The following is a 576716-nucleotide window of genomic DNA, read 5'->3' as shown; positions in this document are numbered from 1 at the left end:
GGTTCCTCCTTACCGTGAGGACCTATGGCACTGGGCAAATGCTGCAGGACAGTATTCTGAGACTTGGGCTGCGGAACACCTCTAGAGAGACAGGGAAACTCCAAGTTAGCATTACACTATGGGGTGGAAATCTGATTTAAGCCCCACACAAAGGCATGCATGCCTGTGCACACAAGGGACAACACAGAGGCATGAAGGATGAGGTCATTCTGAGAGATGCCTAGCTGTCATACCCAGGTGAGGGGTTACATGTAGACTCTGTACCCCCACCCAGTCCCCTTCCTTAGTTTTTTTTTCTTTAGCGATCAGGGAAATGCAAATCAAGACAACTTTAAGATACCATCTTACACCTTCCTTAGTTTTTATAGTTTTCTTACTTGATACCAAGTTCAGCTGAGAGGCCCAGCCCCATCCTGCTTCTTCTCTTTTCCCCTCTTTGGTTTGTTTACTTCCTAAGGAGCACAGTTAACCTGGAGCTGAAGTTGAGGGTTCTTCTGCTTGCACTACTGCATGCTGGGACGGTGCTGAATGACTGTATTTCTTTCTTTCCTCCTCTCTCCTTTGATCTGAAGCTGCCCCTTTTCCTCAGTTCATCTTTTCCTCTTGAATTTTTTTCTCTCCTGCCCTAATAGTGATCACTTACCTTACTAATCAGTATTTTAATACAAACTGTACTATCCTTTCTCCTTCACTGCCCCAAAATTATTGGAGATGAGGAGGTGATGGTTTTTAAATTGGTTCTCACAGCATTGCTCTAGAGGACTAGCCATCACTTGTGGTCACCTCATCAGAGAGTCATTGACCATCAGAATACCGCTGGAGATTGATCCCACTGTCCCAAGCGTGTGTGTGAAGAATTTTAGCCACTGAGCTCTGGTACAGTGAGAAGAAACATCACCTCAACTATATGACGATATAGTCCCTCTTGAAGATTGCAAAAATTTCCACTGGAAATACAGATGAAAAGAGAAAACCAATATCCTTGGCCTTGATACATAAGTTCCAATGAAGAAAATCAAGAAACCTGAAAATTTAAGAGACATGGCTTCTCTAAAATTGACGAATCCACTGACTTCAATGACAGTGAATTAGAAAAACCTCCAGTAAAGAACTTTAAAAAGTGATTATGAAAATGGCCAACAAAATTGAAAAGGACAAGAAAAAATCCTGAATAAATCCAAGAGCACACACAAACGGCTAGAGGAAACGCGAAAGTTGGCATAGACTCTGAGAGGAAAACTCAGTCCAAAACTCAGAAAATCCAATTTTGGAAATAGATAGCTTAAAATTTAAAACTCAATGGAAATTTTCACCAGTGCCATAGAAGTGGGAGACAGAATATCAGGGCTTCAAGACCAGGTACCCAAATTAAGACATTCAGTTGATAACAGAAATAAAAATAATGAGAGCACAGAAACAGAATGTCTGAGACATATAGGATGTCATTTAAAGACCAGCTCTGTATGCCATGGGCATATAAGAAGGGAGGCATTGAAGCTAAAAGGGTGGAAGATATAGCTAATAAAATCATTAACGAAATTTTCCCAATCTGGATGAAGAGATGGACCAGATGGAGAAAGCACTTAGAACACTCGAAAGGCACGACCATGAAAAGGACACCCCATGTCATACTATAGTTAAAATATTAAGCATACCAAACAAAGAAAAATGATTAAAGGCTGCAAGGGAAAAGACAAAAAGTCACACACAAACGTGATCTCACCAGAGCAACAGTAAATTCCTCAGCTCTGAAGTTTTAGGGACTCTAAAACCCAGAAGGACACAGAATGGTGTAGTCAAACACTAAAAGACAATCATTGCCAATCAGAATATCAGACTCACCAACCTCTTGTTTACAGAGATGAACATGTCTACTGTGGAATAATCCTTTTGTACACTGTGAATATGGATTGCTCTCATTGGTCTATTAAAGAGTCAACTGGCCAACAGCTAGGCAGAAAAAGGTAAGGTGGGAGAGCCAGACTGAGAGAATGCTGAGAAGAAGGAGGGCAGAATCACCAGTCAGATGTAGAGGGAAACAGGAAATGAACATGTCATGCTCAAGAAAAAAGGTATTTTTACATGGTAGAGCATAGATAAGAAAGATGGCTTAATTTGAGTTGAAAGAGCTAGTCAGCAACAAATCTAAGCTATCCACTGAGCACTTATAATTAATAATAAGTCTCTGTGTGGGTTATTTGGGGAGCTGGCCATCCTGATGAAAATCTCTGCCTACACACATCCATAAGGACTCAGGAATAGAAAAACTGCCCTAAAACAACAAATAAGGAAATTAAGAAGATTAAGAAAGCATCAAATACCAGCTGGGAAGTTGGCTCAGTCAATATCATTCCTGCCTCACAAGCACAAGGGCCCCAGTTTAGGTCCTTAGACCCCACAAACAAAGCAGCAGCATGTGGACAGGGTGGTGGTAGTGCACACCTTTAATATCAGCACACCAGAGGCTGAGGGAGGCAGGTCTCTGTGATTTCAAGGCCAGCCTGGTCTACAAAGTCAGTTCTAGGACAGTCAAGACTGTTACATAAAGAAACTCTGTCTCAAAAAACAAGAATAAAACAAGAACAAAAATAAAGAGCTGAAAGATGCATCTGTAATCCCAGCACTGGGAAGGCAGAGCCTGGAAGCTCTCTACAGCTCACTGGCCAGTCACTCTAGCCAAATCCACAGACTTCGGGATGTGTGAGACCCTCTCTCAAAAACATCAGGTGGAAAATGATTGACAAAGACAATATCAATCTCTGATCGTCACATGCACACACACACACACACACACATGAGCGAGCTTGCATATGTGTACATATAACACACACTCACAGATATACACATAAATAAATAAATCAGTGGTTTTCAATCTTCCTAATGTTGCGGCCCTTTAATAGAGTTCCTTATGTGGTGGTGACCTCAACCATAAAGTTTTTTTTCATTGCTACTTCGTAACTGTCTTTTTTGCTACTGTTGTGAATCATGATGTAAATATCTGTACATTCCAGTGGTCTTATGTGACCCCTGTGAAAGGGATCACAACCCACAGGTTGAGAACAACTAAAATAAATTAATTACATTGATTAAAATGAATTTAACAAACTGCTACAGAATAGCGAAACACAGTAAAATATAGATTCTTCTTTCCTGCCTACGGAACTTGAACATTTTATGACACCAAGTAAATCTTTACAAGTACAAGAAAATTAAATTAGTTGATTCTATCTAATCTGCTTACAAAGAAATTAAAGTAGAAACAACAGCAAAAATACCTGCATAATGTAAAAAACTTCATAGAGATTGAACATACTGTTGAATGACTAATGGATTATTAATGAAATCAGAAGGCAAATCTTTTCCATTCCTAAAATCAAATGAAAATAAAAATGTAATGTAACAAATCTGTGGGAAGTTCATAGATCTCAATGCCTGCATATAAAAATGTTAAATATCCTAAATAAAAACCGTAAGGATTCAACTTATTATTGTCTTAGTAAAATGAGAACAAGGCAAATCCAAACTCAGTAAACAGAAAGAAATAACAAAAGTCAGAGTAGGAAGCAATGAAATGGAAATGAGAAGGATACAAAAACTCAATGAAACAGAGCCAGTTCTTGCCAACTAAAAGCATGGTTGGCAAATTTTTAGCCAACACAAAGGAAAAAGAAAGCCCAAATTAACAGAATTAGACTAAAAGAATAGCTATTACAAGAAACGTCAATGAAATTCATCAGATCATTGCATGAAAACCTATATGTGAAAAAACTTGAAACTCTGGAAGACATAATTAAATTTCTAGATATGTATTGCTGTGGGATATTCTCCAGAGAAGACTGCTCAGACATGGGTCTAAGTCAACAGAAAGTATTAGCAACACTAGGTGTTCAGGATATCAGTATATGCAGCCCGAACCTTTCTCAGCGTGAGCTTTGAAGCACAAAAACCAGGTTCTGGGTTGTGTACTGTAGTTAGCAAGAACTATTAGCCAGAAGCAGAACTATAGAAGCCAAAAGGCAGCAGGTGTTCCCAGCACTCAGGAGGCAGAGGCAGGCAGATCTTTTGTGAATTTGAGGCCAGCCTGGTCTATAGAGCAAGTTCCAGGACAGGCTCCAAAGCTACAAAAAGAAACCCTGTCTTGAAAACCAAAAAGACAAACAAACAAAATAAAAGAATGCAAAAGGCAAGGTTAGTACATTCAGAGTCTTTCCCATACTCATGGACTTTGACGGATTAGATCTTTGTTTTCATTTTTGGCAGATGGCGCTGTCTACGTGCTGAGTTTCACAGTCTGAATGGCACTTCCATCACAAAGTCAGTCATGTTAAGGTCTGGGGCCTTGTTACTATATTACCTACCAATATTCAATTCAAAAGGATATAAACAACTTAGAACAATAACAAGCTATGAAATGGAGCACAAATTACTCAAAAAAATTCTTCCAAGAAAAAGACTAATCCCGGGCCTAAATGGATTTACCACTAAATTCTACCAGATCATTAAAAAAATAAACATAAATAAACAATATCACCAATGTTTCTCAAGCTAACCTATAAAGTAGAAAGATTGTGACAAGTTTTACAAACCCATAACTACCCTGATACCAAATCCAGATAAGTATACACACACATACACACACATGCACACAAATTATCTATCTCTCTCTCTCCTGCTCTCTCTCTCTCTCTCTCTCTCTATATATATATATATATATATAGAGAGAGAGAGAGAGAGAGAGAGAGATTTTTTTTCAGATATATATCCCTTGAAAAACACACATTCAAAAATACTCATTAAAATCAAAGACAAAATAGAGATGACAAAAACATTTTGATAAATAACCAAATAGTAAACACTTTAAGATTTCTGGGACATAAAAAGTGTCCCTTTGTGTTATTCTGTCTGTCTGCCTTCCTTATAAATTAAAAACTACTTTTAACTCCCAAGTTGCACTCAAAAGCAAGCAGTTGGCTAGATTTGGCTCTTAAGTCATAGTTTACTAAGCCTTGACTTAAAAGAAAACATACACAAATGGAGAAAGAAATCAACGATGTCATCTGTAATCTCATTGCTTGGGAAAGACACACAGGAGGATCAGGAGGTCATCCTCAGCTACACAGCAAATTAAGGGACAGCCTGGACTACAAGAAACCTTATCTTAAACAAAAACAACAAAGCACACAGAGGAGAAAAATGACTTTATATATATTCTAAAATGAGTGGGTACACAATTTTATAGACATTTCACCAAAACTAAATCAAGGAAAAAGACAATGAAAAACAGCCTTGTGTAGCTTACTTCTTCACTAATCTGTCTCCCAAAGAGTATAAAAATAGACCATGTTAAGATGGGTGTGGTGGCACGCACCTTGATTCCCAGCACTCAGGAGGCAGAGACAGGCAGCTCTCTATGAGTCTGAGGCCTGTGTGTAGTCTATACAGTGAATTTCAGGACAGCCAGAACTCTGCAGAGAGAACTTATCTCAACAAAGAAAAAACCTTACTATACATGCATTCATAGAATTTAATAAAATATTGATCTTGATTAAGAAATCTTATTTTTTATTTTACTGTTCTTATGACTCAGTTATTATTATTTACACATGAAGAGTTTGTGTTTATATGACTTAATATAAAATTCTAATCTTCTAATGTGGCAACCTTTTCAAAGGGACTGTTAAAATTTATCTGAAAATTCATTCACCCAGAATGCAATTTGCCTTTGCATTGTTCCTCTTTTTCTGGTCCCCCATTGTGTTGCTTCCAAGTTCTTATACACCGCTGCTCCAGCTGCCCATTGGGAAGAGTCATCTCAGAGTTCATGTCTCCTGAGGTCGCCCACTGTCAGCCTTCCAGGAGTAATTTCTTCTTTTAGGTTCCCATAATATGCCGTTCATACCAGTATTTCTCAAAGTTGACTGCAATTATGAATAGCCTGGAAATTGCATTTTTAGCAAGCGGTCTAGTTAAGATATGATGAAGTTCATGTCCTCTCTGTTACTGGACTCTACCTTTGTAACTTCCATAGCATCTAACACAGGGCTATCCTGCTAGCTGAATCTTAGTCAAGCCTTGACTTTTCATCTCTTGACATTTACGGATATGCATCCAATTTTTAACTGTTTTAAGAAAAATAAAACCTAAAGTCTCTTTGAGGCTCTTATGACAACGTAGCAAGCTCATTGCTCTGAAACATCCGTATTTTTTTCAAGTGTATTTATCTTCTTAATTATGTAGACATGTATATTTGTGTGCTGGTATATGTACAGGAGTGTGGGTGCTTGCAGAGGCCAAAAGAGGGCATCAGGTCCCTTAGAGCTGGAGTTACAGGTGATTATGGGTTGTCCTGTGTGAGTGCTGGAAACTGAACTCACCCTCTGCAAGAACAGCAAGTGCTCTTAACCACTGAGCCATGTCTCCAGCCTCTGAAACTTAGATAATATTATTCTATAACCGGGAAAAAAGTGACGCTGCTGATAAAATTGTCACTTATTTTGCTGGCTTTTAAGATGTAGATTTGTGGAGCTCTTTCTTTCCAGCAGTCTCACAAGTCCCTTCTGTTTCTGAGCAGAAAGGGAGCCTGAGGGATGCGTATTATGAGGAAGGAGATTGTTACATCTAAAACAGAAAAGCTTCTCCCGGGGTTCTAGAAACTTATTGGAGTCTGCATATTTGGAAAGCATCGGAGACTCTTGCCTCCTCCCCCACAATACCACACTCCAAGGACTCCTGGGTGCTGCCTGGTTATGGCTGTATCCTGTCATGTGACTGACAGCCCAGCTATCAGCACCTCGACATTGTTTTGTACTGCAGGACTCAGCATGTGTTTCCCCTTTGCAAGAATTACATCATGTCTCAGGAAGTCTCTTTTCTCTAGCAGGACCAGCGGATGCGTTCAGTGAGGTTTTGTAAATAAGAAATGAAGATAAATGGATCCTGGTGCTGTTGCTCAGAACCCGCGTGCCTGCTACAGCGTCCTAACCTCACAGAGGATCGCATCTGTGCAATGTGACCCGATTCTCCTGCTCTCCGCCACAGCGAACAGTGTGACAGGGAGACAGAGGGTGTCTGCTGGTGCTGCGCATTTCTCCAGGTGGAGTGTGATCGCGTCCCATCCCTGGCTGTCAACTGGCTTCCATTCACGTAGACATTTTAGCCTGTTACTTAAAGAGGTGAAAACAGCAAATTTCTGAGAATTTCTCTTCATTTGTGATGCCGTTTCCTTTTCCTTGAAAGAGTGCTAACAAAATCCCTTTGCCTCGCCTCCTTTGAAAAATAAAATAAAACAAAATAAACGTGACTACTGTCTTCACTTTCCACCCAAAATACACTCGCCTTTGGTCTTCAGTCTAAAATACATTTCCCATATCTGCAAATTATGTGAAATACTTCCTTTCTGGTTCTGTTTCATACGGTTGTGTTCTGTTCTTTACTATGCCCTGTACGTGTTTCGTTGCTGTTTGTTGCAAGTTGCAAACAAGATGCCAGAGACAGAGGCAGCAGGGAATCTTTCCGGCAGTCCTCAGCAGAAACCCGGAGGTAGCTTAGAGCCTCAGAGCGCAGTGGGTTATAAGGGCGAGGCTAATGATCCCTCGCACGTTAGTAACACCTGCCAGCTCAAAATGCTCTCCTGCCTCTAACGTCATCAGCAACAGATACTGCTTATTTTACAGATACCTAACGAGTACTTGTTCATGGTGGGCGCAGTCGAGGCTTTTGTGGGGATGACAATGGTAGCTATGGAAGATCCAATCCCTGCCTGCATTTGTTCCGTGCTCAGTGTGTGTTCACTGAGCTCCCGTGATGACAGGCTGCACACTCTTCCTGTGGCACATTTGCAAAACATTATAAATTCCTTTCTTTTACAAATCAGAAATCAGACACTCGAAAAGATTGGATGGTTTTCTCAAGTCCACGTAGTTAGTGCTAAGTACAAATGGTGCGCTGCAGCAGAAACTGGCCAAAGCCCAACTACCAGAGAGGTTGCTCACATCAGTGACATTCAGCTTCCAAACCAAAATAAAGAATAAATCACAGTGCTGCAAATAAATCTCACGCCGAAAGAAACAGTGGATGATCAGCCAGAATGCTTAGAGGTCAACTCTATTTCCATTCTATTTATCTTATTTTAACTCTTAAAACAGGGTTTACAGCATATATAGCTGTATACACCCAAAGGATGCTCTATCGTACCACAAGGACATGTGCTCAACTATGTTCTTAGCAGCATTATTTGTTATAGCCAGAACCTGGAAACAACTTAAAGCCCTTCAACTGGATAAAGAAGATGTGGTACATTTACACAATAGAGTACTACACAGCGGTAAAAAAAATAATAATAATTACATCTTGAAATTTGCAGGCAAATGGATGGATCTAGAAAACATCATATTGAGTGAGGTGATCCAGACCCAGAAAGACAAATATAATATGTACTCATTCATAAGTGGCTTTTAGACATAAAGCAAAGAAAAATCAGGCTACAATTCACAATTCCAGAGAACCAAGGCAACAAAGAAGGCCCTAAGAGAGATATACGTGAATCTAATCTACATTAGAAGTAGAAAAAGACAAGATCTCCTCAGTAAATTGGGAGCATGAGGATCATGGAAGAGGGTAGAAGGGAAGGGGAGAAGAAGGGAGGGGAGTGAAGAAAAATATATAGCTCAATTAAAAAAAAAAACAGGGTCTAATTGCTGGGCAGTGATGTCACATGCCTTTAATTCTTGGGAGGCAGAAGCCTGCAGATCTCTTTGAGTTTGAAGCCAGGCTGGTCTAGAGAGTGAGTTCCAGGACAGCCTGGACTACATAGTGGAACTCCATATTGAAAAACAAAAAACAAACAAACTAAAATCTAGTTATGTAGCCCAGACCATCTTCCAACTCAGCATCATCTTGTCTTGCTCTCCAGGGTGCTAGGCCTCTTTTTCTTATTTTCTAAGGCACTAAATAAAGTTACTGCCTTCCTAATAGTGTTACCCAGAAAACTAATGCTCTAAGTAAATAACTTCAGAATCTCTGAAGGGCGTGGGGAGTGAAGGATTTGGCTTCCTGCAATCTGTTCAGATTTCATTGTAGGTTTTATTTGTTTCCTGCATTGAGAGTATATACATAATTTAACATTTAAATGAAGTTTTCTGGGCTGGTGAGATGGCTCAGCAGGGGGAAAACACTTGCTGCCAGTCTGACAACCTGAGTTTGATCTCTGGGGCTCACATGGTAAAATGAAAGACTAGGGCTCCAACCACCACACACAAGAAGAGGTTCCAGGTCTCGAAAGGTGAGCATCAAAACTGCCTAGGCTCCCACAAAGCCAGTACGTGCAGTAGGATCAAAAACCCACTGCAATTGTTCTTGAATTCTCAGTATTCCTCATTGTCCGCTATGTTCAGCTAGTCCGGATTTATCCCATGCTTTTTCAGACCTAGACCAGCTGGCCTTGGTGAGTTCCCAATAGAACATCCCCATTGTATTAGTGTGTGGGTGCACCCCTCGTGGTCCTGAGTTCCTTGCTCGTGCTCCGTCTCCTTCTGCTCCTGATTTGGACCTTGAGATTTCTGTCAGGTGCTCCCATGTGGGTCTCTGTCTCTGTCTCCTTTCATCGCCTGATGAAGGTTAATATTCATGAGGATGCCTATGTGTTTGTCTTTGGATTCACCTTCTTATTTAGCTTCTCTAGGAACATGAATTATAAGCTCAATGTCCAGACCTGGATAGAGGTGGGCAGTCCTTGGGCTTCCCACAGGTCAGGGAACCCTGATTGCTCTTCGAGCAGATGAGGGAGGGGGACTTGATCGGGGGAGGGGGAGGGAAATGGGAAGCGGTTGCGGGGACGAGGCAGAAATCCTTAATAAATAAATAAATTTAAAAAAAAAAGAAACACACACACACACACAAAAAAAAGAAGAGGTTCCAAACTCCGCACACCAGCATGGCCCATGAGCACAAGAGGACACACATACACACATGTAATTTTAAAACAGATTTTAAGAAATTTTTCTTAAGCAACAAAAGTGAAGGTTTGGAAACTAATGAACTGGATGACTTGAGATCTGAGGGTCTCTAATTACTGAGTTTCCAGCATTATTGGCTTAGAGTTCGCTTCTCTATGTTGGTGATGGTGAACATATGACTTTATTTTCACCTGTAATAACTGTGGCACACTCTAAAATCGGGCTACTCGAGGGGTGGCTCATGTGTCTGCAGCCACAGCCTCACCTGGGAACTGGAGATGCAGAGCATCGGGTTCCCCACTGGATATGAGCTTCAACTTGGTTCCCAGGTCATCTGGTGAATATTAAGTTTGGAAAAGCACCTATATACAAGATTTTTTTCTTATACCACTGTCTCGCAGCACATTCTTAACTCCATGAGTCTCAGCAGAATGTTTAGGACGGCTGGTCACTCCTGCCCTGCCTTATCTCCATGACTTAGAGGGGAGTGGCATGTCCAATTCCATTCTGTCTTACCACTTAGCAGTTACCATCTGCCAACTTACCCGTACAGACGCACCCCCAGTGCCATGCCCAGTCAGAATGCTGGGATAGTGAAAACAGCTCTTCTCCAGTAAAGTTGAGGCCCCTCTGATGAGATCATCTTTCCAACCCAGTCCAATCCCAAGACTCACTAATTTTATAATACAGATAGTTATAACAAAAAAAAAGAAGAAGAAAGAAAGAAAAAAGAAAAAGGAAAGAAAAAAACTGCCGGGATCCTTTACAGATTGCCCCAGGCTTGTCCATATGTTATTAAAGTTGGGCTGAGTAATAAGAGCTATAAACGTCCTAGGAGACAGCACTCATGCCCAGTGAGCATGACATCCCATAATAGGCCTATTTGGCTTGTTACCCTGGCGCCTCTCTCTAGCCCGATCTCTGGAAACCAGAGAAAGGCAAACATGGGGATGTCAATCCAGAGGCATAGACAGGGGCATGAGAAGCTTTGCTTGGAGAGTTTTCATAAGATCGGGTTTCTGGCCAAATTCCTGTTACTTATGTATTACAGTCAGGAGGTGATCTTTTTTTTTCCCCCTTAATGTTTCTCTTCCCAGAAGGAAAACATTATCCTCCAAATAAAATGCAAGTGAACTAAATCGCTTCCAAGCTCAGCATCATTTCAGGCTCGGGGTCATTTGTGGATTCAAGCTGGAGTCCTGCTTTATTTGCTCAGGTTTCATTCCGAAGAGAGAACAGGCCAGAGAGAATGGAGAAAGGAAGCTTCTCGGAGGCAGTCACCTTCTGCTTCAGACTGATCACAACACCGTTCAATGTATCAGTTTTGTTCTCAGTCAGCTCTTTCTGGCAGAGCCAACTCTGCTCTCCTTCAGCAAGCACTTAGCAAGCATCTACCCTACCCCAGGCCCTGAGGCTGGCCCAGAGAGAAGCAGAGAGGCTTTGTTTTCATCAAAAACTCATAACTTACCTGTGAAGACAGAAATATAAAAAAAAACAGTGAATCATACAATCAATACCTGCCTAGCAGTTTCACCAGAAAAATACAGAAATATAGACCAGTAAGCAATGAGAATCCAAGTGTCCCCAAAACGCTGTCCTTTCTATCAAGGGGTTTTCATTTTGATGGGGAAACAAGAAATGCATCTGCTTTCTTAAAAGCCATATTTGGTGAGGGCCAAGTGTATAATTAGCCGAAACAGCCAGGACACTGTGTTGGTGGTGCCTGTGAACTTACCACGGTGGGCTGTGGGGACCAGGAGGGTGTGGTAGCGAGTACTTCGGAAAGAGGAGAGGTCTGTCTTGAATGTGGGTGGCTCTGTCCCATGAACAGGAGTCTGGGGTGGAATAAAAGGCGAATGCAGCTGAGCTTCCCCATCTCGCTCCTTTCTGCGTCCTGACCATGTTTGGAGCCCCTGGCTCCCCAGGCAAAGCAAGCCGGCCACCGTGCCTCCTCTGCCATGATGGACCGTCTCCTCAAATTGGGCTCAAATAAACCTTTTCTTCCTTCCTGAAGTTATGTCGCCAAGCGTTTTGTCAGAGCATCAATCATTATGGATACATAAGCAAAGAAATAGATTTGAGCTGCCTGCAAAAGCAAATTTATGCCAGGTGGTGGCGGCGGATGCCTTTAATCCCAGCACTCTGGAGGCAGAGGCAGGAGGAACTCTGGGAGCTTGTGGCCTGCCAAGTCTACAGAGTGAGTTCCAGGACAGTCAGGGCTACACAAAGAAACCCTGCCTCAAAAAGAAAAAAAAAGATTTATATTCTGAAAAAAATAAAATAAGAAAGAAAAGGAAATCCGAGCCTCAAAGCAATATAAGCAAAAGCACGCCAAAGGATGCTCCATCCCCCAATTCTAGTGCAACAACAAAACTCCAGGTGGCAGAGATTTTTGTGCACAGAGAATTTTGAAGGAGAAATTTGAAAGAGATACTGAGGTTGCCCTGTGCAGCCCTGAATAGCACATACAGGCCTGTGAGTTTATTCCGGAACTGATGGGGAGCTCACATGGATTCCTGAGCACATGAATGGAAGGAAGTCAGGAGGAAAATTGAATTTGTGATATTTGTAGGATAACTGGGAGTAGAAAAGTGCAGGTGAGAGGCTGGGATGCTGGAAGGAGCTGTGACGGAGAGAAAGCCTGCCTGCACTGAGCAGGGCTTAGCAGGCCGCTCTTGTACTGGGAGGCTTGATGGAGGGAGGAGGGAGAGGTATGTGGGGTGCACAGCATTGTGACTCAGGAAGAGTTCCTTGGCACAACGAGTAGGTGACAATACCAGATTTGAGCTTCAAATAGGTCTAAGTCATGTTCTTCAAGTGCGTCAAAGCCTAAGAGGAAGCACCAGCTACTGACGAGGGAATATCTAGACTCCCAGAACAGAGAGAGTATTCCGTCAGAAAGGGTGTAAAGGTAGTTTTGTCTAGGGACCTCATTTCTGGATCTAGAGCAGTGGTTCTCAACCTTCCTAACGCTTTAACACAGTTCCTCATTTGTGGTGACCCCAATCATAACATAATAATATCCATTGTTACTTCATAGCTGTAATGTTGCTCCTGTTAGGGATCATAATGTAAATATCTGTGCTTTCCAATCATCTTAGGAGACCCCGTTGAAGGAGTCTTTGGACCCACAAGGGGTCAAGACTCACAGGTTAGGAACTTCTAATCTAGACAAAGCCCCCTAGTGACAACAGCCAAAGTTTACAGTTCAAATAGAGGCACCTACTATTCAGATCAGACACTGATCTCGCTCCTGTTATGTCAGACTCTTCATTGAATAAGAAACAACACACTTCCCCTCAAAGAGCTGACACACATGGCTGACTAAACTGTTTCTCATGCAAGAGAAGTGTAAAACACACACACACACACACCACTGTGAGAAAAATGGGGTGCCTTCTTAATGACTGATGGGAAAATGTGCCTCCTGGATATCCCGAGGGCAGTTTTTCAGGAGCTTAAAGGTCACGTCGTGGAAGACCATGCTTCGTGAGTTGCATCTTTGTATACAAAGTTTGTCCTGGGAGACAAACGTAGAAAAGATCTCTTTCCTATGGAAAAACCACTTCCACTTTATAAATCTAAAGTTTTGATTCTGACATTTGTCCCAGAGACACCAGATCAAATGATTCACAATTTAGGGTCACACAAAAAAAGGTTCTAATTCTTTGAAATAGGGGCAAATGTCAACACAATAGCTGGGGCCTTTGAAGACATGTTCATGATATCCCAATGGTTAGTCATGTCCTCACTTCTGATACTCTTCCTAAGGATTTATATAGGTCAATATTTGAGGAACAGAAGAAGGTAACACAATAGAATTGTAGGTACTCATTGAAATATCCCGACCGACAGACCTTATTGCCTTTTCCTGGGTCATCTATGGGAATATCGTGTGTACACAAGAAGGGGAAAGGGGCTGCACCTGTTAAAAGGCTACTGGTTTTCCAAAGTCTACTAGAATGTGCATCATTTTACTCAGACCAGGGTTTCTAAGGTCTTCCCAGACTGTTGCTATTCCTCACAGCATAGCATATAAATAAGTATTAAAATGCACTTGCTTTATAAATACAGTAAATGTGAGACCTGAAGTCATGGACAGCAATGGCTTATTGGGATGCTACAGAATAAAACCAGCCTGTGAAGAGTTGCTTAATTTCCTAATGTGGAGCCTGACCAGGTGTTCAGCCAGAACTCGAGTGCCCCAAAGGAGCAGAAAGTTCCTGATGTCTGAGTATCCATCCACTTCGACGCATTACCACCTAATGTCAAAGACTACTGATACTCTGTACTATGTGAGTTTTCATCTCAAGAAAGAAGACAAGAAGCTGTTCCCTCTTCCACATGACAGCTCACGTCACAGATACTTATTGCTTGCATGCCACACACTGACTGGGCTAGATACTGGTGAAGAAAGGGAAGAAGAAAGAAAGGAAGGAAGAGAGGGAGGAAGGGAGGGAGGGAGGGAGGCCAGCCATTGTTTTAGAGACATATTATAGGAAATATTTGTATAACATACTCAAAGTATTCAGTTGTACCCAACACACAAATACAAGTCTGTGTGTGTGTGTGTGTGTGTGTGTGTGTGTCTGTCTGTCTGTCTGTCTGTCTGTCTGTCTGTCTGTGTCTCTCTGTGCCTGTCTGTGTGTCTGCTTGTGTGCTAAACACTTGTGTGGAAGGCAGAAACCAGAGGACAATCTCTGGCATCATTCCTCAGTTGTCATCTACTTTGTTTTTTTTTCAAACAGGTCTCTCACTGGCCTGACATTCACCATATAGATTAGGCTAGGTGAACAGCTAGTCCCGGGTACACCTGTCTCTTCCTCCCCAGAAGTGAGATTACAGGTACCCATTATCACACCTAGCTTTTAACAAGTATTCTTGGGATCAAACTCAGATCCTCATCTTTGCAAGATAAAGATTTCACTGAATGAGCGATAACCAAGGCCAGGCCATAAGTGGGATTTTAACGACAAATAGACATTTGCCAAAGAAGTAATTGTCTAAGGGGAAATTTTGAGCAAAAGTACATATTGGAGAAATAAGACAGTTTATTTAAGAAACTACAGAAAGAACAGCATACACTGTGAGTGTTGAGCAGGTACATTAGAAACAGAAGTAATAATCAGATAAAGAGATTTATATATCATACCTAAAACCTCGGTAATGATTTTTTAAAAGGAAACAATAGATTGACTTTTTTGCTGGTTGATTGGATGGAAGTGCAGAGAAACAAAGGCATAATAGGCAAGACACTTAAGAAATTCTTTCACTAAACCAGGAGACCTTAACAAAAAAACAAAATCGTGGGGAGGGGCGATGAGGATGGATTGAGAAAAAGTTACTAGTTGAAACTGAGAGTCTGGGCAGATGTAGAGGTCCCAGGACAGGTATCAGCTCCAAGGTGGCTCCTTGGATCAGATCTTGAGTAAACAGGTAAATGTTGATATTGATAACTGTTCATACAACAAGTTGGAAGTTCTGCCATGAATTGAGGCTGGATTTGTTAAGTTTGTTGGAACTTTAGAAGACATTATAAAATGAATGGCTAGTCACTAGATAAGAGTCTGCGGTGTGTAGAAAATTCTAGGTTGGAGTGATAAACCCAACATCTAAATAAATAGTTACAAATGTATTAAGTACAACCTGAGAGATGCCAGGCACTAAATACAACAAAGTGCACTGAAGGTGTTTTCTAAGAGCCTGGCGCAGCTGGCATGCTCCTCTCCTCTAGTCCTGGGCAGATCTTTGTTTTGTATCCTCTACCCAGTTCACTTTGCTTTGTATTGATATCAGCCCAAGTCTCATGTGCTAACCATTACTAAAGACTATTGTCTTCATTCTGAATGTCACAGAGAGAGGAATGGCAGAAAAAGTCATCAGTACATGTGACCCAGCTTCATGTGACAGACCTGTCACTATCTGCCAGCCTAGTCTCCCTTACTATGAAGGTGATAGGAAGTGATGCATAATATTCTGGGCCATAGTTTTCTTGAATAATCCTTTCTTTACACTTTCATCTGCAACAGAAAGGCCAAAGCTGACCCATCAGGCCAAAGAAAACTTGGACCTGAATCTTCACACAAGACAAGGAGCACCTCATTGGATATGCGAGGCAGAAGTAAACCCCAGTTATGCCATGCTACTGAAATGTGGAGTTCTACATTCTTATACTAACCATAAACGGATTTCTGCCACTCTCCAGTTATGTTCTTCTATCAAACTGCAGAACTTTATGCTTACCACATTCTATCTCAGAAGATGTATATGATATTGTAATATTTTAGATATCTGTTTGGAATTTAGTTTTGAATTATAGTTACACTATAGTGTAGTATCTATTCCTTCCAGGTCTCTGGCATCTACACATGTGAACAACGGTTCTATCCTTGGGTGAATGTTACACGTACGCTAAAGGTTGGGCTTAGACTGACGTTACCAGACATCCTCCCTGATTGCCTTCCGTGTGAGCTCCCTGTGAGCAGTCCCAGCCTTCCCTCTCAATGAATACTTCTAATCGACACATACTTACACGATTTGATTCAACTTCAGCTTTGAGTTCTACAGAACTCAAGGATAACAAGAGGCAAGAGGCAAACAACAAAGGTAGAATAAGAACAAAGAAAACATGCCTTCCTGACTCTTTTTGTCAAGCCCAAGCTGTCCCCCAGAACATACTAACATGCTAACTGGAAGCAATGTCTCTTAGTCTATCCCCACTCTGACTTACCCTGCCCTGCTGTCTTCACTCGCCTTCCTCTCCAAATCCTATTGGCTGCATTTATTCCCCTGCTAAAGGTTTCCAGGGCCTTTTCATTAAATCCAAATCCCTCCATTTGGCACACAGAGAGCACCTTGAGATGGGCCCTAGCTAGCTTCTTACCCTGTGGCACTTCCTCCACCTGCAGCATAAGCTGCTGTCCTTCACCAATGTGTCACAGGCCCCTGCTTTGTAAACATTGTCTCTTCTGCCTGATCTAATATCCCTCATCTCCTCCAGGCAGAATTGATTGCTTTCTCACCTACGCTTTTGCACTTACTAATGACCCTGGCCCTGTTTATGTGTGTAGCTCTCCCCACTCCAGCTGTGACTTTCACCTCTGCACATGTGCGCCTGTATAGATCAGAGGTCAATCACCTGTTGTTGTTCCTCAGGTTACATCCACCGTGTTTGGGAGGACAAGGTCTCTGCACTGGCCTGGAGGTCAAATAGGCTGAGATTACTAGTCCAGAGAGCACGGGGACCCACCTGCCTCCCTCTCCCCAGTGCTGGGGTTATAAATACACACCATCACATTGGGCTCTTTTTTTTTAACATTTTTGTTTCTTTAAATCATTGATTAATTGTATATCTGTCTGTTTGCATGTATGCGCATGTATGTGTGTGAATAAGCATCATATCACATCACACACATAGAGGACAATTAATGGAAGTCAGTTCTCCTTCTACCATATAGGTTCTGGGGATCAAACTCATGTCAAGCCTGGCAGAAAACACCTTGCAAATTGAGACATCTGGTTGACCCTGGGTTCTTTCTACATGCTTTCTAGGGATCAAACTCAGTTCCGCATGTTTGCATGGCAAGTACTATTGCTTGCCATCTGTCCAGCTGTCAGGGTGACAGCCTCTATGCAGTGGTAAGGAATACAAAAACTCTTTATTTTTCCCCTTCACTGAAATGTGTGTTTTTTAAAGATAGAATCTCATTTATCTCAGCCTCACCTCAAACTTGCTATGTAGTTGAGGATGATACTGAACTTCCAATCTTCTTATCTTCATCTCAGACCTGCTGGAATTCCAGGTGTGTGCCACAACATCTGGTTTGTACTATGCTGAAGAGCAAATCCAGGGTTTTGTGCATATCAAGCAACCAACCAGACTACCATCTGAAATACAACCCAGCCATATTCAAGAATATTTGACAGATGGAAATTGTATACATTTAAGATGTATATGATGAAGTTTGAGGTATGTATACATTGTGAAATTCTTTCCATGGTAGACCTAATTAGTGTGTTTATACTTCAGTTAACTCTTTATATAACTGATCGAAATTCCTGTGATTAATTCTCTTAACAAATTCTGAGTATGCATTACATTGCTATTAATATAGTCACCAGACTGTATGTTAGATTTACTGAATTGATTCATCCTTCATAACTGTTCTTTGGCCAACATGATCCCTTTCTTCCAATTCCAAGCCCTGGAAGCCATTGCTGTACTCTGTACTTCTCTACAAGTTCAATATTTTTCGACTCTGCATGTCAATGAGATCACGCAGGATTGACTTTCTATGTTTCACATTTCACATACTGTAGAGTTCTCCAGGCTCATTCATGGTGCAACGTCTCACAAGTGATGGGAATCCCCCATTCTTTAAAAGCTGAATAATAATCCATCTTTATAAGAATAGATATATAGATAGATAGATAGATAGATAGATAGATGTCTGTATCACATTTTATTTGTTTATCCAGCTTTTGATTCTACATTGTAGCTTCTATTAATGCTGCTATAACAAACACCAGGGCACAAACACCTCTTTAAGATACCCATTTCGCCAGACAGTGGTGGAGCACACCTTTAATCCCAGCACTCGGGAGGCAGAGGAAGGTTTATCTCTGTGAGTTTAAGGCTAGCCTGGGCTACAGTGCGAGTTCCAGGACAGGCTCTAAAGCTACAGAAAAAAAAAAGATACTCATTTCATTCCCTTTGGCTACATACTCAGATGGAGCATTCCCATTAGCCACGCACAGGGTCTGCTCCCACATCACCAATACTTCTATGATATGTGTTTAGTTATATCCATCCTAACAGGCGCTAGATGATGGTTCATTAATGTGTAGACATGTACAGATACTTTTCAGTGTTTAGCTTTAAGACTTCAAGACCTAACCATCCAAGATGGATGTCATAAGTCAGATCTGTAATCATAGCCCTTAGGCTAAGGCAGGTGGATTGCTACATAGTCAAGACTAGTCAAGGCTACCTAGTGAGTCCCTGGCTAACCTGAGGTACAAAGTAAGACCTTGTCTCAGCAGAACCATGGGCCTTGTTTTTCTAGAATACACTCATCTTTCTTTATGAGACCTGGGTGCACTTTGATGTGTGCTAGATTAAGAAACCCTTTCTATGTGCAACAATGGATTTTATTTAACAAATGTGATGATTCCTTGATATGCAAATTCTGAACGCCAGCTCTAACATTAGCATGCATACACCTAGTCAGGACAAATTGACATTATTTACGTTGCTGTTTGTCTTAGTGAAGTAATAAAGGATAGCATTTTTTTTTTGTTTAGTCCAAATACCTGGAAATAGATTGAGTAAGAAGAATAAACCCAGTAATTAGTTTGGGAGTAGAAAGCAGGATTGGCTTCATTACATAATGGCTTCCAAAGGGAATGAGCTGTCTTCCTTTTGAAGTTTGATTAAAGGTGTGCCCAGGAAGGATCTTCCACTCGGCCCTCCTCAGGGATTTCTTTCCATGATGCCTTTTCCCTGGGGTAGTTGGTACAATGAACTGCTCTGCTTCCTCTCACAATTGTCCTGAAGCCCTTTGTGTTTTCAAACTGCTTCGCCATTGTGCAGTTCCTTAGGATACACTTAAAAATGATCCCATTAGGGGATACCGGGGAAAAAAGCAGTTCAGCGGGTTGCAGGCAAAACTGCAATAAAGAATATGAAAATTCCTTGCACATTGGTAGGGTGTTTTCAAATTGACCTTTAAAAAAAAAAAAACTTCATTTCAAAATTTAAGCATGCTCAAAAAAAAAAATCAAACTTAGTTTTCTCTTTTTGGATGTAGAATAGAGTTGACAGATGAAACACAAGGGTGGTCAGTTAAATTTACATTTCAGATAAACAGTTGGCTTTTCTGTTTCTAGTAGCGCTGGTCTCTTACCTGCTAAATCTGGCCCCTCTGCTATAGGAAGACAATGCACTATTCACCCTAGAGATGATGGACTTCAGCAAAAATAAACAAATTAAAATGAAGTTGTAATCTTTGTCTTCTTGAAAATTCTTCAAAGTTTATTTTTGAGTCCAGTTACATGGTTCAGCAGGTAAAGGGGCCTGCTGCCACGTCTGATGACTTGGGACCCACAGGGTAGAAGGAGAGAAGAGATTCTTGGAAGCTGTTCTCTGACCTCTACACACAAGCCAAGACATGTGAGCACTCACACACAAATGCACACAATCAATGTGTTTGTGCGTGCGTGTGTGTGTGCATGTGTGTGTGCGTGTGTGTATGTGTGCGTGTGTGCGCGTGCGTCTGTGTATGTGTGTGCGTGTGTCTGTGTATGTGTGTGCGTGTGTGTATGTGTGTATGCGTGTGCGTGCGTGTGTGTGTGTATGCGTGCATGTGTGCGTGTGTTCACATACCGTATCACGTACTTTTAGGCATCACCCATCTTGTTGGCACAGGGTCTCCAGTGTAATCCTCCTGGGTTAAAGCCTCGTCTTCAGAGGTAAAATGCTATACTACCTGAACTATAAATACAGTTTATCGCAAACTAGGTTATGCTTTCAATCACTCCTTCATCCAAGGTTTACCTGGACACTAACTGCTACCCGTCAACGGGTGCTGTACTTACAGCAAAATCTGAAGCTGAATTTCATCATTGACTGTACCACCTCGGGCAAATTAGTTTCTACAGCTATCGGGATAAGACAGTCATTATAAGGGCCAAATTAGCTAATGTGTGTGCAGAAGCACTTTGCTTTTATGAATGACTCTAAACAGATTATGACTTATTAAAAAGCCACCCTGATCTAGAAGTGGCCCAGTCCTGAGATCCCAGCACTTGGGAGCAGGGTGGAGAGAGAGGAGGATTGAGTGTTTGAGGTCAGCCAGAGTTACACAGTGAAAACCAGGGGAAGAGATGTGGAGAAAGAGAAGGGAAAAAAAGAGGGGATAAAAGTTACTTTGCTCTGGAGAAGGTAACTCTCGTCTCAGCAGGCTTTGGAATGATTTATTGTGAGGCCGCACAGTAAGGGGCTCTTTCCCCAAGTTTTCAAGGACAGAATGTTTAGCCAGGAACCACATGTAGTCGTTTGACCATTCATTCTCTTTATATTTCAAGAGACTTGGGTTCTCGAATGTCAGTTCCAAGCCTTGTTTCTTCGCATAACAAATGGAGCAAACAATATTCACCCCCACGGATTTATGCGATCAGGAAGAGTGGGTGAGAAAAATAGAGAGCTTAGAGTTTCTCTTTAGGGGTGTATGAATTCTTTTCTGTGCTCCTCCTGGAGTAGGTGTGCCTCAGTTTCCCTTGTCCGTTTTGCCAAGCAGCTATGTGGTCAGAGCCCAGCAGAGGAGGCGTGGGAGAGGCCTCTTCCGATCTCCACGTAGCCCTCTAAGTTGGGGTCTGAAACGCTTAAGGCAGCGTTGCCCTGGATCTCTGTGGACTTCCAAGACAATAACCTTCTCTAATCACTACCAGATTCGCGCCAGAAAGCAGCAGGGGAGCCTTTGCCTTGACCCACAGGGGCCTCCAGCCCCTCCCCGCCAGACGCAAGCTAATGCGATACAGACGTCTCCCTCCCAGCACGGCTCTCCCACCCCGTGGCCCCTCTCCAGACGGACATTGCTCTTCCGAAGTCAGTGTTTTACAGGTCACCAGGCCACTTTTCCACAGACCGAGGGAGAGGCCTGCACCTCGGGACTTCCTACCTACCCAGGGGGTATTGTATTCGCCACCGGCAGAAGCCAACTTCAAAAGGGCAGCAGGCGGGGCTTCGCCCTCATATCGATGGTACAACAGTGACCTCCAGTGGCAGAGCTAGGAGACAAAAAAATCTGCGTGTCTCAGAACAGTCCAGTCTTCCTTTGAAGACGGTCTACATAATGTGAAAGGATTTCTTAGAAATCCTGTATACCGCATCTAAAAAATCAGCAACGACGACGACGGACCCCAGAGTTGCTGAATCTAAGAAGCACAGGTGTGGTCAGTGGAAAGTCTCCAGTCCACAGTGCCCATGGGGCTCGAAGGAACTGGGCACCACTGCCCATCATTTGATACAACTTCCTCACTTCTTAATCCACTCCAGATCTCCCCCCTCCCATTCCCAAGTGGCTCGTATTAATTCTTCTGTTAGAAATGACCTCTTCATTTCTCTGCCCGATAAAATTTTTGGGGTGATGTCAGATGAGAGCTTGCCATTCGGGGGCACATTCAAGATCATCCCTCCTAGTAGAATTAATTTTGTCTTCAGAACATCTAGTACCAAGGACATCAATCCTATTGTATGTGCTTCTCTTAAGAAGCAACTAGATATGGCCCCGTTACAGGGACTTGCTGTGCTCTGGGTTCTAGGTAAAGGATGAGAGAGGTGCAGAATGGCAGTCACATTTTCAGCACTGGAACGAAACACCCGAGGAAAAGGCAAAAGAAAGGAAGGGGTTTTTATATCTATTTGGATAGAAGCTCACAGATTTAGAACTTTAAGCCCACTGTCATTGGTATCTGTTATTTCTGACCTGGTGTGTGGCGAGGCAGAACATCGGGGCAAAGAACCAAGTGCCCCCCGTCATGACAGACGGGAGGTGAAAATGAGAAGAACCCGACAGAGATAAGATACATCCTCCTGATAGATGTCCACAGTGGCCTGCTTCCTCCAGTGAGACCCTACTTCTTAATTTATACCAACTCCCAATAATACCATCAAATTATGAGTGCATGCATGGACTGACCTAAAGATTAGGTCAGAGCCCTCATGAGCCAATTGTTTCCCCAAAGCTCAACTATTGAATTTGCATTGAGGATGGAGGCCTTAGCACATGAGCCTTCATATGGGGTACCCTTCACATGCAAACAATCCTAATTACTGAGTTCTGAATGCTTCAGACTAGTAGGGTATGCACAGAGAAACAACTGCCAACAAGTGTGGTAAGGAATACTATATTTGTCTCAAGTGGGAATCATCACTCTGGTCTTTCAAAAACTGCAGAGACTCTGTCAGAATAAATGGAGGGGCTCTGGATGGGCCTTTGAGGCTTGAATAAGAGTTAATGAGGTAGATAACATGGTTTAAGGTGGAAAAGAAGGGATAATGCCCATTTGTGGCTTGAAATAACTACCTAGAAGTGAATGTGCTAAGACAAGGAGCCATCCACACTGGCCGACACTGGCTGGGTTATTTATCATTGGATGTTGCACAGCCTAGAGGTAGAAGGCTGGACCACAACTGAGACCAGGAGAGGAGATCTTCCAAACTGATGGCTCTGGAATCAGAGTCTTCAGTGACTACCGACCTGAAGCAATATTTAGAGTGAATAAGATCATGCATAAACTAGAGTGACATGCAGCACAAACTAAAATCAAAAACCAGGTTTCTGCCCATTAGTGGTCCTCAGATTCACAGGGGTATGGGTTGGTTGAATCTCACCCACTGCGATGAAGCCAAGTCATTAAGCCAGTAACCAAACAGGCCAGGCACAAAGAAGAAGACAAAAACACAAGAGGGACAGCCACCCAGTTGCAGTTGTGAATGGAGACAAATGTCAGCATTACAGGAAATGAGATGGCCCAATAGGAGAATGGAGATGTCAAACAGTGTCTTTGTGAACTGCATCTTGCTGAATCCTGACTGATTTGATAAGGTCCTCACTCTTGAGAGGAGATCCAGTGAAGATACTCAGAAGATCTAGCTCTGAGATCCCAGAAGCTTTAGGGGACCAATGGGGCCCCGCTCTCCATGTGTTCTGAGCAGCTAGGAAATGACAGCCTGTTTGTTCTTCAGCCTCGGATAAGAAATACTGGCTGGGTTTGCTGGAATCTGACCCTTCAGGATAACTTATTATGAATGAAGGGATATATGTCCCTTGAGGGCGCTCACCGATCGCTGACATGGACAGTGGCTGAAGCCATGAGGATGTGCATCAATACAATCTCAGGAATGCAGGAAATTCCTCTGCAGCAGGTCATACACGGTGTGAGAGAAGCGGGCAGCCTGCTGTAGAGGGAACAAGGATCTCCATCCAGGAGTCCAGCAAGAGTTGCTGGTCTGCACAGGGAGAGTTAAACACAGCAGGGGAGGGGCCTATCTGCTTACTGATACAAGTTGCTCCATTAGAAAGTGATCTCCCTGAGGAGCCTCGCCCAGCAGTGTCTGGACTCAGCACTCAATAAGCCCTGGCTGAATCAGAGAACAGGAAGCTCCTCAAGGATGAAGAGCTAGAAAGTTCCTGAAGATGCTGGATAGGAGTACCATAACATTCCTTTTCTCAAACGTACCCACATTGTCTTTTTATTAATGCTACTAGCATGGGTATTAGAAAGACTGTGAACAGGGGAAACAGATAAAGTGATTTTGAATTCTGGCTGTGCCACTCCATTAGCTTGAGCAATTCACTTGAGATGTCTAAGGTGTCCTTTAGCTCTCGGAGGTGTCTAGAAGCTCTGTGTACAAAGGGAGCCCATGTTGATGGCTCTAGTATAATGAACCCCTATGCTAGTTTGCTCCCTGCTGCTATGATACATGCCACGACCAAAAGCATCTTGAGGAGAAAAGAATTTCTTTAACTTCTGCATCTTAATCACAATCCTCATGTAGAGAAGTCAAAACAGAAGCTCAAGGCAGGAACCTAGAAGCAGTAATTGAAGCAGAGACCATAGAGAAACATTGCTCGCTGGTTTGTTCCTCATGACTTGCTCAACTTGTTTTTTTTTATAAAACCTGGGGCCAACTGCCTTGGGGTGATACTGCCCACAGTGAGCTGAACCCTCCTATATCAATCATTGATCAAGAAAATGCCCTTGAAGACTTGCATACAGATCAGTTGGATGGAGGCATTCTTAGGTGAGGTTGTCTCTTTCCAGATGACTCTACCCTATGTCCAGTTAGCAATAAAAAAAGACCCGGCAAACCCAGCCTCCAACAAGCACCAGCTGTGGCAATGACAGCAGTATGTGCCTTCTCTCACATACTTCTCTCACATGTGGACTTTGAAGGACCACTCACCCCAGCAGTTACAGTAGATGATCTTCCCCCGCTGAGCCATCTCACCAGCACAGTAGATGGTCTTGCCCAACAAATGCAAGAATCAGGACTGGGCGACCTGGCCTGGCTGGAGAGCTTTACGCTGTGATGAGACTGCATAGATGAAGGCTTACACCCAGCTCAGCAGTGCAAGGCCTTTCTGGGTATGAAATGGCATCCATGGAGAACAACAGCTGTCCTCATTCAACAATGTCTTGCTGCTGGAGTCAGGGACAAAGAAACCCATGAGGGAATTCTACAACATTATGACAACCAGGACAAATACAAAGACCTAGCCCGCAGGACTGTCAGGATCACATAAAAAATTTTAAAGCAGATACTAACTCTTAGTCAAGGTTGCTGGCAGCTGAATGAGCTGTTCAGTTCCTTATAAATCAGTCTGAGCACTCCCCTAGAATCAGCCACCTGCCAGTGACACCAGGATCCAAGACCCATGCTGCTTGCCACATATGAAAAGTCCCATTTTGATTTTGTAGCTTCAAGGATGGAGAGCGACACGTAATCATGGCTCCTCCTGGGTTAGATGACAACATTTAAGACACTGGTTTTAACCACAAGTGGTCAGTATAGTTGCACTTGTCTGGCCTCAAGAATATGGAAGTCAGCTTGAGATACCAGAGCCCCCCAGAAGACCGCTTCTCCCAAATACCCATTAGCTGGGATGGAGTGGAACGATCGCATTTACTCTGTGATGACAATTCTACAATGCTGGTGGCCACCAGATCTCCTCCTGTGTTCCACATCCCATATCCAACAACATACTGAACAAGAAGCCTGAACATCCCAAATTAAGCCCTGGCCACAGTGTGGATGCTGGATTCCCCTCCCTTCCTGCCCCATAATGTCTCACTGACTCACTTTCCTCAGGGGCTCTTCAGTGTATCATCTCTAGGCTGAGCCCTCTACACACCCATTAGCTTTCCAATATTTCTGAAGGGAATGACTGCAAAATTTTAGGCTTGAGATAACATATATGTATTGTCTTGGAGTTTGGGATAATAAACCAAGCCTTGCTGGATAAAATTAGAATCCTGCCAGCACTACTGCCTATTCGGGAAGTTCAAAGGGTACAGGTTGGAGCAAATCTATTTCCATGTCTTTTCTTAAAGGAAACTCACATTTCTTGGCTCATGGTCTCCTTCCTTCATCTCCAATGCCATCAATATAATAACTGTAACTTATTCCACCAGTGTCATTATTGCATGTGTTCCAATGCCATATCTTCTTCTGGCTATAGCCAGCCAAGGTTCTTCAAAGACGGTCTCCTACTAAAAGCTTGCATAGTTGGACTGGTCCATCTGAGTAATCAGAAATAATCTCTCTGATCTTTGATTCACCTTATTCACAACAGCAAAGCATCTTCCGTCCCTAAGACAGCATCTACTCAGAAGTTCTGAGGAGTAGGGTGTGGATACACTCGGGGAGTCCAGTAATCTGGCTCCCACTGCACACACTACCTCCTCATTCACCAGGCTGCTGAGAGATGGTTACTGCTGTCGGCTCCATTTGTAGATGAGGATGCTGTTCCAAGCTGCTTTAGATGCCTACGAAATCACACTCTGAGAAGTAGCCAGGGACACTCAGCCCAGGGATCCACTGTCCTAACTCCTTTGCATTCCTGCCTCTTAAATCTATGCTCCCACCATTTGGTTTCAGCCACTCTTGTGATTGACTTCAACTACCGGAATATCCTAACTTGTCGCACCGCCTCACTCTCCACTGTGCAGCCAGAGTTCTCTTACAAAGCCCACATCTAATAGGTCACAAGCCCATGACATTCCACCACTGTTGGAGAAAAGCCCAGACTGGTGGAGTTGGTACACAGGACTGTTATGGCACGGCATCCCTCTTCCCCCTTCCCTCTCCCATGCTCCCACAGTATGTCCAGCCCTCTCTGGACATGCACTAATTCTTCACAGGTTTCTTGCGTACATTAAGATGTAGAAAGCATATTAGCACAGTGCGAGCATGTGTTTAATAAAGGATGGTCTACAGAGTAGGGCGGTGTGAACAGCAGCGAACAGCACCCACCAGCCTGAAAGACAGAGGACATTTAGCAGAAATTTGTCAAGTCTGCTTCCTTTCATTCTAATTTGTTTTTCGTGCGCTGCTCTAAAGCCTGACTTAAACAGAGGTGGGGAGAACAAAAGCATGCTTCAGAAACAACACAGCCAACGATGACTTGATAACTCATCTCCTCTGCTCCGTTATCTGCAACGGTGAGCACATAAATAGAACAAAAGCCACAGAAATCAAAGACTAGAGCGGGTCTCTCCTGTTATAAACCATATGCACAGAGAACGGGTGGAACCGTGAGCAGACTGCTTCGCCTGCGGAGTCCTCTGTCACAGGAAACAGGCCAAGGTCTAGGTGGTTTGAAGTAGTGGATGAGTGATTTTATAAACTATCTGTAATTCTATGTCACGTGAAATGTTTATAGTATGATTTAGAGAAAGTATTCAAGACTGGGCCGTATGTCATCCCAGAGCCGCACATGGAATAAGCTATACTAGTGATTGATTTGACAAAGGCAGCCTGCACATCTCCCTGCCTTGGGCATAACACAGACATTAGGAGCCCTTGGCTGGCTTGTGAGGATCTCAGGCCTGGCACATCACTGTGAAGCTACAGAGAGTCCCAAGGTTAGAAAGTTGGAGGAGTTTGCCAGGGGAAGGGGGTCTCCTTCTGTTGGAGGCGATCAAGAAAACTTTATTTCAAAAGATAAGGCCTGGGCTGAGTCTTGCAGAATGTTCAAAAACAAACCTGGCACAGAAACCTGGACGGAAATAGCATGTCCACAGACACAGAAAGAACATAGCAAGGATGGAGACTGAGCCTGGAGAGGGAGGCAAGATCTAGAACTCCAGGCATTCTGATTAGAAGCTGTCAGCACTACTGAGGTGATTGGACTGCGGGACCATGAGCACAGACCATGCACGCACTAACTACCATGGGCTACTCCACTGTAACCCGCACCCAATGGACTGCTGAGAGGAGGTGTGAACCACGAAGGCGAGGTCCGATTAGAGGGTGGGAGTTCCCGAGGCTGTGCCTTCTCTTTGTCTTCCTCTGCTCCCCAGCTCTCCCTCTACCTACTTCCTGCCATAATTTTTCAGTGTCACCACCAACTCGGGCCCACAGCGGCAGGACCAGCTGAACTTAAATCCCGGAAATACCTTTCTTCCTGGGAGTTGTTTACTTCATGAACGTGACTAATATGGGATGTCAAGAGTTTGAACTTCACTTGAACCTAGTAGGAGTGCCTGAACTATTCTCAGCATCCATCAATGCAAGCAGATTTGAATGTCAGCACTACTATTTGGATGGCCGTGTACAGGAGGCTTCGTAAAAGCACTAGAAGATGATGGGGGACCTTTATAAAAATCTGGTGAGGGTTCCATCGACTCTGAACACCAATCAGCAATCAAAATGTAGACGAGGGCACAGAATGAGGAAGGAGCACAACACATCAGTGACTAACTTGATCCGGGAGACGCCACTCTGTGACATCGGGGATTTAAGATGAAGACGGGGTTGTAGAGAAAAGAGGAAATCGGGGTTTGGAGGACTCTTGAGACTCGGCAGATCTTTGCTTGGCTATATACTACCCTTTTTCCAAGTCTCTCTCTCCTTCTCTCTTTCTTCTTCTTTTAATGATTAATCTAAGTTAAACCCTTTACTTGGGGATGGAGAAATGAGAAATGGATCAATGTTTTAGAATGCAGTTCAGTTCCCAGCTCCTGCATCAGGCAGCTCCCAACCACCTATAACTCCAATTCCAAGAGACTCAGGGCCCTTTGAGGTCTCTGCACACCTATACACATGTAGCATTCACTAACATAGGCACATGCATATAAATTCATAAATTTTAAAAATACCTTTTTCTTCTATGGAAATAGGTGGTTCGGGATTTTCTCTATAGCTGTTTGGGTTCTCTTTTAGAATTTCATACATGTTTACAGTGAGATGCAATTATATTTACTCCTCTTTCCCAATTTTGAACTACCCACTCCCTCCTAATATGCCTCCCCCAACTTCGTGTCTTTTTTCAATTCCTTTTTGTTTTTAATAAGTCATTAGGCCCAGTTATTAATGCCCAAACATGCATAGGTGTGGGACCACCCACTGAAACCTGGAAAACCTTCCATGGTGGTCCCTCCTTGCCCATCAAACACTTCAATGCGAAAGTTCCTCAGTAAGAGGTGGGACCTGAAGGCCAGCTCCTCCATCTATGCTGGGATTGTGGCTGGCTTGCTCATGTGCAGGTGAACACAGCTACTGTGGGTTCATGGGTGTGGTGACCACATTGTGTTCAGAAGACAGCGTTTCACAGAGCTCATCCTCCAGCTCTGATATTCTTCCCCTCCTCTTCTACCATCTTCCCTGTGCCTTGGTTGTGGGCAGTTAACGCAGGTGTGGCAGTTAGGGCTGAGCTCTTTCTCACCTTCAACACTTTGACCAGTCACGGACCTCCACACTAACGGTTGCCCACCAAAAGAAAGAAGTGTTTCTGACCAAGGTTGGGACCAGCCCAGGCCTATGGATGTATTCAGAAAGCAGCTTGATGGCACGACCATTAAAACCTTTGCTTTTTATTTTATTTGTTTGCTTGTTTTTGTTAGTTACCTTGTTTGTTGAGACAGGTTCTTCATGTAGACCTGGCCGTCTGGGAACTCACTACATTAAGCAGGCTAGGCTGGAACTCACAAAGATTCCCCGTTGCCTCTGCCCGCAAAGTGCTATTATTAGAGGCAAGCACAACCACACTTGACCTAAAAACCTTTCCTTAATAAAATACAAATTCAGTCTTCTCTGCTTCTAAGAACCCTGGCTTCATTTGAGGGAAAATTCCTATGAAGAACTCTAGGGGGCGCTGTGGGTAGCAGCTTAGAGCTGTGTCTCCCACTCCCCCTGCCATTGACATCTTTGGAGGCTCCTTAGGGAATATTCCACAGCACTATTGATTCCAAAGGAAAGACAGGGTGGGGGAGAGAGGGACGAAGGAAGAAGGTGGGGAGAGAGTGTCAGAGGGAAGGGCCACATTCTACTTCCTGCCCCCTGAGCTCTGGGCTCTGGATTATTGTCAGTTCTCCTCCATTTGCTCCCACACTCGCTTGCCGTCACCTGGAATATGTCCTTCACGATGAAATGTCACTTGAATTCCTGTCAGAACCCCTTCCAGACAGTTTATGTTCCCGGGTTATATTCAAATCCAGTCCACTGTCGCCCTTCCTGTAACGTCACCATGTTTGAAAACAACCAACATAGCAAGCTTTCAACGCACGCCTATTTATTGCTAAGTGATTCAGTTGAGAGCTAGATGAGAGATTGGATGGGAAAGCAAAGGTCTGAAGTAACAGTTGAAAGGGCAAAAGAAAGTTGTTGACCAGAACACAGAAGGGTTGTAAGCAGTACCAAAGACCCACAGAAACTGAAGATACTCATTTGCTATGGCCCTGGTCCCAATGTTCTTCTCTTTTCCCCCCAAATTTTATGAAGAACAGGAGTGAGTTCTTAGGCAGCAGATGCATGCTAAAACAGCACTGTGGGGTTTTTAGGGCCAATATCAAATAAAACTGATGGAGCAGAGGTGTTGAAGTAACTAGACAAGGGACCAAAGAGATGCCCTGGAGGCCCAGGCGAATGTTTAGGGGAAAACATTGATCCAGGATGGCTCTGGGTGTGGCATGCAGTGGGTGAACGGAAGTAATGGTTTTTGATAGAAGACAAAGATGCTGTGAGGGGTTGGCACAGAGAAAAGATGCTAGCAGGCACAAATTTAATGATGGCGGGGTGCAGAGGAGCCATCAGGATGTGGGGAACTTCTGGTTCTGCACAGTCACGGGGGGCCAGACTTATGCTTGGGACACAGTGGCATAAGGGACACCATGGACATGGCCGTGTAGAATGTTTGTAGAATGTGGATAAGTTAGGTCTCTTGTTAAACACTGAAAATGGATTTGGTCTATCTGTTCTCTGCCATAAGATCTGGAACGGTCATTGGAATAGTGCAAAAGTACAGGGGATCTACGTGCAATGGATGCATAGTAAATGAACTAACATCTGGTTCAAGCAAGCAGAAAAAGGTATTGGCTGAAATCACATGGGAAGGTCTCTTTCAAGCACTACTGGGTCAAAGGTCAAATGAAGTAACCAGGATTCATGTTCTCTCCAGATCTGGGCTCCACCTTACAACATTTTGACCTAAGTTCTGGGCTGGCCTTGGTACCAAGATCTAATTAAGAGTCATTTTCCAAAATACCCCCCATGAAGCCTTCACTAGCCACTTTGGTTAACCTGTACATTCTTAACCCTGTCATTGTGGCCAAAACAGCCATGATATTACTGGCTTAGCCTGAATAGCACAGACCCTGAAGACTAGAATTGTCTGAGTCTCAGAGTCAAAGACAAAGACGAAATGAAAAATGTAGTTGGACAAAAGTTGTATAAGTGGATGCCGTGTGGCAAAAGCAACAGAGGACCGTGACAAAGAGCATAGCCCACGTTCTCTCGAATAGCGAGGAGCTGCTAAAAGATTCATTGGGAGCAGCATGGATTCATTTGCATTTCAGAAAATTCCCCCTCGAGCAGTATGGAAGACACGTTAAAATAGGCTGAGTCTTAGGGGAGGATAGTCTACAAGACAAATAGATTCAAATTTAAAATCACCAACTCCCCTCTGCCTTCTCTGGAAACACAGTAATGAACAAGACATTACCCCATCGGTGTGAAAGACAGACAAGTAACAGGTAGTCACATTGCACAATGAGGCTTCCATGTTCAGGGTTAGACAGATGAGTCTGTATTGGACATATCTGCCATCAGCTGCAGGTTGAAACAATATACAGGAAAAATCAACTCAGGAAAGCCAGAACAGAGCATTCCAACAGAAGCAGCCAGAGCTAGAGTCAGACTATGGCAAAGTCAGGATCGTGAAGGACCTTGCCAGGCTGAAGTTGGAAGTGAGACACTATCCTATAGATTTGCAGAGCCACGAATGGCTTAAGATTTGAGAGTGGCAACGACCACCCTGAAAGTTCCTCTTGAAAGATCATTCTGGCCATGTAAACATGAATTAGAAGATTCACAAGCAGGATTTGAGGATGGTATAGCTTAGGAGACACCAGGCATTGACTCAATTCCCATCATTCCCCCCCCCCAAAAAAAATTACAAAACAATATGCAATATCACCACAAAAGTGGTTTTTGAAAAAAATTAGAAAAGAGGCTATTCCCCTCTATTAATGCAGTGACAATGGAATAGAGAGAAGAAGGGTTTAATGGAGTTTCTACATCAGAGAATAAGGATAGCAGAAGCTGGGCTTTCCATTGCTATGACAAGACATCTCACAGATACTTTTTCATTGGAGGAACGGTTTATTGTAGCACGAGGTTGTTTCAAAGGTTTCGGTCACTGGTCAGTTCTGTGTTTCTGGGGCTGCAATGAGGTTGGGCATCATGGCAGAAGGGAGGCAAGAAAAGTGCTCGTTCGTAGCAGCCAGGAAGCAGAGAGCATGGACCTGTTCCGGCTTCTTCTTTCTCTTCCTTTTATTCCACCTGGTCCCCAAATTAAAGTGAGTCCTCCCTCTTAGTGAGTCCTCCTTCCTAGTAAGTCTTCCCTCTTAGTGAGTCCTCTCTAGAAACATCCACATGGCCACAGACCTGACATGCGTTATTAATTTCCTATGTGCCTACCCATCTGATCAAGCAATGTTCATCTGTGTAAAATGCAAGTGTGGTACCCAGGGCAAGAACTGTGAACAGCTGGGATTCAGGATGGAATTTGTGTGGTCACAAATTCAGGATGGAGGGTGGTCAAGGTTGGACATGATGTCAGAGAAGATGAGGGGCCACAGAGGAGCCATTAGTTGAGATTGGAAACCTGGGACTAGGAACTCTGGTAAAGAAAAAGGCAGAGGAAGAGGTGTAAGCGAGGAGTCTGCAGAAACCACACAGAGTGGGCTTTCCCTGCAGCCGACTCAGTGGGATGCTGTCCTTGTTTCAATATTGACTCTTCTCTATCTGAATACTGGCCCCTGTGTGATTTTCAGCCATCATTTCAACTCCTGAGGGCCTTGAAAGGTGAAACGACATAATGTCTCTGCCTGTCTTCTAAGTCTGTCTATCCCAAAGCTTTGCAAAGCACCAAGAGGTCCTAAGTCCTGTGCTTTGCCTCTGAATAAAGGAATTTCATGGGTTAAAAGAAATAAACCACTTATTCCAGCAACTGCTTGAATTTACTTCCGTGCTTGGAAGTACTTCAATCACTAGGGTTCAGCAGAAGCCTGTAGCATCCTACAAAGGCTGTTCCTCACAGGCTGTTGAGAATGTCTCAGCAAGTGGGCCCATCATTTTCTTGCTAATTAATTTAGGTCTAATTGGTTTCTGCCCACACAACAGTGTAGGTTGCAGAAGAGGGCAATAGCAGTCATACTCTGCGAAAAGTACCTGCCTGCATCAAAGCCTCCACCATTAGGCAATTCACTACACAGGGAAGAGCTCTTAAGAACTAAACAAAGTGAATTAGCCGTCCTCCCACCCTTCCCAATTAGCTTCAGAAAAATCTCCAAGTGAGGACAACTCCGTCAAAGTCCCAGGAAACATTTCATCTTACTATCACTATTCTAGCATTATGCATCCTTGCAAGAAGTCACCAAACATTTACCAGCTCACGCTGTGCGCCGTTGAGAAGGATTTCGGGTTTTCTCCAAAGGATTGCTATCTACGCAGGTGCCACAGCTGGGAAGTTTTACTTATTATTTTAGCCCTTATGGATAATAGAATGCTCAAAAAATGGTGTTCAATTAATCCTTGCTACACAAAAGAGTAAATGAGAAGAAAAAAGGGAGAAGAGCAGCAGAAAGGAAGGAGGAAAGGAAGGATGAACTGATTTGGGAATTTATTCAAATTCAAAACGTCACAATAGAAAAGCATGATCTTGGGACTTGGAGATGGCTCCGTTAGTCAGTAAAGTGCTTGTGGCTCAAGCGTGAGGACCTGAGTTCGAATCCCTAGCACCCGTGTAAAAAGCTAGACTTGCTGATAAGCATCTGTAATCCCAACCCTGGATGGGAGCGGAGGGATGGAGAGAGATAGGATTCTTAAAAGTCATTGGCCAGCCAGTCTAACCAAATTGATGAGCTCCAGGTTCAATGAAAAAAGCCATGTATCCCCCTACAAAAAATTAAGTGGATAATAGTTAAGGAAAAAATTCAGTGTTGACCTCTGGCTTCCACATACACTTATATATGTGTTCACATGTCCATGCATATGTACATACAGAGATGTACATAAACATGTACATGTACCATAGATGTACACACACACACACACACACAAAGTATTGTCTTGGAAGTCAACCCTAGGACCTATGAAGTCATAAACAAGTCATTTAATTTCTCTGAATCATGTGTTCTTTCATTAATGTCAGTGCTCTCTGCATAACATATTTCAAACTACTATAAGGATGGCAGGGTGTGGTCACTGACACTTTTACTCTGGGACAGCCAGGGCTCTATAAAGAGACCTTGTCTAAAAAGCAAACAACAACAAATGTATTATAAGGAAGCAGGGGATAGGGGTTGGCTCAGAAATAGAGCATTTGCCTTGCATGTGCAAGTCCCTGTGCTTAATCTCCAGATCTCCACCTCTGAAAGGCAGTGGTGTGATATTGACAATGAAATAAAATAATGATGTATTAGAGAGCAAAAAGTTTAACGTCCCCCAAAACTTAAGAGCCAGTTGCTACCATATTTACTATTGTGCCTACGGTTAGATCAAGTTATTGACTTTTAATGACATTTTAGTCGAAGGTTTCATGAAACTCTGTGACTTCTTATCCCTACTGCACAAAGCTAAATGGAACCTAGTTGCTGCCTTTAAGGGCTCAGGACTCGGTGAGAGAAGCCATGTAAAACAGAAACAGTCATCCTTGAAGCAGCCACATCAGAGAGTGACCAGAAGTCCCTGCTCAGTAAGTCAGGGACTGGAGCAGGGTGTGGGAGTATAACTGAACTGGACTACAACATGTAATAAACACCTGTGAGGTGGAGACAGAATGGGCTTTGTATGTTTTAAGTTAAGTGAGTCATATCTCACCATATTTAGTTTTCAATTTTCTTTTCATACTGATTATGTTTCCTAGATTTAGCCAGATTATTGTAGAGTCATGAGTATAGGGTCATGAGTTACAGGGTCACAAGTATCTGGGTCTTTCCAATATCACAAATGTTCCATGACTTAAATTACTTTTTAAGCTGTAGAGTCTTTTTTTGTACTGCCAGCTCACACACACACACACACACACACACAAAAAAAAAAAGACAAGGGCACTTATTAGTTATAAAAGCTCAGTCTATAGCTTAGGCTTGTCCCACTAGCTCTTCTAACTTAAAGCAACCCATTTATAGTAATCTATATATTGCCTCATTGCTTTTTGCCTCTCTTCCATCTTGCACTTCCTGTTTTCTCTCTGTGTCCCCTGCACCTCTCCAGTACCTAGATCCATCTCCTCTTCTCTCTCCTCTCTCTCTCTCTCTCTCTCTCTCTCTCTCTCTCTCTCTCTCTGTCTGTCTAGAAGTCCCACCTAACCACTTCCTGCCTAGTTATTAGCCATTTCAGCTCTTTACTAAACCAATCAGAAGGTGCCTTGGAAAAGCTGCATCTTTATAGTGTACAGATAGGTCATTCCAGAATATTAAAGCCAGTCATGGTGTAGCATGTTTGTAATCCCAGCACTGAGGTAGGGTGCAGAAGGATCAGGAGTACAAAGTCAGCCTCTACTACTTAGCCACTTCAAGGCTAGCCTAGGCTATACGAGGCTCTGTCTCAAAAACAAACAAAAAAAAAAAGAGTGGGGAGAGGACTGGGGATGCGGAGATGAGTGATAGGGTTAAGGTGCTTGCTGCACAACCCCGAGGCCCTGAATTCGAATTCCCCAGAACTAAGCATGGTCCCAGATGTACCAGTAACCACAGCACTGCAGGCAGCAGAGACAGAAGGATGTCTGGGGTTTGCTGACTGAAAGACTAGCTATAGGTTGAGTGGAAGGTGCCTTCTCAAGGGAATTTGCTGGAGAGTGATAGAGGTGGACACCCAAAGTCTTCCTCTGGCCTCCAAGAACCACACTTGGCCCAGGCACCCCTGACACACACATATCACATTCCAAGCACACTCGTCACATAAACACTAGATGGATGGATGGATGGATGGATGGATGGATGGATGGATGGACGGACAGACAGATAGACAGATAGATGATAGGCACTCCTTTTTAAGGAAATGATGAGTGCCTGACTGAGACAGAGCATTCAAGGTGGCTGAGAGGTAGACCTTGTTAGACATGGGCCGGCTTGGGAATGAAAGATGTTACATGCTCCAATGAGTATTCTGTATTTCCTTACTTGGATAAAGGAATGCACAATTGATGGTCAATCAGCACTGAGTCCATTCCATGGCTCAGAAAGCTATGTCGGATGAGAGAAGAGAATGAAGCCGTCCACCAGCCAGGTGAGACTTGGCTTTGCTCTCAGCTTCGACCCCCTGTTTCTGTGAGCGATGTTTTCCAGACTCAGGCAAGGAGTGCTGACCGTGAGGATCTGGGAGCCTTCAGGCATCTTTGTGGAGCTTAGACTCAGACTTTCAGGTCCCGTATACAAAGCACAGGCCACACATTAGCGAAGCATCTGCCTACACCAAGTCAAGAGGAGCAGGGAGCCAAGCCAGACCGCAACATTTTTTGTTGCTTCCCTTGCACCACCTTGTACCACACGAGGCCCCAGCTCAGTCCCAGGATTGAAGGCCAATTGTGTGTTGCTGTCACAGCAACGATTTAAAAGGAAAATAAAGACACGACAAGCTGCGACACGTTATCATTAAGTAATCATAATTCCCTCCCTCTATTACGACAATAGATGTCACTCTCTCATCGGGAAGGCAGGCCACGTATAGAAACACCATGTCAAAAGCCTTTTCAGACAAAGACAGGGTGGCAGGGAGTGAGTTAGCTGGATGAACAGCCGAGTATTTTGATGGGCTGCATCCATCCCACTCGCCACCCCCAACTCCTACATTCTCTAATAAAAGTCGGATCTGTAAAGAACTTCAAAGGTTCCCTAGTCTGACAAACAGTAATAAAACAAGAACGTTTTTTTTTTTTTTTAACCTGCCAACACGCATGGAGGATGCAGAGCTGACAAGAGCTGCTTTGGTTCTGTTTTAGCCATCAACAGGCTAACGGCAGGGCACTTCCTCCTAGCGGGAAGCGGAGTCCAGGCTGTCAACTGTGAAGGAATACAAAAGGATCAGGCAGCACAGGGCCCTTTTTCCTTCCCATCTCCATCCCACCCCAGGCCACAGCCCACTCCAGCCCAGCTACCACCTCAACAACTCTCTATAAAGAAAAGACGGGAGAAGCAAAATGGGTCGGGTCTCACCTTCCTTTCCTCCTCTGTTGAATGGAGGACTGAGGGGGTTGGGAGAGCAAGAACAAGTATGCAAGGAAATAATTCTGGAATCCAGAACATCTGGCTTCTATTGAGCCCCCGTCACCAACCCTGGGAGCATATTGAAAGCATTTGGCTGTCTCAACAGTCTGAAACGAGCTATTTATTTCGGACTCAACAACCAGCCACCGCACGTGCTTCCATTTGGACACAATTGGAGCCAAGACAGGCCCCCTTTTGTAAAAAAGGAAGAAGGTGGAAATAGCCCGGGATTTAGTCCTGTGCTCCAACCATGGATCCGCCCCTTGTCCCAGACAACTGTGTGACTTCATTGGACTCCCTCAGTGTCCCTGCAACTTTAGTTTCTCAACTGGCAAGCCTTGATTAAACTGCCCTCATGTGGCGTGGTTGAGAGCATTAACTCGCACAGTACCTCCTCAGGACCTGGTGCAGAGCCTGGCATACAATCTTTGCTTCCCTCAGGCAAACCACTGACCCACATCTTAGCTACTGGGCATAAAAGGGCCTTTCTTGCCAGATCTGGTGCTACACACTTATAATTTGACCATTCAGAAAGCTGAAGCAGCATTGTGAGTTCTGGGCTACACTGGTGTATGGACTGAACCTTGGCTCGGAAACCCAAAGTTCTGCCTTGTCCATCTCACACGTACCTTAGTGGTTACAGTCGGGCTGGGGTTACGTGCTTTGCAGGTCAGAGGGGTCATGGCTGAGGTCATTATTACAACAATAATATAAAGTGGCAATTGGTTTCAGTATTCCTAAACCAACTGGGTGGGGGGGGGGGAGAGACTGGACATGAGAAATACCACAGGATGCATGTTTTACTGAATTGGCAATGGCAAGTTCCTTAGCTGCCCACTGCAGCCACATCTCCATCTGCTCCTGGTCCTTTCTGAGACACTGAATTCCACACAATCCCTGGATCTTCAGTTTTTCTGAGCAGAGTCCCTAGAAGTCAGGTGACCGGCATGTCAAGAAACCTTTTTACTAAATCACAAAGCATATGCCAGCGAGGCGGGGGCAGGGGCACAGTGGATAGGCTCTAGGGCACAGGAAGGATTGTTTCTGCTCAGTATGCCTGCTTAAGTCTAGTCCCTAAAAGCGAGATTAGATCAAATGAACCTGAAGCTGCTTGGCCTTATGTAGTTTAGTGGAACAGCGTGTACCCCCAGAATATTACTGGGACATCAAGTCTCACTCCTCTAATCCCCAAGATTGAAAACTAAAAAACATGGGCTTTCAACATAGCTGCAAGACACTCGTACCCGTGTGCATTCACACTGACTCATGCTTCAGATGAGGAAACTGAGTCAGAACCAGGTGGTTGTAAAGGGCCTGGGCCTCCCTAGTTAAAGGCTTCCATAGCACAGCACAGCTACGAACTGAGTGCGTAAGAAGGAACCACAGGAAGCATCACTGGACCCTCCGCATCTCAGGGACAGCTCTGGGAAACACAGATCTATACTGGGTCAGAGCAAACGCTCAGCCATGGCCTGATGAAGCGGCTCCTCGTTTTAGACTCTACCGAAATGTTTCTTTAAAATAAAAAAGGGACTGTGAAGGTTGAAGCAGCCTTGCAGCAGAAGTATTTGGTGTGCCAGGTTGGGCCGCCATGCCCTGTCCTTCCCCACACCTCTCCACAGCTCTGACTGTGCCTTCCAGCTTAAGCCTCAGTTATCTACAACATTACATTGAGTAGCTGTCTGACTTCCTGACTGAGCCAGGCTGTGCTGTGCTGGATACTTCCTAGGTCTTTTCCAACTATGTCTTACGGAAGGACTGAAGGACACCAAGGTGCCCATGGAGTACACTGTGACTTAGCTAAGTAGACTTGACTTAACACTATGCTGACCCCTCGGAAAGCCTTTCATTTCCCCCTCCCTCCCAGCTGTCCCGCCCATTCAGAAGAAGGCCCCCCTGTGTCCCTTGATGGGGTCGTACTCTTTCATCCCTGACAGTGTGCATCCCACTGCCTTACAAAGGTGCATGGTTTGTCGCTGACTCTATGCCATGAAACACATACTCTGTCTTTTGCTACTGAGCCACAGTTCCTGGTAGCATGTCTCTGATGTGACTGACATTCTGGAGTCAATGAAAGCAGACCGTTTTTAAAGTGCCTCTGCTCGGACAAAAACTGCAACAGCTTTTGGTTTTTAATAAAAACCAAAGAAGCTTGTATCTCTGTGTTCCTCACCGGCCAATGACTCGTTCCAAAGACGTGGTTTAAAAAGTTATGTTCTTGGTTTTATTTTCTTTCTCTTAGACTACTTCTCAAATGATGCAAATGCCAGGCTGCTTAAAAGCTAACTCTGTTCCTTGTGAAACAAAACTCAGATGCCAAGCCTGACAACCTGAATTTGATTCCCAGAATCCACACGTAGGAGAAACCTGACTCTCACAAGTCTACTGATCTCTGCATGTGCACACGCACACACAAATACACACACACACACACACACTAAAATAAGTAAATAAATAAATATCTGTAGCACGGTTAATAAAAACCCAGAGACAGAAATGGGGGTCAGCCAACCACTGGCTCTTACCGCTACTTCAGTTCTAAATGGAGATCCTGTCTCCAGGAATCTCAGAATGAACCTGTGAGTGAGACCTGTGTCCTCCCGTCTTATATTCCTCTCTGGTGCTGGGAATAAAGACGTGCACCACTACCGCCCTATGGCAAACTAGTATGGCTACTGGGATTAACGGTGTCTGTCCCTATGTGGCTCTTTTACTCTATGAACTTTAGGCAAACTTATTTCTTAAAATGCAATGAAATATCACCAAAATGCTAAAGAGCAAAACAATTAAAATTTACACTATCAGAGGCCTCCAGTACCAGCCTCAGCACCCTCTCTGGGCTCAGAGCAGGATGTCAATAGCAAGCAAAACTCTGACTCCTAAGGTCTGAGGGTAAATGAAATAAATTAACTCAAGCACGATACCTCTGCATGTTCTTTATTCTTTGGGTGAGGAAGCAGAGAGAAGTGGCATTCTCCACCAGGTTTTGGGGTTTTACAGATATAGTTTTTAAAATATATAGTCAAAAACAATGATATCAACCTGCATTTCAGAATCATACACACATACACACAAACACACACACACAAAGAAAAAAAGCAGCACTCCAGGAAAAGGTGGTACCACCCAGGAAGGGCCAGCATCCAAGGGGAAATACCTGACATTCCAAACTATTAGATAAGCTTATTAGAGGTCCCAGAACTCCACTCCCTTCACCCCAGTCTCTGTTGTGACAACCGGCTTTGGGAAGACCAGACCTGTTTGCCAGTAAGGACAGGCACACTGTCTTCCTAACTTTTTGAAATTCCCACACGGTCTATTAGCAAAGGTAGTTGTGGAGGACTAACTTATGTAGATTTGACTATTAGAACAGAGGTTTGGCTGAGGGGTTGCTTTCGCAACAAGGCTTCACAGTGTAGGAAAAGTTAACCAGTTGCCTGTACAGGAAAAGTCAAGTTTAAAGAATGATTTATACACTGCTGGGATACAATGGAAGGGAGAAATGTCAAGATCTCACAATATTTTTTCAGGATTGATTGTCACTATCTAAAAGACAATTGTTCCCAAAGCTCTGTAACGGGTTCTCCATATGGAGCGTACGTACACTTCCCGTGGATCTGTCTATTGGTCAGTCAGCTATACTTTCACTATATAATACTTGTGGGCTCCAACACTACACTTATGAACACTGATGTTCATAATCCTAAGCAAAACTCTACTAAGTACAATAGAGTTTATAAATTCCCTTACTATAGGGCAGGTGAAGTTGCTCAGCAGATAAAGGTGATGGCTACTATGCCTGATTATCTGAGTTCTATCCCAAAATTTGTCACTAACAGGAGTCCTTCTCAATTTTATGTGACATATAACTCTACAGAAAACTCAGCATTTTGTTTCTCTGTTGCTATATAACAACCATTTTTTAAAAAGTGACTTTAAAAACAATAACAATTATTTGCTTTGCTCCCAATCTAGAATTTACCTGAGCTTCAGCAGTTAAGTTTCTGTCATTCATCAGTAGCTGGGTTTGGGAACATTTGCCAAGACTTTTTCATCACAGTGAATGGCAACCAATACTGTAGCTATTGAAACACCCGTAATTGCAACATCTGGGACTCCAGGATATCTCTCCCAGTGTGAAGTCTCCATGGAAGGACAACAGAATTCTGTTCGCTAAGGACAGTGAAGGCATCCAAGGTGAGTATCCCAGAAAAGAGTAACAGGTATACCACTTGCTAAGCTGGTTAAGAAAAATAAGAGAATTTTCTTAAATTGGCCATTAAAGGTCTATTGAAATACAAAAGGATGCTGCATAGACTGTACTTCTTACAGGGACAGTGTCACTTTGCAAATATACCTTAAACAACCCTGTGAGATTATACTTAGTGAGCAGGAACCAGCAGTAATATGAATATTCACATTGCAGTCAGAAACAAAGCAAGGATGGCCACTGTTAGTTATGATGACCTTATTCTGGCACAGGAAACAGAATATCTGACGACATCCTGTGTAGTCAAGGCTTTATAAGCTTCGATGCCTCTGTTTTGCCCAAGCACAAATAATCCAAAATCACAATGGCTGTGTGTTGTAGGAGACGACTCATTCGTTCCCAGCTGCATAGACCCGAAATAATCACACAGAAACTGTATTATTTTCAATACTGTTTGGCCAATAGCTTAAGCGTATTGCTAGCTAGCTCTTATATCCTAAACTAACCCATCTCCATTAGTCTGTGCATCACCATGAGGTCATGGCCTACTGGCAAAGTTTCAGCGGGCTCCAGCAGAGGCATCTGTTCCTGGCAGTGGCTACATGACTTCTCCCTGACTCCACCTACTCTCTCTCTCTCTCTCTCTCTCTCTCTCATACATATGTATGTATATATACATCTTTCAGCCTGGCATTACTCTGTTAAGTCATTAGCGAAAAGCAGCTGCTTTATTAACCAATGGCAATAAAATATATTCACAGCATACATCACCTCCCACCTCACTGTGCTCTTGATCTTCTGGTTCTCTATGAATACAGATGACAGGCTAGGCGCACTGCCTTGTGCTTCAGTTCGTTAGCCTCTAGCTCAGAGTTTCTAGCTCATACTCATTAGAACAGAGAAAATAAGAAGTAGAAATATGGGGAAAGTAATTTCTCATATTATCTGTAGATAATATGATATGCATCTGTAAAGATCAAAAGAATCATCTAAGAAGTTATAACCAACATTATAAACCTTAGAAAGATGCAGGAGTACGCAGCTAAAACACAGACCTTAACGGTGTTAAAACATATGCACACACACACACACACACACACACACACACACACGTTAGCATTCAGGGAATATAGCTTACTGGTGGGGCAGTTACCTGGCATGTTCAAGACACTGGACATATTTGCCAATATTTAAAAAAACAAAGAATATAATAAAGCAAAAGGGTAGAAAAATATATACTTCAGAGTATAATTTTAATAATCAAAGAGCAAGAATTTTGTACAATCACTGCAGAAAAACTTTAAAACACTCCTGAAGACTATCATTTATTCTCTACGTGTGAGCATGACAAAATCACAAAGCTGTATATTACAATAGTGTTTGAAGTAGCAAAATGTTTCACAAAAACAAGTCTAGCAAATAGGATACTGGTTTAATTAATGTATATGTAGCTGATGGAATATTTAGCATCCCTCAACGAAGAATGAAGAAGCCTGACCCATGTTAGTATGGAATGGATTTCTAGACAAGTTATTAATCAAACACTCATGCAAGAATAGTTCTATTCTTACACTATTTGTCTGAAAAATCTTAGAAAAAGAAAAATATCAAAACCCCCACTCAGGCATTTCATAATGGTGTCTATAGAACAATAAGAGATTGGCAGATTTACAGTGTTATTTGCTTCCAAACACAGGAACTAGAGAACAGACGTGGAGAAAGACTTTGTACCAAATGCTCACTACTGTGTTTTGATTATTGACACGAATGACTGCATTGATTGTGTAAAATTTAAATACTGGGCTAAACGGAACCTTTTGGTTAGGGTAAGAGGCAGTGCCTCAGTCTCCTAACTTTTGGGGCTGAGATGTAACACAATGTCGGAGTGTGTGTTTGCCATGTGTAAGTCCTGGGTTCAGTCCCCATCAGACAAAGGAAAAAGAGGAAGAGGAGGAGGAGGAAAATTAAGTACCACTGTTAAAATGAAAATAAAAGCAGCCTACAATTCACAATTCCAAAGAACCTCGACAACAAAGAGGACCGTAAGAGACATACATGGATCTAAGCTACATGGGAAGAAGACAAGATCTCCTGAGTAAATTGGGAGCGTGGGGATCATGGGAGAGGACAGAAAGGGAGGGGGTATAGAGGGAGGGTAGTAGAGAAAAATATATAGCTCAATAAAAACAATAAAATAAATAAAAAGAAAATGCTTTCAAATGTTTAACTTTGTATTAAACATTTAAATAAATAATAAGTTGAATCTTTTAAAACATTGTTGTGGTTGCTTACTTTTTTTCGTATGTTTTTCACATGTCACCCATCATGGAGGCATGGAGATCTGCACAAGCTCACAGAGTAGAGGCTGAAAATGCATACCATATGGCTTTGAATCTCAGAACATAGTGGTTATAACTTCTTGTGATCTTGAGCTAGTTAATTCATTTCCCTATGCTTCCCCCCCCCAAACCTATCTGAAACAGGGTGGGTTAGCTCTTTCAAAAGACAAGTGAGATTATCAGTGTTCATATTTTATCTGGTTTCTTGGTGGAGTAACTACATAGCAAAATTACACTGCAGTGGAGTGATATTTTATTTGTATTTTAATAAATAACACTTGCCTGAAGAGCAGAGTGCAAAACTAAGCCACTGGAGGCCAAGGAGCAGTGGCACACACCTTTAATCCCAGGACTCAGGAGACAGAGGCAGGCAGATCTCCGTGAGATCAAGGCTACCCTAGGTTATACAAAATCAATCCAGAAACAGATCCAGGTGGTAGTGGCTCACACCTTTAATCCAGGTGTTTGGGAACCACGTACCTCTAATCCCAGCACTAGGGAGGTGGAGACAGAAGCAACATGACTGGGCAGAGAGAGGAATGTAAAGTAAAGAGACAGGAACTCATGGAGTGTGGAGTCTGAGGTTTGGTGGAGACACAGTGCCATCTAGACAGTCTGAGGATCGCCCCTTTGATCTGAGCATTGGTACAGGTAAAAGGTCTCTCTAGTGGCTTACTGCTCTGCTTCTCTGATCTTCAGCTTTAACCCCCGTATCTGTCTCTGGGTTTTTATTATTCATCTACACTGCAGTGTTAGACAAAGAATGCAGAAGGATTCAGAAGCATGAGTATGTTTCTGAGAAAACTGGAGAGTTGTAGACTTGAAACTGACCTTGACTTGAAACACACTCCTCCTTTTTTCCAACCCTTGAAGTGCAGGACAAATTACCTGTCTGATTTGGCCTAAATCCACCTGGTATAATGCAAGTGTTCCCAAATTTGTTAAATAAGGAGACCTTCCTTCTATAGAGAACACATTACTATCGCTCAGAGTAGAAAGTCTTAAACTTGAATTTGCAAAAGAATCATGCTAGCTTTTCCTTTTTTTTTTCCTTCTTGTTGCTTTTGTTTGGGTTTGTATTTTTGAGATTCAATGCAGGGCCTCATACATGCTCAGCACAGAGTCTAACATACACACACACAGAGAGAGACAGAGACAGAGAGAGAACCAGAGCTATTCTTTTTAGTTCATTTTATTTTTAAGACAGTCTGATACCCAGGCCAAGCCACCTGAAACTTGCTGTGTAGCCCAGGCTGGCCCGACTCCTCCAGAATGTCATAACTCCTCAACTAGTGAGTCCAAAGATACCGAGATGAGAGAAGTCCCAGAGAAAGAACTCAAAATGTCATTTGCAAAAAAATGACCTCAAAGAAGACACAAGCAAGTACGCGAATGAAGTAAGAAACTGAAAACTTCTACAAAACACTGGAGAAACCGAGGAAGATGCTAAAAGGTAGTCCTCACCCGCTCACATATGGGCAAAGCTAACATTGGAAAAGTGGATAAATTACCGGAAGTGATTTACAGACTCAATGCGGTCCCCATCAGCCTGAAGAGGCTGAAGAGGCAGTGTGCACTGAACCCTCTATCCATGGTTGGATGTTTATGTGCCCCATCTTACACAGATTCTAAAGTACTGTGTTATGGAATGAGATTTTCATATAAGAAAGCTATTCATGAATTTTTTTAAATATTTATTTATTTACTTATTATGTATACAATATTCTGTCTGTGTGTATGCTTGCAGGCCAGAAGAGGGCACCAGACCTCATTACAGATGGTTGTGAGCCACCATGTGGTCGCTGGGGATTGAACTCAGGACCTTTGGAAGAGCAGGCAATGCTCTTAACCTCTGAGCCATCTCTCCAGCCCGCTATTCATGAATTTTGAGCAGAAGCGTGAAAAAATATAAGAATGCAATGGACCAATGGAATCAGACAAGGAGTGCCAAGGCAAACAATAATACTAGCTCCATGTAGTAAATGTGAGTGTGTGATAGGCCAGGGGGACCAGAGAGGGAGCCCCCAAAGTGCACGGTGAGTCTCGTTAGGGGGGCAAAGCACAGGGAGCTAAGCAGAACTTCTGCTTGAATTTTTATTTTTGTATTTGAAGGTTGAGCTCGCTAGTTTTGTTTTTTGTTTTTTTGGATTTTGTTTGGTTGGTTTTTGGTTTGGTTTTGTTTTTTGTCAACAAACAAAACACAAGCAAGAGTCATTAGGAAAGAGGGACTCTCAGTTGAGAAAATGCCTCCCTAAGAGCTGGCTGTAGACAAGTCTGTAGGATATTATCTTGATTATTAGTGATGCAGAAGGGCCCAGCTCACTGTGGTGGTGCCACCTCTGGACAGGTGGTCCTAGGGATGTAAGAAAGCAGGCTGAGTAAGCTATGAGGACCAAGTGAGTAAGCAGCATCCCCCCTACAGCCTCTGCATCCAGGTTCCTGCCTTGAGTTCTTGCCCTGATGTCGCTGAATGATGGACTATAAGCTATAAGACAAATATATATTCTTTTCTCCCCAAGTTGCTTTTGGTCACAGTATTTTCCAGCATTGGAAACCCTAAGACAAACAACTTCTGGTTTACATATGATTTATAATATCCTTGGTGAACATTTCATAAATACACAGGGAGAAGAAGTAAGACAGGAGAGCCATGAGCTCAAGATCATCCTTGACTGCACAGTGTGACCATGCCTCAAAAACACGTAACCAGGTGGGGTGTGGTGGTGCACACCTGTAGCCCCGACACTCAGAAGGCAGAGTGTAACCAGGCGGGGTGTGGCAGTGCACACCTGTAATCCAGACATCAGAAGGAAGAGTGTAACTGGGCGGGGTGTGGCAGTGCACACCTGTAATCTAGACATCAAAAGGCAGAGTGTAACCAGGCGGGGTGTGATGGTGCACACCTGTAATCCAGACATCAGAAGGCAGAGTGTAACCAGGTGGGGTGTGGTGGTGCACACCTGTAACCCCGACACTCAGAAGGCAGAGTGTAACCAGGTGGGGTGTGATGGTGCACACCTGTAATCCAGACATCAGAAGGCAGAGTGTAACCAGGTGGGGTGTGGTGGTGCACACCTGTAGCCCTGACACTCAGAAGGCAGAGTGTAACCAGGCGGGGTGTGGCAGTGCACACCTGTAATCCAGACATCAGAAGGAAGAGTGTAACCGGGCGGGGTGTGGCGGTACACACCTGTAATCCAGACATCAGAAGGTAGAGTCTAACCAGGTGGGGTGTGGTGGTGCACACCTGTAATCCAGACATCAGAAAGCAGAGTGTAACCAGGCGGGGTGTGGCAGTGCACACCTGTAATCCAGACATCAGAAGGCAGAGTCTAACCAGGTGGGGTGTGGTGGTGCACACCTGTAATTCAGACATCAGAAAGCAGAGATAGGTGGGTATCTATGAGGTCAAAGCCAGCTTGGCTGCTATGATGTAATAAATGACCCGCACTCAAACTGGATTTGCCCAATCAGCCTCTAGAAATAACTTCTCCCAAGAAGCATGCACCCCAGGAAAATGCTGTAACTATGCCCATATAAGACATTCCGCCCTAAACAGAGTAAAGGGAACAAAGGTGGCAAGCCCACAGGACCCCCCGCCCCAGACTCAGAGAGAAATGGGATTGTGACAATTTTTAAGAATGTGTTTGAGGCCTGAAGAGACAGCTCAGCAGCTAAGAGTATGGACTGATCTTCCAGAGGACACAGGTTCAATTCCTAGCACACACATGGTGGCTCACAACCGACTGTAACTCTAGTCCCAAGGGATATAATCTTGTCTTCTATCTTCTGTGGGCATCAGGCACATATAGGGTGCACAGACATTTATGCTGGCAAAACACTCATACACATAAAAACAAACAAATAAATAAAACATATTCGATAGGAAATGGATAAGAAAAATAACTTTGAATGATATTTTAGATCCCAGACTCCATGATGAACCATTTAAAAGTCTTCAGATATGTATGAAATATGACATTTTAGACCAATGTGTCTCAAATATCAACCCCAAGAGTCAAACTTTGGTGAATTGTTCACCCCCTTTGTAACAAAGCTATACAAATAAGAACTTAGTGACTGCTCCACAAAGCTCAACATGCCATTTCTCAGGCCATCCACTGTTTTTCCATGAGAAAACATTTTCTCATCAAGAGTTCCTATCCTCTTCATCCCCAGACCTGTAGCAGGCTGCCTGAAGGGGACTGTCTTCCCCCTTTGGCTCCATTTCCTAGAGAATCTACAGACCCAGCCTTCCTCCCTCATCATTGGTGTGGGAGGTCCTTCTGTCCATGTGTTGCTTTTATTGGTTAATGAATAAAGAAACTGCTTTGGCCTATAGCAAGGCAGAACTTAGCTAGGTGGAAAACACTAAACTGCATGCTGGGAGAAAGAAGGCAGAGTCAGAGAGAAGCCATGTAGCTCCACTGGAGACAGACACTGGAACTTTACCCTGTAAGCCACAGTCTCGTGGTAATACACAGATTAATGGAGATGGGTTAACTTATGAGTTAGCCAGAAATATGCTTAAACTATTGACCAAACAGTACTGAAAATAATATTGTTTCTGTGTGATTATTTCATGTCTACGCAGCCAGGAACAAACAAGCAGCCTCCTTACAATACCCCATCCTTTTTAAAAATTATTCTGTTTTGTTCTATTTTGTTTTTCCTTTATTTTTTATTTTATTTAAATAACATTTTTCTTCATTTATTTTACATACCTACTGCAGCTTCCCCTCCCTCCTCTCCTCCTAGTTCCCCACTCCCTCCCCTTCCACTCCTCCTCAGTCTCCATGCAGTAAGGGGCAGGCTTCCCCTGGACTTGAGCAAAGCAAGGCACATCAAGTTGAGGCAGGACTGAGCGTCAAGGCTGAGTGAGGTAATCCAGCACCAAGATCTGGAGGCGCTCTTTACCTGGGAACCTACTACAGAGATACTTATTCCTCCAAGTTCATTGCTGCTCCATTCATAATAGACAGAAATCAGATACAACCTGGATGTTCATCAGCAGGTGAGTGGATATTGAAATGTGGTACATTCACACAATGGAATACTATGCAGCTCTTGAGAAAAATATATGGAATATGTCGGTAAATGGACGGAGCTAGAAAAAAAATAATCCTGAGAGAGGTAACCCAGACCCCAAAAGAATATTGTATGTATTCTCTTACATGTGGATGTCAGCTTTTTAGCTTTTGATAGGCATGCTATAATCCTTATAACCACAGAAGTTAGATAAAGAGTAAGGGACTGGGGGTGGGAATCTCCCAGGGAAGGGGAACTAGAATATATAGATAGGGAGGGACAGTGGGAGACTAGAGCTGGAGAATTATACAAGGAGGATGGAAGAGAGGCAAAGGACCATTTAAGGGGTTATATGGAAACCTACCACAGTATAAGCTTCTTAAAATGTATACATGGAGTCGCCAATCTAAAGTCTAAATAGAATTACCAAATAATGGAAGAAACAATGCCCCAACTAGACATCTATTGCCCCCAAAGTGAATCCTCCAGTACCAAGAAAAATGGGTTATATCTCACTGTATCATTAGCCAAAGGGACCCCAAAGAAACCCCTAAACATTTCAGGCTATTGAATGCCCTCCACAAACTGACACTAAGGCCCTATCACTGCAGACTCCAAGGAAACCGCATCCTCCGGGTACAACATATGATGCACATGTGGCCTCGCAGAGACTGTGGCAGCACGCACAGGGCCTGCACAGGGCCTGCAGATGCTCAAGGCAGACGTGGGGTCCCAGCACTGAGACAGGGAAGCAGACACAGGCTCCCGTCCCTAACCAAGAAACTATCTCCAATGGGTATCTGCTCACAAAGGAAAAGTTAATTTTCTCCCATGGATTCTCACTGGGTATATTAATCACACATAAGGAGCCCTACCCGGCAGTAGATGGCCAAGACAATGCAAACGTATAGGTATTTTTGTAGACTTTTTTTTCTTACTGGCCTTTTGCTTGTGTGTTGTGGTTTCTGATGTTGTGATTTTACGGATTTTGGAGTGGGGTGTGTTTCTTGTGTTCTACCTTTTTATGTTGTTGTTGTTGTTGTTGTTGTTACCAGTTTTTAAGAGAGAAAGAAAGTTCTTATGGTTGGGTACGTGATAGGGGAGGGGGGAGAGCCAGAGGACCTGAGAGAAGTTGTGGGAGGGGAAACTGTGATTAGAATATATAACACGAAAAAATTGCAGCAAAAATAAAGTTGGCAATCATATATTGACTTTCTGTATTCATTGGCGTTTTGTGGTATTTTCTTGTTTGTCTGCTTGTAATTCATAATAACATGGAAAGCTGTTAAAGACTGCAGGTACCACTTTGTCCACCAGATGGCAGAGCAGCGCTACCATAACTTCCACCTTTGCGGTCTCTGCGTTTGTCTTACATAAACACCCAGATGGTCTTTCAAAACAAAATAAAACAAAACCTTTGATTCTCCCTAAGAATATTTTGAGCCAAAATATTTTACACCTTATTCTAAAAGTGATTTTCTACAGTAAATGTTCTGGTGGGTTTTTAAACGATTATCATAATATATCTTAATAGCACAAAGCCCTAACCCAGCTATTTAGAGGGACAGATAGACGTTGTGAAGAAAGAAGACATCTTGGAAGTCGTCACCACCGCCAGACCGAGACACACGCATGCGCACACAGGGCTAAGAATGTGTGTAGACACACAAGGAGTGGCACGCCGCCTCAAGAGCAGCAACTGCTGGCTCGGCACTGCCACCCAGTGGCGCCAGGTCTTCATCTCCTGCTTGTGAAATTGGTCCAAGCATCCTCTGTAAGGACTTGATGCTTCCTATTTCCTGTGTGTCACCAGCACTGACACAGAGTGTCCTTTGTGCCACAGGGAGTCCATTCCCCCGACCCCCAGATGTAGGGGTTGTCTGTGTCTGGTTCAAGGCCCCCTCTCGCCCCAATGATGAAGCTCTCCTGAAGCAATCCCAGGCAGCCTGGGGTAATCTCACCAGAGTGCGTACCAGTCACTAGTCCTCCAGCAGGAGAGTCCATGTGGGAAAGCTTTGAAGAAGAAAGCTCCCATGGCTTCTCTAGGCGAGGGCGGCACAAGTTTCTAAGGGAGGACACAGTCACGCAGACTGGGTGCTTGGAATTGGGTTTATGTGACAGTAAAAGAATACATGGACTCAGCGTATGAATCCCATCTGACAGAAGAGCAGAAGGGGTTCTCTTCTCTTAGTTATTCACAAAGAACGGGCTTCCGGGGCACAAATAGCCCCAGGAGAGCCCTGCAATGCAGCAGATATTTTTGTCTCTCCCAACCCTCAGCAAAACGTCCTAGAGTGCTGTTCCCATCCTAATGCCCCACCGTCTTCTAGGGTATCCCAAGCCCTTCTGCTCAGAAGGGAAAGTATTCGCTAGCAAAATACACCTTTAGAGTTCTCTCCTTCTCTGTTTCCCTTCCCTTCTCCCCTCTCACTTCCTCCTGCATGTACCTTCCCTAACAACAGCCATTTTCTTCCTTCTTTCTCCAATGTGCACCTTGCATAGCTTTCTCACTCTTTATTCTCGGAAATTAATCTAAACAGAAGCAAAAGGAAACCCAGCAACACCACTCTACTATGCCTTATGACGTGAACTTTCCTCCCATTTCAGTGACGCACAAATTTGCTCTATATTAAAAATCACCAGGATGCCTGGTGTGACCGGAACTTAACTATAATCCCAGCGCATGGGATGCTGGGGCTGAAAGAACAAATATGAGACCAGTGTGGGCTAAAACCAGGATACGCTGTCTCAGAAAGACAAGAGCAGAGCTAAAGGGGGTTAAAACAAAAACAAATAAACCCAAAAAGGATTAGGTCAAAGCTAGGAAGCAGCTCCTCTGCCCAGGTTACCCAGCCGTCTAGGAATCGTTTTGCCACAGGACTCTTGGGATAGCCCCACCTCTATAGACAGGCATTGGCCAAAGGTCTATCGTCCTATTGTACCTCTACACACCAAATGATTTACTAACCTGTAACCTAAACTCACTTTAGATCAAAACACTGTCCAAATGTCTTCAAAAGCTGGCCTCACGCAGAAACATGGTTTCTCCTCTGAAAGCCCAGGCCAGTGTCCTGCTTTGCTTTCTGCCGCTGTGACAAACACCAAGAACAAAGGCAACTTGGGAAGGAAAGGGTTTTCCTTTAACTTACAGGTTACTGCCCACCACCAAGCAAAGCCAGGACAGAAGCTTCAGGTCCAACTGAAGCAGAAACCAAGGAAGGGACGCTGCTCTGGCCTGACTCCGGGCTCATCTTCAACTGACCTTCCGATACAGTCCATACCTCTTACCCATCCTCCCCAAATCACCCAGTGAAGGCACAAGAAGTTTGCTGGGGGTGTGAGAAAGGGGGGAGTCAAAGAATGAGAGGCTGTCTCGGAGTAGGGGCATGGGAAAGGCAGACAGACAGACAAGAAACGGGCAGACAGGAGCAGCCAGGAAAGCAAGAGGAGGAAGAGAGAAGAAAGGCACTCACACTTTTAAGGGGTTCATTTGGCAACCGGTGATGATATAACTGGCTCGGTGGCGGCCCAGGCAGGCTGCTGCCCTGGCGGGAACTAACACTCACAGCCTCAAAAGCGCAATCAGTCCCTGCAGAAGACCACTGGCTCTGCTTGCCCTTAACTCTGCAGTGGACTGGCAGCACCTACCTAGTAACATTATTCAAACGGACTCAATCCAGAATCTCCACCCATTCACGTTCCCAATGGAACCCTCATCTTGCTGGGTTTAGAACCACTTCCATCACTCTCACGGCCAAATATAAACGCAAATTTCTCTTATTCATATCTCCGTGGCATCCTCTTAGGCCACTGAGAAAAGTCTACTGTGGGCTTTTCCCTCATATAATTTGACCCACCTGTTAGACAAAAATGCTGTCTCAAAAAAAAAAAAAACAATTCCAAGGCAACATATGAGCTTCAGCAGAGGTGCTCTTGGCATGTCTGATGAACGTCTAAATAAAAAATTCAATTTAATAAAGCAGGCTTTACTCGTCTTGACTTGTCTCCTTGATGAGACTTTACCTTGTCTTTGAAATTCCTTCTGATCCCCTCTTTATAGTGAGCTACAAAGGACCCTAGTGACCCCTAGATGTTCTGCCTGGACTAGGAAAATAAAAGCCCACCCCAAATCAAGTCCTCCAGCTTCAGCCTTTCCTTTGAATGATTTTGATTTCTTATTCCACTCATGTCTCAACAACATCTTTCTCTATACTGACCAACCATCAAGACTGGAGAGAAGGCTCAGTGGTTAAGGGCATTGACTGCTTTTCCAGAGGACCTAGGTTCAATTCCCAGCATTCCCATGGCAGCTCACAACCATCTGTAACTCCCCAAGGCCCTCGAATGGCCTCTGTAGGCACCAGGCATGCATATGGTGCACAGATATTCAAGCAAGATGCCATACACATAAAATAAAATTTATATATATATATATATATATATATATATATATATATATATATACACCCTTTTTTCTGCTTAGATATTACCAGATGCCTTAAATCCTCAGAGTCGTCCTTCCATGTGGACTAAAGTAGTGTTTCTCAACTTTTGGTTCACAAACCCTTTTTGGGGGGCAAATCACCCTTTAACCGGAGTCTTACATCAGATGTCCTATTTATCAGATATTTACACTACAATCCTTAACAGTAATGAAATCATCTTTATGAAGTAGCAACAAAATAATTTTATGGTTGGGGGTCACCAAAACGTGAGGAACTGTATTATGGGCCAAAGCATTAGGAAGGTTGAGAACCACTGCCCTAAAGAGTCTCAGTAACTTCCAGATAATTCCAGACACCTGTATTATTGCCTTCATTAGTGCCCATATCCAAATTGCCCTTGACAACCAGCTGTATGCAGTAACCCTTTCGAGGCTCGTTCTACCGAAGAGAGATCCCTTTGGCTGATAATCCTGCTAATAGGACAAGAAATCACAGCAAGAGTCGGTTCCAGAGTAAGCAGAGTGAAACTGGTTTCGTATGCTTACACCTTATCAGCCAAATACATTAATGAGACTATATCGTAGCTCAGTGACCCTCAAGGCTTTCCAAGAGCAGCTGATTCTCTTGCTTCAGTAATACTCCAAAACCACCATGCCCTCGTCATGCTTGCGACCAACCCAAGGGGCACCTGCCTGTTCCTGGAAGAATGCTATATCCATGCAAAGATACTGTGAGATACAACTATAAGACTAAGAAGGCAGGACACCTGGTTAAGTCCCTTGGAGGGATAGCTCTTAAACGCATTGGCTGGTTTTTCTGGTTACTTGCACTCCTGAGTCTACTTACCAGCATAATTCTTCTCCATTTTAGTCCTTCCTTAACCTGCGGGCATACCTGGCATCCTCCAGATTGCAGACCATTTAATCCCAAGTGACACCATCTCAGGCTATCAACAGACGCCATCAGCATCAGCACCAAAGACCTCTTCAACTCTGTAGTTGTTTGAATGAGAAATGTCTCCGTGGGGTAATGTGTTTGAACACTTGGTGCCCAGATGGTGGCGCTGTTTGGGGAGGTTATGGAGGCAGGGCCTTGCCGAACTATCTCCCCAGCGCTATACCTAATTCCCAATCATCCGCAGGCTGTATTCAGACAGCCCGTCTTTAAAAAGACCACTGGTGCTGGGCAGTGGTGGCACATACCTTTAATCCCATCACTCGGGAGACAGAGGCAGGTGGAGTAAGACCAGCCTGGTCTACAGAATAAGTTCCAAGACAGTCAGGGTGTCTTAGTTCCGATTTCTATTGCTGTGACACCATGACAAAGGTAACTCTTATAAAGCAAAAAATTTAACTGGGGCTGTTTACATTTTCAGAGGTTTAGTCCATTATCGTCTTGGTGGGAAACATGACAACATGCAGGCAGACACGGTACTGAGAAAGAACTGAGAATTCTACATCTTGATCTGCAGGAAGCAGAAGCAATGATGTCACTAAGCATAGCTTGAGTACAGAGGACCTCAAAGTCAGCCCCCACAGTGACACACTTCCTCCAACAAGATCACACCTATTCCAACAAGGTCATACTTCCTAAGAGTGCCACTCGCTTTGGGGGACATTTTCTTTCAAACCACCATATTCCACTCCCTGACCCCCATAGGCTTGTAGCCATATCAGAATGCAAAAATACATTCAGTCCAACCCCCAAAATTCCCATAGTCTATAATAGTCTCAAACTTATTTAAAAGTCTAAAGTTCAGTCTTTTCTGAGATTGATGTAATCTCTTAACTGTAATCCCCTGAAAAATAAAAAGTAGATAGATCACATAATTTCAACAAAAAATGGCACAGGATATACATTGCCATTTAAAAATGGAGTAAAAGATGGAGAGTGAGGAAATACTGGACCAAAGCAAGACCAAAAGCCAGTGGGGCAAACTCCAAACTCTTCATTTCCGTGTCTGATGTCCAAATCCTCTCAGCTTTGCTGACTGCAACACACTTCTTTCTCTTGGGCAGGTTCCACTCCCTCGTAGAAACTTTCCTCAGTAGGTATCCCATGGCTCTGGCATCTCCAACATCTTGGGGTCTCCAAAGAAATCCAGGTTTCACCTTCACAGTTTCTACAATGGCCTTTCTAGGCCTCCATTCAGGGACACTCCTGACACATTTGTGGCCTCAGCAGCTTTCCTTAGACTCAGAGGAAAATTCCATAAGTCCTTCCTTCTGTCCTTGACTCTAACGCCAGAACCAAGTGGTTGAAGCTGTCAAGTTCTTGCTGGGATTAGAACATGGCTTCCTCATTCAATTACATCTTCACTAGCTTTCTGTTTTCCATGGTTTCCTTCACTGCCTAAGCTTGGCTGTCCTGAAACTGAATCTATAGACCAGGCTGCCCTCAAACTAAGAGATCTACCTGCCTCTGCCCCTAGAGTGCTAGAATTAAAGACATGCACCACACACCTGCCTCTAAGCTTTTCTTTTTCTTCCTTTTTTTTTTATTTCATTGAGCTCTACATTTTTTTCTGCTTCCCTCCCTGCCTTTCCCCTCCCCTTCAACCCTCTCCTATGGTCCCCATGCTCCCAATTTACTCAGGAGATCTTGTCTTTTTCTACTTCCCATGTAGATTAGATCCATGTATGTCTCTCTTAGGGTCCTCATTATTGTTTAGGTTCTCTGAGATTGTGATTTGTTGGCTGATTTTCTTTGCTTTATGTTTAAAACCCACTTATGAGTGAGTACATGTGATAATTGTCTTTCTGGGTCTGGGTTACCTCACTCAATATGGTGTTTTCTAGCTCCATCCATTTTCCTGCAAAATTTAAGCTGTCATTATTTTTTTTCTGCTTTGTAGTACTCCATTGTGTAAATGTACCACATTTTCCTTATCCATTCTTTGGTCAAGGGGCATTTAGGTTGTTTCCAGGTTCTGGCTATGATAAGCAATTCTGCTATGAACAGGTCTAAGCTTTTCTTTAATACCTTTTCACAAGTTGAAAACTTAGCTAGGTGGGATCTTACCCTGAGGTCACCACACCCTTTATTTCATTTCTTAATCTGTTTATATCCTTGAGCAGAGGACTTTGCTCTATTCACTTTCTGGTGCTCCTTTTCTCCTCAAATTGTGCATTTTGTATTTTTCATTGTTCATCTTGCTCCTTTTCATCATAAACCTTCATCAGAGTTAACACTAATAATCACATGACAGAGTCTACTCTAGGCTGTTTTGAAATTTCCTCTGCCAACAGAGTTAATCCAAATCTCTTCACATTAGCATCAGACAGACTCTTCAGACAAGGGCAAAAAGCAGTCACATTCTTCACCAAAATATCACAAGGAGGATCTCTAGGCAACATACTAAAATTCTTCTCCTCTGAAAAGTCTTGAGCCAGGCCCCCACAGTTTAAATCACCCTCAGCACCACTGTCTGCCATGTTTCTGCTAGTATGGTCTGTTAAGCAGCACTTAAAGCATTCCACAGTCTTTCTAATCCAAACTCCCAAAGTTCAAATCCCTACAAACAAAAGCATCGCCAGGTCTATCACAGCAATACCCCAGTCTTAGTACAGGGCTACAGAGAGAAACTCTGTCTTGGGGGAGGAGGCAAAGACCACAAATTTTCTATTTAACAAGATCGGAGGGATGCCTGCCTACCTATCTAGATATGAACCACACACAGGTGGCTAATGAGAGAAGATCAAGTAACGTCTTTTCACTATTATAAAAGAACTTCCATTCCTGGAAGGTGAGGGGTCCTCTTAGAATTTACCTTCCACATTTTTGTCTTTGATGCAACAAACTTTCTTTATTCAAACTTTTTTTTTGTATCAGTTCTACATGCTTCATACATACATACACACCTTAAAATTACTAAATCGGGCTGGGTGATGGTGGTACATGCCTATAATCCCAGCACTCGGGAGGCAGAGGTAGACAGGCCTCCGAGAGTCCAAGGCCATCCTGATCTACAGAACTAGTTCAAGACATCTAGAACTGTTACACAGAAAAACCCTGTCTCAAAAAAAAAAAATTGCTAAGTCATTCCTGGCAGGGAGGTAACATTATTATTACTACTACATGAATACTAATTATTGCCAACAGTGCTTGCAACGATGATTTATGTTGCTGCCCACAAACAAATAAATAGTACTGAATTCTGGACCCCACCCCCTGTGCTTCACCGCCCTTATCTCTACCACCCTCCTGGGGTCTCTGAGTGGACTTCCTGATGATGATACCTCCAGATTTTTGCTGGGAAGTGGTGCAGTAGCTTGGTGCCTAGGTGGTCCCTGAGTTTGGCCACTGAAATAGTAACCTTTTCTTTTCAATCACCAATCAACTGCCCAGAAGGAAGAATCCTCCTCAGGAGTTGTCCCTAAGTTTCAAAAGCCTGATGCATAGGAAGATACTGGGTCACAGGCCAAAGCCAGAACACCCAGCCCTGGCTCTCCACTGACAGGCAGTGTGGTCTTGGCTAGCCACACCAGTATCTCATCTATGAAAAAAAGAGAGAGAGATCTTGGGCTGGATTATCTCAGAGGACCCTTCTGGCTCTCAGATTCATGGATTTCATACTCTGACTCAGAGAACAGCTGTGCAACTAGCTCCAGAGCCAGGCCAACTCCAAAAGGCACAACTCTCTGGAGCATCATAACCTTAACCCAAGAAACTTCCTGAAGTGGAATCAGAGAGGTAGCGCAGTTACGGAGAAAACAAACGTTCAGATTTTCCAAGACTTCAGTTCCCAACCATCCAGTTTCACGGACCTCAAAAATACTTGTCCACTGTAAACCCTGATAATTAGACAAGAAAAACCAGACTACCAGCAAACCTCTTCAGACTTATACCAGCTCCCGGGATTCCCCCACTCATCTCTGACTTCTGTGGAGCAGTGTGCACATGTCGCCTTTGGTTGGAGTCTGGCGGAGTGAAAGACCATGCATTTTGTCTGAAAACACTGCAGCTTTGTGGATCCCTGTCACACGCAGGACCTTCACGTGTAGACGGGGGTGGGAAACACTTTCTTACTCCTTCAAAATAGAGAGGATGAACTTTATCCTGCTTCACAAAAATATTTAAGCTCATATTCAGGTTAAATATTTTAATAATAAATATTTAATAAACCAATTACTCCCTGACAGATTCAACTCTAGTCTTCCAGCTTAATTTCTTGTTCATGTTTAGTTCAGAACAAGGTCGGATTCGGTCCTGAGGAAAATAAGCTGTCATTTGATTTAGAGTCTCTGAGTGACAGGTATGAAAATGGCTCGCTAGGATGAGCTAATGACCAAATATTGGCTCGTGACTGTGATACGTGCTTCCAGATGAGAGCAAAAGGTTCAGAATCTCACTTGGACACAGGGAGCAGGCTCAGTGCACCAATGACCCCCCAGGTCCAGGGACAGCTCCATGAACCTCTAACACTTTATTATTCAACATAGCTATGGCTAAGAAAAATCTGGCAGAAGTAGTGTTAGAAGCAGTAGTCCTTCAGATTGACTCAAAGTGGAAATGGTTTATTTGTGTGTGTGTGTGTGTGTGTGTGTGTGTGTGTGAGAGAGAGAGAGAGAGAGAGAGAGAGAGAGAGAGAGAGAGAGAGAGAGTTTGCTGGTGCCTGCATGTGGGTGTAAGAAATTGACACTGAGTGTCTTTCTCAGTCTTTTTTTTCTTTCTTACAGTATGGCTAGGAAGCTGGCCAGGAACCCCAGGGATCCCTGTTTCTGTCCTCCTCTTTGGCACTGGGACTGCATACACACACATACAGAGAGAGAGAGAGAGAGAGAGAGAGAGAGAGAGAGAGAGAGAGAGAGAGAGAATTCTACACCTGCCTTTTTTACGTATATTTTTGGGGACCAAACTCAGGTTTCCATGCCTTTGGGGCAAGCACTTGACCATCTGAGTCTTCTCCCTTGCCCAGTCATTGTCTATAGCCACGTGGTCCAGTAGCATAGATCACGTGATAGCCGGTTCAAATGCATGTGCATCTTCACAATGACCTCCTGGTCGGTGTCCATGCGAAGCTACGCCTGAGAAGCACTGCTCTGAACTCCCTTCATTCTCGAGGGTGCAACTTCCTGTTCATACAAGTGGATGGGAGATTCGTGCAAGTGAGGGAAGAAACATAAACTCTCAACCTCTTAGACACCCAGTGTACACATCAGCAAAAGCCTCAGTGACAACCACAGTGCACCCTGCGAGCTGCCTGCCACCACTTAGAAAGGCGCTGGTTCTCACTTTGTGGGCAGGATCCTGAGCTCCCAGGCTTCCTCACTTTCCTGAACTTAAACATTAAGGTGAGGAGCACGGAGTCTAAAGTTGGTGACACTGAGCCTCCCCTTCACTGCCTGGATCACAGCTCAGAGGAGGCTGCTTTCTCCCTCGGAAACTCCTGCTGCCATTTCCGTGTTTCTCTCTCACTTCCTTCTTTTTCTTCCTTCTCAATTTGTTCTCCCATTCCCAACTCTCTGCCTCTGTCTGCCTCTGTCTCTCTTCCTGTCTCTCTGTGTGTATGTCTGTCTGTCTCTCCCTGCCTCTGTCTGCCTCTGTCTCTCTCTGTCTCTGTCTCTCTGTCTCTGTCTTTGTCTCTCTGTGTGTGTTTCTCTCTGTCTCTGTCTCTGTGTGTGTGTTTCTGTCTCTCTTTCTCTCTCTTTCAACCAAATCATGCTTTCAAAGTTAAAGAAAGGCAAAAGAGGATCCTCTTCAGATCCAGGCCCAGGAGAGATGCTTCTGTCAAAGAGATCTGGGTTAATTACCACTCTAATCCCCCATCCCAGGGAAAGCTCAGTAAACCTGAAAGTTTCCTGCAGGCAAACACCTGTGCGGCCTGGCAGTGGCCCTAGGCTCTAAGTTAGAGAGCAACAGCAAGAGCTTGGAAAGGCACCCACTCTTGGCTTCCGTGCAGGTGTTCGGGATGGTGGGGAGTTAATTGGGTAGCAGGTGGAAACTCACAGGGTGGAGGGAACAGAGCAAACAGGGCATAAACTGATGGTCAAAACCTAATTTTAAACAGTCACTACTCCGTGTGGATCTCCAAAAGGTCAGTCGCACTAGAATTGAATGAAATGTTGTCATTTAAAACAGCAACGTCTGCAGCTTCCAAGTGCCCAGCCCTGGGCTGGAGAACGTCACAAGCTTCATCTGCAGAAGGGTGCTGGAGGGTTCTCAGGAGAATGTTTGCTGAAAGAAGGCGGAAGCTAAGCTCACCTTACCCTGAGTCACTGCTTAAGGACACACAGATGGCGCTCAGCTGAGCCAGAATTCTCTGGCATGTGTACTAACCTACTCCGCTGTGCTTTCATTCTCTATCTGGCTGCTTCCCCTGCGAGCAAGAAGCCTACTGTGCAGGGTGTTGGTCATCTGCATCTGCACTGTGGTCCCTCCAGAACTAGCAAAATAAGAAAAAATCTAGAACCATGTGGGGGCAGGAACTGGCTATGTTAGGGATCAGAAACTCCCACCTTTTAAAACCCAAATCTACCCCTGTTTGTCCATAAAGGTTCACAGGCACACAGCGGCCAGAATACATGTCAGCCAAGGCCCCTTTGTGCTAAAACTATAGAATGGAGTGTGGTAGAGCCCCACGCTCCCACATTATCGATAGAGCATCTATTTCAAGACCTCACCTGAGTCCTAACCCTGAGAATACTATATATGCTATGGTTTTATTCCTCTCAGTACACACCTACGGCAATGACTCATTTATAAATCAGTCACCTAAAGAGGCCAAAATTAGTTACTAATAATAAAAAAGAATAACAGTAATAATATATTTTATATAAATAAAAGCAATCATAACTATAACAAAGGTTATGAAGGTATGGACTTCCTCTTTAAGAAGCTAAGTAAACAGTAACAATTTCGGGCTACAGTTAACTGCAGGTGACTAGCTGAAGGAAGTGTAAGCAGGCAGAGAAACGATAGTAGCTGTAGCAGAGAGCGTGTGCCGTGTACATCTGCTGGAGAAACAATAAATAAACTGTGTCGTTTATTCCAGATAAACAACCGCGGAGTGTTCCCTGGATCATTACTCTGTGCTGCCCAAGAAACTGGGGGGTATTTTACATGGAACAGAAAATGCAAGGGCAAGACTTCACCTAGAAAGGGGGTTGTTTTCAGGTTACTGGGTGGAAATTTGGGGGAGTTGTAGTTTTGGCCTGGGAGTAGTAAGCTTTCTGTTCTTCAGATAGCCAGGTCCTTCCAACACATGGATGATATCTGTGTTTGTTCACAATTCCTGTGATTGTGACATCGTGAATTTCATTATGACTCAGGAGATACAGAAACTTTGCCTTCCTCACGCCCTGTTTCCGAAGTTTCTAGGTTAAGTTTGTGTTCCTCTCCCACTCTTCTCAGTCCACCCCACCCTGCCATAAGTAAAGGGACAAGTAAGTCATTAGGGAAGGGCTGGGCAAATGGCTCAACAGCTAAGAGTCCTGCCACTTTTTCAAAAACAAGAATTGGATTCCCAGCACCTATATCAGGTGACACAGCTACCTGAAACCCCAACTCCAGGGAATCCAATGACCTTCTCTGACCTCTGCAGGTACCCACATATAATGCATGTACACAGACACACATGCTCCTAAATAAAAAGACAGAGTTTCTCTGTGAAACAGTCCTAGCTGTTCTGGAATTAGTTCTTGTAGACCAGGCTGGCCTTGAACTCCCAGAGCTCTGCCTACCTCTGCCTCTGAGTGCTGAGATTAAAGGTGTGCACCACCACTGTCTGGATAAAGTAAATCCTTTTTAAAGTCAGTAAAAAAGAAACCATCACATTTAGGCTAAGTCCCAGGTCACTGAGGTCCAGCCTGTGGTAAAGAGACATTCACACTCTTGTTTTTCAGATTCAGAAATAAAAATGTACTGGGCAGCTGGGCAGTGGTGTCACACTTCTTCAGTCCCAGCATTGGGGAGGCAGAGGAAGGCAGATCTCTGAGTTCCAGGCCAGCCTGGTTTACAGAGGGAGTTCCTCAGATGCATAGTAAGTTTGAGGCTAGCCTGGGCTACATGAGACTCTCAAAACAAAAATACTAACTAAAAAAGAAGAATCATTTTTTAAAGCCAAAAGGACATAGCTGCTATTAAAAATAAGATTAATTTATTTGTTCAACAAATATTCATTGTGTGTCATTCTGTACAGGACCTGAAGCCATGGACTTCAGCCTCCAGGTCTAGAAACAGAGAAGAGGCAGGAATCCCAAGCATGTGGGATAATGAAGACTTAAGAACTCTGGTTACTCTTTCAAAAGACAGGAGTGAATGTAATGCTTTGTCCCTTTAAGAGACAAGCCATGCCCACTCCCTCCCTATTCACCAAGGCAAGCTGATCTTCAGCTTCCAGCCTGAGTCCCTTACTTTTCTATCTCTCCCCCAAAGAGGCAGCATCTGCCTTGTTCCATTCTCCTCCCTTCTCCCTTTCCCCCTTCTCTCTGTCTCTGTTTCTCTCTGTTCTTCCCCCTTCTTCCCTTACCCTCTCTCCCCTTCCCTTCCATAACCCACTAAATAAATATCCAACCTCACTTTGCATCGCATGCCTATCCATGTCTCTGTCTCTCGTGTGGCTCCCTGCCTGGGACCAGCCACCTTCAGAGACCTGCTGCATGGTCTCATGGCATGCCCATCTGTCTGTCTCTCCAGGAGGGATTGGCTGCCCCATCGAGGTCTCTCACCCACCACACAGCTCCCTGCTTGGTATACATGGCCTGCTGCAGCCACTTGGGGAGCTGTCTGGGACTGGCTCCCTGCCTGGGACTGGCTGCTCTCGGGACTGCTGCCCACTTGGGAACCTGCAGCATTTCTGCCTCTGCAGCCACTCGGGGATCCACAGCATGTTATTTTTACCATTACAGTGAGGGTAGAAACAGCCATGATAGGCTAAATAGAAACAGACCACTCAAACAAAGTTCTTTACTTCCAACCATTATCACCTGCCAGAGTAGGACTCAGCCATTGATAAGTTTAATGGAGGCCTGAGTCTCAGTAGTTTATCCTGAAGCAATACCTGGTTGCAGGAAGAAGCACAAACTGATATTACCTGAGCACCACTCAAGAACAGACCATCCAAAGGAAATGCCTAACATTCCAACCACTGGAGATAGGACCACCTGCCAGAACACACTCAGCAGGATACTCCTAGACAAATGTCAGCTGATCAGGGGTTCTAAACCTTAGAAACCCCTCACCCCCACCTTTACTACTATAAAAACCCAACTCTAACTGAGCTCGGGGCTTTCCATTTATTCCAATACATTGGACATGCTGAGAGACTGAGTTTGCAAACTTGCATAAAATAAAGGTTCTTTGATTTTACATATGGGACTTGGTCTCCTTTTTGGTTTGGGCGGGGGGACTTCACAAATCTGGGCATGACAGTTCTCAGCACCCACATCAGTCAACAGGACCGCCTGCAACCCCCAATCCAGTACCCTTTCATGGCCTCTGGAGGCATCCAGGGACACATACACGGATACATGCATGCACCACAGCCAGGCCCAGCAGGCCAAGGGGCCTGAAACGCTGAAAATGCCACCTAGGACTACAGCTAACGTGGAAGGCACCTGAAGAAAAGTCAGATAGGCCAAAAGAGAGGCTGAGGTTAAGGGGAGCTAAGGGAGCCAGTCACAGAGGCAGTATGAGATGACCATCAGCAGAGAAGGGGGCATCCCTATCTAGATACCTGCCCAGTCAAGCCGTGCTCTGGTCCTCCTTCAGTCCAACCATATGGAATGTGAAGTCAGTCTCCAAACACTAGCTTTTGTTGACTATTTTCCAAAGAATGTGAGTAAACTCTATGCCTAGGAATGAGGAGCCAAGAAAGTCAATCCCAATAAAATATTAAAAAGTGGAAAAAATCTCAAAGCAATTAGGGGTGGAGGTAGGATCAAAAACTGAATTTAGAGCCTCAGGCATGCCAGGCAAACACTCTACCACTGAGCTATATACCCCCAGATCAACAGTATTTATAGAATACCTAAATCTTCAAAAAGACAATGGGAAAAGTAGCATTATATTTTAAAAAGCAAGCAAAAATTATTAAGCAAGCATAAATGAAGCATGTTCCTTTGTAAGGTGTTGTGTCCCTCCTCCCCAACTCCCACACACTTCCTGAAAATTCTGACTCAGGATGATCCCTGAGAGACTGAGACTGGCCAGACCTAGCACACCTTATAGTAGTGAGTTGTGAGAAAATATGAAGAGCCAAAAAGAGGAAAACCTGGAAGAGACAAAAATGGAAAAGACAAGGAGGAAGGAAGCATGTGTGGGAAGTTTATGAGGGGTAAAAGACACCATGACCCATGGGTATCTTCATATGGATGAGAAATGGGGACAAAATGCTTTTCTCTTTAAACTATCTTAAAACTGGTGCAGAGATTTGGGCTGTATTGTCAGTACTCAGGAGGCAGAGACAGGAGGGTCACTCCAAGTTCAAACCCTGCCTAGTTTCCCTAGGAAGTCTCTGGTTAGCTAGAGCTACGCAGATATACCTTTTCTCAAAAATAACTAAAGGAATCATGCCTGTGGTCCCAACACTCAGGAGGTGGAGGTAGAAGGGTGAGGTATTCAAGTCTACAAAGTAAGACATCTCCTGTTTTGCATTATGAGATCAACACATCCTTGAAATACACTGATTTAGTAATTTCAGTCTCTCAGGGATCATCCTGAGTCAGAATTTTCAGGAAGTGTGTGGGAATTGGGGAGGAGGGACACAACACCTTACAAAGGAACATGCTTCATTTATGCTTGCTTAATAATTTTTGCTTGTAATTTCTGAATGGCTGCTTTAATTCAGAAGTTATTTCTATTACCCAATGTCACTCTGCAGCCATTGTTCCTTTCTCATTAGTGTTAAGAAAATTCAAGGTTAATAAAGAATTATGCAATCTATTTCTGGGGGTACTTCACATCTCTTTCTATTTGTTTATACTTTATAGTTCTATTTGATCTTTCTATAACTGCCTGACCTGTATGATTATGTGGTATACCTGTAATATGATTTATATTATAATAAGCAAAAACTGTTTCATTTTCTTAGAGAGATATGCTAGACCATTGTCTGTCTCTATATGTTCAGGTATACCCATAATAGCCATAATTTCTAGTAAATGTGTGATTACTGAATTAGCCTTTTCCAAACTCAAAGCATCTCCCATTAAAAACTTAAATAAGTATCAGTGGTGTGGTATACACATTTTAATTTTCCAAATTCTACAAAGTAGAACACATCCATCTGCCAGACTTCATTCATTTGAGTACCCTTTGGGTTACTTCCTGAAGGTAGTGGTGTTTGATTATATAAAAAATATGTAAGACTTCTCCTTATAATCTCCTTGGCTTGTTGTCATGTAATAGACAAGTCCTTTTTAAACCTTTACTATTAACATTATGTTTTTTTATGAGATTCTGAGGTCTTCAACACATTTCCAATCAATAATCAATTTCTGCATTACCTTGTGCTAGAGGACCTGGCAGACCTGCATGGGACTGGATGTGTGTTAGGTATACGGGATGAAGTCTATTCCTGATCATATCTTGAACATGAATAAATAATGAAATCAATTCTGTATCATCTGATATGAATTCAGTGGTTTCAATATGCAAAACAACTCTTTCTGCATATCGTGAATTGGTAACTATGTTAAGTAGTTCTTTAAAATCTCTTAGTACCATGAGAATAGCATATAATTCTTACTCTCAGATGGAGCCATAAGGCCTTTGTTCCACTTTACTCAAATTTTCTGATTTGTAACCTGCTTTTCCTGATTTATTTGCATCAGTATAGAATATAGGATCTCCAGTTATTGGTGTGTACAATGCAGTGTGAAGAAGGATCCAATTAGTTTTCTTTATAGGCCAAATTCTCTATCATTTGGGGTAGCTGTTATTAATCTCTCCCAAAAATTACTACAAGCTCTTTTTCAGGGTTCGTTTTCTTTCCATAATTTTTTAAAAATTTTATCAGTAGCAAAAGATACTATAATTCCTGCTGGGTCTATTTCTGTTAATTGGTGAAGTCTCTATTTTTCTTCTTATAATTAATTCAGACAGCATTTCCACATAAGATTTTAATTTTTTCCTCTGTGTGATTAAAAGATCCATTCTAAGATAATATCTTTCCTCTGCATTAAAATTCCTGTAGGACAATATTCGAAGGATAATATGACCAGAATGCAGTTGAGATTTAAATCCACACAATCCATATGAGTCTCCTATAATTTCTCTTCAATCAGCATCAATTCTCTCTCACCTTCAACTGATAATTCCCTGGGACTATCTAAGTCTTTGTCACCATCCAAGATTTTGTTCAAATGAATTATTTGGTCAGGTGTTATCCTAAAGGTGGGCAGTAGAGTAGAAATGTCTCCTAGCAATCATTGGAAGTCATTAAGAGTCTACAATATATCTCCCCTAGTTTGCACATTTTGTGTTCTAATTTTCTGTAAACCTACTTTATAACCTAGATGACTGATAGATTCTCCTCTTTATATTTTTTCAGAAAGAATTCATAATCCCTAACAAGGCAAAAACTTTCTTTGCTTCTTCAAACATCCTTTCTAAAGTATTTATATTTGAATTAGATAGCAAAATGTTGTCCATGTAATGATAAACTATAGATTCAGAAAATTTATTGCATATTATTTCCAATGGCTGACTTACAAAATATTGGCACAGGTAGGGGATATTTTACATTCCATTGATATATTTAGTAGGCTGAGAATTACTATATGTAGGCACTGTGAAGGCAATTTTTTCTCTGTCTTTTTCTTGCAAAGGTATACTAAGGAAACAATCTTTTAAATCAATAACTATGAGAGGCCATCCTTTAGGTAATAGGAAAGGCAAAGGAATTCCAGATTGTAGAGGGCCCATTGGTTGAATCACCTTATTAACAGCTCTTAGATCTGTTACCGTCCTCCATTTTTCCAGATTTCTTCTTAACAACAAATACAGGAGAATTCCAAGGGCTGATTGATTCTCGAATCTAGTTGCTCCTAAACCAATTGTTCTAAAGCCTGCAGATCCTCTATTGTTAAAGGCCATTGTTTAACCCACATAAGTTTCTTAGTTAACCATTTTAAAAATAGGGCTATTGGAACCTCTAAAAGTTTGCTAGTTGTTTTTGCACAGCCTGAATTGTTGGTGACTAGTTTTTATGTTATCTTATAATATCTTTCCCAGAAATATGAGTTAGTTTATGTACCATTTCTGAGACTGCAGGAATGTTTATCTGGATATTCCATTGTTACAACAGATCACAACCCCATAGATTCACTGCTATATTAGTTACATATGGCTTCAGCCTTCTTTGTCCTTCTGGCCCTATGGATCTAATCCATCTCATGTTTTGTTTTACCTGAGATAGGGTTCCTTTTCCTAGGAATTGAACATCTGCATCCTGCAGAGGCCAATTTAGATGTCAAGATGCTGGAGTAATAATAGTCACATTCACACCCATGTCCAATAGTCATTCAGTTATTATGTTATTTTAACACTGTCTTTTTTCAAATCTAAATCTCTTGACCTGTAAATATTTCTAATGATTTCATCAAATCAATTAATTTCTGGTTCTCATTCTGCACATGTGGCTCCAAGGTTTTACGTTTTTCCATTAGTGATATCTTTTCATCCTTAGATATTATTTGGATGGTGTGTAGATTACTTCCTGGAGGGATGTTCTATCTGCTAGCTTATCAATAACTTTTTAACAAGTTTTGGTTGTCAATTACAACAGTATGAATCCTTTCTGATAACTTCTCATTACCAGTCTATAAAGACCATATCATTTCTAAAAGTCTCTCATTTTGACTCTGTTATCAAACCATTTCTTTAAGGACATAATATGAAGAACAAAACTAGTAGCCACCATGGCCACCAAAATGTATGTATCAGGTAGGTCATATAGCTCTGCAGAAATCCATCCATAGTAGAAACAAAAAGGTTGTTAAATTCCAGGATGGTGATATTGTCTGCAATTATCTTGGGTTGGCTTACAATTTTCAAATTTATATATTTGTTTATTTATTAATCAAATTAATTTACCTCCATTATAATTTTCAGAAAATTGTTGTAGGTATAATAATCTTGATTGGCCAGCAGTAAGGCAGGTCCTAGATCAGTATCTGAATTACCTGAGACTTAGCCAAATTACTAACAAATTTGGCAGCACATCAGCATATGGTGGGTCAAGGAACCCAGAGTTTGCAGGCAGTCACAAGCCGCAAAGCTACTGGTCAGAGTGGGCCAGTGGCACTTGTGGATCCAAACTGGGAATGCAAACCTGTGTTCCAGGCACAGGGTTAGAACTCCCAGGGTCAGAACTCAGCCTGACAGCAGCTGGACCTCAGAAGCAGATCCTAGCTTGGGTAGCAGCAGTGTGCCACAGGGGCCTTTGGCCAGAGAAGTCACCAAGGAGTTGTGGCATGAAGCCATGGGCTGCAACAGGTAACTCAGACACATAGTAGGGCCATGCAGTTAAACCAAACCACGTAGGCATGGCCCGGTGGAAATTTCTAAGTCATTCATCCATTCATTCAATTATTTTTCAATACTAGGGACCAAACCCAAAACTTCATACCATAACTTCATGTCCTTACTGCTGAGTGAGAGTTCCAGCCAGACTTTTAACTTACTTGGTAGGAATCTTCTCAAATATATGACATATGATCCTGTTATTACACTAGTTAAGTAAGACTTTAGGCTCTCCTCTTGACTAGGGATGGCTTGGAAGCACTGCCTCTTTGACTGTTGGGAACTGTGCCTTGTTGCATTGTTCTGTGCTGTCTCTGAGGACACAGTAGGGTCACCTTTCACTTCCAGCTCTGCTGTTATTCTTCTAGGGCAGGACACTGCAGCCAAGTTAGCACTTGAGTGACAGGAAAGCCCTGGAGAGACAGGTGTGCCTGAAGGTGGTTCCATTCTCTACAGCAAAGAGCAAGAGACATAGGTGTACCTTGCTTTATTATACTTTTGTCTCGTTCTGTTTTCCAGTCAAAATCTTACTCTGTAGTCCAGGCTAGCCTGGGACACGTGATCCTCATGTCTCAGCCTCCCGGTTCTGAGGAGGCTGGTGTGTTTCTCCATGTCTGGCTTCTCTTCATGGTATTTTGCACATTCTGTATTTCTTACAAAATGAAGGTGTCTGTCAACCTTGCATGAAGCAAGTTCACAAACACCATTTTTCCTATAGATCACATGATCATTAACACTTTTCAACAGTGAAGTATCTTTTAATTAATTAATATATTGTATGGGTATATATACTGCTTACTTCAGATAAAAATCTACAGACCTGGTATCATAACAGACCTGGTACCATAGTGAACTACAGAGTGAAGCTCTACCAAAAACAAAAACAAAAAAAAAAAGAAAGAAAAAGGAAAGAAAAGAAAAACCACAAACACAGAGGGCAAGAAACCAGAGGGGAAAACATGCTTTTTAAAAATTAAATAGTGGGAAATATAACTTGTGTGGGGGGTGCTTTTTTAAATTAGTATGAAATATAACTGTGCCTGGGGTGTGTGTGTGTGTGTGTGTGTGTGTGTGTGTGTGTGTGTGTATGTGTGTAGGGGGTGGTATTGTGTGTGTGTGGTATGGTATGTGTGTATGTGTATGTAGTATAGTGGCATTTCATTTATATTTAATAAATAAAATTTGCTTGAGGATCAGGAAAGTAAAACAGCCACATTGGCCAGCCTTACAAACCAAGAAGCAATGACACACACCTTTAATCCCAGTAGCCACACTGTCTTACCTTAGAAACCAGGCGGTAGTGATGCATGCCCTTAACCCCAAAACTAGAGAGGATTATAAAATGGGAAGAGACAGCTCTCAGCTTCAATCTCATTCTGAGGTCTCCTGGAGGCAGGATCACCATTTTCAGACTGAGGTCCAGGTAAGAGCCAGTGGCCAACTGCTTTGCTTTTCTGGTCTTCAGGTTGAATCCTAATATCTGTCTCTGAGTTTTTATTAATCATGCTTTAGTGTAGTGTGTGTGTGTGTGTGTGTGTGTGTGTGTGTGTGTAGTATGGTATATGTGTGTGGTATGGTGTCTTGAGTGTGGTATGGTATGTGTGTGTGTCTGTAGTATGATATTGTGGGGGGGTATGGTGTCTGTGTGTGTGATATGGTGTCTTTGTGTGTATGTATGTGTGTATGTGGTGTGTGCACATGCCTGTGCTAACATGCTACAGTACAGTGGAAGTGCAGGCCCAGACAAATTCAGCTTTCCAGAACTGGTTCTGAACTTGTACTTTAGGGTCTAGCTACTGACTTCAGATCATAAAGTTTGCATGGTAAGTGCCTTTACCCTCTGGGCAGTCTCACTGGCCCAGAATATAATTTTTTTTAAAAAAATTAGATTAATTTAGTGTGTGTGTGTGTGTGTGTGTGTTCACCATGTGTGTGCAGGCACCTGAAGAGAACAGGAGAGGGCAATGGATCACCTTAGAATTAGCATTACAGGTCGTTGTGAACTGAAGCCTCAGTACTGCTGAGATATTCCTGGGCAAGCTTTCTGTTTGTTTGGCTTCAATGGTACTGGGGATGGAGCCAAGGGCCTGCATGTGCTAGGCAAGCACTGAATTATTGAGTTGTATCTCCGGCCTTGTACATAAAATCTATATTTGGGTCTAGTTTACTTCCATTTATTTTGAGTTCACATATGCACTACAAACAGATGATAGAAATCAAAATATAAGTAGCTTCTGTTGAGTATGAGACCAAGGCTTCAAGGATACTAAGAGCTTCTGCACTGAACTACATCCCCAGCATGAAGGAAGCCTATTATCTTTGCTGAGGAGCAAAAACAGGACAAGGATTTGCAGACAGGTAAGGAGGTCATGGACAGTGCTGGAACCCTCCATCCCCTGGCCTCTTCTGTTAGGTGGGTGCTTCTTCCTGAACCTTCTACCTTCATCTGAAGGGATGCGAGGGTGTGGCACCTGGAGCCACAGCATCTTGCCCAGGGAAAGGACTGGTCAAGGTCTGCTTGCTGTGCTGGACTATCATGAACTGGGAGGGACTTTAGTCTAATCCATCCCACACCACTCTTTTAGATGTGGGTGGTCACTCCACATATCTACAGCACTGACAACAGGGTCTGGCTCCGTGACTACACATACATGTGGCAATTAATTCCTGAGTGGAGAAAGAGGAAACAAAGCTGGCAAGCCCACAGGACTCGCTAGGCTCGGGAAGAAATGAAGTGATGACAGTTTTTAAAGAACGCATTTGGGGGCGGGAGGGATGGCTCAGCATTCAAGAGCACTGGCTGCTCTCCCAGAGGACCAAGGTTCAATTCCCAGCACCCATATGGCAGCTCACAGGCATCTATAACTCCAGTTCCAGGGGAAATGGCACCCTCTTCTGGCATGCACATAAAATTTAGATTTACCTCTCTATATACTCATTTATATACACACACACACACACACACACACACACACAAATTTTTCTGAGAGTTCCCAGACAACAAAACCAGACCCTCCATTTGTGAATGGAAAATGTAAGGCATAAAAAAATAAAGAATAGTGAAGGAGTGTGCAGGAGAGGTTGAAGGCAATGTGTGACACTCCGGCTGCTGTTAACAACCAAACAGACAACAAGGGGCTTTTGCTACTGTGTCCATTCTCATAGACCTCGAAAGAACAATAATCAACTTCATATGGAAAAATAAAAAAAGAACAGGATAGCCAAAACAATCCTGTACAAGAAAGCTTATACTGGAGAGGATTAGAGTGAGGGAAGCATTCTTCCGCTGCTGGTAGGAGTGCAAACTTGTACTGCCACTTTGGCAGTTTCTCAGAAAATTTGGAATCAATCTGTCCCAAGACCCAGCAACACCATTCCAGGGCATATACCCAAAGGATATACATTCATACCACAAGGACAATTGCTCAACTAAGTTTATAGCAGCATTATTCATAATAGCCCATACCTGGAAACAACCTAGATGCCCCTCAACCAAAAAACTGATAAATAAAAGGTGGTACATTTATACATTACTCAACAGCAAAAACCAATGGCATCTTGAAATTTGCAGTCAAATGGATGGAACTAGAAAAAAAAATCCTGAGTGAGGTAAGCCAGACTCAAAAAGACAAACATGGTATGCACTCACTCATAAGTGGATATTAGGTGTGAAGAAAAGGCTAACCAGGCTACATCACACAACCCCTGAGAAGCTAGCTAACAAGGAAGACTCTAAGAGGGACAGGCATAAATGCCCCTGGGAAGGGGAAATAAATAAGATCTGAGTAGATTGGGAGCATGTGTGGGGAGAGGGGAAGAATGGGTAAAGGGGAGGGGAGAAGGAGGAGAACATTAGGGAATGGGATGGTTGAGTTGGGGAGGGACAGAGAGGGAGAGTAAGGAAAGAGATATCTTGATAGAGGGAGCCAGGGGAGATGGGGAGAGAGGGGGGAGAGGGGGAGAATGGGGGGAGCTTGGGGAAGGGGGAGGATTGGGATGAAGGAAGGTTGGATGGGGGAGCACGGAAGCACGGTTCTTAGTTAAGGGAGCCACCTTAGGGTTGGCAAGAGACTTGAACCTAGAGTGGCTCCCAGATGCCCAAGCCGAGGTCCCCAGTTAGTTCCTTGGGCAGCTGAGGATGGGGAACCTGAAATGACCCTATCCTAGAGCAATACTGACGAATATCTTGCATATCATCATAGAACCTTCATCTGGTGATGGATGGAGACAGAGACAGAGACCCACACTGGAGCACTGGACTGAGCTCCCAAGGTCCCGATGAGGAGCAGAAGGAGGGAGAACATGAGCAAAGAAGTCGGGACCACGAGGGGAGCACCCACCCACTGAGACAGTGGAGCTGATCTATTGGGAGCTCACCAAGGCCAGCTGAACTGTGACTGAAAAAGCATGGGATAAAACTGGACTCTCTGAGCATGGCGAACAATGAGGGCTGATGAGAACCCAAGGACAATGGCACGGGGTTTTGAACCTACGTAATGTGCTGGCTTTGTGGGAGCCTAGCCAGTTTGGATGTTCACCTTCCTAGAAATGGACGGAGGGGGGAGGACCTAGGACTTACCACAGGGCAGGGAAATCTGACTGCTCTTTGGGCTGGAGAGGGAGGGGGAGAGGAGTGGGGGGAGGGGGAGAAGGGTGGGAGGAGGGGGAGAAGGGTGGGAGGAGGGGGAGGGAAATGGGAGGCTGGGAGGAGGAGGGAATTTGTTTTTTTTTTTCTTTTCTCAATAAAAAAAAGTTTAAAAAAATGAGGTTAGGGAGAAATCTGGTGCTAGGGAAACTCCCAGGAATCCACCAGGATGACCCCAGCTAAGACGCCAAGCAATAATGGAGAGGGTGCCTGAACTGGCATTCCCCTGTAATCAGATTGATGACCACCCTACTTATCATCATAGAACCTTCATCCAGTAACTAATGGAAGCAGATACAGAAATCCACAACTAAGCACTGGGCCAAGCTCTCAGAGTCCAGTCGACGAGAGGGAGGAGGGATTATATGAACGAAGGGGTCAAGATCACGATGGGGAAACCTACAGACACAACTGACCTGATTTGGGGAACCTTCATAGGACCGAACTAGGCCTTCTGAATATGGCTGAAAGTTCCGTGGCTTGGGCAGTCTGTGGGGCCACTGGTAGTGGGTCCAGGATTTATTTCTAGAGCATGAACTGGTTTTTTTGGAGTCTGTTCCCTATGGAGGAATATCTTGCTCAGCCTCAATATGAGGGTGAGGGTCTTTGTCTTGCCTCAACTTGATATGCTGGGCTTTGTTGACTCCCCATGGGAGGCCTAACCCTTTCTGAAGAGTGGATGGAGGGTTGGGTGGGGTGAAGGTGGGAGAAGAGAGGGAGGTGAGGAGGGAGGGGGAACTGTAGTTGGTATGTAAAATGAAAAAAAAAACACTTATAAATAAAAAATATTTTAAAAAGGGTTTCTACTGCTGTGATAAATACCATAAACAAAACAACTTAGGGATGAAAGGGTTGACTTTGCTTACAGTTCCGTATCACGGTCCATCATAAGGAGAAGTTAGGGCAGGAACTCAAGCCGGAGCCCCGAAACAGGAGCTGCTTCCTGGCTTGCTCCCACGACTTGCACAGCCTACTTTCTTACAGAGCCCGGGACCAGGAGCCCAGGGCTGTGGCCTCTGGAGAAAAGCTCTACAGGCTTGCTTGCAGCCAGACTTTCTGGAGACATTTTCTCAATTGAGGTTCCTTTCTTTCCGATGACGCTAGCCTGTGTCAAGTTGACAGAAAGTAGCCCACACACCTGGAAACTGACCTAAATCAGCTTGCTTTTGTTTCTGCCATTTTTTTTTTCAAATGTACAGTTCTGAGCAATGCCCTGATGATGTCTGTTTGCCACCTTTCCTGTCCCTGGACTCAAACTGAGGAACCTCGTGCCTCCCCTGAATCAACACTGATGTCCTTCATCCTGTGCCAGCTGCCACAACAATGAACAGGGCATCTTGGAGCCCAGTGAGCTCTGTGCAGTAAGTCCTAGTGAGAAACAACAGTGGGTGCTTGCCCTGTTGGGTGGGATACAGATGAAGGAAAGCCCGGGTCTCTTCTACTGTCTGCTCTTGGTGTGAGAGCATGAGGTTTAGTGGCTGCACTTGGTCTTTCCTTATTTTTAAAACTGGGCTTGACAATGAAGCTTTGATTTTAAGATGGCTGATACACTAATTTCATTGCACTACTGGATTTTTCCTTTTCTTGCCTAGCATTTATAATAGATAGTTTTGAAAAGAGAAAAATGTCTGTCATACATGTTTACAAGCTATTCCAAAGTTCAATAGAGCAGGGCCCTTCCAGCTGTCCAAAAAAATAACCGGTTTTATTTTTTTTCCAATGTACCATAAGCTAATGTTTTTGTACCATAAAATAAAAATGAATTGCTTGAAAAATAAAAATGTTTTTAAACTTAACAGAATACACTCTGGATAGTATTGCCACAGAACATATGAGTCACTGTTGGTGGGAGTGGAGGGGGTGTTAATGGCTCCGTGAAACTGAAAAACAAGATGCCTGTGCTGTCTGCTCCTTCCTGAGAGCCTCTCTGTATGCGTCCTGAGCTCTGAGAAAGTCTTCAGTACAAACACCTGTGCCTGGATGGGAGCCAGTTCATGGGACTATATGTGAAGGCTGGAGGTGTAACCCCATCAGCTGAGTGCTTGCTTCATGAAGCCCTGGGTTCAATCTCCAGTACCGAGTAAACCAGGTGTGATGTCACACCCCTGTGACCCCAGCGCTTTGGGGAGGTGAAGGAAGAGGATCAAGAGTTCATGTCATCCTTGACTACAAAGACAGGCGGAGGCCAGACTGCTTACATGAGACTCTGTCTCAAAAACTAGATGATAAACAATGTTAAAAATTCTCTCCATGTTTCTGACACCCTCTTGCAGTGAGAGTATTTTTCATCTACTGCTCAAGTGAAAATCAGATCTTAGATCAGCGAGCTTTTTCTTCAGCCTTATATTTTCCTCCTCCAAAAGAAAAATTCTTTAACTGCAATTGGAGCAGGCCTAGCGACTGGTGCTGGAAGGGAGGGGATGCCGGGGAAGCTGTGAGGAGCTTTGTGAGCTGGCAGACGCTAGGATTTTCCTCTCCATGCAGCCGCGCGCTGAGCTATATGTTTTGCATAGACACATTCCTTTGGCAAACAGACTGTTCTTTTCGGTATAGACCTCCAAAACACTAGTGTCGTCATGCACAAGGAGAGAGGCATGCTCCAGGGACAGAAATCCAAGGCTGAGCTCCTCGAGATGCAGTGCCTGTATCTAGCCACAAGGAGGTGCTTGGAGCACAGATGTGATCCAATTTAAGACAAAATACTCCCTTGTTCTCGGGTAGGGAAAAAGGCTGCTAGAGATTGCTCCTGCAGATGTTAAGATGGAAGGCTATTTACCGTAAGCTGATCAAACCAGTTTAGATGTGCACATCTTACAACAGCTGCTGAATAAGTCTGAAGAAGCAGATTGACCATAGAGTGGATGTGTAGTAGCTGGCAAAGCTGCCTTCCAAGAGGAAAATTAGCCACCATGCTGCAACTTTGCTATCAGATGAAAAGAGCCTGGAGTCACTCACACACACACACACACACACACACACACACACACACACACCTCACACACACACTTCATTAACAAACTGAGTATTGCTGGCTTATATCTGCAATCCCAGTGTTTAGGAGGCTGAGGCCAGACTACCACAAGGCCAAGGGCCTACCCAGGTTATACAGAGTTAAGATGATAATCTGAGCCCGGCATAGAGTAAGACCCTATTTAAAAAATACACACATACTTACATACATATATACATATGCATCATACATATATACACATATACATATGTACACAAATATGTATATGCATAGTTACGTATATACACACACATACATGCATACTTATATACACACATGCATACATATACATACACACATACTAACAACTAGCCCTTATAAACAAACTGACAGAGAACAGACTTTGGTTTTGGTTTATTTTTGTGCCCTGAATTCAAGTTCTACAAGGAGACAGACACAACATTCCAAGAGTGGGTTCTGTCACACTGAGAGTTAATACTGAGTAACCAGGAGTTGTCCCTAAGTGACACAGGGTACACAGAAGTGTCTATCTTACATTCCCCTCACTGAAGCAGGCTCCAGAGCCCAGGGATCGATCAGGGTCTGCTCAAAGCCTGGGCCTGACTCTCTTTGTGGCTAGCCGATCAATTCTTTCAAGAAAGAAATCTAACCATATTCTTCCTGCTGCAGTATCCAGAACAGAGACCACGACAATGTCCTGCTAACCCATAAAGGCACAGAGTGTGTGCTCATTCCTTTTCATCTATGCTGGTCTTGTGACCCGCTGTGCCCAGTAGGAAATTCCCGAATGACACTACCAAATGACACTATACCACTTGGCCCCAGACCTCCCAGAGACTGGCAGTCTCCACTTTCATCTTCTTGGCTGGCCGCCACCATGGTGCAGTAGTCTAAACAAAGAGGCTATGTGCAGTGAGCGGCATCCTGGAGGATGAAAGAAAAAGACGGGGCCCAGCGAGCTCCTGCATCTTTGAGCCGGTCCAGCTGAGGCAGCAGTCGTGAGTGGGACCAACTTGGATCTGAGAGCCTTAGGTGAGCTGCCCCAGCCGATATTACAGGAACAAATGGTCCATACCCAACAAAGCACTGTGCAAACTACAGAATCGTGAGCAAACAGTTGTTCCCACCCGTTGGTTTTTGTTGCTTTGGTTTGGTTTTTTTGAGACAGAATCTCAAGTCGCTCAATTGGTCTCAAACCTGCTATGTAGCCAAGGTTGGTGTTGAACTCTTGACCCTTCTGCCTCTATCTGCAAGCTCTGGGGTTACAGATATAGTAAAGACTATCATGCCCAGCTTTGAGTGGTGCCAGAGTTCAAACCCGGACCTTGGTGCATACCCTTCCTTAAGTCACATGATAATGTCATTCTCTCTCATTAGAAGGCAAGAATAATGAGATATCTTGATTATTACACATCTCCGATGCCCACTACTTAACAGAACCCCTGGGGAAGGAGGGGAGAATCCTGATTTTGTGACAGCCAAGGAAATATAATGGGTGAGAAGGTGTCTGCTAAACTGTGGCCTGTGAGCTCCTTGGCACAACCTCAAGGAATAAGCTGCAGTGACCAAAGATTGGGAAAAATTAAGTTGTGGTCAAAGAGGTAAAAACCAAAGTAAACCAAAGCGATGCCAGAGCCATAGAGGTGATGCCAATGTTAATAGCCACTGGGCTGGTGACATATGAGGGTGAAAATCCACATTCAGAAAGACTGGAACTGCCGGCACGGGTGTGTGGCAGGTCAGAGTGAGAGCCCGGGAGATGGACTGTGCACAAGAAAGACAACAAAGGGACCGTCTCAGGGGACAGGAGGCTCCGTTCAGGTCTGGTTTATCTAAAGGTAAGCGGCAAGTCAAGACACAGATGGGAGCCAGTTTTTTTTGTATTTATTATTTTATTATGTTGGATATTGAAGCTAAATCCTCACACTTGCTAGGCAAGTGGTCTATCGCTGAGCTACATCCCCTGCCCTTGTTTCTATTTTTGATCTATTTTTATCACAGATGTCTAAGCCCTCCAGAGCCCATCTGAGATGTCTGCACAAATAATTAATGTTTTCAATACAACTTCTTCAGTTGGCAGAGCAGTGTGCCCCTGTGCCGGGATGTGGGCTGACGTCACACTTCTCCAAGAAATGCATGTCATGAAGTTTGCCATTGGGTTGCAGCTTCACAAATGCCGGGGCCCAGCAGGCGGCTTCTTCTTCTTCTTCTTCTTCTTCTTCCTCTTCCTCTTCCTCTTCCTCTTCCTCTTCTTCCTCCTCCTCCTCCTCCTCGTTCCTCTTCTTCTTCTTCTTCTTCTTCTTCTTCTTCTTCTTCTTCTTCTTCTTCTTCTTCATTGTTGTCTTTAACTAAATCTAGTGGTCAAGGTGGCAAAGGCAGGCCAGGAAATAGAGCCCAGGGCCTCAAACATACCAGACAGAGTCTCTATGACTAAGGCATACCAAGAGCCCTAGATGCCAGAATTAATGGGAAATTTCAGGTGAGGGAGAGGGAGAAGAAGGTAGAGAGGGAGAGAGAAAGAGGGAGAAAGTTATCAAATAAGTGCCAAAGTACAGTGGCATATACCTGTAATCCCAGAGCTTTGGAGGCAGTCAGGAGGATCAAAAGTTCAAGGTGACATGAGATACCCTGTCTCAAAAACCTAAACCAGACTAAAAGCAAAAGCCCAGAGTTTCAAACAAGTGCCACATTCTGAAATATTAGTAAAATACACATAACAGTTCCCATTTTGACCATTTATTTCTTTATATGTGTGTATGCTGTATTTGTGTGTGTGTATGTGTGTGCGTGTGTGTGTGTATTCATGCCCATGTGCCCTTATGAAGAAGCCAGAGAAGATTGTTAACTGTCCTGTTCTACCCATTTCTATTCTCTTGAGAGGACTTTCCTCTGGCCTTGAAGCTCCCTGTGTTTTCAGTTAGGCTGGTATCAAGCAAGTCCTACGGATCGTCCTATCTCTACACTCTCTAGTACTTGAATTATAGGGGCACCTGGCCATATCCTGTGTTTTAAAGAAAACTGTGCCATGTGGTGGTGGCACACACCTTTAATCCCAGCACTCAGGAGGCAGAGACAAGTGGATCTCTGTGAGTTCAAGTCCAGCCTGGTCTACAGAGAATTCCAGGACATGCAGGACTACACACAGAGAGAGAAAGACCCTGTCTCAATGCCCCCCCCAAAAAAAAAGAAAAATGTAACATTTTAATGATAATTTCATACATGCATTCTTTGTATTTTAATCATATTCACCCCACCCTCCTCTTCACCCCTCCAAAATTTATGGCCTTTTTGAACATAACCTACAAGGTCCAATTTGCTCTGCCCTTATCCTTAAACAGCAGTACGGGCCCATCTACTGGAGTGTGGTCCACCTGCCTAGGGCCACAACCTCAATGAAAGCTGACCCTTCTACTGAGGTCTTCAACTGCAAGACCTCCTCAGCCAGGGGTGAGTATTCATGTGCCCCCCCCCCCACTATGCTGGACGGTTTAGTGGCTTGCTCCTGCACAGACATCCATAGCTGCTGAGGCCATGTGTGCCTCTGTCCTGACCTTTCCAGAAGACCTTGTGCCACTCCAGCCCTTGGCCTCTGGCTCTCCCAGTCTTTCTGCCCCCTTTTGACTGATGGCCCACGGGCCTCGTGAGGAAGCGGTGTGACAGATGTCTGTGACCACGCACTCCGTGGACGCTCACTCTCTGCTCTTTGGTCGCTGACAAGGTGTCTCAGAGGTTAAGACAGTGTGCCAATCTCACAGAGGACCCAGTTCCCAGCACCCACACTCAATGTCCTGCAGCCCCCTGTAACTCCACCTTCAGGGGATCCAGGCCTCTGCTCTCTGCGGACATCTGCATTCACACATACATCCACACACAAACATACACGTAATTGAAAGGAAGTAAATCTGAGCCAGCTGGGGTGGCACACACCTTTAATCTCAGCTGGCACTCAGAAGAAAAAGGCTGGTAGATCCCTGTGAGTTGGAGGCTAGCCTGATCTGCAAAAAAGAGGATCTGTCTCAAAAAAAAAAAACCAAAAAAATAAATAAATCTTATTTTTTTTCTTCCCTCCTCTCTCCCTCCATCCTTCCTTTCGCTTCTCCTCTCCTTTGAGACAGAGTCTTCCTCTGTATCCTAGACTGGTCTCAAACTTATTATGTAGCCCAGGCTAGCCTCCAACTTTTGATCTCTCTTCCTTTGCTTCATAAGTGCAGAAACCAAAAGTGTCACCACCCGTCTTTAATTTTTACTTTATTTTTTTGTGTACTGTAGGTCAAACCTGGGGTTTGTGCATTGTAGGTGAGTGCTGGACACTTGCTCTAAATCTTCAGCCTTTATTTTCTCTGCATTTTTTTTAAAATCTAACTTGCATTGTACCAAAGCTCAGAGCTGGGTCCTACATGTAACAACCTCTGTTGGGAACTGTGGAGCGATCGCACAGTTCAGAAGTGAGGAAGGCGTGTCTCTTTCTTCCTGTGCTTGCCTCCGTTTCCTCGGGGTGTTTTTCAGCCCACACAGGGCATAGTGAGGATAATTTCCTGACTTAATGTTGAAACTGGCTTTTTCTTCCCGTGGAAATACTATAGGTAGAAGAAGACTGGTTGAGACACAATTTTCAACAAGTTTCACTGAAAGGTTTAATTCAAGAGGAAAAAAAAATGATGGTAGCAAATGGAATTTTTCTATTGCTTCTAGGAGAGGATTTCTGAGAACACAGTTTATTTTCCTTGTTGCCAAGGTAACGGCACATCAGCCCAACCAACTGTAGGTTCACACTGCATGGATGTGAATTTATTATTGCTTGTGTTTGAACTTGTTTCTACCTGGTCCATCATATGGCAAGGAGAGTAGCCCGAAATGTGTCTAAAAGTGACTGACCACTGAGACATGTCACTATGCTATCTTGAAAACAGAATATTTTTTAAATCTAAAGAACACAGTGAGGTTGGAGGTGGACCTCAGTTGGTAGAGCCTTTGCCTAGCCTTCAAAAGGCTGTGGGTCTGATCACCCAGATTGCAGAAATAGTAGACATAGTATTGCACACATGTAATCCCAGATGCACACATGTAAATTCCTCCCAGAGGCACACATGTAATCATAGCACTAGGGCACAGAGGCAGGAAGATCAGGAGATAGAGGTTATCCTTAGAACATAGCAAGTCAGAGGCCAGTCTTGGTTACATAAAACCCCAACATAAAAAAAAATTATATATTACAGAGGAATCAGAAACCAGAAATAATGACACAGCAATTTGGAAGGCAGGCAGAAGGACCTCAAGTCAAGCCCAGCCTGGTATTCATAGAGTTTGGGGCCAGTCAGGGCCACATAATGTACCCCCCCACACACAAAATAACAGGGAAAAATGGACTTACACCAGAAGAACGAAGAATGTCTACAAAATTAATCAGTGTGAGATAGGAAATGGAATTTGAGGAAGAAGGGAAAGGGTTTAGCCCAGGCAGTAAACACACTCAGGGGAAAGGGCTGATCCGGTGTAGGTGGGGGACAAGCCGGAGGATATGAAGGTGGCCCTGAACACTGGGCAGTCCTGGATTCCAGTCCCAGCACTGTTGTGTGCTGCTCAGCCCAGTTAGTTATCCTTGCTTGGCTGGCCTTGGCAATGACACTCGCCTCATGAATTTTGGGGGATTTAAAGAGATGACACATGACAGTAACTCTTCCCAGTGCCCAGCACACAGCCATCTCCTAAGCAACAGGAATCATACATATCAAGGTCCGAGTGAGGAACCCCTGGCAGAGACACCAGGAGCACTGGATGCTAGTCATGGCACGGTGTACTAAACGTTCATTACAGACGAAGGCTCTCTGAGACCTCGCTTCAAATACGACAAGCTCCCGAACAGAAAGTATGATTAAAAGTTTTAGCTGTCTATGGTGGTGTGCATGTATCCCAGCTCTCTGGAGGCTGAAACAGATGAACCACAAAATCCCGATCAGCCTGGGCTATATAGCAAATTTTTATCTTAAAAAAAAAATAGGTTTATGTTTCAAATCTGTCTCAATTCTATTTTAAATCTATCTCTGATCCATAGATTTTTTTTAAAAAAAAAACAACTTTTCTTCATTATATTTTTATCTGTTTAATGGGGTGTTGAAATACGGAGCGGCGGGCTGTGTCCCGCCACCCGGCTAGCTTTACCCGAAATAATTACACGGAAACTGTATTCTTTTAAACACTGCCTGACCCATTAGTTTCAGTTTCTTATTGGCTAGCTTTTACATATTGATCTAACCCATTTCTATTAATCTATGTAGCCCACGAGCTGGCTTACCAGGAATGATCTTAACCTGCGTCTGCCTGGAGTGCGAGAATCATGGCGACTCCCTGACTCAGCTTCTTTCTCCCAGCATTCCGTTCTGTTTACTCCGCCTACCTAAGGGTTGGCCTATCAAATGGGTCTAGGCAGTTTCTTTATTAATAAGAAATCACTCCCACATCAATGGGGGGGAAGGTGTGCACAACAGTGAAAGTGTAGAGGTCAGAGGTCAAAGTCTCTCCTTCTACCTTCTACCATGTGGGCCCTGGGGATCGAACTCAGACTGTTTGGCTTGCCGGCAGATGCCTTAACCTGCTAAGCCATTCCACCAGTCTTGCACAGGTTTGTTTTGTTTGTTTGTTGTAACAGACGAAGGCTTGCAGGAACACAGTCGGAGTGCTAAGGACTTCCTGTCCAAATGCCTGCCTTGGTAAACAATGTTTTCCAAGGTGGGAGTTGCTCTCTCTGGTTGGGGAGGCTTGACCACCTTTGGCAGAGCTGTTGTTAGGAAATTTGGAACCAGGCTGGGTAATTGCAGAGGTCTCTTGTGGCATTGAGAGCCTTACCTGCTTTACTCGACTGCTGGCCATGAGTACTGTATACCCTGAACCATCTTCTGAATGCATAAGTGAGGTGTAGAACAGGCTGGGTAGAAAGATACACAGAACAGTATTCTCTCTGAAACATCTCCAGGATCCTCAGGAAAAACAAGCACACACTCACCTTACTCTATAACTATTTATTAGAGCTTGCTTTGTGGTAAGTTTTCTGCATGTCTGTAGGAACTCAGACAAATCTGGCCAACCCCAGGAACCCTGTGATGCATCTATCATAACAGGAAGATGAGCCATAAAGTGGTCCAGTCCAATATCAAATGAAATGTCCTGCACACGGAACACACACCGTTTTATGGGAACTCCGAGAAGAAAGTCCTTTCTATTGTTCAGGACCATAACTGTATATCATTCACAATGCTTTTGACACACACCTCTCCTGAAGAGCGTCAGTCACATGTTCGCCTTCGACTTGAGGATTCGCTGCAGTCAGGCTTCAGGAACTGAAGAAGCTGGTGCCTAGGTTTCAGCTTGCAGGGGATGGGCTAGAGGCTTCGGCTGCAGAAGAGGGGGAAATGGGCAGGCAGCTGAGGGAAGTGCTGCACGTAGGAAGGTGGGGCAGGAGCATCCGAAGTTCAGGTCAATTGAGCTGCTCAACAAGATGCTGCCACAAAGTGAAGGTGCAGGGGAGCAACAGCAAAAACAGAAGAGAGGCAAGCACAATTCACTTGGGACATAAATCCAAGCTGAAACATCTTACTGACTTGTTTTTTGTTTTGTAGTTACTCGCTTCAATACACACAGAGCCTACCGACAGCTCAGCCCTTACATCCCTCCACAGCACACCCAGTTTGCCTCAACTACGTCCTCATCCTTTGTAAAAATGTCTGAAGAAGAACTGTGTGAAGAACAGATATTGCATCGGGCATGGGGGTGCACACTTGTGATCTTTTCAATCAAGACACAGGATAATCACAGAAATGTCAATGCCTTCGGGATCCACATAGTGAGTTCCAAGCCAGCTGTGGTTTGATAGTAGCATCCTATCTCAAAAAAGATTTTTTTTTCAATTCACCAGCAGACAATTTATATGTTTCCCACCTTTTTTTTAAATCTTAATCATGTGAACATTATTATCACTCCACATAATCAATCTAAAAACTGACATACAAAGGAGTAACTTGTCTGAGAGAACACAGTGAAGAAATCAAAGTCACATCTGTCTGACAAATGGTTATTCATGAAACAAGGTCTCCAGCTAAGTAAGTAGCTAAGACTGATGTAAACTTCTTACCTGCCTGCCTCCACCTCCTGAGTGCTGGGTATGCCTCCACACCAGAGTTCATGCTTTGAACCAGGGCACTGTGCATGCTAGGCAAGCACTCTCTCAACTGAACTACTCCAGCACATGGTTTTAAACATGGTTTTTCAATTATGACTTTCCACACTCACATTAGATGCTGATAGTCAAGATGGCAAGATTATAGTGATAGTGGTGGAGATGGTGATGGTGGTGATGTTGGTGGTGGTGGTGATGATGATGGTGGAGGAGGTGGTGGTGGTGGAGGTGGTGATGGTGGTGGTGGAGGTGGTGATAGTGGTGGAGGTGATGATGGTGGTGGAGGTGGTGATGGTGGTAGTGGAGGTGGTGATGGTGGTGGTGGTGGTAAAGGTGGTGATGGTGGTCAAGGTGGTGATGATGGTGGAGGAGGTGGTGGTGGTGGAGGTGGTGATGGTGGTAGTGGAGGTGGTGATGGTGGTGGAGGTGATAATGGTGGTGGAGGTGGTGATGGTGGTAGTGGAGGTGGTGATGGTGGTGGTGGTGGTAAAGGTGGTGATGGTGGTGGAGGTGGTGATGATGGTGGAGGAGGTGGTGGTGGAGGTGGTGGTGGTGGAGGTGGTGATGGTGGTGGTGGTGGTGGAGGTGGTGATGGTGGTGGAGGTGGTGATGATGGTGGTGGAGGTGATGATGGTGGTAGAGGTGGAGATGGTGATGATGGTGGTGGAGGTGGTGATGGTGGTGGAGGTGATAATGGTGGTGGAGGTGGTGATGGTGGTGGAGGTGGTGATGGTGGTGGAGGTGGTGATGGTGGTAGAGGTGATAATGGTGGTGGAGGTGGTGATGGTGGTAGTGGAGGTGGTGATAGTGATGGAGGTGATGATGGTGGTGGAGGTGGTGATGGTGGTAGTGGAAGTGGTGATGGTGGTGGTGGAGGTGGTGATGGTGGTGGAGGTGGAGATGGTGGTGGAGGAGGTGATGGTGGTGGAGGTGATGATGGTGGTGGAGGTGGAGATGGTGATGATGGTGGTGGAGGTGATGATGGTGGTGGAGGTGGAGATGGTGATGATGGTGGTGGAGGTGATGATGGTGGTAGAGGTGGAGATGGTGATGATGGTGGTGGAGGTGGTGATGGTGATATGAAGGACAAGCAGAACACTAGCTGCAAGGCTGATGATCTCGCGAAATTGGTTCTCATTCCTCAGGGAGAAGAAGCAAGACAATCTTTATAAGCATCACAAGAAGGACCTTTGACACAAGGGGGCATAGAGCTGGCTTCTAGAGAAAGCTCTCTACTCCTGGATCCCAGGAGAGAAATGATGGCAACATTGCAGCTTCCAAGATGTCTGCTCAGAGCCACAGTTCACCCTCAGCTGACCCGAAGCCAACTGTTATCCTTCTGTCACGGGAACATAGGATCCAGATATCTATTTCCTCCACTTCATTAGACAAGGTCTTATATACTCTTTTACATATATTTATGTGGTTTAATTAGGTGGGGTTAAATACAGAAACTTAAATTTCAAGAAAAAAATTTTAAGTCAGATGCCTGTTCTGCACAGAAACAAGGAATTTCCCACAAAATCCCCACAACACAGATCATTATCACGTTGACAAAGGTAGTCAAGTGAGGTCACTTTGCGTCCAGCAGGCATGTGTGCTTAAGATGTGTGTGTTGGGGGGAGGGGTGGAGGAAGCATAGAAGCAATTCAGTCTTCGGAGACCTGGGATAAAATGAGGAACAGATGGGCTCCGATTCTAAACCGGAACTGTGTTTTTCCTTTGAGAAGCTGGTTGATTACTGATTCTAATCTGAAGCAAAACCAGGAGATACATCTCACTAACTTTTACGTTAACAACTCTCAAAGCACAACTGGACGTCAAGCCAGCAGTAGGCTCTGGCTCGGAGCCTCCGGTGGAACCCTTTGCCTCAACTACCTCGCTGCCTGGTGGTGGAGGACTTGGTTCCAGGCTGATTTGGAAAGTCTCTGGTCCCTGGTGCCTCAGGCTTGATGGGAACTCCGTGTGAGACTATCACACTCAACCCTGTCTGCAGAGTGACAAGCACAGAGACCCACAGGTTCTGCGTGGAGTAGGAAGATGGTCGGGTTGTGAGGGCAAGAACTCTTTTTTTGTTTTGCTTTGGATTTTTTTTTTTTTTGAGACCGGATTTCACTGTGTAGCTCTGAGTGTCCTGGAACCCCCTCTGTAGACCAGGCTGGCCTCGAACTCACAGAGATCCACTCGCCTCTGCCTCCTGAGTACTGGGATTGAAGCCATGCGTTGAAGACCAGGCTGAACTCTGTGACAGGACCCTGTTTCCAAAACAAGAAACCAAACAAAAGCCCTCACTGGAACACAGTACACTCCACAAGACCTGCTAGAAAGCTTCAGCAAAACCTTTCTTACTTCGGTTCATGAACTTCTAGTTCTTGAACTAGAATCTTCTCCCCTGCCCCTCTTGATCCCTTATGGTCCTTCAGCTTTTTGCCCTAGATACCCACCTTTCAGAAAGTCATCCTTCATCTACATACGTGGAGAGATGCCTGCTCATGGGTTCCCATAAAACCAAGACCCTCTCGCTACGGGCACGTCTCTCCCAGCAGTGTGGTTCCCCGCATCCAGTCTGTACCTGAGAGTGCCGGTGCATGTTTTGCAGGCAGCAGTGGTGAGTCACTGATCCCTGTACTGAGCTGGACCTCAGAGTGTGAGTGACAGGGGCATGATGAGGCTGAGAAGGACCACGTGACACAAGGAGAGGGAGGGAGCCCTGAGAATTGTCAAGGACAATGACTTCACTCTAAAGCCAGCGTAAAACACTTGAGTTCTTAGCTTGATATGGACACAACTCCATTTACAAAGAGTGTGTGTGTGTGTGTGCGCGCGCGCGCGTGCGCGCGTGTGTGTACTGGACATTGAGCCTAGGGTCTTGTACATGCTAAGCAAATATTCTCTGACTGAGTCCTCTGCCTTAGTCCTCTTTTTACTCTTTCTTTTGAGACAGGGTCTCACTAGTTGCCTAGGCTAGTCTTGATCTCACTGTATCCCAGACAGGTCTTGAATTTGTGGTCCTCCTGCCTTAGCCTCTTGGGAAGCTGATGCTACTCCGGGCTTGAGCAACCAGGCCTAGTTCAGGTCTGACTTAATAAAATGTCTTTTGTCAAGGACAGTAAGACAGCTCAGTAGGTAAAGGCACTTGCTGACAAACCTCTATCCACATGCTCTGGCATAGGTACACAGACACACAAGATATATTAAACAAATGCAAAGGAATTAAAAGAATTTCCAAAAAAGAAAATGTATTCTACCTGCAGAAAATGAACAAAGAAGGCCAACACTATTTGTTCTCTGGCCCCATAGTTACTATCGTCACTAATCTCTTGGGGTCGCTGTACATTCTAGATCTCTTCTGATCCTTCACCTATTGCCAAACAGGACAGCTTTGGGTCCCTAGGTCCTTGTGGTAACAGTTACATAACTGATGTGGTCATGGCTTATAGACTGTCAATTAGTTCTTCCAAGGAAGGAAGTAGAAGTAAAGGTCATGGTCTGGGACCAGGACCTCAGACTTAACTCCCATTTCAGTTACAGCTAGTCACTCAAGCCTGGCAGGCATGGACCTCCACATGGGGCTCTGTGCAGCGCTAAAGAAATGATTCTGGGCTCAGAGAAGAGTTTTCTCAGTGAGGAAATGGGAAGCATTAGATGGTTCTACGTTATAATTAGTATCCAAAGGTAGTCTCTTTCTCTTTCTCTCTCTCTCTCTCCCTCTTTCTCTCCCTCTCTCTCTCTATCCCTTCCTCCCCCACCCTCTCCCTCCCTTTCTCTTGCTCTGTCTCCCTTTCTGTCTCTCTCCTCTCTCCCTCTTTTCTCCTTTCCTCTTCCTCCTCCCTCTCTCTCTCTCTCTCTCTCTCTCTCTCTCTCTCTCTCTCTCTCACAATCACACACACCATGCACACACACACACACTCTTCTCTTACTATGTAGCTCACTTAGGATGGCGCCACAATTCTCCTGCCCCAGACTCCTGAGTGCTGGGATCTCAGATGTGTGCGCCTGTGCATGCCTTCAAGAGTTTGTCCTTAGACAAGAGAAAGTAATTGTTATATCTAGGCCAAGTTTAGAGGTCTTGGTGGGCCCACTTTCATCAAGAGACCTTGTCTTGCAGATCAAGATGTCATCGTCTTGCCGTGGTTTGAAGTAAAATGGCCCCCAACGGGAGTGGCACTATTAAGAGGTGTAGCTTTGTTGGAGAAGATATGGCCTTGTTGGAGAAAGTATATCACTGTGGAGGCATGATTTGAGGTATCATATATGCTCAAGTCATGCCCAGTGTCTCAGATCACTTTCTGTTGCCTGTAAGTCAAGATGTAAGAACTCTCAGTAGCCTTGTATTACATTCATTTTTTTTTCACTATTCAGCTCTCAGCTGAGCATCCTTCATGCATACACTATTGCCTACAGGTCTATTCTCAATGTAACTGATAACTTTTTCATGCTAATGCCATGGGCTCTGAACTCCTAGTCTGTGTGGTGGTTTGAATGAAAATGGCTCCCATAGGCCCAGAGGAAGTGACACTATTAGGAGGTGTGGCTTTGTTGGAGGAGGTGTGGCCTTGTTGGAGGAAGTATGTCACTGGCCAGAGGATTTTGAGGTTTCAGAAACTCAAACCAGGCCCAGTGGCTCACTCTGCCTTCCTGTAGCCTGCTGATTCAGATGTAAAACCCTTGGCTCCTTCTCCAGCACCATGTCTGCCTGCACACTGCCATGTTTCCTGCCATGATGATAATGGGCCAAATCTCTGAACTGTAAGCCAGTCCCAGTTAAATGTTTACCCTTTTAAGAATAGTGGTCATGATGTCTCTGCAGCAATAGAAACCCCAGCTAAGACAGTCTGATTACCTTTAGTACAGAGGCAATGCAACGTCTGCCCTGTGGGTAAGTGAGCACACGCTATTTTGAGTTCAAGTCACATGGTGACATTTCTCAGTTCTGTCCTCACATCTGCAAGAAGGGAAGCCACTATAATTGCAGAGACCCAAGTGTCTCCATACTCTTACATTTAACTGCATGAGTGATTTTTTTTTTTTAAATGTCAACTTTAGTTCCCCAAGCACTGGGGAAAAATTGTGATTTTTTTTTCCAGCAGGGTGATTCTGAATTCATTAGAGAAACAAAAGGCAATGGCTGGGTTGGGTTGGGTTGAAGTTAATAGAAAGACTCAACTTTCTTTCCATAGAAATTCTCAATATTTCATAGATAGTTCTTATTCTAGTTCTCAGAGAACTGTTCCCATTGAACCCTGAGTGGCCTCACTATGTCTACCTCACCTGAAGCAGGCACAGAAGAAGAGAGGAAGAGAACCTAAGCTCTGGGCCCCAGTTATATGGAGTAGCTCCCTGCTGTGTGTGTGTGTGTGTGTGTGTGTGTGTGTGTGTGTGTGTGTGTAGACCACAATGCACAGCCATTTCTATATATAAGATGGAGTGCCTATAGTAGGAACCCTTCCGGAAGGATTATATGACCTATGGCCATGAGACAAATCTGTGATCAGCAACATAGCACCCAAAGGCTTAGGAAGTTATTGTTTCTTCCTTGTTCTCTTCTCTGTGTGTGCACAGCTCATGTGTGTGCAGTTCATATATAACAGAGCTGAGTGGATTGGAGCTGAAGTAAATAAAAAGATGCCGAGGCACCCGGGATTAGAGGATATAGTGAGAAAGGAGCTAAGCTGAATAGCTGATCCCAACACCCTAAAGGCTGAGACAGGAGAACAGTGAGTTCCAGGGTGGCCTGAATTACACAGTGACCTCCTGTCTCAAAACAAAAGGCCTGGGAATGTCGCTCAGTGTAGAGTGCTTGTCGATCACAGAAAATCCTAGGTTTAGTATGCATCGCCTCAAATAAAGAGATGAGCAGAACAGAGGCTAAATAAGTGAAGGCACCAGCCCTTCCTTTGTCCCTCTCTGCCCCCCTCCCACTTTAGCCTCACCTGAATAATGATACATGGAAACTGAGGATACATGCTTCTCTCTGTGCTGTCAAGTGACAAAGGATAGAGAAACCAGCCTGCAGGGATGAGCACTCCGGCTGGAAATGACTCAAAACTTTATAGTTGATGTAGACTTTCTGGATGGGAGACACAGGAGCACTACCCATCTAGAACATTTTTTCCTCTCTCTCTCTCTCTCTCCCCCTCACTGTCTCTCTCCCCCTCTCTTTGTTTCTTTCTCTCTCTCTCTCTCCCTCCCTCCTTCCCTCCCTCCCTCTCTCTCTCTCTCCCCCCCACTGTCTCTCTCTCCCCCTCTCTCTCTGTCTCTCTCTCTCCCTCCCTCCCTCCCTCCCTCTCTCTCTCCCCCCCACTGTCTCTCTCTCCCCCTCTCTCTGTCTCTCTGTCTCTGTCTCTCTCTCTCTCTCTCAAGCTTTCCCCTGTGTTTGCTGCAGTGTGCAAGGCATTTCATTTCTTTCCAACAACATTCTGTTCCTGTTAGCGCCACCTCTGACTCACAAGCGATGAAGCTGAGGACCAGTGGGCAAGAGACTTGCCCACTATATGGCAGGAATAAACCGAAACCAGGCACCAAACCCAGCAGCTATTGCCAGACACCAAACCATGAGCACTGATGTGATGTGGGATTCAGGAAAAGTGGCCTGATGGGAAGGGAAGATGTTCTACCTTATTCATCTTCCCACCCCCTTAGCCCTTTCACTCCCCCCTCCAAACCCCTGCAGTCTCCCTGCAGAGTATCCCTGGACCCACACCATCACGCCACCCCCCATCAGCTGCAGTCCTCATGACCACAGCGCACTTCCCACTTCACATCCTGTCTTTGACCTACAAGCGCAAACCCCCTGCCACAAAGGGAAATAGCGAGAAGAGCCCAGGCCCTGCCTCTCCCTCCCTGCATCTCTTCTCCTTCCTGCCTCTGCCTTCCTCCCATGTCCCTCCTCCATCCATGCCTCATCAGTATAGCAAGACTTTTAACCCCCTCGAAGGTGAAGCAAAGGACAAATGGCCCCCAGTGGGGTCTGGACTAGTCTGCATCCTTTCTCATGGGCCCAGGAGATTAGAAGCTTCCAGGCATTTCAAGACCTTTTCTTAGATCCCTTCCTTCCAGACCATGCCTGCTAAAGCAGTTCCAACTCTCTTTCTGCAGTTGTCACCCACAGGCAAGAGCCATCTTCCCCAGATGTCAGTGCCTGTAGACAGGAAACCTTATAAATTCAGAGCTGGAAGAGTCTTTGCTTGGTTTGACTCTGTCCCTGAACAACTTCCCCCCTTTAGCACGCTATCCCACCTATCCCCAGTATTACTGGAGGCCAACAACCTTCTACCCCTGGGTCTAGCTTGCTTCTATGTAGCTGTGATAATACCATGAGCAAAAACAACAGTTTATCACACCTTACAGGTCACAGTCGATCATGGAGGGGAAGCAAGGGCGGATCCTCTAGGTGGGAATGTAGAGGAGGGAACTGAAGAAAACGCAAAGGCATAACGCTGCTTACTGGCTTGCTGCCTCAGGCTTGCTCAGCCCCCTTCTTAAGTAACTCAAGACCACCTGTCCAGGGATGGTACTACCTACAGTGGGCTGGGCCCACAGATATCAGTTAACCATTAAAACATGCCCACAAGCTGATCTGATGGAAGCAATTCCTAAATGGAGGTTCCCTTTTCCCAGGTATGCCAGATTGACAATTGAAGTCAATCCCTTAAAGGCGGGATGACTTTAAATACTGTATATGACACTCAGGTCATAGAGTTGGCATTAAGTTCAAAAGACACAGTCACTGTCTCCAAGGGCCTTGGAAGGCCAGATTCCCAGCAGACATTTCTTGAGGGGAGAAAGTCAGTCTGACTGTTCCCTCTGAGTCTTCATCTCTGCTGCACTCATTAGGGGCTTACAGGGGTTTTAGAGCTGGGATACCTGGATGAAGAGCTATAGTTTAACCCTTAGGAATGACATCCTCACCCTGACAGGTGGATCTGGGAAATCGTCTAGAATAAAAACGAGACCACTTAGCCGGGCGGTGGTGGCGCACGCCTTTAATCCCAGCACTCGGGAGGCAGAGGCAGGCGGATCTCTGTGAGTTCGAGACCAGCCTGGTTTACAGAGCTAGTTCCAGGACAGGCTCTAAAAACCACAGAGAAACCCTGTCTCGAAAAACCAAAAAAAAAAAAAAAAAAAAAACGAGACCACTTGAGGCATGCCATTAAAGGTGATTCCTAATGTTCTCCTCTGTAGGAGGGTGACAGCCCTTCTGACTTCCTAGCACTATTGTGAGACACAAATGAGACCCATGGAAAACCCTGTGTGAATGAGGGTTACTCCTAAACCAGGAACCAGGCTCTCTGGAGGACTTCATCAACCCTTATGGATGATCAAAGAAATAGAAATGCATGAATGAGTGAGTATGTGCATAGATGAATCTCTCTCTTCAACCTACATGGGGTTACATTTATATGATAACTTACTTCTTATAGGGCTGGAAAGCCTACATTTTAATGTATTTCCTACTTTCGCATCCTTTAGATGGTATGCTTTGTAAAAGGTTTTTGTAGAGCAGATCCGGACCTTTCAGCAGTAACACAGTTAGGTCTCAAGCCTGCGAGCTTGAACTCAGGCCTTCAGCTATGTCTGGCAGGGTCATCGTTTCTGTCCAGCTTATTTGCTTCCTAGTTGAGTGTTCAGGTCTCAGTTTGAGCATCATCTCCTCGCTGCCAGTTTCGCTGCCCTGCCCTGCCCTGCCACACCACGCCCCATACTTCTTCGTTCTTCCCCATTTGCGGGTTTTATTTTCTGCATCTCATTTAGCATTATCTAGGTTTGGCATGACCTTATTTAGCACTGCCGTGTTTGCGCCTGTAAAAACTGTTCTGTATGCTGAGCTCTGTACTGAATTTGACCCCCTTCATTCATTAACACAGTACAATTTTATCTTTATTGAACCTGTGCAAAAACTGAAGTTTATGGCCCTTAAATTATCTTCCTTGTTTAAACAGAAGCAACAGTCATCCTGAGTAGAAGGGTTCAGGTCTATCTGTGCAATAGGAGCTTGGAAATTGTTTTTGTTTTGTTTTGTTTTGTCTGAAAAGCACTAACCCCTCACATGTGGACAAAGGCAACCTGAAGTCATCTTGGATTCCAGAAATAGCAAAAACCTCACAGTGCAGACTACCTTCCCACCCCGATGATGAAGGCAATTATCTGTGAGGGTACCCTGGAGCAGAAGCAATCAATCTTCTCAAGCCTGGCAATTGTGTTGGTAACAGCTTCGCCAAGCCACCTGGCAAACTGGAACTGGGACAATGGCTAACTAGACCAGTGTCTTGACCACAACTACTTGGTTATTCAGACCTCTTGCCCTGTGTCAATTCTCCCCTTCTCCAGCCTGAAGCTCCTGTCACTAACCTGAAGGCTGACTTTGTAATCACTGATCCCATGTTCTTTTCCAAGTGTCTACATGGATTAAATCTCCTCTTCCTGTTCTTCACTATTATAAGTCTCTTTAATTGGCATGTTTAATCGTGTTGTATGACAAATTTTTTTCCTGGAGAGACATAACACACACACACACTCCAGATAGAGATCCCATGACAAATCAAAGCACAGATACTACTACTGAAGTCCAGCGAGATGAACCAATGAGTTTTATTGAGGTTACTTACAAGAATATGGGTGAAGGTTATTTACAGCATCCAAAAGGACTCAAGTAAATGACTCAGAACCTACTCTAGCATGGGTGACCACTCACAAAGTGGAACACTGCACATCCCGTAGGCTGTTCAACAGGTTCAAAGGTATCCTTTCCAGGTGCCTTAGTTGATCTTAAACCTCTTCCAGGCAGCTCTGCTGGTTTCTGCTTCTTCTAGGCAGCTGCTGTGATCTCAGAATCTTCTTTGCAGCTTTGCTTGTCTGAGAGTCTTCTTTGTAGCTCAATTTTTAGTGCTTATTCTGGCGTGGAGGAGTGGAGGAGCGTAGTGAATCTGGTCAGTTTTAGGGACTTCCTGAAGCTATTCTGAGTTGTTCACTTTCTGTTTAAGGAGCTTCCCCACTGGATAGAATGTTTCGGTTTCAGAGGAAACTGTTACACAATGAGACCGGTAGCTAAAACTAGCCTGTTTGGTCCGTTCCAACTGGGATAAAAAAAAAAAAAAAAAAAAAACCCAGGCTGTTGTCTTAAAAGCTCAGTTATATTTATGTCGTGCTAAACACAGTACATAAACTAGAGGTTATTATGAGTTCGAGGCCAGCCTGGTCTACAACACAAGCTCCAGGACAGCCAAGGCAAGAGAAAACTCAACAAAATCAAACAGAACTAGAGGTTAAATATATACTAATTTAACTATTATTTTCAGAATGAACTCTTAACTGCTACAATATCTCCTAAGAAAATTTGTAATGTCCTAGTACCTACCAGTTTCAGAAGGACTGGGAATTGCTGGTGTTGGTGGCATAATGAATGGTTGCAATGCAATGAGCAATAATCCACTGCTTTTCAGGCTAATGGAGGTGAAGGGTACTCGATCCTCATTAATATCTGTCTTGAAAATACACGTTCTCATCCTTCTCAATAGTGCTTAGTGAAGATCATCTCAGCAATGTGAGGAGAAGATATGCATTGGAAATGAAGGGCAATGAGTAACCTAAAACCAAATGGCTGTCTATCAAATGACAGAGTGGATGGTGAGTTCTTGGAGATAACCATAGTGAGTGGAGCTTGGATTTCAGCATCTGCACATAAAGTAGAATGTGGGGTAGATTCCAGCTCCCTGGATTTTGCTCTCTGCAGCTGTGAAATGAGGTTGGGAAAACTTTGCTTACAGGAGTGTCATAAGGATTCAAGGAAACCATATGTAAACCACCTGACGCTCAACAGTTAAGATGCTTCCTGCTCTTGCAGAAGACCCAAGTTCACCCACATCAGCCAACTCATGACTGCCTATACCTCCAGCTCCAGGGAATCCGACACCCTTTACAGGCCTCCTTAGGCACCTGCATTCATGAGTACATACCCACACACAGACACATTATTAAAAATCAAATTATTCTTCTAAAGAAAGTCAGCAAGCTGGGTGGTGGTGCATGCTTTTAATCCCAACATCAAGGAGGCAGAGGCAGACACAACTTGGAGTTCAAAGCCAGCCTTGTCTATGGAGTGAGTTCCAGAACAGCCAGGGCTACAGAGAAATCCTATCTTGAAAAATACTGAAAGAGAGCAGAGCATGCACATGAGAGAGAGACAGAGACAGAGCAAGTGCGTGCGCGAGAGAGATCAATGCTATAGATCAATAATAAATAAATAAAATTGAGAGATCAATAAAAATACCTTATGTATACTTGGTGGTAAATGAACTTTAATCTCCCCCCCTCTATTCCTTGTTAAGTATTATGTACTATCTCACATATAAGATGTGATTGCCAAATAAAGGGGATCAATAGCAGGAGTTACTGCATTGGAACGTAGACTATGAGATGAAGGATGCTGGGCACAGCAGTCCATTTTGGGGAACTGCCCACTTTGCCCAGCAGTGCTGTTTGCGTGACGATTTTTGAAATGCCTCTCTGCCCTTCAGACCCCTGTGCAGAAACCATGGGCAGGAAATGAAATCAGCGATCTGCTATCTATCCATCACCACCGACTGTTACTCATCCTGAATAAGAGAATGAGTGACTCTTTTCCAAACAGAGCGGTGGATAAGAGCCCAGCCCCAGCGCTAGCACCCCTGCACAGAGTGGCCATTCAGCTCTGGATCAAGTGTCACTCAGCTGCCCAGCACTTTTTCCAGATAAGCTCAGAGCCCTTGTAGCCAACTTCACCACCAGCCGCTCTGTAAATGGAGAAGTGTATTGGCTCCCGGGGACAGCGTATATTAGTCACAGGAGGCTCGGGATAGCGGTATTCCTGAACGCAGGGGACCAGAAATAGAACTGTAAATATCTAGGGCATTCTTTTTGTCTAGAGACAGGTTGACATACTAGCTCTTGGGGGATGAGGTGGTTGTAATAAGGCAAATGTGACAGGGAGACGTGTCCTGGAGAGGGAGTCATAGGAAGCTTGCTTTCACCGTGGGCAGTCTTAGCCACTTCGCTTCAGTTTTGAAAGTCAACCGTGTTGATACCCCTCCTAATGACTGCTGCCTGTGTCATTGTACTTATCTGTGTGGGTCCACAGAAGAGGGGGTTGGGAAAAACCAGGAAACAGAGGCCAAGCTGCCTGATGGCTCTGGGTATCAGGTACTTGTCTGTTCTGGGTGCTCTCCTAGGGAGAAGACCTGAACCCTTGCCCCAACCCTAGCTTTGCTAACTCTGCTAGGTGGCCCAGACCGCCTCTGCTCCTACTTCATATCTTTCCCACAAATGCATCACAGCTCTTGCAGAAAAACCAGCAACTTTTTGAAACACAGCTATACTTCTGCAATTCACCTTCCTCCTCCCTCTTTCTGTGACACAGGGTCTCAGAGCCACACAGGCTAGCATCAAAGTAGCCAAGTATGACTTTGAATTTCTGATCCTCCATCTTCTCCCTCTCTGGAGTGCTTTGATTATAGGTGTGAGCCACCAGGTCTGTTTATAGGGCATTGTGGATGAAACCCAGGGGCCTTCTGCACGGGAGATAAACTCTCAAGCAAATGGCCTAAACCACCACCCCCTTAACTACAATTTGTTGATTTGAAAAGTTTTTTGAACAGTATCAAACCCAGGGAGAAATGGAAAGAAGAGTACAGTGGATGTCTGTGCGTCCATTCAGGCAGACACAGCAACTGCCAAGTGCTCACCACACGCGCAGACTTCCTTCGCTCTCTCTAGACTGGCACTTGGACTTGTCTTCAGCTAAACCATCTGGAGATTAGCCTGTAATATTTTGCCACCTCACCCTTAGAAATGTCAGTCTGCATCTCCAGAGGACAAGCTCACTTTCTGACAGAGTCACCACCACAAAAAACCAACATCGGGACAAGCTAACATCCAGTTCACATTCAAACCCCTCAGTCTCTCCAGAATGTCTCGTGACTATTATTTATTTATTGGTTCTTTTGAATCCAATTCCCAACCACCCAAATGGCAGGGAGCTAACAACCATCCGTGACTCCTGCTCCAGGGGAGACACACATACACATCTACAACCAAACACTCACAGGTAAAACAAATTAGCACTCCTTTAATCCCAGCACTTGGGAGGCAGAGATAAGCAGATCTCTGTGAGTTCAAGGCCAGCCTGGTCTACAGAGTGAGTTCGAGGACAGCCAGAGCTTCACAGAAAAACCACAATAATAATAATAATAATAATAATAATAATAATAAATTTTTAAAATTAAATACAAATTCTTAGTAGCTGAGGAGCTTGGAAGATTTCCTGGAAATTGTTGGATTTAGCCGGGTAGTAAAGAATGGACGGTATTTTGTAAATTAACTAATTTTCCCCAGGAACTGAGTGGTTCAAGTTGAGCAGGCCTGCAGTTTTCCAGAGTGTGGCCAAACACCCACTGCAGAAGTACTGGCACTATAGCAGCCCAAATTCTGTAGCTTGGCAAATGTGGCAGCTGAACCAGCTGCTTCCCTGTTTCCACTCCTCAGGTTTCCGTCACTCAGGTTTTCAAGGGACTTTCTCTATTGGGTTTTTGTTCTGTTTTTTTTTTTTTTTTTTTTTTTTTTTTTTTTTTTTTTTTACTTTTTTGACACAAGGTCATACTTTGTAGCCCTGGCTAACTAGGAACTTTCTATACAGACTATTCTGGCCTCTAACTTGTAGCAATCCTCCTGCCTCTTCCTCCTAAGTGCTAGATTCCAGTCACGCACCATTATGCCCAGTGAGCATGCTCTCTTCCCTTTCCTTGCTACCATGCTCCTCATCCAGTGACCTCCTTTTCCCTGGAGACATTGGCCTCTGTCATCCTCCCACACTGCCACTAGATCTATCTAGAGAAACCACTATGTCTCTTACACATCCTGTGCTGTCCTGTCCTGGTCTCTTTTGTCTCCTGTTAGACATTGTATTCCTTGAAGTCACACAGCTCTGTGAGCTTGTGCCCAGAGATAGTATTTATCCAGTCATTGTGGACAGACAGTAGGCCCAGGGGGTGGGGATCAAACCTGTTTATCATTAATGAGTTTAGTAATATTTACTTCTATGTCTTGTTTTCTAAAACCCATTTTAAAACGTATTTATTTATTTATTTATTTATTTATTGTGTAAGCATTGATTGGTGTTTTGCCTGCATGTATATCTGTGTGAGTGTGTTGGATTCCCTAGAACTGGACTTACAGACCGTTAGAAGCTGTCATGTGGATGCTGAGAATTAAATCTGGGTCCTCTGGAAGAACAGCCAATGTTCTTAACCACTAAGCCTTCTCTCCGCCCTGCTAAAACCTTTTATACATGCCTACCTTCTGCAGTGTTGATTGACCCATGACTTCGAACAACCCTGTAGTTCATTTCATAGCATAGCAGTGGGATAATCTACTGACACGATTTGTCTGTGACAATATTTCAAATCAATACTAATCATTAAAGGTCCACTGTAGTGTTCTGCTCTCAACCTGAGTTCAGACATCGTGGTCTCTTAAGTTTGTTTAACCAAGTGGAAGGCATGTGACTTCTGGCAAGCTGTAGCGATTTTCTGATGCAGAGGGTTTTTGGTAAATGGTTTATATGGGTGTCTGTTTGGCAGTGTGGCTGGTGCTATGAAATAGTAATTTGGAAGCCCTAAAATGCAGCCGACACTCAAAATGTGTGTCAGGGTTAGTCCCTCTTATCTGAGGCCAGTGATGAAGAGGAACACACAGCGTAAAATGAGAGAGCTAGGAAAGGGATACAAACATTGTCAGGAGTGGGTGTGTGTGTGTGTGTGTGTGTGTGTGTGTGTGTGTGTTGGCTCAAGTCTTTAATCCCAGCACTTGGGAGGCAGAGGTTAGCGGATCCCTGTGAGTTTGAGGCCAACCTGGTCTACAGAGTGAGTACTAGGACAGCCAGGACTACACACAGAGAAACCCTGTCTCAAAAAGAAAAAAAAACATACAAACAAAAAATCCTAAACAAACAAACAAAAAATCAGGGTCAGGAGCAAACACATTTTGTTTTGCTCGTGTTTTACCCGTGTGTTTGCTAATTTGAGACAGCTATGAGGCCCACTTTGGCCTCAAACTCGACATCTTCCTGCCTTGCTCTGTTTCTTTCACAACACATTTTTGATTACACAGCAGATTGAGGACAGGGATGCTGAGGCAGCAGACCTATCCCTCGGGAATATCAGGGAGAGATACATGCAGTCTTCGGTGAGGATTCAGAACAGAATCCCAAAGACAGGCAAAAGCTGCAACAGAGCAAATGAATAACAAAAACAGCTTCCTAGTTCAGTATAAGGGATTATCTTAAATTATTTTTTTAAACAAATATAAATTTTCTGAGGCTGAAGACATGGCTTAGTGGTTGAGTGTTTGCTGCATGATTATGAAATCAGAATTTGGATCCTAGTTTCCACACAAGGAGCCTTGTGTCTCACAAAGGCCTGGACCCCAGCGCCAAGGAAGGTGAGACAGGAGGATTGCTGGGGTGCTAGCTTATAGTCTCACTTAGAAATTGTGAGCCCTAGGTCCGGAGAGAGAGAGAGACTTTGTCTCAGAGGAACAGGTGGAGAGCGAGAGAGGAGGAGACTGGATGCCCTCTTCTGGCTACACACACACACACACACACACACACACACACACACACACGCACACACGGAAGTGCACCTGCACACTCATCTGCACTATCATTCACATGGACAAACACATATACCCACAAAAATAAATGAATAAATCTTTTTAATAAAGCAATGTAGACTTTCTACTGGTTTGGACAGATGGTCCACATGTCTACCCTTCACCTTTCCTGCTCTGTAACCTGATTTCTCATGTTAAACATCAATCTGGGATCAAATACATACTGTGGCAGATAGTTATTTTCTTATGTACTTGGTACTGTGTCACATATGAGAAACAACTTTAAGATGATGAAGTAGCCAGACATCTCTAGGTTCTTCGATATGGTCTAGTTGTACTACTGATTCTTGGTTTGTTTGTTTGTTTGTGAGACAGAATCTCTCCATATGGCCCTGGCTGGCATGGAACTTGCTAGGCAGACCAATCTGGCCTCAAACTCAAAGGAGGCAGCCTCTAGTCTCCCAAGTGCTGAGACTGCAGACATGCTATGCCGGCCCCACTCCCCTTCTTTGTTTTTTGAGACAGGGCATCACATTGACCAAGCTGGCCTCCAGCTCTCTATGTAGCACAGGCTGTCCCTAAATGCAGGACACCCGTACTGCCCCCACCTCTAGACTGCTGGGATTTCAGGTATGGGCCACTACATCCAGTTCCACTCTGATTTGTGACCAAGAATAAAAAAGACTTGCTCTTGGTATTTCATTCTACGACTCTGTTTTTTGATTGTTTGTTTTGTTTTCAAGAAAGGGTTTCTCTGTGTAGCCTTGGCTGTCCTGAAATTTGTAGACTAGGTTGGCCTCAAACTCACAGAGTTCCACCTGCCTCTTCCTCCTGAGTGTTGGGATTAAAGGTTTGCACAACCACCTCTTGTTTTGGAGTCAGGATTTCTTGATACAGCTAAACCAGATTTGATGACACACGCTCAGGATCCCAGCCTTTAGGAGATGGGGCGGGGGGGGGGGGGCAGGAGGGTCATTGTGAGTTCAAGGCCAGTCTGTGCTATAGAAAGAATTCCAAGTCTACTTCAGCTAGAGTGAGACATTTAAAAAGTGAGTTTATAGTTGCTCCCAAACCTGTTGACTAAAGCCACATGGTTGAAGGACAGAACTGGCTCCTTCAAGTTGTCCTCTGACCTCCACAAGAGTGCTGTGCAGAAGTGGACCCTTACTAATCACAAATAAATGTAACTAAAACACATTTTGGGAAAAAAGGAAGGAATGGAAGGAGACACAGGAGGGAGAGACTCACAAATCAATTGCTTATTTAGGGTCAGGAGGTTATATTTAAATGGAGGAAGGGTAGGTTAATAAGGGTGAAGAATGGTCTTCTGGGAACGGGTAGAGATTTTCCAAGATTTCGGGCACCATCCTTTTTATCTTTTCCTTTTGTGGTTCTTTCCCATGTCAACATGGCCATCTGGACCTGCCTTTGAAGAGGGCACCAGTCAGCAACCGAATACTATTATGATAAAGTCAGAGATTGACTATCAGCCACTGTGGCAGCCCTTATAGATCCATCAGTTTCATACCAGCTCACCTGAAGGGTAGCTTCTGGCCTCCAAGAAAACAGGAGGACAACAATAAAAGAGCTCAGTGGAGGAAAGAGATTTCAGGTAGGCCACTTAGGGAACAGGAGAAAGGGTAGGCTAGCCTCTATGGAGGGCCAGGAAGAACTGATTGGACCTTGTAGCAATGCGTTTCTCTCCATCACTCATACTGTATGTCCCTTTTTTCTTTACTCTTCATCCCTAGCCCACTTCCCATTTGTCTGTCTCTTCCTCCTAAAACCCATTCTACTCCTGTCTGCCTTGCTAACCGTTTGCTTGGCTGCAGACTACCAAAACTAAACCCAGTGTTAAAAATGGTCTAGCCGGGTGGTGGTTGCGCACGCCTTTAATCCCAGCACTCAGGAGGCAGAGACAGGCGGATCTCTGTGAGTTCGAGGCCAGCCTGGTCTACAAGAGCTAGTTCCAGGATAGGAACCAAAAGCTACGGAGAAACCCTGTCTCGAAAAATCAAAGAAAAAATGGTCTAGTTCTGAAGCTGAGCATGGTGGCACATACTTATAACCCTGAGTCTGGAATGTAGAGAAAGAAACATAGGGAGTTTAAGGGCAGCCTCCAGTACATAGCAATTTTGAGGTCACCCTGGGTATCTTAATTAGGGTTTTTATTGCTGTGATATAAAACACCATGACTAAAAGCAAGTTGGGGAGGAAAGGGTTTATCTCACTTCCACATCACAGTCCATCACTGAAGGAAGTCAGGGCAGGAACTCAAACATGCCTAGATGTGGAGGTCATCGAAGGGAGCTGCTTACTGGTTTGCTCCTCCATGGTTTGCTCAACCTTACTTATAGAGCCCAGGACCAGCAGCCCAGGGATGTAGCACCACCCACAATGGATTGGGCCCTTCTCCATTAATCACTAAGAAAATGCCCGACAGGCTTCTGATAACCCTATTCTGGGGAAGTAGTTTCTCAACTGAGATTCCCCCTCCTCTCCAGTGATTCTAGCTTGTATCAGGTTGACACAAAACTATTCAGCACACTGAGGTTCTTGAGACACCATAAAACAGACAGGACCAGAGTTTGAATCCCAGTATGCACAAAAGAGCTGGGTGGGCATGGTGGTCTCTTTGTAATTCCAGACTCAGAAGGCAGAAGGGTAGAGACAGGCCATCCCCAGAGCTAGCCAGAATTTCCTTATCTGTAAGCTCTGGGTTCAACTGAGAGACCTTGCCTCAAAAACAAGGGGAAGAGCAACTGAGAAGAACTCCCGATACCAGCCTGGGACTTCCACATGCACATGGGCTCATGCACCTTCTAACACACACACACACACACACACACACACACACACACACACACACCAAACCATGAACCAAACCAAACTAACATACACATGGGCTCATGCACCTTCTCACACGCATATACACAGACACAGACATACACAGACACACACACCTCAAACCAGGAACCAAACCAAAACTTTTGCTCTGTGCTTTCAAACATATGAAAAATCTTTCCAAACTCTTTCTCATAGGAAACCTTCATAAAACTCCCCACAATGTAAAGCTGATGGGGCTTCTTTGCACTGAAAGAGGAAGCCCGGATGTCATGCTTCATCCACCCAAAGTCCAGTTGGGTAATCCTACCCCTACCCTCTAAGAGCCCCTGAGTGCCAGTGATTTGGGATGACAGCCTCAGGGAAGCTCCACATTTGATGGGTGAGGAGCCTGAGCCCAGAGAGTGGCAGCACATGGCTTTGTATGCATGACAAACCCTCCTGAAGATCAGGAGAGAAAGTCATCACCATAGGCTCAAAACCCGCTTTCATTCGCCAAGACTACACTCAGCCCTCAGAACTGAAGCAGTCTTCGGTCTTTCCCTCCTGTTCTGATGCAATTGCTGACCTTTTCTCCTGGCCCAAGAGGAGAGGGAAAAGACAGAAGAGGCCTCTGAAAGGGCAAGTGCAGTCTGGTATGCTGCCTGTAATCCTAGCACTCAGGAGGCAGAGGCAGGAGGATCAATCAGTTCCAAATCTGGCGGCATAGTGAGACACTGTTTCAATAGGAGGGAGGAGGGATGGGAAAAGGAGAAGGAAGAGGAAGTAAAACAGAGGAGGAGGAATAGGAGGATGAGAAGGAAGAGAAAGTGGAGGAGGAAAAAGAGGAAGAGGAGGAAGTGGAGGAGGAAGAAAAGGAGGAGGAAGTGAAGTCAACTGATCCCACCTTGGCATCTCTAAGGCCACTGTGGAAGGTCTTCTATGCAAGAAAGTGGCTGGGAGCCAGTGACATGAAGTGAAACGGTGTTCACATAAACAAAAGAGCTTTGTGAGCTGGGTGGGTTCTGACATGACCGGGCACAGGGACATGGCAGCTTGCTTTTCCTCTGAGGGAAAGGCAGCCTAATGATGTGTCAGCTCCATTGTGCAAGCCCTCCTCCGCCTCCTTCTTCCCCACAGCTATGAGATACACTGTCGGACGAACACGCTTTCTTCTTCCTCCTTTGTAATATAACAATATGGATGTTTATAAAGCTTCTCCTCGCCTTTCAAAGTCAATACAATTAAAGCACAATGCGTCTTAATTGCCAGCCCCCAGCCCTGTGCACAGCAAATGGCAGCCGTTCCAATTAAAACAAGCATGGGCACTGGACTGAGGAAGGGTAGGAGCCAGGCTGGCAAAAACTGCTCTAGACACAACAGAAAATAATTTGCATTGACGGTGCCTGGTTTTCCATAGTGTCCTTTGCAGGCTCTCAACTACTGTTTTTATACCAATCATCCTCCCCCCCCCAACCCCGTCCTGTCCTCCAGTTCTCCAGAGGCAGGGGAAAGACAGCTAAATTACCTTTCCAGAAAAACAGAGCTCCAACAAACCGAGGCAAGAGGCACAGAAGGCAATCACACAGTGCATGGGTGGCATAAGTCTGCAATCCAGCACTTAGAAGGAGGCTGAAGCAGGACAATCCTGAGTCTGAGGTTATCCTGGACTATATAGGAAGATGGCCACAAATAATAGACAAACAAAAAGCCAGTCAGAATCAACCGTCTTTAAGTTTGACATCCTTTTTGCCATTATAAAAGTGGATAGTTGTTGGCTTAATATGAAAAGTTTATTTTTATCCTGTATGTTGATTTTATTATACGTGTGTTTTGCCCACATAGATGTTTGTGTACCGCATGCATGCTTGGTGTCCATGGAGGTCAGCAGAGGGCATCAGACCCCCTCGAACTGGAACTACAGACGGTTGTGAACTACCATGAAGGTGTTGGAAATTGAACTTGGATCCTCTACAACAGCAACAAATGCTCTCTTAAGCCAAGGAGCATCTCTTCAGCCCCGAAAAGTTGGAACTTCTTAAGAAAATACTTTGACTATTGTGATGGCTCAACGGGCAGAGAGGCATGATGATGGCCTGAGTTCAGTCCCTGGGATCCACACAAGAAAAGGAGAGAATTGACTCCTACAAACGGTCTTCTGCCTTCCACATCTACGCTTTTTGGGCTTGAGTACACACTCGCACACACTCACACAGAAATAAAGAAAATGTAAAAGAGAAAATATTGCAATGTAGCTTTAAGCTCTTGCATCAAAAGAGGTAAGTACTTAGCAAAGGGACAGTACATACCCAAGACATGGGTTCCAGATTCTCAGGAGAAAGTGGCCTTACAGTCTGGTCCCAGAACTGAGTGAGCCAAATGTGTCAGACACTAAGGGCTGCACCAGCCTCTGGTCCAGGCTCATTAAATTTGAGCTGCTGCCCCTGCAGGACTCTGAGTGCACAAAGCGCTGCCACCGACAGTATTTTCTCTTGATTGAAATCCAGATCATCTGGTTCCAGCCCAGGTATTTGGAAAAGATTTAGGATGCTGGGTCCTGTCCAGTAGACTTTACTGAACACATCCCAAGGAGGCGAGTCTGTAGATGATGATTTTCCCAGCTCTCTCCAACCTCCGCCTCAGTCAAGCATTCCCTCTGCTGGGAAGAAGAAACTCCCCCACTCAGAAAGTGTGAACTGTCCCTGGTCTCTTTCATAACGCCAGGCAGAAATATGCAAATTGTTAGCCATGCTTCCCCCGTCCCATCTCCCCACTTCCAAATGCCACTGGTACTTTGAATTAAAATAAAAATTAAAAAAAAAACAGTGAGATGAGAGGTCAGGGAAATAAGCTATAATTTTCCCTGGTGCCCTATAAAGAAACCTTTAAAGCTACATCCCTCCCCTACACCCTAAGCAGGCAAGCAAGAGATTGCTGTAGTTTTTGGATAACCTGGTGTGTGTGTGTGGGGGGGGGGGGTATTAGGTGACTACTACTGTACAGATGGACTACAAGGTTGCTGAGGACAGAAGTAACTTGTTCAGGACACCACAGTGAGTCAAAGCTCCATCTCTTTACTTGTGAGCTCTTTCGTTTTCCTCTGCCCCTCGGAGCTCAGTTTTCTCATCTATAAAACCAGGCTATACAGGTAGGCACCCTCCAGGGCATTGTAAAAGGTCCATGAGTTATCTCAACCATTATGCTTAACACAATTATTGACACACAAATGGGTCCAATAAATGTTAGCTATCATTATTACCCCAGAGAAGATCTATGCCTCCTCTTCTTATCATCTGTTTCTGATTGAGGACAATGGCTTTGTTTCCAGGTCACCGAGCTTTAATTCCTCAGCAAAGTTCATGGTGACAGGGGGCATTCGTAGTAATGACTTCCTTTCTTCGAGGAGAGTTGTTTGGTCCAACTCTGGTGGGGTTCAATTATGGCTCCTGTGCTGAACCCTTTTATTGACAGGGTGCACACTCCCTCGTGAAGGTCAGCTCATTCCATTAGGAAGTGCTATAATTATTGTCCTTTCTCTGTTTCTTCTCCTTCTACCTTCTAGCCCCTCGTTTCTCTCTGCTTCTCCTCCCTTTTTTCTTTCCCTTTCTCTTGTCCCTTCTTCCTTGGCCTCTGCCCTCTCAGGTCCTATCCTACCACTTCCAAGAGTCAGAGGCCCTTTTCCGGAAGTCGTTCTCTAGTCACTGCGGGCTATGGGGGAGATTTAACAACTTTGAAACTGTTGCAGGATCAATCTGAAGTGATACCTTTCCGCGGGCTTTACTGTGGCTTAGACTTCTGGTCCTCTCATCCATGCTTGCAGTAGGTTTCCATTACTGACCTTGCCAATGATCAAATGAAACGTGAAATGGGCTATTCCGAAGCCTCGAGGCCCAGATGGGTCGGTGTGCAAGCCAAGGCAGATCTGGGTCTCTGAGAACCAAAGTACACTGGCCTAGTTGGTTACTGCGGGACCTTCTGTCTAGAAGCAATGCCTACTACAGCTGGAATCCTGCCAGCAGGGCTTGGGCCCGCGCGGCCGCTTTAAGAGAGGGGCGGGGCCCTGCACAGGCGAGGCAGGGCCTGCCCACAAGGCTGCTTTTCCTTTTTGACCCATTCAAAAATTACTCATTGCAAATTCCCGGACAGCTCGGGAAGGAGAAGCCGGGGGGCGGAGGACAGAGAAGGCTGCAGCCTCTCAGTGTTGGGACTACACGGCACAGCGGGCTGAGATCGGTCCCACAGAAGCGGCCGGCCCGCGCCGAGCTCCCGGGGCCTCTCCAGGAAGCGTCAGTCTCCGCCCGGGGAGCTGGGAGCACCGCCCCCGCCGTCTTCCCGGGACCCCCAGCTCCTGTGCGCGGGCGATGGGCGGCCACTGAGCGGACACTCGGCACCGCGACCCCAGCCCTCTCCATGGCCGCGCGCGAGGAGCTGTACAGCAAAGTCACCCCGCGCAGGGACCGCCTGCAGCGCCCGGGCACCGTCAAGCATGGGTCGGCGCTGGACGTGCTCCTGTCCATGGGCTTCCCCCGCGCCCGAGCGTAAGTAACCCGCCTGGGCCCAGCGACCCTCGGCTTCGCTCCGGCTCGCCGTCCTGGAGCTGCCAAGACCTGCTTGGAAGGATACGGTGGACGAGCGGGCAGCAGAAGTGCTGGGCTAAGGACTTGCTTGGGGATGCTGGGCGGCTAGGGCAGCTGGTTCGAATCCCTGACTCCGCGGGTGGCCCAGGGCGGTTTGCGCGCGGGCTCCCTTAGGTCTCTTTTGCTATTCTTGGGGAGAGGCGGGTTTCTCGGAGGATTCGGATCCCTTATCCTTTCGGAGTGCCAAGCCAACTTGGGGTGGCACGTTTGGGGGGGGGGTCTTCTGGTGGCTAGGAAAAGGCAAGGAGCAGCGGGGCAGGGTGGCCGGCACCCCCGCTGCAGAGGCTTCCAACTCCGGATGTCGCTCTTGAGCTCCGGCTCCCTCCGGAGTGGGAGGAGCGGGAGCGTGGGTGTCGCTGCGTGTTCATTGATGGAGAGGATGGAATGGGAAGAAGAAGCGATTCCTCCAGGGGACTAGGGTTCTCGTCAATGGTGACGGCAGAGCAGAAAGCTGTGGGTGCTGCAAAGTACGGGGCACGAGGAGGAGGGAACTTTGCCCTCCTGCCTCCTCCTTCCTTTCCGAGGATGGGCTCGGGTCGGGAAGGGCAGAGAGCGCAGGTGGCTGTCGCTGCAGCCTTCAGGAAAGAGCGGGGTTGCCAGCATTGGGCAGCAACAGCAGGAGTCCCCTCCAGTGCAAGGGGTTGGAGCTTCGCCTGTTGGAAAGCCAGCGCCCATTGGCCCGGGAGGGGGCGTTGGGGGGTGTATGGAAGGGGGCTTTCTGTTTCATTCTTGGCTTGCTGGTTTCCTTGGTGGGGACACAAAGTCCGGGATGGTGGCAGGTGCTGCTCTCTTACTCTTTCAATTACATCACCTGAACTGGAGTTGGGCGAACTTTTATCAGTAAGTTCGTTCTTTCCCTAAGCTTTCATTCAGGCGAGAACTCTAGGTGTCTTTCCTGGGAGCCTTGGTTCTTTACTAACTTAGCCACAGTCTAAATAAAGCAGACTCCTGAATGTATCATCCTTCCCAGCCTGCTAGGACAGACTCGAGTGCTGTTTGACCCAGTCGGTGAAAGGCCACAAAGTGGACCAAGATTTCTGCTTCCTGCTGATTTGGAAACCCAGAGAGAGATGTAGAGGGTTTTACAGGGCGTGCTGGGTGAGCCCCCCCCCCCCCCCAGAAAGCCCCGAGGATGAATGGCATTCTGTAGGGCCTCGTGAGAACCCGAGCAGAGTCTAAATGTGCTGTAGAACTTTCATGGTTCCAGACAGCTGCCGTTTCTGAAGTGAGACCAGCGTCACAGACCCACATTGCTTCACTGGACTCTTTAGATTTTCATATCTGATATTCGGTGGGCTTTAAGGGAACAATCTATTTCCTGCAGTGGGCCTCAGAGGCCTTGTCCAGGTAGTGGCAGACTAGGAGGCTGGCCTGCTTTGTTTTCACTTAATTCCTGGGGTGGCACAGTAGCTAGATTACTGACTATTATTGACAGTCGGAAAGATTTTACTTTCATTACCCATTTATCCTCCTAGCTGCTCAGTAAAAACATAGCCCATGCCTGTCTTGTGACCAGGGAAGCCAGGGCTTGCAGAGGTTATACAACATGCATAGGGTGGCGGTTGTTAGGGAGGGGAAACCAGTTCAAACCCAGGCCTTGTGTCTGCACTGCAAGACCTCACAATTGGAGCCATAGGAGTCCGTGTGGATGAGATGCTCTGCCCAGCAGTTCTCTGCACACACTCAACGGCACTAAATGGTCCTGCTCTATTTGTTTCTCTCGGCTGCTGGAACAAGTGGCCACAGGCTGGGTGTCTTAAGGCAACAGAAATGTATCCTCTCCATATTCTGGAGGACAGATGTTCCAAGTTGGTATCCTTGGGATAAAACTGTGTTGGTGAGGTTGTGCTCCCCCTGGAGGTCTAGGGGAGAATCCATCCCATTTATCCAGCTTCTGCGGGGTGGTGGGCATTGTGTAAGTGTGTGGCTGTTTCATTCCATCCAGTCTGGACCATTGTTTTCTCTTTGGACCAAATTTCCCTCTGGGTGTCTCTTATGATACATGTAGGAACTATGCAAGCATGCTCACATGTGTCTGTGTTTGTCTGTGTGAGTGTGCTTGCCCATGTAGAGGTTCATTCCCCCATGCATTCCTCTGTGGAGGACAGAGGTTGACCTCACGTGTCTCCCCCTCTTGCTTTCCACCTTATATTTTGAACAGGGTCCCAGTGATCTTGAACTTGTTGTCTGAACTAGCTGGCGAGGGAGCCCCCACAATCCACCTGTCTACACAGCACCCAGTGCTGAGATCACGGGTGCTTGCCAGTGCACACAGCTTTTATTTGGGTGCAGCTCCAGACTCAGCTGCTTGGGCTGTGAGCACTTTACCCGCTGAGCCATCTCCCAGTCTCTGGTAAATTGTGGCTAACCGTTACATAAACTGTGCATACGTGGGGTCCCATACATGTTCACACTGTGTAATGTTGAAATCGGGCTGAACATTTCCTCAAATATGTATCCCTCCCTTCCTCCCTCCATTCTTTCTTTCTTTCCTTTCTACCTTCCTTCCTTCTCCAGTTTTTTTTTTCCTGCTGAGACAAGGTCTTTCTGTGTAATCCACGTTGGCTTCAAATTTCTTAGCCTCTTGCCTCACCAACCCAAATATGTGTTACCAGTCTTATCTTTTTTTTTCAATGATACAAATTTTCAGAGTTTTTTTTTTACTTTTAAATAAAATCTAAAAGCTTAAATGCAGGACTAGAGTGATGGCTCAGTAGTGAAGAACACTTATTCATGCGGAGGACCCAGGTTCAATTCCCAGCACAGGCAGCTCAGAACTGCTTGCAATTCCAGTTACTGCTCTCTTCTGACTGCCTCAGGCACCAGGCACACATGTGGTGCACAGATGTACATGCAGGTAAAACACTTATATGCATAAAATAAACAAATCTAAAATAATTTAATTGTACTTACTCGCGCATGTCGACTCGCATGTGCGTGTGGAGGTCACAGGACAACGTCTAAGAGTCTAGCTCTTTCTTTCCACCACATGGGTCTCAAGGCTCAAATGCAGGACATCAAGCTTGAAGGCAAGCACTTGGAATAATCATCTCCAGCTCCACCCCGGTCCTTAGCAAATGACAGGATTCTGTTCTTTTTATGGCTTAAAGTGTTCCACAAATGCCTATGACTGCCCTATGGTCTTGGTACTCCAGAAGTACCTATGTCAAAGTCATCCCCGAACTTCACCACGTCTTTCTTGCAGCGTCTTTTCTTTACCATGTAAAATAGTGTTTACAGGTCTTCGGGATTAAGACATAGATACTAGTTCATAGGAGGTACTGCACACCTTTAATCCCAGCACTTGGGAGGCAGAGGCAGGAAGATCTCTGAGTTTGAGGTCAGCCTGGTCTATAGAGAAGTTTCTGGACAGCTAGGACTACACAGAAAAACCCTGTCTCGAAAAACTAAAAGGAAAAAGAAAAGACATAGATGGCTTTCAGAGAGACATGACTTAGCCTACCCCACATATTATATTGTTTCTGGCGTACCAGAGAATAAAAACAGTAGGTTTGAGAAATGGAGGTTGGGTTTATTGCTAAATTGCTCCGAAAAGGGAGTGGTGTTCTCAGAGTCACCTGATCAGATTCAGTACCCTGAGCAGGCTTTGTTTGGTTTTGCTTTGCTTTTTGTTTTTTCGAAGGGTCTCTTATTGTCCAGGCTGGCCTCAAACTCATTAAATAGCTAAAATTGGCCTTGAACTCCTGATCCTGCTTCAACCTCCACAGTGCTGGGATAATAGGCATGTGCCGCACCCAGGACCCCAAGGCTGGAACCGTGGTCCCTATCCTACCCTAAAAGCACCAGTGTCCGGGAGTCTCCTTAGTTGGTTCGCTTGGGTCAGTAAGAGCTATTTCAGATTCCGAAAGGCAGGCTTTAAATTCCTGTTTGGAGCTCAGGAGGCGATTGCATGACTTAACTGAGCACTGGAGGTAGGAATGAGCAGTGTCATCCCTGGGGTCCCAGAACAATGAACCTTGGTGGAGCCACCCTTGTGGAGAGCAGAGCTGAAGATGGGCTACTAACCAGGCTCCCCTGGTGTATACCTGCGTCTGTTGTTCTGGGACAGGGGCTGGACTCTGGGTAGCTACAGAGACAGCAGGTCCAGGTCCCTTTCTGATCTGTGCTGCGCCAGGCTATGGCCCTGAAGCTGACTTAACCCCCCAGGGCCATTCAGAAGCCTTCCCACGGGAGTGCTCCTAATGAGCACAGGCCTGTAAGTGCTTGTGAGAGCTGAAAGTGGCACACTGTCAGGCTGGGCCACCCAGGGTGACCTCAGGGACATGTTCTCTCTGCTCCTCACTACCGTCAGGAGCTTATCACCCCACATACGCTTCAGTTCAACATGAACAGTACTGGAGAGGGATCTGTTTGTGCTCTCTTGGGTGGTTACGTCGGGGAATGGAACAAAACGGGAGCCAGTGAGGTGGGGATGAGTTTGGGACTCTGGAAGGAATCTTTCAGAGGCCGGATAGCTCATCCCTTCCTTTTTCTTTTTTATGCTCAATTAGCTCTGCACTGGCCCACATGTTCTAAAAATAGAAACCTAGCTTCCTCCAGGCCAGTGAGGGTAGTCTGAAGGAACAGGAAGAGTGATCGCTTGGGCAAAGGCCTGAGGCCAATGAGTGGAGGACCCAAGTGGACCTGAGTGGACCTGAGTGGACCTGAGGAGACTGGAAGCGGCCTCTAGCTGAGCGCACTTCAGCCAAAAGTGTCACTGTATGTTGCTTCCCCTCTCAAGGAATAGATGCTCACAATCTCTAGGCCAACTGTGTGCCTTGGAGCAAGTCACTGTGTCACCGAATCAATCTAAGGGCTCTGCTCTTACAAACCTCCGCTGTTGTTTTATTCCATTTATTTATTTTAGTTTTGAAACAGGTAGCCCAGGCTGGTCTCAAACAAACTGTGTAGCTAAGGTTATCTTTAAACTCTCTGTCCAACTTCCCCCACTTCCTGAGTGCTGGGATCACAAGCAGATACCACTACCCTTGCCTTATTTTTATTTTTTAAAGGTTGCCTGTGGCTAGATCATTTTTGTTTACAAAAAAACATGGTTAGTATTTATTTCCTAATGATTGAAAGAGAGAGAGAGAGGTCATGAGACTGACGGTGTGGGCCATTGGTAGAGCACTTGTCTAGCTTTCGCGAGCTCTGGGTTCAATCCCCAGCACTACTAAACAAACAATTAACAAAACACAATAGTCTTACAAGGAACGCGGCAGGGGTGCCATATTCCAGATTCTAGTCCAGTGTCTACTTAACACTTGAACTATCTACATTCCCGTTGACTCTTTTTCCCTCCAGTGCTGTGATCAGATTTTGTGCATGGCAGTACCCGCCCTGTTAACATGGGCCGGTGGAGTAATGGAAAGGACTTGGAAAATGTAGAGCCTAGACATTCATTATTATTTTGGTAATTTTGTGTTAAACTGGAAGGCGACAGAGGTGAGGGGTGTTGGTGGAACTACAGTAGAGGATAGCTGGGTAGGAAGGGTTTGTTTTTTCTCAGCTGAGAGTATTTGAGCTATGTCTGGTTAAAGAGCAAGACTGTGGCAGAAGGCTGGAGTAAGCATCTGGGACCTGGCTTCAGGAGGCTAGTTGATTTAGCTGCACCTCACTGCTCAGAGATAAAGGCATCCCAAATGGCTCCATGAGAAATGGAGGGGCAGCGGGCAGGGCAATGCATTAAAGTATCTAGTTTTTCTGGCTCTCCTTGTTCACCTGTAGGTTGACACTGGATCCCCTGAAAGCACTTGGCCAACCAAGCATCTCCAACATGTAGCCAATTCTAACCTGGGGACCGGAGCTGTTTCCCCTGCATCTTGGATAGAAAAATACAGCCGTGGTCCACTTGCCACTGAAGGGCTCTTACAGGTGGCAGGGCAGGGAAGCCTCTACTTTATTTATGGCTTGTGTAACCTTCTCTTCTACGTGTGTGTGAATGGTGCCGTTGTAAAAAACGCTTGCATGTGCATTGAATATCAACTCTGAGGCTAAAGCCAGGGATACAGGCCTTGGTTTGAAAACGAGGAAACTGGAGGCCTCCAGGACTTGCCTATGGTCACACAGTTAGTTTTGGGGAAAGGGAGTCCCTATTGCTGTATGGACCTCAAACTTCAAGTTCAGTGAATGTTCTGTGTTCACAGAGATAGCAATTTAAAAGGACGTTAGCAGGCCTTCTTTTTAGCCTATTGAGGCGTGGCAAACTGTTAAAGATGGTGGACAGATGAGAGCAGTACTATGTCAAGTGCCTCTCCAGTTTTCTCGTGTTGGGTCACCAAGATGGATCAGTAGGCGAGGACTGACACCACGACCAAGTTCAATCCTGGGACCCACAGGATAGAAGGAGAGAACAACTCCAGAAGGTTTTCTTTTGACAGTGTGGAAGTTTTCTTGTGTCGTTGTGCAGTTGTCCCGAGTTCTTCCTCCAAGCACCTGGCAACTTCCCATCAGCTTGTTGATTGAGTTGGCATTTTCTAGACTTGCTCGTAAGTGGTATTGTACAGTGTTTATGGTTGTACTTAGTTTCTTTTTCTTGAGTTTTGAATGAGTGTGTGTGTGTGTGTGTGTGTGTGTGAGAGAGAGAGAGAGAGAGAGAGAGAGAGTGAGCGCCTAAGGTTTCCTGAGATAGGGCCCCCTGTGGGCTGGCCTCAAGTGTAGCCGAGGCTAGTTGTGATTGGATCTTCATGCTTCCACCTTACAAGTATAGTGATCATGGGCATGATCATATAGTCAGTTTCTTTTGCTTGACCTTGTGTGTGAATAGGCTGCTGACCTAGTCATAACCCCGGAACACAGCTTCTATGAAAATTCCCCATTCCGCCTCATTTCTAATTACACGTTAGGCGTTTAGACCACATTGGCGATGACACAGCAGATTCTCAAACGTAAACACTTTTAAGTCTCAGAAATTGGAAATTCGATGAGGCAACAGACCTTGAAGCCTTTAAGTGCTATGGAAATGGACACGCACTGTGCCTTTACTGTGTGTGGTGTGCCTGTGCCATCACCTGGCCACCTCGAAGTCCAGCTGCCTCTGGCCAGTTGTTCTTGGAGCTAAAGGCTTTGCTTTGTCCCCCACCACAGTCATGCCAGGCTTAGATAGTGGCTCTGTGGGAGCCTCTGCCGTCCCAGAAGACATCGTATGTGTGCGTGCGTGCGTGTGTGCGTGCGTAGGGGCTTTCCCTTTGCATGGGTATCAGACAGCTGTCTTTATCTGTCTCCACATACCCAGTAGGTATTGCCCATAGGGGTTTTGCCCTCTGTGTTAGCGTCTGGGAACCGGAGAGGCCCTGTTTTTAATCGCCTCCTTTCTCCTGCCTTGGCACGCAGTATAAAAGCATGCCTGGGTTTAAGTCCTAGGCCTGCCCCTTACTACCCAGTGAAATTGGAGTGAATTTCTGAACACACCAAGCCTCGGTTTTCTTGTCTGTACTACCCCCCGCCCCTCCCACACAAACACACACAAAAACTGCCATCTAAAGCTCTTCCTCTCAGGCCGTCTTCCTGCCCCGGCCTCCTGAGTAGCTGGGACTATAGGTGTGTGCCACCCAAGCCCAGCTCTGCTGGTAAAATTCTGACAGTAACGAAAGACAGTTGTGCCTGTGAGAAGTAACAATCTGTTCGAACAGTGGGAGAGTGTCTGGCATCCCCTCGGCCCCCTGTAATGAGACAGTGGCAGTATTATTTATTCTTTGTGGTGCTGGTGCGGCCTGGATGCCTGGCTACCCTGCGCCTTGATGTCTCCTTGCCCCCTCTGAGCTGGGCTGCACAGTAGTGGATGGACAGAGGCCAGTGGTGTTTCTCCGTGCTGCAGCCTGCTCCCTCATGCCTGGCTCCCTCCGGAGGGTCTGAGCGGTGCCAGGCCAAGTAGCAGCAGAGACAGAGGAGAGCCAGCACCACCCAAGCGTCTGGCTGTGACTGATGCCCAGGCTCAGGGATCCGATGGGGTACCATATGGCTGTCTACTGATTCCTCTCAAATGGAATCGGACTTGAGGTCCGGGAGGTGGGGGAGAGAGAAGGGCTGACTCAAGAGCAGGTCTCCTGTGTCTTTCTGCACTGGATGGGCTCAGCCCCAAGCAGGGCACAGAGTCAGTGCCAGAAGAAGGGTGGTAGCAGTGCCCGCGGGGACTAAAAGCCCTTGTCTTCTTTAAGGCGGAGCCTCTCAGGAACCTCTGGGAATTTGCCCAAACACTTCTGGGAGAATCTTTCGCTCCTTGTGTTTGCTTGGGGGCTGGGTGGCTGGATGTGTTGGCTAGAACCCTCTGGGTCATCTCCCAAGGTCACAGGAGTGTGATCCTTTCTTCTCCCACCCCCTCTATTTATTTATTTTGAGTCCTGGCTGGCATTGAACTCTTCATCCTGCCTCAGTCTGCCTAGTGTTCGGGTCCATTTTTCTAACGCCTTCTTCCCTGGTGACTCACATTATCTTCTTTGCCTCCTATTATTTATGAGAGGAAGGTGTCCTGGATGACCACCTCCTGTGCCCACAGCGTCCTGCTAAGTTCTGGGGGGTGGAGGAAACAGCAGATGTCATTTTCACTACTGAGCACTGCTAGAAGCTGTTTGATCTGGCCGGCTGCAGGCCATTTCCATCGTCACTGGGGCGGCAGGTGGATGTCTTCTAGACTAGAGCAAATGTCCAGAGGCTTTGGGCTCCCACCACATGAGTAGGTGACACATGGTGCAAGCAAGCAGGTTTGCCATTCTGACCCAAGCAAAACTGGTTTCTTGGCGTTTTAGACGTGTATCCTTTGCCTTCCTGTGCCTCAGTGGTTCTGACTATGAAGGACATTGAATTCAGCCATTTCTTCTCTGTTTGCAATCTCCCGGCTCCAGGGCCGTTTGGACAAGTGTGTTTCAACATCATAGGGACATTTTCGTGACTTCGTTTCTATTCTGGGGCACTTGGATCTGTGCCTTCACTTTTCTTTCCTTTTCCTCAGCACTTTATTGTCAAAGAGCATTCTTCAGGGCATAGGGGAATGGCTCAGTTGGTGAAGCGCCTGCTTTGTAAGCAAGAGAACCTGAGCTCCACCCTCAGAATCCACATATAAAGCCGTCTGTGGTGATACACGCTTCTGGTCACAGTCCTGGGAGGCAGAGACAGGTGGATCCATGGAGCTTGCTGGCCAGCCTAGCCCAATCATGGGCCAGTTTCCAGTTTCCAGGGAGACCCCTGTCCAGACACAAAGTGTAAGACCGCTGAGGGATTGCATGTGAGGTTGTCTTCTGGCTTCCACATGCACACATATGTGAACACCACACATGAACACACACACGCACACACACACAGGCTCTTTAGGACTGTTGATATTCTAGAGAGTAAATAAATGGAAAGAAAGAAAGATATGAGGCAATTACAGCCATGGGGAGTCATTTAATGAGTATGCATTAGTGTAATTTTCCAATTGGTACGAAATGTGCTTGCTTTCCTGCAAAATACAACCAAAGTGGCTGATTAAACAAGAGAGGAGGTCCTGCCTGCAGCCTGGCACCTGGGGTGAACAAATGATTCAGGGAGACCTTTTCAGTTCCAGGGACATCTCCCCTTCAGCCGAGTTGCCATGTGTTTATATAATGCTTTCCAGTGTGTTTCCTGGCTCCCGTGGAAGCATAAATATTCTTGCATATAAAGCAACCTAGGCAGCAAACTCTCTCCGGACTAGGGCTGTTCCTGTGCAGGGGTGAGAAGCTGAAATAACACCAGCCTGAGTCTGCAGAATGCCTGGGGCAGGCCGAGGGCACAGGCAAGGGACAGTGGCAGCTGCATGCTCTCAGGTGTAGGTGTGTGGCTGAAGGGAGCTCGTCTGGGAATCGGGTAGCTGAGTTGTTTAGAACCCTGCTTCCTTGGAGCCCGTACCCCATTCAGAAATATTTACCGAGAGCATTCACTCTCTAAATGTTTACTCTTTGGTCCTGGGAAGGAAGCACTTGGAGAGCAGGAAGGAAGTGTGTTTCCATAACTGCTGCTGTGTACAGTGTGTTCAGCCACAGGGCCATGTGCAGAGCCCTGCAGGGTCAGCCGGAGTCCCCAACTCATGCTGTCTACAGACTCGCATCTTCCTCTGCCTCTCGTGGCCGTGCCTGCCCGCCCGTCCTCTCTCCTCTTTGTCTGGCTACCTTTGGTTCATTTCTGACAGTGCAGCTGGGCACACTTGACCGCTCTTCCTTTCCTCTTCCCCTCTCCCTGAAGCCTTGTTAAACATGACCCGTGAAACAAACCAGGCAAAGAGGGATCCCTACATCCCCTTCTGAGGACACAGAGTCAGCTGCCCAAGGTCCTCTAATAGCTTTTTAATGAGATATTTCCTGTGTGATGTGATTTTTCAGAAAAACAGAAAAGTATAGACACTTCGTTGCATCTTTGTAGCAGCTGTGGAAGCTTATTATAATAGGAGCTGGGAGGACAGATATAATTAGATATGATCTCTCTTTCCCTGGGACACTGGCACACTCGTGTGAAAGAAAGAAACTTACGATCATGTGGTACATGCAGTACCAGCGGTAAAAGACACATCTGTGGGCTGGGGAATGGAGATCTGTTAGCCGAGTACTTGGCTAGCTTCGCCCCCGGCTCAACCCCCAGAACTATGTCAATGAGAAATGTTGATGAATGCCTGTAATTCTAGCACTTGGGAGATGGAGGCAGAGAAGGATCAGAAGCTTAAGATCATCCTCAGATACGTAGCAACATTGAGGTTAGCCTGGGATACATTGGACAGGAGGAGGGTGGTATGAACAGCTGAGCAAAGAAGAAAACGTGAGTTTGAGATGCAGATACAACAGGATCAAGATACGGTCTTCTTCAGGAGGGGCAGGAGTTCGAAAGATTTTATATTACAAGTGGAACATTTCTGACCCGAGACCCCAAACTCTGAAATGCCCTAAAATGTGTGACTTTGAGCATAAACATGATGCCTCACATGACAGATGTCATACCTGACCTCAGTACACAGAGGCACCCAAAATCCGTGCAGTGACCTACAGGGTGTGCCTGTGCAGCCTGGAACATACGTGTATTTCACGTTTAGATCTGGGTCCCCTCCCCGAGAAATCTCATGCAGTTACCCCAAACTGAAAGCGTGTGGAATGTGAGGTTCTCCTGGTCCCAGCATTTCGGATAACAGATGGCGGAACTGGATGTATTGTGAGATCCAGCTTGTGGGAAAATCCTCCAGAGGAAGAAGAAAAGCTCAGAAGTGTATAACTGGGATAGCTAGCACAGTTTAACTGACCCAAACCTTCAGATCAAACTGAAGAGAAGTACGAACAGTAAGGGAAGTGAGGCTGTCAGTATCTAACAGGTCACCTGTGGCTATCTGTCAGCATCTGACAGGTCGCCCGTGGCTGTCAGCATCTGACAGGTCCCCCCTCACTGTCAGTATCTATCAGGTCATCTGTGACAGCAACAAGTCTTAGGCTGGTTGACCACCTGTCTAGACCACAAGGTCTGCTGTATTCTCCTTCCTGGTACTTGCCCAAACTCAGGCTCTCAGAAACAAGGTTGCCTGTGTGTTAAGGTTTGCCTCTGTTTTAAGAGGTATGACTGGAGCATTCTCGGGATTCGCCGCATGGGATCTCTCTCCGTTTCCTCTCCCAACCTCTCTTCCTTTTTTATTTTTTACTTTGAGACAAGGTCTCACTCTATAGCCAAGGCTAATCTGCCTCTGCCTTCTAGGTGCTGGGATTCCAGGGGGTCACCATTCTGCCCAGCCTGCCCTGTCTTTTCTTTTGCTAGGGTTCCCCACTGCTGCTGTTTACATCTGACCCTAGAGAATACAAGCACTATTTGCTTAGGCCTGTGGGAATGACAACCCCTGAGGAGGAGGGCGGGATTGGGTGGGGACGTGCTGCCAGTGGAGAGCTAGGAGAACCAGAGATGTGTCACCTACTCAACCACTAAGGTGAGAACAAGGGCTGAAAATGGGCTTTCGAGATGAATGACCAAGTTCGAGGCCTGGCTCTGTTGCTTTCTGAGGATGTGGTTTTATCGTGTGACAGAATTTTTCTGGGGAGACGCAACCCAGGTCTACTCACCCAAGATAGGAAACCCATGACAGACCAAAGTACGGGTACCACCAAAGTCCAATGTGGTGAACCAGTGAGTTTTATTGGGGTTGCTTACAGGAACATGGGCGAGGGGTTGCTTACAGCAACAGAAATGTCTCAAAGACAGCTGTATCACCAAGCCCTCCCCAGCATGGGTGACAGCTCATAAAGCTGGGAACCTGGAGCTCACTGCACAGCCTGCAGGCTGCTCAGCAAGCAGGTCGGAGAGTGTCCTTCCTAGCTGCCTCAGTTGGTCTAAACTTCTTCCAGGCGGATGGTATGGTCTCAGAGTTTTCTTCGCTGCTCAACGTTTATTGCTAACGCTGCCAGGGAGGGGCCTAGTGAATCTGGTCAGTTTCAGGGACTTCCCAAAGCTATTTTGAGTTGTTTAGCTTCTGGTTTAAGGAACTTTCCTGCCAGATGGAATGTTTGAATCTCCGAGGAAACTTCCACAGGAGGTTTTGGACAAGTTATTTCTGTAGGTTGGGTCGAGGCAATGGATACACACATGAAGGCCACAGAAACCCACCTATATAAAAGTCATGATATACAAAATGCTACTTATTAGTTATTGTCATTAGTTGGGCTTAGTACTCTGGGCTCTGATAGGGTGCCCGTGTCGCTCCCCAAGCTCCCTTGTTTCAGAGGATAGCGGCACACGGTGAGGACAGCTGGAGCTGGGGACTGCTTCAGCCCAAAGGAATCCTTCCTCCTGGAGGCTTCCCTTTTTATTTCATCTCTTTTGGGAAGTGGGGATGTGAGTCATAAGGCGTTAGCAAGTGGCTTTTGTGAAGCACATTTTGTGACACAGCACGTACAGCGAAAGGTACCTGCCGTTGTTTCCGTCAGCTGCCGTCAGAAGTTACCACACGTGGAACAGCTTTGAGCACCCAGTGTTAATCTATCAGTTTGGGGGTCAGGAGTCCAAAATGGGTTAAGGGGTCGTGTTGTTGCTCAGGTTTTGTTTTTCACAGCGGGGCTGGCTACGTAGCTGGCCCACCTTGTAGCAGGTTTGCCTCTGCCTCCTGATGTTGGGATTGCAGGCATGTGCCACCACACCTGGCTCCATCAAAGTGCAGACAAACAAGGTGTTGCTCTGGGAGGCCCAGCCCTCCCGTGGAGTTGCCTACATTCTGTGGCTAGTGGCACCACCCTCAAAACCCATTGGTTCGACATCTGCCCTATGACCCATCATTATTTCTCTTCCCCTGCCTCTGACACTCCTGCCTCACTCTTTCCCTTCCAAGTACTGCTGTGATTGCACCTCCCCAGGTCAGGAAACTTAGCCTAACCACCCCTGTAAAGTCTCCTGTGGAGTGGAGGTGGCATCCCAGGTTCGAGGATTAGGGCCGGAGAGCAGGCTCTTACTCTGTCATCTACAACCTGTGTTATGCATGTCTCCCTACTCTGTGACACTTGTCTCATTTGCTGCTTTATTACTTTTTTTCTACTTTTTTGGATTTTCCTCTGTAGCCCTGGTTGTCATGGCTTCAAACTCACAGAGATCTGCCTGCCTCTTCTAACCAAGAGCTGGGACTAAAGTCTTGTGTCACCACACCTAGTGTATTATCCTTAATTCTAATTCCCAACCCTGATATTTGCAATCAGCATTTGCTGAGTGTCTACTGGGGGCGGCATCTTTTACACACTCACACAGCATCTTATTTTGTGTGTCACTACAAGCCCATGAGGCAGGAACGGCTCCCCCATTTGACAGGTGAGAGCATAGCCAGCAAGCAGTGAAACCAGGATACAGAAGCTAGGTGGCTTACTGACTGCCTCTTGTTTGCTTGTTTCATAGTTCTGAGGTATTGAACCTCACACATGCTAGGTAAACATTTAACCACCGAGCTATGTCCCAAGCCTTCTTTTTAAAAAAGTCTAACATTTGTATATTTATTTGTGTATTTGCTTGAGAGCTATCTCACCAGCCCTAAATTTTTTTTAAAAAAATGATTTTTTTGAAATTATATTATAGCTACATTATTTTACCTTCTCCTTCCATCCTCAAAACTCTCCCATGTATCCCTCCTTGCTCTCTTTCAAATTCATGGCTTTCTTTTTCATTCATTGTTTTACACACACACACACACACACACACGCACGCACACATATATATTCCTAAATACATAGGTGCAACATGCTCAGTCTGTATAATATTACTAATTTGCATATTTTTATGTACAAAGAGCTAGCATGATCCTTTCACTGGGTAAATGTTCTTGAATAATCCATTCTTAGAAGGCCATTTAGTCCCACTTAATGAAGCCTATGTGTTATGGTTTAAGTAAAAATGCTTCAGGTCCCTGAGTGGCTGCAGCAGGCAGCAGGCCATGAGACAGGCCTCAGGTCCCTGAAGTGGTGGCAGGCAGCAGGCAGTGGGTTCTAAGAGCAGACAGTTTCAGGCAGGGACGGAGCAGTTCCATAAGTGGCTGCAGTGGGCCCTGAGGGGCAGTGAGTCCCAGGCAGGGAGCCGCAGCCCCAGCAGGTGAGAGACAGAGATGGATAGGCACACCATGCATAGTGAGGTTGGATATTTATTTAGTGGGTTATGGAGGGGCTAAGGAAGAAGAGGTGAGAGAGGGGAGGGGAAGGGTAGAAGGGAGAGACAGAAGCTGCCTCTTCAATAGAGAGACAAAAGAGACTTGGGCTGCAAGCAGAAAGAAAGATCTGCCTGCCTCAGTGGACCAAGGCGGGAGTGGGCAGGGTTTGTCTCTTAAGGGGACAGGACAGACCATTACACTATCTCCTTTGTATTGGGGAAACATGAGGGTTCAGCCTCTGGTTCCAGATCGGCCTTGGCTGATGTAGGGACAGCCAGTGTGCACCCAGCTTTATTTCTTGCCCATGTCTCCAGGGGAGCTGCTGTTGACTGTCTCCCCAAGGAGGGAAATGACTGAATGAGACTTCAGAATCCAGGGTGCTGGCCTCTGGCTGCTGGTCTGTGAGGTTTGGTGAGTAACAGGAGGCAGGAAACTCGAGTTCCAAATAAATGAGGTGATATCCCTAGATTACACAGGACTGAGGTTATGAGGGCAGCCTGGTTGGCCCCTTGTGGTTGGCTGCCTAGTGGTGGAGATTGGATTGACAATGCTGCTTGCTCTCTCCCTTATGGAAGTGTGTGTGTGTGTGTGTGTGTGTGTGTGTGTGTGTGTGTGTCTGTGTGTTAGGGGAGGATAGGCACTGGGTAGTTAGTTCTTGGAGTCACAGATCACCCAGTGCCTGCTTCTCTGTGCTGCTGACCCTGAATGAGGAGCGATGGTGGTAGAAACAACAGGCACACCCTTGTTCCTGTGGCTTCACCCAGGGACTCCCGGGACAGAGCGTGTTGTGCTTGTCTGGGACTGAATTTGTGGTCAGACTGATGCAGGTTCTAATCCCTACTCCGTTTGGGCAAGTTAACAAAATCCCTGTGAGTCCCAGTGTGATCTTAAATGCAGGGGATGGCATCCACCCCAAAGAATTGTGGTAATTGATGAAAGGAGAGAGTGTGTAGGTGGGGTCAGCGTGAAGCCTGAGCCCAATGGCAAGTTCACAGTGGGTGGCAGTCGGAGAAGGGGCCTGTCTTTAGAACCACAGCACTGAGAGACCTGCAGAAGAGAGTTCTGAGTACAGATGGGATTTTTCTGTTTGTTTGGGTGGTTGTTTTGAGTCTGAGTCTCATGTAACCCAGACTGGCCTCCATCCAACTCACTGTGTAGCCGAGGAAGACCTTTAAATTCTTCCCTCCTTGGAGTGCTAGGAATACACTCAAGTGTGCACCAAGATGCGTGGCACATTTTGGTTTCTTCTTGCTGCCTATGCTGCTCCTGAAGTTCAAGATTCTCTGGTCTCAGCCTCTCCATTGTTCAGAGCTATGGGCTAGACCCACCACACCAGGCCAAGTGAAGATAACAAGCCACTCCAAGTCCTTCTTAAGAGATTGTAAGTCTTCCTCTCCCTCCACTGCTTGAGAATGGAAGGCCTGCAGCTAACTCGAATAGCCCTCTGTGAAACCCGTGACTGCCTGGATTCTGGGGCGGGACTGGAAGGTGAAGGATCTGCCTTTGGAATGTGGGAAGGCTCTCTTCCAAAGACCGCAGGAGCCACACTACCGCTCTAGCAAGCCTTCCCCATGTGCACAGAACTGGTGGTCTTCTTAACCAAGAAGAATCTGTGGTCAGGGGTGACAGCACAGGCCTGGAATCCCAGCACTTTGGAGACCTCAAAGATCAGAAGTTCAAGGCCATACGCAGTGAATTGAAGGCCAGCCTAGAATACAGGAGTCTGAGACCATACCTAAGAACAAAACAATAACAGCAACAAAATAAATAAAAGAAAAAAAACCCATAATATTAGCACAGACCTGTAGTCCCAGCACAAAGGATGCCACAGGAAAAGAATAGTGAGTTTAAGGTCCGCCTACACTACCTGGGGAGGCCCTATCTCAACAAAACAAACAAAACAAGGGCTGGGAGTGTAGCTTTATGATAGAGCTCTTGCCTAAAGTGCACAAGGTCTTAGGTTTGATCTCCAGCTTAGCAAAATCAAGTGAGCAACAGTAACAAAACCAGAACCCACAACACATTGGCTGGGTTGTGATAATAACATTGGACAGTCATGGGAGCCAGCTTGTAGGTAGGACTGGAAAATCAGCTGGGCCGTAAACATTAACCTCCCAGAGATCTCAGGCCTGAAGTGCCTTTCATACCTCAGGAAGTTCTCATTCCAGTGGAAGGTCACAATCTTACCTGCGGATAGGCGACAGCAGTGCCCCCTTTGCCTCTGAGGCAGGGCAAAGTTCCTAGCCTCATTTCATCTGTCAGTCATGGCAGGGGGGCGGTAAGTGTAGGAGCGGGGTGGGGGGTAGGGTTGGTTCTCTACCCATATGAAGGGTCCCAGTACTTTGAGCTTCAGGAGACCTGGAGTTGCTGTGACAGTAACTCAGCCCACCCTGAAGACACAGAGGTTGCATCTTAGAACATGAAGTTGTACTTATTTAAAAAATTCTTTCCCTTTCTCTTCTGTAGTCAGGGAAACTGCCCCTTGCTTTTTCCGAGTCATTTGGAAGTAGTAAATAGTGCGGGGCTACAGATACTTAATTTGGAGGATGCTGGACAAGGTAAGGAAGAGGCACGATGTAAAGAGTCAGGTTAGAGCAACGAAGATTCACTAAACCGTGGTCCTAACAGGTACCCAAGATTTTGTTGTGTTGGTAGTATTACTCCAGAGAGGAGCAAGACCTGGCCTCTGACTGCAAGAAGCAGGTGACTTTGTTATGTGATAAGATCGAGGGAGGGGAGCGTATCTCCCTTCTAAGGGAGCGTATCTCCCTTCTAATCTGTGGGCTGCCTCGTGAACTCGGGAGGCTTATCGGGGCCTTTTAGAGGGAGGTTATCATTGTTAGGGGCAGAATCAGGTCTTAGTTCACAAGGACAAACAACCTTGAGGAACCAGTGGCCCCGTGACACATTCTGCCCCATGCTCCAATGCTCTGGTTCCTACTGAACATGGCTGACTTTCTGACTGATATCCACTTGGACTTAGAAACAAGTCATGGGGACCAGGCTGGGCTACCCTGGGTTGTAAGGCCTGTAGAGACGAGGGTCTCCCTTAGGAGTCAGTCTGGTGACTTCTTCCTCATGAACACATCCCAGGGATGTTTAGGAAGATTGGCTGCATAGGCTAAAGCATGTACAGCAGTGAGCTGATGGAGGCAAGCCAGGGCTTCAGCAGAGGTTGGCTTTAAGCATCTGCTTGTTGAGCAGCGGGGGCTGGGCTTGTTGTGACTGCTCTCTACACACGTGATGGGGAGTGGGGACCAGTGTATTGGAGGTAGAGAGCGGGGATGGGTGACTTCTCAGAGGCAGCAATGAAAAAGGTGGCAAGAAAATCTAGTGTGACTGAGCCAGGGCACAAGTGCAGCCCCGAGGACGAAGAAAAGGAGCTGTTAAGCCGACAAGAATGGGAATGCAGCCTCTCAAGATTCCCAGGGATGGCTTGGAACTCCTAATAGGACTGGTGTGTGTGTGAGTTGTAAATCAGCTTTGAACTCCTTACGAGAGAAAATTCTAGAAGGGTCAAAGTTGTCACTATAGTTTACGAGGAAGGGGTCGACCTATATTACAGCATTTATTTTTAGTAACAAATCCAAGACTCTTTCCCTGTTTGGTCCTCTTGGCTCTGGAGTTGCTCTATTTCTATAGGGAGCTTCCTCCTCAATCAGACAAGGAAAGATCAGGATGGAGGTGCAAAGGTCTCCATCGGGGTCCTGCAGCCATCTCGGCTTTCTCCTGGATCTTTACTCAGAGTGGGGCACAGAGCCTCACTTTATGTCTTTCCTGAGGCAAGGTCTCAGTAGTCCAAACTGACCTCAGGGAGCCAAGGATGGACCTTGGACTTCGGATCTGGCTGCCTCCACCTCCCTCCCACGAATGCTAAGAATATGGAGTGCGATACCATTCCCATTGCGGGGAATTGAACCCGGTGCTTTGTGCGCCAGGCAAGGCCTCTAGCATCTGAGCCTGGAGCACCGTCTTGGAGACACTTGATGTCAGATGTCCAGAATGTTCTTCCTCTTCTGATAATTTCCTGTTGTAGTTTTCCTTGGTTGTTGTTTTTGTTTGTTTTAAACACACGTTTATTGGGCTACACAGTACTATGATCTGAAAGATACAAATACAAACTGCCCTCTGCCTTCTTCGCACTCCCAGCCAGGTGGGGACAAGAAAAGATTTAAAATACAGAAGAGAGATGAGAGAATAATTAGCTGGCACTCTGCTCAGTGCTTGAAAACAGAGACGTAAACAGAGCTGTAGGGTCATTTGGGAGCTAGGAAGGTGGTGGTGGGGTCTTGATTTCTCCCAAAACGGTAATACAATCAAACTCCTACTGATTTCTGAAAGGCATTGGAAGTGTGTGTGTGTGTGTGTGTGTGTGTGTGTGTGTGTGTTCACAGCTCACGGCCTCGTGCATGCTAAGCAAACCCTTCACTGTTGAGCTCCACCCTCCACGTCAGCAGCTCTTATGTTCCGTTCCCCAGCATCAGCACCCTTTACACCCAGCCCATCAGTGTTGCTGACCCCATTTACAAATGAGGAAGTGGAACTCAAAGGGGCTGTTGGGCATGCCCTGTGGGTTTAGGGGCATCCCTGGTCTCTAACCTGAATTTTCTCGGCTCTGAACGTTTCCTTACACCTATGGTTACAGGGCTTGGGTTTTGGCTTGGCTGGTTTATTTCTGTTCCTGGATCACAGCTTTAAACTCACACTGCGAGCTCCCACACGCTCGCTCACTGGCAAACAAACCTTCCTGGCAACACAGCCAGCTGCTGTTTCCTGTGTTTAGAGACCACATTGCAGGGAAATGTTCTAAGAGTTGTTTTGAGTGTTGTGTCTGCTCCTCCATGCAGAAGTGTGCATGCCACTTCTGAGAAAGAAGGTGACGTGGATGCTCGATGTTATGTGGCAGCCCTCAGGTGCTGGGGAATTTGTGTATCGGGACGAGCCCAGAGCCTTTGTTCTCTGTGGTGTGAAACCATGCAGTTTATGAAGTCCGTGGGCTGTGAGGTCAGAGTTCTCCAGCCTCCTCTGACTCTGGGTAAGACAGTTTATGTCTGGGTTGCCCATCTGTGTGACAAGTTCTCCAGAGCTGCAGATAGCGCGTCTGGAGCGCTCAGTTTCGCATGGATCCGTTGCACCCCCTCAGAGATGAATAGGGTGCTTCTGCCTCAGTAGATCCCAGAGACAGGGCTGTTGTGAAACAAGGGGGTGCGTGTTGAAAGGGGACCCTTCTCTAGTTTTCCTCTTGGACAACAGAGACTCCATAGCTTGCTGAATACAGACAGGTGCTGGCTCATGCTCATCGTGTGTCTACTATGGGCTGCTTTATGCTTTTATCAATCCTGAGCCAAGGAGTAACTGGCATTCTTGTCCTGCAAATGAAGCAAACCAGCCAGGTGTTGCTGAGGTATCCAGCTAGGAAGTGTGCTCTGCTATTAGAGTCCTTCCTTCATTTGTTACTCTTTGTTATTCCATTCTCTGCCTCACCCTGCCCTGACAGCCCCCTGAAGCTTTTGCAGCCACATTCCTGGCTATTGAATTGTCTTCCCCTCCTTCCCCTGGGGCTCCCTCCTGTGGTTCTGAACTGGCTATCAATCCAGAGTTAATCACCGTCTGGCCACCACTCGCCTTTGCAGCTCCTGTGCACCCAGCTTGCGTCACTGTCTCGCGGGCAGTACAGTTTAGCTACCTTTGCCTACTCAAGGGCTTGCCGCTTGAGCACTTCGGGACCCTGCACAAACTTGTTGATAAAATAATGAATGTCTTCTTTCTGGGTGCATTCTTCTCTCTTTGTTGAGACCTCTGTTCATTTGCTTTGCTTTTGAGCTGTGTAACAGACCGACGTTGAACTCACTGTGTAGACCAAGCTAGCGTCGAGCTTACAATGATCCTTTTGCCTTCGTCTCCGCACTGGCAGGATTACAGACGTGACGCCACACCCTGGTTAGCTAGGTGTGATCTTATCCAAGCCTTTCAGATACTTTGCTTTCAAGACAGTTTCTCAGGTGGTGCCATTCATTTCACACTTCTGTACCTTCCTCTCTCCACCGTCCTTCCGAGATGCAGTGCGTGTTAGTGTAGTCATGGAGAGTAATGTCCCACGTGATCAGTTAGCGAAACAGAAAACTCGGAGGCATTCCTCTCAGTGATTATAGTCCAGTCTTAGAAACTGACATAAGTCACCTGCGAGTGTTCTGGAAAGGGATGTAGTATGGTGTATATACTATGAGCTGCGGCATTGTATTCATGTGCGCGCACACACATGCACAAACATGCATTGTTAATTTGTTTTTTAGTTATTTAAAAGATTTCTTTTTTTTGTGCATGTGCATATGTGTGTGTGTGAGTTTATGTGCGGCCCATTCTTGATGGATGATCACAGAGGCCAGAGGGCATCAGCTCCCCTGGAACTGGAGTTATAAATGGCTGCGAGTTGCCTGGGGTGGGTGCTGGGAACCGAACCCAGGACTTTTGGAAGGACAGTAAATGCTCTTGACCACTGAATCATCTTTCTAGCCCTCTTAGTTGTGGATTTTGGTTGGTTTGGAATTCCTGATTCTCTGGCTCCACCTCTCAGTTTATGGGTTTTAAGGAAAAACAGTTTTGTTTCCTTGCTGACTGTAACAGCCAAGTTACCTTCTAAAGAGTTCTCCTATGAATTAAGGAGTTTAAGAGCAGATAGGAAAAAGCCTAGAAGGATGCTATCGTGAAGGTGTGGGCACAGATATGGCTTCCTCAGTATCTGCCCCCCCGTCCTTTTCACTAGCTGAAGGCCAGTGCCCACTACTCTTTCTTTCCTTCCTTCCTTCCTTCCTTCCTTCCTTCCTTTCTCCTTTCCATTGTGGCTGCACTCAGCCTAAGTCTGGCTGGCTGGACCACATTCCTCTGGGCCCAGGTGACCAATAAGAAAACAGAAAGTGCAAGGGAAATGCCAGCAGCCTGGAGGACTGAATCTTTCCAGTTCTTCTCACTACATTTCTTAGATTGGCCGTGCTCATTTGCTCGTCACTCACCGTTGTGGGTGGCGGCCCTTTGCCATAGCCACTGTCAGCTCCCTGGACCTGCTTCCTTGAGGCCAAGAGTGACCTTCAGGACCAATGAATGCCTGGATCAGAAATTCTCAGTCCTGGACGGGCGGTGGTGGCGCACGCCTTTAATCCCAGCACTTGGGAGGCAGAGGCAGGTGGATCTCTGTGAGTTCGAGACCAGCCTGGTCTACAAGAGCTAGTTCCAGGACAGGCTCCAAAACCACAGAGAAACCCTGTCTTGAAAAAAACAAAAAAAAAAACAAAAAAAAAAAAAAGAAAAAAAGTAATTCTCAGTGCTCCGTGCAGTGACCAGCAGAGGAGGGGGCTGCTCTGCTCTGCTCTGCTGTGCCACTTCTGTGCAGAATAGAGTAGAACGCAATCCACCATGAGTGAGTGTGGAGAGTGTCCATTTGTGGGGTGAGGTCTGAGGAAAAGTTACCACACACGGGGACTCAGAAGTGTGAGCTGCAGCCCCTACTTTTTGCTTTGTGGACTGGGTAATGCTTAGCAATTTATCTGTTCTGTTTCAGACAGCACGCATTATAGTCTTACTGTATACCAAGCACAGCTTGGCGAGTGGGTACGTGGGAATAAACCGAACCTCGGCCCTCAAGAACCTCAAAGTCCTAAACACATGACTCAGACTATGAAGAGGACTGCGTGGTACTAGCTAAGAGACCCTCTCAGCCCTGAGGAACTGAGGAAAGTGCTCCAAGGAGATGCTTAGGCCAAGGCGCTTGAGAGGACAAGATGGTAGGCAATTGTATAGTTGAAGATGGGAGGGTAGCCTGAGAAGGCAGAGTCATTGTGTACACAGGCAAGACGGGTAAGACACATGCACACAGCCCAGACATGCATTCTTGAGGGATGTGACGGGCAATGAAGCTAGGGAGACAGCAAGAATCACATTTGTGCTAAGCCTTCCAAACAGACTGAAGGCCATTGAGCAAGTTCATGGTCTGCCAAATCTGTCTGAGAGGTCCCACCCCTATTAAATGTGTCAAGTTCCAACTCCATTCCAAATCGGCTAAATGAGAGCTGTCACTTTAGTAAATTCTCCTGAGGACTGGCATGCACCGTAGCCATTTTATAGCTGAAGGTTCATATCACTGGATTGAACCAACAGCCTTGTGCTAAAATATTCAAAAGCAGTGCAAGCCGTGTGCATAGTTCAGTTATTAGCACATTTGTGTGACATGTAAAAAGCCCCGGATTTCATCCCCAGTGTCACAAACAGAAACAAACACTGTGTGCCAGGCATGGTGATGCACACCCGTAATCCCAGCGCTTAGGAAGCTAAGGGTCACTATAACTTTAAGGCTACACATAGGTGCTACATAGGTAAGACCCTCAGGTCTGAACATGAAGGATAATTTTCTTATCATTATTGTGCAATCAACTATTGACGTAGTATTTCTGTTATAAATTGTAATGTAAATATCTCATATGTGACCCCCAAAGGAATTGGAACCCGCTGATTGAAAACTCCTGCTCTACACTAAAGGACAGCAAAGTTTATGAAGAAGCAGAGAGAATATTCTAGGCCCCATAAGTCAGGTGGTCTTTTTGGTGTCAGTTCAATGCTATGTTATAAAACAAGAACAGAGACAATACACACACACACACACACACACACACACACACACACACACAAGGGACTGTGCCAGGCTCCGGTAGGTAAGCTTACTGAGTCTGATTTAATGAAAGTTTTATGTAGTGCGAAGTTTTATTCTTTAAAAAAAATTAAAAATTTAAAAACTTTTCTTGAGGACTGGGGAGAAAAGCAAGGCCATGAAAAGCAAGTAGTGAGTTGGGTTTGGCCAAGGGCTATTGTTTGCTGACCCCTATCTTGAAGATTCCAGACCCTCAGTTTTCCAATAATACCTTCTGGCATAGATACTTCAGAGAGACTTTGAAAATCAAATGTGTTGAGGAGATACCCACACCAAACTTGTTATTTTCAGGTAAGGAAATGGAGGCCCAGAGCCGGAGTGTGGCTTGCTCATGGGCGACCAGCCCCTACCCCGCTAGGACTCAAGCTGGCAGCTGAATTCCAAGCAGAGATGATTTGAAAGGAGAGCAGAGCTTAAAAGGCAAAATTGACCTCCTTTCTGACATGTTACAAATGGCTGCTTATGGGCTGTGCAGTGTCAGGGTTGCTTTCTCAATGTCAAGTGCAGTTAGCAGCCAGTCTTGGGAAAATACACTGCGTAGGGCAAGGAATTTTAGCACCTGAAATAACACATGGATGTTCAAATATATGTATCTGAGGCAGGGCCTTGCTATATAGTCGTGACTGGTCTGCCTCTCCCTATGTAGCCCAGGTTGTCTTTGAACTTGCGGCTGACTCTTATGTCAGCATCTGTAGAGTTGGGCAATGAACATTAACCCCCACACCCTGCTAAATGAAGCAAAATGAAGGCTAGGTTAAATGTTATTCCCTTCCCAAAGTTTGGCTGTTAATTATTTCATTTAAACATCTTTGTTTATTGAAATCTTGCTGTTCAGAGTAGTGATCACTTATTGTGAAGGTTATTTAAAAAGAATAATAAAATGAATTGTTTTCTCTGTTCTCTCATCCAGACCGGCAGCGTACTGGAGTGACCTTGTTGTTTTGTTTTCTCAGTCAGGGTCTGCTTACATAGCCCAGGCTGGCCTGGAACTCATTACGTAGCCCAGAATGAATTCAAACTCCCTAGTTTTCTGCCTCAGGCTCTTAGTAATCCATTCTGTAGCAACACTGAAGACTGACTAAAATAAAAGAAGTCAACCATAAAGTCCACCTCTTCTGAAATACAGATTGTCAGTCTCATCTCTTTTTCTGGGTTCCAGTCCAAGTTCCCAGGCAGACAGAAACAGTGGCTCACAGAAGAAATGGAGTTTTGCCCTCTTCCACTTCCGCTTCTTTGCTTTTTGTACACGGAAGGATAATGCTGAGATTGATAACGCAGGTTCTGGGCAAGCCCGAGGGAGTGACGACTTCTGAAGTCAGATCCAAGGATGCCACTATGGAGGTACCAGTTGCCCTCGAATTGAAGCCTCAGGTCCTGACACCCAGGAGCTTGCTCATCCATTGTTTGGGTGGCCTGGTCTTTGTTCTGCTGGACACCCAGCTTGTACTGGGCCCTAAGAGGCAACAGGTGCAGGCTCCAGTACACACTTTCGTTGAGCACACGTGCGTATCCTTGGGGCTTGCTGGACAGCTGGACAGGCAGCCTGAATCAGCAAGTTCCAGGTCGAAGGGGGAGGGGCAGGGAAGGAGGGAGGGAAGGAAGGATGCTGTCTCAAAAATTAAGGTGGAGAATGACTGAAGAAGACATCCAAGTTAACCTCTGGCCTCCAGATACCTGTATGTACATGTAATGTAAACACACACACACACACACACACACACACACACACACACACATCTACTCAGAGACTGAGAGAAGCCTGTTGTGTCCTTGGGGAGGAGATGCAGAGAGAAGCCTTTGACTATTACCCCACACAGTCTCCATCATTCTGAGCATCTGTGATCTGAGATGCCCTGCCTAGGTTCGGGAGCCTTGTCTTGAGCATAGCAGCAGCGAGGTGACTCATCTCTGCCATCCAGGGTGGCCCAGCTGTCAGGACCAGATTGGCCTGTGCCTTCCCTCATTTCCCTCCCCCACCTCATTTGCCCTGCATTGTCAAAAAAAAAAAAAAAGCCATGTCTTGTGAATCATCTGCCCTCATGGAGCCACTCAGAAAGCTCAATGGGCTTGGAGGGTGGGGGTGGGGTGGCATATTGTCCTCCTAAGTAGAGCCCTGCTGAGTCACTTTGAGGCCTGGCACAATTTTTTTTTTCTAAATAATTAATCATAGCAGTTTTCATTTATTTAGTAGCTGACACTGTGGCTGGCCCAGCAGAGCCACCGGTGCTGTTGGACGCCCATCCCAGCTCCATGCAGACTGCCGCCTTCAATTGAGAGACAGTACCGCGCCTTCACTTGAGAGAAGGTACTGCCTTCAGGGTTCTGTGAGGCAGACTAGTAACATCCCTGAGTTGTAAACAAAACAGAGAGGTGCAGGGGAGTTTGCTTGTCCCAGGTGAGGAGCAAGGACTGAGCCCTAGCCTTGAAAATCCTTTTTTTCCTTCCAGTCTGCCTTTTCTGAGCCCCCCCCCCCACCCGCACCCATGCCTTCTTTGCTTGGCACTGGAGACTGAACTCAGAATTGGCCTAAATGTGCGTCTGTTCTACCACAGAGCTGCATAACAGCCCGTGGGCTGCAGAGAGGCAGGTAGAGGGACTTGCTTCTGAGCCTGACTACTGGGTGATTCCTTGGACAGTGGAAAGAGAGAACCAAGTCCTATGACGGCCATATGCATGCTATGGCCCATGCTTACACACACAGCCTTGATGTCAAAAACCTCTGAATTCTGCCTGTCAGATTTTGGAATTCGAGGCATGTACCACCATATCCAACCCAACTTTTATTATTTCCTATGAAGAGTTGAGAAATAGACTAGATCTTTTTTTCTTTTAAGTTTGGTAATCAGAGCACTTGGTAGCAGAAGCAGGAGGATTGCTGTGTGTCTGAGGCCAGCCTGGATTGTGTTCCTGTTAGTTTTTATTGTCAACTTGATATGACCAAGAGTCACCTGGGAAGACGAGTGTCAACAAAGGATTGTCCAGATCACAGTGAGTCTATGTATGCCCGGAACTGTCTTGTTGTGTAATGGTTTGTGAAGGCCCAGGGCACCATGGGCTGTCCCACTCCTGGGAGGTGGGTCTGAGCTGTGAAAGAAAGCCAGTGGGCAGCCCTTCTCCATGGCTTCTGCTCCAAGTTGCTGCTTGAACCCTTGCCCTGACTTCAGTGATAGAGGATGCCCTGGAAGTATAAGCTGAAATCAACACGTTCTTCCCCAAGTAGCTTTTGATCATGGTGTTTATCACAGCAACAGAAAGCCAGCTCTAGGCCAGTCTGCATAGCTAACCTGACCATCCAGGGCTACAGAGTGAAATCCTGTCTCAGAAAAACAAAACCAAACAAACAAACAAACAAAAAACTCTTCCCAAACCTCCTTTTCCCTTTTCCACTTCCTTTGGTTCCTGGAGCCTCAGGTATGGATCGCTTACTTTTTTGTTTTCTCTGTGTAGTCCTGGCTATCCTGCAACTTGCTTTGTAGTCTAGGCTGGCCCTAAACCCTGAGATCTGACTGCCTGTGCCTTCTGAATGCCGGGATTAAAGGGGCGTGCCATCACCTCCTGGCACGCATATCTGTTTCTGATTGACAACGCAGACACCATGAACAGGGTGTGTCCTGGAAGATCTACAGTAGCCCATCTCTGGGTTCCCTTACCCACTGAGAGGGTGCTGCACTAAGACCTGTGGGCCAAACTGCTCTGTGAAATTCACCAGTGAATATGAACTGACTGGGATGTTAATAAACTATTGTTTTTTTAAAAAATGTAGCAGAAAGTTTCAAACTTCTGCCTCAGTAGTCAAAGTCTTATTGTTAGTGAGAGTAGGTAATGGAAGAGCAGGCTTGATCCCTAACTTGCCAAGTACCTTTTTCCTGGATGGTGATTTGAGCTTTCAGTCCTACATGATCCTGCCATGGAACCCTTCACCACAAGGTTGTCCAGCTAAAGTGACACCTAGATGGCATTACACTGTTTCCATTTGCAATCTCCACAGCTTGAATTAAAGAAACCTCTCTTCTTTAGTAGGAGCCTGTCTCAGCTATTTCAGTACGGTAGCAAAGAGCAAATACAGCCAGTTTACAGGCCGAGATGAACGTTTCACAATAGACAGCTCAAAACATCTGTGCTATAATAGTAATGATTTTGTTTCCCTAGTACATTGCAGTTGGCAAAGCATTTCCGTTTGCATAGTCTTCCTCGACCATCACATGGCTCTTTTGGTAAACCCTAAAGAGAGCATGTTTGCTGTTGATTGATGAGAAAAGTAGGCCCAGTGGAAAAGCTAAGTGGGTCTCTCACTGGGTTCCACAGTGTGGGGTGCACTAGAAATCAGGCTCGGCCCGGGGTAGCTATGTCCTCTTCTGCTCCTGGAGCATGAAGTGGAGTAGATTTCCTTACAGCTCACTTGGGGAGCTCTCTGAGGTCTGTTCCAGCTGGGGTCTGAAATGGTGCAGAAGCCTTTAGAAGGACAGTATTAGAGGCTACTTCAAGACCCAGCAGAGACCACCAGATGCAGCCCGAGTGGACCCCAGATAAACAGTCTTCTCCAGTGAGATGAAACAGACAGATGTCAGTGAAAGAAAAGGACAGGAGTGAGCCAAGGGATGCGTGGCCATGGGTACAGATCAGCAGACTTGGGTCCGGGTCTCTGGGCTGGGAGCGGGTAGTAGCCATTTCCCCGAGCAGCAGAGAGCATGCTGTTGACTGTGGAAGGGTGGCTTTACAGGAAAGGTTGATGCTGAGATGCTCTGAAATGTTACGAAAACAACTATAAACGTCTGGGGACTGAATCTGGGGCAGAGTGAGTAACTCTTGGCTGTTGTTTTTAAGGAAAGAATAAGACCCTGAAGAAAGGCCTCTGAGAGGACCTGGCGGGGTGGGAGGAGGGGGAAGCCTAGACTACGAATGCATTTAGCAGCGTTTCTAGCCTTGCTTTCTCCTCTCCCCGATCTCCTTTTCCCACATCCACTCCCACGTGCAACTGCTCTCAGACAAATCGATGTCTGTGATTCCTGTTTGTCTCTAAGTAAAATGAGGTCATTGCTATTATCTTCACACCTCCGGCGAAGTGAGATGTAACATGTATGAGAAGTTGAAGGTTTATCGCAAGCAGCACAGATGTAGACTGAACAGAGGTCGTTGTGGCCGCCTGCAATTCCAGCACGCTGGAGGAAGGGATCTTGCAGGAGGACCCATGTAACAAGCTCAAGGCCAGATCAGGCTGCATGGCTTTGTCCCCCACCCCCCCCCAAAAAAAAACCAAAAGGTAAACATTTAAAAAAAAAAATTCCATCAGCTTACACACATCAGAAGTAGCATCTAAGATATGCGAAAGGTGTTTAGAGTCTTGGATGATCCCAATCGAGCAACAGTGATGGATCAACTGACTCGACACGATGCAAAACCTCTACTTGAGATGTTTGCTCAAAATGCTGGCCTTCAGATGGGGAGTATTATGCTGCCTCGCCTGAAAAATGGAACGTTTTAGCCCTTGAGAGGGAGGGTGAGCCAGTGTGTTGGTTTGGGAAGAGCATTGTGGCTCTTTAATAGCCCCTGAAGGCGCATGTACAACAACTTGGTCTCCAGCCTGTGGTCCTATTGGGAGTGCTGTAGGAATTGTTCTGGAATGAGCACCCGGACACCAATGAGAGTGGAAGAGAGGAGATGTCACCGGTGGACCAAAGCCAGGACAACTCCTTAAAGGCTTCAATACCGGGTCTAGTTTGTATTCTCCTTTTATACTCTAAAACTTCAAGGTGGGCAGACAAGTAAGATTTTACAGAAGCTTATGCGGCAGCCATCAAGTTGTTAGGAGCAACGACCATTGCTTTAGCTCTTTCTCCATGTCATTCTGTTTTAAGTAGCAAGTGAAGTCATGCTTGGCGAAATAGGCAGTGCACACAGTGCTTTAATTAAGTCACTAAGTAAATCAATAGCTAATAATTGGTCTTTTCTACCTTATTCTACTAAAGGAGGGAGTGGAAGTTATTGTAGGTGAGGCCTTGTCTTGCTTTATGTTCTGGTTATTGGGATAAGATACTCTGACCAAAAAACTTAGGGAAAAAAGGGGGTTTATTTCAGTTCACAGTCCCAGGTTATAGTCCACGGTGGAAGTAAAGTCAAGGAATTGAGGCATCTGGTTGCATTTACATCTGAAGTCAGGAGAGAGTAATAAATGCAGGCAGGCTAGTGCGTGGCTCGAATCCTCCACTATTACAGGCGTAGATCGCTGCCTAGGGAATGATGCCATCCACAACGGGCAGGTCCTACCAAATTAATGTGATCAAGGTAATCCCCACAGACATGCTCAGAGGCCCACCTCCCAGGTCATTCTAACTTTTGTCAAGTTGACAATTGATAATTGTCAGGTGACCATCACAGACCGGTTGGAAGGAAATTAGTTGTTGGGAACATGCCTCTGAAGGGATATAAGACTCTAGTCTAGACTATAAAGGAGTTAAGACCTTAGGCCCTTTGCTTTGCTTTCTGGTTTCCCTGTTCTCCTACTGCCAGGATGCACTGTGCCATCAGGCCCAAAGCAGCAGGGCCACATGACCACAAACTAGAGCCTCTGAAATTATAAACAAAAAAAAATTCCTATTTTTTAAAAGTTTAATTTAATTTACTGAAATAGGATCTCATCTAGCCCAGACTAGCATCAGACTCAATATATGGTGGAGGCTGGTCTTGAACTCTTGAAACCCCTGCCTCCACATTCAAGTGTTGGGATTTTAGGTGCCTGCCATCACACCTATTTTTTTTTTCTGTGACCTGTATAGAATTGACCTGATTTGGGTGACTGGGAATGAAGAAATGACAGAGAGACACAAAAACACCTACCAGAAAAGCTAGGTTTGGGTAGGTGATGTGTTCTGATGGAGAGGCACGGGCAGCCCAGAAACTCAGCTGTTTACTATAGCAGCTAAAGCAGGGGGTAAGCTAGGTAATAGCAGAAGGGGTCCTGAGGACGAGCATCCGAGGGTGCAGGAAGCGGGAGGCTGTGGTTGATGCTTTCTGCACGCACGGTCAACATACATACTAGGACGGACCAGGGGAAGTTTTTGCTGTTCCATAGGTCTAAGGCCTTAGGGTTCTCGACACTGGCCTTACCCATGTTGCAAATGCTTGTTCATACAAGAGCACACTTCAACCCTGCACTCTTTTCTCTGTTGGGTTGATTTTTCCCAAGTGTTTTGTCACAATAGCAGAAGTGAGGAGTGGATTTGGGGTAGGCAGCACCCACTCCATGAGCCCTGTGTGTGTTGTGCTTTCTAAGGTCATCCTTACTAGTTTCAGCAGCCCTCTGAGGACTGGAGAGTGACCCGGGGTAGAGCACTTGCCTAAGCATGTGTGAAGTCCTGGTTCCGATCCCCAGCCTTGGGGAAGTGGACAAGCCTCTGGTGCTTATTTCATAGCTGAGAAAGTTAACTTCCACAGTATTTGTCAGGAGAGAAGGTCAGCATTGAACCCGAATGGACCTGAAACCCAACTCGCACTTCCCACCATAGCATCTTCCGCGTTTCCAAACTGGTTTCTGCCTGAGCTCTCTAGTGTCTCCAGGTGGGAGAAGATGTCAAGTCGTGAAGCCAGCTCTGTGCTATTTGTACCCCATACACTGATTCAAGGCCCTTGCTTAAATATCCAATAGCAATGATGAGAGCAGTAATAATACACAGCAGAGACCGAGAACATTCAGGAACAGTGGTTTTTTTATTAAGTAGCAAGTAAGTTCCCTTACCAAATGCCTGAGTCTGTCAGCTTATAAGGAAGAAGATTTTATTTGGTTCATGTTTCCTTAGGTTTCAGTTCATGGTCAGTCGGCTCTGCTCCTTTGGACCTGCAGCCCAACACAGTAGCAAGAGTGTGAGCAAATCTCTTACCTCACAGTGGTCAGGAGACAAAGGGAGAGAGAGCTTAGGGTTGGAGCCCCATTGCCCCCTTCAAAGATATTCCCTCCAGCAACCAAACTTCTCAGTAGGACCCGCATCCTAAAGGTTCCCTCCACTGGCCCGTAGTGACACAAGCTGAGAGATGTGTTGGATACCTGCAAGTGCAGGTGGTTTTATTTTTGGGGCCTCTGCTTTCCTGTTTGGGGGTGTAAATGTCCGCACCAGTTAGCAAGATGTGCGCAGCTCTTAGCCAGCTGTTGATTGGCCTGTGCCATCCCAGCAGTCACGCTATTCTTCATGTTATCACATATAATTACATACAGGTTAGACAGTTAGAGCAACTTTTCCATATTGAATGGTCTTCCCATCTGACTTCTGCCTTTGTTTGATCATACCACTTAATCGGCTCCTTAGTTTTCAGCAATAATGGGTGATTTTGTTGAGGTCACCATACTTACATATGCAGTCTTGTGCCCTGAACAGTCCAGACAGATAAAGGCTTTAGAATAATGGAGACGAAACACCCATCTCAAAGCCCTGCCTGGAGGGTTACAGATGATGGTTCACAGACCTGGAGAGGCACACTGCCTCTAACAGAATCAGCCCTGCATAAACTACAGCTGTTGTGGGCTAGCTTCCTGTAGGTCTGATTGTATTCTTAAGTGAGATGCTAAGAATTAGAGTTATATTCTCTTGACATTTCAAAGGTGTGTGGTTGGACTATGCTGGCCTCCACAAGGGTCTAGCGAACCAGAAAGCTGGTGCGATGGTTCAGCTCAGCCACTTCCTAAACCAACTAGATAAGTTGACTGGAGACCACAGACAGCAGACAGGCCTACTGTGGTCATCCTAGCATCCTGCCCAAGACCTCCAGGACCAGATCCTCTGTACTGCATGCCCAGCCGCAGCTAGAATTAGATACAGACCTGTAAGAGCCGGAGAGAAAGCCGTGGCCTAGACCTAGTCCCTTCTTCCAAAACTCAACCTTGTTCCTGTATTTCACATCATATATACCAGCCTCAGCTGATCACCTGTGCTCCCCAGACAGAATTTGTCTGAGGTGCTGACCCCTGGGGGAGTGGGTCAAGACTCCTGTCTTCCCTCTGTACGTGCTATTACTTTCACAGGCTTTCAGAGCAAAGAGGAAATCTCTGGGCATTGTGCCCAATCTCTCCCTTCTGTGAAAAGAGGAAGCTCAGAGAACATTTAAAGGATTTGTTCAAAGCCGTGAATATGTGGCAATTCAAGGACAAAGTCCCAGGTCTTCTGGTTCCGCCCCCACCCCCAGGGATTTCTCCCATCACCTGGACCATGATCATCTAAAGCCAATAAAAGGTCATGGCTAAGAAGTTGTCTGGCTATGTTCGCCTCTCTCTACAAAATGGGTGCTGCTCTAGAGAAGTTCATCACTGGAAAAGCGAAACCACATGGCCACATGACCTGCCCTGGGTCTGGCTAGACCTTCCCTGCAGATTGTTCTGGAATCATCACCGAGAAACAGGAAGTAGACTTGGGAAGCAGCTCAGTGGTAAAGAGGGCTTATCTAGCATGCACACGGCAGTGCTCATTCCTCAGCCAGCTAAGCGCATAACCGTTCCCTTCCTGAATTCACACAAATGTTGGAGCTAGCTTTCGAAGGAGAAAATTGCTCCTTTATGGACAGAAACTCCTGCCATCCAGCAGGTAGTGTTTTTCTTACTTTATTAGGCACCAATGAAAGCAAAGTGGCCTCTCTTGCTCCAGATGCTTTTGACACTGGACTGCAAGTTAAACCATGCCCGCGGGCATCGGCCCTCCCTGTGGGGCTTCTGCTGGATTCTCCCTTAGCTGTGCAGTCAGTACAGCTTACAACCTTTATGAGAGTGTTTTTATTCGGCTTTCAAGGACAGTGGTTTGCTTGTTACTACTGTAGCCACCCACTGCTTGTAGGAAAATCCCCAAATGTCAAATGGGGATATTTTAAAATGAAAAGGAGATACTTTGGGAATTAATAAAAAGCTTGCCTTGACTCTCCTTCTGCTGGTGACTGGGACCCGTGGTCTTGCTGAGTCAGTCTGAATGAAGCAAGATGCCTTAGTGGCCGCTTGTGGCAGGTCCTGGACTTGCGGCAAGACTTGCTTTGCGACTTCACGGGTGCCGTTCCGAGGATGTGTATATAGTCAGTAGTCCCCACAGGGCATCTGCCGAGGACTTTGTTTCTGATAATGAAAGAGGGTCATAGCTGGGCAGTGGTGGCGAGTGCCTTTAATCCCAGCAGTCAGGAGGCAGAGGCAGGCGGATCTCTGTGAGTTTGAGACCAGCCTGGTCTACAGAACAAGTTCCAAAACAGGCTCCAAAGCTACACAGAGAAACCCTGTCTTGAAAAACCAAAATAGAAAAAACAAACAAACAAACAAACAACAGAAAGAAAGAGGGTCACAGGTTTGGTAGAAAAATCCCAGGCTAGGCCAGAGGGTAGTTAAACTCTATGGATGTACTCAGACCTGGGTCCATGTTCTATGATATAATCTGTGTACTACTGACTGCATGAGTCGTCCTAAGCCAGATTTCCTCACCTGTGCTCTGGCATCCTTCAAAGTGGGACAACTAAGGGATTTTCACAAAGCACCTACCAGGTAGCAGGCACTCTTTGGATGTCCAAATCCATTTCATGTTCTTGGGGTTATGCTGACTTACCAGAAGGAGGCTGGGGGGCTCATAAAATAATATAGGAGAATAGGAAAGCGTTTGCTGTGAAGTCCTTCTTTCTTCTTTTGGATAATGTGCCTGTATTGATTGCTATCTCTATGCCAGGCTCTGGCTAGACCTCCGGAACACAAGAAGGAGGCACCCAGTCTCTGTCTCAGACATACAGTCTTCTCAGAAGGACTGTATGATGGGGTTTGAATACTGTCAAGGGCATTCCTGCAAAGACACAGTATTCGAAAACACTCAGAAAAAGGAAGGGCAGAGTGTAGGGAAATAGCTGGAGTCTCTTTCCTTTAACATACACTTATGGAGTCGCGACTAATGCCAGACACTATTGAGAGAGACAGGGAAACAAACATTTTTTCCCTCACGGAATGTTGAAACTGGTAGCAAAGGAAAGGCCAAACTAATTGCTGCTTATAAGTCCTATAATCAAGGAACTCACGTGGTAGGTGCACAAGCTGGGTGAATGGTACACACCTGTAATCTTCTCGGGAGGTGGCAAGGGGGGGGGGATCAGGGTTTCAAGGTCAGCCTTGGTTACATAGTTTGAGGTCAGCCTGGGCTACATGAGACCCTGTTCCCACCACACCCCAAATCATGTAGTACACTGCAATCACAACAGAAAATCCCCTACTGTTAACCTAAAGAGACAGAGTGACACTGCCCAGGGGACAATGACCCAATCAAAGACTGAAGATGTTACTTAGCATTAACTCACTGGAGGACCGTGGCAGGCAGAGGAAAGGGAAAAATGCCCCCGCTGGGTGCTCAAAGGCGCGGAGGGATGATGAGCACAGATCCTATGAGGGAAAAGTAAATTCCAGATGTCACCAGCATGAGAATGGTGAGGCCAGCCAGGCATAGCGGCTCACACCTGTAATCTCAGAACTTGGGAAGTGAAAGAAGAAGGATCACAAGTTCGAGACCAGCCTGGGCCAGATGAGATATGTAGCAATTAAAAAAAAAAAAGTGGTGCGTGAGAGAAAGACGTTGTGTAACAGAGTTCAGGTGGAGAGGGTTTTTGGGGGGGAAACGCATGTAAAGGGGGAGGGGAGAGGAGAGAGAGAGGGATGGATGGAAGGTGGACAGGGCCCTTTTAAAAGGGAACGCAATGGATGTGCACAGGAGGTGCTCTTAGTGGCTACAGCTGAGGATGTATGCCCCAAGGTCAGGCCAGTGCAGATGCCTGAAAACTAACAAGAAACTAAACCAAACCGAAAAGAACGACGAGGCCAAACTGTGCATTCAGTCATTCACTCATACATTCCTTCCTGCAGTCATACGTTCAGTGACTAGGCTCTAGGCTCCTGCAGCTTCCCGGTGTGGTACCCTAGAATCTGAGGTGCTGTGGTGGCTTGGGGAGCACATGTGGTACTGAACCGTGGCTCGATTTGGGGGTATGCTGTATGACACTAGGGAAGCAGTGCCAACACAGCAGAGAAAAGGGGAGAGCTAGCTGGTCTGTAGTACCCGATTACAGGCTCAGCCATCTCACTGGCCCTGTTTTGGTTTTGGTTTTGCTTTGTGTTTTTGTTGCATGGTTTTACTGTGTACCTCCTGCTTCAGCCTTTCGATTGCTGGCTTACAGGTATGTTCCAATATACCTGGCTTTGCTTTGTTATGGCCTATCAGTGTTCCCTTGTGTTGTGCCCATGGAAGTTTTTTTTTTTTTTTGTCAAAATATATTTGAGTAAAGATGAATGGGTTATTTTTAACAAAAATATTAAAATAAATTACAGATCCATATAGAGTAGATTTATCAGTCAACTTCTACAGTGTGGGGTTGTGAGGGAGAAAGCCATAGAGAGCAGGTGTTATGCACAGGGAACACGAAGCTGCTTGCACTGTGGCTTTCCTGAGTGCCAGAGTTCCTGGGTTCGCTTGATTTTTGACATCCCTGGTTTCCTGGGCAGAACTGGCCTCTCAACACATGCTTAAGGTAGGCTGTCTCACTCCATGTGATCCGTTTGTTTGTTTTTAGGAACATGGTCTCCCCATATAGCCCTCGCTGGCCTAGAACTCAGCTGCCTGACTCAGCTCCTAGAGCTGTGGGATTGCAGATGTTTTATTGCCACATCTGGTTTTATGAGATGCTTCAAATCACACCTAGCATTTTGTGCATGCCAGGCAAGCGCCTGTGCTGAGTGAGCCACACACCCAGCCCAACAATTGATCTGCTTTCCAATGTGAAACCTTAGCCAGGTTTGATGATGCACATCTTTAATCCCAGCATGCAAGAGGCAGTGGCAGGGGGCTCTCTGAGTTTGACTCTAGCCTGGCCTACCAAGTAAGATCACATCTCAGGAAAGAAAAACAAACTGGAACCCTGCACTTATTCCTTCTCTAGACCCTTGTCATCTTGCGGGAGAGTTTAGAAGAAGGTAGAAAATGTGGCTCTGACAGACATAACTGTAGTACTTTCTGTACTGGGTACAGCAGGCTGGTGGTCATGGATGCCCCTTTTCTGTAACCATGGATGTATTTTTGTGTGAGACAGGGTGCCGCGTATCCCAGGCTGTCCTAAGAACCTTACATAGTTGAGGTTGGCCTCAAACTTCTGATCCTCCTCCGACTCCACTTTCTAAGAGTGGCGGGATTTTAGAGGTGCCCCACCAAGCCTGATTTATGTGCTCCTGGGAACCGAACCCTGGGCTTCATGCATGCTAGGCAAGCATGAACTGAATTACGTCCACAGCCCCAGTGGTGGGTTTTAATAATGTTTCAACCTGCACTCAGGATGTCTCCCTGGGTCATGTGGTAGTGACCCCATTATTCTCTGACAGATGAGAGAGATGATGAACATTCCCACTCCTCTGATACTGTTGCGTTCTATTTGCTCTTAAGACAATGGGAGGGGTTTTCTCTGTTTTCAATTTGATCGCTATTAATATTTAGCTTATTATGCAAAATACTGAGTTTCATGATGATATTTTTATGCGTATATGTGACTATACTTGCCGTTTCCCTTCCCCTACCCCTTCTGCTCCATCTTCCATTGTTACTGTTCTTCACCATTTACAAACATTTCTGCAGTGCCATGTTTTATGCCTAGTGATTCTCTTAGTGCCCGGGGTGTGTTGTCTGGGCAGTCGCTTACACAGTGCCTCATTCCCTAGCGGATTGATGATGCTCCGGACAGACAGGGAAAGATGCTTGCGGGGTTTTTGCACTGGCTCACTGCTTTCTGCATCTCAGCCGCACCAAAAAGAATTTCAAGTGGAGTGTGCATCTCATGTCCAGCTACTTGTGTAGAAAGCTGCTGGGAAGTTCCTAGATACAGCCAACCTCGGCGGGTTTTGATTTTCCAGTTCTAAGCAGGCAGACTGCTTTCCGCAAGGCACCAACTCACTACACCTTAAAAGACTTCAGCTAACTTCTAAAATGAGGAACTTGCCTATGTACCCGTGCTGCTGGCCAGCCTTTCTGTAGGCCATGTTTGGTGCCTCGGCCACATTAGGGAAACATCCCAGGTGGCCCTCTGGCCTGTAGCTTCCCTCCCTTCTATGCATAACACACACGGTTGCCCTGCTTGCTCTAGGGGAGGTCTGAGTGTTGACAGGCATTTCTCTTTATCTTGTTTTCACATCGGTAGCTGTGTGATTGCTGCACCACGTGCAAGCGTGGGTGGGGGTTCCTCTGCCCTGCTCCGTGCTAGCTGTTAAAATAAGAGGAGTGGTTTATTGTGGTGTTTTTCGTGTAACGATCAGGCCACTCGGCAGTTGGCGACTCCCCACCAAGTAGCATGGAATAATTTGTTCATGTCAAAGCAAAACCAGACGTAGCTCTTTTGGGAGTCTGTTAACAAGAGGAGGGTCATGGACAGTTCTGGAAGGTGGGGAGCAATAAGAGGCAGAAAGCCATGACGGATCTGACTGGATGAGGTGGGCAGAAAGGAGGCCATTGCCCACCAACAGGGCTGAGTGGAATCCTGCCTCTGAGGCCTCTGCCAGGTCCACAGGAATTACACCGCTGAGATCTAGCCTTGCCCTTGGCCTGACGTGTGATGGAGTAGCCATCCTGCCACTCTGGTTCTCTCCTGAGAATGTCTTTTTTTTTTTTGATTTTTCGAGACAGGGTTTCTCCGTAGCCTTTGGTTCCTGTCCTGGAACTAGCTCTTGTAGACCAGGCTGGCCTCGAAGACAGAGATCCGCCTGTCTCTGCCTCCCGAGTGCTGGGATTAAAGGCCTGCGCCACCACCGCCCGGCTTCTCCTGAGAATGTCAAGGTTGGACTGGGCTGCTTTATCATCATAGAGACCTAGATTCCAGTTCGGGCTCCAGCACTCACTCACCATGCAGGTCTAGACCAGTTTTCTTACACCTCCATGTTCTAGATCTCAGCAGTCCACTGGGGATAAACAATTCTGTCTCCAGTGGGAATTTGAAACGTTAATGAGAAGACATCAATAGCTATATCCTTGCACCACCAGGTCGCTGAAGATCCCAGCCAGGTGTTAGCTGTTTGCTCAGTAAATGCTCATCTCTGTCCTTCATGATGCCGTGTACCTATGTGTCCCTGGGTAACACAATGACATGTCTCCATTTCCGCACGTGGTTACAGTGTCTTCCATAAGTGTTGTTCATCGAGACACTGAGGTGCCATATCCTAGAGTGGACAGTTCTACTTAGCCTTGTGAAAGCTGATCACAGGTGGCTTCATCTGGACCAATTTCATCTGTGCATTTTCTTTGAATAGGTGTATGGGAACCGCTTTGGGACTATAGGACTATGGGAAAACAGGATTGTTGTATAAAGCTCAAGGAGAGAAAGAAGAGAAATGCGATCATGTAGTAAGAAACAAACTTACTGTATGGGAGAATGTGGAGTATGCAAGGGCGGTACCCGCTGGAAGGGAATTAGACATCGGGTCACAGAACATAGTGGGTGCCATTTGGGGGCTCCCTGTTCTACTACAGCAGCCAGAATATACAGCTGCCTCCTAAACCCACCATGTACCCCAAGCCTCACCCCCATCTTCCTCACATTCAGAACTCTCCTCCACCCCTTTGGAGATGCTTGCTTTTAGGCAGTCATTGCTGTCTTTCTCTTCCTTCCTCCCTTCTTTTCTCTTCTCTTCTTCCTTTTCCACTCTCCTTCCTCTCTTTCCCCTTCTTTCACCCCTTCCACTTCCCTTCTCACTGTGTAGCTCAGGCCGGCCTTGAAATCACAGTCCTGCTGCCTTAGCCTCTCAAATGCTGAGGTCACAGATTCTATGTCACCGTCCCCAGCTACTGATACTCATTTTTACCTGAAGTCCCGTGTGTAAAGGTATAGTGTGTGCAAACAGTATGCTGGGATTGATTCTCCATCTTGGTCTCTGACCAAGGGGCATGCTGGGTAAAATGGTGGCAAGGCATTGGTGCCTGCTATCCACAGATTATTCTTTTTTTTTTTGTTTTTTTGTTTGTTTTTTGAGAAAGGGTTTCTCTGTGTAGTCCTGGAACTCACTATATGGACCAGGCTAGCCTCGAACTCACAAAGATCTGCCTGCCTTTTGCCTCCCAAGTGTTGGGATTAAAAATGTGCGCCACTGTCGCCCGGTCAGATGATTCATTTAACCCTTGCAGTGCAGTGTGAGATAAGTGTTAGTCTCATTTTACAGAAGCAAAGACATCAAGGGTCAAAGTGAGCAGGCAGGTGGTCCGTTAGCAATGAGCAGGCCAGGATCAAAACAGGGCTTTCTGCCTACAGCTCTCACTGTCCCCTCCACTGCACCAAGCCCCTCCTTTTTGGCATGTTTTTTTGTGTGTTTGTTTCCTTGTTTTGTTTTCCAAGATACGGTTTCTCTGTGAAACTGTTCTGGAACTTGTTCTGTAGACCAGACTGGCCTCAAACTCACAGAGATCCTCCTGCCTCTGGTTCCCGAATGCTAGGATTAAAGGCACGCACCACCACCACCCATCTCCCTTTGGCATCTTAACAGCGGTGGAAATCTTAGGATCGCTGAATTCAAGAACTCCTAACTCAGAAGAGATGGTACAGAAGTCACTCAGAACCAATGTCACATCCTGCCCAGCAGCCGCCAGCATGTCCTTCAACTTCTCTCTCCCATCCTCTCTTGTCTGAAATGCCTATAAATATGAGCGTTTGCTTCCCACATTTACTATCAAATCTCCGAGTATTTTACCTCTAAGGACATGCTATGATTGAACTTTGGAAATCGATTGAGGAATCAATGATGATGTCCACAGACCAGCAGCACCCACAGACCGGAGGCAGAGCTGTTAGTTGATCCCTGCCGGCAGACAGCCTCATGCACCTGGGCTCGCAGGTGTGCGCAATGAGCAGTCAGGTGTTGGATGGGAAGTACCAGCCTGCTGTATGTGGGCATGTTGGGAAACAGGAGCCGCTAAGGCAGCTGTCACCCCACCTTGGAGCAGCCCGGCTATAAGAGTGAGAAGGACGAGAGTTGGGGAAGTTACTCTTCCTATTCTCCCTTCAAGATCCAGATTCCCAGGGCTTTAAACTCATGGGAGTCCCCAGGATAGTGGCTTCACATCCATTGAGAGCTTCGTCTCTCTGGCTTTGAGCTCTCATCCAAGTTGCAGACAGCGAGGGCATTTTTAGATAAAAATCTCCTCCTTGGAGCTAAGTACGGTGGTGCAGGCTTAGGACCCCAGCATCTGAAGGTGGAAGCAGGAGTCTCATACCTCCAAGGGTAGCCAGGGCTACAGTCTGAGACCTTGTCTCTGAACAAATAAATAAAACAGAAGCCCAGCCCTACAAGCAACAAATATTTCCAAACTTAAAATTCTTTTTAGGTCTTGCAGCTTGATAGACACACCTAAATGTTAACAGTTTTCTTCTCCTCCTCCTCTCCCTCTCCCCGTTCAACTTCAAGTTCAACCTGTCCGTTTTGCTCACACCGTCATTTACTTCAGATCCCAGTGCAGACAGTTTGGGATGTGATAGGCAGAAGGAATTACTGACAGGTGAGGGATGCTTCACCTGGATACGTAATAAACCGCTCAAAATGGTTTGAGACAATAAGCTGAGATAGGGGAGAGCCCTGGACGTCTGTTTCCTAGAATCCCAATAGATGGGAATGTTTTAATTCTTTAAGCAGAATCATCTTATTTTATCACAAAAAGAATATGGATATGGTGGGGTGTGGTTTCTGTTAAAGACTCTCAGGTCCCAACAGTGTAACATGGTGGAACCCGTGGGTTTTCCTGGTTTGCATGGGTACGGGATTCTTCTTTGAATTTCTTAGTTTCTCTGTCCGAGAGTATAAGTCAGTCCTTGTATTGTGTACCATGGCCTGATGTCCCCTGGGGTACTGAATATGAAGGGCACAGAGTTGAATGTTCCAGGGTAAAAGTCGACGGAGAAATTACACGGCGTGGAAATAATAAAGCAAGACATTGATAGTGAGCACGAGACTCTCGCAGCGACAGGTTCTGCTGGGCAGCCTTTCCTCCTCATGGTGCAGTATTCACTCTTTCTGACGTCTTTGGGCTTTCCAAAGTGTGCTATTCTTCCACTAACCTTAGGCATGGTGCAGAAGTCTGTTCAAGACCAAGGTCAAATCACTCAGTAAATTGGCCCTCAGGAAACTGAAGGTATTTGGGGTCTGTAGGGATGATGGGCTTAGACTTAACCCAACCCTCCCTTCGGACTCTCCTAGACATGAAGATGCCCCTGCCTCAGTTGAACTCCTGGTCTGACAGCTTTCTCCCAGGCGTATGTAGGCCCTTCCCGTTTGAGGCCCTGTGCTGCCATGTCTAAACCTTGATCCCCACCAGGAACCCCACTTCTTGCTGTGTTGGGGTCTTTACTTCTTATACCTCTCTTGGTCCTAACAGGTAACGCACCGCAAGAGGGGTGCTCGCCAAACCACCCAGGCAGGAAAGTACTGTCTGAGCATCGAGAAGAGATGCTTTGTGAGGACCTAAAGGAAGGACGAGGCAGACCTTATGTTGTCACGGAGAGGAACACAGGACTCTTCTGTCCTCCCCTAAACACAGAGATCCCTTTCCTTGGTCACTCAAAGTCACAAAGACTTCTGACGTTTTATCAGAAGTTAGGTTTGGGGAACAGACACCATAAGCAGGAAGCAAATTTATCAGATTTTAACTTAAGAAAAAAAATATATGTTCTTACTCTGTGCCTCGTACTAAGATAATTAAATGAAGGACAGGAATTGTTAAAATTAGCCACTAATTCTGAGTTTGCATCCATTCATTTATTTATTCTTGTATTAGGTTTTTTTCTCTCTCTTTCCCCTTCTCTCTCTTTCTCTCTCTATTTCTTCAAGGTTTCACTATGTAATCATAGATGACCTAGAACTCTTTGTGGAGACCAGGCTGGCCTCTAACAGAATTGCCTGCCTCTGCCTCTCAAGTGCTGGAGGGACAGGTCCCTATGCCTGGCTTCATTCTTCTGAGCTCTTTGCTGTATAAACAGTCACCCTAGCCTTTCATGACAGAGGAAATTATATCTGGGTTTCTCGAATATGGTGACCTGGTTTTAGTTTCATGGTGGGGCAGAAAAGCGGATTGTTTTTCCGTGTGTGTATATGCACACATGTGCGCATGCGTGCATGTGTTTTTATGGGAGTGCTGCCTCGCAGAAAGAGGTCAGAGGACAGCTTCAGGTGTTGACTTCACCCCTCCACTTTGTCTGAGACAGGGTCTCTATTTTCGTTATTTGTATCAGTGCATGCCATGCTAGCTGGCCTTGGAGCTTTGGTTTCTCCTCTGTTCGCTTCCCATCCTTCCGTAAGACATGGGGTTTGAGATGTGCAGCCCTGCCCTGGCTGTGTGTGCTTCTTGGGATTCGAACTCAGCTCCTCAAACTTGTAAGTACACTTTTCTGGGGTAGGAAGGATGATGTGAGAAATGCAATCTAGGGACCTGGGGACCCCACCCTGCGGGCTCACTAGCGGTTGTCCCTCCTTCTCCTGGTAGATGAGAGGATATCCCCACCTACAAGACACTCGCTCTGCTCTCTAAGCCGAAAGTAATGGCTTCACACTTGACTCTGCCCAACTCAGAAACCAGCTGACATGACCCGGGTGCCTGTAGCGGCAGGTCTTGTAGAGGCCAAAGCCAAGTTTTGCCAGCAGCAACAAGTCCTCCACAGGCTGTGCAGAACCTTCGAGAACCCACAGCTTATGACATTCTGCTTATGGCTGAGTCCTTAGCTCGAAGGCTGCCAGTGGGTGATGGAGCCCTGTGGAATGTCTGAATCACAGGTTCCCGACACCTACTTCTCAGACCGCGTTGGGAGCTCACATTTCTCAGCTTTGAAAACACTTTCCATTCTTCACTTGGGTGCAGATGGCCTTTTAAAATGTCATAGAGGCCAGCAGGGCAGACCTGAACACAGAAATAGGGGCAGTCGCAGGGGTTTAGCATCAAGACCGTTTTCCCTTGAGACATTCTGAATGGCCGACTCTGGAAACCATTACTTTCATTAAGTAAGGAACTTTATTCCTGGATTTAGTTCCTTCTCTTTTATTTTGTTTTGTTTGAGACGGGTTCATTGTGTAGCCCTGGCTGTTCTGTAACTAGTTATGTAGACCAGCCTAGTCTCGAACCCGTGGGAATTCGCCCACCTGTTGTTGGTTGGTTGTTTTTACTCTTTGGGCTTTCAACTCTTTGGGAGCCCACCATCCAACACACAGGAGATTTTTTTTCTTATTTATAAATTTCTGTCCTTAGCTTGGCTTGTTTCTAGTCAGCTTTTTTTTTTTAAACTTAAATTAGTCCATCTACCTTTTGCCTTTGGGCTTTTACCTTTTTCTATATTCCTTCCTTTACTTCTTACTTTGTGACTTGCTGTGTAGCTGAATGACTGGTCCCTGGTGTCCTCCTCTCTTCCCAGATTTTTCCTGTTTATTCTTTCTATCTGCCAGCCCCACCTATCTTTTCTCCTGCATTGCTAGTGGCCATTCAGCTCTTAACTAGACCAATCAGATGTTTTAGACAGGCACAGTAACACAGCTTTACAGACTTAAAAAAATACAACATAAAAGAGTGCAACACATTTTGCATCATTAAACAAATATTCCAGAGCACAAACAAATGTAACACATCTTAAAATAATATTCTACAGCACCTGCCACTGCCTCCTGAGTCTTTAAATTATTCACTTCAACCATGATGCCTAGAATTCTTAACAGACTAACATTTTGAGGCATGTCAATGTCAGAAATAGTCAATTGTCTTTATGTTTTCTTATGGGGAATTAAAAGAAAAAAGAAGGCCACATACATGAAGGCCTGGGGTTAAAAGGTTTGGTTTAGGGTTCCAAACCCAATAACTTCAGGTGTAGAAGGTTGCAAGTGCCAGCTAGTCAAAATTATGTCTGTATCAGATCTCAGCTTGTCCCTACACATAAACTACATTCTACTTGCCACCCAGACCCATGCATCCCAAAGAGAGGTGAGTGGCCATCAGCCCGGAGTCCACAGTCGACTTCCTATGGGCACTTGCTTTTCTTTGCCCCAGTGAGCAATCTCCACTAGGGCTTCTTCATTGGGGCCCTTCAGGTTCCCGTTCACCACAGAGCATCCCTTACCATTATGGAGTACCTGAGTAGCCAGTATGGTGGTTTGGGAACTCTTGCGAGTAGGTAAGCATTGACTGCAGATGAATTCTTTGGCCTTCCATCTCTACCTTCCAATGTCATCAGAGGATGCTTTTTTCACCTCACTTTGCTTACCGAATCCTTGGAGGGTGAATTTGTTCTTCTGCTAAGAATGGAGTCTACTGTCCTTGATTCCTGAGCTTCCCAGGTGTTGTATCAATTCTTGTAGCTCCCACTGAGGCACCGAGACACCTACATGGTGGACTGTCTATAATATCAGACAACTGATACCCTGGTATCTATCTGATACCCTAGTGTCTATCTTTAAGGGTTCAAATTATACAGTGTGAAAGGGGATTTTTATTTTCTTTAAATCCCTGGTATATGCTCAAGGGATGTTGAGTTTGAGGCCATCCTGAGCAATATCATAAGATCCTCTTTAAATGAATGAATAAGTACATAATCCCTTATTTGATAAAACTTAGTTCCTTGTTTTGTAAGCTTGTTTGCATGTTTGTTTGTTTGAGAAAGTTTCTTTATAAATGGGCCACATAAGGCCAAAACGTTAGTTCTTATGATACCCCTGGATTCAGATCTGTGGCATAGGATTTTAAAAAGTATACCCTGGGCTTATGAAATGGCTCAGTGGGTAGAAGGCTCTTGCCACCAAGTTTGAAGATCTGAGTTTGATCCCTGGGACCCACCTTGTGGAGAGAGAGAATCCCACTTGCAAGTTGTCCTCTGCCCTCCACACGTGCGCCATAGCATATGATGCCCAGACATATGTATACCCACACACACAATGAAAACATTGTTTAAAAGTGTGCATAGCTGGTAAGAAATCACCTCCTTTTAGAGTAGACTCAGCAGTCCTCTCCTCACCATGCCCTTCTAAGGGCTTTGGTTATCAGCACCCTGAAAGGTGGTCAGAGGTCTGTTTGCACATCTGTTGGCTGTGGGAAACTCCACCCACAAAGGTCCGAGGAAGGGGCTCTGTTACTAACAGATCATGCTCTCAGGCAACGCCGTGGACGTTCTGCAGTTTGCTCTGGTACCCTGGATACAGGACTCCTCCAGTAGTTACTGATTCCAGTGACTGTGTCATGGGCTAGTTGAGGTTTATCTGTCTCTTAATGTTAAAATATAAAGAATAGAAGACCTTTGAAGGAACTGAAATTCTTGATTATGATTTTACATACATGTGTGCTAGAAATGCTAACATGAAGCTTGGGTATATTAAAAGATGTGAGGTGGAGACTGTCAGGGGCCTCTGTAGAGCATCACATGCCTGCCAAGTGACAGATTGCAGTATCTCCAGGCCAAGGGCAGTGGCTCGTCTCTGTGTCTTTGTGCGCTGCTGGGTCATGCTCTCCAGCCATGACTTGGGTCCTGAATCCTGCCAACAGTGTCTTTAGTCTGTGTAGAAATGACTTATAGAAGAGGACTGGCAAGAAGTTTCTGGATGACTGTCTTACCGTTGGCTGTTTAAGCACCCCTTTCCGGTGGAAGAGTGTCACTGGGGCCTGGTTTTATTAGAGAGAATAAAAAGTTAGCAAATCCGTATGATCTGTGAGCACACTGCCGACATATTTTCAAAATGCATTAGTTCATAAATTCCAAGTTCTTAGGACTGCCGCCTGGGCATCCACCCAGTTGTCTGTGAACCTGCAGGTAGCTGCTGCTGTCCTGCTTGCTCTGAGAAGACGGACCCTACAACCCTGCTCTGTCAGGAGTCATTGGTCTTTTTGTAGTTTGTGCCTCTGCCGGATGGCTACTGTCATCTTCTCTTTTCCTGGTGACGTCATCTGGATACCCTTTTCCCAGAAGCTGACTTGCCTGCCACCCAGCTGGGCTGCCCAAGCCCTTTGTCTATATTTAGAGAACCACGATAAGAGAGGATTATTTGAGTTTAGCCTCTTTCTCACAGGGTGGAGAGGTCCCTAACAACTTTTACTGCATTCATTGTTTTACCACAAATCAGAGAGCCAGTAAATGCACAGTCAGTAAATAAAACAAAAACAAAAACATCCAAGTCTCGGGTTGCCATGAAAGCCTTCTGCTTCCTTTGTCTCTCTGTGTAGTAGTAAGACAGTGATCTCACAGAGTATGTTCTGGTGCGTGAGGGCTGTGGTAGACTTCCTTTTTGACCATGGCTTCCCTGACATTACAACCCTAGCCAAGAAGTGAGGGACTAAGAATGCAAACATTGGGCTCTTCCTGACAAGCTGGTACTCTGTCTGAGGACCTTGTCTAGAAGCAACTATGATTGAGAGTGACCATCTTCATGTCCTGGGTGAGAAAGGGACCTCAGAGGTGAGGGGCTCATTCTTCTCTGGGGAGTGACATTCAATCATCTAGAACTTTAGTTCTGCATTTGAGGAAAGAACTCAGGATTCCTAGTAGAGCTATAAACATAGTCTTATATTTACATTAGGCAAATTGACTGTTCTCCTTAGACCTTTGTTTTTCCATCTCTAAAATGGAAATAGTGCCGGAAGTGTTGATACCCTCTTCTAAGTCCAGCACTTTGGAAGGTGGAGGCAGAAGGATTGCCAGTTCAAGATCAGCCTGGATTACATGAGCCCAATGTATATGTATAATGGATATATGTATATCCATTGTCCCATTGCTGCCTCCTTGATGATGCAGCCTGTCACAGACATACTGCGAGGACAAGCGTTTTGAAAGATTCCGAAGTTAGGGCAAATGCCGGGGTTCTTTTCCTCCACCTTTCTATCTTTCTATTGCATAGACTTGAGATGTCTATACAATGCCCATCCCAGGCAAATGACCACCAAGAGGGGAACCCACGGCTTCCCCTTGGTTTGGAGCCAAGGTGGAAGTAGCTATGCCAGATGTCCTCCTGCTTTGCTGTTCACCGTCAGATAATGTAGGGCACAGTGCGGGGGGGTGGGGTATGTGTGTGGAAATGAGGAGCGATTTGCAGCATCTGCTCCTTCCTTTCTAGTGGGATCTGTTCTTCTCAGATACCAGCAGCAAGTGCCAAAGTCAGCAGTGGAATTCAGCTGTGTGTGTTTGGAAGGCGCTGGGAGATAAATTTATGTTCACTATTCGGATGTGGAAAGTACAGAGAAACCAGATGGCTCAGTTGTCCTCCAAGTGCCCCAGGGAGGTGGTGGCTGGTGAGAAGTTTTTGGGGGCGAGCTGTGAGGTCAGTTCAGTCCCACTCCCAAAGAGCTTACTGGATGAATAGACACCCAGGGTATATTTGGGTATTTCCTCAGAGGGAAAGGAAGGTCACAAGAGAGGAACTCTCCTGCTCCCTTCCACCCTGCCCCCAAGGGATGGACTGTTTTGCACCATGAGGGTCTAACTTTCTCTTACATTCTGCATCCTTGTTGTGCACTGGAAGACTACCAAGGGAGGTGAAGGAATTTCCCACCCTAGAAAGTACCCTCAACAGGAGAACCTGAGTGTGGAAGCCAGGGGAAGACTTGGTGGGCTTCCCACACGCCTTCTTGGCCCAAACCCCAGCCATAGACTACCCCACTTACTACAGATGTGTCTTTTTAGAAGAAGTTAAGTCTCCAGAAGTGGATTTCACTCCAGGGTGAAGGAACAGTGGTGGTGCAGGGTCCTGCACTTCGGAGCTGAGACCCAGAAAGCCAGTTAACCCTGATCTTTCTCCTGTGAACCATCTACATTCTGAGCCTTTCTAACAAAAACCTGGAGCTAAATCACCTTGTTCAAGCCTTAAGACTGGACAGGAACACCTGAACACCCTGGCCTGCCTTTCCTGTAGAAGGATCCGACTGTCAGTTGGACCCTTCACCCAGAGGCTTCGTCTAGAGACCCCGAGATTAAGTGGAGGCAGAACAAGATGAACTTCATCACTGGCTGTGGATGCTGTCTATGCTGTCGTTGAACTGAGTGGCTTTGGACCAATTACTTGATAACCTGGGGCCCCCATTCTCCTCACTAGTAAACCTGGAGATTCTCGTGTTGGTGGGAACTAAGCTGAAACACTGTAAATGTACTTCTTTCCATCCTTGCTCCCAGTGAAGTCATGACAACTTACGTGGGAGACGGGGCAGAATGATGGCTAAGGATGGGTTTCAGGCAAGCTTGGGTTTGTGCCTGAGTCACACACATTGTCCATACAACCTTGTACAGGCTGTTCAACTTCTCCTTTGCTCATGGGACAATATGGGACAATACTAATTAATGCCTATGTCAAAGTTGCTTGAAAACTATATTAGATATGCTAAATGCTTACATGGCGCTTGACCCAGAAATAACACACAAGAAATGTAACTGCTTACTGTTATTGATAGGTAGTTATATAGGTAAAACTCTGTGGTCAGAACGGTCCTTGCATGGCTACCACTGATGAGATGTGGTTGCCTCATGCAGAAGCACTGTAGCATTGCTGTCAGTGTCCGTTGAGAATGAGGTCTTGTACTTGCTGTGTTAAGAGCTTCTGTAGCATCCCTGCCAATGTCCATTGACAATGAGGTCTTTCACTTGCTACGTTTAGAGTGTCTGAAGACACCATCCAGTAAGCTTTTGGGTGATCAGACCCTGTCTGACGACTGAGACTTTAGGAAAGCTCTCATCTCTTGGGTGTGTTACTGATATAAAGAGTCATTAGGAGGAGGAAGTCCACAGTGATGACCACTGGTCCCCTCCTCTCTGCTCACCTCTGCCCTCTGCTTCTCTGTGTCCTCCAAAGTCATCATATTGATGTACACAGCTTTTGCCTCTTCTCTCATCGAGGGATAATTACAAAACTCAAATCTAAACAGGCAGCAGCAGTTTACGTCTGAGCACATGACTTTCTAGCCAAGCTCTCAATCTGCAGGGTGAATTCATCAGCCTCTCCCAGGGACCTCTGACTCTAGGGTCATTCACTCTAAGATCAGGGTGTCACGAACCTCACTCAGTTTTTAACCAAAATTGCATCTTCCTGTCTTGAGAATGTTCCAGAAATGGGATAGTCGAGTGCTCCCCTCCTGCTAACCATCCCAGCAGCTTTTTTCAGGGACAGATCCTGCGGAAAAAGAACTTAGACAGGGGCTCTCAACTGTGCCTGCTTGTCCTCTCTAGAGTAGACAGCTGCAGCATGGAATCGGTGGGAGGACACTGTTGAGAACCAGGATGAAAGGGAACCTTGGGGCACAGGTAGGGAGGGATGTGGACATCCTGGAGGGGGTATCTCTGTCCCCTCTGGTGCTTGCTCCATTGCATGCCCTTTGATCATCTGGGGCCAGGTTGCCTCTAGAAAACTGCTTCAAGCTTTTAGTCTGGTCTGCTCTAAAAGGAAGTGTGGGTTACAGACATGAGTGCCCTCTACCCCCAGGAGAATGTCAACCTCGATATTGTCCATTTGGAGATTCTAGTCAGGCTGCATGGCAGAATCCTGGAGAACTCGCTGGAAGGGAGAGAGGTTGTCCCCTTTCCTCCTAGTAGAAGACCTGGACATGGCTGCCTCGGCCTCACAGTTTCTGCACTGTAGAGTGACTCACTGACAGTCATCTCCAGTCTCCTTGTCCTTTCTGTCTTGGGTTGACACAGACTCCGAGCCTGAGTTTCCTCCAGCACAGCCGAGGTTTTGGTACAGTGAGCTAAACAAACCTTGGCAAGCTCAGATTCCAGGCCACTCTCGTGGGACTTCCACAGGGCTCCTTTGGAGCTGCCTCCCAGTATCAGAGGCCCTGTCTCTAGGTCTCAATATTTTTCTCAGGTCATCTGCGGATTCCCTAGCGTTGCAGAGTAAGGACAAGGAAAGATTATGTCTTTCTTGTCCATCTTTGATCTCTTTCTAGATCTTGATTGGCCATCCGGGAACTGTTCAGGACCCCTCGTTACTGAAATCTCAGAGACGATGGTGAGCGAAGTTGGAGGGGAACTTTCTGACCATGTTGCATTGTCCCTCGTGTGAGTAGAAAATTCTCGACAGTTTGATGTAGGTCCCCTCTCTGACCCCAAAGAAGTGACCCTACTCTAGGGCCTCCCAAGACAATCAGGACATAACGGACCTGGAGCCCCAAGAAAGAGTTCCTGGTCGTGGTCAGGTGTGTGGGGAGAATGTCCTGGCCACACCCAGGCAGTCTGGAACCTGTGGTCCGCACCACACGCATTAGGCGTGGTTGAATCACTGCAAACAGCCCAGGGCTGCTGTCGGTGGGGGTGGGGAGTCAGTGGCTATAATTAGCTCCTGGAGTACCCTGTGTTCAACAGAAGGGAAACCGCCCCTTGAAGTGTGTTTTATTTTCCACTGTTGCGCCCCATGGTGTCAGCACAGGTGCCCTTAAGTTGGCCAGAGCAACTCGTTCTCCAGGAACTGCTGTGGCTGTTGGTGGCAGTTCTACAGCTTTTGAGAAGTCTCACAGGGCCTGCTCAAGCATCAGCAAATGATTTCCGGTTCCCTTCTCCCCCCCCCCCCCCCCGCCCCCGACATCATTCACCTGACGTTAGGCCACCATTGCATGGGGAGAAGCTCAACTCTTGAGGGTATTTCTCACCCAGGATTTAAAGCCACCCAGGAGAAGAGATGCACCTACACCCAGCCTATGTCAGATGTCACTAACCTTGTTCCGAACAACCTGTTATAAAGTCCCTGATTTATTTCTGGAGCTGTGGAGTCCTGCCTGGTCTCTGTGACAGTTCATGACATAGACATATAGTGCCGAGAGGAATTAGGGAGAGCTGCCGTGTCTACACACTGAGGCTTGACTCTGGGTTCTGCCATGTCTGGTCGTTTGGCCTTGGGCAACTCCTTCCACTTTGGAGGACTAACCTCCTGATCCTTAAAATGGGGTCATTCGTGTGCCTCACGGGACTGTGCAAGGATGTAGTATCATGACCAAAGTACAAACAAATGAATACAGCATCCAGCAAGCTCTCAATAAAATACTGTTTATATCGAGAGTAATAGTAGGATACAGGAGGGAAGCATCGCGACACTGGGGTTTTTAATTCAGGGCTGTGTGCTAGTTACCTAGTGCTTTCTTAGTGAATAACACGCCCAGCCTATGAACATATTCTTTTGTTGTTATTGTTGTGAAAATAGTTAGACTTGGACCAGTAAAAAGATAACAGAAAGTTAGAACTAAAGCTGGGTGGTGGTGGCTGCACACCTTTAATCCCAACATTCAGGAGCCAGAGGCATTTTTATCTCTGTGAGTTTGAGGCCAGTCTGGTCTACCTAGTGAGTTCCAGGACAGCCAGAGCTGCTATTCAGAGAAGCCCTGTCTTGAAAAAACCAAAACCAAAAAAAGAAGCTAGAAATATAAAGCTGGCTATCTCTTGGAGCCTGTGTTTTGCGACTTTGAGAAGGTTGAATGTGCCTCTTACGGCCATCTGACCCAAAACCTCAGAGTGGTTTGGGCAATGGAAACACAAAGCAGAAGTAACACTGACTTTGTGTAAGTACTGTCCTAAGAATCCTGAGAACGATGATCTCACGTCAGCTCTACCATCCCAGCTGCCCATTTAACAGAGATGTATTAACCAATGTAATCGAAAGCCAAAGCCATTTGTTCAAGACCACAGCTCATAAGTGAGAAGTCTGGGAAGCCAGTTCCCCACTCTGAATGTCAGAACCTTCACAGAGCATCCACTTAGATGGCCACTAGCACCCAATAATCCTGCTGACTTCACCCGGGAAACTTTTGGGGGCGTGTGAGAATTGTATCGTTAACATTCGTGATGGCTGCAATGGAACAGAAATTAAGAGGACCCAACCTCTGCCGTCTTAGATGTCCTCTTGAGTTCCTATCTTACTGCTTTTTCTGCCTTTCCTCTTTACCTGTCCGTAAGAGTAAGGAGCCTAGCGTGTGCCCCCATGACATCATCAGCACTGGCTTCTCTTGTCCTTTGAGAAGTTTCCAGCGGTGGGAGCAGCTGGGTTTCGGGTGAGAGATCATGTTTGCTGCTTCTTTTCTGATCAAGGCACATTCTTTAAAAATGACACTTCTCAGAAAGTTGTCTACACTCTAGACCATTTTCCATCATCTCCTTTCTTGGTAAGGGCATTGGTGCCCGCAGCATTGCCCTGTCCACAGTCAGCTGCATCCTCCATCTCCAGCAGGAGATAAAGATGACTGAACCCTTCTTCCTTCACATTTTTGTTAAACACAGTTATCTTCCAGGGGTCCTAGCTCTGACCATCTACTCCTTTAATTGCTTCTGCATAGATTCTTTGTGAGTTATTTGTCTCCCATTCTAAATATTGGAGCAGCCTAGCCTGAAAACCATGGCCTTCGAATTTGCTTTATAGATGAGGGTGACCTTCAGCTTCTCATCCTCCTGCCTCCACCTCCCCAGCGCTGGGATTATAGTCATGGACCAACACACCTGGTTGATGCCGTGCTGTGAATCCGGCTGAGGGCATTGTGTGTACTAGGCAGGTACTCTGCCAATTGACCAACATCCCCAACCATTAACATTCTGGTTTCATTCCGATTCCTGGCTTTAGTTTCTGGTTATTGATAATTTCTGTCCTAATCTCCCAACCCGGCCTGATCCTCTCTCCTGACTCCTAGGATCAACATCGTAGGAATGCCAGACTGGCATCTCAAACATAGCTCTTCCCTCGGGTTTGCCATCACCAAGTAGAGTAGTTCCTCTCTCACAGATGGTCAAGTTTAACACCCTGGGCCCCCCCAGTGAGTCATTTTTACAGATGTCAGTCAAATCTGCCAGCCACACTGCTTGCACACTGCCCAGGTTACAAATGTGGCCATGTTGGGGTTTGGATTCTAGTGAGCTCCATCCCGGAAGTGGTCATTTTGTTTTTCTAGTCTGTTCTTGTTAAAACTCAGATACTGGGTGAATTATCTAGTTCAGTTTATAGTGTGTTTGCCTGACACGAACAAAGCCCTGGGTTTGATGCCCAGCATGACATAACACTAGGTATGATGGAACGTGCCTATATTCCCAGCACTTGGCAGGTGGAGGCAGGAAGATCAGGAGTTGAAAGGTCAAAGACAACTACATAGTAAGTTCAAAACCAGCATGGGGATGCAACAGACCTTGTCTCCCCCAAACCAGGAAATAAACCCTTGAATCTTTTCTAGAGTGTTCCTTTCTAACTCTGTGGATTCCACCTTCTGCCTTCCTTTTGTTTGCTCATTCAATGTTGAAGCAACTAATCTGTGCAATCTATGCATCATTTCTGTCATTTTTATTTAAATTTACTTATATGCAACATTTTATAAATTCTCTAAGCATGCTGCTGCTCCAGGCCTCTGATGTCTTCTGGTCCCCCTGCCAAGAGTGTTCCTATGGAATCCACACGGCTTCTGAGTCATTTATTAGCCTACCTGACCTTTCTGTATCAACTAGCGTCCTTCCCGCTTTATTCCTTTCGAGAATACTTACTGTAAGATGCATACATTATTTATCATGTGCTCTCTTCCTCTGATATGGGGCCAAAGAGATTCGCAAGTCATGCTCACTCCTAAAACCTCAAGACTAGTATCCAGTCCATGGTAGGTGTCCAGCTAGTGTCTGACAAGAGGGAGCATGGCTCCAGAGGAGTTGTTTTTTGTTTCTTTCAGGGGATTTCTTTTGCTCTGTCTCATGTCCAGACTGACCCTGAATTTCCTATGCCGCTGAAAGTCATTGACCCTGAACTTCTGATTCTGCTGCCTCTGTCTATCAAGTGCTGGGGTTACAAGCCTGAGCCACCACATCCAGTTAGTATGTTACTGGGGACCGGGGCTTTGTGCATGCCGGGCAAGCACTCCATGGAGCTGCATCTCCAGCCTCCTAGATCAGCTTCAACGACAGGTTCCAAATAACCAGGCAAGCTCTTTACTGTGTTTGTTAACTTACAGTCAGTGAATCTTCCACACTCTTTTAAAAGCAGAAGTGGGGGAGTTGGGTAGCTGGGCAGTTCTAGACCTTTGTGTGTGTCCTAAATCACTCTTCCAGCTGATAGGATTTACTGTGGCAGGGTTTTGCTGTAGCTCAGAACTACCAAAGGATGTTTGGCAGGGTGAACCGGCCTGAGAGTTCAATGGGTCCCAAGATGATTGCCCTGAAAGGGTCCTCGTTGGACCCAGATCCAGACCTCCTGCTCAGCAGACATTCTCATGTATGTTACTTAAAGTTATTTCCAGCCGTGCGTGGGTGGGAGGCGGGAACTACGTTTGCTGCTTAGTGGTTTGGAGAGGCCTTCCACAATGTCTCTTTTCCCTCCCGAGTCAATTTGTGCCCTGTAAACCCTTTTCCAAATTACACAGCATAACCTCTTAGACTCAGTGGTACGTTCGCAGATCTCAGAGCATACTTTATCTACTCTGGGTGACGTTTGGAGGCGTGCTTCTCAGCTCTTTAGGATGTCTTAAGGAGACTTCCCTCGGGGAGCCACAGAATGGCATCCTTACAGTGTTCGGTGTGGACAGGCAAGTTGCTGCCTTTTAATTTCTTGGAGAAGAATTTTTCTTTTTTTTTTTTCTGGGTTATGGTGCATCACTCAACACACTTTGCCTTTGTTTTTGTTAGTGAGACAGGGTATCTTGTAGCCTGGAGCTCACTATGATGCCAAGGATGATCTAGAGCTTTTGATCTTCCTGACTCTACTTCCTCAGTGCTGGTATTAAAAGCATTTGGAGCCATGTTGGGTTTATGAAGCCCTGAGGGTCCAATCCGGGCCTTCATATATGGTAGGCAAACCCCCCACTACTGACTGAGTTACCTCTCTAGCACAGCCAACACACTTTTAGAGAGCAAAAGGTTGCATTGTGGAGCTGGGGAGACCGCTCAGTAAGTAAAGAGCTTCCAATGCAAGTTCAGGGACCAGAGTTCAAATCCCCAGCACCCTTCTGGGTAAAAGCTGGTGGTTGTGGTGGCTCACCTGAGGTCTTGGCGCTTGAGAAGCAGAGGTTGGGGCTCTTTGGAACCACCCCACACTGGCTGCAATGGAACAAGTTGTCTAGCTGAAGTAGTTAAAATGGCAAACTCCAGGCTCAGACCTACAAATGCCAGTAAGATGGAGAGCGATCCAAAAAGACAACATCAACTTTAGAATTCCACACATGTGCACATACACCAAATGCCCACATGCAGCCACACACATGAAGCAAAAATATAAAGAACACACACACACATGCATACTGTTGCACTGTGTGTGCATGGCCCTTGCCAGTATCCTGCAACCTTCATGTCTCTTATTTCCTTTGCTCTGGAAGCTTCCTGTGGTAGACAAGTTTCACCAGCATTTTACAGATGATGTCAGAGGGGCAGTGAAAGCTGGGACGAGCTGAAGCCTGTTGTCGCCTGGCAACCCCAGAGGATCTGTTGCTCATGACACTGCTCTCATTTCTTGACCTTGTGGGACTTTCATTTCTTATTTAGGTTCCCCTGACCATCGGTATGCATTCCTTCCTGCACGCCAGGAGCAGAAGGACTGCGTTCAAAGGCCTGGTGATTGTCTTTGGCTGGGGAGGCCTTTTCTGAATTGATGTCTTGCTTCTGACTCTTCTGCATCTGCTGGGCTCGGGGTGGTGGGGGTGGGAGAATAGTGTGTGTTCTTTGTCTGGGAGAATACACAGTGGCAGTAGGAGTCACCTGTACAGTTCTTTATCTGTGTTCCCAGGTGATGGGGCTTCTTTTCTCCATGAGCACCAGAAAGTTGCATCCTTCAGAAATGCCCTGCTTGTAAGTCATGCAGTCCATGGTGCTGCCCTCCAAGCGTGCTGTTCAGGCCTCTGAATTCACCACAGAATTTCATCAGTGTGGATTCTGTGCAGTGTTTTAGTTGTGACAGTTTCTCCAGAGTGCCCAAAACGTTTCTGAAATACGAGTTCCTGAAGCCCTTTTCTGGAGATTCTAATTGAGCAAGCTCTTAAGACGGATCCACCCATCTATAATTAAATTAAAGAAACAAACCCTATGGCAGTTTTGACAATGAACCAAGCTGGAAACACTGTTTAGATTACTAAACCCTTTTGTACATAATATTTCATTTGTTCCCCTCGGCACATGAGGAAGCTGTTAAGCTCCTCTGCAGATGTGATTCAAAGACAGTAAATAACTGGTTCTGCATCACTAAGTTAGTCAGTGGCACGGAGGCCTTTGTTCCTGAACCCTTCTACTTCCACTGTGGTCTCCCTGGAGACCGTTCTCCTCCTCAATTACCCTGAGTACGTAGATCCCCCCCCCCCTTTTCTGCTTCCCACTGAAGGACCAAAGTTAGTTGCTCCTCCCTGAGAACCGTGAGCAGGTTTGGGAAAAGAGTGGGAAGAGGGGCTCCAGGGGGCTATTGCAGACTGCCCTAGTGTGCCCCAGTATCCAGGCCCATCAGCCAGCGATGACAGTCAGACCCATTGTCACCTAGAGCAGGTGAGGCCTTCTGCCTTCAGAAACATGGAGACTACAGGCCAGCCTTCGTGGCTGGGTGGCTGTTTCCACCCAGTTCCAGGAAACTGTCTAACCTGGAGCTGAAGCTGCAGACCACAGACAGGGCAAGCTGGGGATCAATCTTCCCTCTTTTGTATGGGTTGCAGTTTAGAGTTAGAAAGTCAGGACAGACCTCAAGAGTGATGCTGGGTGGCCCTGGGGGAGGCTCTCGGAAAATAGATCTTCTAGGCATCGGGATGAGCGCATGTCTCTCTGGTTCTTTTGTTCCAGTGGGTTCTGTGCCATGAGGGCTCCTGGGATTGATACATTCGTGTCAGGTTCTGAGAGCAGCCTCCCTCAGCTTATAGACCCAGTGTGGCCATTGGTTGGAAATGGCCACCTAGAGGACCTTTTCCTTCGTGATATGGCCCTACTTGATTATCCATTGCTTTAGATAAGATATTATTGCTCACTTTTAAAAAGCCTGGGCTCTGCAGGCAGCTCCCTGGGTTCAGTGCCCCATATTTGCCCCTATCTTTGCAATTTCTATCTCTGAGCCTCAATGTACATCGCTGTGTGAAATAACAGGAGTGCCTGCTTCCTCAAGTTTGGTAGATGTTCGCTGAATTCTGTGTGGAGTGTGCAGAACAATGGGAGAGAAGACAGGGTGGTGTGGAGGCAGCCACGAGAGGCTCTGCCTTGAGGAGTTCAGAGTTAACAAGGAGGCAGACGTGGAAACTGCTCTCATTGGCCGTTGTCGATATAAAGCTGCCGGGTGTCATGGAAAGGACTGTGACAGAGGAGTTTCCAGAATGCCTGGGGAATGCAGGCAGCAGGCTGGCCATGCTCTGCAGAGGAGGAGACTTGAAGAGGTGGTGACATTCAATCATTAAGGGTCAGTTGGAATTTCCCCAATGGAATAGAAGAGAAAGGCATTCCTGAGAGAGGGGACAGCATATACAGGGCCACCGTCATGAAAACTCTGGGCAAGGTGAATATGGACAGGAGGTGAAAGGTGAGGAAAAGACCTCAGCCAGCATCATGGGAAGAATCGTTTGAGTGATGGACTGGACTTATGCAGAGGACGGACACTCAGGCTTTTGCTGTGAGGAACAGGAAAGGAGGGAGAAAGTTAATGAGACTGGTAGCTTGCCTTCATCTCCATTAGATCTGAATTCAGGTCATCCATCACTTTGGGGAGAACCCAGACACTCTCTGTGGTCAAGAGACAAGTGTGTGATGCCAGTGTTGGTCCTGACATTCACAGTGACCTTGAGAGAGGCCCTCACGTGTCCAGAGGTGCAGTTGTAGGCATAGTGGGGCTCATGCTGTCTCCACACCTAAACCTTAGGTCGTTGCCCTGAAACACAGCAGGGTGAGGACCAAGACAGGGGCTCAGATGAGTAGCTTTGCAATAGTTTGGATTGTTGAATGCTTACATTTTCATGGCTCACAAAGGACAGATTAAAGTTGTACATTCATTCACCTACCTAGTGCTCCTCCACCATGCTGGCTTGCGACCCTTCCACAGGAGACTGCTCTTAGTAGTTTTCTGCCCGAATTTTCAACAGTTCTTTCTACAACTGAGCACATGAGATAGGATGAGCAAATACAGGTAGGATGGGCACTTTTGGAGTAAGTATCCAGCATATTTAACCAGGCCTTTCAAAAATAAAAGTACGTTCATGGCGATTTCTAACTTCGTAATGTATCCTTCCTAGGATGCAACTAAGAAAAGCAACATCTTTGACACCACTGTTTCACAGTTCTGTAAAACAGAGGCAACATCTGTTCACCTGGACCTCCATATCAGGAGAGTCGGAATTTCACATTCGCCAACCACTTGGCCTCTGTGGTACAAGGGATTGTCGGAACTGTGCCCATTTGATGGTTCCTCAGCCAGGAGCTTCCCTTGCGTTCACTGGTCCTAGGACCTCATTCTTTAAAACTTTTTTTAGACTGCTAATTATTAACAAGTTGTCGGTTATTGTTGCTTCCTCATTCCCCCCTTCCCTCCAGCTCTTCCTGTCAAGGCCTTTGAGCCTTAATTGGCCTCTCTGGTCACCACCAGGGCCATGTGTGTCTGATTTGAACCTTGAGTTCTGCTGGGGACTCCTGCTGCTGCATGTGGCTGCCAGTGTCTCTCCGGAATTGGTTGCAAACTTTTTTTTGTTGTTGTTGTTTCTTCCACATGTGCGGAGGCACACGGAAGCTTTCAGACTCCAAATCCCAGCCGTGAGCCAGGCCTGGGTGCAATTAGCTTGAGTTGCCAGCACCCTCTGAGCCCGTATCTTTGCTTATGGTGGAGAATTTCCTGCATTCTCCAAGGGTCACTAGAGAGGCTCAGAGGAAGGAAATGGGTGGGGGGAGGGGGGACCAGGCTGGATGATCTCCGGGATGCCTTCAGCTCTAAACTTACACATTGGTGATCTTTGGGGACTGCCTAGACTATGTAGTTGGCTCGAGGTGCACCATGGGAAAGAAAGGACCTCAGTGTTACTTGGCTGCTTAGACAGGGCTTTGGGTTTTGTTTACCTGGGAAACTACCAGGAAGTGTTTTGTTGTTTTTTTGTTTTCTTTTGTTTTGTTTTGAAGCTGTGTGTTTACGTTGGTTTTTAGGTAGTAGACAAAACCATTTTCTCTCAGCTGTGGGCTTGACAATTGAACTGCCTAATTCTGGGCTGTTATTCAAAACCTTTCCATGTTCTGTGAGGTCAAGAAAGCCTTGTCCTACCTGAGGACTCAAAGAGACCTTGGTCATAACCCAGTCAGGCAGAGGACAACAACCTCTAGTGGAGTATCCCAGCTTGAAGGCTCCTAGCTCTTACCTAGAGTAAATACATCTGGAAGGGAAGAAGGGACCTGCCTTCCAGCCTGTGACCTTGGCCCCTGGACAGGTTAACTGTGCAGCTGTGCTGATTGGATCTCAGCTGTCTTCAGGAACCGTACCCTGAGTTCGTGCGGAACAGGTAGCAAGTCATTATCTCCTCTGCGAACTTCCCTTGGGGAGCCCCGACCCTCGAAACAGCTTCAGGTGCTATCTTGGTGTCTTGGCACAGGCATGGATCTGCCTGCAGCACTCTCCAGCCTTGCTGTTGGGAAAGTTGTGGGGATTGGCAATCAGGCTTAACTGGTGTCAAGGTTCAAGTAGAGACGCAGGAAACCATGGATTGCAGCTTCCAGCCCCATGTTTTTATCTCAGATCTGAACCGTTAGAACCCATAACCACTTCTCCTGCACTCCTCAGCTTTGCTTAAAATGCAGCCTGTCCAGGGAGAGACTTGCGGCTTCTGGGATGGCAACGTGCCTGGATCACTGGGGGATGGATGCTCTTTGGTGACTGCCTTGGAGTCACCCAGCAGTGTTTAGTAGGTGCTGACAGTGTGGTTCCCACCATGTTAGAATCTGGTGGGTTTGAAAGACAGTGATCCTAGCAGCCTGGCAGAACAGGCTGTGGCTACCATCGCTTTTGAACTGGGAGCCATAACATGTCAGAGATAAGGATATCTGAGTTCCCTCTCTTCGGAAACAGATGAGACCTTGCCCCAAGCCCCCCAGCCAGGTGGAGACAGACAGCATGCAGTCTCTATTCTCTGCTCTTTCACCACGCACAGCCTGTGTCTGGCCTTACAAACCGAAAAGATCAAATCAGCAAGGGAGGAGGCAGTGCCAGAAAGGAGGGAGCTGCTTTCATCACAGGTCTGCAGTGGCTCAGTGACCCAAATCCTGGGTGTCCTGGAAAGTTCAGGACTATGGCTCTCAGCCGTCCGTGCAGCAGAGGCCTGGCTGGCCACAGCTCTCACTGGGACTTCATTCACCAGAGACCAGACTCCCAGCAGTCCAAGCCCCATTGCTTTGACCTGTGGCTCCTGACATTTGAACCATACCTAAGGTTCTGTCCTTGCTTTCCACCCCGCCAGAATTAGGTCGGAGCCTCGCTGACCTTGATTCCCAGTAACTGAGTCTTAAGAGAGAAGTTTTAGATGATCAGGGGAAAATAAATGTGGACTTAATACTCAGTGATGCCGAGACATGGTGTTAGATATGATACTGGAAGGGAAGGGCAGAAATAGGCTTATCAGCCAGATATGCTGATGTGTATGTGGGCTTTAAATGTCTCTAGAGAGCAGCCACAAAGACGGTTCGATCAGTATAGGTGTCTGCTGCTACCTGACCAGATTTCAGTTCCCCAGAACCCACATGGTAGGAAAGATGATTCCAGCAAGCTGCTCTATGACCTCTCCATGTGATACACACACACACACACACACACACACACACACACACAATGCAATTTTTACAAAAGCAAACAAAAGCCCACTATGTGTTTTGGAGTAAGATAGCATGTTGGCTAGGATTCACTTAAAGTGTTACAGGAAAGACAAGTTGTCTGTATGAATAATTCAACAACATCTTGTAATTATTGAAGCAAGGATGAGCACAATGACGTTTACTATCAAATACACTCCGTTTTTGTACGGGCTTGAAAAGTCTAAAAAGGCTTAAAAATAGGGCAAGGAGCTCAGAAACTGTTTGGGACAGGGTGGAGGTGTGAACCCAGCTGCAGATCTGAGAGGGAGGAGGACGTGTGAGCGGTCTGGGTGCCGCATGCAGTGCGTTTGTTCAAAGTCTGTGTTGTGGCACCCAGTTCTCCCTTATTTCATCCCCGATGAGTCCATGGAAGCCACATGAACCCATTGTTATTCTCTGTATTTTGTATCCGGAGCTCTGGTTCCTCTAGGCTTTATGTCAGCAGCCCCAGATTCTCCCAGGGAGGCCCCATCTTAAGTCAGCCCCCTTCCCCCACTGTCACACAACATATTGCCACACCTCACATCTTTGGACAGCACAGAATAGCTCTCCAGCACATCATGATGCAAATGCTTGCATTGCCATGTCTGGGTCCCTCTCTGTCTGTGTCTGTAGCCCTCTGTCCTCTCCATCCCAGAAACTCATCGCTCAATCTACCCTCTCATGATCCAGTAGAAGATTCTCCAAGCACTCATGTCCTCTACGAGGGAGGAGAGCTGTCAGGGTTAGTTCCTGTCACTTGTTTATTCTGTTAGTTTCCTTTTGGATTTTTGTTCATATTCCTTCCCTTAGACTAGTGCATCCATGTTGGTCCTTCTGTGAGTCTGCCCTTTAATACTGAGTGGAGAGCCCTTAGGCCCAGGAGGCATATTTCCCTGGAGCCTATGTTCCTCTGTTTATCACTCCTGGTGCCACAGGCATACCTGCTCTGAATATTAGGTACCAACTTCTTGCATCTTTCCCATCTCCAGCCTCCTGGAAACAGATGCTTCTATTTGCTAGGATGACCAAAAAGCAGTTTTTGTAAAAGTGTGGTCAGAGCTTCGACCTGCTTCTGGTATATGCAGATACTTGAATGCAGAAAGTGTGCAGAGCAGGTCACAGGTGCATAGAGGCAGACATTTCTGTTCTTCCTAAGCTGGCATGCTCCCGCACAGAATGCCCAAATGTGTAAGTGTTTTGACCACACTCTGACTATATGGTGTCCAAGGCAAGAAAGTAAGATATGTTTAACTCACCAGTTAGTCAGCTTGACTTTCGACTTTTAAACATTTAGACGGTAAGAATGTGGGCCTCTGGGGTGGAAAGGTGACACAGTAGTTAGGAGCACACACGGTGCTTGCAGAGGAACCGAGTTCAGTTCCCAGCACCCACATGGAGCAGCTCCTAACAGCCTGTGGCTCCAGCACCAAGTGGTTGGATGCCCTCTTCTGGTCATGTCATGCAATTGTACACACAGACGCTCACACAGACACATACAACATACACATTACTCCAGACATTCCTGGTGTTCTGTTTCCCGCATAAGACTCAGGACTTTGCTATCAGCTATACTTCCTGTCACTTGAAGAAAAGCTTATGTGTCCCATGGCCTTTCCTGCAACTCGTCAATCACAACTTCTAAAGCCCAGCTGTCACACCTGTGATGCAGAGAAGAAGCCATGCTCCCTTATTCCATCTTCTCGTCTCTGAGAGCTCTTATTACCAGGCTAACCACTTTCTTTGCAGTAGTCCTAAGTGAGGGATAATTGTGCGTTACCGTAACTCCTTCTCCTGAAATTCCCTGTGCTTGTCCCAACACACTGGCTCTGTTCTAGACTGTCCTCAGCAGATAGCAGCTGTAAGATCCAAAATACTGAGTTATCTTTTAAACTATAATTATGCTACATGGCCCTTCCTGTTCACACAGGGGCAGGGTCCCACCTTCCCTCCCTCCTTTCAGTGAAATGTTCTGGTCTTTCTTAATGTGTTGTATTAAATGAGTTGTTTTAAAATTCTGAGTTCAGTATGGAGTGTGCTCATCACTGCTCACGTTTAACGTCAAGGCACAGGTGTCCCTCCAGTGTTAATTGTGTGATTATGCCCCCCCATGTGTGTCATTTATCCTATGTGCACTTGGGTACACATGTCCATGCTTGGAGGCCAGAGTTGGATGTCCAGTGTCTTTCTCAATTGCTCTCCACCACCTATTTCTCTTCCTCCACCTCCTCCTCTTTTCTGAGACAGGGTTTCTCTTTGTATCCCTGGCAGGCCTGATACTCTCTATTAGACCAGGCTGGCCTCGAACTGAGAGATCTGCTTACCTCTGTCTGCCGAGTGCCAGGGTTAAAGGCATGTGCCTTTAACTATGCTTAGCTTTCCACATTATTCTTCAAGACAGAGTCTTTCACTGAACCCAGAGATCAGTGACTAGGTAGATTGTCCTTCTGGCATTCCTGGACCTGTCTCCAAACCCTCATCTTGGGGTTTTGGGTACACACCATGCTGCATGTGACTTTTTACATGGGATCTTGGGATCTGAACTTGGGTCCTCATACTTGCACAGCAGGTTCTTTTCCCACCGAGCCATCCTCCCAGCCCTGGTTCCCCTTAAAGACTCAAAACCCCTGTGCAAAACGAGTCTGGATAAAGGGAGTGAATGCAAATCTGGGTAAACAAATAGGTGTCTTCATACATGACAGAATATGTATTTCTCCTTTGTTGTAGAAGATTAACATCAGTAGCTTCCTACACATTCCAACTCAAACGCCAATTAAATTTTAATCCAGGTCATCACGAATGCAAAATGCTTTCTTCAACTCCATTAATTCTGCAGCTCCCCGGTGGCCAGTTTAGTACGTGCTTCAAGAGAAGATGTCTGGCAATGACTGGATGAGAGTATTGATTTTGCAGTGGGAGTTGCAATATCAACAAGTATGTCAACGCTAAGCCACTAGAAATGAAATCCAGCCATCCAGCCTGCCTGTTTATGTGGTCACCTCGGCTCTGCCCAAATCCAAGATTCACATCAGTGACTCCTGCCATTCAATATGTCTGGCTTTTGTCTCTTAATGGATGTCCACAGGCAAGTTTTACTTCCCACAATCCTCTTGCACCCATTCCATAAAAATAAGAAGTAGCTCTGAAGTCCTTGCGTAATAGGTACCTGCAGGTATATAACAAATGATTATAGTAATAATAAGAAAACTGTGTGATAATGAACAGCAGAAGCACTGTTTAGACCCACAATAAGTGGTGTTTGGCTGCCTTGGAGAATTCAATAAAGGAACTCAAAGGAGGGGACATTCGAGGTGGATCTTGGATAAGGGACCGCTGAATTGACTGGTTTAAATGTTTTATCGCTGTCTTGTGAGTTGTCCTTCAAGGGTCTAGTTTTCATGGACTGGTGACCAACTTAGGCCATGTCAACAAGCTGCAAGGAAAAGAGAAGGACCTGGAAAGGGCTTGGCATGATGGAGTAGGGAAAAGCACTGTCTGAGCCAGGGCTCCAGAGCATCTCTGACCCCACCCTTGAACCTGGTTGCCATTCATAGATTTGCTAGTTGCCTTATGGGCTCCAGTGTGCTTCTGGGGTTGGATCCAGCTGTCCAGAAAGGTTGGTAGGGGCAGTTGTCAACTTATAGTTCATCCGGCTCAGCTGAGCAGACTGGAGAAGAAGGCATGCTTTGCACGCTAACCCCACCGCAACTGCGGCCTTGGTTCACATCTTGAAATAACTTCTCATTACTGGGCGAGTATTTTAAGATGTTGTTTTCATCAAGGAGGCCCCATTAAAGCAATTCCAGTAGAACGAATAATCATGCCCCTGCCCAATCAGGCAAGCTTGTCTTACAGAATCACAATGAGTTCAGCTCTAACTTTTTTAGCATTGGCTTATAAACCAAAAAAACAAAAAACAAAAAAACAAAAACAACCCACCTCTTCCATCAGTGATGGTCATACATGTGCATACAAAGTTTCCCTTTAAGTTTTCATATCCATCTTTTCTGGGTCAGCATTTCTCTTTATGGCCTTCATTATCACCATTTTTTAACTTCCTGTTTTCTTAACAAGCTTTATATAAACTCATTTGTCCTTTTCTTAAGCCATTCAGGATGAAGGGTTTTTTGGTTTTTTTTGTTTTTTTTTTTTTTCCTTTGAGGCCAGTGCTCTTTCTACGTCTTCTTCACGGTGCACTTGAAGATTCTAGTGATTTCAAATGTGTGGACAGCCTGCAATTATTTGCACTTACAGGGCTGAGCGGAGAAGAGCCACGGCATACATTAGGAGCAGACTGCCATTAGGGCAGTCACCTGGGCATGGCCCTGCGGTGTGGCAGTCCTCCTTTGTTTATTGTCCTTGGCATGCACTTAACGTCTTATTTTTAGCCTACTCAACTGTGTTATTTGCAATTACTATGTGTATGATAATCGGGCAAAAGAATTTCCAGAGAAAACCCGAACAACATGTGACAGAGAAGAAGTGTGGTTTGCCTTTTTCCTCCCTCTCTCCTCCTTTCTTCCCTTTGTTCCATCTTTGCTTGGCAGGGCCTCCTGGCTCTCAGGCTAGGCTAGAATCCCCTTTGTCGCCGAAGTGACCTGGATCATCTGCTCCATCTCATCGCAGCTCTAGGGTACTGGGATTTCAGCCCTGAGTCTCCATACCCAGTTGTGGTTTTTTAACAATACTGTGATGTGACCCAGGGCTTCGTGCCTGTGAGGCAAGTACTGTGCCAAGTGAGCTACATCCCCAGACCTGTAATTCAACTCTTGGACAAGAACAGCTTCCAGAGGTGGGTTAGTGGATCTGTCTTCTCGCTAAAGGAAGAAATAAAGCGAAGCCAAGGTCAGCCCTGCTCCACCACTTACATTGAACTCAGCTTCACATGTTCCTTATGTGGCACCCGATATGCAGTAGGTGTCAGAGTCAAAGAAGCAAACCAAAGGACCTGGTCTTTCTCAGATTCAATAAAGGAAAGCAAGACTGGCAAGTGTCTGTGCAGCTCTGAGAGCCCAGTAGCAACAGTTAAGCCAGCAATATTCATTCGAGACATATTTGTTTTAGCCATAGGAAAGCAGACAGGAGGCATTCCTGAGTGGAAATGGGGAAGCCATGTTCTAGGCCCAGGTCTCGGCATATACAAAGACAGGGAAAGAACCAGTGTGTCCAGGTGGGGAATTGGAGGAGGCGTGGAAGGGAAATAGCAGGGTTGAGCCTAGAAGGATGGATTTGGGAACCATCATGAAACACCCTGAATGACCTATGGGAAGGATTTTATCTGTGGGTGGTAGGATGTTCCTTAGGGGGTAATCCCAAATGATGCAGTTGAATCTGCATTCTGAAATAATCACCGACAACAGTGTGGACAGTGTGTCTGAAAGGAGGAAAACTGGTAAGGCCACAGAGCAGACCTGATAGAGAAAGATGAAGGTACCTGGAGGCTCATGTGGGATCCAAGGCAATACACTTCACTTTCGTTTCCAGTGCTTTGCTATCTGTCTTAGGTAGGGTCTCTATTGCTACAGTGAAACCCTTTGACCAAAAACGACAAGTTGGGGAGGAAGGTATTTTTTCGGTTTAGCCTTCCTCATTGGTGTTCATCACTGAAGGTACTCAGGACAGCAACTCAAGCAGGGAAGGAACCTGGTGGCGGGAGCTGATGCAGAGACTTGTGAAGGAGGCTGTTTTCTGGCTTGCTCCTTTTCGTTACAGATCTGCATAAGATTGGCTAGGAGTAACCATAGGACACAGTTAACACTGGGCTGTTTTGAAATCGCTTCTGCAAACACAATCAATTAAGAATTCTTCAATTTAACCTCAGGCAGTCTTTTCAGACAAGGGCAAAAAGCAGCCACATTCTTCATCAAAATATCACACAACTGGTTTCTAGGCCACATTCTGACATTCTTCTCTTCTGAAACCTCTGGAGTCAGGCCCCCACAGGGCAAATCACCCTCAGCACCACCATCTTACATACTTGTACTAGGATGGCCCATTAAGCCCCACTTAAAATGTCCAATTGCTTTTCTAGCCCAAAGTCCCAAAGTGTTCCATGTTCCTCCAAACAAAAACATGGTCCAACTTATCACAGCAATGCCCCATTCCTGTCTTACTCTTTGCCTCTGTTGCTGTAAAGAGACAACATGACCACAGCAACTCTTATAGCATTTCATTGGGGCTGGCTTACAGTTCATAGGTTTAGTCCATCACCATCATGGCAGGAAGCACGGCAGCATAAGGCAGACATGGTGCTGCAGAGGTTGCTGAGAGATCTATATCCAGATGGGCAGACAGCAGGAAGAGAAAGTGATACCAGGCCTGGCCTGAGCATTTGAACTTCAAAGCCCACCTCCAGGGACACACTTCCTCCAACAAGGCCACACCTACCCCAACAAGAAGACACCTCTTAATAGTAACAGTTCCTGTGAGTCTATGGGGGTCATTGTCATTCAGACCACCACAGTGCCTGATAGGAAAAGATTGCCCTTAAGAAGATGGGGCCATTGATAATACTGTCTGCCTGATACCCACTCACATCAGCATTGTGAGCCATTTCCAAAATGCCTAGATAAAATAAATACCCACTGCTACAGCACAGTTCTTCCTCCTGCTGCGTGTTCCACTCTTTCCCATCAGAAATGTGTGACTTATCCCTGGAGCTTTGTTTTTCATTGGGGGGGGGGGTTGGTTTTGGTTTTGGCATACAATGTCATTCTACAACCTAATATTTTGAAGTCCGAGAACTTGTCCTTTACTTGTCTTGGCCTCCTTCTATTTTAATCCAGTAAACATCACTGACATCATTCGGGAAGATAAGGCATTCAGAATGAGGACACAGTCTTTTCCTCCAGGAAACTGATATACTTCTGGAGAAGGAAGATAGAAATACACTTAGGGACCAAAGCAGAGGGAAAGCACAAGAATAGGGCCGTCTTCAGTTCAGTAAAGGTACTTGCTGCCCAACCCGATGACCTGAATGACCTGAGTTCAGTCCCCAGAACCTACATGGTGGTAGGAAAGAACTGGCTCCCCTGACTTTTCCTCTCTCTCTCTCTCTCTCTCTCTCTCTCTCTCTCTCTCTCTCACACACACACACACACACACACACACACACACACAGAGAGAGAGAGAGAGAGAGAGAGAGAGACAGAGACAAGGACTAAGGACCATAGCTGATTCAAAATGGTGTGAAGCTGTTATTTTAATTGAGCACCCGTGGCATACCATGGTCTACCCTTGGTATCATGGATAGGATGGGGAATGTGGCTGAGTGGGAAAGCACTTCCTAGAACACGTGATACTCTTAGTTCAGCCTCTGGCACTGTGAAACAAACACCAGTCTATCATAGATTCACGAGAAGACAAACACTGTGTCGTGAAACAGAAACAGGGTGGCATGAGAACCAGGAGTGAATGCAGAGGCAGACAAAGCCATGGAGAAGACTACGGTGGGATGGGAAAGGCAGACTGTCCTGAAGACAGACTACGAGTTTACTAGCACACAGTGAAGAAACGTGGCATGCTGACACACCCGAGAAGCAGCCTCATGTGACTGGCACATGCCAGGGAGGGGAATAAGCTAAGGCAGACGAGGCTGCCAGAAAATCAATGCCTTGGGCTTGGCCACTGTGTCTCAGTTGCAGAAGTGTATCCTGACTGAACCAGGGAGCTCCTGAGAGAGAGAACCATGTCGGTGATGGTGTCGCTGGTTGGAAAGGGCAAAACTCGAGGCAGTGAATCTGTTAAGCACTGGAATAGTCAGAGAGTAAGGAATGAGAGACAGGGAGAAGCCAAGGATGAACCAGAGATTCCTTTATTTTTTTATTTTTTTGAGACAGGGTTTCTCTGAGTAGCCCAAACTGTCCTGGAACTCACTCTGTTGAGGAGGCTGGCCTTAAACTCACAGAGATCCACCTGTCTCTACCTCCTGAGTGCTGGGATTAAAGGTATATACCAACACCGCCCGGCTGGACCTGAGGTTTCTAACTTGATTGTGCAGGTAGATGGCCTGGCATTAACCAGAGCAAGCAGGAGAGAGACAGCTTTGGAGGGGAAAAAATAATGAGTCCTATTTTGAGCCCTGAGATTTAATGTAGGCAAAGTATTTAAGGGGGGTTTCCAGGGAGGAGCTTGCTCTGGAAGCTCAAAGTTTGAGAGAAAAGAACGGATGGGATTTGAAGATTAGGATGTCAAGAGGAAGTGGCTCAGGTCTCTTGCAGAGTGTGTGGCTTGTATAGAGGAAGATGGGCAGATCCCCAAGGAACGAAAGTGTCTGGAGATGTGAGCAAGTGAGATGGAGCTGGAAGAGAAAGCAAAGGAGGCCGGGGGGGGGGGGGGGGGGGCGTGTCCGTGATGGGGAGTGCTGTGAAGAGGTCAGGCGACCTTCGTGGAGCCCATCACATGGGGTGCAGTGAGTCCTCCTCTCGTGGCTCCTCACTCAGTGACCTTGGACAGCTTGTTAAGTTTACACCAAGCTCTATAAATTGGAATGCTTGTGTGCAGTTTAGACAGCAGCCAAATTTTCAGTAATGGTAGCCATTATTATCCAGAGATCTAGGAGACCATTTCGGAAGTTTAGGGACAGGAGACGGTGTTAGGGAAGTGTTGCATTAGAATGACTTCATTCTGTTTATTTATGTGTTTGTTTATTAACAAGACAGGGTCTCATGTTATAGCCCTGGCTGGCCTAGGATTCACAGAGATCCTCCTGCCTCTTTCTCTTGAGTGCTGGGGTTACATATATGTGCTACCATGGTCATCCTGGTTTTGTTGGTTTGTCTGTGTGTGGTGGTGTCTGAGTCCCTGTGTCCTTGTGTGGCAGGGCTGGAGGTGGGTGAGTTCCTCTATTGCTTTCCGCCTTTCGTCCCTTGCATCTGCTCGCATCTGCTCATCCCATCCTCCTGGGTGGGCTACAGCCATCGATCGGAACTCAAGTCTTTGTTTCTGCACCAAGCATTTCTCATACGGAGCGTTTTCTCCAGCCCTAGAGAGAAAAGTGAGGTTGAGGGTTTAGGGGAGGCTTTTTAGAAGCAAAGGAGAAGTTCTTTGGAGGAAGAGACCGTGCCTTGGTTTTTGGTGGGAATGAGACAGAACACTTAACAGTGAGGCACAAACTGAGGAAAATGGAATTAGACAGAACGTTAGGTCATGGCTCCAAAGAGACTGGACGAGCTGTGGTGGGGTCACCCTTAGATGCAGTGGAAGTTTGAGGCCAGCCTGGACAACACAAGACCCCGTCTGAAAGACAGCAGTGAAACATTGTACCAGTGAGTGTGAAATCAGGGGTGCCGCTCAGTGGTAGAATGCTGGCTCACTACCTGAGCATGAACTATTCGTCTGTGCATGCAGAAGAGACGCTTGCTGTTTTAAAGAAGTCGAGCGGTCAGCTCAGCTTGTGTAAAGAAAATTAGTCATAGTAGTGGGAAGAAGAGTGGATCCTGGGGAGGAGCGAGCTGTGTGGTTGCTGATAGAACTTTAGCCTTGAACAAAAGCAATACACCTGCAGCCTTTTAATCTTGGCTAGGTAACATGCTTCATTGACTCATGTCCCTCCTGTACTATTTAAGTGTTTGCTTGTAACCTGCACTCGCCCTCCCATACACCTCAGATCAGCTCTTGGTTATGTATAATGCCTGACACAATGTAGCTTTGATGTGTTCATTTGTAGTTAATTTGTAGCTGTGCTCCTTCCTCAGCGTGGGTCCTGGGAGTTAAACTCGGTTAGACCTGAGCCATCTCTCCAAGCCCAGAAGCCCCCCTTTCTGTCACACATCTGAAAATACTGCAGATTGGTATTACCCGGGACTGATTTATAAACTGATATGGTCACTTGATTCAGATTCTGTAGGAACTCAGACAGTGTAAAATCTCTATTTCTCTGGCTTTTATGTTCTGTGCTTTCTCTAACATCAAATTGAAAAATGCACTATTTGACCCTCGTAGCAACATCTGTAGGCTTATAGTTCAACCAGCAGAAACAAACCCAAACAAAGACACAGTCCTACAACCAAGGCTTGACAGTGTTGTTTACTAATAAATGAACTTTGGCACGGTGAGTGTGACAGACTCGTCTACTTCATTTCAAGCCCCTCTACTCAAGTCATTCCCGGGATCCACACGCTGTGAGAAACCCCTCAAACGCAGCATCCTCTGGGAAGAAGATTGGTCCCTTAGGAGTAGGAAATCCCGGAGTCTCTGTTTGGAACAGCACTGACCCACAAGTCAGGAGTGGGCCACTCCTCTTCCCTCTCTTAAGGCCCCACAGACATGGACTCCCTGAACTTGGGTGGCCTAGCAGCGTCAGAGTCGGCAGCCCCATCCAGCTCCTCCCCTCTTCCTCCCATGGGTTCCGCTTCCTGAACCTTTATGCTGACCATGGAAACCAGCCTTGAGCAAGCCCTCGGTACTTCATCCAACCTCAGCAGGTCAGCTCCCCAGTGACAGCTCTCCCGCACTCAGAGGGAACCTGGCCCACCAAGATCCAGCCCCACTAGCCCAGTGGTGGCATCAGATCCAAATGACCCTGTCCCTGCCTCTCTGTCCACACAGTACAACAAACAGCAACACAAGCTGGATGGCCTCCAAGGTCATCTCAGGCATCTAGTATCCCTGGTAGATGCTTCCTCATATGGCCAACAGCATGACGTCACCAACCATAGTCTGACCTCTGGGAATGGTCAAGTTTGGAAGGCTCAAGAGGGGCTTGGCATAAAAGGGTGGTACTTGGAGAAAGGAGGAGAGATTTGGACAATGTTCCAGACAGGGGAGCAAGGCAAGCCAGAGAGAAGAACAAGAGTCTCCAAGTGCGGTGTCTCTAAGCTCCATCCTGAAAGTCTCCAGGAAAGAAAATTCTAGGCCTTCCCGAGTGTGGCCCATCCTCTTTCCTGTGATCTCTGCTGTTCCTCTCTTCACAACCCAGTTGTTCAGAATGTGAGATCTGAAATGAAGACGGTTGTGAAAGACGTCACGTACAACAAGGCTGTCTTGGAAGAGTGTGGTCTGGTCTGGTCCTTCTCTTCAGTTCCATTTTCTGTCCTTCCAGCCAAATGCATGGTATCGCTGGATCTAGTCTCCAGGTCTGGAGGCCACCTGAGACACCTCACTGCACCCTCCAGCACCCCTTTGTATAGAAAATAGCGAAGGGCCTCTGCTTCCAGAGCATGGGGGCCCATGTCCACTACAGGGCTGCTGCTGAGGAAAATGGTTTTCATGATTGTTTTCAGATACGGAAGGGAAGGGCTGGGGGTGGTAGAGAGAGCTTGCCTTGCACACATAAAGCCCTGGGCTCCATCCCCAGAACCCTTAACCCGTGTGTAGTGGAGTCAGCCTGTAATCTCAGCACTCAGAAAGGAGGATCAAAAGTTCAAGGTCTTCCCTGCCTACACAAGGAGTTTCTGGCCAGCCTGGGCTACATTTGTTTTGTCTGAGGGGAAAGAGAAAGATCCACAAAGATCATTCGCCTATATACATAATTACTTTCCTATGGCTTCTTCAGCTTGTGTGAGTGTGTAGATGTGTGTATGTGTGTGTGTGAGAGAGACAGAGACAGAGAGTATGTGTGTTACAGAGTGTGTGTGTGTGTTGTTGAAAGAGCATGTATGAGTGTATGAGAAAGAGTGTGTGTATGTGTTGTATGAGAGTGTGTGTGAGAGTGTTGTATGAAAGGGAGTGTGTGTGTGTGTGTGTGTGTGTGTGTAGCCAAGCGAGTACAGTAATAGTCATGTGAGCCATGAGGTGAAGTGATCCTGCAGCAGTTCCCTTTCCTTCCCATGCCTGGCTGTCTAAGCCCAACTCTTGTGTTCAGAATGAGGACAGGAGATTTGGGTTGTGACCGTCCTGACAGTTGGGTGATCTGTCTGTTTTGGGACCTTGGAACATGAAAATTAAGCTCTGATCTCAGTTCTTCATCTGTAAAATGGGCACATGATAACCTCCCAGATGATCTGGCCTCAAATTCAAGATGCTGGCCAAGGGGCAAACACCGTGTGACTTGGGTGGCTCCACGGGTGAGCGGTTGAGAGCCTTTCTAGCCAGGACTGATCCTGTGTGGGACCTGGGCCAAGTCGGGACTTTATCCAGCTCAGCTTTCCTGCCTGGGAAGGAGATAAAAAATGGTGTCCTTCGGAGTCTAGCCCTGCACCTGGACCCTTCTTGGCAACTCTCTCGTCACCAACACCCACTGCCCCCGACAGATTTCCTGTTTTGAAACAGATGGAAAATGTGGGTGCTACCACTTTAACAGCTGAGGCTGGGTGTGTGAGTCTAAGCATGTGAGCTTGTGCTGTGTGCATTCATGTATGTTTAGTAGGAATGCCGGTTTGAGTGTAGGTAAGGTTGTATGTGGGTGTGTGGGTGAATGCATGTCTGTGTGTGTGTGTATGTGTGTGTGTGTTCAGGTGTGCATGTGGCTGAATGCATGCCTGTATGTGTATGTATGTGTGTGTGTGTTTAGGTGTGCATGTGGCTGAATGCATGCCTGTGTGTGTATGTATGTGTGTGTGTGTTTAGGTGTGCATGTGGCTGAATGCATGCCTGTGTGTGTATGTATGTGTGTGTGTGTGTGTGTTTAGGTGTGCGTGTGACTGAATGCATGCCAGTGTGTGATGGGTAAGTACGTGGGCATGGTTGTGTGCAATTAAGCATGTATAGTGGTGCTCCCTTCTTGTGTTGTGTTTCATGGTGTTTATTTGAACATGCATGACTAGCTCTGTGCTGAGAATTATGTGATTAAAGTATGCCAGACTGTGTGTTGTGTGTGATTTCTTTGTTTTTTGGGGTGTTTGCTTGTTTGTTTTTGAGTCAGGGTCTCTTATAGACCCGGCTAGCCTTCAACTCCTCATCTTCCTGCTTTCACCTCCCAAGTGCTAAGATTACAGGTGTGCTACCACACTTGTCTTAGAGGCTCTTGTTTTGTTGTTACACTTGTTTGATAGCACTGGGGGTAGACTCGGGGCCTGGCAAGCACTCTACTAACTGATCTATAGCCCTGTGGGCAGTTGTGGGTTTTGCTGTGTATTGTATGAATGTTATCACATGTGCCTGTGTGTTTTTCGTGTGATCCTGTGCATCATGTATGACAGTGGGTGTCCCTCGGTGTGTCACTGTTCTGTTCAATGTACAGAAGGCCAGCTGGGGCTCCTGTTGGAGAAGCTAGAGTAGCTGAGGAGGATGGCCAGCAGCTTTGCCTTCCCAGGGACATTCCTGCCCAGCGGTCTAAAAAGCTCACTCCTCAGCCTGTCTAAGGTCTTTGTTTCCCAATCTTTGAAACAGAAAGTTTCCTACCACTTCAAAAATGGCTTTGTTAGAAACAAGATCACAGCACAGAATATCCCAAGCCTACTAGCTTGAAGGTCTAGGTCATTTCTTTATCCCTGGTATATGACAGTTCCCGACAGGGAGCGGGGTCCAGCCAGTTCATTCAGCAAGTGTCTGCATGCCCATTTCCATGGACCCCAGGCTGACCTAGGCCCTTGCGATTCAAGCAAAATCTTTGACCTCAGACATTTTACAGTGTTGGGGGGAAGACAACCCCATTCCCATGTATGCATACATACATACATACCTGAAATTGTATCAGATATAGTTACTGCCGGGTGACAATGGGGTTATTTAGGGGGTCTTTCCAGCACTATTTAGGTGAGACTAGGCTTTTTCCTGTTATCAATAGAGGAAGGTCATAACTTTTTTTTCATTTCAAAAATGAATAGAGCTTATTAAAACAGGCTTTTAAAAAATTTATTTTTTACGTGGGTTGGGCATGTGCCTGTGCGATCAGAGGACAACTGATCCACTGTTGCGCATTGTCACCTCCTACCATGTGGGTCCCAGAGATGGCGCTCAGATCCTGAGGGTTGTCCGCAAGCGCCTTTACTCCCTAGGCTATCTCGCCAACCTGCACAGGCCTTTGAGAACAAAGGATTTCCCTTATTGAGAAAACGCTGTCAGCTGTCTCCTGCCCAGTGCTCCCTTACCACTTGTGGGTGGCCTTGTGGCCTCTAGCACCTTAGGTCCCTCCTCTCTTCTTGTCTGGATGACAACATTGCGTGGATCCTCGCGGCCTCAGCTCGGATGAGTCACTGTCTGTGGGTCGAGTTCATCTTTCCTCCTTACCATGTTTTAAGTGGCAGGGGGAGCGTGTGTATAAGGGTTGGGATTGTCTTCTTTGCTCTCAGCTGAGCTCCTGGAGGGCAGACTCTAGTCTCTTGCTGAATCTACCAGTGCCAAGCGCAAAGCCATGTCCTTCTGAGATGCTCAGCACTCACTAGAAGGCTGAGCGGATGGAGGGTGGACAGCTCCAGAGCTCTTTCTTAAGTAAGTTCCATGCCTAGAATTGCCCTAAGGGAGATCTCATGCAAGTAGAAGAGGAATGGACAGCGGCTCCAGATCACGTGAAGAAAAAACATTTTGTTGTGACAGAATTCACCTGAGGTGGAAGCTGGCAGAGGACTCCTGCCATGACTGGACTGTATGCTCGCGGGGTTGTACTTCCTCCCTGGGAAAGTCTCAGAGTGACAGGAGTTGAATGTTCGCAATACAATGTAAAAATGGATGTGGAAGGAAATGATTGAGATTGGACCTAAAAGGCTAGCAGGCAGTAGAAGAGGGTTCATTCATTCTATTCGTTTAAAAATGTTTTAATATTTTAATTTCATGGTGTGTTTGTGTGCGCACTTGCGTGCACACATGCACTTGAATGTGCAACAGTCAGAGGACAGCTTGAGGAGTTTGTCCTTTTCCTCAACCATGTGGTTTCCAGGCCTTGAAGTCAGGTTATCAGGCATAGGCAGCAAGTATGATTACTCTCTGAGGAATAGCGCGCTCTCACCAGCTCCCTCATTCTGACTTTATGCATTATCTTTCTTATTTTATGCATTTCCATGGCATCCACCATGTGCTCCGTTAGAAGACAAAGCTAGTACAAGACACAGAGCCTTATCCCTAAGGACCGTACAGTGCTCTGGGGGAATCTAGATAAGGAACCTGTGAGAGTTGCCAGGAGAGATTTGCGATTCTGAAAGGAAGTTCTGGAAAATTCCCTGACTCTTAGGGTAAGTCTTAGCTGGGTCTTAACGTGTCCTTTAATTCCAGGGAGTAGAAAAGGACGGTGTGAACACCCCAGTTAAGAGGGTGTGAACACCCCGGTAAAGAGGGTATGAACAGCCCAATTAAGAGGGTATGAACACCCCAGTAAAGAGGTTATGAACACTCCAGTTAAGAGGGAATGAACACCCCAGTTAAGAGGGTGTGAACAACCCCAGTAGAGAAGCAAAGTGGGCCAGGGCCCCACAGAGAATTGCAGGACATGCGTGGACAGTGAGGCAGCTTCCGAGGCTGCGTGTTAGCAGGGGGAGGAGAGGCAGGCAGGGATGTGGCAACTCTGAAGAATTTGAAGCAGGACAGTGGCATGGTCCAGAGTAATTTTATCAAAGGGAGGACTGGGCTTGGGGGAATGAATGCAAGGGAGGGTGAACCAGTAGCTGAGAGACTTCTGAAGCCACTCAAACAAGAGCACACACATCGGGTGTAAAACAAACGAATACATGCATGCACTCAGAATGAGCAGAGCAAGCTAACAGCAGCCGATGCCTGGGGAGTGTCCTCTGCCATGAGAACCATGCTGTGAAGACTCAGACAGGAAGGGAAGCCAGGCATGGTGGTGTCTATCTGTAACCCCAGCCCTCAGAAAGCTGGAGCTGGAGGATGGAGAGTGTAAACCAGCCCCAGCTATCTAGCAAGACCTTGTCTCTGAAAACCAAAAAGAAATAAATAAGGGAAGGGAAAAACATATACCGGAAGAGAGAAAAGTGCCGGGGTACTGGGTCCCAAGTTTAGGTGGTAGCTCTGTGCCTTTAAACAGTTGTCTATGCTGCTGAAGTGATCGTTCCCCACCCAGTCAGCCCCACGAGGGCTATAGAGAAGAGAAAACAAGATAACCCGTGTTTTAGTTTCTCCACAAAGAATAGGGTCAGCACCTACGGTGATATTAGTTGGTTTAAGTTGCTGCAGTCAGAAGATAAAAAAGCAATCTGGGGAGGGCCAGAGAGGGGCCCTGGGGTCACAATGATGCTGGAACTTTTTTTTTTTCTTTATAGAGACACAAAGAAAATTGGTAGAGTTATTTAGCCTGGATAGAACAAAAAATACGACTACAGCGGAGAATTTGCAGCCCAGAACCCACTTCCTATAGTCAGACTCTCTGGGTTCAAATCCTGTCCCTACAAAACATATTGCCTCGCACCTACGGTTTACCCTCTCCAACCCTCAGTTTCCCCCTTTGTGCAATGGGGATGGTAACAATGACATGTGTAGACGAGCTGGCATAATAGCGGCCTAACTGTCGAAAGGACTGCGTGCCACAAAGGGGAAAGGGGCACAGAACATGTGACTGGAGAAACGCACAGCCTGAGCTTTGAGACCAGGGCAGGACGTTTGCTCCCCATCCTGTAAAACTGAGAGCAAGATGATCTGCTGCAGGCTTTCAGAGATGCAGAGACACAGAAACAGAGCTGCCTCACCCCATGGCTCAGAATCGAGAGCAAAGCTTACTTCCTCCTTGTTTTCCTCTGTGAAGATGGAGAGCAGCCTGCTCATTTTCATCTAACGGCAGTCTAGTCTCTTCTCTGGGGCCAAATCGTTGGTTTGTATGACAGTGTGGAGCACTGATCGGCACGTTCATCTTCTCCTTGGGCCTTCTCTGAAAGCTTCCGTTTCCTTCCCACACTTGATGTTGAACCCAGAACAAGAAATAAGAACTTTGCCAGAGGTCAGTCTCAGGATCAGAGAGCTATGAGGGAAAAATAAGGCCCAGTCTCCACCCGAGCTCATAAGCCGCTCTGAGCTGTGTGCCAATCCCTGGACCTGTTGAACACTTGATTGTTTAATGATGTCTTGCCCCTTAAGCTTCTTGGTGAGTGTCAGGAAGAGAGGGGGTGGGTGGAATGTAGGAGAGTCCTCAAAGGAGGCTGTGTTTACATGGAGAACATCTTCATGGCTGACAGCTGGGATGACAGCGTGTTCTCTTTGTCCCAGAGTGGTTCCTGCACCGTGCACACCCTAGACTGCACGGGACAGCGTGACAGTATGGTTATTGTCATTGTGAGAGGAAGAGCCGTCTGCTGACACATCAAAAGTTCTCAGGTTGGAGCCCTTGTGGCTTTGGCTGCCTTCAGAAACCCTCCCCAGGGAAGCGGCTGATTCATGTACTGCCTGTCTCCAGTTGGTCTCTAATTTGTGAGGTTGGCAGCCTGGAATGTAGTCATTGCAAATGATACTAATCTCCCAGCTGAATCCCAGAGTGGAGCTGCCTCTGTGAATGCTGTAATTGTGTGGAGCTGATAATTATTGCTATATGAAGGCACTCTGTATATTGGCAGCCCTTGCCTAGAAAGATAATCACAGTTATTTGCATGGTGCATTGCATGGAGCCTCTAGAATATTAACAGAGGACATTCAGTGATTGTCCATGTACACCAGGTGCTGTGTGAGTAAAACCCCCCAAACAACCCTGTGTGGTATTACATCCTGTGAGGAACCAGGGTAGCTGCATTGTGAAGAGTACCCAAAGGCTGCCCGATACTCAACAGTGGATATTATTTAAATTCAGCTCCCCAAGTTAGACGACTTCACCTCATTAGTGAGGTCAGAATTATTATTGTACACTTTGTGGGGGGCGGATTGGTGGTGGGACAGGGTCTCACTACTCAGGTAGCCGAGACCATATCATTCTACTTTAATTGTTGAGATCTCAGTGTCCACAAAGATTTCCCTAAATCTCCAGTAAATATCAGTCTTGACTTGAAGTTTTGGGCTTTGTATTCAGTGTGGCTTATTAATAAGTACAGTGTCTCAAAGACAGTCTGTCTGGCTGTTGGACATTCTTCTCATACGTATGACATCCTCAGCCAAACCCCCCAAACTGTGCAGTTTTAATCTAAACTCTCAGTGCTGCCAAATCCTCCACCCAGTCAGTACTGTGTGTGCTAAGGACACTTTTATCCACAATAGCTCCATCCTTCTGCAACACAGCCAGTGAGAAACCGTTCTTCTCCAGGGCATCCTGTGAACTGACTCTGGAGAAACTGAGAGCCTGGACTCCACTGAATTCGCCAGGCAGTTGCCAGCTCAACTCTGCACTGCTAAAATGTCCACTCTCAGCAGAGCTTTGAGACTCAACTAGGGGGCTTCAGGGGGAAATGCTTCTTTGTTTGAGTTTTCAGATCTCAACGCAAACTCTCCCACTGCCATCTTAGTGAGCACCCCCACTGAACATACTCACCTGTGACCCATCAGTAAGACTCAACATGCTCATGGTGGCACACTCCTTTAATCGAAGTACTTGGGAGGCAGAGGCAGGCAGATCTCTGAAGTCAAGGCCAGTCAGATCCACAGAGTTAGTTCCAGGACATCCAGGGCTCCACAGAGAAATCCTGTCTTGAAAAATGAAAACAAAAACTAAAACCAAACACACACCCCCACACACAAACACAAAACAAAACAAAAAACCCTTGGAGATCTTCGGGGTGCTAGTTACAACTGTGCTGCTGTGGTTGAGTACTCTGACAAAGCATCTATAAGAGAGAAAGGGTTTATTCAGCTTTCCATTCCGGATTGCAGTCCTTCTGGATGAGGAAGGCAAGGCAAGGACCTAAAACAGCTGCGAGTCACATCATGTCTCTAGTCAGGAATAGGGAGGAAATAGGAAGAATGAATGTGTGCATGTCTGGTGCTCAGCTGCCTTTCTCTGTTCTCGTACAATCCAGGACTGAAACCCAGGGAATGGTGCTGTCCGCTTTCAGCCTAGGTATTCCCATATCAATCAAGGCAGCCAGAATAGTGCCCTGTACCCCACCCCCAGGCCTGTCCACAGGCCAACCCAATCTAGCCAATCCCTAGGTATTCCTTTATCAGCAGCCAGAACAGTGCCCTCCACCCCGCAGGCACGTCCACAGGCCAACCCGATCTAGCCAATGCCTCACTGAGATTCACTTCTCAGTTGGAAACTGGTTTTACAGGAATATCACTGAGGAAGTTGCCCGAGCATTGAGCATAGGTGTGATAATTGCATAGACTTGAAGGAACATTTTTTTTTGGGGGGGGGGGGTGTGGGTGGCAGGGTGGGGGGAGCCTGGATTTGCAGGTGCATTGCCTGCCTTTCCCTGTTTGGTGCTTGTCTAAGAGCGAAGAATTTTAAAGTTTTGTGGCAACAGTCACCCTGCACAATTGTGTGAATGATGCAGTGTCTCTCATTGACAAGGCAGTTGGGTCCCCAACAGCAGACTCCAGACCCGGAGGAACATCTTCCCTCTGTCATCTTCCTGGAGTTGCTTCTGCTGCTCCAGAGCAGATAGGAGGAGCCGTGCTGAGCTCTCTCTGTTCCCCTCAGTCTAATCACCACAGGAGACTGGTGATTAGGAACTGGGATCAGCTGTGGCTGGTCTCGGAGATGCCTTCAGCCTAACTGCTAAGCATCAGGGCCACCAACAGGGCCCACTGCCTGGCTCCAGCCTGCCCCATAATTAGGTGTTTTGATTGGGTGATTTGTTTAGACTCTGCCAGAGCTGTTGTGCTGGGCCGGGGCCTCACACAGGCAGTGCTGCCGGGCTGCAGCCTTGCTCTGCTGGAAGGTGGAGCTGCTTATGGAGAGGAAAGAACGGCGACCACACACATAGGCCTTCGGCAGCAGCTAACCATCTTGCAGGTGCTCAGGACTGCGAATGGTGCTCCCTGTCTCTCCGGAAAGCCGTTGTCAAGTCCCTGACCTCCACCCTAGAGCTACCACTGCGGCACCTTAGCTTAGCTCCGTCACCTCCAGTGAGAGAAGCCTTTGGAGCAGTGGCTGTCAACCTATGTATGGGTCATGACTCCTTCAGGGGCTGAATGACCTTTTGACAGGGGTCTCCTAAGATCTTTGGAGAGTGCAGATATTTACATTATGATTTATAACAGTTCTGAAGTGGCAACAAAAATAATGTTATGGTTGGGGGTCACTACAACATGAGGAACTGTATGAAAGGATCACAGCGTTAGGAAGGTTAGGAACACTGCTAGAAACTGTTAGAAACAGTTATGGAAGGCTTTTAATCCCCTCTATGGTTCTAGGGATAGAACCCAGGACTTCACATGTGTTAGACAAGTACTCCGCCACTTAGCATGCCAAGCTGGTCACAGAGGTGTGACCTAGGTTGGGAACCGATTGCCACCATCAAAAATAGTTAGAAATCTAAATTAAAGCCTCAAGTAACTAAAACTCTATGTTCCTTTGTTTCAGCTGGAATTATATTAATTTAGAATGAGTCATTACCATTTTAACATAGATATATGAAATATTTGTACTAAAACACAGACCCAAGTGAAGCAAGCATGTAGTTAACCTGAACCAGCTACTTTTCCAAACCCGGTTTTCTTACCTTACCGCCCTACCACACATGTCATTTTTCTGGTCAGTCTGCAGGTCCAGTGTCTTCCATCCCTGAAAACCATATTTGGTGAGAAGCCAGTGCAGTCCCAGTGTTTGCTCCATGGCTGACGAGGGCCTTCCTGGTATACTGTAGCATGCTGAGGAGCGGTATCTCATAGAGCCAGTGTGCGAACTTAAGTCTCTACCACTTCATAGGAAGCCAAATTTACCAGCAGAGCCCACTCCCCAGCATCAGCTGATAGCTCATCCTAATTACTTCTCCAGATACAAACATGAAGATTAGATTTCGTGCAGACAGACTCCTGCAGGACACATTCAGACCCTAGCAGGTACCAGTTCTCTTGAGTGGTGGTCAGCATTGCTAAAGGGGTGAGACACACAGAATAACCAGAGGACAAGCCCAGAAGGGAGGGCATAGTCTGAAGTGCACACAAGGAGGCCTAAGAATGCCAGGGCAAGGGCTGGAGAGATGGCTCAGCAGTGAAGAGCACTGGCTGCTCTTCCAGAGGACCTGGGTTCAATCCCTAGCACCCACATAGCAGCTCCCAACCTTCTGTGGCTCCAGTTCCAGGGATTCAACACCTTCCGGCCTTCTTGGGGACTGCACACAAATGATGCATAGACATACATGTGGGCAAAACACCTATGCATGTGAAAATACATATAAAAGAATGCCAGGGGCTGCAGCAACAGACCAGGTGAACTCAATGGAAGAGATTTGGTTTGGAGGGGTGGGAGGGGAACAAGGTGGAGCAAGTTGAAGGATGTATGTAACAAACACAAACTCTCTTACTTCAGTCAAGTTCTGTCTGATTGTCTGAAATAGCTTCCTAGTCAAACAAGGCACAGTATGGACTTATTTTCTGTGTATGGGTATTTTACCCGCTTGTTTATGTGTGTACCATGTGTGTGTGCCCGACATCTGGGGACGTCAGAAGAAGGCATTGGAACCCTTGGAACTTTCTACTTGTGGTGGTTGTGATCTGCCATCTAGGTGCTGGGAAGTGAACCCCGATCCTCTACAAAAGCAGCAAGTGCTTTGAACCATTGAGCCCTCTCTCCAGCTCCCAAACTTTTTAATAAGCAAAACCTGGTTCCTCATTTGCGCTAAAGAATTTCTCTCTCTGAGTTTTCTCTACGGTTTTTACTACTGAACACAAAACAATACACTTAGCCCTTTTTATTCATGTGTATTATTGAGTCAGCCACAGATCAGAAGTATTGAAAAATGTGTGTCTGAACTGCTTATGCAGATTTTTTCTTAGCATTCTCTACATGATAAAAATATAGTAATTATACTTTGTATTTGGCCTTATCAGTATTAGAGATTTTTTTAAAGTATTGGGGAGCCAGGACTACATAGAGAGAACCTGTCTGAAAACAAAAAAACAAAAAACAACTGAAAATAAAGTATTGGGGAGGATGCTCACGTGTCATCATGCCGTTTTCTGCAAGAGACCCTCTGCATCTATTGTAGTATCTGTGTATTGGGTGTGAAGAATGGGGATCTCAGAACCAGTCCTCTGAGGAAACCAATGGAATGATGTCTTTGGGGAAACCCAATCTGGTTTGCATCTCAGACAGCAACTGGAAGAGAGAGACTGTATGGTCCCTTCTACAGTGAAGGAGTGGAGAAAGACCTTTGGCTTCCACCCATGGGGAAGGGGCCAGAGTTTGCTGCGGCTGCTTTATCTAGCATTCAGTATTGTAAGCGTGACTCTTGCTTTGATATCTAACACCAGTTTCCAATGAGGATTCTTCACGCCCCTTCCTTCCCTGCAGCCCGAGTACCTCTGTTTTATCTACTCATTTCAGCTCAAGGTTAAGGAAACCACAGTCCCACTTCCTCCCCTTGTGGGTAAAAGAGACTCCACAGCTCAGAAAAACACATAAGCTACTAGAACTGGAGAAGGCCTGAGATCTCCATGAGCCCCTTCCATTTTCTATAAGCTCCAGAAGACTGGAAGATACGCCAAAGGTCACATAACGATATTGCTGGTACTAGACCCTCACTGCCTCTCCAGCAGCCCCCTTCTGTCCACCTGCACAGGAGTTCATCAAAAGGATGGGGGAAAGGACGCAGGTGCAGGTCTTAGGTCAGTGAGCACACTGTGCCTTGACTTCACTTGACCTTGAGATATGTCAGTGCCTTCTCCCCTGCACACAAACATGGCTCCCAGCTCTGTGCAATGAGATATACATTATGCGATCCAGTACTTCTGCATCTATGTATATATCACGGAAGCCATTGGCTCCCAATGACATTGATGAGAGTCAATACCTGCTGCTCACTGCACACTGCCATGATCCTTAATACTTTAACTGGAGAACTGCAGCCCTTCTGTCCCGCCTGATCTAGAGAGCAATTAGGTTTTTTTTGACTTGCCGCCTGTCGTGGGGAAAACTAGGAACCTTTTGTAAAGGAAAGTGAAGATCGGGTTTTTGATTGGGGAGGGAAGGGGGCAATGAAGGAGCAGCTGCTGGCAAGAAAGAAATACCCAAGCACACACCCTCTGCTTCTACAAAAGAGGTCCCAGCCCTGATCTGGTTATCTCTCCCTCCCACTCCACTGGGGATACTGTATCAGTGAAAGAGGAAGTCAAGCAGGGGAAGTGACTCATTGAGATCCTCCTCTAACTGGGTGCAGAAGTGTATTTTGTCAACTCAGAGCTACAGTCCTATCGCTGTAAGCCTGGCTGAATTATATTCAGGAGATAGAGGGGGAGGGAGAGAGAGAGAGAGAGAGAGAGAGAGAGAGAGAGAGAGAGAGAGAGAGAGATCCTAAAAATGTCCTGGCTAAAGACAGCCACAGACCATGGGTTAGCCTCTCCTTCCCTTCTGGTACTCACAGCCTAACTAATATATTTGTTTCCTGGGACTTGAAGTTCATTGTGGAGTTTTGTATCCAAGCACGACAGTGCCCATGTTGTTTCTGTCACAGAGGACACTGGACACAGACATCCTGGGGCAATTTGTTAACTAGTTAAGGAGGAAAATTGATTAGTTAGGACAGAGGAATTAGGCCCCATGTAGGCATAAGCAGTACCACATGTTGACCTAGCAGGAATCAAGGCTGACCACGTTTGGGGGCAGCATTTGAATGTAGCAATCAGAATAAACCGTGGGGAAAGACTTGAGAGCATCTGGCCTTGAAATGCATGCAGAGCCACTCACAGCTAAGTCCGACCCCCTTCCTGCCCCAGAAACAGGAGAGCTCCTCCTGGCAGGTGAGCCAGTGGCTAGCTGGAACTTCCACATGTAAACTGCCTCTATCTTGCATGCTAGAACTCTGTTTTCTTATCTGTGTTTTTCTTTCCCCTTTAGCCAGACAAGGTGGTGCACGCTTGTAATCCCAGCACTTGAAGCAGGAGAATTGCTAGATATCAAAGCCCTGTTTGTTTCTTACTTATTTATTGCCTCAATCAATGCCCTGCCAAGAGAATTACCTCGAGACCGTGATATGAGCAGATGTGCCTAGCACGGTGCAGACCACCATCCTGCCCTCATAGCCTTCTTCTCTGAGCCTTCTGGGCATCATGAAAGAGGAAAAGGGGCTTGGGGCATCTCAGGACACTTCCTGTTCTACCAAGCTCTGAATGTCTATGCTGTGGTTCTCTTCTTCCACCTACCAAAAGAGGAAGTTGGGCTGTTTCCCCAACCTCTGTGCCCCCTGCCGCATCATCCCCAGTGCCATGATCCTGAAGTCTAGAGTAGAGCCTGTTTGGAGCTACCTGAAGATTCCTGTCTCTTGTGTCTCTCATCTTGAATGATCCCAGCTGCTGTCAAAGGCTGTGGTGCTTCACTGTGGAGAGCTAAGGCTGGGCCTGGAGAGCTGGAAGCAATCCAAGGAGGAAGCTGGGCCATAAAGAGGAGAGAGCTTCAAAAGGAGGAACAGTCCCTCAACCTGTGTGGTCACACTGCAGGACCAAAGGCAAGCCGAGGGTCTGCTTCCTCTGCCTCCTGCCAAGGTTGTCGCAGCACCTTCCAGTAAACTAGTACTTGCCCAGGAGCTCAAAGGGTTGACTAAGTCAAAAGGAAAGCAAACAGCCCCTTCTGGGTGGAAAAGAGTCATAGTGTCAGTGTGCAGAGAGCAGTTGAGGACTTGAGAGACCTGACTGCCTGTCACCAGACTGCTCACCTCTGCGGGTCTCTGTTCCATTTGAAACACTGGAGGCCTTAGCCTCTGAGGCCTGTCATTTTGAGAGCACTGTCTCCTAAATATCAAATCTTTTCTTTTCTTTCTTTTCCTTTCCTTTCCTTTCCTTTTTTTTTTACCTCCCTCCTTTTCCCTCCCCAGTTCTTTTTGGACAGTGTCTGTCACACTGTAGTCCCAAACTGGCCTCAAACTTGTGATTCTCCTCATCAGCACTGGCCTTATAGGCATGTGCCACCATATCTGATCCAAATAATAAATAAACATATGAAGCACGATTAATAAAAACTCAGAGAGAGAAATTGGCGTTCAACCTGAAGATCCGAAAAGCAAAGCAGTCGGCCTCTGACTCGTACCTCTACCGCATCCTGAAAATGGCAATCCTGCCTCCAGGAATCTCAGAATGAGACAGAGAGTGAGAGCTGTCCCCTCCCATTTTATAATCTTCTCTAGGGCTGGGATTAATGGCCTGCACCACTGGGATTAAAGGAAAGCACTGCCAGGTTTCTATGGCAACTAGAGTGGCTACTGGGTGTGTGTTACCACTGCCTGGTCTGTAAGGCTGACCAGTGGGGCTGTTTTACTCTCTGATCTTCAGGCAAGCTTTAGTCACTAAAATACAAATAAAATGCCACTACACACACACACACACACACACACACACACACTATTGAATCCTAAAATAAGAACTTACTTATCTTTGTCCACACACGTATTACATTATGTATGTTGTAGAAAGAGAGTCTGTGGTTGCTATATACAGAGTATTTCCTTTTGGGAAGTGATAGGGGCATAGAGGCAAAACCCCTCATGAATGGGACAAGTGATTTAGAACAAGTGACTTAGCTGTTCAGGGTTCTGGGTGTAGAGTACTTGACTATCATGTAGGAGTTCATTGACTCCTGCGCTATAATAGGTGAATGTCTAGAGTATGCGCCTGCGCTCCCCTTCCATCACCCTGGACGAGAACCACATCAGACCCCAGTCAGGCTGGCCCTCACCTTAGACTTTCGGACTCTATGGCTGTGAAGCCAGCCACCTCGGGCAGCAGTACACAGTTATCACAGCCTAAACCAGGAAAGTATGTATCTATCAGATCTAGATAACCAAAGCCATGCAGTATTAGACAAATGTGCTATTTGGTCTCTGCCGATAATATAAAATTCATAAGTACCGCCTGGTCCCTGCTTCTTGCTCCACTGAGGCATCCAGAGAAGAAGGCTTGTACAGTAGAAGGGCTCTGAGCAGTCAGAAGCCCAGTAGAAAAGTAAGATTTGTTAGGAACCTCTCCTTTGTGCAAGGCTTCCTTGAGGGTCCCCAGTCTTCAGAAAGCACTGGTATGCTTACTGTACCCCAGGGTTTGAGGTCCCTTTGTCTCTGAGCTCTGGAAGCTGAGGCCCAAAAGAGGGAAGACTTGATAGGGGGAGGGGAGCATGGAGTTAGGCCAAGCAGACTAATGGCTGCCTGGAGAGTTTGGGGCCCTTCTCACTTCCTGGTGGGTTTGGTAAGTCCCCACTCAGAAAGACCAAGTACTCCCATAGAGGAGGAAATAGTAAATCATTTCAGGAAGCAGTGCCTGGCCTCCCTGCGCTGCTGAGCAGTTACAACAGACCAGTTAGAATTTCCTAGGATTCGGGCTACAGTGTGGACCTTGTAAGCCCCTGCAGAGAACTACCTTGCCAAAAGATCCTATCCAAAAGAATCCCAAAAAAGGCATAACCCTAACCAGGCAAAACAGAAGAAGACGTAGCAGTGGCGGCTGGCAGTCTGTCTGGGAGACAGCACAGACTCCATGCTGTCTCTGAGCTTGTGCCTCTTGCCTACACTCCACACAGACGAGTAGATGTTACAAGCTTTAGTTTGCACAGGCAGGGATGAGGCTCCAGAGGGTAGAGATCTGTCTGGTTATGAAGTTCACATCGTCATGGCTCAGCTCCCTCCTCCTGAGGTCCCACTCTGTCAACCCTTGGTCTAGAAAGACGCACATTGAGTTTTCACTGGTGCTAGGGATGGGGTGATAGGTGCTCTTGATGGGAGGTGTTGGGGCAGCAGTTTTCGTAAGTTCTAGGATCTAGGTCCCCTATGTCCTGCAAGCAATTCCACATTCTTGCGTTGTTACCAGCCAGGCATCGCTCAGTGTTCTTTTCATGCCTACTGTCCGCCGTCTGTAAGGCTGGATGTTTTCATTTTCTCTTACTGAGCCTTAAAGATCGGCAACTTCAAACACACTGTGTTCTTTCACAGCGTCTGCAGGACACTGTGAGTCCGGAACTGCTTGGCTGGTGTCTCTGCGCTTAGCGTTTCTTTTCACAGGGTGTTCTCACCTGGAAGCCCGTGCAGGAGCCTTCTCCAAGCTGCTTCTGCTGCTAGCAGAATTCACTTCCCTTTGCATGTGGAACGGAGCAAGGAGCCCAGCCTCTCGGCTTATGTTGGCTGTAAGCCACTTGCAAGTCCTGGAGGCCACCTAGAGCCTGCCATGTGCTTCTCCCTATAGGTAGTTCCAACTCTGGAGCTAGCAGGAGAGTGAGCTGCTTAAGTCTTATGTGGGTGCTAGCAGAGTCACAGAAGCGGCAGCTGTCACCGCTGTCACCTTCTGCTGGGTAAGAGTGAGTCGTGGCCTCACCTAGACTCAAACAGATGGCGTTACACAAAGGGGTGAGAGCGCCAAAAGACAGGCCGACAAAGGTGTCACTTCAGCGTGTTTGCCACACTGGTGAAGAATACCTGTAACATCCTGACGGAGGCCACATTTTAACCCTGTCGCCCCCTCTGTGTCACATACTCTGCCAGCTGTTGAAGCTACAAAGAAAATCGGAAATGGCCTCTGCCTCAAATAGTTCACAGTTCCTTCAGGGGGCAGGGGGAGGTGATTTTTATGTGATTGGGAAAGTGAGTATGGGGGATGCAGGTAGCCAGAGAAGTCAGGACGCTTCATAGATTTGCCGAACCACAGGTGGAGTGTTTAGGGATGAGAATGGACCAGCCAAGTGAGCAAAGGTGAATCTCAGCCAATAGAAGAGGCCAGAGATGAGAAACAGAACAGTTGAGAGTGGACAGAAGAGGCACACGATGGAGCGGGAGGTCAGGGGGAAGAGGGAGGTGCTGGTTTGGGCCTCATGTACTGGGGTAAGGAGGTCAGCCATGATGTCCTGTAGCATAAGGGGAGACTGCATTGAATCCTGGGTGGTAGCAGGGGTCTTATCTACAATACTTCTGTATTATAGAATCTTATATGTAGTACTGGTTATAAGTCTGCTGTAACAAATCTTGCCGTACCCCAAGGTTGTTTTGCCCTTTGGATATCTGGGCTTCGATCTCTATGGATGCTTCTTGAAGTAAGTGACCAGCGGAGTGAGATTTGGTTGCAGCATGGCACTCTTCTCTGGTAGAGTTTGTGGTTAGAAAGTTTCCCATCTTCTCCAGGGTGTCAGCTGGCAGCACTGAGGTGGCGGAAGTTGGCTTGTCTGCAGAGACATCTCCAAGGTCATGATAGAGACATCCTCCTGGGAAGCCTTAGAGAAATCCTCCAAACCCAGACTCGCTTTTCACATACTCATAAGAGCCATGACAGATCGCATGGACTGATCCTCGATCCTTTGCTGTCTTCTCATTAAAAAAAAAAAAAAAACTGTGTATGTACGTGTGTGCATGCTCCTGTGTGTGCAGATGTATGTGTGGACCACATGCATGTGTGTGGAGGCTAGAGACAGCCTCGGGAGTCATCCTCCGAAAGAATGTTCATCTCCTTTGAGACAGAGTCTCTCATTGGCCTGAAGTTCACCAATTAGGTTAGCTGGATCTGCCTGTCTCCTCTTCCCCATCTCTGGGACCACAGACACATGCACCACACCCTGCACTTTCCTGTGGATTCTGGAGTCTGAAGTCACAGGCATGCTCGGAAGGTGAGCACTGTCCCGATGAAGCACTGTGCCATGAAGCCCTTCTGTATCTTCTTTACCTACAGGTTTTTAGCACGTAGAAGGTGGTGCCCGTTGAATCAAAAATGGCTTATTAATTAGATGAGTTGATGGAATAGGGGCTGATGAGGTTCTGTGGCTAGCTGAGGAGCTCTTGGCAATTGATAACTGCCAGGGGATGGGGAGTCATTTTTCTTCGGGCTTATGGCTCCTGGAAGGTTGCCCACGCTCCGATGGATGGTTCTGTATGCACGCCCATACAGACAGCAATAACTGGATTCCGTGGGGGTTTTGTTTGTTTTGGTTTTGGTTTTTTGAGACAGGGTTTCTCTGTGTTGTTTTGGAGCCTGTCCTGAAACTCGCTCTGTAAACCAGGCTGACCTCGAACTCACGGAATCTACCTACCTCTGCCTCCCGAGTGCTGAGATTAAAGGTGTGTGCCACCACAACCCAACTTCAGTGGTTTCTTTTTAAAAGGAGATTATATGATGAGGAGGAGGAAGAGGAAAAAAGAGATGAAAGAAAGGGGACAGTGGGAAAAGGGATTTGAGTTGAATATGATCAAGATATATATGAATACACAAAGTTGTCAAAGAATAAATATATTCTTTAAAAAGGAAGAAGAGAGAGAAAACTAAGAAGTGCATGAAGCCACGCCTGTACATTGTATAATAGACACTCCATTAGTGCTAACTCCTCCCCTTACTTATACCTACTTGTAGCTTAGGATGGTCTCCCCAAGCTCAGAAGCCATGTATTCATGGTCCTTAACACAGCATCTGGTGACAGAATTCTGCCGAATACTTGCTTGTCAGGGGATGTTTGGATGAATGAACGGGCAGACAAATGAGGGAATGTTAAAGCAACACCATTTTCGGGCATGGTTTACTTTGCACTGCCATACCCAGAAACAGAGCACTTACCGTTGGTCCCGACCCCCATCACCGGCCCTGCTTCCTGGAGGACTCTGCAGTGACACCACCCCCTCTTTTCATCTGTGTGACCCAGCCAAGTTATGCCATCTCCTCAAGCCTCACTTCTACTGGTTCAGTGAAAACTTAAGAGTACCAGGCCCAGAGGCAAAGGAGGGGTTTGATGTTTACTGGGAAATGGTCTGTATAGCACCCCCCCCCCCCCCCCGTGAGCTCCACAGCGTAACTGAAGATGACTAACCCATAGGCGTCCTAGGAAGACGACCAGGACTAGTCTAGTCTGCGCACCTCTGACCCAGCGCAGCTGTGAGTCACAGCCTCTTCGGCAGTTCTGGGATGAAATCATTTCAGGAGGATTTACCCCATCCCCGCAGAAATATTTTTAGCTGATTCTAGTGGTTAGAGAATGAGGAGGTGGGGATGGGAGGAGAAGAGAAGTTAGTGTCTGTTGTCATCTGCAACCTGAAATGACCCCACTTCATCTGTTCCTCCAGGGTCTGGGTGTCCCTCCTTTGGTGGTGTAGGATGGCGGCGGGGGGGGGGGGGGTTCTCTCTACTTGCAATCCCTGCTGCCATAACTCTCTCGCACTTTGACTCTGAGCTCCAGTCATACCTTAGACCCCACACAGGAAGGCGTGGATTCTAATCTTGCCTTTTTCCTTGAGCTAATGAGTAGTTCTTGGCATGTCTGTTCACCTCCCTGTTGCCTTCCTTTGTATGAAATTATGAACTTATAATGGCCGGCTGCTCTAGAACTATGGGACTTTTAGGAAGACCCCAGAAGTGATTATGGAACTGTCGCTAGCACAATTTTGACCTCACCCCAGTGTTGGGGTAACGTGATCCCTGGATCTGTCCTTTTCCTGCCTGAGGGGTTCTCTGCACCTTCCCTCAGAGCCACTGCCCAGGGTGCCAGCCTGAATTACTCTGGGGACTCTCTGTGATTCCGCATTCACCACCCCCCACCACCCCCATTCTCCCCAGCACCTTGTAGGGACAGGACAGTCTTTATTATTCAGGAAACATTTCCCTCCCAGATCAGCTTGGCTGTCCTCTGTAGGGTTGGCATGACTCTCGGAACAGACACAGTTCCTCCAGGATAGCCTGGTCTCCGTGATGTTCTATAGAACCTGAAATAAAACCACCTTTACTGATGAGACTTCAGAGATGGACACCTTAAATGTGACCTTGAGCGCAGGGGCTGGTTAAAAATTAACCTACATCTTATACTCAGAAACCCCTCCACAGAAAAGGATGGGAAAGCCTGCAGAAATAGCCAGTCCCTATAGCGAACAGAGTCATAGAGTGGGAACTGTGACCTTATATTATTGAGCACCTGCTGTGGTCAGGGTACTGGGCTGAATGGCAATATCTGTCATCTCATTCCTGGGTCATGGCGCCTCTGGCTTCCTTGGCGCAAGACAGCAGTTGCTTCTGAGCCGCAGGTTCCCCGGGGGATAGATAATACTAGTTTAACTTATGCAATGGACTGAACTTAGAAACCCTCATCCTCTTTCTAAGAAGCTATGCTGGTGAGCAATGTGACATCACTCCGCAGTGTGATAAGTAAGGACCCTGTAGGGAAGGCTGTAGTGACTGGAGATCCGAGGTGTGTGTGCACGCATGCATGCTGCGTGACTACATGGAGAAGCCACGGGCCAACGCCACGCATCTTCCTCTGTCAAATCTATCCTTAGTCTTGGATATATAGTCTCTTGCTGAACCTGAAAGTCACGGATCAGCTCACCTAGCTGGCCAGTGAGCCCACAGGATCATCCTGTCTCTGCCGCCCTGTGCTGGGACAGGAGACACTTGTCACACTGCCTGCCTTTTATGTGGGTGTGTGGGGTCCAAACTGGGATCCCGTGCTTGCGTAGCAGTCCCTTTACCCACTGAACATCTCCCCAGTCCCCCCATGCCTCTCTTTAGAGCTGTCCTTGGGCACACCCCCACCTGCAGTGCTGTCCTGGATGATAGAGGGGGTGGGCCTTGTTACTGTCCCCTGTCCTTACACCACTCACAGCTCTCAGTGACTCCTCCCTTTTCTCCTGAATCTTAAGTGCTACTCCAGGCCATAGCATCCATCCTCCACTCAGTAGACTTTCTGTCATGTTCTCCAGCACCGTTTGGTTTCCGCCGTGGCCCCTTGCCTTGGGCTATCTAGAAAGCTTTTTCTCTCTTGCCAGATCTGAAACACTCTCGAGACCTTTCCAGAAGTTATAGATAGCTTCTGCTGAGAAGGAATCTGGGTCACTCAGCACCGACCTTGAAATGCTTCTCTTAGTGTGGAACTTCCCTTTATCCTTGGAAAACTGTGAAGATTGATGGGCTGATAGGCACAGGCGTTGTGTGCAGATGTTATTTTTGTTCAGTGTCTAATATATGCAAGGCAACACGCTGAGCTCTTCAAACGCATTACGTGATCTTAACCGTGAGCCTTCCTGAAGAAGTGGGCAGGGTTACCCCCACTTAAGAAATTCAGAAATTGAGTCTTGGGGAGAAATAACTTGCCTTCCGTCGTCTTCCAGCTAGGAAGAATTCGGTTCCCAGTAACAAGCCCTTTTTACACAATAGACAAGCATAGCTGTCCCTGTGTGTGACCCCACCCCCATCATGTGGGAGGAAAGGCATTGCCGGAGACACCTAAAAGCATGGGGAAGTGTGGTTGTGACATTGCCACCCATGGGCCAATGGCTGGTTTCCCAATTGCAAACCACTGCCTCCCCGAAGCAGAGGCCACACAGCTCCTGGCTCTTTTTAGCAAGAACAGAACAAGGCCTCCCATCTGGGCTGCTGGGCCCTGCCACATAAACATCCTGGAAACCTAAACAACATTTTTTGCTGCTAACCACTCCCTGAGAAGGCTGCCTGGTAGAGGACTTGTGGACAAGAAGCCTCACCTCTCTGGAATTCTCTAAGGAGGGCCTGCATACCTAATTCCCCAAATAGCTCCTCTTTTTTCTTTCGCTGATGAGTTTTATGAAAAAGTTCAGTGCATTTTCCTCCCCATCAGCTGGCCTCATAGGCAACCACCAAAGGCTTGCCGTTGCATTATGAGATCCAGTCAGCCATTCCCCTGGGCTGACTGAAAGGGCTCTCCGCTGGGAGCCTGACTCTGACACAGGCCGTCAGGATCAATACATCTTCTTCCATTAGGTGCATTTCCTCTGCCGGAAATGGGTCTGCCCATTACAGTTGATGCTTATTGACAGGACTCTCTCCTGGCCTCTCAAAGCCCCCTGGGGAAACCCCACAGGGACATGTGCCAAGACTTGGGGATGAGCTTGTATGGTTGAGCCACCTCTGTTCTTAGTGAGTAGCTGGACTCCCTTGTGTGAATGTGATAAAAATGAACGTTTTTATTGTGTTGGAAAGAGAGACCAGATACAGAAGGGCAGGATCAGTTTGAGAATAGTGAGTTCACAAGGTTGGACTCACAGACAGACTTTCTGAAAGCAAATGCCATTGGACAGCCAGGAAATGGCCCTCCTAATAGAAAAGACGATTCCCTCAGAAGTCAAGGAAAGGGTACAGCGACAGCAAGCTCCCTGCAGGCAAGGGGTCACCATCACTTAGGTGGCTGGGGGGGACCTCAAAATACCTTGAAAACATCATTCTTTTCTTTGTCAACCTTCTTGTGAGCTTGTTCAACTCTCTCTCTCTCTCTCTCTCTCTCTCTCTCTCTCTCTCTCATACACACACACACACACACACACACACACACACACACACACATTTGAAAGCATCAGAATTAAACACCAGACTGGGAAATATCCCTCTGGGGAAAGGACACTTGCAAATCAGTGCTGGTTGCGGGTGCTTTCCTTCACAACAGAAATAACGCGGCCAGTACCTTAACTTAGCCGGGTGGCCTTGCTAACTCCACTGCTGCCCATTCTTGGTGGGCATAGCTGTTAGCTGGTCATCAGCTGCTGCCTGATGCTCCTTTGACCTCTGACTGCCCACCGAAGAAGAGGCTGGCTCTCTAGAGTTCTTACTGTAGCTGGTAGGATAACAGATGTCTCATTCGATGGGCAGTGATGCTGAGAGACCCTGAGCCTGGGAGGTCAGGGGTGATGAGATCAGGGGTTACATAAAAGTTGATTGCTCTGGGAGCATCCTGGGTCTGGCTGTTGAAGTGCCTGCAGTCATCTTGGCTGTGGGGTTTACATCCATCTTCCCATTCCCACATTCATGTGCTCTGCCCAGCCTTGGAGCCATCCATCCTAAGACAAAAGAAGAGAGGGGAAGCGGGCTGGTTGTGGTTTGTGGTGGGATTGAGCCTTCATTAAGAGGACAGTCCAAAAGCAATGAATATGAAGCAAAAGCAATCAATTCTCATAAGGGAGATGGGGAAGGAGGGAAGAGGAAGGAGAAAGAGACAAAGGGGGACGGAGTGGGGGCAGACAGAGAAAGAGAGACAGAGATGACACAGAGACAGACAGAGACAATGAATAGTTCCAGGGTACTACTCCCCTTTAGATAAGCAGGGTTTTTTGTTTTGTTTTATTTTGCTTTGTGTTTTGTGTTTTTTTATGTGTGGAGTCATAAAAACCTTTTTAAAGAAAGATTTACTTATTTTATTTTTTGTTTATTTTTGTATGCTTGAGTGTTTTTGCCTGCATTACATATGTGCACCATGTGTGTGCCTGGTCCCCAGGAAGGCTAGAAGAAGGCACTGGATCCCCTGGAACTGGAGTTACAGATGGTTGTGAGCCACCATGTGGGTTCTGAGACCTCTGGTCCCAGATCCTCTGCAAGAGCAATAAGTGCTAGAAACTGCTGGGCCATCTCTCCAGCCCCTCTCAGATGTCTTTGTCATGCCCATTGTTCCTACTGAGAAGAGTCTTGGTTGTGCTCACAGTTTTGACAGGGAGAAGGGAGAGCCTTGGCTGATGCTGTAAGGTAACCGCTCGGTTTAGGCCCAGAGAAACTGACTCTAAAGTTCCCCGTGTCGTCACCCTCTCTGTGGCCAAGCTCCACTGAGCCCGGAATACAGCTGGAGTCTAGAGCAGATCTAAACAAGCTTGGGCTAATGAGAAGATCTTCGATCACTTTTCCATGAGTCTACAAAGAGAACAGAACTAGTAACCCACCAGTCAAGACCCTTCCCCAGGCTGGGCCTCAGGTCACCCATACCAGTGAGTGGGGCTCCTGCTTTGACCTGAAGGTGCCAGCTCAGGCAAGTCCTTTGGGTAAGTGACAGGAAGGGGAGAGTTGCCGAGGCTACTTGATTAGACTGTACAATTCCTGTCTCAGGAGGTGTTATTCACATGCCTTAATCTGTAAAACCTAAAACCTAAGAGACGCTAAAATTCCAACTTTTTGTTTTTGGGGTTTTGTATTGTTATTGTTGTCTGTTTTTCTTTTTTTGAGGCAGGGTTTCTCTGTAGCTTTGGAGCCTGTCCTGAAACTAGCTTTTGGAGACCAGGCTGGCCTTGAACTCAGAGAGCTCTGCCTGCCTCAGCCTCCTGAGTGCAGGGATTAAAGGTGTGTGCCATCACTGCCCAGCAGTTTCCAACTTTCTTAAGCTTTGACATGATGCTCAAAATTTGGGGAGTTTTGGAACATTTTGAATTGCAAATGTTTTGATTAGGGACCTTTAATCCCAGCACTCGAAAGGAAGAGTCAGGCAGATCTTTGAGTTCAAGGCCAGCCTGGTCTTCACAGTGAGTTCCAGGACAGCTAGGGCTACATAGTGATACCCTGTCTCAAAGGAAAAAGAGATAAAGATGCTTGGTAACCAAATAGGCAAGAAAAGATATTAGAGTAGAGTCCTGAAAGACCATCGTAACTCTACACAACCTTTGACCCCCTTTATCTGTGTAAGGGAATGACAAATGACAAGCAGTAACTGGCAGCCTACTGATTTGCATCCAGAAAAGGCCAGAGATTAGGGAAGTTTCGGGTAAACCAACGCTGGGCTGCTAGTTTCAATGATTAACAACGGGAGTGTGTGCTCAGCTGGGCAGGGGCTGTTCCTAACAAAACAGAGCCATGAACACAGCGGGAACCCAGCCACGTTTGTGCAAAGAACCATCCCCCAAACCGAAAAACACCTCTGTAATCTGGCAGTTTGCGATAAGGGATGCTTCAACCTGTGTTTTTGGAAGAGTGACCATTTTGTTCTTGCGGCGAGTTGTACCTTGCAAGAGGAAGTTTAACAGACTAAAAGTGTCTGTTAATTCACTGACCACTGTGGCAACCACTGCCCAATCTAGATTATTCCATTGCAGCTGGCTGAGCAGCTACAGTTTCCACTCGTAGGCCTTGTCTCTGCAGTACAGATCACAAATAAGCCTCCCCAGCACACACTCCCACATCTTCGAATCCTGGCTCTGTCCACCAGGGTGCCCTTGGGTAAGGATTGTGGTGTTAATACATTGATCTGGACATCCCTTGGTTTGTGTGTATGTGTGTGTGTGTACATACATGTAGGTGTGTGTTTATAGATATACAAGAATGTGTATACACACATGTGATGAGGAGAGGTCAACCTCACGTGTCGTTTCTAAGAAGCCATCCGTCTTGTTTATTGAGACAGTGCCTCTGATTGGCCTGGAACTCACTGAGTAGGCTAGGCTGGCTGCCCAAAGAATCCCAGCTGTCTGTGTTCTGCAGCTCTGGGATGACAGGCAGCACTATGGCTGGCCTTTTGGGGGTTTTGGTTGCTTGATTGTTTTTTTTTAACTTTTTTTTCCATCCATGTATGCTTGCAGGCCAAAAGAGGGCACCAGATCTCATTATAGATGGCTGAGAACCACCATGTGGTTGCTGGGAATTGAACTCAGGACCTCTGGAAGAACAGTCAGTGCTCTTAACCTCTGAGCCATCTCTCCAGCCCCTGTTGTTTTGTTTTTTTTGGGGGGAGGGGGGTAAGATTTATTTATTACATATAGTGTTCCACTTGCATGTCCGCCAGCAGGCCAGAAGAGGGCGCCAGATCTCATTACAGATGGTTGTGAACCACCATGTGGTTGCTGGGAATTGAACTCAGGACCTCTGGAAGAGCAGTCAGTGTCCTTAACCTCTGAGCCATCTCTCCAGCCCTGTTTGTTTGTTTTTAAACGTTAATTCTAGGGTTCTACTTTGAGCCTTTACATTCACGCTACAAGTACTAACTACACTACCATCCAAGCCCCTCACTTAGCAACTTACAAGGCGACCAAGCTCAGCTGTCGTTGTCACCACCTCAGACACCATCTGCTCAGCATGTTACAGCAACTAAGACTTCGTCTGACGTGTGAAGGTTCCTGTCTTGAGCCCCCAGTGTCCCTGGTGAGCTTCGGGATAGCAATGGTCCCTTCACTGTGCTGGGGCAACTTCCTCTCTCCTATATCAGGAGGGGCAGACAACCTGTAGTTTGTCAGGAGCTTGTAACGGTACTCAGTGAGATGTAAAGTCTTTCCCACTTCCCCAATCCTACTTTTCTACCAGAAAGAGAAAAAAAAATTGGAAGGTCAGCCCGATTCCTCTGCTCTCAAGGTGACTCTCAGCCTCAGGCACAATGCTGAGCTGCCCCAGGGCTGCACAGATGCTCAGCTCAGCCCACAATTCCTCCATGCCCCTGACATTTTTGCCTAAAAGCCACCTCCAAAATAAAAGGAGTTTATTTTGTGGCTGTGAGTTTGCCTTGTATGCACAAAGCCCTGGATTCCAGGCCCAGTACCCCACAAATGGATTCCCACAGCCACGTGGTAGCTCATAACCATCTGTAATTCCAGTTCCTGGGCATCCGATTCCTTCTTCTGGCCTCTGTGGTCACCAGGCACACATATGGTACACCTATGTACACGCAGGCAAAAAACCTATACAGACATACATAAAACCTGCTTGATCGCATATCCTAAACTCTCACCATCAGGAAGGACAGGCCAAGAGCATCATAAGTTCAAAGTCATCCTTGGCTGCACAGTTAGTTGTAGACCTGCCTGGGATAAGTGAGGCCCTGTCCTCAGAAAAGCCATTGTTTCACACAGACGATGCTCTGAACGTATCTCTCCGTTGTCCCTTACAGCAGCAGGGGCTTCACTGTATGTCTGGACTCTCCTGAGAAACAGAATTGACTCCACCTATGTTTGCCTAGAATGGCACAGGCTGTTAAACTGATTTTGAGCAAAGAGTCCTCTGATTAATTGGGCCATATTTTAATTCAATTAAATGTGTTAGATGTGAAAAAAAAAACTTAACAATTGCTATCCTGCAGGTTGAGAATTTTTCTTTTACATCTCAGAGTTCATATTAAATATTTCTAAAATGTACTGTTGTCTTGGCAACATGGAGAAGAGATATAATTAATTTAATTCTGGTTATATAGGGCATTTTATCCACTAGGAGGATTCTGCACTTGCCCTTGTGTCTTCTCTGTTCTTTTGAACAGATAACTGGAGCACAAAGACTGGGGGTGGGGGCAGGGGCTGAGACTGTATTTCTGTCTGAGAGCTACTCAGAGTGGTCTACGGTACAGCAGGGAAAAGCGTCTCTAAGCCCCACATCTGAAATCCAAAAGGCTCCAAACATATTCTGCACTCCTCTGAGTACCATGATGCTTTGTGTCTTCAACCATTTTGTATTTCAGGTCTTCTTCAGCTTTTTGGTGCTCAACCATCAGTCTATGCACGTACCCTCAAAGCCAAACGCAACAAAATCAGAAGCACTTCTGGTCCCCCTGCATTTTGGATAAGGGTGTCTTAGTCGGCAGTTGAGAAGTTCAGTGAATTCGTTTTGTGTTCACTGAATCAAGGTTTTACTCTTTTGAGGGAATGCGTTCTGCATATTTCCTGCTGGTGTTTACTATTGGTGTCGGGCAGCTGAGTCATAAGCTCTACCTCTGAAGGCATGGCTTACCACAGGGCCTCAGGGCTGGGCCAACCTGTCTCCTGTGTTAGGGGTGTGTTCAGTGTTTATTAACCTTCATTGTCACTCAGTTAACAGCAGAAGATCATCCCTGGACAGGAAAGTAGGTGTCAGTTGTAACTCAAAAGACAGACAGAGAGAAGTCACAGGCAAACTGAGAAGCAAAGTTTCAGGTACTGGATGTCTAACAGCAAACTCCACAGCCTCTCTGTTCGTGACCCCTGGCCTGGCTATTATCTTAGAATACACCCTGAAGTCCTGGCCCGTCATCCTTGCCCCACAGCTCCCTCAGAGCTGTCTCCACCATGGCCTCAGCATTCAATGTCTTGCAATGGCAAGACAGCTTTGCGAAGCACCTCACCCTTTCCAGCACCCGTACCTTTGGACATCCTGCTTACTTATCTATGAGGCCTCTACGGAACTCGGACTGCTTAGGGCACTGATGAGAAATAGGATCTATTTATTAAGCACTGCACAATGCTCTGGCCTCTGCTGCTGTCACCTCCTGGTGGTTCTTCGTTTGGTCCTCACTCTGTCTTATAGCAATTGTCAGAACTCCAGCTGCACAGAGATGAAGGCTGAGGGAATGTGGTACAGCCGATGCTCAGAGTATGGTTGCCTTGAGCTGGCAGCTTGTGTGGTGTCCAGTGAATGAAGACCATCACTGTTTTCCTCAAAGCACGTTAAAACTGCCCCTGGCATCTCTGCGTTTAATATGCTATCCTAGGGTAGCCTGAGTGCGTGACTCCCCACTGTAGAGGCAGACTCCCCCTTATCTGAGCTCCTTGGCACAGTGCCCACCTCAACCACAGCCATTCATGTTCCCCTCTGAGAAACCATTTGTAGGTCCTCTTCCTTTGTTTGGTTTTTGCTTTTGTTTTTCTTCTTGCATGTCTCTCGCTGTGTGAACCGTCTGCCAGCAAGGCCATTGCTTTCTTCCTCTGCACATCCTGCAGGCCCTGATAGGTGTTCCGTTCAAGGGACCTGAACTAGCAGGAGGGTCTCAGCCCACGACACTCCACAGAACCAGGGTAGCAACTGAGGGGTTCCGTGAGCAGGGCAAGAAAATAGGGGACCTCAGTCAAGTCCCAGTGATTATGCTGCTTGAGCTTGTGGCGAACGTGGTACCCAAGGGTGGGAGAAGATTGCAGCTTCCCTCAAAACACCCAAGATCTCTCATGGTTGTGTTTCCAGCTTAGCATGGTGCCTTCACAGCCGTTCTCAGCCTGTAGATTGAATATCAGATGTACTGCATCCTTGATATTTACATCATGATTCATAACAGTAGCAAAATTGCAGTGATGGAGTAGCAACGAAGTAATTTTATGATTGGGGTCATCACAGCATGAGGAACTGTGTTAGAGTCACAGCTCTAGGAAGGTTGAGAACCATTGGCTCGGAATAATGTGGAGTATGTAGTCTGGGAGGGACTTGAGAGCAAGGTACCTTGTGGTGTCTGGAAATCACACCAGCCTGGTTCGGCCAAGAAAACCAGAGGGTGTGGGCCCTCAAAGATGCCCACCAATCAGAAGGCAGCACTGCAGACCTTTGGCTTGGCTTCCGCTTTCATTTGATTCCCTGCAGAGTTCCAGGCAGGGGTGTTGGATTTGGAGGGATGGGAGGACAACAGAAAGGAATAAGGGAAGAGCCTAGGAGAAAGAGAAGGACTGAGGTGAGGGAGGAAGGGGAAAGAAGGGAGACAGACGCTGCTGTTGCTGTTTGTCACAAGCAAACCAGTGGGAAAGGTACTTTGTAAACCTCCTTCTAAAGCATGACCTTGGGGCATAACCTCCACACCCAGAGATGTGAAGCTCCTGGGAGCTGGGAAGAAGGGAGGGCTCCCAGCAGAGCAGACCACAGGTGTCTGGTGTGACACTACTGGTTCCTCCCAGTGACTAGGGCCTGCACAGTGGCCTGTTTGACCTGTCCCATCAGCCTTTGCTTCAGTGTCACCTGAGTTCATCTCTTTCCTTAGTCAAGAGACTTGGTGCTGTCTTTCATAGTCAGCTACAAATGAATGTTAGATGTGAGTTAGGACCGGAATGGACCATGTGACAGAGTGTCAGGAACTCACAGGTTGTCCCACTGGTCTCAGGTGAGGCCATCCTACAGCAGTGCCCTGCTGAGACTCGAGGGCCGGACTGGACTCTCCAGGCTGAAGGGGCAGCTCTCTCTTTGCTGAGGTCTCAGCCCTCTGCAGCCCCCGAGTTGCTCTGAGGGGAGCAGATGCTTGGCTGTACTCGGCACACTCCCACTTGCCCTTGGCGCTGGCCCCAGGGGGTGGGCCGTGGGGGTGGCGCTCTATGGCAACTGGCTCTGCGGCTGAGCAGAGCTGGAAGTCTTCTGCCACTGTTCCGTGTCTGTCTGTTCTGTGGGCAGAGTTCTGGGAACAGGCTCAATCCGCATTGTAACCAGCTTGCTTTGGGCCTCTAGGCTCCGTAGGAATGGGGTTTTCCCTTCCTAGGGAATTTCACTCCTCTGCTTCAGGCATATAAATACTTTCTAGAAACCTTTAGAAATCCATTTAAGGACCAGCGGGTAAAGGTGTTCACTACGAAGCCTGACAACTTGAGTTTAATCCCTTATGGAAGGAGAACACCAACCCCTGCGAGTTGTCTTCGGAGGGGGAGCTGGAGAGGTAGCCGGGCAGGTAAAAGCATTTGCTGCCCTCCGGGAGGACCAGATGCTTCTTAATTTCTAAGCTGGCTCACAGTCATCCATAACTCCAGTTCTGTGGGATCCAATGCAGTCTTCCGATCTCTGCAGGTACCAGGCGTGAACGTAGTACATATACATGCATGCAGATAAAACATACACATGAAGTAAAAATAAATCTAAAACAGAAAGGTTCTAAAAGGTTCAACACATATTTCTTCTAGAAAGTTCTCTCTCGTGGCCCACGGCCCTTTGTGCTGTAGCCAGCAAAGCTGACCCTCGCTAGATGGGGCGTGTTAAATGTGATGCCTTCCACGGAATGAAATCCTTCCCTCTTGTCTCCCCCAGAAAGAACTGTTGGGGTTTCCTTAACCTTTCTCGCAGACTTATCATACTCAAACCTTCCATTATCTCCCTCCACTCTTTCCCTTTGAACCTTCTCCAAAACAAGCCTTTTAAGTTAGAGAGACCGTAATTTAATTAGATCTCTCATTTCCAGAGGATTCTTATGGCTCCTCCAAAGAAATAAATTAAATTTCAGTCAGAGGTATTTCATGGGGGGAAGGGTGCAAGAAAAAGAAATTGGATGCTTTATATAAATAGCACATTGTCTAGGTGAAAATGAGTTTTCCTTATTCTGATTGTTTTTGGGACAATGAGTCCTTTGGGGGACATTAAATCCTTTCGAGTTTCTAGCCTTCAGCTCCTCACAACTGGCGGCTTTTTGTGTATAGGTGTCTTCTCTACCTAAGATAGGGAGGCAGGGGTCTCAGCCTGGGGAGTACCTTTCAAAGGTAGGGAGGGTGAGAGGCTGCCAGCCTTTTGACCAGCTCCCTTTCTCAGAGACTTCCTCTTAGTGAGTAAGCCTGTCTTTCACAGTGCTCATCCAGGTAGCTGACCACAGGCAAGCCAGGCTGGGAGGAAAGGCAGGCCTGACTTAGCTCTCAGCTGGCAACAGAATTCTAGGCCCTGTGCTCTGCAGGGAGGATGCTTTGGAAAGAGATTTCTCCCCTTCTCTCCACTGGAGCTTCCCTTGGTAGACTGAAGAAACTGGACCCTCAAAGGATGTCTCAGGCCCTTCCCAGCCTGACCCAGAGACTCCCCCAGTACTCGTGGTCCTAAGTGGTCCACAGAGGTGTCACGAGAGAAAGGAAGACCCCGGTGCCGCAGGCGAACAGGAGAATACCCGGAAGGAGTGACAGTTCCATTGAATCCCTTCCCTTCTCCCGAGGACCCCAAGTCAGTGTACTGGAAGGGGGACGAAGATGATGACTTATTGATGACTCCTTTTGACAGTGACTGGCCACCTGTGATGTGTCCGTGCTGCCCAAGGCTCCATGTACATCAGTCAGCTCACATTCCATGACAGAGGAGAGGCGCTCGGTGTCTTCCACCATGACAGCCACCACTCTCTTCCCCCAGGAGTCAGCACCCTCCCGTTCACAATGCCCCTCTTTGGAGCAGTCATTAGACTCTGTGTTGTCACGGTTCTCAGGCTTTCCCTCCATTGCTATTGCTATTGCTGTTACTGTTACTACTACTACTACTACTACTACTACTACTACTACTATTGAGAGACGATCTCACCATGTAGCCCTAGATAGCCTGGAATTCACTATGAAAACCAAGCTGACATCTGCCTCCCCCAGTGCTGAATCAAAGGTGTGCACCACTGTACCCAGCCCCCTCCATTCCTCTTGTTCCCAGTGCTATCAGATAGTTAGCTTAAAGCTCCTGTCTTCCTGCCTGCTTGGCTGAATTCCATGGGGACAGGGACCGTGTAAATATGGTTCGCGGCACCCAGAACAGTGCTAATGAAGCAGTTGGGAGTGAGAAGCAACTTATAAGCCCATGTGCATGAATCCATGGAAGCGTGGGTCAGCACCAAAGCTGGCTATGAACCCAGAACTCTATGGCTCTGGCAGACCTGGCCTTGCAGTGCTCCCAGAAAGCTTGTGTGCAGGGCTTCACTCCTGTGAGTCTCCTGTAGGAGCTAGCCCACCATCAGGAGGGCCGAGAGCAGTCTCTCCAGAAGTAACCAATGGTATTCCGCCATCTCTATTTCATCCAATATCATTGGTCCCCAAAGATGTCTGTAAAATTGGAGATAATGGATCCACCTGGGTGGTTGGGGAATGGAAGAGGAGGAAGTGAGTTTATCCAAGTGTCTCCTTAGCGTTTAGCTCCACCTCTCCGAGTCCATAGGCTCCGCCTCCTCACCCATCCCTCAAGGGCTATGAGTAAGACTCAGCTCTGTAGTTGGGGGGGGGGGATCTAGGTCATTGGAAATGAGTGGGTGAAAATCGAGGAGGAGAAGTGCAGACATGACAACTTTTAGGGAAGCGAAAATAAAACCCTAATGTGGAAACCGAAAATAGACGGTTTGGGATGTCAGGCTGTATGCAAATCCGATGCTAATTGTGTGGAAATTAATGATGAACCCTAACTTCCATCTGCCTTTCTGTGACCCTTGGGGAGCCCTTGCCACAGGCATCTTTCCTATGCCACCTAGCAATGCTGGGAACACAACTCTGATGTCGCCCCCTTCCCACTCCTCCCCAGTGAGAGAAGCTGAGAGGAAGGCTAAAAATACCAACAATAGATATTTGATTTCTCTCTGCAGGCAAAAAGCTCTGGCATCCACGGGAGGAAGAAGCGTTCAAGCAGCATGTGACTGGTTGGTATGAGATAAATAAATTGAGAAGATAGCATGTAATTAACTCTGAGTGTCTGTGAGGAGTGCGGCTGTGCCATCTTTTTCTAATGGACCTTTCCAGGAGGGGGATGAGCCCAATGTGACAGGCCCGCTTGTCAAGTCGCCTGCCTCCTCTGCCCTGGCCCCAGGGTGTGTGTATCTCCTTGGATCTGTTTTAAGGCTTTCAGAATCCTCCCAGATAGAGGCTCACATTATCTAAGCCCTGCCAGTCTCTTCAAGATTCAGTATCCGTATGTGGAGGCCAGGCTGACCAATTAGAAAGCTGTCCTACTTACTCGTTTGCCAGGATGTCACTCCCAAGAGAAGCCCACAGGCCACCTTCCTGGAGCTGCTTTTTGCTTGGAGGTCCAGGAGCTCCAACACAGACGGAGCTGAAGGACAGAGTGTGTACAGGGAAAACACTCTGTGGGGCCGAGATTTGGAGTTAACCCAAGGATGCTTCCTGGAGAGCAGCTTTGGGGTTTTTATAGGGAGTTGTGGGATGAGGAAGCAGTACCACTCGCTGGAGAACAGAAGTCTCTCTCCATCTGAGAATTGGTTGGGAGTGTAAGCTTCGAAGGGTGGATCTTTCTAGCACAAATGGAAATCCTTGTCTGTGTAGCCCTGGGGGTGGGAAGTGTGGAGAGGGATGGGCCTGCCTCTTCTGATCTTCCTTATGCACTGTTCTCCAGTGATGCTTTCTTGGCTCTCTCTCTCACAGGTTGTTCTCCCATGTTGGTGACCCCTTCCTGGATGACCCCCTGCCGCGAGAGTATGTCCTCTACCTCCGCCCAACTGGCCCATTAGCCCAGAAGCTTTCCGACTTCTGGCAGCAGTCCAAGCAGATCTGTGGGAAGAACAAGGCCCACAACATCTTCCCCCACATCACCCTCTGCCAGTTCTTCATGGTGAGCTATATCGCATCTCCCCCTACCCCCAGCCCCCAGTGTCCCAGACAGCCCCGGGGACCTGGACTGAAGCTAGGAGCTGTTCGAGAAGACTAAGGAAATGTTCAAGAGCTCTTGGCACTGGGTGGACCCCCCCAGGGGTCAGTGTGGTCCATAGTGAGGGCCTCACCCCAGTTGCTCACTCCTGACATCTGCTGAGGCCTGGAGTGTCCAGGTTTAGTGTGTCAGGACAACCATGTGCTTCCACAACCTGAAGGACAAGCCTAAGCCATTGTGGGTGACACTCTGGCCTGGCACCTGAACAGCCATTGACGTAATTTCATATATGCTTTCTGTCTACTCGGTCCACTCTGAGGATAGGAGTCACAGTCTCTCTCTCTCTCTCTCTCTCTCTCTCTCTCTCTCTCTCTCTCTCTCTCTCTGTGTGTGTGTGTGTGTGTGTGTGTGTGTGTGTGTTGTTTCTCAGAAGCCATCCATGTACCTTGTCATCTAATCTGGAACTCATAAAGGGGTCTAGCCTGACTGGCCGGCCAATAAATCCCAGAGCTTCTCCTGTCTCTGCCTCCCTGATGCTGGGATTACAGCCCGTACTGCCCCACCCAGCTTTTTTACGTGGTTCTGGCAGTGGAAATCCACCTCCTCATGCTTACACGGCATGTACTCCTCATGAGCTATTTTCTTTTCTTTCTCTTGTTTTGAGACAGAGTCTCATGTAGCTCAGCTTCAAACTTGCAGCATCATGGAGGATGACCTGAAACCCCTGATGCTTAAATTCCTGATCCTCCTGCCTCAGTCTCCCAGGTGCTGTGATTACGGGCATGTGACACTGTGGCTGGCCAGCTCTCAGAGCAGGGAGGGCAAGAAACAGGGGGAGGGGCACAAGATAAGTGGGTTACAGACAAGAAAAGTCTCTCCGCCTATGTGGACAGCACCATGGGGCCTTACTAGAGTTTTCTAGAGACTGAAAGATAACCCTCGCCCGCCACAGTTCCTCATCCACACTCTGCCTGTGGAGAAGCTTATTTAGGGGCTAAATCAATCCTCCCTCCCATGATGTCTGAAGTACACGTCATCTGCTTCCACTCTCATGTAAATGGGGTTGACCTACCCACGTGTGTTCCACACGAAACAGGATGGTAGCCTCTTCAGAATACATTTTGCTTTTTTTTTTTTTTCCGAACGTGGCCTCCGTTCGTGTGTGTCTCAGGTAGAAGACATGTTCCTAACCCCTTGTCTCTAGCAGCTCACTCTGAGAATTAAATCAACTGTCACTTCCTCTTAGTCATGGCAGGATCTTGCAGAAAAGCATTCAGAGTTTTGGAGACTCATTCTTTCTCCCAGCCCTCCAAAGAGGGTAGGTGGATGACATCACCACTCCCCAGACTTAGTCTTCCTTTTTCCCCACGATCGTGGAAGTGGAGGTGGAGACAGCAGTTGTCTAAGGAGCAGTGGAAAGAGCGCTGGAGGCTGTGTTCCTGTGTCTTTGCTTGTTGCCCCCCACCTCCCCACTGTCACACACACTTCTTCTCCTCCTTTGGCTCTCAGGCATCTTCCTCTGTCTACCTCTGCCTTACTCCCTTGCAAAAGGGTCTCTTGCTGATCTGGAACTCACTTGGGGACAGGGGAGGTAGGCTGGTTGGGTAGCCAGCTATCAGGCTCTGGGTAGCTCAGCCTCCCTGTGTTGGGCTTATGAGCATCTCCAGCATGCCTGACTTTTTATGTGGGTCCTGGGGATTTGAACTCAGGTCCTCATGTTTGCAGAGTAAGTGCTCTTTCACAATGGGCTGTTTCCCTAGCTCTGTCTCGTTTTTTTTCAAGGTCAGGAGTCAGGGTCTCAGGTATGCCAGGCTAACCTAGAACTCAATATAGCTGAGGATGACCTTACACTATTCTTCCCTTCTTCAGTGCTGGGTTTTCAGATGTGACCACAATATCCAGTTTATTCCCTGCCCCCACACAATTTTAAGCTATTGGAGGTGGACTCCTCAGCTTCCCAAATACTAGGCAAGAATTCTACCAACTAAGCTATGTCCTCTGCTCTAACCTCTAGGGTTTTTTATACATTTTATGTTTATAGGTGTTTTGCCTACGTGTATGTCTGTGCACCATTTTCATGCCTGGTGCACACAGAGGCCGGAGTAGGGTGTTGGATTCCCTGGACCTGGCATTATAGACTGTTGTGAACCACCATGTGGGTGCTGGGACCCAAATGTAGGTCCTCTGCAAGAGCAACAAGTGCTCTTAACCTCTGAGCCATCTCTCCAGGCCCAAGAACTTTTTATTTACTTGATAGATTAGAGCATATAACATGAATGTTGAATATATGTGTTCATTATAGAATGTTGATTGAGCTAGTCCTATATACATTACCCGTCATCGTTGTTTATCTGTGATAAGAACTTGACTAGCTCCTGCCTTCCTCTTCTTGTTTTCCTTTGGGTTCTGTGGATTGAGTTCAGGGCCTCTTGCACACTAGGAAAGAACACTTAACACTGCACCCTCTGTCCAACCCTAAAGTTTTCTAGTACACAGCACATTGCTTCTAACTTTTCTTACCATGCTTTTGTTTACCCCTCTGAAATTGTGTTTCCTTTAACGGACATCTCAAAGCCAATCCTGGCTTCCATTTTCTGATTAACCAATCAGATGCCATTCTGGCAAGGTTCGCAGGAGCCACCATAGAGCAAGGGGAGTGGGCAGAGATGTCATGATGTACCCCTTAGCTTCATTTGCCCAAGGATAATAATCAGTGTCTGCATCATTGAGAGCCTGCGGCTCTTCCCTCCCTGGTGGACAGTGGTGCCAGTTAAGTAATTGTATGATCAGCCTCAGCTCTCTGGGGGCAGATAAAGTGCTCAGTGCCAAGGGGCAGCGGCAGGCTTCTCTCTGTCCTGGGCTGTAACGAAGCCAGCTTGTTTTCCATCCCTAGTGCGAGGACAGCAAGGTGGATGCACTGGGGGAAGCCCTGCAGACTACTGTCAGCCGTTGGAAGTGTAAGTTCTCTGCCCCGCTGCCCCTGGAGCTCTACACCTCCTCCAACTTCATCGGGCTCTTCGTCAAGGAAGACAGCGCTGAGGTCCTCAAGAAGTTCGCTGCTGACTTTGCTGCAGAGGCCGCGTCCAAGACAGGTAAGCGCCCACGTTTATCTGCGTCATCCTGGATCCCAAGGTCAGAGGTCAAAGGGGCAGGCATGGGAATGGTTGTGTGGCAATCACCCTACAAAGAGGAAAGGATTTATTTTGGCTCACGGTCCCACAGTTCTCAACCAGTGGTGGTTGGCGCCTGGGTTGAGGCAGAATATCACGGTAAGGATACATAGAAGAACAAACCTGCTCACCTCAAGGAGACCAGAAAGCAGTCTGCAGTAATCCCAAGGGGCTGGGGTCCCAATGTCCTCTTCAAAGGCACATCCCAAATAACCTAAGTTCTCCCTATAGGCTCCACCTCTTAAAGATTACACCTCCTCCCAGTAGTACCACAGGTTGGTGACCAAGCCTTCCACATATGACGTATGGGGACTTTTATGATCAGATGGTAACTTCTGCAGAGGAGCTAGCTGGAGTTGGGAGGTGAAGGGATCATGTGGAAATGGACCCGTGTGGCAAAGCATGCCTGGCATCCCTTGTGACATGTCACACTTCTTTCTGTCCTGCTGACCTACTGAGGAGCCTGCCCATGGCTTGTGTCATGACTCCCGGGGACTTAACTGTTCCCACTGAACTATAAATGTAACCCTTTGTAGTGTCTCCGTCTCCTCCAGCCAGATCTAAGAGAGCCTGTTCTCATCCTCTGTGCTTCCTACCCTTGCATGCTTTTATCTGGGTCTGACCACTCATTCCGCAGCGCAGGGCACAGTGGAGCAGAGCCGCTTTCTAGTAGATCGTGAAAAAAGTCCTCAAGTTGAAGAGGGTTGGCTCAGAAGATTAGTTTACTGTACAGTTTATTTTGAGATAGAGTCTCATGTAGCCCGGGCTGGCCTCAAACTTGATGCGTAGCTAAGGCTGGACCATGCATTTCTGACCCTGTGCCTGGCTCCTGGGTGCTGGGATTCCAGCTGTGTACCACCACATCTGGTTTTCCCTGGCCCTGGGGATAGAATCCAGGGTTTCGTGCATAGGCTCTGAACTGAGCTAAGCTACATCCCCAGCCCCTGAGTCCAAGTGCTGCATGAAAAGCTGGGAGCACCCCCAGCCCCCCAACCACACATTTAGGAATGACAGGAGACAGGAAGACCCACTCCAAGCCCCAGAACTTACTTACTCCTTTGTCTCCTAGACTTCAGCAGTATTTATATTGCGTGTGTGGCGTTTCTTCAGAGAAGCCCCCACATTGACCTTGGGCCCGAGGAAGAGTGTAACCAGAAGCCACTGCAGAGCTACAGGGTCACAGTACATGTACTCTTCAAAGGACTGTGGATCCTTAAGACACTGGCTGTGGTTTGGGAACCCCTTCTGAGAGCCCCTTTCTCCCACGGACCGGCCTTGGGCTTACTAAATTCAATGGAGAGATGGAACATTGCAAAGAGATAGACTAACAAAGAGAGAATCTCCCCCATTGTCCTTAAGGACTTATTTTTATTTGAAATCCCCACTAGCTATTATCAGCCCACTATATCACTGCAAGAACTAACACAAGCCCCATATTCCTTTTACATGAGAAGAGCGGGACTGTGGCTGAGTCTTACGGCGCATATGGAATAAGAGACAGTCAAAGAGCTTGTTTTCTGTGTAGGAGACTGCTAGTCCCTCTCCTCTTCCTGAGAATCTACTGCCACCAAGAACTTGGTGGTTTCACGGCTCTGTCCCTGTGGTGCTCCCTGGTGGTGATCTGCGGAACTGCATGGCCCTGACCCAGCTGGTCTAGCTTTGTGAAAAGTAGGTCATTATGTCTTTGCCCTAGAACTAATGCCTGTGTAGTCGAGAATTACTGGTTCACCCAGATTCCTCCAACGAGTATATTTAGTGTCGCTCTTCATTCTGGGTGGCTCGGGAAGGCTCAGCCGTGTGCAGTCATTTCATCAGCAAGTGCTAAAGACCCAGAGTGTGGGTAGCGAAAACACGAGCACCTGTCCCGTGGACTCACGCCACAGAAACACCCTGGAGTATAATGGAAAAGGCCCAAACCCAGAAGATCGGCTTCCTCTGCTATATCCTTTCATTTCTTCCAATTCCTTAATTTCTTTTTGTTGCGTTTTCTTCATTGTTCTACCTGGGAAGTAAACAGTTGTTGCTTGTGTAACATACAAAGAGGAGATCAAACACTTCGCTCCTGTTAGTAAATTTGTTCTGCTTTATATTTAGCATCTTAGAATAATGGTGTACATACTTCAAATGGTCCCAACCCAGAGCGCTGTCACCCCAAAGGGAGATTTGCTAATGTGAAAAGTGGATTGGGTTGCTGTGACATTGGGGATGCCCGGGCATCCAGTGGGTAGGAGCGGGGGAGGCTGCCACACTCTATAACAGCTCCCTACGAAGAACTGTTCACATCAGTGTTGTTAGGGAGCCTACTTTATACTGCGAGTGTCTCTGCCCTCCTCATTTTTCCACCACATTCCCGGAATCCAGGACTCTGGATCCCAGACAAAGACAGTCACACCGTTACAAAACCTGCTTTGTATTTCCACATCAATCATGTTGGCCCTTTAGGTCCCCGTTTTTCTTCGTCTGAATGGTGGGGTTGGTGATGAACCCTAGACCTGTCGGGAGGAGTCAGCCTAAAAGATTAACCGGAATCCATCCACAGCTCCTGAAGAAAAGCCATCTGTCATGTGGCTTTTTATCTCTGGAACAGCGGGTTGATTCGGGGCCTGGGATCCACCCCTTTAATCCACTGCTGCCCCTCTCTTCTTGGTTAGATGGGGAACAGGGCGTCTCGGGGCACCTTTCTGTGCCCTTTCTTCTGTCTCCTGCCTTGCTGCAGTTTCTGCATTCTAACCCCCGAACCCCACCTTCCCTTTTTCAGAAGTGCACGTGGAGCCTCATAAGAAACAGCTGCATGTGACCCTGGCATACCACTTCCAAGCCAGCCACCTGCCCACTCTGGAGAAACTCGCCCAGAACATCGACGTCAAGCTTGGGTGTGACTGGGTGGCCACCATATTCTCTCGGGATATCCGGTTTGCTAACCACGAGGTAATGTTTCCCTGTAGCCCTGCCTATCCCCGGGCACAGGGAGGGCTACCAGCAGAACAAGGAGTGCTTGCTACTGGCAACACAGGGGGATGGAGACCAAGGGGAACTGACGGTGGGACACAGGGCGATGGGGACCAAAGGGGAGCGGGTGAGCGCTTGGCCAGGAGTCACTGGGCAGGTTTTATTGAGGTTCTGCGGACTCCCTGAGAGGTTTAGCGAGTGTGACATGGTTCAGCTAGCTAACATCCTCATGTTCTGTCTGCCCTGTCAGCCTTCTTGGAGAGACATAGGAAAAAAATGGAGGGCAGACAGAAAATATATCAGTGAAAATGTAATATTATATTTATGTAAGCTTTTGATGTTGAAAAAAAAGGCATTATCCTGACCTGAGGTGAGTCGAACACATAAAGACAAAAATAAACCAAAATCTAAAACCTACAAAGGCAAAATCCGTAGGTATTTGATGATAGGCTGATGTCTAGAGCATGTGAGGTGTGGTTGGGCGTTAAGGGCCAGTGAGATGACCCTGCTGGTGAGGGTGCTTGTTATCAAGCCTGACAACCTGAGTTTGCATCCGGAAGCTGTATGGGAGAAGGAGAGACCAGAGTCTATCAGATTCTCTGACCTCCAGTGAGTGCATACACACACACACACACACACACACACACACACACACGCTACATTTATACGAAAAGAGTTTTGAGTTCAGCAAGGGAAAGGGCAGACAAATATAAAAAGAAAACTCATCTGGTTCCTTGTGAGAGGTTTCAGACACCACAGTGGAAGTTGTGAGTGAGGATGACGGAATCCAATCTAGACAAATGGGTATAAGGCTAGCATCCTTCTTCAGATATAATCAACGTGGCTTTCCAGTCAGTCCTGTGCCTCTCAGAAGGGAAATGGTTATCTTCTTTTTATCTCAATGGAGACTCGGGTTAGGTGTCAGCTCTGCAACAGCAGACCTGTTGAGAGCCAGAGAGGGAGCAGAACCGAGGTCTTCTGACCAACAGCAGTGGGTGATCTGTCTAAAGAAAGACCAAACATGGCAGACCCGTGTGTCTGCGGCTTCCCTTTCTGTCATGGTTTCAGTTATCAGAAGCTATTGTTTCATATTTCTGGGGATGGCCCAGTGGGTCGGAGCACTTGCCGTGCCAATACAAAGCCCTGAGTTCAGATTCCCCACCGTCATGCTGACCCATGTGCCTGTACGCTCAGCATTGAGAGGCAGGCAGATGAATCCTAGGAGCTAGCATATGTGCAATGGTGAGCTTCGGGATCATGGGAATAAGAGGAGAGCAGTAGAAGAAGATGTCCAGCCTATTTCTCTGGACTCCACACACACAGGTATAAGCACACAGGGGTGTACACTTGGCACACACACTCATCCATATACAATATAAACACACACAAATTCATAGCCTTTAGATAACTTTTATTACAGTGTATTATTAGAGCCTCTATATTTTGTTATTGGTTATTGTCCTTAACCTACAAGTTAAGTTTGACCATAGCTATAAATACAAACAAATTTCTTCTATACGCTTACACAACACAGAGAGGGTATGTTTGGCACTCTCTGCAGTTTCAGGCCTACCTTTTGGGTTTTGGAATGAATCCCATGGTTAGTGAAGAACCTACTGTAGTTAGATGAAAATCTTTCTTCAAATTTAATTACATTTCATAAGCTGTAGTTGCAATTTTTCCCAACTTTTCAACAACAGAGTTCTTGTGGTTAGCATACATCACCTTTTGGCAGGTTTTTTTTATGCATTCTCAACATGGAAAAATAGAGAACAGAAACAAACAGAACCTCTTGCTGCACCCAGGCAACCTGATTGTTTGGGAAGTGTTAAGATCCATTCTATGGCTGGGCGGTGGTGGCGCATGCCTTTAATCCCCGCACTCAGGAGACAGAAGCAAGCGGATCTCTGTAAGTTCCAGACCAGCCTGTTCTACAAGAGCTAGTTCCAGGACAGGCTCCAAAACTACAGAGAAACCTTGTCTTGAAAAAAAAAGAAGAAAGGAAGAAAGGAAGGAAGGAAGGAAGGAAGGAAGAAAGAAAGAAAGAAAGAAAGATCCATTCTATGAACCAAAGCTTCGGGGTGCGAGGCAGGTGCTTCAGGAGTGTTGAGGGCAGGCTTGGCCTGACTTCCTGATGAGAACACCCTTGGATGTTGGTCTCTCCCTGAGACAGACTAAGCGAACTAAATCTGATCTTAGGAATTTTGGCCCCTCCTGGAATCACCTCAGAGGAGCCCTAAGGGACACTAGAGAGGTGTGGCTCCTCAGACTCTTTTTTTCCAAAGACAAAAGCAGAATAAAAGGTCAAGGGGAGGGGGTGTGCTTATGCCAGGCCTCAGGAAAAGTCCCCTTTGTAAGAGGAGACGGTGGCTGTGGAATCTTACAGGGCTTTTCTTCTAATGAACACTGCCCTCCAGTTAAATCCAAGGGTAACTGCTTTTCTTCACGACCCACATTCTGCTCAGTCTGTGCAGCAGGCCAGAGGCAGCAAATACCCACATGAATTATTTTCTAAAAATAGCTTAGCCCCCTTTATCTCTTATTTGTGAAAGCTCAATTATGACGGTTTCTTCTGATAAGGCATCCACTTCCCCTCTAGGTCCCTTTTGGGGTCTTCTGATCTTCTGGAGTCCCTTGGGTGTGTGCCGCTCCCACCCTCGTCCTCCATGTCCCCAAGGAGGCAGGCTTGATAGAGTGTTCTAGCCAGGGAATTGACAACCAGAGAAGGAGACTGACTTAAGCAAGGACACAGAGCAAAGCCCGGTGTTGCTTAGGAAAACTGTGATGTGTTACCCTTCTGCTGTGTCAGATTCTCAAGTACAGACTCACAGGGGGCTGGTGGTAGATCACACGGGCCCTTCCGTGTTCGTCATGACATTGAGCTGAAGCGCTTAGAGCAACCAGCCACAGACGTGTAGGGAAGAAAAACAGAAAGTAGACATTTTGGAGCCTCCATTTTCTGCTTCGAACCTGGCTTGCTCGTTTTTAGCCGTAGTTAGATTCACAGCTACGATTTCTGTCATTCACGGGCTAGGAATGTAGCCCAGTCTGTAGAGTGCTTGCCTTGAACACACACGCGATCCCTGGATTCAGTTCCCACAGTTGTGTGAAGCTGGGTGTGGTGGTACACACCTGTACTCCCTGAGGCAGGAGGACTGGAAATTAAACGTCATCTTCAGCTACACTGTTGAGTTCAGGGACAGCCTGGGCACTTGAGTCCTTGACTAAAACAAAACAAACAACAACAAAAAATCCAACCAACCAACCAACTGAAAAGCGGAACCAACAAACAGTAGGCTAGGGAACTGACTCTGAACGCCAGAATTCAGCACCCCAGCACTCACAGAAGGAAAAAAAAAGCACCTATAATCTTAGTATTGGGAGGCAGAGACAGGAGGATTCCTGGAGTTTAGTACATAGCCGATCAAGTCAAATCAGGAAGTTCCAGGTTCAATGAGAGATCTTAAAAAATAAGGTAGAGTCGGGATGGAGAGAGCTCGGCAGTTACAAGTACTTGTGTTCCAGAGGACCCAAATTCAGTTCCCAGCCCATGTCAGAGGGCTCACAGCTGCCTCTACTGGTCCTCTTCTGGTCTCTGAGGACACCCACACATGTGGTACACACACGCACAGACACACACAAACATACAATTAACATGAAGTAGAAGGTAATTGAAAAACACTCAACATCGGCCTCTGACCTGCACACACCAAATGGGCACACAGAAAGCATATATTTTTCCCAGTTCTTAGTTTTCCCCTTTCTAAGGTGGAGATCTTCCCTAGAATGTTGCAAGGATGTGGGAGACCTGCGGGAAGCTACCCTAACAGCTAGCACAAGGCAGGTACCACAAAGAAATCCCACACTTCCAGCTTCTCTCCGGTCAGCTGCCTTTGTGTTGGTCTCTATGGTATAATGAGGGAGGAAGAAGCTAAGCATGGCACAAGAATCATTTTTTTTTAATATTTGTTGTTTTTATTTTATGTGTATAGGTGTTTTGCTTGCATGTATGTCTTTGTACCATGTGTGTGCTGTACCCATAGAGGCCAGAAGAGTGTGTCTGATCCCCTGGAATTGGAGTTTGAACCACCATGTGAGTCCTGGGACCTGAGCCCAGGACCTCCAGAAAAGCAGCCCATGTTGTTAGCTGCTGAGCCAGCTCTCAAGAATTCTTAGAAACAGACATGAAACATAAAACAAGGAAACAGCACAATGCAGGGCAAGTTAGGCCCAGGTCTCATGTCCCTCAGATGTGGCTGAGTTTTTGTATTTACTTTTGGGGTGGAAAGCAGCAGAGAGTGCTTGAGTCTGGGTTATTATTCGTTTTTATATTGTTGCTGGGAACTGTACCCCAACCCAGAGTACGCAAGCGCACACTCCACTACTGAGTTACATGCCCGGCCTCCAGCTATACTGTTAGATTTGATGAACTCCCTTCACTTTTAGGTTATAAATTCAATCAACCAAAGTTATTTACTGACCCTCTGATGTATGCCTAGGATATATTGTCTCTGATCCTCCTTATGCCTTGATGTTCCCAGGGGTAGCTGAGGCAGGATGCTCAGCGTGAAGGGCTACTTCTCTGAGCTCTTCAGAGGGAAGGCTGGTCTACCAGGCTTTGGGGGATTTTGAGCCCTACCTAAGCTGTGCCCAGGTAGCTGAGGGGGTTGACCGTGTCCTGTTCTGGGAACAGCAGTGCTGCCAGTCCCTGCATTGTCACATGACCAAAATTGAATGTGAAAGAGATTTCTAGTCAATAATTCTTTGTCTCTGAAGACAATTTTTTTAAACAATTCAGCAGAGCCCTTGGCTTGCGTTATCATCAGAGAGGGACAGGAGGGGGAGAAAAGGGGGTGGGCAGAGGACAGACAGCCAGCAAGCAACTAAAGATAACTGGAGAATTAGAGACAGAAGCACGCACCCTCATTAGAAGCACCAGGGAGACAACCTATGCGTGATCAACTTCATTCTCTGAGAGAAACCATTTTCCTGGCTCTTTTCTTTAGAGTTTTGCAGAAGAAAATGGTTTATTTGGTTCTGTTTGATGCTTTATTTTGCTTTCTTTTGAGATAAGAATTTGCTCTGCAGCCCAGACTTGACTAGACTCACGATATAGACCAGGCTAACCCCAATCGTACATCTCAGCCCCTCACCAGCAGAGCCTTTTCATTATAACATGTTTTGGTGGCTCGCCTTGATGTCAGCAGCTGGCTAGTTCACAGGGCCACCCAGTGCTAGCCTCAGGCCCCAGAGTCATGACTGGCTGCAAAGAGTACCATCAGTCAAGAGCCAGGAACCCTGGACCACTAGAAGTACCCATGCTTCTGTCCTCCAGCGTTTTCTTAGGGTGCTTCATTTAACTTTCATAGTCTAGGTATTGGTGAAGATCAAAGCTGAAGACTCAGCAGATGAGAACCAGACGCCTGTCACTGTCACCTCTGGGGCCTTAGGGAAGGCTGTGAAAGCCTCCCCCTCCTTTCTGGCTGTCCGGAAACAAATAAAATAGGATACAGTTTTCCTTCCTATTGAAGGCTCTTGCTGGTAATAAAAAAAAATACAAAACAAATGTCTAAAGCGAAAAAAAAATGGCTTAGGGCTAGGATACTGTTCTATACACCAAGAAAGGAAGCACCTCCTCCAAGTAGGCTAACTCAGCCACATGGCCTGGCCTCATGTGTGCCCTGGGGTCTTGTCTGAGCTCAGAAAAAGGACATGTGGCTTCCATCTGTTCTCTGGTGGAAGCTGGTTACCCTCCGATACACACACTGGTGTCTGGGAGAAAGAGCTTTCTTTTCAAGGTCTTTGTTACAATTGTGGGGCTTAAGGAGCCTTGAAGTTATGGGTTTGTTTTACTCTATCAGATGAATCACATAGAAAGGGCCATCCTTTCAGAGTGGCTAGAAGCACTTACTGCTCCTGCAGAAGTCTGGAGTTTGGGTCCCAGTACCCACATGGGCAGCTCTCAGTACAGTATCCACTTCCAGGGGATTTGATGCCCTCTTCTGGCCTGCAAGGGATCCTGCATGCAAGAGCATGGAATATATGTACACACAGACAGACAGACAGACAGACACACACACACACACACAAATAATAATAAATAAATTAGGGCCATACAATTGACTCTCCATCTGGCCTGTCTGTGAGCATGTGTAGAAGACAAGTTTCTTCTCACAATTCTTTCTGCCTGGTGCTTGGCACAGCAGCTAGAAGAGGGGAAATGATGTCTGTATGTCCAGCAATTGCCCAGAAAAACCTTTCAGGTTTCTGATGAGTTCCTGAAACCCACTTCTGAGTCCTGACATGAAGTAAAAGCATGGCTGGGAGGTCTGGAAGGTTGTGGAACACCAGACACCTACCCATAAGACCCTGGTGAGAGGAGGAGCTTTCTGACCAGGAGCCAGATCTGCCAAGAGCCTGTGAGCCCAGGGACTCCTGTTCATAGCACACTTAGTTTTTGTGTGTGTAGACTCTGGTCTACTGAGGTGCTCCAGATGATGGTGGATGGGTCTCACATGTCCTCTCCTTTTTGCAGACATTACAGGTGATCTACCCCTATTCCCCTCAGAACGATGATGAGCTGGAGTTGGTCCCTGGGGACTTCATCTTCATGTCTCCCATGGAACAGACCAGCACCAGCGAGGGCTGGATTTACGGCACCTCGCTGACCACCGGCTGCTCGGGGCTGCTTCCAGAGAATTATATTACCAAGGCAGATGAGTGTAGCACCTGGATCTTCCATGGGTAGGTAGACCTACTCTCCTGCCCCTGTCGGTGACACCACCTGGTTGGCTTCCTAGTGGCTGCTCTCCATCTCTGGCTGGAAGATAGCAACATCTCGTGCCAAGCATGAACTGTTTCTGGGCTTCTGTCTACTTCAACCTGGGCCATTACTCTGAGGGAGGGGCGCTTCTCAGAGCAGCTAGACAGATTCCGTCTATGTCAGCCCAATCAATGACATAAAGAGACTATAAAATCTAGGGTCCTAAATGTAGCCCTCATTTGCTAGGTGACTCTAAGCGAGTCCTCAGACCTGGCACAAATGTGCTCAGGCGACAGAGACTGTGTTCAAGGTGACAGGCAACTGTTGGAACTTAACAGGAGCATGATTCCTCACATTCCTTATTGAGGTGACAGCCACCTCACTACTCTGCTGTCCTCAGTGCACACTGGGGTCCAGTGTCCAAAATGGATCACATTGTATGACCAGCTTTGTCCCCGTTATAAACAGAAACACAAAGCTGCTTTCTCTGCCCCAGGGAGCTCAAATCCAGCTGCCAGGCTTGACATGCAGGTTTGGTTTTCCCTCTGTTTTGTTTCTTCCCTGTGACAATGTTGCTGAGAGGCAGAAGCCCTGAAAACCTTGTGTCCTTACCTCCCATTGTTGCTCCTGTTAGAAGGGACCAGAGCAGGGTGACTTCTGCATCCTATTTTCCCAGGAGGCAAAAGAACCAAGAAGGTTCCCAGACAAACCACACACTCAAGATGGGAAAGAAGCCTCTTCCTTCCTCTGCCTCATGTGCCACCCTACCCCACTCTGTCCCCAGCCCACAGGCATCCAGATGTCTCATGCCCGCAAACATCCGGTTTTGTTTTAATGTTTCTGAAGCTGAAAATATAGAAGTTGAGACTCTAATCACCATTTTATCCCATAAAAATGAGGAATGGCTGGGAGAGACCACTCTGGTAAAGCTTGTAGACCCAGTGCTAAGAAAGTAGAAATGGGGGTGGGAGGTGGGTGGGTTCAACCAGCCTAACCTACTAGTGAGTCTCGGGTCAGTGAGAGACTCTTCAAGTAAAACAAAAGACAGCCATGTCTCACATTTGTAATAGCATTTGGGTTGGGGGTGGACTTTGTACACAGTAATGGGACCTTGAATCGTGTCGTGCAGCAAGCTAGCAGCTTAGTTTAAGCTCCCCCCGTTGCTATTCTGACAAATCACTTCCCGGAACATCTTCCCAGTAAGTGGCTCACGCACATACTGAGAACTGAAGAATTTGCTTGATGAAGCACAGCTTGTGGGTCTCTTTGTTAAGCAGTGGGGCTAGATGTGGGGGAGCACACACATGAAGTCCTGCTCACCCTTGTAAGACTTTCCGTGGAGCCCTCCTCCCTGATAGAACTCAGGCTCCACCGTGGGGGAAACTGACTGACCTCACTCAGGGCACCATGGAAGGTCTGTGTGTTATCTTTTATTGTGAAGATAGTTGTTGATGTTATCTCCTGGGAACTCTGCTTTCAGTTAAACTACCAGGTTCACCGCTGGCTCTGCAAAGAGTGTCAGGATGCAAGGGTTAGGCGTTGAGACTCTGCGATTAAGAACTTGAGTTTTAGTCACATTATATCCAAATCCTAGCTCTCTCGTATACCAGCGGTGCACACTTTGCCCAAGCTGAGTTACTTCTCAGGTTTGTGGTGACTCCAGCAGTACTGCCTACAGAACGCCCACTAGGGTTTTGATGATTTTTTTCTGTCTCTGTTTACCAGACCTCATTAAACTGAAGGTCTCTTCCGTAAAAATATCCCCATAGGTGAGCTGTACTTGAATGCTTACCGCCAGGGCTAAAAATAACTCGCAGAGGCATAGCTCAGCTTTGTAAGACAGATCTTCTCACGGGAGCCTAACCAAAGATGGACAGTCCTGGGGAGACACATGAGCCGCCTGTCTGGACCCTGGCTGGCTTCATGAAAAGCTGTAGAAAGGGTTAAGGCAGTGTCCAGAGACTTGGGGTGTCAGTGGCTTTTGTACCTCTCCCCACCTGGTGCTCCTCAGCCTCCTGGATGGCTAAGAAAATGCTCTCTCGCTGCTCTTTCTGGTGGCCATTTGTCCCTAAGTGTCCCTAACTATTTTCTGGGTGATGGTGGCCCACTGTCCTCTACAGTGGGGTGAGCTTCTGGCCTTCAGACGGGCCTAGCATGTTCTAGGCAGAAACTGGCATCTTTCTATTCCCTGAGAAGGGGTTCTGGGTATCAGACCTGCATCCTCTCCACCCTGGTCTGGCACTGTCCCCGCCCTGTCTCAGGGGGAGCCAGGACCTTTGAGTGTAGTGACACTGAAGACAGCAAGGAAGCTGCCATTCTCCTCCCCAAGGGAACTGGAGGGAGAGAAAGGCCCTATCATTTTCTTCCCAGCTGTGATAAAGTAAAGACGTTACAGACACAGCCCGGGGAGATGTCAGCATGATTCCAGACAGCTAGACGTTGAAGGCCTGAAGCTTTGATGAGCCAGACAGAGAGACTGAAGCTTCTTCAGTTGTATGCCGTTGGGGGGCTCTCTGCTTAAAATAAAGCAGAACAGCTGGCCTATTAGAGTGTGTGAATGGCTCAGATTCCTTGAGCTATAGTTACTTAAATTCGCTCATTACAGGTTTAATTTGACTGTGCATCATACTGAATAGACACGCCTTGTTGAGATACAGGCCTCTGGTTCTCTGGCTCTGGACCATGGCCTGTGGGGAGCAGGGCGCAGCCAGGAGCACCTTCGTGCATCTGTATGCACAGGGCTGCAAATCTCTCAGGGTCTGACACCTTCGCCTGAACATATCGTCAGGCTGAGGGCGCAGCTCAGTTGACAGAGTGTTTCCCCGCATGTCTGAAGCCTGGGGTTTGATCTTCAGCATCATAGAGACTGAGCATGGTGGTACATGCCTATAATCCCATCCCTTAAGAGATAGAAGCAGGGGGATCAGGAGTTTAAAGCCAGGCTCGGCTGTGTGTAGAGTTGGAAACCAGCCTGAACTAACTATATGAAACCCTGTCTCAAAGGAAAACAAAAATTGGTCTGTCATTTGTAGGGGGAAAGCGGAGGTATGGGGGACTAGGAAGGACAAAAGGTGTGCCACAGTTCTAAAATCATAAGATATTTTGAAAACAAAAACAAAAATCCAATCAACTTCTAACCTTTGATCTGACTGTATTACTCATGGGTATTTACCATCGACTTTAAGGCAGCATACAGTAGCATTTATAGAAGTACTGGTCACAGTAGCCAAATGATGGAACCAGGCTAGGTGTCTTCAGCAGAAGAGAGAATAAAGAGAATGTGGTAAATATGAGTGGGATTTGATGTAGCGGAAAACAAAACAATGTCCACTTGAAGGGAAGTAGCTACAATAGGAGATTATTATCGTAAAGGAATTAAGTCAGACTCAGAAAAGCAAATATTGCGCGTTTTCTCTTATGTGTCCATCTTAAATTTTATACAGGTACATAAAATCACATACACGTACATACGTACATAGGTATGACATGAACATAGAAATCAGACTGTTTAAAGGAGTTCAGAGAACTAGTGGGGGAGATGGGGTAGAGGGAGAAAGGGTGATCAAAGTACATTATCATTTTTTTGTTGTTGTTTTTGTTTTTCGAGACAGGGTTTCTCTGTGTTGCTTTGGAGCCTGTCCTGGAACTAGCTCTTGTAGACCAGGCTGGCTTTGAACTCACAGAGATCTGCCTGCCTCTCAACATTTTTTTTTTTTTTTGGTTTTTCGAGACAGGGTTTCTCTGTGGTTTTGGAGCCTGTCCTGGAACTAGCTCTTGTAGACCAGGCTGGTCTCGAACTCACAGAGATCCGCCTGCCTCTGCCTCCCGAGTGCTGGGATTAAAGGCGTGCGCCACCACCGCCCGGTGTACCCAGATTACAACCACCAGACAGAATCTCCGTGTAGCTGTCCTGGAACTTGCTGTGTAGACCAGGCTGACTTAAGAGTCAGAGTTCTGCCTACTTCGCCTCCAGAGCGCTGTGATCAAAGGGGTGTGCCACCACACCCAGCATCTAAGTCCATTATGTACTTGTATGACAATGTCCCTATGAAACTAAGTCCTGTGCACAATGAATATATGTTTAAAAAAAAACAAACCAAAAAACTAGAGGTAGGCAATTTTTAAAAACCCGAAAACCAGCTTTCTTACTGATTTTAGAAAATATGGGAAAAAAATTCAAATATAAAATTCTAATATGCATACTGTGTTAAAGACAAATACTGCAGAGTGGGTGCCTGCACAGATCGCAGGGTCCACAGACACAAACCCAGACTTGATTGAGCACAGCGGGCTTTACCAAGAGCGAGAAATTGAAAATTCAAATACTTCCTTTTGAGACTGCCCGGTGACCGGGGAGATGTTTGTTGGATCTGCCCAGTGGCCGTATTTAAATAGCAGCCCTCAGTAGAGAAAGCTTTGGAGAGCCGTACTGTGTGCAGAAATTTTCAGTGTGGCATGTTTGGACAGTCCTGCTCTCAGCCAGAGCGCCTGTGGGCCTGCAAAGTTACAGTGGCATAGTCAGAAATAAGAGTTCTTGGCTCACAGCTCCAAACATCTGGCAGGAGTCAGCTCCTCTGAAATAACCCAGCTTTTAATCATCTCCTTGAAGTTGCTATGGAGGCGAGCACAGTGCTGGAGGCTGAAGAAGGCAGGTTGAGGGACAAGGGGTAAGACTGCTCCTGAGCCTCATAGCCACGGGCAAGTGGCGCTGGGAAGACATCTCCCCTCGCATTCCTCGGATGGAAATTGCCATGGAAAAGATTAAAGGCAGCGGGAACTGTTTGTTTCAGTGCAGCGACAGAAAGAGCTGGAACAGTGGTACATAATTGATACCTCATTATTCTTTAACGTGTCTTTGCTGCCAGCCCCGCCTGTGGCATCCTGATAAGCCTAGAATCACTGGACCCCATCCCTGCCCAAAGAGATGAGTGCATCTGTTCTTAGCTCTGAGAACTGTCCGCCCCTTGTTTATTAACTATGAGACTTCAGTCAAAAACAAGATGTTCTTGCCTGGGGATGGGTGTTCCTGCTCAGGTTCCCAAACACCATGTGACGAGACAGTCCTTTGTGCTAATTCCCATACTCCTGGCCAAAGCAGTTAACCCTTTCCTCTCCTTCCTCTGCAGTTCATACTCCATCTTAAATACCGTGTCACCCAGCTCCCTCACATTTGGTGATGGGGTATTGGAGAGGCGACAGTATGAGGACCAAGGACTCGGGGAGACGACGCCTCTCACTATCATCTGCCAGCCCATGCAGGTGAGGCTGACCATGGGGGTCATGTCGTGTCCTCGAATCTAGTCGGGATGCTCTGAAGACCATCCTCAGCACTGACCTTGCTTCTTTCAAAGGGTCCCTAACCTTACGGGGAGACAAGTACACAAGGTCATAAAAGACACACAGTAGTCCTGAACTAGGAAGAGAAGGGTGAGTGGTGCCGCCTGTGGGCATTGCCATGTGGGCCTGAGCTTGGAAGCAAGGCCATCCCAAGGAAGGAAGAGGAGGCTTTCTCTCACAATAGAGATGACAGCTATATTTGTATCAGCAGAGTGAGGTTCCTAGCGTGGTCAATGGACTTGATAATTCAGTATCTTTTGATAACACTTGGGAGACAGGCTGGAGGAAGGAGTAGGAGCTGTCAGGCAAAACAGAGACAGGTTGAAAGTTCAGCGTGTTCAGGGTGAAAACGGAGGAGATAGACTTGTCTGGAGCCCAGGGTTTGAGTTAAACAACATCAAGAAAGCAGGTGGCAAAGTCCACAGCACCAGTCCACCCATTAGCCCTGGCAAAACAAAAAGAAGCCACTGGAAGAGTGGTGGCCAGCAAGGGCCTGGCAGCTCAAGGCAACTGGGAACATCAAATGCATCAGCAGGAAGGATGGAGAAACTTCTGTGCAGTGCCGCTAGCAGCTGTGGAAGTCAGTTGACTCAACTTGTCTAAGTCACCATTGGGAAGCTGCAGCTTAACCCCCTGAGCGCATTCTAGAAAATCAATCTGTGTAGTCAGATAACAGAGTGCACATGATGATTGGGATATACAGAATGTGGCTGGAGGGAGAGAGGACTCAGCAGGTAAGGGCACTGGCTGCCCTTCCAAAAGACCCAGGTTCAACTCCAGCACCCACATGGCAGCTTATAGCTGTCTGTAATTCCAGTGCTAGTGTATTCTTCTGGCCTCTGTGGACACTGCACATACTTGGTACCCATTCATGCATGCAGGCGAAACACCCATAGACAAAAATAATAAAATTGTAGAAAAAAATGTGCACAGCAGGGCACTGGATATAAACTAGGCATGAGGCAGACACCTGTGAAGATGGAATTTCTCCCTCCTAGAAGGAACGTATCTCTTTGGAGGAGATAGCTGCCCTTCTGGATGATCATCTCTACATTAAGGACAGGTTTGACCCATGACCTGTACCTTAAGTAGCCCTCCTGATACAGTAGGGGGCAGCAAAGAGCGTGGCACGTAATCCTTCCTATTTCAAAGCACCTGCAGGTATCTCTTAGGCACCTGAGAGTAATTTATGACATCTGTAGGAGGAATTTACTATCCTCGCTTTACAGGCAGGCCAAACTGAACTCAGGGAGGTCAGGGAGATTGTCGGAGTCATATACTGGCAGAATTTGTCCCAGAGCTCCGCTCACTGGGTATCAGGGTGCACCATCTGTGGGTGCAGAGTGTCTGCTTACTCCTTGCTTTTCTTCTTCTGCAGCCCCTGAGAGTCAACAGCCAACCTGGGCCCCAGAAGCGATGTCTCTTCGTGTGTCGGCATGGGGAGAGGATGGATGTTGTGTTCGGGAAGTACTGGCTATCCCAGTGCTTTGATGCCAAAGGTGAGTGACTCCTTTCATCCAGTTTGACTCTGTGGGTTCAGCTAGCCACAGTTAACCATGGTCTAAGACTAGTAAATGGAAAGATCTCAAACAAGCTGTCTAGCTTAGTTTGGGTTTCTACTGCTGTGGTGAATCACCATGACCGAAAAGCAAGCTGGGGAGGAAAGGGCTTATTTGACTGACACTTCCATATTGTCAACCATCATTGAAGGAAGGACAGGACAGGAACTCAAATAGAGCAGCAACCTGGAGACAGGAGCGGATGCAGAGGCCGTGGAGGGATGCTGCTTACTGACTTGTTTCCCATGGCTTGCTCCCCATGGCTTGCTCAGTCTGCTTTCCTATAGAACCCAGGACCACCAGCTCAGGGGTGGCTCCACCCACCATGGGCTGGGCCCTCCACCATCAATCACTAATTAAGAAAATGTTCTACAGGCGTGCCTGCAACCCAATCATATGACATTTTCTCAATTCGGATTCCCTCCTCTCAGATGACTCAAGTTGATGCAAAATTAGCCAGAACATAAGCAATCGGTTTGTTTTATGTTATGATCCCTCCACTCTAAGTAACGTGATAAAAATCTCAGGCTGCCCAAGTCTGTCCCATCTGGGTCATCATCCCTTTGTCCAATGTATCCACAGTGCATATTGTACCCATCCATTTCTCACCTGCTATCATCTTAGTTATAAAATCTGCTGTCACCGTATCATTTGTTTCTCTTCACTGGGTCCTGTAGTCACAGCGCCCTTTCATAAGAATTCCAAGAACACCACAATTCGGTGTTTTATGCGAGACATCTCTGTAACTTGCATTGTGGTCTATCATTTGATTATTCCTCATTGCTGCGACTGACTTATAAGTTAAATGTTATGATAGGTGTGTTTTGTGAGAGTGAAAAACGTAGTCTGTTCAGGATCCATCCCTGTCTATGGTTTTAGGCATCTAGTGGGGCCCTTGGAATCCATCACAGGTCTCAATGGTTGATGGCCTGCACAGCAATGCATACCCATAACGGCCTCTAGGGGGCGCAGTCAAGCTGCTTTTATGTACATGTAGTCATCACGTACATGCAGTTACAAAATTCATGGAATCTGAGTCCTTCTTGATTGTTCCAACTTAAAGGGAAAAGATAAGTGCTTTGTCCACATTCTATAAGCTGAGGTACCAGGAAGCAAAGAGTCACTGTATCTTGCCCACATTCAGACAACAAAACCAGTTCAGAGACACGTGCTGATTCTGTGACCGGAGTTCCTGCCATGGCATCTCTGTGGCCCATCTGGTTCCGTTCTCACTTGAGTAGCATTTTAAGAAGGGGAGCCTTCCCTGAGTCTGGTTGTTACATTCACTGAGAAATTCCCTCATCGCTGTCATCAGCAGAAGGGAGGGTGGATTCTAAGTCAGTCCACTGAAGAAAAAGTGTCAGATTCAATGTTTTCCATTGCCTTCAGACAGTTTTGTTCAGTGTCTCTGACCAAGAAGGAGGAGGGGTCAGGATCACTGAGGAACGTCTCGAGTAAAGAAAAAGTCTATGCGGTCTTTATTTGCTCTTCTTCTCCCACCAGGCCGCTACATACGCACCAACCTGAACATGCCTCATAGCTTACCTCAGCGGAGCGGTGGTTTCCGAGACTACGAGAAAGACGCACCAATCACTGTGTTTGGGTGTATGCAAGCAAGGCTAGTGGGTAAGGGCCCCTGAGATTGCATAGTGTCTCCTGGCTCGTTCAACAGACCCACACCATGAGTGTGTAAACACACTTCTTGGGACTTCCATGTGTGTGTGTGTGTATATTTGTTTTGTTGGTTTTTTGAGACCGGGTCTTATAGACCACCAGGATAGCCTAGAATATCAGATTTTCCTGCCTCAGCTTTCTTTGGGCTGGGATTCCAGGTAGGCTTCTGCTTGTTACAGACTTGATCCTGGCGAGGAATGGAGATGGAAAGTCAGGCTTGGTTTACATATGCCACTGGTCTAGTCATGTGTCCCCTGATAGCTCAAGACAGTAGCATCTGCCAGCAGGTGTAAGGAGAGCTGAGGGTGAGGAAGAGGTACAGGGGCATTGCTGAATTTGCACAGGCCCGGTTACTTTTTGAAGCTGTTCAGTTCTTTGAAAGCATTTTCTGTACTGGCTGTGCAGAAACTATGTCATGTACTCCTCAGTCATCCAGTACATATTTATTGACCGTTTACTTCGGGGCAAGTTCCTGGACGAGGTAACTGTGACCCAGGTATGAATGGACGCACATGTATGTGTTGTGGGTGGCGGTCAGACTGTATGGCTGACCGAACAACAAGCCGCACAGAGTATAAGGAGAATAGAAAAGAGAAGGGATGGAAGGAAGCAATGACGATGGAGAAGGGAGAAGAAAGGATGAGTAAGAGGCAAGGTGAGCCGGGGTCACATAGGAGTCGTCTGTAAAGAAGGAACAGAAGGGAGAGAGGGGCCTTCTTGGCATCGAAGACAATAGAAACCAAACCGCAAAGATTAGGCATAGCATCGAGAGATCCCTGCAGCTAACAGTTCACTGAGAAAAGACACAACAAAAGCTTGGCGAGCGAGTTCAGTCCCCAGAACCTACACAAAGGTGGGAGGAGGGAACTAAAGTTGACCTCTGACTTCCATATGTACATGTGCTCTCCTCTCTCTCTCCCCCCTCACACACACACACACACACATACACAACAACAACAACAATAATAAATACATTTTAAAAAATGAATAACATTACAGTGGAAGCCGGGCGGTAGTGCACACTTTTAATCCCAGTACCTGGAAAACAGAAGCAGGTGGAGCTCTGTGAGTTTGAGGCCAGTTTGGTTTACAGAGCAAGTCCCAGGACAGCCAGGGATACACAGAGAAGCCTATCTTGAAACAATCTAAAATAATTAATATAATGATAGTAAAGAGTACATGGGATGCTGCGAGCTGTTCTTATTTCCAGAGCACAGGTTGAGTCAGGTCAGGAGAAAGGACTGGCAAGGTAACCAAGTCCATGGAAGACACCGACCCCACATGAAGATGTTTAGCGTTTGCCTACTAGAGAAAAGCAGTGGACCACATGGGGAAGCATTAAAGCATTAGTTGGGTCTCAGATGTTCAAGAGTCTGGCAGCTGAGATTGGGTTCCCACACTGGAATTATAACAAAGTCTGACTAACCCCCTCCCAGTGATCACAGAACGGGTTTCAGCATCTTCCCAGTAGAGGTCAGAGCATTACCCTGCTGGTAGGCCTCCCCACGAGGGCGTTTTGTTGCATGCTGGCATGAGAAAGAAAGAAGTCATGAAGAGGCGTGTTGCTTTGCCTCTTCTGTGGATGCACTGATGGGGATCTGGCTGACACTACTGGCTCTCTGTGAGCTGCTGCTGGGGAAGGGAGGTGTGTGGATCTGCTTGGCTTGGTCCCATCGAAGATCAAGATGAAACCCAAGTGACTCCATCATGCTGATTCTCGGCTGATTTGCTCGGCAGGTGAAGCCTTGTTAGAAAGTAACACCGTTATTGATCACGTTTATTGCTCTCCATCCCTACGCTGCGTTCAGACTGCACATAATATATTGAAAGGTAAGGCTCATGGCTTGACAGCAGTTATGTAGTTCATCCGACTGTTTCCTGGCACTTACTGCAGAGTTATGGAGCTTCAAAAACTGAAAGTTTGTTTTTGTTGTTGTTGTTTTATTTGAAACGGTTTCAAGGTAGCGTGTAACTGAGGTTACCCTCCAACCTACAGCAATCCCCCTGCCTCAGTCTCCTGAGTGCTAGGATTACAGGCTTGAGCCATCTTGGCTCACACAAATCTGGAACTTTTATTGAAAATTCTTCCACAAGGTGACCAACCTTGAACAAAAGTCATACTCCTGTGATGTCATCCAGATAGAGGGGAGATGCCAATCATTTTTCTCTAAGAATTTTAAGCTGTCTTGGATAGGTTATAGCTATACAGAAATCTTTACACCTTTTATAGACGTGATTCTCTCTCTGCATTTAAGTAGTTGAATCTGTTGTTTACCTTTTGTTCATGGCAGCGGCTGAGCTGTAGGGAGTTCCACAGCATCGCCATCTTACTTTCTTCGGTTAATTGGAAAGACGTACTTATTCACTTATTTTTGAGACACGGTCTCACTGTGTAGCCTTGACTGGCCTGGAACTCACTTTGTTGACTAGATTGGCCTCAGACTCACAGAGATCCACCTCCCTCTACCTCCTGAGTGCTGGGATTAGGTACACACCACTGTACCCCACAAACTGGAAAGGCTTTAAAAGCCCCCTCACTATAAAAGTACTCAGCTCTCACCCTAAAACCCATGGAAGTTTGTATTAGAGCCGTCTCTATTCTCCCCGCTTTGGAAAGGAGACGGGGCAGGGGAGGCGGGGAGGCGGGGAGCTGGACTGAACTTGAGCCAGACAAACAAATGAGCCAGAAATAAAGAAGCCAGCCAAGGATTTGACACAACACTTGAATCCTCTGTTCTTAACCTTAAGTAAACCTTCCTCTCAGTACAGAAGCGTCTGTGTGCTCACTGTGCACAGAGAAACTGGACTAGAGGCGGTGTAAGGAGAGCTGAGTGAGTCTGAAGGGAAGATTTGTGCTCCCGGGGAATCACACTATGATAAAACAGAACGTGTGCACTGGCACATGGAAATGCTGGGTTCCCTGATGGACAAAGCGAGGATTTGTGTGGCGCCCAGGTACAGTGTAAGCCACTGTACCGTCGTGGGTGCCATGAGACTAGCTGAAGTCTTTGAGTGTTGTTCTGTAAGATGCCATGGAATTCACTAGAGTGAGAATTATAGTGTGGAAATGAGAGGGACATGGCGGTGCACACCCGAAATCCCAGCACTCCAGAGAGGGACGTGGCGGTGCACACCTGAAATCCCAGCACTCCAGAGAGGGACGTGGTGTTGCACACCTGAAATCCCAGCACTCCAGAGAGGGACGTGGCGGTGCACACCCGAAATCCCAGCACTCCAGGGGAAGCCAACGCAGGAGGATTGAGGATGTGAAGTCAGCCTAGCGCATATGGCGAGACTTTTGTTTCTGACAGTACAAAGAGAGTCAAAAGCTTGGACAGACTGGGTAATGACTTGAGGAGGGGAGACTTTCTCTTCACACTGCTAATGGCCAGCATGCATGGTGGAGGTGCAGCCACAGGAAAAAATGTCCTTGTTGGTAAACAAAAATTTATTGTATTTTTTTAGCACATGCTTTATTCATAACTGTAAAGTTTACCTATTAAATTCATTTACGGTTTACACTGTAAAACACAAATTTATAAATTTGTCCGAACCTGTGTGCTTCCAATTTAAGTAATATATTGAGTCTAGTAGGAAAGCAATCACTGCATTGTTATTAACATATTTTTTATTTTTGAGTACCATTACACTATCTCCCCCTCCCTTTTCTCTTCCCTAACCCTTTGCCACATCCCCCACTGTCTCTCATGACCTTTTTTCATCAGCTGTTACAGTGTGCATTTGTCTTTCTGAATCCATAAGTACCACGTGTCCCATTTGTACAGTGCTGTCTATATGGATGGTTTCAGGCTGTCCCTTTAGTATTGAACAGCCATCAGAGACGCTCTTCCCTGGAGAAAACCACTCTCCCATTCTCAACACTCCCCAGTGGCTCACAGTTCCTTATGTAGGGTTGAGGCTTTGTGGGCTTCCCCATCCCACTCCACCATCATGCCTGCTGGTGCCATCTTCGTTCTGCTCATGTTTAGCCCATCATGTTTGTGAGACTTTATCTTCTGATATTCCTAGGAGATACACTCTTGTAGCAAACTCCCTGGACCTCTGTTTCTTCCCATCTTTCTGCTCCCTCTTTCGCAAGGTTCACCTGAACGTTAGGTGTGGGATGTAGGTTAGGGTTCTGTATATGGATCTTTTGGGACTGAGCTCCACAATTCTGCCTCTACTTAGCTGTGGTCTTCTGTAATGTGTTTCAGCTGTTGCAAACAGAAGTTTCCTTGGTAAAGGGTGATGACCATACTTGTGTGGGGTTTAAGGATGAATATTTAGCATGTAGTTGGGGATTGTGCTGGTTTAGTAAAGTTGCAGGATCTTCCCCCAAGATCTGTGACTTCACTAACCCCAGGTAGTTGGCTAGGCTTCTGGTACCAGGCATGATTTTGCTCACACTGAGCAGGTCTTAAGACCAGCTAGAGTGCTGTTGGTTATCATGGCACTAGTACACCATTAGGGTTTTCATGCCATGGTTAGCATCATTGTGGTTACAGACATTAAGAGCTCAGTAGGACTTTTGGTTGCTTCCCTCCTTTGGAAGCTTGCACATCCTGCTCTGCCTTGTGATTTTTGTCACAGCTTATTGTGTGGTTCATTCTTTTCCACTGACGATCTAGTGAAACTTCCTTCATCTTCGTTTCACTTCATCCCTAAGGTTTACAACAGGACAATCACTTAAAGATTCGGGTCGAGCCCGGCTTATTTGAATGGACAAAGTGGGTTGCTGGGAGCACATTACCGGCGTGGATACCTCCATCGGAGTTAGCTGCGGCCAACCTCAGTGTTGATACAACCTACAGGTAACTTCCTGACTTGCTGTCTCCCTGGTACCCTGTGTCCTGCACTGTTAACCGTGCCACGTTCATCAAGCAGATGATGGACCTCACAAGACCTCCACAGAATTGTTTATAGTGGTAGAAATCAAGCTACAATTTTAGAAACCGGGACTTGGGGAAGTCCAGTGTTTCCTTGTATTTAATTATATTTATTATATCTACGTCAGTGTAGCAGTAATGACATCGCGTATTTTAGGAAAACACACAAAGTGAGGATAGAACGGCTCAGTGGATGTGGGACACGACATCCATTTCTACCTTAGACCTTCCAAATCACTTGCTTATTTATCCTTTTGAGTCAGGGTCTCATTATTGGAAGGCCTGATTTTCCTGAGTGTCTCCCAAGGGCTGTGACTACAGGCACGGGCCGCCATATCTGCCTTCCACTGGATTTTTAATTCTCCTATGGTCATTTGTTATTCTTATGATCTTGGAAAGCGAAAGCGACTGAGGTGTGTGTGTGTGTGTGCATGCACACAGACATACAAGCACTCTGCTGAACCACGTTCCCAGCCCAGAAAGCCATGTTTATGTATATGACAGTCCAAGTGGCTTGCCTATGGTAAAACGTCTTGTGACCAAGTGTGGAAATAATAACGATGACATCACTGTGTTAAAAAAATTGACATTTATTAATATTTCTCTGTGTCTCCGGTTCTGTGTGTTCTGCCTAGTAGCCATCTAGTTCTGTTTATTGCTCTTTCCATTAGACCATTCTCTGTGCTAGGATTAAGCCATTAGACCATTCTCTGTGCTAGGATTAAACCATTAGACCATTCTCTGTGCTAGATTGTTTTCAATGCCCCCAGGTGAACAATCTGCATGCATGGTAAAGAATTAGCCAATAGTAATACAGTGGCAGTACCAATCAAAAGCCCACCCCATGCTTTGAGGGAAGACCAGAAATCACAACCATTTCAGTAGGAAATAAAATTCCTCTTTCTTAGGGCAGAATTTGGCAGAGTGACTGACCATTCTGCATAGAATTGTCTTCCCTGTGCTCTCTGTTGGCCTCTTACTGTGGATAATCCATTGGGTTCCTGGACAAGGTGGAAGAGAATCTCCTTCTCCATATCCCTTCTTCTGCTCTGTGGGTAGGAACTAAGATAGCGCAGTTGCTCAGCTCTGTCTAAAGGGAATTAGCTTTCCTCCGACATCCCATTAAATTGCACTCATCACTCGTCCACCTCACATGTTCTTCTGGCCACTCTCTGGCTATTGTTTCTCTCTTCCTGTGGGGGAAATAGCAGTAGACTATTGGCCCTGTGCCAATGCCTTCACCTTTCTGCTGGGAACGAGGTCAGGTTGCGGCTGACAGTGAAATAGCTCTCCCCTCTCTACCCAGCCCCATCCGAGTCCTCGTGGGTGGCTGGGTTTTGGTTTCCTCTGAGCATGTGTCCCACGCTGTTTCCCAGGATGACCTACAGCGTTCTACAGATGTGTTCCCGCTGAGCTTTTCACTGCACTCCAGATGTGCACCCAGGCCACACACCCACCAGCTGTGCAGGCAGGATAAATCTTGGGAATTGCTGGATCAAGACATGGTCCTTATTCTAGGTTTTCTTTTCCATTTTAAAATTGAGTGTCACATTTTCTGCAAATTTTGAATAGGAATAGGAAGCCTCTGATTCCACGAATAAGTTGAGAAAACCAAAAGTAAAATTTGAGAGGCAGTATGGTGGAATTGACCACTGTCATGAATGGCACCAAGTGAATAGGCCGGCAGTTCTCAACTTGTGGTTGAGAATCCTTTGAGGGGTCAAACAACCTTTCACAGGGTCTGCTAAGACCATTAGAAAACACAGATATTTACATTATGATTCATAACAGTGGCAAAATTGCATTTATGAAGTAGCAACAAAAATAATTTTATGGTTGGAGGTCACCACAACACGAGGATCTGTGTTAAATGGTCACAGCGTTAGGAAGGGGCAGAAGCACTGCAATAGACCGTTGGAGCAAGTAAATGAAGCTCAAATGGTGACACAGAAACACTCCCAGGAGTCAATATAATCAGAGCCAAGCATGCTCCGCTTGCAGAGCCTGGCCTCCAGGGCTCAGTGGGTATGGGCTCTGGCAGAAAAACTGTGCTTGGTTCCCATCACCCACGTGACTGTTCACCACTGTCTGTAACTCCATTTCCAGGCAAGCTGATGCCTCTTCTAACCATGTCATGCTCCTGTACATACATGGTACACTTCTATACACTCGGAAGGGAAGGACTGGAAGCAAAGTGAGGAAACCATACGAGGCTAGTACCTCATAGCTAGGCAGCATCCACAGGTAGCAGCAGCAGCCTGTGGGATGCTGGGTGTAGAAAGCAGGCAAGGGAGCTGGGCCAAGAATACAAGAGATAAAAACAAATACAAAATATTCTCCCCACTGGGAAACACTTAGAGCAGAATACAGGGCCCTGACATTTGGCTGTTGTGGGAGGGCCAGGGAGGACAGGGGACTGAAGCAGGTCATGGATGTGGGGTGCCAGCAGGCTGAGCTTTGAGTGCAGCTCAGGGCAAAGCCTGCACTACAGATTGAACCAGTACAGGTTGGAGAAGAGGGGAGAATGCTGGGAGAACCACCAGGGAACCCTTCAAGTTCCAGGTACAGTAAGTGGTTGGAAGCTGACCTAACTCTAAAGGTGACACAGGGCCTTGTAGATATAGTTAGCAGTGTGATAGATAGGTCCTGCTCATAGGAGAAACTTGGACTCTGCCTCATGTCCGTCAGGACATCCTTCAAGATGCTGGGAGAAGCCAAAGGCAAGAACAGATGAAGAGCTAGGTCCTAAGATACCATTTTTTGTTTACACAGATCTCAGATATGACAGTGTGGTCTCACCCACAGAGTGACTCCCTGACCAGACAACATGGCCTTTTGTTACACCATGGGGGTGGGGGGAGGAGCTCCTGGGAGACAGGATAACATCACTCACGGTGGAACTGCGCCAGAGGTGGGCGTGGACAAAAAAGGCCAGAAAGAGGAATATCCTCCAGAACAAAGATGTCCGTCCCTTAGTGGTGGTGACTCTTGCCTCTCTGTGTCCTCTGGGAAAGAGTCGGGTGGTGGGCATCAGGAAGCTTCCTCCTGGGAGAAGAGGACCTGTTGAGTGAAGATGAGGAAAAGCAAGTTCCCTCTGAACACAGCAGTGTTGACTTTCCTGATAGTAAAATAGAGCACCAGATAGACAGACAGGCTTTTGGGGTTTTTTGTTTGTTTGTTTGTTAATTGGTTGGTTGACCAATTATTTACGTGTTTGGTTGGCTGGTTGGTTGGTTGTTTGGTCTGTTTGCTGTGTAACCCAGGCTGGCCTTTAGTTTCCATTAGCAGTTCTCCTGCCTTAGCCCCGTGAGAGCAGAAATTTCATTTTGTGCCAGCATACCCAGCTGTGATGGGTGATCTCGAAGAGAACACTATCGGAAGTTGTCCTGTGTAAGAGGTTCCATTCGCAGGACACATCCAAGACTCAGCTTCAAATCCCAGCTCTGAGAATAGTTAAAGACACAGCGTGTCAGCTGTCAACCTCAGAGCCAGTTTGTCACCTAGAGACTTAGAATTTATGCAAGTGTTGCTGGGAAGGCACCACTGGAAGCATGCAGGCGGTGCAGTTTCAGAGAGCCCTGGCACATGGGGGTCTGAGTAAATATTTTCTGGACTAATTTTAACTAGTAGTTATTTCAAAGTTATAATCAAGATGCCTTGTGAAGTTAGCTCAACACCTCCTGTACCAGCACAACACCACAATTCAACAATTAAAGACACAAGAAAATGGAAAAGGCATAGGACATAAATAAGACAAATACTTCATGGACCAAAAACTCCATAAAATGACAGAGGGGTAAACAGACCCCTCGTCATGTGCATGGGTGACTGGTCACCATGGTGAATACTTTGATTCACCTATCAAATGCCCTTATAGGTTGGGTCTCACAGTTATGGTTTCCCTCTATAGCATCCCCACCTGGTCCACACAGAGAGCTTCTCAAGTGGAGAAATGAATTCATCTTTGTGTCTCTCAGGCTTTTCCTGGCACTGGGTGCATGGTTTAAAATAAGATGCAAAGAGGAGAAAAGTGGCTGATGGGAATTTCATTGGCTCACAAATAGATGGACAGCACATCCGTTTTTCTGAGCATTCCTTGCAGCTCATTGTGCATAAAGCCGCCAAGGAAAGTTCGAGCCCTCCCGGTAATCTATACAGAGGGACCAGTCTCCACCTTACTCCCCCTAAGCCAGATGGTTAGGACCCTCGGTGACCAGTGATGCCACAAAAAGTATGCAGTCTGCTTAAGTGTGTCCCTGTGGGTAAGACAGTCACGGAATGCCCCCCTTTTCCATTGAGTCACTGTGCGTGACACCATAACTTTTAAGTCTCAGCATCTGCCTGACAGAAAGTCTCTGCCCTGCACCCCTTTCTTTCCTAAGAAACGAGGAAACAGAAACACAGAATCTTCCAAAAGATCTGGAAGTATAGAGAGTGATGTCATGTTCCTTTATCTCGGGATCAAAACGTCCTCTCCTTTGTTTGCTTTTCTGCTGTAGACCTCACATCCCAGTCAGCAAATTAGTGATTTCCGAATCCTATGACACCTACATCAGCAGAAGTTTCCAAGTGACGAAGGAGATAATAAGCGAATGTAAAAGCAAAGGTAGGTGGTGTTGCTTGGGACCCCATTGCACACATGGGCATTACTCCTTTGCCATTTATGGGCTGTTCGGGGTGTTTTGAATTTGCTTTTTCCAATTTAGTAGGAAAGATAAATATTCCCAGGCTCTCTTGTGGAGCCTTTCACGTTCAGTTTGTGATAGCCTGTGAGCATGTAACATGAGTGATGCACAGGGACCCGGTAGATGGCGTTACTACATTGAGTAAGCTGGGCTCTGCAATGTATCCTATGGGGAGGATGCCCAGTTAGAATTTCCAGAAGTTCTATAGAATAATACCATCTCCCTGCAGTGATCCAGGATGGGGACCGCTGTGTAGACACAAACTCATCCACAGAAATGCATGCACTGCTTGCCTCTCGGAGACTGGTCTCAGGTTTGGGATATGAAGGACAGCAATAGCTGTTACAGCCCATCTTTTAAAGCGAAAAGCCACAGACACAAGGCCGGCAACCTGAAGGCTGTTTTCCAACTTATTGGATTGGCTTATTCAAAGGGTTACTAGCAGTGATTGGTCTATTCCAGGGCAGGAGAATAGCTGCATGGTCAGGTGAAATAAGGGGGAGCATCTGTGGGCCATCCTGACCTTGTTCCAGTGACTAAATCAATACATCAGGAACTGAGTCAACATCTGTGGCTTGTCTTTGCCTCAGTTCCCAGAATAGAGTTATGTTTGAAGATTATTCACAAGGACACAGGAGGATGAGCAGTCCAGCATGTGTGTGTGGGGGTGACTGTCCTGTTTCCAAATGCTAAGAGGCTTCAGACAATGTCTTTAGAGCTGAGAGGCCTCAGAAATGCATTTAGAGTCTTCAGAATAAGCCTCTGTGTGTGATTTATTTGGTAGATGTATGGTGAGCCCCTCAAAAGGGGTAAAACATCACACGACACAGGGAGCCTGCAGACGGAGAGCAATAAGCTTGTGTGTCAGTTGTGCTGATGGTTACATATCCATGTGAGAGTGTCACCAAACACTGTATGCTCACACCCAAAACAGTGCTGATGAGCCTGGTGAGATCAGAATCGTGACTTGTACCCACATCTCTTTCTATGTTTTTGATGGTAAAACATTACATCGTGAAGCATGGAATTCCGGGGGAGGCTGGGTGAAGAGACATGAACCCCCTTCCTCCCATGATGTGTGGGGGTTGACTTCTTATAAATCTGTGATTCTTTCTACTTTTTCCTTTTTAAATTATCACACAGGATATTAGATACTATTATGGTGTACGAGGTATTAGATATTGTTGTGAACGTTTTCAAAAGAAGTGTCTTTTGGTAGAGTCTCCACCCCCAAAATTGCCTATTTCTTTGCAATGTCCAGGGCATTGTGCACTCCAGAAATGTCTACCACTGAAATCTATCCCTAGATTTCTTTAAAATTTTTAATTTGCTTATAATAATCATACCTATTTATAGCACGCACTGTGATTTCAGTATATGTGTATGTGGTGAATAGTGAGTGAGCCGGTCGGGATAATGAGCCTGTCTCATTTCCTAGGAAATAACATTCTGATTGTGGCCCACGCATCTTCCCTCGAAGCCTGTACCTGCCAACTCCAAGGCCTGTCCCCGCAGAACTCCAAGGACTTCGTCCAAATGGTCCGGAAGGTAATCCGCTCCTGCATTCATGGGGCCTGTGGTACTTACTTTGCATTTCTGTAACTGCTTGGTGACCAGCTGATAGCTAATTTCCTTGAAGCAGAATTTTCCACTGAGCTGGGAAGACTCGTTGACTCATTCACGCAGCTAAGATGTGTGCAAGTGAACTCTGTAGGGTATTTGATTAGGACCACGTAAGAGAAAAAGGTTTAGTGGAGGATGCTAAGAACTGTAAGCAGAGGCAAGTACCAGTGCAGCGGAGAACTTAGCCTGGAGAGCAGGGGAAACAGCGTGTGAGAAAAACCAGGCTGAAGATCAGCTCCGGACCAAGGGAGTTACCCTCTGGTCTGGATTCTTCCTTTTGCCTGTATTTTCCATCAGCCATACCCCCCCACCCACCCATGCCACTTCATGCGAGGATGCTATCTCCTTTCCCTTCGAACAGAGTTCAAACTCAATCACAATTTTCTTATTTATATAAAAAAAAATGTTTCCTCAGGTATGCATCCATCCCATCAGTCTGTAATCTACCGGGGCAGATTATGGCTTCTTGCTTATGACTGGATATTGAACACAAAAATAAGCTCTGAGTTGCTTCGACAGCCCGTGGTTTCTTCTCTGAATGTCACAAGTGCTCGTGCAGGATTCCCCGAAGAAGATCAAACAAAGTTGATGCTTTTTGTCTTTTTTCTTTTTGTTGATTTTTTTTCAAGACAAGGTTTCTTTGTGTAACCCTGTTTGTCCTGAACTAGCTCTATAAAGTAGGCTGACCTCCATCCCACAGAGATCAGCCTGCCTCTACCTCCTGAGTGTTGGGATTAAAGGCGACACATTTTTTAAGGTGAATGATCAGCTAGGTGTGGTGGCACGTGTCTGTAATCCCAGTCCTTGGGAAGTAGATCCCAGATGATCAGGACTTCAAGGTCATTCTTAACTGCATAATGAGTTCAAAGCCAGTCTGGACTACACGAGACCCTAACTCAAAAAACTTGAATATTATTTCCCATTATGGCCAAATAGAAAATGAGAAATTCTTGATATGCCTTTTAAACTTGATGTACAATTTGGAGTTTAATACTTGGTACAATTGCATTACTCCAATCTCTTCCCAACCCTGAGGTCAACTGAGGTCTGAAAATATAGATTATACAGTAAGATATCAGCAGGGTGGAGGTGAGCACATTCGCATAACCAATATTATAGTATGTTGTTAAAACAGTTCTGTTTATTTATTATTGATGCTGGCCTTATTCTGTCTAATTTATAGATTAAACCTTATCATTGGTGTATAAATATAGGGAAGAAAACATACACAGGGTTTGATACCGTCCAAGTTTCAGACATCCACTCAGAATCTGGAGTGCATCCCTGTGGTTAAGGGTAGCATCATGCATGCTTCTATTCTCTCCTCCCATGCTATTAGCCAGCAATCTGTAACCATGAAGTAGGGGTGCTCACTGTTGACCAGATCCTGCTGATCAGTAACTCACACTGTTGCCTTAGATTTACCAGTCCCATCCATTTAGGACTGTTTGTTGACTTGAAAGGTTTTACTTCCATTTCTGCCACTGTGCCCTGGAAACACTTGAGAGTTTGTGTCAACACGAGGGTGAAGGCATTAACTCTTGTTCTTCTGCTCTCTCCTTTCCTTGCTGCTCTGACTGCAGATCCCATACCTAGGCTTTTGTTCCTGTGAAGAACTGGGAGAAACTGGAATATGGCAGCTGACAGACCCACCCATCCTTCCCCTTACCCATGGACCCACTGGGGGCTTCAACTGGAGAGAGACCTTGCTGCAGGAATAAGCTGCCTGAGCAACGGGAAGAACCAGCCTGTTGCAGATGAGTCGTCTGGATGTCCAGGAGCAGAGGGAAAGCCCATACTGCATTTGATGTGGACAGCTCAGAATCATTTCGCCTATTTCTTTTCATGCTTAGGGGTCTTACAGTGAGACTGTGTGTGTCAATGAGAGAAAGGCATGATTCAGGAGGAGAACAAAATCCATCTTCTCTGGACTTGCCTAGCTAGCATGGCTTTGAAGAATTGTCTTCCTAAGCTGGGCACCTGCTGCAGCAGAGACTACCACCCTTCTTCAGGCTATGCATGGCTAAAGAGCCTCACTCTTCTCCCAGAGAGCTGCCCCTACCCTCAAGAGACGTGCAAGAGGAAGGACAGTGTCTCGAATCCAACCGGGGATGGGATTGTCTTTTGTATTCCATTTGCAAGTTAGGCAAAGCCATGTTGCAGAGTGCTTTGGTGGTTACTAGAAACCATAAGACTAGTCCTCGGGTTGTATAGCAGCTTCCACCCCCAGCAGGCTCCATTCGCTAGTGTGCAAGGCACGTGCTTAAAGACTCCACCATTCAGCCTGGTCCTTCATGCTTCTATCTGTGAAATGGGGAGAGAAGCACTTTTGCTCTCCAAAGCACTTTGAGATACTCAGGGGGACGTAAAGAAAATGTCTAATGTATTGAATGAGAGGTACGGTGACTTGCAGATATTAATCAAGTTGAAACTACCCCTGTGGTAACCCCATGAACTGTGAAAGCTCTAAGCCAGTCTGAATCAAGGTCTGTCTTCCCACCAGGCTCTGGACTGTGTCAAGCAGTTAAGGAGATCGACATCTGGACAGATGTGTGTCTGATTCATTATTTGGATCAGCAAGAAACTCCTGTACGATATGGATATTTTTAGAAGGTGTGCCGGTGGTCAAGTTGTACACATACAGTCCGTGTCAACTGTGGCAGAATATCCACAGGCAAAACCAGTTCTAGGTTATTTAAGGAAGCCAGGGGACTGACTTGAATGATGACAGTCACAACTGCACTGTTCCTTTTGCTGTCCTCTTTATTTGCTTCTCTGTGACGATTTAAAACAGACGGGAGGAAGGGCTGCTTGAAGGGAGTGGAGAGTTGCAGCCTGCCTGTGACTCTCATCACGCCTACTTCATGTATTTAGAGAGAGAGTGTGTGTATTTAAAAGAAGAATAAATGACAATCAAGCCTAAACATCACTTATCAATGTCTATTTAATTGTGTGAATAGCCACTAGGGCCACAGACAGTAGCCTGGTGTGATTTCATTCATGTTGTCCCCAGTAAGATACTTAGAGAAAATATGTCGTCAGCTTCACATTTTGATAGCTAAACTGTGATTTTTTTGCCAGTACGGAAAGAACAAGGGCCCAACTTCTGGCACGGATGTAACCCTATGGTGACGTATTAATTATGTTGTAACCTTAAAATACCTTGGAGGAAAGACTCTGATTAAAAGTCTCAAAAGAGGGCTGGAGAGATGGTTCAGAGGTTAAGAGCATTGCCTGCTCTTCCAAAGATCCTGAGTTCAATTCCCAGCAACCACATGGTGGCTCACAACCATCTGTAATGGGGTCTGGTGCCCTCTTCTGGCCTGCAGGCATACACATAGACAGAATATTGTCTACGTAATAAAAGTCTCAAAAGAGAAGTCACAGTGCAACCACTGTGATGTCCCCGTCATTCATTCTTCTGGTGTTTGCAGTGACGTGAACCCACTGTTTACTCGGATCCCGATGGTTCAGCTCCCCAGATTGGGCCCTCCCACTAAATCGTCAGATTTCCTTGACTCTATAAAGAATGCCATGGACAGTGTCTGTGTTTCTGAAAAACAGTTCCTCTCAGCTTCTCCCCCATCTCTCTCAGTTATCTTGGTCTTAAGCATCTAGGTAAATGAATTCTCTTGATCAGGCCATGTCCCATTGTCCTTAACCCACTATTCCTGGGCAATTTCGACAGAATCAAAAGAGGACAGAACCTAAAGAAAGTTTCTGAAAGTGGAAAACTCCTGAGTACAGAAAAGTTTAATTGCCCAAATTGTTTATCAGGATGGCTGGGTGATCTGTATTCAATTAACATCTAATTGCACTCTTACTTATGTAAAATATTAAATATCGGCTCCAGCTGAGCAATCCGTCAAATCTGCTTGTAAAGAGACATGTGCTGTATCAGCTTTCCTACGGGTACAAAGGTTCGAGATGGGCAGCAGACCCTGAGTTGAGGCGAGTTTTTTCTGGTCTGTGGCTCGTGTTTATCATCTCAGATGATATTTGGGAGAAGGAATGAGTCGCAGACAGACAGGGCAGAAAAAAAGAAATTTTCAGCCCCGTCCCTTTTTGATAAATGTTGGAAAGCTATCTGATATCTGAAATACAGCAAGGGAGATGAAAGTCAGAAGAGGGTTTGCTATGGTATTACTTGTCTGAACAGCGTCCTGCTTTCACAAGTGTGCGCATGTTCCAGTATTGTTCCTAGGTAGGGCTCTGTCCCTGTGATGTCCTCTGTGGACTGACGGGGACCCTTGGTGCATGTTAATGGACACACTGGGGCCCTCCTTTTCCCAGGCTCTCCTCACCAGCGCTGCTTGGCTGTGAGGAGCCCTTTGCTTCACCCCAAGGTGACAATAGCTTTCAGATGAATGTGTCTTTCCCTTTGCATTCAGATTCATGCAATCTGAATGGCTGATTAAGTAGCCATCTGATGGCTGACAGAGGCGCTTGTTTTTTACCCTGTCATGAAAGACCTGGGAGACTTTCTACGTCTTATTTTAATTATATTTTAACCAAAGAATTATTTTTAAAGTAACCTTATATTTGAAAGATGAGTTTGCAATAAATAAATTAATTAATTAAAAATGTGCCTTCTGGAGCCATGTAGGTTTGGTAAGTTGTTGTTGATCATTCTCTTGCCAGTTTTGTTTGGAATACTTGTAGATGGTCTTCCTGCCTTGTGCAACACTGCCCTGGGCGTGTCTTTTCCTCTCCACAAACTGTGTTCCTGCAAGAATGGAGTCTCTTATTCCAGTTTTCTAATGTCATGGGGAACTCAGTGAACACCAGGGAGAGGAGTTCCTATCTCACTGCCTTTGTAGAAAAGTTTGCCTCTGTGCTCCGAGAACGGCGTTCCTCTGTCACCTAGGCGCTGGCTTGGATTTCACAGCATTGATGAATTGCTCTTTCGAATCTACACTCAGTATGCTCATGTGTCAGAATACAGATGAGCCTTCCCCTAAGCAGCACAAGGTCGGCACAGTCAACTGTACCAAATTTGCCCAAGGTTGGATAATGGGACTTGTGGAGATTTGCATTTAAACTGTGATCAGGCACATGCCAAGTGAGGGGGTGGGGGAAGAAGGGTCTAGACTGGCAAGGAGGGCAGGGGACAGCCTGACCTAAGCATCTGTTTAGGTGAACGTCCATGTTACAAGTGATGGGGATGGTGTTGCTAGGCAAGTTCTTTTCATCTTTAAACACACGACTAAAATGGATTTGCTTTTGCAACACTTCGCCATTGGTTTCTGGGAACATGACCACAGGCATTGCCTCTCGACACAAAACAAAGTAACTGGACTGTTACATATGTAGAGTATTAGGTTTACTGTGTGTAGGTTGAAAATTAGAGTCATTAATAGTCAAACAATAGACAGTCCATCCTCTCAGATTTTTCCTGGTACTCCTTAACCGCCATTACTTGCACAGAAACTTTGCAGCTGTTCAGCTATTGGTGGACTCCATAGGAGATACATGTGTGTAATGGAAACAATGTATATGGTTCTTTAGTTGCCACGGAGATGAGAAGAGCATCCCAAAGCCTTTGAGTTATGCCTATGCCATCTGAACCTGCTACATTGGGAAGGCGTGTCCATTTCTTTCTCACTTACAAGACTTTTGTATCACTTCTTTTCTATGTGATCCTAGTGTATTTATTGGGGGGGGGGGTTGTAATTACAAAAATAGAGAGAAAACCATGCCTCGCTGTACCGCCAAATTCCTTGACCCTACCCGCGGCATTTGTGCTTGCTGGCTGAGAAGCTGATCTTCCTGATAAAGCTGTGGCTGCATCGTGATCAGTTCACCACATTCCAGGACCTTATCCACTGGGGTGGTCCATAGATGATGTAATAAAAAGAAGCTGTGTCCTCAGTTGATCCAGAGCAACTGCAAATCAAATCCTGAGTGTGGTGTGGTCTCTTTCTGTCATATCTTGGGATGGAACTGTGGTCACTGTGACTGTGCCGGCATCCATTAAGAGTCTGACTCTTTTGCGGGGCAGTGGTGGCACACGCCTTTAGTTTCAACTCTCGGGAGGCAGAAGCAGGTAGATCTCTGTGAGTTCGAGGCTAGCCTGGTCTACAGAGTGAGTTCCAGGACAGGCCCCAAAGCTACAGGGAAACCCTGTCTCAGGGTGGAGTGGGGTGGGGAGTTGTGGCTCTTCCAGCAGAGAGTCGGAAAGATGCTCGCTGCTGATTGAAAGGGGGACCCTTTTGCAACTCTGTGGACCTCAGGTCTTTTCTGGCAAGGCATCCAGATGGAGAGGTGAGAACCCAGTAGTCACTGAAAGAGCATGCTCTGTGAAGCCTCCAGTTTATCCTCAACAAACTGGAGGGAACACACAATACCTTTCCAGTGACAGATCAGGGCCAAGGCTCCTGTGGCAAAAACAAGAGAAAAGTAGACAGGTTTGACTTTTATATAGCATGGGACACCTCATAAGGAAATGAAGACCCACTGAAACCTAACCACAAACATGTATATAATCGGTTTTAATTATGTTTTTGACACAGAGACTCGCATAGTTCAAGCTAGCCTTGAACTGGTTTTATGGCGTTAAATTCCTGGTCCCCTATCTCCACTCACCAAGGCCAGGATTACAGACACACACCACCAAACAGGGATAAAGCTTAAGTGTTTTAATGCTGAGCTTGAGGGCAAATGGGGGTGGGGTGTGGAGAAACACGATAGAGCAAATGATATGGTCTAATTGCAACAAGTTGCCAGCAGCCATACTGCTTTCTTGGTTTCTCCTTAGTTTCCCTGCATCATCAGAGACAAGAAAGCCCCCTTCTCTCAGTTGTTGGAGTAATAGTCCTATCACAGGAGGTTTCTGGGTCCTGCTTGGGGGAGGGACTTGGAATATCCTTTGTAGGTTTTATGATCTGCTTTGGGAGTGAATGGAATGACCTTCTTGCTGTCATTTTCAAACTCCATCTTACAATCCTCAGTGAAACCAAAGTGACAAGTGACATATTTGAGGGGGACATCTCTGAACCCCATTGGCGTCATTCCCTATCAGTGACCACTTCAAGATGTACCAAGCATCAGCCACCGAGCAAAAATAGGAACAACATGGGAAGGGGGGCATAAATCTAGCTAAGGATACGTTCTATACTCATAGGCTCCATTTCTAAATTTTGTGTTAAGCTAATAAGATTTTAAAATAAGCCTTGAAAGCAAATTGTGCCCAGTAAATGAATACAAATTTTCATTAGCACAGCCATCCACAACCCTGGTGGGGTCCATTTCCTGAAGATACATAACAGCTAATGTTGGAGCCTGCACAAAAGACGGGGTTATGTTTAGCCCTCCGGCTTGTTCTTAGCTCTTCTCCACTTGAAAGAGTCCCAGACTCATTTTGCCCTTTTGTGATATGTGCAAATGCTGGCTGCACATCCCAAAGAAAAAATCAGTCAGCGTGCTTTGTATCTGCTTAGGCTGGCATCAGCAAAATGCGGCGCTTCTCGTTGGTGTAGGTTCAGGTTGCTGTGTGCAGGGTTTGCTTTGTCCTTAGGTCAGGAACTTTTCCCCCCACCGAAAACATCTTCCTCTCAAACAGAATACTGCATCTTCCAGAAATCCACACATGAATCCCAGATTGCTTGCTTCTTGCCAGGAAAAGATAGCCTGGTTATTTAGCTTTTGGTTGTCCCTGTGTTCTTGGGGAAGTCACAAGGTCTACCTATCCCTGGGGAAGAAGTCCAAGCTACTGAGGGCAGTGCTCCCAGGCCAAGGCCAAAGCTGGGCATGACACTGGCTCGGGTCGGTGGCTGCAAGCCTCCAACTCAGCTCACCTATCAGTGAGCACAGTAATGATTCTTCCTTATGTCCCCCCTTTCTCCTTCCTTCTTTCTTCCTTTCTTATATTGTTCCTTGTTCACTTCCTCCCTTCTTTCTTTTGCTAGCATGCTTTGAAGAATCAAATGGGAAAGGGTATGAAATACTTGATACCCTATGTCAATGATAACAAAATGCAATGTGCTAGTACATAGATAACTGCTTTTCTAAGGCCAAGATAAAACTCATGGAATGTTCCACTTGCCCGGGAATGTGAGGGGTGAGGAATGAAAGCCTCATTCCTATGGATACTGTCTCTTTCTTTTCCCCGTGAGTGAGCTAGTGTAGAGAGAATAGTGAAAGCTGATGTGTTGGTTGGCTTCTGTGGGGATCTTCTTGTCATCCCTGTTGTTGAGGTTGGGGAGTTTGTTGGAGGCAGGCTCTCACCATATAGCCTAGTCTGGCCTCAAACATGCTATCCCCCTGCTTCAGCTTTCTGTGTACCGATGTTGCAGGCAGGCACCACCACACATGGTTAAATTTTGCTTGCCTGATCCACCCCTTTTATGGGATGCAGCGCAATTAAATTGTTTTCATTCATTCTAGGTAAGGATTTTGCAAGGCAAACTGGCCCGGTATTACAAAGTCATTGTGTGAAAGTAAGAGCACCGTTGAGGTGGCCCAGTAGGGGAAATTCTGGACATGAACGCCAGCCTGAGTTTTATCTCGAGAACTCACAGTTCAATTCTGCCCTCCCGAGGAACTGTGGCCATGCAGCCCTCCCTCACCCGTAATAATGATGCTGACAATTGTAACTATAATAAGCAGTAAAATAAATGTTCATTTTTGTCTAAAAGACAGTAAGATATAATGGACTCATTTGTCCTGCAGGATTCACTGAGTGACATGTTCCTCATAAGGTAGGGATCCTGAGCTGCAGCAGCAGAGGAGAAAACCAAGTGTTGGCCATTATGAAGTAGACACAGACAGTGAATACCCAGTTTGGGTAGAAACTTTGAGTGGACCCATCGGCCACTGTCATGGAGAGTGACTTTGGAAGAGATGCGGGCCAGGAGATGCTCTCTTGGGTGGAATGCTCAGAAACAGAGACCCTGAGACAGTGACCATTGAGCAGACTGGCTGGTTACGGCAAAGGACTGTACAGGGAGTATTTGGTGGAAGTTCCCAACACAGACTTTACTAGTGGGGATGGCTCGGGTTTTACTCTTTGGTTTTGCAGAAGAGTTTGACAAATGCTAAGGCGCAGCATAGTGAAGTGTGGGAGTGTTATCTGAAGCTCACAGAGTCTGGCACAAAAACAAGTTTCTCTGATAATAGATTCAGAGATGGCACTACCTAGGATTAGCTAAGTGACAGACAGCATTTATTGAACATTTGTATCTACCATGCCCTGACACACGCATCACTCATTTATTTGTTTGCTCACTAATTTACTTAGTGTGTGTGTGTGTGTGTGTGTGTGTGTGTGTGTGTGCATGTGTGTGAATACAGGTCCATGTGTGTTCAGGTATGTGCACGTTCGTGTAGAAGCCAGAGAGCAATGTTAGATTTTTCCTCAATCCCTCTTCACCTTATTTTTTATAACTTATTTAACTTTATTTTGTGTGCATTGTTGTGAAGGTGTCAGATACCCTAGAATTGGAGTTACAGACAGCTGCAAGCTGCCATGTAGGTGCTGGGAATTGAACCCGGGTCCTCTGGAAGAGCAGCCCATGCTCTTAACTGCTGAGCCATCTTTCCAGCCCCATCTTACTTTTCTTTCAGTGTGGATATGCATCTATCTGTGTGAATGAGTGCCCACAGAGGCTACAAGACATCATTGGCTTCCCTGGAATTGGAAAATGACTGAGCTACCTGATGTGGATGTCAGGAATTGAACTCCTGTCCTCTTCAGAAGCAGCCAGTACCCTTAAACATTCCAGACCATCCTCCAGCCACTCCACATTTTGTTTTTGACACAGACTCCCACGACATAATCCTCACTGGCTTGGAACTCTATTAGCCTAGGGTGGCCTCTAATGCATAGAGACTAGCGTGCCTCTCAAGTGCTAGAGTTAAAGAAATGTGCCACCATGTCTGGCCCCTCCACATTCACTTGAGACAGGATCTCTCAGTGAACCTGGAGCTCTCTGACTTGACTAACCTGGCTGGTCAGCAAGCCCCAGGGATCTTGTTTGCCTCCTCGGTGCAGGGTCTATGTCTAGCTGTTAAGTGCCTTCTGGGGATCAAACACAGGTCCTTGAGCTTGTGGCATCAATCACCTTACCAACTGAGCCATCTCCTCAACACCTATGCACCTTCAGTCTCCTTGACAACACTACTATTCTGATGGAAGAAAGAGAAAACTGAATTCTGGAGATACTTAATAGCTTATCCATGGTCACATGACACAGTCATGTGATGAAGAAGCCCTAAAGCTGAGACTCAATAATCATGTCAGTGTGGTTCTTGGGGCCCGGACTCACAGACTAAATCTTTTTGTTTCATTTTGTTTGTTTCTTGATTGTTTTGGTTTTGAAATAGCATCTTTCATGTATCCCGGAATGGTACAGAACTCCATATGTAGCCCAGGCTGGCCTCAAACTCCTGCTTTTCCTGCCTTTCTGTCTTGAGGGCAGGCATTAGACATGCACCCACTATGACCACCTAAAACTGTTCAAGAAACTTCATGAGAATATTGCAGAAGCCCAAGGGACCAGTGGGGTGCTTCAGAACATAGTTAGAGATTCATGACTTACCTCTAACCACCTCATTTACAGGTGAAGACATGGGGAGGTCACCTGTCTGTGAGCTGGGACCTGAAAGTGGCCTTGGCTGTCCTACAGTCATTCATTTAATCTACAGCCAATCCCCTTCTTCTCCTCCTCCTTCTCATCTTCTTCCTCACCTTCTTTTCCTTTTCTTTGCTAAGGTACTAGAGATTCTCAGGTCCTTGGACATGCAAGGCAGGACAATTTTGTTCTGAAATCAACTCATGTTTGGGCTGCTTGATTCAATTAAATCCCCACCTCCATGAAAGCTTAGGGCCGAATTTCCAGGCAGAAGTCTTAAAGGCAGAAGTCTAGTTGTCAGTTTTATCTCCAATGCCATGACAAACACCACAACCAAAGCAGCTTAGAAAAAGAAGGGGTTTATTTGGCTTCCAATTCCAGGTCATAGCCGATGCTGAGCAAAGTGATAGTAGAAACTCAAAGCAGAAAACACAGAGGTTTTCTGCATCCTGGCTTGCCCAGGCTCACGGTTAGCTAACTAGCTTCCTTACACATTCCAGGACCACATGCATAGGGAATGGTGCTGCCTGCAGTTGGCAGGGCCCTCCGCCATTAATTAGTAAACAAGAATTCCTCATAATTGGCCAACAGACCAGTCTGATTTGGGCAATCTGTCCACTGAGACTTCCTCTTCAGGTGATGGCTGTGTCACCTGAATTTGACAGTTACCCATAACGAGGGCAGTGCCCCTTTCCGAGCTGACCCAGCCTGCCATGGTTGCTGAAATGCAACCCCAGCCCCTAGGTCTGAAGATCTCTCTACTACAGGTGCTCAGGGTACCATGTTTAATTTGGGTCTCCCAGTCCCTGGACCAGGACTATTCTTTCCATCTTACAGATGGAGAAGTTGATTCGAAGAGACAATAAATGTGCTAAGGTGATGTGACAGCCATTGGCAGAGTGTCCAGACACAGGCTCCATCTCTCTCGTGCCTACTGTCATCTCATGACCTCTGCTGATTGTGAGAAACATTTTCTGGATCCATACGTGATTTCAAAAGCTGGCGGTCTAGCTTAGAAACCCCCACGGCAAGTTTGACAACAGTCCTTGAAGAAGCCTGCCCTCCGTGTGAAATATGCTGCTGGGAAACAGGCAAGCCCAGCACGGTGTCGGGTCAGGAAAGGCCAGGGTTCTCCACGAGAGCATGCATGAAAGGTCAAGATGAATGTGAAGATGAATCCTGTAGCTGCTACAAAAACCCCCGTAGCTTCTGCTCCTGGGGAAATCCCGTGTGTTCTGACCCTTACGATGTCCATCTGTGGCCTATTAAATAGTTCCTTCCTTCTTAGCTTTGACCTCCGCCCACAGTTATACCAGGATAATGATGTGCCGGCATTGGAAAGGATTCCTGCTTCTCTAAAAGCTGACCCGCTTTGTCTTACCATCCCATGCTAGTCCCTGGGAGTAATGAAACCAAACGCAAAGATCTCCTGAAATAGAAACCACAGTTACAGATTGGTGGACACTCTTTTGACCTTCCGTGGTTCTCGTGGAAAACTGTGACCTTCCCCAGAAAATGTCCCTTCCAAACATGCCTCTCTGATAGAAGGGTGATCTGGAGCTGAGGCACCTAAGAAGATAAAAACAATCAACAAGAAATTAAGCAGTCTCTGTCCTCACCGTCTTTGCCAAAGAACGCAGCATCGAGTATTAAGGTGTCTTCCTCCCCTGTGCTCTGAAGATACCAGTCATTTGCAGGTGACAAGCTTAGACCCTTTCCAGCCTCCAGAGGGCACCAGAGGAACTTCATAAAGAGCGTTGTTAACCAGCCTTTTCTTACCAGCTCGTTCCCCACACATTGGCCCCCACCCCACAGCTGTTGAGACGCCCCCCATCCTTTTATACTGTGTTGCAGCTTCTCTTTAACTCCATTGTTGACTGCTGAAAACGCTACTTTAGAGTTCTAAGTCATCCCAGTGAGACCTGCTTCCTCGCTGGTGTCTCCCATGGGCATGCACATGTGAAGGACACAGGAAAACGAGCTCTTTTCTCTTCTTACTCTGTCTTTTGTTATTAGGGTCCGGCTAAGAACTTAGAAAAGTCGTGGGGAAACTATTTCTCACTAACGAGGCCTCCCACCTACAAGGTGGCCACCACATAGGCTTCCATTAGAAAACAGTTGAAAGGCACCATGACCACTGTGGCCTTCCCTCCTCATTTCTCTCCGCCCACTGAACAGTCACAGTCTGCAATTCTTCCCCACTGGGCACTGTGGGCTGTGGGCTGAAGTGGAGCTTAATGGGTGAGTAGGAAGGACTTGTAGACCACAAGGACACGTCATACCCCAGCCTGCTTTGCAGCATTTCCTTCAGGGATGGTTCTTAGCCTCTGAGACCAATGGACTCTTGTGACATTAAAAAGTTCTGGTTTTGTGTTTTTAAAGATTTCTTGTAAATTTTAAACTATGTGCATACATGTTCTCTCCTTCTTGTGTGTGTAGGTGTGTATGTGTGTGTGTACAGGTGTGTGGGTGTGTGTACGTGTGCATGTGCCCTTGGAATCTAGAGGAAGACATCAGATCCCCCTAGAGGTAGAGTCGCAGGCTCATGGCTTCAGACACACAGTCCATCATGGCTAGACTAGAGTGACATTGTAACTAGAGCGTTGCTACCTGTGAGTGGCAGCAGTATTGGGGGTTGTTTATTCATATCATGGTGGGCAGGAAAACAGAAAGCTAGACCAGAACTGGAGATATCTGTGACTTCCAATGTCCCATTCCCAATAGCCTATGTAGACTAGCTAAGCACATGACCTAAAGGTCGCACAATCAACACAGACCATATAGACCAGCTAAGTACATGACCCAAAGACCTCACAGTTAACAAAGACCATGTGGACCAACTAAGCACATGACCCAAAGGCCACACAACCAGCACATACCATGTGGCCCAGCTAAGCACATGACCCAATGGCCATGCAGTCAACACAGACCCTGTAGACCAGCTGAGCACCATGATCCAATGGCTGCACAGCCAACACAGACCATGTGGACCAACTAAGCACATGACCCAAAGATTGCACAGTCAACACAGACTATGTAAACGAGTTGAGCACCATGACCCAATGGCCATGCAGTCAACACAGACCCTGTAGACCAGCTGAGCACCATGACCCAATGGCCCTACAGTCAACACAGACCATGTAGATGAGCTAAGCACCATGACCCAATAGCTGCACAGCCAACACAGACAATGTAGACCAACTGATCACCATGACCCAAAGATTGCAGAGTCAACACAGACCATGCCATGTAGATGAGCTAAACACCATAACCCAATGGCGGCACAGCCAACACAGACCAGCCAGAGAGTGACATTTAAACACAACAGTCAGTCAGGGGCATTGCACATTTAAAACATAATAAGATCTTTAATGTTTGAGAAAATTATGTCAAACATCCTTTTAGACTTCAAAATAAATGGCTAGAGAGGTGGCCCAGTGGCTAAGAGCACAGGCTGCTTTTCCGGAGGACCTGGATTCTAATCCTAGCACCCACATGGCAGATAACAACTCTCTGTAACTCCTGCTCCAGGGATCTGATGCCTTCTTCTGACCTCTATGGGCATCAAGATCACACAAAGTATACAGACATGCATACAACACTCATATACATAAAATACATTTTTAAAGAGTAGTGTTTACATCTCAGAGTATCCATTCAACCTTAAATTCATTTACTCATGGTAACCTATTACAGAAGAAATAGTCTGTCTCACATAATGAGAGAAGTGAACAGAAATTGCTTATTTGCATGTTTTAATCTCTCACCAGAGCATATTTTTCTTTAAAAAAAAATAACAAGGAATTGTTGTCCCATGTCCAATCATCTTAGAGAGGCATAGAAGAGTTGATTGAAAATAGTGCTGGCATAACTGTAACTGGACATCGACATGTAGAAGAATGCAAATAGATTCATGTCTATCACCCTGCACAAAACTCAAGTTCAAGTGGAAAAAGACCTCAACATAAAACTAGATGCACTGAACCTGATAGCGGATAAAGCGGGAAATAGCCTTGAACAAAGTTGTGCAGGAAAATACTTCCTGAGCAGAACACTGATAGGATAAACACTAAGATGGACCATTAATAAATGGGGCCTCATGAAACCGAAAAGCTTCTGTACGGCAAAGGACATCATCAATAGGACAAAATGGCAGCCTACAGAATGGGAAAAGATCTTCCCCAACCCCACATCTGACAGAGAGCTCATCTCCAAAATAAAGAGCTCAAGAAACCTAGACATCAACAAATCAAATAATTCAATTTAAAATGGGGTATATTCTAAAGAGAGAATTCTCAAGAGAGGAATCTCAAAAGGCCAATAAACACTTAAAGAATTGTTCAGCATCCTTAGCCATTAGGGAAATGCAAATCAAAATGCCTGTCAGAATGGCTAAGATCAAAAACACTGATGGCAGCTCATGCTGGTGAGGATGTGGAACAAGGGGCACACGCCTCCATTGCTGGTGGGAGTGCAAACTTGTCCAGCCACTCTGGAAATCAATATGGTGGTTTCTCAGAAAATTAGGAATTGATCTACCTCAAGACTCAGGATACCACAGTTGGCTATATACCCAAAGGATGCTCAGTCATACCACAAGGACACTTGCTCAACTATATTCATAGCAGCATTATTCACGATAGCCAGAACCTGGAAACAACCTAGATGTCCCTCAACCAAAGAATGGATACTGAAGATGTGGTACATTTACACAATGGAATATTACTCAGCTGTTAAAAACAATGACATTAGGAAATTTGAAGGCAAGTGTATAAAACTAGAAAAAAAAATTATCCTGAATGAGGTAACCCAGACCCAGAAAGACAAACACAGTATGTTCTCAGTCATAAGTAGATATTAGCTGTAAAGTAAAGGGTAACCATGCTATAATACACAACTCCAGAGAGGCTAGGTAACAAGGAGTACCCAAGGGGGACACTTGGATTTCTCTGGGAAGTAGAAACAGAAGAGACTGGGATGGGTGGGAATGGAAACATGAGGGACCAGGTAGGGATGGGGTTGGGGTAAGAGTACTGAAAGAGACAACCGGAAAAGGGAGCATTTCAAGATCAGGTAGAAACCTGGTACAAAGAAAACTCCAACTCCTAGCAATAAGAGATATGTAGCCTGCACTGACCAGGTAAGACTGGGTTGCCTTGCCCAGTAGAGGGATTGGGACACCAACCCAGCCACATAACCTTCAACATACAGTCTGTCTTGCCTATGGGATGTGCTGGGGTAAGGGTGGCACAGAGATTGTGGGAGTGGCCAACCACTGACTGATTCACACTGAGGCCCCTGCCATGGGAGTGAGCCCACCCTCACACTGCCTGGAGTGCCAAGGCCCAGAGGCTGGATGGCCCAGAGGCCTAGGATAGAACCAAACACAATTGGAGGGGGGGATGTCAATGTGATGACGCCTAATGGTATTCTGCTGCACTCACAGAATGGTGCCCAGCCCAATAGTCAGCAGAGAGGATTCACCCAGCAACAGTGGAAATAGATGCAGAGACCCACAGCCAAACATTACGCTGAGCATGGAGGATGCTGCAGAAGAGGGAGGAAGGGTTGTCGGAGCCAAAGGGGTCAAGAAGATCACAAGAAAACCCCACAGAATCAACTAACCTGGCTCATAAACGCTCGCAGAGACTGAAGCAACGACCAGGGAGCCTACATGGGACTGACCTAGTCTCTCTACATATATGTGACAGCTGTGTAGCATGGTCTTCTGGCGGGACTCCTAACAGTGGGAGCAGGCCCTGTCTCTGATGCTTTCACTGGCTTTTGGGGGGGGGGGGAGAGAAGGGGAGGGGAGGGACTGGGAGGAGAGGAGGCAGGGGAAACTGAGGCCGGATGTAAGCTAAATAAATAAATAAGGTTTAAAAAGCAGGCTGACTGAGATGGAAGGAAGGGTGAATAGATGAGTGGATCGGTCAGTAGATGAAGCAGATGGGTGTACGGATTTCAAACACGAGTGAATGAATTGATGTAGTCCCTAACAACCACCAGAAATCATTGTCCAAGTTACAAATACAAAATATATAAGAAGGTCAGGCAAAAATTACCTAGCTATAATTTGCCCAATAAACATAAATAAATAAATAAATAAATAAATAAATAAATAGCAAAAACAAAGATGACTTCACTAGACAGAGGCATTTCAACCTTTCCTTTGCCCTGTCTTCCCCAGAGACTCAGTCAGTTGACTTACCATCACTACCCACTCGTGTGGTAGGGCAATATGTCACCAGTATCTCACTCACACCTCTCAATGGCAATGACACCTGTAGCCCCCGAAATGTTCCACCAGGAAGTGTTTGAGGGGCGGCTCAGAGGGAGCTCCGAGTGGGTGGAGGAATCGGCACACGTCAGGTCTCAGAGCTACAGCCTCCTCCCTTCAAAAGCCTGCCTGTACCTCAGCACCTACAGGAAGCTGTCAAAGGGTGTGTTTGGCGCGGCCAGCATGTGGTGGGGAGTTCTCAGCTTGCTGTCCTGGGTCCCATTGCAAGGTAAGAACTTAGAGCAAATGGGGTTTTTGTTTTGACTTGTATTTTGCTCAGCAGACTTAACATTTTTTACTAAACTTACCTGTCAGTCCACTGTGTTCGTGGAGGACCTACTACGGAAGACAACTCAGGTAATTTCGCTAATACTTCTCAAGCTGAACTCAGCCCACACACCCAGGTACCGTGACTATTCTGTCTCCTGTCAACTGCTCTTCAGGGACTAGGGACAGTGTGGCACGCAGCTGTGGATCTGGTAACTGCAAAATGTAACTGGCTTCCTTGTCAAAACGTCGTTGTGTACAAGTCTTTGTCAAATATTTTAATTTCTCTAAATTCAGCTTTTTCATCTTTAGATGAAGATGTCACTAAAAGTTTGGCCTGTCACATTCCTCATTATAAGAAAATCTCAAATGCAAAAGCTCTTTGAAAGTGGCGAGGCACTACTCAATTCTAGTTTACTCCAGAGAGAATAAGATCCCCGTGAAAACTAGCTACATTTAAGTATACATTTGTTTTTCATTCTATGCGTATGAGAGTTTTGCCTGCCTGAGTCCGTGTACCCTGTGCACACAGTGTCCGAGGGGGCCAGAGCGGAAGTCGGATCATTGGGAACTAGAGTTACAGATGGCCTTGAGTTGTCACGGGAGCTGGCAAAGAACCGAGTCCTCCGCAAGAGCAGCCAGAGCTCTTAACAGCTGAGCCGTCTCTCCAGCCCTGAAGGCCACGTCCTTAATAGAAATAAATCAGTTCTATTTCACATTTTGCTAGGGTTTGGTTTCTGAAGCCTAATTTTACCATAGAGTTATGAACAGTAGAGAAAGGGGCAGTGACCTTTTGGGCTTAGGTCACATTAGTCCTACCCAAAAGTGGGGGAAAGGGTGAGGGATCATTTTCTGGTGTCACAGATGGTCCTTGTGTCAGATGGATGGGAAGGGACCACATACAGAGAGCCGCTGCCAAGCCTGGTAAGCGTGTTTGCTTCCAAGGAGTGACTCTCCTGCCCTGTGTCTGGTCACGTGCCTATCCCGCTCCGTTGCTTTCATTTCAAATGGCAACCAAAGTACGCTATTTAGGGGTAGGGGTGGGGGGGCAGAATTTTTTTTTAAATTTTACATAGTTTTTCAATTCCCTGATCTTTATATTTCAATTATGCCTTCCTTTTCATTCCCTGTACCCTGAGGCACTTAACGAAAATTCCGTTTTGGTAACGAATGATATTAGCTTCTTGAGTAAGTGGCTTACAGAACAGCTAATGCATTCTGAAAAGGTGCATTTAGACAGCCAAAATTAGTATGATTTCAATTATTCCAAGGTTTAAAGTCTTCGGCTGACCTTAACTTTCCATGCTTCAAACATTTCCCACATTTAAAAAAAAAAATCCCATAGAAATACTTTTTAATAAACAGCAAAAACAAAAGAATCATATCTTGAGATAAACCTATTCTGAGCACAGCAGCGCCCATCTGTAAGATCAGCATTTGGGGCAGGAGAATCCCCATGAGTTCAAGATCAGTCTAGGCTATGTCGTGGATATCAGTAATTGCAAGGCAACATGGCAAGACCCTGTCTCAAAAAGTAAGAAAACAAAAAGATAAACCTAAGACAAGTCTGCCAGGACATGCAACCCGTGTGTGCACATGTATGCTGGCACCTGCTGAGGCCAGAGGCTGATCCCCCAGGAACTGGAGTCACCCATGTGTGTGCTAGGAATCAAGCTAAGGTCCTCCTGCAAGAGCGGGGTTCTCTTAACTGCCCAGCCATCTCTCCAGCCCTGAAACTCTGTCTTAAAGAGGATGAAGAACCTGAGGCTTCTGTTGACTTAGACATTCTGAAAGGTTCAATGTTGAAATAACCCACCTAGGTGACACAGACCCTCAGTGGGATTCGAACCACTGCTGCTCACTCTGACCTAGACCTGCTCAGGCTCCTCAGGGTCCAGTGGGCAGGAGTTAGCCGTGCTGTTTCTTGTCAACATCAGCTTCCACACAGCTGCAAATCCTCAGCTAACTTTAGCAAATTAGGCAGTAGAAAAATCACTGCGGTGGCTTCAGCGGCTGCCAGAGATTTGCAGACAAAGGAATTTTAAGATCTTGGGCCCTGCCCCTGGTTTCCAGGCTCCTGGAATGAGCAATCTCAAGGGTGGATAAAACATAATGAGAATGAGTCTGGGCGTTTTTGTTTGTTTGGTTGTTGTTTTTCCAAATTCATTCCCCTCCCTTATCTTGTGGCTGATGGAAAGGTCAAACCCAGGCTGTTTCCAAGCCTCTTTTTTAGCTGCAGGAAGGAAGGGCTTCTGCAAACTGAAGAATTCCTTTGTTCTCTTGCGTCGAGTCAGTTCTCTTTATGATGACCTGGGAAATGATTTGATTTTGACAAGTCTAATTGATTTTCACATCTGCAGGTTCTCTGCCTGGTCTATCTAAAAATCATACAAATCTCTTTTTGTAACGATCTTCCCTGACGTGCCTCTCTGCCTACTCCTTCACGAGAGCCGTAGAAACAGGATCTGAGAAATCACGCACATGTTTTTAGCTTTGATTCAGTTCAAGTCTCTATTGTTTGATGTCACAATTGCAGAAGAAAACTAAGAGTTCTCTTAAAATATTTGTCTCTGAAGATTTGCATTGCCCTTTCAACTAATATCTTTAAAAACTACCTTTATTCTAGTCCCTGGGAGTCCACAGTGAACGGACGGCACACTGCCTCCACTTCTAGCCATTTGTGATTCATTAATGGGACTGTCACCATAACCACACAAGTGTAAAGGAATGTGTGCTTAGTGCTGAAACCATCAAAACCTTTCTGTATCTAGAAGAGAGATTCAGTCCATTGGAAGGAAGGAGGTGAAGGCCTGTTTTCAAGTGTGTTTTCCTTTTTATATGTGTGTGTGCATGTGGTATGCATGCATGTATGTGTAAACTTGTGTGTACAAGTGTGTGCAAGCCCATGTTTGGTAGTGAAAACTCTTCCTTGATCACTCTCCATTTATTCATCCTGAGGCAGGGTCGCTCCTTCAAGCCTAGAGCTTGCCAATGTGGCTACTCTCACTAGCCAGCTTGGTCCGGAGATCCCGTCTCTGCCTCCTGAGGGTGGGAATGGCGAAGGAACCACTGCTCCCACCAAGCATCGATGAGGGTTCTAGGGATCCAAACGCCCCTCTTCTTGCTTGCTCGGCAGCATGTGCTTTAAGCACGGAGCAGTATCTGGAGTCTTCTACTTGGAAGTTTTGACAAAAGTTGCAATCTATGAGTTGAATCTCCAGAAAGAGTCTTGGGGGAGATAAGAAAGGCCCTGTGCTGGTCATGAGAATGGCTGGGCAAGAGTGACTTTTCAGCCTGAATCTTCCAGGACCCAACAAGTATCCCTTCACTTGGGCTGCCTGGAAGGAGCATCATCAAGTGAGACATGAAAATGTGTGATGAAATCATCAGGAGCTTTAGCCTGATGCCTACATACAAAGGGAGCTACAGGGAACACTTTTAAAGCTTCCTTATTTTTCTTTAAAAATTATATGTGTATGTGTGTGTGATATGGAGGGGGCAGGGGGCAGGCGTCAGTGAATGACAGAAGCGTCATATCCGCCTGGAGTTAGAGGCAGCTGTTAACTGTGGGAACTAACTGGGGAGACTAGGAACTGAACTCAAGTTCTCTGCAAGAGTAGTATGTGCTCTTTTTTAACTTTTTTATTTTATTTTAAGAACATGAGTGTTTCATATGCACATACGCCTATGCACCCATATGCGTGCATGGCGACCTCCGAAATCCAAAGAGTGCATTGGATCCCTTGGAACTAGAGTGACAGACAGTTGTGAGCCACAACGCTGGGTGCTGTGACTCAAACTGTCCTCTGGAAGAGCAGCAAATGCTCTTAACTGCTGAGCCGTCTCTCTGGCCCCAGGAAATACTTTAAATGAAGGGAAGCATAATGTCTTTAAAATGTCGGTCTAAAAGCTAATGGATGATGAACTAGAGGGGGGGACAGTTAGAAGACAGTTGCTGGAATGGTTCAGCAAGAAGCAATTGGGACACTCAGCCAAGGCCACAGCAGTAGCGGGGAAAGGAAGACTGGATTGATTAAATCAGTGCTTGCGAGAGATGAGAGGCTAGTGTGCTTGTCGGATGTCTGGGTGCCATGGCTGGTGACCACATTAACTAATGTAAGAAAACAGTGGGATGGAGCCTGTGGCTTATCTGTGTTAGTTAGGAGAGCCGGAGAGATCCTGGGTTCCAACTGGACACAGAGAGGCACAGGGGACAGAATAGGACAGATTCCAACTGCACATGCTAAGTTTGGGACCCTGCAATAGACTTGCACTGATTGATTTTGAATTTATTAATGCAACAATGGGGCATAAGCCAATTTTATTTTTCTTTTTTTTCTTTTTTTTTATTGAGAAAAGGAGGAAAAAAAACAAGTTTCCACCTCCTCCCAGCCTCCCACTTCCCTCCCCCTCCTCCCACCCTTCTCCCCCTCCTCCCACCTTTCTCCCCCTCCCCCCACTCCTTTCCCCCTCCCTCTCCAGTCCAAAGAGCGGTCAGGGTTCCCCGCCCTGTGGTAAGTCCTAGGTCCTCCCCCCCCTCCGTCCATATCTAGGAAGGTGAACATCCAAACTGGGTAGGCTCCCACAAAGCCAGTACATTAAGTAGGATCAAAACCCCATGCCATTGTCCTTGGCGTCTCATCAGCCCTCATTGTTCGCCATGTTCAGAGAGTCCAGTTTTATCCCATGCTTTTTCAGTCACAGTCCAGCTGGCCTTGGTGAGCTCCCAGTAGATCAGCTCCACTGTCTCAGTGGGTGGGTGCACATTTTCTTGTCTTTTCAGTTTCTCTGATAACCTATATAGAGTAAAGACCCTCCACAGAAACTGTCCCCTAATGCTGGGAAGGGCCAAGAGTTCTTAGGAAGTCCCTGGCTTCCTTCAGCTGTGTGGGCTTCAGGAGGTGGACGTGACTGCCATGTGCCCTTTGCTTGAAAATTAGTCACATGCGCTTTGATGAGACACCATCTACCATTTTGTGTGTGGTGTATGTGTGAGAAAGAGTGTGTGTGTATGTGTGCACACGTGTGTGCTGTGTATATAATACAAAGGTCAGTAGAGAATACTGGATACTCCTCCTCTAATGTTCTTTCCCTCGTGGCCTTGAGGCAGGATATCCATTAAGTCTGAATCCCACTTGTTTTAGCCAGCCTGGCCTTAGCTGCCACCAGAAATCTGCCCATCTCTTCTTTCACTTTTTTGGTTAGGTTTATCCCAAAGTTGATTTGTTTGTTTCTCCCTCTCTTAGAAATGGATTTGTTTTCTAATGTTTTTCTTAGCTTGTTTGTTACTGGTATACAGGACGGCTATTGATCTTTTATGTATCTCTAAAATGGGACCAACATGATCAAGATTATCTTTTTGATGTGTTCTGAATTTGGTTTGCAAGTATTTTATTGAGAATTTTTGCATCTCTGTTCATCAGAGGGATTATTCTAGACTTTTCTTTCCGTGTTGTGTTTTGACTTCATTTTGGCATGAAGGTAAGACTGTCTTCATAAAAAGAGGTTTGCAAATTTCCTCACTTTCTGTTATGGGATTGTTTGAGAAGCACTGGCAATAGTTCTTTGAAAATATGTTATAATTTACTAGTGGACCCATCTAAAATTTTACTTTTCTTAAAGAAAGAAAATAGCAGAGCCAAATGAGATTTTTAAAAATTGCTACTTCAGTCTTATCTCTTATCATCTGTTTAAACTCCTTGTCTCCTCTTGGTAGCATTATTTATTTGATCTATTAGACATTTAAACTGTGGCTATCTATAAAAATGAGCTTCCTTCCATCTATAAAAAAAACAAAAAAAAAACAGAAATCTGCCCATCTCTGAACCTCTGACACCTGGATTACAAACACATGCAAACCACACAGACATGCCTAGTTTTTCTTTTATGTGAGTGCTGGGGATTTGAACTCAGGTCCTCGTGCTTGCTGAGTGTGTGTTCTTACCCACTGAGCCATCTTCCAAGTCCAGGACCACTAGTGTACCTATGAGGTGAAAGAGATGATGAGGAGTCCAAGCTCCATTTCTGTAACGTCCTGCGTGATGGAGTGTTGGCAAGCCTCTATCTTGTCTCCACAGCAGAATGCATACACCGTGGCCCCACAAGATTGCAACACAGTCTGTGTGCGTAGCACGCCACGCTCTCCAGTTTGTGTGAAAACTGAGTACATGTGATGAACAGGGACATGGAGGACTGTGAGGCAGCTCAGTGGGTTAGGTTCCTGTGGCCAAGACTTCTGAGCTGATTTGGAACCAGGAGATCCACACGGTGAGACATGATGCCCACACCTGTGCACTAGGATGCACTCACCCACACACAGCCTTACACAAACATGCACAGAGATGGAGATGCATAGCATGAACAATAAAAACCCAGAGACAGATACTGGGGTTCACCCTGAAGGTCAGAAAAGCACAGCAGCCAGCCACTGGCTCTTACTTCTACCTCAGACTGAAATGGTGATCCTGCCTCCACAAATCCTCAGAATAAGACTGAGTGTGAGAGCTGTCTCCTCCTGTTTCATATTCCTCTCTAGTGCTGGGATTAAAGGTGTGCACCACCACTGCCCGGCCTCTATGGAAAACTAGTGTGGCTACTGGGATTAAAGGAGTGTGCCACCTTTTTTCTGGTTAGCTCTTTTAACTTAAATTAACCTGTTTCTCTTTACCTTTACCTTTTACTTTTCTTTCCTTCTGTATATCTTACTTTCACTGCTTCTTGTGTCTGACTGCCTGGGAGCTGCCTGGCTTCTGGCCCTCTGGAACTCCCTGTTCTCTCCTCCTCCTCCTTTTCTCCTCTCCTTGTTCCCCCTTTTTCTTTTGAGCCTAGATTTCTCCTCCTATTTATTTTCTGTCCTCCTGCCCCACCTATCCTTTCTCTGCCTAGCTATTGGCCATTCAGGTCTTCATTAGACCAATCAGGTGCCTTAGGCAGGCAAGGTGAAACAAATGCAACACAGCTTTACATCATTAAGCAAATGCAGCAGAAACAAATGTAGCATGCCTTTACACACCTAAAGTAATGTTCCACAGCATAGACAAATATAACACCTCTTTCCATGGTTGAATATTCCACGACAGATAGATGGATGGATAGATAGATAGATAGATAGATAGATAGATGATAGATAGATAGATAGATAGATAGATAGATAGATAGATAGATAGATAGATAGAGATAGACAGACAGAGATAGATAGATAGATAGATAGATAGATAGATAGATAGATAGATGATAGATAGATAGATAGATAGATATAGACAAACAGAGATAGATAGATAGATAGATAGATAGATAGATAGATAGATAGACAGACAGATAGGTGAGCTATTAAATATCTGTAGTCATCTTTTTAAAGAACAAGAAAGGAAAAAAGTCCATTGGATCAATCTCAGCACTGTAAAAATAACTATACTTTATGCATTTGCAGTGTAATGAAATCTCCTAATCACACAGTCCATAAGAAAAGACTCAAAGGGTGGCCTTGTAACACATGGTCATTCTTGGCTACATGCATCCAGTCGCTGAGGTAACCAAGCCCAGAAGACAGTCATCCACTCAGTCAGCACGACCTAAGCAGGAGGCAGTGAGAGCTTACAGCCGCTCATTGCTGAGCCCCACATAGGACTGATCTACAGAGGAGAGAGTGCTGCAGGTCAGACAGGGTGAAGCAGGAAGTTGGCACATGCCATGTAGGGCGTGAGCAAAGCCTGACGGTGAATGAGAATACCGTCAGTGTATCGCTAGCATCGACAGGGAGGAAGTGGTGAGCAAAAGCAAAGAAACCCACACCTCGTTGCTCTGACGACAGGTGAAAGTTGGACTCCAAACTTAGGTAAAAGAAAAGTGAGAAGACAGCTAAACTCACTGTTTAGCATCCACCAGCCCGACGAGGCGTGCTGTCTCCTCCTCGGAAGGCTTCTCCCTCAGGACTCGGCACAGCATCTTCCTCTTGCACCCTTTGACAGACCTAGGCATTCCAAGCAATATTTGAAGTTATTATTTTAAGCAAAGCTGGGTGGGCCTGTGGCTTTGTGATGGGCTAGTCTTCTTTTCTACACCAATTTCCTGCTGCAGGATCCAACTTGGGGCCAAAATAAGATCAGTAAAGCCCAAAGCAGGGAGTGGTGGCACAGCCGAGCTCTGCCCCTCAGTAGCAGGTCTTCCCATGGCCATCCCTGGGGTCAATAGACGTGGTCAGTCTGATCAGCAGCCACACACATTAAGTTTTCAGCAGCAAAAGCAACATCTTAGGGTGAATAATACCTCCGCCTTGCTAAAAAGCCACAGTGCAGTGCAGTTTATCACAATCTAAGGACATTGTCAGTGTCTGCTATTTAATTCATGAGCATGAGATTATTTCCCATGAGGGGATCCAAGCAGAATTCTGGCTGCCAACTTCATTGCTTATTTTTGAAAACACGGATGTCTTGATTACTTAGTTACTTAGTAATTGAAACTAAGGCCTGTGGCACACTAGGCACCGACTCTACCAATGGAGCTGTACCCGCAGCACCACAGATCTCTTCGTGTGTGTGTGTGTGTGTGTGTGTGTGTGTGTGTGTGTGTGTGTAAGCCAGAGGTAAACGTTGAGTATATTCAACATTGCTTTATACTTTTTTTGTTGCTGTTGTTTTTGGAGACAGGCTGTCTCTTTGAACCCGGAGCTCATCTATTATGCTGGATTGGCTGGCAGCAAGCCCCAGGGGTTCTCCTGTCCCCAGCTCCACGGGACTGGGATTGCAGATGAATACTCTGGGCCTATTATATATTTTTTTACTGGGTACTGGGGTCCAAGCTCAGATCCCCAGGATTGCATGGCAAGCTCTTTACAGCCCAAGCCATCTCTCCAGCCTCACAATGGCGCGTTGTTCTTTTTCTGCATTGGCTAATGGTACAGGTGTTTGTCAGCTAGAACTAAAACCGTTTTCCCATGAGAAGCAGTATGAATACAACACACAAACTGGGGGTTATTCTCGCTATAGACTACATGGAAATGAAGAACTAGAGATGAAATGCACAAATATTAAATAAACAAATAAAATAAAGGCTATCCTAGTGCATCCCTAGAGCTCCCCCAAAGCATTGTTCCTGATATGTAAAATGATCTCAAGGATGCTGGGTATAGTGTACATGTCTGTAATTCTAACACTTAGGAGGCTGGGACAGGAGGACCAGGAGCTCAGCGCCTGCTTGGGCTATCTAGTGAGTTCAAGGACGGTCTGAACTACTTGAAGCATTGTTTCAAAAAACGTTATTTTTCCCACAGTGTGTGTTATCAGGAGGAAATAACTTCCTTCCTTTTTTTCTTTTTTCAATTTTAGGTTGAAGATAGGGCTTTAAAGCATTTACTGTTCATAATTTACAGGTGTAGCGTTCTTCTAGTTGGATAGTTTTTACACCCTCCTGGGTAAGAATTATATTAATACCAAGGAAAGGCAGTTTAGTTTAAAACTTGAAGCAATCATGAACGATGATGAATGTGCCAATTCAGTAAAAAAAAAAAAAAAAAAAAAAAAAAAAAAAAAAAAGGAAAAGCGTTTTTTCTTCCTTTATGTTCTTTCTGGAACAATAAAATTGTCACTGTTTAGAGTCAATTCTTCATCATTCTCGAGGGTTGTGATTTGGGCAAATTAAGCTCATACATTTGCTGGAGAAAGTCCCTCTGTGGGAGAAGCTAACTGGGGTGGATCTGCATAACTCCCAGTGACCAGTTGTCCCAACAAGTCACTAGAGCATCTGTGTGTGTGTGTGTGTGTGTGTGTGTGTGTGTGTGTGTGTGAAAGAGAGAGAGCATGTGTGTGCGTGAGTGCGTTTGTGTGTGTGTGTGTGCATGCACACAGATATGTATGCATGTATGATGGGGATTCAACCCAGGGCTTCTCCATGGCTAGGAAGCACCTTGTCACCAAGCAACGCCAGGACCTGCAATTTCTCCCCCACAGGATCATACACAGCTGATGTAACACACAAATTTGCAGATCACCCATTTTATAATCTGAGTGGTTCCCCAGAGCTCTGGTGGTTCCTCACTCTGATAGGCCTATGTAGTTACAGTGGTGTGGACTGAGTCCACACCTGAGTCAGATTCCAGTCACCTATGACTTTGAGCCTGCTGGGTTCACTCTAGTGTAGAGTGAGCAACAGATTTTTTTTTTCCTCTGGGCCTGGGCAGTGGCTTTTGCTGCCAGACTTGACAACCTCAAATCATGGGACTCACTTGGCAGAGGAACGAATTGAGTGCCTAAAGGTTGTTCTCTGGTGACCATACCTCATGTACACATGCGTGCTGTCTGACCCTCCCCATCTCTGCATCTGCAGCAGCCCTCCTGAACATGGAAACCATCACAGTGGAGGAGGGGGCGACACTCACCCTAAACTGTGCCACTTCTCCTGCGAAGAATGCCTCTCTCCAATGGCTGGCCCCTTCTGGGTTCACCATTTTTTTTAACCAGCATCCTGGTAAGTGGGGTGAGAGGGGAACAAAAATGATAGACCTCAACCTAAGGGATTTCCACCCGGGGCAGATTAGTGGCACAAAGACCCACATGAGTCACCCGAAGGGTGGGCTCAGCTCACCCACTGGCTCACGTGACTCACACCTCCGAAGTTATTTGACACAAGGCGGCTTTGGGGGGGCACAGGAAGTCTGAAGTGGAAACCCCATCAGAAAGACTGTTAAAGGGGGCTCAAATTACAAAGCACCTTTCCACGCCTGCACCTCACCCCCACATCACTTTTTGACTCTCACTGACCAGGAAACACCCACACCACAGTCGTGGGCAGACAGCGGGCTGCCTTGCTGGACTCTCCTGTAGAGCTGACGTATCACCCTGTGTCTAGAGCCGGCAGCAAAGTCATGTTCCCTAGCACCTTGTCTTCCCCCGCTGGGCTTAACACCAAAATATCTAGGCAATGGAAATCGATGGTATGCACTTTCGTCAGGAGGACAGCTCTGCCTTTCTTGTGTCACACAGAAAGGGTGTATGGCATGCTTGAGAAAGAGAGGGACAAACTTCAAGTGTTGCTTAGACCTCAGACAGGAATTTCCCCAAGTCTTTTTCCTAATGAGACCACTCGATATCTCTAATACCACTAGATGTCAAGGACTTGAGAAAATCGGATTCAGCCAAGTTCCATTTATATTCACAAACAGACCCACTAAAAAATAGACATGCTTTGTCAATACTGCTTAATTGACACGTTAAATATAAAATAGCCAAACAGATTGTTGTAAGCTTTACCACTCACTGTTAATAGTAGAGTCCAGTAGACTAAGTAGGTGCAGGTTGAGAAAGGTGGTGAAGAAGTGAACTTTGAGTAGGAATAGTTCTGGTAAACAAAGTTGTTTGTTCCTCTTTGGAGACTGGAAAGTTAGACATTCTGGGGGTTTTGCAGTAAAACCCATTAATTCACATCAAAGGTTCTCCAGATGGCGTCATCTCGCACTCTGAGAATTGTTGGGGATGTTACAAGTAGGGAGTGGGGGTCCTGGGCTCAGGAGTCCGGAAGGCAGAGGCCAGGTATGCACTCAACAACCCACACTTCACAGTACAGCCCCCGCAACAAAGAACTCTTGACTCCAATGTCAGCAGAGATAAGACTGAAAATCCGGAGTGCTAGCTCAGGAGACATCAGGTCCCAAGAGGCACAACCTTCCTTTCGGATGAGAGATGTTCCCTTGGGTCGTTTTCCAAGGTTTTATTCTGATTAGACATGTGTGCACATTAAGCCCCTTTAACCAATTAGAGAGCAAATCAACAAAATCGCTCTTTTCAGAGCCCCTGCTTTGCCCAGCGACCTTTGACCTTCCACGAAAGTTCCCGGTCAGGATGTAAAATCAAAACAAGAGGAACTCTCCATGTTAGTTAGAACTTTTTGGCCTTGCTTTTTGCACTGTTGATTAAATCCCTGGAAGGACTAAGTTAACATCCACAGGAATCTTCAAATCGTTGAGAACATTTTTCAGATTAAAAATTGAAGGTGTTTAGCTGCTGTGTTTATCTTCCATTGCTGACCTTTGTTGTGACCGGGCAAACCACACCTACATCAAGTTTAAACAGCAAACTGTGGCAAGCGTTTGTTCATGGAAGTCACGGACGCCTTCTTGGCTCCATGTCCCTTTAATCCCCGCACTGGGGAGGAGAGGCAGGCACTCCGTGAGTGAGCTTTTCCTCATGCCAGCTTCTTTTCTCTCCTGTACAGCTTTAAAAGGCTCCAAATACCAGCTTCTTCACCACTCGGCCACACAGCTCTCCATCCGTATGCCCAATGTAACTCTGCAGGATGAAGGCATGTACAAGTGCTTACAGTACGGAAGCTACGTGAGGACAAAGCATGTGAAGGTGATTGTGTTAGGTATGTTCCCAGCAGGGTAACTCCCCGTAGGCGTGATACAGGGATGAACAAAGTGCACCATTTTTATTTATTTTTTAGTTAGAAAAAAATTTATCTGAGGCCAGGTGATGGCGGTGCACACCTTTTGTCCCAGCACTCTGGAGGCAGAGGCAGGAGGATCTCTGTGAGTTCAAGACCAGCCTGGTCTACAGATTGAGTTTTAGGACAGCTAGGGCTACACCAAGAAACCCTGTCTTGAGAAAAAGAAAGAAAGAAAGAAAGAAAGAAAGAAGAAAAAGTTACCTGAGGAAGGGCATGTGTCATGGAGCACAGCAGACAATTTGAAGGAATCAGTTCTTTGCTACTGTCACTAGTGTTTTCTGATGGTCATAGGTGACCCCTGGGAAAGGTTCAATCAACCCCCAAAGGGGTCGTGGCCCACAGGTTGAGAACCACTGAGTCCACAGCCAGACCGTTAGTTCTTTGAAGGGCCTCTCATTCCCATTTTTGTGGTACCAACAAGGAACACATCTGGAACCTGCCTAGAGTTGTTTCATTCCTTCCCAACGTCTGGATAAATTCAATAAATGCATACAAGTGTGGTTCTCCATGAAAGAAAAATGCAAAAGTAGAATTGGAAGAAGGAAGACATCAGTCCAGCTGAAAATGACTTCCAGGACAGCAGTACAAAAAGACCTGCGGGTCCTTGATAATGGAAATGCTCTTTTGATGTGAGGAGGGGTAAAAGAACTGTGCTTCGCCCCCTGTCTGCACAGACTTGCAAATGTTTAGAGCTAAAACACCAATGTCTCTGTGTCACAGCTGACATACCACGACGTTGGAGGGCTTGTCTGTTTCTACAGCTAGCTGGTGACAGGCGGGACTAAAGTCGGGTCGTCCCCTAGTGTGCTGGCAACCAAGCCTGTGGCGTTACACCACGTTCGGTCTGCCTTCCTGACGATGTCTCTTTGGGAATTCTCGGGAACTGGCCACATGCTCAGGAACAAACATTCTGACTTCAGCCAGCCTGGTTCTTTGAAAGCATAAAATGGCAGGATTCTGGGGAAAGTTAAACAAGAAATGTAGCCAGGAATTACATAATTATTCTACAGCAATCCCAGGTAAAGATTCACAGGTGATGTGCTTAGCAAACCTATGCAGGCCAGGTGGATGGAGACCCTGTCACTCGGGAGAGTGCTTACCGTGCAAGCCTGACAAACTGGGCTGGGATGCCCACAACCCACATAAAAGCTGGGCACAGGCATCTCTTAACTCCAGTACTGATGAAGGGACAGGTCCCTCCCTGAAGCTCATTAGCCCGCCAACCTAGCTGCTTCCATGAACTCCAGATCCAGTGACAGATGGTGATTAAAGAGTGAGGCTGACATCTACAGCTGGCCTCTACACACCTGTGCCCACAGACACACCTGTGCCCACACACACGCACCTGTGCCCGCAGATGCACCTGTGCCCACACACACACCTGTGCCCGCGGACGCACCTGCCACTAGCTCAGCACAGAAAACTCCATTTTCTTCTAGTGACGCCTTTCAGGCCCACTGTGGAAGCTTTGGTGGTCAGACGTCAGAATGGAGACAAACATGTTGTACTGAAATGCTCCACAGAGAGGAGCAAGCCCCCTCCGCAAGTCACCTGGCTGCTGGGGAGTGGTCTGGAGGTCTATGGTAAGTAGGAGAGAGAAAGGTTTCTTTGTTTTCTTTCTTGCTTCCATTTCCAAGAGATTTTTAAATGTTATGGTGCCCTCTGGTGGTGACAGGTGCCCAAAGACACCGTTCAATACATCAGCTTCAGAGAACTTGGCCTCATAACTATCAATCCTTTGTCTAATGTTGAAAGGCTAATCTCAAATCACGAATCTTTAAACAATCAGAGTAGAAATATAAAGTGAGTTATTTATAAGATATCTTAAAAACTGACAAAATTCCCTAAATTAAGTGATGTAACACGGAGCATGACCTTTTACAGGGTCATAAAATTGGAAACGTCATAGTGTGTGTACACACGCTAGTCAGTTTATCAAGTGGCTGTGCCCCAAGAAACCATAGGCTGAAATCCCTTCATGAAAATCTTAACTTCCTTGACCTCAGACATACCTTGAGCACTTACATTACCCTACTACTCACAACCTTTCCCGTCTCTTCGAATTGTTGTGTAGGCGGGCTCCACCATGAATTTGAAACTGACGGGAAAACCTGCAACACCACCAGCACACTCGTGGTCCACACGTACGGCAGAAACTCCACAGTGCACTGTGTTATCCGGCACAAGGGCCTGGAAGGAAGGCGGCTGGTGGCCCCCTTCCCGTTTGAAGATTTGGGTAAGAAAGACGTTTTTCTTAGATCTTTAATTTAGCTTAATATTTCTTTATTGTCCTAGTTTGCCTCCATGTTGCTGTGCTAAAACCTTGACCAAAAACAACTTAACGGAAGAAAGGGCTGAGTTCATCTTACAGCTCAGCTCACACTCTATCACCGAGGTAACTCAAGGCAGGTACCAGGAGGCAGGGACTGAAGCAGAGGTCATGGAGGAGAGCCGCTTACTGATTTGTCCTCATGGCTTGATCAGTCTGCTTTCTTATAGAACCCAGCACCACCCGCCAAGAGGTAGCACTGCTCATCCCTTGCTTAAACCTTCCCACATCGACCATCAATCAAAACAATGCCCCATAGACATGCCTGCGGGCCAATCCGATGGAAGGAATTCTTCAAATGATGCCCCCTAGTCGCAAGGGTACCAAGTTGACAACCAATAATAGCCATCACGGCTACCTGTCGGCTATCTAGAACCATTCCAGATCGCCAGCAAATATTCAGAGTGGGTCATTAGTATCAGCAATCGGTGGCTTCTATTTGCTTATTATCTTTTTCCTTTGATGAGCCACAGAGATAATACAAATATTTTGTTCACACAATCATTTTTTTTAAAAAAAAAAAAGCTTACTATCAGGGAATGCTTTAAAGCACACTTACAAGTGAGCATTCTGAGCCCTTTCATCTACGCTGTCCTCTGGGTGGGATGCAGGGAACGTAAGAGTTGTCTAGGAATGTGTCATATCTAAGAATGCGCAGTGTTCCTGGACAGCAGGGCAAGAAGATGAGCTAAATTCTCTAGGGATTGATTGGCTTCCTCGGGTTGGGATTGCGAATGAGAAGCATTTAGTTCCCATCACTAATGTGGGAGTGGGGCTTTATGCATGGAGCCACAGTTCTTAAATATCTTTAATGCCATCACCCTCCACACTCAGGTGTGTGTGTGCGTGTATGCGTGCGTGCATGTATGTGCATGCATGTGTGTATGCATGTGTGCATGTATGTGCATGCCCGCGTGCACGTGTGTGTGTGTGTGTGTGTGTGTGTGTGTGTGTGTGAGCATGTGAGCAGTATGCCGGTGCAGGCGGAGGTGAGTATACGTGACCAGAGGCTATCCAATCAGTCACTATCTAATCTTACTTTCTGAGACATGACAGAACCTCGGGGTCACTGGTTCGAGACTGGCTGGCCAGTGAGCTAGGAAGGTCCCCTAGTCTCTTCCCTGGAGTGCAGGGAGCACAGGTTCATGCTGTTCTGGCTTGTAACTGGGTACCAGGGATGCTAACTCAGGTCCCTACACTTATGCAGCAGGCACTTTACCCCCCTCCCCCACCGAGTCATTGCCCCAGCCCACCTTTCTCACTCCTAAGAATAACTGAGACCCACAAAGAACTTTTATAGGCTCTGTTAATATTTATCTATTAGTAGTTAAAACTGAGAAATTTAAAATACGTGGTTACTTTAAAATAATAAGTCTGCAATATGTTGATAAACATTGCATAGTTTTATGAAAAACACATTACAAACTTATGTAAGAAAATGACTGCTTTTTTATTTTAAATATTCTCGATGCCCAGTTTAAGAGAAAATAATGTGTTTCTCAGCAGTTTCTGCATTTTGCTATTTCTACCAAGTCATCTTGCTTGAAACAAAAATACAATAATTCAGCAAGAGAATCACCAGATATTTGAGGCCAGCCTGGTCTACATGGCAAGTTCCAGGCCAACAAAAGCAATTATATAGCAATACTGTCTCAAAAAGCAAACAAGCAAAACTGTATCACTATGGGTAAACAGAACTTCTGAAATATTATTTCTCTAATGGTTTTGCTGTAACTCTTCCTGCTTTCCTCAAAGATTTCACCTGCAATTCGGTTTTTTTTAACACCTGTTTAAAAATTACGTATGCTTAGTTACTAAAATAGTGATTTTAAACCACAGAAATTTTTTGATTACATGAATACTGAGAAGCATCCATAAACTTCAGGAGACAATGCCCATATGTCACATAGTGTTGTTGATAGGCACAGTTACATGCTTACACATTACAGCCTTCCTGGATGCCAGCCTTCTCATTGACTGATGAGAATGAGCCAAGCTGTCTCTCTGGACTGATCCACAAACAGTTCTTCATTCTTCATGTTACACAGCAACATTTAGTGAGTGTCTTGCTTAGTAGCAGGCATTGTACTACATACCTTACGTTAATGGAGTTATTACTGCGCGCGCACACACACACACACACACACACACACACGAGGTAAGAGCCAGCAACTGTATTTCACACAAAAGGAAAAATCTTCAGTGCTGGATAAATTAAACGTCTTGCTCACGTCACTGAGGAATATGCTCATAACAGCACTGAGATTCAGCTCGCTCTGCAACCAGAGAAATGGATCATTGAGTTGGAAGTATATTCCCCATGAAAATAGAAAAATATCTACATGCAGGTGGACAAACAGAGCAACCGATGGACAGGTGTGTGCAGAAGGACACAGCAAATGCCCTTTGCCGGCGACTGCCAAATGTCCTTGCACACAGGGGTCCCAGTATGCTGTACTCTCAGCCAGGTCACCTAGCAGATGGGCAAGCAGCGGGGTACAGATTCAAATCACAGAGTTGAGGCTCTGTGTTTCTGCACAGCCCCCAGAAGTGGGGAGCAGCCAGGCTCTGTGCACTATGATCTTGAGCGAGATGTGGCTAAGGCTGATCTCAGTGGTTGCAGAATTTTGTTTTTCCCCCTTTTTAGTTGCAGATCAAGAAACAGCTTCCGATGTCCCTGAGCAGAGCTCTCTCTCCTCTCAAGCCCCCCAGGAGCCCACAAGTATGGGTAAGTCTCAAAATCACTGAAGCCTTAAATGCCTGGTTGGAGATGCACATGCTTTGTCTACATTGAAAGAATATTTTGAAGATTTGTATATGTGTGTGGCGTGTATGTGTGCACTCATACATACATGTGTGGAAACCAGAGGTTGATGTAAGAATTTATCACTCCTGCCTGTTTCTGAGTGGTTGATTGATTGGTTTTTGAAACAAGGGTTCTCATTGAACCCATAGCTCAGCATCTCGCTTAGACTGGCTGGTCAGCAAACCTGTCAGAATCCTCCTGTCTCTACCTCCCAGTGCTGGAGCTATAGGCAGGGGCTCTGTGCATGAGATTTCTGTGAGTTTTCATGGTCCATGCTTTACCCACTAGACCATCTCCCTAGCCCTCTCTTTTCATTTTTGGTTAGACCACATAGACCCCCTCCAACTAGTCACAGTTTTGTGGTGGCCTGGGGTAAAGTCAAGTCAAGAATTCTTATGTTATGAGCTTGTGTCATGGGGCCTTTTGAGCTCAAAGATATTTGGCTCAAGACATTTACGTATTCACACACAGGCACACATACACACACATGACCGTGACATGTGAATTCCCGTTTTGATAAAGACAGAGCTGAAGTCATGTAGGAGACTTGCTCTTGGTTTTCTATGTACAGCATCACAAACACAAAGATTTCCCACCCACAGAGAGAGAAGAAGCAGGAGGTGGGGAAAGGAGTATAGTCAATAGCAATGACCTGCCTCACCTATGTAGGCACATCTGTGGTTACTTGGCTGTGAGAACACAGGTCACTTTTGACAGGATGGAGCTATAAGAAGAATTTAGAAAGTCTTATATTTTAGATGATGAATAAACTAGTTAACTTGGGAGACATTATCATATAATTCATTTAGCTTTATATACAGCGTTGTATCTGCCAATAGTGGGTATTACTCAGAAAAGGCCCAGTAAATGGTCATGTGAATGAATGAATCAGTGAATGAATGAATGAGTAACTAGTGAGTGAGTCTCCTGGTGTCTTGCGCAGGATGGTTAGCCTCCCTCAGGAAAGTAGGCGTTCCTCCATGTTCTCTATAGTAATTCCATCTGGGAAGGTACTGTCTTTGGGTCATTATCGTGTTCCTAATGTTCAGTATCAGATCATATTTTTTAAAACGCTATGTCCTGAATAATATTGAAAAGTAAATGTTTGGGGCTTTAAACACTGAAAAATACAATATGTACCGCACAGAGTTTTTTTTTTTTTTGAAGAGTGGTGGGAATTGAAAACGTTATGGAGTGAGGCAACCACATCCTTCCTTTAATAATTCAATATTTGTAAACGTGTTTAGAATCCGGATGTTTTTAAAATGCCTGGCAGCACTACTGAACAACTCAATTTTCTGCTCTGCATTTTCGTATACAACCTAGGGTTTAAGAGACATGGTCTCTGGAATTCTTTTCGGCTTTCAATTTCTGCAATTTTATTACTGTTAATAACTTCTATTTTTAAGAGCCGGAGGCTTTATTCCCCTCGGGGCCAGATAGTGGCGCTGTGCAACGGGCTGATAAAATACTGCAGCCAAGGAAGCCCCCTTGTTAGAAGCATAGGCAACCAAACTCCAGAAAAGCCCTCTTGTTGTTCCAGTTCATCTTCCAAAGCCTCACAGCTTAACCTGTTTCTAGAACAGGGGCGCCCGGACTTTAGACTGGCCCCGAGACTCTAGCACTGCCCTAAAAGCTTTGTCCTCTGCATTCCTACCCAAGTTTCTCCAGAAAGCCGAGAGCCCCCCCCCCATCGTTCAGTGGTTCTCTTGAAGCATCCTGTGAACTCCTTCCTAATAGTTCCCTCTTGGAAAGGAAGCCTGGAATAATGGTTTTGGTTTAGGTTCCCCAGATAGAAAACAAACTGGGAATTCCCTGGTTGCCTCTGCTACTCCACTGCTTTAGGACTGGGCCCTTTGCTAACTGCTCAAAACCTGCTCTCTCGGAGCTGAGGGGAGACACCACACACTATGTGCATTGCCTGGTGCACATGAAGTGTTAATAAAGGGGTGCCTTTACGAATAAGACAAAGGAGGCTGTGGCCATTTGTGACAATTTTTGTGAGAAACTGGTGTTTCGAAGCAAAATAAGACAGACAAAGAAAGAGAAAGGCTGTATGTTCTTTCTCATATGTGAAAGCTAAAAATGTTGGCCCAAAAGTAAAAGCAAATAGAACTGAGATTATTAGTGATGGAAACTCAGAGGGGAGGGATGGGCAAAGCGGGAGGTTGGCTGAGTGCCAACGGGTGGTTGGAGATGGGGAGTGTTGTCGTATTCTGCAGCATGGTAGGGTAACTGTAGTGGGGAACAACCTATCACGGAGGCTAGTGCATTGGCCCAGTGGGTAAAGCATGTTCTGCACAGGTATGAGGACCTGAGTTCAGATCCTTAGCCGTATACAGCCCTGCAGCCCACATTAATCTCAGCATTGGGGGAAGCAGAGATGGGCATTTCCTTGGGGCTTGCTGACCAGCTAGTCCAGAAAGTTCAGTGAGAGATAACCCTTCTCAAAAGATAAGATAGAGGTCAGGCACACACCTTTAAATCCAGTCAGGCAGAAGCAGGAAGATCTCTGTGAATTCAAGGGCAGTCTGATCTACATACTGAATTCCAGGCCAGTCAGGGCTACGTAGCGGGGGAGTTGGGAAATGATGGAGAAAGAGACCCAGAATTGAGGTCCGTTTATTAAGGAGCCACAGCCAGCAAGGACCTGTCTGCTATTTCCAAGAGAGAGCAAGAGGGACAAAGCAGCTTCCTTAAAGTGAACTTTGTCTGAACTGGAGAAATGGCTCCATAGTTAAAAAACTGGATACTCGTCTAGAAGAAGCAGGTTCGTTCCCAGAATGCACATGGTTACTCAGGACCTCTCAGAACTACTCCAGGGTGTCTGACGCCCTCTCTTGGCCTCCTTGGATACTTGTCACTCACTGTAGGGCACAGACATGCATACAGACAAAATACCCATTCATAGAAACTAGATATATTTTAAAAAGAAACGTGTTCTCTATCATAGTATTATTCCTTTTGTGTGGATGGAACTTTCTGAGCCTAAACTCCTCTTGAAGGCCCACACACCCACACCATCACATGGCAAATAAATGTCAGCATGAGGATTAAAGGGACAGTCAAGCCAGAGCCATTATAGGAGAAGTCACATATATGTGATCTATGTGTGTGTCATGTCTTACTTTCACCTTAGTCTCCATGATGGAAAATTCCAGTATACAAGAGACTGACGAGAAAGAGAAAAAGCATGCCACTCAAGACCCTGATTTGACCACTGGTGAGTGTTACCCACTGGGCTTAGAACAGATGTTTGCTATTCTGACCTCCTAGCTATATGTCTAGTTGTCTTCTTCAGCCCTTGTTTTCCATGACCTTTCTACCCTTATAAAGAGTCAATCGCTCCCCTGCCCCATCCTTAGTTGTCCCTTGACTTCCTTATCCTACTGCCTAGTCCTGTTATTTTTGCTCACCACTGCGTCTCCACATCAGCTAACTAACTCTACTTCTTCTGGGCTCTTTTGTTTTAAAAGGATTTCTTTCTTAATGAGTACGAGTGTTGGCCTGCATGTTTGTATGTATACCACAAGTGTTCCTGGTGCCCACTAGAGGAAGGCGCTGGAGCCCCTGAAACTGAATTTACCAATAGTTGTGAGTCATCATGTGGGCACAGGGAGTCAAACCCAGGTCCTCCAGAGGAGCAGCCAGTTCTTAAGAAGAGCATTTCTCCAGGCCCTTTTCTGAATTCCTAAATGTGGGTCTTCTTGATTTCACTGCTTCACCTTATCTCTGTTTAAATTTCAGTATTCAGGGGTTAAACCCAAGATTTCACACATCCTAGGCAAGCATTGACCACTGAGTTATAGTCCCTGCCCAGCTTTCCCTAGTCCATAGAAAGTTCCCTCGCTCCTGAGCTGTTTCCTGCTGCCTATACATGGAAGACTCCCATGCTTCTTACAGAATGTCCCTCTGAGCATCAGTCTCAATTCCATCCCATGGTCCTTTTTCTTTAAAGTTTATTACACCGTTACTTGTTTGTTCACTTATTTGTTTACTTAGTCTATTAATTATTTGTTGGGGGGGGGGCAATGTCACACATGTGAAGGTCAGAAGACAACATGCATGGTTAATTCTTCCCTTCCACTGTAGATTCCAGGATCAGACTCAGGTCATTGGGCTTGGCAGCAAGTGTCCTTATCTGCTGAGCCCTCTCACCCGCCCTTTCATTCCATTTTCCCATGTCTTTAGTCAAATGTCTTCTCTCCTAAACTCAACAATGTTAAAAATCCAAGTGGCATCTTTTTCCCAAAACAGCTTGTTCAAAGCATTGCATACCCCAACCCTTCATTTCTCTGTGCAGATACAGAGCTAGATGTAAGGACACATGCACACACATGGAGCCCCTGATGGCTCATGAGTTCTCTTCCAGGTGTTTTGTCTGTGATCATAGTTACGCCCTTAATATAAGCCTTTATCATCTTGTGACTTCAGCCCTTCCTCTTCTGGTCCAGGCTTAGCATCATGGAAACATACCCTTGTGCCCTTCCCACTTGTGTACTGAGAACCTTTCTGGCTTCCCATAGTCTATAACATATAAAGCAACTTCTCCAGCTGTACAAGGTGCACTCTGCTGCTTACCCCTGCAGCCCTGCTTTTAGAAAGCCCCTGCAAGACACAGGATGCTCTGAAGGCTTCATCCTGTTCAGCATCCCTGTCCTGTTGGTCCTTAATACTCCACAGCAGCAGGGGCTTCACCTTAAGGGTCTTACTTCTCCCCCAAGACTGATGTCTACGGGAAGCTTCTCCAGTGCATGAAGCCTTGGGGATCCCCACTTGTCTCTGAATTCTTAAACACACTATTCTATAAACACACACACATGCTTCTGAGAGTTAGTGCATCTTACTTTTGTTTTCCTTTTCAATGTATTTCTTTTTATAAAGGAAAAATTATCCCCTAAGGCATAAGGATTATGTCCTAGGCAGGTTCAAGTATGTGTTCTCCACATAGCCACCATTCCTTAATCTGGACTTGTTGGCTGAGATGAAGGACATTTGACAAAATTACAGACTAGTTTAGAAGGGTTTTTAAGAGCTTGTCAAATGTATCTTCTAACGCCTTTACAAGGGTCACATTTAGCCTAGTCAAGGGACATGGCCTTTTGTTTTACTTGGATAGTTTTTTCCAAACCCCTTAATTCTCCTGTGCTACTGAACTACATTGTGTTGAACAAGCATCCTCATAGCTACTTAAAATTACCAGACTGTAATTTAAGTCAATATTCATGTGTGCTTTCTCTGGAAATCAAAAAAGAACTAAATATCTATGTCATTTAGAAAATAACACACAACTTTCCAAGTGATCCATGGGATTGATCTGTCTCCATTGCCCATTTGCTTGTTTCAGAGAACTGAAAAGTATGCGGTGCATGGCTTCTGGGGTAAATATGACCCATCTCCCGAGCTGAGCTGGGGAAGTGCTGTATATATTCTTTGTCCTGGCTACATTCCCCATTGCTGTGATAAAACATTCCCACAAAAGCTGCTTGAGGGAGAACCCATTTATTCAGCTCACAGTCCCAGAGTATAGTCTGTCATGGTGGGGAAGTCAAGGAAGACTAACCACCACATCTACAGTGATCAGAACCTAAACTTCCTGACACCCTGTCATTCTCCTCACAGAAGCCAGTGCTCGGTACACAGGTCTGGAGAGGAGGAAGAGTGGCATCCTCCTGCTCACGCTGGTGTCCTTCCTCATCTTCATCCTCTTCATCATTGTTCAACTCTTCATCATGAAGCTCCGTAAAGCACACGTGATATGGAAGAAGGGTGAGTAGGCAGAGAACCCAGCGAGGTCCATAGAGCCTAATGGCTAGCTAGGGGGAGTCTGTCAATCAAATCTTTTCCCTTAGCTGCTGTGAAAGCTGCCCAGGAAGGGGCATTGCTCACATAAGCAATCATTTGTTTTCTACCAAACGTGGGCTATGAATCTTTGGGGAATGTGTTCAAAAAGTGTCAGACAGAGAAGCTAAAGTAGCTCTGGGAGTTGGTGCTCTTGTTGGCAAAATGCTGAGCCAATTTATCCGTTCACTCAGTGAGCCTTCACTGAGTGCCCACTACATGCCAGGGACCGCTCCCAGTGCTAGGGCTGTGTGAGTCTACAGGACGGGTGATCCCTGGTCTCCTTATGTTCTAGTTATGGATAAACATGTGATGACATTCATATTTTGCAAGAAAGCACTTATTTTCACTCATCCATAAGACACCAGTCATTTCCCCCAAGCATTCCAATACCATTAAACCAACACAATAGCAATCATAATGATACCATAGTAATAAATAAATCAAAATAAAAATATGTAGTATAGAAGATACCTATTAAAATGCATATACTTAACATGTAACAGAGCTTGACAGGACCTTAGAAGTTATTCAGAATAAGTCCATAAATTTATTCTATAAACACATGTAGGATTAGAGTCCCTCTTCATGAGGGTGTGAAGACTGTTAAAGCTGGAGAATGGGGAGGGGTGCCATGAAAAGCTGTCTTCTGCGTGTGACAGGGCTGTTGGCATCATGAACACTAATAGCTGTGACCAACTGCACAGGAGCAGCAAATGCACAGAAAGACATGGTGATGTGGGGATGACTTGGGAAAAATGAGGGTCAGTAGGAGGACAAGAAGCGTAAGAAAAGGTAATGGAGGTAATACATTATATACAAATCAAAAACTTAAAAACTAGCCTAAAAGAAATTCTCTCCTCAATTTCGACTAATTGTCTAGCCCTATGCTATCTGTGGCAGCAGCCACAAGATGACCATCTAGTCCCTGACATGTCTTGAGTCTCTGTCAAGATGTGCTATAAAGATAAACTATCCATTTTTTTTAAAAATTAATACATACACTCAAACTCAAACATGATATGGTATTTGGGGTATGCCAGTTAACTAAAATACATTGTGAAATTAACATTGCCCCTTTTGGACTGTGGTGGCTGGAGTACTTTAAATGATGGTTATAGTGCTGCTGGACAAAGCTGACCTAGTCACATACGGCCCAAGGGCTCTGGTAACAGAAAATTCTTTATACCAACTCAAGATCCTGCATCTTTAACTATCTCAGACTTAAAAGCATCACTCCTGATAGCTTAGTATGAGCTTATCTAGAAAGATGAAGTCATAACTCATCAAGGGTGGGCCCAAAGGGGTGACTAAGAGAGGGAGATGAGGGGAAGATGAATAGCACATGCTTTCCCTCACATGCAGTAAATATGCACGACATGAAAGCAGAAGGAAGACTGGGGAGGAACAGTGAGAGGAGAGAAGAGGTCTGGGGAGGGTGGCAATAGAATGATGTGGGAGGAAAACAAGAGAAAACTTCAATGATGCATATGTGTCTTGTTTACTTTTCTATTGCTGTGAAAAGATCCCATGACCAATGCAACTTACAGAAGAAAGCATTTAACTGGGGACTGGCTTACAGTTTCAAAGGGCAAGTCCATTATCATCATAGCAGAGAGTGTGGCAGCAAGCTGGAGAAGTAGCTGAGAATTCTACATCTTGATTGGCAGGTAGAGATAGAGACACAGGACCTGGTGTGGGGTTTTGACATTTCAAAGCCTACTCCTAGTGACACACTTCCTCCAACAGGGTCACATGTCCTAATCCTTCCCAAATAGTTCTGCTCCCGGATGACTAAGCGGTCAAGTATATGAGCCTATGCAGGTCATTCTTATTCAAATCGCCACAATATGCATGAAAAGGTAGGAATGAAAACCCAACGTTTTGTCTGCTAACTAAATCAAGTAAAAGATAATTTGACCATTATATATATATATATATATATATATATATATATATATATATATCTTATGAGAGGCAGGGTCTGATGCTTCATTTAAGCAGTAGGCAAATAAAATGACATTATTTCAAGGTCTGTTAACGATTGGCCAACATCATTCTCTTGGGGTGCTGCAATTGTTCCTTTCTGAAGGGCAGTGCTTGCCTCTGTTCTTCTGTCAATTGACTTCTCCTCTTCCAGTGCCCCTGGGAGCCCTGAAAGTGCTGTAAGATTGCGCTAATGAATACATGAGGCACCGGAGGTCATGACAGCCGACGGTGGCCAGGCTGTCATCTTCTTCAAGCATCTATTTCTGACGATGTCTGCAGTGTCGGAAATTAGTAATGGGATTTTCTTTTCTGACAGAAAGTGAAATTTCGGAGCAAACTCTAGAAAGTTACAGGTCAAGATCCAACAATGAAGAGACATCTTCTTCCCAAGAGAATAGCAGCCAGAGTAAGTCCCATGTGTGGCCTGACCCTTGAACAATGAGGTTCATTCATGAGTCACCATAGGGAAAGTGTGTGTGTGTGGGGGGGGGGGGATAGAATCAAAGTTTTATTTGATCTGATAAATTTTCATCTGATTTATGGTATTTAAGGAAATTTATCTTTAAAAATTAAGTGGTGGTTAGTTCATGTAGTAGAAGATCCCCCACTCTAGGGAGCCTGGTTCTGACTCTGCCCACACACTCAGGCTCACTGTGTGGTCTGAGCTGTGCAGCACCGCACACAGAACCTCAGGCAATGACGCGCTTTCCGTACCACCCTATGCTTTATTCTGTTAGTCAGAAAACAACCGAATTCATTCTGCATCCTTCAGGTTTGTCGTGGAGCCTGGCACAAATGGAGTGTCTAGTAGATTTTCATTGAATAACTGAATTCAAGGCTTAATTAATCCAAAGAGAAATATTTGGGGTGTCTTGGATAACTTTATCGCAATACTTTAAGCAAAATAATGGTGGTAAAGACCCTAAAGGGGAAGGAGAATGTATAGATGTGGGTGGGTGGGAGTGTGGGTTTGCACATGCATGCAAGTGTATTCCTGATTAATAAAAGTTAAATAATATATAATTTTTATTAATCAGGAATATATAATATATAACGTGTGTGTGTGTGTGTGTGTGTGTGTGTGTGTGTGTGTGTGTGTGTGTTTGTGTGTTAGGCAGAAGCCAGGCAGGTCAATAGCATGACAAAAATTTTATACCTTCTACCTGCCATATCTCCTCTGGGAAAATTAATTTATTCTACCTGCTAAGCATTTCAAGAAATGTGCAAAACTTTGCTGTTTGGTTCTCTTTGTTTGATGGAGGGATTCTATAGGATTTAGTCTCTTAGGACATCTAAGCCTTTTCATTTTATTTTGGCCTTCCAAGGTGTGATATAGAGAGAATAGGCTTCTCCATATAGAGAGAGGGGGTGGGGAAGGGAAGGTGAAAACAGCCAGAGGGGAATCATGAGCTTTAGCAGAGAAAGGAAAGCCCCCACCCCAGATGCCAGACAGGCAAATGTCCTTTCAGTTTTGAGGAAATGGAATGGACCCCCCTGCACTCAGGACTCTCTGTGCAGATGGGGACATCTGGAGCTCACCATCTTCATAAGCAGAAGGGTTTTCTTTCTGTGTTAGTCAGGTTTGGCTTGGTTTTTCACTGTTGTGGCAAGCACCTGATGGACTAAGGGAAGAAGGACTTATTTTAGCTAATATTCGAAGGTCTCAGCCCACTGTGGTGGGGAGAGTGAGGTGGAGTGGGGCGGTTCACAGCGTGGCAAACCGGAAGTGGCCAGAGAGAACCCATTTGCTCAGTAGTCCTCTTGCCCTGGCCTGTCTGTTGGTGCTTTCCCCCTACTCCACCCTCCTAGAAAACAACAGATGCTCCCAAAACCGTGCTTGTTCTTCTAGAAACTTGTCAATCCAATTGAGTGGACTTTGAAGATACAAAGCACCATTCTCCTGCCTCTGTGCCCCAAACCCAATGTTGCAGCTATATTGTTTTATGTTTTCAAAAGATTGGTCTGGGGCCAGCTCCAACTCTAGGCTTTGAGAGTTCTGCCCCAAGCTAATTTTTCCACACAAGCCTTGTTATATTCTACTATGTGGTTTTGCTGACAACAACGTATCATTTTCTGCAGTTGATAAGTGGCAAAAATGTCTATGTATTTTGTTTCAGGTTGATTAGCATATTGTTTATGTAGCTTATGTTGTTCCTTTTTAATTAAAACTTGATATTTAGAACATTTACATATACCAAGTTATTGCAGGTTAGGTTTAATAACTAAAACATGGCCTCCAAAAAGCTTCAAGTAAGTGGGTGCAATGCTGTTCAAAACTCATCTGTAATGTGTTTTTCTTTCAGTTTCCCAGTCTAAGCATTGTATGAACTACATCACGCGGTTGTACTCGGGAGCCAAAACAAAGAGGAAGGAGAAGGCGCAGCACTGGAAACTAGAAGGCAAGCACAGTCGTGTCCCAGAGAGTATTGTGTAAGTGTGCCTTGCAATAGAAGATGGGATTGCAGGGCAACTGCAGAAGGCCGGAAAGGAACATAAGTACTGTGGCATGGGGAAAAAAATGTCCATTGAGTACAATTCAGGACAGTGGCCACTGAGCCAGGGCAGCAACATGAGAACCAAGCCATGAACATGGAAAGAAAAACATAGACAGAACCTATTATTACTAACACTACTCAGAGCCGGAGATCTCTACTAAGTCTTTTGGATCAGGGTCAGTGTGACCAGCGAACATCTGACCTCGAAGGAAGCAGTGGACAGCAGTTTTTAGACATGGGGCTGTAATAGAACTATTTAAATTGGTTTAAAATCTTTCCTTCTGGTCAAGAAGAACTTAAGGATGAGAAGAACCCAAAGAAGACCTGAGATACCAGAAGCCCGCTTTCAAGACAGGCTGTCAGAAGCTGCCCCATGGGCGCTAGGGGGAAACAGGATGTCACAGCGTGTGATGGACATGAAGGCCTAGAGATCTACAGTTCGTAACCCAAGGACTGAATTCAGCTGCCAGTTCCTTAGGCTTCCTTGCTAACCATGTGAGGTAACCTGGCAGACAACTTTTTAACCTGAATACACCATGACAGAAGCATGTTCAGAAGAAAACCATGTTAAACTCATAAGTGGCTTTTTCTTTCATAAAGACAGAGTGTGTCTTTCTAGAGGTTGTTGTGCTTCTTGATTCTGTGTTTTAAATGATTGATAATCCTTTTTTCTATTAAAAAAGAACAGTTCAGAGGACATAGCAAACTTTGGTGCACTGTGAGGCATGTCTCATTATTTGGATCTGAGAAAAACATTTTGAAACTATCACATGCACACACCCAAGCACACACTTGGACACACTTGCACATACCCATGAGCACAAGCAGATTTATACATACCTATACTGTGAATGTTTTATTGCAGGGATCAGATCCTCCTGTTTCTATCCCTCCTGTGATTATTTTATATATATATATTTAGCATTTACAAGATTAGAGAAAAGTGTATACGCAGCACAGAGGACCTTCCTCACCTCTCCAAGAATGAATGAACTTATTGCTCATCGCCCCTTAGACTATCTGAGTACCCCAACAAAGACACATACCACCACAAAACCACCGTCTAAGTCAAGAAAGCAGCATTGCTGTCTTCCCACTTGTGGTCCTTGGATGCTGTGGTGGTTTGAATGAGAAGGGCCACCCTAGACTCATGTGTTTGAATGCTTGGTCCCCAGTTAACAGAAATGTCTGGAAAGGATTAGGAGGTTTTGGTCTTGCTGGAGGTGTTTCACTGTTTCAAAACCCCACACGAGGCCCAGTCTCACTCTCTCTGCACACTGCTTGCAGATCAAGTTGTAGAACTCTCAACTACTGCTCTAGGACCATGCCTGTCTGCTTCCCATCATGATGAGGATGGGCTAACTCTCTAAAACTATAAGCTTTCTTTTATAAGAGTTGCCCTGGCCATGATGTCTCTTCACAGCGATGGAGCGGTGACTACGCCATTCACGCTTTCCTAATTGTCCTAACTGTCCTGAAGGCCCTGATTAGATGTTTACTTCATCTTCCCCTCTGTCTCTTTGGAATTATTTATCTGCCTTTTTTTTCTTTGCATGACCTGGGTGTTTGCAACATGGGTGATTGTTTTATAGAGCAGCCTGATGGAGGAAGGTCATTGGCTAATAAAGAAACTGCCTTGGCCCATCGGATAGGGCAGAATTTAGATAGGCGGAGTAAACAGAACAGAATGCTGGGAGGAAGAGGAAGTGAGCTCAGAAATCATGCAGCTCTTTTCAGAGCCAGATGCGATGAAGCAGGCCGCCAGGTCAGACATGATGAATCTTTCCCGGTAAGCGCACCTACTGGTGCTACACAGATTATTAGAAATGGGCTAAATTAATACGTGAGAATTAGCCTAGAAGAGGCTAGATATAATGGGCCAGGCAGTGTTTAAAAGAATACAGTTTGCGTGTTGTTATTTCGGGGCATAAGTTAGCTGGCGGCCAGGAGCCAGGCAGCAGGAACGCAGTCCACAGCTCCCTCAACAGCAGCCCTCAGTGGGGTTTTGTCCAAGGCTTCTTTGAGATCAGGTTCAAGTCACACTTTTATTGGATTCTCAAGGAACCCCATTGAGTTTTATTTCTCGAGTATTATTTATCCCACTTATTTCCGTTGCTCATTTTGGTTGATTCACATAGTGCTGTTGGAGCTCTATGCTGCAAACCTACTCTCTTCTTTAAGTAGCTTATGAGGAATTGCTTCAAAACTATGCTAAAGTTGTCTTCCTCATTAAACTTTAAAGCTTTTCAGTTTTTTTTGTTTGTTTTTTTTTTGTTTTTTTTTTTTTTAGATCTGTGCTTTCTTAGACTCTGGTCTCCTCTGTTGTTCAACGAGTTGTTATCTGTAACTACCAAACTGATCCACTGCGAATTTCACTGTCAAACTGTGAGCACCAGCTTATGCGTCCTTCTGGCTAATGTGCATCCATCTTCAGGAGCACAGTTTACTTTCTCATTCTTGACCTTTAAATTTCCCTGCGCCAGCCCTGATATCAACAGTTCTCTAAGGATTCCTAGTCCTGTTTAGTGGATGTTATTAAGTTACAGAAACACAGGCAACGGCAAGAAAGGACACTGAGACCAGCTGCTCCTCAGAAATGAGCTTCTTAGGAGAGAGAACCTTGCAAACATTGGGGCCAGGATTGGGCCTTGGGGTGGGGGAACATTCAAAAGGGTAGCTTAAAGAGAAGATGGCCACTGTGGCCAACATGATGGGGGAGGCTGAAGGAAGGAGGGAGTATACCTTTTTGTAGAAGCCTCTTGAACAAACCACAAGATATCTAACTTTTGTGCTTTGGAGTAGCTGGTGGCAAGTTATTATATATATTCATGATTTGGTGTGGCACTGCCTACATGACAAGAAGCTACGTACTGGATAGCACCATACATTTACCTTGCAGCTTTGAGGGGACAGTCTGCAAGACCACAGCATAGAACAACCTTATAACTCTGTTCCAGAGGGGCATGGCCTGACCTGGGGGAGGTAGAGTTTTCAAAGAGAGTCTGCATTCTAACAATGGATGCTGGCATTTATAAGCCAGGATTTGTGATAGCTGTCATTATTGCTTTTGAGGTATCATCCCTGTTAGGTCCTCTCAATATACAGAACTTTGGACTATTTATATAAACTGTATGTATGTGCATGCACACAAACACACACACACACACACACACACACTTGTTGGTGTATATTTAATCTGTCTATTGAAACCATGAGTTTATTCTAAAGTCTTCCTTTCTGTATTCATAATTCCCTCCTCTGAGAGATGAATTTTTTTGTATCCCTAACATATTTTCCAGTTTGATCAATTTCCTGTGTGGAGGTCATCTCCCAGTTCTGCCACTGCCCGTTGTCCTTAGGATGTCCTTCTCCTGCAAAGGCTCCAATTCTAATATCTGTGTTTCCATCATCCCTTCCTCTGTGCAGAGTCTCTGCTCACTAGCCTTCGCCTCTGACACCTCACACTGTGTGGCCCCTCTGTGTGGAAGTGTGTGGCGTACACACGAGAACATACACACTGTGGCATCTTTCTCACCCTTGAATTTGACATTGTGGGCAAGGGTGGTTCTCCATGGAGCACTGCCTCCTCCCTAGGCTGGGCCTCCCACACCCTCTCTAGACTTCCACATGTTCCTACTCACACTCCCGTGGAGTCCTGCTTTGTCTTCAGGAGGGAACTGTTTGGGAAGAGCATGGGGGAAGGAGGCTGAGTGAGTGAGAGTGAGTCAGGAATCTTGTTCAAAGACATCTCGATCTGGCATAGCCTTCATAGTGTTGTAACATCTCTGCGTCAGCCATGCATCAAGTCACCAGCAGTTTGAAAACAACCCAGAAGGAAACACTCTTACCTCAGAGGCAGCTCTTGTCATGGTCAATTAAACCTATGTTGGTCAACTTTGAGTCTATGTTTGCAGCGAATCCCCCCCGCAATGGAACCCCTATGACTGCCCCATTTCTCCAGGTCCATTATCAGGAACCAAGTCAATGTGCCAACAGTGGAGTGGAGAAAAACACTTAGCCAACTGTCAGAAGCCCCTGAGAGGATTTCCTAAGATGGGGATCCCCAATTCATTCCCAGTGACCACTGTCAGACTTGGGGTAGGGTTTTGGAACGAGTATTTTGTAAAGACTCCACTGCAACCTGGTAGGGGAACCATGGCGGAGCACAAACCATACATTTTCAAAGCAGAGATGAACTGTCAACGCCATGGTGAGTTGATCACAGCCTCCCGGCTATGACTTTAAAGCATTCATGCCAAGATTATATAAGCAACTCAGGGTAGAAACAAGATACCAGTCCAAGCTGACCTGGCTTCAAGACTGTGCCCCTCAGTTATCACTGTAGTAAGATGACTTCCAGGGACATTTAAAGTGGAATGAGAGGTTGGGAGCTCTGTTCAGGATCTTTCATTTGCCCTAGGAGACTGACGATTGGGGCTACATCAGAGGTACCTCTTTCCTCTTCTCTAAAGAGAGTGTGAAGTAAGAACAGGTGAGAAGAGAGCACCAGATGTCCCAGGTTGGTGGACCGACTGCTAGAAGTTGCCTCTCTGGCCAGGTGTTTGGTTTCTCTGGTTCTGGAATCTATCTGATTTTTTCCCATCACACCAAGTGGGCACTGGAGGATCCTGTGCAACCTTCATTTCCCCCAAAGCTTTGAATTTAGTTATCAAATCCTTTATATAATCCAATTTAAGTGTATTACCCAGATGTTGCAGAGAAACTTACTGATAACATAGTTACATGTATAGATTCCTCAAATCCTAGTAATTCCTGGTCTAATTTTACAGATAGAATGTTCAAAATTATGAAGGAGTTTATGTCAGGCATTAAAATGTATGTTGAGGTAAACTAATGTCCTAGAAATAGTAGTAGAAGCTTTGTGGGGGAGAGAAAAGGTCCCTGGGGAGGTAAGATAGTTGAGCAGGTAAGATTTTTGCTTCAAAATCCTGAAGATTTGATTTTAATATCTGGGACCCACATGGAGGAAGGAGAGAAAGGTTCCTTGAAAGTTGTCTTCTGACCTCCACACTTGTGCCATGGCACACTCATCCATACGCATACACACTAAAAAAGAACAAACAAATAAATGTAATTATTTTTTTAAGTTCTTTTTTTTTTTTTTTTTTTTGCTTTTTCGAGACAGGATTTCTCTGTGGCTTTGGAGCCTGTCCTGGAACTAGCTCTGTAGACCAGGCTGGTCTTGAACTCACAGAGATCCACCTGCCTCTGCCTCCCGAGTGCTGGGATTAAAGGCGTGTGCCACCATCGCCCGGCATGTAATTATTTTTTTGAAAGGAAGTCTGTGGGCTCATATAAGATTGAGAACTATAAAACACTATAGCTTCAACATACAGGATCTAAAAGTTGTCATAAGGGTTCTGTGTAGCTTGATTTAACCCAGTTTTGTTCAGATGTACCTTACTCACAAATAGCGACCCCTGTTGTCTATGGGGGACAGTTTCAGGACCTCCCTGCCACCATCTCTCTAAACACCAAAATCTGAGTATTTTCAGGTCCCTTATATAAAAGTGTGGTATTCATTTATATAATAAGTACATCCTTTGAAAATATAGATCACTTCCAGATTATGAATGATACTCAGTACAGTGTAAATGACACTTAGATCGCAATTACAGTCTATTGTTTGGGGAAGAATAATAAGAGTTGCACATGCCCAGTGCAGGGCAACCTGTTTGAATCCCAAAGATTTGTTGCGTCCATGAATGTAGAATAAATACTACATGAAATGCAATAATGTAAGAACAACACTGGCCACTGAGACATGAGTGAGTTCTTATTAAGTTCCTAGAAAAAAATTTGTTTGTTTATTTACATATTTTGATACTGGATCTTGCTTTGTGACTCAAGATATCCTCAAATGTACAAACCTCCTGTTGCATGCCTGGCACAAAAAAGACTTTTTTTGGAGGCCTTCGGAATCAAAACATCCTTCTCTGAACACATAACTACGAACGATGTCTGGAGCCACCATTACTCCTTCATGGGGCAGGCTACTGTGCCAAGGACATGGCAAGGAAGAGAAGGAAATCCAGTGTCCTTACTGGTGTCCAGTGATTGGGTCACAACTACTGTGACCTAGAGAGCTGGCAGTTATTCGGGGCAGACAAGCTGGATCTACAGTTATCTTCAGCTCCCAAACGGAGCAGCTTGAAACCCTAAAGCAGGCTGTTTCAGGTACAGTCATTATTCTGAAAAACATGGATCCAGTGTTGTTTACTGATGGAAGTACAGTGATCCAGACACAGTCAAGCAGCTACCAAAGATGCAGCTGCCAAAGATGCAACACGTGAGTAAAACGGCTGGGTTCAGGACCTTAGCCTCTGGGCTCCTACAGCACCCAAGCAAGGGGCTGCCTGTTTCCTACACAAGAAGTAGTTTCATGCTCTTGCCCTCTCACTAAGGGCAAGACGGAGGCAGAAAGGAATGGACAGAGGCTGCTCAGGGCTGCCTTCTAGGAAGTCAGTCAAAAGAATGCTCATCATACTCCCCATTACGATGTATGTCTTCTGGCTCCAAGCATCACCATACTATCTGTCATTAGGTGAAAATATCAGAGAAAATGACAACCACCCCACAGTCGGAGCACCCTGAAGTCACGAGGCTCCCTGTAGATGAAGAAGGTGGTTTGAACTGCTGACCGTTAATGAGCCCACTAATTTAGCCCAACAACATAATCTCCCACCACTTCCTCTGGCTGAAGTCATGGTAATTTGCTATATTCATAAAGGGGGTTTGATCTAGATGAAACGCGGTTGTATTTTTTTTTTTTTACCATCCTGAACCATCTGAGGGAGAAACAGCCCTCTTCCTTCCTATAATGCACCCACGAACAGGTCTGTCATCACCGCTGAAATATGTTAATTTCCCCCATCTTGTCTCCTCTGCTCCTTGTTTTCAGACACAAGCAGAAATGTCTTGCAGTCTCCCTAAATGTATCATACAGTCTGTGGTTTTGTTTTTGCTTTTTAAAGCCTTCTACTTAATTTCTAGAAATCCTAAATTCAGAAAAACAACTGTATTGATATTTAAAAAGAGAAAATAATTTTTCCAGGGTGTTTTTGGCTCCATGAAGCAATAGGTCATTTTTTTTTTTTTATTAAGACAGAAAAGCTCAGAGCTGGAGAGATGTCTCAGCAGTTAGGAACATGTTGCTCTCACAGAGGACTGAAGTTCAGTTCCCGGCACCTACATCCAAGAACTCACAACCACCTGTAACTCCCATTCCAAGGGGATGTGTTGCCTTTTCCTCCTCAGGTACCTGCAGTCACACGCGCGCGCGCACACACACACACACACACACACACACACCCTATTTCTCCTTTTTCAGCAAGCTGCTTCCTTTTTTTCCCCCCTGAAACAGGATTTCTTTGTGTAACTTTGGTGACTGTCTTTGAACTAGCTTTTGTAGACTAGCCTGACCTCGAACTCACAGAGATCCGCCTGCCTCTGCCTCCCGAGTGCTGGGATTAAAGGCGTGCGCCGCCACCTAGCATAAAGGTATGTCTTAAAGAAGTATTTAAAATGAACATCAGTGCCAACCACTAAAATCAGGAAATAAAATCTCAAAAGCAGTCTGAGCTGATCAGAGTCCTTAAGTCACATAAATTCCTACCTGGGCCATTATGATGATGATGATGATGATGATGATGATGATGATGATGAGGATGATGTTGCTTTTGCTGTGTGCACCTACAAACTCAGCAGAGTTTGCTTTAGGTGGTCTTTAATTTTATGTTCCTATTCACCAGCTCGGGGGCTGTATGAGGTTCTTTCGTCATAACTGACAAAATGACGGACAGCAAGAGAAGATGTGATTATTTTGGCATATGGTTTCAGCCCACAAAGGTGAGGAAGGCATGGCCGAATCTAAGGGGCCAGCATGGCACAGAATCCTCACATCCTGGGGTAACTGAAAAGCAGAGAACTCAACAATAGGCTATAACCCTCAAAGGCCAGCCCCAGTGACCCACCTCGACCAACCAGACTCCGACCACAAAAAAACAGCAGCAGTGGGAACCAGGTGTTCATACCCATGAGACCGAGTGGGACGTTTCAGATTTAAGTAGTTACAGAGGCATAAAAACACATGCTTCCTTCTGGTGGATGCCTAAAACCGAGGTTGCCGGGAACTAGGTGTGCCTGCATAGCCCAGATAATGCCAAACCGCCATTTCCCAAAGTGCTACCTCCCCAGTTCACACACTTCATCCGAATAAATCCCTTGGCCCTTGGAGCTGGTGTGTGTTTATCTGTTCGCTGTTCCTTTGGGTGTTTTGGCTTTTTGAGACAGTCTCTCACTCTCCTTATCCTCCAGCCACGCCCTCCGACTGTAGTTACTCTCAGGTGGCATCACCAACAGGTAGCCAACTTTTCACCCTAAGATGCTCCTGTGGTGAGTGTGCTGACCTGCGTGGCTTTAATTTTCTCTCTTCTGAATATTAGTGAATGAAGTTCCTTTCCGATGAAGGTCAAATGCTTATTGGCCACTTGTTCTCTTCTTACTCCCGCCTCTCTTCTCTCCTTGCCCCCCCCCGCCCCTCCCCAGCCACACCCCAGTCACTAACCCATCACTAACTGGGTTCCTTTCTCCCTCATGGTCTTGCCTGCCCCAGCAGCATCACTGACCCAGGTCTCTCCTCCCTGCTTTTCCTTCTAGACAGGGTCGGGGTGGCTGGACCTGAGCATCCCGAGCCAGGGGTTCCCCTCGCCCGCGCCGCGGGGCAGCAGGAACGCTGGGCCCCGAGGCTCGGAGCGAGCAGCGCGGTGTTGGCCCCGTCTCCAGGCAGCGGCGGGCGGGGCGGGAGCCGCAGCGGGAGCCGGGGCTGCGGAGGTTGCGGGGCCGGGGGCGCGGTCGCCCAGCAGCGCCGGCAGGTGACGGGCCGTTCCCGGCGGGTGGGAAGGGGCCGCGCGGGGCGGGCTGTACCGAGAACTCCGGGGTCGGCGCGAGGGAGCCGCAGAGCCTGTGGTCCCGGAGGAAGGACCGCGCCCAGGCAGGGCCGCGACCCTCAGGCCGGGCAGCCCGGTTCCCAGCCACTTGTCCGGGCCTCCTACCGGCCACCTCCGAACCTTCAAACGCCCTACAGCCGGTCCTGACCCTTAGAAAGCAGCCGGTCTTGACCCTTAGAAAGAGGCAACGGCAAAACCCTTGTGATCCCCATGGGACAGCAATCAACCTGTTCCAAATAGGGCAACCTTGGATCCGCTGTTCATCCTAAGCGGGCCTCCTTGTCCCCCTGCCCTAACGGATTTGTCCCCAAGTAATAGCCTAGACAGAAAGCTGGTGGTTTCTTAGTCCCTAGATACTAGGGGCTATGCCCATGCCTTCCTTGTTTACTAAGAAGTGGATTGGTCAGGGATCGCAGAGGCCCAACCGTATTTGTTTTGTTTTGTTTTAATCTTGTTTTGTTTTCCCCTTGCTTTGGTTTGGGTTTTTTTTTTTTTGTTTTGTTTTGTTTTTTGTATGGAGTATTACTAGGGAGTTACTCTTGAATTGTAACCACTTGCTAAATTTATTCGACGGGTCAGTTCTTATTCTGCTCTGTCTGTCTGTCTGTCTGTCTGTCTGTCTCTCTCTCTCCTTTCCTCCCTCCCATCCACAGAAAACCCAATTTGGGAGATATTTCACTCTGCTCTTTCACATTCTTCCCGAATTTTATCATTCTTGTCAACAACAACTAAATTATTGTCCTATGTGACGTTATTGATTTGTTACTACAAAGAAACCCTGGGTTCTCGTTTAAGGAAAGAGAGAAGGGTTTGTATTATCATATAAAAGACAATTCTGAAATGAGCTGCGATTTTTTTTCTTGCTGGAGTTGTTGACTAAACCCTGGGTGTCATGCATATTCTATCAGTGACCTACATCCCCTAGCCCTGACATTTTTTAAGCTTGTTTTTCAAGATTTCAAATACAGTCAGTGACCTTTTAAATGACGAAACTGCTGTTTACAGAGACTTAGATTTTTAATTTTTTCATGCTTGCTGCTTTCTAAAAAATACCCTGAAAAGCAAATCGCTATTAAAATATGACAGAATGTGAGTGTGTATATTAAATAAGAGACTGAAGGCAAACTCATCTAAAATTAGGTGATATGTATATTAGTCTACTAAGAGGAAGCTTGGAGTTAAGCAGAGAATCATCCCGTGTTTGTTTAAGTATGAACACTACCCTTTGTCTGTTGTGCTTGTCAAAGTGTTTTCATCCAAGGATCGGACCGTGTCCTTGGAAACCCTAGCAACAAGGTCAATATAATAGTAATTCAAGGAACAGAAATCAGGTCAAGGTATTTAATTAGAAACCAGATTTGCCCAAAGAACATGAGCATGCCAGTCAGAACAAATTTGAGCATAGCTCCAATAGTAAAGGTTTCTGATTCTCTCCTCTCTCTCTCCCACTGTCACACACACACACACACACACACACACACACACACACACACACAGCATAAAGGCAGTGAGAGAGAAGATAAACCAAAAGAGAAACACTGGGTAGAGATGAAAGGAAATCCACCCCCCAACCATCATCTTCCAATCCTGTGCAAACTCAAAGCATTTTTCTGTAAACCATCATCTTGTGGGTCACTGTTGCAGCCCTTGGAGACAGTGAGGGCTTCCTTGGAATCACACTCTTAAGTTAGGAGGGACGGACTCCCCTAACTCCTAGCTGTCGTGCAAGCCTGTCTCCCACCTACCCAGCTTTTCTCAAGGACAGTATCTAGTCCAGGTAGGTGGACATCCAGCCTGTGCTGTGAGTCTTCAGTGACGGGATTCACAAACCGTTTTTGTTCAACATTTCGGGTTTCTTTGTTGTTGTTGTTATTGTTTGTTTGTAGACAAGCTCTCATGCCGCCAAAGCTGGCCTCCCTCCAAGGCCTGATTTCCCCCTTCCCTCTCCCAAGCACTTAGCTTTCAGCATGCACCAACACCACTCATTTATTGAACATTTTAAACAATTACGATGACAATGCTGTTGCCGTATAATACTGAGCTGAGACTGATCTCCATATAATGGCCCCCCAAGTTACACACTCCTCTCTGGCAGCATCCTGGGTAGCAGACCCTGGTCTTGGAGTGAAAGTCTGTGTATTATATACAGTTCTGGTTGGGGAAGTCATGCTTTTCTCTCTGTTACTTTGTAAATGATAAAACCCTAAACCTGTCTGAGTGCATCTGTGGCTGCTGCTGAGCAGAATGTACACACACACACACACACACACACACACACGCATGCACACTTGCCCTGGGCATTTGAAATAAAGCCATGGAAAGCACTGTTCACAATTAACCATTTGGCTTTGTTCCGGCTTGTTTGTAAGAAGCCCTTGGAAGCTGGAAACAGAATCTGCTTTCAAGCAGCCATTTGATTTCCTCAATAAAACCTCATTCGATTACTCGGGGCCGCTTATGGGCCCTAAATCAGATGTGTTTCTGCAGAGAGAAAAACAATCATTTTTCCACTAGGCCTCCCTGGCTCATACACTCAAAAGGGTGCATTCAAAAGCCTGCAGATAATATAACAAGGTTCTCTTGCTCATTGACATTTTTGACAAACATTGACATTATGATTTCAGAAGCCACAGAGTAGCATAAATATAATTTTGAAGCAATTGCTTTTGACAGCTACAATCATAAATGTCGGCTAACTGCTTCTGTTAACAAGAATGTTCCCGTCCGTGTTTCTGTGTTTCAGGATGAGTAAATATAAACCAATTCCCAAGCTCTCCACTCAGTCTCCCGTCCATCATACCAACTTGAGGACCCAGCCTTCGGGCAGACCCTTTAAGGAAGAAGACTTAAATCGGATTTCAAAAGACTCCTTAGAATCAGATTCAGAGAGCCTTCCTCAAGAGATTAAGTCCCAGTGGGAAGTTGAGGACCAAATCCAGGACAAAAATATGGAGCCTGACAGCTTAGAGGAGGGAAGCCTGAGTGAGACGGAAGAGGAAGTGAAGAGAAAAGCGGCCCATGGGGCCAGCAAGGACAACCTGGGAGCTCATGGTGGTGTAAACTTCAGGTAAGAGACCAGCCTGTGAAAGGCACTGATGCTGACCAGTTCCCGGTGCCTTTCCAGGAGAGAAAGGTTGGGCTGTCCTGTGAGCAATGTGCGGAAGGGGGTCTCCAAGCAACTAAGGGCAATATGGCTCCTTGATGTCACTGCATTCTCCCCCACTTCGTCTTTCTCCTCCTGTTTCTCCTCCTCCTGTTTTTCTTCCTCTTCTTTTTTTTTTGTGTTATTGTTGTTTTGACTGTTGTTTTTGTTGTTGTTGTTGGTGGTGGTGGTGGTAGTGGTAGTTTGGTTTTGGTTTTGGTTTTTCAAGACAAGGTATCTCTATGTTACAGTTCTGGCTGTCATACTGGCTTTATAGACCAAGCTAGCCTCAAACTCACAGAGATCCGCCTGCCTCTGCCTCTCAAGTTTGGGGATTAAAGGTGTGCACCACCACTACCTGGCCCTCCTCTTCTTTAATTAAGCAGTGCTATCCTTATTGACTGGGTGTAGGAACCTCAAGAACATACCTAGAGTACCTACCGGGAGATGTACTGAGGAGGGCCGCTGTTGGTTCCTGGCCACCTAGCTAGTTTAGACCCGCTTGTTTGTCCTGGCCACCCAGAACTGAAATAACCACACAGAAACTGTATTCATTAAATCACTGCTTGGCCCTTTAGCTTTAGCTTCTTATTGGCTAACCCTTACATCTTAGTTTAACCCATCTCCATTAATCTATATATCACCACGAGGTCATGGCCTACCAGCAAAGTCTAAGCACGTTTACCTCTGGGGGAGGCTCCATGGCATCTCTCTGACTTTGCCCTCTTTGTCCCAGCATTCAGTTTAGTCTTTCCCTACCTACCTAAGTTCTGCCTTGCTATAGATCCAAAGCAGTTTCTTTATTCATTAGTGGTAATCATAGCACACAGAGGGGACTCCCACACCAGGGGGAGCCTTCTATAGGTCCCCAGGTATAACCACTGGTGCCAGGAGAGCCTTCTGTAGGTCGCCAAATATAGCCACTGGTACCAGGAGAGCTAGTGGGTCACCAGGTATAACCACCAGTCTTAGTAACTCTTCTTGTTGGTAACTCTTCTTATTGATATGACAAAATACCTGACAGAGAAAGAAGAATTTATTATTTCCATGGTTCAGAGGGTACAGTCTGTAATGATGGGAAAGACACGGAAACTGGAGAGATTTGGTCTCTGATGGGGGATGCTCAGGCTGCAGCTTCATGCATAGAACCAGCAGCAAGCAGAGTCATGTGGACCCTGAAGTGGGTGTTTCCATTAAGGCCAGCTTGCAAAGACCTGCTTCTCCTAGATAGGCCACATTTGCAAAGGTTCCACAACCTCCTAAAATAGAGCTGACTATGGACCACAAACCTATGGGGTCACATTTCACATCTCAAGGGACCTATCCAGGGTGCACAGTCTTGGAGAGGTCTCTAAGAGACAAAATTAGCACCTAGTTCTGAGGCTTTTCCTTTGTCCTCTCCTTCACTTCACTGGAGCTATCAAGTTAAATGAAACTTGTCTTCATATTAGGGAGTCAGGAAAAAAACCTGATAAATGCTGTCACCAATAGGCTGAATGCAATTGGTTGTTTAGTGTTTTTATGATTGTTTTTAACTCTTTTACTCTTTGAGGGCCCACCACCCCGCTCCCAAATAAATCACCCTTAGTCCTATTCTTTCTTATGTATGCGAGGCCTTAGTGTGACTAATTTCTAGCCAGCTTTTCTTAGCTTAAATTGGCCCATCTACCTTTTGTCTCTAGGTTTTTACCTTTTTCTGTTTCTGTATTTTTTTTTCTTTATTTCTTTCTCTATGGCTTGCTATGTAGCTAGTTGACTGGCCCAGGAGTCCTCCTCCTTGTCCTGCTCCTCAACCTCTTGTCCTCCTGGATTTTTCCTCCTCTTCATTCTGTTGCCTGCCAACCCTGCCTATCTTTCCTCCTGCCTTGTTATTGGCCATTTAATTCTTCATTAGACCAATCAGGTGTTTTAGACAGGCAAAGTAACACAGCTTCACGGAGTTAAACAAATGCAACATAAAAGAATGCAACACATCTTTGCATCATTAAACAAATGCTCCACAGCATAAACAAATGTAACACATCTTAAAACAATATTCTACGACAGCTGAAGGCAGAAAAGGTTTTAGGATGACTTTAGCTAAACAAAGTGATTGAGTCAACTAGGGGTAGAGGGGACGGCATCATGAACCAGCTTTTCTGGAAACCTGTGCCTTTACATTAGAGAGGGGGATTACCGACTGCAGACAGAGCTGCTGCTAATAATGACTATTACAACAGTATCAATACTGTGGGATTTTAAAAGTCTTTTTTACCCACTGTAATTATACTGTAATTCTGTAGGGAAGGTGTTGTGGTTCCTACTTTAAAGTTGGGGAAATGAAGCTAACAGAGAAGAAATAATTTGCCCAAGGTCATAGTCGTTTGAAGGCATGTTTTTTTTTCATTTGTTATTAATGTCATGTTTTATTGTTTATGTTTTCTGGTACTATGAATCAAACTCAGAGCCTTGGCACACTAGGCAAGCACTCTGCAACTGAGCCAGTAAACTTTTTGACTGTGAAAAATATCTATCCTAAAAAAATACAGGGGAAAAGATGACATAACCCTTAATGCCACATTTACATTAGATTATCTTAGAGTCATAATCATAAATATAATTTAATCATTTCATTGTCGGGGCTGGAGAGATGGCTCCATGATTAAGAATCTGTAGTACTTTTAGAGTGTGGGTCTCCACACCCACAACAAACAGCTCACTGTGCCTGTAACTCTAATTCCAGGGGATCTGACACCTCTGGTCTCTGAAGGTGCCACATCTAACTGCCCATTTCTGTATGCAGATCCACAGAGATATACATGTCTAAATAAGAAAATATAGCTTGTACCCTTTTCATACCCTTTCCCCAGCTTCCTCTTCAGAAGTGACCAGATGTCTACTGATGTGGCGGCACGCCCTTTCCACCTTTTCAGTCGCTCACTTCTCTGTGGGTGCCTGGAATTGGTGATGATATCTGCACAGCCATATGCAGTGTCTGTTATCTTCAGTCGACATTATGTCTGACAGTTTCTTGCTGTGTTTTTGTTTATCTTATAAAGTACGTAGTCTGGAAATAGAGCTTACCCACTTCTTCCTGTAAGGTGCGTCTCTTGCTGCCATGATGACACATTTGATAAGAAGCACCTTACAGAACAGAATGCTGGCTGACTCATGGTGCCAGGGGTACAGCCCAGCATGGCAGAAAGGTCATGGCAGGAACCTGAGGTCGCTGGTCTCATGGCATCCACAGTCAGGAGGCAGGAAGGGATGAAGTCTACTACTCAGTTCAGCCTCCTTGGTATTTATTTGTCCAGCCGTTAGGAAGGGGCTTCTGGTGTCAGTTATCTGAGGAATCCCTCACAACTATGCCCAGAGGTGTGTCTCCTACTTGATTCTAGTTCCTATCAAGCCGACAACCAACATTAGCCCTCACATCTACTGATGAATGTATTTCGGTTGCTCCAATTCTCACACAGGTGCCTGGGTGCATGCTGTGGCTTGTTGGATATATGTGTTCTGTTAGGGTGTATGTATACATAAATGCATCATTGAATCTTAGGAGAAGGAACATGTGCCCACAGTGCCTGTGGGTTCCCAGACTTCACGATTGCCTAGACACCTTAAACCTCTACACTCTGAATAGGTATAGCCTTCTACTTTTGATCAATTTTAATTGTTTATCGCTCCTCATGACTTGTATGCTTTTAACCAAAGAAGGTTAATTTAGGCATAGTCTTCAGTGACTGATTAATTTCATTTAACAGAATAGCATATTTTTTCTGTGCTTATAATTATGACCTTGCCTCATGCTACATGGTATTCCAAACTCTAGGGATGTTACAGTGTGATTATCTAAGATCATGGGTAGACACCAGCATCCTGGTTGATTTGTTTTTGTTTTTATAATGAATGTTTAACTGAAATATATATGTATATATGAGATATAACTATATATTTGATATATATTTCATGTATATATGAAAGAATTGACAGAGTTCAGTGACAGATTGGCCACAGATATTGAAGAAGCAAGGGAAGCCACTGACTAAGAATAATAACAGTTACCATGCAGAGAACTTCTCCCATGAGCCCGTCATTGTACTCCATACTATGCGTATGTCACCTCATTTAATCCTGTGGAGTCCTGGTAGGTAGATACTAGAGTCAGCCTGTCTTGGAGGTTGTCAGTGAGGCTTCAGGATGTTGCCTTAAGGCCCACTCCTGCATCTAGGGAGTACATGAGCAGAGCACCAATGCAATCTGACTTGCTGCTCTGTGTTCTCATCCTGGCTCTGATGTGGAAGATCTGTCGTCTTCATGATATATCATAAGTGGTAACAGTTTTACTTAAAGAAATGAGGACATCAGAAAGGAAGTCTTTTATTGCAGTTGTTTCTCATGCTTTTTTATATGGACGAGTGTTTTATCTGCACGTATGTATGTACACCAATGTGTGCAACTTCCACAGAAGCCAGAAGACGATGTCAGATCCTGTTGAAGGGGGCTGCTTGTTTGTCTCAGCAGCCCAAAACGGAAATAATCACACAGAAACCATATTATTTAAATCACTGCTTGGCCCATTAGCTCTAATTTCTTATTGGCTAGCTCTTACATATTGATTTAACCCATTTCTATTAATCTGTGTATTGCCATGAGGCTGTGGCTTACAGGCTAAAGTTCCAGCGTCTGTCTCTGGTAGGGGCTACATGGCTTCTCTCTGACTCCGCCTCCTTTCTCCCAGTATTCAGTTTAGTTTTCCCTGCCTATCTCTGTTCCCCTATAGCTCTGCTATAGGCCCAAAGCAGTTCCTTTATTAAGCAATGATATTCACAGCATACAGAGGGGACTCCCACATCAAGATCCCTGGGAGCTGGAGTTAGAGATGGTTGTAAACTGCCATGGGGTGCTGGGAATCTTACCTGGGTCCTCTGCAAGTGCTCTTAGCCATCTTTACAGTCCCCAAGTCTTCTGCATTGTACAAATGACTTTTAAGATGAGGAGACCAAGAGAAGACTCCATTGAATCACCTCTTTTCCCCAGTTGTTGACAGTTTCTTCTTCTTTTTGTACCATGCTCAGCAGGCACCAGATTTTAGCCTTGTTCAAATTTCCCAGGGATAGTGTGATTACTACATAAGACATCTCAAAATGGAGGTTTTACTTCCAAAAAGTCAAAATTATGGCTAGATCCTTCATCTTCTGGTTCAGAGGCTCTTAGATAATTCGGTTTTCCTCGATTGCGCTGCCGGGGTAATGTTTAGTGATAGACTGTAAACTGCAGGGCAGGGTTAGACAGACTACACTCAGTACCTGTTAGAAGGTACTGCTCCATTGACTGGCTGTGAAAGGACCAGTTCCACACTACAAAGGAAAAGAGAACTGAAGGGTTTGTCCAAATAATGTCTCAAAAATGCAATTCAAGAGTGGTTGGGTATCGATCCATTCTCTGCCTCCTATTAGTTATACAGTCCTTTTGTAGGTTTTCTCTCACTCAAATCTAAGTAGTTATGAGCCGTGGGACAAATAAATTGATCTCGGGCTCTCAATATAAAATTGAAGGAGGCTTTCATTTCTGCAAGGTAGATGGCATTCTGGGGATTGTAGTTCAAAACAAAAATTAGTCCAGGCCTGGTCTTAAACCAAGACAAACCTTTCTTCTTGCTTTGATAAGCAATCATTTTAAAAGCTGCCTGACAAATCACTTAGCCTCGCACTTAGGTTTTGATGTGACTAGAACCTCCAGAAGTCAAAGCCACAGTTCAGGGCTCATGGATTAGAGAAAGCCCTTTACTTAATGGAAATTGGAGCACCATTGGCAGTGGTGAGTGAATCAAGAGTGGAGGAGGATCATCATGTGATAATCCTTAAGCCCCACTCCAGAGTGAGCCTCATGACACTCGGCACTCACGGAGACACAGATCAATGTAATACCAGGACGTCAGAAATAACCTCTTTAGTCCTGAAGCCTTCTGAAGTCATGTGCATTCTAAAAAAAGAAAGAAAGAAAGAAAAACAGAAAGCAGCCATCCAGTACCTAATGTATGTGCTTAATAAGGTCTTGTTTATAGGAATATTTATATAATTCTTTCAGTAATGGACCTACTTGCTTCATATGTATTTCCTCTATCTTAGTTGGAGCTTCTAGATCGGCTTACTTCAATTTTAAAAACTGAGTCCTTAGTATGGTGTTTGGGTGTGAACTCGGGACTTCACACAGGTGACCCTCACATGTGATTCCCCGCCCTGAGCATTTTTCCCCATTACTTTGCAGATGAAAAAACTGAGGATCCTCAACATGTGCAGAGCCCATAAGCTGCTCAGATGACTCAGCTCAAGGCTCTAATTGTGACTGTGTAATCAATCATGGGTCTAAAATGTCTGACCATCAGGTTCCCACTTAGCACTAAGCCTGATGACCTGAGCTTGATCCCCAAGACCCAGATGGGAGGAGGAAAGAGCTGACTCCCACAGTTGTTCTCTGACCCCAACATGTGCAGAAGTGTGCACCCACACACGTGTGAAGTGAATTAGCCAGCACAGTAAAATGAAATATGCAATCATGGATTCCACTTTACCAACTAGTAGAACATTAAAGACAGGGCTGTTGAGATGGCTCCATAGGTAAAGACACCTGCTAGCAAGCCTGAGAACCTCAGTGTGAATCCTCTGGACCCACATGGGGGAAGGAGAGGATCAACTCCCACAAAGTGTCCCTGACCTCCACACCTGCCCTGATTGAGATGTACAGAGAGAGAGAGAAAGAGAGAGAGAGAGAGAGAGAGAGAGAGAGAGGGAGAGAGAGAGAGAGAGAGAAATTACAGAGACATAAAGACTGAAGATAGCACACTCTCAGGATGGACTACTGAAGGCAGAGTAATTGTGTATGTGGAATTATGCATTTTATAAAGCAACACAGTTGTCTAAAGGCTACCGAGTCCTCCGAATAAGTAGACATGTACTGTATTTCTCATTGGGCAGTGAGGGCAGGGGACATTAACCCTTATTCTTAAGCAATTCCCCTGAGACACAGCCACGCTTCTGCTAGAGTGCTCTGTGGTAGTTTTCTCTCACATCACCTGGAGAACACAAGGGCTCGTGTCCTACCTAAGGATGCATCGTGATCTAGGTAGGTGCTAGTGGGGGCCAGGTAGCATGGTGAGCCATTACTAGCTTCAGTTAAGCATTCAAGAACTGTTGGGAAGGAGTGGGGGACTGACTTGCTAATAATCAACATTTTTTTAACTGTGTTATAGGATACATTTCTCCTCCTCCCCTCCTCCCGGGTGCTTTATAGTATGTTGCTTCTAGTAATAATGCAAGAGTCAGGAAAGTATTGGATGATGAATTCTAGGGCTTGAAAATGAGTATTGAACAGTCAACACAAGCATGATGGGTAGAGAAGTGATGGTCAAATATCGGGAGCTTTCTTTTCTTTCAGATTTCCCCAGCTCTTCTCCTTTCTTTTTTCCCTCCAGCTGCTTTCTAGAACTCGGGAAATATTTAAGCTGAGACAGACTCATGTTCCTTATAAGGGTTGTGGATTTTTTTTTCGGGGGGGGGGGGGTTCGAGACAGAGTTTCTCTGTAGCTTTTGGAGCCTGTCCTGGAACTAGCTCTTGTAGACCAGGATGGCCTCGAACTCACAGAGATCCGCCTGCCTCTGCCTCCCAAGTGCTGGGATTAAAGGCGTGTGCCACCACCGCCCGGCTTTTTTTTTTTCAGCAGCTTGAAATGTAAGAAAGATATTTAAGGCTGGTTCAAATGTTCTAGGATCACAAAAACCATTCCAGAAAGTTCTAGGAATTAGCTTTTATTCTGGCTCATTTCTGATGTCATTTATCTGTGTTAATTTCTGTGGTCTATCAGTGTCCAATCTCCTTAAATGTATTGCCCTGTATACCACATTCTAGGGATCTTAGATGATTTGGGGGGTAGAGATAGAAGTTAAAACCTTATTTATTCCAAACCGTGTGGGAAATAGCTATACCAGAGTGGTGCTTTTTGCTGTTAAGTATTAGCTGTTTCCACTCTGCATTCATTCATCTGCTCACTAACTTCTTCTTAGTTAAACCCTGATGCATTCCTCAGAGCAGGCGTGGTGCCATCCCAACAGGTGGATTGTCATAGAGAAAGTCAGGAGCATGTCGGAGCATGGATTGTGTCTATTAAAGGCCAAGCTCCTGCCAGAAATGCTAAAGCCGCGGAGGCTCATGGGGGCTCTCCACTGTTGCCCCCAGAGATATCTGCTAGTTCTTTACTCATTTATTTCAAAACTGGTATATGTTTTTGTACTCAAATAAATAAACAGTTTAAAAAACAAAAACTTAAGAAGGTACAATTTATTACCCACAATCCTGTGAATTTATCAAGAAGATTATAACAAGTTACAAAGAGATAGTTCAATTTATGACCTATATCTACTTCCTCTCAAGTTGAAAAATATAGAAAACTTTGATTAGTATAATTTTCAACCTCATTTCTTTTTTTTAAAAAGTAGTAATTTATTTGTGTGACGAGCACACATATCATAGTGCAGTCACAAAAATCAGAAGACAACTTTTGGGGCTTAGTTCTCTTCTATCGCATGGGTCAGGAGGATAGAGCGCCTTTCTTTGTGAAGCCATATGGTCATTTGCTGTAGAGTCTCACAGGGTAACTTAGGCTGGGTTTGAACTCGTGGAAGTCCTTCTTAAGTGCTGAGATTCCCACTGCGGGTTGTCAAGCCCAGTTAAATACATTTTGGTTTTAGTTATTATAATCTTGTTAGTATAATTTTTAACATATTGCATTTAAATTAAGTGATTTTCCTCATAATTACTAGCATCACCAAGTTTTGCACAATAATCCCACCCTAACTCATCCAGTGATAGATTCTTAGAACTTTTAGAGCCTGAGAGTCAGCCAGTTTTCCTGCTATTCAAAAGGTGGAGCCATGACTTAGAGAAATAGAGACTTGCTGAAGCTCACACCATTGATCAGTCAGTGACGGAACCTGGCCACAGGGCATCTTAGTTACTTTTCTAATTGCTGAGAGGAGACACTATGACTGAGGGGAATTATTTAAAATGTCCTTTAATTGGGGGTCTGCTTACAGTTTCAGAGGCTGAGTCCATGACCATCATGGCAGGGAGCATGACAGCAGGCAGGCAGGCGTGGCGCTGGAGCAGTAGCCAAGAGCTTACGTCTGATCTACAAGTTTGTGGCAGAGAGAGGCTAGGCCTGGCATGAGCTGTTGAAACCTCAAAACCCACCTCTTCGAACAAGGCTACATTTCCTAATCCTTCCCCAGACAATTTCACCAACTAGGGGCCAAGCACACAAATACATGAGCCCACAGTGGCAATGCTCTCTCAAGGCAGCACACCAGAGTAAGACCTATCTATTCTTTTTTCCATGATATCAAGTAGAAATTCCAATACCATTAATCTGACATTTAAAATGTAAAATGTACACTGTCTAAAGAAGGTATAAATACCCAAAAGTCTTAAAAGTTAACGCCTTGGGCTACAGATGTGGCTCAGTTGGTAGAGTGCTCGCCTAGGATGCACAAAGTCTTGGGTTCAATCCCCAGCACTGCAGAAACTGGGCGTGGTGGTGTATTTTGTAATCCCAGGACTAAGAGTGTGAGTCAGGAGGATACAAAATTCATTCTCAGCTAATAAGAAGCTCAAGGCAAAAGACGCACGCCTTTAATCCCAGCACTTGGGAGGCAGAGGCAGGCGGATCTCTGTGAGTTCAAGGCTCACAGAGAGTTCAAGGCTTACAAGAGCTAGTTCCAGGACAGGCACCAAAGCTACACAGAGAAACCCTGTCTCGAAAAACTTAAAAAAAGAAAGAACAATACCCAAGACTGGTATTGCTGGGTCCTGAGGTAGGTTGATTCCCAATTTTCTGAGATACCACCATATTGATTTCCAGAGTGGTTGTACAAGTTTGCATTCCCACCAGCAATGGAGAGTGTTCCCCTTACTCCGCATCCTCTCCAGCATAAACTATCATTGGTGTTTTTGCTCTTAGTCATTCTGACTGGTGTAAGATGGAATCTCAGAGTCATTTTGATTTGCATTTCCCTGATGGTTAAGGATGTTGAGCATTTCCTTAAGTATCTTTTGGCTATTTGAGATTCTTCTGTTGAGAATTCTCTGTTTAGATCTGTACCCCATTTTTAAATTTGATTATTTGGAATTTTGATGTCTAATTTCTTGAGTTCTTTATATATTTTGGAGATCAGTCCTTTGTCTGAAGTGGGATTGGTGAAGATCTTCTCCAGTTCAGTAGGTTGCCTTTTTTGTCTCATTGACTGTGTCCTTTGCTTTACAGAAGCTTCTTACTTTCAGGAGGCCAGAGCCTCAACTTTTAAGACTTTGAGGTATTTATGCCTCTTTTAGACAATGTATATTTTACATTTTAAATATCACATTAGTGGTATTGGAATTTATATTTAACAACATGGGAAAATCAGTACACAGACCTACAGTTTCTGCGTGAAAAATCAATGTTTCTGGGAAGGAAAGGCACATTATCTCATTAAAGGGATAATTGTTCTTCTTAACATGGCATTAAGGGACTCCGTCTTCGTGAGGAGTGGTTCCTTAGCCAGATGACTGACCAACCCAACTGGATTGATTCTTATGTTTTGAGTAGCTTGGAATGTTAGGTTCATACCCAGACCAGCAGTAGACTCCATTGACCAGGAGAAGCCTTTCCCTAATGGGATTCAGCAGAACCCTGATCAAGACTACTGTAACAATCTGGCGTTTCTTATGCCGGTGTAGCCCTCGTTCTGCGCAAGTGGCACCTTGGTAGAAGTGGGGAGTTAGGGCTTCACGCTGCGACCATTAGCACTCCAGTGCTAATCTTCCCTTTATTCACAGGTTCACCTTGAATTAAAATATGGGCCTAGCAATAACTTGGGTCGAATGCCTGGTTATAGCAGTCACAAATCTGTTGTTGAAGCCCATTCTAGTGGCGCACACCTTTAATCCCAGCCTTTGGGAGACAGAGGCAAGTGGGTCTCTGTGAGTTCAAAGCCAGTCTGGTCTGTATAATGAACACTAGGATAAGAACGAGGGCTATATGGAGAGGCCCTGTCACAAACAAAACAAAACAGTAACAAAAGAACACAAACCTGTTGTTAGGGAAAAAAAGGGGAGGATTTGGATCAAAATTATCTAAATAATGTAACTGCTGTAAACAAAGTTCACTACATAACAATTAACCCCTTCACTTGAGTGTGTTTCTATAGGCAGGTTTTACCTTCAATTCATTGAGCTATTATTTTTCTATTAAAACATTTAATTATTTAAGTAAAATAAATGACTCCATTAAACAGAAATTCGTGAGTTACAAATAATCTCCACAAAGTGTGTCCACGGAAAAAAATTTATTTCATACCTGCAAAAGTGACTTTTTAATCTTTTGGATTTGTTGCATTTGATTTCCTTAAAAGCCATGGATAAGAAGAGCGAGATGAGGCAGGATTTAGGGGCCCGTCAGAGACCGCCGTGTTTGTGGTTCCTTTAGAAAGCAGCACAAACTCTACCCTGAAACAAAAACTGAATTTGCTGCTCGTGTGCATAAAAGATTTAATGGCATATAAATTGGGAATAATTACTCTGTTTCAAAGGATTAAATAAAACCTCAATCAGTAATAATATGTGCGGTTTCCATCTAACTGCCTGCTTAGCATGAAGTGGCGAGTAAGTGACAGCTAACCGACGAGGGCTCTGCTTTTATTCCCCTCAACAGGCAAAATGGCCAGTTATTGAATATTTTATTGTGAGTGCAAAGGATGTTAATTGAACTAGAAACATGCTCTAATTTTAGTAATTTTTTGATTGAATACAAACTGAGTATGAGGCTCTTCATTAAATGGAGATTTGATTTTATTTTGTTTGAAGTTATCACAGCACGGACTCAAACATAGTCCATTAAAGGCAGCAAAACCCCACTGAACGCAAGAGAGATGCTCCCCCCTCCCCCCAACTCCCTCTCCTCTCTGCATCTATTTCTACCCCGAGCCTCTGAAGAGGAGCCCCGACATCTGTTGTCTGAAGGGTAACAAAGGAGTTGAGTTCTCATTGTCTGTGTGACCTTCCTATCGGATGAGGAGGGGAAGAGGAGCCTGTTTTGTGTGCAGATGATGGCCAGTGAAAGAGCACTTCACACTCATTTTGTCCCCGTGTGTTGACCCAGACTGCAGAACACAATCGGGCTTCTTAGCACACGAGCGCAGGACAATGAGGTCCTTTAGTATCATGTTCTGTATCAACAATTCGATTTATTTCTGGGAAGCATTGCAGGTTTTCATGTACATGCTTTTGAAAAAAATAAAAATAAATAAGAACATAAAGCCTCCCATCAGTTTCACCGTGTCTTCCATTTGAAAGGGCGAAGGGGCTGTTTGGAGACAACAATTGCGGGTGTCGATGGCACTGAGTCCTTAAAGCTTTCATGGGAACCATGGTTGTTTTGGTTTTGGTTCTGTATAATCCACGCTTTTCCTGGTGCTTCCCTTCTGACAGTTGATTCAGAAGCATGTTTCTCAGCAATCCAGTCTCTTCTCATTTGTCCCCAGCCCCTTCCATATTGTCTAGTTTCTGCTTAAAACATGGAGGTCTGTAGGTATGATGAACTTCCAAGCTGCGGTTTCTTTAAAAAAGGCAATGCATTAGGGCCCCCAGGATATGGGTTTTCTGGAAGGTACAGAACAATTTAATTCAATTACTTGTATCTCCCTTACCAAGTTTTAGTGGTTGTTAAAATATTTTGCCATGTGGATTCACTGATATTTCTTAAACCCATTTCCTAAATTATGGTTCAGACATTTCCCACAGAACCTAAGTTTTGACTAAAAATCCAATTTTAATGGGTGTTGTGTCTTTCAGGCCACTAGGGCACCACTTAGAGCCTCGAGCCCTTAAAATATCTTAAGCCCTTGGGGAGACAATGATCCCTTGAGCCCCATCAGCAGGAAGCGTAGTACACAACTGTGCTATGTCCTGGAGACTGAGTGCAGTTGGCAGTGAGCAAAACCCAGACAGAGCTCATTGCTGTGCTCTCTGGGCTACTGTTTGCTCCATCCTTACTCTGTGCCTGCACAGACGTTAAATAATCACTCACAAAGCTATCAGTGGCACCAGAAGTTAAGGGCCGGCGATTCTGTTCTAGATCTAGTTCCTTGTACAATCCACCGTAACATCTCCCAGAACCAGAAGACGCCATGTCACTGTGCCGAGAAGGAAGGCAGCATGCACACAGCTGGCTGGCTGCCATCACTGCTTGATGTTCAGTGCCGTGAGCAGTTGGACTGATCCAGTGTTTCCCATGTAATCACAAGGCTAATACATTCCCTTCAAATATCGAAGGCCCTGTGCTATCTTACCGTGACTGTGATGAGATGCTAGAAATAAACACCTTGAAAGGAGGAGCCATTTCTGGACTCAAACTCCCATAGCTCTTTGACCCTGTTTCCTTAGGCCTGTGCCAATATTGAGGCAAGAGCACCTGTGAGAGGAGTCTGTTCACCCCGTGGATTCCAGGAAGCAAAGACAGAGCAAGTTCTAGTAGCCCAGAGGGCACAGCTCCAGTGACTTAGAGTCCCCATGAGGCTCCATCTCCTAAAGGTTCAACCACTTCTCAGTACTGTCACAAGCTGGAGACCAAACTGTCCACACATGGGCCTCTCCGGTGCATTTAAAACCCTATCGATAGCAACTGCCTTGGGGGGAAAAGTTACCCAGTATCTTAGGTTCACAGGATAGCAAGATTGGAGTGGATTTGGAGATATTATTGAACAATTGAATACGGATCACCGTTGACTCTAGGTGATTATAAGCCATCATGTGGGTCCTAGGAACCGAACCCCAGGTCCTCTGTAGGGGTTCTGTAGCCACTGAGTCATCATCCCTCCAGCCCAGCAATGCCCCGTTTAGTCACCAAGAAGACTGTTCAAAACTGTCTTCAAAAGAGTGGGGGTGGGGGGCTGGAGAGATGGCTCAGAGGTTAAGAGCATTGCCTGCTATTCCAAAGGTCCTGAGTTCAATTCCCAGCAACCACATGGTGGCTCACAACCATCTATAATGGGGTCTGGTGCCCTCTTCTGGCCTGCAGGCATACACACAGACAGAATATTATATACATAATAAATAAATAAATAATTTTAAAAAAGAGTGTGTGTGTGAGGCTGACCTGAAGCTCTTCCCTTTGCTGTCCCTAACTGGCTACTAGTCTTCTGTCTGTAATTAATCACTCAGATAATTTAGCTAAGCTCAAATTCTTCCAGAGTTATGAGGTCCTTGCATCATTTCTTCAGCCTTAGGTCGAAGCCATGGCTTCCTGCAGAAAGTTCTCCCCAACCTCTCGAGAAGCAGGCATGGTCCCTCCTGAAGCCAGGCGGCCCCATGGTCACCACCAGAGCAGGCGTCACTCTACAGTGTTCATTGCTGGTTTTCTTTGTTTCCCCGATACTGTGCTACTTAGCCACGTGTCTCCCCAGCTTAGCAGGTGCTCAGGAAACACTTGTCAAACCCAGCAGTGAACTAATGAATAACAGAATAAAGTTAGATCCAGTTTTTCCTTTCCGTAAACCACAGATGTGGAAATACAGCTTGTTTGTTTAAAGTTGTATTTGCTTGAAGATAATAATTGAGCCGTCTTCTCCATGTAAACAGCTGCAATTGAACCTTAGGTCACTCAGTGTGAGATAAACCCTAAAATCATCCACTAATTTGCCCCAGTGCAAGAAACTTCTTCATGTTAAGATTGTAATTATGTTGCTACTTTTTAAAATATAAATATCGACTGCTGTATTTGTGTTGGGGTATTTATGGAGATCCAGTTATTTATTCTAGAGGCGTTTAGCTTATATGCCCTAGAACACTGCCCTGTGCTAAGGCGGAAATTAGGAAAGGAAGGCATACCACAGTCCCTGCTGCCCAGGACCTTAGCTAGCCGAGAACACCATCACAGTGAGCAGTTAACGAGCGTGTGCAGCGCATTTAAGATAACAACTTCCTGCCAATCTTTAGTCAGCCTTGAGAAGTGGAAGAAATACAGCAGTCCCATTTGAGACAAACCCCCTCCGAAAATGAAAGGTCAAAGGCCCAGTGGCCAAATACATTAGTTTTTAGGGCAGATAACCTGCAGGAGGGACCGACCCATCATGCCCTGACAGGCTGTCTTGTGGTGTCAGAGTGGGAGAGCTCATTTCCTGAGAGATGGACCATTCTCCCTCTGCAGTTTTGCTGGAGAAGAGCCCACCTAGGAAGAGAAAATGCTGCCTGCAGCCAAAGGTTTCCCGCCTTCTTAGGACAGCTGAAAAACTTGCAATGACAACTTCGTAAAGCTGATGAGTGTTGGCTTCTTGTCCAGTTTTTGCTTTACATAGAATCAAAGAAATCTAGGTCCACATTAAGATGGGCAAATTAGCATTATAGAGACCATTAGTTTGTTTACCCAGCATAAAATTATGTCCTCTGTAAACGGGAATATCAAATAGCATAAAAAGCTGGGTGATTTACATTTTCTTTTTGATTAGAGGATTGCATCCACTGTCCTCAGCAAGGAAAAAAATCTCTCCCATTTAGCTTCTGAAGATCAAAGAGGCCATTAAATATGCCATATTACCAGCTTTCTTTATTTTTTTTCTCTATTTCAGTTAAGACGAGAGGGCTACTTTACAAATTGAGACTGTCACAGGCAGAAGGGAAGACTTTATTTGGGGTCTGGTTTACTTCCTTCAGACAGGACCACGTGTTTAAATCTTAATAACGTGAAACTGTCCTAGAACTTGAGGCCCAGGTTGACCTGTCCTCCGAGGTTCATGTGCGTGGCCCTGACAACCAACATATCTTAGTCACAGTCTGAGTTTAAGCTGGTGGATTTTTCTGTGGAACATTTGGTAAAAATCTATGGATAAGAGGAAGGGAAACCCACAATTCCTGGAAAGAAAGATGAGCCTGTGTAGACATTCAATTGGGATAAAAACCTGGTTTTTCTCCTGAGGGGAGAAATTCAAGGCGATACTAGGACCTAGAGAGAAATATCCAAATGTGTATATAACCAGCTAAGGTGTAAATTGTTGAGTTTCTCTTCCTTCCTTCCTCCCTTCCTTCCTTCCTTCCTTCCTTCCTTTCTCTTTCTCTCTTTCTTTCTCTTCCTTCCTCCACCCCCTCTCTCCTTCCTTTTTTTTTTTTTTGAAACAGGGTTTCACGTAGCCCAGCTTGACCTTCAATCGCCTTTTGACCAAGGATGACCTTGAATTTCTGATTCTCCCACCACCACCATCTTTCAGTGCTGGAACTATCAGGGTGCTCGGCCATGCCTAATGCTGGGGACAGACCGAACTACAAGCCGACTGGCCAGTGTGAACTGTACTTCTGTCTTCCGCAGGACACACCAGATCATCATGGCGATGCTTGAGTAATAAGACTCTTTGACATACTGCCTTAACGTTGCAGATGTTTCGTTTGCGTCTGCTTTCCTGCTTTTAGAATTTAGGTGGTGTCCATTTTTGCAACATATTTCAATGAACTTTGGTAATTAGACCTCTTCTGTGGTTCTAATTTGAGTCTTAGAGGCACCTTCACCATCTTATAGTGAAAGGGAAATTAGAGGACAGAAACTGAGGTTGGCTTTGAATAAAAATGATAAAGGAAATAAAATGAGTAAATTCATTTATTATTCTGTGAACTTTATAGTGGGCCTTTCTCAGTTGGGGACTGTCCCTTTAGGGTAAGCCCCTGGGGAAATTCACCATAATTAAGGACATCTTGTTTCTTTTCTGCTTTCGACAGCCAGCGTCATGCAGAAGACAAATATTCAGACCTCCGATATGATCCCAATTGGAAGGATAAGAGAGAGGAGGTGCAGCCATTGGCTATGGAGGCCTTGCCAGGGTCTGCAGACAGCTCTTCAGAAAGCCTGCCTCTGGCCCCACTCTACCCTTCCAGGGAGCCATCAATGGGACTCTCCGCAGAGAACAGCAAAGGGAAGAAGAGTCCTCAGAGCGAAGCCTCCTTACTTGGAAGCGAGTTCCTAAGCCCAAAATATGAGTGTGGCACCCGTCAAAATGAGTCCCTTTCGGAACTAAGTGACAGTGACCAGGAGGAGAAGTCCAGCAACCTCTCCCAGTACCTGAAGAGCTCAAGTTCACACAACGAAGTTTTCCTGCTGGGATCACGGGGGCCCCGGAGAAGGAAGTCGAAACAATATTTTGTGGAAAAAAACAAGCTGACTTTGGGATTACCAACTCCTAAACCAGACTCTTACCTTCAACTTCATAATAAAAGAAGAGGAGAGACCCGCCTTGAACAGGTGCGTAGCCCCTGCTGAAACATCCCTTCTAAGTTGCCCCAGCATTTGCGCTTGTTTGAAATGGCGGGATGTCTCTTCCTTCTGGGCAATGATGCCATAGTAACCACTTGCCTTGGTAAAGTAAAAGCTTCCATACTAGTGCATGCTGCCCCGCCCCCTGCTGCCACTTCCTCTGCTGCTGCCTTCTCCTTCCTCCTGCCTCCTGTTCTTTTTCTTCCTCTTTTCTTCTGTGTGTGTGTGTGTGTGCGCGCGTGCGTGCGTGTGTGTGTGTGTGTTGTGTGTGTATGTGTGTAGGTGTACATATGTATGTATGTGGCTGTGGGTGAGGTTAGCTTGTGGGAATCACTTCTTTTCTTCGACCTCGTGGATGCCAAGGATCCACCGCAGGTCACCAGGCTTGGGTAGTAAGTGTCTTTACCAGCTGTGCCATCTTGCTAGCCCGCTGCTCCTTGTAGAATGAATGTTAGAACTCTATAAGTTCGTTAAGAGCTAAATAACACACACCTGCGGTTTACAGTGCTGTAAATGCTACAATTCAATGACTATATAAGTCTAAAATGTCTCCATTCAAAGATCCATGGAATTCTTTTAAATGTTAATTTTATGGGTATGAGTGTTTTGCCTGCATGTATGGCTGTACCCCGTGTATGTGTCTTAGAATTTATTTCTTCTGTGTGTTCCAGTGGATGAAGTACAGGGCTGAGGGTTTAATTCCCTGTAACGCTTGTCTTTGGTCTCACCTTCCAAAGGGCCCCAGCACATTGGAAGTCATATGACACATTCACCCCTAGAACCACAGTTTGAATAGAAAGTGATTCTACAACCAGGTTCTGTGTAGCTACTGGGTGCTGAGCCAGAGTTGCGTGGGGATTGTTGTGAAGCAGAGCACGGCACAGAAGATTTTTCTTTTTAGCTATTCAAATGACTCTATATCTTGCCAGTTCCCAATTATAATCACTGTTGTGTCCCTCAGTGTCCTGTACAAGTAATATGAAATGGTCATAGCTTAGCCTTCCATGTGTAAAATTAGAAAAATAATGAGTGCCGTTTTTTCCTCATCTGATCATGTTGGGGATAAGTTAGTTCCCGAACTATGTGCCTGTTGGAAGCCAGGCACAGTGGTGCACACATGTAGACTCATCATTCAGGATGCTGAGGCAGGAGGATGACAAGTATGAGGCTAGCCTGGACTATGTAGCAAGACCTTGTCTGAAACACACATACACAAACACCTTCACATACCACACACACACATTCACATACACAAGAAGAAGAGAAAGAGGGCTGGAGAGATGGCTCAGCGGTTAAGAGCATTGCCTGTTCTTCCAAAGGTCCTGAGTTCAATACCCAGCAACCACATGGTGGCTCACAACCATCTGTAATGAGGTCTGGTATCCTCTTCTGGCCTGCAGAATATTGTATACATAATAAATAAATAATTTAAAAAAAAGAAGAGAAAGAAATACTGTTACAAGTAAATATAATAAGGACCCTTTAGCTCACCTCCTAGTGAATATTGCTCTATATACTATAGACTCAAGTAAAGAGCTTAGCTGATGAGCAATCCAACATGCCTATTGGAGAACAGCTTGGAATTCATTACCTACGACGGTGCAGACCCTTCCAAGGATTAGGAGTATGCGACGTCTTTGCCTTTGTAACTAACAATAAAACATAGGAATGGGTACAGAACATTCAACTGAAGTATCAAAACAGCTAGACTTAATTAGTTCTCAACATATTTTTACTGTTTTAAATGTAAACATGCTTTCTGTTTCAGAAAAGAAGTGAAATTTCCATTTCACTTGATTGCTTACTTAAGAATATAAATGAGGGCTGGAGAGATGGCTCAGAGGTTAAGAGCACTGGCTGCTCTTCCGGAGGCCCTGAGTTCAATTCCCAGCAAACCCACATGGTGGCTCACAACCATCTGTAATGAGATCTGGTGCCCTCTTCTGGCCTGCAGGCATACAGACAGACAGAATGCTGTATACATAATAAATAAATATATAAATAAATATTTTTTAAAAAGAATATAACTGAATTCAAGAGTTGAGATGACTTTTGCTGCTCATCTCTCCCAGCCTAGGATAATATTTTTCACTGCTGTATTGCTTTCTGTTTTGAGTCAGTGTCTTGCTGAAGGAGAATGCAAATAAATTAATCTCACACTAACTCAGAATTAAGTATAAAAAGGGGTTCTTTATTTAAGGGGAACTCACAGATCACAGTCCTCTGCCCAAATGGGGAACACAAACCAAATCCAGCATCCAGGCAGGAGAAGAGGGAGAGCCAGTGTGCAAGCATGCACCTTTTTGGTACCTAAGACCATGCACAACCTGGTCCAGCTTTTCAAAGGCCATACCTGGTCCAGCCTCTCAAAGGCCATACCTGGTCCAGCCTCTCAAAGGCCATACCTGGTCCAGCCTCTCAAAGGCCATACCTGGACCAGCCTCTCAAAGGCCATACCTGGTCCAGCCTCTCAAAGGCCATACCTGGTCCAGCCTCTCAAAGGCCATACCTGGTCCAGCCTCTCAAAGGCCATACCTGGTCCAGCCTCTCAAAGGCCGCAGGAGGTTCCTCATCACTTTCCCCTTTTGTCTAAATAAGAGAGTTCCAAACCCAATACAAAACTATATACAACAAGAACAGATATCAAGTATAAAAATTACAACCAGCATAAACAATATTAAGCAAGAAACATATGCTAAATGTTTCAATAATTATTTTATCCTAAGGAGTCTAAGTCTTGTATTAGAAATGGCTTGGCTGCCAGGCGATGGTGGCACATGCCTTTAATCCCAGCACTTGGAAGGCAGAGGCAGGCAGATCTCTGTGAGTTCAAGGCCAGCCTGGTCTACAAGGGCTCATTCCAGGATGGGCTCCAAAGCTACAAAGAAACCCTGTCTCGAGAGAGAGGAGAGAGAAAGGGGGCGGGGGCTTGGCTAAGTCATAAGAGGAAAGTAACTATGACTATCTAGTCTTCAACCCCATTGAGGGCCTGGGAAAGGAGATAATATTACTTAAGTAAGCAGGGAATACAATCAAGCAGCTTCCAAAATGTGCAGAAATTGACAGAGAAAATTGTCCAAATAGGTCAAATGTTTTATTAAAATTAAACCATCAAAAACACTAGAAAAAAAAACATAGGCAGATCCTCTTAAGACTCAGAAATATTTAAAAATATAGATATCCTAGAGATTAATAATTTGGATTTGTGTATATTTAAAAACAACAATCAGAGGAAACTATAAACAACATGAAATTATGAGAAACAAACTAGGAAAAATATTCCTAATTTATACCACAGGTAAAACTCTATCTCTAATACAGGTAGACATTCTCCCGTGTCAATAAGAGAGAGAGAGACTAAGGTCACTGCTGAAACATACAGAAAAGCTAGGATAGGCAAGTCCCAGAGAAGTTAGAGGTGGCTACTGAGCACGTGTGGACAGACTCAGGATCTGTCACTATAAAAGAGAAGCAAATTAATACGACGTTGAAATTCATTGCCACCTATAACTAATAAGCATTTTCACCTGTTGATGAAAAGGTACAGTAATGCCAGGAAGAGAAGAACTGGGCATAACAAGAATAAAGGGCAGTTTGTGTCTGGGTAAAGTACAATTGCACTCCCAGCGAAGCTGGAGCAGCCACGCTGCTGAGCTCTGCCCCGTGCTGGTCTTGTGACCTTGTGCAGGCTATTAAACCTCTTTGTGCCACGGCTTTCTCATGTATAAAGGAGATAATAACAGTCTTTTCCTCGTAGGGTTGTTGAGAATATCAAATGAGCAGGCTGCTGTACAGCGCAGGCTTCAGTTAGAGCCTGAGTCACAGGCAGTGTGGCATACGATTTCATAATTAATATTTTCATTTGGCCTGGTATACTCCACTCCTAGGAATGTGTTCGAGATAGGTGTGTGCACTCTTGAAAACGTGGCTGTGCCGGATGATTCATTTCAGCCTTGTTTGTGATATCAAAAGATCAGAAAGCACCCAAATAGCCATCATCTTGGAGGGGCTAGGAAAGAAGTTACGGTAGGGCACACTGTGGATGTTTCTTTCTGAAACGCTTTGGTCAACTTAACGGGATTCAACAGGAAGAGAAATTCAAAAAATGAAACATGCAGATATAGTTTAAAAAAACAAAAGAGGAGGAATAAAAATACATGTCAAGTTGTAATCTCGGCACGTGGGGAAGTTGAGGCAGAAGGATTATAAATATTAGGTCTAGACTAGGCTATATAGTGAGACACTGGAACACCACATTGGTAATTAATTGAAAGGAGTGGGGGGCGGCGATTGGCATAGCTTTCCACCTGGTGCCTTATTATGCCTGTGGGTTTTTCTTTTTCTCTCACCGTTTGTTTTGAGGCAGGGTCTCACAACCTAGCCCTCGCTGACCTGTCTCTGCCTCTGGAGTACTGAAATAGACACACCACACCCAGCTGTGTCTATTGGTTTTTAACCATACTTATATATAAGATTATTATTATAACTTTTTAAAATCTAAGTAAAAAAAATAAGAACAAATGTGGATCAGGGTAGGCTGGGGCTGTGGACCAGTTGGTAAAGTGCTTGCTTAGCTTGCACACGACCCTGGCACCATAGTGACCAGGCGTGATCACACACACACACTTGTCATCCATCCTAGCACATTGAAGGTGGAGGCAGAAGTATCGAATTCAAGTCGGCCCTGGATGTCAACCTGGGAAACATATGTTCCTAAACCCAAAACGGAGGGAGGGGGGGCATTTGCAGGATCAACTCTGTAAAAACCCCGACTGAGGTCTCTCCTTGTAGCGGCATACAGTCACCCACGTTGCTTTTTGGTTGTTGTTGCCTGCACACAATTCAGAATGGAGCCATTGGCCTTGGCTGCATTGTCCCCATAGAACTGTTGGTTACACATTCCTGCACACTTCCTTCCTTCCTTTCTTTTCTGGTTTTTTGACATGGGGTTTCTCTATCATGCAGCCCTGGCTGCTCTGGAACTCGCTCTACAGACCAGGCTGGCCTCGAACTCAGAGATGGCCCTGCTGAGTGTTGGGATTAAAGGCGCCTGCACACACACTTTCAATAAGGCTTTAAGCACATGGGTGTGATGCCAGGAACTGATGTGGAAAGCAGCGCACACTAGAGGGCACTTGAGCATCACCGTCTGGCCACCGCTCTGCTGGTGACCACTGGCATTTGTTGGACTCATTAGCATCTGAGTCAAATTGATGACCTAGCACTAGAGGAAACTGGGTTCTGAAATGAGCTGCCCTTCTATCTTGATCACAACAGACTTTGAAGACAAAGGGGAGGTCTAGCCTGAGTTCAGGAGAGCTGTTAGTGCCTTATCAGTGTGAATTGGCCCTTTCCTATTAGTATCTTGAAAAGAAATTACAGGTATTTCACAATTATAAATGAAGAAGGGTTATTCCATTGTCCACAGTCCTCAGAACCATGTAAAGGCATAAACAGAAGCCACCGCCCAGGTCTGCGGACCAGCAGTAGGCCAATCAGTCAGCAAGTCTTCCCTGAGCACCAGCCAAGGCCCTAGGTTCTCTTCTCTGTACTAGGCAAGCAGCAGAAAATAAGACACAGAGAACACCCGTCTGTCCAGGAACCTGCTTTCCACCCATGTGACACAGACAAGAATCAGGTACCATCTCACAGAAAGCTGAACAAGCTGTATTTGCTGTGAGAACCATCATTTGTGCTGAGCCCTGAAGGGATGGATGAAAGACAAGCAGATCAGAAATCTGGAAAGGGTGTTGGCTCTCCCTGCCTTGGCAGTAGCACTCTGCGTGAGGAAAAATATGATATAGGGGAGGAAAGAGAAGTAAAATATTGGTTGGGAAGTCAAAGAATCGTGGGTCTAAGTATGTTGTTTGCCGGGTGTTCAAACAAGTGGCCCCTCAATCCTCGATCATGCTTATACACGGGGTCAAGTTCTGTGTTGGCACTCTGTTTGAGATATTTATACATATGGCAGACTAGCAGTAAAGGGGGCTATTAGAGCTGGGGGTAATTGAGTCAGTAAGACAAGGAGTCGAGTTTGACACCCAGAACCCTGTATGTGACAGGGGAACTGATGATGGTAGTGTATGCTGGGAGATTCCCTGGAGCTCATTGGCCACTCAGCTTAGCCTAATTGGTGACCTCCAAGCCATTGCGAGACCCTGTCTTTAATAAATAAATAAATAAATAGATGATGCCTGAGAAAGGACACAGCCAGGGTAATTCATTCTGACTTGCACGCACATGTGCACAAATGTGTATACATGCATGCATGTGTGTACTTGTGTATATACATGTGTGCACATTCCTTTTGCCATGGATAGGCCCTTCTAAATGGTCTTCTCCTATCCCTGGTGACAGTGCCCAGAAGTAAGGATATAGACCCTCAGATGGCACAAGGACACTATAGGACATGCCTGGTGGGCCTGACGATGACGTGATGCCATCATAGACAATCTACAGAGGAGATCATCTGAGTCACAGTTGTTGCTGGTGGGGGTGGTGTAACAAAATGCCTGAGAGAAAATCAGCCTGGGGGAAAGAAGGTTTGTATGGAACCAAGGTTCCTGTCATTGTGGTGGGAGGCCGTGGCAGAGCAGAGAAGCTCACTTTACGCTGTCCAGGAAGGGGGATGTACCCCCCTCCCATTTATTCCATCCAGAAAACCGGCCTTGAGTAAGACACTTGTACTCAGGGCAAGTGTGTGACACTTAGTTGATTCTCTATCCCCAGTCAATCAAACTCTGCCCGTGGATTACAGAATGCTGCCACTTTTATTGCATTTATTTGTCTGTTTCTTAGACATGTGCATGCCTCTGCATCATGTGGAGGTCAGAGAACAACTTGTGGTACTTGGTTCTCTCCCTTTATCATGTGGGTCCCAGGAAAAGAACTCAGGTTGCCAAGCTTGGTCACAACCCCCTTACCCCCAAGCCATCCCACTAGCCTGCAAACCTTATAATCTTATATCCACCTAACAGCACTTTCTTTAATAATTGCTTTGAATACCTGAACTTTGGACTTAAAATAAGGACCTTATGAATAACTTTGGGTCATGTGCACAATATTTAATGCTTTAATTTTAAGTTATAATTTTGTGCCATAATTCTTTCTGCATTTCCCCTCCTCAAATCTGACCTCTCCAGAGGCCTGCTTGGCTACAGTTCTGATTATTTCCATATTATGTTTTTGTTTGTTGGTTTGGTTTGGTTTGAGGTCTCACTGTATAGCCCTGCTGGCCTCGAACTCAGAGATCCACCTGCCTCAGCCTCCCAAGTGCTGGGATTTAAGGTGTCCATCACTGCTGCTGACCTCTAGAATCTTTTTTTTTATTTATTAAAGATTTCTGTCTCTTCCCCACCTCCGCCTCCCATTTCCCTCCCCCTCCCCCAATTAAGTCCCCCTCCCTCGTCAGCCCAAAGAGCAATCAGGGTTCCCTGCCCTGTGGGAAGTCCAAGGACCACCCACCTCCATCCAGGTCTAGTAAGGTGAGCATCCAAACTGCCTAGGCTCCCACAAAGCCAGTACGTGCAGTAGGATCAAACTCATTGCCATTGTTCTTGAGTTCTCAGTAGTCCTCATTGTCAGCTATGTTCAGCGAGTCCGGTTTTATCCCAGGCTTTTTCAGACCCAGGCCAGCTGGCCTTGGTGAGTTCCCAATAGAGCATCCCCATTGTCTCAGTGTGTAGGTGCACCCCTCGCGGTCCTGAGTTCCTTGCTCGTGCTCTCTCTCCTTCTGCTCCTGATTTGGACCTTGAGATTTCTGTCCCGTGCTCCAATGTGGGTCTCTGTCTCTGTCTCCTTTCATAGTCTGATGAAGGTTAATATTCATGGCCTCTAGAATCTTGAAAACAAAATTCAGACTCTTAGGGTATGAAAAGCCCTTGCTGACCTGGGCCCTCCTGTCCCTTGGTCTCTTTGTTTCCCATCTTTCCCCTACCTCAGCTGCATCTAGCAGTTCAGTTGTTCACTGGATTCACCTGGTGTATCTTCTGGATGTCCCTTGTTCCCTGTTCACAGACTAATCTTTCCTGGCAACTTTGCTTGGGAAAGCTTGCCTTCCTTTGTAGACTCCACTCAGATTCTCTGCCCGTGAAGAAGTCACCTGAACACCCATACTCCCTCTTCCTGCCTCATACCTGAACATCTGTCATGGTACCCAGAGAGCTACATTGCACCATTTTCTGTCTATGTGCATGTGTGTGTGCATGTGAGAGTGTATTGCGTGCGTGCGTGCGTGCGTGTGTGTGTGTGTGTGTGTGTGTGTGTGTGTGTTTTCATGACTGTAGGCTCCTCAATTGGTCATGGACCAATTCAGCCCTGGCATATAGAAAGCAGTAACTAAATATTTGTGTTTGGAGACAGGGTTTCTCTGTGATAACAGTCCTGCCTGTCCTGGAACTTGCTTTGTAGATCAGACTGGCCTCAAACTCACAGATCTGTCTGTCTCTGCCTCCCAAGTGCTAGAATTAAAGGCATGAGTCACCACCACCTTGTGAAGAAATTTTTAAAATAATTTCTCTTTTGTCCAAAATTTGGGAGAAAGGTGGGGAGAGAAAGAGAGAAGATAGGTGTCTATTGAGCTAAACGATGTAACTTGAAATTGGAAGGTGTGATTTGGGGCTCTATTATTTTTGCCACATTTGTTGTTTGATTTTTTTTTTTTTGGTTCCTGTCCTGGAACTAGCTCTTGTAGACCAGGCTGGCCTCGAACTCACAGAGATCTGCCTGCCTCTGCCTCCTGAGTGCTGGGATTAAAGGCGTGCGCCACCACCGCCTGGCTTTATTGTTTGATTTTGTGTGGCTTTGCATATGTATGTACATACAAGCATGTGCATAATGGAGCACATAATGTGGAGGCCAAAGGACAACTTTCAGGAGCCAATTCTCTACTTCTACTGTCGACTCCGAGGCTAGAACTCAGGTCGCCAGGCTTGGCGGCAAGCCCCTGTACCTGCTGAGCCGTCCTGCTGCCCCCACGCTCCTTTACTTTTAGAGGCATTCGTTGTTGCCTTTGGAAAATCACAAAAGCAGGCTGGGCTTTATTTTCTGGCTAAAGGGAGGTCGCGAATGTTCGCTTTCTGGGACTAGGGCTGTAGCTGAGTTAGCGGAGTGCTTATGAGAATGTGCAGAGCTCAGGTTCTGTTCCCCGGTGCTGTATAAACCCAGCATGGGGTACACACTTGTCATCCCAGCACTTGGGAGGCAGAAGCCGTCAAGAGTTCAAGGCCATCCTCAGGCACACTGAGATCTTGTGTCCAGCCTGGCCTACAGGAGACCTTATCTCAAAAGTACAAAGGTTTGCTTTCTTCTGCAGATTCAGGAATGTTGGAACTTTCAACTGACATTCTGTATGTGGACGCTCTAATGTCGTGTCGGCCTGTGTGGTGCATTCATTACTGAATGCTTGGTTTGAATTTAGCTTTCTAGTGGTGAGACCACTACCCAGTGCCGACTTGCTCTCCTTCTCCGCGGCCTCAAGTTCGGAGGAGCTCCGAGTTATCTGTCCGATTTAGTTTCATCGTACTCGTCATGATCATCTTTCTATGCGTGTATTTGGTTGGAAACATGGACTCCTCTCTTACAGAATGTTCTAGTCTAGTTCTGCCTCTGAGATCAGGTGCCATAGCTCTTGCAGAAATTACTCTTCTACCCAGCTGGGACTCCAGGGCTGCTCATTGATTGACTGATAGATTTTCTTATTTTGACCTACACCAACACAAGAGCACTTACTTATGACTACGTAGTTCCAATTGAACTTTATAGTTTTTCCGATATGAGCCATTGCTGAGGCGCCCTTCTGGTGGCCACCACGCAGCACTGTAGAGCCACACTTCGTTAATCCACGGGACTCAAGAGGGGCCCATACAGAGGGAAGTTTCCCACCTAGCTTATACACACCCTGCTGAAAACTAGAGATCTAACACAATTCGTCATTTTTAAGGATCAGTCTCTTCTAAGCATTCAAAAATGTACCCATCACTTTGAATAATTCTGTGCTGTCTTACACAGGGCATATTGGGCCAACTTGACTCAAAGTCAGAAGCCATGGGAATGACATTTTTGTCTTTTGTGTTAAATGACCCAAGCTGCCATGTCATGCTATTGCCTGTGGGCCTCCTCCTGACATCTTAGGAATGGGGGGGGGGCACATGTAAACAGCTAGAACTCAGTGGAAAATGGTCCATGGACTAAGAATCATCAATCCTGAGCCCCAAGTCTGAAATGGCCCCAAGTCCAAAACTTCTGAGCCACCATCAAGGGGCCATGAGTAGAAAATTCTCTCCCCGTTCTCTTATGGTGAAGAGGATGGAAGAAGAAAGAAGGGAGGGGGAAGGCAATGAGGGAGGTAGAGATTGGCTGTGTAAGAGATACAGTCATAGGAATAGGGAGAGATGAATGGAGTATCAGAAGCTTTGTCATGGGGGGGGGGCTCCCAATTTAAACTAGCTTGTACAGCATTGTCTCTCTGAGGATATGGAAGCCATGTGAAAGTAAACCACACAAATATTCAGGGAAGATGATTCCCAGGAGAGGGAATAACAATGAGAAGCTGGGGGGGGGGGGAGGGCGGGGGCTAGCAGCCCTGGAGCACAATGAGCAAGAGTGGGATGGAAGATGAGGCCCAGGTTTCCACCCTGTTTTATTGGCAGTTTACTGTCTGGATAATTAAGTAGATTTAACTGCCCATTGACATCTGTGGTGAATTCTTCTCAGACACTGAAATCTGATGAGCTCAAGTCCCTGGATTAAACGGTTTGGTATTTGTGTGAACCCTACGTACAGCCTCATGTGGGCTCTCAGCTGCGGCGTATGTTGAGACCTCACAGTTATGTCAATAGCTATTGCACCATAATAGTCTAGGGCTGATGGGGTTGAGTCTACGCATGCTCACTACTGGTGTGGTTTTTAAAAATGCCTAACATATGGCCACTTGTTTGGTTTGGTTTGGTTTGGTTGGTTGTTTGGTTTGGGTTTTTTCTTTGTGATATTGCGAATTGAACTCAGGAACTCATGCATGCTAGGGAAGCACTCTATGACTGAGCCATGCCCTAGGCCTGGCTGAATCCACAGATATGAAGTCTGTGTTAACAGGGAGGTGATTATATCCATTCTGATGAAGACAGAAGAGCTCAGGGAACAACGTGGCTCGAATTCATTGTCCAGTCGTGTTTGTTGAACATCTGCATGCCAGAGCTACTGGGAAGTCCAGATGTGTAGTGCTCTGTATTGGCCACAGCACAGAAGCCCTGCACACAGCTCCTCTGTTCTGTCATCTTGGACTTCTGTAAAGAAGGGTGGACGGACACAAGCTAGAATCGTCTGAGAGTAGGGAACCTCAACTGAGAAAATGCTTTCATAAGATCCAGCTGTAGGCATCTTAATGACTGATGGGGAGGACCCAACCCATTGTGGGTGAGGCCATCCGTAGGCTGGTGGCCCTGGGCTTTATAGGAAAACAGACTGAGCAAGCAGCTCCCCATCATGGCCTCTGCATCAGCTCCTGCCTCCAGGATCCTGCCTTGTTTGAGTTCCTGCCCTGACTTCCCTAGAGTGATGGCGTGTTACCTGAAGTGTAAGCCAAACCCTTTCCTCCCAAGTTGCTGGCCATACTGTTCATCACAGCAACGATAGCCCTGGCTAAGACAAAATGGAAAGAAACACAAACTACAGACAGGGTGGTGCTTAGTAGGAAAGGAAAAATACAAAGTATGTCTATGACTGCCTCCTTCGGGAACCAGGGAAGAGTTCCTAAAGGAAGTTACATTTGTAGCAAAACTGATACTCTAACTAGGATGGTACAGGCCTGTAATCCTAGCTACTCGGGATGCTGAGACAAGAGAATGGTGAGTTCAAAGCTCGGTCGGCTAACTTCATTAGAACCTGTCTCAAAAAGAAGTGATTTGGAGGGGAAGGATCTAGCTAGCTTTCCTAGCATGCGGGTTCAATCCTAAGCAAGATTAATAAATACAGACAGTGGCATGAAGTGTAGTGTCTAAGAGGAGAACGGCCTTCACACGGGCCCAGAGAGTAACAGTCCATGCAAACATCAGTGTTAGAAAAGGAGCAAGGATCCCAGGATGAAGAAGAGACTGGGAGCCCAAGGTGCAGGCCTTGCAAGCCTGGGAAGATTATGGGTGATGGGAAAATAAGAAAGTGTTTTTAAGTAGAAGACAATCATCACTTTGGGAATCTTAACATCTCCAGAATCTATCTTCTCCTGAAAAGGAACACGTGTGTGTGTGTGTGTGTGTGTGTGTGTGTCTGTATCTGTGTGTCTGAGTGTGTCTGTGTACATATATGTCCACAGGACCCAGCATCCAGTTCAAACAGAGCACACATGCTCTTAGGTGTTCTATAGGAATAGAGACAGGTTGGCTACAGGATCGAAAAAAATTTTTTTTGGCGTGTGTTGTCTCTAACAGCTGAAAACACAAAACCCCTCAATAATTTAAGCTGCCATGCTGAGTGTCAGTGAAGCAAGCCACCTCACAGTAGTAGAATCTGAATCAGTGTCCTTTACTTGCCATGGGGACAGCCCAGGGAAAAATATTCTAGAAATACAGCAGGAATAAATGCTTCTTAGCACTCATTGGCAAAATGAATAAAGAAACCCTCTCTACACCCAGAGATTGTGCTCAGAGTGGGAGTATAAGTAGCTGATCTGTCTGAGCGGTGATGAGACATTAAAAACAAATCTGACACTGGGCTGGCAAGATGGCTCAGCAGGTAGAGCTGCCCACAGCCAAGGCTGTCAACATGAGTCTGATACCCAGGGCCTATATGGTGAAAATCAAAGTCCTCCAGTTGTTCTCTGACCCCCAGATATGCACCGTGGCATGCACATCACACCTGCATGCATGCAGACATACACGCGTGAACTAGTTGTGTGTGGGTAGTTGCCAGTACGTGACCGCTAGGAACAAGCATGACAAAGCCATCTCAGCTCATGTGAAGCTCCCCATGGCAGACGACACACAGACAGTAGAAAAGGCAGGATATAAGGGGCAACATGAGGAGAGTCGACAGTAACCACAGTCCGATATTAGCGTGTTTATGAAGCGTGTGTCTGTGTGTGCTGTGTAGATCTGCTGTGTCACACGGCCCTGGGCGAAGCCTTGCCTTTGCTTTCTGCAGCACTGTCTGATTCTCTAAGAACCTGGTGTGTTTCTTTGAGAGAGAAACAGCAGCATAGTCTAGCTCAGCTGTACTCAATCTGAGCTGCCTTCCTCCCTACAAACCCGCACTTCAAAGCAAGGAACATAATGTACAATTTTTTAATGGCTCTAGACCCAGGCACTCAGACTCTCTGCTCTGCGCCTTACCTCAGTGTAAACACCTAATCAAGATTGCCTGCGCTCCAACAATAGCAGCCAAATGCAATTTGAGAGCCACAAGCCTTTGAAGTCCTCCCTGCAAAGGCCGGTTTTCTAGTCTGGGATAATGACATGCCATGATTGCTGTCTTTGTTGTATCTTTTCAGGACAGAAGCAATTATAGGCCCCAATTTAACAGAATAGACATTACACAGCTTACGATGCTCAAAATGCAATTTCATTTGATCATTTTCTCGATTTGATTGGTATTAATAGAATGGTTCACCAAAAAAAAAAGAAAAAGAAAAAGAAAAATAGCTGCCAGAGGTTGTGTCCCACTCCACTTTCAAAGAGCTAATGTAGAAGTATGTTTTACCTGCCCAGCAAGCTTGCCAGGGTGATGCAGCCAAGCTCCACCAAAACAGAGTGCACAGAGATGGTGTGTGTCCTTCGCTCCCTCGCAAAGGAAGCAGCCAGTGCTCTGTTGCTAATTCTGACAGAAATATGTAAGCATGGTTGTCAATGGAAAATTAATGTCACTGATGATAAACCCCGTTATCTAATGTGCATCCTGTATTTCTCTTTGAATTGTAAAAGCCGGAGAAGCTTCATCCCCCTGGCCATCTCTCCTATTCCTTCTAGAAGACATTTTAAGCCTCTTTGAGATTAGAAGAGTATCCTTGCCTGCTCAGGCAAGCTAGTTAGAATTTTTCCCTCTCTTGACCTCTGTTTCTCATTCAGGACAGAGTTGGTTTTTTTCTTTAAACAAGTCATGTTTCTGCTTAACATCATAGTTAATAGTGATAAGCTGTATTATTCCCTATTAATAGGAGATACACAGTAGCCAAGAATGGACACACATGCCTACAACCCCAGTGCTTGAGAGACCAAAGCAGCAGGACGGAAGCCAGCCTACAACATAGCAAGACTCTGTCTCAAAAATAAAAAATAAAATAAACAAACAATATAACAAAACCTTTGCAATGAAGCCAGTAACTGCTGTATTCTGTAATCCAGGATGCTTCTGGAAACAGTTGTGTGAGGGAAGCCTTGATGTAAATTTGAGAAGTGGCTCTTGACCTTCATTGAGCATCCTAAACTTCAGACGATTTTATGATATGAGAGGAGGATATGATATGATACTTACAGAGGAGGCTATTCAAAAGCAAAGGATCACTTCCATTTAGAAAGCATTCATTATCAAATAGTACATTCTTTGTCCTTTGTCCTTATTTTAGGAATAAAAACTCAAGCAACTGCTTTATTAATATTATTGTGTACATGTGCAATGAGTGAGCACATGCAACATGCACGCAACAGCACACATGTGGGGTCAGGGGAGAAGGTTGCAAGGTCAGTGCTCACCTTTGACCTCTACATATAAGGTTATCAGGTGTGCACACCAAACACTTTGTCCTCTAAGCCACTTCAAGAGCTCCAGGCCAACTTTCAATTATTTGAGCTTCCATATTGCCTATTTTCCTTTCCTGGTGTGTGTGTGTGTGTGTGTGTGTGTGTGTGTGTGTGTGTGTAGTAGTAGTAGTAGTAGTAGTAGTAGTTTAGATAGTTATTTCATGAACTTACTAGAGACAGATGAGGTTATACTCAAGTTAAAAGAAACACAGTGTTCCTTCTTGAACTATAGATGCCAAACGGAATGGAAAAGATTGAGATTGTCATCATTGTCAAATATTTACCTAGCACATAATGGTCAACAAATATGTGTCTCTCTTATTATTGAACACTACTGGTAAACATAAGCAGCAGAGGGAGAATTTGAACTCGAGCCTATCAGATCTATTCCCTACGATCCAACATTCTTGCACATGGCCATTCCACACTTCACAGCCCACCTCGAGAAATTTAACAAGATATGTGCAAGGCCCTAAAGTTACATTGAAAAAATGAATAGTATCCATTTAGAAGGGGAGAGACTTGACGTTTACAGGTACGGAAACAGACAGTAACCACCAGAGTAACAAGTCATGGTAAGAATGGTGAGGGATCTTGAGACAGAAACGTTAAGAGTGTGAAGAGACTTCTGGGTTAGTTGGTACCAGGGTGGATGTGCTGTCTGAAAGGGGGGCTCACCTAATCTATGTTACTCCAGAAAGCAGCGGGATAGACAGTGTGGAAAAAAAAAAGTGTCTGTTTCTGTAAGAGATTTCTGACTTGGAGGCTACTCAGGGATGGACACTCTGTTCATCATGCATCAAACAGATTCCTTTTTCTTCTCCTTAACCCCTGGAAGACCTTCGAATACTGACAAGTGGACATGGCCGGTCAGGAGATGCAGGCAAACTGATGAGTGTCTACTAGAGTTGGCATGGATGTCCTGGAGCTTGACATGGCTCATTTCCAGGTTCTCTCCCTACCCTGAGACAGTAGAATTTTAAGTAGGTGTCTGCTGGACATTCTAACAGCCACCATTCTGTACAGCTCAGAGGCATGTTTCTTGTTATGAAAAATAGTCAGTGGAGGGCTGTTACTGTCGCACCGCTGTAATCAAAATACTCGCGAAAACAGGTCAAAGAAGAAAGCTCTGTTTTGGCTTACGGTTTCAGAGGTTCTGTAATTAATTAGGTTCCACTCATCTTGGGCTGATGCTGAGGCAGAAGACCACGGCTGCAGCATATGGAGCAAGATGCTCTTTGCACTGGGTATTCAGGAAGCAGACCCAGGTGGCCTTCAAAGGCTCACTCCCAGTAGCCTGTGTTTTCCAACTAGGACCCACCTCCTAAAGTTTCCCCCACCTCCCACCATCTCTCCATCCTCCTGCCTCAGCTTCCCAAGGAGGAAATGACAGGTGTGTACCACGGCACCTGCCTATTAAAATGGGCCTTCTCAGGTAGATGATTTTGCTCAACAGTGTGGGCACATTTACAGTAGGCTAGGCTAAGCTGTGATGTCTAGCTGGTTAGGGATATGTCTTAGTTAGGGTTTATGTTGCTATGGTAAAGCACCATGACCAATAGCAAAAGTAGAGAGGAAGGAGTTTAGTTCATCTTACAACTCTGAGGTCATACTCCATCACTGAGGAAAGTCAAGGCAAGAACTCAAGGCAGGAACCTGAAGGCAGGAAAGGAAGCAGAGGCCACAGTATAATCCTGCTGACTGGCTTGCTCAGTTTGCTTTCTTATACAACCTGGGACCATCAGCCCAGTAGTGGCACTGTTTACAGTGAGCTGGGCCCTTCCACATCAATCATCAATCAAGAAAATGCCCCACAGGCCAATTTTGGGGGGCATTTTCTCAATTGAGGGTTTCTCTTTCCAAAGACCCTAGCTTGTGTCAAGTTGACAAAAAGCTAGTCAGTACAGTTCATTAAATGCATTTTTTAAAATTTATAATGCATTTATCAGAACAAATTCCCCATTGTAAGTAAAAGGTATGAAGTCGTCATATTTCTGTTGCTGGGATCAACTGGTATTTTTGGTCTCCTGTTCTAATAACTGTCCTAAAGTTGGGTCTTTTGACCAGGCATGAGACATTTAAACAAGGAGTACTTGGGCCTCAAAACACCAACTTTCTCTTCACACCTGCATGAGAGAACACTGTTTCCATCTTCTTCAGGAGCAATCCAGGTCCCTCTAGTGATTTCTATCTCAGATTTCCCCAAAACCTCAGATGTTGGAGGCTTGGTCCCCACCTGATGGTGCTATCAGGAGATGGTAAACACTTTAGGAGCTAGGGTCTAGTTGTGGGGAGTCAGTTATATGGTTGTGTCCTTAAAGAGTACAGCAAGGCGCTAGCCCCTTCCTCCATGTCCCCTGCTTCCTGGCTGCTGTAAGGTAAACCACCTTGTTCCATGCTGTACTCCCCACCATGATATTCTGCCTCACCCCAGGCCCCAAAACAGCAGGGCTAAGTAGCCATGGACTGAACCTTCCGCAACCATGCATTCAAATAAATGCCTCCTCATTTGAGATGGTTTATCTTGTATTTTCTCATCACAGCCATGAAAGGTTGACTGGCATAAGTGCCTGAGAGCTGAAACAATGAACCCTTGAAGTAAACCAGACACAAAGCCTGTCTCTGCAGAACCTCTCTCTAGAGTACACAGCCTTGAACCCCATGTCTGTAGGGCGGAAACGAACCCTCTTAGGATGCAGTGCATGCCACTTACTGTGCAATGTGCTTTGCCCTCTCAGATCGCCCACCCCATCAGAGGCACTGGCAAGATGACTGTCCAGAGCGACAAAGGAGTCGAAGACACTTCCGCAGATCCCGAGGACAAATGGCATCAGAGAGCAAAACAGCTCAAGGTCGTCTGCTAGATTGTGTGTTAAGTGTGCTTCAAGTGATCCCGCTGGATATAAGGGATGGCTGTCGCTGAGTTCTTGTCACTTAAGGGTTTCTTTTGTGCCTAGAATCTTACCTAACATCCTGTGTTGAAGACTGCCTTCTGCCAAGACGTGCCATAGCTTGCATGCTTGCTCTGCCAGCAACCCTACCTGCATTTTAAAAGGTCCCCTATCCCAGAACACCCTCGTTTCACACTCCAAGCACACAGAGACCAAAACCTCTCATAGAGGGAAGGGATGAGGGATGTACAGGGGGAAAATAATGTTTCTTCTGGGAGTTAGTAGCTGCCCAGTAGACCCAGGTGACGTTGTCCCTAAAGCTGATGGAATCCTTCAGAGCCTCACCAGGCTTTGTTTCCAGAATGTTCAAGCTTACCAACTCATAACTTAGTATGATGGCATCCTTCTTGTCCATGGCACTCGTAAGTGATTTAAAGGCAGGAGTAATTATTCCACTATTTCTAGAAGAAATAGAAAAATCATTGGGATCTGATTTTTTTTTCCTGAGTCAGTGCATGGAATTATATGGAATCATTCTTGGTTCCACCCCTTACTTAAGAAAGGATGAGCATGGAGGCATGCCTTCAATTTCAGCATCCTAGTACTTAGAGGCAGAGGCAGGCAGACCTCTGTTAGTCTGAGGTCAACCTGCTATACATAGCAAGTCCCAGGCCAGTCAATGCTACCTAGTGAGACCTTGTTTCAAGGGTGGGGAGAGGGAGAGCTGATCCTTTTGAAATAGCCAGTTAAAATCACACATGAAGTAACTGTAAAGTTAAAACCAATAAAGTTCATCCAAGCATCAGAGACATTGACATCCCAAACCCTCTCTTGCCCTCACCATATCTACAGGCTGCTGATAGAATTGAAATAAGTAAATAGTCACTCCCCCAGAACTTCCTAAAAGCCAATGTCAGGGAAGTCACATCAACAAGTAGAAAAGATGGGGACTGAAGTGTCTCTTGGCAGCGGGATGTGGAGAACAGGACCTGCCAGAGAGCATCGGCTTCATCACGATTTTTATGTCAGATTCCTGTGCCTACTTAAGATCTTTACCCCCTGCTTAAGCCTTCTCTGTGAACCTTTTCCCAGGCCGAGTTGTCCTACAGCATCCTGTGCTCTCCTGTGGGTCTCCACAGGTTCCATTTCATTACTATGCCCAAACTGAAGGCGTCTGTTGCTCAGGGACCATGCAGGGCAGTGTGTGGAAGTATATCCCTGGCCACAAGAGCCTTCCAGGTGTCCTGAGGATTAAAGTCTTCCCAGACCCAAAACAAAACCACCAATGATAGCATCATGCAAATTCACGTGGAGCCCTTCACTAATCATGGTCAAGTCCCTGTGGTCAGCCCCTTTTCCCACCTTCCCGAAGAACTATGCATTTGGTCCCATCAACACCAGCAGTAGCTCTGAATTGCTTCTGTTTATCTGACCTGAGCTCTTCCTTGCTGACAATGAGGGATTTCATTAATAATTCATGCCAGGTGTTTCTTAATAATATTAAATAAAATGTGGAACCTAAGCTCACATTTTACTTTTAGCTCACAAAAGATAAAGATAATAATACAACAGAAAGTTGTCTGGGTCAGAGGTGATCTTGGAGCCTAGGCACAAGTTCCAGGAACCCCAGGGCCCAATCAGGGCAGCTAAGAGCAGCAGTGGCCTCTGTGTTAGAGGAGATGAGCATCTAGTTAGAGTAAGAGTGTGTGTTCTTCCGTTTGCTTATGACACATGAGCTATAGGACGGAAGCAGCCAGACGGCGCCTTTCACAGAGCTAGCGGATGGTGCAGTGTGCGTGGACACTGATGACTAAGGACGAATTTCACTATAACGCCCCCTTCCCAGCTTTAGGCCTCGAGATTTCCCAGTGCCGGCACTCCACATGTGACATAAAAACCCACTGCCATTAAGCCGTTAGTCGGAGTGCATGGAGGGTAGACCAATTGCCAGCGTGGATAACAAAAGAATCCTGGTGAGAACAGAACGAAGGCGCGGATTTCCGCGCTGATGGAGATTAAAAAGCCTGAGAATGGCTTTGTATATTAACTTCAGGGAGCTCGGGCCTCGCCACCTGAAGAGTGACACCTGATGCCTCAATTGTAGGGTAATAAATCTCCAGCCAGCAGCAGATCTCAAGTAGGCTACTTGGGAGGTGAGAGGGAATCCTATCAACCCATCAATGTCTTCCTTTCCGAGCACTGAAACGCCAACTCTGGGCACTTATGTCTACCTGAATGGAGGATTTACCTCTCGAGACAACTCAGGTTTGGTAAAATGATGAGTCTTTGGCCTTTGTTGACAAAGCACCCTGTGACGAGGGCCGCTGCGCTCTGAATCGTCAGCAACAAAGGTAACAACGTGACTAGAATCACGTGGCAACCAGAACGTCAGACATAGTTCCCTAGAAAAGGAACTTCTCCTGGGTTGTTCTTTTTTTCTGAAGGGAATAAACAGAAAAAAAAAAAAACTGGGGAAATATAAGTCAGGTGACAACCGAAAGTCTCTAATTAGTCCTTTATTCCTCCAAAGAGCGAAAAGCTGAACAAACCTTGCAAAGAATGCCGCGATTGCTCAGTATGAGTTAGAGTTTATAGATCATAGCAAAGAATAGCTTGTTCAACCTTAACTAACATGAGGACAGAATGAAAAGAGCCATTGTATGTCAGAAACACACCTGTGAGATTATAAAATAGCTATGTCTGGGCCAGCAAAATGGCTCAGCAAGCAAAGGTGCTTGCCACCAAGCGTGACAATATGAATGCGCTCCAGCCCTGAGCCCCACGAGGTGGAAGGGGAGAACTGACACCTGCATCCTCACCAGGTTGCAGCCCTCTGCTGCCACACATGCACTGTAGCATGAGTGCAGCCACGTGGATATGTGTGCACATGCACACAAATAAATGTAAGTTAAAAAAACGTCAACAGTTTTGAGAGGCCACTACAAAGAAGAACACACTTGGAGTCACGTACTGGGAGAGTCTTGGCTCACGCTTCCCGTGCAGCTTGATAGACCGTGTAGAAGAAACCATTTTTCTTACCTGGATATTTAAGGAAAGGTGTTTGCTATTTTTGTCAGCTTTTTAAGGTGGGAGAGAATTGCAGTTGAAAACGGAAAATTTATAAGCGCCAATGAGAGCCTGGTCAATCCTCAAATAGCTCAAATTCAAAAGAAAACGTGCTACATTTCAAGCCAAGTTTATCTAACCAATCTGCTGTTACAAGCAATGCTCTTTATTACTGTTGTACACTAACAGACTTTAAATTTGACATCCTAATGTGGTTTTATTAGAATCGGGGACCATGATTATTATTTGGGAGCAGGCAGAGGCTCATATTGTCGGCCTGCAGCTTGTATCAGGGGAGAGAAATAAAGCCTGCAGCTGTATCGTCATGATACAATCTTTCTTCCCAACTAACTAGAGCAAATCTGAGCAAGAAAAGGCATGCTTTCCCAGTTTGAGTATTTTCACTGGCCTCCAATGAACTGCCTAATGGTCGCATTTTTCAATTAACATTGCATAGATATGGGTCATGAAGGGCTCTTTTTTACATGTGTGTCCTGAAAGGGACAAAGACGGTGCAGTTATATAACACATTGATGCTCACGGTCATCTTACTGTTTCAATAGCAGTTAATCATTCTTTCCAAAGGCCTCTTAACCCTGCTCATTTTTCACAAAGTAATGAGTGCTCCATTCCTCAGGAAACACTCTGAAATGGCCGCAGGGCACAATACAGTGACACAGTGTATCTATTGTCCTGCAGTACATTGTGTTGTTACTGGACTTAGAAAAGCATGGAGATGGCTCTGAGGCCACAATCCCTGTCCCCAGATGTTTGATTGCCTAAGTGCAGGCTATATTAAGCAACAGAAAGCAAAACAAGCCTTGCGGTTTCACGGATGCCCTATCGCAGCCCCGGCTCTCTCATAAGCCTCTGAATACGATCTAATTTGTTTCATCTGGCAGAAGAGGTCATTTCTAGCCGTTGACCTGTGTGAGGACGCAGAGCTGATGGGCTGATATCGAACTTGGACCTGCGTGGCACAGGCGAACCTCTGGTGTCTTCTGGGCGGGGTTTTGGAAATACTTAGGTGGTATAGCCTGTACCTGTTGGTGTAGATGCATGTTCTTTCTCTGCGCATCTCTTTGGAGGTAAAGCTTAACTCCCTCCCATTCCCAGCTTGGTGACACCTTTCCATATGGCTTGCCAGGGAACTAATACAGAGGCCATTTTAAGCTCTCAAACGCCTTCTGGGCTCACAATCTTTCATTTCCTTAGCCGCTCACACCCTAATCACCTGCAATAGGAAAGAACTCTCTGGATTGGCTCCTTTGCAACCCAGGGCCACTTTCCTAGAAGTTTCAACTCCCATTAAGAAAAAAACAGAAAGAATTCATTGAAAATTTATGAAGAGTATTCACCTTCTAATTTTACCTGAACTATAATTTCTTTTTTAGAGTTACCAAGAACACTTGTCTCAATATGAAGATACAAAATCAGGCAGTGTTCCAAGAGGTCAGTCTTCCGATACAACCAATGGGCAGCAACCTTCCAAAAGATCAGGCAAGGCCAGGGTTCGGAAACAGAAGAAACGCCAGAATGGCCTGAAGTCTCTTGGGACCAAAGAGCTTGTTGTCAGTCAAAAACATCAGAATTATCTTCTCCAACCACAAAACCAAAGGCAGCCTATGGATGCCTCAGCAAAGCATGGGCTGGCCACATATATGAATTCTTCGAACACAGATTTGCAGGACTCCCGAACACTTGCCCACAACCCCAAAGTCACCTCCAACACATTCGTTCCATCCAATCAGGCTTTCGACAGAGTGTTGTATAAAAACTCTGTCTCGGGGCTGAACGCTGATAAAAAAAGAGGACACCGACATGAACACGAGAAAAGACCTTTGTACGAGCAGCAACCCTTCTACATGCTTTCTGATATGGATCTGCAAGACTTTAATGAACCTTCTCACAAACACGTGTCCCTGAGCCAGAAAGGCCCTCAGTCTGATTATGACATGAACACACACAGGTCAACGAAGATCAAGAAGCCATCCAAACAGCCGCAGGCAGAGACAAAGTACAAGAACATAGAGATGCTATGGTGAGTATTCTTTTTTTTTAGTTCAAAAATTTTATTTTTATGGGTGTGAATGTGCATGTGGTTTCGTGTGTGTGCATGCATAATGTTTGCATACGTGTGCATATGAATGCACACACACACATAGGCTGAAGTTTCTGTCAGGCAAGCCGCTCCCAAATACCACACAGAGGTTTACTATTAATTGGAAATGTTTGGCCAATAGCTCAGGCTTGTTACTAGCTAACTCTGACATTTAATTTAGCCCATGTTTCTTATCTATGCTTTGCCGAGTGGCGGGGTATGTTTTCTCAGTATGGCGTGCCCATCTTGCTTCTCTCTGCATCTGCTTGAGACTCCTGAGTCCACCCTTCTTCTTCCCAGCATTCTCAGTTTGGCTCTTCTGCCTAGCCTTATCCTGTCCAGCTGTTGGCCTGTCAGCTTCTTTATTAAACCAGTCACAGTGACATCTGTTCACACATTGTAAAGGAATATTCTATTCCTCACATGCGTGCACACGGCAGAGCACCTGTGGAGGACACTGTTTGCATCTGGGGATCAAACTAATGGTCACTAGGCTTGTGTAAGTGCTTTTGCCACAGAAGCCATCAGACCTGCCTGGAATTTCCTTATCGTGAGTGGTTTGTTCAGAGGAGAAATTAGAGGCTATGGAGAAAGAAAAGAGAGGAGGAAGGAGGCAATGGAGCCTTTGAGTGGGTCAGGCTAGAAGAAAAGACCAATTAACACCGCCCCTGCCTCTGATTCCTGCTTGACTTCTGATGTCTTCCTTCTCTTCCTGCTCTTCTCTACTGATTCTGTGCTAGGGAAACTAGAAGTTGGAGCAAGGAAAAGGCACAGGGACACAGTTAAAGTAAATTAACCTGGTTAGAAGGATTTGAGTAAAGGTCGGAGAAAAAGTTATCTCCAGCCTTGAAAGGTGTGTAGGCACAGAAATACCACCACAGAAATGACCTAAAAATTCAATGGTAAGGAAATTTCCCTGATATTTATCCCCTATGACCTCTAAAAGGTATGCCTTTGAGGAAATATTCCCCTAAAGAGAAGGTAATGATCCAGGTGGTGGTGGTAGTGTGTGACTTTAATCCCAGCACTCAGGAAGCAGAGCCAGGAGGATCTCTGTGAGATTGAGACCCAGTCTAATATACAGAGCAAGTTTCAGGATAGCCAAGGTTACACAAAGAAACCCTGTCTCTAGAGAGAGAGAGAGGCAATGAGGTACAGGGTTATACCGAAGGACTGTGGCCCCTACTGTCCCAATGTACACGTGGTAAGGAAGTCCACCTGATGATGAGTGTCTCTGACTCAGTGATTAAGAGCGCTGGCTCCTCTTCCAGAGGACCCAGGTTCAAGCACCTACACGGTGACTCGCAACCATCTAAAACTCCAGCTCCAGAGGATATGACATCCTCTTCTGGTCTCTGAAGGCACCAAGAATATGTGTGGTACACAGACATACATATAAGCAAAGCATCCAGACACATAAAAAGTGCTGGTTGTGGTGGTGCATGACTTTAATTTCAACATTCAGGAAGCTGAGGCAGGCACATCTCTGAGTTCAAGTCCAGTCTGGTCTACATAGCAGGTTCCAGGCCAGCAAAAGCTACATACTAAGACCTGTCATCAATGAATGAATGAATGAATGAATAAAATTTAAGTTTAAAAGATGCAGTGACTATCTTCTTTAGAGTTAGAATTGTTCGAGCTCCCTACAATATAGATGCATTACTCCAATAAGCAAGAAAACATTTTTTAAGGTCACTTTAAGAGACCATCCCTGATGCTCCTTAAGAAAACAGGTTTTCTGGACACCTGACTCTTTGATGCTAAAGTGCACAGGAGACGTGTGTATTCTGACACACTGGGCTTCTTTCATGGGCTTGTTTTCAACAGAGTATGCAACTTTACATATAATCAGTTGGGAGACAGGTACTATGGGAGATGGTCTGGGGTATATGGTTAGTAAGGGTCTCAGTCAGCTTCCTGGAGTGACACTGATGGCTGGCAAACATCCTTGCTGTCTTTTTTCTTTAGGTGTGGTGTCTTGCACACTTTCTCCATGGCAGGGCCTGTCCGACCAGAAGGATGCCCCTTAGCTCTGTCCCTCATGCAACTTCCCCTTCCCTTTCCCCATGCCTCCTCTCTCTACTTTGCACTCCTGTTCTACTAGAGAACTCCATCCTCTGCCTAGAAGCTGAGAATTCTGAGACGTGTACCACTGACACTGTCTTCACTCTGTCCCTGTCTAAATGACAGCAGGCAAAATATTGAAAAATTCTAGATTAGAAACCATTTACCCTCAGAGCCATCTTCTTGCTTCCAGTGTGACTTTTGCACACTAAGAAGCCACTTGATTCCAGATCCGTGGCACATGGCTGTTCATTTTCTCTCCAGAAGCTGTAGATCACTGTTTTTATAGATTATGCCAGCCCCTTTGAACCAAGAGACTTGCCTCCTTCCATTCTGGGAACAAAACACACACACACACACACACACACAGCAGAATCTTCTGGACCATCTCTTTCCATCTTCTCCATCCTCTGTCTGTGCCTTACTCAGACGCATCCTTCCAGGATTGTTCTTAGATGGCGCTGTGTCTGTGTCGGCGCTGACTTCCACCCTTCCACTGCTCTCGTGTTTTTCAGGGTGTATCTTTGTTTCTGTGACTGTCTTCTGACGCTCCTCTTACTAGGGAAGCAGCATCACTCTTTCTTGACATCCTACATTCTCAACCAGGTACATGGCAATGGCAAGTCATGGCTTTTTTGACAATTTTTAAGCTTTTAAATTTCTGTAGTTTCTCTTTCATCTGGGTTTTGGTTGGTGCTGGTGGAATTTCTCTCTCTGTCTCTCTCTCCCTCTCCCCCTCTTCCTTTTCCTCTCTCCATCTCCACCCCTCTCTCTTTACCTGTTCTGTGTTTGCATTAGGGCTGGTCTTGCTTCTCTGACAATCTGAAAATCATATTGGAAGCTGAGTGACAGGCCTATTGACATTGGATTTCTGTGGGGTGATCAGTGTGGCACTTGATGGAAGGCTCTTCCTGCCAGTTCTGTGTCTTTTTCTTGGGTGGTCCCATTAATTTCTGCCCCCGATGATTCACATGTGCAGAGTATTTTCTTCTTTCTTCACAAATGCAAATCTCTAAGGTGTGGAGCTTCAGCAAAAACAATTGCCTCCCAACACGGAGAAGAAAATCCCAAGATTTGTTTGCTGCTTGTTTGTGCCAGCCACGCACCCCACCAAGCCAGCCACATTCCCAGCCCAGCAGCATTAACTCTTAAGCCCCAAATTCTTTACCCAAAAGTTCCCCCCAAAGAAAGCTGCATCTTTAGCTAATCCAGAACCTGCTTTGGTTTTTATTTCTTTTTGTTTCCATACCCGGAGATTCCCAGATTCTCTGGTACATTCAACTATGTATTTAAAGAATGCATCTTTAATCATTGTTTCTAGCTGGTGTGTAATAGGAATGTCTTTGGGTTTCAGAATGGAGTTCTGGGTTTTGTTGTTATTTGCTTGCTTGTCAGCTTGTGCTTCATGCACTAACTGAAAGTCGGAACAAGCCTTCCCTGTAGTGGACTGGAGGGATGGCTCAGGCAGTAAGAGCTGAATACTGTTTCAGAGGACCAGAGTTTGGTTCCCACACTCACATGAGATGCCTGTCACTCCAGGTGTCGAGGTCTGACACCCTCTTCTGAACCCCAGAGGTACCCATACACACATGTACACACAAGGAGAGACACATAAATAAATAAATATTCTTGAACGGGAGTTAGAATGTCCCAAGGAAAAAGAGGAGGATTTGAAGATGGAAATCAATATATCCATGAAAAGATGAACGGTTCCTAAAGATTTCTACACAGAAAGTGGTGTTATGGACTCAAGTTTTATTTAAAGCACTTATGTTTTCTCCCAAGGAAATTCCACTCTTCCTCAGACACGGACCGCGTCAGCGCCTCTCCAGACTCCCGGCTTGCCCAGATCATAGAACAGCATCAGCAAGCCTTGGTGCAGCTGGCAGAAGTACAGCCCAGCGAGGGCTCCCTGTCCAGCACCACACTCCCGCCTATCCTGTCCAGGGTAGAAAGTGAATCCCAACTCAGTTCGGACAGAAGCCACCGACAGCAGATGAAGATGGCGCGCAGTAATTCAGAAGGCTACCTGCTGCAGCTGGAAAGGGGGAAGAAACACAGGAAGCGCAGCGGCACCAAGGTGATGGTAAAAGTTTGGCTGCTCAGCCGAGTCACTTTTTAATTCTGATGACACAGATGGGGTTGGAATAGGGCTGGTCCGGGAACCAGGAACCCTCCCCTCAAGCCCTTGCTAGTCCCTGATAACCCCTCCCTGTCTTTCCAGAAAGTTCTATTGTCAAGGGTGCCTGCTCCCTTTCTTCTTAGGTCATCTCACTGCAGAAGGCAGTACTAATTCTGCTTCTATTCCCCATTTAGTATTCATTTTCCTCAGCCCCGTCCCTCTCCTAAGCTGAGTCTCACGCCTTCATACCTGAGAAAAGAGAGCAGGGCTGAGCGAGTGAGAGTCCTGCTCCAGAGCTCTCTCACCGTCCACCACTCTTCCGTGGCGCCGAAAGAGTCTTCTTGGTGCACATCTCACCTGAGCTTCTACAGCAAAACACCCAGGCTGAGCCGCTCTCCAGGAGGGCAGCTGATCTGTACTGAGTTCCTCATCTAGACTCTGGGTCGCCATAGTGAGCATTTTGGTGCAATTCAGTCTCTTCTTGTATTGCTTTAAATGCAACTTTTTTTAAATTCTCAGGAAGTTCCCTTGGCTCCGGGATGAAATAATGCCTTTTGTTTTTCATTACTATAATAAGATACCTGAGGCAGATTATGTTATAAAGAAGTTTATTTAGCTCCTGATTCTGTGGCATGGAAAGTGCTCCTATTAGTTTGGAGCTGGAAGACCGCACTTCCACTGCGAATAAGAAGCCTAGGTTTTGGGAATTACAGGTCTCTTCTTTTCCCAGAGAAGTGTGGTGACATAGCAGTTGGATTCTAGCACAGTGCCTATATCACTTTCAAGTGTTTCCCAAATAAGCCAAGACTAGACCAGACTGGGAAGCGAGCATCACATGTATTGTTCCCATGGGGACACAAGATCAACCTTTGTAACCAACACTTCTGTCAACATGGAGAGGCCCGCTCACGCCAGAGCTTATAGATCCTAGGGTCTAAGAATCAGCCAAACACAGGCTCTGAGAACAGAACTTTCCTATAGGTGAAAAAGAACAACTTTGAACTGGGTTCCCAGGCACAGGGTTGAAAAGAAGTTGATGGATTCAGTCATTCCGAAGTCCTTGCACTGGCTTGCTCCTTGCAATGACTTGCTCAACCTGCTTTCTCATGGAATCCAGGACCACCAGCCTAGGATTGACCCCACCCATGGTGGGCTGAGCCCTCCCACATCAATCACTAGCTAAGGCAATGCTCTATAGTCTTATGGAGGCACTGTTCCCAAATAGGAGTTACTGACTTACCCCAGTCCCTAATTCTTCATAGGAACAATCAGAATCACTCTTTTTTTTCCTGGTGTGATGTGATATTAAATGAAATAATGTACTAAAACCTGAGCTTATTCCCTAGAAAAGATTATACATCACTTAAGTGTCCATTTCTCTTCTCTCCCTTTTCACAAATAGCATTCACGTTGTGCGGAGAAAGGGTAGAGGCAAATGCAGTACTTAGTACCTCCAGTCTAAGACGGTGGGAGGTGGGAAGAGTAGGGACAAGTTCCTGCTCCTGCCTGCCCCTCCCTAATGTCTGCAAGGGTGCCTGCAGTCCACACTCATCCTTTTTCTCAGCCCAGTACCTTCAATCTACGTCCGACAAACACACCACACTGGAGCCCCCTTTGTCTCTAAGCCGGTCCAGACACTGAAGTGACTTAGAACTGAGTGATTTGTATAGGACAGCAGGCAGTCCCGGCACCAGACAGGGGCAGTCATTATCCACGGCACGCCTATCTGCTGGCCAAGTCAAAGCTCTTGGTTTCCAAGGGAATCGCCCCGAATCACGGTAAAAATTCTGAGGATTTGTAAAGCTAATAGGCCTGGGGCCCCTTCCTCTTCTGGCGGTGCTGTTGAGAGTGGTTTCAGAATACAAGGCATTGTCCACGTCATGAAATCCAGGTTTAGGACTAAGAAATTAACACAGCACAAGGGATGCCAAACTATCCAGATATACTTCTGCTGTCTCCGGCCACCACTTTCCCTAGTAAGAGCTCAGTACAGTTCCCTGGCTGGTGAGGTTGAGCTTGTGTAATTAACTGCTGTTTACTATCACAGACAATCTGGGGCTTGCTGCTTGACTGCCCCTAAAAAGCGGTTATTTGGATTAAGTTTAGTGACCACAGAGCACATGTCCTTTGCTCGCTGCCCCCTGGCACCCAAGGCATTGTTTATATCTCGTTTCTCAGTAACTTTCTCGGTCTTACACATCTGAGGAATTTTCTGGAGACTTAGGTCTGCGGCATAGTCTCCTTACCCCCGGCAGTGTGTAACATTTCAGAACTGAAACAAGTCTCCCAGATCAGTCAATGCCACTTCAACTCAGGCGTACCCCTTGGAGTGGACAGCGACAGTCACACACCTTGCCCGAGAGGATGATGAATGTGTAGAACCCTTGACCCAAGAAAGCCCTGCCCTTGCGAGGCCAAAGGCAGTAGATGTTATTGGATGGATATGTGGTGTTTTTGTTTGTTTGGTTGGTTGGTTTGGTTTTTGGTTTGGGGACTTTTTAAAACAGGGTCTTACTCACTCTGTAGCCCAAGTTGACCTCTAACTCACGGTAGTCCTCCTGTCTCATCCTACTGTGTGCTAGGATTAAGGTGTGAACCACAAAGACAAGCAGTGAACGTGCTTAGGGTTTTATCTGGATCATGCTTCTATATTCCAGTGTTTGATCCCTGTGTTCAGAGACGTGGTAGTCGGTGTTGATGTCTTATAGCTGTCATTGTCACATCACCACCATCGTCACTAACATCATGGTTGGACATTGTGCTACTGTTTTTTAGTCTTTCAAAAACCAAGGAAAGGTGACCGAAAATCACGCCTGAGGATTGTTTGACTGTAAGACTACTGAAGACACATTAAGCAGCTTAGCTGCCTAGGGCTAGAGGTGTGGGGACTGGGGACAAGGACAGTGTGGATTAACGGGTACTGGAGTTTTATTTTGTTTTTTTTCAGAGTGATGAAAATGTTGTACAATTGGATTGGGCCGTGCTTACATAATTCTGTGACTATCCTAAAAGCCACTGAATTGCACAGCTTTAAACGAGTGAGTTTTGTGGTCTGAGAATCACATCTCAGCAATGCTGTTAAGACTTTAGGTGGAGAGAGATCAAACAGAGTCACAGCACTGGGTTCTTCCTAATTACTTGCGCCAAACTTAAGCAGATCCAGGTTTCTCACCGCCAGTCACCCGGAACAAACTCCCCTAGCAGCCACCTCCGTCCCCTGGGATGTCGCTGTGTTGTAGGCAGCTCATCCTATAAAGGGATCAGCAGCCATGGGGATGGCCCATTTGGGCCACATGCTCTCCCTCCGTGTCTGTATGGAATGCTAGACGCTTGGCTCTGATTTTTTTTTTAACCCTAACCTTGATGCTTACTAAAGTTGCTAGTGAGAAGAGTGGCCAAAGATCAGCACACAATTATCCATGCTCCCTGGCACGTCCTCTGTGAGTCGGGAGCATGATTAAAAGCTAAGCTGCACCAGGGTTAGGGATGAGGTTTCTGCCCACTGATCATTTCTTTCTCATTGTCTTCAGGCAAATTGGATTTATGGCTTGGACATGAGTGGTGGTTTATTTGTTTGGTTTCTTTTTTTTAAACCCTTTCTGTCATTTTTTTTTTCACTTTGGCAAATAGGTTATAATTTAGAGATTGTAAAACAGGACACAAATACACTTGAAGAACGGATTTGTAGTCACAGCAGAAGTTGCCTGCGTTCACTCAATTGGTAAAAACAACTGAAGTTTTTAAAGTGTTTTTAAAGTGTGATAAAACTGTACCTTGTAACCAAGGCTTGTAAAAAGAGCCATTGTATTGCTTGGGGAAAGCAGGAACGCTAATTGGTGGCCTCAAATGTTTGCTAGATCTCAATAGTCATACTTCCACAAATTTATCTCAAAAAAATAATCAAAGTAACATACAGTGTTTACCTCACTCAATGCATCTTCAATAGACAACATTTAGCGAAATATTTAAATTATTTAATGACACTAAATGATAGAATATTTGTCTAAATGTCACATTTTTTGAAATTGACTTGATGTCAGATAAGTAAAGTGAAATACCAAAATGGTCAGTAAAAAAAATTAATTTGTTGCATATAAATACATTTATATATTTATAAATGTATCTACAAAGAAGGGCCAGCAAGGTGGCTCAGTGGGTAAAAGTGCTTGCTACACAGGCCTAATAATGTGTGCATTTGAGTGCACATGCATACTTGCATGCTCACACACAAACAAATACTTTAAATAAAAAAAATCTCTAGTATTAAAAACAACAAGAGTATAAACAAGCCAAACAGAGCCACACAAGTGGCATGTGCCTCTAATCCCCACACCGGACTGGAGAATTGCAAGTTCGAGGACAGCTGGGGTTACATAGCCAGACCCAAACCCCCAACCAAAATATATATATATGGACAAATATATAATGGACAAGAAGCAGAAGGTAATGACTGTTTTCCTAAAGATTTATTATTTTGGAATGTCTTTCAATGAGCAACAATGCCCCTGTCTATTTTTATTTATTTATATTTAATGGTTTCAGAACAAAGGCCTCCTTAAAATATTATCTTGCCTTCTCTCGATTTGTAGACTTAGATGCACTAAGAAAGTCTTGACCATAAATGTTTAACATCATAATGCGGCCAGTTCTGTTTACAGAGCCTTTAATCCTGAAGTGCAGAAGTGTCGCACCTGCGTGGCACTGTATTTTGCCCCTTCTCAACAGTGACACTGAAGCCTGGTGTGTTAGGAATATTGCCTTCCACAGCAGTGATAGACTGACCAGCAATTTCAAAACCATGGCTTCATTCTTCTCTCATACAATTAACCCAAAGGTAGGCAGTTGCTAACACTGGGGTTTCCACAGCTCCAAACATCAGAACCAAGAATTGTGTGATTCTCCTTGTTTCTCCCCTGCCTGCAAGTGTGCTGCTTCAGCTAGCTGCAGGAGTCCCATCCACTTTGGAGACAAAAAAATAAAAACGAGAGGGGAGTTGTCCCGCCAACCTGAATAACTGCTACCCACCAAACTCAATTATAACTTACTGGCCAGACTCTGTGGTGGGGAGGTTGGAGTGGAGAGGAGAGTCAGTTCCCGAATTCATTGGGTTCTAGAAACAGTGCACCTGTGATGAATGCAACAGACTTTTCCAAGCCATTGTGACACCAGAATGACTCTCTGAGCAGTGCTTACATCATGCCTGGTATAAATAATCCAGAGATGACGAAGGCATAAGGGCAATGTACACAGGTTATAGGCTGAGCATCTAGACCAGTATCCAAAGGATGTCCTGGAACCAGATACCCACAGACGATAAAGGACAACTAACTGTAGTGGACTTGGGGGCTTCTACAGTGAGAGGGGCTGAGGGGAAAAGCCAGTGTAGCACCTCCAACAGCCACCAAATTGAGGTTGTTGCTACAATTCATGCACAGTTCATTCTTAGGGCCATGAAGTTACACGAAGTAATTCTAATTAATCTGACAAAATGTTTTCATTCATTTGATGACCATTGCCAAGCTGTATCTAAGAAAAGACTCACCAGATAGATGTACAGCCCATCAGAATGGCATGATGGCTCCGTGGTTAAGAGCACTTGCTGCTCTTACAGAGGACCCAGGTTTGGTTGCCAGAAACCACTTGATGCTCACAACCATGTGTATCTCCAGCTCTGGAGGATCCAACACCCTTTTCTGACTTCTTCAAGCACTACCCACATGTGGTGTATATACCTACATGTAAGCAAAACAACCATAAACACAATAAATAAATAAATAAAAATAAGTATCAAAAATATTTTTTAAAGGTATATGGCCTATCTTAGGAATTAACAAAATTTACAATAACTAAAATACATATACAACATACACAAAATTATACTGAAAGCTCTTAGAAATCCTGCACACACCTCTTAACAGTTTGGATTTGTTCTTGTGAGTTTTTGTCTACACATACAAACAGACCTTGAACTTTTGTCTAAATAAGTGATGGTATCAGTTTGCACCAGTGTAAGATTTCAGAACAACATGCCTTGTCATCTTGTTATCGGCATGGCCTGTAATCAATTAGTTTTCCTCTGTGGTGATCTTGCCGATGAGAGTGCTCAGTCATTGTTTAAAATGTGCCATCACTCTGCATACATCAGTATATGAAGTTTCCCAGTATTTATACGAGCTCTCTCTACAGAGAGAATTGTAATTCATTAACCTCAAATATGACAATTTATTATTTATTATCAAATTAGTTGTGTCTTACTATATAGATTTGTTTGTTTTGAATCATTCAGCTTTGTGTTACATTTGGAGTCTGAGTTTCAATGGTTATTCTGAAAAAAGATTAATTTTACAATCCAGTAAGGCTCTTTAAAAGCAAGCCATGATCCTTTTTAGTTAGTTAGTTAGTTAGTTAGTTAGTTGGTTAGTTAGTTTTGGTCTTCAAAACAGGTTTTCTGTGTGTAGCCACTGGCTGTCCTGTAACTTATTCAGTAAAGCAGGCTGGCCTCGAAATCACAGATTTGTCTGCTCTGCCCCACCCCTCACACACACTCTCTCGTCCTGGGATCAAAGGCATATGCCACCACACCAAGTACAAGACACCAAAACTGAGAGCAATGTACAATTATGTAGTATCATGTGGGTGGCATTCATCCTTTTTTCCACTCTAAGTCCATGCTTAAGTTTGTCCTAAAATGGTTACTGTTATTGTTCTGGTTAGTTTTTGACAACCTGACACAGCCCTAGACATAGCTGGGAAGAGGAACATGGGTTAAGAAAAATGCCTTCCAGACTGCCTGTAGGCAAGTCATGGGGCATTTTCTTGATAGATAGATGATGAAAGAAGGCCCAGCTTATTGTGGGTGGTGCCACCCAGGGCAGATGGTCCTCGGGCATAGAAGAAAACAAACTGAGTAAGACACAAGGAGCAAATCAGTGAGTAGTGTTCCTCCATGGCTTCTGCTTCCACTCCTGCCGGGTTCCTGCCTTGACTTCCCTCAGTGATTGAGTGTGACCTCAGAGCTAAAAGGAAAAACAAGCCCTTTCCTTCCCAAGGTAACTTTTGTTCGTGGTGTTTTATCATAACAACAGAAACCCTAAGACAAGTCATCTAAACCATATCTTTGGTGATGTCATTCTCATCCTTCCTAGGAAATGGAACCAAATTCATTGAGGAGTTGAAAGAGGAAAGGCTTTCGTTTCTCCCCAAGGGCAAATGGTCAATCCAAGCTTTGGTTTTTACATGGAAAGCTGCAGTTTGTGTTATGTCTTAAGTTAGCCTCAGATCACAGCCTACTCTGTGGCTCTGTCTTCTTAAGTGTGTGATGCTGGAGTTACAATGTCAAATTCTAGGTGCTCTTCAAATTTTCCAAAGTCACCCTAACAGAATGAAATGAATTCTTCAGTGGGTCTGGCCGAGGCTCATATAATTTGAGTACTATCAGTGGATGACAGTTGTTTCTCATCCTTGGAGTTCTCTGCTGTAGGAACTCCCACGTGAATCCTAACTCCACACCTATGGGATAGGCCAAAAAGGCCCGAAAGGTCCATGACCCAGAAGGTCTTCCACGCCTGCCCTCCTGGCTTGATTTCATCTACTAAGCAGCTTTTGCTTTTGCACAGCGACTTGCACAGCTTCCAGTTTGTGTTCCCTGCTTTTGAGCTCTGGGCTCCTTGCTCCATATATCAAATTGATTTAACTGTTCTAAATTTGTCAAGCAAATATATATTTGCCAGTATTTAACCAGGCACCGATATGTAGAACCAAAACTGTACTAACAGTCCAGCACCACTGCTGGTTGCATCTTTCCGGCATTTTTTGCCAAGACACCTGCTGGCAAATAATGATTATTACACGTACAACAATTTACTGAAATTTCCAATCAAAGTTAAGTAAATTAACAAATTTGAAAGTTATACGATTGCAGACAATATTACCATCCAGGATTTAATAACCTTTTTGCTTGTACTATGAATGGTATTCTGCAAGGCTTATGTGATTTTCCTTATACTCCATTTATTTGATTTTGGGAATTAGTTTTGTTTATCATGTTCTATCATTAAGAAAATGGTTTGATAACAGAACCAAGAATGGTTCTATTAATGGTTCTAAGCACTTTTAGAAATAATATAGTATTTACAGACTAATAATGAACAGCTAGTTGAAAAATCAATACTATTGAAAAAGGATAACATTAATTTGAAAGACAAAATCCAATCAATGTCTAAGGGTACTGAGACATTATCTGAAAGAATTTGTGCTGTTGAATTTAATAATCAGGATCTGTTGAAAAGTTATGTTAGGTTAATGGATAAGGTATCTCTCCAGGAAGGCAATATGGATGCCATCAAAATTATGTCCAAGAATGAGACATTATCTTTACTGGACTAATTTCATACCTTGGAATATCAATGAGGACATTAGAACAGAACACTGGACAGGAGATTCAGACCTTACAAAAGGCAGTGATAAAAATATTTTAAAAGGGCTGGAGAGATGGCTCAGTAGTTAAGAGCATTGCCTGCTCTTCCAAAGGTCCTGAGTTCGATTCCCAGCAACCACATAGTGGCTCACAACCATCTGTAATGGGGTCTAATGGGGTCTGGTGCCCTCTTCTGGCCTGCAGGGATACACACAGACAGAATATTGTATACATAATAAATAAATAAATATTTAAAAAAAATATTTTAAAAGATTGAGGAAACTATCAAAACTGATGAGCAGGGAAAACTGATGAGGATTTAGCCTCATCAGTATGTGCCAGAATCTGGGATGACTTACCCAGAGTTTTAGCTGCCTATCTGGTAATATCCTCTAAGAAGCCATCTGACACAAAATACCCTAAGGTAGTCAAAGAATATACATGGCAATCTATAAGTATGAGTGATCTAAAAGAAATTAAGCAAGCAACAATATCTTATGGTCTGCATTCACCATTTGTTAGGGAAATGGTGAAAATGTGGGCTTTAAGCAATAAGGTTACCCTACATGATTGGCGTCAACTAATCTCAGCAGTTCTAGAAAATGGACCCCAGCTGTTCTGAAAATGCTATTGGCGAGAAGAGGCAAAAATTTTAGAACAACAAGTAAAAGCAAAAGGATTTGAGGCTTCCCAAGATCCAAGCCATTACTCTGATCCTTAGGACCAGGCTTTCTACAATTAACACACCTTGTCCCTATGTAGCACAGCAGCTAATGGAAGTGGAAAGCTTCAACAATATTCATATAGACATATATTCAATGAGAGATATGATATAGACAAAATAGGTATGGAGAAAAGTAAAATAATTCCTAAAATCTTTCTTCTTTCTGTCTCACACCAGGTGTCTCCTGACATGAGACAGAAATTCTCAGTTTTTCTTTTAACAACATGCTTGGATTTAGAGAAGGATCGCCGTTGTCCAACTCCAAAGCCAGATTTGAAGGTTTTGTTTAAATGAATTATAAGATCAGGTGTTATTGCGGTCATAGACTACAAATGTCCCCTAACAATTTTTGAAAGTCATTAAGAGTCTGCAATAGGTCTCTTCTAATTTGTGTCTTTTGCATTCTAATTTTCTGTTAACCTATTTTATAACCTAAGTAATTGACTAAATCTCCTCTCTGTATTTTTTCAGGAGCAATTTGTAATCCCCATTCATTTAAACAAAACCTTCAAAGCTGGCTTTGAAACTTTCCACAATGAACAGTAGATTTTCCTGCAATAATCTTTGAAATTTCTACAAAGAATATGGGGCCCCACAACAACAACTCCACCTGGTTGATATGGCATCATGATGTTGGCAGGGCTACTTTAAGAACAGTTTTGGGTACCAGTGCTCAAGATGGTTCCATATTGGTTAGATGAAATAGTGAACCTTCTTAGAATGCTCTGGCCAGAACTCCAAATATGAACCTTAGAAAAACCCTACTGACTACTCAGAGACTATTTGCAATTATACCAGACAGTAATCTTCGAACTTAACCATCATTTTAGTTTCACAGGATCCCATAGAAAGAATATCACCCTCATGACAGCTGAAGGCAATTCTAGAAGACAGCGTCCCCTCTCCCAACAAAGTTTATCCTCAGGGTTAGGGGCATCAATTAGGGGTTGATTATAACTGGTATAGGGTTGGGGGTTGGAGTGGAAATTATGTAGGCTTGGAGATCTCTTTGAGAAAAAAAGGGGAAATTGAATGGGATAATAGGTAGATTAGTGTGATCTTACTCACACTAATAACAATAATAGTGAGTAATAGAGTGAATACTTGTGAGCTATTATTTATGGACAATTTACATTGGTATAAATTTTTGTATATTGACACAAGTTCAAATTATATTTGTTATATTGAATATGCTCCTATTTCTGTTTACAATATTTTTACACCTAGGTGAAGTTATTTTTTCATATTTTATGTATACCTCTGCTTAAGACATTTTGTGTGTTGACACAACTTTAGAATATATTTATCATATTGCACTATACATTTCTACCTCTGACCAAGATATATATTGTTTACATTTACATTTGCTGCACAGTTGCTTAAAGATTGTTCAATATTTAATATTCTAATATGAAGTCTTAGTCTTTAAAATATATAAGTATTAAGTATTATTATTAAGTATTAAGTATTATTATAGGTCTATAATCATCCATGTTTGTCATACTTATAGTTAGACTAATCACATTCTCTAGATACATAGAGATTGTATTCCACATAGAAAGATAATCTTCAACCACTTCAAGGATCTGCAGAATATGGCATTTAAATAACTTAGAATTTTGTTGATGCAAAACATGATTGCTCCTAGCAGCACCGATCTATTCCTGAGAAAATGTTGAGCACCAAAGATACTCCACTTGGAGCTTGTTTTCTTCTTGGCAAAACTGGCCTTTGGGCAAGAAACTGCCCGTGCCTTGACCACTAAGAAAATGCACAATGTCCGAACAGGACAAACAGGATTAAAAAAAAAAAAAAGACTCTCAAACCTTTGATGGTTCTGAAAATTTTCCTGCCTTGAAAAATGGTCTGTCAGTTACTCTAGGCCTTAGCCAAATTTGGGTGATTGCCCAGGTAGACAGTTGTCTCTGTCATCTCCTGTACATTTTGGAAGCTTCTTGATTGCACTTCCTACCTACTCAAGTAATATTATCTCCCTTCTCAGGCCTATGATGGAGTTGAAGATTAGATAGTCATAGTTAATTTCCTCTTATGATTTAGCCAAGCCATTTCTAATACAAGGCTAGACTCCTTAGGATAGAATGATTATTGAAACATTTAGCATATGTTCCTTGCTTAATATTGTTTATGCTGGTCGTAATTCTAATTTTTATAGTTGATATTTGTCCTTATTGCATATAGTTTTTATTAGACTTAGAACTCTTTATTTAAACAAAAGAGAGAGGTGCTGTAGGAACTCCTTCAGTCAATAGCCTTTAAGATACCAGCCCACTTGGGTGTGGCCCCTTAGACTGTAAATGCCTAGGTAAAGCCTGCTCTTGCTCTCTCTCAGCTTCTGGATTTGGTAATTGGAATAATTGGATGCTCAATTCTGAGCTAGTGTAGATTGTTTTATAACTTCTGTCTTCAGTTCTATACTATCCCAACAATGGGTTGTAAAATGTTCAGGCTGCAGTGTCGGCACTTGTCTTCAGAGTATCTCGAAAGGCAGGCTTCACCCCTCGACAGGGCTTTCTGAAGCAGTGTGTGTTGACTGCCATTTTGTGAGGCGGAGTCATTTGGTTTAGCAGACTGCTTGAGTGGACATCATGGTAACTACTGCCAATTGTGATATATATATATATATATATATATATATATATATATATATATATATTTCAGTTAAAAATGCTAACCAAAAAACAAACCATAGCGCATTTTCTAATTGGTCTTAATAACAAAAACCCAGAGTCCAATATTAAGGGATGAAAGCTGAGCGATCAGAGAAGCAGAGCAGTCAGCCACTAGAGAGACCTTTACCTCTACCAAATCCTCACTGAATATCCAGGCTGCATGCTTTCTCAACAAAACCTCAGATGGTGGTGCTGCTCAGACTGCTACAGACTGAATGTGCCTCAGACTGACTGCTTCAGACCGCTGCCTCAGACTGCACTGAGCTCCTGTCTCCTCCCACCTTGTATTCCTCTCTCTGCCCAGCCATATTACTTCTGTCTCCACCTCCCTAGTGCTGGGACTAAAGGCATTGGATCCCAAGTGCTGGGATCACCTTTGTGTGAGCTCTGTTTCTCTTTTAGACTGGATCAATTTCATGTAGCCCAGGGGGACATTGACCTAACAGAGATCCCTCTGCCTCTGTCTCCCAAGTGCTGGGATTAAAGGTGTGCGCCACCACTGCCCGGCCTCTAGTGGCTTAGTGCTGCACTCTGGTTTGCAAGCAAGCTTTATTTGTTAAAACATAAACAAAATATCACTGCAACAAATCGTTACCTTGAAATTGCTTATTATTTCAGAATTGACTTTCTTTTACTGGAGAAGTGAAAAAGTCAAAATATATTGGCTAAACCAGCTACAAATACCAAATAGACTATGATCAGTAACTACCATGAAAATGGCGCCATTGCCAAGAAATGTGCTCGTTTTCCCACCTTCCACCAGGGCTTCTGGTCTCCTCTGTCCTTTCCTATGACTACTTGGAGGGGACACTGATCCTTAAGAGGAACCATTTCTGTGGGTTTGATTTCAGAGTTCCAAGCTGAAAGGCTATCAGAAAAGAGATGTGAAGCTTGGAGGCCTGGGACCTGACTTCGAGTCCGTCAGAGACAAAGTAAGTGGCATGTGGCATTTTCAGACTTGGTGTCCTCTGCCTGTCCTTAGCAATATGGTGGGGGGGGGGGATGCACTCTGGCATCAAACCCCGTGCAAACATCTGGCACTGAGTAGACACCCCTCAGAACCAGCCATGCTGACACAATAGAGACCCAGATACTCCTGCTTGGAAAAAAAAAAATCTTAGCCTGTATTATTTTATGCCCTGCCTTTCAGTTCGATCTGAAGAGTGGGGTGCGTGAGTGTGGAAAGGGATGCGTGTGCTGTGTGGTTGTTGGTCTCGCTGATAGAGTTGTCCTGATAACTTTGAAGTGGCCACAGAGACTACACTTAGGATGTGAGTTCCCCAGCCCCGAAGCAATGCATCCACTTTACTCTCTCTCCTCCAGTGAAAGGAGATCTTCCTGTAATGTGTTTGAACTGCAGTTGCACTCAGGCATAAAAAGAGGATAGTTCAAAGTTGGAAGCAAAAAAGAAAATAAATTGGGTAAATGCAACAAAGAAGAGGCTGAATAGGGTTTAGCCTCTGTTAAGAGAGCCCGGGGAGGGCCGCTGCACTCACGGCGGATTCTCCGGGGAAATGTTAACCAGTTCACTGCTGCCGCCTTACACAAGTCACCCCCCTGAGCTGCCCACCTCGGTTAAACCAGTGTCATTGGGAGAATTAGCAGAGATTAGCTCACTTTACTCCATTTCTCTGAGCAGATGCAAAAATTAATGCAGCAGAAAGCATACGCAAAGCAAGTCCAGGAATACAACATGAAGACACTGTCCGTTCTGTCCAAACCACAGACAGCAAAACCTGAAAGTAAAGCAGTGATTTCTCGGCAGAAGGTAAGGAACTCGCATTGGGGCACGTACTGCTTGCGTCAGAACTAAAAGGAAACTTTGGTCACCACCTAACCTTAAACAAGGTGTCTGGAGCCAGGCATGGTGGCACATGCCTCTAATCCCAGCACTAGGGAGGCAGCGGCAGGTGGATTTCTCTGAGTTAGAGGCCAGCCTGGTCTAGAAAGTAAGTTCCAGGACAGCCAGTGCTGCTATGCAGAGAAAGCCTGTGGGAGGAGGTGGGAGATGTGTTTGGAACACAGGAGGCATTTAGTCACAGCCATTCCTGTGCTTGCATGTTATCCACTAACACACACACACATACAACTGTTAGGTCGGTATGTTTCTTAGTTTTATTACATGTGAAAATAACAAAGTGACTTCTCATCAAGAGCTAGCAGGCTGGATTAACTATTGCTTTCATTTTTTATAATTAAATTACTTTCAAGGAAATTAGCATCCTCATGTTGTTCATGCAAAATAAAAAAAAAATCCTTATTGTTTCTCTTAAGTTCTTTTCACTATGCTTTTCCAGGGAGAATGTATGGGTTCCTCTGGTGGAAAAAAAAAATTTAAATACAGAATGTGTGTCCTCTGAGTTGCCATCTAACAAAGACTCGGGATGGGAATGAAATGTGTGCTGTGGAGACCCTCTGCCACCCCCTGCCTGCCTCAGCTGATCCATTCGGTCCCATACAGCCATTGGGACTCCTGGCAGGAGAAACAGGCGATGTTTTGGTGCCTCTAGGAATGGAACGTGTGCAACCTGTTCTTGGTCACCAACCATCATATTAACTCTTCCTCAGACTGTGACAGCCTCGTTTTCCATCCCGCTGCATTTTTATGCCAATCCCAAAGTGACAAATCTATTAGAGAAGCGCCCTGCCTCTCTCAGACATAAGTGCAAAAGGCGAACATTTTATGCTTTAGTGGTTTTTCCCTTTCTGGTGCTTGGAAATATATCCGTTCCCATTTCGGTTGTCAATAAATTCTCTTTTTTAAGATTTATTTATTTATTTATTTATTTGTTTGTTATGTATACAGTGTTCTGCCTGCACACCAGAAGAGGGCACCAGATCTCATTACAGATGGTTGTGAGCCACCATGTGATTGCTGGGAATTGAACTCAGGACCTCTGGAAGAGCAGTCAATGCTCTTACCCTCTGAGCCATCTCTTCAGTCCCAATAAAGTCTCCTTTAAAAGCAAAGCTTGAGGCTGGGAAGGTGGCTCAGTGGTTAAGAGCACTTGCTATTTTTACAGAGACCCAGGTTCAGTTCCCAGCACCCATGTAGTGCCCTCATCTGTAACTCCAGTTCCATAGGACCTTCCTCTTCTGACATCTGAGGGTGCCAGGCATGTACGTGATGCATAGACATGTATGCAAGCAAAGCACTCGTACACATAAATCTAGCAACAAAAGCTTAAAACTGCAAAACCAGTATGAATTCAGTTGAATTCCCCCTCCCCCGTTTGCTCCTCTCCCTCTTCCGGCACCCTCAGAGGAACAGAACCAAGGGTCATGTTCATGTTGGCAAAGGCTCTGTCGTTGAGTGGCATCCCTAAGCGAACTGATCCCATTTTTATCATAACTTCACCTTTAAAACATGGCATCTATTTTTTAAAAAACTATATTTTCAGCATCTATTTTCTATAGATACACTTAAAAATACCCAACTTTTCTTTCAAAGAACAATGGGATGCAATGAACAAAGTTGAGTTTTCATCAACTACAGTGTTGTCTTCAGTCTCCGAGTCCTTCAGCTACAAATGAAGGTAGAGAGGCCTGTTGATTCTATCGGAATCTTGGTTTTAACAAGACACTCAGAGAGTTGGCCCAATAAACTAATGAGATAGCTGCTAGCAAACACTTAAAAGAATCTGCCATGAGCTGGGCGGTGGTGGCGCACGCCTTTAATCCCAGCACTCGGAAGGCAGAGGCAGGCGGATCTCTGCGAGTTCGAGGCCAGCCTGGTCTACAAGATCTAGTTCCAGGACAGGAACCAAAAAGCTACGGAGAAACCCTGTCTCGAAAATTTAAAAAAAAAAAAAAAAAAAAAGAATCTGCCATGGTAAAATGGTTAAAACATCTGAGTAACCTAACAGCTGTCCAAACCCCTCTCCAGCTCCTTTTCGCTCTACAATGCCTTGTTTAGTGATGAACTTACTTTGTGTAAACTACGCACAATAACGTGTTATCTGCATTCAGAAGGCATTTCTGCCCATAATTGCAGCACTCTCCATCGCTATCATAAACCTCTTCAAAGACTAACTTCCCACTTTAAATGGTGTTTTTTTCTGTTTTGCCCCAGGCTTTGGAATATGCTAAAACCATCCCCAAACCCAAACCACCAAGTCTGACGGATCAAGCACCAAAGAAAACTAAGAAGACACAGAACGATGAGAAAGAAGGAAGCTTACCAGAAATTTCCCTGCTGGAGATCCTGCAGAGCAGGCACGAGCGAGAGAAGCAGGCCGTGGCCGCTTTCAAAGTCCTTCACATTGTCTAGACAGCATTTGGTGGGTATCAGAACTGCCATGAAAGAGACGCGGAGAAACGAAACAATTCCGTCTACACTGAGTGGCAACCCGGCGCTGTCACCTGCCGGCCGCCTTTGTCTGCTCTGTGTAGAAGTTACTGTGGGGCCCAGGCAGACACTGGGACGTGTTTAACCTTCTGGATATGAAAATACATAGTTTATTTATTTTAAAATCTTTTAGAATATGGACTGATAGAGAGCTAGACAATAACGCCATTGGTTTACATTGGGTCTTCTAGTTTGTTAACTACCTCTGTCCTTCCACATCAGGAAAATTTACAAGTCCCTCCAAATAAAGTTGTCTGCGTGTGTTTCTCTACCTTCCTGAGACAGAGTGTACAGACTTAGTTTTTCCTAACGTGAGTTTAGCTGATCTAATCACTGAGGTAATACTTAGGCTTTCAAGTTTCAAAAAAAGTCTATCGCATAAAGTGGAAAATTTGAAGATATGTCTATATGTGTGTATTGAAATGGGGGGAGGGGAAAGGGCCTAATTTCATACTAACAGAACACTGACATTAGTCACAGATTCTACAAGTCCGGAGAAACCCACCCCAGATCACTATATGGTCAAAGCCATTGTCAACTCCATGGCTATGAATGTCCTCAGCATCATGTCATCATTGTGGCTGTCTTCAAATATTATCAAATGCATGCACATCAGAGTCTACTGTGAATGTAAATATTTATTCTCTCATTTTTCTCCTTTGAAACATTATCAAGAGTATCAATCTTAAAATTACTAAAAAACCAGGAGTGATCACATATGTTTATAATCTCAGCACTCGGGAAGTTGAGGCAGGGAGGGCGGGAGTGTGTTTCAAGTTGGAGGCTAGCCTGATCTAAATAGTAAGAGTCTGTCTCAAAAGAGCCACAACAGCAAAGGACTACCATTTACCTCCTTCCTGGACATTGCGTCCTTCCATGAGTCTGTCCAGAAATGAGGCATTCTAATGAGCTAGGGCAAATCTGTGCGCGTGGTCGAAGGATCAGCTTTGGAAATTCTCTTCCAGGTAGTATGTGTGCTACATAAGTGATGATAGGAGCAAAAGCTGCCCACCAGAAACGGCCTCTTAAAACAGAGATGGTAGAGAAATTCATTTACTTGTGGACATGGAATGTTGTTGTGAGTTTCAAACCTCCCTCCACCTCCACACTCCGGGAGCTGAGCTGAGACAGGTGAAATGAGCTGGCAGACCACAAACACGATTTCCCAGGATCCCCCAAGGCCAAGCTTGGCCATACAGCACTTAAAACCCTGGGATGGTGGTTCTCAACCTGTGGATCATGACCCTTTTCCACAGGGTTTGCATGTCAGATATTTACATTATGTTTCATAAAAGTAGCAAAACTACAGTTGTAAAGTAGCAAGGAAAACAATTTTATGGTTGGGGTCACCACAACATGAGGAACTGTATTAAAGGGTCACATTAGGTCACATTGGGAAAGTTGAGAATCGCTGCCCTAGGACATCAAAAGTCTTTACTCAGAGCCAAATAACATCTAAAATGCTTCAGCGAAAGAAATAAAATCATTGCTCAAAGTTTGGGGCTGAAGTCAAAGAACGAATTCAATGAAACTTGATGTGGCCTCAAGCCATCATGGAATCAAGGTTCAGCGAAATGTCACTAAGCCGCCACGGTCCACACAGAGGAGTCAGCACAGAGAAGGACATATGCTTTGCATTTCCTTCTGTGAGCAGCACAATACTGATTTCATAAACCTAAGTGATTCGTTTTATGGCATTTGTTTAGAAACTCAAAAATAAAAAAGAACCAGCCTATTGGAAGTCAGCCGTGTGAACCAACATGGCATCAAAATCCTCTGTGAGAACGCATGGAGGGCCGGCAAGAGGCTTAGTAGGTAAAGGTGCATGCTATATAACCTGGCAGCCTGGGTTCAGTCCCTGAAGCCCATGGTGGGAGGAGGGAACTGACCCCTGAATGTTATTCTTTGACCACTTGCACACTGTGCCATTAACACACACACACACAAAATATCACAACCTAGGAAATCCTTGAAGTTTGATGAAACAAGACAGTTGAGGACTAGAAGAAAAGAACAAAAACAAGGAAAGAAATGAAAGAAGGAAGGAAGGAAAGAAGGAAGAAAGGAAGGAAGGAAGGAAGGAAGGAGAAAGAAGGAAAGGAAGGAAGGAAAGAAGGAAGGAAGGAAGGGAAGGAAGGAAGGAAGGAAGGAAAGAAGAAAGGAAGGAAATTTGGACTTAAGTGATATCATGAGGGAGACAGCAGGGGCCTGGGGAGGATGCATTTGACCAGATGTTATATGAGCCGTTGAAAGGCGTAGGACAGATAATTCCGCCTGGTCTCTGTGAACTGGTACAGATAAAGGCTCTTTAAGCCCCATGCCTTCTCCTTAGCACAGCCTCCTTTCTGACAGTGCTTTTTCTAAAGTTTCCACAAGAGCAGGCTCTTACATGGAGCCTTTTATTTTTACAAGTAGCTGAATTTAATGACAGCTGTCTTCTTGATATTGTTTTGTGCCGTAAGGAGTCTCTTGGGACTTATCCAGAAACCAAGTCAAGAAAAGACAGTATCGAGGAACAAAATAAAAGGTAATCCCAGGAAAGGCAATGATGCCTAATGGGCCCAATTGGGGCTTATTATTGGTTAATGAATCATTGTCAAAACATCACAGCAAGCATGAGCGTGCACAGTCTCATCTACAGTGAGAAAATGACTCTTCATCCCAACCGTTATTAACTGGGAGTTGTTTGAAAACACGTCCAGTAATTATAACAACACTGGAGCTAATTGAGAACTCTGAGTTGACAGCAAACAGCCCACAATAGCAGGCTCGGTCAACTCAGACGGGGTTTCTTTTCTAATTACTTACTGAAAAATAGCAGGGAAGGAAATTGAATTTGGGTGACAGACTGCAGGTATCAAGCTTAACTAAATCTCCCTAAGGTACATACATGTGGATCATATACACAACCGTGATGTATGTATCATGATTTAGTTGCTGTCTCCAGTGTGGTCTTTTTAGGATTACCTCTCCCTAACATGCATTTCAGCCAACTCTCAAGCATCCGTAGGCATAGGGCAGCTCACTCCTAAGGCTCTGTACGGTTTCATAGTTTTGGTTCCCAATGGGCAGAAACAGAAATACACAAATGCTCCATCTACTTTTTTGTTATTTTCCCAGGAAGGAAAGGATTGAAAACTGTAACAAGAAAGTGAATCTCTGCTTTGGGGCAGATTTTGCTGGTCTCAGTGGTCACTCACTACATCAGTGATTATAAAAAATGTTCTATAATGTCAAACAAAACAAAGCTATTTCTATATTATAAAGGGACAATTAAGGTGAAATATACTGTCTTTGTTAGGGTTTCTATTGCTGTGAAGAGACACCATGACCACAGCAACTCTTACAAAGGAAAACATTTAACTGAATCTAGCATACAGTTTCAGAGGCTGAGTCCATTATTTTCATAGCAAGAAGCATGACACCGTGCAGACAGACTTGGTGCTGGAGAAGGAGCTAAGAGTTCTACATCTTGATCCACAGGCAGCAGGGAGAGACTGTGTCCCACACTGGGCATAGCTTAAGCATGTAAGTCCTCAAACCCACCTCCACAGTGACACACTTCCTGCAACAAGGCCACACCTATTCCAACAAGGCCACAACTCCTGATAATGCACTTCCTATGGGCCAAGCATTCAAACATATGAGTCTATAGGGCCATTTCTATTCAAACCATCACAGAGACACTCTTTAAAAAGTTACATTTAGGGCCAGAGGAGATGACTCAGTCCTAAAGTGAGGGTTTGGGTTTGGATCCCCAGTACCCACACGTCTGTAACCCTAGCACTGTTGAGATGGGAGAAGTAGTGCCCTAAAGATCAATGGACAGTCAGTCCAATAGAGCCATTGAGCTCCGCGTTCAATGAGAAGCCAGAACAACTGAGGAAGATACCCAATACCACCCTTCTTGTGTGTGTGCGCGCGCGTGCATGTGCACACGCGCGCGCGCACACACACACACACACACACACACCACTCAAAGTTATGTGTAGTTTATTCTGCTTTTAAATTTTTACCGAGAAGTCACTCTGCATGAGTGGAAGCCAGTGGTGTTCAGAACTGTCCCCTCCCCCACAGCCTCCACACTGAACACAGTGTCCACTTCTACTCAGTGGCTTCCTTTAGCAACAGCATACATCCTTCTCACAAAGGGACTGAGAGAACGTAAATACCAATTTCTTGAGCAAATAGCTTGTAATAGCAGACTGTTCACTTTTCCATTTCACTCCCCAAATCATGCCACTGGCTGAAACAGCCCCATATTTCACTGCTGATGACCGGATTTTGTTCAGAAGAATAACTGAAAATCAGGACTCCCCAAAATGGTATAAAAACAATACATTGCAAAACTTAATAAGACGTAGAACGAATAGGCTTTTTTTTTTTCAGCTCTCTATCTAGCAATGCAGGGCTCTTTAGAAAATATGAAGAGAGGAAAATTTGGTAGACAGGTTTATGTCTCATGTTGCCTCTCCATTACCTTTTTATTTCCCCTTTGCAAACCTGGGTCACATAAGTAATTAATTTTCAATAAGCTGGATAAATGGTCTTTGCTATTAGATCGCTCTAACAGGCTGAGAGGACGGCAGCAAAGGGAGAATTCCGGGCCAATGGATTTAGTAAGGCCTTGGCATCCCTCCTAAGACTTCATGCCCACTCTTTTACTGAACTGTCAGTTCCTAGAGGCCAGTCATGATCATGGGACTCCTGGCCTGCTTTTGAGTTGGCCTTTGTTGTCTGTAGTTCCAAGCTTTGTGGAAATTTGTGTCTGCACATCCGTGCACACATGCAAAAGGCCAGAGCAAGACATTCGGTGTCTTTCTCTGTGGCTTCTCACTTTATTTCCTTGAGCCAGGGTCTCTCACTGACCCTGAAACTCATTGTTTTTGGTCAGTGAGCGCTGGGGAGCTACCTGTTTCTATTCCTTATCACTGAGGTCACAGGCGCAGGCAGTCATGCCTGACCTTTTATGTGGGTACTGGAGATTTGAACTCAAGGCCTCACACTTGCAGGGCAAGTGCTCTTATCCACGGAGCCATTTCCCCAGCCATGAGTCCCAAATTTGCACCCATACTGCCTATGTAACAGTAAAAAAAGAAAATCATTCTTTGAAAACCTAGGTCTACACAGAGAAAAGGCTTGATTCCAAGGTTACTCTGAATAAACTCGGTGAAGAGTTCTACAGAGAATAATTTGGGCCCCACTATTTTCCTTTATGGCAAATTCTCTCCCTATTTAATATTTCACTATAGTTTTTGACATCCAAGCAGTGATCAAAATGAGGATGCTAAAGCCTGGCTGGCCCTCCCTCCCCTTCCCGTTCTGTCACCTGGCAGTGAGGTCCTTGCCGTTTTCCCTGCACCCACACAATGCTGACACTTTGAAGTGGTGCAGATGAGGTCCCTAAATTTGTTGTCCCTACTTAAAATTGATAATCTCCTATGTTACAAACCTCAAGCACCTATTTTTAATGAAAGCTTTAGATGAATATCAAAGAACTATTTAGCCGTGTCTAATATTTTAATTAGATTATAGTCTCAATTTAACCCATTAAATCTCCTTTGATGATCCCCATATTTAGTGTTTAGCCTCAGATGCACGAGGTAATGAATACCGGACCTTTTGATTTAATGAGAATTTCGGCTCTTCCAGCCTGCACCTCTATTTTGTGTACCTTTTATTTTGCCGGCTATAGAATTCAGTTAATTGAAGGGGTCTCTCACCATCACACATTAAGGAGTAGAAATTAGCATCCCCATTCTGACTGAAAAATGCAGGCGGACAGTTCGGCTTTGATCTGAGGATTGAGCTGAAGAAAGCAGCAGCCCCCTGAAAATGAGCTGATGGCCTTGTTATCAGAGCCAAATACAGATGCGTCCATGTGTCACAAAACACTTAATGTCTTAATTGGTCACCTTCCAATTCTGCCTGTCCTGTTCATCTCATTCTCCTGAGAGCCTACATATGCAAGTCTGTCTGTCTGTGCATCTGTCTGGCCTTCTCTATTTCTCCCATTTTTCCCCTTCTCTTCACTCGGCTGCATACCTAGATTTTAAATTAACCCCAATTCAAGAAAAAGTCTACACAGTCACCCCTCAGAATTCAAGGGGAACCTGATGCAGAACTCCCCACAGATATGAGGACTCTGTGTTTGGCCAAGTCCCTTGATTAAAATGGCTTGGTGTTTGCTTGTGACGCCCATCCATCCTTCATGTGCTCTAACTCAGCTCTAAGTATCATTATACAATGCAAATGCTACAGGAATGGCTATCAGATTGCACTGTTCGGGGAATACGGACAAGAAAACAGAGGCTTCATGTGTTCCCACGGAAAACATAGCTTTTTCAAATATTTTCAGTTGGTGGTTGGATCCACAGATGCAGATTCCCTCATTCAAATGCAGAGAACCAACTGTAGCAAAAATGCTTTCCCTTAGAGAATTTTTTAAAGCATTTGCTTATTTTGTGTGTGTATAAATGTGTACAAGTCTTTTTTCTTTTCTTTTCTTACACAGTGTAAGACCTGGGTTTGGAGCCTCAAGCACCCTTACCCACTGAGTTATGTTGCCGGCCCAGTCCTTGTAATTTCTACAAACTATTCAGAGCCTTTTCCAGAACAGTTTTGTGTTCTCATCCTCCTAACTCCCATGTCATGTGGAAACACACAAACACACACACATACACACACAAAAAAAAATCTAGTTTTATTTTCAAGATTAATCATAGGAAATAATTGTGTGAAAACTCTTCCAGGGGAAATGTGGACAAATGTTCACTTATCCCAGAGAAGAAACTCGCAACAGATCAAAGTACAGATACTCCCAAAGTCCAATTTGACAAGCCAATACATTTTATTGGAGTTATTTACAGGAATATGGGGGAGAGGTTATACATGAACAGAGGTGACTCAAAGACAGCTGCATCACCAAAGCCCACCCCATTGAGGGTAAAATCTCTCAAAGCTGGGAACTGGAGCACACGGCACAGCCTAGAGGCAGCTCATCAGGTTTTAGGGTGTCCTTTCCTGGCAGCATAGTGGGTCTAAGCCTTTTCCAGGCAGCTCAGCTAATCTTTGTTTCTCCCAGACAGTTCATCCACTTGTCTTGTCTTCGCTTCCTCCAGACTGCTCAGTCTGAACTTCATCTAAACAGCGCAGTGTATCTGCAACTGATTTCCAACTGTCTTGAACATGCTTCTGTGCATGCTTGGAAAGGAAGGAGCCTAAGTGAGTCTGCTCAGTTTCAGGGACTTCCTGAAACTATTCTGAGGTGTTCGTGTCTTCTGGAGCTTCCCTGCAGGGTGGAATGTTAGACTATGGAGTTGTTTTGCCTGTCTGTAAACATCTTGTATCTTGATGAGCATCCCTCCAGGATGGAAGATTTTAATCTCAGAGGAAATGGCTACAAAACAAGAACTCTAAAAAGGCCCAAGGAGGAGGAATGACGGCAGTAATGAAATTCTGAAAGCCGGAAAAAGACATGAGTGGCACACTTTAGAAAAACTGACCAACTCCAAAAGTAGTAAATTCTAAGCCAGCCCAGAGAATAGCCCTGAGTCATCCTGACTCACCTTAGTAAACAGTGAGGATGCTCAAGAACTGTCCTCTTTCCCTGGGCTCTCAGATTGTTGAGACTTCATTTGAAGGAAGAGTTTAGAAAATTCTTCTCTAGGGAATCTGACTGGCAACAAGAAAAAACCCTGGGGCTGTAACTCATTGGTAGAGCAATCCACTAACATACCCGAGGTCCCAGGTTCAATTGGTAGTGCTAAAAGAGGGGAGGAAACTATTAACTTGGGGTTGCTTTGTCTGTACTTTAGGGGACAGGAACATATCTCAGTTAGTAGAGTGAGTGCCAAACATGCACGAGGCTCTTAATTATATCCAGAACCTTATAATAGGCCTGTGGTGTGTGCCTTTAACAGCACCACAGAGGTAGAAGCCAGAGAACTAGAATCCAAATTCATCATCGGCAACCTACCCTACATGAGACTCTCTCATCAAGTAAATAAGCAAATTTAAAGAAAAAGACCTAAAACTCCTGGCCTCACGGGTCCTTCAACTGCTCATAATAAAGGTCTCAGCTCCTGCACCTGTACTCTTAGGTTCTCATCAAGTTCTTCATCTTTCATTTTAAATAGGGTCAGAATAGCAGAAATCCCAAGCATCTGAGCTTATTACACAAGACACCTTTCAAGAGAAGGAGAACTGGGGGCCCTGAAAGAGCCCTATGAGTTAGAGACAGGACAGCATGGCATCAAAAGTCAACTCAAGCATGAGGTTAGAAAATAACAGAAGGATTTTCCCCAGAAATCGGAATGAAAATGTGAAGGGAAAGAAATAAAGCAAAGAGAACACAAAGTGAGGAGCCTGAAATCTAGTGGGGAAAAATCCAAAGCGCAGGCATTAGATAAGGAACAAATAGAAAATAAAGGGGGAGAGAGGGCCATCAAAGGAACAGCTCGAGAAAACTGCTTCTAACTGAAAGATCAAATGAATTTTCAGATCGACAGTGTCTTCCGGATGTGCGGAAGTTCGGGTGAAAACAGAACCGAAACGAGAGGCGTAACTGAATTTTGGTACACTGGCTTGGAAAGAGAAGATCCTGTTGGCTTCCAGAAAGGATCCTGAGAAACAGCACAGCTGCAGTTGAGCATACAGATGGGTTTGGATCAACAGTTGCAATTGGCAGCTGAACCAGTGGAGTCAAGCATTCGGAATTACTCAGAAATGCTCATAAATTATTTCTACTTAGAAGTGCTCATAACCATAGGACTGGAATAAAGATTTACCTTACACAAGAGTGATTGCAGTACTTCTACCCATCAGGTACCAGTTCTCAGAAAGCACAATAGATTTGTTTCCCAGAGCAAGAGATATTAGCCCATAGCAGAGCTCTTGACTGAAGCTTGAAACTCAGTCCCGCATACAAAACAAAACCCAAACAAGACAGGGAAAATAAGAAAGAAGATAGTTTGAGAAAGAAGAACAGAAGGAAGTGAAAGGAACTCCCAGGGTGACCGGGAAGGGAGTTGCTTTGACACCAGAAGAAGAGTGGACTCTTCCGAAGGGGCTGGGAGAGACATTTTTTTTTTTCAGGGAAGCCAGATGTTAGAAATATGAGTATCTCAGAAGTAAGATGGAGGAGAGTGTAAGAGTTTTAAGACAGTGGGATAGTTCAATCAGAGGAGAAGCAAGCCTCTACTGGCTAGCTGGCACAGCTGGAAACTGCATATGTATGTCATCATAGTGATGTAACTGGTGATATATTACTGAGAAGGGAAATGGAGAGAGGGTGTATGTGGCAGAGACAGGGAAGAAAAAAGATATTTCCATCATTCCTGGTCTAAAGTTCTAGAGTCTAAACCAGCAATACGAAAAACAACAGTTCAGTGAATTACCTTAGAAACAGAGACACACTAAAATGAGCAGAGATGAAAGATGGGTAGTTGTCTCTGGGGTAAAGAACATGGAAGGGGTTGGTCATTGAGATGGCTCAGTGAGAAAGGGTCCTTGCTGCCAACCCCGAGGACTCACATGGTGGAAGGAGAGAACCAACTCCCCCAAGTTATATTTTGACCTCCACTATGATATGTGTGGTATGTACACACAAATATGCATGCACACACATGTGCATTCAAGCACACACACATACACACGTACTGAATAAATAAAATGAAAAAAAACTTAAACAAAAAATTAGGAAGAAGGTAGGAACCTCTTTTTTCTTTTCTTTCTTCCTTCCTTTTTTTAAAAAAATAAAATCCTTATAGAGCTATTTGGTTCTTTAAACAATGTGCATGTATAAATAATAAAAGACAGCTCTTTAAAATTTAAAATAAAGCCCTTAGGAATTTAAAGTAAAGGCAAAAATGTATGAGCAGAGCTGGCATGCAGTATTGGGCTTTCCTTCATTTGGTCTTGCTTTTAGTGTATAAATTCCCATTTGAAGTCTCAAGTCAAGCACTGAGGAGGTAGAGTGAGGGCTAGCTGAGCAGGCAGGTATGCAACTCAGATAGTAGAGAGCTTGTCCCGTGTGCATAAAGCCTTGGGTTCAGACTATAGTGCGCTTACACTCAGTGTGGTGGTGCGTGCCAGTAGTCCCAGCGCTGAGGAGGTAGAGGCAGGAGCCTCACAAGTTCAGAGCCATCTTCAGCTACATAGAAAGCTCATGATCAGCCTGGGCTACATAAAACCCTGTCTCTCCCCCGCCCCCAAAAAATGTTATGGGACTGGAGAGATGGCTTGGTGGTTTAGAGTTCATACTGATCTGACAGAGGACTCAAATTTGGTTCCCAGAACCCATGTTGGGTGGGTCACAATTACCTCTAATTCCAGCTCCAGAAAATCCCACACCCTCTTCCAGACTCTGCAAGCATCTGCATTTACACATGCATATAACCACACATGTGTACGTAATTTTAAAAACAATAAAAATAAATCTTAAAAAACAATAAAATACCAGCAGGCTATTCTTTGGCTTGCAATGGAGTAAATTATTGGCAAGGAGACTCCATCATCTTATTAACTATAATGTGGCCTCTAGGGAGACAATGAATGCTGGAAATTCAGCTGCTCCCTAATATTTTATATTCATCAATATTTTAATTAATTTTTAAAAAATTTCTAAAAATTTCACAATGAATGTGTTTATGTTCTTCTACCTTAAATGTATTATTTTTATGTATTTGGGGACAGGTAGCACAAACCACGGTGGATATGTGGACATCAGAGGACAACTTTATGGAATTTTTCTCTCCTTCCACCTTTACAGGTTTTCCTGGGATGGAGCTCAGGTCTTCAGGCTTGTGTGGCACATCTTTCTGGCCCCAACAAATCTGTCTCATCACTTCTTCCATCCCCAATTTTATTTTTGAGACAAGAGTTCCATGTTTCCCGGCCTGGCCTCTTACTCACTATGTCGAGCCAAAGATGAGCTTGAATTTCTTACTGATCTTCTTGCCTCTACCTCCCAAGTGCTAGGATTACAAATACGGACCTTTATGCCCAGTTTTGTTTCTGCTTTTGAAGGGGGTTGTTTTTGTTTTTGTGCTCAAAGGGGAAAGACACCTTAACAATACAGCCGGAACATAAATTCTGGCTTTTCCTCGTAGATAATTCTTTGTCACTAAAAAGGTTCCTATGAATTTGAACCTCCCTCTCTCTATTCCCTGTCAGTCAGCAAACCAGATAACTGAAATCCTAGAGCATAATGGGGTGAGGAAAGGTAAAGAGGGAAAAGGCTTGATGTCAGCGAGCCATTTACAATGAAGCCTTTGGGGCCATGTTTCTTTCAGGGAATATAAATCTTCTCCTAGCTCAAAACAGTAGGACAAAGTGCAATGGAACCATCCACACAGCTCCTCCGAGACATCCTTTGCAATGGCATGGTTGAGCTCCTGTGTAGTCTGGTGTCACGGCCTTCATAACTGATATGTTCTGACCTAAGGGGCAGTCTGCCGTGTTCTTCCAGCTGAGACCTCGTAGGAGGCCTGCATAGCTCTTATCTCTCTCCACTCACCATTCCTAACTCATTTATAGGGCGCACCAGGTCAAAGACGGTGATGCCAACTCAGCCCCACCTGTGATTCTCCAGTACCACAGGAAGAGCACAAGAGAAAGGGATAGCTCCAAATGAAATCATGGAGGCTCGTTTATCTGGTACCCTGGGCATGGGACGCAGGCTTGTTATCCTTGAACTTGGGAGGCTGGCAAAGGGGGACCTTGAGCTCGAGTCCAGCCTCATCTATGTAGTGAGACTTGGCTTCAAATGAACAACCGACAAAATAAACTGGAGGGAACATAGGAGAGCCATTTGAATTTTTATCCCACTAGTAAATATCTACTAACATTTTCTCTAATCAACTAGTTGTATTAACTGGGCAACTCCCCAAACTAACAAGCTTTAGGCCACTGAGCATGTTTCTGTGTGCCTCTAGTAACTCATCATCACTAGAGGATTGGTGAGGGTTTTTTTTTTTTTTTTTTTTTTTTGGAAAGGAAAGGTATAAACATGATGCCCTGACTCATCCTATCAGATGAGGAGTATCTTCTGAAATAGCCCAGAAAGCTCTTGCCCCACCTTGGCTTGAATGAAAAGAGTGTGAAGGAACGCAGAACCTCCCAGGAAATTCATTCCAGGTTCATGTTGCTTCTTTTTAATTCTTACATCTGAAGATGCTACAAAAATTCTGCAAGCTATGAGACCCACAGACCTGTAGTCACTTAACCATAACAACCCGGGTTGCTTGTGTGATATCACTGGAAGCAGTTTCTTCTCTTAATCCTGCCACTCTGTCTTTGTGAGTATCTGAGACTTGATTTCTCCCACATATTAACGTGTCGAACGAAGGGCTTGGAAGTTATTAGATGTGTCCTCTAACAGGAATAATTTCTTCCTGGGAGTCCCATTGCCTTTAACTTAGTAAAATGACACTTTGATGTCATTTACTTTCTGAAATGAAGCATTAGAACTCAGTGAATTAAAATACGCATTCTCCCCCTCTTCCCTGTTTCTCTCAAGTCTTCTAATTGCTGCAGATCTATTTGTTTAAATTAGGATGCAAGAACTGAAGTCTTCATGAAATGTCAGACCACATAAATAATGTGAAACCTGTGAGAGAAGATAGCATGTGAGAGTCTAATGATGGAGAGGGCCGGAGATGGAGTTCAGTGGTGGTACACTGCCTAAAACGCATGCGCAAGGCTCTGGGTTCAATTCCCAGGAGGAGGAACGAGAGGAGGCATGTATCCCAGCTTTGTATAAGAGAGAGGCCCACACTAGGAAGTGCTCTGGACTTGTCTGTAACCTCTGCCTAAACCTTCCCAATGAGAAGGTACTTGGTGGCTTGTGGACTTTTTGTCCCTAGACCCATCCTCTTCTTTAGCATGGCAGAGTAGCTCCACCTCCAAGGGCAGCTGCCACAGCTAGCTCCCCCTCCACGCCTCCCCAAAGCTTTCCTCTGCCTAGCCCAAAGGCTGGCTGTCAGTCCTTTATTTGTGTATTACACACCAATAACTATCTAGGCTCCTTCACACTCATTAAGTGTTAGCATGTCAATATTCTCTTTGAAGTGCCATGACCAAAACATGAAAAATAAACATAGCAATTTAAGTATTTCTCAAGTAATTCATTATTTTGCAGAGTGAGTCAAATTCATGAAGACCCAGGAAATCACTGCTTCAACAGGGTGTATTTACAGAATGATTCTCTCAGCTCCAGGAGCCCATGTGGTGTGCCTCTCCATTGTTACCTCTTAGAGCGCCAATCCTCCCTAAGCCCTGACACACATTCGAGTTAAGTATTTCTTAGCGTGACAGTCAGCTAACAATAAGCTGAGAAATATTACCAAAAGTCTCTCTCAGAAACTCGGAAATCGAGTCCTTCAGGAGCAGAGTCTTAGGAACAAATATGGGGGCGGGCATTCCCATTTGGGATTAGATGAGAAGTTATTTGCCTTCCTCAGCTACTCAAAGATGCTTCTGTCTCTTCAAAATCAGGTCTATGTGTCTTTCTACAATATAATGCACATAGTTTTGCAGGATCTTTACTAACAAGAGGAACTGAATTGAGACAAAAGCCCAAACCATTCAGACAAAATACTTTTCCAGCCTATTGAGGCTTTGATCAGTTTTGAAGGTCAAAAGCAAAAATTGCTGCCATGTTACATTCAATTGAGACTAAATTGTGCCTGTCTTTTAATATCACTGATCTGGAAGAAAGGAAGGACTGGGGGAAGAACAGGAGGGGAAGGGAGAGGGAGAGGAGAGGAAAGGAGAGGAGAGGAGAGGAGAGGAGAGGAGAGGAGAGGAGAAAATTTTGCCATCACTTTGCTTTCTACAATTCCAGGATTGGGGTGAGGCTGGTAAGAAAACTGCCTTGCTTCTATGTCTGGTTGCAATGTCTGGTTGCATTCAGAGCTCTTCCCCTCCCAGTCATTCCAGGTCAGGATAGCTAGAAGTTACATCTTCCTAAGCAGATGATGCTCCTGAATCAGACCCCAGTTCCTGGGACTCCGGACTGCGCCCCAATGAGGAAGAGCTATTCTTAAACTGGAAGCTTCTCTGTTTACCCGCTTCTTCAAGACAAAAGCTCATGAAATGCCCTCACTCCGATCCCCAAGGATTTTCTGAAGGCAGAAAAGACAAATGCCCAGTGCTTTTGAGTCTGTGTTCACCGACTAATTAAACTCTCCCTCTAGCTGGCTCCACATATATTTTTTTACCATTGCTTTTCTTAGCAGTTGTTGTGCTCAGAACCAGAACAATTTGATGGTTTTTTCCCCTAAGCTCTTGGCTCCATGCTTTTGTGTGAGCTATCTTTCTCTTATCAAATCACATTCCTCTAACCAAAAGGTTTGTTGGTTTGTTTGGATGGTTGGTTTTTGTTTGGTGTGTGTGTGTGTGTGTGTGTGTTTGTGTGTGTGTGTGTGTGTGCAAGCGCGTGTGCCTGTGTGTTACTGTAACATATTTTCTGCAAACTACTTCCTTTACATGGTTCTGTAAGGTTGTAGATGACGTTTCGAAGTAGGGGTCTTGCCTGAAGAGTCTCTGCGTTTGAAAAAAATATGGTCATTATCTGAACAGAAGAGGAGAACTCTGAGCATCATCATCAGCCACAACTTCACAGACTAAAGGAATGAGGATGATGTTCTTATAAAGCTACAGGGGAAAACTGCAAGACAGGCATTGTTACCAGAAAGTAGCAAAAGGGAAGAACATAGGAAAAGAAGGGAACAGAGCCAAAGATCTGCGTCCACGTTCAGCTGTTAGCTAGCCCAAATTTCATGGATACATTCTTAACTTTGTCAAGCCTCAGTTTCCCAACCTGTGCTTCACAGTTCCCTTGTCTGACTAGCAAGCACTACCCAAAGTCCAAAGGCTGCGATACAAGTGTTAGCTTTGCCTCCTAAACGATACAGACTGGGTAAAACTCTTTCTTCCACTTGGTTTTGTTTTGTTTTTGTTTTTAAAGTATATATCCATTTGTTACATTCGTAGTCTCAGAACTTTCACCTAAAGGAATTTGGAAATGCATGCCCTCGTTGAGGGAAAAAAAGATTAAATGCAACCCAAACTCAAACCATTGCAGTCTTGGTCATTGTTTATCTCTGCGCCCGCCCGAGGGTGGGGAAGGCACCTGCTAAATTCCCGCCTTCCAGTCTTCCTGAAATCAATAATCTAAAACCCACCAGAAGCCAAGGCAGACCCGAAACCTAAGTCCTCCTCCCCGCCGCCGGGCTGCTAATCGGAGAAGGGTCTTCACATACTTCATTAGCATAGTTTCCCGTTACAAAATACCCAAAGGCGGCGGTCCTGTCCGCATCCGCAGTTTGCAGAGACAAGATACCGTTTGCGGTGACCTTTTTCACCTGGATGAAATTCATTCATCTCCATTAGTCAAATGATTGAAAACAGGAAAGTCGGGATCGAGAATCTGCTAAGTAAAGGTCCTTGCTACCGAGGGATATAAGAAACTATCTGAGACAAGGGAGGTGACGTGCTAGCTGAACCGGACAATGAACAATTCCGGAAACCCATGCTCCTTCCCATTTTTGCCCCGCAAGTCCTTTGTTATCTAAAGAGACTGCAGATCTAGCAAGAGAATAGAAGACCTTCCTGGGGCAAAGAAGAGGAGTGGAGGGGCAAGCGACAGCTTCAATGCCCCCCCCCCACACACACAGGTGCGCACCCACGACCCCTTTTGCCTTAATTCGGAAAGCTGTGGAGTGTGCTCCTTGCCATCCTACGCCTTGCTAAAACACTGCACGGAGTGAGCGCGTCCATGAACAACCCGAAGACAACACTTTTAAAATCTCAGTAGCCTTTGGGACATGGAAGGGTTGCGGGACAAGTGCAACAAGTTCGGGTAGCAGAAATTGAGCTGTGGATTTTCTCTGTCCACGATTCTGTGGGGGGATGGAAATTGTGGGGTCCACCAGCGCCGCAAGAGCCCGGGACACCAAGCGCACCGATGACCACCGGGAAGGAAAAGGATGGAAGCGCAATCCATAGAAGGGGATCGCCTAAGGATTTGAGTTAGAGATGTGGGGTCCGGGTAGGGGTGTGAGCAGAAATAGTGAAAAGTCTCCGACAACTCAGTCAGGACACTGAAGGTTCAAAGGATCCGTGTGGCTCTGCCTGGATCCCCGCATGACCGCAGCCACCTGGTCCCTTCATCTGCAGTCAACGGTACTGCTTAAGGGAGAGCTACTGTCCAGGTGCAGAGACCGCGCGCGGGTACAGGGTGACAGAACTAGGGGACAACTGGCTGAGAAATGAGAATGGAGAGGTTCTGTATTGGCAGCGGGAGGAAAGCTCTGTCGAATTGTAGAACCGCGAGCCCGGATGCCAGTTTGGGCTACGACACAGCGCAGGTCCTGGGCACGGGAACCAGCGATTACACTGGTGATTCCCGACGGGGACAGAATGAGCTTCGGGAGGAAGCTTGGGGTGGGTCGCGGGCGGCTGTAGGTTGATGAATGGGCTGCGTCTGTCCTTCCAGCCCGGGCGGCTGGAATAGTCTAGAGTCTCGGCGAGTCTTTCCGCCCCGCAAGGACCTCGTCTGGCCCCGCGACCTTCTCTCCCGGGTATCCCCAGCGCGGCCATTCAGAGGACGTGCGGCCCTGAGCTGAGCTCGCCTTCGTCCCCAATGTCCACCTCGTCCTCCGGCTCAGTAAGCACGAAGGCGCCGGCGGGCAGACTCAGCCGAGCGTCGGCGACGGCGGCCTCTGGGGCATGGGGGCTGCCCTCGGGGCTCTCTGGCCCGTCTGCGGCTTTGGGTTCGTCTTGAGTCTTCCTCAACTGCTTTTTATGCTTCATCCGCCGGTTCTGGAACCACGTTTTCACCTAGTTTAGGGGATACAAACAAAATCATGTCATTCCTCAGACAAATGGTGACAGAGCTAAGACCTGGGCGAATGGTGGCGTTTAGGTGAAAAGGCCGTCTGTCTACTGAATTTAACTCGGTCCTAACGTTTCAGTCCCCTTGTGCTTTTGGAAAAGTCGCACTTTATCGTTTTAGGCTGAACGAGAACCTAAGGCTTCCAAGAGAGATTGCCCCAGAATAGTGATGAGGTCAGGGATGTGGAGAGTGATTAATAAGGGTAAGTGCTGAGTGGATAGGATTTCCTTTATGAACCTGTGATGGAGATAACCGAATCCTGGGCCCAACAGACATTGTGGACTGGAAGACAAGAATGGAGTGAAGTGACCGGTTTTCCTTGGAGAGAGTATTAGTCTCCGCTCTGAATGACTAATGATTTCACAGCAAGATCGTGAGAAGGAATAAAGGAAGGGGTAGAGGGGATGGATGAATAGGACAAAAGAGAGAAACTAAAGCGGACACTTTAACTGCAGTGTGCTCAAGCCCTGGGGTACCTAGGACGACTTGCAGCTGTGAATGGCACGGACTGAAATAAGTACATGGGGGGAGGGCAGTGAAGAGGGGTAAAGGAGCATAGAGTGGTGGTGTAAGCTGGTAATCCACACACGGAGGTTGAGGCAGAAAGATGGGGTTTTGCGCCATCCTGGCTACACGAGGAAACCCTTTCAAAAAAAAAAAAAAACTGTTTAAGCTTCTCCAGAAACAAGAACCCTCCATCTCAGCTTGTCACCCGCTTAGTTGGAAGAGGAATAGAAATAACCATTTAAAAAAAACCATTCGGTGATAGCCGAATCACTCGAAGTGATTTTTCCTCCCAATAGAGCCGGGAAGATAAATCTAATGTGAAAATTGGGTATAAATTCTTTCGGGTCTTGGGGATAATCTGCAAGGAGAGGGGAGGGGTACATTTTTATTTCATGGTTCTGGAACTGTTCAGAGCTGAAGGAAGAAGAGCAGGACGTAGAATGCGGGGCTTCCTCCCCTCTCCTGCCCACCTGAGTCTCGGAGAGGCTGAGGGCTGTGGCCAGCTCCACACGCTCTGGTGTCGACAGGTAGCGCTGGATTTCAAACCTTTTCTCCAGGCCGGAGAGCTGCGAGTCAGAAAACACGGTGCGAGCTTTGCGGCGGCGGCAGTGCTTCCCCGGCAGCTCCGCATGCTGCGGGTGCGGGAACAGCGCCGGAACCGGCACCCCTAGAGAGACAAGAGCAGTTCGTTGGACAGAATCCGCAGATCCAGAAAGTAACTTCAGCCTCCCAGTTCCACTCCACTCCGGTGCCCAGCATTCCTGAACCCTATCTCCTACTTGCCTCAAAGCTCCTGGAACCCATCTCTCTATAACTCTAAGACAGTGGGGAGGAGGATCGTAAAATAGCGCTTGAAGATCTCTTCCTAGAAGACCATCCCAAAATACAAACAATAAACAAGTAAAACCGAAAAGAAAAAAAGAGCAAAGATCCAGAGAGCTTAAAATAAAAATCTTCGTGGGAAGACTTCCTCACAGCGCGCATCCAGTTATCTGTTGGGCCAGGCAAAGTTTTCTCGCGGAGTCCGATGGTACCGGAGCTGTCCACTCGCTTCCACCCAGACCTCTACAACACCGTGTGCTAGTCGGGTGCAGAAGGCTAGATAGGACTTGGCCTTCTCAGTTCTAAAAAGCACCTTTCCCGGGTCGCCTTTACCCTTCCATCAACCAAACAAAACAGCGCAAAAACGCTTATCCAGAGAAACTATGGCGCTCGCCCCCGACATTTCCTTGTCAGTGGCAGGGTCGCCCTGGAGACCCTGTGTAGTCTGATCCTAAGCTTTTCCCTCCGACTTCAAGCCCCGCGAATCAGGAGAGCTGAGGTGCTTTTTTTCTGGTAATCAGAAGAGGATGCTTCCATTTCTCGACCCTCTCAGCTTTACTCAATGTTTTAGATGCTCCAAGAATACAGGCCTCAGACACCAGTATCTACCAAGCTGTTTTAGCACCACGGATTTTGGGCAATACCAGCCCTGAGAGAAGAGTTGGTTCTCCGCTTTGCGTCAAAGCCAGGGTGCAATGCAGACCTCGATGATACCTCAAAATCTCCTCCCTAAGCTCGTGCTTGAGAGTGGGTTTATACACTTTTCATTTTTTTCTGAATCCCAGTGCCCACATTTTATACATTGCCTGCTCCCTTCCCTCAACTCCCACTGGAGCGAATTCACTATTGTGCTCAGCATCGGGAGTAGAAAAAATTTTTTTTCTAGTCTAGCTGGAAAAAAAAATGTTAGGGAAGAAAGTGTACATGTAGCCTAAGAGAAACGAACGAACGAACCTACATGTTCCCCAGCATCTCCAGGCCCACTCTTACTTTCCCAGTCCCCACTCCTTGCCAAACACTAAGCCTGAAATACTTTAACAACAGATCCCAGCAACTGGGCCAGAAGAAGGAAAGCCAAGCAGACTGACCATGAATTAAATGTTGAACCTTAGAAGCGAAGATGGTTCAAGAGTTGCAGCTCTCTTCTGATGGGAACCTTTCCTGCCAGTCTGAATCTTCTTTCCTCAGACTACCCCCTCCCCCAAGCCCTCCCTCACTTCCATGTCCTCTCCAGAACCGGCCAATATTCCTGACCCAACCTAGCCAAAGAGAACTGGCCAAGTGAAGCCTTTTCAGTCTCTGCACTGCAAAGTTCGGGGGGGATTCCCTGGGACAAGATGATGGAGGACCTCCTTCTGAGATGGAAGAAGTTGGGGGCGGGGGAAGCTGAGAAATGAACTAGTTGGCCTGGAAGAGTAGAGTAAGACGGAGCACTTCCCACCAGGAATATGACCACATCCATCCACTCCAGCTGCCTATAGCCAGACACAATCCCCATCCTGTCCCGTTATAAAAACTGCGAAGTAACCACGAATCGTTCCCCTCATTGGCATGCCTCGGGGGAGCTCTTCTTCTCTCAGACAGGCCCCCAACCTTCTACTGTTGCAGAAGGAGGGAGGCCACCCTGCCAGATCTGGTTCCTGGGGGCTGTGCTGAAACAAAACAAAATAAACAAAACCCAGCTCCCCCTGTCTCTCCCCACTCCTGGGGGCTTCTGATACTTACCCGAGGTGGTCAGGAAATAAGGATGGTGGTGGTCCCCCTTATGCAGAGGGTGATGGGCATGAGGGGTGAGGAGGGTGGGTGTGGGCATAAGGGGATAGCCATAGTCTAGCAAAGGCACCCTAGAGGCCAGAGAGCTCGCAAAGTGGTCAGGGGCCACCTCTCTCAGCGGCTTGGGCTTGTGTAGGAGAATGTCCTCTATGAAAAACGACGTGGGCCTCTGAGAAGATGCCGGATGGAGAGGAGAGGTGAAGTTGATATTCATCTTGTGGAGCGCCTGTCACGGGGTGAGGGCCAGGACAAAGTGTAGAAGGCAGACAGCTTCGCAGCTGGCCTAGTCGAAAGCCCGCACCTGCTCCTGACTGCCTAGGCTCAGATCTCGGCTGCTCTACCGACCTGGGCTATCCCCGGTGCTTGTCTTCTTGCCTCTCCAGCGCCTGGGTAGGTTGGTTCTGTGTGTTGGAGAATTGGCAGCTTGGAGAGGGGAGCCGAGAGAACCAATAGCGAGGCTGCGGAGGCAGAGGGGAGGGTGGGGTGGGCTCGGGGCGGGGCGGGGATCTGTCCGCGGTGCTGAATGAGCCTGGCCAAGCAGGGAGCGCTGAGCTCAATGGGTTCGGTTCCTAGCAGGATTCTCAACCCCAATTTCTGCCCCTCCCCTGCAAGAACTGTTGTGGTCCGGCTTTTAAAAAGACTGAAAATGAATTTTTTCGCCGTTGTTTAACAAGCAAGAATACCCAAAGAGTCACAATAGCGTAGGAATAAAGCACTTACGCAAGCATTTGGGCCTGTTTGGTTTTTAAAGAGTTTCAGACATGGGTAACAAAGGAGGAGAAAAGTGAAGAAACAACTATGCAGACTGTCTGCTGCCACGCGGAGCTGCTAGAGTTGGGTTACATTGACAGGAGGGATCACTGAATTGTTGAGGGAAATAAAGATGCCGGTGAAAGATTCTTAACCTGGAATTTGGGGAGTGGATGAACCGGAGTGGGGGGGGGGGTTCTATGTCTATCACCCAGATGACTTGGTCATTTAAAATCTGTGCACAGTCACCTTTGCTGTCACCCCCCATGCTGCTCTTCACTTCAATCAAATGTTGTTGGTTTTTTGTTTTTGTTTTGCTATTTCTACTACATCACCCGTTCCAGTCAGTCTTCCCCCATCACTGCATTAGATTTTATCCCCTGTCTCTCTCCCCTGCCTCTTTCCTTACTCTTCTTCCCAATCCTTTCCCTCCTGTTTGTCTTTTTCTAATCTGTCACATTTATTTCCCTGGAGTCAATTTGCTAAAATTAAGGTGATCATCTACAGCACAGCAGGAGTAATTTGGGCTCGCATCTCTGAAAATTGCTCTAATTATTGATGTTAAACTCGGGGAAATTAAAAGAAGCCACTTCTCTTCCATCTCCCAATTTTTAAGCTCTAATTTGTTGATATCTAGTCGTCATCACAATTCCAATCACTACTGCTAATAGCAAAAGTGTCTTAACAGAGACTGAGTCCTCACAACCCATGCTATTAGATAATTAGAGGAGGTGCTGCGAAGTCAAGTGTTGATCCTCGGGCGCTGGGGCAGGATTTCCATCTGATCTAGCAGGTAGAACAAATTAATTACCAGAATCAATTAGGCCCCAAACTTCAGGGCTCCTGGAAGTGGACGTGTCCTATTCCACACGGACACAATGGTAACCAGAAAGGAGAGGAAGCAGAAGAAAGCGTGGCAGGAAGATGGTGAAATGAGATCTTGGTAAGCAGGCATGTAAATGAAGTCGGAACTGTCTTCGTCTGAGAGGCGACTTGTGTTTTAAAGTTTGTAATAGTAGAAAGAGAAGGCGGGAGAGGAAATGACCACCGAAAGGGAGACGGTAGAGTTTACAGAAGTTCCCTGACCGTTCTTCCTGGCCAAGTCATCGCTTATGGTACTGAGGGAGAGGCAGAAAAATCTTGATAGGGCGCTGAGGTGATGGTCCACACAATGGAAGTTCATCGATCTCTACTCTCGGGTGAATGTATCAAATGGATATCAGTCATCTACATGTAGTAAATGAATCTCAGTCTATTCTGTCTCCAAATACAAGGCTGGCAGGCTATTGTGGGGCGGGAGCTTTACAACCAGACTTTAGTGGGTGTCAGTTTCAGTCCTTGACCTGGGTTTCCAGCCACTGTACAGATCCTCGCCCGGCCTCCGGGGGGCGGGCTTTCAGCTTCCTTGGGTCAGAGACTAACTTGTACCTTGCAAACTGAATGTCACTTGGGGGACAGGATTAGTAGAAACGTCCTTGAGTGCCAGTCTTTGAGCGGTGACACAGAGAACTCTTCCTTTCACAGCTCTCCGAGTGCTCGAAGAATCGCAGGGGAAAAGGAGAGTGGTAGACTACCTTCTCGGTCTTTTGGTTCTTTGGTGTCAGACAACCTTTATAGCCTGGCACAGACTCCGCTCAGGCTAAGGCTCTCCCCGGGACACAAGCTGTGATAGGGAAAAGGGTGGCGGCGGCGGCGGCGGCGGAGGCTAGCCGAGAACAGAGCTGCCCATGGAGAGAGACTGGAAGACGTTTTCCTGGGAAATCCGGCAGTCCGGGCTCTGCCTCTTTAGGTCGCTATAGGAACCTAAGAAGTTAGAGCCGAGAGAGGAAACCGGGTCGCTGGGAAAGGTGTAAAACCTGGGTCGCTGGCATCTTTCCCTACCGGATTAGCATAGCCGATTAGCGCCGCTAGAGAACTAGGCTAGGAGGCTGGATGAGTACCGCCCTAGACGCCAGGACCGAAAGAGACCCTGAGGACTCTAGGCATCCTTGGTGCCGCCACCACCCTTATCCATGACAGAGATCCTTTTTCCTCCGATTCCAGACACATAGCAGCTGGGGACCCTGTAGGGCCTCAGCCCAGTGCGACAAAGGAAGAGAAGCGCGGACGCGGACTGCGTGAGGATAGTTTGTCCTCATAGGTTTCTGATCCCGCCCTGGCCTCAGGTTCCAGGCCGAGCTATGTCCTAGATCCTAGAGAAAATCCTGAGGCAAGGAATGCCTTAAAGTTTCTCCCGTTGACCGATTCCTTGAGCAGAACCCCGCGAAAACGCTAGAGTGACCAAAACCAGCTCTGGCCCAGTCCTACAAGGGCTCTGGGGTGAATTCAGGGCACAGGGTATCCAACCCCTCCAGGTCTCAGTCCTGGCTTGTTCTAAGGTAAGGGAGTGCATATTGCAATTGACACACGCGTCACTCCCTACCTTCCAACTCCACCCCTCTCAGGCCCAGGACAGACTGGGTAACCAAGTCAGGATTAGATTTTAGATAGGGGATAAAAATTACAAGCTGCAGGGAAACAATTTCTCTTTAAAACAACAGCAACAACCCCTCCCCCCCCCAAAAAAAACAACAGATGTGTCATGGTCTAGTCTAACCCTGAAGCCTAGAACAGTGTTTGTCAATAACAGAGTGTCACCCACACAAACCATTTTAAATTCTACTTGTAAAATTTTAAAACCAGGCCTGATGGTGCCCTGCCTTCAAGACCTCAATCCGAGCACCAGAGAAACAAAGACAGGCAGTTTCAGGGCTTTTGAGACCAACCTGGTCTGCACAGCAGGTTCCAGGACAACCACAGATATACAGAGAATTCCCAATTAAAAAAAAATTAAAACAGGGAAATATTTGTGTCCTGTATTTAGTCCCAATATACCCCAAATATTAATATTCAACACATGATCAACATAAATACTATTTGCATACTTTTTCATACTAAATTTTTGTTTGTTCTTTAGGCAGGGTCTCCTGTAGTCTTGATTGGTTTTGAACTCAATATGCAACCAAGAAAGACCTTGAACTCTTGATCCTCACTAGTGCTGGGATTACAGGCACCGTGCCAGGCTTCCCACTACACCGAGTGTGTATTTGGCATTTCCTGCACGTCTCAGCTGACACTGGCTCTTTCAGGGGCTCGGTAACCACGCTGGGTTTGAGGCTCCTGTATTGTGCAGCACCCTTATAATTCACCCCCTCTTTTACTTCTTCCAAATGCAGACAGACACATGGGAAAAATTAAAAGTAGTTGCTGTAACCAGCCCAACACACGCTCAAGGTTTTCCCTTCTCCATTCACCGCGATGTTTAATTTCTGTGAGAATCCACTGACTGTCTACTATTCAAAGGCTCCTTCCTCCAAGCCTTGGGAAGTTTCATAAATGCATCCATATTTCATTTCATTTTATTCTCATTCACTTGGCCAAAAAAAAAAAAATCTGTCACTCAGGACAAGAAAGCTGTAGCCATAAGGCTGACACAAATCCAGATCCTATGTGCTGCCCAGAATAAAAGAAACAGCCGTAAATACTAAAGATCAAATGATCGTCTCTCCCCCATCTAGCACTCAATGACATTCTTGCTTGGGTTTTACCGGAGAATCGTTAATTTAAAGAGAGAAAAGACATGCTTTTCAGGGACTAGATAATTAGCCAGGCCCTCTCTTTTATGTCGGCCTCATCTAAAACTGCCAGCTGAGGTGGGACTTAGTTTCCCCAAAAGATGGCCCTATTGATGATCAAAGGAAGGACTGGCTCCATTAGCCAAGTTGCCTTCAAAATAAAGGAGACATGTGTTTGAGCAGGATCTGAGTAACACACTTTACTCGTAACAGTTTGTATTGTATTGCTTGTTGTCTGTTTCAGCCCACCTTCTGTCTGGGTACTTTATTTTAAGCACTACCAAAGTGGATGACACTTCTACAAAAGGAACAGGAGTCGCTGGCTGCTTCTAGCAAATGCATCTTCAAAACGAATGCTTTTCTACAGGGAATTAGGATGCGTTCCCTCGTGAGACACGCATTCAAAGATGTGATATTGAGAACCCGGCGTTTCTAATGTGGCAAGGACTAGATCCACCCTGGTTGCTCATTCGGAGTTGGGGTGATCTGCAAGGCTAAGATCTCCCACTTCTCTCCTGAAGTTCTCAATGCTCTCTTTGGCTATCTCAAATTAAAACACTCTTCGTGGTCTATTAGAAAGGGGAACTTGGAAGAGAGAATCAGTTTCAAATGTGAGAAAGTCGATGTCATTTCTTAACTCTCTGAAAGATACACAATGGAATGAAAATGGCCTTTAATCTATCTCTTACTAGCTCTACATTTCTCCATCAGACTCGAAAGAGTACCCAAATATATTACTATGTGGGTGGTTGGGATGATAAGTTAAAAAATGTCAGGCAGTGGTGGCACCTGCCTTTTTTCCCAGCGCTCAGGACACAGAGGCAGGCAGATCTCTGTGAGTTCAAGGTCAGCCTGGTCTACAGAGCAAGTTCCAGGACACAGCTAGGACTACACAGAGAAACCCTGTCTTAAAAAGCAAACCAACCAAACAAACTAAAAACCTTTCATATAGTTATATACCCTATTATGGTAGGCATGATGGTGCAGGCCTGTAATCCCAGCATTTAGGAGGTGGTGACAGGAGGCCTGAGAATTTTAAGGCCAGCCTCAGATAGTTAGGGAGCTTGAAACCAGCCTGTGTTTAATGAGATGCTGTCTCAAAAATACAACTGAGCTCTGCAAACAGCTTTCACAAGACAAACTGCTAACCATATTACTAAGTTATATAGGTCTCGTTTTTAAAAAGAGTTAACTACTTTTAATTATGCATGTGCCAGGATGTGGGCACTGTCTACGAGAACTCATGGCTGGCAGAGGTATCAGATCCATCTGTGCTAGAGTTACAGGCAGTTGTGAACCATGCTATGTGGGTGCTGGGAACAATACTGGCTCTGTGCAGGAACAGTTTGTGCTCTGAACACTGAGCCATCTCTCTAGCCCAAAGACGCTTCTCACTTATTTGGGTTTGTATGATATATAGTCATATGTATGTAGTGATATTTCATTTGTATTTTAATAAATAAAACTTGCCTAAAGATCAGAGAGTAAACTAGCTCCATTGGTCAGCCTGACAGACCATGCAGTCTTTAATCCCAGTTGCCACACTAGTTTGCCATAGAAACTGGGCAGTCCATGCCTCTAATCCCAGTGGTGCACGCCTTTAATCCCAGCCCTTGAGAGAAATATAAGATGGGGAAGACAGTTCACAGACACAGTCTCATTCTGAGATTCCTGGAGGCAGGATCACCATTTCAGACTGAGGTAGAGGCTGGTTGTTTTGCTTTTTTGACCCTTGGATTAGCTTTATTTATTAAAATACAAATGATATATCACTATATATGTGTGTTTATTTTCATAGTTAAAGTCTCTGGTATTATGAATTTATAAGACCCTTTCAAGTTCATTCATTAGGAACAGACATGAACTTGTGAGGAGTTCCCAAAAGAGAGACCTAGAGGGAGATATTTGGTACATTTTTTTATTAAAATTGCTTAGTTGTTTGTAAGTTGATGATTAAGAAATAACATCACTGTTTGTAAAACCAAGTTCATTTTTATTTCTTTAACTCTTGTTGATACTAGATAAAGAAAGGAAATACAGATCTCATCACTCTAAGGGAATAATATTGAATTTGTTTTCCAATGACCACAAAGATATATAATCCTAGAAAAGGAAACAGAAGGGAAAATATTGAAGAAGCAATGTTCCATAAAATTAAAAACAAACCAGGAATGGTGGCTTTAATCCCAGGACTCTAGATGTAGAAACATACATACCTTTAATCTCAGGACTTCAGAGGGAGAAACAAGTGGATCTCTATGAGTCTGAGGCCAGCCTGGTCTACATAGTGAATTCCAAGACAACCAGGGCTACTTAGAGAGATGCTGTCTTAAAGTCAATCAACCAGTAGATAATTAATACAGCTAAAACAAGGCAGGATAGTGTGTGTGTGACATAAAAATTTAGAGGCCACTAAAAAGCCAGTAAGACAAGATGTGTTGGTTTTTTAAAATTCTATATAACAAAAACCTTAAGCAGCATTAAAAAAAAGTAAACCACAAACAGGAAGAAAGTACTTGTGATTCATCAGAGGGCTCTACTATGTGTAAATTCCTGAGTCAGTAGGAAGATACAGGTGTGTGTGTGTGTGTGTGTGTGTGTTTTGTTGTTGTTGCTTTGGAAACAGGGGTCCCTCTGTGTATCCCAGGCTGGCTTTGAATTTATTCTGAGGCCAGGATTGGCCTCAAACTCTCAATCCCCATGCTGAGATTACTAGCATGTGCTACCACACCTGGCTCAAGAGTATAATTTTTTATTTTTAATTATGAATATATGTATATGCATGTACATGTGAGTAAAGATATTTAAAAGACTGGAACATGGCATCAGATTCCCAGGAGTTACAGTGACTGTGAACCTTCAGACACGGGAACTGAAGTCGGGTCCTCTAGAAGAGCAGTATGTACACTTAACCTCTGAGCTATCTCTGCAGTTAAAGGGTAGAATTTTAAAATGGAAAAGGGATACATACACAAACACATACATACACAAACACACATATACGCACATACCCACACACTCCAAACATTTGAAAAGATGCAAACAGAAATAATATTAGCCAGTCATGCCAGCACACTCTTGTAATCCCAACATTCAAGAGGCTGAAAGGGGTAGATTATGAATTTGAGGCTAACCTGAGCTGCTTAGTAAGACTCTACCTCAAAAAAGAAAGAAAGAAGAAAATTTTTAAAGTGAAATTAAAAACATTAAGAAAAATTTTTAAACATACATTTCTTTTGTGGGGAAGAGGCAAGCAACAGGGCTCTCTTGGGGCAGAAATTGGCATCTTTCAAGGGCCTGTTTTCTCCCTTCGCCATATGGATTCTGGGAACAGAACTCTGATAGTCAGGTGTGAAGGCCCCTGCCTTAAAGCACTGAGCTGCTCTGCTAGTCCCTCCCCCTCTAACAAATCTTCAAAATAAAAACCCAGCTCAAGAATTCTGCTGATGAATCCGTGGGAAGTGCTTTTTCTTTTGCATCCATGCAAGGATTTCAAACTCTTCAATGAAGAACAACTTGATAATATCAAAATTATCAGTCCCCACAGACATTTATCCCCCACACACACTGTGGGTTGCAAACTATGGCTAAATTACAGAAACTCGAATGAAAGGAGCGTAAAGATACATGGCTAAGTGAAAAAAATCAAGTAACAAATATTAGCTTCGGTTTTCAAAGAGGGGAGGAAGAGAAAATTAGCGTGACTACCTCTGCTTGTATCACTTGGAGAGATGCATAGGACACTCACATGAGTGGCTGCTAGGGACTAACCTAGGTGCTGGGAACTCAGTGAGGATTAGTGTTTCCCCTCCGCACCTTTTGAACCTTTTGAGAATAAGGCAAAAAGTATATTAAATTTGCAAAAAGTGAAAAAAACACAGAAAAAGGATGATTTTACTTTAATGCAAAGACTCAAATCAAAATGTACAACATTTTACATCATGATTTTCCTGTCACCTATGTAAATTATTGGTCCCAACTTAGGACATAGTTATGTTTAACTAAACATACTCATCAGTGAGGACCATGGAACTCTTGCTTTTGTATGCATCATCTGTGATTTCACAGAGCTAACACCCTCCTGCCCCCAGACACATATAAATATAAAGAGCAAAGAAATATAGAGACAATTTAAGGCTTAGCTCTGCTTCAGAATCACACACATGCCCCTCAAATACACAATCATAATAATGAAAAACACCAAGGGTTTCTCTGTGCATCATAAGGATATGCGAATTCAGTTGATTCTGTGATTCAAATTGAAAATAATATTGGGAGACAGTGAAGTGGAAAGCCCTGTTTTCTCTGCAGTGACTGTCTGTAAATGTTGACCGAGAATACACCCAGGAGCAGGGTGGAGGTGCCTTTTCTTACAAGTACATATCCTGTCGCCAATAACAGATCAGGGTTATAACCTTATAGACTGTAACTTTAGCATTTCCCAAGGCACAGTATTGGGCCTTTCCAAAACCAACACAAATGCTGCCTGACTGGCTGCTGGGTTATTTGCCAATTACCAAAGAAAAGAAGAATTTAATGCTCATTCCATTCCTGGAGCCCACTGCATATCTTGCAGGCAGTTCGTCGGGATGGGAACCCATGTGCTCTGAACCTCTGCTGCTCCGAGCTTCTTTAAGGAGGCACAGGCAATCTGAGCCACTTCTAGGCAGGCCAGCTGCCTGACAGTGTCTTTCAGCAGTGCTTCCTGCTGCTATGCACTTGTTCAGGGCGGGGCTTAGTGTGTCTGGTCAGTTTCAGGGACCTCCTTTCCTTTCCTTTCCTTCCTGAGCTTAAAGAGCTGTCCCAATTGGTGGAATGTCTCAGAGGAAACCGCTACATGGAAACCTATTATAGGAAGTATTTTGTGGTGTGAATATGTAAAGCTTTAAAAACTGTCTGGAAATATGAAACCTAGTGAAAACCAAGGAAAGCAGCTTCCTCCAGGCATCTGGTGTTTTCCGGTCTCCTCACTAATCCAGGCTGCAAGGGAGCACAATGAATTTGGTTTCACATTTCAGGAAATGGGAGGTCAGTGACGGGCAGAAGAGGATTCAAACACACGTTTATACAGGTTCAGAGACCAGGCTCTTTCCAATGGATCATATTTTTGTTTGCATTAAGAAATAAGTTATTGCCTTGCTTCATGCTTTGTTTTGAAATTTTCTTCAAGTTGTATATCAGGCATAATGAGTGCTGAGAATGGAGTTGAGCCTGAAAGGCTGGGTGGTCTGGAATGGTCGAGTGGGATTGGTTCCAACTCACATGAACGATATAAACAGGTACTCACAGGTGGGTGAAGCATGGTTTGCTTGCAGGATACTGAGATTAGCAAAGCCACAGCAAATATTTCTGAAAATATCTGAAGTATGGCTGTATATTTGGAGATCATGAGAAGCAGATCTAATTGCGAGGAAAAGGGGATACAACTGGGGACAAAGAAGGTTATCTGAGCAATCTGCACCCACAAATAGTGGTTCTCTAAGAAACTGTATCTCAAGCTAGAGAGATGGTTCAATAGTTAAGAGAGCTACTGCTCTATCAAAGAAAGGGGCTTCAGATCCTAGCACACACACACCGAGCAACTCACCAAGGCCTGTAGCCCCACTTCTGGCTACTGTGTGCATATGTGTGTGTGCGCGGGCACACACACACACATACACAGAGACAGAGATGGAGGGAGAGACACACAGAGAGAGATAAATAAAACAATATTTTTAAAAAGTTTAATTGTATCTCATTTCTATTTACAGAAGGAAGTAGAAGAAAGAAATTGGTAAATCCACAAATTTAATTTTTGGTGTTCCCAGATGTAAGCTCCTTCAGTTAATAGCCAACCAACCACTCATTTGTACAAAAAAAGTCTAGGTCTTTCTGTGTGGATGCCAGTTATGATAGCAGTAGCTTAGAAATAAATACAAACATAACATGCCCTCTGTTCTTGAATCTGTTTTTGTCTGTCTCTTCAATCCCTTCTTCACTGGCCTAACGTTTGATTCAAATGATAAATCTAATTATATCAGTTCATGCTGAAAATCCTTTAATATGTTGTGTACATTTGTCAACAAAACAATAACATTTGGTAATTTCCCAATACTCAAACTCTAAGAGCCCTCATTATCTCTCGTCTTTAATGTTTTTTAAGATTTATTTTTATTCATGTATGGATCTATGCCTTCGTGAGTTTATTGCATCACGTGCATGAAAGTACCCACAAAAGCCAGCGGGTGTCTGCTCCCCTGGAACTGGAGTTATGGGTAGTCGTGGGCTGCCTGATGTTAATGCTGGGAACTGAACTCGCGTCCCCTGGAAAAGCAGCAAAAACTCTGCTCTGCGGAGTGTTTCATTTCTCCAGCCCCTTTCTCTCTCTTCAGTGTTAATATGCACCACACCTCTGCCAGGAGCATTTATTTTTCTAGCCATCTTTCACTCCATCTATATAGGTCTCAGCTAGCATATCAATTCCCCTCCGAAAGTCATTTCATCTTAGAGCCTTTTCTCAATGCTCCTGAGAGTTAGGCCCCCTTTTTGTGCTACCACACACTTCTGATATGTGTTTTCTTATATGGTAACTGCCTCTTTGTCTCCCTTCCTCTCTAGTCTAGAAACTCCAAATAACCAAGACCAGTTCTATCCCCAGCATCAAGTGTGGTGTTTACACACAGTCAGAACTCAGTACATACAGAGTGACTGACTGAATCAGCAAGTGAATAAGTAAATGTATAAATGAAGCATCACCCCGGAAGATATTCCTTTGCCTGGGGCCAGGGGAGATGGAGATGCTAATCCTCAGTAGCAAGGGATTTTGCTGATGGTAGACTGGCTTGCTGTCAGGTAACAAGAGGTGGGGAGGGTGGTTCCTATGACAACCATTAAGCTTATTAAATATCATTGATCTATAGTGCTCAGGGGAAATTCAGGTTCTAGTGGGTCTGCATGCAGCCTGGCGGTGATGGCACATGCCTTTAATCTCAGCGCTCAGGAGGCAGAGGCAGGCGGATCTCTGAGTTTGAGGCCAGCCTGGTCTACAAGAGCAAGTTCCAGGACAGGTTCCAAAGCTACAGAGAAGCCTTGTTTTGGTGGGGAGGGGGGGATCTACATGCTTGGATCTAGAGAGATGGCTCGGAAATAAGAGCACTGGCCACTTCTCCAGAGGACCTCAGTTTGATTCTGAGCACCACATAGGTGCTCACACTCATCTTTAACTCTAGTTCCAGGGGATTCAGTGCCCTCTTCTAGCCTCCTTGGGCAGTTGCACTCACATATATACATACACACATACAGACAAATAAATAATAAGGTAAATCATTTAAAAACAACAACAGTAAATCTGCAGGTTCCAACTATTTGGTGTGGCGGGGGGGTGTACGTGTGTGTGTGAGTCTTAGAATGCCAAGATTAGTAAATTCTTAGAGCCTCAGGTGTCCCTTTTGGTAGCCTTTGCAGTACAGATAGATTATAGAGGAGGAGATTCATCTGTCTAAAGTCAAACACTAAAAAATAGTAAGAAAGCAGAGCCTTGAAAACCAGTCTCTGCATCCAGTGAAGAGTTAGCTTTCCGTGACTCTGAGATGTAGGGGACCCTGTCAAAGACACATCAGTCACAGCCAAAATAGCGCATTTCTCATCATGCTGATTGTGAAAATCCAGCCAATGAAAGTCCATACATTCACGTACTCCTTCATCTTTCCCTCAGTACTTACTGAGTCTTATTATGAACCTTGCACCACCAGGTACTACAGAAAACTCCAACTGAAGATCCTGGGGCATTTTCTAATTGGGGCTGTAAGATGGGGAAGCTGAAGTCTGCATCCTGCTAAAGTTTTGCTCAGCAGATCACAGGCTGTTAAGTAGAGAGTGTAACCTTCTGCTAGCCGTTCAAGCCAAAGATCCAGCTTGGCATGGCTAACCCTGAGAGAGCCACGCTCTGTGTACTCAGTTAGGTGTTAACTAACGTGCCTACAAAGTATTTGCAGAAGACCTCCATGTCAAAAACAAAATTAAAAAGTATTTCAATTGACATGCTTAATCTTAATTAAATTAGGATTAGCAGATAAGCAAATTAAATAGACCTATAACTGCTAAAGAAATAGTAACAGTCATCAAAAGTCTCCCAACCAAAAAAAGCCCAGGACCAGATGGTTTTAGTGCAGAATTCTACAAGATTTTCAAAGAAGAACTAATACCAATACTCCTCAAATGGTTCCACACAATAGAAACAGAAGGAACATTGCCAAACTCTTTTTTATGAGGCTACAATTACACTGATTCCCAAACCACACAAAGATATTACTACAAAAGAGAATTATAGACCAATCTCACTCATGGACATCAATGTAAAAATACTCAATAAAATACTGGCAAACCTAATCCAAGAACACATCAGAAAAATCATCTACCATGACCAAATAGGTTCCATCCCAGAGATACATAGATACAAAAATCTGTCATTGTAAATCCACTATATAAACAAATTGAAAATAAAAAAAAAACAAATGGTCATCTCATTAGATGTTGGAAAAGCCTTCAACGAAATACAACATCCCTTCATGATAAAGGTCTTGGAGAGAGTAGGGATACAAGGAACATACCTAAACATAATAAAGGCAATATACAGCAAGCCAACATCAAACTAAATGGAGAGAAACTCAAAGCAATTCTACTGAAATCAGGAACAAAAATATGTTACCCACTCTCTCCATATCTATTCAATATAGTTCTTAAGGTCCCAGCTAGAGCAATAAGACAACAAAAGGAGATCAAGGGGATAATCAAAGGGAAAAGAAGAAGTCAAACTCTCACTGTTTGCTGATGATATGATAGTTTACATAAGTGACCACAAAAATTCTACCAAAGAACTTCTACAGCTCATAAACACCTTCAGCAATGTAGCAGGATACGTTAACTCAAAAAAAAAAAAAATCAGTAGTCCTGTACACAGAAGAGAAAAGAGCTGAGAAAGAAATCAGAGAAACATCACCCTTCACAATAGCCACAAAGAGCATAAAATATCTTGGAGTAACTCTAACCAAACAAGTGGAAGACCTGTGTGGCAAGAACTTTAGGTTTTTGAAGAACGAAACTGAAGAAGACACCAGAAAGTTCTCTCACACTCTTGGGTAGGTAGAATTAACATAATAAAAATGGCAATTTTAACAAAAGCAATCTACAGATTCAATGCAATGCCCATTAAAATCCCAGCAAAATTCTTCACAGACCTCGAAAGAACGGTACTCAACTTCATACGGAAAAGCAAAAAAAAAAAAAAAAAAAAAAAACAGGATAGCCAAAAACAATCCTGTGCAATAAAAGAACTTCTGGAAGCATCACAATCCCTGGCTTCAAACTCTACTACAGAGCTACAGTACTGAAAACAGCCTGGTATTGGCATAAACACAGACAGGAGGACCAATGGAACCAAATCAAAGACCCAGATATCAATCCACACACCTACAAACACCTGATTTTTGACAAAGAAGCAAAAAATATAAAATGAAAAAAATATTCATCAAATAGTGCTGGCATAACTGGGTATCAATTTGTAGAAGAATGAAACTAGATTCATAGCTATCTCCATGCACAAAACTCCAAATGGATCAAAGACCTCAACATAAAACCAACCACACTGAACCTCATAGAAGAGAAAGTGGGAGGTATACTTAAACACATTGGCACAGGAGACCACTTTCTAAATATAACCCCAGTAGCACAGACACTGAGAGAAACAGCTAATAAATGGGACCTCCTGAAACTGAGAAGCTTCTGTAAAGCAAAGGACACAGTCAACAAGACAAAATGACAGCCTACAGAATGGGAAAAGATCTCCACCAACTTCACATCGGACAGAGGACTGAGTTCCAAAATATATAAAATATACAAAGAACTCAAGAAATTGGTCATCAAAAGAACAACTAATAAAAAAAAAATGGGGTATAGACCCAAACAGAGAACTCTCAACAGATGAATCTAAAATGACTGAAAGACACTTCAGGAAATGCTCAACATCCTTAGCCATCAGAGAAATGCAAATCAAACCAACTCTGAGATTCCGTCTTACACTTGTAAGAATGGCCAAGATCAAAAACACTGATGACAAGTTATGCTAGAGAGGTTGTGGGGTAAAGGGAACACTCCTGCATTGCTGGTGAGAGTGCAAGCTGGTACAACCCCTTTGGATGTCAGTGTGGCGATTTCTCAGAAAATTAAGAAACAATATTTTTCAAGACCCAGCAATACCACTTTTGGGTATATACCCAAAAAATGCTCAATCGTACCACAAGGACATGTGTTCAACTATGTTCATAGCAGCATTGTACTTCATAACCAGATCCTGGAAACAACCTAAATGCCTGTCAACTGAAGAATGAATAAGGAAAATGTGGTACATTTACACAATGGAGCACTACACAGCGGGGGGGGGGGGGATGATATCTTGAAGTTTGCGGGCAAATGGATGGATGGATCTAGAAAACATCATACTGAGTGAGGTAACCCAGACCCAGAAAGACAAATATCATATGTACTCACTCATAAGTGGCTTTTAGACACAAAGCAAAGAAAACCAGCCTAAAATTCACAATCCCAGAAAACCTAGACAACAATGAGGATTCTAAGAGAGACATACATGGATCTAATTTACATGGGAAGGAGAAAATGACAAGATCTCCTGAGTAAATTGGGGACCATGGGAGAGGGTAGAAGGGAAGGGGGGAAGAAGGGAGGGGAGCAGAGAAAAATATATAGTTCAATAAAAACAATTAAAAAAAAAAACCTAGGATTAGACCTAAAACCAAGTCACTTTAGGACTCACAAAGGACAAGCAAACTAATCTGTATGGTAGCAGCCAGCCAGATTCAGGAGGCCCAATATGACACTGGGGAATTCCTGCCATCCTTCAGTTAGGGTCAGGGGTGAAGGAAACAGAAATACAGTGAGGACTGGTGACTTAAAAGCTGACTGAAATCAAGGGTGGAGAGAGGGCTCTGTGGGTAAAGGTGCTTGTCCACCAAGGAGGAAGACCTGTGTTTGATCTTAGGGAGGGGGAGAACCAACTCCTGTAAACTAGTCACACACACACACACACACACACACACACACACACACACGCGCACACACACACACACACACACACACACAAAATAAATAAGATAAAAATTCATGTAAAAAAAGAGATAGAAGTCATACATACCTGTGGTCCTTCAATTGGATTCTGCCTTGAACCAACAACAAAGGATGCTTTTAAGAATGGGAAGTTGTTGTTTCTTTTGTGCTGTGTTTTGTTTTGTGAGACAGGGTTTCACTGTGTAGCCCTGATTGTCCTGGAACTCAATACTGGAACAACCCCATTGGTCTCAAACTCAGAGATCCTTTTTCCTCTGCTGAGTGCTGGGATTTAAGGAGTGTGCCGCCACCCACCTGAGTTTGAGACTCTTAATTTCAGGGTCATGGGTTCAAGACCCACGGCGGGCAGAGGAGAAAATTTGAACCTGTATTTGCATGACGTTAATCCCTGCCCTCAGGAGCCAGAGGAGGCGAATCTCTGTGAGCTGGAGGCCAGTTTGGTCTTATAGAGTTGCAGGCCAGCCAAAGCTACAACAAAGAAAAAAATACAGAGGGGGCAGGGCCTAGCACACTAGTACAGTAATGGATGTAGCACAGATTGTGCCTCGTTTGAATGAGACCCTGGATTCAAGCCACAGCAGTGTGGGAAGAAAGGAGGGAAGAAAAGAAAGGAGAGGCAGGCAGACAGACACACACACACATAGACAGAGATAGAGAGACAGGAAGATTCTTAGATACGGTGACACTTCACTGTGTCTTCATTTAAATAAACCTCAGGACAGAAGATTGATAACCATTACATTCTGATTTGAAAATAATACTCAGCCACAAAAGCTAAATAAGGATAGATGTTCGTATATGTTCAGCACGAAGTGCTCAGAAAACATCACAGACCAAGACCTTTCTAGGGGGCTTGAGGTTTTTAAAAACCAAAACAACAACAGCAACCAAAAAAGATTTCTTGGAAGGACATAGGCAAGGAGTACTTCTTGGGGGATGGATGTGCAGGAGCCAAGCCTGTGGGTCACTGAAGATTGAGTCAAGGGAGTTTAAAAGCAAAGATCTCCTACCCTTTCCCCTACCCCACCCGTGAGTGCCTACGAAGGGGCCCTGGCGAGTCTAACTAACCCTCAGAGACCCTGGGCCTCGTAGTCTAATTCGTCTTTGGAAGTCCCCTTGCTGTTGCTGCTGAGAGCCTGACCTCCTTGCTGTTTGGGTTGTAAACTCCTAGACGAATAATCAAAGCTAATTACAAACACAAAGCGCTGCTCATTTACAAAGAAATGACCCTGGTTACTTGTTGCACCAGCCGGAGGTCAACTGAGTCCAACCCAATTAGTACTTTCCCCGGAGGTTATTGTGACCTCCTCTAGGCCCCCCGGAGCGGAGCGACGCAGCTTCCAGCAGGGCTAAACCACCCTGGAGCCTTTGACAGCAGAGGACCTGATTTGATCTCAAGCTTAGTGAGGACCGACTTCCCCTAACCTTTAAGCACAAATTCAGCGAGTCAACATCAAAATAAGTAAATAATTTAAAAAAAAAAAAAGCAGCCGAATGGCTGATGTGGCCATTCATATGCTCTGACTAATGCGGCCCCTGATTTCCCTTCCAAATTAAATGCGTTTCGCTTAGTACATTTTCAACAGACGTTGCTCATCTGCTGGATTAATGAGTTTGCAGTGAAAGCTACTTCGGTAGCAATTCGAAACAAAAGCGCCCTAACGCGACTGCCGCTCTGAGTCCCCAGCCCTCTCCACCTTCGCCCCTCTTCCTCCCTCTCCCTCCCCAGGGCAAATGCATCCTTGTTGCCAGGATGGGGAAGCTGCAGTCGGCCGAGGGTTCTCTTCTGTGTCACTACACTACATTAGGAATAAAACCTTCCACTTAAACACTTAAATGAAAACATCGAGAAACTAATTTACTATTTGCAATCACATGATTTAAGCCGGAGCTGCCTTAATTTCCTTCCATTTTGCTTCATATTCAATGTGCGCGCTCGCTAGATTGGTCTATGAAAAGGCTGTCTCCGAATCGCAACACTTAAGACCTCTTTCATTTTCTTTTTGATTAAATAATTGAAATTCCTGTCAGGACCTGCACTTTACTGCCGCACAGATTTGGTGTGTGAGGATAAAGACACCCCCCTTTAGTTATTTATTTATTTACTTATTTATGTGCTGTTTATATCTTAAAAGCCAGTGGGCTTTAATTCAGTGAGGCCTTGGGAAAATGGATGGAAGCTATTCACCCATTTCACGGGAATCTCCCGTGCCCATTAAGTGATTGTTTGAGACAAATTAAGAAAAGCAGGGCCTCTCATTTAGCCACCCCCATTCATCTGGAAGCTTCTACCTGCTGGAAGGGGTCCAGCTACTGTACTGCCTATACCAGCCATTAGGAAAACCAAACAGAAAACCCCCACAGACGCACGTGCATGTTCAGACACAAAACCCACACCTAGCAAGTGAGCCGGAGAAAGCTTCTTGTACCGAAGTAACTAACAGTCGAAGGTTGTATTGTTTGATGAATCTTGGGCCAGGAGCCCCCCCCCCCCCATGAACCTCTGAGTCTGTTGGAGTTAAGGCAAGCCGATCCTTCAGAAGAGGGAGGGTCCCTGACTCAGAGGAAGAGCTAAGCTTCCACTTCCTCAGCCTCAACATCTGCAGAGTGTGTGTGTGTGTGTGTGTGTGTGTGTGTGTGTGTGTGTGTGTGTAAATGAGAACAAGTGTGTGGAGGTCAGAGGACACCTTTAGATATTGGTCCTCCTTTTCTACTTTGCTTGGTGTATGATCTGTTTGTTGTTTTCTTTGCTCCATATACCAGACTAGTTTGTTGACCTTTGAGTTTCTTAGGGTTCTCCTGTTTCTGCTTCTTTGCTCTATGCATCTGGCTTTTATGCAAGTTCTGGGGGTTCGAACTCAGGTTCTTAGGATCTCTTTTTTTCCCCGTTGAGCCATCTCCTCAGCCCAGGAGAACATTTTTTTTAATGCAATAGCAACAGGTATTTATGTGACTCTCCCTTTTGGAGCAGTTTCTGTGGTGCCTATGCAATCTAAGAACAAGTGTCTTCTTTAAACACAAATGGCAATCCTAATTTATTAAGCTGTCCATCCCACACTCTAGGATGGACGCCCCGACTCTCCCTAGCTGTGCAGTTCAGGGTATGCTATCCCCTCAAAACTTCAGTCTTCTCTGTGAAATGGAGACATGAATAAATGGTTTCTCCTTCTCCAAAAGATGGCTGAGAGCTTTAAATGAGACAATGCGCAGAAACAGTCAGTGTGGCATCTGAGCAAATTGTTGAACGGAAATCACAACCCCACTATGTACACACACATCTCTAGTGATCGGTCTCTCAGAGAGTGTGCCCACAGAAAATAGTCTCTTTCACACTCTTCCCACTTAAAAAAAAAAATACTCAGAGGGAAGAAGAGAGGCAGAGAGAAAGACTCAAATTTCACATAAATAATGCAGTTGTAGAACCGAGCCTTGAAGACTGTCTAGTCCAATGTCCACCCACCTGAAACACCTAACTCACCTGAATGTCGCCCATAGGAGGCCTCAGTTTGCTTCCACACTGCCTCAACTGGTGACCCTCATTTTGACACTGTTGTCATCTAGAATGCCACTCTCGTCACAGAGAAACTTTGCCAATATTAAAACCAACGGCAACTACTCAAGGCCAGGTGTGGGACTACACACCTGCAATCCCCAGCACTGGGAAGCTGGGACAGGACAGTGCCTCTGAAACCAGCCTGGCTACATAGCAAGGCCTTGTCTAAGAGATAAAAACAAAAGCAAAAGCGTGACAAAAACATTTCTACCACCTTCTCCAAGTGCTCTTTTTCTCCAAAGGCATATCCTCATGTCTTGCACTGTTACTCCTAACATACATTTTTCAGTCCCTTGTGAATCTATTTAACTTAAAATCATACTTCCTTTGGATTGAGCACAATAGTCCAAGTATGCTCTGAACATGTTGGATAAAAACGCATATTGTATTTTCTCACTGATTAATGACTAGGCTAGAAACTCTGCCAAACATACATACTATACATACTGAAAAGCATGCTAATGCTATGCAAAAGATTAGCTCTCAGCTATGCATGTTGAAGAGGACCTGTGACAAGCATGAATGCCAAGGAAGCTGTTCCCCTCCCAGCCACGCTTTCCAGAGTTCCTGTTTCATATTCGGTCACGATGGATGGGATTGGAGGATACCAGTTCATTTTTAACTCCAACCTAAAGGAGGAAATGAGGTTCAGTGAGATGGCTCAGCAACTAAGAGCGCTTGCAGAGAAAGCCCGATGGCCCCAGTTTGATCCCTAAGACTCAGATAAGGGTGAAAGGAAAGAATGGACTCTACGAAGCTGTCCTCTGACCTCCACATACGTGCCATAGCATGTTCATGTACCCCTCCCCACATAAATGCTTGCATATGCCATCAACATACACATTAATTAGTAATAGAATAAAAAATAACGGGGAGGGGGAAAGAATAAAAAATAAGAGAATACTTCACAGAGCAAGGTACAACAGCAAACACCTGAAGTTACAGAACTCGGGAGGTGGAGGCAGGAGGATGGACATTGTAAAGTCTACCTGGGCTACATGAGTAGACCTCATCTGAAAGCAAAACAAGTTGCTTGGCAGTTCTAAATGCTAGATAGGAGCCTTCACATGGCTCTGTCACCTAGGCTAGCTAACGACATTAGCTCACTGGGAATGCATCCCACAGGCAGTGAAAACTACATGAGCCATTGAGGCCAGATTTGAGCATGTGCCACTCTTGACTGTGGGGGGCGATGTGGGAAACACATGTGCATGCCAGCTGTTCAGGTGGAGGGCACAGGTGGGCGCAGCCCTGGGAGGAAGAAGAGGAGTTCTGTGTAATGGGAGCCATCAGGTGTTCTGTGGACACAGACCTACCCAGGGGCCACAGGGAAAACCTGATGTCTTATGAAGACCTTAGCCAGCCTGAATTCCCTTTCCTAAGGCAGTGGTTTTCAACCTTCCTAACGCTGTGACCTTTTAATACAGCTCCTCATGCTGTGGTGACCCCCGGCCATAAAATCATTTTCGTTGCTACTTCATAACTGTAATTTTGCTACTGTTATGAACTGTAATGTAAATAGCTGATACACAACCCCTGGGAAAAGGTTGTTTGACCCCAAAAGGTTGAGAATCGTTGCTCTAAGACAAAACTAACTGACCCTATTCACACAGAGTAGAGCAGGGCATTTATTCCCTACCTCTGCCTAGGACAAGGATGCTGGTCTTTTCGTCTGGGATGGCCTTAGTGACCTAAGAGAGGAATATTCAATGCTCAAACTTTTTTTCTCTCTTTATATTTATTTAAATATGTTTAATTGGCTTACAAAATAGCAAGCTTCCATATGTAGTTTTTATACACATTTTAGGCAGTTCTGGACACCCGCACCCCTGCTCAGCTCTGCCCTCCTCTCCTATCCTCCCTCCAAACCTATCACATTTGCCTCCACTATGCTCCCTTCCACTTTGCTCCATCATCCTCCCCACCACCTCCCTTAAAGCCCCTTTTTGTAGCCTCCTGTACCCCTTCCTATGTTTCTGACCTTTGACCTTGTTTACTCCCACCAAGATCCATGTATTTACAATTAGAAGTTAAGACTGTCACATGAGAAACAGCATACGATGTTTGTCTTTCTGAGCCTGTGTTACCTTGCCTAATACAGTGTTTTCTAGCTCTATCCATTGTCCTACAAACGTCACAATTCCACTCTACTTTATAGGTGAATACGAGCCCATTGTGTCTCTGCACCACATTTGTATTAACCGTTCATCTGTTGATGGACCATCTAGGCTGACTCTGTTTCCTTAGTATCTGGAAAAGAGTGGCCCTCAACACTGACGCGCGCAAGGTGAGTCTGCGCATATGTCAAGGCAAAAGCCTTAGATAGTGGGACTCCCTCTAGAGCTCCGGCTTCACTAACCTGGCTTCTCCCCTCCCACTCCTTCCCTCCCAACCCCCGCTTTCCTCTCACAATAGAATCTTCCTATGTTTGAGGCACTCTCTTTCTTTCCCAAGTCGGTGGGCAATTCTGAACATACAAGATATTTGCCCTGCAAACCTTTTATGCTAAGCTTGCAGAAGTATATGATTTGTGTTGAGGATTCGGGGAAGGACAACTTTGAAGACCCCAATAGCCAGGGGAAAGGTGAATAAAGTGGTTCCTGCAGGGGCTTTGGAGAATGTGCGTCTGGCCTCTTGTGTTCTGAACAGCAGCTACTTGAGCTTGGTCAAGGAATACATCCATGCATGAAAAGCAGAGGAGCTGGGATTTGGTTCTCCGTCTGCTTCTGCCCTTCTAGGTGACCTCTTTGACTACTCTTTAAACTTACCAGTAAGGTATAGGAAAAGTAGTCAATGCAAAGCAATGTGGGACCAAAAGATGGGGAGCTGTTCCCACCAAAGTCTGCTCAGACTGTCCACGGTACACAGTGAATCCTAAATCATTCTAACCTGAACCATGAACCCTGCTCTGAGGAGACTCCAGCATCTGCTCACACTGCTGTAGCTTCTGTCCACCTGCCACAATTTCACTGCTTTACCCTGGACAGCTGGGTTCTGTACCAGGGCTGACACATGGCGGAGTTGGAATAACTAAATGAATACAACGTGGCCAATGGAAAACACAAAGAGAAGCTTTTTCCCTGCCCAGTCCCATAGCCATTTTTAAAATAAGCACTCAGAGGCTTAATATTAGTTATAAATGTCTGACCAATGGCTCAGACTTATTACTAGCTAGCTCTTACATTTAAATGAACCCATTTCTATTAATTTAAGTACTACCACGTGGCCGTGGTATTACTGGTCTGCTGGCATGTTGTTCCTTGGGCAGCTGGATGGCATCTCCCAGATTCCACCCTTCTCCTGTATCTCTGGCTTAGATTTCCCACCTGGCTCTATCCTGCCTTGCCATAGGCCAAAGCAGCTTTATTTATAACCAATGAGAGCAAAACATATTCACAGGAGAGAGAAAGACATCCCACATCAAGAAACATTTCTTCAAACTTTGACTTATATATGAAACAAGGTCATATTATGTATCCCTGACTGGCCTGGAACTCAGTATGTAGGTCATGTCTGCCTTGAACTCATGAAGATCAGACTGCCTCTATCTCTTGATTGCTGATATTAAAGCCATGTACCCCCATATCAAACTAGCCTTTTATTCTAGCGTTAGAACATTGTGGAACACAAGAAGACAAGACTTGGACATTCTTTTTCTCTGTTTTATCACCAACTCCCAGAAGACACATGTACATGATAGGCAATTCATAAATACATGTGAAATGTATAAGGAAGTCAACTATACCCTTTCTGTTTTCTGCTATTAAAATACACTTGCTTCAATAAACTGATATTAATGATAATAATATTTTTGAGAATATTTTTCTTGGAAAACATCTAAGTAAATAATTATTTTTGAAGATGTGTTGATCTGTAATGCCTGCAATTGGAAACCTCTAGACTAGAGAATTTGTTGCTGGCCACTCAGTCTTGTAAACCCCTCAGACACCGAGTGAAAATGCTTCAAAGATCTTCAGACAAATCGTGACAGGTGTCTCCCTCCGAGGTTTGCATGACCTAGACTGAGACTGTGGGAAATAGCAGAGTATGATGGCACAGCCTGATATCACAGCACTCGAGAGGCTGAGGCAGGAGACTTGTGAACTCCAGACCATTGTTGGCTCACACCTTTACTCACAGAGCATCTCACACTTCAGTTGTTAGATTCTCTTGACAGACAGTTGTAGTGTCCAATCTCCAGCTGAGGTAGGAAAGGCCCCTTATTTCTTCATATAAGCATCATCACCAACGTGTGCACTACGAGGAAAGAGACTGAAACTAACTCGGCCACACACAAACCTTAGCAATTCTGTGTAAAACCCTTATATAGAGAGTTTCGTGGCTTATGAAGTTGAAGCTTCTGTGTAGAGATTCCAATTTTCAGGACTGCTGACATTTCAGGCGAGGCTATTCTTTTTTGTTTTCCTATTTTTTTGGGTATGAGTGTTTTGCCTGCAAGTCTATCAGTGCACCTCTTCCTTTCTGTGCCTGGTGCCCTCAAAGACCAGAAAAGGGCATCAGAGAACTGGAGTTATAGATGGTTGTGAGCTGCCATGTGGGTGTTGGTAATCGAACTCTGGTCCTCTGGAAGAACAGCCAGTACTCTTAGCCACTAAGCCATCTCTCCAGCTCCTGGACCATTCTTTATTGTGGAGGCTGCCTTCAGTATTGGAAGAAGTTTGGGCCACATCTGTGGCTTCTACCCACTAGATGCCAATAGCACCCTCCTACCTACAGACAGAGCCTCTGGAAGGGCAAGGAGGGTGTACACAGTTCTCTGCAGTTAAGAACTTCTCAGTCCCAGGAACACTTTGCAAACCAGGTTCGCTCCCCACTGGGTTCAAATAACATCTCATCAGAACCAGACAGCCACATATCTGTAAGCCTCTTGAAACAGAATCAGGAAAAATTTTAGACTATGGGCACTGATGAAGACGGTTTAGGCTGCTGGGCATGCTCAAAGCGTGCTTCCTGTTCATTCTTGGAAGTGCCTTGTCAATACGTCTACTCAATATGCCATGAACACCATTCTATTGCCAGAAAAAAAAAATCTGACATCAATTGTGAATATTAATAAAAGCCCTGTGATAAAAGAAAATAAAGAGCACTAAACGGCAGGCATCAACCACTTCAAGGGCAATGCACTTTTGAGTCTAGATAGTCAAATGTCAACCGACCAACCCTGAGGCGTGTGATGTACAGCGCACTCTTCACACAGAGGCGGTTTTCAGTAGCGACAACACAAAGTAGGTGTTTTCGTCTCAGAACTCATGAGGTTGAGCAGGTTGAGCAGGAGGTTGGCCTATCTGGAATCAGTTTGAACTACACAGTGTGTTCCAAGGCAGCTTAGGCTAAAGAGTTAGACCCTGCTTGAGAAAGAAATGCTTGGGCGTGGCAATTCACAGCTCGAATCGCAGCACATGGGAAGTCAATGCAGCAGGATCATTGGGTAGGAGAGCAAAGACATCTTCAGTCAGTTTGGGGCTAACCTGAGCTCCATGAGACCTCGACTCAATGTAAATAAATAGATCAAAATGAAAGAAAGAAAAAGAAAGACAACCCAACAGCTTGAAGGACGGCAGGTTAGGCATTCCAGATGTTGGTGCTGCTGCTATTATTTTAGCAGTGTTACTGATTCATTAAATCCCCAAGGCGGAAATCCACTGGCCCACATCAGACAGCTTGTTTATGAGCGGCTGTGAGGAGGAGGCAAGTCCCTCCACGGGGACCCTTGCACTCAGACTGCTCTTGCATGCGATTTGCTGCCCGATTTTAATGAAAACCAACGTCCCCAGCCACTTTTCCCAACTGGCAGTGAGGCTGGCGTACAGCAGAAGTCAGCGCAGAGTCCATGTTGAGGGTGAGTTACATGACTGCCAGCCAGAGTTTGTTCCGCAGCAAGTTCGTGTGTAGAAGAATGCACAAGTTGCAATTAATTCCCAGCGAAGTCGCTCCTCAAGTTAATTAGAAATGCAAAGTGTGACTCTAAATGTTATGAGATTATAAAATGGCTTAATAATGGGAACAATGAGATTGGAGCATATGCATTCTGGCCATGTAAATATTTCCTAACAGTGCCAATCTGATTTCATTTGCCTAATCATGCCATTGATATGCAGCCACCAGCCTTCAAATAGAAAGGCTGAATTGCAACAGATCACCCTTCTAATGTCATAATTATTAATCTTGGAGGGAAATGGAGCTGCCACAGTCTGATGCAGGCTGCTGGGCCCCTTGAATTGAGATGGGGATGAGCAATGCTGGGGAAGGAGGAGGAGGATACACGGGCCCCAACATCCCTCCTCAGCCTCCTGACCAGTATTTAGGTAATTAGAAACTCAACAAATTAAAATAGCTAGAATGCTGGGGAGAGGCTGGGCATCAGTTCCCCCAGCCCTCAGCAAAACACACACACACACACACACACACACACACACACGCATACATGTTGAGTAAAAGAATAAGAGGGAACTTTTTGTGGCATTGGGGGCACCCAAGACTGAGAGTCCAGGTGACAAATGGATGGGGATTGGGCTGAGCAGGGCACCTGCGACTTCTCTTTGCTTCCTCTGTCTTGCTGGAGTGCTCCCTATCTTGCACCCACAAAACCCCACTCCTGCCGGGCGATGGTGGCGCACGCCTTTAATCCCAGCACTCGGGAGGCAGAGGCAGGCGGATCTCTGTGAGTTCGAGACCAGCCTGGTCTACTGAGCTAGCTCCAGGACAGGCTCCAAAGCCACAGAGAAACCCTGTCTCAAAAAACCAAAAAAAAAAAAAAACAAAAACAAAAACAAAACCCACTCCTAACTGAACCAGCTGACCACATTCCTTCCTTTTCCTTTGGGAACTCGCTAGCCTGTCTTGTCTCTCCATTTTGAATATAAAGAATGTAGTCAGGATAGTCTCAGTACTTCCCATGACAGAGTGTGCATGGGGTGTGTGTGTGTGTGTGTGTGTGTGTGTGTGTGTGTGTTACAGCATATGTATGTAGGTCAAAGGACAACCTCAGCTGTCTTGGTCTGAGACAGGATTCTTTGCCGTCTGACACTGACCACACCAGGCCAACTGGCCCACAAGTTCCTGAGGAGCCACTTGCCTCCTCCCATCTCACTACATCCACTTTCAGGCTCACTGGTGGTAAGAGTGTTGGGGATACAGGTGTGCCATGCTCTATCTTGTTTTGCATAGGCTCTGGGGAATCTGAACTCAGGTCCTCAGGAGTGCACAACCAGTACTGGGGAGTCATCACCCCAGTCCCTCCCCCAAGTCATTTAACATGGGCTTGTTAATGTGGCTTGCAGATCCTCACGGCTGTAGGCCAGAGCTCTAGGTACCACAGTGAAGATACAGCTGCTGGGCAGGCTATGATGAAGGCGCAGGTTTAAGTTCTGAGTTTACACTTCGCTGTGTGATGGTGGGCGAGTCACCTGGCCCCTGGGAGTCTCCACTTTCTCATTGACAATCTGGGAATTTGTGACACCCGCCTTACAGTTTTGCTGTAGAGTGTTATTTAAGACAAAAAAAAAAATTGAAATCACTGTTTAGTTACAGACCACCTTGATTCAAAAGGATCTGGAGCAACCAGAACGCCCTGTGTAAAATATCAAGTGCTATGTAAGCCTTTAAAATGCAAATACTCAGCCCAAGTTTCTCTGCTCCAAGCAGTCTCCTTCTAGTCAAAGAAGTTATCACCTGTAAACAAACTTGCAAGAATTTCCAAGGCCCAGTGGGCTGGCTGAAGATACCCCCACAGGCCCGCCCGGTGCAACTGGCTCAGCCCAGGTGGGTGGAAGACAGGGCCGGGAGGCACCAGGCATGGCAGGCAGGTAGGCATGCGCCATTATGATAAGTGGGGAAATGGGAAAGAAGGAAAAGAGGAGCAGTCCATGTGCTGTGGAGAGAGGCAGAACTGAAAACCTAAAGGTGGTGAGGAACAAGCTGATGACTTCCGGGCCTGGGATGCTGCCCAGGGCCATGTCTAGGTCCATGGTCCTACCACAGCCAGGGTCTTTGTGAATGTCCATGGCTCCTGTTACCACTGAAAGCCATACAGATGCCCGGGGTCTGGGCTCCACCTGAGGCCATGTTGGCATCCAAGAGTCATGCTGCCACCATGTCTGTCATGCTGATCAGAGTGTCCAGTGATGCCACCCAGGGCCATGGTGACATCTGGGCCTCACCTGCTACTTACAACCATGTCTGGGTCTGTGATCCTACAGCAGGGGTTGGTGTTGATGTCTGTGACCCATACTGTCATCAAAAGCCACACAGATGGCCTTGTTGGTGTTCTTGGCCAGACTTGGAGGTTGGGGAAGGATACCGGATTCTGTCACACCCTTTGCTGGCCCTGGGAGACCTGGCCCTGCCCTACCTGGGAGAGTTCACCCTTCAGAGAGCTGACCTTATTGACCATAGCCCTGAGAAAACTGGCTCCAACCCTCAACAAGGGCACAGGAGAGCTGGCTCTGCTCCTTGCCTGAGAGGGGCGGTCCCAGCAAAGGCCTGAACAGACCAACTCAGCTACCACCCAGGCCCACATCCAGGGAATTGAGTCAGCCCATCTACCCCATCTCTGACCTGTTGGAGAGCATGAGGGACTGGTTTATAGGAACCCTAACTGCTAAATCTCCATGACTTGAGGCAACAGCAGGATATCCAAGAGGGGAGTTGATGACAATCCAGTATTAACCAGAAGACAGAGGCCTTGAACCAGACCAATAACTCATCGCAATGAACACTTGCAAGTAAAGCTGTTTGGACAAAAGGGTCAACTGCAGGACACACTGCAGCTCCCAATGCCGCTAAGACAAATGAAGAGATAATGGAGAGGCAGGAAAGATGGAGGAGAGAAGTGTTTAATTAATTTTTTTAAATTTTTCTATTGGGGTAGGGCCCTGAAAAGATGAAGGATGAATATGGAGGGACTGGGAAATGAGCGAGACTTGGGGCATGATGTGAAATTCCCAAAGAATCAATAAAAAAAAGAATGGTGTTTAAAAAATTTCTAAAGAGGGCTAGAGAGATGGCTCAGAGGTTAAGAGCATTGCCTGCTCTCCCAAAGGTCCTGAGTTCAATTCCCAGCAACCACATGGTGGCTCACAACCATCTGTAATGGGGTCTGGTGCCCTCTTCTGGCCTGCAGGCATGCACACAGACAGAATATTGTGTACATAATAAAAAAATAAATGGATAAATATTTTTTAATTAATTGTTTATTTTTTAATATTTATTTATTTATTATGTATACAATATTCTGTCTGTCTGTATGCCTGCAGGCCGGAAGAGGGCACCAGACCTCTACAGGTGGTTGTGAGCCACCATGTGGTTGCCGGGAATTGAACTCAGGACCTTTGGAAGAGCAGGCAATGCTCTTAACCACTGAGCCATCTTTCCAGCCCAGATAAATATTTTTTAAAAATTTCTAAAGAAACACTGGGCCAAAATGTCTTGTCTATAGGACTGATAGAATTATATCAAATCTAGACATACCTTTTCTCCTACTTTTTTAAAAGCTGAACAGATTGTTTCATTTCCTTAGACCTTGAAGCTTTGTCAAGCAAGCGTGCGTGTAAAGACTGAGATGACAAGCCGGGCGGTGGTAGCGAATGCCTTTAATCCCAGCACTCAGGAGGCAGAGGCAGGCGTATCTCTGTGAGTTCGAGACCAGCCTGGTCTACAAGAACCAGTTCCAGGACAGACTCCAAAGCTACAGAGAAACCTTGTCTCAAAAGCCAAAACAAAAACAAGCAAACAAACAAAAAGACTGAGATGACATAAATAAAACCCTTGCCTGACTCTCAGAGAGCTCTGTGTGCTACTGGTTACTACCGTCACTGCTTCATAACTTGTTATTGTTGCTATTATACCAGGAATGATGCTATTCTTTTACATCATTAATTAGTCATTATTATTCATTATAAAACAAGTAATGGGACTTCACTACGAGCTCCGGGAGGTCCACTAACGTATGGATATCGCCCCAAACATAATCTTTGATTGCCTACTTAACAGCCTACACACAGAACGGTGGACTGTTATGATACATCCCCATGTGTCTAACTGTAAGGTATGTCCTATAGGAACAGCAATAGCTAGCCCTTAGAGGGCACTACATCTGTGGAGGCACAGCCTAAAGAGCTCTATAGGGCTAACGTAATTCCTGTAACAGCTCTAGCGAAGTTGGTTCTACCCACATCTTGCTGCTGAAGAAACAGACCTGGGTGGATGGCTCAGTGGATAAGGTACTTGCTGTGCAAGCAGAAGGAGCCGAGTTCGGATTCCCAGGACACAAGCCAAAGCCAGGAGCCACAGTGAATGTCTGGAATCCCTGGGGGAGGTGGAGTCAGGCCCATCCCTGGGGTTTGCTGGCCTGCCAGTTCAGTCAACCTGGTAACTCCAGATTCACTGAGAGACCTTGTCCCCAAAAATAAGGTGGAGAACAATAGAGCAAGATACCAGAAGTCAATCTCTGGCTTCCACCAGGCCCATGTACCTGCACGAGAAAGAGAAGAAACTAAGGCAGACGTGCACACCTTTTCTGATGCTCATGTATCATCAGACTGTAGAACTGGTATCAAAACCAGAGTCTGTTGCCGGATTCCACCTGTGTCTCTGCAGGGTTACTGAACCACACCTGGCTCCTTCCTTACTGCGAAGGGATTCGCTCCCACGCCTTCCTTGGAGCCTTCAAATGGTAGGCCAGAGAGGGTTTGAAGGGTCAGTGCAGTATTGTTAGTATTGTCTTTGTTCTGAGCCTCCAGGCAGAAGGTGTACATGAGCTACGTCAGCCTGCACTGCTCACTTGGAATACTTCCTTGTTTGCTTTTTCACTTGTCTGGTGCCTGTGGACACTTGGAATGAGCAACCATGGACTGCAAGAAATGGAAGAATCGAGCACTCCGTCCTTTCCGCTCGGCCGTTCTACTGCACTGGAGACAGCCATGGCGCCCAGCCCGAATGGCATGATCTTGAAGTCCCACTTCCACAAGGATTCCACAGCAGCAAGTATATGCTTGGTTCAACCAGCCAGCACACAAGATCTGCAGACGCAAGGCCCGGAAGGTGAAAGCATGCCCAGCACCCCGCGTCTGGTCCCATAAGGCCCACCGTGAGGTGCCCCACAGGGAGATACCACACCAAGGTCCGAGCTGGCAGGGGCTTCAGCCTGGAGAAACTCAGGGTGGCTGGTATCCATAAGAAAGTGGCTCGCACCATCGGCAGCTCTGAGGACCCAAGGCAGCAAAACAAATCCAGAGTCACTACAGGGCAATGTGCAGCTCCTGAAGGAGTACCTGCTCCAAGCTCGTACTTTCCCCAGGAAGCCGACTGCTCCAAAGAAGGGAGAGAGTTCTGCTGAAGAACTTAAATTAGCCACCCAGCTAACAGGACCTGTGATGCCCATCTGGAATGTTTATAGAAAGCCAGAGTCATCACAGAAGAGAAGAATTTCAAGGCTTCTGCCAGTCTTTGCATGGCCCCGGGGCCAATGCCCGGCTCTTTGGCATCCGAGCAAAGAGGGCAAAGGAAGCTGCAGAGCAAGATGTTGTAAAGAAAAAATGATGTGCTGTTGGAATAGTGCAATAAATTTTCCATAAAGCAAGCAAGCAAGCAAGAAAGAAAGAAAGAAAGGAAGGAAAAAGAAAGGAAGGAAGGAAGGAAGAAAGAATGAAAGAAAGAAAAAGAGAAGAATCTCAATCTGCTGTTTGAACTTCAACCTTAGCATGTTCCCCATTTGGGAAAGTGTGGCGCTCTAATAGTTGGGCTCAAATGAGTTGGCTGCTGCAATCTGAGAGGAATGTCCTCTCAGCCCTCGTTCGGGGCAAGAGTCTTGAAGCTGGGAAGGCCTGCAAGGCTCTGGGGTGAGAGACTCAATGTGCTTTACTTGGAACTCTGGGTTTGAGGCTCAGGCCTTTTTTCTGCCTTCAGTCCTTAACCCAGCCAGAGTCTTTTTCTTTAAATATTTATTTATTATGGATACAGTGTTCTGCCTGCATGTACGCCTACAGGCCAGAAGCAGGCACCAAACATCATTATAGATGGTTGTGAGCAACCATGTGGTTGCTGGGATTGGACTCAGGACCCCTGGAAGAGCAACCAGTGCTCTTATCCTCTGATCCTCCAGTCCCAGAGTCTTTGAGACAGAGCTCCCCAAAGGCAGCTTTTTGTCACTCAGCACCTCTCTACGGCAGCTCGGTCACAGACTGCATTACCAGGATTCTCCCTCTCCAGGACACATCTAAGCTCCCAGCAGTTAGCTGCCAGACCACAGAGAAGAAGGCTTGGGGGATTACTGTAAGGAGTTTATCCACAGCATCAGCAGCTGGATGGAAGGAGGCAGTTGACTCAGTTCTCTAAGTACAGCCAAGGGGCGGCAGGAGTGAGATGCAGTCAGTTGATGCTTGGTATCCATGAGAAACTGATTTCTGGATACCTTGCACACACAACATCCAATGATGCTCAGGTCCAGCTCATAGGAAGATGTGCAGTTTACATGTGTGTCGTTTGCTTGCTTGCTTTGAAACAGGCTCTCATATCATAAACAAAGCCGGCCTGAAACTCACTATGTAGCCTAGGCTGGCCTCTAACTTATAAGCCTTCTGCTTTAGTCTCTCAGGTGCTGGGATAGCAGCAGGCATGTGCCACCATGAAATTGTCTCTAGATGCTCACAATGCCTGTACAGTGCCAACGCTAAGCAAGTGGGTACGCTGTATTGCTGAAATCTTGACGCAAGATCTGAAACAGAAAGGGCACCGTGAGGTTGGGAAGTGGTGTTGAGGAAGAAGGGCAGAAACAGGACATATAAAATGAAAGAAGAAAAAGGCCATTGGAAGTGGAAGGGTTCAAGAGGGATGAGGGGGAGGAGGGTGAGAATCAAGAAAACAAAATCACGTCTAAAAATGCCATAATGATTCCTAACATCTTATATGCTAATTAGATTTTTTTTTTCTCAAGACAAAGTTTCTCTGTGTAACAGCCCTGGCTATCCTGGAAATCCTTTTGTAGACCAGACTGGCTTGGAACTCACAGAGATCTGCCTGCCTCTGCCTCCTGAATGTTGGGAATAAAGGCGTGGGCCGCCACTGCCCAGCTAGAATTGTTTTGTTTTGTTTTGTTTTAGTTTTAAATAAGCCAGGGTTGGAAAGATGAGTCAACAAGCAAACATACCTGCCACCAAGCCTGACCACCTGAGTCTGACCCCTGAGACTTGCAAGGACAGAGTCAACTCCCACAAGCTGTCCTCAGCCCTCCACTTGTATACCACGGCATATACACTCCCGCAATGGAGTAGTAGACCCAGGCCCATACTCAAACGTGGGGGAGGAGCAAGGAGGGAGGGAGGGAGAAATGAAAAAATTAAATAGTGGTGTGGGGAAAAAAAAACAAAAAATTCAAACACATTCAGTATTTAGTACAAGTGCAATTTTTTTTCAAGTATTTTTCAATATGACCATTTTGAGTATAGCTCAGTGGTAATATGCATGTTAGCATGCATCAGATCATGTGGTTCTAGGCTGAAAAAAATGGTGCTTGCTGTGTGAGACCGATAAGCCAAGTTCAATCCCTGAATCCCATAATGGAAGAAGACAATCAACTCCTAAAAGTTGTCCTCTCTCTCTCTCTCTCTCTCTCTCTCTCTCTCTCTCTCTCTCACACACACACACACACACACACACACACACACACACACTCATGGGAGAAGAAACAAGACCTTGGGGCTGGAGAGATGGCTCAGTGGTTAAGAGCACTGGCTTCTCTTCCAGAGGTCCTGAGTTCAATTCCCAGCAACCACATGGTAGCTCACAACCATCTACAGTGAGATCTGATGCCCTCTTCTGGCCTGACAGCATATATGCAGGCAAAATACTGTATACATAATAAATTTTTAAAAAAAGAAAAAGAAGAAGAAACAAGACCTTAGGTTCCATCCTAAGCACTGCTGAGAAAAATTAAATATTTTCTGTTTACTGGACTGGGTTGAATCTGCAGACATAGGGCTTGCCTGTTCAGCACAATGGTCCTGAATGCAGAGACTGAAACAGGAAGGTCAGTTCTAAGTCTTGGCTTCCCTTCTATTTGTTGCCTTGGGCAAGTCCTTAGCCTTTTAATGCTACTGCTCCTTGTTTTCAAAAAGAACTAAATGGAACTAATATAGCCCCTAGCTTGGAGCACTGTGGTGATTAGGCTAGCCCACAGGAACCTTTTACGGTGGCGTATGATACACCATACTCAATCATGTAAAAACTATTTTTGTTGCACGCAGATCAGTGTCTGGGAGGTATAAATGTGGTTTCTACATCCCGCCCACCCCCAATTCCTTTGGCCAGTCATCCGTTCTAACCTTGCTCTGGGGTGGACACAAAGGAAGGACTCTCATGGGGCTCTGGTCAGCAAATGATAACAGGTTGGACCCAATTAGAACAAGATCCCTGGGCCAGATGTTGCTTGTATGCGAGGATGGGATGAAAGAATTGGTTCCAGAGGCTTGGGACCTGCTTGTAGAAGATGCTAATTGATTTCTTGCTCACAGTTTTTCACCCTTAAATGAACAAGAAAGAGGGTATCACTGAGGATCATGTGTTTCATGGGCTAACACATATCCCTGTCCAGAGAGAGGTGAAAATTGGCTTTGTTTTTTTCCTCGTAAGAAACATAGTCTCTCCAAAGCCACAGAGAAACCCTGTCTCGAAAAACAAAAACAAAAACAAAAACAAAAAAAAAAAAAAAAAGAAAAGAAACATAGTCTCATTTATCCCAGGCAAAGACTTAATTCCTGCAGATCATCAGAGCTTGAAGCGGATAAAGGTTACCCTCAGAACTGCATAGGAGTACTGCCTCTTGCACACCCTGAGCCAAAGGCCTGGGAAATCCAGGTGGGTTTGATATTTTCCCAATGGGGATAGGGGCAAGGATGAAGCCCTGGTCTTAGAAAATGACAAGACCCTGACTTGGTGGGAAGAATCAGACCTAACAACAAAAGAGGTCCTGTAAGAATTGATCCACCTTCAAACTCTCTCTGTCTCCTGCAACTTTGCCTCTTGTTACAATGTTGTGTGGATTGTATCAATCTGGTGACATCACTATTCTTAAAATGAGTTTTGTCTTGAGTGTAACATCAGACACTTACTGCATGCCGGGCACTGTTCCCTTTGCATTTTCCCATTAACACATTTAATCCCCGCAGAAATCCTACAAGATATGGGGGCTGGAGAGATGGCTCAGAGGTTAAGAGCATTGCCTGCTCTTCCAAAGGTCTTGAGTTCAATTCCCAGCAACGACATGGTGGCTCACAACCATCTGTAATGGGGTCTGGTGCCCTCTGCTGACCTGCGGTCATACACACAGACAGAATATTGTATACATAATAAATAAATAAATATTTAAAAAAAGAAAAAGAAATCCTACAAGATAGATAGATACCCAAAAGTGGTATTACTGGGTCTTGAGGAAGGTTGTTTCTCAATTTTCTAAGAAATCGCCACACTGACATCCAAAGGGGCTGTACCAGTTTGCATTCCCACCAGCAATGCAGGAGTGTTCCCTTTACCCTACAACCTCTCCAGCATAAGTTGTCATCAGTGTTTTTGATCTTGGCCATTCTTACAGGTGTAAGATGGAATCTCAGAGTTGTTTTGATTTGCATTTCCTGAAGTGTCTTTCAGCCATTTTAGATTCCTCTGTTGAGAGGTCTCTGTTTAGGTCTGTACTCCATTTTTTTATTGGATTATTTGTTCTTCTGATGACCAATTTCTTGAGTTCTTTGTATATTTTGGAGATCATATCTCTGTCTGATGTGGGGTTAGTGAAGATTTTTTCCCATTCTGTAAGCTGTCGTTTTGTCTTACTGACTGTGTCCTTTGCTTTACAGAGCTTTTCCGTTTCAGGAGGTCCTATTTATTAATTGTTTCTCTTGGTGTCTGTGCTGCTGGGGTTATTTTTATGAAGCGGTTGCTTGTATCAATGTGTTCAAGTGTACTTCCCACTTTCTCTTCTATAAGGTTCAGTGTGGCTGGCTTTATGTTGAGGCCATTGATCCATTTGGACTTGGGTTTTGTGCATGGTGATAAATATGGGTCTGTTTTCATTCTTCTACATGTTGATATCCAGTTATGCCAGTACCATTTGTTAAATATGCTTTCTTTTTTTCCATTTGATATTTTTTGTTTCTTTGTCAAAAATCAGGTGTTCAAAGGTGTGTGGATTAATACCCGGGTCTTCTATTCATTTCCATTGGTCCTCCTGTTTATAAAGCACATGTGTAACGAGTCTCTGTCCCACCAGACAGCTCCTGAACAATGGCACAGAGACTTCTTATTAATTATGAAAACTCGGCCTTTAGCTTAGGCTTCTCTCAACTAGCTCTTATAACTTGAATTAACCCCTTTATATTAATCTACGTCCTCCCACATGGCGTTACCTCTCTTCCATCTTGTACCTCCTGTTTCATCTCAGTCTGTTTGGTGACTCCATCTTTCTTCTTCACAGAGCTCTCTCTGCCTAGAAGTCCCGCCTACACCTCCAGCCTAGCTATTGGCTGTTCAGCTTTTTAATACACCAATCACAGCAGTACGTTTCCTCACAACCTAGGCATAGTCCACAACACTCCTGTTCCTGTTCTCATTTGCCACACAGTTGCCTCAATGAATGCTAATTGCTTTTCCCTTTAAACACCTCCAAATGCCTAGTAACTGACGTTGCTCTGTTTTCTACCCAAGGTCACATTAATCAGAGATATTGAGTTTCTTCATGTTCAAGTGAAAACTAAGGAAGTTCCTTCAAGGAGGGGCAGTGTCTTTTTGTTTGGTTTGTTTGGGGTTTTGTTGTTGTTTGGTTTTCTTCTGTTTGGAGAGGGCCTATCCTATTGGCTGATGTACACTCGCAGGCTCCCAATGTGACACCATTCCCACAGCACATTGTTTGTCCTTAAACTCAGTAGCTGCCCCTTAAGCAACTTCTGTCTTAAACGGCAATTCCAACTCTGCAGCTACCTTTGGCTGTAGCCAGGCACCTACTCCACCCCAGTCACTAAAGGAAATTTTACCTAGATCTCTATCTGTTTCTAGAACTCAGGATTCGAAGGTTGAGGTGAAATTCTGCTCACTCAGAGAAGCTGAATAGCAAGTAGCTCACCTTCTCTCCTAGTTTGCGCTTCCTGAATAACAAGGCATCCTTCTTCCCAACCCCCACCTAAGAACCCTAGCTACACATGGTTCCTCCTTATCCCTCCCTGTCAGCTAGTTGCTGACTCAGCCTCCTGACCCCAGCTTAATTTTATTTACTCAAACAAATGTAAGCCATCTTTGCATCATTAAATAAATATTCCCAGCATAAATGACTGTAACACATCTTAAACTAATATTCCATGACAGTCATTAAATATGTACTTGGTGGATCAATAAGGCATAGCTCCATGGTAACTTTGAGTGTGCACAAATTTCAGGCCTGATAGTTAGCATTGCATGAAAGATCACTGCTTTCTCTGTCTATATATATTATATGTGTGTGTGTGCATGTGTGTGCATTTTTTCCATATATATGCATATTCATATGTATTATGTATCTTGGGTTTTCATTTGTTGTTTTGGCTGGTTCGGCTTTAATAGGCAAACTATTTTAAATGTGGGGCTACTGCAAAAAAGGAATCATACAGGATGCCCAGGCACAGTGTCAAGAAGTTCTGCCTATTTCTGAACTTGCTGTGTAGCTGTGGCTGGTTTTCCCTCCACCCCCCAAGTACTGGGATGACAGGTGTGCACTGTCAGACCCAGCCATTCTTTGAATATTTTTATTAATTTTTAATTAAAAAATCAAAATTACATGTAAATATAGGGTACCCTGTGATGTTTCGCTATATGTACATATGGTTGTATTTATTTCGTACTGTGGTTTGGTTCATTTATTTTACCTCTCTGGACCCCAATTTCCTCATCTGTAAAGTGGGGAAATAGAACAACAGTACCAATACCACATCATCATGGAAAGACCAAGGATGATATGTGTAAAAATATCATATAAGAAAGCAAATAAATAAGTAAAATATCATATAAAGCCTAAGGTATCCTAAAGAGCTCAGTGGAGCTTGCTGCACAAGCATGAGGGCCTGAGTTTGAATCCCCAGCACATATCAAAAAACCTAGGTGTGGACACATTCACCCTTAACCCCAACACTAGGAAGCTCAAAGACAGGAAGATTGCTGGGCCTTCCTGTCTGCCAGCCTAGCTGCCTCCACTCACACACTCATAAGAAGCATGCTTTTGCATGCAAGTGCACACACAACCATAAATAAATAAGATATTTTTTTAATGCTGTAGCTCAGGTACTATCAGCCTGCTCCCAGTGGGCTGTTGAGTTAGTTCTTAACCTGAGACTTAATAAAGATAATATACTCCATACTGTGGACATTGTAAGGACCACATACATGAGCACAATATATGTTTATTCTGTATCTGCTAGATGGTAAATAGACAGTAACTATCAAAGTTGCTGGCATGACCACCATAGCTCCATCCCATTTGTCAGCGAGTGTAGACAGAATCTGTCTGCCCCATGATGAGAATAACTCTCCAGTCCCACCGTATAACTAAAGACTGGCAGCAGTCTGAAAGCTCAGAGGACTAGAGAGGAGTCCAGTCTTGAGGGACACGTGGCATGCTTCACAGAAGCCAACATTGTAGGAGCATGCTGATGACAGAGTCCTTTCCCTGGACGTCCTGTGTGTTCACAGCTCTGGGAGACAGAGATTGCCTAGCACAAGGCATTCCCAGAGGTCATCCTGCTTGCTAGTGGACAACAGAGTCAGAAAAGAAGAGGTATCCTCTTCCTGGGGTGAGGCTGATGGTACCCAAAGAAAACGTTTTGATTAGAAGTAGAAAGCACCTCAGAGACAGAAAGGTGCAGAGGAACAGAAACAAGTCCCTCCTACTGCACCCTGCTTCCTTACATACAGCCCAGAGAGAGCCTGGACGTGGAAGGTCCCCACAGGGGAGTCTTGCTTGCTTGTCTGTGGTCCTGAGGGTCGGACCCAGGGTCTCTAGCATGCGCCAGGAAAGCACAAAGCTGCATTCCCAGCCCTCTATTGATTATGAGACAGGAGTCTGCTGAGTTGTTCCCACGGGCCTTGAATTTGTGATTATCCTCTCCGCCCCCAGAGCTGCTGGGAGTGCAGGCCTTGTCACTAGGCCCAGCCAGGGAGGTCGTGGCTACAAGATTCCCCTTCTTTGGTAGGGTGTCTGTGCATTTGTGTTTGCACACTGGTGGAGACCAGAAGGTGACTTCAGGTGTCTCCCTCAATCACTCCCAACTTTATTTACTAAGGCAAGGTCTCCACAGAACCTGGAGCTTGCTGGCTGCCCAGGCCAGTTTGTCCCTGCCATCGCCTGCCTGCCTCTGTTTCCTGAGCACTGGGACTCCAGGCAGGCTTTCACGTGGGGCCCTCACAGCGCACAGCGAGCATTTTATTCCCTAAGCCATTTCCTCAGCCCCTAAGTTCCTTTCTCTCAAGTGTCTGAGTGCATTTGTCACTAGGGTCCCTTAATTTCAGGTCTACAGTCTCCTCTTCTTTTTAATAGCTAATGAGTTCTTGGCTGATTAGAGTTTTACAGTCACCTATAATTAGGCCTATTTAGTGCTTTTGAATGGGATACTTTTAACCCATTTCCGCCTCTTCTCGTCATTAGGGGCTTCTGCCCAGGTGCATACACACAGGGAGCTGGCTCTGCCGAGGGTGGAGGGGAAGGGAAGGTCAAAGGCGCTAACGTATGTCCATATACATGTATCCATACATACACATTCACACGTAGGGCTGCCTGCAGGTGCACACATGGGAAGCAGGCAAAGGCGAGGGGAAGGGGGTCACAGGGCAAGAGGGCACACAGGTGCATGCACATGCATATGGATAAACACTACATGTGGTACTACACACTTTTGGGGTCCAGTCCTAGGGACCCTGTGAGCCCAATTAAAGCACCATGCCTCTGTATGTATGTTCCATGGGTGTAAGGAGATCATTTGACTGTCCATATATTCAAGAGCACAGCAGACCATCCTTCTCCAAGGATTCAGTTATCTGTAGTTATCCTGGATCCAAAAAACACTAAATTGAAATTTTCAGGGAAAAAGAAAAAAAGCTGTTTGTTAAGTTTCAAATTGCCAGATGACGAAATGTCAAGCCCTGTTGTTGCATCCCACAAGGGTGTGACCTTCCTGTATCTGGTGTGGTCATCCTGTTGTCTGCCCACTAGTTACCTGACAACCACATAGGTCATCAGAGCAGCCCCATAGTGTTTGTGGTCAAGTGTTCCTTATTTTACTCAATAATAGTCCCCAATGGGGATGCTGATGGTTTTATTACAGTATATTATTGTACTTGCTATATTTTACCTTAGCTACAGTTTTTAGTCCCTTACTGAGCCCAATTTATAAGTGAAGCTGTGCTACAGGCATGGATATTTGGGAAGAGCACAGTGTACATGAAGCACAGAACTATCCAGACTCAGGCATCCACTAGGGCTCAAGCACAGCCTCCCAGCATTTGGGAGATGGAAGCAGGAGGATCAGGATTTCAGGGTCGCCTTGCTCATTAGGCTGTTTGTTTGTTTGTTTGTTTGTAAACCTAACACAAGCTAGAGTCTTCTGGGAAGAGAGGAGGTCAATTGGAAAAATGCCTCCGTCAGATTGACCTGTAGGCAAATCTGTGAGGGAGGGTTAAGGATGGATGAGGGAGGACTCAGCCTACTGTGGGCAGTGCCATCCTTAGGCAGGTGGTCCTGGTTTGTATAAGAAAGCGACCTGAGTGAGTTGTGGGGGAGCAAGCCAGCAAAGCAGCGTTCATGTCTTCGCAAGCTGCCTTCCACGGCTTCTGCTTCTGTCATTGCCTCAAGTTTCATGTCTTGATTGAGTTCCTGACCTGACTGGCCTTCTGGGTGGACTGTAAGCTGTGAGGCGAGGTAAACCCTTCTCTCCCCAAGTTGCTTTGGGTCATAGTGTTTATCATGGAAACTGAAAGCGACCTATGACAGTTGTCATAAAATGCTCTGAAAGCAATTCATGAGAGAAGGATTTTGTTCTAGCTTACAGTACTCCAAGAAAGAGCTGCAGTTTCGGCCTGGCCCCAGCCTCTCGCTGTCTTGTGGAAGCATCCTTTGCAGTTGAGTGAATAGAACAAGAAGATCTGTGTACACAGAGAGAAAGGCCTGGTGTCTTTTTTTTCTGTGAGGGGAATTTACTGAATGGACAACAGAAGCACCCTAAGGTTTCTAGAGAGAAGTCGGAACGCTTCCTTTGTGATTTTTATGCTTGATGGCCTAAACCATAGGAAACACTTAATGAAACTAGAAAAGAATGCTCTCTTGTCTTCAAGACACTAGAGCTTCTTAAATCTAATTCATCCATTTTCCTGGAAAAAAAATCATCACTTATTATTTCTTTTTTTTAATGTATTTATTTATTAAAGATTTCTGCCTCCTCCCCGCCACTGCCTCCCATTTCCCTCCCCCTCCCCCGATCAAGTCCCCCTCCCTCATCAGCTCGAAGAGCAATCAGGGTTCCCTGCCCTGTGGGAAGTCCAAGGACCACCCACCTCCATCCAGGTCTAGTAAGGTGAGCATCCAAACTGCCTAGGCTCCCCCAAAGCCAGTATGTGCAGTAAGATCAAAAACCCATTGCCATTGTTCTTGAGTTCTCAGTAATCCTCATTGTCCGCTATGTTCAGCAAGTCCAGTTTTATCCCATGCTTTTTCAGACCCAGGCCATCTGGCCTTGGTGGGTTCCTGATAGAACATCCCCATTGTCTCAGTGTGGGGGTGTACCCCTCGCGGTCCTGAGTTCCTTGCTCGTGCTCTAGTAACCCAGGCCCAGAGAAACAAACAGTACATAGTATTTTTCATACATGGTTCTTAACTTCTAAAGGTTAAAGATGTGTAGTTAAGTGGGAGTGAGAGAAGCCAGGAAACTAGACAAGGGCCCGTGAGATGGAAAAAAAGAGAAACCTTACCAAAGAGGGATTGGAAGGTCAACAGAACCCATGCACTGTGAAAAGATAAGGGGGAATTACTTAGGGGGAGGGTAAGGTGGGGTTAGGAGAGCAGATGTGGGGGGAGGAGCAGGGTATTGTATTAGAACTGATTGTATTTCTCCTGTCATTATTTCTAGAATGCTTTATTTATATAATGTTTAAATTGTATTATATATTCTAAGTAAAAATTAAAAACCCTGAAAATAATTTTAAAAAAATATCTAATTCAAAGCCGTTGAATTTTCAGATGCGGCTCCAGTAGACTCTGGAGCGCCACCTGGTGGTCTCCTCCAGCAAGTGGACATGGAAAGAGATGAACGTGTTTTGATAGAGGTGCGGTTCAAAGTAGGGTAGAGACCCCCACCCCTTTACCACCTATCCTTGACCCCAAGGAGGCAAAAGATGTCACCTGGCCTGGGGTCAAAGCAGAAGAACCTTCAGTGCAGGTGGGCTAGACTGAAGTTCAGGACTTTCAAGAATGTGTTGCAAATTTCTTTACAGATCACTAAAGGAATTGGTGATGGGGAAACAGAATATGCGTTAAGGGGGAAGTGCAGGGAGAGATGAGGGTTTCACCCTTCCTACAGACTCCAGGACCTTGGTCTGGGGTCATTTCACTAGAGCTGAGTATTGGACAAATAAAAACAGTTAAATCTTTCTTTCCTTCTTCTTTCTCTTCCTCCTCTTCCTCCTCTTCCTCCTCCTCCTCCTCCTCCTTCTCCTCCTCCTCCTCCTTCTTCTCCTCCTCCTCCTCCTTCTTCTTGTTCTTCTTATTATTATTGGGCTGGAGAAATGGCGCAGAGGTTAAGAGCACTGACTGCTCTTCCAGACAGACCCGGGTTCAATTTCCAGCACCCACATAGCAGCTCCAGGGTCTAACACCCTCACACAAAATATACACGCAGGCAAAACACTGATATGAATAATAAATAGTTTTTTAAAAAAAGAAAAAATTTAAAAAAAGATTTATCTATTTATTATATATAGTGTTCTGCCTGCATGTATGCCTGCAGGTCAGAAGAGGGCGCCAGATTTCATTACACATGGTTGTGTGACACCATGTGGTTGCTGGGAATTGAACTCAGGACCTCCAGAAGAGCAGCCAGTGCTCTTAACTGCTGAACCATCTCTCCAGTACCCTCTTCTTTGGTTTTTATTGGTTATTTTAGAATTTCATATGCATACACAATGGATTTTGATCATATATGCCCCTCTTCCCCTCTCCAACTCCTCCAGACTGCCCCCAACAGCCACACCTTCCTTCTGCCTTCATTCCTTTTTTTTAAGATTTATTTTTATATGCATTGGTGTTTTGCTTGCATGTATGTGTGGTGGTGTCAGATCCCCTGGAACTAGAGTTACAGACAGTTCTGAGTTGTCATGTGGGTGCTGGGAATCGAACCCAGTTCTCTGGAAGGACCAGGGCTCTTAACCACTGAGCCCTTCTCCAGCCCCAACTAATGCTGCCTGCATATGCACAAGGTGTAGGGCCACCCACTGGAGCTTGGATAACTCAATAAGAGCCACTTCCCTAAAGAAATATCTCTCTCTCTCTCTCTCTCTCTCTCTCTCTCTTCCCTCCCCCCCCCCCCTCTCTCTCTCACACACACACACACACACACACACACACACACACACACACCAGCCACCTTCTACAAATAGATCCTGACTTAAGGGTGCAGCTTTCTGATCCTCCTCTACTTAACGGTTTTCAATGTATATTTTTTGTTTTTGTGCTTTGAGTCAGGGTCTCCCTATGTGCCCTTCCCTGCCTCAGAGAACTCACTAGGTGGACTCATAGTGATCCTCTTGCCTCTGCCTCCAAAGTACTCAGATTACAGGTATGAACTGCCATGTCCACCTCCAACACACTTTTTTTTTTAAGTCTGTTTCCAGGGCCTGCAAAATGGCTCAGTGGATAAAAGTGCTTGCTGCCAAGTCTGACAATCTGAGTTCGATCCCAGAACTCACCTGATAGAATAAGAGAACCAAATCCTGCAAGTTGTCTTCTGATACACCTACCTACCTAAAGAAATATTATTCATGGGAGCTACAGAGATGTTCAGCTGGCAAAGCACTTGCCACAGTAGCATAAGGACCAGAGTTCAAATCTCCAATATCCACACACATGCCAAGTAATCTCAGCCCATGTGAAGCAGATACAGAATCCCCGGAGCAAGCTGGCTGGCCAGATCAGTCAAACTGACGAGTCAAACTCGGTTCAAGTGAGAGGTCCTGCCTCAATATATAATAAGGTGGAGAACAATCAAGAAAGACACCCAAGGTCAACAACTGGCCTCCACAGACACATCCACACACACACACACACACATGTTCACACACATATGAGAATATATGCACACACATCACACACTTATACACAGAGAAAGACCTTTAAAACATGTATTGATTTGGTTGTAAACTAAGAACAAAACTACAACAAAATAAGCTGGGGAAAGGAGAATGGATGTAAGTATCAGAACAGGTACTCAACAGTGTACTCTAAGGGTAAAGCGCACACAACAGTGTATCTATTTGGAAAATCTGGTTCTTACAGAATATAAGTTAGAAACTGTGAAACTACACTGCGTAAGGTTGAACAAAAAGTCAAGACATTATGAATAAGAGTCAGCAAGGCTTTTACTGCTGGAAAAAGAAATTAGGAGGATTTTGTTTTTTGTTTTTTTAAGGGGATGAGAATGAACCGTTCGCATTGGGGTGAATTGAAGCCATCAGTATAGAGTCATGGTTTTCATTAGACAGATGATAGATTCGATGGATACAGACACAAGCAGAAACCTGTTTGTACACATACAGATAATTCCTGAAGCTGCCCAAGGAATAAAGAAACACTAAGACCTCTTAACGTCAAGCACCTAGTATCCAGATCCTTCTTGCTCTGCCCCACCCCCTTTATCGTAGCCCAGGCTGATCTCATGCCTGGTTGAGAAGGGACAAATTTTTTTTATTTTTTATTTTTTTTTATTTTTTTGGATTTTCAAGACAGGGTTTCTAGGCTGTGTAACAGTCCTAGCTGTCCTGGAACTAACTCTGTAGACCAGGCTGACCTCAAACTCACAGACATCTGCCTGTCTCTGCCACCTGAGCGCTGGCATTATGGGCATGAATCACCAGCACGGGGATTAAAGGTATAAGATGTTACCACCCATCTGGAAAAAAATTTAAATATTTATTTATTTATTATGTATGTACAGTATTCTGTCTGTGTGTATGCCTGCAGGCCAGAAGAGGGCACCAGACTTCATTACAGATGGTTGTGAGCCACCATGTGGTTACTGGGAATTGAACTACAGGACCTTTGGAAGAGCAGGCAATGCTCTTAACCACTGAGCCATCTTTCCAGCCCCTGAGACAGGGTTTCTCTGTAGCTTTGGAGCCTGTCCTGGAACTTGCTCTTGTAGACCAGGATGGCCTTGAACTCACAGAGATCTGCCTACCTCTGCCTCCCGAGTGCTGGGAATAAAGACGTGTGCCACCACTGCCCAGTTAAACACTGAAATTTTTAAATCTTAACTTTATTATGTGTATTGGTGTGAAGGTGTCAGATCTCCTGGAACTGGATTTACAGACAGTTGTAAGTTGTGGGAACTGAACCTTGTTCCTTTGGAAGAGCAGCTAGTGCTCCTAACTGCTGAGCCATCTCTCCAGCCCCCCAGCTTTCTAATATTCTGTTTACCCTTATTAACTGGAATGCTATAGTAAGAAAGAGTCAGTTACCATTCTTTATTTACTTCATACTGAAAACACAGCAATGAATAAGCTAGATGTAATCCTTACCTTCAACATCTGGTAGAGATGACTAAAGAATCAATTACAGTTCCGTGTGGTGGCGCACGCCTTTAATCCCAGCACTCGGGGCAGAGGCAGGCGGATCTCTGTGAGTTCGAGGCCAGCCTGGTCTACAAGAGCTAGTTCCAGGACAGGCTCCAAAGCTACAGAGAAACCCTGTCTCGAAAAAAACAAAAGAAAAAAAAAGAATCAATTACAATATCTCTAAGTGCATAATGGCTATCAGACATGGACGAGGGAGGTACTTAACAAAATGTTCCATATCTAGTTTCATTTCGTTGTTGTGATTAAAACAAAAAAACAAAAACAAACAAAAACTGGGCAGAAAGCAACTTAGGGAAGGAAAGGCTTATTTTCTTTCCCAATCCCAGTTTATAGTCCATCTCTTTGGAGGAGGTTGTAGCCGTGGAAGTATGAAAGTTGGTCACATCACGTGTGCAGGTCAAGAGCAGAGGGGCTGAGTGCTTCTGGCCTGTGTGTCTGAGCTCAGTTCTCCGCTCTTATGACAGTTCAAACCCTCCTGCCTACAGAATGATGTCACCCACTGTGGGCTGGGTCTTTTGACATCAATTAAGTTAATTATGACGGTTCTCATAGACACGCCTACAGACCATCCCAATGTAGATAATCTATCATTAAGACTCTCTTCCTGGGCAGTTCTACATGTCAAGCTGACCGTTAAAGGTGACCATCCCAGCTCCAAGGCAAGCACACGAAAGCAAAGACCCACCAGTGGCCCATCTCTATAACCCCATCTATAACCATCTCTATAACCCCATCTATAACCATCTCTATAACCCCATCTATAACCATCTCTATAACCCCATCTATAACCATCTCTATAACCCCATCGATAACCATCTCTATAACCCCATCTATAACCATCTCTATAACCCCATTTATAACCATCTCTATAACCCCATCTATAACCCCAGAGCTCAGGGGTTGAAGGCAGGAGGATGAAGAGTTTAAAGTCACTAGGAAAGACGGTTCATGCCTTTAATCCCAGCACATGCAACTCAGAGGAAACTGGATCTCTGTGAATTGGAGGCTAGCTTGATCTTCATAGTGAGATCCAGACCAGTCAGGGCTACAGCAGGGACCCTGTCAAAGGTTGGTGGTGAACAAAAAAAAAAAATCCCCAAAGCAATGTGCCTTACCCTCTCTGAGGAGTGGATGGGAGGGGGGAGGGGGAAATAGAGGAGGGCATGGGAGGAGGGAAGGGAGTGGGAACTGGGATTGGTATGTAAAATGATAAAAGACAGTTTGTTTTCTCTTTAAAATAAAAAATAAAAAAAGGTTGTTGATAACAATTTAAAAATAAATTGTTAGAAATTTAGTGAGCTCGAGGCCAGCCTGGATTGTAAAAAAAATAACAACAAAAAAGGGGCTTAACATAACATAACAGTTAAGAACACGGGCTGCTCTTTCAGAGGACTTGGGTTCTATTCCCAGCACCCATATGGTGCTGCACAACCATCTGTAACTCCAGTTCCAAGGGCTCTGACACTCTCTTTTGGCTTTGGAGGGTACCAGTCACACACAAAGTGCACACACATATACTCAAGCAAAATATTCATATACATAAAATAAAAATAAATAATTTTTTAAAATTATATATTATGTATAATCATATACATAAAATAAAAATAAATAATTTTTAAAAATTATATCATGAGAGAAACAAAGCTGTGCAGAGTGGTACTCATAATCTCAACATGTAGGAAGATGATGCAGGGGGTTCACTGGGGATGGGAGTTCATGACAGCCTGTGCTCCCATCTCAAAAATGGAAAAAAAGCGGGGGGGGGGGGTTGGACGAGATGACTCAGTGGTTAAGAGCATGGGCTTCGGGTCGGAGCTCCACTCCCAACACCCACAACGTGTTGGTTCACAACCATCCATCACTCCAGTTCGAGGGTGTTTGATGTGCTCCTCCGGTCTCCACGGGCTCGCGGTATCTGCATTCACACACATTTTAAAAATCCAAAAATAACAGCTGAAGAATAAGAAGGAAGAGAATGAGGAAAAGGAGGAGGGGGTAAGATTCCAAGTCAGCGAGTAGAGACTGACGGTAGACTCCCTCCATGGGATCCAGGATCACCAGCTTGAGGCTCTTGTAGTGACCAGAACAGGAGACCGTGGTCGGTGACACAAAGAGGCACGGAGAGATTTGAAAGATGTTTAGAAACTTGATCTACTTGCTTTTCGCTGAGCTAAGCTGTGAGAGGAGAAATATTCTAGACTCCTTTCACACGCAAATACCATGCAACTGCTCAGTTCAGCCCCCTTCAGAATACACATATCTGTATTCCCCTCACTTTTAGACCATTTTGTCACCCCAAAATAAAATGTCTTAGTCCTCGCAGTCATCCCAGACCTAAGGAACCACCAATCCATTGTCTGTCAGGTTGGAGATGCCTATTATGGACATTAGATATAAAAAGAATCAGACCGTGTAATTTGATTGGCTTCTTTCAGTTAGCATAATGATTCCTAGGGTCATCTACGTTGCAGCATGTCAGTATGGATTCCCGTACTTCATTCATTTTTTATAGTTGACTAATGTTTCATTGTGGGATGTATCACACTGTTAATGCCTTCATTTACCGAGTGATGTGTATGTGATTGGGTGTTATGACTAACACTTTGTGTGGATAGCTGTTCTCAGTTCTCTTGAGAATATGCCTGTGTGTGCCACTTCTAGGTCATGTAGAATTTTTTTTCATCTTTGTTTTCAAGTACATGGATGCCTCTGTGTGTGTGTGTGTGTGTGTGTGTGTGTGTGTGTGTGTGTATGTGTGTGTACACGTATAAACATGTCAGGATGGAAGGGACACACCCTTGTCACAGCATGAATGTGGAGGTCAGAGGAGAACTTTCAGGAGGCAGGTTTCTCATTTTTCCGTGGGGTGATCCGGAGATCAAACTCAGGTACTTGGGTGGCAAGGGCCTTTACCTTTACTGAGTCATCTCACCAGCCCAGGATGATGGTGCCTAGTTTCTTAAAGATTTTTATTTTACTTTATGAGTATTTTTGCCTGCACATATGTGTGTGAGTATTGCTCATGCCTACTGATGGTCATGAGCCATTGTGTGGGTGCTGGGCACTGAACCCCGGTCCTCTGCCAGAACAAGTGCTCTTAACTGCTGAACCTTTTAAAATTTTGGAAACACCACAAGACCACTTTTCAACATAACCACGATATCTTATACTTCTACCGCACAATGGATAAAAGTGTCAATTCATTTAACAACCTTGCTAATACTTATTTTTTTTAAATATTTGTTTATTTATTTATTATGTATACAATATTCTGTCTGCATGTATGCCTGCAGGCCAGAAGAGGGCATCAGATCTCATTACAGATGGTTGTGGGCCACCATGTGGTTGCCGGGAATTGAACTCAGGACCTTTGGAAGAGCAGGCAGTGCTCTTAACCACTGAGCCATTTCTCCAGCCCCCTTGCTAATACTTATTGTGTGTTGTTTAATATTGTAGCCATCTTAATTGCTGTGAACTGCTATCTCATCGGGCTTTCAAGTTGCAATTCTCTCAAGTCTAAAAGTACTAAACATCTTTTTATATGCCAATTAGCCATTTTTATAACTTCTTTGGGAAAAAAATCTATTCAAATTGTCTTCTATTACTGAGTTGTTAGATTTATTCATATACTTGATATAAATCCACCATCAGTGGTACCATTTCCAAAAGTCCCCTTTTTTTCCTTTGTTTGAAACAAGGTCTCTTGTAGCCTAGGCTGGACTCAGGCTTTCTAAGTGAGGCTGGGCTCCAACTCCTGATCCTCCTGCCCTCACCTACCAAATTCTGGGATTACAGGCAGGTACACCATGCCATCTTGAAACATACTTTCTCTTCACCGTCCTGGATTTACAGAAATTGTTTCTTCTGCACGGCTGTGACAGAATGCTTGATGAAAATGACTCAAAGGGGCGAAAATGTTGTATTTTAGCCCAGCGTTTCACAGTGTTCAATACAAAGGCACCTGACCCATATGCATCTTAGTGGAAGCATGTGGTGGAGGGGCAGGAAGGATTGAGAGAGGAGTGAAAGATGCCAAGACATCAGTAGAGGCCCACCCCTAGGTATTTATTTCCTCTACTTAGGTCCCATATTCTAAAGTTCCCAGAGGCTCCCAGAATAGTTCCACAAGCTGGGGAGCAAGTCCTCAACACTAGAAGGACTTTTTTTGTTTGTTTTTGTTTACCAGAAACACCTCTTATCAAGCCATAACAGTCAAAAAGCCAATTACACCTTGTTCTTAGTCAACCCCAGGTGTCTCAAAGGCTTACAAAGAGCTTTCATTGCCAGCTTCAACATTACAAGTATATACTTTAGAGAATTACTCTCCCATACCGGCCTATATTTTGTGTTCTGACACCAAATTTGTTCCTTATTCTTCGGGCAAGTCTCACACTGCTTCCTCCTACAGCAGGAGTATGGCTCTAACAAGGACGAGAAGCTGATTTACACATCGATGTCAGAAATACACATGACTGGAATAAATGCCTGTGTGTCCTTCTGTCTCCCGGTGTCTTCCAGTTCCCCCATCAACAAAAAGAATACCAAAGTCACTTCTGGGACAGCCCTCGCGAGACTCTTGTAACTTTGAACATGAACAACAGCTGCCCATGAAACCAAGAGAAAACTGTATACATTGTTTACTCGGATTTATCCATTCACCCAAATCACCATTTCCTGACGGCCACTCTCTGGTTGTTAAATGCACCAACTCTGATTACTTTCAGGCATATGGGTCCAGGACCGATTTCCTTAGCTTATTCTCCGAACAATAAAGTGTTCTTAATTCAAACAACAACCACCGAAAAGGAAGGAAAGGGGGGCAAAGCCATCATGCTTCCTTCACCTGCTCCAAGATGCAGCCCCACCGTCCCCATCTCCCTAAAAGCTTTCTGCAGTCCTCTGAAAACACCCAATGTTAACAGATGCAGGCTATCAATACAGAGACTCAAGATCCCAGGGTGAGAAGTGGCCAGAGGCGAAGTCTTGATAAACAGCTCAAATTGGCTCTTACTCCACAGGTGACGCCTAGTTTATCTGGGTAATTGTAAAGGGCATTTTACAGCAAATCAATTAAATGAAAATCTTTTAAACCCTTTTTAAATGGGGGAGGAAGGGGCGGGAGGAGAGGGCCAACCTTTGTAAGCTAACAGGTGATTTTAATTGGATCCAGCAGCGTTACACCATGTTTTTGACCCATTCGGTAAAGGCAGGAAAAGAAATCAATACATTTCCATCAGCATCCGCCCTCCTGGCGTCTCATAAATAGAATGGAGACACGAACCCCAGTTAATGGCTTCATCAAGCACCTCACTGATTCTCTAACAGAATTAAATAGGTTGCAGCTCTCTCACCCACCAACGTCCTGACACTGAGATTCAAAATGTCCCAGTGGGCTGGGTGCTGCTAGGTGACATATTCGGTCCTATACTGTTCTTTGCACAGACAGCCTTGCCGTTAGTTAGTCTAGCCCCAATCATGACTGTACCTTCTGAAGCAATCTGAACTCAGAGATGTGAACCTGTGCACCAGTCGCTCTCTAAATTCAAAACACAGAAGGTTCAAGTTGCATTCCTGACAATGGAGCCCTGGAGAATCCACACAGCCCACCATCAGGTAGCTTGACTTCGGCCATACACATTATTAGTTGCTAGTTGTGCAATGTTGGACAAATTACTTCACCTTTCCAATCTGCTATTGTGATGCCCAAGTTTCTGATCCCCAAACGAATTCACAGAGCCGGATTTCCAGTGCAAATTACATGAGGGTTTTTAATGATATGTAAACACCTCCACCATGCCAACCAAGCGGTGAGGGAAGTGCACCCCCCCAACCCGTGGAAGGGCAAACATTTAAAGGGGAAACGCCTTAATGGGGGGGGGGGGGGTTGAGTCCTGTCGTCTTGGGATTGGGTAAGGAGTATATAGGATAAGGTAGTTTCTGAAACCATTGGTCAGTTTTGGGGAGCAGAAACTAACAAATAGCCATTAATAACTGACGAGGTATCTTCAAGAACAGAGACATCTGAACCTCATTAAACTTTATGGCCCTGCTCCTTATCTTCCTAGTTGGCCATTTTTAGGGTGTCTGTTCAAACTTCTGCTCTGACAGCACATTTCTGGAACTGAGATCCCCTCCCCCCGCACCCCGGTTCATTATATGGCTTAAGATGAAGCCCCTTCTTTAAAATGGAGTTTGCATTAGGGCCTCACACTATATTCTCATCTTTGATGGGGTGTTGTGATACCGATCCGCTACTTCGTGGGTTAGCGTGAAATTAGGTATTGTTATGAATCAATGTAGTTAAAGGTTCATGCGCAGGCCGGAACGACGTGAAGAGATACACCGCATGTGTCACTAATAACAGGAACAACAGGAAGCTGAGTGTGGTGATGCACGCTGTAATCCCAGCTACTCAGGGGCAGAGAGAAGAGCTCTTCCTCCTCCTGTTTCAAAATTACATTTAATCACATTTAAACGCAATATGATGTAATCGTCAGTCAAGCACTTGCTCAGGTGCCCAGGAGCCTTTGTTCAAAATCCCCAGGACTGCGAAAACACGGAAAATAAGAGAGATCAAAATCAGACTGTACTAAGGTGCTCCTTTCTATCTACCGGATTGACCACAATATATATAACATTACAAATTAAAAATAAAAAAGACAAAGTATCAATTTGATGTGTATTCTGCTGAGAAAACAATTATTTCAAGTGACTTCCGACTACAGGAGTAGAATACAGGCTTCTTCCTGTTACCGTCTTTTCACACAGGGCTTTGCCCTGCAGCACAGCCTGACCGCCAGCTGGAGATTCTCTGGTTTCAGGGTGCAGGACTTAAAAGTGACACCACCGGGCTGGAGAGATAGCTCAGAGGTTAAGAGCATTGCCTGCTCTTCCAAAGGTCCTGAGTTCAATTCCCAGCAACCACATGGTGGTTCACAACCATCTGTAATGAGGTCTGGTGCCCTCTTCTGGCTTGCAGAATATTGTATACATGGCAAATAAATAAATATTTAAAAAAAAAAAAAAAAGTGACACCACCGCATCCAGCTAGAGCAATACATGCTAAAGACAAAGTGGCAAAAGCCAAGGTTAAGTCTCATTGGGGAGACAAATAGTCAAATTATTGTATGATATTTAAAGGGATTTCATGTTCTTTAGAGTAATTCTACAATGTAGTCATACTGGTGTCAGAAACTAGTGTTTTCTATGTAAAACAAAAACACAAGCAAAAAAAAAAACGGTAAGCAATCCTTTAAAAAAAATTAATCCAACAGTCAGAAAGCTGAGGAGGGAAGGTGGGATATTCATTCCATCTGGCTCTCCAGTGAACTCCAATATGAAAAAAAAAATCAAAGTTCAGATCTTGAGACGTTATCCCTAACTTCCTTTTTCTTTTTGGAAAGACAGCCTGTGCTGAGGGAAGGGCTGGGTTGCAAGAGGAACTAGGACATGGGAGGGGCTGGGCCGTGGGAGGAGCTGGGCTGTGGGAGGACCTGGGCTGTAGCGTTCTCAGCACTTTGAGCTTCCCTGAAGGATTTGGAGCCCTCTTAAATCCTACGCACTAGCTACAGGTAACCACAATACCCAGTCTCCTAAAAATTTAAGACGAGGCCTGCCTAAAGACTCAGTTCTTTAATCCCAGTTACTCAGGAGGCTGAGGCAGAAGGATGACAAGTTCCAAGGCAGTCTGGGATACATAAGGAGTTCGTTGCCAATTCTGGCATCTTAGTGAGGCTGCATCTCAGAATAAAACGTAGAAAAGGATCTTAGGAAGCTGGCTCAGTGGTAAAACACTTGCATGGCATGTGCAATCCTTGGTACTGCAAAAGGAAAAGGAATGAAAAGTTTGAGAGAGCAGAGGGGAGGGGTACCGGGCAAAAGTCAGTAAGGTATTGGTAAAGAGGAAGAAGAAATCAGAAGAGTTTAAGGTAATAAATACATTAATTTAGTGTCACCCTTTCTCTGATGTCTTAATTACGTGTCATTACAATTTCTCACAAATTAGCTAATTAATGAAGTCATGTTTAAAAACAGAAAATTATTTCTCCTTCCTTGCTTCCCTTTAATGCTACTGAAAAATGCCAAAGCCAACAAGAGTTGTCCATATTCTCCAAAGGGGAGAGTCCTGGTTAAAGCAGACATAGGGAAAGGCAAGGTGTGAGGTTCAGAGTTCAGATCCTCAGAACCAGCCTTCAGTCCACCAGTGATCCCAGAGGACGGTGGCATAAAGCAAATCTTCTAGAGAAAGTTGAGCTCCAGATTCAACAAGAGACCCTGCCTCCATATAAGGTGAAGAGCAATTGAGAAAGATATTCAATATCGGTTTGTGATAGCTGTTTTGGTTGTCAGCTTGACTATATCTGAAATTAACTAAAACCCAAAAATGGTTGGGCTTACCTGTAAGGGATCTTTGCTTATTAAACCATTTGAAATGGGAAGACCCACTTCTAATCTGGATCATTGAGGTGAGAAGACACACCTCTAATCTGGGCCACACCTTCTGCGGGCAGCCTACGTAAGGACATGGAAGAAGGAAACTTTTGATCTTTGCCTGCCTGCCTGCACTTTTCACTAGCAAGTCCATTCCTTCACTGGCATTAATGCCTGCTTCCTCAGGATTCTAGCGGATTCTGAAGACCAGCTGAGGCGTCAGCCTAATGGACTGAATAACTACTGAATTCTTGGCCTTTCTGTTCCTAGGCAGCCATTGTTGGATTAACTGGAAAATTTACAGGCTGTGATCCATATATAGATATATATAGATATAGATCCATATATATAGAGAGAGACAGACAGAGACAGAGACAGAGAGAGAGACAGAGAGAGAGACTCACTTGTAAGCTGTTTGTTACTCTGGAGAACCCTCACTAATAGAAACCTCCACTGGTACTTTCAGACATTTTTACGTGCATCTGCAAACACACACTCACAAACACCACCAGGGCCAGAGGGATGTTCTGCAGATATAGATGCCTGCCACACAAATCAGACAATCTGAGTTCAATGTCCAGATCCCACATAAAAGGTAGGAGAGAACTGACTCCACAAAGTGATCCCCTGGCCCCCGGACACATGCTGTGGAACAGACACCTCCTACATACACACACACATACACACACACACACACACACACACGCACAGACACAGAGACAGACAGACAAAAAGACAGAGAGATAAAGAGATATAATTGAGCAAAAACAGAGAGTAAAGTTAAGAAGGAATAAGCAGTTGGGTGGTGGTGGTTCACACCTTTAATCCCAGCACTCAGGGAGACAGAGGCAGGCGGATCTCTGTGAGTTTGAGGCCAGCCTGGTCTATAAGAGCTAGTTCCAGGACAGGCTCCAAAGCCACAGAGAAACTCTGTCTCAGGGGAAAAACACACACACATACACACACACAATCAATCAATCAATAAATAAATAAATAAATAAATGGAATGGAATGGAATGGAATGGGTAAAAATGCTTTAATTAATGAGATTGCCATCTGCGTGGTAGCTGGAGAGCAGTGATGGCAAGTGTGTTGAGTTCTGTCCATTTTTCAGTCTCATTCCCAAGGGAGTTCTATTGTTGATAACAGTTCATTCATGGCTCGTCCACACAACACACATGTCTACAGGATGTGGTCTATTTTAGGAATTTCTTACTTGCAAGTTCCAAGACCAACAGTACCATGTAGTGTGTAATACTATGAACTAGAATCAAGCAAGCCAAGTATGTTGGCATGCAGGTACAATCCCAGCATTCAGGAGGTTGAGGCAGGAGGATTACAAGGCTAAACCAGCTTGTGCTATATGGTAAAATGGGGTAGGGGAGTAGGCGGAGAGAAGAAGAGACTACTCTCCTCACTGGCTGCTCTTTCAGAGGTCCCGAGTTCAATTCCCAGCAACCACATGGTGGCTCACAACCATCTGTAATGAGATCTGGTGCCCTCTTCTGGGCAGGACACTGTATGCATAATGAATAAATAAACCCTTTTTAAAAAAAAAATGACCACATGGCTAGGTGATAGTTGTATGACTGGGGCGGACTGTGGGGCCACTGGCAGTGGAACCAGGATTTATCCTGCTTGTTCTGGCTTTTTGGAACCCACTCTCTTTGGAAGGATACCTTGCTCAGCCTAGATATAGTGGGGAGGGCCTTGGTCCCGCCTCAAAGCAATGTGCTAGACTTTGTTGACTCCCCATAGGAAGCCTTATCCTCTCTAAGGAGTGGATGAGGGTGGGAACAGGAGGAGGGGAGGGAGTGGGAACTGGGAATGGTGTGTAAAATGAGAAAAGACGTTTTTTAAAAAATAAATAAAAAGAATGGCCACATGGCTCCCTCAATCCTGCACCCTCAGAATCTATCATGCTGTCTAGCATCTGTCAAGGATTCAGTGAACAGTCCCTGAATGAGTCACTGCATGGGGCGGGGGCAGGGGGTCAGGGAACAGGGGAACGCCAGCAATAAAGCCATTGCCGGAGGTCACCACGACGCTTGACCACTTCAAAGCAGAGCGTGTCAATCTTTGCTGTGTAGGGTGCCCTTTAAGTCTCTTGCCTCCTAAGTGTTTACATTGTACCTGACTGAGCATACGTCTCAGAGAGAAAGATTCAATCAAACGCCCTAGCCTCATTCTATTCCAGCCAGAGCCGAGTGAGTGTCTGTCTCTCCCTTTCTCTAGGCCTGTCACAATCTCAACAGATAGGCTTTTAAATTAAGTAGTGATTTGGAATGTAAGTGAGTGCATTTAAGATGATAAGAGACAGAGAGATCCTAATGGCTGAAATATTTGTCATATCACAAGTAAACGGAGTGTTTCGGGGAGTCGCTAATATAACTAATTTTTCCCAGCTCCTCCTCGGCTCTGTGTGCGAAGATGGGGTCAGCGCAGGTTGAGCCAGCCCAGAGTGAGCAGCTGTCGGGGGACTGAAGAGAATACTGATGGATGGCTGCAAAGCCTGGACTGTTTTCCACGGGAACCCAGAGCTCGATTGGGTAAATTAGGCGGTGGATGCCCAACAACCGGAGGCAGCCTGCTGCAAATGAAAGGTGGGAAATGAACGCATAGCCCGTGCTGCTTCCCCCAGAGATCCGAGATGCGCCTGTGGGCCTGGCCCTGTGCCGGGAGAAGAGGGGGAGGATGGAGGAGCGTGGGGAGGGATGGGACTGGGGGATAACTGGAAATAATAGTATGCAACTCTCTTCTCATTCTGCACCCGTTCTCCTGGGCAGCGATTCTGCATCCTGTAGTCAAATCTTTTCTTGAAAACTCACTCTCAGGGCTGACAGTTACATTACTTCAGTGGCAGCCCATCTCCTCTGAGACGGCCTATCTAGATCAGCATGCTTTGGAGATACAGGGACAACTTCCACTGTAACGGTAATGCCACAGGGATGGTGTGAGAAGTACTGAAAGCTAAGATGGGGTGAGGGTAGAGATGGGGTTGGATGGATATTCTGTATAACACCCCTGCTCAGTGGCGATTAGTATAGTCATTATTTAAGCTTATAGTCAAAACCTAAATCTAAATGTTTTATGGTTTGTTTGTTTGTTTGTTTGTCTGTTTGGGTCAGGGTCTGATGTTATAGTTTGTACTGGTCTGGAATCCACTGTGTAGACCAGGCTGCCCACAAACTCTTAAAAATCTTTTTGCATCAGCCTCCTGAATGTGAGCCACCATACCCAACTTGCATTTTTATTTTTTTTTGGGGGGGGGGGAGGTTCAAGACAAGATTTCTCTATGTAACAGCCCTAACTATCCTGGAACTAGTTCTGTAGACCAGGTCAACCTCGAACTCACAGAGATCCACCTGCCTCTGCCTCCCAAGTGCTGGGATTAAAGGCATGCCACCATCCAGCCCATCTTGCATTTTAAAAGCATATCTTCATTAAGTGTACATGTTTTTAAATCTACAATTATTGTAATCCTGATTGCTTAGTATTTTAAGAATCTAAAATGGCTCTTTCTTGACTCCATCTTCGCGGCGGCAGCCTCGGTGTCCGTGGGTTAGTCGCCAACACGCAGCTCTTCATACACGCCCAGGAACTACACACCCTTGAGGTGACCGGCCAAGAAATGGTCGCCCAGATCAAAGCTCATGTGACCTCACTGGAAGGCATTGCCCCGGAGGATCAAGTCCTGCTCTGGCTGGCTCACTGCTGGAGGATGAGGCCACCCTAGGCCAGTGTGGTGTGGAAGCTCTGACCACGTTGGAAGTAGCTGGCCGCATGCTGGGAGGTAAAGTTCATGGTTCCCTGGCCCGTGCTGGAAAAGTGAGACGTCAAACCCCCAAAGTAGCCAAAGAGGGGAAGAAGAAGAAGAAGAAGACAGGCCGGGCCAAGCAACGGATGCAGTACAACCCCCGCTTTGTCAACGTTGTGCCCACCTTTGGCAAGAAGAAGGGCCCCAATGCTAATTCCTAAGACCTATTGTGATTCTGGCAGTCTAATAAAGTTCCTTTGTCCCAAAAAAAAAAAAAAATGAAAATAAATAGTCCAGACCTCTTCCTTAGATGCTCTGCCCTTCCTTCAAATATTAAAAATTATTACTGCATTCAAATAAGATTAAGAATGTAAAATTAAAGGCCAGAGAGATGGCTCAGAGGTTAAGAGCACTGACTGTTCTTCCTGAGATCCAGAGTTCAATTCCCAACAACCACAAGGTGGCTCATAACCATTTGTAATAAGATCTGGTGCCTTCTTCTGGTCTGTAGGGATACATGCAGGGAAAACACTGTATACATAATAATAAAATTTAAAAAGCACTGCATACAAAATAAATAAATAAATAAATAAAATTTTTAAAGATGTAAAATTAAGCTGGACCTAGTGATGGCGGCCTGTAATCCCATCTGCTCGGGAGACTGAGGCACAAGGATGATAGCTCAAGACCAGCCAGGGCATTTACTTGTGAGAGTCTGTCTCAAAACAAATGGAAGACAGCAAGATGGCTCAATGGGTAGAGCCCTTGCGGCGCAGACCTGATGACCTGAGTTTGGTCCCTGGAATCCATGTAAAGGTGGAAAGAGAGAATCAGCTCCACCATAAAGACATCCCTCAACCTCCATGAGTGTATCATAACACTTCTACACATACACACACATATATATATATATATATATATATATATATATATATATATATATATACACACACACACACACACAATACAAAGAAAGAAAGGAAGATAAAGCAAGCAAGCAATCGCTGGGTGGGGGTGGTACCCACCTTTAATCCTAGCACACGGGAGGCAGAGGCAGGTGGATCTCTGGGAGTTCGAGGCCAGCCTGGTCTACAAGAGCTAGTTCCAGGACAGGCTTCGAAAACTACAGGGAAGGGGCTGGAGAGATGGCTCAGTGGTTAAGAGCATTGCCTGCTCTTCCAAAGGTCCTGAGTTCAATTCCCGGCAACCACATGGTGGCTCACAACCATCTGTAATGAGGTCTGGTGCCCTCTTCTGGCCGGCAGACATACACACACAGACAGAATATTGTATACATAATAAATAAATAAATAAATATTTAAAAAAAAAAACCTACAGGGAAACCCTGTCTCAAAAAGGCTGGGGGCCATAGTTCAGCTGTACCTGCTTACTCTAGTACTACAAAAGCATCTGAAGTTTTAGTCTGTTGTTAGAAGTATAGTTTATATACTATATGAGATATCTGGAATAGTGAAACTTATAGAAATGGCAGGGGACTAGTAACTGCCAAAGACTGGGGAAGGAAAAGGGAGGTGCGTTTAAGGAAGGGCAGCGTTTCAGTTTCAGCAACTAGAAACAGTCTAGAGATGGACCGCTGCACACAGGTGGGAATGAACTTGACCCGAATGACAGGCACTTGAGAATTATTAAGATGGAAGCTGGATATGCTAGCTCACACCTGCAGTCCCCACACCTGCGAGGCTAATTTAAGAGGATCAAGAGTTCAAGACCAGGGCAGAGGCAATAACTCAGTCGGTGCTCGCCTTGCAAGCCTAAGGATCTAATTTCAATCCATAAAATCCATGTGAAAAAAGCCAGGTGTGGGAGCATGCTGGGGAGGTAGAAAAAGGCAGAGCCATCCTAGACTACTGGCAAGTTCCAGGCCGATAGGGACCCTGTGGGTGCTGCCTGGGGAACAACACTTGAGGGTGTTTCCTGACCTCTACATGCTCATTCACACACACATGCACATTTACACACATGTACATTTACACGCATGTACATTTACGTGCACATGCACATTTACACGCATGTACATTTACGCGCACATGCACATTTACACGCATGTACATTTACGCGCACATGCACATTTACATATGCAAATATGAACACACAGAGGCCAGTTTGAACAACATAGTGAGATTGTCTCAAAAGAATAATAGTAAAATGAAAATTTGTATGTATTTTACCACAGTTAAATACTTTAAGGGTGGATGTACTGGTAGTGCATGCCTATAACCCCAGCACTGGGAGTTAAAAGGAGAGAATTAGTAGTTCAAAGTCATCCTTGGTTATATGAGAAGCTGTCGAGAGAGAGAAAGAGAGAGAGAGAGAGAGAGAGAGAGAGAAACAGAGAGACAGAGAGAGACGGAAGGGGAGAAGGGAAATAGTGTTATATGAAAAAGAATACCTTTCAAGAAGCCAATTAATTTTCTGAACTCTAGCAAAATAATAGGAGAACAATAAAAGATTCGTAAAGATCTTTTTGTTTGTTTGGAAGCATCACCCCAGCCCCTGGCATCCTTATATCCAAGGAGTCTGGAATGTTTGGTGGAAAGTTCCATTCCAAGGCCTCTCCCCTGGGAGTTGCTGTGGTCCAGACTCCACTTTTGAGAAAGCCCGCCAAACAGTGATGACTCCTCCCCAGAGAGGGTCAAGACCACTCCCACAGGCTATTTAAACTGCTCCCCCCCCCCCAAACTGAGCACGTGGTCTTTCCAGTTTTCCTTCCCCGTTTCTGTGTTTTCCCAGAGAGCCACCCAGGAGTGCTGGCACCCATTAAACCTGGGCTTTTTCTAATTCAGGTTGATTTGGTCTGATTGGGATTATTGCATTGGTGGAGAGGCTTATCAGGCCGTAAAATCTTTACACTTTTCAGACCTGAAAATTCAGATTTCATCTTGCATAGATGAAGACTTTGTAACCTTCTAAGTCGTGTTAAATTTTTAGAAAAAAAAATAGCCAGTATAAATTAGCAGCAATAAAAGCTTCTATAATAGCAATTATGTCAGAGTCTAGTTTAAAAACAAAAAACAACAAAAACCAGAAACTACCAGGCATGGTGGTGCGTACATTTTTTAAATTAATTAATTAAAAAAATCATCTTTTCTCATTTTACATACCAATCCCAGTTCCCACTCTGTCCCCTCCTTCTGCTCCCCCCACCTTTCTCCTCCTTGTCCCCATCCACTCCTCAAAGAGGGTTAGGTTTCACATGGGGAATCAACAAAGTCTAGCACATTGCTTTGAAGCAGGCCCAAGGCCCTCCCCACTATATCTAGGCCGAGCTAGATATTCCTCCAAAGATAATAGGTTCCAAAAAAGCCAGTAGAAGCTGTAGGGATGCGCACGTTTAATTGCAGCACTCAGCTGGTAAAGGCAGACAGGTTTCTGTGCATTGGAGGCAATATAGCAAGTTCCAGGCCAGCAAGGTTACATAGTAAGTCGCTATCTCGAAACAAATGGGCTGGAGAGATGGCTCAGGGGTTAAGAGTGTTGGCTGCTCTTCCAGAGGACCCAGGTTCATTCCACCATTCACATGATGGCCCACAGCTCCAGTTCCAAGATTTCTGTCACCCTCCATGGACACCAGCATACGTATAAAATTTAAACAAACAAGCCGGGCGGTGGTGGCGCACGCCTTTAATCCCAGCACTCGAGAGGCAGAGGCAGGCGGATCTCTGTGAGTTCGAGACCAGCCTGGTCTACAGAGCTAGTTCCAGGACAGGCTCCAAAGCCACAGAGAAACCCTGTCTCGAAAAACAAAACAAACAAACAAACAAAAAAATTTAAACAAACAAAAACCAGAAACAAAGAGCTGGGAATTGGTGGTACAAACTTATAAACTCAGCCCTTGCAAAGTGTAGGACCCAACCATGATAAGCTTAATAGGAACAGACCATCCAAAGGAAGTTAACTTCTAGCCATTATCCCCTGCCACTGTAGGACTTAGCCATAATAAGCTTAATAGCGGCCTGAGTCTCAGTAGTTCACCCTGATATCTGGTTGCTGGAAGGACCACAAACTGGTTACCCAGGCACCAGACCATCCAAAGGAAATTCCTAACTTTCCACCCGTTGTACATAGGATCACCTGCCAGCACACATTCACCAGGATACCCCTAGACAAATATCAGCCAATCAGAGGTCCTGAACCTTGGAAATCCCTCATCCCCACCTTTATTACTATAAAAACTCAACTGTAACTGAGCTCGGGACTCTCCAATTATTCCAATACATTGGACATACAGAGAGACCGAGTTTGCAAACTTGTATCGAATAAAAGCTTTTTGCTTTTACTTACAGGACTTAGTCTCCTCGATGGTTTTTGGGGGACTCTGCGGATCTGGGTATAAGAGGAAGCAGAGGCAGGAGGGTTGAAAGTGTGACACAATCAGTGTTCCACATAAGAGGTCCAGGTCAGAGAGTTCTGTCACTAAAACAAACAAACAACCGGGAAGCCACACCAGATTTCAGTGTGGAGAATTTCCTGGCTAAGTAGGTGCTGAAGAAATGAAAATTCTCAAAGAGGTCACTGGGGTAATGGTAACTTGAGATGCAGATTTTTTTAATTTATTTATTTTGACTTTATGTGCATTGGTGCTTTGCCTACATGTATCTGTGTGAGGATGGAAGATCCCCTGGAACTGGAGTTACAGACATTTGTGAGCTGCCACTGATGCTGGGAATTGAACCCAGGTCCTCTGGAAGAGCAGCCCATTTGCTTACTGCTGAGATATCTCTCCAGCCTCCTGCCCCCCCACCACCACTTTGCCTTGAAAAATGTTTTAACTGGACTTAGTAATACACACCTTTAATCCCAACACTCAGGGAGGCAGAGGCAGGAGGATTTCAGTGAGTTCGAGGCCAGCCTGGTCTACCAAGTGAGTTTCAGGACAGCTAGGGCTACACAGAAAAACCCTGTTTTGAAAAACAAAAGCTTAAGACTAAATCCAAGTACTGTCTTCAGGGTGCTCTCCATGGCAGCAAACGGGCAGGTGCGACCTCCTGTTCTTTCAGCTTTCCAGACTCCTTCTGATGATGCGCCAAACAGGGAATCTGAGCAGAGATCAATCATCGAGGGGAATATAGATCTCAGAGTTTTGTTGTTTGTTTACTTTTGGTTTTTTGAGACAGGGTTTCTCTGTGTAGCTCTGGCTGTCCTAAAACTTGCTCTGTAGACCAGGCTAGCCTCGAAGTCAATGAAATCAGCCTGCCTCTGCTTCCCAAGTGTTGGAATTAAAAGCATGCACCATCACATGCATGCGCACGCACAACCCCCTCCCCCACATACACGTCAGTGTCTTGAAGAGGATGCCAGGTTAGAGACGGTGAATAAGTCTGTTAACCTTTAATCCCTGCCGAGAAGCAGGTGGATCTCTGTGAGTTTGAAGCCAGCCTGAACTACAAATCAAGTTTCAGAACAGCCGAGCCTGTTACACAGAGAAACCCTCGAAAATTGAAAAAGGAGGGGCTGGAGAGATGGTTCAACGGTTAAGAGCATTACCTGCTCTTCCAAAGGTCCTGAGTTCAATTTCCAGCAACCACATGGTGGCTCACAACCATCTGTAATGAGGTCTGGTGTTCTCTCTTCTGGCCTGCAGGCATACACACAGACAGAACACTGTATACATAATAAATAAATTAATTAAAAAAAAAAGAAAATTGAAAAAGGAGAGGTAGAGACAGAGAGACAGACAGAGAAAGAGTAACTTAATAGCCCCAAAGCAGCGTCTTGCTGCCCCTTCCCCTTGCCCCACTGTGGATGTCAATTCTATCTAGAGTCGGACTGAATACATTCACACTGTTCACCTGTTTGAAAATAACTCCCCAGGCTCCGGCCCCCTCTCCTTTTTCCAGCCTTTCAAAACCTTTTATTGATTTCCCTGCTGCAGGCTCCTAGGGACAAGGAGTCTTATGGGTCTTATTCCTGTGTCCTGGAGCCAGCACAATACCAAGATGCTTTTTGTAATGCCAGGTGCTTTGTCACGCTGAATGTGAATGTTCCAGCAGCCTCAAACGGTAGCCTTTGTATTAACACAACACAGCTGTTTTTCAAAGCCAGCCAGTGCCCTATCGAATTCAGCTGCCTGAACCTGAACCAAGCACCTCACCCATTCCAAGCCTCAGTTTCTTTGATAACAGGATAGGCATTCCTGTGCTGACAGTTTCTGATCCCATACTCAAGGGGCCTGGTTGAGAGGGGAGCATGGGAGGGTTCTGCTGGGACTCTTTTGACCCAGAAGATAAGCCATACCAGATGCCAAGCTGCCTGTAGGGTGTGCAGTGTGCTCCAGCTTCCCAGCTTTGTGAGGTGTCACCCATGCTGAGGTGGGCCTTGGTAAGTTATTTCTGCTCCTATAAGCAACCCCTCTCCCACATTCTTGTAAGTAACCCCAATAAAACTCATTAGTACACCAAGTTGGGCTTTGGTGGTGTTCATAGCTTGATCTGTCAAGCAACAACAAAAATAAACTAACACCAATAAAGAAACATAATGAGAGACTGAAGAGATGGCTCAGTGGTTAGGAACTCTCTGTACTCTTCCAGAAGGTCTGAGTTCAAATCTCAACACTCACACGGGGCTAATGACACCTTTTCTGGCCTCCACTGGCATAGTGTGTTCATGGTACACAGACATACACAGGCAAAACACCAATACACATTAAATCAAAATAAATAAATCTTAAAAGAAACATAATTTTTTAAAAAATTATTTAACTTTATTTTATGTGCATTAGTGTGAGGATGTCAGATCTGGAACTGGAGCTACAGACAGTGGTGAGCTGCCAAGTGGGTGCTGGGAATCGAACCTGGGTCCTCTGGAAGTGCAGCCAGAGCTCTTAACCACTGAGCCATCTCTCCAGCCCGAAACATAATAATTTTTAAATGCTATTTTTTTCTTTTTTTTAAAGATTCATTTATTTGGGAGTAGCTGGGAGAAGGAGTTTTTAAAGGAAGAAACCACAGCCCAGTAATCTGAAAGGGGTAAGGAGGGCGTCACAGAAAATTCCCAAAGTACCAGTGATGATCACAAGGGGGCAACTCCCTGTTTCTGAAGATTATTCTCAAGATTACAATCTAACTTTATCTTCAGCTAGTTCCTGAACCTGAACCGGCTAATCCTAGATTTCTGATTCTTCTCTCCCTGATTAGATTTTTGGCTCTATTTTTTCCTACTAGGGGGTCTGGATTTATTCAGGTCTTTCACAGCCCGTGCTCTCAACTGCTGAGCCATCTCTCCAGTTCCCTCTTTTTTTTCCCTCAAAACAGGGTTTCTCTATGTAACAGCCATGACTGTCCTGGAACGCAAGAGATCCACCTGCCTCTGCCTTCCAAATGCTGGGATTAAAGGTGTGCGCCACCAATCCCCAGCTTTAAAAGTTAATTTATAACATTTATATGAAAAAGAAGATTGAAGTCATGTTTTTAAAACTTAAAAACCTGTATCTCCAGCAGTATTTAGTTTGCTTCTGGGCCTGGGGTGGCTGGGCTCATCTGCAGGCCTCTCAGGAGAGACAGCTAGTGGCTGGGGCAGTGTCCTTTTTCCTACTCTTCACTCCTATGTCTGGTACCCAGAGGCTGCTTGTATATCCCTCTGCCAGGGTAGTCTCTCCAGATAAGGCCTCATAGAAAGCAGACTTCTGCAGGGCAGCTTTAGACTCCATGGGAGCCACATGGCTTTTTTTTTTTTTTTTTTGCTTTTTTTTCTTTTGGGTTTTTGAGACAGGGTTTCTCTTTGTTGCTTTGGTTTGGAACCTGTCCTAGAACCAGCTCTTGTAGACCAGGCTGGCCTCGAACTCACAGAGATCCATCTGCCTCTGCCTCCCGAGTGCTGGGATTAAAGGTGTGCACCACCACTGCCTGGCCACATGGCTTTAATAATCTAGATTTGGAGGGTTTCCAGAGTCACTTTGTCAACATTCTATTATAAGCCAGTCCCCAAGGCCAGTCCATATTCCAAGGGAGAGAAGGAGAGAATGAGATGGCCCTGAGGTTAAGAGCACTGACTGCTCTTCCAGAGGTCCTGAGTTCAATTTCTAGCCAGCACATGGTCTACAATGAGATCTGATGCCCTTGTCTTCTTGTGTGCAGGCAGACATGCAGGCAGAACACTGTACACATAACAAATAAATCTTTAGGAGCTGGAGAGATAGCTCAGTGGTTAAGAGCATTGCCTGCTCTTCCAAAGGTCCTGAGTTCAATTCCCAGCAACCACATGGTGGCTCACAAACATCTGTAATGAGGTCTGGTGCCCTCTTCTGGCCTGCAGGCATACACACAGACAGAATATTGTATACATAATAAGTAAATAAATAAATATTTAAAAAAAACAAATAAATCTTTAGAAAATAGTACCCAAAAACAAAGAAGGGAAGGGATCTGGAAAAAAATTCACCTAGGAGAAAGTATGGCAAGAATAAAAAACTATCTGAAGAAAGGCTAGAAATGCCACCTGAAGAGTATTAAGCTTTTCTAAGGCTTTGCTAACACTCAGCAGCAGAGAGAGGTGGGTTAGAAGATGAATTGGGTGGAGGGCTGGGGCTCAGTGGCAGGACATTTGCTTTCTGTGCATGATGCCCTAGGTTCAACCCAGTGCTGCTAAAAATGGGGTGGGGCGGATGGGAGAGCCAAGGTTACTTAAGGTCCCCAAATCTCAGGTGCCTGCACAGCGTCATTTTCAGCAACTGTTGCCACTGATCAATATGCCCTTCCTCTCTCTTCCAACTCTTCCCATTCACTCCTTAGGGCTGTCTTAGGCACTGGCTCCTCCAGGCAGGCCTTGCCTCCTTCATCCAAGTGTGGGTCCAGTGTTTCTTCTGTTGGGTTCCATGACTCGCTCAACACTTAGCCGCGCCATTATCCTCATCCTCTCCCACTTCTTGGAACCTAAGCTGCTTGCAAGCACAAGCCATTCTTTTGAGCCTACAGACACCCTAGCAAGTGATGATGACTTAATCGAGGGGGTGGAGTATTCCTAAGCCACAAAGGACTCAGTTACAAGGGGCTACCAGCCTTCTTGCTTTGTCCCAAGATCTCCTGTGTCACCTCCCTGCACAAGCCAACTAGAGCTAGGCAGTGCTGGTCTGAGGGATGCTAAGTTAGTCCCTTAGTGTGAATAGCCAGCTCTGCAGTCTGCTCAGCTGTGGCCTCCCCTCAAGTCTCCCCAAATCAGCCAGTTCCTCTTCCCAGTTCCTCTCTGCGAGTAGATCGACCCGCTTCCAGCTAAAACCTTAGACGCGATAATAGGAGAAAAAAAATAAATGAGGGTCGAGAGTTGGACAATTGGTGGCAACGAGATGAACATAGATTAATGATGTGGACCTCGCCCTGGCCTCCTCAGCCTGGACTGGGGAAGGTTCATGGTTGATACCCATTAAAGGGCTTAATGAAATAATTATAATTCACACCCCAGAGCATCAGAGAATCAATACTGGGGAACTTTGAGCCACTCTGGGGGTGGCACCCCACTGGCTTCACAGTTCAGCTCAGCGGGCAGGGCTAGTAGAAGGAAATGCAGTTGACAGGAGAGTTGCATTAAAAGAGGGCAATAATAGATTAAAAGCTGCCGGGATCCTGGTGACTGGATGTCGATAGCCTTTATGCCCTGCCTTGCCCCAATTCTGCCCCCTCCGTGCACTGTTAGCCCAAATCGATGGGCTGTCAATTGACATCACCAGCTTCAGCATTAATGCGAGCTCACAAAGGAAGACTGGCCTTATATTATCACTTCTCTCGCTTCCAAATTACCACATAATGCAGGCCGCGGGCAGCTTGTGACATGTTAACACTATACACGATTTGTTGGGATTGGACTAAACATTTCATCAGAGACTTGATGACAGAAATAAACTGCCATCCACGGGGAAATCACTGGAAATAATAGAATTAGGCATTGTTTGGGAATCCAGCGGGACAATGCAGGGATGATGAAGGAGGAAGAGGAAAGAGCTCCCCAGCTGATGGCCTGCTGTGGGGGCAGCGCCATAGAAAGACTCCAGCAGAAAGGCCTTTCCCTCGATCTCACATATTTAGATTTTGTCCAAGGGTTCATTTTCTATTTTCAAACAAGAACTGGAAAAGATTCTTTCCCCATAACAACCAGGGATGTGATTGATGGCTCTGGTTTGAACTGTCCTTGAATCCTAATCCCAGAACCTCAGAGAGTGACTTTGCAAATTTGAAAGTCAGGTCCTTACAGAGAAGCGAACGTTTAGGGTCATGCTTCTAAAATATTAAATTTGCACACTGACAAGCACAATATGACAGCCAGGTGACTAGAGACAGGAGAGTCCCCTCCTTGGCAAGTATGACTCTTGCCCAAACATTGACTTCAGACTTCCAGTATCTACTCTGGAGACAAGGAATCTGTTGTTAAGCTGTGTGTTTGGTGCTTTTTATGGCCCCCTTAGGAAATAGTGTTTACTCAAAGCTAATGATAGGTCTATTTACTGAGCCCTCTCCCAAGTCAGCTGCACATCCTGGCTCACTTCATTCTCCTGATGATCGAGTATTCTAACCTCCACTCTTCAGGTAGTTTCAGAAAAGTAATTTGCTCAGCATTGCATACCTTTAGAGGGTACAACAGGCACAGGAGAAATACTGAACCAACAAAAAAAGCTGTTGAACTTCCCAAGGTTCAACTGGTTTCTTGCTTGTCGTTGGCCTTCTTTTCAAGTCTGCCCAGTATTTCCCACTTGAGAGTGGAAACTGTGGTTTGAATTGAGCCCCACTGCAAATACAGATCAAAACATAGGGCATACCACCACGCCCTCAGACTTGCCTTCCTCCTGCATCTCCCCCCTCAGTGCTGGATTCCAGGGATGAGGCACCTCCCCCAGCCTTAGCTACTTGTAAATAGGAAAAACACTTTCATTTCTAGTCCTTCTCCACCATCCCAATACCTTTAACAGTTCTCTCCCACTTGTATCTCTCTCTGCTCTTTCCCCCTACATTCACTCGGTATTAGGTATGCAAAGTAGTCACAAAAGCTCATGTGTTATGCTTCCATGTCTGCAAAATGTTCAAATAGATAGCTAAGGGAGTTCAGGACTAATAAATGGTATAGGGTTCTTTAAATTGTTTTGGGTCGTTCTGTGAATATACACAAAATATTGAAACAAGTAAAAGAGATGGTATATGAACTTTTTTTGTTGTTGAGTCACGGTTTCTCTGTAGCTTTGGAACTTGCCCTAAAACCAGCTCCATCAGGCTGGCCTCGAACTCAAGAGATCCTCCTGCCTCTGCCTCCACGTGCCATCACTGCCCAGCTGTTGTCTTTTCTTAGAGATGTGATTGTTACAGCCAAAGTTGACTTTGAACTCACAACTACAGATGCTGCTGAACTTCTTACAGCTCCTTACTGGTACACTACAGTCACACCAAGTTTTATTTGGCACCAGGAATGAACCCTGCTGGTCAAGCATTGCCACCTGAGCCTCAGTTCCCAGCACACTGTCTTTCCAAAGGTCAGCTCAGAAATAAGCTTAAATTCAAAGGCTAAATTAAGACCGGAACTTATTCATAGCCACCAAGCCTTTGCTTTTCCTACCCCACTTGATTCTCTCTTGTCTATCCCCATTCACACACTAAACTCTCCACACAAGCCATGCCCCACCCCATCCCTACCTAGCAAGGCACTCGCTCATATGCTTGGACATGAGGGCCTGCCTCGGCCTAACATTACCATTTTTCGTCATGTTGCCAATGTGAAATGTGGAACATGTGAAAACAAGCAAAAAGCACCCCCAACAAAATTGCTCCAGCTGGGCATGGTGGCTCATGTCTTTAATCCCAACACTCAGGATACCAAGGTAGGGAGATCTGAATGAGGGATCTTTGTCTACAGTTCCATCCAGAACAGATTGGGCTATGCAAAGAAATCCTGCCTTGGAAAAACCAAGAGAAAAATTATTTCCTGGCTGTTGCTTTATAATTAGTTACTGCCATCTGCTGGACAAAGCTGTCTTAAAATCAGTATGGACAGGACCATATAAAGCAGGTCTTACCACTTACAGTCTACCACTGCTCCATTCCATCTGAACTAAGACTCAAGTCTAGAGCCTTGAACATGTGCACACCTTTTTTTTTTTTTTTTTTTTTTTTTTTTTTGGTTTTTCGAGACAGGGTTTCTCTGTGGCTTTGGAGCCTGTCCTGGAACTAGCTCTGTAGACCAGGCTGGTCTCGAACTCACAGAGATCCGCCTACCTCTGCCTCCCGAGTGCTGGGATTAAAGGCGTGCGCCACCATCGCCCGGCTACATGTGCACACCTTTAATCCCAGCACTTGGGAGGCAAGGGTCTGGAGTTCAAGGTCAGCCTGATCTACCAGGGATCAGGGCAAACTCCAAAGCTACACAGAGGAACCCAGCCTCAAAAAGCCAGAAAAATTTAAGTTACTGGAACTTGAGAGAAATACAAAATTAGCTAAAGCCTGGCTTGTTAGTAATGCCAGCGACCTCAGTACTTCCAGGAAAGACTACGGTTAACACGCTGAACTCTGAAATTACTTTCCTTGTAATGGATTTAGGGATCAAAGTAAATGGCAGCAGGAATAATGCTGTCCCTGAACATCCTGTCCTCTAGTTTTGCTTAGAGCCTTAATACATTTTCCCAGTTTAACTACAATGCTGTTTTTCACTTTTTGCTTTGAGTCAGGGTTTTGTGTGTCCTGGAACTAGTTCTGTAGACCACGCTGGGTCATCCACTTGTTATGTACTGCCACCACCCAACTTATTTTCCCTTTACCTGAGACCCTAACGTAAAGGACTGTGGCCTCAATAGCATTTCATTACGTAGGAAAACAAGGTCTGACCTGGGAAACAATCCCAAGTAGCCCAAGTAAAAATGAAATATGTAGCACAATAGGCTGTGTGTACCTTTTCCTAGTATGTAGAATAGCTGGTTCAACCAAGTGGGAATGTGACCTGCAACATTATAACCCTAGTCCTGCAAGGCTTACACTAAAGGGCTGAAAAAAAAAATATTTCCATACAAATTTGTGTCACTTACAAGAGCAGCTCTGTAAGCACTATAGCAACATCAGGCTAGGTTGCTGTATGCAGTATTGTTACCTTACTGTAGAACTGTCTGCCACTTGGGGAACAAGGCTTACCACTAGGTGGCAGCTTATCATTTCCTGGTATCCAGATCACCTTTGGCATACAAACTGCCCAACTTGAGGCCTCTGCCAAGTCACAACGCTCCTGCCCCGCCCTCCCAAGAACCTTGTGCTCCTTCAGCTTTGTCCTCAAAAATAGAAACTAAATATGGTTAAATCCATGGAAATCTGCAAGTTGAAACCAAGACATGGGGCTCACTCAGCCTTATTCTCCCAAGGCTAAATTTCTAGTCTAAGGCTAAACTGTCTCTACCCTAAACCAGTGTCAGGTACTGGTGGTATAGGCCTCATACCAGCATTTAGATCAGCTGAGTTCTGCCTCAAAAATCGCCTAACTACAAGTTAAAATCAGTCAGAACAACTGTATGGTGCCAATTTAAATATTTTTATTAGACATTCCATTTTCCACCTGTTTTATTATAGACATTGCATTTTCCACTTAGGACACAGTGCTTATAAAGTGCAATGCTTACTTCACTGTCTGTGCACACGTTCTATGTTCAAGTATTGAGAATGCCCAGTAAATTTATTGTAGCAGTTTGAATTTGAAACTGCCCTGTAACTTGCTAAATTTGGGTCCTTCAAATGTTTCCTGTGGAAACAATGCTACCCCTCTACTTGGATTGACTTAATCCACCTCTTCAATGGTGGGCCCTGAAGAAGCACCACCAGATGGAGGAGCTCCTCCACCAGGGAAGCCGCCAGGCATTCCTCCAGGCATCCCACCAGCAGTCTGGTACAGCTTGGTAATGATAGGGTTGCAGACTTTCTCCAGTTCCTTCTGCTGGTGTTCAAATTCTTCCTTCTCTGCAGTCTGTGGAGAAAATTAACAATTTAATAAAAGGTCTACCGACAGTTCATCTTCCTATGCGGTTAACAGGAACCTATTTATTCCTTAGCTTTGAGTCACTCAGACATCCAAGGAAGGTAACTGCCAACATTGCTTGACATTCTGGTGGAAACCGCGAATGTTTTGGACCATTCATCATAGTGACCCCTACTCAGCGCAGTCCTACTGAGCATTTATCTACTCCCAATTATTGGCAGAATACCTACCTGGTTCTTATCCAGCCAACTGATGATCTCGTTGCACTTGTCTAGGATCTTCTGTTTGTCCTCATCATTGATCTTTCCTTGAAGTTTCTCATCTTCAACTGTTGCTTTCATGTTGAAAGCATAAGACTCCAGGGAATTCTTGGAGGAAACCTTATCTCTCTGCTTTTCATCTTCAGCTTTGTATTTCTCAGCTTCCTGGACCATGCGCTCAATATCCTCCTTGCTCAAGCGTCCTGTTAAAATGTCATAAAATGAGCAAGTCTTAAAAACCTGGTTAAGACTAAGTTATGACCTCTCGAAAGCAGGTGTAATGTCTATACTTACCCTTGTCATTGGTGATGGTGATCTTGTTCTCCTTGCCTGTGCTCTTATCTACAGCAGAAACATTGAGGATGCCATTGGCATCGATGTCAAAAGTGACTTCAATCTGCGGAACACCACGGGGTGCTGGAGGGATGCCTGTAAGTTCAAACTTTCCAAGCAGGTTGTTATCCTTGGTCATGGCTCGTTCACCTTCATACACCTTGAGGAAAATTAAAGATACAATTAAGACATTGGTTGGACTTAAAATAGTTCTGTAGATTAAGCTCAATTAGGGAAAACTGACTCGCTCAGACATCCAAGGAAGGAACTAGCCAACACAGGATTTCTGGTGGAAACTACGAATGGTTTTGGAATCCATCATCACAGCGAGACTTTCCTGGGTTCTCCATACAAAAAGAAAAATTCCATTAACATACCTGAATGAGCACACCCGGCTGATTATCAGAGTAGGTGGTAAAAGTCTGAGTCTGCTTGGTAGGGATGGTGGTATTACGCTTGATGAGAACAGTCATGACTCCACCAGCAGTTTCAATACCAAGGGAAAGAGGAGTGACATCCAAGAGCAGCAAATCCTGAACATTCTCAGACTTGTCTCCAGATAGAATAGCTGCCTGGACAGCTACAAAAGGAAAAATGTTAGTTAGAAAAGCCTACCCGAAATAACTCCAACCTCTTCAACACATTTCATTCGCTCAGACATCCAAGGAAGGAACTAGCCAACACAGGATTTCTGGTGGAAACTACGAATGGTTTTGGAATCCATCATCATAGCGAAATGATTTAGGGACTTCTTTAAAAAGGGACTATATCAAGGTATGTAGGGCTGTATTTACCTGCACCATAAGCAACAGCTTCATCAGGGTTAATGCTCTTGTTCAGCTCTTTCCCATTGAAGAAGTCCTGCAGAAGCTTCTGAATCTTGGGGATTCTGGTAGAACCACCCACCAGGACAATATCATGGATTTGAGACTTGTCTAGTTTGGCATCTCGAAGAGCCTTTTCTACAGGGTCCAGAGTGCCCCGGAACAGGTCAGCATTTAATTCTTCAAATCGAGCACGGGTAATGGAGGTATAGAAGTCGATTCCCTCATAGAGAGAATCAATCTCAATACTGGCCTGGGTGCTGGAGGAGAGGGTGCGCTTTGCCCGTTCACAGGCAGTACGCAGACGCCTGACAGCTCTCTTGTTCTCACTGATGTCCTTCTTGTGCTTTCGTTTAAACTCAGCAATGAAATGGTTGACCATCCTGTTGTCAAAGTCTTCTCCACCCAAGTGGGTGTCTCCAGCTGTTGATTTGACTTCAAAAATTCCATCCTCAATTGTGAGGATGGACACATCAAAAGTACCACCTCCCAAGTCAAAGATCAGCACATTCCTTTCAGCTCCAACCTGAAATTGAATAAAATTTTTAGCTCAGCCGTTTATTTCTGTTGTGCAAACCAACCCTAAGCAATCTATGCTTGCACACATACCTTCTTATCTAGCCCATAGGCAATAGCAGCAGCAGTCGGCTCATTGATAATTCGAAGGACATTGAGGCCAGCAATAGTTCCAGCATCTTTTGTTGCCTGCCGCTGGGAATCATTGAAGTAGGCTGGCACTGTGACCACAGCATTGGTAACCGTCTAGAAATTACGATGAATTGCACAACTGTTAGCTTAGCAAACTCCACACTGAACAGTGCTTTTCAGAGTTAAAAGAGCCATCCCAGATGACACCTGTTAAAACTCACCTTCCCCAGATAAGCTTCTGCAATCTCCTTCATCTTAGTCAGAACCATAGAGGACACCTCCTCTGGGTAGAAGCTTTTTGTCTCTCCTTTGTACTCTACTTGGACCTTGGGCCTGCCTGCATCGTTCACCACCATGAAGGGCCAGTGCTTCATGTCAGACTGTACAACAGCATCATCAAACCTACGTCCGATCAGACGTTTGGCATCTGCAAGATAAATGGACTTCATTAAAATCCACCATTAAACAGATTGAGGGATTACACTAAAGGGAGTGGTCCCTATCACGGGGTGGGGGGCGCCTGACATCCGGGTTAGCGAGTTTAAGATTCTCGGAGCAGGAAAGCAATGGCCCATAATTAATAACAAATATTACGTCAGCCGCAACGCTAACCTCTCAGGTTGCAGTAATCTAGAAACCTTCCCAGCCTGCATTAAAAGCTGGCTACTTACCAAAAACTGTGTTGGTGGGGTTCATCGCAACCTGATTCTTCGCAGCATCCCCAATCAATCGTTCAGTGTCAGTAAAAGCCACATAGCTTGGTGTCGTTCGGTTACCCTGGTCATTGGCAATAATCTCCACCTTCCCGTGCTGGAAGACGCCCACACACGAGTAGGTGGTGCCAAGATCAATACCGACTGCAGGTCCCTTAGACATGGTTGCTGAAAGAAAATGGAAGACGAGAACGGCTAAGCGGTCTATTTACCGGTTTCCACGCCGCCATCCAGACTCTCCCTAGCCCAGACCCACCAGCCGCAGCCGGGCAGGAGGCTGGGGACAGCGCTGCCGCAGTCGCGGTGGCCGTGCCAGCCCTGGCAGAACCCGCCCCTGGCTCAAGGAACCATCTGTCCTGAAGCTCTGCGACAATGGTGGAGCACGTGGCCCCAACTCCGAGCGCCCATCCCCCCACCCGCGCCGCCGCCAGGGCCGAGCACTGCGGGCGCCAGACGCGCCCGTCTCATTTATTCCAAGCAGCTTCCCTTCCCCTCGGGATCCAGAAAGAAAAATACAAATTTCGCTTAGCCCGCAGCCAAGGTAAAGGCTGCGGTGCCAAATCCGCAGCCCAAATAATGGGAGCGGTCCACGCCGCTGCGGCACCCCTCCCCCGCCACGCGGAACCTCCAAGGCCATGGCGGCGCCGCCCTGCCTAAGCCCATTTTCCACTTTGGCTGCAGCCACGGTCTCCCGGGACGGCGGCCCTGGCCGCGCCCCCGCCCCGGCGCCCACCGCGCACTGCAGCACGCCCGCCACCGACCGCCAACCGCGCCCCAGGCTTTACCTCGCGTGTAGGCCCGGCTGTGCTGGCGAGGACACCACACCGATTTCCCCCAAAGCTGGCGCCGCGTTCAATGAGACCGGTTTCCGCCCGCCTCACTGTCTCTTATACCCAGTCTTAGAACCTTCCAGAAGGATCCCGCCCCTTCCCGCTGCCTATCATGGCTCCTCAGCCATTAGACGGCGGGGCTCTTCTGACCTGACCAATCAAGAGCCAAGACGCTCTCCTAACACCCGCCTCCGCTCCGCCCCACCGCGCGATGACGCACGACCGCGGCGTTCTGGAACTTTCATGCTCGCCCCCGCTCTCGGAACGGCCCGGTGGAAAGGGGAGGGCGGGGCGCCGAGAGCCCGCGCGCGGGAGTCCGCTGTCACTCAGGCCTAGAGGGGGAGGGGAGGGGGTCGGCAGAGTGTGTCCGTGCGCGCCCGGTCGGCGCTAGCCGGTGGGGGCGGAAGGAAGCCGAGGGAGCAAGGCGGGTCCATTCGCAGCGGACCAATGGGAGCCGTGTTCTCCGCGATCTGGGCTCTCTGGAGACCCGGGGCTGCCTGAGAAGCGCCTGGGAGGGGTGTGGGGGAGGGGCGAGTCCTGGAAAAGAAGACGGAAGTGGGGCGAGGACAAAATGGCCGCGAAGGTTGTCGCGCCCCTCCCCCACCCAGGCTCGGTGCTTCTCCCTCAGCTCAGCGGGCTGCGGTCTTCAGGCTTTGCGCACCCCCGGTGTCTGCGCGTGAGGCTCAGGGACACCGCTAGGGTAGCTGGCTCGGGCTTCCGGGTTCAGGAGGTGGCTCGGCCGCCGCGCCGTCTCCCTGCGAAATGGGGCGCACCGATCCGCCGCCCCCGGTGCGTAGGCTAGACGTGCCTGCCTTGTCCCAGCTCCCCAGGGTCTTCGTCCGTGACCCTCAGTGAAAGACATTGCCCCGTCCCCGTGGCTGAGCCCAGAGCCGAGCGCCCCTCCCCACCTCCGGGCTGGGACGGTGTGGCCTGTGTCCCTCCTGTCCCCCAGACCTCTCTGTGAAAAAGAATGTGCAAAAGGGCATTTTCCCCCCTGAGGGAGAACTGGACATTGGCAGCCCTCGTTTCCGGCAGCCCTGTGTCCTTGATTGTGTGATCTCGACCTTTTATTTTCAGCAGCATGAGGTAATGTCTCCCCTGACTTGACTTTTACCAAAAACTAAACGCCCGGCCGCGCCGAGTCCTTGAAAACGTGACAATGCCGGAGCGGCCGCTTGGCCTGTGAAACTGCACGGCATGGAGGCAGGGCATTCGGGAACTTGTCACCCCAAGTCCGTCGCTCCCGCACCTTCCACGTGTCCTTTCCGATGGGCAGGACGTCCATTTATTAGTTACAGATAGGTTGTTCTTTAAAAGAATGCTGCTGCAGCTTTTAGTTCCGGCGTTTGAGTTGGATGCTCTCCAGACCACGTGAGCAAGGCTGTCAGAAGACTGGGGTGCCTTTGTCCTTAGCAAAGCCAGTAATTACTGAAGCAAAGTCATAAAGGCATTTTTTTTCTTCTGTATTTGTATATTGGGAGGAATGGTGGCTTGGAGTTCCGGGGTGGGGGGGGGGGATGTCCTTTTTGTTACTGTCTGAGAAGATCATTTTAATACAAAGCTTTTCATGTCGATGTAAATGCATGTCACGTGCTTGTCTCTTAGGGCATTTCTAAGGTGTTTCTTACCCCACATTAGAAATGTGAGACACAAATACCTCACAGCGCCTTCACCTTAGACTCGCCTCCGTCTGCTTGTTTAAGCTTCAGTGTAACTGGGTGTGGTGTTCCACACTTTCAGTCAGCATTCAGGAGGTAGAGGACCAAAAGTTCTGACAGACCCGGGTTGGAATATATGAGACTGTCAACCTGTACATAAAATTTTCAAAACGAAGAGCCTGAGTCTGTTTGACAAGTGTTCTTTCTGGGAGGTCGGGTCACCTTCGACCCGAGCTACTATAGAGGCTGAAACAGGAAGAAAGCTCAAGGCCTGCCTGGACTAGACAGTCAAAGGCTAGCCTGAGCATCTTAGTGAAACTAGTCTCAAAATAAGTAAAAGCCAGGCTGGATAGGAAGACAGGAAATCGTGAGGAGGGGAGAAGCCCCTCCTCACCTAGGAATCCAGTTGTAGCGCTTGCTTGTGGAAAAACAGGAACTCCAGCCAAATTAACATCTGCTTAATGTCCTCCCTTTCCAGGAATTTCACTAGAAACCCCATTCACAAGGGAAAAACTTTTACTAACCCCCTGGTGCAAACTCAGTGGCTCCAGACTTCATCTTATCAGAGGACAATTCCAGCCAAGCAACCTCTAGAGCCAACCTATAATCTCATTTATCAACCTATAATCTCAAGGGAGAGAAAAGGGAGGGGGTGGGGGTGGGGATGTTCAGGACCTGCGGTCAGGGAGTTAGAGACAGTGCTGCCCCAGTCTTGATCAGGATGCTTCCCTCTGGAGGAAGGGTGATTGGTGCAAAGACTCAAGACTGGTCACTCCGCTAAGAACAAGCAGATGCTGAATGCTCAACCTTAAAGGGACATCATACCACCTCCAAGACTCAGGAAACCTCAGGGAAGAGGGGGAGGAAAGAAGTAGAGTCAGATGATAGGACAGAGGATCATGAAATGCTTCTGGGCATGACAGGCAGTGGCACTCATGATGTCAGTGGCTGGCATGGCCTGCATAGGGTCCACACAAGCTCGCTCCTCTAAATATTCAGTCACATACTGGGGAGGGGCTCAAGGGGTCCTGCCTCACGCAGGGAGCAAATGGTTTGGATGGCTGGGGCAGAAGTCTTTAGTGGCTGACCACTGGTGAATAAACCAGACTCCAGGATAACTCCATATGAGGCCCACAAAGGCAGCCTTGATCAAGCCCAGTGGACCCCAAAGTAAAAACAAAGGACATGACAGTGGGATGGGGACCTTTAAAAAAACATTCATGTTTGTAATTGTGACTGTGTGAATATACGTCACCTGTGTGGCGGTGCCCAACGAAGGCATAAGAGTGTCAGATCCCCTGAGACATGTGTTGGGAAATGAAATTCAGTCTTTCAGAAGATCAGTAAACACTCTTAACCACCGAACCATCCATCTAGCCAGCGCAGAGTGGGGATTTATTGAATGAGAGACCAATGCGGGGTGGGCAAGGGGATAAGAGTGGGTGAGGGGACTGCTTCTTCCTTCGTCATTGTGTCCTGCTAAGACCACTGAGGAGCTGTCGTGAGTACAGCCCACCCTCTCGAACTGCAGAAATTTATCATTGACGTTAAATGGTGGCAGACAGATACAGGAACTACGACAGCGTTTGATCTCTTTATGAGTCTTGTGATTGATGAGTGTGTGGGGATGGCAATCCTTGGGCAACAGAATAACATCAGCACAGTGGTCATTCGAGAAAGCAACAGCATCGAGCATGAAGCCTTGGAAAGAGTAACAATGGTGGTTGAGCACAGCAGTCCACACCCCTCCCCAAAGAGTCTGCTTGACTGTAGAATTGGGTTATGTTTTCATATGAAACTTTTTACTAAGTAAACTTTTCTGATACTCAAAAAAAGGGTGCAGGCCGGGTGGTGGTGGCGGCGCAAGCCTTTAATCCCAGCACTGGGGAGGCAGAGGCAAGCGGATCTCTGGGAGTTCGAGGCCAGCCTGGTCTACAGAGCGAGTTCCAGGACAGGCACCAAAGCTACAGAGAAACCCTGTCTCGAAAAACCAAAAAAAAAAAAAAAAAAAAAGGGTGGGGGGTATAGGGGACCAGTGTGACCAGAATACATATATATCTGGGACTTCTGGCCTAATTACTGCTAAAGTCCAGTCTCAAGGAGATAAGGTTTTGATACTCGACACCCTCCTCTGAGTTCTGCAAGTGTACAGGCACACTTGACTGCAAATATATTACACTATATGCACACACATGCACAGTTTTTAGATGGTAGAACAATTAACCTCTGCTTCTGGTTGCTCACAATGTCTTCTGGGTTTGAACTGTGTTCTCACTATCTATTAAAAGCACAAAGGGCCTGGCGGTGGTAGTGCATACCTTTAATCCCAGCACTTGGAAGCAGAGGCAGGCGGATCTTTGTGAGTTCCAGGCCAACCTGGTCCTATAGAGTGGTTTCTAGGACAGCCCAGGCCACACAGAGAAACCCTGTATGGGAAAAAAGAAAATGTCCCATATGTTTGCCTACTGGCTGATCTGATGGAAGTATTTTCTCAGTTGACATTCCCACCACCGCCCAGCTGCTAAGTACTATTTTAAGTGGCACACACTACTCATTTAATTTTCTTTACGAGGTCATAAGTGCACGTATGCACTCAAAATGTAGAGGCCAGAGAATCATGAGTTTGAGCCTGAGCTAATAGTGACTGACACCCAGTCTCCAGAGCAACAAAAATTTCTACTCAAATCTTTTTTTTGTTTTTATATTTTTAAGACAAGATTTATCTGTTTAACAGCCCTAGCTGTCCTGGAACTAGTGCCGTAGACCAGGCTGGCTTTGCCTGCTTCAGCCTTCCCAAGTGCTAGGATTAAAGGCATGTACCACCACCGCCCGGCCCAAAATCTTTTTTTTTTTCTAGTCCCAAATCTTAAGAAGTAAGAATTATATGGCTGGATGGTGGTGGTGTATGCCTTTAATTGCCTTTAATCTCAGCACGTGGGAGGCAGAGGCAGGTGGGTTCAAGGCTAGCCTGGTCTACAAGAGCTAGTTCCGGGATAGGCTCCAAAGCTACAGAAAAACCTTGTCTCAAAAAAAAAAAAAAGGAAGGGGCTGGAGAGATGGCTCAACGGTTAAGAGCATTGCCTGCTCTTCCAAAGGTCCTGAGTTCAATTCCCAGCAACCACATGGTGGCTCACAACCATCTGTAATGAGGTCTGGTGCCCTCTTCTGGCTAACTGTATACATAACTAATAAATAAATTTAAAAAAAAAAAAAAAAAAAAAAAAGGAAGAAAGAAAAAAGAAACTCTTTCTCCAAAAAACAAACAGAACAAACAGACAACAACACCAAAAATAAAAGTAAGAGGGGCTGGAGAGATGGCTCAGAGGTTAAGAGCATTGCCTGTTCTTCCAAAGGTCCTGAGTTCAATTCCCAGCGACCATATGGTGGCTCACAACCATCTGTAATGGGGTCTGGTGTCCTCTTCTGACCTTCAGGCAGAATATTGTATACATAATAAATAAATAAATATTTAAAAAAATAAAAGTAAGAATTATAGTGATTTTCTTTTTCTTTTTTTTTTTTGAAAACATGACCTACACTTTATTAGAAGGATGGGGTAAAGTTTATCAGTGGTTACTAAGTTATAGTTACATAGGAGAAATAATTTCTTTTTTTTATTTTTATTTTTTTTGGGGGTTTTTTTTGTGATTTTCTTTTTGTAGATGAGGAAAGGTTAAATGATTAAACTGGCAAACCACATGGTCAGATTGTTTTTTTCCCCTTTAATCTAAAATGTATTTACTGGGATGGCTTCCCTGCCATCTTGACTTGGATCCTTGTAGCTCTGCTTCCTCCAGAGGAAACGTCCTTCTGTAAGCTTTGCCTTTCCTCCTGGAGTCTGCTGAGGCCAGCAGAGCAGCCAGCACAGAAGACTCCTGTCTGTGCTTTCATGTGCCTGAAGACCACGGACATTCGCTGGCATCCCATGTATTTCGTGTCCTTCAAGCAGGAATGGGCTCTGCAGCAAGCCCTGTTTCTTGTGTTTCCTCTTCTCTTCTGGAGAGGAATGAACCAAGTCTTTTATGAGAAGCGTGCTTTCCTGGAGTCAGGAATTTAAACTCGGTCTGGCTGGAGTATCTGTCTTTTTAAAACATTTTGTTTTCCACTTCTTAAAATCCCAGCATTGGTAGGAAAGGGAACTAAATCACATTCAAATGAATTGGACTGTGTGGCTTTCCTAGCATCTCAGAATCCTGAAGTCTGTGAGGTGTTAGTCCCTGGAAGGCCTTATCAGTATGGAGCACACCATCTTGCTTTGGGGTCGGGGAATGAGGCGAGCCTGGACTTTGGAGTCGGCTCGGAATTTAAATTCCAGACATTTTCTTGTGTGCTGACGTAGAGATAATTTCAGCCCCCCCCCCCCCCCCCCCCCCCCCCCCCCCGCTCAGGGTCTTACCATGTTGGCTTGGTACTTAGTGTGTAGGCCTTGGTGGTCTCAAACTCACAGCCATCCTGCTGTCTCAGCTCCTGAGTTCTGTGATTACAAATGTGTATAACACTGGGACCTTGGGGGCTGGAGAGATGATGGCTCAGTGGTTAAGAGCATTGTCTGCTCTTCCAAAGGTCCTGAGTTCAATTCCCAGCAACCACATGGTGGCTCACAACCATCTGTAATGAGGTCTGGTGCCCTCTTCTGGCCTGCAGACATACACACAGAATATTGTATCCATAATGAATAAATAAATATTAAAAAAAAACACTGGGACCTTTTGGTTCTCTTCCTATAGTGCAAAGACTTCAGAGCTTTAGAGGTTAAATAAGATGTGTAGGACTTTATTTTTTTGTCCTTTATCTACAATCTCATTTCCTTACCTTCCCCCCACTTAGGATTCTTAAGCCTGGAAGTGATAGAACATTTATCATTTTTATCTCAGAGACCCAAGATCCATAAAATCTGAATCTGTCACACCCTTGCTGTTTAACGAGAATCTAATAAGGCAGATACAGGTCGTATTGAAAGGTCAGGGTGCCCAAATTTATATTCTGTGTAGAGTACAAACAGGATTCATATGTACATGTATTCTCTGGTAACAATAACTTATATGTGTGTATAATCTTTTAGATTTTTTTTTTTTTGGTTTTTTGAGACAGGGTTTCTCTGTGGTTTTGGAGCCTGTCCTGGAACTAGCTCTGTAGACCAGGCTGGTCTCGAACTCTCAGAGATCCGCCTGCCTCTGCCTCCCGAGTGCTTGGATCAAAGGCGTGCGCCTCCACCGCCAGGCTTGCATCAACTTTCTGAGTGATGAGATTATAGGCATGTACCACTCACCCAGCTGTGACCCTTTTGACTTCTACATCTGGGGTCCCTTAAATGTTTGAGCTCAATTTTTAATAAAATTAGTATATCTTAATCGTTATTATCAATTTAATCTCAGTGTGTTCAAGATACTCTATGCTTAATAGTCTCTGAATGGGGCTGGAGAGATGGCTCAGAAGTTAAGAGCATTGGCTGCTCTTCCAATTCCCAGCAGGTTCACAATCATCTATAAGATCTGGTACCCTCTTCTGGTGTGCAGGCAGAACATTGTATGTATAATAAATAAATCTTTAAAAAACAGACTCTGAAAATTGTGTGCATCATTTCATCTATACCCATGATTACTTTGATATGTATGTGTATGTATATATATATATGTATATATATATATGTTTATAAAATAATTTGTACTGTATGAATGATCTTCACTGTGTAGATTGAAAAGGGTAGGGATGAGAAACCAAGCAGAAGGAAGGCAAAGTCCCTGGTCTTGGGTAAATCTGTAAGGATTTTAGGGCTGAGCAGTTAGTCAAGCTCTATCAGTTCTGATGGAACCCAATGGTGTATGACTGGGTACATGTATAATTGTCTTTGAGATGAGGTCTTGCTATGTTGCTCAGGTTGCTACTTGTTTTTTTTGTTTTGTTTTTGTTTTTTCTTGGTTTTTCAAGACAGGCTTTTTTTGTATAACAGCCCCAGCTGTCATGGAACTAGCTCTGTAGACCAGGCTAGCCTCAAACTCACAGAGATCCACCTGCCTCTGCCTCCCGAGTGCTGGGATTCCATGTCTTGTTGCCACACTGACACGACCGTGCTTAAATTTGAGCTCTGCTACTGACTTAAACTCTCTGTGTTTTAGTTTTCTCCTTTGTTTTTTGTTTGTTTTGATTTTGCTTTTCCAGACAAGGATTCTCTGTGTAGCCCTGGCTGTCCTGGAACTCATGCTATAGACCAGGCTGGCCTTAAACTCACGGAGATCCATCTGATCTGCCTCTGTCACCAGAGTACTGGGATTAAAAGCATGTGTCACCATCTCATAGCCTTCTTATTTGTTTTTTAATTTTATTTACTTTTATGTGTATATGTATGCACTTGCATGAGTATATATGTAATGTATATATGAAGAAGCCTGAGCAGGTCAGAAAAGGGCATTGGGTCCCTTAGAACTGGAGTTACAGACAATTTTAAGCCACCATGTGAGTACTGGGGACTAAGCTGTCTTTCCAAGACCTAGTTTTGTTTCCTTTCTTTCTTTTCCTTCCTTCCTTCCTTCCTTCCTTTCTTCCTTTCTTTCTTTTTTTCTTTCTTTCTGTTGTTGTTCGAGACAGGGTTTCTCTGTAGCTTTAGAGCCTATCCTGAAACTAGCTCTTGTATACCAGGCTGGCCTCGAACTCACAGAGATCCGCCTGCCTCTGCCTCCTGAGTGCTGGGATTAAAGTCATGCACCACCACCATCTGGTGCATTCTCATTTTAGAAACTAGCCAGGTAGTGGTGGCGCACACCTTTAATCCCATCACTCAGGAGGCAGAAGAAGACAGATCTCTGTGAGTTCGAGGCCAGCCTGGTCTCTCAGAGTGAGTTCTAGGAGAGCCAGCATGGTTACACAGAGAGATCCTGTTGCAAAAAAACAGGACAAGACAAAACAAACAAACAAATAAATGAATAAATAAAATGAGAACGCAAGCATCTTTTTATAGAATTAATATGAGTATGGAGTTGGGAGAAAATGTATACTATATTTAGAGTTTGGGAGTCAGGGGAGGAAAAGCTAACTATAGTGAAATTTGTTCATAATGTCAGCACTCTAGGAGGTAGAGATGAGAAGGGTCAGGACCTCAGGGTAATCCTTAGCTACAGGTATTTAGCCAGCCTGGGCTACATGAGATCCTGTCTCCAAAGAAACAGTGACTGTCACATGATGTCTCAGTAAATGATAGCTACCATTATTGTTCTGTCTCCTTCTGAGACATGTTTCACGTATGCCGGGCTGGGTGAACTTCAACCCTTCCTCCAGGAGAGTTGTTACAGGGAACTACCACCAGGCTGCTACTTTCTGCCATGAGATTCATGTGGATGTCTGTAAAGCTGTATTCAGATTTCTGTAACACTCGGGAGTGACTTCTCTTCAGATCCCTTAGTTGGTCCTTAACCTGGGCACAAAATACTTGCTTCACAATTACTGTTTGATGATTTTGACGAAGTCCTTAAAAGCAACTGCCTTTGTGCCATTTACATTCAACATCTTGCCCTGAGAGGAAAAAGTACTTCCTATACTAATGAACCCACCTGCTTTAACTAATTGCTTACTTTAATTAATTTGGCCATGATGATTTGGGTCGGCGGTCTTTCTCTTTGAATCTCTGGGATTAACAATAAACTTGTGACTGAAGTCAGTCACTAATAGATCTTTTGGCCTGAGCTCTGTCCTTTTGGCAGCAAGGTATAAATAAATGTATTTTTCCAGTGCAGGTTCCACGGACCCCAGCTTCTCCTACAGTACTGTCTTCCCTTATTTATTTTTTCATTGCCGATACACATGGAGTTACAGTCTGTAACTGCTTTGTGACGCGTACAGTTTCGTTTACAAGGCAACAAAGCCGAGTGACACAGAAACAGAAAAACACCAGAAATGAGGCAAACGATAAAAACTTTTTGGAACAGAATTCTAAAGTCCTTTGCATACAACATAAGAACAAAAACCTCCATTTCACTATTTTACAGATTTGAGTTTGGCTTATGTATTTTATTGAAATGGTTTCTCTTTAAACGTCCACATCCTTCCATCTGCATTTTTCTCTTACAAACTTTTATTTTATTTATTTATTTGGCTTCTGTTCATCATTTTTTTTTTCATTTTCTATTTGCTTCACATTAAGGACTCGCTCAGCTTGGTTTGCACAATCAGGGGACTAAGGTTTGGAGCCTGTGGTGGCTCTCACTGCATCTGCAGCCGGCCCTCTGTCTTGCTGAAGCTGACCGCCTGATTCAAAGGGAAGGAGCTCTGTCATTGCTACGACTTCAGTGCCTTATCTCTCAGAATTTCTCAGCCTACTACAATCTCGTTTTTGTCCTTATTGTAGTTTTCCATTGGGAATGAATTTTCCAGGTAATTTTTGGATAGTTTCCAACAACGCTTTTAAATAATGGGGATTTCCTTCTCAAACAAAGGGCACTGGTTCCTGCTCCGAGAGCACAGACAGGAAACCCCTGCTGCTCAAAGGCAGGAAGCACTGAGAAGATTGCTAGTGACGACCCAGCTGCAGCCTTCATGGTAAGCTCCTTTGGCTCAGGGACTCCAGGAAGGAGAATTCTCAGAATTACATAGCAGAAGAGGCATGTTGCCTGGATACCATCCTCCAGGAAGAATAAAAATGTAGTCAGAGTAAAGGGCTTAAAAAAAAATCTTACAACGAGATAAGAGTTAGTAGAAGAAGCATTTCAAATATGCCTATTCTCTCAAATGAACAGGCATTTGTGTTATAACCCCAATGTCTCTTATTTCTACCTCTTTCAAAGGAAGACAAAACTCAGGTTAGGACCGTCACTTTAGCATGCGTGAAGCTCACCCAAACCAATCCAGACAACTCAATGCAAACATCATTTCCCAGGCACTTTAGAAGGAAATGTATGTATACTCTGTGAGGATGCTCTTAGGCGAGTTAAACACAGGATAAAAAGCCAGAGAAACGGGGCGATACTGTGCATCCACCTCTCCCTGTCAGCATCTGAGTGCCACTTCAGAAACTGCTTCTTCACAGTGGCCGCCGCGGCTCCCGCTTCCCTCTAGCCTTTGCCCTGGTTGACAAAAGGAACCGCTCTGCTCCACCCACCAGGACCTGCTGACTTTGCCTTGTTCCTTGAAGAGCTAATTCAGGTTAAGCAGCTATGCCATAGGTAATCTATTTGTCAAAACCATTCAAAAGGCAAGTTACTTATCGGGAACTGGCTGGTTTTTTGTTTTTTAATTTCTTGGACACCTTTTTCTCCCCGCCCCCATGTATGAGTTGTTTTGATAGTTTTGCTGGTGAATCCTTTCTGCTAATTCTTTCCCAAATGCCGACAAGGAAGAAAGCATTACCAGCTGTTAGCTGAACCCTCTCCCTTCACCCACTTGTTTTTCTCACCACCTGCTCCCTAATGGTAGTCTGCGTTCCTTCCAGCCCACAGTTAGACTTTTCTTGGAGGCTAAGGCGGAGAAGAGAGACACTGTGGTTCCCTCCGGTTCAGCCTTTTAGTGGGAAGTGATGGGCCATGTATTTTCAATGCCTTTAGGAAATGATCCCTGAAAATTTAAGGCCTATAGAGTCTTCAAAGGTCCCACATTCACATCCTTCTAAAATGAAAGAAACAGAAGAATCGCCAAGCTTGGGCCAGTATTAAGTGTCCTTTGACCTAGCAAGGGAAAGGTCTAATGTCCCTCTCTATTCCAGTCAGTCTTGACAGTCTGGTTTCACATGTTCTCAGAGAGAGGAGCCGGAGGCAGAATGCAAGAGGATCTTTCAACTTTCCTAAGAGACGTTCTCTAGAGGATTCGTTCCCTAAGGACATTCATTAAGTGACGTGAATGTTTGTTTCTTCTAGAAACTTCCAGTAGGGAAGTCTTTAGGGGTGTCAGATTTGAGTAATGACCCACAACTGCCCCGGATATATGTTTTGTTATCTATTAGCAATCCTCTGAAAATCAAAATGGAATTCTTCACAGCATCGTGTCCCATCTTGGTTGGACTCTTTTCTTAGTTATTATTTTGGGTCCCATGGAAATCTGAAGGTTGGTTGTAGATAAGGAAAGAGAAAACCACTTTTCTCTGTTTCCCACTATTTCAAATCCTCCCCAAATTAATGTTCAGACCTTATGATACATGAAGTCAAGTCAAGGTAGAAAAAAAAAGTGTTTCTTTTTTTTTTAATGTGAGTTTCTTTGAAGCAGTTGTCCCCATACATGTTGCAGAGAGGTGTAATATAAGGCTGTGGGTTTCTCTTTTGACTATCTGGATAATCACGCTAATCCGATACATTTGCAGAAATGATTAGAAAATTGACCTATGAGATTCCCATTTCTTCTTGACTGTGGTGACCTGCAACTCTTCTGTGTAAGATGTTTCAGGTGTACGCCACCTCACCTCTCCCTTATTTTCACCACAAGTTCTGGTGAGCAAATTAGGTTTGGGCCCCTCCTTCCCTCCACCTCCGCTCGGAAGGCACGATGAGGCGCCTTTATAGAGATGACCTGCCTACGTCCATTGTTTGGTGTCCTATAAGGAAGGTGCTTATCAGAACTGGTCCGTGCCATGTTGGCAGCTACTTAAGTGAGTTCTTATCTGGCTGAGGGGCTGTGTGGCTGGTGAAGGAGCTCCAGTGGCTAGGCTAAGATCCTGACTTCCGGAAAAAGCGCAAGTCAAGTCCACTGTGATTCAGACAGTTTGGAAGGCTTTGCTCTGGCTGGGGATTGTGCTGAGTGTGGTTTCTGCTTTGGTCAGGGTCGTGTGGTGCACTTTCTTTGGTTCAGAACCTCTTGCTTCTGGTCCTATGAGGCTGTACGCCTGGGTGGCTAGCCCCGCCTGGGGCGCTGCTTCACTGGACAGTGTCCGCTGGCTCCTGGAGGCGCTATTCCCTGTGGAGCGGGTGGAGGAAGAGCCAGAGCGGGAGCTCCTGGAGCCTGAGGAAGAGGAGCTCGGCTTCACAAGGCGGGCTCTGGGGGCTTCTGCATCTTCTCTGAAAGGGAAAAAACGAACGGAAGACAGCAAAGATAAACTTCAGGACTGCCAGGGGTGTGGTGACTCTCACTAAAGTTATTTCCTACTGAGATTTTTTTTTCTTCAATAAATTCCTCAAGCCAAAAACCTCGGAAGGAAGGCCTCGGTTAAGGAACAAAGCACTTCCTTGTTTTGTAAGACTTAAAGCTCAGTTTAGGGAAATGTTTGTTTCCCAGAGGCCCCACCAGTTGCACCGGAAGGATATGTGTGGCTCAACTTGAGATGGTCTGGATAGAATTGCCTTGATTTTGGGGTCTGTATACTTAAATCCTTTCATGTCCTGTAGGGTTATATCATCCTTTATTATAAACCCTTTTTAAGTGGTAATGAATCAGAAGTAAAGTTGAAAAATATACTGGTTGATTGTCAGCTTGACTCAAGGTGGAGTCATCTAGAAAGAGGGAGCCTTAACTAAGGAAACATCACCGCCACACAGGTCTTCTGGCAAGTCTGTAGGGCATTTTCTGGATGGATGAGTGAGGTCAGAGAGCACAGCTCACTGTGGGTGGGGCCCCCTCGGTGGGTGATGCTGGTTCTATAAGAAAGCAGCCGAGCAGGCTATGAGGAGCAAGACAATAAGCACAGTGCGTCGGCTTCAGCTGTCAGCCCCCAGCCTCTTGCCTTGAGTTCCTGCCCTGAATTCCCTTTGTACCGTAGCTCTAAGGGGAATGAATCCTTCTCTCCCCCACACTGCTGCGTTAGGTCATGATGTTTATCACAGCAACGGAAAACAGGCCAGAGCAAGGACGGTTTCCCAATAAAGTGAGTCACACCTCCTATCCCTACACTGTAATTTCCCTCCTGCCAGAATGATCCTTTGAAGAGATCCACAGTGCAGAGGGGAAGAGGGCGGTTTATACTGAGCGGTTACTATGGACCGGGCCTGTAAAGGGAGTCTGCAGAAGCTGGGACGCTTACCGAATCTCATTAGGTCTCTCCTCTTCCTCATATCTCTCTTTGCTTTTCCTTCGGATTAGCAGCCAGATCAAGAGGAAAATGAGGAAGGCTCCGGCCACGATGCCCGTCACTGCTCCTGCTACCATGCCAATGCTTTGCACGTCTGTTTTCTCAGAAGCACAGACAGAAGTAAAGTCAAACGTAAGCTAGGAGATGCATGACACTCAAGACAGAAGCCCTGGACAGAACGGCTTCTAACCCACATTCCATGACCCTCACAGGCTGTGTGATTGAACCTTTCTGTACTCTTGCAAGCGATAGTTACAAACTTTATATTCAATTGGCTCAGATTTTAGTGACGCAGTCTGGCTTGATTTATACGATAAAATAAGTTGGGAAAGTTATTGTGTCATGTTTGTTAAAAACATTTTAATCCTATTAAGACACCTTTGGGCCATCTTCTAGCTCTGCCCACACCCCTTTTTCTAACTTTCCTTTTCTACTGGTAAAATAAACTTGGTTATAGCCTGTATGACTTACAGCGTACAATTCTTTTTTTTTTTTTTTTTTTTGATTTTTCGAGACAGGGTTTTTCCGTGGCTTTGGAGCCTGTCCTGGAACTAGCTCTGTAGACCAGGCTGGTCTCGAACTCACAGAGATCCGCCTGCCTCTGCCTCCCGAGTGCTGGGATTAAAGGCATGCGCCACCATCACCTGGCCTACAGCGTACAATTCTGTGCGTGGTTGACTAGCGGCTTTCAAACTCAGAACTCAAGGTGGATTTGATTTGTAGATTAGTACTCTCATTTGAATATGAAATGTGTTGAATATTTATTAGTAAGTTCCCAGGTTAGTCAGGTAGTTCTAGGTATGATAAAGAGCAATAAGAGCTTTTCTGTTTTCGAGTTTGCACTCAACAAAAGGAAAAAAAAGCAAATCAATAAAGAAATAGATACAAAGAATGCTGGCCAGTGGCTGTGAGAGCAAGAGGGGATGACTGGCAATTCAGAGGGAGAACAGAGGAACGTGGTTTCAGTTTGGGCAAGGAGGACTCCGATGGAGGGGTGTGGAGTTGAAATACAAATGCCAGGGCTGTCTTGCGGTGAACTAGACATAGTGGGTGTGATGGATGTGAGCCGGGCTGCAGGACAGCGAGCGAGAGGACGTGTGGGGCGGCAAAGTCACAGAGACAGGAAGGTACCAGCTCCCGTGAGGCCTAAGGGGCCATACAATGGTTTTGGTAGAGAGGCAATAGAAGAGTTACATGGTTCAAGTTCCGTTTAAGAAAGCAGGCTACAGCAGTTCTAGGGGGAATGAAGGGCTCCAAGGGAAGGAAAGGAAGCCAGGGTAGAGTTAGGATGCTTCAGACTGTACAGGCTGGAGAGGATGGGGAGAGAGCTAGGCTGAACTCAAGGCTTTAAAAGCAGGTACGAGGGTACCACTTCTATTTTGAAAGTGTTGTCAAGAGAAAGTGCTGTTTCCTCTTGTGCTGCTTATCTTTATAAACTAAACTGCCTCTCACTATAACCATGGACCTTTTATCCAATTTCCCCCTGAGACAGGGTCTTGGGTGGCCTGGAATTCACTATGTAGATCAAGCTATCCTCACACATAACAGATATCCTCCTACCTCTGCCCCCCAAGAGTTAGTGTTAACGGTGCACACCACTATGCCTGGCAAAAAGATTGTGTGTGTGTGTTGTGTGCACATGCGCGTGCGTATGCATTTTTTTGTTTTTTTGTTTTTTAAAGAAATTGGACTTTAGGGGGCTGGAGAGATGGCTCAGAGGTTAAGCGCACTGGCTGCTCTTCCAGAGGTCCTGAGTTCAATTCCCAGCAACCACATGGTGACATAACCATCTGTAGTGAGAGCTGATGCCCTCTTCTGGTGTGCAGGCATACATGCAGATAGAGCATGTGTATACATAAAATACATAAAAATAAATAAATCTTTAAAAAATTAGAAAAAAAAGTAAAATGGGTTTATGCATGTGTGCCTTTGTGAATGTATGCAGAGGTCAGAGGACAACTTGCATGAATCTGTTCTTTCCTTCGAGCCTGTGGGTTCCTGCAATCAAGGTAAGCTCATCAAGCTAGGCGGTAAGCACCTACTCATCGCACTGGCTTTGGGTTTACTTTATGTGAACAAAGTCAGTTTGGTGATGCTCTTTTCCTTATGGCCCCACCACCAACACACAATCTGAATGGATTATCTACTAACAGAAACTGAAGTTCTTTCTTACTTTTTCACAATTAAAATAATATTTCATTAATTTCCATGTATGTTGCATACTTTGGAACTTTTTCACAATTAAAATAATATTTCATTAATTTCCATGTATGTTGCATACTTTGGAATATCTCTAGAGGATAAATTTACAGAAATGTTGCTGAATACAGTTGAATGCATTTTTCTGTCTACATTTAAATGGACTAAATAACAGGCATGGTGGTACATGCCTATAATCTCAAAAGTTGGGAGGCAAAGGTAGGAGAACCTCTGTGGGCTTGAAGCTATCCATGGCTATATAGAAAGCCTATTGATACCCTGTCTCAATAATAAGTAATATATATTAATAAAACACATTAATAGAATGGATTAGTAATGGTGGCATACTTGTACAACAAAACACTACAGAACAGTGAGAAGGCCCAGTTGGTGGGAAACACTATAATTTCAGCTTTTGGGAAGTCAAGCCATGAAGAATGCCCGAGTTTCTCTGGCTTCAAACTTCTAGTAAGTTCAAGGCCAACATAAGCTACACAGCAAGACTCTTTCTCAGAAAGATAAAAACCAAAGGCTGAGGATAGAACTCAGTGGCAGACTGCTTGCTTAGAATGTGCCAGGCTTGGGGCTGGTGAGATGGCTCAGCGGTTAAGAGCATTGCCTGCTCTTCCAAAGATCCTGAGTTCAATTCCCAGCAACTACATGGTGGCTCACAACCATCTGTAATGAGGTCTGGTGCCCTCTTCTGGCCTTCAGGCATACATGCAGAAAGAATATTGTATACATAAAAAAAATAAATATTAAAAAAAAAGAGAATGTGCCAGGCTTGCTGGGCAGTGGTGATGCACGCCTTTAATCCCAGGAGGCAGAGACAAGTGGATCTTAGTGAGTTCAAGGCCAGCCTGGTCTACAGAGTGAATTCTTGGACAGCCAAAGCTTCACAGAGAAACCCTGTCTCCCCAAAACAAAAACAAACGAAGAATAAAAAGAAAAAGAAAAGAAAGAAAGAAAAAGGAAAACTAAAAATAAATAAATAAATAAAAAGAATGTGCCAGGCTCTGAGTTCCATTCTCCTGCACCTTCCTTTCCCCCTAAACCCAGAGAAGCTCAACTCCAGTCAACATGTTACAGCCCCAAGCAACAATGAAGCAGTGAAGAATTTCAGGCACAAAGTGTTACATAGAAGAAGTCAGCATAATGGAGTGATTCCCTGTACTGGGGATCTGAAACAGGAAAGTAATCCATGCTAGACTCTGCAGCTTAGAGGCAGCAGGAAGCAATGGCTGATCTAAGTCCCTGATGTCATTTGCAATGACACATTCGCTTGACACTCTGTCACAATGTGCGCTCAGGGTTTGTGTAGTATTCTCTGAAATTTCACTACATTATATTTTCTGTTTCCAAAACTAAGATTATAACAAAAGGTTCTGGAATTTATACCAAGAATATAAAAGTACTTGGGTTCCCCCATCTCCATTTATTACTTTATTTAAACAATTTTTTTGTTTGTTTTTTTGCTTTTTGCTTTGAAACAGGGTTTCTCTTTGTAGTCTTGGCTGTCCTGGAATCCACTGTGTAGACTGGGTTGGCCTCAAACTCACGGAGATCTGCCTTCCTGTGCCTCCCGAGTGCTGGGATTAAAGGCATGTGCCACCACTGCCCTGTTAAAAAATGACTTTTGAGGCGTGGTTTCATGTAGCCTAGACTGGCCTCAAAGTATTTTTTTTCAAAGATTTACTTATTTATTACGTATACAGTGTTCTGCCTGCATGTATCCCTTCAAGCCAGAAGAAGGCACCAGATCTCATTACAGATGGCTGTGAGCCACCACGTGGTTGCTGGGAATTGAATTCGGGACTTCTGGAAAAACAGCCAGTGCTCTTAACCTCTGAACCATCTCTTCAGCCCTGACCTCAAATTCTTTATGTAAGAGAATGATACTGAACTCCCCATCTTTCTGCCTCCTCTTCCCAAGTATTGAGATTTCAGGTTTGTACTACCAGGGCTAGCTAAGGAACAATTTTATTATTGTTTCAACACATAACCTTTCTAAAAATTGGTATTATGCTTGTGTGTGTGTGTGTGTGTGTGTTTGAGACACGGCCTTGGTTTATAGCCCAGACTGACTCTGAGTCCATGATCCTCCTGACTGTTGAGATTAAGTATAGGTACGAGCTTCCATACCTAGTTGGTACTATTTTTTTTTTCCCCTTTCACCGACATGATAGCTTCAAGTAAAAAGAGTGGGCTTTCAATTGACATGATAGGCAGCTTAGTTTTTCTGTGAAGATCTTGTTAAATTTGTGAGACAACTGATACATGAAAGGACAGAAGTCCAGTTCCTGACCCTCTGTAACCCCAGGAAAATTGACAGACTCAGTGACCGCAGAAACCACAGCCCGTGGTTTTAAGAACATTAACTGTGTTGCTGCCTACCCCAGTGATCTTCACAATCTCCAAGTTAAAGTGTCTCTGTCCCTAATCTAAGGTTTCAAGTGCTCTTTGGACCAGTTTTAGCATCTTAACAGCTTCTGCATTAACTAGTGGCCTGTGTGGTGTGGAGGGGGGTGGGGCTGGGTATGAATGCTTCACTGCACCTTCCTGTGGAGGTCACAGGACAACTAGAGGGAGTTGGTTCTTCCCACCAGACAGTCCTGGGCACCGAGCTCAGGCTATTAGGCTTGGTGCCAATAGCCTTTATCTGCCGAACACCCTTGCTAGTCCGTGATTCACTGCTGGAAATAAAACACACAGCTCAGGCTTTGCTTCCACAGAATCACTGCACGTCTTAGCTCTCAAGTCTCCAGAACTCCAATGACTGCTTCAGGCCAGTCGGCAGCCACAGGGAGCCGTGTCAGAGGGCTAGCCTCCAGCATCTGGGTCTTGTGATGTGTGCAGGGCAGATGTGTAACTGTAACCTCTCCCGAAGAGAGTGTGAGACTTCCTAGCTAGGCCACTCTTGAATTTCAGACTTACAGAAACTGAGAGTTTCTGTAAACCCAGACCTCAGAGTCCCCCCAAAAGCAACAAGGAGTTTGAGTCCCATATGTAAAAGCAAAGAGCCTTTATTCTTTTTTTTCTTTTTGGTTTTTTTTTTTTTGAGACAGGGTTTCTCTGTGGTTTTGGAGCCTGTCCTGGAACTAGCTCTTGTAGACCAGGCTGGTCTCGAACGCACAGAGATCTGCCTGCCTCTGCCTCCCAAGTGCTGGGATTAAAGGCGTGCGCCACCACCACCTGGCTAAGAGCCTTTATTCTTATTCAAATTCAAACTCAGGACTCTGTGTGTTCAACACTTTGCCATGGATCACAGAGCCCTGGATTCAGTTGGGGTGTTTTTTTGTTTTTTTTGTTTTTTTTAATAAAAGCAGAAGTTGGGGTGAGGGATTTCTAAGGTTCAGGACCCCAGATTGGCTGACATTTGTCTAGGGGTGCCTTGGTGTAGGGGGATAGGTGTGCTGGGCTAAGGGACGTCAGGTGATCCTATCTACAATAGTTGGAATGTTAGGAATTTCCTTTGGAAGGTCCCTTGCTGAGTGGTCTCAGTTTCTGATCTTTCTCGGAACCAGGTACTGCCTTTAGGGTAAACTAGTGAGACCAGGCCTACTTTCCCTTTGGTGTCTATAGAGCCTGTCTTGGCAGGTGTGTACCAAGCTGCCCTGGGCCCTACAAGAGTCAAAAATTTTTAAGTCACTAAATTTGGGGCAATTTGTTACACAGAAATAAATACAAGTATTCAGGTTGTTTTACTTTGTAACTTGGCTTATGATGCCTTTGTCATCATGTGTGTGCGTGTGTGTGGTGTGTGCATGTGTCCCCACCACAGTGTGTGTGTGATGCGGATGTGTGTGGTATGTGCATGTGTGTGTGCATGCACATGTGTGTGTGCGTGCGCGCGCGGTGTGTGCATGTGTTCCCGCCACAGTGTGTGTGTGGTGTATGTGTGTGGTATGTGTGCATGTGTGTGTGGTGTGTGTACATGTGTGTGGTGTGTGTGTGTGTCCCCACCACAGTGGTTGGTAATCCCCCAGATGAAAGTGCTCCTGCTGCACCATGGAAGATATTTTGGCAGGCTGCCATTTTTGTGGACTACAAGCTTTAGAGCTGGTTAAGACCATTGATTGGACCTGGAGAGATGGCTCGGCAGTTAAGAACACTGGTTGTTCTTCCAGAGGTCCTGAGCTCAATTCCCAGCAACCACAGGGTGTTTCACAATCATCTATAGCAGATTTGATGCCCTATTCTGGTATAAAGGTGTACATGTGGATAGAGACTCCTATATATAAAATAAGTAAATAAATCTTCTTTTTTTTGCAGCGGGGGGGGGGGGGGGGTTCAAGACAGGGTTTCTCTGTAGCTCTTGGAGCCTATCCTGGAACTAGCTCTTGAAGGCCATCCTGGCCTTCAACTAACAGAGATCTGCCTGCCTCTCCCTCCTGAGTGCTGGCCTCAGATTCAGAGATCCACCTGCCTCTGCCTCTCGAGTGCTGGCACACCTGGTTCTTTTCTTTAAAAAAAAAATGTTATCATCAAGTGGCCCAAGGTGGCATCAAATTCACTATCCCCCTGTTATAGCGTCCCTGGTGCTAGGGTTACAGGATGCATCAAAACACTTGACCCTGCTGTTTCGTTTTGATGTTGGTTTTTTGAGACAGGGTCTTATATAGCTCTGACTGACTCTAAACTTCTTTTTTTTTAAATATTTTATTTATTTATTATGTATACAATATTCTGTCTGTGTGTATGCCTGCAGGCCAGAAGAGGGCACCAGACCTCATTACAGATGGTTGTGAGCCACCATGTGGTTGCTGGGAATTGAACTCAGGACCTTTGGAAGAGCAGGCAGTGCTCTTAACCTCTGAGCCATCTTTCCAGCCCGACTCTAAACTTCTTGTGTGTAGTGGAGGATGACCTTGAACTCCAGATTATTCTGCTTTACCTTCTAAACTCGGGGATTGTATGTGTGTATCTCTAACCTTACCCAAGTCTGTGCATGTGTGCATGCGTGTGTGTGTGTTTACAGGAGCATGGTGCTGACTAGCACATGCTAGCCCAATGAGCCAAATTCCCAGCTCCATCGCTCAGAGAGCTGGCTAATTCACATTGGTAGCCATACAACCAGTCAAAATCATGTTCTTCTGGAAATAAAGACTTTGACCTTACTTTTATCATAAGTAAAACATTTTAGACTAAACTTGTGATGCAAGAATAAGAATTTTCAGCCTTTAATCCCAGCACTTGGGAGGCAGAGGCAGGCGGATCTCTGTGAGTTCAAGACCAGCCTGGTCTACAAGAGCTAGTTCCAGAACAGGCTCCAAAAAAACCACAGAGAAACCCTGTCTCGAAAAAAGCAAACAAACAAACAAACAAAAAAACCCAAAAAACAAACAAAAAAAAAACCCAAAGAATTTTCAATGAGACAAAGAAACAAAATCCCCTTTGGAAAGTTGGGGAGTTAGCTCCGTGGTAGAAGGCTGGTTCTCATGCCCGAGGTGCTGGGTTTTCTCTCCAACCCTGAGATACTCACACTGTACAGTCACTCGTACCACACAGCTCTCCTTTCCAGCCTCATTGCCTGCTGTGCACTGGTAGAGCCCAGAGGAGGCCATGGTGAGATTCTGCAGCAGCACTCGGCCGGGGTTGTTGTAATCTATACAAGCAGAAAGCAGAATGATAAGTCTCCTCCACGACAGGGTCTATATCGTTTACTGTCGCGCATCACTGATAATGCCAAATGGAATGGAAAGAGAAAAGATCTTGTTTTAAAACATAGGAAATGGGTAAATATTACTTTAATATTTAATAAAATTGTTAATTTAACATCAAGAGTTACAAAAGATTGGGATCAAAGGGCTTGGTGGCTATTTGAGAGGGTGGAGCAGGGGAATCACCCATTTATGGCCTAACAGGCTGCAGAGGGAGTTCAAGGCTATTCTAGCAATTTCCTGAGATTCTATCAGAGGCAGGCAGGGAGCATGTACAAGGTCCCTCGGTCCAATCTCTGGTGCAGAGCCAAAAGGAAAAAAAAAAGATGGCGAACAGTCAGTGAATCCTCAATGGTTTAGATACAGTAGTTTATGTGGTCCATTTCCCCAGCTTTCACTTTTATGACATTTGAAGAAAGAAGTAGGGTTTTGCTGATTCAGTTTACAGGTAAGAAAACAAAATTCAAGAGATTTAACAGTATCCAGTCATGTTGGTAAGTCCCTGTAACCTAGCATCTGCCAGACAGAGACAACATAGTCCAGAATACAAGACCACCCTTGGCTATGAGGTATGTTCTATGTCAACCTGGGCTTTATGACAACCTGTCTCAAAAAACAAACAATAGCAGCAAGAAAGGTTCACACTGGACATGGTGGTAGCCTATGCTTGTATTGGCAACACCTACGAGGTAGAGGCTGAAGGATCAGTTATTCAAGGCCAGCTTGGCCTACAGAAGGTCCTACATCTGATCTGATTGAGAGTAGACCTCTGCTGGTTGGTTTCTGATCATCATTTTGACACACCTGGGAAGAAGAAACCCCCAACTGATTACATTGGCTTCTAGGTGTGTCTATGAAAGACTGTCTCGATCGATGGTGATGGTTGATGTCGGAGGAGGAAGGCTCAGGTAACTGCAGGTGGCACCATCCCTAAGTGGGAGGGCCCAGACTGTGTAAGAAAGCTAGTTAAGCATATTCAGAGAGAAAGAGAGAGAGAGAGAGAGAGAGAGAGAGAGAGAGAGAGAAAGCATTGTTCCTAACCCTAACCTGACTCTAACCCGGGAATGGTTCCTTGCTTGCAGGTTGTTTGTTTGTTTGTTTAATTTTCGAGACAAGGATCTTACTTAGTAGCTTTGGAGCCTGTTCTGGAACTAATTCTTGTAGACCAGGCTGGCCTCGAACTCATAGAGATCTGCCTGCCTCTGCTTCCTGAGTGCTGGGATTAAAGGTGTGCACCACCACAGCCTGGTCGCCTGCAGGTTCTTGTCTTGACTTCCTGCCTGTCATCTCAAAGACGACAGTGACCTGGAAGCGTAAGACAACACAAACCCACCCCTCTCCTCCCTGCTTTTGGTCATAGTGTTTTATCACAAGAGCAGAAAAGCAATCTAGGACAGGATGCTATAGGAGACCCTGCCTCAAACAAACAAACCAAAAACCAAAACCCCCAAATCAACCCAAACCAGAGCAAAGCAAGCCATTGACAACCACACAGAAAGGAGATTCCTCAGCCCGGTCAAGGGCATCCGGTGTGCTGCTGGCCCGGCAAATTTGGAAGTCATGGCCACTGTATTATATTTTTGGCCCTGAGGACGGACAGGAAGATGACTTACCGATTCTAGATCTGGGTGGCAGGTGTTCATCCTCTCCCTCCTTCTCCCGGATCCGCTGCCAATAATACACAATGGGCTTCGTGCCCGAGGCCGACTCACACTGCAGCGTCAGGTCGCTACCCTCTGTCAGCTCTCCTTCCAGCTCACACTTGGGCTTGGATGGTTTCACTGGTGAAAAAAAAATTGTTTTAAAAATGTGATCGTTCAGAGGGTCTCCTAATGCCAGAGTCAGTGGAAGAACTACACCCTGAGAGGCTGTTTATTTAGCCATCCATTTTGCCAATTTTTGTTTGGTTTCCCTTCCTAAAGCCCAGTCGCCCTCTCTCGGTCCCTCTCCCGGGCATTCCTTAGCTGCTACCAGCAGCGGTGGAACCTGCAGTGCCTCAGAAAGCCCCATGCCATGTTTCAAAAAAACAAACGCTGTTATTTACCTGGAATTTTAGGAAAGTTAAATATAATTCTAACTTATATTGGAACAAGGATAGAAGATCAGTAGTTTGGAAGTAATTATTTAAATAGTCAAAGGAAATTATTCAAATATTAGAGGGTGCTTAAATTTTATAATGAGCTACCCGGGGAAAATCATAACTATGGGTCATCAAGGCGGCTCAGTGGGTGAAAGCACTTGCTCTGCGAGCCTGGAGTCCTGAGTTCAGTCCCCAGAACCAACAACGGAAAGAGGGAAGTGAGTCCTGAAAGTTGTCCTCTGACCTTCGCACGAAAGCTATAGCACACACATGTACACACACACACACACACACACAGAGTTATAATTATGTTTTCTTTGTGGGAACTGGACCCTGCTGATGTCTAAGTGTGCTCTGTAAGAATTAAAGAGGTGATTTTATTACCATCTGCAGCTGGCTATGCCCTCCCACCCCCAATACCTCATAATTTGCAGGCATTTATCTTGGGGTCCTCCCTTACCTAGGACTTTTAGGATGACGTGGCTCCAAACATAGCGTCCTGAGTTCTTCACCTTGCAGGTGTATCGGCCTTCATCACTCGGCTTGAGAGGCTCGATCTGCAGGGAGGCATCTCCTGCCAGGAAGTTGGAAGCAAAGGCCACTCGGCCCTTCTGTTCCTCAGTCAAGTTATTGTAGACATGGCGACTGGAGTAAGTGATAACCTGGAGAGACAGACAGAGGCCGAGTCAAGGGGTCTCTTCACCTTCTCCTGCTGTCAAGATGAGGAAAGGGTCAGGTGCGCCAGTGCATAGCTGGTAACCCAGCACTGGGGAGCCTGAGGAAACAGGATCACAGGTTCCGGAACAGGCCAGCCTGGGCTACAAAACAAAATCCTGTCCAGAGAGAGGGAGGGAGGGAGTGAAGGAGAGAGAGAAGGAGAGGAAGAGGAGGAGAGGAAGAAAGGGGCTATTCCCATTGACACAAAGCCGGCAAGTTTGGGCTGATTCTAAAGATCCAAGAGATTATTAGAAACTAACTATAATATATTTGCTTAGTCTTTGCTTTTCCTTCCAAAAATAATATTTTATATTTACCTGTGTACTATTAATTAATTATTATAGGCAGAGTTTCCCTGTGGTAGACCTGGCTAGCCTGGAACTCACTATGTAGACGAGTTTCAGACTCGTAGAGATCCATCTGCCTCTGCCTCAAGAGTGCTGGGGCCAAAGGTGTGCACCACTACACCTGGCCTGTGCAGCTTTTATTTATAAAGTCCTAACTGCTTCCTTAAGTACTCGGAACTGCTCCATTTTGAGTTGCTTGAATGTGTGTCAGCTACACACACCCTGAGCATAGTGTTTCTGCAGGGGCTCACAGTAGGTGACACCAGTCGTTGCCTCTGAAAAGAACTGAGGAGAAAGGACAAGGATGAGGCCAAAGCGCACCCTTCCCAACTATAACCTTTTCTGTTGTCTGCATTTTCCTGCCACTTGAATGTGATCTCTTCAAAAAGTGCCCTCATCAAAAAAAAAAAAGTGCACTCACCATAAACCTCAAAAAAAATAATACATAACTTCATATGAAAAAAAAAAACAGGATAGTCAAATCCTGTACAATAAAGGAAACTTCTAGAGGCATCACCATCCCTGCACTCAACGACTCAGGCCATCTTTATTTATACTCAAACAGTTTTTCATACCAGGGCTATGCGAACAGCTTTATTTCTGGCTTCTATTTTTGACTTTATGAAATACATCACAAGTTACGGATACATTGTGACCATTATGAAAGCCCCCATTGTTCCCCTTTATACTTCCCCAATACACTTTCCCGACCCCTGCATAACCTTATTCTACACACAGAGTTCAGCATTTTTGCAGGCTTAACTAAATATCGAGCCAGACACATCCTGCTCTCATAGCACTTACGCCAGCTGGCAGCTACTTGCGGTTACAAAGTCAAGAAATAATAGATATGGGCACAATGCTTGGAGGAAAACAATATGCAAACCCAGATAATACTTTTGGGTCTGCAAGATATGCTTTTATTACGGCTTTTTCAAGAGGGTTCCATGTCTCAATCTCTCTGTAAAAGCAGGCATTGACTAAGGATCCTTTCTCCTGTCTCACTATGCCATACTTCTCCCACCAATATAAGCTCCCATGTATGGTAAAGAGGGATCTATCCATCCCACATTTTACATTGCATGATTCCCATCAGAATGTACTAGGTCCTATCATTGCTTCTCTATGCTTGGTACCCAGGGAACTTACTCCAACAGTTGGCACTGTGCGCGTTCCTGAGCCTTTCCCCCAGTTCTGGGTCTGCATGCCTTATCTCCTCTCCAGACGTGTGAGACATGGTTAATGTCCCAAGTGTTGCCTTCTCGTATGTACATAACTATCTCTACTGAGTCAGAAAAGTTCCCAGGATCGGGCGTTGTAGTTGGTAACTCCAGATAAGAGATTTAAGAAACATTTAGCGCCCTGTTGAATCTAAGGGGGAAAATATCTGAGAAAGGGCAAACTTTCCAGGGGAAATTACAGCTCTTGCATGTGTGACTGACAAAGAAAAACTAAAAACCGCCCAAAGAATCAACAATATAATGAGAGGGAAAATAGGCTGCAAGCTGCACGAGTTTTGGAAATTCCTACGCTGCCCTGTGTGGACTGCTGGTCCCTGTTAAGTGAGACTCCATTTCCACAGGTGCCTTACCCCAAGGAAACCCATTAGACAGGTGGTCATACGTTGATCAGAGACTAGGTTGCATGGCTCCCCTCCCCCCCCCCCACTGGGTTTATTACCCTCCTGGTTGAGCTATCTCACCAGTCAGTCCCAGTAACCTGTTTTGTTCTCACAGAACTTGAGAACGCAAGACCAGGAAGATGGTTCAGTGGGCAAAGTGGTTTCAGCTCAAGTACGAGGACCTGCGCTCCACCTCAGCCCTCCTGGAATAGTAGGGCATGATGCTGACGACCCCCAATGCTTCCAAAGGATGTGGGTTCAATTCCTGGCACGCACATGGCAGCTCTTAACTATTTGTAACTCTGGTTCCAGGGGATCCAGTACCCTCAGACAGATACACATGCAGACAAAGCACCAATGTGTATAAAACAAATAAAAATGCATAATTTAAAAATTTAAAAGTTACTTAAAGAAATCATATTTCTCCCACAAAATACGCGAACTGTTCATCTTTGTTTTCCCAGTTAGGGAAAACACATCTTAGATTTCCCTAAGATAACAATCCCCTACTAGTGCAGTCTGCTTGCCTGCCAGCCAATGTAAGACTTTAAGACAATCCTGAAGCCATTTTTGACAATTCTGAATCCTCTCAGCCTCTGTGCCATAGTGCTTCCCCTCCTCCCCTGGGAACCAAGGACCTAACAACTACACTTGCACGTACTCAGTTCCTGAACAATTACCCATATACGTATGTTTTGGTTCGTTCCCCTGGGAAACGGGGTCAAAATGACCTCTTACCTCATCTGATATGGCAACAGCTCTCCAGTCAATTATTGGTAATAGCCCTTTCGAATAAGCCAATCAGAATAGTCAAAGAACAACCCCCCTTGCTTCCGTGGCCCCTTTAAAAGTAGACTGTACCAGCTATTCGAGGTCTCTCAGCTTTTCGAATGCTGAGGGACCCTGTCATGACAGAATTAATAAAATCCTCATGCTTTTACATCGGCTGTGGTATATGAGATGGTCTCTGGGGCGACTCCTTCTCGGTGTTTGGACGCTAGAGTCCAACACCGGCAGGTCTTTGCTCTTTCCCCAGATCGTCCTTGCCACTTCTGTGCCAGGCTGAAGGAGTTTGCCAAAACCTCAGTCCTCTAACTGCAGCTCTGCCATCCTGTTGGGTTTCGACACCAGCAAACACGGAATGACCGTTTCCCACCAGACTTGGAAAAGGCACTCGGATGCGCAAAACCCTTGTTTTTATTTTGATCACGATTGAGTGAGATTAATGAGGAGAGGAACATAAACACAGAATACATTTCCTTGGGTTTACTCAGAACATCCTCGTGGCAGAAAAGTCAGTGGTATTTGAATCTGAAAGATAAGCAGGCTAAATAAGGGACGAGAGGCAGAACAGGAGAGCGGTCCAGACCCACAGAACTGATGGCCCTCGGGTAAGCACAGAAGCATATGGGGATCTCCCGGGCGCACATCTGGACACAGCTGTTCCTAGTTGTGTCACCCAAGTTCCTTCATCCAGCCCCAGCCCCACATGCTGCCGCTCTGCCACTCATCAGAGGCTTTCCTCATTAGAGGAAAGAGTTAAAGCTACCAGTGAGACATCCATACGGCTCAGAGGTTAAGAGCACTGATTGCTCTTCCAGAGGTCCTGAGTTCAATTCCCAGCACCCACATGGTGACTCATAGCCATCTATAGTGAGATCTGGTGCCCTCTTCTGACCTGCAGGCATACATGCAGGCAGAACACTGTATACATAATAAATAAATAAATCTTAAAAAAAATAACTGCAGAGAAGAAAAAAAACTACAGAGTGTGGTTTGGGCAGTATATGAGGCCACTGGCAGTGGGGCCAGGATCTAATTCTAATGCATGAACTGACTTTGTGGAGCCCACCTTGCTAAGCCTAGGCGTGGGATGGGGGTGGGGTGGGAGGGAGGGGGAGGGTCCGGTCTCAATGAGGAGATGGAGATGGACTTAGTTGACTTCCCAGGGGCGGCCTTACCCTCTTTGAGGAGTGGATGCGGGGCGGGAGGTGGGGAAGGGGTGAGCTGGGATTGGCATGTAATAAACAAACAAATACATGAAATGAATTAATAAAATGCAGAGAGAGAGAGGGAGGGGGGTGGGAGAGAAGACGACATCTTTCTCAGAGCTTCCATGTCAGACATTGTCTAGCACAGAGAAACCAGAGAGGCAGGCAAAGCTCCTACTCTGAAGAGCTAGCTCACGATCTTGGGGAAGAGAGAGAAAAGAAGGAGAGACTACTGAACACTATATCTTATTATATTTGTGTTTATCCAGCACTGTCCTCTCACCTCACATACCAGTACTGTGGGGCAGGTGTGGGCAGAGACCTGTAATCCTGGTATTTGAAAGACTGAGGCAAGGTCAGGCAATCCTCCTGCCTCAGCAGCCAAATAATTGGGACTATATATAGGTGCACACCACTATATGTGGAGTGAGCTCAGGTCTGGCTTCTTTCCGGCTATGGTGTGTTTCTGACCTTTCTCATTGACGCTACAAAATACTGTCAAGTCAGTCTTATGAATATGAAGCGCACATTTGCTCCTTTGGCTCAGACCTCTAATGGCTCCTTACGCCTTTGAAAGATGACCAGGCTCAGCCTAGGGGTTTCAAAATCACCACCACACTACTCTCCTAATGTCCTTCCCAAAGGGTCCATTTCACACAGCTGAGGACCAGCAGCTTGCTTGGCTTCCCTTGTCATCAACATGGGTTGTGCTTCTTGTGTGATCCACCCTGGCCTTTCCTGACTGCGTTGCTCCACGTAGGTAATTTTTCTTTCTCTCTGTCTCCACATAAAGAAGCCTGTTCATTCTTCTCGTGAAACCTTTCCTATGGTGACAGACTGGGAAGGATTCCTACACTCTGCTCTCATCCGTGGTATTTCTTTGTACCATTTTTTTTAATTCCTTTTTGGGACTGACGATTGAACCGGGGGCCTTGTGCATGCTGAGCACAAGCTGCCACTGAGCTACACTTCAGTCTTAACCATTTTCCTTTGAGGAACAACTGTGAAAGACTTCGGAAATGGGCAGACAGGTCGCTGGATGTACTTTCTATAATGCTGGGCACATCCAGGGAACCCGGTACGGCTCTCTGATTTTATGTCCAGCCGCGAGCTTTAGCTGGTGACTTACCAGCTCTGCATTCAATAGTCCTACCCTAAAACCGTTCTCTGAGTCAGGTGCAGTGATTCATATCCACAACCCCAGCACTTGGGAGCTGAGGTACATGCGTTTGAGGATAGCCTGGGCTACAGCATTACCTGGTCTTTTTTTTTTTTTTTTTTTTTTGGTTTTTCGAGACAGGGTTTCTCTGTGGCTTTGGAGCCTGTCCTGGAACTAGCTCTGTAGACCAGGCTGGTCTCGAACTCACAGAGATCCGCCTGCCTCTGCCTCCCGAGTGCTGGGATTAAAGGTGTGCGCCACCATCGCCCGGCAGCATTACCTGGTTTTAAGACAAATCCACACAGCTTCTGCTTGGTGTGACGCTGGGAATTAGACAACACAAAAGAAATGAGAGTGGGGAAATTAAAGGATAACTTCTGAAAAAGAGGTAAGACTGTGACCTATGACAGGAAAAATGGTACCGTGTCAGGGATTTTTATTTTACTCATGAATGACTGAAAACCAGTAGGAGAGAAACAGACGTGGTAACAAACGCCTAGAATCTCAGCCCTCAGGATGCCAAGGCAGAACAATCCCTAGTTTGTAGCTAGCCTGGGCTACAAAGCAAGTTCCAGGCTATGAAAACTGATTGGTTTCTTTGTGAACAACAATGGCTTTCGTTGCTGTAGCTAAGAAATGTTACCACAGGAGCCAGGCGGTGGTGGCGCACGCCTTTAATCCCAGCACTTGGGAGGCAAAGGCAGGCAGATTTCTATGAGTTCGAGGCCAGTTTGGTCTACAAAAGCTAGTTCCAGGACAGCTAGGACTGTAACACAGAGAAACCCTGTCTTGAAAAACAAAAAACAAAACAAACAAACAAAAAAAAGAAAATAATTTTTTTTTTTTTTTTTTTTTTAGTTTTTCGAGGCAGGGTTTCTCTGTAGCTTTGGAGCCTGTCCTGGCACTAGCTCCTGTAGACCAGGCTGGCCTAGAACTCACAGAGATCCGCCTGTCTCTGCCTCCTGAGTGCTGGGATTAAAGGCGTGCGCCACCACCGCCCGGCATAAAGAAATGTTACTGTCACCCTCCAACTCATGACTCTCCTGCCTCAGACTCAAAAGCCCTGGGTGCTGCCAACACCTGGCTCCGATGTTGCTTGATTCTGGTGTCCTTGGCAATGATCATGACCCTTCTCCTTCAGAAGTGCCTCTCTTCTTATTTTTGCTCAAGAAACATTCATGTAGGCAGCCTTTTGTGTATAGCCTTTCCTGTCCCTGGTTAGTACAGTACCCCTGCAACATTTTTTTTTTTTTTAAAGACAAGGTTTCACTATGCATTCCTGTCTATCCTGGATCAGATTCACCTGCTTCAGCCTCCTGGGTGCTGGGATGAAAAGTGAGCACTACCATCCTTGGCTAATTGGATTTATTGTGTGTGTGGATGTGCCTGTGTATAGGTGTGCACGCACATGCACACATGATTTGTAGGCACACAAGCGGGCATGTATAGAGGTCAGAGAACAATCCGTAGGAGCAGATTCTCTCTTTCCACCAAGTCGGTCCCTGGGATCAGATTCAGGTCAGCAGGCTTGGCAGCCATTGCCTTTCCCCACTGAGTCATCCGGCCAGCCTGATTATCTTAATTGTAGAAAAAGGAAGTGATGAGAGTAAACTGTACATCGTCGTCTGACAGAGCAATGAAAGTCGATCCAACCCTTCTGCAAATAAACAAAAGAAGTAAATGAATGAATTACAGCTATCGCGAGACTGTGTTTAGGGAGGTCCCAGAGGAACTGGGTCAACTTGTTACAACTTGTGTGGACTGGATGAATCCGCCACACAGTCTGGCAGCTCCTCGGCTGCCCTGTGACCTGTGAAGCAATTGCAAAATTGCTTGTCTGTTTCATTTGTATTTATTTATTTGTGTATTTGTGAACGCCAAGGCACGTGAGTGGAGGCCAGAAGGCTGCTTGTGGGAATGAGTTCTCTCCTTTCACCACGTGACTGAACTCAGGTCGCCAACCTTTACCTTTACCCTCTCCGCCATTTTGGCACCTGGTTTCTGTTGTTTTCCATCAGGGATTTTCTTGCTCAAAGGCAAAGGGGAGAGGAAACGTTGATGTGTAAGAGGTTACCATTGGAACTGGACAAATTCTGTTTTAATTTCTTTTTTTTCTTCCTTTTTTCTATTTTAAATCTGCATTGGTGTTTTTGCCATGGGTGTCAGGTCCCCTACAACTGGAGTTACAGACAGTTGGGAGCTGCCATGTGGGTGCTGGGAATCAAACCCGGGTCATCTGTAAGTACAGTGAGTGCTTTTAACTCCCGAGCCATCTCTCCATCCCCCATTTTGATTTCTTTAGTCTGAGGAGAACATAGAGAAAAATTCTGCTGTATGCTGCCGACTGACTTTTGGGAGGGGGGATGGTCAATCTCCCTTTTGAAGTTTATCCAACCTTAGGACAAAGGAAAAAAAGTGCTTGAATTCTTTGGCAATACTACCAAGACTGAGATCCACGAGTTCCCGGGACTGCCTACTCACTCCCAGATGTTCCCTGCCTGTTCTGAGCATCCCAGACAAAAGTGAGAAAAACATTTCTCAAGTTGAAATGCAAAGCTAAACTTGTGATTTGCGTCACTGCTTAGCCCACCCGTCTATTTCAGCCGTTCCCGGCTCTTCCCCGCCTCCCTCAGCCCCGCTCTCTTAAGCTAAAAGTCCTGGCAGCTGTGCCCACTATTTCTTTCTTAGCTCTATCTTGAGATTCCTAAGTACACGTGACTGCGGTTTAAACGATTGTAAACTGGGTGCGGCCGTGAATGCCTGCAGTCTCTGACTTCAGGAGCATGAGGGGGTAGGAATGGGAATTTAAAGCCAGTCTAGGACAGACAAGTGAGATTAAAAAAATGTTTTTAAATTTTTCCTTGTGTGTGTGTGCTTGTGTCTGTGCATGTGTGTGTGTGTGTGTGTGTGTGTGTCTGTGCATGTGTGTGTGTGTGTGTGTGTGTGTGCTTGTGTCTGTGCATGTGTGTGTGTGTGTGTGTGTGTGTGTGTGTGTGTGTGAACTTGCTAAAGCATGACTCAAGGGGAAGAGGAGAAGCATGAGGAGGAGGTGGGGGAAGGGAAGCCTTCATTGGATAGTATGAAATTGTGCTTGCTTGTACTTGAGGTTCTCTTAACTTAGTGTACCTGTGTACGCGTGGTTGCCTTAAAAATGAAACATGTCCCTATAACTCTTAAAATCTTTCTATAACTCCATGACATTATTATAGGAACAGTTTTAAAGTCCCTAGTACAGCTGGGAGATCCTCCACGCAGCCCCACCAGGCTCACTTCTTTAACTCCGCCACTTTCGCCGCCGTTTGGGAGTTCCCAGCCTGGGAGCCTGTGCTGCTATGTTTTCTTCAGGAATGTTTGGAGACCTCGACCAGAGCTGCATGTTGTGATCTGTGCCCGTATTTCTAGCACTAGGGGGGCTGCAGAAAGGGGGTTTCAAATCTAAGGCCAGCTTGAGCGATGGAGACGCTATCTTAAAAACATTGGGTGGTGTGGTATTGAATACCTGTGATCTCAGCATTTTTTTTTAAATTAGGTTATCTAGTGTTTCACCTGCACGTATGCCTGCAGGCCAGAAGAGGGCATCAGATGTGCCCTGGAAATTGCTGGGAATTGAACTCAGGACCTCTGGAAAAGCAGCCAGTGCTCTGAGCCATCTCTCCAGCCTTGAGCTTAGCATCTTAGAAGCAAGTAGAGCAGGATAATTGCCATGAGTATGAGGACACCTGGGCTGTAGAGCAAGACTCTGGCTCAAAAAAACAAACACAAGTTTTACATCTCCTTCCTTCCTTCCTTTCTCTTTCCCTTTCTTTCTTTCTTTCTTTCTTCTTCTTTTTTTTAACAGGAAGCTGTTCTTCCTCCTCCAACAAGTCTTGGGGGATGGCGGGGAGGTCCTGACTTTATGTAACAATCCTTTTAGTTTCACTTTACTCTGGAGTTTCATTACCTGCAGACAATCACTGTCCAAAAACATTGACTGAAAGTTCCAGAAATAGATAGGTGGTGGTGGCGCACGCCTATAATCCTAGCACTTGGGAGGTAGAGGCAGGCGGATCTGTGAGTTGGAGGACAGCCAGGGCTACGTAGAGAAACCTTCTCGAAAAACAAAAACAAACAAACAAATTACAGAAATAAACAATATGTACGTTTTAAATCGTGCGCAGGATTCTGAGGACTGTGAGGAAGTTTTTGCAGTCCTGCCCCAACCTGCCTGAGCTGTAACTGTCCCTTTACCCAGCCTCTCCACGCTGTCTAGGTGACCCTCTCCTCAGTCACCTCGCATCAGGCTGTTCTTAGGTAGCTGTCCAGCTATTGTAGTACTTAAAAATTTGAATACGTTGAAGAGAAGACTTAAAGCCTCCCTTCGGTGAAAAAGGTGAAAAGTCTTGCCTCCATAAAACAAAGCAAATAAAACACCATGCTGAAATGGCTATAGTTTCTGGGAAGACTTTGCTAGTTCATTGAGACAGGGTGTCTGTAGCCAAGACTGTAGTGCTCCTACTGTTTATATAGCTACCGATTACCTTGAACTTCTGATCTTCCCATTCCCACCTCACGAGAGCGAGAATTACACGTGTGCACTCCCACCTCCAGTTTGCTGATGCTGTGGGTTGAACCTGGGACTTGGTGCATTCTGGGTAAGGGATTCATCAAGTGCATTACCTCCCCAGCTTTTTCCCCCCTGTTTTCCTTTCAAAGTATTGAACGTCTTTTCCCAGAAGCCCGCAGGAGGCAGTGACATGATGACCTCTTCACAGCTACATCCTGGCACCTGGAATGGCATAGAGCGCATGCTAAATAAATCTGTGGGTCTTAATGACAGAACAAATGACTATTCTTAGATCGTCGGCTGAAGGGAAGTTAGGAAACTAGGACTGCAGAAAGCCAGGTGAGTGGTGGTTTTAAACCTACGCTAACTGCCTCACCTGTACGGTTGTTTGACCAAATAAGTCAGCAGCTGGTTTTTTTCCCCCTTTACTGCAAATGAAAACATTCGGGCAACAGTCAGACGTGTGGTTGTTAAAGAGGTGTTCTGTGTGAGTGGCGATAAACCCACAAGCACCCACAAGAGAGAAACTAGTCAGCAATATCCTCTTAAGGATGGCGGCAGCATCTTCTCCACTGGGATCATAATGACGGCTGTAGGGATGACTGCCGCCAGGTCGTGAGCTGGGGAGAGAGATCAGCTTAGCCCTGACTCAATGGATAAGTGAGGCCTTGCATCGCTAAGGAACATCAGAGGTAAGCGTTTCTGTCTCTGTTGGCTCGAGAGGAATTTTGGTGAAGGTTGGCCAGTTGATTCAGTATCGCAGATGGGCAGATACCGAGCGCGAGGTTCATCAAACTGACTTGGCAGGAGCCTCACACAAGACAGACTGCAGGACAGAAAAGGCAGCCCCAGATCACTTAGGACTTGGGAGTCGGACTCAAGTCTGGTCAGAGGAGAGTCTTTCTTAGGGCTGTTATTCTTTGGCTTTTATTCCAGGAACTCCCATTTGCTCCGTTCAGAGCTGAGAATAGCGTGTGTATGACCCACCAAGACATTCTCAGAGTAAACACAGTCAGGTTAAGGTGACCTTGCTCTGCAGAGAACAGGTCGTCTTTGGAGGACGCGCTGTGAGGACAAGATGACAAGCAGGATCACACAACAAGGTGATGCAGGCAGCTGTGTAAGCAGGATAAACTCCAGTGTGATCCTGAGAGGTATTTTAGTGGAAACCTTAGCTTCTCCCAGCACAAACCCTCCTGTGAAATCAGTAATAGGGACATTCAGAGAAAAGGACTAACTTGCTTTTTCTTTTTTTAAATCAGAGAAAGAAGCAAAGCTACATTAAAAAGAAGGCAAGTTTAAAAGACTCCCCAAGTCATAGATTTAAAAAAAAAAAAAAAAGTCATGGAACTGGAGAGATGGCTCAGTGGTTGAGAGCACTGGCTGCTCTCCCAAAGGACCCGGGTTCAATTCCCAGCAACCATATGGCAGCTCACAACTGTCTGTAGCTCCAGTTCCAGTCGAACTGACACCTTCGCATAGACACACAAGACACATTTTTTAAAAAATCATAAAAATCTTATTTCACATAAGATGCAAGGCATTCTAGTAATCATAAATAGGATTATGCTAGACCATTTTGCCCAACCCTAGGCAAAAGGGATAGGAATATATTTAAGGTAAGATAGGTCCCACTTTGATATTCAATAGCTAGGTATATTAAATGCATACTGAGTTTGTGACATTTCCTATTGGTTTATGAAAATGTAACCTTATCCAAAGTTGACTAGAATTTCTTTTTCTTTTTTCTTTTGTTTTTCAAGACAGGAATTCTTTTTTTAAAAAAATATTTATTTATTTATTATGTATACAATGTTCTGTCTGTGTGTATGCCTGCAGGCCAGAAGAGGGCACCAGACCTCATTACAGATGGTTGTAAGCCACCATGTGGTTGCTGGGAATTGAACTCAGGACCTTTGGAAGAGCAGGCAATGCTCTTAACCGCTGAGCCATCTCTCCAGCCCCTCTTTTTCTTTTTTTAAAAAAATATTTATTTATTATATATGCAATGTTCTCCCTGCATGCCTGTCTACACTCCAGAAGAGGGCATCAGATCTCATTCTAGATGGTTGTGAGCCACCATGTATTTGCTGGGAATTGAACTCATGACCTCTGGAAGAGCAGCCAGTGCTCTTAACCACTGAGCCATCTCTCCAGCCCCATTGAATAGCATTTCTGCTTATGGAGAAATTTGCCCGATGGAATGTAGGACATACTTCCTCATTTGCATAGTAAGTTCTAAAGACAGAGAGAGGTTCAGCAGAGTGGAGCTGACCTCAGACGCACAGCGAGGGTAGACCTTATGAAGGGACATGCCACACACTTCAGACATGCCAATAAATCTTACCATGGTTTCTTGGTCACTAGGGTAGACCATGACAAAAACATAGATGCCCCGTAAATGTGTCTGCAAGAGCTGGTAATAATAGAACAGAACACATTCTAGATTTTAACATTCGGCAACACACCGCCAACTACTGTGTCTGACTGGTGTTTCTAAGGAATTAGGTTTCTTATCCATTCATTATTCCCAACCTTCCTCAGTCAGAGTCTGAGGAAAAGATGAGTCTTTGAATAGAAACGACTGTGAGCTGCTGTGTGGATGAGAACAGTGAATGTGGAGACCCTGGCTGCAGGCCGCCGAGGCAGAAAGGATGGTCACTGTAGCTGGCTCAGTCATAGTCGGGCAGCGCAGGGCATCCTCAGGAGGCTGAGCACTGCTGTGCTTGTCCACACTGCCGGAAGCGTGGGACACCAAAGCCCATCATGGCTCTACCTACATCGAGTGTGGAAGTCCCAAGCCTGTTTCTTCATCTTTTGACTCAGAGCCAGCAGTTGTCTCGTGGACTAGTCACATCTGTGAACAGCACTGAACTGTCATTCCTGTCCAGTATGTGTCCCTCTGTGTTACGTGTTCTTTGTCATAGTCTATGATCTTTAGAACCTGGAAGTCATGACTACGTAAAGCCAGAACCTGGGCAGGTGATGATGGTTTCAGAGAAGCAGGAGGAAGAGAGTTCTGGGCTTGGAGTTCTACCTACTAGGTTGGGGAACAGGCTGCTTCATCTTAGACCCCTTCTTAGTCAAAGATGCTAAGAGCGCAGACTCCCTTCCCCAGTGCCAGGTGGCTGTGAACTAGTTCTGCCCAACCCACAGACTCTCACACTCTCACAACCCAAATACCCTTCTATTTTCCTGTCTTTTTGCAGACACGGTTTTACTATGTAGCCCAGGCTAGCTTCAAGCTGGAGTTGTTCTTGCCTGTGCCTCCTGAGTGCTTTGATTATAGGTGTGTGCCATCCTGGTCCTTTTCTGTAGCTTTGCATGTGAAATCATTCAGGCTATTGTTAGATGGGAAAGGTTTGAAAGCAAATGCGAGGGCGGCGAAGAGAGCAGCTCTAGCGAGGAGAGTACTTACCACTTTTTGGTTCCCTTCATTATCCGTGAGCAGCCATTCAATGTCCAGGGTGTCTTTCTCTGGAAGTCCCAGCTGATGGTGACAGGGCAAGGTAACCTTTTCCTCTGCCACTCTCTTGATCTCAGTGTGAGTTCCCAACGTTCCAACATAATAAGATACTGGAAAGAGGAAAAACCTCTAATGAGCAACGCAGACACTGGATGATAGCACGTACGAGTCAGAGATCACAACGATAAGCCATGCGAGCTCCCGTGAGCAAGAAAGGGGCAAGCCAAGGCGTTGGAGAGCCTAGGCTGGAAGTATTAGAAGTCTTTTGCTGCCCCTGGCTCCTCCCAAGAGCAGAACCAAAGCGGCTTTAGAGTCCCTGGATTTTACCCTATTGGTGCCTATTGTCTTTCCTTGTTATGGTGTTAGTTAGTTGTGGTTTATTGATTTTTAATAATTTGTTTTTATTTCATGTGCATTCATATTTGCCTGAATGTATGTCTGTGTGAAGGTGTTGGATCCCCTGAAACTGGAGTTACAGACATTGTGATCTACCATGTGGTTGCTAAGAATTGAACCTGGTCCTGCAGAAGAAGAGCACCCAGTTCTCTTAACTGCTGTGCCATCTCTTTAGCCTCTGGAGTTTTTTCTTTTCTCTCTCTCTCTCTCTCTCTCTCTCTCTCTCTCTCTCTCTCACTGTCTGTCTCTTTTTCCCTTTCTCTCTTTCTTTCATGAAAGGGTTTCATACCGTAGCTCAGGCTGACTGTGAGAGTACTATCCAGCCCAGGTGAAGCTCAAACTCATGGCAACCCTCCTGCCTCACTAACTACCATGGTAAGCTCCCCTTCCTAGTTTTGCTGTTGTTTGCTTTTTAAAATCAGTTATAAGATCGTTGCTGGGCCTGGTGGTATAGGTTTATAATCCGAGAAAATTTGAGTGGGTAAAGCACAAGGATTAAAGGTTCAAGTTCAATTTAGGTTACAGAGGGAGTTAAAGGCCAACCTGGGCAAGTTAGTGAGGCCCTGTCTCTGAATAAACAGTGAAGATTGAGTCAGGCGTGGTGACTCATGCTTTTTAGTCCCAAAACTTGGGAAACAGAGGCTGGCAGACCTCTGTGGGTTCAAGGCCAGCCTGGTCTACAGAGTAAGTTCCTGGACAGCTAAGGCTACACAGTGAGACCCTGTCTTGAAAATACCAAATATAAAAAGAGCGAAGAGAGGCTTGTGGATATTTGTGGCTATAGCTCAGTGGTAGGTGTTTGCTTATCACACGAGAGGTCCCAGCTTCAGTCTCCAGTACCTTGGCAAACAACATAAAACAAAAATGAACGATATAAGTCTATGTCTTGATCTGTCTTTTCCTAGCAGAGGCTTCTGGAAGGATGGTACTCATGGGAGCCCTGTGTTGAGCTACAGGCAACTTTTGTTTCTGAAGTTACAATCATTTAAGTGGGAGAGAACCTTCCAGCTTCTTATTTTTCATCAAGAACCTTCTTATTTTTCACATGAACTGCTCTAATCCCAGAGTGATTTTTGTTTTCCAGAGGCACACATTTAGGTGGACAAAAAGATGACAAACTCCATTGTAATAAAAAGGGAACTTATTCCTAATAGAAGGATTATACAAAAGTAGAGAAGAGAAATTATGGGCAACTGATTATAGTAAGGGCTTTTTTTTTTTTTTTTTTTTTTTGAGACAGGGTTTCTCTGTGGTTTTGGAGCCTGTCCTGGAACTAGCTCTTGTAGACCAGTAGTAAGGGCTTTGTAAATATGAGAAACCTTGTATGTAAGTCATCTGTCTAGTACAGTGTTTAGCACTTCGTGAGTGAAAGGTTACTGCTGCGATTGCTAACCGCCTCACTGATCATGCTGACACACATCTGGAATCCCAGCTGCTCAGGAGCTAAGGCTAGAAGATCACTTGAACTTGGACATGACAGTGAGACCCTGCCTTTAAAATAAAGAAAACAAGGACTGAGGATAGTGAACTGTGCCTGAAATCGTAGCATGTGGAGGCTAAACAGAAGAATCAAAAGTTTGGGGCTACAGGGGTTAAAAAAAAAAACGTTAAGAATGGGTAGTGGTGGTACACACCTTTAATCCCAGCATGCAGGAAGCAGAAACAGGAGGATCTCTATGAGTTCAAGCCCAGCCTGGTCTACAGAGCGAATTCCAGAGCTGTAGGGAAACTCTGTCTAGAGAAAAAAAAAAATGAAGAGAAAAGAAAAACTTTCAGAACATGGGACTAGGCAGCTGGTCTAGTGTCAGGAGCCATTTTCCCTCCAAAATTATTACAGGAACCATCGCCCTGGGGAGTCTGCAGAGAACCCCACACCCCCAATTTTATTAAGAACCATTCTATTGACAGAGCCTACCCCATACCCAATTAGCTGTTAATAGAGAGCTATCTGTTAGCGGAACCCGCCCCACATTCCAAGCTATCTAGGGAACTAGGTGTGTCAACTCGTGACTCCCTGCCTACGTGACCGGCAAGAGTTCAGGCCCCTGTACCCCCCCCCCAATTCCTTATCCTATATAAGCTGTAACCCTGTCTCTAATAAACGGAGGCTCTGACAAACCTAGCATGGCCTCCTTCCTCTCTCTCGCCCATTATCTTCCAGATAGTACCTCTCCGGGACCCTGGAATTACTGAACTGCCAGGTGGGTTACAATTCCTAGACTGAGTAACCCACCCAAGGCGGTTTACAGTCTAGCAATGAAGAGCATTGGCTGTTCTTCCAGAGGACCTGAGCTCAGTTCCCAAGCCCCATGTCAGGCAACTCCCAACCCAACATCTGTTTCTTGCCATTTTCTATCATGTGTACCCCCAAGCATCAAGTGCTCTTGGAACAAATGTGGTGCCAAGTGGAAGACTGAGAGGAAACCCACATGCTACACTTGTATCTGAACAAACTGACGTCTTGCCCAGCTTCTGCGGCACAATCAGTTTAGAAATAATACTTTCAGTTTCCTTTTACTGCGTATGTGAGAAAGGTTTTCTGTAAACTGACATGTTTTTTTTTTTTTTTTGGTTTTTTCGAGTCAGGGTTTCTCTGTGGTTTTGAAGCCTGTCCTGGAACTAGCTCTTGTAGACCAGGCTGGTCTCGAACTCACAGAGATCCGCCTGCCTCTGCCTCCCGAGTGCTGGGATTAAAGGCGTGCGCCACCACCGCCCGGCAAACTGACATGTTTTTGCTTTTGGTTTTGCATTGTAGGTTTGAACACATGGCAGATAGTCAGTCAGGCCTATTTTACTGAGGAGCAGACTAAGGCATAGGGAAGAAGAATCCGGCTATGAAGTCCTGATAATCAACTCACTTGCTCAGAAGTTCTCTGTTGCCTAACCCACAGTCCCCCAGTTTCCATACGGCAGCCCCCAGGAAAACTGAGAAACTGGCCTGTCTGCATTGAACTGAGATGAGCTTGGAGGAGGAATCATTAGCTTTTGTCTCTTCTGAAACCGGCACAGTGGTCACACAAAGCTAGAGAACAGCACCCAAGTGCACCCAGTAGGCCTTTGCTATACACGGAGTAAATCAATGCAAAAGATTGGCTGTGAGACTTGCCGAAAGAAGCCACTAGAGGGAAACCGAGGCTCAGATTTGGCAGATGTCCCCAGAGGACCGGAACGCGGTGTGGGTGGTGTGCTCTGACAGAAGTCTAGCTTCTATTTATAACACACCCAGAATTAAACAGAGCAGCACCAGGAGGGTGTCTCTGTGAATACAAATGACTTGAGCAAGGCAGGGAGCATCAATTGGAGCCTGCGAATCTGCTTTGATCCTTGAACCTCAGCCCCTCCGACTCCAAGATGCCACCAGGATCTCTGTGGAGTTCTGTGACCCTTTTGTCTTCTCAAGATAATAATTATTACCATATGTTGATTCTACAGCCTGGGCTGGCAGGGGCCTTGGTAGTATTTGTGGGAGTTGCTTGCCATGTGCCTGCCATCTGCTGGGTGGGAGGGAAAGGGCAGTCCAGCCACCCTATGGCTAGTCTAGTCTAGGAGTCCCTGGGCAACACGAAATTTTTGGGCGGGGGATCCTTACAGATGGCAAAGCTTAAGAAGAAACTACAGCCTAGCTAAGCTAGTGAGAAACAGGGGTGTGGGGAAGGGGAGACTTTTCGACATTTTGCCGTAGCATTGTCTGTGGGAAGAGGTGTTGGAAGGAAACTTTGGAAACTAAAACTTTCTATGTTTAAGCAAAATGCTTTCCCGGAGCCGTGGGCTTTCCCCAGTGGGGTTTTTTACAGGCAGTACCCACACTTAACTGGTGCTAGGGGAATTAACCTTTCTGCCCTAGAGTTACCAGCAGGCCCCTAGTCCTGGGACAGGCAGAGGAGCTGCCCTGGAAACAGCTCCCTCCGCTCCTCTGTAGTGAGGAAGGGGCTACCTCTTAGAGGAGCCTAAATTTTGCTTTTTAAAACCTTGAGTTTCATTAGATTTTCTTGATTATTCCAGACTGCCTTCAAAAAGACCAGACAAGAGAAAACTTTCACAAAAACCATATTCTCTCTCTCTTTCTCTCTCTTATAGTTTATTGAGTATACCACATAAGACATAATGGACTGACCAGTGACTCCAACCTCCTTTTTCTCAACAGGGCTTTCCACTTGTCCTGTGCCCGGTGCGTACAGGCTCCCCACATGTCCCCAGGTTCTGGGTGATGAGCTACAGAAATGATTACTGAATGTATAGTCACAGTAGGCTCCAGGAAAACCACAGAGTAGGGGTTTGGATCTGAGTTATTTATCAGACTGTGTAGGTCAGAGTTTACAAAATTAGAGCGCCACAATAGGTTACTTATCCCATGACAGGGATCGAAGTCTGTTCGTGCACACTGTGTAGCGTACAGTGGAGTGCCCTCTAGTGGTGACAGTAATGTAGACGCCCTTTCTTCAATTGAATGATACTTCTTTTCTCAATGATTCTGGGACAATTAGCATTCACTAAACCTGAGCAGGAGGAGCTTTCCCATATTTTTTCTTTACCCAGGATGCGTGAGTAAGCCTCAGGAGAATAAAACCATCATGAATAGTTAGAAAAGGAAAAGGAAGGGCCGTTCCAGCACTTGCAAGCCTGAGACAAAAGAAACACTGGGTACTGTGACTTTAAAGTTAGTCTGGGCTGCAGTGGCCTATCCTGTCTGAAAACAAGACAGTAAAAATAAAACGGACTTTAGGAATCTTCTCATCAACCTCTCATTGCACAGACCAAGACTTAAGACTCAGTGACTCAAGCCAAGCTTGTAGGGTTCTATATGGTGAGGGTTGTGTGTGTGGGCTCGCGTGAGACATCCAGACTTTTCTGGAACACTCTATGCACTTCCTGAGGCACCATGATGCCTCGGCAGGAGTGAGCTTTGGGATCACAGCTGGATTCAGAGAGTCCCTGGCCTCCCTCAGCCTTCTCTGCCCTGTGAAAGGGAGATGAACACCCACATCAAAGGGTGTTGGGAAGTGTCAAGGATCTCACTGAGCACACACTCAGCAAAGGTTATTAATGACTGTCACACTGCACTGTAAAAGACAGGGAGAAACAGAACAGCACTGGGGAAGCACAGCAGAATAGTGAGGGCTTTGGGAGGAGATAGGTCTGGGGAGAAGGGTATGGGCATGCCTTAGCTGCAGATGGAGGATCCCAGGGGTAGGGGGTTCCTGGCCTCTTCTGCCAGTCTCCCCAACTAGCAGCCTCACTGCCAGCTAGTGAGGTTCCTCTTCTACCAAGAGAAGCATATCGTTCCTCCCCAGCCTAGCACCCAGGACAGCACAGGACCTATTTATCTTCAGAAGAGAGGAGGAAAAGGGAGGTTGGAGGGATGGCTCAGCAGTTAAGAGCACTGACTTTTTGAACCTAGAGGACCCGGATTCAATTCCCAGCACCCACACGGCAACTAACAACTGTCTGTAACTTCGAGGTCTGACATACTCACACAGACATACATGAAGGCAAACACTAGTGCACATAAAATAAAAGTAAAATTAAAAATTACTGAGAGAGAGAGAGAGAGAGAGAGAGAGAGAGAGAGAAGGCTGCATCAGCTATAAATTGCTAACCACCAGATACATTTCAACGACTTCTTGAATGCGAGCATATTTGGCATTTAGACAAGGCCTAAAGCTAAAGGAATGAGGCTTGAAGTTTGCCAGTGGAATTTCAAACATCTGGAAACTGGGATGATGTCTGGTTAGGATAGTCCCCACACCCCAGAGGGTTTTTGTTGCAGGGCTCTCTAAGATAGTGGGGTGAGCACAAGGACCAAGCCATAGGCTGTGGTCAGGAGACCGGACACAGGACTCCTCCTCTTCATACCTTAGTCCGAGGGCTGGTTTTAAACAAACAATGGGAAGGAGGGAGGAAGGGAGGGGAGGTGGGGATAAGGGAAAAAATGGCGAGGGGGATAAAAAGAGGAGGAAAGGGGGGCAGCGAGAGGGGAACAGAAGAGGGGGAAGGGAGAGCCCAGCGTTGATTTAAGTGTAACGGGGTAAGCTTTTATTCTGTTTTGTTCCTGCGGTGCTGAGTACCTGCTGGGCACATGTTTTACTACAAACCACATCCCCAGCCCTAAGTTTTCTAGATTCAAGATGAAGTCTCCAGCCAGGTGTAGTGGTGCACGCCTTTCATCCCAGCACTTGGAGGTAGATACAGGTGGATTGCTGAGTTTGAAGGCAGCCTGGTCTACACAGTGAATTCCAGGCCATCCAAGGCTATATCCATGAGACCATGTCTCAAAAAAGGGGAAAAAAGAAAGAAAAGATGAGGACCGACTGTCCTCTGTGACGGCTTCATGTCCACCCACGCTCAAACCTTTCACTCTTCACTTCCCAAGTGCAGATGGTGCTGGGGATACAAAGGTGTGGGTCTCTTGTCCCCTAAAGTCCTTGGGAGGCGGATGGTTAGTGACTCCTTCAATTAATGGAACAGCTAACTCAGCTCATTCAACTGCCTTCTCCCAAATGAGGCCCAGGACCACACAGTAAGCTAATGCTATCAGTTCTGTTTAGAGAAGAGAAGTCCGAGGCCACATAGCGGAAGCCAATCAGTTTATAGGAAGCACTATGGAGACAGCTCACTTCTGACCACCCCTGTCCCTAAGATCACTGCCTTTACCTTGCAAAATCAGTGGGAAACAGATAATTTCTATTAAATATATACACACCAAGCTAGGCAGACACGTTAATCCAATTGGGTACTCTGGGGGTGCATAACTGTCTTTCAGCTGGGATTCTGAGCCAAACATAAGGGGAAATTTAATAGAGACAAGTTGAAAGTTATACCCAGACACAAGTACAGGGGTGCAACCTGGAATCAAACAAGAATTGGATTGGCTACCAGTTGATATGACTGCGGATTAAGTCCAGACTGCACTTATGTAACACGTGCTCTGATGTTACAGATGAGGGGCAGTCCCATTGCACCTTCTATGAGCCATGTTAGCAAATGAGGCAGGGTGAGGTGCTAAAAGCTGGAAGAGACTGATACAAAAACAAAAACAAAAGATTGCCCGCCGAGGAATGTGACTAGGAGATGATAAAGTTGGAGAAACGTGTATAAAGAATACTTGGCACAGCTATAGGTGAGGGTCAGCGGAGACTCGAGCTCAGGGGTAGGTCCCTTGCCTAGCATGCATAAGGCACTAGGTCTAATCCCCAAAACAAGAGGGAAAGAGTCCACCAAACAAGTAACAGGGTTTCCTGTGTAGGGAGGCAGGGGCAGCATCTGACGTGTCAGGAGGGCTCCTCATATTTTTTGTGTCATTCAGTGTGTGACTTGCTGATCTGTCTGTAGCTCAACCTCCCTCCTGGCTCCAGATCAGCGAGAGACCAGTGACTGAGGTTAATAGACTACAACCTCAGCCACGTGTACACACCTTAGGTGCCGCCCGACTCAGCCAGAGTTACAGGAGATGCTTTTGAGGTCTTAGCCTCTAAACTTATCATGGCACCACAGTAAATGAATGTCCACGATCTGTTTTCATTGGAAGTTCAATTGCACTTTATCAGATGCCAGATTTTTTTATGAACCAATACCTACGGGTATCATTTTTACCATATTCAACCTGATTTTCTATGTCTGTGTGTTCATGGGTTTGAGTGTGTGTGTAGGTCAGAAATCAACTCCCCTCTGCCCACCTCCTGTCTCTTAATGATCTGGAACTCACCAAGCAGGCTAGACTGACTGGTTAAAAAGCCCTCCGGCACTGGGATTACAGTGTGAGCCACTACACCCGTGTTTTCTGCACGGATGTTTTCTGCACGGATGCAAGGGATTGAGCTCAGATCCTCATGCTTGGGTGGCAGGCACTTTATCCACTGGGCCGTCTCTTCAGCCCCAACATGATTTTTTAAAATAAAAGTTTATCATGTTGTTTATATTTATGAATTTTTCATGTGAGAAAAAGGGCTTCTTTAGATTTAAAAAAAAATCGAGTACATCATAAAACTGTTGCGTATTGTTCCTTGGGGCAGAATTATATCCTTCTGGCATTACTGGTTCAACCATAAAACAATGGATTGGGAGATGGAACTTCAATTCTGTAATCACACGTTACCTACACAATCACGTGATTCTCTTACAAGAGATGGAACAGCATCTGAGTTTAACACATGGTGGTTGCTGGCCTTTTGTTTTGCAGGGCTGGGGAAGGAACCCAGGGCCTGCCATAGGCTAAGCGAGCACTCTGCCACGGAGCTCCACCCAGACCTGGAGCTAATGTGTTGAGAGACTGGCTGTTGATCATACTGTCTGATAGCAGAATGGGCTGCAGAATAGTACAGTTTTCATTCACATACAGTTATGCAGGGGCTGCAAAGGGGATCCTTATACGTGGATGTTAAACTGAATATTCAAAATGTTTCTTGTGAGGGGAGGAAGTAAGGGGAGTGGGGGGAAATGTATAGCTCAATTAAAAACAATAAATAAAATGAAATAAAAAACATTTCTCATTGTGAAGCATTTATTGACTTGATGTATTTATGCCATACAAGTAGGAGATACACAATGTGTGCTACTGTGTGCGGGTGTGTGTCCTCACCATGCTGAGCTCTTACAGTTGACCCAAAGAGGCAAGGGCCTCTTTTGTTTCCTTGTTTCCCTCCCTTCCTCAGCGCACTGTTGGAAAGAATGCAGAACGGGTCTCCAGGGCTATGGCATTCCTTTCTGCTCTGTAGAGGCTTTCATCCACACGGGGGCAGAATTCACTCAGGGGGAATTAACAAATGCCCCACCTTGGTTTCCCCTAACAGAGCTCATAACTGACAAGAGTGTTAGACTCTCCTGGACTTATGCTTGATCTGCACTGTGCAACCTTTGGTGTTCTGTGCTGAAACTACACGCACTTAATATTCAAGGGCCCGTGCAACAAATGGAAACCCCAGAAAAGAGCAGGTTTTTCAGAGAATTTTATCCAGGAACAAGAAACTAACAGTGTTTTAATACTTCAAAGCTGAAAAGTTTTATCTTATATTTCTAAGTGTCTTGCCTATAAATATGTTGACGTATCACATGTATGACTGGTGCCCAAAGAGGCCTTAGAATAGAGTGCTGGGTCCCCTTGAATTAGAGTTACAGCCATTTGTAAGCAACACGGGGGTGCTTAAAGCCAGGTCCTCTGTAAGAGCAGCCAGTGTTCCCACAATGAGCCATATCTCCAACCCCGGTTTTTAATAAATTTTAACACCTTAAGGTCAACATTTTATCTTTGCAACTTAAACAGAAGTGTGCTTTGTTTGTCTAAGTCCAAAAACACTTATTTTAGCTGCAGAAGACACTATGAGAAAAAAAATAAAACAATTACTCAGATGCTGTGCAATACTGTTACAGGGCAGAAAATAAAACGGATGAGGAGGGAAATTTGTCCCACCAAGCTGAGCAGTGGTGGTACGGGCCTTTAATCCCAGCACCTGGGAGGCAGATGTGAGTTCAAGGCCAGCCTGATCCTCGGAGTGAGTTCCAGGACAACCAGAGCTACACAGAGAAACCCTGTGTCAAAACAAATAGCAACAACATCAAAACCCAACCAACAACCACAACCACAACAACAAAACCTACAACCTGTGCCAGAGCCACATGCCTATAATACTGACATCTGGGGGATGGCAGCAGGAGGATTGCTAAAAATAAAGGCCCGCCCGGCTATAGAGTGAGTGAGAGCCTACCTAAAACAAAACAAAAACAGAAGACCAAAGAATTGGTTGGAGAGTCGGCTCGGCTGTTAGGAACACTTGCTGCTTGCTCAATTACCATGCTCAGCATTTGGATTCCAGCACCCACATCAGGTGCTCGCCAATGCCTGTATCTCTGGCGCCAAGGGAACTCTTCTGGCCTCTCCAGACACAGGCACACACACCATATATGTGTATTCACACAGACACATGTACATACACATCAATGGTTAGAGATGCAGAGATGTCAGTAGTTTAAGGCTCTCTCTGCCTTGAAATTTAGACTGTTCTAGGACAATAATTTACCCTACCTACAAAATCCTGGAATATGGCCGGGCGGTGGTGGCGCACGCCTTTAATCCCAGCACTCGGGAGGCAGAGGCAGGCGGATCTCTGTGAGTTCGAGGCCAGCCTGGTCTAAAAGAGCTAGTTCCAGGACAGGAACCAAAAGCTACGGAGAAACCCTGTCTCAAAAAATAAAAAAAAAATAAAAAAAAATCCTGGAATATGCTGGTTATTTGGGATCAAGAACCTCAAAGTAGAGCAGGCGTGCAGAAGGTCATCTAAGTCGCCATCGAGGCTTTAGGCCAGTGAGGCAAGCTAGTCTGCATCAAAGATGTGTCAAACTGCTCATATACGACTATTTCTGAGACTACGAACCACAGCAAAAGTGTCCTGAAGTCGTGGAACACATACACACACATCCCTGTCCAGAGTCCGCTGCAATCATGCCTGCGCCAATCCACAGATCAGCGAGAGTGTGTGCGTTTGATTATGAATGACACTTTCAGAGGTCTAGATCTCACGCGGGCTTATTACATCAGCATATCTATTTACAGCCTCTGTCTCACTCCAAGTGCTAAGGCACTTTCTAAATCTAAATCTTTTATTACTGATGGAGGAGATCTGAACAGAAGAGGGGACTTGGAAGTAGGCACTTCTTCAGAGGGTGATAGTGCTTCTTTAGGGACCCGTGACAATGAAGAACGGAGAGGATGTTGGTGTCTCAAATCCATGGATGCAGGAAAGCCTCCATCCAGTCTCTGTCTTATCACAGCTAGTAAAAAACAGAGGGGGACTGGTTTGAGTTCTACCTCTTCTCCTTCCTCAGTCACTTTCTAGGAAGGGACAGCAGGGGCAGAGGACACAGACAAATGGACCAGCAGAGCAAGTCGTGTTTTCTTTTTTTTCGAGACAGGGTTTCTCTGTAGCTTTGGTGCCTGTCCTGGAACTAGCTCTCGTAGACCAGGCTGGTCTCGAACTCACAGAGATCCTCCTGCCTCTGCCTCCCGAGTGCTGGGATTAAAGGCGTGCGCCACCACCACCCGGCTGCAAGCCGTGTTTTCTGCGCACGGGGAAATCCCACCCAGGATGATTAAAAATGACAATACAAACATGCTATCGGATACATTTATCTCTCTTGGGTAGAAATGTTGCTTAACAATAGCTGATAATCTTTTTTCTGATTTTATGTGTGTATGTGTGCAGCCACGTGAGAAAGTGCCCTCTATACACGCGGAAGTCGCAGAACAGTGGGTGGAGATGTTCTCTGCTTCCCCTTCATGGGTCTCAGGGATGAAACTCAAATAGCCATGCTTAGCATCTGGTGCCTTTACCCGCTGAGCCAACCTGCCATCCTTACTAAGCTTTCCTTTTTACTGAGGTTGGCTTCAAACTCATGATTCATTCTCTCTGTTAGCTTCGTGAGTGACAGGATTACAGATCTGTCCCATCACACTTAGATAGCTAAAGATTTTTTGGGCATGTATATGCAAAAACTGCTACTTGATTAACATTTGTTTCCATTTTCCGTCTTTTCAGTAACCCTCATTTCCACAGACAGACATGGAATAGGAAGATTAGCTTGCTATAACCACACAATAAGGAATAGAAGCATAATTCTAATCCATCATTTTCAGAGAGAGAGAGAGAGAGAGAGAGAGATTCTTGGTAACATATTAATATCTGGTTAATAAAAATTACATTGCTCTAGATCAGTGGTCCTCAACCTTCCTAAAGCTGCAACCCTTTAAATACAGTTCCTCATGTTGTGGTGACCCCCAATTATAACAGTATTTTCGTTGTTACTTCATAGCTACAATTTTCTACCATTATGAATCATAATTTAAACATCTGATACACAACCCCAAAGGATCACCATTCCCAGATTGAGAAACACTGTTCTAGAGTCTTCTCAAAACTCTTCTGGCTGGGCTGTGGTGGCACATGCCTTTAATCCCAGTACTCGGGAGGCAGAGGCAGGCAGATCTCTGTGAGTTCAAGGCCAGCCTAGGCTATAGAGTGTGTACCAGGACAGGCTCCAAAAGCTACACAGAGAAACCTTGTCTCAATCAAACAGACAGACAAACAAACAAACAAAACCCCAAAACCTTTTCTGTATTCTCTTCTGCTCTTGGTTATAGTCAGAGGTGCTTCTCAATCTTCTCTGCTCAGGCTCCCTTTTGTGCTATAAATGAACTCACGCATCACCACTAGTGCTTGGAACAGATTAAATATTGTGATTAAACGATGGCATTTTATAACAGAGTTTCCAAAATAACAAGATGAATTTCATGCCAATTGAAAGAAGGTGGGCACAACAGAAATACTTAGTACATGGTTGTGTTTATATAAGGCACAGAAATAAGAAAGAACTAATCTGGCCCAGGCATGGTGGCACACACCTTTAATCCCAGCACTAGAGAGGCAGAGGCAGGTGGCTCTCTGAGTTCAAGGTCAGCCTGGTTTACAAAGTTCCAGAACAGACAGGGTTACACAAAGCAAAATTGTCTCAAAAACAAAACAAAAAGAAAGAACGAGTCTGTGCGTTAAAGTCTAGACAGGTAAGGTACACACACACACACACACACACACACACAGAGAGAGAGAGAGAGAGAGAGAGAGAGAGAGAGAGAGAGACACACACAAATGTCAATCAGAACCCTATAAAACAGAATTTATCTCATCTTACAGAACAAAATCGAAGACTCAGGAAGGCTAATTTGCTTAAAGATCTCAGTGGTATTAACTGTTAAAACCAGGATTTTAACTCTAGCACTGTGACCTATAAGTGACATCAACCACAAGACAGTTCATGTCACTCTGGTTGTATATCTTCCTGGACTACGACATTAGGAAAACTTTACAAGTCTCCTTTGTGGTCAGGGTGCAAAATCCCCAAAACTATCTTCAGAGATTATGGCAAACGGAAAGTAGCAGTCACTTCCTGCACAACACTTGTAGGCGATATTTCACAATGTGTTAGTAATTCTCTACAAGACTAAAGTTGCTAGTCTCTGAGTATTTGGGAGGAACAGTTAGAATGTGTTCTTATTAGAGAGTTCACGAGAAGCTACCAGATGCCACAAGTACCTTTTCAATTACATAAAAAGAAGACATATAGGGGCTATCTCTGTAACGATAGTTCAGCAGTTAAGAACACTGGCTGCTTTTCTTTATATAAATAAATTTATTTATTTATTTGTTTGTTTGTTTATTTTAACATACCAATCCCAGTTCCCCTTTTCTCCTCTCCTCCCACTCGCCCCGACCTGGCTGCTTTTTTTTTTTCAAAGGACTCAGTTCAATTCCTAACAACTGCATGGAGGCTCACAAGTGTCTCTAACCTCACTTCCGGGGGATCCGACACCCTCTTCTGGTCTCCTCTGGCACCAAGCATGAACAAGGTGTACAGACATACATGCCTGTAAAAACACCCATACACACAAAAAATAATCAAAAAGAAAACATTAAGTTCCATATTAGATAAATTCTTAAAGATTACAATAAATTTTGTGTGTGTGTGCGTGTGTGTGTGTGTCTTGCCTTGCGTGTGTGGTGTCTGTGGAGGCCAGAAGATGCAGTCAGATCTCCCTGGGATGTGGAGTTACAGGTAAGTTGTAATAGTTGTAAACCATCTAGTGTGGTGCTGGGAACCAAACTCTGCCCTGTGCCTGAGCAGCAAGTTTTTTTTTTTCTTAAAAATTTATTTATTATGTATATAACATTCTGCCTCCAGGTACGCTTGCATGCCAGAAGAGGGCGCCAGATATCATTACAGATGATTGTGAGCCACCATGTGTTTGCTGGGAATTGAACTCAGGACCTCTGGAAGAACAGAGAGTGCTTTTAACCACTGAGCCACTCTCCAGCCCTCAGCAAGCGTTCTTAAACAGTGAGCAATCTCTTGCACCCTTTAGCAAGCTGTAATATACTTCTTACATTAAGTGTGTAAGCCAGCGGTTCCCAACATGCTGTGACCTTTTATTTTTTATTTATTTGTTATTTTTTTTTAAATTTATTTATTATGTATACAATAGTCTATTTGTGTGTATGCCTGCTGGCCAGGAGAGGGCACTAGACCTCATTACAGATGGGTGTGAGCCACCATGTGGTTGCTGGGAATTGAACTCAGGACCTTTGGAAGAGGAGGCAATGCTCTTAACCTCTGAGCCATCTCTCCAGCCCCCCCTAAAATTATCTTTGTTGTTACTTCATAACTGTAATTTTGCCACTGTTTTGAATCATAATGTAAACACCTAATAGGCAACCCTTGTGAAAGACGATCTTGACTCATGGATTGAGAACTACTGAGGTAAGCAGAGCCATGGTCAAATTCGACTTTCTTTCTTTCTTCTTCCTTTCTTTCCCACAAGGAAATTTCTAAGAACGTCATTCTTCCAGAGACTGAATAACAATGTCTAATAAAATCTGGGTCCTGGTCAGTATGGTTCTACTCAATGACAGAGTCCTGGCAAACAGCCCAAACTGGACATCAGCTTCTCACATCGAGGTGGTAGGACAGGACAACCCCGGCAGTGAGTTCCCGATGCTCAGCAGCATCGCACTTGGAAGGCAGCATGCCTCGGCAGGGGAGAGTTCCTAAAGGCAGGTAGGTGGTTCCCGAGCTTTCCTTTGGTCCTGGCACTAGCCCGCACCCAGATGACTCACAGGGCGACTTCATGCTCATCTGTTCCTTCTCTGCTCATGGTTTCCCTTCACACAATCTAGCTGTGAGTCTCGTGTTTGTCTTGCCAGGGGGACGGCTTTGCAATTCCGTCAGAGCTGAAAACCAGTTTGAGCTGACCTCCCTCCTCGCAGACCTGGCATCCTTCATGCTGAGGGTGGAAGAGCAGCGGAGAGGAGAAATCACGCACATGGAAAACAGCCATGTGCTTCATCATCCAGGATGAGTACCCCCATCCCTATCCAGTTAACTAGTAGCATCCCTTAAAAGGGTTTGCTTTTGAATGTAGGCATAGGATAAGTAAACATTCAAACAGAACAAAAGGAACACAGTAGAGAGTAAAACTCCTTTCATACCTGTCCCTCTTTCCTCTCCTACTCCTTAGAGGTTGATGCGCATTCTGTGTGCCACACCGGGTTTACCATTTGGCTAGACACAGGCTATCCAGTTGGATATTGATTTTGTTCAAATATCAGATTGCATTGCTCCGTTAGTGTGGTTGATACTTAGTCCTGATTGCCAGCTTGGTTGGGTGGAGAAATGCCCAGGAGATGAGTAAAACACAGCTCTAGAAATGTCTTTGAGAATATCATCCTGTGGGTATGAGAGTAGTGCTGGCCCTACCGGCTGGAAACAGGACTCCCTACCTCCCGGTACCTTGTCCCCCATGAGGTGGCAGTCTGTGGCACGAGCTTCTGTGGTCATGATGCCCTGTCTCACCACAGGTGTGGAATCACCGGGGGAGCAAGTTTTAGGCTCTTATGGTCATCTCTAGAGTTGTCACACTTTACAATGAGTCTCGGTGTGGCTGGCCTTCCTCCCTTCCTTCCTTCCTTCCTTTCTTCCTTCCTTCCTTCCTCCCTTCTTCCTTCCTCCTTCCTTTCTCTTTTAATTCATTTGTTGTCAAGTCATTTAGCATGAAGACTTGTTTCGTGTATCAGGAAATATTATCCGCACAACTTCTTTCTGGAGTTCCCTTTTAGCTGTGAGGCCTCCTGGATGGGTCCTCTCGTTTTCATGTCTTTTCTCTCCTGTTGTTCCACTGAGCTGTTCCAAGGATCCTCCTTCGGGCTCTCTTGGGAAGCATTATAGAAAAGCTCTTAGACCTGGCCATTCACATAGCAGATCTTTTCTTCTTCTGGCTGCATAAATTCAGGGCATTACTCTTCATCTTTACACCTTAGTTTGCTCAACTACAAGATGGGGAAAATAAGCGTACAGAATCTATGGGCATTAAATATAAATTAAAGCTGTGCATGGTGGCATACACATTTAATCCCAGCAGGTGGATCTTTGTGAGTTTGAGGCCAGCCAGGGCTACAGAGAGATGCTATCTCAAAAACAAAACAAATTTATATTGTGAGAATTCAGTTAGTTTAAATACACTTCTGATACATAATAAACATTCAGTAAACATTGCTATTATTGCTATTATTGTTGTTATTACCTGTTCCTCTTAAATAATATCTTATTTTTTTAAGCACTCATCCTATTTATGTCTCTGGGGTATTAACCAGTGTTCCTTGCATCTCTCTCTCTCTCTCTCTCTCTCTCTCTCTCTCTCTCTGTCCCTCTTTACTCAGATGTCTTGGGGAGAGAGAGAGAGCAGTAGGATGGTACTGTGAATGCACGGGCTTGGTCCATGCTGGGCTTCTCTGTAGACCTTTTCATTATAGAATTTCCCAGTGGTGGTGTCTGTAAGTCCTTTCTGTTTTTTCCCGGGGAGGGATTGTGTTCCTCTGTAGCTGTGCCTTTGTTCACAGAGTAGTTCTTTTTTCTCTTTTGTGAGACAGAGGTTAGACTTGTTTTTGTTAGATGTCTGAGGACGGCCTTGAACTGCTAACCCTCCTACCTCTGCCTCTCAAGTGCTTAGATTATAGGCATGTGACATTTCACCCAGAGAATGTTTTGGGTTTTTTTTTTTGTTTTGTTTTTTAAAAGATTTATTATATATACAGTGTTCTGCCTGAGCACCAGAAAAGGACACCAGATCTCATTATGGATGGTTGTGAGCCATCATGTGTTTGCTGGGAATTGAACTCATGACCTCTGGAAGAGTAGTCAGTGCTCTTAACTCCTGAGCCATCTCTTTAGCTCTCAGCTGTTTGTCAACAAGAGGGCTATGTGCGTGAGGACTGTGAATGACCTAGAGCAGCTTCAGGGCAAAGGCCTACAGACCCTGCCTTTGCCCTGCATCTGATGCTTCTGTGTCTGATTTCCTAAATGTCCCTACTGGGATAACAGGGAATTTGGGGTGTCTATGTGGAGGGTGTAGGAACAGAAAGCCTAAGTACCCCATACCCTTTCTGAGACAAGGTCTCGTGTGGCCCAAGGCTGGCTTTAAACTCCTGATGCTCCCTTCTTCCTCTCCTAAACCTGGAATTATGGAAATGTGCCACCACACTTTGCTTAACCACCCACCCCCTTTTTTTTGGGGGGGGGCTATTTGTTTTGTTTTGTTTGTTTTTTCAAGACAGGGTTTCTCTGTGTAACTTCAGTGCCTGTCCTGGAACTTGCTCTGTAGACCAGGTTGATCTCGAACTCACAGAGATCTGCCTGCCTCTACCCCCTGAGTGCTCGGAATAAAGGCGTGTGCCACCACTGACAGGCTTTAACTATCCTGTTTAAAAGCTTATCTCTCACCCCCAGCTGTGAGCTCAGCTCACCTCTCTGTTGTACCCAGGTTCTATGATGACGAACTGGCGTGTTCCCCGTGAGAACCGCGTCTTCACCACTGGACTCCAGCATAGCTGTTTCTCTCTCCTCTGCCCTCATCAGTAACACTCGACATTTCTCCTCTACTTTTATTTCCTTCCCCATCCTCTTGTCCCTGTGAACTCACGACCATTTCGTTCCTTTGTTTTCATCTTAATGGGAGTTGAGAGAAGACACAGGAAAGTGCTTCGGGCCAATCCGCTGCTGTGTATAGGCAGTATTTGGAGGGGAGGGCACACGGGCATCTCCTCTCTTTTGTTTCTGAGAACATCTAAAACTCGAATCTGTCGTGACTTTTCATCCTCCCATTTCCTGTACCACAGTCATCTTTGCTGACTTCAGTCCCTCGGCTGCCAGACTGCTTGCGGTAGAGCTGCCCAACTCTGCACCACAGAGGACAGTCCTTGGAGAGGAGGACAGCTGGTCCTTGTGCTCAGCAGCTCCCGTTGGATCCCGGGTGGTCACACTCAGGCTGGGAACCATTTCTGTTGCAACACCCTCTGCCCAGTGTGAGACAAGAGGAGAAAGAGCTCCTGTTTCCCATCAGGCTCTGCTTCTTCACAGAAGGTACTGGAAGAACTGAAAGCAAATCTCAACCAGAATGAGAAAACTGCTGATTACACTCCCAGCCAGTCAGTCAGTCTGTCTGCTCATTTTGTTTTCTTTAAGATAAGGTCTTGCTACATAACTCGTGCTGGCCTCAAACTGATTGCCCTTCTGCCTGCCTCACGCTTCTACATTTATTTGATGATAAGACAAGGTCTCACTATGACGCTCAGGCTAGCCTTGAACTCTTGGGTTCAAATGATCTTTCAGCCACAATCTCCCTAACAGTCAGAATTACAGACACACAGAACTATTGCCCCTACCTTTGCTGTCGCCTCACCCTCACCAGGATCTGACCCGTGGTCTCACTAATGTACTATTGTTTTTTACCTAAGAAACCACAGGAGGAAAAACCATATGGGTTTTTTTTAAATCTATTTTTAATATTTAATTTGAGAATTTTTTCTCCTTAAAATAAGAATAGTTTTAATCATCTCTGGTTAAAAATCATTGAACATACGCTTCTGGTGGGATCTTGGCTACTCTCCTCCCCCAATACTTTCCAATAAAAACCTGTGTGGGTTTTTTTTTTTTTAATTTTCTTTTTTTCTCTTTCTTCTTTCCCCTGCTGTTCTCACTTCCTCTTTTCTTCCTTTCTTTCAATTTAGCAGGCTCTCTGAGCTTAAGGTATTTTTGGTTCAGACTAGGGAAAGTGAATGAAGGTTTCCAGCCGCTAAGGAAGTACAGAGAGCCTCTGGATGAGTGAGCTGAATGACGCACCCCGCACCGCTGCAGTGGAAGCAAAGCCTCTGCCCAGCACAGCGCTTTCTCCGCCCTCGTCTCTTTTGCTGTGTCTGCACTTGGAAACCCTTCTCGAGACTGAGGTCTGCTTAGGAAAAATATTTGCTTAAATCTTTCATTTTTTTTCTCTGTGATCTTTAAAAAAACCACTATGGTTTTTAGTCTTGTAATCAGCTTTTCTGGGCATATCAAATTTGCCTCCAGCTGTGCCCTTTCTGGGGCATGAACTCTGCCAAATTCTAGGAGATATCTGATATTTCTGGGCATGAGAAGTTGGCGGAAAGGTCTGTGAGAGGACACAGGGATACACAGGCAAAGGTCTCAGCTCTTAGTTCTCGTATCAGCCAGTGAGTGAGCAACCGGACCATATACTGTTCCCAGCATCCTTCAGGGGTTCTGTTATGACACAAGCAGGATTGATTGACATGGGATCCCTTCTCCCTGCCCTCATGGAGCATCCAATAGAGTTGTGAGGTTTCTGAGAGAAGCCATAAACCTTGTTGGGCTGCGAAATCCTGGCACCTCTTTGAGGGCCACAGGAGCCTGCAGGAGATGGTAATGAATGAATGCTAAAATCAGGGAGGGAGCAAAGCTTCCCTGCAAAGGACCATGGCATTTCAGAAGGCAAGACAGTGACAGAAGGGAGACTGTGACTCACAGAGGTTCGGTGAGGTAGGAGAGCTGGGTGTTTGGTGGGGAGTGAACCCATCAGTCAAGGTTGGGTTACAAAGGGAAGGGGAGGTAGGAGGAAAGGGCAAGCCATTTGGCCTTGAGGAGGACAGCCCCCTACCTTCCCTCTCCCTCCCCCCCACCCCCCGCACTGTTCTTTTTGGTTTAACAGGAAGCCTCTGTTTTTATCGGCAGTTTTCCAGTTGACAGGTTTACCATTCCTTGAGATGGCTGCAGACACTGGCTGACATCTACTTCTGCCCTCTTGCTACTGTGACCCCTCTTTTCGCTCCAGGTGAATGAACTGAGATGACAGGAGATCTGGATAGATTTCACCCAACTGGCAGGCCTGTCTGGCTTTTGATGCTAGAAGGATCAAAGCTCTACTCCTCTGGGTTGTAGCTCTAAAGAAGCTAAAGATCCTGTACCCTTGTTTTGGTCTCTCTCTCTCTCTCTCTCTCTCTCTCTCTCTCTCTTCTCTGTGTGTGTGTGTACGTGCACACGCGTGCATGCATGTGTGTTCTGAGACAAGGCCTAATCAGATAGTCCAAGCTGGCCTTGCACTCACGATCCCCCTGCCTCTACAACCCCAGTCCTAGGGATATAGGTGTGTGTGCATCACATATCTAAACATACTCTATCACTTTTTAGGTATCTGGTCACGTCCTTTTATGTCCATCATTTATTCACTTGATTGGGTTTGTTGCTTATTAAACAATAATGTTTACTGGGTAAATGTCAAGTACCAGTAAAGGTTTTAAGTTGCGTAAAAGTACCAGCAATAAACAAAATGGATATTCTTTTTGGTATGTCCTTCTCAAAAGGTATGCTCAAAGCCAGAATAATGGAAGATGCAGAAGATTATGACTTCTGGGCCAGCCTGGGCTACATACCCTGTTCCAAGCAACAACAAACAAAGGCAAGTAATGAGTAGTAGGATAGGACCACTTGGATTTACAACGTGATTATGTAATCTGTAACTTGTGTGTAGTGGGAATAAGAATGTCTCCCATAGCCCGTAGAATTGAATGTTTATGTTTGAAAGGATTAGAAGGATTAGGAGGTGTGGCCTTGTTAGAGTAGGTGTGTTACTGGGGATGGGATTTGAGGTTTCAAAAGCCTAGGATCAGGATGCGGCTCTCAGCTGCTGCTCTGGTGCTGCCATGCCCCGAGCAAGATGACGATGGGCTAGCCCTCTGAAACTGAAAGCAAGCCCACAAATTCTTTCTTTACTAAGAATTGCCTTGGTTATGGTTCTCTTCACAGCAATAGAACAGTGACTAAGATGGCTAGGTGGTGATGACGCAGGCCTTTAATCCCAGCAATAGGAAAGCATAGGCAGGCGGATCTCGGTGAGTTCGAGGCCATCCTGGTCTACAAGAGCTAGTTCCAGGACAAGCTCCAAAGCTACAGAGAAACCCTGTCTCAAAAAACCAAAAAAACCCAATCTAAACAAACAAAAAAACCCTAATGACTAAGACATTGTACAATGAATATTCGCCTGGAGTCCTGGAGTGTCATTTTTTGAATGGTCAGTAAGTAAAAACAATTTTTCTTTCTTCTCTAGCCAGTGTGGGGTTTTTTTTGTGTGTTTTATGTGTATGTGTATGTATGTTTTATGTGTGTATATGTGTGTGTGTGTATCCCTAGATATCCTGGAACTTTGCTTGGTAGACGAGGCTAGCCTTAGATTTAGAGATCCACCTATCTCTGCCTCTGCTGGAATTAGAGGCATGTACCAACCACACCTATCTTAATTTCTTGTTTTAAAAAATAAAGAAATAGAGAGATGGGTCAGCAAAATGGCTCAGTGGGTGAAGGAATTTGATGCCAAGCCTGATGATATAAGTTTAACCCACAGGGTAGGTGAGAACTAACTCCACAAGTTATTCTCTGATTGCCACATGTACACACACACACACACACACACACACACACTTCATGAGTATTTTTAAAGAAATGCATCCTTATGGCTGGAGAAATAGCTCAGTAGTTAAGAGAGTTTAGTATTCTTGCAGAAGGCCTAAGTTAATTTCTCAGCATTAATTGTTGGGTGGTGGCTCAGGTGACTCATAACCTCCTGTAACTCTAGTTCCAAGGGGACCGTACACTCATGCAAATGCCCAGAAACAGAGAGATATACACAAAAAAAATGAATGAATAAATAAATAAGAAAAAAGAAGGAAAAGAAATTCACATTTATGTCATATTCTAACCCCACGCCCGCCCCAGGTAAGATCACTTCTCACGTGAACTTTTGCATTTATACAATGCTTATCATCAACAGGCATTCAATAAATATAAGCTGACCTGATTAATTTTCAGAGGAACATGCAAATTGCCTGGAAAGCTCATCTGAAAGCATTAATTATTTTATTCATTCACCTCTTCATGAATTAATTAAATATTAGCTTTCTATTCTTGAGGTAGGTTATGAAGATAATAGCAGAGAAAACAGATCTAGTCTCCTCTCTTATAAAACTTATAATTGAAGAAGACACCTAGGAATAAAAGGAAAACACTTAATTACAAGTATTTAATTACATTGAATAGGATAGATTGAATACAATAAAATACTAGCTGTATAAATGTGAAGAATTCTCTATGGGAAAAGTATAGGAGGTTGTGAATATATAATTCTATCTTTGAATAGCGTGGTTATTTTTTCCTGTGCTGGGATCAAAACCAGGGCTTTACACATGCTGACAAATGTCACAGTGAGCCCCATTCCCAGCTCATCAAGACCTCTCTGTACCATATCTTTTTTTTTTTCTCTGTACCATATCTTGACCCTGTTCCACTTCCAGAATAGTCACGTCTCTTCCAGAGTGAAAAGTAAGCCTCAACATACAGGGGGAGAGAACTAATGGGCAGGTGTTCTCTCCAACCTTTAGATATAGAGTTCAACCTGCCAGGAACTAGAAACTAATCCTTTTCTTTATAAAAAAATTATTTTATTTTATTCTTTTATATGTATGGGTATTATGTCAGCATGTATGTCTATGTACCTTGTGCAAGGAAGGCCCACAATGTCAGGAGAGGGTACTGGAGTTACAAACAGTAGTGAGCTGTCTTGTGGGTGCTGGGAATGGGACCCCTGGGAGAGTAGTGAGCGCTTTTAACTGCTGACCCATCTCTGCAGCCTGAGGAACCAATTCTGTGTGAACTCTTTCAGTAACTAGAGAGCGGGAACCTTCCTCAACACATTTGAATCCCTATGCCTCTAAGCCTAAACCCAAAGAGAGCAGAGAGAGAAAAGGGAATGTTTCAGACCAGTGTCCCTCTGAACATAAAAACAATCAGAGAGTAATCTGGTCTGCTCAAGCAGCAGACATTGAGAACGATGCTCTGGATCACGTGTTTTGCCCTCAGAGTCCAAACTGGCTCTAACCAATCCCCCAAAACCCAAACCAAGCACAGAACAATAAAACCCAATCGTGGCAATTCCCACATTTGTGGACTAAACAAGAAAAGCCACAGTTTCTCAGAAGACGAAAAAGCATTTAACAGCCAGGGGTAGTGGCACACATCTTTAATCTCAGTACTCGGAAGGCAAAAGATGGTTGATCTCTGTGAGTTTAGGACCAGCGTGGGCTATATAACAAGTTCCAGGCAGCCTGTCTCAAAACGAGAATGAATGAAAGAAAAAGCATTTAACAAATGCAAGGCAAGTTCATTATCTTATAACCTTTTCAGAGGGCTGGAGACAATGCTCCATGATTACTAGACCACCTGTTCCTCCCAAGGACCTGGGTTTGGTTCCCAGCACCTCCACTGAGTGATCCAAAGCCACCAGTAACTCTAACTCCACGAGATCCAACATCCTTTTCTGGGCTCTGAGGGCACCTACACTCATGTGCACATGCTCATACAGACATACAAACAAATATATAATTAAATCAAATAAATCTTTTAAAAAAACAAGAAATGCCTTTCTTTCTTCCTTTCCTTCTTATTTTCTAAATTATATTTAGTTCATATATGAGTGCTCTATCTGCATGTATTCCTGTATTCCAGAAGAGGGCATCAGACCCCACTATCGATGGCTGTGAGTCACCATGTGGTTCCTGGGAATTGAACTCAGGACCTCTGGAAGAGCAGCCAGTGTTCTTAACCACTGAGCCATCTCTCCAGCTGGTAAGGAATTTCTTAAAAGCAAACAATAAAATGGGCGGAAGAGAGAAAGAAAATGAAGTTTTAATAATTATCGACATGACGTTGAATCATAAAAAATTATCTTTTTAAAAACATCAAATCTTAAGGTGTACAGAAATGGTGAGACTCATGGAATGTCTATGCTGAGCACTAGCTTCATGGAACACTTGCCCAAACCTTCCCACAGCACTGTGAGACAGGTGAGCTCTCATTCCCAGTTTACAGACAATAACACTCAGTTTAGAGAGGAAAAACTGGCTGAACATATATAGCTGGATGCCACAGTCTTTATTTTAGTACAAGATCTGTGTCTGGATCCCCAGCCTCTCAGTGTTACTTGCTACCCAACCAGACTGCCTTCTAAACAGGAGAGCTGAGTGGCAAGGAGGATCCACACAAGTTAATAGTAAAGCTGGAACTAGAACCCAGGTCTCTTCCTCCCCAGGCACCGTCTTTGCTTTTAGAAGCTGTTGCTTTTCCATCTAATCCTCCTACCCCTTCCTTTTAACCAAACACTCATTTTTAATTCTTGGAAGTTCCAGCCCTGAAATACTAGAGAAATAAATATAACTTGTAGAGCCAAGGACTGGATTTCATCTCCTGCATTCGAAACCACCAAGCAGCAGGGAAGCAGACCCGCTCCAAGAAAAGAACCTCCTAATGCAGGAATGGATGTAATTTTCCCTTCCTAGGAATGTTGAATATGTGAAGGGAAGATGAGAGTAGAGTGGGGATGAGAGTCTGGATGATCCTTTTTTTTTTTTTTTTTTTCTGAGACAAGGTTTCTCTGTAGCTTTGGGGCCTATCCTGGAACTAGCTCTTGTAGACCAGGCTGGTCTCGAACTCACAGAGATCCACCTCCCTCTGCCTCTGTTGGGATTAAAGGCGTGCGCCACCACCACCCACAAGCGTCTGGCTCCGAGACTGGACGATCTTAACAGCATGCTCCTCCTCTCTCAATAAGATGAGTAGAGTTCAAGGGATAGCATCTGTTTTCTTGTGGGCTAGGAGCAGTGTAGCATGAATAATAAGAACCCAGAGATAGATACTGGGGTTCAAGCTGAAGGTCGGAAAAGCAAAGCAGCCAGTCAGTCACTGGTTCTTTCTTACCTCTACATCAGACCAAAAATGAGCGATCCTGCATCCACGAATTCTTAGATTGAGACTGAGCATGAGACCTGTCTCCTCCCATTTTATATTTCTCTCTAGTGCTGGGATTAGAGGCATACACTACCACCGACCAGCCTCTCTGGCTAACTAGTGTAGCTGCTGGGATTAAAGGTGTGTGCAGCCACTGCCTAGCCTGTATGGCTGACTAGTGTGGCTGCTTTGCACTGACCTTCAGGCAAGCTCTATTTATTAAAACACAAAGAATATGCCACTATAGCAATTCCCATCATCTCCACGCAGAGCTGACAGAGACCCTTCTGACTTACTGAGAAGTGGACCTCGACTCCGGAGAGAAGTAACCAAGACTCCCGAGTTCTTCTGCCCTGCTCTCTGGGCAGGGTTTGGCAAAATTCTTTATCATCCAAGCTGTGTGGATTAAGAGGAAACCTGGGGGGGCTGGAGAAGATCCCTTAGCTAGGAAAGTGCTTGCCCTGTTAAGCACCAGGACCTGAGTCTTAACCTTCAAAATCTGTGCAAAATAGCAGGGTGGGGGTGCCTATTTGTAAACTGATAAGGGCTGGTAGAAACAAGCGAATCCATAGTGCTCATCAGCCAGCCAGCCTACTTGGTGAGTTCTAGTCCAGTAGGAGACTCTTATCTCAAACAAAAAGCTATACAGGTAATAGAGGAACCACACCCGGATGGACACATGCACACACGCCGAACACATATGAACACGGAGGGCCAGGGCAGAGACAAAGACAGAGAGAGGAAAAATGGTATTGACTAGACAAGTTCAGAGGGAGAAGTAAAATCTCTTCCCTGTTTTTGTTGAGCAGCTAACGCGGCTCAAGTGTCAGAGAGAATAGCGCCTTGCTGACACCACAGCGAGGTGCGCCATTCCGCTTCCTGCCTAGGGATGGTCGCTTAGAATTCTGGAATGACGATTGAGCTGTTGAAAAGGGATGGGAAGTGGTTCACCAGTCTAAAACCTCGCCGGAAGCTGTTTCTAAGCAGGGCCAGGTACCCGGATGTGTACATATTCACACACGGAGGAAACAGTGGGGGAACATCTTTGTTTTCCTTCCCTGGAAGAATCTCAAAAATATTATGCATCACTCCAAAGTAGGTCATTTGAGGAGATCCTTTTCTTTCCCTAGAATAACTTCACCTATTAGACCCTTGTTCTTCTCCCTCCAAGGTAAAGAGTATAGAGAGTTTACTTTTCCCATACATTTGAAGAGAAATACTTCCCAGAAGCCATAGGTGTTGGGGAAAAATATGGGAAAGAATATTTTGAGTCTTACAGCTAATTTTAAGATCATTCTTAGTTTAATGTTAAACATTTAAGATTAGGAATAGCTGGGCATAGTGGTACATGTTACACTCAGGAGACACAGTTGAGAGGATCAGGAAGTCAAGGTCAGCTTTCCCTAGGCAGTGAGTTCAAGCTAGCCTGGGTTACGTGAGAACCTGTCCCAACACACACACACACACACACACACACACACACACACACACACTTAAAAAAAAGAATCAGGCTGTACAGTGGTGGCACACGCCTTTAATCCCAGTACTTGGGAGGTAGAGGCAGGTGAATCTCTGTGTATTAGGGCCTAGCCTGATCTATAGAGCGAGTTCTAGGACAGGCAGGGTTACGCAGAGAAACCCTGCCTTGAAAATAAAACAATAAGACAAAACCCCAAAGAAACAACATCAACAAAAACATCAAAACATTTAGAAATCCCAGAGTGACCAACGGTTTCCTGGACTGGCTGGGGCCAAACTGAAGTCTTGACTGTCATTTACTAAGATCCTTCATGGCTGAAGCCTATTTTAACGCTTGCCAATGAACAGAATAGCATGGCTGTCATAAGATTAACTATAATAACACTATTCGTAGCACAGAGCATTGTATCCATACAAAACAGCTTTTTGACTTAGAATAGGGCTACATTCTGACAAATTATCACACCAATTGAAAACATTGGACCTTTCTAGTGCGTTCACATCTAACCTACAGAACACGAGGGCGCGGCCACATAGCGGGCTAGAGACAGGGAGTGGTTTCTCATCACAGACATGTGGTTGACTGGGACTGGGGCTTTCTGCAACAGCTGGGAGTCACAAGAGAGGACAAGCCAGCTTTTTAGCAGTCCAGAAAAGAACAGAAGCAAAGTAAGATTTCTGCTGAGTGCTTGTTGCTTCTGCACCACCGTCAAGTCAAAAACCCTAAGTTGATCCATGGCTAAGTTGTAGACCAAGTGTACACCTTAGCTATTCTGTGAAAGAGTAGAGAGAGAAAAAATGGAGACCTGGACATGGTGGCACGTGCTTACAAGCTCAGCACTTAGGAGGGTCAGGAGTTCAAAGTTGTTATTGGCTACATAAAGAGTTTGAGGCCAATGTGAGTGAGCTATATGAGACTCTGCTTATGGGGGGAGGGGAGAAAAGAAAGCATAATAGGGTTTTTGGATATAGGGCATCAGTAGAATGCTTCCCCAGCATGCATAAAATCTTGAGTTTAAGTTCCTGCACCACCAAACACACACACACACACACACACACACACACACACACACACACGCAAAATTGAGTCAGTGAGATATCTCAACCATAGGACTGGAGATATGGGTCCAGTCCCTCCCTGGAACCTACAGAAAGGTGTGAGGAGACAACCAACTCCATAGAATTGTCCTCTGACCATGGCACACACTCACACAACAAATACACAAACAAATGCATTTTAAGCTTATTTTTTGTATTTTTTTGGTGTTTTGCCTCCATGTATGTCTGTGTGAAGATGCTAGATCCCCTGGAACTAGAGTTACAGGCAGTTGTGAACTGCCATGTGGGTGCTGGGTATAGGAACCGAGGTCCTCTGGAAGAGCAGCCAGCGTTCTTAACCACTGAGCCATCTCTCCAGCCTCTACAGACAAATACATTTTTAAAAGAAGCAGGATTGAATCCAAGTGCTGGGCAGAGTTCTTGTTAGCACAAATAGCTAGTTATGATTTCAGAGTCTTCAGGTCAATTCTTCACCCAGGCCCACTTTGTGAGTGCACAAGAACTCTATTAGGGACTCATAAATGAATGGTTATTTTGGGAACTGACAAAGGAAAACTATTTGGGGTCCACACAGAGATAGCTAGTTCTTAAATGAAAATTTCTTCAATGTTTCCTAATCCTCTGACCTCCTAGGTTATAGCTACTCACCAAAGGAATCCTAGAACTCTTAGGATAACCTGGGAAATATGTCTTTGGAAAGATGAGATGTTCCCAGTGACGTCGTTGGAGGATGGACAGGATGTTATGACTAGAAATCTGACTGTCAAACTTTTTCCTTGACTGAGCTGTGGTCAGAACTTTCCAAGTCTTCTTTTGTTTCTTCACAACCTTGGGTGCCATGCTGGCTCACTTCTGCAAGCATCTTTCTGAGTAACCATCCCATTCTGGATCTCACTATCCATCTGACTGTCATCTGACCACTCTGGTCTACTCTTAGCAAATACCTCGTTAGTCGCTTTCAGCAAAGAACTGCATATTCTTCATGTTTCCATCCTCCAGTCTTCCCTCCCTGCTTCATGACGGTAAATCCTTTCTCTTTCTTTTTTTGTATTTTTAGTTAATGTTCTGATGTGGGATTCTCCTCTATATGCTGTGAATACCATTGGTTAATAAAGAAACTCCTTTACTCCTGAGCAGGGCAAGAATAGGCGGGAAAAACTAAACTGAATGCTGGGAGAAGGAAGGTGGAGTCAGAGAGAAGCCATGTAGCTGTGGCTGGAGACAGATGCGTTGGAACCTTGAGGGTAAGCCACAGCCATGTGGTGATACACTGATTAATAGAAATGGGTTAATTTAAGATATGAGTTAGCCAGAAATACAGTTAAGCTATTGGCCAAACAGTATTGCAATTAATAGATTTCTATGTGATTATTTTGGTTCTGGGCAGCCAGGAACAAATGAGCAGGCTCCTCCAACAATGTCCAGCTCTTTCCCCTCCTACAAAACCCCATTGTAGTGACCACCAATAGGGCTTTTGGACATACTGCCTCAAAAGATGACACTTTGGGGCTGGGGAGATGGCTCAGTGGTTAAGGGCATTGCCTGCTTTTCCTAAAGGTCCTGAGTTCAATTCCCGACAACCACATGGTGGCTCACAACCATCTATAATGAGATTTGGTGCCCTCTTCTGACCTGTAGGCATACACACAGACAGAATATTGTATACATAATAAATAAATATTTAAAAAAAAACAAAAAAATTCAGATGACACTTTGGCACATTGACTATTTTAAGTTGAAAGGACCTTAGGAAAAAGCACAAGGACCCTGTGGTCTTCTCCTGTGGCAGGTCCCGGGAGAGATGTCCTCCCTATCTAGAGGAAAAGGACCGGGGGATCCTGCAGTCAGTCACAGTGAACAGCCTCACTCAGCCCGGCCTTCCAGTTCATCCCCTTGTCTCCATGACTTTCCACTCCTCATTAAATGGACTATAAAAACACTCAGGTTGAATCATTCCTTTGAGTCTTCATTTCCTTACCAATGTTCTGATGTCAGAGAAGACATTAAATTTATATGCTTTTCTCTTGATCATCTGTCTTTTGTTCCAGGGGTTTGGCTGGAAACCTGGAGGAGTAGAAGGAAAGCTTTTTTCTTCTTCTTCTAGTCTTTCTTTGAAGAGTCACCCTTTCCTCCTCCAACAAGTATTACGAATAACGTTTTGTTTTGCAACAACATAGTGAGGGGATTAGGTCATTCCTGACACACAGGCCAAGGGGAGCCAGTGGGGATTTAAAGCAGAGTGCTTTATGTTCAAGTCTGTAAAACGGGCGTGTGAGCTGCTGGCATGGTCACAGAGCTACACAGGGAGGGTCTGGTGTCTTGGAGACTAGCTGCAATATCTCCGAGGGTGACAATAAACAACGAACTGTTTTGATGCTGAGAAATTTTCTCTGTGTGTTAATTATCTCAACAATAATAAAATACCTGGGAAGATAATCACACATCTTTACAATGTTCATAAAGATATTCTAAAAAATAAGTTATGCCTGGAGACATGGCTCAGGGGGTCAGAGCACTTGTTTCTCTGACAAACAACAGTTCCTAGCACCCACTATGGGTGGCTCACAATCAATCGCTTGTGGCAACATATCCAGTGCTCCAGTGACTTCTCCTGGTCTCTGTGGGCACCCGTACTCCTGAGCATGTGTGCGCGCGCGCGCGCGCACACACACACACACACACACACACACACACACAATTAAAAATAAAATGAACCTTCAAAAAATTTTTTGTTAGCCCTATAAAATCCCAACCCTGCTTTATAAAGCCTATTTACTATAGGTGGTGCTATAATCAAACCTGAAGACCCACAGTGAATGTCCCAGAGAAAGCACACCTTGGCTCCTGGACAACTATATTTTCCTTTTTCTAGCCCTCTATACTAGACCAAATCCGGAATATGCTTTCCCCAACACCCCGGCCTATCTCACTTTCTCTGACTTCCATTTCTAACTTAGAAGGTTTCTTCTCCATCTCCCCTCCTCCCTTTCAGCTTACCTGTCTTGTTTTTCTCTCAAGCTTTAATAAAATTGTCCTCAAGCTTCCTCTGAGTCCGTTTTTAAAATTCTTTTATTAATGAGACTAAGAACGCAGAGGGAGACCTCTGTTTCCCAGGCAACAGGTATTTCTGGACCGCAGACCAGGTATGGGATTGTGAAAGATGATGATCGCCTGCAGTAAATGTCTGCTTCCAGCCCAGGTTACTGCATTCAAGAAATAATGTGTGCAACCTAAGCCCAAAGGGTTATTCTAGTAACTTATAGTAAATGGGCCCGGTTTACAGGCGGGTGAACAGCGTTTGGCTCCCAGTGTGACAGGCGGCCAACACTAGGTTGTCAGGCTTTGTCTACCTCCCAAACCATGTAAGTCATCCGGCGGTGTCCACCTCCCTGAGCCCCGTGTGCGTTTCTATTCAAATCCTCCTTTAGAAAACCAAACTGGAAAGCTCGCTTTCCACAGTTCACAAAATTGTACCCACTCAAAGGATGGAATGGAGAGAGAGAACCTGGATGAGAGACAGGCTAAGGGTATCCTCGGACGCTGGGGAGATGGCCTTCTGCTAAGAACCAGCGGTTTTTCCAGGGTCCCGCTAGGGTCATCTGCTGGATGCTTGTTTTGGCCAGCATCTGCAGAGAGGGCGCGAGGCTCGCTCTCCCCAGAGACCCAGAGCTCAGCAGTCCAACTACCCCACGTTGCCTGCAGTCGGCAGCCCGGGATGCCTTGCCACCGCGGCAGTTTTATAGACCAACAAGGCGGAGCTCAGAGCCACCCCCGAGGGAGGCCACCCGGCTGGGTTGGGCTCCTCCCAAACAAAGAAGTCGCTGAGCCCTCGGAGCAGCAGGGCTTCTGCGCGGGGCGGAAGGCGCCAGGCTGGGTGATTGAAACCACATGTGCCGGAGGTCTGCGACAGCTGGGGGCAGACACCAGGGACCCGCGGCGGCGGCTGCTGCTGTGGCCTCTTGCATTTCTTTTGTCCCTTGGGTTTCTAGATAGACCCGCTGAGAGCACTTAGACCACAAGCGTTCTGGCAGGAACGCCTCCCCCATAACAAAATGACTAGAAACCCCCAAGGCCCGGGATCTCTGATTCCAAGTGGCCTGGGCAGCATCAGGCAATATCTTCTTGATTTCTCAGTTGTAAAAGAGGCACTAATTCCCCTCTGAGGACACAGCAAAGAGATGAGTTTTACTTGTGGTTCTGAGGTAAATTAATCGAGGTTAGCCACCACACACACACACACACGCACACACGTACACTTGTTAAACCTTTTTGAAGGTTTCTAACTCATAGGACAAATGTGTTATTACTATTATTATTATTATTATTATTTTTATTAATTTTAAAACACTGAGGCATTCCTTTACCTAGTCCCTTCATACTTCTTAAATAAGCCTTGGCTGTTCTGAAACTCACTCTGTAGGCCAGGCTGGATTCAAATTCAGAAATCTGCCTATCTCTGCTTCTGGAAAGACTGAAATTAAAGGCATGAGCAGCTACCACCTGGCAAATTCTTTTTTCTTTCTTTCTTTCTTTCTTTCTTTCTTTCGATTTTGTGTGTATGAGTGTTTTGCCTACATGTATATCTGTGCACCACATTTATGCTTGGTGCCCAAAGAGATGGTAAGCCACCATGTGGGTTCTGGGAATCCATCCCAGGTCCTATGCAACAACAAGTCCTTTTAGCCACTGAGCCAACTCTTCAGCCCATAATTGTTATTACTTTTATAAAAATAAAACTTAAACAAAAACTTCCTACACTTTTTCCTGTGTGGTCTCTATTAGGTTTCAAACCTGGGATGAATGGTTGAAGTTCCTATTTAGCATATCAAAGGGCACACTGGCCCCCAGGTCCTCCCTGCATCCCTCAGTCCCTACCTGTCATGTCTCCTGGTATGTCTGTGAGCTGGCAAACCCTGGCCAGGTACCAAACTCTCCCTTCCACTCCTCCTCCCTTTCTGCTCACATGGCTGAGGGCCATGTCCACCCAGGACTCTTCCAGATGTCCCTGCCTCTGGCTACGGTCTCCCACATCTCTATAATAGACTTTCTCCTCCACCGTACCTAGGATCAGTCGGTCATATTCCTTTCCTTTTTATTTCTTTTTTTCATCCAGTCGCCAATAATCCAGTAATACCAATGTGTATACTCAGATGAAAGGAAGCCCGTACATTTAACTAAATGGGCATTAGCATGTGTGTTGCCTGCAGTTCACACCAATTCATAGTAAAATTAATTTCATTTTTGCCTCTGTGCATGCATGCATGTGTACCATGTGCACACCCAGCGCTCTTGAGAGTCAGAAGAGGGACTCAGACCCCCTGCATCTGGAGTTACAGATGGTCGTGAGCACCCTGTGGGAGCTGAGAACTGAGCCTGAGTTCTCTGCAAGGACAGCAAATGCTGCTAGCAACAGAGTCTTCTCTCTGGCCCCAGTTCTTGTGATAGACTTTCAACACTTTTCCATACTATAATAAAGACTTTCTTTCTTTTCTTTTCTTTTTTTTTTTTGTTCACTTGTGTTTAATAAACTACAGACAAAATCATCCATTGTGTTAGTCTGGGCAGTCATGTTTTTTCTGCATTCCACAAGTGACATGTATTTACTAAATAAATAGTAAAATCAGTAGTAATTTTAAACGGTGTTCTCACTACCTAAGGTTTTGGAGATCATCATATTTGCCTCTTCAGACATCTAAGCCGATTCTTATGTTTTAAACCTGTGATATCATATGCAGTGTCTGCCCAATGACTCCAAATTACGTGATAGTAGAGAACAGGTGTCGATAGGAACGCGCTGATGATGGTGTGTGAGGCTGGTCATAATTGGTGAAAATAAAGAAATAATGGATATAATAAAGACTTTCAACTCTGTGGTGGAGTTTCTCATTACCATGAGAAGGAGGGGCAGGAGGGATAGAGGGATGAACTATGGGGTCTCCATGGAACCAAAATACCAACACCTCTCTCCACCAGCCCCGTCGCACACTTTGTATGATGTGGTGCTGAGAACAGTGTGTGTGTGCATGCATGTGCTGCAGTGCTGGGTCAACCCAAGGCCTTGCATACACTAAGCAAATGTCCCCACCCCTTCACATTTGGGAAACAGAGGGCACATGGAAATGACATGAAATTCATTTGCGTTTTTCTACCCAGGTCTACTAACACGTAAAAATATCAAGATATGAAACATCCCCAGGACCAGAAATCCTCCCTGTGTTGGGTCTTAGTCATTTCCCGAATCAACATTCCAACTTTTATTACTGTAGATTCACTTGACCTGCTTTGAACTCTGGAAATTATATGAAATTTAAATTCGTTATGGTCGCTGGCTGTTTTCATGCAATTCAGCAGAGCTGCGTCTTTGCAACAGAACTGACTTGGTCTTCAAAGCTGAAGATACTTATCAGTGGGTTCATTTCAGAAAAGCTTTGTAAACTTCTGAGCTAAAGGATCGCTCCTAACTCAGAAGGAACCACTTCAGGGAAGAGGTTTAGGAAGCGACTGTACTATCAGATGTCAAAGATAAAAGAATGGGGCTGACAGTAACTTAGAGAGCCTAGGCTCTACAGTTGGTTTTGCTCTTTGGCAACTTGTAGGGTCTTGTGATCAGTTCCCCCTTTTTAGGAATCAATTTCCACATCTGTAGTTCAGAAGGAGTGGACATAATCTATAGAAAAGCTTCCAGAGCCATGGGAATCCTGGAAGTAAATGAGGTAGGAAGAGTTGGGGGATGATGTTCTTGAAAAGATGGATTTTCTTTTCTCTCTTTTTTTCTTTTCTTCTTTTCTCTTCTCACCTCTTCTTTGAAAGTGCATGCCATTGTAGCCCAGGCTAACCTCAAGCTTACTATATAGCTAAGGATAGCACCCAGCTCTCTCATGAATCAATTTTTCAACAAGCTGAGCTGGCTAGTTTTATGTCAACTTGACACAAGTCAGGAGGAAAGCTCAACTGAGAAATGCCTCCAATAGACTGGGCAGTAGGCACTCCTACAGGACATTTTCTTAACTAGCGACTGATGCAGGAGGGCCCAGTCCATTGTGGGTCGTATCTCCCTGGGCTGGTGGTTCTGGGTTCTATAGAAAGCAAGCTGAGCAAGCCACAGGGAGCAAGCCAGTAAGCAGCACCCCTCCATGGTCTCTGTATCAGCTCCTGCCTCCAGGTTCCTGACCTCCTTGATTTCCTTCTCTGACTTCCTCCAATGATGGATTACGATGTGGAAATATAAGCCAAATAAACCCATTCCTCCCCTACTTGCTTTTGGTCATGGTGTTTCATCACAGCACTAGAGATCCTGAGACACAGCAATCTACTCTTGCGCATGTGCCCATGATTCCCTTTCCTTGCTGGTGTCCCTGCACAGGCACAGGGGAGACACATCAAGACACAAGCAGAGGGGGCTGGAGAGAAAGCTAAGTGGTTAAAAGTATAAGAGCTCATAGTTGCTCATAACTCAAGTTCTAGGGGATCTGAAACCCTCCTCTGCCTTCCATAGGTACCAGGCCACAGACAATGAGTGAGTGCCCATCCATGCCTGCAGGTGAAATTCTCATATGCATACAATGAGAATAAATCTCCCGAAGCCAGTGAGTGTTCTTCATGGTCCTGTCTGCCAGCCAGACCTCTCACCAAGGTGGGCTCCTCAGGGTTCCAGCGGCTTCCCAAAGCCAGGATCCCACACCTTGCTGTCATTGCGTGGTGAGAGGACATTGACTGTGAACTCAAAGCACACGGACCTCAGTCCTAGCGTTCCCCCATGAGGTGAGTAAATATGGCCAATCTCTGTCCCTGCCTCTCGCTGCCCGTCTTTCTTAAGAAGCAGCAATAGATTGCTTTCTACCTCATCTCTCTGATTGTTCAGGGTTTGTCTCCATCACAGTCTGACTGCAGTATGATTCCCAGGCTTTTCAGGTCTAGAGCTCCTAGAGCTGAACCACTCATGGCTATTAAACACTTGAAATGCGGCCCCTGATGAGAGACTGTGAAAATAAAATAGACACAATGAGGAAAGGAGCATAAAAGATCCTGTTAATATTTTTATATTAATTATGAGTTGAAACATCTTTAATACTTAAAGTTAGAAAATGTAGGATTAAGTTAATACATCTGTTGATTAGCAGCTTCTCATTTTCCTAGCCCCTCGGTTCCTGGCACTCCCTAGTCTCTTCTCTGATTCTACGAGTCTGACTATTTTAGACTCCTTATATAACTGATATGAGCATATTCACTGATTTTGCCTTTTAGTGACAGGCTTATTTCATCATGTCTGCAGTTTCAACCATGCTACATATTGCATATTTTTATGTCTGAATGATATTCTGTCAAAAAAAATTAAGTAAGCTATGTGTGGTCTATTTGTAATCTTAGTACTTGGGAGGTGATACAGGTATATTAGGAATTCAAGGCTTGTCTCAGCTATATAGTGAGAATGAGGACAGCCTGGGCTAAGTGAACCCCTCCCACCCCCAAAACACACACACACACACACACACACACACACACACACACACACAGATCATGCACTAATAGTATGGTTAAGAAGAGTAAATGAGAGTACCCAAGGAAAGTGTTTAGTTCTTGACCAATGCATGCACTCGGTAAACGCTGGCTCTTATATTTCCTTATTCCTCTATATTAAGAGTCTGAGTGAGCTGGAGAGATGGCTCAGAGGTTAAGAGCATTGTCTGCTCTTCCAAAGTTCAATTCCCAGCAACCACATGGTGGCTCACAACCATCTGTAATGAGGTCTGGTGCCCTCTGCTGGCCTGCAGGCATACACACAGACAGAACATTGTATACATAATAAATAAATACTAAAAAAAAAAAAAAGAGTCTGAGGTTTTTAAAAAGCAGACACAGGGAGATGCAAATATGATCTTGGGTCACAAGGAGTCAGCCCACCCACTCTTTACACCCATTCTCCCTTACTCTTCCGTCAGTTCCTTTTTATCAAGAATGTAAACCATGAAACCTGGCTCCAGGTTCCTTTCTCCTTCACACTTATACTGATGTTTCGCTACCTCCAAGGTCTCCTCCACACACATGGATGCTGATAACTTCCTAATCTACTCCATCATCCAGAACTTTTTCCTCTCTCGGACTATCTCAGGCACCTCACACTTGGTGCTGTGCTGCCTGCATTCTGAGCCTGACTGAAGGGGGTCTTTTCTAACTCTAGTACCACCCCCCTTTGTTTCCTGACTCAGAACTAGGGACCAGGGCTTGACCCATTTCCTCCTTTGCTTTCGGTCCTGGCCCTGGCCCTGCAGATTCTGAACACCTTTGACTCTGACCTTTCTCCATCCCCGTTGCCCTGTTGATTGCAGACTTAGATCTGTCCAGTGGCCTCTAGGTTCTATATTTTTCACCCAATTCACTCATGTCTTATAAAATGTCTCTTTCAGCTGGGCAGTGGTGTACGTCTTTCATCTCAGCACTTGGAAAGCAGAGGTGGGCGGATCTCTGTGAGTTTGAGACCAGTCAGGTCTACTGAGGGAGTTCTAGGACAAGCAAGGATACACAGAAAAACACTATCTTGAAAAACCAAAATCAAACAAACAGATAGATAGATAGATAGATAGATAGATAGATAAAATTCCTCTTTTCTTTCAGGTTTCAACTTCAACCCAACTCCTGTGCTGGTTTTCCTGGCTACTTACTCTCACTCACTGATTCATGAATTCCAAAGGTGTTTATTGAACATCTAACTTTTGAAGCATTTTACTAGCTGTGAGGTGAACAAGGATAAATAATGTACTGTCACTTTCCCAGCCGAGGAACACATACTGCGATAGGACAGAGAGATGGATCCACAATTACAGTATAATAATCCAGTGCCTGAGAGGCATACTGAATACAACGAAGCTGATTTTTCTTCTGGTCCTACCTACCAAGTGGGGGCAGAGTCTTGTCAATGAAGTTATATCCAGATATAGAAGTCAGTTGGGAACCAAATGTGTAACCCTACCCAGAACCACTTTTGCCTATTTCATGGAATCTTCCTATATACCATATCTATTAACTAATACCAACTATAGCATATTTTATATCTACTGGACATTTTATTTATTTTTATTTTTTTCCGTTTATTTATTTATTAAAGATTTCTGTCTCTTCCCCGCCACCGCCTCCCATTTCCCTCCCCCTCCCCCAATGAAGTTCCTCTCCCTTGTCAGCCCATAGAGCTATCAGGGTCCCTGCCCTGTGGGAAGTCCAAGGACCACCCACCTCCATCCAGGTCTAGTAAGGTGAGCATCCAAACTGCCTAGGCTCCCACAAAGCCAGTACGTGCAGTAGGATCAAAAACCCATTGCCATTGTTCTTGAGTTCTCTCTACTGGACATTTTAAAACTTTAGTACCGCCCCCTTGGCCCCTTTTCTCAGCTCACTTCTGATTTAATCATAAATAGCTTTCTCTCTCCCCTTCCAGAATGTTCTTCATAATTGACGTCCATCAGATTGCTTTGTCTCTAACACCACCCCGATGGTGGCCCTCAAAAGTCTGCTGATTGAGCCATTTAAATCTTCTCCAGTTAAATTTCAAATAATAACCATCATATAATGCTTGGAATGAGGCCCTGATGACTTCACTGAGTATCAGAGCCATGAAAATGAGATAGTGTTTATGAAAAATCTTAATAATTGCACAGGGCTGTATGTACACATTATTGTTTTTGTTTTACTGTAACCCTGGCTTTGAAGAGAAAGTCTGTCTGCAGCCCAGCTCTCTATCTTTGGTTCATCATTTTCTCAAGCTGTTCTCTTATACAAAGCGAATGCTCCAATCTTACGAAGTTACTCTATCCAACCTCTGAACACAACTTCTTAGAGCCAGATCCAAACATTTCCTACACCAGCCCTTCCACCTAGGATACTCTCTGCTCCTACTTCCTTTCTCTACCCTCATGCAAACTTTTTCCCCCTTTCTAGCTAACTGGGTTCCCACTTGTCAGTGACGCCTTCTTCAACCCACACCAGTGACTGACAGTTTTCCCATCTCAGCTCACTCCCGTAGCACCGCATGGGAAGGACGCGGCACAGAGGTTTTATTGATAGATTTGCATAGCTTTTCACATGTGGGGATTGCACTGTGCGCTCTCAGAGCCCTTATATTGGAGTCTTAACCTCCAGGACTTCAGCGTGTGACTGTAGATACAGATAAAGTCTGATGTTATTGTTCCTATTTTGAGACTCTCTAGTCTAGGTTAGCCTAGAACTTGCTGCAATCCTGTTTCAGCCTGAGTTCTGGGATTACAGTTATAAGCACCATGAACCCCAGTGATTTCTTTCAAATATAAACTCCTTTAATATGAGGTTATTAGGGTGATATTCTAGTAATGAAAATGAGGTAATGTTTATGAAGCTCTTAATAACCGCATGGGCCTGGATATGTGTGTGTGTTATTGTTGTTTGTTCCACTATCCAGCTTGGGAGAGGGAGCAGTCTGCAGCCCCGTCCTCTGCCCTGAGAACTTTGACTCATTTTTCTCAAGCTGTTCTCTTCCAATGAAGGGAATGCTCCAATACTACAGACAAATCTATAGAGGGGGCAGAAAGGAGTGCAGAGAGAAGATCGTGCAAAGACATGAAAGAAGGTGTCTACGGATCATGGGTGAAGACATCCTAGCACTTCCATCCCAGACTTACAGCTTCCACAGCTGTGAGAACAGGAACTTCTGTTCTTTAAGTCACTCAGTCGATGCCACTTTGATATGACAACCCGGATAAACTAATGTACCCCTCGAGGTCATCTAATACTGATTTGCTTTATAGCTCAGATTAGGAAAATATTTGCCAAGTACCTGGTCTTGTTTTCCTTGGCCTCCATATTGCCCCCCTGTATATTTTTCATGTTGTATGTAACATATGCCCCAGCCAAACTCTGCAGTAAAAGATATTAAGCACAGATGTTGTGTAAGAAATGCCTGATGGGGAGACATGTTAAAAAATGCTTTAGTCACTGGGCCGATATGCAGTGCCCTCAAAAGCAGCTCATTATTAATTTTTCTAAAGGTTTTTTTTTTCTGTTCTTCTCTCTGTCTCTCTCTCTCTCTCTCTCTCTCTCTTTTTTTTTTTTTTGAATCATGATCTCTTGCCTTGAAACATATCTGGCTGAGAGAAAACAGTGCGGTGACATTAAGTGTAATTGACGTTAAAGCATCACTCTGGACTGCCTTCCATGGAGCTCCCAAGGTTTCGGGGCTTGCATGGCAGTTAGCAATGACATTCATGCTTGCCAGTCATCTGGAACACTGAACTCTCCTCTCCCCGGGCACAAACACCCTGCAGGGCTGGAGCAGATCAGAGTTTCAGATGTGTCTCTGTGGGATAGGGCCCCACTGAAACTTTTATCTGATCTTTTTCTCTCAACTTCCTTTTCTTTCCTACCAGTGCCTCTGAGCCCCGTTACCAGGAGTGTATCCACCCCCAGCGATTTACCTCTCTTGCCTAATATTTGGGCCATGAATGGAAAATACAAAATTCTTATTTCTTGTGCCCTGTAATAAAGCTAGGGCAGGCTGGAGCACATATGAGAAATTCTACTACGAGCTGATTGGGGACCTCATGCACACACAAAACCCAGCATAAAACTAATTATGAAGTATTGACTTTTAAATAACTAGTCCACTTAACTTACTTATTAAACACCAATGTTTTACATCTGCAGGCTGGAGAGATACTGCTTTAATTCTCGGGCTTTTCTTTATTTGGTTCTTTTCTGACCCTTATTGGAGAAGCAATGGGATTAGACACCTATCACAATGCTGACCTTCCCACCCAAACCTGAAGCTGAAGGCCAGTCCAAGATAAACAGGGAGCCTTTGACTTCTCAGCCACTGCTCCCCATGACAAGGCAAGATTGGTGCAAACACAAGCCCTCTCAGCTCTCCTCCACAAGGAGGACTCCATAGGCTGCCCCCCATCCTTACAGCACTTCTATGAGTCAGTGAGAAGCTGATTTTTTCCCCTTGTGATGGGAGTGTGATCCAGGCAACCTGAAGACACAGACTTCACCCTCTATCTTAAATTCAGGTTAGTAACTAGACTAACTGCCAGGAGATCTTTACATGGAGGCCAAATAGGCTGCTTTATGGTATTTACTGGACCAGATTTGTATGTTTGAGGGACAAATCCATTTGTACAGACCGTGCAAATAGAGCCTGAGAAGGTGGACAATTTGTCTAGGAGATCTCCAATGTTAGATGAGATAGGACTTTACGTCTCTTATGTCAAATATGTAAACCAGATCATGGACATAGAGCAAATAAACATGGTGGCCACTTATAATTAAGGAATGGTATGGCTTTGGAAACGGGGCAACCAGGATAGAACCCCAGTTCTATTACAGACTAACCTGTGTGAACGCATGAATCTTTTCACTGTTTCGGTTCTCTGAAATAATCACTTTATTTTTCACTAGAAGAGTCAGAGCTCGTCGTGGAAGCACCAGAGAGCATTGGGAGGAATTTCTGTTGGGCTGTGACAGATGCTTTAACGGGAGGATGGGAGGTGAGTATGTAATTACCATAATTTGCTTGATGGTCAAAAGTATTTTAACAATATGGGGCTTCTTGGAAACAAATAACAGAAAAAGACTTGAAGGTTATAAATGTGTTGAGTTAGATTAACTGACATTTAAGGCCTTTCTAAGTGACACTCTAGAAGTCCTATACTGTCCTTAGATGAGAAAGGGGCGTGAAGGCCGAGAAACGCTACAGACAGAGCTCGTGACGGTGGGACAAGTCTGGAGGAGGGAAAGGTTTTACCTGGTGACTATTTGTGACATGCCACGTCTCTTTTCTCATTTCATACTTAGCAGCCATGTAAACTGGAGTCTTACTGTCCTAACAGCAGAGAAATAGGCTCAGCGAGGTTTAGTTTCCCACAGCTTAGAAGCGACAGAACTAGAATCTTGTTCTATTTCCGGGTCTACTGGTTTTGAAGTCGAGTCCTGATCTTTCACAGTGGTGTGGGAGCTGCCCTCCAAGATGGCTCCCTGGCATTCACGACCACTGAGGAAGACCAACCTGTTTAGCCAACGGTATTTCATCCTTCAGAAATGATGGTGTTTCACTTCCAAAACTGGGTCGCATAACACACGGTGGCTTCTACCCTGTTCTTTTGGGCTGCTCCTTTTGTGGGGAGTCAGGAATCACAGCACAAAGGAAAAAGTACAGTCATGGAGAGTCTAGCACAATCCTGCATAAATGAGCATTCCTGAGGAAGGAGTAGGTTGAGGAGAGTTTGTGTTCCCTGCCCCAGTTCCTGCGCTGAAGTTGCTGTCCCAGCTGTAGCTGTGTTTGAAAATGGAGCCTCTGAGGAAGTAACTGAGGGTAAAAGAAATCATAATGAGGAGGGCATGGCCCCTTCAAATAACCATCTTTGTTAGGAGAGAGAGAGAGAGAGAGAAAGAGAGAGGAGAGAGAGAGAGAGAGAGAGAGAGAGAGAGAGAGAGAACTCTCCATATTTACACATGAAAGAAGCTGGAGGGAGTGCCCTCACCACACAGCAAATTTGCTAGCACCTTAATATCAACGTAGAGCCTATAGAACTCTGAGAAAATACGTGCCTGTTCTCTCAGCCACCTAACCCGGGGTGCTTTGCTATGACAGTCTGGGCAGACTAATACAGAGGCAGACTCTTCAGTCCTAACCAAGCTTCTGGATGAATGGCATCTGACCTTGATCACACCCTCAGGATGGTCCTAAACCAGAACCCACTCCGCTAACCCCGTCTGAGTTCTGGGTCCACAGAAACTGTGAACTGATCAGTGTTGACTGGTTTAAACCACCGTGTTAGGGCTACAGGTTTTATAGGCAGCAATATTTAACTGACTAAAGAACTGGAGGCGGGGAGAGCCATTACCATAAGGCAATACCACAAAAGGCACAGCTTCTAGCTTGAAGACATCGCCGATAATGCTTCTCAGACACGTTCCATCTCACAGACAGAAAGGCTCACAAGCAAACCTTCTTGTTGGCTGTGTGTTAGAGAAATGCCCAGGTATACTCCCTGTCACTAATAAAAAACTAATAAATGATATCCCTCTCCTCCAGAAACTTTGGTGAAGCATCCCCAACATCAGCGAATGGGACTGAAGGGAAAGCGTCCTTGGATTCTTTCCTCCTGGGACTTCAGTTTGCCACCCTGCTAAGACATGGTTGTAGAGATTTCTATTAAACGGCCGAGGCTAGTGAGCATCTTTAGGAGAAGGAACCCTCAGGGATGCACCCATCCACTAGGGAATGGAGGCGGTACAGATGATCTGTGGCCAGCACCAATTCATTAGCTGGCTCTGTCTTCTAACATAAAATTCAGCAGAACCCGGGGAGATAACTTGTTAGAGGGTAGCCACGGTAGAGTGGGATGTTCTGAACAGTCCCAGGACTGTTGCTTCAAATAAGTCAAGTCCAAGAGAAGCCCAGAATGTCAAATCTAGAACGCATCCCAGACCTCCTCTTTCTATGGTGAATAAAGGAGAGAGAAGGCTGAGAAGCTACGCCATTCTTCCGCAAGTGCACAGCATAAAATAATGAAGCTCAGCCAGGCAGTGGTGGTGCAAGCCTTTAATCCCAGCACTCGGGAGGTAGAGGCAGGCGGGTCTCTGTGAGTTCGAGGCCAGCCTGGTCTACAGAGTAAGTTCTAGGACATCCAGGGCTACACAGAGAAACCCTGTCTTGAAAAATGGAAAAAATAAAATAAAATGAAGGCACAGGCAAGGACTCTCATTATTTATGTTCTTTATGCTCTCTGGTGGCTTTTGTCTGTTTTTACATTTACTCCCCCACCCTAACGTGTGTGTGTGTGTGTGTGTGTGTGTGTGTGTGTGTACGCGCGCGTGCGTGTGCATGCTGGAGTGTGGATGGCAGAGGATAACTTGGGGCAGTCAATTCTTCCCTTTCACCCCGTGGACACCAATGTTTAAATACAGATCATCAAGTATGGCAGCAAATGACTTTATCCACTGAGCCATTTCTCTCACTATCCCTTGTTTGGTTCTGTGAGTAGCACAGATTGGCCTTGAACTTTATGTAGCCCAAGCTTAAACCCTCTCAAAGTGCTGGTGTTACGAATAGGTGCCACCATATTGGGTTTGGTTGTTTGGTCTTCGTATTTCGAGTTTGGCATATTCTGTTATCCTTCGTGGTGAAGGAGGACAAGGGGCATTTTCTCCCGTGACCGTACAGCACCGCTCCACCGCCCTTCCTTAGCCTCTGCCTCTTCCTACTTGGTCTCTTTTGCACAAAATTCCCAGGTCTGGTCTCTCAGGCTCCTGCAAAGATCACTCGGTCTGCATTCAAAGCACACTGCTTGGTTCAAGTACTGATGTCCAGCCAGCTTTTGGCAGGACGGGAAGAAGGTGTGATGGAAAGTGCCACAGACTGCAGGGTTAAAAGTGGGGCCCTCACATCAGCTACTGGGCCACTATGCGATCGTAGGCAAGTCACGTATTGCTGCTCAGCCTCTAAGTGCCCTTCCAATTATAGCCTGCTGTCTCATCAATCAAAGAGAGCCATCCCTTTTAATGAGTTAGCTAGCTAATGTTCAGGGTGCCTAGATAATATAATACTGCAATCTTGATAAAATGCTTCCCTCTCAGGAGAAGGTTTCAAAGCAATAACAGTGGTAGAGAATTTAGGCTCTGCAGATGCACATCTGTGTAGGTACGTATGCTAGCTTGTGGGGATTGAATTTAGTGGTCTCCGGCATGCTAGGCACCTGCTCTGCCATTGAGTTACATGCTCAGCGCTATGACACACATTCCTTTAAAAAAAATAATGTCTTTCTGGTTAGCATACAAAGCAGTAGGTTTCATCCTGGCATTTTCATTCATTATGTCTTTGTACTTGGTTATTAATTTATCCTCCTCCCTCACTGCCCTCTTTCAATCCTCTTGCCCATCTCTTTCGTATCACCTGGACTCCATTGCTCTTTATTTCGTTGTATCTCCCTTCCCGTAAGATCTCTTCTAACCTGCTTCTGGCTTGCTTTTTACTTTTAAAAACTTGCACCTCATACGTTGACATATGAGAGAAAGAGGAGAGCACTTCTCTGGATCTGCTTCAGCCCTTAAAGAAGTTATTTTGAGATCTGGTCCCATAGTCCATCTGCCTGAGCTTTCCTCGTATCTGAATTAAAGGTGGCTATGGAAGACCTGATTGTCGTTTTCCACTTCTGGAAACTAGACTTGGCCCCAGACAATTCTGTCTTGGTCCGAGGGCTTTTCAGCTCTGGTGGACCCAGCTCTTGCTGAGGCCTCCCTGCCTCCTTTTAAAGAACTCCTCACTCATGGGCATCTTGCTGTTGGGTGACCAGCTTTAATTTCCCAATAAATTGTGGAGCCAAGAGCCAGCACAGATATTTACAGCCCCTAAATTCTGCTGTCCTCAGATTTTGCTCAGTGGAGCACAGGGAACTTGGTAGGAGGCCGATCTGGTTTGGAAATCTGCTTTCTTCCCTCCAGGTGTTAGGACCCAGCAAGTGGCTTCATCCTTCCTACCCCAGGGCCAGTTCCTACCTAGTGTTAGCTCTACAGAAATAGCATCAGCATTAAAGAAGACTGCACACAGAGGGCCACACACTGTGCAGCACTGGGAAGTGGTGACTACTGGAGGGCCCCTGGCTAATTCACAGAGCCTCCTCCTAGGAGCCAGATTTCCTCTGAGGTGCTGAGATACAAAAAGACAGTCTGGAGAAGTCTGTGGAACACTTGCTTTGCAGGCTTAGTTCTAAGATGTTTGAAAAAGGCGGGGAAGACTCAAGATCCGTCAAAACATTAAAGAAATGTATGTGTTATGCCGGGCAGTGGTGGCGCACGCCTTTAATCCCAGCACTCAGGAGGCAGAGGCAGGTGGATCTCTGTGAGTTCGAGGCCAGCCTGGTCTACAAGAGCTAGTTCCAGGACAGGCTCAAAAAAAAAAACAAAAAAGAGAAGAAATTAATGTGTTTAAAATTGGATGTGCATGTGTGATATTAAAACAACTGGATGGTCTTTTCAAAGCCCATTCTCCTTGAGAATTATCTTTACCTTCCAGAATGTGTGTAGATCAGATTACCAACAAATAGCGTGAGAGCCTGCAGGCCACCATGAAGGAGGAGCTGCCAACTAACAAGAAGAAAGCTTGCACCTGACACTGAGAGGGAGCTAGGGACAGAGAGGCAGTGGTTGAGAAGGGTAAATGTCGTCCCTGTGGATCACTGTGCCGTAGGAGTGATGTCCTCCAGGCAGGTGTGGGAAGTGTCTACCCAAGCTTTGCCCGTGAATGAGAACAAATCCCTAGTCAGGATGGAGTCAACAGATGCATCCTGTCAGTGTGCCAGTCAGTCTGAAGTCATCTTGGCTCCTCTTCACAGCCTCAATCTGGAGATCAGTTTCTCACACTTAACAGAACAGGGGGCCAGTGACCGACAATTCCAAGTGTCTGCTGAGACGGTGGTGAGATGCCCAGGCGTGTAGGGAACACACAGGACGGTAGTTTCAGACCATGGCTGTGATGCCCCGGGCCTGCAAGGCTGAGGAGCTGTCTTCCTTTGCCAGACACTCAGCCTGTTGATAATGGCCGCTTTCAAATGTGTCCTTTGGTATCCAGCTCGGAGGGGAAAGGACGAATTTTTCAGTCTTTCTTATGTCTACCAGATTTGTGATCAGGTCTCCTTCCTGGTGGGGATGAACTTATTTTTGCAAAGGGAACACTTTTGTATATTGTTACAGTGAAGAATTCTTTCTATATGTTTGGACAACTAAGAGGTAGAATTTGGTGCTAAGAATTTTTTTTTGCAATAATTCAATTATATTCTATGAATTTAGTGTCTTTTTTTAAAAGAGGGGAAATTATTGACGAGGAGAGGCCGTATCTTTGCTACACGTTTGTGACTTCCCAGAGGCCAGCTCCCATGACCACCATGTATTTCAAGAGAAATTCAGAGTGCACAGCGGCTGTGTAACTCGAGGTCCTTGGGAGCGGACGCTAAATCATGTGGTGTGATTCTGCACAATTCATGTCAGAGGTCAGTCTTGAGTCGTTGGCTTACTGATTTCCTAAGGTGGGCAGAGCGCCTTGGTCCTACCTCACATCTTTTTGAACCCTTCTCCTCCCCTCCCCTTACTTTCTGGAACAGTTGGGGTTAGGTTTCCTTTCTTCCATGAGCAACACATGGGTCAGGGGGAGGTGGTCCCAGAGTTCAGGTGAAAGGCTCCAGCTGGACTTTCCCGTTGGCATCTGCAAAAGCTGCACTCTGAATCTCCACTTGCAAATGACTTCCCATCTGTCTGTGGAGGTAGCACTAAGACAGGCGGAACAAGTAATTTAACCCGTTAAATATTTATCAAACCTTTGCCATGTGCCAGACTCATCGCGCTCAGCCTGCACGTGAGACACACTGATTTTCTTTCTTTCTATCTGTCCTTCTTGTTTTTTTTTTTTTTTTTTTTCCCTCCCCCTCTATCTGTCCTTCTTATACCAAATGGCTGGATCTCATCCTTCCGCGCAGCTGTCTTCCAAGAGCAGTTTTCGGAGCCCAGATCATCTGGGAACTCGTTCTGCACGTGAACTCTTGGCTGTAGTCTTGCTGGGAGGGGGTGTTAGCAGCCTGTGACCCTGCAGGCATTAGGATGTCTGCAAGCTCACATTTGAGAGTGGACCTCTGAGCGAGGAGGAGGTTCTGGCACCTGCATAGTCACAGCGCTGTGCAGAATATGTGGATATGGAACCGGGATAGGGTGCCTTTGTGCTGTCAAATTGAGAGATGCAAAGAACGTGGTCCCTGACACGGAGAAGCTCACAGTTTAGAGGGATGATATTAACCCAGAGGCCACAGAACAGCCGGAGCCAGGAGGAAGTTTTCAGAGGAGCTAGGGCTCACACTAGAGTCGAGCCGGATTTCAAAGAGTTTTAGGAAAAATCACGTGGAAGGAAAGATGAAATAAAAAAGGGCCAGAGGCAGAGAAGAGCAAGAAGAGCAGACAACAGCCTGCTCTTCACGTGGGCTTGAAGGCATTCATGTATTCATTCAACAAACATTTCCCAAGTGTCCACTTTTACAGCTGATCGTTGATCATTTATTGTTCCATGACTTCCCATAGAGGATTTGGGGCGGTTGAAAACACATCCCAAACAGGAAGATCAGTAATGTAAATAGAACGCAGAGCCATTAACAGATTCTGGGGAAGAGTTTCTCAGGCACCTGGGACGAATTAATTGAAAGCTTGCTGGGAGCCAGTACCGTAGAGGTGCTGTGGGTTTTATTGAGTGAGAGGAAGTAGCTTAAGAGCCCACGGGGAGGATGAAAGTATACATAAGTAACTACATTTAGGCAAAGCGCTTTGGAACCTTCCAGACAGGCAAGATCATTCTGAGATGCGGAGAGCAGTACCAGTGCTGAGGAGGGAGAAAGTTTGAGTGCAGAAGGAAGAAGAGGTCGGAGCTGCTGTTGGAAGCAGGAAGGAGTATCAGCAGGATGAAATATGGTCATAAAGTTCTCAAGGCAGAGCAGCAAACCAGATGAAGGGTAGACCAAGTCAGTGGGAATAAGGCGAGTTCCTACGGAAAAAGCCACAGCCCATCCCTAGAGGGTCTTCCCTTCAGCTGTAGGAATTTCAGTACAGGTTACTAGTCAGCAAAGCTCACGGCTGCTGTTTTGGTGGGGGTGGAGGGAAACATGGGGAAAATTATAATATCGGGAGATTCATTTAGCAGACGCACACAGGATGGAGTGGAAAGCGAGGTGTGTAGGGAGACAGACCTCTCAGGAGGCTGAATCTGGTCCAAATTCTAGGGCAGAATGCATGGCCTGAACAGGATCCAGCAGGAACAGGAGAGCAGAAGGCAGTGGAGACAGACACTTTGTGTTGTCATCTACAGTGCTACTTCAAGTGTGTCCTACAGCCCGTAGCCCCAGCCTCATCAGGAAGCATGTGAGACTGAACAACTTCTCGTACCATCGGGACTCAGCTGAGTTCAAACCTGCTTTTTCATTGAAGCTCTAGGTGATGCATAGCAAAGTAAACAGTCCCCTCTGGCCCCTGGGGACTGACAGCCTCCTGTGTGTGCAAGGATTAGGGGAGAGCCTCCTGTGTGTGCAAGGAGTAGGGGAGAGCCTCCTGTGCGTGCAAGGAGTAGGGGAGAGCCTCCTGTGTGTACAAGGAGTAGGGGAGAGCCTCCTGTGTGTACAAGGAGGAGGGGAGAGCCTCCTGTGTGTACAAGGAGTAGGGGAGAGCCTCCTGTGTGTGCAAGGAGTAGGGGAGAGCCTCCTGTGTGTACAAGGAGTAGGGGAGAGCCTCCTGTGTGTACAAGGAGGAGGGGAGAGCCTCCTGTGTGTGCAAGGATTAGGGGAGAGCCTCCTGTGTGTGCAAGGAGTAGGGGAGAGCCTCCTGTGTGTACAAGTAGAGGAGAGCCTCCTGTGTGTGCAAGGAGGAGGGGAGAGCCTCCTGTGTGTGCAAGGAGGAGGGGAGAGCCTCTTGTGTGTGCAAGGAGGAGGGGAGAGCCTCCTGTGTGTGCAAGGAGGAGGAGAGAGCCTTTTGTGTGTGCAAGGAGGAGGGGAGAGCCTCTTGTGTGTGCAAGGAGGAGGGGAGAGCCTCCTGTGTGTGCAAGGAGGAGGAGAGAGCCTTTTGTGTGTGCAAGGAGGAGGGGAGAGCCTCCTGTGTGTGCAAGGAGGAGGAAAGAGCCTCCTGTGTGTGCAAGGAGGAGGGGAGAGCCTCCTGTGTGTGTGCAAGGAGGAGTGGAGAAGCATCACCTGTCTACAAGTCTAGGCATAAGGGCTTGGTGGAGGATCAGAGCTGTTTGTATTAAAGTTGGGAAGGCCAGACTAGTGGCTGACTGATGAGTTAGTTCTGAGACCCATAGCTAAAAGAGATAAAAGTATTTATACTTTATTTTGTATGTTTATGGCAAGACCATTGTTCACTTTAGTCACACTGCATGTATAGAGAATTCTGCCAAACAGAGGAATGACCAGATTGTCCAAAACTTACATTTATAGCAACAACATTCATATGGGCCTCTCCGTTGTTTGTTTGCTAACACTGACAGTGGTGTGGTAACCATTCAGCCAGGTTTTCAGTGTTTGCTCTGAAATAATTCTAGGCAAACAAACACGAATGTGCTTGAGCTGGGGGCGGAGTTCACGCAGTAGGCGTGGAATGGCACTTTCCTAGCACGTAGGGGTTTGATCCCTAGCATAACCAAGCTCAGAGGTGGGCACTCAGGAGCTGGAGGCAGGAGGAGTCAGAGTTCAAGGTCACTCAGAGCTAAGTGCTAAAGTCCAGGTCAAAGGGAAATACCTGAGATTCTAGCTCAGGATTCAGTGCTTCCTTGTGTACTTAACCACAATCGATCCTTCCTTTCTCTGGGCCATTGCTGTTGTTTGTTTGTTCACTGTCCTCAACACACTCCCCTAGGTTTTGGTATCTCCATTAGGACATTTAAATTAGATTGCGTTCTTTATGAATGAAAAGCTGATGTAGATAAGAGTACATCTCAGGGCTGCCCTTGAAACACTGTGACGTGTTGCTTAGACGCCCGCCTCTTTTGAGAAGAGATGACTTTGTCCATTTTCCTATTCTTAGAATCAAATATAGTATCAGTTATTTAATATAAAAACTGCACAATAAATCTGGATGGCTAAATGAAGTCATATTTGCATTAAGGGGCTTTTAAAACATGATAATAAATTCTTTAAAAGTGAATAGAAGTGACCACAGGCTCCTCGGACTTGGAGTCAACCAGGGAATTTTTTTACGGTTTATTTATTTTTACTTTATGTGAGTTGGTGTTCTTCCTGCTTGTACATCTGTGTGAGGGTGTTGATCACCTGGAGTTGGAGTTACAGAGAATTGTGACCTGCCACGTGGGGGCTGAGAATTGAACCCCGGTCCCCTGAAAGAGCAGCCTGTGCTCTCAACCATTGAACCCTCTCTCCAGCCCCAAGCAGGGAATTTTGTAACATGAATATATTATCACATGGCTGAGAAAGAAAGGATGTCAGAGCAGAAGGGTCATGATCGCTGCGAAGTTCTAGAAAAAGCAACTATGAAAATGTGATGTTGACAGTATCGCTCAATGCTGTGCCTGAGACAGGGTGCACCAACGAAACCAACACCTCTTCAAAAATAGAGACAGCGTCTCTCTTTTTTACTCGTCGGTGAGAGGACCGTACAAAGCCCCCAGGGCAACTTCTGGTCTGTCACCAACCTTTTGAGGACATGGCATCATCTCCCAGGAGGACATGACCTAAGCAAGGATCTGACCTTGGTATAAACAGACTGCTAAAAACAGCTAGGCTGTAGCAAGATGTCTGCAGCCCAGCTCTGCATCTGGCAAAGCTGAAACCTTGAGCAGGTAGGTCCCTTTTCTCCTGAAGCCTTAGCTTATTCACCTATAGAATAAGAATAAAACTAACCTCTCAGCCTTATAAAAGATGCTTATAAAGCCTCCTCGATGTGTACAAACCCAAGATCTGCTACCTTACCCATCCTTGTCCTTGGCTATTCTTCACCCCAGTCCTAGCTGTGCTGCTCATAACAAACAGAGCTGGCTGCTATTCTGTGTTTCAGCAGGTGCACAGAGGTCCACAGTAGTGTCCATGGTGATAGTACTGAAGTACTGACTCCCTGTGGCATTTGCAGCCAGCAAGCCTTCCTCTCTTCAGTGGCGTTATTGGACATCTCCTGCCTTCTTAGAAATCCAGACATCCTCGGTTATGGATGGTGTTTTGTTTCTTTTATCGAACAGTGGTTTCTTTGGGTTTTGTCTTTAGTACTGGGGATCAAACCCAGCGCTTTGCATATGGTCAGGGAGTACTCTACCACTGTATCACCCCCAGCCCTGATTTCCTGAAACGGGATCTCAGCGAAATGAGTCCGTGTAGCCCAGGCTGACCTCTCCCTGACCTCGTGTTTCCATTTCTTCATTTCACTCAACCCCAGGTCTCCAGGGATCTTACAACTCTCCCCTTTATCTTTTGTCATCCTAGAAACCCCAGAGCACAGGGTTGGCCTAGAGTCCGTGCTACCCGGTGCTCCAGAATCCATGAAAATGGAGACGACGCAAAGAGCAGAACATGCTCCCAGCCAGGGAGCATGCTGGACTGTTTAACACACTCTCAGTGACACACCTCCTCCAACAAGGCCATACTACTTCACAAATGCCATACCTCCTAATCCTTCCCAAACACTTCCCCTAACTGGGAACCAATCATTCAATGGGACCATTCTCATTCAAACCATCACAGCAGCTCAAAACACACACACACACACACACACACACACACACACACACACACGGGCACACGGGCACACGCATGTGCATACGCACGTAGAAGAGGGGTTAATTGAGAAGAGGAAAGTAATTGGTGAGAAGGGGACAAGAAGGATGGATATGATGAAAATACATTATGTACATGTAAGAAAATGCCACAATAAAATCCATTGTTATATATAATTAATATATGTTAATATTGTCTGGAAGCGTGACCCTTCCATTCGTTCCGCTCTCCAGCATCCTACCATGCTTTGGACACTGAGTGCAGCAATACCAACAGGCCAGGCAAGATGCGCCTCCTTGTGCAAAACATCGAGTCTGCAAATGACTTGTTCTTGCCTCGAGGGCCCAAAGGGGGAGCAGCTGGGCCCACACTCTCCGGAAATAGGTTTTCGGATCTAAGAAGGTTTTTCGTAGTTACTGCCTCTTTCCCAGGCACCAGGTGCCTCTTCTCCTACTTCATCTCTTTGCCCAATGCCAGGGTTCCGCTCTCTTCAGTGGGGTTGACTATAAATGGTCATCAAGGGGAGGCAGCCAGAACGCTAAGAGCTATGAGCCTGACAGAACTTGTGTATCAGCCTGACAGCTTCAATAGCCCAGAGTCTGCGAGGAATCCCAAATAGCCTCGGTTCCTTCCTCCTCAACCGCAGGCTGCGCGCCTGCCTCCTGGCCTTGTTTAAACAGGACGAGAGCAGGCTGGGTTTGCACTCAGAGGCCAGTGACCTTTTCCCAGTGCGGGAGGACAGGTCAGTAAGACTGGCTGGCCTGAACGAGAGCTGCTTTCCTGCTTTTAGGTCTGTCTGACTTTCAGACACAGAACGGTAGGGTTTTTGTTATTTGTTTTAAAGTCAGACCTGTTCCTGGCTGCTGCGGACTTCTGGGTCCAAGGGCAGCGATCATCACAACTCCCATTACTGTGTGCCAGACTTGGTACTAAGCACTTTGGGGGTAAGAAGCGTACAGCAATTACCACAGCACTGGGCGCACAGGAAGTACTCAATAAGTGATAGCCACTGTCATCAATAATATTTTTAAAAACCTTTTAAAATTATTTAATTTAGATTTATTTATTTTATGTCTATGAGTATTTTGCCTGCACGTGAGTGCACCGTAGATGTTTCTAGTTCCTGTAGAAGCCAGAATTGGGGGCTAGATCTCTAGTCCATAAGTAGTTTATTTTTATGTATGTATATGTGAGTTTTGCCTGTGTTTAAGTCTGTGCCTGAGGAGGAAGAAGAGGGTGTCTGGTCCCCCAAAGTTGGAGTTACAGGTATCAACTGCTGTGTGAGTCCCATGGAGGAGTGGTCTGTGCTTGTAACCGCTGAGCCATCTCTCCAGTCCCATGCCAATCTTTTTAAAAATTTTAAAATTACATTTCTTCATTATGCATATATGTGTGTGTGCTTGCACCCTCATGGGCCATGTACACTGGAGATCAGAGGACAACCTGCGGGAGTCGGTTCTCTCCTTCCGCCACGTGGATCCTGGGGATCAAACTCAGGTTGCTAGGTTTGGTGGCAACCTTACCCACTGAACTTTCTTGCAACCCTCGCCAATAATCTTTTAAATTTTAACTTGATTAATTGTGTGGTTTTTTTTTTTTTTGAGACAGGGTCTAACCATGTAGCTCTAGGTGGCCTGAAACTCAGAGATTTCCCTGATTCTGCCTCCTTAGTGCTAAGTTAAAGGCAGGTGTCCACTATGCCTGGTTTCCTCATCAACAGCATTACAGATCAATTCAAAGGGATATTTTTATCTTTTTATTATTGACAACTGATAAAAATCTGATGCTCTGAAAGCAGAAGGTCTCTTCATATCTATAGTTTTACCTATTTTTAATTATGGGTATATGTATGTATGTATGCACATGTCTGCAGGGTCCAGAAGAGGACATCAGAGTCCCTGGAGCAAGGGTTAGAGGCAGTTGTGCACAGCGTGGGTGCTGGGATCTGAACTCAGATCCTTTGCAAATGCAGTGTGTGATTTTAACTGCTGAGCCACCTCTCTAGCCCTAGAAAGTTCTTTGTAAAACTGATTGTAGGCTGCCAACTTGCTGAGGTCAGAAATGAAATCAGGGCTGGGGAAACCTTTTTCTCCAGTGGCCTGGGATCTGAAAAACATTTCAGCTGAAGATGAACCCCATGGCTCATTTCTTGGCCCACTCTACCACCCTATGCCATGTCTACTGTGTGTTTTGTGCACTTTCTTAGATAGCATCCTGTAGAGGGAGGTCCACAATACGCCTCAGATGGTGCTGTAACTTCACATTGACACTGGGGACGGGGCACCTTGGCTTCAGTAGACGGCGCCCAGGGGCTGCCATCAGATGGACACTCTCCCTCTATAGTGGGTTTGAATGTCTTCGTTTAGGAGTTTTCTCTGAGACCCTTTCTTTCCAGAAGTGGAAATTGGGGAGCTGGTTGAGCTACTTGGCTTGGACACTGGGCTGCTGGAATCTGGAACTTGGGGGCTGTTTTTCTACTCTTCACTCAGCTGCCCTGCACTGCCCAGGCAGGTGAGATAGCTGGCCATCTATGCATATCCACTCTTTCTCTCCAAGTACTCCTCTTCCAGGGAGCCCTCTGGGATGAGCTCAGATCTGGAGACACTTCCTTCTGGCCCTGCCCTGTCTCCGTGACATCTAAAAGGTTCATCAACTGCTACTTGTGCTCCTATTTGCAATTTTCTGGTGTCGATGCTGTGCCACACTTTTAACATCGTGTTCCTCTCGGATTTGTATGTCCCATTAGCCCAGGAGTCTTTTAAGAACACGAAGTCCCGGATCTATTCATCTTCCCAGCCCCCCACCCCTGCCCTGCTCCTCCCCCGCTCCTGCTGTCCTCACCGCAGAATCTAATGTGGGCTATGCTACCCACATGCAGCCTCCAGGATCCGGCATATGAGATGATAATGGGGAACTCTCTGGTCTTCAGACACCTTTACTACGTAGGGCACCAGAAGAAAGGGATGGACAGCATGGAACTACGGCTCCCCAAGAGATCATGTGTCTAATCTTTGCACTCTGAAAATGAATTACTGGGCCCCAGCTGCGGAATATCCTTACAACCCTGGGGCTCCCTGGACACAGCTGGACTTCAGAGGTCCAGGGGGAGGTACCAGTGAAGTATATTCTCTTTGGCTGTGAGGGACTCCGGGACTCCCAGGGGAGCCCACAGGCCTCATATATATTTATGTGAACTTAAGATGCTAATGAGTGTTGTGAAGCCAAGCGCCCCACTGTGTTTTGTGAGCAGTCGGGTCTGCTCTTACCATCAGCTTCTTTGTGTGCGGGGCCGTAGGTTCAAATTGCAGATCTGAGTTTGGAAGTGCAGCTGACATGGACACCTGCCAGGCCGACAGCAGAAGCAGAGGGGCTCCAGCAGGAAGCAAAGCCAAGTGCACTGCGTCTTCAGCTTGGCTGAGATCCGCGTGTCCATCTCCCAGGGTCCGGGAGGCAGTGCCTGGCAACTATTAGGTGGGGAGTTTGGACCCCATTGCTAGGGAAGCCCCCCAACGATTGAACCCTGTGGACATTCCTCCCTAACAGACCAGCTTTGCTAACCTCAAAGCCTTGTTTTTCTTGTTCTCTGACATGGGACCTGAAAATCAGTTCATTGTCTCCTTATAGACCACCTTCCTAGTGCTGCCTGATGCCACCCCGGTTCCAGGATAGTGGTCAATTTCAGTCAGTTCATCATCAGACAGAGACTCTGCCAGGCATTGGGTATAGTGGGACGAATGAGTCAGACTTCCTCCTCCCAAATATATGGTGTGGGGACAGCCACTAGTTACTGTGTTTGCCGAAAATTGAGCAGTGAGCAAGAGTCTTCTTTAGCACAGCAAACAACAGCCACCCTGCTTGGGAGGGATGAGTAAGGTTTTTCAGAAGGGCTAACTCCTGAGCTTTGCCCTGAAGGTCAAGGAATCATCTGGTACAAAAAGAGATGGGAGGAGGCTTGGGAGATGGCTCATTGGCAAAGTGTCTGCTGTGCAGGTATGAGAACTGGAGTACCAACCCCCAACAAGCACATAAAAAGCTGGGCACGATGGTGGGCACCTCTAATCCCAGTCACAGGGAAGCAGGGAAACAGGATTTGGAAGCTGGCGGAGCAGCTACTCTAGCTGAACTGGTGAGCTCCAGGTTCAGTGAGAGAACATGTGTCAAAATATAAAGTACAGAGCAACCGAGGAAGACACTGGAGTCAACATTCTGAACAGTACGTAAGTGCCTGTGTGTGCGCACACATGCACGCGCACACCCATATACATGCACACCTGTATTCGTATATGTACAAGGGTGGGCAGGAAGAGCAAAGTGTGCTCTCAGTATAGAAAGAATACGCTTGAAGACCAGACTTGAAAAGGTCTGGCCTGTGTGGCGAACCCCAAGTTCTGAGGAAGCCAGGACTGTACCTCCTACTCTGGAGGCAACAGGTGGCCAAGATCTGCACTGAGATTATGGGCAGCCTGGACACTGAGCCAGAAGGACTTTCTGGTGTATGCTAAACTGCACTAGGAGGGGTAGGCACCGGGGACGGGAGTGATTGTGGACTCTTGTACCAATTCAAGCAAAAGAAAACTATTTGAAGAGAGAAGCACAGAGACACTCAGCAGTTATTAGGTAACTTGGATAAGAAGGACAAAACAACAAATAAAATAATAATCAGCTACATTCATTCTTAGCTTTTTACTACACATATCCTTCCAGTCTAAATATATTTTAAAAATTGTATTCCTCATAGGAAGTAACAAGTTTCCTCCATCCTTTTCAGCATTGATAAGATAGATACTGGCCCTCCAGTCCTGAGCATTGTGTCATGAGCAGTTATCCAAGCCATAGAATCTCTCTTGTATCTGTTTTCCTGAAAACACCGTACTCAGGGCTTTGGGTCCAGGGCCTGCTGTCTCTGAACCACTTTCCTCTTTGGGGGTTTCCAGCCCATGCTGATGGTTTACATTGCTACCTTTAGTATATAAGCTTTTGGGTCGTGTACGCATTTCTGTTCTTTTAACTGTGCTTTAGATCCTCATACATGATAGGTAAGTTTCTTCCTCTACTACACCTCCGGCCTACTGGTCATTATGTTAGATCATGTCCGTAGCCGAAGTTTCTGACAATGGACTCAATGGGCCAAAATTATGTGTTTTTTAAATTGCCCAATCAGACTTTTAAACATCCCAAAAAGTTTGTACTGTTTAACATCTCTCCCCTGAATGAGTAAATACATCCATATTTCTAGAGTGACAGTCCAGGTGGGCCATGTCTCCTCACTATTCCGAATGTCAGTTCTTCAGGGATTACCATCAGTGACCCCTCCCCACTGGATCTGGGTCAGTAGCTTCAAAGTCCACTGTATTTCCCCAAACTTCTCTGGGATAACTGTCAATAAGGCCGGCATAATTCGCTTTTCCCTCCTGGAACAGAGTGATAGGTTTTGACCACTCAAGAATAAGCCCGTGTCTCTCTATGGAGGACACCTAGTGTCTTTCTATGGGGACAAGTTATGTCAGTTACAGACTGCTTCATAAGGGGGGACGTCACATAACATCCCAGTTTCTCTGCAGAAGTCCCAAGATATAACCTGCCCTTCCTTCCTTCCTTCCTTCCTTCCTTCCTTCCTTCCTTTCTTCTTTCTTTAAGAAAAGAAAGGTAGGGCAGGAATGGGCACATCATCTTATTTGAAGAGGCCAAAGGTGTGGGATCCCTCTTATGGGTGGTTCCGTGCCACTTGATGAGGGTGCTGGGAATCGAACTCAGGTCCTCTGGAAGAGCAATACATGTTCTTCACATTTGGGCCATCTCTTTAGCCCCTTTACCCTATTTTTTACGTAAGCCAGACTGAACGGTGATGCTAGTAGTTTTATACGGATGTATTCACACACCTAAGTAGATGTAGGGCGATCTTTCATACATACCAGAAGGAAGGTTGAACGTAACAACCACAAGGGAACCATGGCATGCCCGGCTGGTTACATTTTAATGTGTGCTCTCACTTGGAGAACTGAGTCGCAAAGGGAAAGAGCATAGGCTTGGCAGTCTGAGGCTGCTCCAGCTTTGTTACCTCTGCGAGCTTTGGCACCCTCCTGTGCGACACTGGAGCTCCCACACCTTTGTAAAGATAGAAAAACTGAGACTCAGGGCCACGGCATCTGCCTAAGATCACGGAGCTAATACGCAAGTGGCACCATCCTCCCCCTCCTCCCCAGCAGATTAAAATCCAAGCTTAGACTCTAAACCTTCCTCCCCCGCACCCCCTATTTCTGTTTTGCTTTGTTTTGTTTTTTTGCTGTACTGAATGTTGAAACTAGGGCCTTATACATGCTAGGCAAGTTCTCTATCATGGACCTACACCTCTAGCCTAGCATGTAAACATCTATGAACTTCAGCTTTTTACCTGAAGCAGAGGCCAAAGCCCCGTCCTCTGTACATTCTTCTTGCACACATTTGAGTGTTCTTCCCATCACGTATGCCACCTCATATGACCTTCTGCTTGTCCCACTCCAGGGATAGGAATAGTTAGACTTTGCTTTTTTCATAGTATGCACAACAGGAAATTGTGATCGTGTTTATCTTTTCTATTAACAGAAATAAGATGGCCAACTGGAAGGGATGACATCAGCCAAGATGGTCGGGACAAACCACATTCATTCCGCTTTGAATATGGCTCCTTTTTCATCTGTATGCAACAGCACTGTCTCCTGAAATAAGATGTTTCACATCCCTGACATTGGGTCTCCTTGAGCTGTTTTGGTAAGCACTGAAAAAATAAACACGACCTCCTTCTTGCTGCCTCCTCCGGAAGAGGTGTCCGGTCTTTCGGGAGATATCACAGTGCACAACCTCATTCTCGGGCTTCTTCTAGCTTCTGAACAATGCCCTCTGGTTATGGGCAGCACCCAAAACCCTTAGGAGTCTCTGTTTAAAGCCCTGAGAGTCGCCTTTTATCTAGAAATTAGGGGAAAGTTCGGGGTTTTAAAAACTGGTTCCTGGGAGTTATTTAACTCATACCTTCTTACTCAACCTCACATTTCCCCTGTTGGCTGGAGCCATCTGGTTTGTGTTCATTGTGAAAGATGATAGCGGGATGTTACCCCTTTGAGAGTGCAGGCAGGGAGAGGGGGGCAGAGGGTTCTCTACCTCCGCAGCTTTTCCTTCGATTACCCTGCCTCACAAAGGTGGCTGGAAATATTTTCACTTTGGCTGCATTCCGATTTGCTTGGGGGCATTGCCTTTGTCAACAAAGACTGCACGCATGTGGAGTCTCCTGGGAGAGGAACTCCATGGGCCACATACATCAAAGAGGACTTCAAAGGGAGACATTTGTCATCTGCATACAGAGTAAGTCACTCTGAAGGGTCACATCCTGGTCCCTGTCCTCAGGTGGATAATTTAAGGTGCAGACAGTTTTTGGCTCCTTCAGCAGTGAGTTTCCTACGCAAGATCGTTTCATGATCCTGACAGTAGGGTCTAAACTGGTGCAGCTGGTCCAGGGTGAAGCAGCGTTCACCCTGCAGCAGTACAGGGCCTCCCAGCCGCCCAGGGAAGAAAGTATAAAAATAAGGCCGTGCGTGCACATGGAAAAGGAAAGAATATCAAACACACACACGCACACACACACACACACACACACACACTCACTGCTTGTTTGTAGCCTGCTGCCTTTCTATACTGGTTGAAATGCCAGTCTTTTGAGGAATAAATTTAATAAAAGAATGCTGATTTGCAGTTTTGTTTACATCTATAGCTAGCAATATTTTAACAGCGAGTTTCTGGTTTTGTGCCTGCATTTTAAATTTTATTTATTTATTTATTTATTGAGACAGGGTTTCTCGGTGTAGCCCTGGATGTCTGGGAACTCACCTTATTGACCAGGATGACCTCGACCGCAGAGATTTGCCTGCCTGCCCCCAGAGTGTTGGGATTAAAGGTGTGTATCCCCCCCGCCCCCAGCCTAGTGCCACATTTATCCTCAAAAAGCTGTGGATCCCTGAAATATAAGTCTGAGAGACACTAACCCAGGTACGCCTCTACTTCAAATAAAATTTTATTTAGTCAGTAACTAGATTTTTTTTTGAGTTATGTAAGACCAAGTGGGTTGGTCCACAGGTATTCACAAGGAATGGATGTGTCTGGGGGGTGAAAGAGACACCGATGGCCAGGAAACTAGGTGTTCTGTGAAGTTTTGTCCAAGACCAAGACAGAACTAATGGGATCCCAGCTGCCAAGACATGCCCCCTCCCATTTCCCTGAGAACTATCTACTCTCCTTCACAATGTCTGTTCTCTCTTACCCCTTCAGCACCTGCAGGGATGGGGAGAGATGGAAGCTGCATCTCCGCCAGGGCGGCTCTACCGGAATCAGCCAGGCACATCAGTGGAGTAAACAGTGTGAGAAGACATTGTGAGCGCAGTCTCAGCTCTGCACCACACACGCGAGAATCACCATGCTGTGCAGCGTGTGGACACTTGGTCTGCGGCAAGCATGTGAGACCCTAAGGTCGAGCCCTTCCCTGAGGCTGAGGACACGGGAGTGAGTGGTCATTCACTTGTTCCACATTCTTTGAGCTTTAAGTGTTGGGCACTTTGAGGATACGGAGAGATGGACCCGTGTCTTCAGAGAGCTCACAGCTCAGCAGGTGACAAAAGCCATGTTTGTGAGAGCTACATTTGAAAACTGGGCCTAAAGAACTTAGGAATTTAGTTTGGAGGTCTTTGGCAGAGGAGAGAGAGGGGACACCCTGGGGGGAAAGATGGCATTCAGGCCATTTAGGCTGTCTTGGAGCAAGCCTGGACTTTGGATTCAGAGCCCCCAACCCCTTGAAAGCTTCAGTGTTTTAGGGTGTTTTTCCTTCTTTTGGTGCAATACCCATCTAGGGTTTGAAGTGAGGGAGAGTAGGAAGTGGATATCAACCCAGTACCCCCTGCATTATGAAAGCTCTCTGTAGCACACAGAGCATGTCCCAGGGCATCTCCATCGGAGCAACTGTGATCACCCTCACGAGCACCCCTTCACAGAAGGGCAGAAGGGGCAGTATCAGACCTCATCAAGACCCCAGCCACACGGGCTCCTTCCAGCACTCCTCCACCCAGCTGTCTGTGACTCTGCCCCAGCTGCATGTGGTCTGGAAAAACTCTAGAGAACACAGGAAGCGAAAAGTGAATGGAAAGTGAAGACTCCATCCATGCCGTTTTAAAGGGGGGTGGGGATTCCTTCCCTATGCTTGGGTGGGACTGTCCAGTGATGCATCTGTTTGGAGGATCACCTACTTTCCTGTATGTCACCCTCCACCCACACTCCTGTAAGTAAGCCCCGTGATCTCATTGGTTCACTAAGCTAGACTTGGGTGGAATCTTTTCTTCGGTCTGTCATTGGTGCCATGTCTCAGGTGAACAGACTTTTCTTCACATCTCCCTAGGACAAGTGATGCGATGTCCTGTGCCCTGGGTGTCTGCTGGTGTGGCATTCCACCTCCTCTGAGTGAGGATCCTGAGAAAAGAATGGAAGCTATGGCACTAGCCTCCTTGGGCTACACTGTCCTTAACCTTAGTCCAAAGAACTTGATGATAAATTTATTATTGAACTCAGATGAAAGGTTCATGAGGGATCCAAGGGAGCCAAGCGAGAATGGAAATGTGGTCTGTGGTCCTGAGATGAAAATAAATCAAAAAGCTAGTCTCAAGTCTAAAGGAAGGGCTGGAGGGCTGGAGGGGGATGGCTCAGCAGCTAAGAGTTCTTGCTGCCCCTGCTAAGGACCTTGGTTCTATTCTCAGCACCCATATGGCAGCTCACAACCGGTTATCTTTAATTTTGCTTCCTGGGGATCAGATGCTCTCTTTGGGCCTCCATGAATATTATGCACACACATGCTACAACATATCCATGTAAACACTCATACACACAAAACAACAATAATTTAAAACCAACAACAACAACAACACTAAGGAGGTTGACAGGCGCTACAGAACCAGGACTATACCTCAATTTACCTTTCACCATGACACAGACAGGATCAGAGGCAGGCTTTCACCCACTTTCCTGAATCCTTCTCTCTTCCCTCACATGAAGATGAGACCCGCAGTGAACGTGGTGGTGCACACATTTGATCCCAGCACTTGGGAGGCAGAGACTGGTAGATCTGAGTTCAAGACCAGCCTGTTCCTACATAATGAGTTCCAGGACAGCCAGAACTACATAGTAAGACCCTGTCTCAAAAAGACTCCAAACCCCAAAACTAAAAAGATGAGAAACCAACCAATGAACCAACCAGTCAACTAAACAAACAACCAAACAACCAAACAACCAACCAAAAAAAAAAAAAAAAAAAAAAAAAAAAAAAGATGAGAACCTGGAAAGCTCATTCCTCGGAGGCCATGCTTTTTTGGACTTACGAATTTACAACAACTTCATTGTGGTGATGGCTTCATGGCTGTATACATGCATCCAAATTTATCCAACTGTATACTTGAAATGCATAAAGTATATCATATGCCTTTTATATTTCCATGAAGTTGTTTTCTAAAACCACTTTGGACTATTATCAAATGTCTTCCATGGTGGGATGCTCTTAGTGATTCTGCTACTCATGAGGCTGCAGAGAAGAGCCTTCATTTTTAAGTCACTCTTTGAAGGAGGCCAAGCATGCCATTGTGATAATGATGCTCAAACCCTGGACATACAAATTTGCATTTTCTCCCTCGAGGATTCCCACTGCCTCCCATCCCTTCCCTCTAGTGTTTTTCTGATTACAGTCAGAGAGACCCAAGTTCACGCTAGCTTCCTGTCCCTGAGTATACCTGGAAACATGGCTTCTCTGAGTTTCACCACTGGCTCTTCTACAAAATGGCGCTACTTCAGAATCCTGATGGGACATTAACTTGGACTGTGTATCAAGGGCTGGCGCATGACATGACCCAAATTAATGATGGATGGTTCTATGATGGCAAAAGCCAGGGAGAGAAGTGTCAAGGATAATGAGAAGAAGGGGAAGAAGATAAACATTAAAAAAAAAAAAACTTCTTTGAGTACTTAAGGGGTTTCTGACTTGGGAGGCAAAGGCTGGTGGATCTCTGTGAGTTCGAGGCCATTCTGGCCTCCACAGGGAGTTTCAGGACTACCAGAGCTACATAGTGAGACCCTGTCTCAGAAAAAAATGGTTAAAGGGTTTAGGAGGAGGATGTGAGGCAATGATGAAGCAGAAAGGACGTGGCTTCTGAAGCTTCCTAGCCTCGTGTCACTGGACAAGCCACTCGATCACCTCTGTGCCTCAGTTTCCATATTTGTTAAAGGTCCATGGATTGATACTACATACTTTAGGGAGAACTTGTTTTGCATGAGGTGACATGCACACGGACATGGCAGGCACGGGGCCTGCCACAGATAAAGGTTTAAAATACATCTTAAAGTGCAAAGCGATAAATCTCTGTGTGCTCAGTTGGTGGCAGCTGCCGGGAAAGGAGACTCCCACTCTGAGAAGAAAGTCATTCCTCATGCTGAGAGCTGTCTGAAGAAGAGATATTTGCAGGTCCGGAGATCTTTCTTGCTTGTGTGTGTATTCAAACTCAGGGCAGAGTAGTCCCTGAAGGGGATTTCTGTTGGGTAGAAGGTGGGCTGGGCAGTCTCCAGAGTTCTCAGCAAGTCTACTTTGAACATGCATCAGTGAGACAAATGACCTGAGTTCCTGCCCTAACATGACAGCCTACTTGCTAGCTCTATAACATCAAACTAACTGACTGACCGACTAACTACCTAACCAGCTGACTAACATCTGACTACCCTGTGTTATGGCAGCTTCGTCTATCAGATGGGATCCCGACGGTACCTACTCGATAGTTATGCTGTAAAGCTCAAGCGATATCACACATTGAGATCGTTGCAGGCTGTCTAATCATCTTCTATTCTGAACCGTATTGCTATGAGCCGTGCAGACAAGAGCACCTGTGTGTCCACCATGCAGACGTGCGTGGAGAATCTCTGCCAGACAATGCTCTAGACTCAGGGGTATAGAGGAAAAGACAGAAAGGAAGTCTAGGCTGTGGTAGAAACTGACACTAAAGGGCTGGGAATTTAGCTCAGTGGTAGAGCATTTGCCTAGGAAGTGTAAGGTCCTGGGTTCAATCCTCAGCTCCAGAAAACCAAACTGATACTAGACAAAAGTGCCTTCCTATAGACAGAAGCTGTGAGGTTCTTTCTCCCCACAGTAGCTCCTATGTCGAAATCTCAGCGCTGTGTGTGATGATTTTGGACAAGATCCTTGGAAGGTAATTAGGTCCTGAGGGGTGCAATGCCTTTTTTTTTTGCACTGTGTGAGGGAGGACACAAAAAGAAAACAGCAAATGGCAATCCACAAGACTGCTCTCTCCAGACACTAAATCTGCCAGGAACTTTATCTTGGATTGCTCAGCCTGTAAATCGCCAAGAAATACATTTTTGTTCTTTATGGGCTACCAATCTCCAACAGTTTGTTACAGCAGCCTGAATGGGCTAAGACATACCTGAAGAGACGTGCGAAAAGATACTCAAGGCTGCGGTAAATGTCTGGGAGAAAAATATAACAGGGCGAAGTGACAGTGATGTTTAAGGAGCAGGAGTCCTGGTTAGACTACAGAGCGAGTTCAGGGAAGGTCTCAGTGAGGCAATATGTGCCCTCAAACCTGAAAGGCAGAGAGCCAGGCTTGTAACCATCTGGGAAAGAACATTCTGGAAGTGGGGGCGGAGAGACCCTGAGGCAGAAGCCACTGTGGCATCATCGGGGGAAGAGGTCTTAGGGTTAAGCCGCACAGACTGGGGAACCTGGGAGATGGTTAGGCTCTGTTAATAGTGGAGGGAGGTCTCAGAGAGCAAAGGCTGGACAGGGACACAGATGCTACTAGCGTGCAGGTGACAGGGGCTGTTGCTGCCTGAATGAATTCCCGTTGGAGAAGGGGTTTCGCTCTTGTCTCCACAGGCTGTGGCTCAAACCTCAACAGTAAGAGCCCTGGCTCTCACCTAGATTGGAAAGAAGCCATCGGTCTGGGTCTCTCCTACAAAAGAGCACGCTAGGGCTCTGAAGCTGCAGTGTGGGAAGGGACCTAGCCATTCTCCCTCAGGATGGGCACAAAAGCCCAGAATGAGAGGCCTCGTGGCTTAGTCAGTTTCCATTGCTATAACAAAACAGTAACGCTGGTTAATATGTAAACAAAGAAGTTTATTTAGAAGTGAATATCCTGTATGTCTGAGGTTGAAACTCCTCTGGTTATGGTCTCATGGTAGGCTATGTCATTGCGGGAGTGAGAGACAGAGAGAGAGAGAGAGAGAGAGAGAGAGAGAGAGAGAGAGAGCGAGAGCGAGCGGGCGCACTTAGTGAGGCAGGAAGCAGGCTCACTCTCACAACATACCTCTACTGCGGGAATCATCCAGAGTCCTCAACAACTACCTTCCTCCCTTCCAAGGACAGCAACCATTAAAAGTCCCATCATCTCTGAACACTGCCACATGAGGGACCAAGCACCTACCACCAGAACCTTTGGGGGAAACCACATCTATGCCACAGTGCGTACCAACACGCCCCAATACGACCTGAGACTCCCCCCACCCAGTCTGTGAGCTACCAATGTGTACTATTTCCAAAGTGAGGGCAGGATGTCGCAACAGCCTCCCCACCCACGTGTCCCCCCCCCCCCCCCCCCGCCAACCCTCTGCTCCAGGCTCTCCGATGCTCCACACTCCACCCTGCACCCACCTCCAGTGCAATGCCCTCACGTGACTGTGCTCCTCCCTCACTACCTATCCTTGCTCCACTGCTAGAAGAACCTTCCATCTTTCTAACTGTCCTTTTGCAAAACCCCTAGTCCTGTCCTTGTCTATTCCATACATTTTGGCTCTGTTTGACACTGTTAGTCATTTTTATCTTCCTCTGTCCCCCTGACCCCACTGACAGGAGCAGAGTCTTGAGTCATGTGTGGCTCCATATCTACCCACAGGATCCAGCCGAGAGTCGCTACCTGACTGGAGAACATATCCTCTTAGAAGGTCCACCTCCGGCCAAAGACAAAAACATGCACGGAAAAAGTTGTCATGCAAACCAAACTGAGGTCAGAGACATTCTCCTTCTGAGAGAAGTGACAGCTTTGTTTCTTGGTGTCAGGGCAGGATTCATATCACTGCAAAGATCAGCCTGGTCTCAAGCGGCTCTGACTGAGCCATGGGCACATCTATGTCAGAGCCTGCCAGCCATACCCCCTTACCCCCGGGCTGTCCTCCTTTTTAGCTGTCCACTGGGCATGCCACTTGGAACCAGAGAGAAAGGTGACAAATATGGGTTATTGCTTGCTTTGGTTCAAGTCAGCTTGGCAATACCAGAAATACAAATGTATTCTACACTTTCGTTTGGTACCTTTTATGGACCAAGCGACGTCGGATTGTCAAACTAGATTTCAGAGCAAAGTGATTTCAGGGGCCAGTGAGAGGGCTCAGTAGGTAAGGGCACTTGCAGCAAAGCCTAAAGACCCGTGCTCGATCCCAGGACCCACATAGTAGAAAGACTGAACCAACTCCTACAGGCTGTCATCTGGCCTCACATTGGTCTCTCTAGTGTGCCCCATAGCATATATACACAGTAAGTTCATAAATGGTTTTGTTTCTTTTAAGATGAACAGAAGTCTCCGCTTTCTCCGTGGAGACTTGCACAACTGTTCTGATGCATGGTTGGTCAGAACCCAGAGAAATTATTGAAGCCCTTCACCTAGAGTCAAATCCTATCATCCCTGTTTATACCCAAGCCTGGCAATCACCCTACGGGAAAACAGGCTGGGTCATCGTTGATAGCTTGTTTCTTGTTAATATGGGGCCAGATGTGTAGTAAAGAGGGGCATGTGCAGGCTTGGATAGCTCCTTCACAGCCTCATCACTCCATCAATGGATAACGGCTGGGGTCCACTGCTTCCCAAGCTTGGTTCCTATGGAGGCTTTTCCCTCCATGCTTTTCTTCCCATCTGTCAGCCTGCTGTGCACATCGTTCATCTGCTGTAAGTCTCTGCCCACATCCAAGGGCATAGGCTTGGGGACCGAGGAACTGCAACTCTCCAAATAAGTCCCTGCCCACATCCAAGGGCATAGGCTTGGGGACCGAGGAACTGCAACTCTCCAAATAAGTCCCTGCCCACATCCAAGGGTATAGGCTTGGGGACCGAGGAACTGCAACTCTCCAAATAAGTCCCTGCCCACATCCAAGGGCATAGGCTTGGGGACCGAGGAACTGCAACTCTCCAAAGACCGGCCTGCCATCGGCAAGAGTCACTGGAGATACTCAACCCCACAAAGGTGAGGTAGAAACTCTTAGCCATTGCTCACTTGACCTCCCACAACACTAGAGATCCCAAGCATTTCCTTCCAACTGGATCATATGGGGACGCCGTCCTTCCTCTGTTTGTGGACCTAAGGTCCTGCTTTTGTGGCCACAGCAATGCTCACATAATCTCGATGTGAACCTCCAATTCCTCAGTGCCCATCAGAGGCGCTGAGTTTTTTGCTAGAGCGTCTCAGATGTCTTTTTTCTTTCTTAAACTTCATGGGAAACTTGGTACAGTGGAGATTCTCATTAGGGGCAGAATGTGTGTGGGTCTTCACATCTTTCAAGATTGCTGGGAAAGCCAGTACTGCGGTCTGAGGACCCCATTCTGAGCGGCTTTCTCAAGGCTACCCAGGTTTCAGCCCTAAAGATCCTACACCTCACGTCCTGAGAAATCCCACAACCCTGAGCAGACTGGAGAAGCTGGTGACCCTACCCATTAAACAGGAGGCCTGTAGGAAGAGGTGGGGAAGCCTGAAGTTTGCCTTTCAAAGGAAGCTCGCTGAAGAGCCATTTGATGAGCTGGGGGGTGGAGAGGAGACATGGGAAGATGAGAGCAGCTGCCCACGGAACTGTGAAGCAGGGGATAAGCAATGATCTAGGAGCTGGGAGATTTTGCTTCTTGTCTTGATTCCACTACTCACTGTGTTGCGTCAGGACAACTGAGGACAACTGACCTCACTAATCCTTATCCAGGAAATGGGTGCTGATACTATCTGTCTCAAGATGTTCTCCCAAGGATCTCAGGAGTGAACGAGGAAACATAGACTTCTTACAACCTCACCCCAGCTTGTGGCGATCACTGCCTGACTTGGGTTTCTTCTACTCGCTCTGCCTCAGTAGAACCCTGGTAGGGTTAGTGACATGTGAGGACTACCAAGGCAGGAGAGGAAGGGGTTGGAGAGATGACTAAGTGAGCTTGCTGGGCAAGCATGAGGCTCTGCGTTTGGATTCCCATCACCCAGGTGAAAGCTGGATGATGCTGCTGGCATCTGCCATCCCTGTGCTGAGGGGTGGAGACAGGTAGATTGGGGGGGGGGGAGGGCTGTCTAGGCCCAAACAGCTTCCAGTTCAGTAATGACCTTGTCAACAAAAACAAGGTGGATAGCGACGGGGGGGGGGGGGGCATCCTAGCATCAACTTCTGGCTTCCATATCTGCATGAATAGGGGCACACATATGCACACACAGAGGTAGATAGGCACACACACACACACACACACACACACACACAGTGAGAAAGAGGGAGAAAGGCAGCCCTAAGCTCTCTACATATTAGGGTACCCTTCCACTACTTGGCCTACAGGACCCAAAATGAACGACACAGGATCGAGTCAACACTGCTGGTCTGGTCTTGCCCACTAACGACACTGTTGGAAGGAGAAACCACATGCCCTGAAAGTTATTAAGTGGAAATAAACCACTTGGAAGAGCTGAACTGTTCTTGGCTCTGGAGGACTCTGATGCCCTCTCCTCCCCTCCATGGCGCTGTTGTGCCGCTCCAGCAATTCCCTCCAGGAGTGAGCGCAGTCCAGGATGCTCTGTGGGGCCCTGACGATGAGGCTGGCCCGGAAACCCCTCTCCTTGCAGATGTCCCTGCCAGCTTTGCTCAGCACCTTCATTATCACGCCCTCTCTGTGGCCTTTTTGATGGTGAAGAGATCCTTGGGAGAGGAAACATAGGCGTTTCCTAAGCTTCTTTTCCCCATTCATTAATGTGTTTCTTTGTTTCTGCTCCATTCATCTCCAAGTATCTAACATAAGCCAATGACCCATACGATCACAGAGGGAAGAGCCTGCATTCTCCTATAGTGTGATGCAAGGTACGGGGAAGGTATGGACATGATGTTTCTAGGGTACAGAGCTCTCTGCCTGGGGGTCAGCAAGCCTTTGCCAGGAGGGAGCCTGGTTTGAGGTGAAGGAGTTAGAAGGTCATCAAGGTGGAGGTCTCTGTGAGTAATGTGTGGGACCTAAGACAAAGCCACCCGATGAGCTTAGGGGTGGGACTGTCATGGAGCTGCTTCAGCATTATAGGTACAGGGTATGTGACCTTAACAGATCTCTCCCCACCCCCTTCACCTCTCCCTCTCTTCCACATTCCCCCACACGTGGAGCCTGGAGAGTGGAGGACAAGAAGATGATTAGGCTACTGTGTCAGTGTTCAGGGGATAGTTACTTGGATTCCTTGGGGCCTGGAGAATTTCAGAGCTCTGGGAACAGGGAGTGAGAGGCAGTGGGGCAGAGAAGGTGGCCTGGTTTTTGGCCTCTCCTCTCGGGAGAGTGGATGGAGGTAGGACAGAGCCTGCTGCTCCTGGCTATTGGCTACAGGATGGAAGATAGAACTCCCCCCGAGGAAAGCAGATGGGGAGCAGGCCTCAGAGAACAGCCCAGACTCCACCAGCCTGGCTCCAGAATGCATTTCGAGTGGGAATTCTAGGCCTGTGGGAATCTGGGACACCAGCTTGGTTGTCTTTTGTAGGGAGAAAAAAAAAATCACACTTGCTGTTTGGGTCAGTGGCAAAAAGCAGGTTTTTCTTCTCACCTTGAGGTTTTCCTGTTGACGTCTCCCCATCCCCAACTTAAAAAGGGAAGGATAATTCAACACGTCTTGGATCTGAGTGTTGGGCTCTTTGGAGTCTAATTTTGGTGAGGACATGACCAGTTGAGAACAAAGGAGCTTCAGCTTTGCGTGAGGCCAGACCCCAGACCGGCCCCTATCTGTGTAAGGATACAGACAAGGGTGGGAGATACAACGACGGTCCCAAGAGCATAGCTAGTCGTAGTATATTTAGTCTGATTTGTATAAGTGCAACACCCGAGGTTTAACCGGAGACAGAATCGCCCATCATTACGTAGCACGTGTTACCCAAGCTGCCGTGTCTTTCTTTCCCTCCCTCCCTTCCTTCCTTCCTTCCTTCCTTCCTTCCTTCCTTCCTTCTTTTCTTTCTTTCTTTCTTTCTTTCTTTCTTTCTTTCTTTCCCTTTCTTTCTCCTCCCTTCCCTCCCTTTCTCCCTCCTTCCTCTCTTTCTTTCTTTCCCTCTCTCTTTCCCCTCCCTCCCTCCTTCCCTCCCTCCCTCCCTCCCTCCCTCTCTCTCTCTTTCCCTTCCTTCCTTTCTCCTTCCTTCCTTTCTGTCTTTGTTTTGTGACAGGAGGCACACATTCACACGTGTGCGAAGGCCAGGCATCCACCTCGGCTGTCTTTCTCTATCACTTTCTTTTTGAGACGTGGTCGGCCAGTGACCCTCTTGCTCACTTTTGGGAGCTGGCTGGTGATCCCCGAGGCTCTACCCCCCTCTGCCTCCCAGCACTGGGTCAGAGAAGTAAACTGCCACACAGGCTTTTGCATGGGTGCTGGGAATCCACCCGAAGCTCCTCACTCTCCTCCCCACAAGCCACCTTTCCAGCCCTGCCTCTTTTTCCTTGCCCTTACGTGTATCAACACCACGTCAGAAAGCAAGCTACCACCACGTGTCCTCAAGCAGTCCGGTGTCACCTGCAAGTGTGACCTGCACGTCTCACTTTCTAACCGAAAAGAGGAAAAACCACCTCAGAGGCTGTTCTACAACAGATTACCTGCATGCATCCCTCACGCGATGGCTAGGGACAGGAGTTTTCAAAAAAAGCGTCATTTGATGGTAAAACTAGTCATTGGGCCATCCTACACAGACAGGCACTATGGAGCATACAGGAGAGGTTATGAGAAAAGAAGATCTACAGGCCAGTCTATGGCTTCAGGGACCTGCAGGCGGGAAGTTGAGCCGTCAAGGGAGGGTCATCTTGAACACAGCTACGTAACACATAAAATTATTCTCCCAGAGAAACAGCAGACAGATGGGGCACAGATGGGTCTATGAGCCTTGTGAGGTCCTAGAGCAGGACGATATCCCCCAAAGGACACTAAGGAACTTGCCAGTGGGATAAGCGAGCAGCAGTGACCACTGCAGGCTGGCTCTAATGGCCTGGTGTCAACTGACTTCAAGCAGGCCACCCACCAAATACCCCATGGGCTGACACTCCCTGGGCAAAGACAGTCATGATAATGACAACAGACGTTCACTGACTGCTGATTATGTAGCAGGCAGGGAGCTAAAACTCGAAATGCATTACTACATTTAGTTTTCACACACACACACACACACACACACGCACGCACGCACGCACGCGCGCGCGCGCACACACACATACACACAGAAAATGCAATGACATTGTCACTACATGCAATGGCTGCTGAGAAAACTGAGGTTAGGGAGGCGAAGTAATTTTTTCAAAGTCACACAATTATGAAGTGCCCTAGGCCAGCATCAAGCCAGGATCTGGGACCCCAAGGACCCGGCTCTCACAGCACTTGCTCCATGGCTGGTCTCCATGGAAGCTTTCTGTGCCTTCCCTCTGCTCATCCCTTGAAGAGTGATTGCAGATAATTGGAATTGTCATTGGAAGTAATGAGAAGTGACAGAACTTGGGTTAGAAGGCACACCGCTCCCCGTCTTCATGATCCCCCTCAAACCCAAGCCTAAATTTAAACAATGAAGTCACAAAACAATTTCCCTCTTAGGGATTTGCTTTTTCCTACTCCCTTCTAGCACCAGAAGAGAAATCCCAACATACCAGGGGCTGAAGTTCTATTCTGTACAATGGATTTCTTTGGGAACAGAAAATTCCTTCTTGGCATAATCCTGCTTGTTTCCCATGTAGAGGAAAAACACCTATGAATCCAGCCGAAGAGTTTACCAAAAATCTCAATGAACACATCCCAGTTTACTGATCCCTTTCTTCCTCTTTCTTCCTCTCTTTCTCTTTTTAGCATCCCACGAGGGACGCGGCAATGGGGGTGGCAGGTTGTGACGAAGAGTGACACCGTATGTTTCGGTAGGCAAGGACACAGAGGATGCTGGGAGATTCAATCCCTCCAGGAGGCACCTGGCAGGATGCCAAGGACACACATTGATTAATCCAGCCTTTCTGATGTTGATGGGTCACCCTACCAGCCTGCCAGCTGCTTTTTTAGCACCAACCTTGATAGTGTGGAAGTATAGCGAGAGACTGGAGATCATAGGGTCTCCCCCACATACACGGTGATAGGACTTCTGAGAACTCCTAGGGACCCCCTCACATTCCCCATGTGTCCTCTCTCCTATGTGTTTCTGAATGTCTTCCCCCACTGCTCAATGCTTAGTGCGAGAAACTGGCCTTCCATATGATAGGAATCATCCCAGCTCAGGGATGGTGCACCTGTAATTGTTTATGAGGGAGAGGCCATGAATAAAGAAGAACCGGTGATGAACTTGAATATCAAAGATGCTGAAAGGAAACTCCATCCTTGAAGATGGAACTCAGGGAGGCCTCTGCTGGCAGCTTTTCCCTCTGCTGGTTCTAAGCTTTCCCCTCCCCTCCGCTCTCCCTTCCTCCCCTCTTCCCTTCCTCCTTCTCCCCCATCCCATCCTCATCCTCTTTTTTTTCTTCAGTTGGCTTTCATGACCCGACCTCTCCAAACCTGCTTTGCCATCTCTTCAGAAAAGCCTCCGCTAACTGAGGAACTATTCTGAGAAGAACAGCTCCCTTCTCTCCTCCCAGGAGGGGGCCAAAGGAAAGCTTTTTCCCTGGTTTCTCCTGAGACAAAGCAGTTTTCAGCCTTATCGCAGCCAGACGCTGGCCGGGCGACACAGACTGAACCAACCGTCTGCCACTCACAAAATAAAGGTTCATTTCATCGTTCGTCCCCATTTTGGTCTGCAGGGTGCCAAAGGAAATAAACTTTTATGTTTTCAGAATCCAGACAGTTGGAGTTCAGAAAACCAAACCTTTTTTTCCCTTTCTTTTTGGAAGGGAGTTAAGGGTCTGCATTCTTTCTTTAAGATCAAGGAAGTCAGAACTGCTAAAAGCAGGATTTAACTAGAAAGTGCAATACACAGGCAGGTCATACAGTCCCCAAACCTTCACACCTATAGCCACAGGATCTTGTTTTAATATGGGAGGCTCCTGTGCCGGACCCAAAAGTGGGGCACCCCACCTCACCAGGAATCCTGAAGACAGCGATGGGCCTGCAACCAGTTAGGAAGAGCCGACAATGGGGATACACACAGGGTGTGTATAGCAACTCACTCATAAACAATAGCTGGTAATCCAAACAAACCATTTGAGTCGGGCAGGAAAAGGGGGTGGACGGTACATGGCCCAACATCTTGAGCCTCTTGTTTGGTTGCACTGAGCCTTGTAGAATAACTGTGTGTGTCTCCCAGCCTTGGGAATCCCCAGTCCAGGGCTATTGTCTCTGCTCATCTGTTATTGAGGGTATTCTTGCAAGTTCATTTTTATTTCTCAGAGCCTTGCTTGATTTATTGTAAAATACAGTAATAAGACATTTACTATCGAAGACCAATGTGAAGATGACATAAGGCATGCCAGCAGACTTTGTGTGAGCCCTTGTGCCTGTCCCTTTAAGATACTGGTCACTTCCAGTGGCCAGATCCCACAGCCTGAAGAAATCAGGCCACATCCCCCTGCAGCTCTCTCTTTGGGACAGAGAAACCATGCGCTGCTGGAGGGTTAAAAAACCCTTAATTTATGGTCCTGGCTGTACCTAGCAACTCCATGCTCCTTGTCCTATACAGTACCCCAGACTAAACCATGTCGTATGAAACTTTCCTGCCAGTGGCTGATGGGGGTACTTCCCCAAAGCTCTCCTCTGGGCCTCCCCTCACCACTGAGAGCTTTGTCTCTCTCTTTTAGCTATTTCTCCTGTAGAGCGCCTCCTCTCTGATTCTTAAAGAGAAGTCTTTTTAACCTTTGAGTCATCTTGTCTCTGACACAGCGCACGGTCCCTTTCTATCCATTTCCCACCTCAGGGCCCAGTTATGGCTTTCGGCTTTCGTGGCTGGATGATTCACTCCTCTATTGCATTCATTCCCGCAGAGTACTCTCACGTCAGCTCTTTCCCTGAACCCACCCACCAGCTGCCACTTCCCTCTTCTTTCCAACGTGTCACCAGCTCCCAAGCCTTGTCCAGATGTTGGAAATGGAGCCGAGCGGTGGCTCACACCTGTAACCCAGCATTTGAGAGGCTCCAGCAAGGTGGCTGTAAGTTTGAGGCCAGACCAGGCTGTCTCAAAGAAACAACCACCAAAATGATTTGGAATTCCTAACTAGTATTATGACTTACAGAATCCTCTCTTAATGCGGCACAAATAGGCTTAAAATACAGGATTACATTTGCAAACACAAACACAAATTCTAATCTATGCAAGGAACCCACTGAGCTCTATACCTTAATGGCAGAACTTTACAGTTTATCATGTGTAAACTATAGATAAAGAGAAAAAAAGCTGGGGCAGGGAGGGAGTCAGCAAGATAGTTTGCCTCAGAGCCAAACCTGATGTCCTGAGTTCAATCCCTGGAACCCTTATAACAGAAGGAGAGAACCAACTCCTGTGGGTTGCTGGCCACCAGCTCCCCCACCCCTCACACACACACACACACACACACACACACACACAGTTTTGCTTTTTTTTTTTTTTAAAGCAGAGGGTTTAATGCTGATAAACAGTTTTGTACGATAAACCCTCAGAACTGGTCTTTCCTTGGCGCTTCTCCTTTCAGTTGTCTTCTTGGTTACTTTGCTTAGAATGAAGTCCTTCTGGTAAGTATTTGGGTTATAAAGTCCCCAGGCACAAGCATCTGGCCATCACTCTGACCTTGAAAGACATTCCCTAGCTCTCAGGATGTCAGAGCAATTGTGGGATTAAAGTCACAGACTGCTTTGTCCCCAGTACTTAATTGACTGCTAGGGGTGCATAATCAAGGCCACCAATTGCTACACTTGGGCAGTACCCGAAAACAAAACAAAAGAACCAAGCAAGTGTGGTGATAAAACCACATCCTTCCCAGAATTAAAAACCGGCAGAGAATCATAGGAGATAGCCCTGTAAGAAAGCCCAGAGACAAACTTCGTCTAGCATTCTTGTTTTAGAGGAATGTTAGGAAGAAACTGGAGACTTGGTGGGGGGGGGGGGGGGGTGTGACGTGGTGTAAAAAGCATGGAACAACACTGCAAAGTTATGAAGGAATAGGAGCCACTGACATCCCTTCCTGTTCCTTGTGTGCACACCACATGTTTGGAACTTGCAGTATGAAATATTCTTTCTTTTCTGAATACATCAAACATGACACTTCAGAAATTTCCAAGATTTCCAGTTATGATGGCTAAATTGAAATGTTTCAACATCTGCCCTAGTTTTTCAAGCAGTTTCTCAACATGGAAAACCATGCCAATCACTCAGCATTTAGCTCATCTGCCTGGAACACTGGAAGGCCAACTGGGATCCTAAAGCTTAACTGTGCAAGAGGAAAGGGGAGGAAAGACATCTTCTACCTCACGAATGTGGGACAGGACTCATCATGGAATCTGCGTGCTGGTGTTGACTCTTTTACTAAGCTAGTTGGGAATTCTTAGCCAACTCTCTCTGAACTTCAGTATGCTTTTCATCACAGAAAAGGTAGATTTTGATAAAGGATGAATTTGGGTTTGTTGGACATCAACGAACCCCTGGAGATCATTGAAAAATCTGATGTATGTACATGTGTCTTCCTCTAAGACAGTGAGTGGGTCTCAACCTCCCTAAAACCACCACCCTTTAACACAGCTCCTCATGCCGTGCTGACCCCCAACCATAACATTATTTTTGTTGCTACTCATAACTGTAATTTTGCTACTGTTATGACTCATAGTGTAAACATCTCATATGGGGGATATCTGATATATGATGTCCAAAGGGCTCACGACCCACAGTTTGAGAAATGCTGCTTTAAGAAGTGATTTTCATTAGATTCTCTGAGAGGTCTGAGTTCAAATTTTTTAGAGTCATGGATTCTGGTACTTGCCTAGATTTCCCCCCACCCCACTCTCAGCTATGAGAATTTCTGTGTCTGTGTTTCAAGACATCTGTCCAGTAGTTCACCATCATTAGGCGCTTTGATCCATGTGTTGCACAGCTGAGCACAGGACGAGACATGAGTCCACTGGGATCCTAATGCTATTGTGACCATCATCAATAACGTGGGAAGAGGAGGGAAAGATGTGTTTCCCACTCAGAAATGTCATTGCCCTACACACCCATGAACTATGTATGCCAGCCTGCCTCAAGTTCATTGCTGGGGAGCCAAGCTCTTCCCCTGGCCTCTTTGAATGAAGTGTTTATACTCAGTATTTAAAGCAATGGGTACTGGGCTGGGGATGGGGCTCAATAGGAAGAGAGATCACCCTGAATACTCTAGGTTTGATTCCCAGTAACACACACACACACACACACACACACACACACACACACAGAGAGAGAGAGGGAGAGAGAGAGAGAGAGAGAGAGAGAGAGAGAGAGAAACCTCAATGGCTCTTTTACATGCTAACCTGAAAGTTAAGTTTTTTTTAAAAAAATAATTTATTTTTATTTCATGTCCATTCATGTTTTGCCTGCATGTAAGGCTGTGTAAAGGTGTCAGAGCCCTTGAAACTGGACTTACAGGCAGTTATGAGTTGTCATGTGGGTTCTGGGAATTGAACCTGGTTTCTCTGGAAGAGCAGCCAATGCTCTGAATCGCTGAGCCATCCTTATCTCCAGCCCAAAAGTTAAGTTTTAAAATGACAAAAAAAAAAGAAGGAAAGAAAGAAAGAAAAAAAGTGAGAACTACTACAGACTTGTAGGTCATAGAATCATTGAAAAACTTTTGAATTAAAGATCCTCCTCCCCATCCCCTTTTTACACATAAGAGAGATGGAACCAGAACCCAGAAAGCTCACCACTTTCCAGTCCAGGCTCTTTGCTTCCTATTGGTTACCCAGCAAGACAGCAGAGTGTAGAATGGAAGGTGTGGATCTTGTGGGGCACAACCATGGCAACGATTACAAGAAAGCCGGAGGGGGGGGGGGAGCAAGCCAGACCTGAATAGTGAGAGATGGCTCAGGATGCTATCCGAAGGGGCTAGATTCACACTGAAGAGTTGGGGTACGTGGCCTCACTCACTAGCAGGTTCAAAACAAGCATGAAGCCAACTGATCTACCCTTGCTCAGACTGTTAATCTCTCCCATACTTCCCAGCTCTCCCGCCAGTCTGTGCAGTTTCTACAAAAAGAGGCTTTAATGCAACCACCCATGAGAGAAACATCATGAAAAACTCCCCCTTGAGAGGATCAGTAGAATAAGAGAGGATTTTTTACCCCCAGGTAAGTCTGAATTTTAATTTTGGCTTTTGTGAGGAGTCCTCAACATCCCCAGGCTCAAAGCCGGTTTACAAAGAGGAGTGGATCCAACCAACACAACTGCTTTCCTGGTGTGCTACTGACCCAAGGCTGGATGCCATTTGGAGAGGAGGTGCCCTCAAAATCCCTCCCTTTTGATGACCGTCTCTGATTTGAATAGTTTAAGCAACTTAGATCCAGGACATCACGAGTCTGAATCTGTTAATGGCCAGATAAGGCAAAAATCAGGTGTAGATGAAGGTTCATGAGAACTTCAAGTCAGCCATCCTTTCTCTTCTTGCAGGCGGTTTGTTTGTGAGTTTGTGAGATGGACTCGGAGAGAAATCAAGCTGGGAATCAACTCAGCATCCTGTTTACCCCACTAAAGAAATGATTACACCCTGGGCGGTGGTGGCGTATGCCTTCAAGGCCAGCCTGGTCTACAGAATTAGTTACAGGACAGGCTCCAAAGAGACAGAGAAACCCTGTCTTGAAAAACAGACAGCAACAACAAAGCAAAAAAAGAGAGAGAAAGAAAGAAATGATCACACACCTAGTAAGAGCTCAATAAAGAAGGAACCAGGACGGGAGCGATGGCTCGGTGGCTGAGAGCACTCGCTGCACGTGCAGAGAACTGGACTCAGTTCCCAGCACTCATGTGGCAGCTCGCAACTGCATCACTCCAGCTCCAGGGGATCAATGCCCTCTTCTGACTTCCACGGGGCAAGAGGCACATACATGGTGCACATAATACACATGCAGGCAAAAACTCATTCGCATAAAATAAGCAAATCTAAAGTAAAACTTAAAAATAAATAAAGAAGGAACCGTGAATAGTCATAGCCTCTGATCTCTGTCTCCGTCGGGCCCTTCACTGCCTCTCCTCCCTCACAAATTAGATGAGCACCATTGATGGTCACATGCAGGCCTACCAGCTGACCCCAACCACTTGAACCAAGTCACTGGCCACGGTGCATGGCACACCGTGCACAGTCTGCCTTCAGCTCCCACTTCTGCTCATTATGAGCCCGAGGCTTTGATGGCGTTCCCTGACCTCCGTACACCTTGATTTCATCAGCAATATGAGATTAGGCCTAACAGGTCTCCAGTGGGGCTGGTGTGAAGAACAGAGTTATTAACAAAACCATCCACAACAAAGTGCTCAGCATAAAAAGGGCTCGCATGACAGTTGTCTCTACTAAGGCAACTCTGCGTTTGATTCTATTGCACATCTGAGTTTTGGTAGCTTAGAGGTGTGACTCGGGGAGGTGACTCCGGGAGGCTGACAAAGGTGCCGTCTAGCCATGCCAGCTGGGCTGCAACAATTGGCCAATATCTCAAAGAGCTGAGAAAGGAGCCCCTCCCCTTCCCTCCTTGGGCCATAGCTCTCTGCCTATACCGTAGTGGTTACCAGCCTGGGGGCGGTACACAGGCATGCCAACCTGTGTGTAAGTTTTCAGAGAATGTCTGCAAGCTCTGGTCACCATGCCAGGTGGCTCTTTAGATCTCCCTCACCTCTACTGGTTCTTCCTGGCTCCAGTCTTTATCCAACACCCAGAGATACTGGCTCTCAAACCTGGGGACACCCTGAAAACCATCTCATTTTCTTGGGGGGAAAGCTAAGGAAACAAATCTGCCCAGGGTACCTGGCTAGTCAGTTCAGACCCACTGGTTAGCTTTCCTCCACCCTCGGGTCCGCCACACCTGGCATACTCTTCGGATTTCTGAACTCTGGCTAACTTTGGGTTTGGACTCCAGGTGGACAGGATCCCTGCTTCCTCACACACGCTTGGACTTTGTTGGCTTGTCCCACTGCCTTCCTGGCCTGGTCCTTCACAGGTTGGGAGACCTCCTCCAGCTCTTTGCAGACATCCCTTCTGTGCCCTGGTCCACAGAGCTGCCTGAGTCCAGCCCAGTCATACCAGCCCGTGCTTTATGACATCCCCATCTCTGGAGACCCTCCTGGTGGACACCGCCTAAATAAGGACCACCCAGAAGGGCTCTTTCTGCCCCGAATCAGGTTCAGAAGGGGGCAGAGTCTGGTCTTTCCTTCTGTCGCCTCCTTTCTGCATCGGTTTCAAGGACTCCAGACTCCCTTCGCCCAGGCTCTTCACATTCCTGTCTTCCGTTTTCTCTGCTTCTCTGGCTTTTCCTTTCTCTCCTTCCCGGGGTCGCATTCAGCCTGCATTTTCTGGGGGGTCACCTGGCTTCTTAGTGCCTCTTGCACCCTGCCCTGTTTCCCTCTCTACCCTTTGCTCCTTCCTTCTCTCCTCTCCTCCCTCCCGCTTTCCCTTCAACACATCTGTTTCTAATCTCAGCGCTCAGAGGCGCCTGTTTGAAACAAAAAGCTCCCCCCACCCTCAAAACCTGGCACAGAAAACCCTGGATGAACCTTTCCTCCCCGGCTCTCCACTTTCCCCTGGTACTCCTGAAACCAAACCGCTCGCTGAAAAGTACCCTCCACACCAAACCGTTCTCCGCTAAACTCCACCAGGAAACGCCCCCACCCCGTAGCTGGCTGGAGGGCCCAGATGTGTGAGACATTTCGATGGCCGACTGGGCGGTCCTCCGCTGCCAGATGCGCCCCTCGGTGGCGCGGAGGCAGGGACCGAGTGGTTGCGGCACTCCGGGACTGCAGGGACCACAGTGCTGAAGGCGGGTCTCCACCCAAACGCAGGGTGGCGTTTGCCCAGGGCCATCCAAACTCCCGCCCTCCCCAAGACACTCACCTAGCCAGAGGAAGAAGAGGGACATCCCGATCCCCAGACACAGACACTTCCCGGCTCAGCGCTGCTTGGCTGCAGGGCGACCGAGCGCAGCCGACGGACCTTCTGCTAGCAGGGCGCGGCGCCTCGGGGTGCGCGCGGGGGGCTGCAGCCATGTGCGGGCGCTGGCCCCGCGCCCGGGTCCCTTGCGCGCTGCGCTCCCGGGGCACCGAGGGCTTCTAGCCCTGGCTCCACCAGCTTGCGCCGGGACGGGGGCCGGGCCCTGGGTCAGGGAGGAGAAGGCGAGGCGGTAAGGCGCTACCGCTTCGTGGAACACTTTTCCCTGTTTGGAAAGAAAACCGACTGGAGAAAGAGAAAAAAAAATTGAGCTGGAACCACACGGCTGCCTCCTACCGCAGCCCCTCCCTCCATCCCTCCCCTCGCCCTCCCTTCCTTTCGCTCCCGCCCTCCCTCTCTGCGTTTGGGGTTAGCTGCTGGGGCTGCTTTACCTCCCACCCGGGAGGGAGGGCCGAGGCCCGGGGTGATCGAGGGGGGCGCTCGGTGCCAATTGATGCGGTACAGGAGAGAATCTGCAGTACTTCGGCCAAAAGCCGGTGAATGCGGCCTTCTCAATTCTGTCTTTTCTCTCCCTGATCGCTCTACTCTTTTGTATATTTTTCTCCCTCACAATGCTCTATGTTTTTTCTCTCTCTCTCTCTCTCTCTCTCTCTCACACACACACACACACACACACATTCACTTTTTTTGCGGGAGGGGGACAGGGTCTCACTATGTAGCTTTTTGTTGGCTTGGACGGCTATCTATGCAGACCAGGCTGGCCTCGAACTCACAAATCTCACAGAGATCTATCTGTTTCTGAGCGCACCAGCACACCGGATTT

At 45.6% G+C, this 576716-nt stretch overlaps 6 protein-coding genes, 2 non-coding genes and 1 pseudogene across 9 annotated transcripts; 4 read left to right on the top strand and 5 right to left on the bottom strand.

Moving 5' to 3' along the window:
* The first annotated feature begins 107135 nt into the window (after window positions 1-107135).
* On the top strand, window positions 107136-251908 carry Ubash3b (ubiquitin associated and SH3 domain containing B). Of its 2 annotated transcripts, none has more exons than XM_041657679.1 (14): window positions 107136-107721; window positions 212371-212424; window positions 213164-213350; window positions 216280-216478; window positions 219315-219484; window positions 226041-226249; window positions 231395-231527; window positions 232984-233104; window positions 234668-234790; window positions 236576-236668; window positions 239505-239649; window positions 244224-244330; window positions 245848-245957; window positions 247616-251908. In XM_041657679.1, the coding sequence occupies exons 1-14, from the start codon at window positions 107594-107596 to the stop codon at window positions 247751-247753; spliced, it is 1917 nt and encodes a 638-aa protein (XP_041513613.1). In that variant the 5' UTR covers window positions 107136-107593; the 3' UTR covers window positions 247754-251908. The 2 variants fall into 2 exon arrangements, with proteins under 2 accessions (XP_041513613.1, XP_041513612.1); XM_041657678.1 differs by having other exon boundaries at window positions 212371-212428.
* Window positions 251909-263057: 11149 nt separating this feature from the next.
* Window positions 263058-292212, top strand: Crtam (cytotoxic and regulatory T cell molecule). The gene is made up of 10 exons (XM_041657610.1): window positions 263058-263112; window positions 273471-273611; window positions 275355-275507; window positions 277028-277171; window positions 277663-277824; window positions 280565-280645; window positions 283863-283946; window positions 286346-286492; window positions 288870-288959; window positions 290857-292212. The coding sequence occupies exons 1-10, from the start codon at window positions 263067-263069 to the stop codon at window positions 290985-290987; spliced, it is 1179 nt and encodes a 392-aa protein (XP_041513544.1). The 5' UTR covers window positions 263058-263066; the 3' UTR covers window positions 290988-292212.
* A 9456-nt stretch (window positions 292213-301668) lies between these two features.
* On the top strand, window positions 301669-363829 carry Jhy (junctional cadherin complex regulator). Its single transcript, XM_041657780.1, has 9 exons — window positions 301669-301794; window positions 302761-303084; window positions 319933-320452; window positions 337929-338042; window positions 342542-343188; window positions 347098-347392; window positions 360116-360196; window positions 360904-361032; window positions 363337-363829. Exons 2-9 carry the CDS (start codon window positions 302762-302764, stop codon window positions 363532-363534), a joined length of 2307 nt encoding a protein of 768 aa, XP_041513714.1. The 5' UTR covers window positions 301669-301794; window position 302761; the 3' UTR covers window positions 363535-363829.
* Window positions 363830-380217: 16388 nt separating this feature from the next.
* Bsx (brain specific homeobox) lies at window positions 380218-383828 on the bottom strand. Its single transcript, XM_041656756.1, has 3 exons — window positions 383567-383828; window positions 381490-381686; window positions 380218-380457 (listed from the first exon to the last, which is right to left on the bottom strand). The coding sequence occupies exons 1-3, from the start codon at window positions 383826-383828 to the stop codon at window positions 380218-380220; spliced, it is 699 nt and encodes a 232-aa protein (XP_041512690.1).
* A 29761-nt stretch (window positions 383829-413589) lies between these two features.
* LOC121451960 lies at window positions 413590-414208 on the top strand (annotated as a pseudogene).
* A 39981-nt stretch (window positions 414209-454189) lies between these two features.
* Hspa8 (heat shock protein family A (Hsp70) member 8) lies at window positions 454190-458366 on the bottom strand. The gene is made up of 9 exons (XM_041657299.1): window positions 458210-458366; window positions 457383-457592; window positions 456933-457138; window positions 456673-456825; window positions 456034-456589; window positions 455617-455819; window positions 455201-455399; window positions 454877-455109; window positions 454190-454634 (listed from the first exon to the last, which is right to left on the bottom strand). Exons 2-9 carry the CDS (start codon window positions 457585-457587, stop codon window positions 454449-454451), a joined length of 1941 nt encoding a protein of 646 aa, XP_041513233.1. The 5' UTR covers window positions 457588-457592; window positions 458210-458366; the 3' UTR covers window positions 454190-454448.
* Window positions 455484-455569, bottom strand: LOC121452039. The gene has a single exon (XR_005974776.1). It is a non-coding gene; the product is annotated as a small nucleolar RNA SNORD14 (small nucleolar RNA).
* On the bottom strand, window positions 455889-455974 carry LOC121452040. The gene has a single exon (XR_005974777.1). It is a non-coding gene; the product is annotated as a small nucleolar RNA SNORD14 (small nucleolar RNA).
* Window positions 458367-467431: 9065 nt separating the features above from the next.
* LOC121451847 (CXADR like membrane protein) lies at window positions 467432-576463 on the bottom strand. Its single transcript, XM_041657629.1, has 8 exons — window positions 576325-576463; window positions 575840-576178; window positions 495625-495782; window positions 482289-482490; window positions 481362-481529; window positions 479571-479693; window positions 471842-471983; window positions 467432-470882 (listed from the first exon to the last, which is right to left on the bottom strand). The coding sequence occupies exons 2-8, from the start codon at window positions 575862-575864 to the stop codon at window positions 470582-470584; spliced, it is 1119 nt and encodes a 372-aa protein (XP_041513563.1). The 5' UTR covers window positions 575865-576178; window positions 576325-576463; the 3' UTR covers window positions 467432-470581.
* Window positions 576464-576716: the final 253 nt, after the last annotated feature.

This window comes from Microtus oregoni, unplaced genomic scaffold (assembly GCF_018167655.1).
Source record: "Microtus oregoni isolate MIOR12 unplaced genomic scaffold, Mior012 000008F_ref0000371, whole genome shotgun sequence".
Lineage (NCBI taxonomy): Eukaryota > Metazoa > Chordata > Mammalia > Rodentia > Cricetidae > Microtus > Microtus oregoni.
The sequence above is the reverse complement of the archived record's forward strand: the minus strand, read 5'-3'. Positions and strand labels throughout refer to the sequence as shown.

Bases quoted from the DNA above. Each gene is read 5' to 3' on its own strand.
- Ubash3b (XM_041657679.1), top strand. From the start codon at position 107,594: ATGGCCGCGCGCGAGGAGCTGTACAGCAAAGTCACCCCGCGCAGGGAC. The intron at 213,351-216,279 runs GTGAGCTATATC...TTCCATCCCTAG, and splicing joins CCCTCTGCCAGTTCTTCATG to TGCGAGGACAGCAAGGTGGA. The intron at 244,331-245,847 runs GTAGGTGGTGTT...CTCATTTCCTAG, and splicing joins AAGCGAATGTAAAAGCAAAG to GAAATAACATTCTGATTGTG.
- LOC121451847 (XM_041657629.1), bottom strand. From the start codon at position 575,864: ATGTCCCTCTTCTTCCTCTGGCTAG. The intron at 481,530-482,288 runs GTAAGGGAGGAC...TTTTTTCACCAG, and splicing joins CGTCATCCTAAAAGTCCTAG to TGAAACCATCCAAGCCCAAG. The intron at 479,694-481,361 runs GTAAGTCATCTT...CTGCTTGTATAG, and splicing joins GCCACCCAGATCTAGAATCG to ATTACAACAACCCCGGCCGA.
- Bsx (XM_041656756.1), bottom strand. From the start codon at position 383,828: ATGAATATCAACTTCACCTCTCCTCTCCATCCGGCATCTTCTCAGAGG. The intron at 381,687-383,566 runs GTAAGTATCAGA...TTGTCTCTCTAG, and splicing joins TTATTTCCTGACCACCTCGG to GGGTGCCGGTTCCGGCGCTG. The intron at 380,458-381,489 runs GTGGGCAGGAGA...CCCCTAAACTAG, and splicing joins TCAGCCTCTCCGAGACTCAG to GTGAAAACGTGGTTCCAGAA.
- Jhy (XM_041657780.1), top strand. From the start codon at position 302,762: ATGAGTAAATATAAACCAATTCCCAAGCTCTCCACTCAGTCTCCCGTC. The intron at 303,085-319,932 runs GTAAGAGACCAG...TGCTTTCGACAG, and splicing joins CATGGTGGTGTAAACTTCAG to CCAGCGTCATGCAGAAGACA. The intron at 343,189-347,097 runs GTGAGTATTCTT...TTTTCTCCCAAG, and splicing joins AAGAACATAGAGATGCTATG to GAAATTCCACTCTTCCTCAG.
- Hspa8 (XM_041657299.1), bottom strand. From the start codon at position 457,587: ATGTCTAAGGGACCTGCAGTCGGTATTGATCTTGGCACCACCTACTCG. The intron at 456,826-456,932 runs GTGAGTTTTAAC...CGTAATTTCTAG, and splicing joins CAGAAGCTTATCTGGGGAAG to ACGGTTACCAATGCTGTGGT. The intron at 455,820-456,033 runs GTAAATACAGCC...TTCCTTTTGTAG, and splicing joins AGCTGTTGCTTATGGTGCAG to CTGTCCAGGCAGCTATTCTA.
- Crtam (XM_041657610.1), top strand. From the start codon at position 263,067: ATGTGGTGGGGAGTTCTCAGCTTGCTGTCCTGGGTCCCATTGCAAG. The intron at 277,825-280,564 runs GTAAGAAAGACG...CCCCCTTTTTAG, and splicing joins CTTCCCGTTTGAAGATTTGG to TTGCAGATCAAGAAACAGCT. The intron at 286,493-288,869 runs GTGAGTAGGCAG...CTTTTCTGACAG, and splicing joins ACACGTGATATGGAAGAAGG to AAAGTGAAATTTCGGAGCAA.